The sequence below is a fragment of the Prenolepis imparis genome, unplaced genomic scaffold (genome assembly GCF_030444845.1).
Source record: "Prenolepis imparis isolate NDT839.2.m4 unplaced genomic scaffold, iyPreImpa1.0 SCAF_11, whole genome shotgun sequence".
In the NCBI taxonomy this organism is placed as follows: Eukaryota; Metazoa; Arthropoda; class Insecta; order Hymenoptera; family Formicidae; genus Prenolepis; species Prenolepis imparis.
In genome coordinates this window covers 5,114,344-5,587,665 of record NW_028141169.1, presented here as the reverse complement: position 1 = coordinate 5,587,665, position 473,322 = coordinate 5,114,344, and the positions used below count along the sequence as shown (strand labels likewise).

Here is a 473,322-nt window from a genome sequence, read left to right as displayed (position 1 = left end):
ATTTATATAATATTATATAAATTTGTTTTAATTATAATCTGTTTACCGCATGATTCCTCCGCCGTTGCCCGATGCCTCCCCGGGCCTCCTCTTCCTCTTCCTCTTTTCTTCGAACTTATAACGTCTTTTTGGCACTTACACAGCACATGCTCGCGAAAATACGATTACGCGTACGTATTAATCAGCAAAATAAAATAATCGCACGACAATTTGAACGACACTCCCGACGTTAAATGTACGCCATTCTACACACGGCACTTCCGATTTTAATCACGCGATACTTTGCGCAGAACTCTCGACATTATAATGGCACGTAACTTATTTTCATACTTCGGCACTCCCGCTTTTAATCGTACGTATATTTTATGCGCTTTTGTTAATTATACGCGACGCATATTTGAAAGAATAACACGCGACAATTATAAGTAAACGAAGCTACGATCCGCGCGGTGCGATGCACGAAATTTACGCGCGAGTCGCCGCAGTGATGCCAACTGTCACAAAATACGCGGGAAGTCGCCGCAGTGATGCCAACTGTCTAATTAGAAATTATTAGTCTCGCGATTTTAATCGATCATTGAAAAGATCAATTAACATAGAGCGCTTTTCTCGACGTGACAAATGCTTTGAACAATATTTTGATCGAACAATTAGAAGAAAGAAATATTTTCCTCTTGCTTCAGAACGGTTTTTTTTTTAATCGGAACAAGAGGAAAATGTTTCTTTCTTCTGATCGATCGATCGAAATATTAGGTTTGTTCTTTATTGCCGCACTGGTGAACTAGTGCAGTAAGTTAGGCCCTGCGCACAATAGAGAAAATATTAGGAACAAATATTAAATATATTAGGAATAAGAATTATTTTAAAATAATAAAATCAAAAAAACTCTAATATAAAAATACAAATTCGAGTATAAAGGACTAGTAAAGGCTAATAAACTACTAAGAGTTCTTTATACCCGAATTTGTATTTTTATATTAGAGTTTTTCCGATTTTATTATTTTAAAATAATTCTTATTCCTAATATTTAATATTTATTCCTAATATTTTTCCTATTGTGCGCAGGGCCTTAGAGCGAAACAAAATATACTTGTCTCACTTTAAGGCCCTGCGCACGATAGAAAAAATATTAGGAATAAATATTAAATATTAGAAATAAGAATTATTTTAAAATAATAAAATTGGAAAAACTCTGATATAAAAATACAAATTCAGGTATAAAGGACTCTTTTACTAGTTTATTAGCCCTTACTCTTTATACTCAAATTTGTATTTTTATATCAGAGTTTTTTCGATTTTATTATTTTAAAATAATTCTTATTCCTAATATTTAATATTTATTCCTAATATTTTTTCTATTGTGCGCAGAGCCTAACTTATTGCACCAGTGTGCATTAGTTCATCAGTGCAGCGATAAAGAACAAACCCATTGTTCGGAGCACTTGTCACGTCGAGAAAAGCGCTCTATGTTAATCGATCTTTTCAATGATCGATTAATCGCGAGACTGATAATTTCTAATTAGACAGTTGGCATCACTGCGGCGACTTCCCGTATTCCCGCGTAAATTTCGCGCGTCGCGTCTCGCGGATCGTAGCTTCGTTTAATTATAATTGTCGCGTGTTGTTCTTTCAAATATGCGTCGCGTATAATTAACAAAAGCACATATACGTACAATTAAAAGCGGAAGTGCCGAAGTATGAAAATAATAAGTTACGTGCGATTATGTCGGCAGTTCTGCACAAAGTATCGCGTGATTAAAATCGGAAGTGCCATATGTGTATAGAGTCGCGTACAATTAACGTCGGGAGTGTCGTTCAAATTGTCGTGCGATTATTTTATTTTACTGATTAATGCGCGCGCGTAATCGTATTTTCGCGAGCGTGTAAGTGCCAAAAAGACGATATTAAATACGAACAAAAGAGGAGGAAAAAGATCGGCATCGGGCACCGGCCTTGCAACCATACGGTAAGCAGATTATAATTAAAACAAATTTATATAAATTATATATAAATATAAATATATAATTTATATAAATTTATTATATAAATTTTATTAAACTAAAGTTTAAAATAAGTTAGTATTAAGAGTAAATTTGAAATATAAAATTAAAAAAAAATAATTTGAGAAAGAAAATAAATATGGATATAAATAATTAATAGAATTAATTTGCAGAAAAATAAAACAATTATTATATTAAACTTTATTATAATTAGATGATTAATAATAAAAATTTATATATATATATATATAAATTTTAATATTGTTTATACAATTTATAGTTATTTAACTTACTTTTAAAATGTATAAAAATTTAGATCTAAAAAAATAATTTAAAAGTTTAATAATTCTATGACAATTTTATTAAATATATTTTACGATACGAATAAAAATTTAGTTGCGCATTATTGACTTTTTCAAATATTAATTATTTTGAAAACTATTTTGTATACATATAATTTGTGTTTTTTATATGTTATAGTTCAACGCTTATTTGTAATATAGAGCTCCGCTATTACGCATCGTATCGGTGAGTGTATTATTGCATGTATACATATATAAAATTATCTGTATATGTAGATCAATCATCAAAAATTAACTAAAGCATAATTCAGAAAAAAGAGTTAAGAAATTATATGTTAACTTTATATAAAAAAATTTAAGAAATTATGTTAACTTTTTCATTAAATTAATGAATTACATAAACTTTTTTTAAAAAATTAGAAAATATATACCAAGCAAATAAAAGTATTAAAAATTCTCGTTTTTTTGGTTCATGTACATTTACATATTATGAACATGATTAAAACTTTCTGGCTTCTTATTTCCATGTTATATATTAAAATATACAAATATAGGGATTGCACACAATAAAAAGGAATAAGAAACGAAATAAGGGAATAAAAAACAGAAAACAGAAGCAGGAAATAATAAGGAACAATATAAAACATATGAAATGTAATTTAGTAACGCAGAATAGAGAAATTTCATCACTTCACCTCTGTTCCTCTATTTTGCATTACTAAATTATATTTCATATGTTTTATATTGAACTGTTCCCTATTCTTATCTTCTATTCTTTATTTCCTGTTCCTTATTTCTTTTATTGTGCGCAGCCCCTAAATCTCTCGATAATTTTATTAATACGATTGGCACAATGTGTGTGTGTAACATATGCAACCGCGATCTCGCGAAATTCATTTATAATGAAACTATCGTACATTTGCATCAATATATCGATACGATATGTTGCGCATATGACACAGTCGCCTGATATTTTTCTATTATTTTTCTTATTTTCTTATTTCGTCAGTAGTAGAAATATGACAATTTTATGAAATAACGATAAAAAAAGCATTATTAAAGGAATTAATAAAATAATAAATATTTAATATATAAAGATTACTCGTTGCTGATTTTTTAAAACTCTTGTATCCTATGTATCTTATGTATTAAGCCACATTTTTCGATATTCAATTTTTACGTCCGGAACATACATAAAATACTTATGTTTTAAAAAATTAGCTCTTACTGTTTTTTGTTTATTATAATTAAGTAATAAGATATTTAAGAAAGACAAAACTGCATCGAATCGAATTACAATATTTTTGAGGCATATTATTCGTAAAATAGAAATTGGAAAAAAATTATGATTTAAAATTAATAAAAAAAAATATTAAAATTTGATTTGACCTAATCTCCTAATAATTTTATCTCTCAACTTCCTTAATCAATCGTCATAAAAATGTTGTTAGAAAAATATCTAAAGTTAATTAAAACATTTATACAAAAATGCAACGCGCAGCTATGCGCTGCATTTTTCTATTATGTGTCATTGCATAATTCTCAAAGAGTCGCAGTATCGTCGCAGTATATCCGCGTTTAGGGATTGACTAATCCCCAGGCTTGCATCACGTCCTTTTGGCTCATAGGCCACAGTCTCTTCAACAACGTCCACCCAGTTTTTTGCGTGCTCAGCAAATATTGATTTTCAGGATCATGCAAATACGAATAAACGCCCATTATCAAACTCTGACACATCCTGGCGCATACGCTGATCTTGAGAATTTTCTTCTCCGCATCGGTCAACTTTCTGACGTTCTCGTAGCCCTCTATGACATGTCTGCCCATTCCTACGTTAGCCGTTTGCAAGATCATGTAACAGAGAACTATAGCCAATTCGAAAATACGACAAGTTCTGTTACAATCTCCGAAATCGATCACAGCGTATATATCCTCGCCATCGGGACTCATGATAATGTTATGCTCGTTCAAGTCACCGTGTATGATCCCTTGCTCCAGTTGATCCATGATCGGCAGCACTTCTTTCTGAAAAGTAACAATCACATCATGCGCCAATTGCTTATCTAGTGAGCTCTTGATCGCATATGTGAATTGCTGCATTCGAGGCATCGAACTCAACATCCACAATGTTTTATGACTGTCATAAGCTGGATGATTGAAACCCACGAGGATCTCGTCAATCTTGGCGGCAAAGTTTCCGACCTTGCGCAATAGCTCATCAGTCGTCTTCGCGTTATGTATTAGCTCACCGGGACGATAGATTAATAATTTCACGGCGTATTTCTCCATGGTATTGTCGCTCTTTAAATTCTCGAGAGAAAAGTAGGCGCCGCTCACGTTCCTGACCGGTAACGGACAGCAGATGTTACGCTGATTGAGAAAAATCATTAACTCGGTCTGCGCCTCGAGGACATCCGTCTTCCGGGAATCCAAGGAGTTGATTACCTTGAGAACGTAGCCGGCCTTCTCTACGTTAGTGACATGCGGATTCGCATGCGTCTCCTCGCACAGCATGTGATAGTTACGATCATCATAAGACTCTAATTTGCGCATGCTCGTCACCCTCATGCCGTAGAGCCGCTCCAAAAGAGCGACCGCTATTTCCTCGGTCACAGGCGGACGTATGCGTTGACCGGGTATGAGTAGGGTGTCGTTGTACTCCATGTTGCTGCGATGCACACAGCACAAAAATAGCCGCCAGTTATTAAGGGGGAGAAGCCGGGTCGATGAAAAAGAGAAATATGTATATCCTCCACGGCGAAGAGAACGTGTTTGATGAGTAAAGTCTTGGGATATCTTCTTTGTTCTTCGAATGATAAATTATCAAACTGTACAGATAAGAAACGTAATATTTAATATATTTAAAATAAAATGTGGAAGAGAATAAGTTATCAATTACTTACATTATAAGAACTTCAGATACAGAACGATAAACATATCTATTAAAAATTATATCAATAGGTGATATTATTGTGATTGCAAAATGATATCATTAATACTGTTTTAATTTAATTTCTTGCGCGAACAATAATTAGATTATATTATTATAGTTATTTTATTTCTGATATATATTTTTAGCATCTTAAAGATATAATTTTCATTCATAAAAACAAAAATAGATCATTCAAGGAAAATTAATTAACTTATTTAAAATTATAAATAAATTTACGGTATTATAAATATTAAACATTAATATAAAAAAAAACATTTCTCTGTAGTGTAATCTCTTTTCATTTAGAAAGCATTAATCAAAAATTTTTATATTACTTTAGATAACGTATATTCCTTTTAAAAATAATAATAGCAAAAACAGAAATATCCCCTATAGAACATGTATGTAAATATATCACTTACCCGGCAGACGCGTGTTTATACGATCAAAGGAAACGGCACACTAAGTTCTCAGACAGACCGGGCAGTTTACCAAGTTAAGCGAGCCATCCTATGCGCAGCGAGTGTAATCCACGCTCCAATCATCATTGACATTCAGCACAACGGAAGGGTACAAACGCACAATGATATTTATATTAACAGTAATTGGGCGTGTAACGCGACACGGCTGTATGTCGCAATGACTAAAAGACACAGTCTTATCAAGACTCTGATAAAATTGACAAAGATATGCGTAACGCATGTATATCTACCTGATTTTGCTTGAGATTTGCTGAATGAGTTATTTGATTTGAGAAACACTGGTCGGTCAACGCGACCGAATTATTCTTTCGTAAAGGGATTGATAAGGTATCAATATGATCGATAAGGATATTGCGAGTTAGATTATAAAATATAATGTATCAAATTCACCTCTTATATTTTTTGTTACAACAAATTTATATTTACAAATAATTCCTTTTTGTATTATATTACTTTTATCTCTCTATATATAGAAGAAACATTTAAATCTTTTAAAATATGATTAGAAAAAGAAAAGCTCTTGATATACGCGGAAGGAACGTTTAAAAGTTATTTCGTCGAATCCTTTTCACGTTCATTACACATACTTCATAAAATATATTAGAAAAGCAAATTTATAGTTAATATAGAAGTTAAATTCTATATTGTAATACTTCGTAAATATATGTCTTTTTAAAACAAAATTATTTATAATATAAATACCTCTAAATGTAACTTTTTCTCTTATATTCAAAAATGCATCACAGTTCTTTTTTTGGAATAAATTCATTTCTCCATTAACAACTGAAAACAAGAATCAAATGTACACAAGGCCGACGGTATTTTCTCCATCAATCTTATGATATTTAGAGCCTCCAGTATACATTTTCGTTTCTTCAATTCATGTATAAGTATTTTTGCATTTTTCTCAATACCAGTTAAAGATTCATTTATAAAGACATGTTCGATTATCTGATTGTACACAATATGATCTGGGCTAAATGATACAGTTAAATCATTTAGGAAAAGTTTTTCCAGTATTAATGATGGTAACATGACAGCCTAAAAAGAAATCAAATAAAATTAATTGTTGATGTCAATTCAGAAGCTTAATTATTTATACATAATGATAGACTGACCTGCTGTTGCTGTTTAATGAGATCGACCGCTTCTTTGTGCATAGACTTATTTTCGGAACATAATCTTAGGTAAAGACTTTGTACAAAACTGATGTGATCTCGTTCAACTTCCAAGAACTGCTTGAGAATCTGTGTCACAAACATTTAAATAAAAACACGTTAGATTACACCTACACAGTAAACCTGTAAAAAAAAAAAGTTGAAATATATTACAATACCTCCTTAGAGCCTAATAATCCAATGAGTTCTTCATACTCTTGTAATATCCTTGTTTCAAAATTAATAGTATCTATTTTCGTAATCAACGTTATTATCACTTTCATCATTTTTAAAATTGGATGATTATCCAATGTGATATGTTCTGGCACGTTAAATCTCGGCCATTGCAATACGATTTTTTTTACTTCCTGATATTGCTCTAAATCGTTAATTTGATTAAACAGTTTTTGAAATAATCTAAATCGATCTTCCTCTGTTTCATATTTAGTAATGGCGTGAACAAACGGAGTAACAGTTTCTTCTTGCGACATTCTTTCGGATTTAATTTTATCTTGCTCATCATTAGTTGTTTCTATGCTGTCGTCAGAAAAATCACCCCAATCATCTGTCCATTCTTCGGCATCAATTTTGTCTGAGATAATAGCTCCTTTTAGATTTTCATTTTTATTAGAATCTGGATTATTAATATCAATTTGTTCTGCAGATTCTTGTTCTTCATTTTTTAATTTTGCTATTTCTTTCACAGTCTCTTCAGAATATATACAAGTACTATCTTGTTTCGGTTCTAATGTGGGTATATCTTTTACTTTTGTTTGTTGCACATTTTGTGCTTCACTTAAGCTTTGCCAATATCGTAATGCTTTAACGATATCACATTCTTCAGAATGTTGTGCCACAGCTATCATATTTCTTATTAGATCTACTGGTTTATATAAATATAATTTCTCACAATTAGTATACAATTTCTTATACAGTTCTAATGAATAATAATAAAGAGCTGTTTGTATATACAATTCACTTTGTGGTAAGTTTACAAAAACTTCTTGAGCATCCAAAATGTGATCTCTATTTAAACTCAATAAATATGTGATGCCAAGTAACCAATCATCTGCTATAGTATGCTTTGCACATTCTAAGAGTACTGAAATTAATAAAATATTTTATACATTATTTTGCTATAAACATAATTTGTGTTTACAATTAAACTGTTTGTCAATATAAACTCTTATAAGAATGTAAATACTTACAATGATTAATATCGCTTACTTCTAATCCATAAGAAGAGGATTCACTCAATAAAGTTATTCTCAAAAGCGCCCGACAACATTTCAATTTTGTATTTTGTATGTCTACCATAGAATATTTGTTGTATTTTGTTTCAGTAGTACTTGTTTTACACATTTCATGTAAAGATTCATAAAAACATGGAAAAGTTTGAAGATTGGCATTTTCCATATTTTGTTCTTCCTCGGTTTCATATTGCATATTATTTTCCAAGTTGTTTGTAAAGTTAAAATTCAGTCTAGATTTCCAAAATGTGGTATCACTTATATTTTTTATCAAACCAAACGTAGATTCTTTCACAATATTAGCAGAACTTTTTACAATTTCTGTTGAAGTTTCCAATATTTTTGGAACAAACTCTTTCACTTCTATTTGTGGCTATAAGTAATAATAAATAAATCATTATAAATTATAATAATGTTATGTTATATCTCGAATTATAAGCATATTATTAACATTATGTCATTTACTAAAATATATTTCTTTTACCGTTGTCATAGCATCTGTAAAATCATCTTCGCTTTCATCACTTTCTTCATCTTTAGAACTATTAAATTCGAGAGACGGCAGCCACAGTTCCAAATTTTTATGTAACATTTGTATTTCGATCAAATGCATATGCTCTAAAGCATTACCCAATATATTGCTAGGACCATTATTTATCGCAAACCATAAACATTTTTGTTTAACTTTTAAATCCTTATAATTATTACAACGTCCCAAATTTAAACAAATTTTCCAAACAGGAAGATAATTACGTTGTGCCAATTGTGTACATATCGTAGCACATGTATTATAATCTTCTATCTGTAGAACAAAAAATGATATATTACCAATTTTTGTTTCAATCTTTAAATATGTTGATTTGAAATCGAATATATATATGATATGATATGAATATATCTTACCTCAAATGCTTTTCTGGCTATTAATTCTAAAACTTTTCCTTCACGAAGTTTATTGTTATTCCCTTCAATTCGTAAATACGTTGCTAATGTCAATAATCTCTGTCGACTTTTATAAGCATCCCTTTGATTATTTAAACAATGTTCAATCAAGGTTAATTTATCTACTGTTAATCTAACTTGAAGAGGTAATATATCAACATTGAATTCATTCAAAATTTGAAGCGATTTAATTAAATCGTATTCTTCTTTAATTCTTATATTGTCATCTTCAATAAGACGAAGGCAAGTTCTATAACAATAATTTATGTATATATAATATTTAAAAGTAAATTATATAATATATATTTTATATATGTGTGTGTGTGTGTGTATGTATATTAATATATTAGCGAAATACTTACTTAGCCAATTCCATATTTGGATCAGTAAGTGTTCTGGAACCATTAAAATATTCTTTGGTTGCTTCCAATATAAGATCAATTGCTTTCTCATAAGATACTTTTAGCATAGATTTCTCGTTTTTCTTGGTTTCTATTAAGGTGGCACAATTTTGGATGGTAGATTTAATTCTTGAAACTAAGCGGGCGGAAACACATATTTCAAAACAGGTTTCAACAATAATACAGGAAAAGATTGACCCATGTATCTCTAACATATCATTTAATAAGTGTGCCCATTCGTTTTCACCTGGAGGTGGCAAACTGAAATAATGAATATATTATCTAATTGTTATAATTATCATTCAAAGTCTGTAAAATATCGCTTGTTAGATTTTTTAAAAACCAAACTAAATTTTATTTTATTTATTTTTATATACTTTGCATACCTTTCACTAAAACTTCTTGCCATTTGATTTAATAATGATCTAGCAATGTCGGGATTATTTTTATTTTCTTGTATGAACTTTAACGTTGTTTTTACACCATATTTGCTTAGGCATTTAATGCAATCAAGTTCTTCTTCAAATTCTTCTAATAAATTGTACATTGCACTTGTCCTTTCTCCATTATAATCTTTTGATATCGAATCTAAGATATTTTTAGCTTTTTCATACATATCAAGGTCGTCACAACCATATACACAATCTAAAGCTAAAGTAGTAATATCATCTATCATTTCGATTATCTCAGTATCCTGTGTCTGTTTTAAATATTCGAAAAATTTAACTGGGAATGTCAAATCGTCTTTGCTTAAGCAAATTAGGTAGTCACTCAGTAAATGTTTTTCAACATCTTTATCCTGCAATTTAAAATAATGAAATATCATTATACATATATGTGTGTAAATGTATATACATACATACATGCACATATATAATTTTAATTATTTATAAAACATAATTATACATACATATAAATATTGATGTCTTCGTTTAATAAAAGGCAACAAAAATTTCTTAATATTTTCCATAAAGTTAACTTCAGTCGATGTACTCATCAAGAGTTTTATTCTCTCAATGTTACTTAATTTCTCTAATTTATCTAATGACATATCCTCCAGATATACATTATACACAAGATCGTTTAAAGTTTCTAAATCTAATAATAAGTCTTCCATGCCATTAATATTATGAGATTTTGCAATTTTAACTAATTGCAAAGCATTATCTATTAAAGCACTATTTTTTTCAATTTCGTAAGCACGTGTCTTATACCACTTTTGTAATAAGTCTGGTGTAAGTTGTGTATTTCTAAAAACAAAGTAAAGACAATTAAATATAGTCATTATAAAAATTACAAATAACCTTATATAATAAAATCCTTACCTATATATTAATAATGATGGATCTAATTCATACAACATTTCTGATCCATTGTCTGAATTTTCATTTATTATTTCATTAAACTCATATTTTTCCGACCAATCTTTTTGTCGTAACTCACGTTGATCTAACAAAAATAATTGACCTTCTAAGTCACATTCTGGTAGGAGTTTCTGATAATCTAATGTATTTAGAGTTTCTGGGAAAAAGCTAATAATTGCCAGCCAATGAGGTAGCAAACTTTCTCCGTAATAGGTAAACATAATTTCGACACTTCGAAAATCGCAGTCTTTGGCAAATCTATATTTAAAAAAACATTTATAATTAAATAAAACTGTATATTTCATAAATCAGAAAAAGTACGAATATATTTATACCTAATTGCATTTTCGACAGCTGATAACCTTCGGAATTCCTCATAAAATTCTTTCTTATATTTAAGTGGTGACTCCAATATAATTTCATATGTGAGCAATTTATCTAAATGACTCAGAAGCTTTCTTCGATATCTAATTAAATCTTTTTGGACCTCAGATAAATTTTTTATGTCTATTTTTTCAAGCATCTCATTTATTTTCTGCACCTATTAAATTTTTCCCAAATAAAACATTATTTTAATATAAATTTACATAAGTTTTTTTATTGAAATAATGCTATGCATTTTGTAAGACCTTTTGCTCACCTGTCTTAAACTTACAGTGCTTTCGTCTACTGCTTGCCAATCCTCTTCTATATCGGGAGTTACGATTTTATCATTATCACAAATATCAATAGCTATTAAAGTCTCTAAATTTGCAGCTCTCAATCCGAAATTCAATAGTTCTCTTGCAGCTTCCATAGTATCGGGGACACGTACTATACATTCATTTAAAACCCAAGATCTTTTACTTATTTTACTTAAATGTTCTGCGATGGCATTCAAGGATAATTCTGACTTTCTCCATTGTGTTTGATACACAAGATCTGTGTCTAAATTATATGTGTTTGCCAAATTTAAAGCTTCTTCATATTCCTAAAATATATAAAATCATTTAGTTATATTTAAACATACAAATCTGAATTATATAACTAAACTGAATCAAATTATTTACACACCTCAATGTCTATCTTTCTAGAATAAAGTTCTTCTGGAGTCGTACTCTTTACGCCTAAAATTCGATAAGTTTGATGCAATATTTTCAACTTCTTCCTTTTTGGTTGAAATCTTTCAATATCAGTTATTGAATATAATGTGCTTTGTAGCAAATTCGTAGTATAATTTAATATAGTAACAGGTTCCAATTCATCATCGTCCTTCTCGCTTTCTGACGATGCTTCTTTATTATAAAATAAAAGAAATTGCTTTTATTTTCTACATATATATAATAATTTTTAATTTTTATTCATAACATAAGGATATTTAATGTAGATTAACTAATAAATTATATCATTCATAAATAGCAATGGACAATGTAATTGCATAAACAAAAGAGAGAGAAAAGAAACAAATATAACAAATATAACATAATATGAACAAACCTGATAAATGGCCATCGTTGGGTTCTCTACTTCGTTTTTTACTTGTAATAAAGGTTTCACAATCTAAACATAAAAATCCTTTCTCTGAACCAAGTTCGCTTATTTGTGGTTGTCCTGCTAAGAATTCTGGACTAATACCCAATAAATTCTTTAAATTCCACGTAGAGCAGACTGAAGTAGATCCCGAATATCGAGCTATTATGATAGCCTTAAAGAAAAGAATATGTATTTTGTAAAATATACATTTATAGAGTATTGTTATTTTTATATAACTTAATATTATATTCTTTAAAAAATATTTATAGCATGTCGTATATAAATAAAGTGTTACCTGATCAGACCACCAACCAATATCTATTGGATGAAATTCTGTAAAACCTGGTGGAAATTTTTTAGACTTTGTAAGTTCCAAAGGATTAGGTATATTATATTCCGGCTGCTCAGACAATTTCCACTTTTTTTGTAATATTAAATTTGGCAAACCCCAGAGTGAGACCGAGCCATCTGTATGCAAGCATACCAAAAATTCACCATTTGGTGAAATTTTTATTTTAAATATATATGATTCTGGTTGAAAGCTAAAGATGGGAATTATATTCCATATAGAAAATCGTGAGCTATTGGTAGCAGAATCTTCAAATGTAAATGATAATTTACAATGTGGATAATCGTTCAAGAGTCGCCACGAAGTCAATCCAGATTCAGATGCAGTAGACTAAAAAAATATAAAAGTATATCTCTCTTTCTCTCTCTGCAAAATTGTATATAATCATGCATGCATAAATAATATTTGTAGATATACTTACTGTTAATTTTTGTGTTATCATATTTCCAGCAACATAAAACAAGTTGTGCTTTTCATCATAGGCCACTGCATTAATACCATTTTTGTAGAAATTGCCAAAAGAGAAGTCATAATTTATACTAAAGCTATTTGTGGAAATGTGATAGGATCTGAGAAGCCCACTATACGAAATTAAAATGAATTCATAAGCCCATTTCTCATTCTTTATACTTGGTTTAAGAAATAACATAGATGCTATTGCATCACCAGCTTCAAGAATCTGAGGGTTTTGTGAAATTGTTTTTGGACTTATATTGAAGATATTATTTCCCAATGCATTGTAAAAGGATGTATAACCACTACTTGATGCTAATACTAAGATCATTCCATCGGAACTCCATGCAAGTTTACGCCATTGAGGAAAAGCATCCTTTGGAGCTAAAAAAAAAATATAAATTACCTTTTATTTTTAATAAAAATACAATTAAACAAGAAATGCAACTAAAAATATATATATATCTGTTAAAAAACATGATGTGTATTTTATATTATTTACCAGATGCTTTGCCCACTACAGAGGAATATTCATCTTTCGCTTTTCTTATTTCAATAACATTCTCCTGTAAAATAGCAAGTACACGACCATGATCTCCAACAGCAAATTTCCATGGTAACGTGAGACTGACTTGCAGCGAGATACTTTCAGGTAAGGAATACCTATTGTTAAGATATCTTAGGGCATTTTTTATTGTGCCAGTTGTTGGGAGAATAGCTGCATCGCTTTTACACTTCTAAAAAGTATAGAATATTTTCAATATATAGCAATGGTAATATATATTTTTATATGTATGGTGTATCTGCACATATTGAACTTTCACTCACTATCAATTCTGGTTCTTGTTTGCGAACAAAATATTCTAATAATTCGTATAATATCGGTTCATTTGATGTTTCATTCAAATTGCTCATCTTGTTATCACAAACATAATCTGTATGATTGAATATGATAAAAACGCAGAATAAATTCTCACATTGAACGATTCAGTGAACTCTATTACATACTACACTACATCTATTCTGTTCGTTTTGCTTGCACTTTTTTCTGCACTTAGTTTCTTTCTTCGTTTCTTTCTCTCGAACACTAGAATATATATCTATCTCATTTCGAGTGCAGAAGTTTCCGGGGATTGCAAGCAAAATTACAAATCTATATATGTATATGTTATTACATATACACATTCATCCAAATTCACATGTGCATTTCACACGTATATGACTTATAACTACACATGATTGAGAAGTTCTGTGTGTGTGTGTGTGTGTGTTCTGTGATTGATAATTGATATTTCTAAATAAAATGTCTCATGACAAATATTAATATTACAAAATAATATAAATTTAAGAAATATTTTTATCGGCTCTCAGTATTTAATAAATAATTTAATAAATAAATAAATATGATTTTTTTAAACGACCAATAGAGCCAAGCACGAAAATTAATTCTAATTTTTAGAACTGTATCTCTTGGTTTGAGATTACTAAGTTCCATCAATTCATAATCCTCGAACTTTACAACGGGAAAATAGGCGAGAAAAATATTGGTCCGAAAAGTTACAGAATAATCTTCATTTAAAGATTATCGAAAACAATTATATCTTATATCTATTCTATAATATGTGTGCAAGATAATGCGAATAATAAAAAATTATGAAAATTTATTTTATGCATTAATTAATGCTTGTGATCTCAGCAATTTCTCTGTAATATTAAAAAAAATACATCTTTTTGTTTACATTGTTAATTACACGATTTTATGTTCGTAAAAAACGAAACGATTCAATATTATGAAAAGTCTTTTGTATGAATATCGCCTGCGCATGCGCGTGAAAGGCACGTACGTACAAACGTAGCCATCTATATATGCTATGGTCTATGAGCGTCAATGGCGTATGGCGTGGGCGTCTGTGCGCATTTCAAAATACGATTTTGGTTGGATTAATGTAACCGTCGCTATCAACAGGGTAGCGTGAGGATTTGTATCACTTGTGTGACTGATAAGAGCCTGCGAAATGTCAGACGGCGAGGATGATTTCATGTGCGAGGAGGAGGAGGATTATGGCTTGGTAAGTTCTCCGGAGGATCATGCGAGTCTCGGTTTTGATGATCATTTTTCCGGCTCGCGACGAGGTTAGGATTCCACAAGCTGTTGTATGTAGCATGTAAAAATAGTACGAGAGATGCTTTGCGAAAGATCTTCCTCCACGATAAACTCCGTTTATTAAAAATCCTCGATTGTGCGTGAATATGTTCAATCATTCGTTTCTCTAGGTTATTTTTAGCCGCTTTTTCCTTCGTATTTTTATTAAGTATATTATTCGGCGAATATTACAGTTTCAACCGTTCCCTAATATAACATGTATTTTAGGAATATTCTGAAGATTCCAACTCCGAACCAGATGTGGATTTAGAAAATCAATATTATAATAGTAAAGCTCTCAAAGAAGATGACCCAAAAGCTGCTTTACAAAGCTTTCAGAAAGTATTGGATCTGGAAGGCGGAGAAAAAGGAGAATGGGGTTTTAAAGCTTTAAAACAAATGATCAAAATTAATTTTAAACTGGTATTTATAAAAAATATATTAATAATAGGTTGCAGTCATGAAGATGCTACAGATGCTTCAAAATGGAATGATTCAGAGCATTTATAGCATCTCCTTGACTACAGCCATATTCATTGAGTATTATATTCATTTAGCTTTAATTATATGTATATTATGTGAATTAAGAAAATTTATATATATATATATATTTTTTTTTTTTTCTTTTTAGTCCAATTACAAAGAGATGATGGCGAGGTATAAACAATTGTTAACCTATATTAAAAGTGCAGTTACTAGAAATCATTCAGAAAAATCAATAAATTCTATATTGGATTATATTAGTACATCAAAGAATGTAAGTACATTCAACAAATGTCATATTTTGTAGCTTTATAAACTTTGCTCTATTTAAATAATTTTATTAAGTATTCGCTTAAATTTTCTATTCTTCATTAAACTTTATTATATACAAATTTGTTTCAATTCTAAAAAATAATGAGTACTTTTTTTTAAGATGGAATTATTGCAAGATTTCTACGAAACTACATTAGATGCATTAAAAGATGCAAAAAATGATAGGTTATGGTTTAAAACGAATACAAAATTGGGAAAATTATATTATGACCGTTCAGATTTTAATAAACTGGCGAAAATACTAAAACAACTTCATCAAAGTTGTCAGGTATATATATGTAAAAACATTGATCAAATATACACATATACACTTATATATATATTTAACATATACATATATTTTTTAGACCGATGATGGAGAAGATGATTTGAAGAAAGGAACACAATTATTGGAAATTTATGCCTTAGAAATACAAATGTATACAGCACAAAAGAACAATAAGAAATTGAAAACACTTTATGAACAAAGTCTTCATATTAAAAGTGCTATACCGCATCCACTAATTATGGGTGTGATCAGAGGTAAAAATATGAAAATTTAATGACAAGATTTTTGCATTTTTATAATGTGCATATATATTATTTAGAAAAGCAAAATAATAAAATGCTTGTATCTTTTTTCTAGAATGTGGTGGTAAAATGCATTTAAGAGAAGGTGAATTTGAAAGAGCTCATACTGATTTCTTTGAAGCTTTCAAAAATTATGATGAGTCTGGATCGCCAAGACGAACAACATGTTTGAAGTATTTAGTTTTGGCCAATATGTGAGTGATTATCTATTGTTTACTGTTATAATTATTATCTATTATCTATATTATATTAATGCATTTAATATATACATAATGTGGTATTTTAGGTTAATGAAGTCTGGTATTAATCCATTTGATTCACAAGAGGCGAAACCATATAAGAATGATCCTGAAATTTTAGCAATGACAAATTTAGTTGTCAGTTATCAGAATAACGATATCAATCAATTTGAATTAATTCTAAAACAAAATAGGAATAATATTATGGATGATCCCTTTATTAGAGAACACATTGAGGATCTATTACGAAACATACGTACACAGGTATATATTCATAATTTCAGCTCGCATTAAAAAATGTGAGAGTATATAGAAAACACAATTTACAATATTTTATGACTAGGTGTTAAAATGTTTAATATATATATCTTTGTGTATATATACATTTGTGCTATATATCGTGATATTTTATTACATCCGATTATTTTAGGTGTTAATTAAATTGATAAGACCATACACTAGAATTTATATTCCTTTCATAAGTAAGGAATTGAATATTGACGTTTCTGAAGTGGAAAGTCTTTTGGTATCTTGCATATTGGACAATACTATTCACGGTCGTATAGATCAGGTAACTACTATTATAATCTTTTTAAAATTGTGTTTGGAGTTATATAAAATAAGAACACCAGACAAATCGTATCAAATAACACCAGACTTCAGGTTATCTCTATATTTATCAGACTTGAGGTTACATTTATTATAGGTAAACCAAGTTCTCGAATTGGATAAAAAATCAATATGTGCTGCACGTTATAATGCTCTTGATAAATGGGCAGGTCAGTTGCAATCCTTGCATACAGCCATTGTGAACAAAATGTCCTAAGTGGGCATAGTGGGCATATAATCCTGCAATAAATATGAACTAATTTCACTTTGTATAGTATATCATAAAGTCCTATACGAATATGTGAAATAATAAGATCTATTGTGATATAATAAATTTAGCATTTTAGCACGGGGGTTATTTTTATTTCCGTAATAAATTCTATCCTAAATCCTAAAATAAATCAATATAACGGCGGTTAATTAAATATAAAGATAAAAAAGGCAAATTAATATAAAACTAGTTTATACAGCTTGATGAGAAAGTAGATAAATTTTTATCATAATAATATAAAGAAAAAAAAGGTGGAACGTTTCAATCTGGATTCAAGTCGTTCATAAATTTTTATGTAACCTTTCAACAAGTAATATATATTATTTAATAACATTTTTATTTTTTAAATTTTAATTTAATTTTCTATATGTATTGTTTTAAACATAAAGGATTGAAAATATTCTCCAGAATCCAATAAATTAAATTCAGAATTCAATTATTTAATGCTAGATTTTAAATATTTTTTTCGAAATTTTGAATGCAATAGAAAGACCAATCAATTAAGTCAATAATGACTTTCTCTTTTAGAAAATTGGATAATTGAAATGAAAAATATAGTCCTCAGTTTAAATAACAGTCAAAAGATAGATTTATGATATAAATTGAATATTAAGCTATTTTTTTTTATAATCATCGATTTAAAAAACTCAATTATTTGTTGAAATTATAGTATGTTAAAACCTGCGCCATGAAAAGAATTAAACATTTCAAGAATAAAATCTAATTTATATTGTTAAGTATTATTATACATTATACTAATATATTGATAAGAAATTGACAGATTATAATCAATTCTGTTCAGGATCAAAATAAAAAAATTTTATGTATAATAAATGTGATAAGAGAGGAGAATTACTAAATGATAATGAGAATGTCAAATTTGAATTATTTATAAATAATTCCAATCAAAAAAAGGAATTATTTATAAATAATGTCAATAATAAATTCATCTCCTGCGAAGAATCAATATTTATACACAATCAATAGATCATATACATCGATAAATAGTGAGACATCAAAGATAACAAAGTCATTATGATTTATGACTCATTTGTACATTAATCATTTTCCTTGCAAGTCTAAAAGTTAAAAAAAAAATATTTTGAGTAATAATGCACAATGCACGTTGTTCGTAAAGTTAAGCAATTCTATTTCACTATCCAATCTACATTGTAGCTATAATTATATATATATATATATATATATATATATATATATATATATATACACACACACACAAAATTATATATATAATTATAGTTACAATGTAGATTAGACAGTGAGATATACTGTTTAATTTACGAACGATGCGCGCGTTGCGCATTACTACTTTATCGATATATCGATATATCGATAATCAGTATGAGTCATCGAGATTATGAAAAGCCTGCAGTTTCAGCGCACAGGGCACAGGACACAGTTCACACAGTGCAATTCAATCGAGACAATTTAACTGACGACCGGGGATGAAAACGTTGCAGAATCTTAAATAAGGAGGATATCGTACAGAGAAGACGTCGAGATACGATACATATGAGATGCTGTTATTCTACGTTTCCCTGCCGCTCGTTACCACTTCTCGCACGTACGTATACGTTTAAGTAAATCCCGAGGGAAACTAACAAACCTTGGCCCAGACGTGTGATGTATATGTATCCTTTGCAGAGTAATTCCACGCTTGTGATTATCAGTGACTCGATTGCGGAACATTCTGCACCATTGTAACGACGATAGTTATATAAATAATGGATATTGAATCAAATTAAAAGAGAGATCGAATTAAGAATCAAATTAAAATAGAAAGTCCAAAGGAGATCAAAAAGGTATGGAAGCTCTGTTTTTAGTTTCTTTTGATGTTTTCTAAATATATATTTATCTTATCCTAATATTTTTAGTAATAATAAGTCTCTTTTTTCCTTCCGTTTTTATTATATTATTTTATAACCTCTATGTTAATAAGGATATAAAGAAGGATCTTAATTTTTTTATTATTACTTTTATTATTATTATAACTTTTATAATTATTCTTTAAGGGCCAATTTCACTAAATCCGATTAGATGAACCGACAGTTAAAATTAGCAGGGTTGCCAAAACCGCAAACATTCATATCTATGAATACCATGAATACTTTTATGGCCACTCTGCTAATTTTAATCGTCGATTCATCTGACCAGACATGGTGAAATTGACTCTAAGAAAATTAATTAAGGTAAATTTGATTGAATATAAACTTTTATATATATATAAAAGTTTGTATTCAATATATACATATATATAAACAAATTTAATAATATACGAGTTATTATTTTTTAATATATTGATATGGCTAATTTGATTGATTCTTAAAAATTGAACATTCTTGTTAAGATATCCGGCAGAATTTATATACTGTATGCTTAAATAATACAAACTGCCACTAGTGATTTACAATATTTGATCTATACGATTTTTTATGTACGCGAGTGCCTCTGGTAAGAGCAATTCTAATAATTTTCATTCGATCAACCGAGTAATGGAACAATTCATATTGCCAATCTCATATCGGGCTTCATCTCGATTGCGTTCCTCATGTTGCATTGTTGCTTTATTTTGGGATTGGTGTGTTTAATGTTCGAAAATGCGCAATTATTTTTGGCACAACGATCTATGTGTTATTTAAGCAAGCAAATATTCCTAATTTGACAAGAGAAATCGAAATAAAGATAAAAAATAAAAAGAAATAGTAAGAATTTTTATAAAATTGATTTTAAAGATTAAACATTTTTATTTTACGCAACAGATTTCAATAAATTTCTATTTTCATATGTTATTTTCAACATTGTTCATCTAGTTGAATACATTTCAAGAGATCAGTAAAAAACGATAACGATATTATATAATAAATATGTAGCATTATGCAAATAAATTCTAAAGTCATATAACAAACATCTTATTGAATAGATACTTGTTAGTACGATTTTAGAATTTATTCGCTCCATAGACGCACATACTAGATTTTTAACAACATTTTTCTCGAAAAAAAACTCGCACAATACCAATAAAAAAAAATATTTTAAAATTTGTATATACATTTATAAAGAATCACCATTTCACATAAATTGTCATATAATTTATCGGTAATACGCTGTATAAAGCAACGAGATAATAAAACGATATATTTCTCGTCACATTTTAAATTATAAATTTGAAAATAGGCCATGCACAACACGCTCTATATGTATATATGCACAGAAAGGAATTAAAGCGGAAAAAAGTTGAGAAATGAAGGCAATCTGTGCGCTATTGTCCCGTGCATCCGCTTTGATCGCCACGCAAAACAGCACGCGAATTAATTCCATTTTTGCAGAATTAGATCGCGACATACAATACATGCATCTAAAGGCGACGTCATCCACATACACACACACGAGCGAGCACAGTTGGGTACGAATATCGCGGAAGCGGACGATTTTGCGCATCCTACACGGACGAGCATTAGGACCAACCGTTGCTTCTTGCACGCACCATGTGATGTTTAAACGACGGTATATCGTTTGCTCCGAGTGGCACCACCATCCCTGTAAGTATTTTTCCAACACCCTTGTATATATACTCCGTACTTACTTTGACCCGCGCGCGCACGCCGCGCCGCGCAAATTGTTAATTACTGGCCATTAGCCTATTAGAGGCACGTTCGATTTAATTAGCTTGAGACTAATTTTATTGCTCTCTCGTTAGCATGCTGCGGTCGTATGTACGAGGTCACCCCTTTTTCGTTGCGGTGTAACCACGTACGTGCATATTACGCACGTGACGCGTCGAAACGCGCCATATACTCGCTAATTTATATTACTGCGAAATATTAAATGAGAGAGAAAGAGAGAGAGAGAGAGAGAAAAAGGGCGAAATAAAGAAAAATTTAATTTTTATGTTTTGCCTGCGATATTTTAATCCGAATATTTTCTAGATACCTACTAAAAGATACAAGCGCATTTGGCATACTATTTATATCTATCTGCATTTATAGTGTCACACGTGAACCATTTCGCTTAATTAAGTGCCAATTTTGAAATGGGTTCGCAATCAAGTATATTCATATAGATTTCGCGGGCAATTGTCAATGTTCGTAAACTACCTGCTAAATTTGTTTACGCCAGTCACAAAGTATTTACTGCCAACATTGGTTACTTTATCAAGCTCGATAAAGCTGCTGGTACGACATAGAGGATATATTCTGACAAATAATGACACCGACACGAGCCAACAGACTAAAATGCATATGTACAAATTATTAAATTTGCCTAAATTGACGCTTGTCGATTGAATAATAAATATCCGTTACTGTTACTGGCACCGCCGATACAATAGCACAATTACTCAAACGACGATATGCGGGGGTGTAATTTAATTATTGCATACACTGGAATTAAAACAGTTTTTTAACAAACATGTGATATTTAGAAAGAACAACATGCAACACGGGAACGTTTATTGGAATATATGACTATTAATAAAATATATGATATTTTTAAACAACTGATATATGTATATATACATTGTATATTTATATATATGTATACATATAATAAATCGCGTAAAAAAAAATCGGTAAAATTAGAATAAAAGGCGGAACTTTTTATATAAATGCAAAATCGATTTTTTTTTAATGGAAATGTCGAAATATTAGTAAAGTTTAAAATATAAGCAATTTTTAACAAAATCTATTCTATTTCGCTTAATTAGACTTCAAACAAGATCGGAAGGTTTTGGAAAAACATATCTTTGCTTGAATCAAACACGAGAATTTTCTCTTAGAATTTACCCTGAAAATCATGATCGTGGGACAATATGTTACATTGCGTTAATTGACATTACGTTATAAGTACTATTTTAAATTTTACTTTGTAAAAGGGAATAATATAATATATTTTTATGCAGGTACCTTTAAATTATAGTTATGTTTTCGATTTATTAAATTAATTTAATTTATTCACTGAGAGAATTTTCTCTTACAAAGAATTTACCTTGAAAATCATGGTAATCGTGGGACAATATGGTATGGAAAGAATTTTATGAGAATTTCTCTGATTAATATTTATCACAATAAAAATAATAATATCTATTACAATAAAATATAAAACATGTTTGATTAATTTTACTAAACTGTATAGTATATTTTATAGCAATAGATATTATTTTTATTGTGATAAATAATAATCAGAGAAATTCTCATAAAATTCTTTCCATACCATATTGTCCCACGATTACCATGATTTTCAAGGTAAATTCTTTGTAAGAGAAAATTCTCTCAGTGAATAAATTAAATTAATTTAATAAATCGAAAACATAACTATAATTTAAAGGTACCTGCATAAAAATATATTATATTATTCCCTTTTACAAAGTAAAATTTAAAATAGTACTTATAACGAAACAACATACATAAATTGTCACGACGCGCTTCACTTATTTACTGTTAAGGAAATATCAGCGGAATTATCTATTTCTCATGGACACAGTGTGTAAATCCTGTGTCTAAACGCAGGTACGACCGCTCGGTAGAATGGCACGGTTGGTTTCGACTCTGTTTCAAGCATTGTTATTCAGTCTACGTTTGTGCCTATGTAAATGTTGGTTAAGCCCACGCAGGTTGGCATATAGAGTCCCTCAGGCTCGTTCTATATCCAAGTTATGTGGCGTGAGAAAGCTATAATCCCTGCTGCCTACGAACAGTTCCCCCCTTATCCGTGTTTAAGACGATATCTCCCGAAGATCTTAGTGTCCATCCTCGAAAATCCATCTGATTGGCTACAGTTGTGCTTAATTTTATTAAAATTTTATTAAGAAGACCTATCTTTGTAGATGCCCATTAGAACTAATTTAGTAATTACTTTTTACAATTTCAATTGCTTTTTATAAATACAATATAATGATATTGTAATCTGCACCGTCATCTCTGAGTTACAAGTTATAATTACAAAATTAGCATTTTTTAATTGGAGATGTCATAAGTGTCTTGAATAATCTAAAATTTCATAATAATTTTAATGTTGAATATCACAGAGCAACGTGTTAATTTTCTATCGCGTTATTAAATGATGCGTTCTTCTATTTAATTTTTAACTAATTACATTTTTTAAAATAATTAATAGACATGTTTTTTTATTTTTATGCTTAAAAGACTTTTCATCAAAATGAACAAGAAATATTAACCGCACTGTATGTACATATGTAGTTCTCCGCCTTAAAATCGAAAGACAATTATTTCTAAAGACAAATGTAAATGGTGCAGTTGCTTGTGTTTAATTAATTAATTAAAGTGTAGACGAGCTACGCACTGAATAGGGACGTCAAAAGGGTAAACGAGACGAGAGTGTAAAACAAAGTCACGACTGTTCACGATGCAGTGGTAAAAAAGAGCGATATAAACTGTAACTGCGAAGTAGCCTCGAGAAATTTTGCATAAGATCACGGAGAGAGAACCGTCCGTCAAAGAGTCGGACAAAGTCGAGAGCAAGGGAAAATCAAGGATGTACTTAAACATCTACGAAGCTTCTCTCCCTTTCCGTTTCTTTTTCTCTTTCTCTCTCCAACTTGTTTTTCGTCCTGCCACGTTGCAACTGCAACTGCACACACGAACCGCATAAACGTGAAAGACGCGCACGCTCGGCGCAGTCGCGGGAGTTAATTTAAGAGTAAACTTTATTTTTCATGTCTTTGCCGTTGGAGCGTGAGTCTCCTAACTTGGTGGAAAGTGGTGCGGGCTAAAAAATGAAATCCCGCGCTCCGAAGTTTTAAACCCTCTTTCGCGGCCCGGTAACTGTATGCAGGAGAGAAAGACAAAGAGAGTGCGGTAGACAGACAGACGAGACGTTTTGACGAAGTTTCCATGTTCTTATCGTATCATCGCGAAGAAACATTCTCACTCTATGAGATCATGAAAGAGATGGAAATCATCTCTTTATACATGAATTAAAAAGTGAAGTAAAATGGCTATTTATATATTTGGACGACGTGAATCGAAATGAACAACGAGAAATAAAATAAAATCGAAAATTTACAATATGAGAAGTTTAATGACGTTTTTCGAAAAGAAAAAAAAGAAAAAAATATATCGCAATGTGATACATTTGCAGCATATTTGCCTATTTAACGTCTAATGAAATAAATATTTCTTCGTTCTTTTTTTTTCTCCTTTGTTTAGTCAATGAAATAATCATTCATTCGTCTCACTCGTATCACTCGTCTATTATCGCATCGACATAATGAAACGAAAGAAATCTGCGCTCGTCGGAGTAATTCGATCGAGTCGGACGATCGAGATTAATTCCGTTAATTAATCGCCGAAGAAACGTGGTGAAATGAAAAGCGTCCATTATTCGCGACAAGATCGGTGGCCGGACGAGGGTGCCGCCGAACACTCTTTGAGCCCTTTCCAGTCCGTAGCTTCGCCAGAGCTTCATTCATCTCAGGAAATCCCCCTGAAGTGGCCTCCTTTAAATTGAAACTCAAATACACACCCTTAAAGAGCGAGCGAAAGAGCCCTTGAGGCGCCGTTGAGCCCATTCGAGACGGTTATTTTTCACGCCCTGGTCGGGAGAGGTTCGTCGCCGTATAGTCGTATACCCACTAGCGAGTGACGCTGTACGATAAGATAACTATTACAGGAAATCGATTCTGCTCGTCGTTAATCGCGATAAATACGCGTTATATGGTCAATTACGCTTGGAGGATTATCATTTATAGAGCAATAATACAAAATTATTTGCCTGAATATAATTAGATATAATTTTAATCAATGATGTAATAAGAGCATCAGGATATAATTTGTATAAGGATATAATTTGATGCATTTTTAAATGTAATCTATAACTTAACTATATATTATTTATATATTATTTATATAATTATATATATAATTTCATTTCAAAACTCTAATATAAGAAATTATGCAGTAGTTATAGCTACATATAGTCAGACATTCATTCTCAACTTCTATATCTCGTTACATGATTTACTGTTTTTATATTTAATGATTAGATACTTGTTAATGCTTGTATTTTATTCGTAGTATTCATATGTTTCATCTCAAAACTCTAATATAGAAAATTATGCAGTAGTTATAGCTACATATAGTCAGACATTCTTTCCTAACTTCTATATCTTGTTACATGATTTACTTTTTTTTATATTTAATGATTGGATACTTGTTATTGCTTGTATTTTATTCGTGGTATTCATATGTTTCATCTCAAAACTCTAATATAAGAAATTATGCAGTAGTTATAGCTACATATAGTCAGACATTCTTTCCTAACTTTCATTTCGTTACATAATTTATTTTTTATTATATTTAATGATTGGATACTTGTTATTGCTTGTATTCGTAGTATTCATACGTTTCATCTCAAAACTCTAATATAGAAAATTATGCAGTAGTTATAGCTACATATAGTCAGGCATTCATTCTCAACTTCCACATCTCGTTACATGATTAACTTTTTTTATATTTAATGATTGGATACTTGTTATTGCTTGTATTTTATTCGTAGTATTCATATGTATATATATCATTATATGTATAATATATATATGTAATTATATATGTATATATGCAGAAAATATTCTTTTCGAAATGATATATTACGATCGTGTGATTGATGAAAGAAAGAATTATGTATGCGCATATCTTTTTATAAAATCGCAATATCTCATTTTTTCCTTTACGAGAGATAAATTTCTTTTTCTGATGCCATATCGGTGGATCAAGAATGACATTTTTGCAAGCTTCTCTTCACATTGTTATCCTTCACAGATATCACCCTACACTGCAACCACGTTTCATTCGCGCTCGCGATCCTCTTTTTCGTCTTATTACCTCTGATGCCTGTTTATACGAACATGACTAAGGCTCGCCATCGCCGTAATTAGGATATATCTCCCGGAAGACGCTTTACCCTTCCTCCGGTGCATCGTGAAAAATACAACTTCGCCAACGTTGTATCGTCCGACCAACCCGTAAACCGCGAACAAAATTTTGTCACCCGGCCTTAAGTGAGTTACATCTCACGCCTTTTCCTCATTTTTTTCTCACTTTTCTTTACTTATCGCCCCACGTATCTCGTTACGCCTTTATTTATCGTTACGTATTCGACCGTAAATGCCAGGAAATGGATCCACGCGCATCCCTTGAATTCCGTGAGATTCCGCTGCCGCGTGTGTACTATATATCTATGTATGTGTGCGTGTGTACGTGCATAATTTGAAATTCAAATTTAGATCGACCGCCCGATCTGAGAGATGTTATCCTTCTGATTTTTACGACGCTCTCGTTCGTTCGTTCGTTCGTTCGTTCGTTCGATGCAGCACTTGCGGTCGTTGCTTGCTCCAGATTCGATTACGCATTTAAGTCGCGCTTCAAGATACATCTCCGCCTTTAACGTTCATTACGTCCCGATTGCACGGTAGACGCAATGAAGCGTGTGATTAACCGCACGATGAGATTACTCGCGACGGATTATGCGAATGCGACAGCGTAGCAATACGTGCGCATTAATATGTGTTTTGCACAATAAACGTTTTACCCCGATAACGATGTAACACGCGAATAATATTCTATGACACTCGCGCGTAATCAACAATATCGTCAACGCGGGTATCATCGACGTATACATCTACTACGCACATCAAAAGTGTAGTTGCAGTACGTTTGATTATATTGTACGAAATTAATAATTATATATTTTTCTGCTAAATGAGATACTGACAATTCTCTCATCAATGTCCAGTTTGATAATAATTGTTCTCCAAATATATGAGGCGATTATACGAGTATTTAGAGAGATAAATGGGGTGTATGTTGAGATGTTTTTTTTTATATCTCTATTGCATTGAAAATTAAATTGAAATGATGGCGAACCACGCGATTAAAGCGTGTTATTTTTTACTACTAGTCGCGACAATGTAATTTCTATGACATGTGCATGGATATACAGGTCAAAGCGCTTAATTCTCTCTTTACGCACGGTGAATTATTTCGGACGTATTCTCTCCTCGTCCACGATGCCACAATAGGGAGCGGGCGCGGAATCTCTTTTGGGAGAATTATTATATCACGACCTCGCGTGCGGAGGAAACGTGCAGTCGGTGGCGCGATGACAAAGAGCGCGTCCGTTTTTCCTCCACAACGTGACGACACGTCGCCTAAGCGTATAATCTCTCAAGTATTGTTCGCATCTTCCGTCGATTTATCCAACTGCTAAGGTGGAAAAGGTGCGCGCACGCCACCCGGTTGGCCGTCCACCCCCGTAAGGAGGACGCATGGGGAACGAAAACACATCTGCCAGTTTTTAGCGGCGACGCCATATATCATAAACGCGAGTGAAACGTTAAGGGCGAGAGAGGGTCACCGTCTGGACCATCTATCTTATACGACTTAACTCGAAACATCCGATATGTACAGGGTGTTTTACAATACGCGGCAATATTCTTGCGAATCGGATGCAAAATGCGCGTGTCAGCCAAATTCTCGCGAACGTACGTAACGTTTTCGGAATTTGCGCGTTGGATTTTTCCGAATTAAATTACAATTTTATATTACGAAAAGTTGGCGAGCGGGCTTAATAAGCTTGATGACTTTCCGACTTCCGATTCATATTCTTTTAATTGTCGAATAGTCGATTATTCTCCGTGCTTTGCACGCATCGACTCTCGCAACTGAAACACGTTTATATCGTTTATATAAATTTTCTTTATTGCAGTTAGCTTCTGACAATCGGTTCATGAAACGCTCTGTACAAGCGCACAAAACGGCGAACATATATATATATATATATAGTATATAGGAATTCATGTAAGTGGACAACACACGTTCTCGCGTTTGTGTTGCATGTGTGTGTCTGTAAATGTGTACTGCAGATGTACAGATACCGTATGTTCCAATATTAAAGCAACGCCGTAACGTAATAATGCCTCGACAACACTGATCCAAGATAGGAGCAGTTTTTCTTGGTTACGTCGACGGTGTTCCATCTATCGCATATGAAGCTTCGTGCAAACTTTGTCCCCGGACGACGACAAATCATCTAAAGATAAACGACTCTACGCCATACATTTTGGCAGATCGTCTAAAAATTCGTTTACTGAGAAAAAATTAAACGATTCATCATGAATAAGCATTGACGATCCCCACGATAGGATCAGCAATGTCGAAATGAAAAGTCTTTAGATACACGTAGAGACGAACAGATGACAAGTAACAATTTTGTGTTTAATTGTCGAATTATTAAATATAGCTTACTTCTGCTCGCAATCAGCATATTGCTAACGAGATTGTCAATTAGAAAATTAATCGATTGCCTCTTTATTATTAAATCAAACATTTAATGTGCATTTGCTAATTTATTTTTTTACGTACTTACAAATAGATAATTAAATATATTAATTGAGCAATATACTGAAAATATGCAAAGAGATACATATTGGTTGACATGTTCACAGAAAAATAACAGTGACTGACGGATTCTCTCTCTTTCTATATGTATATATACATATATATAAATATAGACAAAAATTTTAATTTCAGAATAACACACCGTGAAAACGGAAAACGAATTGCGAATTAATCCAACCGTAAACTCGCGGCGCGCGGATGAAAGGGCTCTGACGTATTGGTAAATTTCTCGTCGGGATCGCGCGGAATCCTCGACATTTACATTTTATGATATTTGTTGAGTCCTTCGACCCTGATGCTTTGGCTCTCTCGCGGGGAGGGACGGGAAAAGTACGAAGGTGGAGGAATGTTACGAGAACTTAAGCCAAACCATCCCTCCGTTCCCACACAAATATTCTTACGAGGGACGTTACCCTCCCTCTCCATCTCCTCTGACATACCGCTGTGTATTATCCGCGTGATATATGTGCCGTGAAAAAAGCTACCCGGATGCTCATTACCGTGATAAAACCTGGCGATGCGCGCTCTCAAAATCCGCGGCGGTGTTTTATTTTATCCTTTGAAACCGTCGTACGGAATATTCGGTAGAAACGAACACACTTACGAATTCCGCCCGAGGATTTATTTCAAATTGTAATCTATCATGGCGAGTGTATTCATTTGAAAATTGTTTAAAATTTATTTTTTTTTTCTTCGTTTCTTCCAAAATGATCCAGTCAGGAATGTGAAACGTATCCAATATTAACTCAGATCGCAAGGAAAAATAATCCTCAATTTTAATATATTATAATTAGGAAAATTAATTATTGCATTATATTTATGAAATATAAAATTGTTTCATGTGTGCTCTTTCTCTTTTAACACATAACTTTTCAAGAGAAATGATAATCGATTTTACGGTCGGAAAGGATCTTTTTTTATGTAAATCAAATATAAAAATTCTAAGATCACAATATGATATCTCTATATAAGGCTCACATATATTATATTTCCACAATGTAATGGATGTATATAACAACTATAACAATATATTCATACAGCTAATCCCAGTGCATCGTACGTAAAATTTACATGTTCATAAATTTACGCAATTTCTTTATGCGAATATAATTGTTAACACATCAAGCATCTGTTAACGAAAACTCCGGAAAATAACCGGTATAATATAAATTGAAAAAATCGGGAGAAAATTATTTTTTCCTTTATCAAACGAGCTTCACGCGCAGCTGCGACTTTTCATATGTTTCTCATTCGAAAGTTAAATATTATTACAAGCCCAATGAAATATCGTTTCTGATATGGAAACTTGGTTTTGTCGAATTAGCCTTTTTCCACATTCCAAGCTCGGCGACAGGCAATCTGCTATGTATGACGCGACACTGGCAAATCAAATATGACCCAATTCTGTCAGTCGCGGGTAGTTGAAAGTATTCGTACATGTCCGAGGGTTAATACCGAAAACCCCGAATGCCAGAGGTCCGTCTAGATGATAACCGAACCGAGGGGCCGGCGAAATTCTAATCGAGCGCAGCCGCATTCCGAATCGGACGACAATTAACCGCCTCGTCCTGAACATTCTCTCTCGCGGCGGTTTCCTTTTTTCCCTTCTATCGCGCAGAATATTTCGGGCCAATGAGTAGTCACCTATGTGTTACCTAGCCATTAATCCCAAAATAATTACGCGCGCGCGCGCGCGTGCACGATACCGCGGTACCGGTTATTGTTCCTCTGATATCTGGATCGCATAAATACCGCTATCCGTTGCATTCATTCGTGCCGTTATCGTTGCAACAGCGGGCATTTATTACGTCGCTGACCGTTCGCGTGGTTAATTCCATAATTGAACGGGCGCCGATACGCGCGTCTATCCTATATAGCGCATTCGCTAAAAGATTATGATATCCTCCGAGAAAGGCGAGAGATTGCGTAACTCCGAAAACACTCGTTTTGACATTTTCAGTTTGCGTAATTCAGTAAGCATTAAAAGAAAGAGAGCATTTGAAAACGTTTTCAATAAAGCGTTTTAAATACCTATATAATTTTTCCATCTGTGCTATCATTTTATGTAACGTAACGTAAATTTTATTAATTCACACAGGCGTGTGCTGTGAAACTCATTTTTCCTTCCGCAGTATCAGCCAGATAACACGGTAGATAAAACTGTGCTTTGTATCGATAACATAAATTTCCCGAAAAATCTCGCAATAACTAATACGACTCTCTCGACGAGATCCATACCGTAACACATTTATTAAACAATTTTTATATAATAGAGATTAACTGTAAGTTAAAAATAGTTAAAATTTTGCAGATTTTAACGTAGGAGAAATTTTCATATCATAAAAATATTATAAAGACCAAGCGTGGTACTCTTTTCTTTTTCAATATTTTAAATCTCATAGCAGGCAGACGTTAACTTGACGATAGAAAAATTCCACGCCACAAATTGCGGCTACTATAATTTATTTTTATGGTATACGAGACATTGTATATTTTATTTCCTGGAAAAAATTTAGAGCTCTCTCTCTCTCCCATTTTCAACGTGAAAAAGCATGATTGCTTCTATACAAAAATCGCATCTTCGCGACGCGTCGCCCTCTAAAATGCAAAACGTCTGCTGCAACAAAATGCACGTGCCAGGAACGCATTTTCTCTTCTTCAAATCGCTCGATCAAGAGATCATGTCACATCGGAAGCATCGTTAATTCCGTTGTTAAGTCAGCAGGGTGCCGTCTCGTACGGGAACGCGGAAGGAGTATAAAATGCGAACTGGTGCTTTCCCCTCCCCGCTATAACAAGGCACGTTTTAATCATCTCTGTTTTAATAACCAGAGACCGCAACGTCGAGGGGGCAACACACCCTCTTCCTCGCCTCCCTCTCGTATCCGGTCTCGGTACACAGAGGAACGTTCTTGCCGCGCGCGATCGTGGGAATCTCGTTCCGCCCTGGTGAACAAACTGCGCCGGCCGAAACGAATTTCTCATTTGCACCGACCGGATTGACACAGTCCGGCGGACAATAACCGATTCAGTGGACTCATTTAAGGTAAACTCAGCCGGCGGATCGACCCGTGATACGTGATTTCGGTCCGTTTCGCCCCTGTTCGAGTGGACAAATGTACACAGAGACGGATTATTATGAAATTATACGTGGATCAAGCGTCGGCGACGGGGCCGGTGGTGCGCGACGAATTCGAAGGGCGGGTCCGATATATAGATGGATATAATTTCAACGTCAGCGGTTCGCGACAGACGCTGGCCGCGTGATGTTTCGCCCGTCCGATAATTGAAGCGAGTATGATCTCGAAATTCGCTTGGTCCGACGAGCTGTAACGAGAATTTAAATATTATACGATGGAACTCTATTAAACCCCAATACCGTGTTAACGGATAATTATTATTACCGGGAGGATTAATATCGCTTAAGGAACATATTGCTAAACATTGTAGAAAACATAATTTTGTCCGTCTGATGAATGAAAATTTTATGAAAATATTAATGTTTTAACTCTCTTTTTCATATTTATTATTACATGTTCTTCTTATCTTGTGCAATCAAAAACATCGTTCATTTTTTATCTTTCCATCGAAGATTATTGCAATATATATTTTTTATATGATATATAATTTAATGCGTGTAAGCCTCTTTTTCTCAAAGATATAATAATATAAGGATTTTAGTATTTATAAAAATTTATAAAAATTATTTATAAAAAATTCTTACTAAGATTCTGATACTTATTCTACAAGACAACCATAACTACTTTTTGTATTTCAGAATGTTCGCAGATTATGTCATTTTAATCGTTTTCGAATACGAACGTATGGGGAGGGATTATAATGAGATTACACGCGGATCAACGTCGCGGCATAGCCGACATCGCTGTGTGACGATTGCGAAAAGCGTTTCATAATTTCATATTGATTATTCCGGATCCTCTTGTCGCGCGTGATGTTACGTTCATTCGCGATAATTAACTCGATTATTAACGAGTACTGCTATGGAAAATGATTCTTGCCGTAGGCGCGCTTTAATCTGTGGTTTTTAAAAACGTTCGCCAGTTTTTTGCACCGCACGAGCTTTGAAATTGTAACAACGTAGAGAATGAATGTTGAGTTAGCATTATTCACTCTTCTTAATCCTCCTATAATTCGGAGTTTTTATTTATCAAGCTAACGATCTTATTCAACTCTATTTTTACACGGTAATAATTACTTTAGGAACTTTTGCAAAATTTCTGAATAAACTAGTTTTGAGATCTTTCTTGGATTATCGGTTCTTTTATAATTTAAATTATAAATGGTAACTCTTTATATAAAAAAATATAAGATTTTAAAATTGCAATATAATACACGCATATTAGAAATTCCTGTAATACGGATAAAATTCATTATATACACTAAAGTATATAAGATATAATAATTTAATAAAATAAAGCGAGATATTATATGACAGCAGATAGAGAAATGAGTATAATTATGACGATGTTGGCGATTAATGTTAGATATTAATAATGATAATAATGACAAATGATGACAATCGGTTTCTCCATCTTATTGAGGCACAATATTTCGACATTTACACAACTTACCGAGATATTTGGGAGTCTCTCATCATCGATATGGATGTTCGCGCTTCCGGGCGCAATAGCATGATGTAGATAGTTTAGTTGCGCAGCGGCTTGGTGTTAATTACGCTATGGGGGTATAGATAAGTCTGTTCACACGTAGTTCGTCGTATCGTGGTTGTACGAAGCGGACGTTAATCAATTACTTTGATTGGATTCGTAGAGTGGATTGCGCGAGCAAAAAGTGAACGCCGAGCGCCAATGTTGACCCTATGCTACGAATGCATTATAACGATTATTGCCACTATCGGCCGATGCAACTGCAAGAGTCACGCGATCACGCGATAATTTTATTTGCGATCATGGGGGTATCATAAAATCGATCCGCCTGATTTACCTCATTGCATTCTCTAGGAAAGAAAGAATTTCTTTTTTAAAGAATCATGAATTCTCTCGATGGTCATCGAATACTTGAGAAAGCAATCGAACGCAACTAGGACACTATATTAGATAGAAATTTTTTATATAAGACGGAAAATTGATAATAGAGTTTATCTAAATTGAAACTATTTTTATAAATCTCGGAAACATTTTTGGGAGAAGTCTAATAAATTTAGCGTTTTCCCGAAATTCTTTTTACTTAATAGCTATAACTCAAACGCTCTTATTTATAGCTATTTATAGCTATAATTAAAATCTCTCTCTTATCTCTTTCTATACAGTATTTTATTTAAGAGTATCTTTGCGTAATTAACTGCAATGCATTAATGAAATTAAGACCGTTCGTCTCGTTTATGTGCTTTGCACGATTCTGATTTCGCTGTATTTTGCAAAGTTTACTTGCGACGTGTCAATGTGGAAATGTTAATGAGCATTACGCTAGATTCAGACCCCTAGGAAAATGTTAATTAGCCACCATCTCTAACGTTTCGCTTATTACATTTCCACAGCGAGTGCCGTGTGGTCTCGTTTTACATACGCTTTGGTGTCGATATTTTACTACCCTGACAGTTTCCGCCAAAAGCATTCATTAGGATATGTTTGCTATCTCTTATCTCAAGGACCCTAAAGATATTAGTTATAATGTAATTAATGTTTTATGGCGACATTAATTGACCATATGCACAACCGTAAATAATGATTAATAAAATTCATTTAATTCATTGTATAGTTGGCAAACGTAAACTCAAAGGTAAGCATAATTAATGAATGTGTCACAGAATACTTGAACATTCTTTATTAATATATGTTACACATATCTTTTAACACTTAAAATTTTTAAAGATCTTATGAACGCGTTTCGAGTTTTGTACATTATTTATCCGATAATACCAATCGCTTAAAAAATTATCTCCTTAAACATTGCAAATTGCAAATCGGATAAATTTTACTGCCGTTAAATCTAATCGTAGTACTTATGTTAGTGATATTGAAATTAACAATTGCAATCAACGTGAAATGATTCTAAAATAGCGTGTATTTTAAAATCCCTCACGCTGATGCTATTTCATTCGGATTATATCGTGTTTATTTGGTATTAAATGGATTTATCATCAATTCAGATATATATTTCCGATCAGTACAGAGGAAAATTTATTAATACCGTCCTTTAATAGGCGAAATAAAATCTGCCAGCAATACACAGACATACACGTGCGCGCGCGCGCCTACCTGTTCGCTATCGTCGATTTTAATTGATAATTTCTGGGTTCTGCAACAGTACGAAATTTGCGGTCCGACTTTGGACATCGTCGTTGATTGCCATTGCATATTACAACGACCGCCACGTAAGCTGACAAATTGCAACTAGCTCATTGTGCCCCCGTAATAAGTGATAATCTCCTAATTTCGCTTCGTTATAGACGGTTCGATTATCCCCGCGTCCCGTTAATTTGACTGCGCAGGCAACCTGCAGGAAACTGCATTCACATTAACTGCTTTGGGGTACAGTGATGCCGCGTGACATCATATCCTGCCTCTAAGCACAATCAAATTATCACTGCACACGTGACAAAACAACCGATGCTGCTCCCTCGCTGCAAAACAACGACCGCCTCTGTTGGCCCCCTCTGTTCTACGCCTCGTGTCGACTAAATTAACTACTTAATTAAACTAGTAGAGTAGGCAAGCGTGCGCGCAGTGTATACTTTCGGCCCGTATATTTCTGCGCGGAAAAAATCGACGCAATCATGCAAGTGTATTTAGTATGTTTGTCGGCAGAAAAAATTAACGATATCGAGTGGAACAGTAATTAAATTCTTCTGTATTTTTTAAGAAGATAACGATTTATAACAGTACTATAAAATGCTACTTTCTATACTTGCAAAGAGTATCAAGAACCATTAGTTGATTATAGAATTAAATTATTACAAAAACTAAAATATCGAACGTGTAATTGAATATTAACTTAAGAATTTAATGAAATATTTAGATATGAATTTGAATTCAAGTATAAAATATTCTCCATGCTTGTTTTCTCTTCTTGACTTGTAATTAAAAGATGAACTCTCGCGCGAATAATCTCGGTAATTACTTACAGCTCGACTCGATATTATCAAAGCGCAAGTTTGAATATGAATATTTTAAGATAATTTTTTTAAACCACGTAATTATACTTAAATGATTATTAATTGCACGTGTCATCTCCAAGTAAATCGAACTTGCGACAAAGTTTTTTTACATTATTTTATCATAATTCAACGAGTTAAAAAACCTACTACGATAATTAAATGCAAATATTAGCATACAACAGGTATAATTAAACATACATTGTTAAGCTATTCGAGAGAAGTGGTTTGCTATACAATTTATGATCATGCGTCGGGTATGCACCAAAAGGAGTTAAACAGTATTCATTGACATGCAATTAAATAGAATTTCATCCATATTTATATACTTTATTTTTTCAAAACAATACCTATCTACTTACAAAAAATTTTACACGATCAATATTGTGATATACGAAAATTCGATAATAGATGCATCTGGTGTATAAGCTTTTATCACATAACGGCAATGAATATTGATCTTTTGATACTTTTGTGCTGATGAAAAGCGTTCTCCTGATGCGTTTCGATAAAAAATATTATCAGTATTTGCAAACTTTGTATTTTTTATCGGACATACTGCAACATGTCTCTCTGTGACATCGCGGGAGAGAAAGATAATCGCAAACTACGTGCGAAATCGCGCATATCTCGCGAGAAGAATGAAAGAAGCGGAGAAACGCTATGATGTAACGTATCGGGGGCGAGAGGAGGAGAGAATAAGAATGCGCCGCGGGTTTTCAAAGGAGGTTTCCACGGCTTCCCGTGGGGGATAACGACTACACTACGGCGATTCCGTGGAGGCTGCGGGATATTTCAAGGCGGGACCGGGCGTCGTTGAATCGTGCATTTTACGACGGCTCCTTACGGGACCTACCAGCGCGCCGATATCCTTTGCCGGTGTTGGTGGTAGCCTTCGCTTGTGTCCTTTTAACATGCAGCTTGCGCCATCGAGGGATGCGAACAATACACACCGACGCAGGGGTGGCGGGGGTGGAGAAAGTACATACGTCTGGAAATTTTATGTGCTCTGCTCGAGAAAAAAATTTTTTTTCGACCGCGCTAAGCGATGAACTTCTGCCGCAATATCTCGCGTTAGAGCGAGGATTTTGACAGCAGGCAGAGTTCGAAGTTTTAAGTAGTTTTAATAATTAAGCAAGTTACAAGGGCGTCCAACCTTCGCAGTTGTAAAATATTTAACTGTGGACATTTTTCGCGCTTGGATAAAAATCTACACGTACATTTTTATTCTGCTTTTGTCAAATTTAGGTTGTTTCGACAATTTTTTTTTATCATCAAGATTTATATGTAGAATCTCACAATATTTGTGTGAGATGTTCATTTGTTACATAAAATTCGTATTAAATGTGAGCGATAATACCTATATCAAATTAAATGTAAAAGTGAATGAACAAATTGAGATTGTAAATGCTATCTCTGTGAAATCCTCGTACTAGTTGGTACTCAGTGTCCAAATCATTGGATATTGCATTAGTAAAATCTCAAGTCTGAAATATCGGGCTCGTTATTACACAGGCCGAGCATGTCAAAGATGATTTATTAAGCTCCATTAGAGGTGGCTCGGTTTAACGAGTAAAACAAATCCGCCACGCTTTTCCAGCATGACGAAAATGAATTACGGATCTCCATTGAAGATAGATCTTCGCCAAAGATTAACAGAAATTACAGAGAAGTCAGAGACTCGTCGGAGATGTTCTGCAAAACGGCTGTTTCGATTTGTCAGTCAGCGAAATTCATTTTGCGTTATCACAAGACAAATTACTATAAAGTTCAAGCAAGAAAATCAAGTATAAAGCAAAAAAATATCAGACAGATTCTGGAAAAATATTATAAATTACAATTGCATTACTTGAGAGAATAACAATATATTGTACATATAAATTTCTATATAATAATTGAAACAAGTTTAATGCTGTGGCTATTATCATTATATTTAAATTAGGAATACTCGTTTAGATCTCACGTAAACTTACCAGGCTCTATACACAGCGCATCTCAAAACAGGAGGCAGTAACGAAGATACGTGCATGAAGGGTAGTTGTAGTCTCTTGTACCGAGGCTCTCGATTGATGCTCGCACGAACACGCATCCCCGAAAATCGGCTACACACACGTACGTGGCTGGCGTGGGCAATGTCCGGCGCGGGTAACAACATCATCGATATCGACAAAGACTACACTGTGTGGAAACGATCGTTACCTCGGGAGTGTAGCCCGCAGACTATCCGGCGAGTGTATGCGCGCCATATGATGACGAGGACGACGACGGTAGCCGTGTAACGGATATAAGTCCGTGCGGAGGATGCGCGGGTCGTTGTACGTGCCGCTCGTGGACGTGTTATTAGATACGGGAAGTAATGAGCTCTTGGGTATAATGAATTATGCCCGATATCGCAAATACCACATTACAACGTTACGCTCCGGCGCGCGTCAAATATATATCTTTGGTGCTTTATTTAAATAATTATCTCGCTTCTTTTTTACTCTGCCTTTATTCGCGTATCCTTAACACAGCAATGTAATTTGCTTACAACGTTATATATGGAGGGCTACATATATATTCTCCATTTATTTATTTTATATATATATTAAAATCGCACATATACATACTTTCTGATGATAAATCTTCGATGCTATCTATGGCGAAGTTTTTATTATGCGACACCCAAATTGACATTTATAACGATCATAACCATTTATCTTACTTGTTAAACAGATTTTATAATTCAATCGCGCACAGAATTGATATCCAAAGTCCCTCTCCCTCAACGGTAACTGCTGCACGCTCGCCAATAGCTGTCGACCCTACATTCGTGAGTAGCATAAGTGACACCCCAACACAAACTCGTGCGCTCGTCCACCGATTGACCGCTCGCGTTGGTGTGTATGTGCGCTTCAGGATCACCAAATATCAGAGTATACGTGTGGCACGAGGCTTGGCGCGTCTCTCTGTAACAGAAGTCGTGCGGGTCGCACATGTCCAGCATACAGGTTACCTCCCTACGTACACGGCCTCTGCCCTCTAGATTCAACCCTTCGTCCCTACCCTTCTTCAGAGAACTCGCTACTCTCGATATCCGGCGACGAATCTACTTAATATTGCAGCGAATTGCGCCTTACCTCCGGTCTCTATTACACCTAGGGATGCTTACGAAGTAAGGGAAGTATCGGATAGATATACAAATGGATACGAGTTTGCAAAAATTTATCTTTGCGCATATTTAGATTAGATATTATTTGAAAGGCAACAGAGTAGAGAATGTCATTGCTTCACAAACGCTAAAAGCAAAGAGAGAACAATTCCGAAATATATATCGAAATATATATTATTCTAATATATATACATTTGATTATTTATATTTTCATTAATTCATTATTTGGGCGGGCATTTCTTCTTAATCATGTTAGTTAATCAGAGTTATTCTAGCGACATTTTGATTTTTATAATTAAAAAAATCTTCAATTTCTATATATTTTTCTTCTCCAATTTGAATGCGTTACGACGTCCGTGCGTATCGGTCGTTTTTTAAACCAATATAAATAATTCAATATTTACAGAAGCACATGTCCCACACAACAGCTGTTGTTTATGACACAAGCATTATTGCACCTATCTTAATGCATTCTTATATAATCGTATGATTAATCATATTAATTAATCATATTAATAATTATTATATAAAATTATTCATGCAAACATATTTACATTGGATAACTATACTATATAACTAAAAAAAAAATTTATTCAGGAAAATGTTGAGATATTACAATAGAATTGATAAAAAAATATTTTTTTTATTTTTTGTATGTTTTAGCAATGCAAATACAGATTGCATGTAGTACATTCAAAATTTTAATTTTTTTGAGAGAGAAAAATAAAAAAAATTATATATTTTGATGTCTAAAATTTTATATTTTTGTCTAATTGAAGTAAAAATTATTAATTATTTGTAATGTAATGCTTATATGTATACATTCTTAATGGATTTAATATCAAGACGCATAATTTCTCTTTCTCTCTTTTTTTCCTTTTCTGTGTATCTATTGTCTCTCTTACTGTCTACAGATATTTCACAATCCGTCATACGTATACACGCAAGACTTCATTGATTCAATGACGTTCAGTTACGCGATGCGACAGAATTCTTGCGTCTCCGAAAATATTAACGATTAAATTCTCCGGGGTCGAAATGTTGCGAATGAACTGTTCCGCCGAGCGATATTTGCTCGACTAGAAATGATTACCAACGGAATCGCGCTACGCTGGGGTAAACGTTGACGGTACAATATTGCGATATGCCGTTGAAATATCGCCGAGCGTGCAGTATCGGCCAACTATGCTCTGACTGCGCGGCGCAGCGAGATAGATCGATTATCGGCGACCGAATTTCTTCGCGATTCAGCGAATTTGCTATTGTAATTCGATCTCATCGTAGTATTCGTTTAGTTGGCAGAAAGGGATCCGAAGCGAAGCTAATGCCTCGCGCTTTATCAAAAGTTCCAATTTTAAACAGAATCTCTCTTGCTTTAATGTGTCTTAAAGTCTATCTTTATTCAATCAAACTTTAATCGCATTTGACACCAGATCGATCTGAATATATTTCTTACGATAATTTTCATATGAATTTATGATACACAAATGAATTTATGATACACAAATAAATTTACGATTAAATATAGGAGAACAAGTAGAACAAGATCATCATATATGCGACCCGCAAGTAGAAACGCCAATATATAGTCAGACATCTCTTATGCTCGAACACAAATATCCCGTTTGATACGATTTTTTTTGTATAGCATTTTTTATATATTTTTTCTGGTTAAAAATGACATTTTTTACATTATATTGTTATGTGTCTCAAAGTCTATCTTTATTCAATCAAACTTTAATCGCATTTGACACCAGATGGATTTGAATATATTTCTTATGATAATTTTCATATGAATTTATGATACACAAATGAATTTATGATACACAAATAAATTTACGATTAAATATAGGAGAACAAGTAGAACAAGATCATCATATATGCGGCCCGCAAGTAGAAACGCCAGTATATAGTCAGACACCTCTTATGCTCGAACACAAATATCCCGTTTGATACGATTTTTTTTGTATAGCATTTTTTATATATATTTTCTGGTTAAAAATGACATTTTTTACATTATATTGTTATGTGTCTCAAAGTCTATCTTTATTCAATCAAACTTTAATCGCATTTGACACCAGATGAATTTGAATATATTTCTTATGATAATTTTCATATGAATTTATGATACACAAATGAATTTATGATACACAAATAAATTTACGATTAAATATAGGAGAACAAGTAGAACAAGATCATCATATATGCGGCCCGCAAGTAGAAACGCCAGTATATAGTCAGACATCTCTTATGCTCGAACACAAATACTCCGTTTGATACGATTTTTTTGTATAGCATTTTTTATATATATTTTCTGGTTAAAAATTACATTTTTTACATTATATTGTTATGTGTCTCAAAGTCTATCTTTATTCAATCAAACTTTAATCGCATTTGACACCAGATGGATTTGAATATATTTCTTACGATAATTTTCATATGAATTTATGATACACAAATGAATTTACGATTAAAGATAGGAGAACAAGTAGAACAAGATCATTACATATGCGACCCGCAAGTAGAAACGCCAGTATATAGTCAGACATCTCTTATGCTCGAACACAAATATCCCGTTTGATATGATATTTTTGTATAGCATTTTTTATATATATTTTCTGGTTAAAAATTACATTTTTTACATTACTAGAACAACACAAACGCGCGATACGCGCGCACCATTCTTCGATTTTATGTTAAAAAAGAATGTTTTAAATAATATATTATAATACTTTAAACCCGATTAATATTTTTGACAGTTATCAGCTGATTTCTGTCAAAAAATATTAATCGAGAATAAGGTATTATAATATATTATTTACAAACATATTACTATTTTAATTTTTTTCCATATTATTATTTTAAAAATTAATTAGCAAATTAACACTTTTTTTTAATTAGCTGATTTCTGTCAAAAAATATTAATGAAGCAAAAATATTCTAGCTTACATATACATATTAAATTTTTTAAATTATTAATTTTTAAATTTAAATTAAAACAAAATTAAAATAGTAATATGTTGTAAATAATATGTTATAATACTTAAATAATAATATGGTAAAAATTAAAAATGGTTATATGTTGTAAATAATATGTTATAATACCTTATTCTCAATTAATATTTTTTGACAGAAATCAGCTGATAACTGTCAAAAATATTAATCGTGTTTAATTAAAGTATTATAACATATTATTTAAAACATTATTTCAATTTTTATAATATATTATTATTTTAAAAATTAATTAGCAAATTAACGGTTTAATCAGCTGATTTCTATCAAGAAATATTAATAAAGCGAAAATTTGCTAATTAAATATTGTAGCTTATATATTTATATTTATATTGTGTATGTTATAATTTGCTAATTAAATTTTAAAATATTAATATGGTAAAAGTTATAAAATAGTAATATGTTGTAAATAATATGTTATAATACCTTATTCTCGATTAATATTTTTTCTTTCTAAAGCTATATCTTTTCGAACGAATCTCCTTCGAGTTTTAATTAATTAATATTATTAATATTAAGTCACATATATATAGTATCGCGCGCGCGCTATTAGAGTGAAGTTGCCGATGTTTGTAGCCTCGGCCATTACCGAAACGCCGCGAGTATCAGGCAGTTCGAGCTGCGTCCCGCTGTGATTAATTAGTAAGCATAATCGTTAGAAACGATTTCTAACCTTTGTATTGTAATATTTATCAATCGCATATCATAATTTCAACGTTAATATGTAGGCGTAATTGTTCGAAACGCATATTTCGCGAAAAATTCGATGCAAAATCTCTTGCCAACATAACCCAACTTAATCTGTTGTCGCGCGCGCGAATGTGTTGCGATCCGTGGATACGTTTATCGTTAATTCTAGTTTACATATTTATATTGTGTATGTTATAATGCGAAATAATAAAATATTCTAATATGTATGTATTTTATTTGTTACAGGTAGCATTGCGATACACAGTGTGATTCACGCGTCGTGTCGGGAGCGTTGTGTCGGGAGTGCCGTGTAAAGTTTCGGGCAAATAATTATTCGTATTTTCGCGAGTGTCGTGAGTGCTACAGAGGACCAAGAGAGGAGGAGGAGGCCCAGAAAAGCATCGGGCGACAGCGGGGCATCTGTGAGGTATGCAAAATAAAAACATTTTTCCTAAACTGCATTTTTTTAAAACTGTTTATGAGATATTCGACACACACATATGTATATACATAATTTGAATATTTTGTTTTCAGATCAATGTGTGCTGTACTACAACTCAGCTATTGCACGTATCGGTGAGTGAGAAATTGTTTATTTATAACATTTTAATAGCGCTAATGGGGGTATATATTATTATATACATATATACGATATGTTGAAAATATTAAAATATTAATATATTTTAAATATGTTATAATATCTTATTCGCGATTAATATTTTTTGGCAAAAATTAGCTGATAATTGTCAAAAATATTAATCGAATTTAATATATTATAACATCCCTTTTTAAAAAAGCATTTAAGTCGATTCTCGTAAGTATTGTTGCATCTTTTTCGCGATACTGATTGACTGTTTTCGATTCGCATTGTGCGTTATATTCGTAGCACCGAGAGGCTGTCATTGCTAAAGTTAGTAGTTTAACAGTTTGTTCAAAATAAAATTAAATAAAATAATGTGTTTTAAATAATATGTTACATATAATACTTTAAACTCGATTAATATTTTTGATAGTTATCAGCTGATTTCTGTCAAAAAATATTAATCGCGGATAAGGTATATTATAACATATTATTTACAACTTATTACTATTTCAATATTTTTAACATATTATTATTTAAAAATTTAATTAGCAAATTAACGCTTTAATCAGCTGATTTTTGTCCAAAAATATTAATAAAGCGTTAACTTGCTAATTAAATTTTAAAATAATATGTTAAAAATATTAAAATATGTAGTAATAAGTTGTAAATAATATGTTATAATACTTTAAATTCGATTAATATTTTTTGACAGAAATCAGCTGATAACTGTCAAAAATATTAATCGAGTTTAAAGTATTATAACATAATTTAAAATATATTATTTTATTTTATTTTATTTTAAACAAACTGTCAAACTGCTAATCCTTGCGATGACAGCTTCTCGATACTAAGAATATAACGCACAACGCAAATCGAGACAATCAATCAGCATCGCGGAAAAGAGGCAACAATACTTGCAAAAATCGATTTAACATGCCTTTTTTAGAGAAGGATATTGTTATGTGTCTCATAGTCTATCTTTATTCAATCAAACTTTAATCGCATTTGACACCAGATGGATTTGAATATATTTCTTACGATAATTTTCATATGAATTTATGATACACAAATGAATTTACGATTAAATATAGGAGAACAAGTAGAACAAGATCATTATATATGCGGCCCGCAAGTAGAAATGCCAGTATATAGTCAGACATCTCTTATGCTCGAACACAAACATCCCGTTTGATATGATTTTTTTGTGTAGCATTTTTTATATATATTTTCTGGTTAAAAATTACATTTTTTACATTATATTGTTATGTATCTCAAAGTCTATCTTTATTCAATCAAACTTTAATCGCATTTGACACCAGATGGATTTGAATATATTTCTTACGATAATTTTCATATGAATTTATGATACACAAATGAATTTATGATACACAAATAAATTTACGATTAAATATAGGAGAACAAGTAGAACAAGATCATCATATATGCGGCCCGCAAGTAGAAACGCCAATATATAGTCAGACATCTCTTATGCTCGAACACAAATATCCCGTTTGATACGATTTTTTTGTATAGCATTTTTTATATATATTTTCTGGTTAAAAATGACATTTTTTACATTATATTGTTATGTATCTCAAAGTCTATCTTTATTCAATCAAACTTTAATCGCATTTGACACCAGATGGATTTGAATATATTTCTTACGATAATTTTCATATGAATTTATGATACACAAATGAATTTACGATTAAAGATAGGAGAACAAATAGAACAAGATCATTACATATGCGACCCGCAAGTAGAAACGCCAGTATATAGTCAGACATCTCTTATGCTCGAACACAAATATCCCGTTTGATACGATTTTTTTGTATAGCATTTTTTATATATATTTTCTGGTTAAAAATTACATTTTTTACATTATATTGTTATGTATCTCAAAGTCTATCTTTATTCAATCAAACTTTAATCGCATTTGACACCAGATGGATTTGAATATATTTCTTACGATAATTTTCATATGAATTTATGATACACAAATGAATTTATGATACACAAATAAATTTACGATTAAATATAGGAGAACAAGTAGAACAAGATCATCATATATGCGGCCCGCAAGTAGAAACGCCAGTATATAGTCAGACATCTCTTATGCTCGAACACAAATATTCCGTTTGATACGATTTTTTTGTATAGCATTTTTTATATATATTTTCTGGTTAAAAATTACATTTTTTACATTATATTGTTATGTGTCTCAAAGTCTATCTTTATTCAATCAAACTTTAATTGCATTTGATACCAGGTGGATTTGAATATATTTCTTACGATAATTTTCATATGAATTTATGATACACAAATGAATTTACGATTAAATATAGGAGAACAAGTAGAACAATATCATCATATATGCGGCCCGCAAGTAGAAACGCCAGTATATAGTCAGACATCTCTTATGCTCTAACACAAATATCCCGTTTGATACGATTTTTTTGTATAGCATTTTTTATATATATTTTCTGGTTAAAAATTACATTTTTTACATTATATTGTTATGTTACATCATTACAGATCACAAGATCCGTGAAATATAACACGGCTGCGCTTGGCAACTTATCACTCTGTTTTCGCGGTTATATGTGTACGCTGCTGCGATTCCGTAACACCTGCCTACAAGCCACATGTACGACGTTCCACGTACGTCGCGGAATATTCAAAAAGCGATCTACCGAGCCGAATAAAAAGCAAGTCGCGTTTGCAGCATGGACGACTTTTTACGACGAAACGCTGGCACACATACGTAATCGGGCGGATACGTAAGTACCTATCCTTCGCACGAACACATACGGCGGAATGAATATCTCGAGCTCGGAATCTTGGATCTCGGTGGCGTAGATATTGAATATTAAACGGGCGTTGTGTACGCATGTGAGGGTCGGTATATATTTCACGGAGAAGTTGCTTATGTCGCATGAGCAACGTCCGAAAGTAAGCAGGCACGAAGAGCCACTTCGGTGACACAAATTTTGCAAGTACTTTTTTCCAACTGGAACTTATTCCGTAGAAAGATTTGTAGCGAATAAGAAAATATAAATAAATAATATACATTTTGCAAAACAAAATTTTAAAGCAGTGTACAACAAAATTTACAGATAACATTTCATATATGAACATATATAAAAGATGTAACAGTCCAGAAATATGCAACACATACAGTTGTAATTGAGTTCGTCCATAAAACTCCTGCAATTAAAATCGCAATCAATGGCAATGAGATGATTTCAATAATCATCCGTATTAAAACTCGGCAGTGTATTACTGAACAAGAGATAATTCTTACAATGAAATATCTTATGTAAAATATTATATTAATTCCGTAGTCAAAATTCCGTAACATTTATTGATATGATAATGACGCATATTAGTTTTCATTATTCGTATTTGCATCCTATAAAATGAGATAAGAATAAAGTTTCATTTTCATTTTGTGAATTATCACATTAAAAAGCGTTATTGATTGAAGATATTATTGCCGGTTTATTCTGAAATTACAGGAAAAATGTTGCGATAATTAGTATAATCATACGTAAAAAATTATTATCAATTGACAACACAGTTGCATTATGCTGAGCTCTTAAAATTCTTCTCTTTAATCTAGAAAATTGGATTAGAAAGATTTAGTCTTTCTTCAAATCAAATTTATTAACTTTTTGGAACTTGCAAAGTTTTCATACTACCTGAATTAATCATCATTGAATATTTTTCTCTTTTTTTTCTTCCTTTCTTTCCCGTTTTCTTTTATATTTTGTTTCTGTGCCCTCAATATTACATTTTTATATATAACAAATATCTATCTTCTCTTTTCCCTTGTTGTCTTTTCCTATTTATCGTTCTATTGCCTCTTGCAAGATAATTTATTTTAAACAATCTTATTATATCGGTCATAAAAAATATTTTGATAAGCTGTAAATACTTTTAAAAGATTGTTATCTAAATATTAATAATCAAATTTAGTAAATTTTATTTTATGATAACACAGACATTCCGTAGCAAATATTTATGTCCTTTAAAAGGCTTGCTACATATATTTGCCTACCGCGTTCCCTTTTATAAAATATCGCGAAGTATCGGTAGAGAATAGTTACGCAACAATTTCCATCGTTCGACCATCATGATTAAAGTCAGCGAAACTGTCTAGTACCGCTATTAGAGTTGGTAAGTGCTTAATGATCGGCATGCTTGACATTATAACTATCTATAATAATGTGATTGTTCGTAAAAACCGACTTTCAAAGAAGCATAAAATAATAATATAAAAATTTTCATGAAATTTTAACAAGATTTTTTGTAACAGCCAAAGATATCGCTGTGAATCAAGATATCGCAATGAAACAAAATGTGTGCGTAATTAAAACGCAGAGGACAATAAATAATTCAAAATTTATGTATAATTTAAAATTAATATTAGAATCATAAGAAGCATATGCTGGATTAAAAATATAGACAACTTTAAGATTCGTAGACAAGAATTAAGAGAATAAAACTTAAAAGATAAAAGATTTATAAAAGATAATAAAAATGTAAAAATTGTGAAAATTTTACTTTTTTAATATCTTTTTCTGCATCTGTTTTTAATAGATAGACAGTAAGCCGAAAAGTAGGTTTGCCAATTTAAATTTTTAATCTTTTATAATGCTTCGTTACACAACGCTTTTTTATATTTCAATATTGAATATAAGATTTACTGTGTTTTTTAAAATATATATTATATATATTTATTTATATGTAATATAAATATTGGTTAGCAAATTTTTATATACTGCTCTATGCTTTTATCTATATATTACAGTTGCTATTTATTCAACATATTAATTTTGTTTAATATTGATACATACAAGATAGAAGACGTGTAAAAAATTATTCTTCACAAAATGCGATGTGACAATTTTCAATTTAAAAAAATCTGATTTTTTTATTGAATAGTTTAAGTTACACACATAATCGGACATTTAAGTTAACTTAAAAACACACAAACAACCAGATTTTATAATTAATCCGCCTCTTTCCTACCTAAGTGCAGACGGACCGGAATTGTACGCCGTAACGAGTGTTCGGCTAACGCGTATGCGGCATTATTGCGATTTAATGATACCGTCGGCCGTTTATTATGCCACGCTACGTGTTGCTGTTCGCGCTTTCGCTGTGCCATCGCCTATCTCGTCGGTTGTGCCTGCAAAAGCAACCGAGGTTATGGAGTAATAACTCGGTGCCGTGTAGTTATACCATCGCCAGCGCAGGGAGACGCACCCCCGTAAGCCAAACAACACGTCAGCCGTCGCGACGCCTACGTTCGCACAAGCGTCCTCGCGGGCTGGGCTCTTGCGATCTCTCGTTGCCTCTTGCCGCATAAACGCCAGTTCTATATCTGATGTCCCTCGCGCGCCATTTAACATTTAATGGACGGCACCCTGTCCGAAAAGCACCGTTTATCATCCCCGGGGCCAGGCTCCGACACGGCCGTCGAAAGACAACGGCACGTAGCTACTCTGATCGATGATATAATAGGCGATTACGCGGGGAAAAATATCTAGTTAGATCGGGGGATGACTTTTAGGAATCGATGCTAAAAATATATAATCATAATGGGAGAGGATGACTTTCATCGATACGGAAAAAATTCGGAATTGACCTTCACGCGGAAATAAAATGATTGAAAGAATTATCGAATATCAGGAAATTTCATTAATTATGATAGTTAATTAACTTTTAATAAATAATATATCACGATATGTAGATCTTTATCGAGGCGCATATCATTCCGTGCGGTCATTGAATATTTCAAGTAGGAGTCCAAGCAACAGAAATAAAAATTGTAAATTATCGTTTCGATGCAATTTTTACGGATAATATTTATTTTTTTAACAATACTTGATATCAGAAAATTGTCACATCGTATTCTGTGGAGAATAATTTTTGTTACACGTCTTTTCTCTTGTATGTATAATTAATATTAAACAAATTTATATATTAAATAAATTTCGATATTTTTTAATTTTTCATCGATCTATTGTAATATTTTTTTGATTGAAAATGCATAATAAAAGACGAATAGCAGAATCGAGTGATTAACGTAACACAAGGTCACGTGATATATTAATTGTTTAATTAATAATTAATAAACTTTAGATTTTATTTGCGACGATATATCGAATTTAATTTAAATACAAAATACAGAATATTTAGCATAAATTTATATTATAACATGTATGTGTGTGTGTCAAATTTCAGGGCCGCTACAAATTGTTGTCATACGAAGGTATGCGGACTTGACGCCACACAGCGTACTGTTGACATATTCACTCAGTTAGTCATTCATACGGTGAAACTCGAACAAGAAGGTCGCTGCTCGGCCGGAAGATTATTCTTCGAGAAACGCGATTATTTCCTACAGTAATTATTATAATTAGAGACACGTAAATGATATTATATTTTGAAACTATATGACATAATCCTCCCAAAGGATACATCTTGTCGGTGTGTTCAAAGTGATTCTCGTACGAAACGGACTTATTTTCGATCGTGATTTTCTCGGAAGTTTCTGTCCAAAAGTATCGTGTTTAAATGTGCGGGAGTGCCGTTTAAAGTATCGCGCGTATAAGTGCGGGAGTGCGTTAAAAGTTAAAAGTGTCGCGCGTGTGAAACAATGTAAAGACGATCTTAACCTGACAACCTGAGAGGAGGAGGAGGCCTGGGAAAGGCATTGGGCGTCGACGGAGCAACCCTGGGGTTAGTATTATTATTTATATATTAATTGTTATAAATGTGTGCGCGCGCAGTAATTCGGTTCATTTATTTGAATGATTTAAACAAAAGAAAACTGGAGAGAAAAATTTTTATATAAATTTTAGATAAGAGTTTCTATTTTTAAGAAAGTCTTCAGAATTTATAAAATTATTCCATTATGTCTGTTTATTATTGTATGGATCGAATATTAAATTCAGCGCGTGTAATAGTAATTTTTTGAAATATTAATTATTTCAGATGGTGTGTTATATAGTTTGAATTTGTGTATTACAGATCCACACGTAGCTGTATCAACTCGGCTGCTGCGCATCGATCGGTGAGTGAACAAATGTTTTTATTTTGAGACAACGGATTTGTAGAGATATAGATTGTAGATTATAGATAAACCCGTTGTTTTAAAATGGAGGGAAGAACAGATTAGGCTGAATATTTTATCTTAAAAAAGACAGGAAGCGTTTTATTTATATAATAAATTTTATTTCATTTATTTTATAAAAACACCCTAATAATTATTAATTGTGTAAATGATTAAGATAATTACATAATAACTTATTCTCATAATGCACCGATTTCATCCTAATTTGTTATAACCTATCGATTGATAACTTGATTTTATATCAGAGAGTAGAGAGAGTTAAAGAGCAATTAAATTATATTAAAATGATGTGAAATCCAGAACATATTTCGCGGATGTGTTTTATTGTGGGAAAAATTAGAATTTTTTTATGTAGATTGTTCTGGAAAATTGATTGACTTCAAAATGCTTAATTTGAAAGATATGTTTTTTTTTATACATATCATGTTAAGAATAATATTAATACAAGGTATATAGAAAGTTATAACGAAATATTAATATCGATATAAAATTTCATAAAGGCGTTTATACGATATGAGAATATGAAAAATTTATAATTAATTAATACAATATTCTTGCACAAATTGTGCGAAAAGGTTTAAATTTGTTACCTCTTTTTATCTCTCATCATTTATTATAAATGTCTCACCTTCTGATACGCTTCTCAGTGTGGTGAGATTACATGCAACAAGAATTACGAGCCACGCGAATATGATTTCACGATTCACGGTTTGCGCTAGCAAAATTTATTCGTTTTTTAAACGCTCATAATTTCATATTCATATTATTATGTGTGTGTGTAGAGTTTCACTTCGGATATTTGCGATACATGATCGAAATCGTTTTCTGAGTAGAACAATTAATTTTTTCTGTATACAATATCTAATTTTTTCTCAAGTTTTGAGCTTTTCTCTAATTTTAAATCGAAAAATTACGCGAAAAAAATTTACAACTAATATTTTACATGATAATGACATGTATCTTTTGTGATAACAATGCACGCGTCTAATAAACTGTCAACGTAAATCTTTGCGGTTATCTGCCGGTGACAATAAACGCAGCCGGCAATAGAAAGAGAATTTCTCTTCTTTTTCGATCTCTGGCTAGAGGTCGAGCCAGAATATGGCCAAGAGCGACGAAAGGTAGGTGCAATATTGGTCCTTCAAAAGAAAAACGATCTCCGAGAAGCTTTTCGTTATAAAAGCGTCTCGCCGTGCATATATAAGATATTTTCAAGTTAATTAGAAAGAGCCAGGTCTATAAATAACTCCAAATTCAAATCATAAATTTTACATACATTTTACAACGTTAATGAATTATATATTTGACGCATCTCACGTGTAATCGCGATTAACCGCGAGATTTAGAAATCTCGGCACGTCCCGAAGTAGATATAGATACTCTGGCAAATTACGTTTTGCCAGTGAGAGGGCTTAATTAACCTTACAATCTTCAATGACGGTACAATCGACAAAGCGGAAAGCGTGAATGTGCGCGGAACACAATATACCGTCTCCGGTGGTCCCCATCGATGAGGTAAATGACGGCGGCTATAATACTCCGCCGTGTCGCCTATATTCCGACGGGCCTCCTTTCGCTCTCTCCGCACGAGCACCCTCGTTAAGCGCCTACGTGTCCGTGATTCTCAATCGGTTGATCCTGGCATACCAACATTATTTTTAGACGCTTCATCGGTCACGGTTTGATCGGACTCCGTCTTTAATCTTCCTGATTTTAAACCAACTTGCAAGAGAGCACAAGAGATATACGTCACGCTGGTGACGATTCATTATTTATGTCGCGTAATTATTTTCTGATACATAAATAATGACTAGGTAAAGGAATATTTGACAAGAGTATGTAGGATTTGCTAATGCACATCGTTAAAAATGTATTTTTGAAAATGACGACGTCTAAAAATACATTTTCGTTACGAAATGTTCATATTAATATTAAAAAGAAAATTTTATGCGCGTTATATTTTTTTTTTACGTCCATTCGCGCAAAATAATTGAAATTATATAACAATGCACGTGTAATGAAACACGTTAGAGTTTGCATTTCGAAGAAGAATCACTATGTAATAAAAAGAAAACGATATGGATATCGAAAAATCAACGACTCATCTCGTGCACCCCTCCCTACATACACACATGTGGACATACACTCGCACACACACACACACATACATATATCGCACACTCACATATGCGCAGTTTCGCTATCGCAGCCTCGTCGTGTAGATGTACGTGCTCGCGACTGCCAAGAGTCACAAGAAGAGAGACCAGCGAAAAGCGAGCGGCCGAGCTAGGCAGCTATGTACGTCACGTCTGGGTTCTGGATTACATTTATATCCCCATGCCCTGCCCCCCGTATACCCGGGGTGAACCCAGGGGGCCGATGCGCCAATACGTGCCTATAATCTTCCCCCATGTACCCTTTCACTCACTCGATCGCGATCCTTCTCCGTTTCATCCCTCTCTGCAGACCTCACGATTCACGGTCTACATAGGGGATACCATCTTCTCTCCTCGAATCGTCCGTGCATTCGCGAGCATACACGCGTGATGAATCTTTTCGTGCGTGTATGTACGTGTGCATAAGAGAGCAACTGCGGATAGCGGATAGTAATTCGGTTTCTCACGATGGTGACTGCGTTACCGGTAATAGATCTCCCGGTAATGGAGCTAGCTAACGCTATTATTCCTGCGGGACGCTTTATTTCTGAACGATGTCTCGGCCATGACTCGAAAGTCTTTATTCGACGATTTCGCGGTATTCCGACAATGCTGGGTGATGTTAAATATCGGAAGAAAAATATGACATCGATGACATCGATCGGCGATTCGCGAAGTCGCGTTGACACGGGAATTATTAATTTGACGAAGAGATCGGACGTTTATTTATAACTATTGTTTCGAACAATCAAATGCCAGAAATTCGCTTGAAAATATATACGCTCAGTATTTATTTTAAAATTCAAAATTTTGGTAATAAAATTCTCCATCGAGTTTCTCTTCGCAAATATTTATCAGATTTTAATATAATAATAATTGTTATACATATTGCAATAAATTTATGCGAATGAGAGATTACTAACATGTACGTTGATGACGTTTTGATTTTCTCAATCAGGCGCTTTGGCCACAGAAACATTTTTCGTTACAAAAAATATTAAATTTTTTTGAAATACATTTTTTTATAATGCTCCTTGTATAAAAGGTATTTTTATCCGGATGCTAAAAATATCCGGTATCGATGTAAGCGTCGGAAAAGAGCGCCCTCCAACTTTTTTCTCTAAAATTCGAGCAGTATTCCTCGGTTGTTCTCTCGCTCTTTCTTTCCTTTCCCCTTCTCCATTCCGTATAGGGGGTGATTTACGAGGAAGGCTTAACACAAGCTGGTTTGTTTTTATCAATAGTTAATTCGCAATTTACATCCGTTTAAATATTCATACCGCCGTCGCCGTGAAAACCCGGAGCTTTCGGTCCTCCGCATACTTATTCGTGAATCCCATCCCTTTTCTCTCTCGCTCTTCTTCCTCTCTCTCTCTCTCTTTTCTTCCCTCTCTAGTTATATCTCTATTCTTCTTCGCCTCTCTCTCTTTCACACTTTTTCTTTCCTTTAACGTTCCCATAGGAACGACAAAACCAAGCCGGATACGTTCGAATGCTTCCGCAAGCCGAAATCTCCCACGCATTAAATTCTAAAGCCGCTTTCTAGTTTCGCGACCTACCCTCTTTCTCGCACATGATGACTCTGCGAACAAGCTTCTCGCGTTGCCAAACTTCCTCTTGAAAACACTGCGATTGCGGTTACATAAGCGCGGTCAATGTGTTTGTCAAAGGGGAAAGGAAAGATATACATTCGTGGGCGATTTCGTTGCTGACAGGCATGAGTGATATTATAACGCGGATGTAATTAATTAAGCCCGATGTTAGCGCGGTAATTCAGGCCGAATTTACTTACCAACATACGTCCGAGAGTCAGGTACACCCGGTTAATTATGCGAGTATATTTTATATAGAGAAGAGAACTATATGGCGGAAGGATTGAACATTAATTACAATGTACAATGTACAATATGTGTAGAATTAATTAGGTAAAAGAGTGGTACGGTGTTTTCATCTCAAGTTTCACAAAATGCATTCTACGATATTTCAAGGAAAGATATGAAATCGCAACCATTAGAATTAAAACAGATTCCATTAAACAATATATTTATATAAATCTCTCTTAAATGTATTTTTAAGAAATATATAATTTAAGTATATTGGTTTAATTATCCGGTTTTTATCCGGTTGATTTATAGTTGACAGCGTTCTGACGAAATGTGTAATATGTTTCTGTTGCACATACGTGTTTCGTAGCGTCTATGAGAGAAGAGGAGATATATAATCCAACTTTGTAAACATGTATATCGTGCTGAATGAATAATAATTCCTGGAAATGAAATATCACGGTCGCGCATCCCCTGCCAACTGAAAACAATTCTCATTCAGCGCGCTTGATAATTCACTTGTATTTAATAAAATGTTGATGGAAAAGTCCTCGCGCACGACTATATAGCGTAGTGTAACTAAACTTTTCTCTCAAAACTCGATACTGCCTGGTGCATTCGGAACAATGCACGTGTAACCAAAGTTACCGAAACACGTTACGAGAGCTCTCTCTCTCTCTCTCTCTCTCTCTCTGAGAATCGACGGATTCGATGTCAAATTTGCGAAAGTACCATCTGCGCATCTCGGCCGGAAACTTTGTTTTTATTCCGTGCTCGGGACGCGGAATATATATATACGACGGTGTGCTGGCCTCTCTCAGTTCACATTCACGGGACCATCCTTTTTCCGAAACTTGTCAGTACGTACGCATATCTGCGTGTTTTATTCATGAAATACGTGGCTGTCTCTATCGTATCGGCGTGATAAGATCCGGAAATTGCATGTACGATGCTCCACCGCGTAATCCTGTCGCCTTCGAAACGAGAGTCCCTTGCAACGAAATGACGCAAACGCGATGTCTAGAATTTATTTAGCCTTGATATGACTGCCTCTCCACGCGGATAGAAGGTTAGCTATTTTCCGTCAGATACTGTGATTGGGAGAGAAAGACTATATGAGAGGCATCTCGAGTTTCTCGCGTTTTCCAATTTTAAAAATGCGAATGTATCAATAACTCATGCCTTATAAATTCCATTAACCCATTGAAACCTTTCGAAACCATTAAAAATGTAATAATTTCAAGATTAAGTGTTTAAAAGATTTTGTAAAATAAATACAAGCGAAGCTAACAATTTACTTTTTCATTATTATACAAGTTCTATAAACATTATAAAAATTTAATTAATTTCGTTCATGAAATGTTTAAATACAATTAAATGATATAATAATATAATAATATTATTTTATTCATTATTATATTTTATTATATATATTATTTTATATATATTTTATATAATAATATAATTTTAGAAAAGAAATTATTACAATGAGTTTTTATTTAGGCACACACATACACATACACATCGCTCCGATGAAATCTATATAAATCATGGTAGTACAATTTTTTAATATAATTGACACCAATCAGTAACGCGTTCTCGGATGACCTATATGTTTATATACATGTACACGTCGGTCATGCTCGGGCAATGTCACGCTCTCATGTCCTCGTCGCTAATGACTCATTATCACGAGCAATCACCCCTTATAACATGGCGTCGCCGCTCTTGTCTCCTATCACGTTAAAGCGCCCTTGTCGGGCTATCTTTCGACCTGCTCGCGCGTCCGCTGCATACATATTCAATCCGTCATACGATCAATTGTTAATCAATTAATTAACAGCGCGAGCGGTGCTTTAATGACAGCGCGCGATATCATCACGCCTCACGAGACTCATTTGAGCACTCTGTTCATTATCCATGCAACGTAAAACACGTCTAATTCCCAGTAACACAAAAAATACAAAAAATATTTAAAAATTTGCAGTAATTAACGAAATGTGTTTTGAAAATGCCGAAAAATGCATAGCCCGTATGAAAATTATATTTTCAAAACAATTAGCATTGTTTAAGTATTATTGCAGTAATAATGAAATTTAATTACAATTAGCAAAATACGCGGCATAGCTTTTATTTTATTTTCTCTCTAAACAAGCTTAAAGCTCTAATTTATAGTGTAAATTGATTTTCTATTATGCCATTTAATGAAGAATATCAATGGCCTTTAATGACAGCGTTAATTTATACGCATAATCTACATTAATTTATGTCCTCTCTCTATTTCACGTTTGCGAATCGATCACATCATACAATTAGGTAATTCAATTATAATGCTGTACGCGACGCTTCTTGTTTCTTTGACATTTATTTAGAATTCGAAAAACGCGAACGCCGAACATTGATTTTTTTCTCCAATGGTTAATCAAATAAATGAAGGAATGCAAGAAGCATCGCGAGACGAACATCTTGCGCTAAAACATTTTTTCGTCCCCCGAGTACGGAAAGCCGATATCCGCTTACTCCGTACACGTACGCGCGCGTTTCTTCCGGAAAGTTAAGCCGGTGGATAGAGACTCTAGAGGCGGTAGTTTTTCCGTAGTTGGACCTCCGTGGAAAAAAACGCTCTCGAGGAAAATAAGGCTGTCCTCGCCGCCTAACCCTAGTAAAACGGATTAAAATGGAGCACCGTAAAGCGCGTGCCTGTAAAACGCGTTCTTCGGGGCAACCCGTCCGCGTGTGTTGATATATCTCGAGTTTGTGTTGGTTTGCACTACGGACTACTAAAAATCCTCCTTATTCCTGGGCTGTCGCGAGCATGCGAGGAGGTAAGAGGGCTCTCCCTGGCTCTGTGGATGTTGGGTCGTACGAAAACGCGAACAGAGAGAAAGGGGTCATCGCGCGCACAGCATCTGCGCCCTTCCCACGGCTTTAGCCCCGTAGCGCCAGCTAGACCGACAATAAGCTGATAATTGAGCTTTTGAATAATTCCAGCTATTTAATCCAGGGTTTAATAAAGCTTCGCTCCCTTCCCCCTCCTCCGCGAATGTCGTTTCGAAACACCCGTGAATTTCATTAGGGACTCATGAGCAAGGACTTGCGACCCATTAATGCGCGCAATTTTCTCGCAGCTTTTTTTTTTTATAGCGGAGTTGCCGAAACGGAGGCCGCATAGACAAATAGTCCGAAAAAAAGCTAAGAAATAAGCGAGTGTTTCATTAGAAAAATTTTTAAACCAGCAAAATATTCTAAAATACTCTAAAGCAAATTGTAATATCTTTTATCGCTTTTTTTTTTTTTACTATTTTTTAAATAATTTTTTTTTAGTATTAGATGCAAAATAATCAAGCTTCATATATACATATACATCATATATCTATATCACATATCTATATTTATCCATATTTTATATGTATATATATGATATAGATATGATATATGATATGATATATGATATGATTATATATGAAGTTCAGCAAAAAAACAGTGATAAAAATTATTTTTTCTATTTTTCTTCCCTTCCCAACATTCCGCCTGTTAACACTCGTTATTTGGAGCACTCTGCAGGACCGATATCGCGGTTTATGCGAGAACGAGTGTTTAGTATCACGGGTTCTTTCATCGGCGGATTAGTTAATTTCGGTACCGCTTCGCCATGGTCCCCGGATCCCCGATGTAATTAGCTGTACAATAGGAAACAGCAGTTCCCCGTGCCTCTCTATCGCATCGACGATGTAACGTCTAAACCAATCTCCGGCAGCAGACAATTATTACACCCGAATTTCATACATAATCTCCCTCACCCTCCAGCTCCTCTTTCCCGGAGGTGGTATTGCGGACAAAAGTATTCCCTAGAGTTAATGCGAACTGCATTAGGTGAACCCCGACCGCGTGTACTTCTGCAAACGTTCAGTTGCAATGGTTAAATGCATTCACTTAACGAGCGCTTATCGTTTTACGTTGCTTTCTCTTTTTTTTCAGAGTCGGTTCTTTCACTTCTAAATTATCCCAAGGATAGTTTTCTTTTTTAAGATTGTTATAAACATATATAGATGTAAATCAAACTGAATATGTAAAGATTTACCATATACAAAAATTATGTATAAATCTTGCATCTATGAAATTATTTTTTTATTGACAAAAAAAATTCGTACATGCTAAGGATAATAGTAGTATAAAAAACTGTAAAAAATTGTAATATCTGTCATAATTAAAAAGAATATTAAATCTATATTTTATATTCTTTTTTCAAATAGATAAATATTACTTAGAAAAGTTCTTTTTTCCTTTTTTCATTTTTGACACTTGAATTATTTTTAAGCCAAATATTTAAATTTTTTAAAATAATTTTAAATACATATAAAAAAATACAACATGAAAACGTTATGATATAGGAAGGTATATTAAAATAAATTTGATTATTCGTATCATTAATTACTTGTCTGACTATTAATGATATCGTCTTACATTTCGTTGAATAGCTGATATTTAACGATAATGTAACTATTAAAAGTAATTGTTAAACGTAAGCTTAATTAATCACAGTTAATATCAATATATAATATATCATTTGAAATATAATAATAGGCGATCTAATAACAGAAGTGATGATTTTAGTATATAATCGATGATTTAATAACACCGCATATCAGTAATTATCCAAATCAGAAACCCGGTCGAAATTATATGAATAGGTAAATAAGTTAAGCCATTTGCAAATCTGTGTATATCTCAAAATTATATTATCAATATTGAAGCAAGAATTACTATATCTGATTACTTAATTTAATAGAGTAGTAATTATTTACATATTTTGCGAAAGTTCTATTAAAAAATAAATTTCTCTTTTCGTAATTTTGATAGAGTATCAATAAAAAAAATGTAAGCATATTTATAAATTAGGAAAAAAAATTGGAAAAAAGAACTGAAAAACAGAGTACAAAATTATAAGACAAATAGCCGATATAAACATATAAACTTATAATCATGTCGTATTTTCACGATGATCATAAATATTTTGTCAGGAAACAAAAAATATTTTTAGCAACACTACTCTTATGATATTGTTTATCTTCGTGTATCAACATATACATATATCATCATATCGATCTTTCTGATTTAGTCTTAAACACTGATGAACTCGAGTGCACGATTACTAAACATTGTCGGGTGTTCGGTAATAGAGGATCGGTAATAGAAGCCACTTCCTGGAGTAGTCGCGGTCAGTTTATGTAGAGACTTCATGCTTCCGTGGGGCGGTCAGAACACACACGCATATATTTTGTCGTATACACTCATCTTGGAGAGCGCGTACACACACTAATCTGACGCGGCTATGTACTAGGGTAACACAATCGGTTAGCAACCCGCGCCCAATATCCATATATAGGCATCAAAGGGAATTCCTACCTTGTAACACACAGAGTTTGATGCTCTCCGCAGACTCCTTGATTGTTGGCATAGTTAAAATGCCATTGTGCGATCGTGAGGCCTGCTTTTAATCAATCCACTTATGTTTTATCGAAATCGCTAGACACATCGAAGAGACGGATTCTCGCGGATTATTTTTTTATAATATAACCGTGTATGTCGATTTATCAATTATAACTTTTCCTATACAAGATGACATAGATCTGACGCAAACGTCTTTGCGTTCATCTTTTTCATTCTGGATTTGATTAATTTAATACGCGAATAGTCCGAATGCTATAGTATATTACGATCAATTTAAAATTCAGATTAAATGGAATAATTGAGATGCTGGAATAAACGGAGCATTTATTATTATAATGGAGCATTGCAATTATTTTCTAACAAACCTATATCTTTTAATGAGAAAATAAAAATAGAGGCGCGCTAAAAGAGCGAAAATATACCAACGTATCTAAATTTTTCAAAGGAAAGAAGAAAGCGTATGTGCGTGTGTATGTGTGCGAAGGTCTCTATATTTTCTCTTTCTCTCTCTCTCCTTATGAATCTACCTTTGCTCTGTCGTGCTTTGTCTATTCTTCTAGTAAGCTATATAAGATTCATGAAAATTTCCACGCAAGAATGCAACTTTTATGAACTAAGAGAGCGAAAGAGCGTAAAAAGTTGCACATTTATATTTATATTCCTTTTTTTATGGATCCGTTAAACACGTACGAATAATTGATATTAAGTAAAGTATACAAAATTAGAAGTAGGGTACATTTGGAACGTAATATATTTTTAATTCGAAATTTAGTGGTTATAACACGATTTATTTTCTTTAATGTTCTTAAACATTTTTATATTTTTAACTTATCTTTATATATTTTTATATTTGATGTCATATGTAATATACACAAATAATAAATGTTATTATCTAAAATGTGAAGTAACCAATATAAATTCACATGAAAATAAATTCTGTCTTGAATTTTGTCACAGATTATAGATCACCTAAAACGGGTTTTACGAATCGGGACAAGTGTATAATTGAAAACGTTTGAATGTTGAAATAAATATATGCTCCTCGGTATAGAAAAAAAATTGTTTGAAAATGTTGTTTTACAATAACAATTGATAGCAATTGATCGATGTCTTTAATCGTACGGTAACAATTTGCCTGCATCAATTTTACACTTTTTTTCTACAAATTGGAATGTTGGATTTGATGCTCGCACAAATGTTATTTATGATTTATTGCTTTTTAATGCCCATCTGTTAAATTTACTTGATGTAACCTATCACGTTATCGCTCCAGGCTCGCTCCAATTCCAAATTGATGATTTCAACGTCGCAAAAATTAATCCTTTAAATTAACCGTAGAATTAAACATTGAGAGATTTTTAATTTGTATTTAATATTCGTAGTGTGCATAATATATAACATGCAATATTTGTCGCTTGCTCGATTTATGCATAATTTTTTTCACGCCGCGATGCTACGTCAAAGGATAAAGTGGAACATCTTTGTTGCAACCGTGTGATGAAACGATGCTGATTACCCTTTTAATATAGTATACTCGCGATAGTATAGTCTATATCTACGGCAACGTGGAAAATTACTAACTTCTTGCTTGCTCTGGCAAGTCTCGGCGCGCATCCCCTATTCGCGATCTTTCCTCTCGCTATATCTGTCTTCTCGCTCCTTTTGTCGCGCAGAGTCGCGTCTCCTTTCTTGTTAAATGCGAATAACTTGACTGGGTGTAATTTTGCGGCAACCGCGGAACATTAAGCCCATATTATACACACGTATGTGGATGTGCATTAGTTTATATATTTTAATGTGTCAAAGCGTACGCACGAATTTCGCGCTCGCGCGTGTCAATGCTACATGTATATTTTAATGTCTATCCCTCTCTCTTTCTCCATTGATGGACCGACGTCGATACACCCTTTATGACTATCGGACCATGATTATTTCAGCCGTTTAATTGATATAAACACCGAGCTGATAATTATTAATTTCATGAAATATTAATACTCCATGTACGTCCGCTTTAAATGACCAACCGTCCGCGAATTGATAATCGTCCAAAGCGCCCGGGGCCCTGCAATTATGTTAGAATTGATTTTAAATTTCTGCGATGCTACTTGCTTGCAAATGATTTGGATTATTTTCGAGATAGGTCTTTATGAATGTCTGTAAAATAGCATTCTCTATTTTTATTTTTTCTATTTCTATTTTTATTTGTTTTATCGGTGCAGTGTTTCGTACAGAGCTATAAGTATATCAATTATTTTATATATCATATGATGAAAAATAGTTTCATTAATTTTCTCGCGTGCGTGTATATAGATAATAATATCATGCTTCCGAAATGTGCAAAGAAATATATATATATATATATATATATATATATATATTTCATATTGATTTGCTATGCATAGAAAATTATGATTATTTGTATAGACAGAGTTGATTATTTTATGTTATTTTTTTTAGAGGATCAAAAACGTAAATTAAAAGATATAATAAAAAATGACAGTATTTGGCGTATATGTATACATATTTCACATTTCTGGTCTTGCTATAGTATTCATCGATTGAATTTCAATTTGATTAAACATTCCGACATCTCGTAGGGATATATTCGTGCAATTTGTTTGCCATTCAGTGCCATCGAATCTAACGTGTCGACGCTTAACGACATAATTCATGCGGTCCTTCGACGTCTCGAAATGTAGCTCGATTTATTCCGATCGCGCGGTTTATCATGCAATGTATTGCATTCGGTCCACCACGTCTGACGCTCATGTTACTGCTAACGCGCCATTTGAGATGAGACCGTTTCGCGAGAGAACGTGCCATTTGCAGCCACCGCTGTGTGTCACGATGCGGGCGAAATAGATATAAATAGTCCGGTGTGGTGCGGTGATGTTCTCGGGGGTGGAGACGAGGGTGTCTTTCAAAATGTCTCAAAGGATGCGTGACGACGTGACGATGCAAAGACGTGAGGAGAAAAAAAGGGAGAGTAGAGGACACGTCGCGTGCAACGTTTTGCACCTCTCCCTTATGAATATGTTATCAGGATGTCTCTTGATGGGTTTCACGCGCGCCGGTCACGCGCACGGACAAATCTACTGTCAATATTTGTTCGTCCCCGTGTGTGATCCGTCAAAATCTCACACATTTCGCGCGAGCGCGAATGTGTGTATACAACATATCTCGCTCGATCCGCACGCTCCGATTTTATTAATCAAAGCTCCGAAAGAAAGAGAACAATATACATACATATATATGTATATTTTTTTCTGTGTTCTATATATATATATAAATATTTTGTATCACAGAAAAACAAGATATATCGATATACTGTATCACGAGCGTCACAGGCGTAACGTGTGATATTTATCTCGCGCGAGAATATTAAACATTTCAATGTATCCCGAGGTCGATATTTCCTGTCGTGCTGCGCGGCCTTCCGGCGGTCCATCCCTTTCGCCGGAATGATGGCTTGGGCACTCAGAAAGCTCCGAGCTACCTCAAAATCCGTATTCGTGTGCCGTAAATCATAGCTTCGCAAAGAGAAGGGGAGAGAGAGAAAATCAAATATATTTATACATCTCGCGGGCGTGCGCGTAAAGTAACGCGAGTCGCGGTTAAAGCAACGTGTTTGGCGGTAGAAATACCGGAGAACTGCACTTGACACCTGCCCCGAATTCGGGATTTCTACTACCCTCCCATTCGCCTCTTCTCCTCCACCCCTTGCTGCAGCCTCTTGTCAACCCCACGCAGCTGGCTAGCCAGAGAGTACCCGACGTAGTAACCTTTCCCTTTTCCCTTCGTCCGCTCGCCACTTTGATTCCTGCAACTGGCCCTCTGCAAAATTACCTACCTACGGCGAACTCGCGTTGAGGTTTTGCGGTGCGGCCGGCCGCGCGGTATATCAACGTTACTGTATAACACGGCTACATTTTGCAGTGTGTTGTGCGCGCGTGCGGCCGACTCGGCCCAATTTTACATGCAATTTCGCGGTGGCGAGCGATCCGCAGAGGGAGAGAGAGAGAGAGAGAGAGAGGAGAACGCCGAGGTTTTTAATTATATCCCGGTCGAGCCGGTCGGCGGGATATTAACCGGAAATCATTCCGGCCGCTGCAAGCCGCTGTTATCGACAATGTGTGCCGCCCCGTACCTGGCAGCCCCGAGAGAAAGGGGCAGATGCGGGACAAAAATGGAACTTTCTGGTGGACAATCACGAATTGTTGCGTTACATCCGTTACGGCAGATAATCCGAACCATCGGAATATTTTGATGCTTGCGCGTTAATTGTCATTGGAGTTTTAAGCCTCGTGTAAAGCGAACATCGTGGAAGAGAACGGCTTGAAAAAGATGAAAGAATATATTATAGAAGAGAGCGCGCGTATTTCTTCTGCAATTATTGAAATTATTAGCTCTACATTCTTTTTGAACGGTGAATTATTATGTCATTATTATATCACTATTTATTTAATTAATATCCTATCAATGTTTGCGAATGTCATTCAATTGTCATTATCATTATTATTTTAAGAATATATATTTCTCTCTCTTTTCTCATATTTATTTTATAAATATGATTTATACAAAATGAATAATTATTATTATTTTATATACTTCTTTTATTTTTATTATCATTCCGTAAATTGATTTGTTCGTATTATCAAACAGAAAGACTCATTTGCACATTTACGTAATTCTTGTGAATGGAGAATACAAATATTTTATAATACTCGAGGTTGGAATGGTATCAGGTGCAGATGACCGCTTTGCAAAAGTACGTTTCTCGTGTTGATTTATCATCGTATACTGCCTACTGTATATACTCCCGCGAATGTCATTAAGCGTGGATGATATCGAGACCTCAGGCATGGCTATCGTTATCGAGCGTGGGACGTTTCCATTAAGTGCACCACGGGGTGAATACGGGCAACGCGAACGATGAGAATGTTCTCTCGCATTAAATCGTATTTCTGCCATTAACATGACCGATCTTGAAGAAAGCGCGGTCTTCAGTAAATAATTTTTGCGCGATTCATTTAATTTTCTCATTGTCGGACAAAAATAAAAAGTAAAAAGTTTCTTTAAGCTGTATTTTATTTATATATATATTGAATTTTTGTATATAATTTGTTAAAGACATTTTATTTTTCTTAAAATTATTTCATACAAATATAACGGCAGATGTTATTAAATAGCTTGATGTTAAGCACACAAGTGCGAGAAATGCTTTTGCCTGGCGATTAATATCGACGACAAGAAATGCATTTACGTGGATGAAGCGACAAGCGAGCACTCAAACTGCTATTCTACTCGGTTTTAACAGTGTCACAGATCCCGACACGGGATGGCATGTATGTGGTTCACTTTTCGAGACCGTTCTCGAACGTTGCTGCTATCGACAGACGGCCGAAGAGTACGCGAAGAAAAAATATCCCCGACGTTTCGTGCGCTTCTCTCTCTCTCTTTTCACACGCGTGTCCATTCGAACGGCCTTCGTACACATAAGCTGCGCTTCCATCCGCCTGGCTACAGCGACGATGACACATCAAACGCAGCCGAGACGAGTATGCTCACGAATGTGATTTGTCGTCGTAGAGAGCACGAAAGGAATAGATCGTTAAAGATGCTCTTGTGGAGTCGTCTCTCTTGGCAAACACGACATTCGCGAACGCTACATTTACGTAAATCTATAGCTTTTAATTCGCATCAAATATGTCATTAAGACAATGTATACTTGTCAGACTACCAACTAACATCTCTTTCAGCACTTTTTTTATCGAACACTGTATTAAGTAATTAAGTCATTTTTAATAGTATTTAAAAAATCTAATATCAATTTCAGTATTTTTAAAAAGCAAAACGTTATAGAAATAATATAAAAATGTTATATGATGTATCGGAAACCAAACAATATAATAATTCATCCGGCAACTGCAGTCGCGTTAGGGAAGGATGGCGTTAAGTACATGTGGCATGCATAAAGTTCGCTCAATAGTCACAAAGTTTTGTTTCATCCCAAATTCATAGTGCGCTATATATGTATATATAAGCCGTGCTCATTAAAAGTACGATTCATTTCCATTAAGTGCACCAAGGGATGATCATCCCGGGGGAATCGTCTGCTTAGTTTCGTGTATGCAGCGAATTAAGTCGTTAATGCCCAAACACCTCGGCCGCCAGTCGTCCGAAATTTTGGAAATTACAAAGTTTGGTTACATATCGTCGGAGAGAGCGCCGGAGAATGGGAAGAACCTCTGATCCTCAGGAGTCTGTTTATGTATTTCTATACTGATAATTAGATTTGACATCGAAATTTGTGAACGCGCCATCGAAGTGCAGGGTTCGTGCATTATTTCGGATTGTCCTGGTGAATGTCTGCGCGAAATTGTTGCTTTCGGTTGTCTTCGTACAAGAGTCCCGCGAATAATGCAATGTCAGCTTTGTTCTCTGAACTAATCGACGAAGCCATGCATTTAGATCGAAAATTGCTTAAATGGTTTAAATATAGCGGAAATATATTTTTTTTTATTGTTCTATGTTCTTACAAACATATTTAGGTAATTTTATTTTATTCAAAGAAACCTTCAATTTTATCGAGCATTACGATATGGCATGAAAAATGGAATGTAATGCAAGTACCATAAGAAAAAATCATTTAAACACAAAGTGCATTACAAATCTAAGAAATTATTGCAATAATTCATAAGAGATTTTTTTCGCAACCTTTTCCTTACGTGAATATTTTAAATGAAAAATTTTTATCTACAAATTTTCAGTTAAGAAACAGCTATTATTTTAAACACCGTTTAAATTTATATCTGTTTCTGAATGTGTTATTTGTATTCTTAGAAAGTATCGTATAAATGTGTAAAGTAGATTTCATCATCCCTCTAATGCAGTTTCCCTTTATAACACAACATTAATTAACTAACTTTCAGAGGTAGCGTCAACAAATGTGCAACTTGGTAACATTCGCGGCCTTTCACTTAATGAATCCCACTAGTGCTCGAATTATCGTCCCAGCACAAGTTTTATATTTCTTTCACACATTCGCGCTGAATCTGTGTTTCGCGAATAAGAGAGTTCCCTTACAAAAAAATATAAAACTGAATTTTCAGTACCGATAGAGTAGCGTGTTAATTGCGAAGGCGAAAAACTAAACACATACTATATATAAAATAGCAACTCTTGTTCTCACCTGCATTACGTATTTTTAATTGCGTGTCATGTTTTTTGGTCGTCTAACCGTGGACCATGCAAAATTGTAAAATTGTTCGTACGTAATAGAAACGCGGCGGAAAAAACATACAACTGTTAAAATATTTACCAATACTTTATATCGCAATATCAAAATATCATAATAATTATCACTGTATAAAACTCAGTTAATATTTTATACCTCATGATTTATGATAAATATTTATTTTTAATTATTTTCTTATTCGTCTCTCTCCTCCCCCCCCTCTCTCTTTGCTAAAATGGACAATTTATTTTGACTTTATATATGAGGCAAAAATTTAATGACGACATAACGACAGACGAGATGATGGCCATCGTACGACGCGGATATATTTTTAAACATATTTTTCATACGACTACTTTTGGTCCCGTCAAAATTGGTAATTCCTTTGAGCCGCGTTTCTGGAAGCGGAAGCGGAAAGAACTACCCGGAACATTATCATTTATATGAAATCCTTTGCGCGTCCTTATGCATAGTCATTATCCTGTTGCTTTTCAGAGCTGTCCCTCCAGAAGGAAACGGAGGAGCTCATGGAAGGGAGAATAACAAGAGTAGTAGTTCGATACACGTACATACGCGCGGAGAAACGTGACATTCTTAATTAAAGGGCGCTAGCGAACCTTTCTACTTTTTATTATAGGCATTAATTCGAGCCGCGTTTAATTACATGTCTTTTTGAGGGACGATCTAGCTTTCCGCGGTTTAACGTTTGCGAGCAAATTAATTTTAAAGATCGGTAAACGCGAGTTACGTGCCAATTGGCGTTGTGCAAAGTCTGATCGAGTCTCGGCAAAGCTCGCTGATATTTGTGATAAAAATACAATTGAATATTTATTTCTATTCTATCTCTAAACTAATTTTTTTCACAGATGTAATTTGCGTAATTGCGAAATATTGGAAATCGTATTATATAGAGAGACATACTTTATTATAATAATAATATTTAGTTCTCGAGAATAAAATACTTTATGAAAATGCTCGTATGTGATAATATGTGTAAATAAGATTGGAGTTTATTTGAAAATATCGTACTTTGAGTTTCTGTAAAGATATACATATTGTACCTATATATATAACTATCACTGTGGGCCATATTAATTTTTATAAAATATAAAAGTTTATTTCCCAAATAAATGTGAAAAAGCATTGAGATTTTGAGCGAGATATGTATAAAATGAATAGCCTTTTAACAGAGATATTTCAGTGACATGAAAAATATTGTCACACTCTTTTCAAGGATCAATACTATGCCGATCTTAAATTATACAAGTAAATTATTTTTCTCACGCGAAAATAATATATAAATATATATTGTATATATGTGTACACGCACATACGAATATTCCCGCGACGCATAATATTTTTAGAACGCGCTTTACCATGGTATAACAACGTAGGAGCGTAAGGATAAAACTTTTCGCGAGCTTTTCTTTATTTAAGGCGACAGAGTGTACTTTCTCCGTGAATGAGAAAGAGAGAGCTTTAATGCAACACATAAGTATGACGACGATTTACATCCCTTGCTGTTATATTTTTCTGCCTCGAAAGACAAAGCGCCGGTGTGAAATCTGAATATCTTAGGACACGGAGCATAACGTTATACTCGCGGGCAGAGCGAACGTGGGGGGTTGTGCATATATGGGGAGAATATGCGGTGCGCTTCATCATTCCCGATCTCGTATGTAAGGCGCGCATGTACATGGGCTATACTTATGCGGAATATCCGCATGTAATACCGGAACTTCTGCGGCGTAAAGCTGTCGCACGTCTACGACGGATAGGTATACGTACAATATATATTCGCGTGTAACTTTGATCGCGCACGATTCGAGAGATGCGCGCGATAATTTTGGAGAGAAAATCCGAGGAATGGAAATGCCGCATATTGTTGCGGCGAATTCGCGATCAAACAGCTGATGAGAGCTCGCGGATGGGAATTTATTACACGCGTTGACAGGCTTCTTGTTTCGCAGTAATTCAAGAACTTGATCAAGCAATGTATATAAAAAAAAATTAGAGAAACAAAAGAGACGGTGCGTTTTTTTTTAAGAATAAACTTCCATCGAATTTCCACCGACATTCAGAAACGGCATCGCATCACTATATTTAATGCTGTGATTTAAATCTAATTTTTATTAATTATTCGGGTGGGCGTATAAAAGTTGGGAAAATGTAAAATTCGCAAAAAAAAAAAAATAAATGGTAAAAGAATGTGACATTACTTATATATCGATAACATACATATTTCTGTAAATTTCACTGCAAATGGCACTTTATGCGCTTCCGTTTTCCATATTAAATTTCCTGCGGTAATTTGCATTAAAATAAATCATTTCTCGTATTTTATATGCAATCAAATTAAATGCGTAAAAATGTAAGTTGACCTGTATGTGTGCTTGCTTGAATTAAAACTTTGTCAAATGAGAACAATTAAGTTATAAAATATTTGACAGAATAATTATATAAATAACAAATAAATATATAAATCTAAATAAACAGAGAAAAAAGTGTTAATACATACGAATAATACTGGCTCATAACATTATTCGTAATAAAATGTATCTGCGTCAATATCGTATGTCCTGTATGCTGACTGAATGAAACTCATACATATCGAAGGTCATTGTTTTTGATGACATTGCATTTCATTTAATGAAAATCGCATACGAATGAAAGGTATCGTCGATTTAACTATCGGTTGATTCGTCATCGTATACAGGTCACACGCTGATGACACATTTGACGGAAAATTCGATATCGATCTCTTTTTCTCTTACTCGCTACACGAGACTCCGAGAATAATCAAAGCGCCGTAAAGGCAATTTGGCAACGATATCGAACACGAGAAGGGCAGCAGAAAAGACGAAGGGAGCATAGCTAGCTGAATGCGAAGTGCAAGCAAAGATAAAGGTGGAGTAAAAGGATGGAGGGGAAGAACACGATATTATTCAGATCCTTGGAGGAAGCCGTTGGGAATAGCGCCGTTTTAAACCGACCGGCCTCTTTAAGGTTCTTCCGGCTCCTTTCGCGACGACTCCTCAAAAGCGGCACAGTCTTTCGTAAGGCAAGGAAAAAAGGAGTAAAAGTGAGAGCTCGACGGCGGCTGCGATGCGGAGGGACTGCGGTAGACTGATGTAGATATATATGAACAGAATCCGTCGTGATCGCGAGGTAAGTTTGGTGCGACGACGACGACGACGACGGGAGGGATGGCTCGCTACGGAGAGACAGTGGCTCCCTGCGGTACACGGTAGGATCCTTGAATCCATTACGACGGAAGCGGAAGACGCTGTATCCGCGACGGATCCGCCGGCGGTCGGTGGTGTTTCGCGTCAAATGGAATCGGACGGGGCTTGATCTGGTTATCCGTGTCGAGTGTCGTGCACGCGAAGAGAGGATTATATACGATGAAGCCGATAATACGACGCAGGGTGCTACGCCCATGTCCAGTGACAGATTTAGAACGTTCATTTAAGACAGTCTCGACATATACACAATATATATATGTGGAGAGAATTTTCTCTTAGAATTTACCCTGAAAATCATGGTAATCGTGGGACAATATGGTATGGAAAGAATTTTATGAGAATTTCTCTGATTAATATTTATCACAACAAAAATAATATCTACACAATAAAATATAAAATATGTTTGATTAATTTTACATTAAACTGCATGGTAAAATTAATCAAACATATTTTATAGTGTGAAATTCTCATAAAATTCTTTCCATACCATATTATCCCACGATTACCATGATTTTCAGGATAAATTCTAAGAGAAAATTCTTTCTATGTATACATGTATATATGTAAAATTATAAATGTTTATTACTAATTCGACCTGACTGGCCAGTACAAAAAGTTTGATACTCGACGTTTCGGCCCTTGGGTACGGGCCCTTTTCAAGTTATTACTTTCGAGGTGTCAATATGAAAGATGTGTAGTTACTGTATATGTATATATATATACAATATATACTTCAAAAATTCATTATAGAAGATAATTAATCGAATACAAATGTATCTTTAAAAAATAGTTTGCTCTTAATTAGAACAGCCATTTTTACGCACGAATAAAATAGGAATTGTAAGTTTGCAATACATTAGTAGGTATACTGTTCGTAAAGAAGGAAAGAAGGGGGAGGGTAATAAAATAACATCAGAATTCTATATAACGTGGAATTTTATATCTTGATAGGAAAACTTCAATATTTATCTATTACATAATTTTTTTTATTTTATACTTGCACGTTGGAAAATTTTTGTTAAGATATTAACGAAACTAAAACAAAATTATATTATATATTGATTTCGTTGCATTTTGTCGAAAATATTTTTTGTCGGGTAAATGGAATTATTGCGCAAAGGTGTGTAAAATATGAAAAATTAAATAAACAATAGAAAACACGGTAACCATGTTCGAACAAATTGTATGAAATAACAGTGAAACGGATATTAACTGAAAAGTTTACAAGTATTTTTCGCGCTATCACGTTCTATACCGGCAATATGAAACATATATATGCTTTGCAATATAAATTTTTCTATATAATTATTTTTCTATATAATTTTTTTATATAAATTATTTACTTTATTATCGATGTGACGTTAACTCTAAAAGAAAGTAGAATGTACTGTCACGCGAAACGAGATTGTTAATTAGATATCGAACTCGTGATAAAATTCGTATCGAAAAATAAATACACACACATACGCGTATCTATTGTATATTTTACATAAACTTTTCCGAACTTCAAGGTGCAGCGATGAACGAAAGAAAAACGAAGTAATGATCGCTGGCGGAGGCATAGAATTGTAGCGTTACGGAATACAGTTATCGCTTGCAGTGTAAACTGGCGATTTATTAGCGAGGCATTAAATCGAGAGCAGTACACTAGTACCTGGTGCATTTTCATCGTGCTTTCTTTCCTCGTCTCGCCGATGTGTGGTCGTCTCTTTCTTTTTTTTTTTTTTTTTTTTTACGTTTCGGCATTACCTTCCCGCGATCCGGTGCTTTTCTCCGGGTTAGTTTTATTTATTCCCCGTTCAAAACTTATATACGTACTACGCCTGCAAATGAAATATCATAGTCGTGCGCGGTGCACTCTCGGAAAGTGCCTGTGACGGTTCAGCACGGGCAGTTTGTCGGAGTAATTAGACTTTATTGCACTCACGGTAAACTGAATTGGAAACGCCTGCGCGCTTCGCGCGGCACACGGATATTCGTGAGATGATTGGCCGAATTAAGAGATTGAAAATCTCGCCACGGCGAGCGCGAGAAATATCTCGCGTCGAGGTAACAAGAGAAAAAAAAATACAGAAGAGAAACAAACCCAGCAAACGATATCGAGACTTTTTAAACGGCATATTTTAAGGAGAATAAACGCTGAAACACACACATACACCGGCACATGTTTCATCGAGCATTTGTTTTTTTATTTTTTATTCATAATCGAGCTCGTATTTATAAGTCGTATTTATATTTTATAAAATTTAGATACAAAAAAGTATAGCGTTATTTATCGAAGCGTTTAAATTATAATAAGGATATGAGATAGATCAATACAAAATAAGACATACTTCTCTCCCTTTATTCATACATTTGAGTTCTAGATGTGTAATTTATCACAATAAGAGAAATATATATAAAGACCTATGATGCGTGATGCGGATGAAACGTACTTTTTCCGAACCAAAAAATAGTGATAGATAGGAGCGCTTGTCTAGTATAGTTATAACTGGACTTTATTCTCAATTGACAATATTCTTTCCAAGTGATAAATGAAGGTTTTCCGTTTTTTTACAAGAGTTTTTAAACACAATCTATACTTACAGATTAAATGTAGCAACATTTATATAGATTAACACTACGTAGCGAGTTATGATGCACATTAAAAGCGATTCGTAGCTTTCGCGTTGTCTCATGTGCCTTGCTTGGTTAATCCTATCGATAATAAAGGAGAGGCTCTGCCATTGTTGCAATCGCAATCGTGCATTCAGTTTACATCTTTCCTTCATGCTCGTCGAATATTGGTCGGCAAACTTCAACATCTTTTTCGAAGATCTTTGTTATCGAATCGCTTCGAAGCGATTTTAGGCTTTTCTCCTTAACTTCGCAGTGACGTAATTAAGAAAAAAATGCGCCATAATTTCCATTGATACGACCCAAGATATTGTAACACATTGTATTTTGCTCATTTAGCGTAAAATTTATGCAGTTAATTTGATTCGAAAATTAGATGAAGATGTTAGATAAAGATATCTGTAAGTACGAGGCACATTAATCAAACACGGGCACGTTTAATACAAAATGTGCAGAGCGAGAATACGAGTTTGCACGAGTTTGTAATTTGCTTCTAAGTATGTCAGTGAAAGTTTTTGCAACGAAACTGTGACAGAGTCGCATTGAATGCACTTTGCACCGCGGTATACCGTGATATTGCTAATAAAAATGCAAAATTCTTAACTATGCTGAACTGAATGCGATAACGGAAACTGGAGCGACTGTCAATGGACGAAATACACGTACATTCTTTTATTCATGACGTCATATCAAAGACACTATAAATATATGGGGAAGTTGAGAAGAAAAATGCCAATATGCGCTTCGAACGAGATATCCGTAGAAACACTTTGGAAAATTCCGGAAAGCAATCTCGCGTCTCTTATTTTAAGTATGAAATGCATAGAAGAAGAAGAAGTAGTAGAAGAGAGGATAAGACTGTCGTCGCGCGCCGACCTTCTTTCCTTTCCCTTTTTAATATGCTATATGTAATTACGCCATATATCGATCTAAGCGGGTTTACACCTACGTTTATGTATATCTATGTACAGGAACGAAAATGTGAGGATTCCGCCGGACCGCGAAAGAAACCGGCCCGCCGCAAAAAATCGCGCCTCCCTTAATATTTCTTCTCTCTCTCTTTTAGTCTCTCTATATGTATAATCGCGTTAAACAGTAACAATTAATAATAATATTATCCGCGGGCCGGCTTCTGTGGCGGGCGTGCAACGGGATTTCGCTACGAGATATACGAGACTTACGACAGCGTGATAATTATTGTTTAGTTTCCCCTCCCACCCCGTCCCGCCCACTACAAGCTAGATCTTTTGTGTAAGTTTGTCGCTCGAGCATCGTCATTATCAGGGCTGTGAATCGCGAGTCAGGGCGGTTCGAAGAAACGTCATCTCGACAAGATGTATTCTCTCTTTTGTAAATGTTTTCTTTGATATATATATTTGATATATATATCTTGTAAAAAAAAATCGTGGAATCTTGTGAAGCATTAACGCGTTACGTTAAAATTTTTTGACAACTGACCGTTCTTTTTTGTATCAAAGAGAATGAGATTAATGAACGTGACGGGACCAAGAGTATATGACTGAATTATGCAATTTATTGTTAGTTAGATTCCGAATTCATAAAACGATATGAAAAAAAATGTCCCTCTAATTTTGTGATCGATCTGTTCGTAGATGAACAGTGAACAAGATTAGTAAAACGAACAAGATTAGTAAAATGAATTGCATTTATGCAACAAATGATATATTTACGAAAGATGTATTGTAAAACAAAACCAGTCAAATATTTCAAAAAATTTTAAAACGTTATATTATCTGTTTTTCATCATATTGGTTTTTCTTTCGGAAAATATGTGAGAGGAAATAATAAATGTATCTTATAACGCTCGTATATCAATGAGAAAAAAGTAGATTACCGCATGCAAGCTCGAGTAAGTTTTTTGGCACGAAATCCCGAGTTTATATATAATCCGCCCTGACTTTTTTTAGAACTAGAAAATTCGACATTATCAGCTAGATATCCGGTGGGGTTAATTTAAGCGCTTCACGCTTATCCCAAAATGAAAAGCACATTGATTCGTCTCTAATCCGTTACACGTTAATTAATATTCGCGTTATCATTAACTATATCAACGGTTTCGATGCCTATACATCATCCTACGATCGGTCTGTCTGTCTGTCTGCGCGATGGACGAAAACACGAAGCGCGAAGACTTAAAGTTGACACGTCGAGCGACTTGTCTCCCCGTTCGTATCGGAGACTATCGCGAAACGTTTTGCATAATCAAATCAACGGGAATTTTTGCACGCGAGGATTCGAAGAAGCCTCTGCAATGTCAAGTGAGAATCGCGTTTGGATTACGCGAATTAAATCACGATTCACATTCGATCGTGGTGAAAACGCAAATTCGGATTAAATTAACCGGATTAAATTTTGGTATATATATATATATATATACACACATACACGCACGCGCGTATATGTGTGTGATTACTGCGGTATGTATTAGCAGTAATTTAAATTCTAATTATAAAACTCATACGCGCACGCGCGCTATGCTCGCGGAATCGAAATTCGAAATATAATCGTAATAAATATTGAATGTTAATATCGTGATTCGCGAACCGTTTCCATTTTGTACGAATCGCGTTTCGTGTTTGCGATAATCAATTATTTATGTCTTATCACGCGTGCGGAATATAATCAACGGGCGCGAAAACGCATGCCCCTGCACGCGTACACATATTCACATACACGCACACATACGCGTATATATATATTTATATGTATTCACGAATTTGGCACTTATTACGCGGTAAATTATGTACATGTAGATTTATATACTAATCGGGAGTGAAGCCACCCTCTCTCGAAAAAAGAGGTGACATCACCGATCATCAATCGGATTGCACGCGATCGGGGCACACATGCTCTTAAAATGTTTATACAAGTAATCGAAAATCAGGATTTATACATTGAGCTATGTACAATTGTCTTACAGCTTGCGCGCCGAATTTCTCTAATCGTCGTTTAATATCGTCAAGAATATCGATACAATGTAACGAGAGAAAGTTTCGATCTGTTTTTCTTTTCCCTTGATTTTTCTTTTCTCTTTCCGATCGAAATAAGCGCAATTCGACGCGCAATCGATTAATGTATATATTAAAATTTATAAACCCTTCTTTTTCCCTTCTTGAGCACCGAAAATGTTTATCTCATGCAACCCTTACGTAAACACTTGATATAATAATACATTAAAGTATAAGCAGTAATACTTTCAACGTGTTTTACGTCGGCTGTACGCCGAATTTATTTTCTTCGTAGCGTATTGTCGAAATCGCGCTTTTTGCGGAGTTCGATCGGAATCGTGGATTAATTCCTGGCATTTTGTGCAAAAGTGTTCAAGTTCATTGTTCCGTATCGTACAAAACACATTGCCATCCTTATTTATTATTTAACATCTCTAGAGAGCCGACTTTTGATACAACTTTTCTCCTCTTCGCTGATTATTTTTCTTTATTTCACAACAAAACATTATACATTATTATTAATTATTATTTTATTAATTGCATACGCAAATGTGCATTGAAAAATATTTAATAAAAACATCGCTAAAATATATGTTTTTGTAACCAGTAAAAAAATTCTAAATTTTGAGATATTTCAATATTTATGCACGTTTCATTATGCATTTATACCCAAAGTTGCTTTAGTCGTAAGAGCAAGTTTCACAACTTAATAAAAACAAACAACTACGTAAAATAGGATGTTGCCCCGAGATTTACATACGAAAACATACGCGATACGCTCGGCACGTGATGCGCGTGAGAGAATCGTTATATTTTACAAGCCTCTGACGATCAACGTGTACGTTTGCCATTATCTCACATATCTATAAACTGTAATATTACACTCGGTTATCGCCTCAAGCGAGTCCTCGTACGCACGTATATACGTACTCCTTATTCCGTAAAATTTGTCGGAAAATTTCAGACGTTGTATGTATATGGTATGATCTGATTTGTAAAAGTCTGAATACGTCCTAGTATATCAGAAAGCTTGGTAATTAGATTTATTTTCAACAGTATAGTTGAACGTATTCATAAAAAAAATGTCATTACGATATAATAATAAAAAGATTGTCTCTCTCGAATTTTTTTCATACAGAGAAGAGGAAAGGAGATTAATTGGCAGTTGTATTCGCGTCTCTCAGCGTGAAAGGATCGTCTCGATCAAATGACGTAATAGTAGTATATCTCGACGCTGGTGTATCAATATGCGATTTAATATCCGCGACAAAGTACCCGAGTGCCGCGAGATTTATAGCGGGTATATCTCCCGATAGTTGTGTCCGAGCGGAATGACTGGGCCGGCCAATTTTGTCGTACCAATCTGGCGATTATGAGGCGCCGCGGGCCGCAAAAGTGTAGACCCTCGACAGGCCGCTCGGACGGCCCGCGCCTCGTAATTCAGGACAATAGGTGCGCTCGCCCCGTAGATGAGGAGGGTGTGAAAGAGAGCGGGGAACCCTGGTGAATCGGGGGGTCGGACAATGTTTGGCCGGCGAGGTGGTGCGCGCGGCGCGATAACCGGCAATACTTTTGCGGCCGTCATCCTATTATGAATGGGCAGTGTTAAACGAGGCGGGAAAAGCTCGCAAGTACATCGCAAAGTGATGATACAGGCTGTGTATAACAGGATCCCCTTGGATATCGTTATATATATATCCCTCTTGTCCTTCCTCTCCCTCTCTCTTTCTCTCTCTCTTCCTCTGTAGCACTTGATGTAACTGACCTCCCTCTCTTTCGCGTTCCCTGTTGTACTTGTACATAGGTTTTACGTATGTCGCAACGCTTGGTGCGTTGAAACAGCGCTTTCATTTAGATTTTAGACCACACGAAAATAAACACGTACGCAAAACGGTATGCAGATACAGATCTAGCTTAGGGGCGAAAGGTTACCCGTAGAGTGGACAGTTTACGTGTGCGCTGATGTTTTATTTATTAGATCTTATCAAAAGCAGTTTTCCAGCAATTTGGAGCAAATTTCTTTTGGAGAAAAATGTTGGATTTGTCGAGCTTTCAAGTAAAATTCTACTTCTATAAATATATATTGATTATTATTATTATATATATATATATATAAATTTATAATAATAAATTTTGAATGGAGAAGAAAATCCAGTGATATTTTCCAAAATTAATAAACGTTTATTTACGTAGAGTATTTAAAAATACTTTGGAAAATCTCGAAAGAACGATTGTAAAAGAAAAATGAAATATAAAAAAGAAACAGACTGAATTCGTTTAAAGATAACACTTTGGCGGCTTCACTCCATTGGTCATAGTATGAATGGCTTGTGTTAAATAAGGCAGGTAGAGAGTACATGGCAAAGTGAAGATGCACGCCATGTATATAACAGGATTTTCTATTTCGTCTCCTCTTTCCTCCACCTTTCCTACCTCTCGTCCGTTATTTCGCTGATATGCTATGATTTTGCGTGCGCTGTGCTCGTTGGAGCAACATTGCGAAAATACGTGCGTCGTATGTTGCGGATAAAAAACCGACCTGGCAACCAATCTCACGTATCGTGGTATTGTATCGTATAACCGGTACACGTCAGCGAATTTAAGAGGCGTCTGAATCATAAGGAATTTTTCGTATCGTCGGAAAAACGTATCGTATTTTGTAGCCATCATGTGAATATCACGTGTGAAATCACGATACAGTTCGCAGTCACGATATATACACCAATAAATGACCAATAAATTCACGCTTACACATTTATATACATGTATATAAAAGAGATTTTTTTTAAATAAGAACGTGAAAAAATACATATCACAACTATTAATTATTAAATTAATCATTTTTACTAAGATTAATGATTGTTCACTGGATGAAAAAAATGAGATACAAATCGATATATGTATATATATAGTTATAGTTATATAATCTATATTATATAAATTTTATATAATATTAATTATATTATATAAATAGTTTTAAAATCTGATTTGTTGGAATCTTTTATCATTCGTAAGTTTCTTGAATATAGAAGTTTCGGACTGAAGGGACTTGGTTAAATTCTCCGATAATAGCTCGGATAATACGGACAAACTTCCTCATCGGTGCGGTTAATCGTTCTTATATCTCACGATCGCTTTTCACGCGGAAAATTACTTCTCCCGCGCGATGAATGTAGCCGTAAAGAGAGGAGACAAAGGAAAATGAAAACAAAACACGGCAGATTGAATTCATTCGGAGACAATACTTAGGCGGTCGTAACCCGTTACGGACGGATCGTAGTAAACTGGGCGTGAAATGCTTTGAGCTTTGAGAGTGCGGAGAATTGGAATTACATTTTGTTGCGCGCGGCTACGCGAGTCGATATGGAGAACGTCAGTTTGTCGACATTGACGGAAAAATAAACACGGCTAAAGTGCATTCGGTCGAATGACGCTCTTTACCGATAAATGTAATATAAATTATCACGCGAATGTTTATCCTCGCGGAGGTACAATTTTTTTTTACATCATACTTAAACACGCGTTAAACACTTATATATTATATACCTGTCACATATTTCGGTATTTGCGATACCGAGATGCGCAATGTAACGACAGCGGGAATAGATGGTGCGAAGAGAGGGCTTTCCAGAAAGGAACAAATATTACAAGACGCGCGCGAGTTACGTAGCAGAAATTACAACGCAAAGGTACTTTTACGTAATGCAGAATAAACGTTTTCGTTGGAACGAAGGTAAATCTTCACAGGCGCATTCACGAACAATATCGTAGAAGACGAGCTTTTCTCATGGAAATATAATACATTCCACGTTATGTCGCACACTGGATATGACGACAATCGTTTAAGCTACATTAATAGCACCGGTGGAGGCACTATGTGCATTGTAGTGGATAACAAAGATTTTTCAAATAGCTCTAACAACAAGAGCTGACGATATTACGAAAAATTGTAAGCGTCATTAATAGCGATCATGCATAATAATATTAATGACGTTTAGATCGGAGATGGGTGATGAAAATTAATGAGGCACGTAACTCGCGATGCGTGCAATTAATACGCGATAAAAGAATATTTCATTCGCGTTGTTAAAACTTGAATTTTTAAATATTTTTTAAAAATATTTTTATATTAGCGCCAGACTATATACAGGGTGTTAAAAAAAAGGGTAAAATATTTTAAGGGGATTTAGTATGTCTCAAAATAAGTTAAAAAGTCTTAATAAACATGGGTCCGCAAGTAAGTCATTTTTGAGATATTGCGAAGATGCAGGGTCTGCATAGACATGGAAGGAGGTCATTTTGAGCATCTTCTTTAAGATAAGGTAAAATACCAACTTATTTTTCTGCATAAATTATAATAAAAATAAAAATTTTAAACAAAAAATAAAAATTATAAAAAAATATAAAAAAATTAAATTAAAAATATCTCAAAAACGGTTTATTTGCGGACCCATATTTATTAAGACTTTTCGACTTGTTTTTAGGCATACTAAATCCTTTTAAAATATTTTACCCTTTTTTTTAACACCCTGTATATGTACATGCGTATATGCGATTCGTGAATAAAGTATAAAGAAATTTAATTCATTGAAATGACAAATCTTCCATCTACACTATTCAGCAACATGCAAACGACGAATCGCTAGCGTTAACATTATAGATAATACGCTACATAAATAATTTTTCTCTCAAGATTAGAGAATTAAAAATACCTCATACTAATGCCGCGGTATATTAAACTCATTTGCGAACATAACTTCTCTTCTCATTGCATAATTGCGTAATAAGGAGGAGAGGAAGTACATCGTAAAGTCTAACGTTCGCTAGTGTAGTTTTTTTCTTTGTTCTTTGTTTTATAAGACAGAAAAATGTGCACGTGAAATAAGCTACATTAAAGAAAATAGATTCTAATGTTTATAATTAAAAAGAAATTAGAACGTCGTGATGGAAAACCTGATTACAAAATGCAATTACAAATGGATTAGAAAATGGAATATAAATTCTAGCATAGAACAGGATTATTACTTGTATGAAACAAAAATCGATAGTTAAATTTAAATTTCTCATTCTGTATGACTATAACCTAATCGATAAAAATAGAAATATAAAATCGAAAATATTTTATAATATTTTATAAAATTCTCATAAAAGCAGAAATAGAGTTTTACTAGACTTGATAAAATGTGGAAATCAATTCATATTGAAATTCTTTTCTGAAAATGCGGAAATATTAAAGCCGATGTTTCTATTTAATAGAAATATTCTATTGCGGAATCCGAGAAATATATTCTACAGTTGTGAAAAAAATATTAATTAATAAATTTTTCGTTTCGGCTTACATTGTTCAGTTATAAAATCTGTAACCGTTTTGTTATTCTTCAAAAAAGAAAATATTATTAAACTAAAAACTCTTGGAAAAAATATTAAGAATATAATAATTAATAAGATTCTTAAAAAATTATGTTTTTTTTATATCGAGAAAATTTTATTTCGATGAAATTTAATAAGAAATCTGATTATCTAAGTATTTAACGTTAAATTTTAAAATGTTAATTAAATCTTAAGATCTTAATATCTCGAAATTTATGACTCTGATAAATAGCTTTTACCCTGATTCTGATTTGAGTTGATTGTAATTTGTTTTAAATAAATACATGCTCCGATTAAAGACGCTTTAAATATAATTACAATTGCGTAATTAGATGTAATACATACTTTATACATAAAAATCTTTGAATGTATATTTTTTGCACGAAATGCTTTAGCTTCGTTTTATTTATTTTTTTGTGAAAGATATCGAATCTCTTACAATTTTCATTGAACACGACAGGCTTTAGAGCAAAATTCGTGTATGCAGCAATTTTTAGAAAATAATTGCGCAGACCCGCAATTTTATTGCTGCCTTTTCTTAAACGAGCGTAGCTTTTTAAAGGAACATCTTTTTACTGTTGCAATAATGAATACCGACATAAATTCTCGTAGAAACGGAGGGCGTATCAAGCTTTCCAGTTTAATACTTAACGGCCTCGTAAAATATACCTCGTTTTAAATTCGAACAGATTCCGTCCATAACACGAATGTATAAGATAGCCTTAAAGATGCTTTTCTATAAAACAAGATATTAGTTTAAACTATTTTCAATATCGCATATCTTACATTATATATATAAAATTTAAGTCTAATAATGTTATTAAAAAATCTAATAAGATGGTTTTGAAGTATGTGAGTATAATCTTTAAAAAAATTATGATTGAGTTTTGTGTAATGATTTATGTTTCAAGAAATAATCTATATATCTAATTTTGAAGACATAGAATATTCAACTGAATTTAGATCGCCTCCATAAATCTTCAGTTAGAGAAGTATCTTTTATAATATATAATTTTGATGAGAGAGAGAAGTCAATTTATATTCGCCGATTTGACATATTTCGCATTTTTCGAACCATTTGGTTTAAAAGAAATATAAGAATGAAAATATTTAAATTCGACATAAGTGAAAAGAAAAATTGGAATTTAGCTATGGAAATATTATATATGTAATAGTGCTTTTCTGCCTATAAATAAATGAAAGTTTAAGAAAATTAAAGAAAAGTAGATAATTTTTATGTTTGAAAAGATAATTGTTTATTGCATTATATTATTGATATCACATTCTTTATCAATATTATATTAATTTTCTTTATATGATATTAAACTAATAAAATCACACAGGCATTTATTATTATGCGAATATTCTTCTAAATAACATTAAGCATTACAAACTAATTATTACAAATACAAAGGATATAATTATAATATTTTCATTCTATAATAATAGGAATAGTTTATTAAAACAAAGATGAGAGAGGGAGATAATATACGATGTAATAATGAAAGATACGATTACACGCATCAAATTATCACGTTTTAACGGCAGTCGATTCTTAACGCGCGATAAAATAATAAAACTGGGGCGAGATATGACTGAAATATACGCAGGTACGTAACTCAATAATACGAAATGCACCGTCCCTATTGCGATATATTCACCGCAAAAAAATGTCGACGTTCTGTATTTAACGACATCCGACCTCGGTTCGCGCGATGAATCGCGCGGTCTGTGCACCGGGGATTGTCATCCCGCGAACTGTAATATACCGCTCGAAAAACGCGTCATACATATATGGTGTGTGCTATTGTTGTGTCAATCGCGATGGCAGGGCGTATCGGTAAACCGCCGCATTTTCTGCTTATTAATCGTAATATCGCGGTGCACGCTCGTGATTAACTTCGCCTATGTATCCAGGGACGAATGCGATTGCATACTTTTCGGAATCTCAAGTTAATATAATTTTAAAGCTCCGAATATATTTTTAAAGGATATACATACCTCTCTCGCGCTGTTTTACATTTTTCTGATACTTTTTATGACGATCACCACCAATAGTAAATTTTTTTTTCTATCAGTGATATCGAGATATCAGTAACCTTTTTTATATAAAGCTTCAGAGTCGCGAATAAATAATGGAAAACAATTCGTCGTTCGAATTCAATTTTATTTTAAACGTAGTTTAATTTTGCGCGTTGTTAAGATATATTTAATAATAATAACGTCTAGAAAGAGTTGTACATACACAGAGATTTACTATGCAGTTTAGTAAAATTAATCAAACATGTTTTATATTTTATTGTGATAGATATTATTATTCTTATTGTGATAAATATTAATCAGAGAAATTCTCATAAAATTCTTTCCGTACGATATTGTCCCACGATTAACATATGATTTTCAGGGTAAATTCTAAGAGAAAATTCTCTCAGTGTATAAATGTGAAGATATTTCTATCGACAACTTTTGCGATGAAAATTCTTCTACAAGAAGACAAACACTCGGACGACTGAAACAAGAGTTACATCGATGTTACATCTGTATGAATCCACCCCTGGATACATCCTTTTGTAGCCGCGATCGCGTGATGCATCGCGCGCGCATATCGTCCCCGATATATACACATATACAAATATACATCGGGCGTATGTACGATACGTATGTACGATACATAATCGCGAGTTGCATATATAAGCGTGTGTGCGCGAGTGTAACGACGTCACCGAGCAGTATCTCTGTTACGCCTGGATTGCCGTGGACTGTGGCCGCGCTCACGCATCGCTTAACATAATCCCCCATCCGACCGGGGACTACATAGATTACGGAATGATACCTCCGAAGCGCTCTCTGTACAATTATATCGGCCCGAGATTATGTATATGTATATTTCGAGGCGCGCGCGTGTGTTGTATGCACGATCGTCGCTTCGGGAGCTTCCCCGGGTGCATGCATTTCCGGAAGCGAATCGAGATAGAAACGGAGCGGTCAAGGTGTATTCTTTTGATATGTCCAGAGATCGGTAATCCCTCTGAAACAAATTCCAGCGCGTCGGGTTACCGAAAACGGAGCTGTTATCCGCGCGAGAGAGAAAAAAAGATCGAAATGCATCCCCGGCAGTCATCATCTGTTCTTTTGAACCAGATCGATGGTCCATCTGTGTGTGTGTGCGAGAGAGAGAGAGAGAGAGAGGGTGAGAAAGAGAGATACAGAGAGACCCTTCGTATTGCTAAAATTATTTCTTAAAGAAATGATACAGGCCATTCATATTTAATAGTAAAAGAAAACTTTCTTTCACTCTGTGGATTGTGTCAAGTGTCAAAATGGATTTTATCAAAGTCAAAGCAGCTTCGCGATTCATTTCGCTTTTCCTAATTTGTAAAATGTACAATTCAACTTTTCCATTCTGCGCAAATGTAAAACTTGCCGCGAGATTTCTTGGCCGCATAATACTTTGAATTAAAGTTTCTAATGTCATTTTAAAACTAATTAAAACTAATCATATGATGCAAATATGAATGTGATTAATAATGTCTCTATCTGCACAGAAAATATTGTAATTTACAATTGCTTCTCAAAGATAATTTTGTCGAACAAAAAACTTGTTATATGTGTGTAATTAGAAAAAAAAAGAATTTATAATTAAAATATATTAAATATTTAACTGATTTTTTGTTTTTAGAGTTATTAATATAATGGTTGATAACTAGAATGGAATTAGTATAAAACACTGGTAAAATGCTGAGGTTTTGATATGTATAATGGCACATATAAAGCGTAATGAATGAGAAGACCGGGAGGCAATTAACCGCCGCGCGGAGACTTCCGGCTAGAGAGAAATGTTGCTGCTCTCGATATATGCGCGCGCATTCCTTTATGTATGAAGTAATTTAATTTCACGCTCGTGTATATTAATTCAGTTCTGATCTATTGTACTTGCGATAGAAATCGTGCGCCTGTAGCGCGCTTCTCTTTAACTGTGTAAAACGATTCTCCTGCAGCAATAACTGAGCGAGACTATTTCGTTAACGGACGCACGCAATTATGACGCCCAGATGAGAATCATAATTTTCAGGTAATCAAAAGGAGTCGTATATAAAGCGTGAGTTGTAATCTCTCAGCTTTTCTTTGAATCTATAAACGGGAGAATGGTTATTCTATGCTATAACTTTAATCGAATCAGTTCTATATGCTATTTAACGGTGGCAGTGCAGGTTTCGAGGTACGTAAAGTGGAAGAATTTTATGGAACGTTTAATTAGCGAATAATAATGTCTCGACGCGTACGTGATAATTAAAAATCGCCAGCAGTGTTTTAGCTCTGTGAAATATATATATATATATATATATATATATATATATAACTTTGAACTAGGGGCGGATTTAATGAATATTCGTAAATTTTCACGAGGCAATAATATATATATCGTACACGATGGATCCGGACGTTCAAAGTTGATATAAATTTTATTGGACAATAATGTGTGCCCTGATCTGCAATAAATTTCATTTTGGTCCATAGAGAACTGACAACTTGAGCGTGATAAAATTTGTACAAGAGCAATCATCATATTTTCTTTTATATTATTTTACGAAAAAACTTGTTTCTATAAAATGCTTTACGTATGTATTACATATACATGTGATATATATACATATCTACTCACACGTATATAACGTCCGTGGCTCGATATTTCAATTCTAACGAGACTTCATAATTTACTCACAATTTTTTATTGGAGTTTCTATTGCACTTCTTTTAAAAATTTACAACGTATTCCGCGACATATTCTTATATTTTTCGCGGAAAAAAATCTCAATGACTCTCCTACGTCATCATCTCGCTTGCTATTTCAAAGAGTCATGGCCCCTCGCTATTTTTACGTGCCGTGGCATTAATCAAATTTCCCTTGCTCTCTGGAGAGATCTCTAGACGTTTCCTCATTGCGTGTAACTCTCAAGGTGTGTCGAGAAAACGCATAATTCTTTTGTTTAAATTTTTTCATGTTACGGAACAACGATCCTTGATTACAGACTTGCATCAAAGCAATATTTCCCTAGTTAATTTTCGTTCAAATAATTCTTCATAATTTCCATCGTATACATTTTGTGACACATGTACAGAATATATTATGTAATTTTGGAAAAATTATCTTGTAGAATTGCAAAAATTATTGTGAAAAATTAGATATGATATATAATGGAATTTATCCGGATTTATAATTTCTCCCAATAATTAATCCGAATACATTTTTGTTTAAAATCATCTTGTATACGTTCAAATATATCCGGCGCGCAGTGATATTAAGGATATATTAATATAATATTTAGGATTTATTAATATCACGACTCATCCGCCATATCGATATCAGTCGCTCTTTCTAGCTATCCGTTTGAATTTTGAACCGTTGAGAGACGCTGATCAAAGCGGAGCACACGATAATCAATCGATCTTGCGCGCGAAAAATGTCCTAGAGAATTATATTCGACGTCCATAACGAGAATGAATATCGAGCACAGCCAGGAATTTCACCGTATTATCCTCTGCCCCATTTAATAAGAATAAAATTACCTATAATACCTTGCTGTCGTCATGTGAATAAATCTCCCAATCCGATTCGCGATGATCGAACCATTCGTGCAGTACATAAAGCGAAATCGGAGTCCATTCCGGGGAATATATCGGTGTCTGTCGATCGTAAACCAGTTATCCGTCCACGAGCACGACTTCCTGTCCATTCGTAACTCCACACATTCCGCCTACTCTTCCGCGGCTCCGCAAAAAGCGTATTTCGTACAAAAGATACGCGACGATATATTCTAAGAGGAAAACGGCGAGAAAATTTCTCGGGTTTTCCTCTCGTCGTGTCGTTCACGAGCCCACCTTGAACGGCGCGGTGATACTTCTTTTACCGCGACGGGCGTCTTAATTCGCCGTCTGGGGTACATAAGGGGGCATATAGGGCCCCGTGAGAATGTATTGCACCGCCACGACCATCAACTGCGGCGCACTCCATCTGATGATGTATGCGCTTCCTGAAACAGAAATACATTTCGCGTGTTATTCTCGGCGCACGTTATGCACGAGGCTTCTACGTGCGCGAATTTATCTATACGGGGTGTCTCCGATATCTTATGAAACTGTATCCTAAATTAATATAGAGATTATTTTCTAAGAGATTATCAATCTTTCGATTAAAAATACGTGGATTTATGGATTTTGGGGAATTGAGCTTTAAAGCTGCTTATACTTGAAGGATTTTTGTCCTATTAAAAGGAACCACTAGGAAATTCGTATAAAACACGATAAGGATATCTTGCAAGTATACATTCTGTATATATTGGATGATCCACCTGAGACTACGATCATTCTTCTTCACGCAGAGAGAAATGCGAGTGACTCGCTATGGAAATGTCGTTTCGACCGTTTAACATCCTCGCTTCTACATTCATTTTCGCCCCATCCACTTTAAGTCAAGGAAACTCTCGCGAGCTTCTTACGTCATTTTTCAAAACAGTATCTTCTTTATTGCAAATTTTCGTGCGACAGAAATGTTTCCGCTTTCCTCGCTTCGATTTGAATTTCTGATCAGAGACTTCCTCCTCGTCTCCCCCATTGAGAGTCGCCAATATTCCTTATTGATCGTTCCATTTTTGCCATCCGCGTTTCAATATATATAATGTCATCTTCAGAAATCTATAATTCTATGACTAAAATATCACAGACATATACATTTTCAGAGCATATCGATACCGACTGTTTGTCACATACATATTGGCATGTAAAGAGATCAGGAGTCAATATGGAATATCGAATATATAAACGATAATGATAATTCGATATTTATATTCTTGAAGATTAAACTTTTTCTAATTATAAATTCATCTGACATAAAATTTATTCGCGAAAACAAAGTTAATGAAATTTGTATAAGACTGTCAATCGAGATAATTCGAACTTGTTAAAATTCATTAAGTATCGATTAGTCTAAAATGTGTATTTATAAATTATAATGAATTATTCATATTTATTAGAAGTGTCATTAGCGCGTTCGGACACGATAAGTCTCGTGTACGTCATTTATTTTCATTTGAACCAAATGTCATCTACGCGAACCGCGAACTTGGAAAATATGTTGGCCGTAGAATACGTCGGTGTCACTCGTCGGTATACGATTTGCATATTTACTTCTCTACATTCATTTACATACCGGATGCACGAAAAGACTGTTCCTCGCTATCGTAATATCATAACATTAACGCCCCCGTGTACGACGTTAGCGCTATTCAGAAGCATACGTACATTTTATCGCGGAATCAGTTTGGAAGTGCGCTGTAAAATGTATTTTCCACAGACAATACTAGCGAATCTTCCACGTTAATCTCTCTCAGCGACTGCGATTAGACTATAAAACAACGGGAGCGATCGCACGACGATGCATTATTAAGTTGGCAAATAATTTATACCGAAAACGCATTCGAGGAATCAATAGAGCGTCGCTAATAGCTTGTAACGCCGGAGGGAGTTTGTGATTAATCAGGTTAAGCAGCTCGATATGTGTCGATAATTAATCATACGGTATACCCCGAATTAGATGCTTCTGCTTATAATACGACAAATAGAATAGTTTGTATGCGAGAACGTGTTTTTCAATTATTATTAACTATTCAATTTTCTGATTGAATTCGACCGTTCGATTCGATTTGCACGAGTAGAATAAGTCAGGCATTGAAAAATCTTGTTAAAAGCACCCTATAAATATCCATCTTAAATCGCCGCTCGTATCTCGCTTAAACTCGTTATATTTCGTAAATTTGATTTATACCGCTTTTACAGAGAGTAAACCGCTCGGGCTTAATCTCTTTTGCCGCAGCGAGAATTTTGACCGTTTTTACACAAAGCTCGTTATCTCGGTAATTACGTACATACGGGGAAGGGGGAGAGGGTTAAACGGCGTGCTAGAAATTGGTCGCGCGAAACTTTAAATCCTAGTTTAGAAATTTCACGGTCTATATTTTCGCGCGATACCTTCGCGCGAGCTTTCGACCTGGTCGCCGTTCGTGAGAGAAAACTATATATGCATATCCTCTTCGCGCGCTGTACGAGAAGTGACGAAGCGGGGGTTGAAGGCTTCTGGATAAGCGGGAGAGAGCCGGGAGTTTCTAACGGAACTTTTCGTCCCAAAATCCCTCGGGTGTGTCTCGAGTGCCATCCATGATCGTGGCCCCAGCCAAGCGAAACTACAGCCGAGAGATCTCTTTGGTTTTTCGATAGACATGCGCCATCGGGATGCACCGATGCGTTCGTCGGGATATTGCGCAACGCCATCCGGGATTATACGAAATGCCTTTCGAGTTCCAGACGTAACTCTCGCGCGATTAATCGTAAAGAATCGACTAGAATCCTTTTGCGCGCCGTTTTCGGCTTTGAAGTTGTAATATTGTGCACGTATGTGTGTCTACGCGTGCACAATCATAAATAAATTCTACAATCAAATTCTACGAAAAAAAGCGGAAAAAAACAAATTAAAAAAATTATATTTTAATCAATCTTTTAATCCAATCACACACAATTTTTTAATTTTCTATTCATAAATATAACTGTTCAATTTTATAGAGATATAAGTATATTACGGGAAATAAAAGATCATAACATTATATCAAAAAGATACATTTAAATATGATTCATAAAGTGACAATTTATCAAATGAAATGTTATGGTAAGAAATCATGGAATATATATATGCGAGAATATATACGTATTTTGTATATATCATATACATATATCATATCGTATAAATAAAATAGCAAGTGATGCGCAAAATGTATCTTACACAATATCTGTATCAGCTGTCTGTACAATATCGACAAAAGCATCCTCGCAAATAATGTTTACACATTTATCCGCACGCGGGTGGAGTATCGCATTTGCTATCATATATGCATCGTTCCCCATTGTTACCGTACCAAGTCAATAATGTAGTCGGGTGGTTCTTGAAAGCAACCTGCGCCACGTGGACAATCTCAAATTGATCCCGGAAAAAGGATGAAAGAGAGACGTTTCTCCCGGGACGTTTCCATAAGATTTTATTTACGTTGCTGCCTGATTTATTGTCGATCCGGCGCCTCTCACGCATTCACGTTCGCGCGCACCAACCACTATATTTTCCCCTACGAATCGTATGGAAGTGCATGCACGGGAAATATATCGGTCGTTGCAACCACCCCGTAGATGCACCGAGAGGGTATGGGATACCGCCTACAGGCTTCCATCGTGGACACAGCGCGGTATAACAGATTACTCCCTATCACGTCCAATATGTCAAGCCGCGCCGGACGACGAGGAGTCAAGCATTATATTGCAAAATAAAATGGTTCGCGTGCGGCGATCCTGGTGCATATACAACAACGGCCGCGGCTTCGTTTGATCGTCTGGTCCGGCGTGAAATATCGCCGGCCGGGGAACATGATGCACGTATTATTGGCACTTTCGTCCAAGAATTATGTATTTTTCATATTGCCGCGCGTATTCGCATTCCGTGCGGAATGCAAAATAAGATACTCGGATACGCGAATCGCTCTCTCTCTCTCTATCGAGTTTTGCTCGACTAGCGAAGGCGAATAATCTCGCGACTAAATCGAAAAGCACGCACCGGTGAATTTTAATGTACCGCGATATTGACAGGTGTCACACGGCAAGCAAAGAGATGGAATATCTTAAGCGATATGTGGTTTCGATCATGCAAGGATGTGAGGAAAGCTCCATTGTTTCGCGGGAACATTGTTCGGACATTTACAGTACATTTACAAGTAAACTTTCCGTTTCCTATTTGCAAATATGAGATGTTTCACGATACCAAAATATTCTAGACATTAATTGCATTATTCTGTCATATCGTTTGAATTTTATTATTAATTATATTTTAAAATGTAAATAACATATAATATACAAGGCATATCATTTCACTTGCCACGAATTACGGTAGTGTTTAGAATAATTAATATTAATAATTAATATTTGCACAAATATTTATGCATTTATATTATTATGATATATTTCCTCTTGTTGTATAAAGACGGAGTCGCGATAGTTTTTATGGAAATATTTTTGGCGTATCTCTATCTTTGCGTTAGACTTTCATAACGTCCCCGCGTTATCAATCCACTTTTCTCGACGCCTTTTCTGTTGGACCATCTCCTTTAAGAGACGTGCCAGGGTTGATATAATGTTCGACGGGCGCGGAAATGAGGTCGAAGGGAATAAGGAGGTTATTGAGTTAGCGGTGTATATCGCGCTAGGAAGAACTCTCTTGGTGAAGTGCCGTGATAGTCTCGGCACGTGGAATTTGAGACAGTTAAAGTTGTCGTTGCAACGGCCCGTACGCCGCACATTTCAGGGTTTTATATGAAAAAGCCTATGAAACAAACTTTATTAAATTTTACTAAATTTTTGAAAAAGAAATTTCTGAAGAGATTTTAATACTGCAAATGTTTCGTACCGTTTATTAACATGTATGTTTATGATCTGTGAAAAACAAATGTTGTATTTATTATTTGTTCATTCGTCGTTTTAAAAGTCATATTGTAATTTGTGCATTCGCATTACACAAAAGGAAATGAAAGTAAGCGAGTAAACAAGCCGCAAGCGACAAAAGCGGTGAATTTGCGACGACAATAATAAAATTTTTCGGACAACCGGACGGAGCATTAATTTTCAATTTAATCGTATGCCGTTAAATTAATGGTACCCGATGAGCGAAACTGGCCGCAAGGGGTTGCTTCGGGATTTTCGCAGAGAACGACGCTCGATCGCGAGAATTCGCTAAACAAGAACGAAGTGAATTCATCCACGTCGCAGATTAAGCCGAGATATCTACGGGTGCAATCTGGCGACGTTTTAACGGTTGCTCGAAAGATCAAGATATATTCGGTTCGTTTCTTCGTCTTTTTTCCCCTTTTCGCATCCCCCAAGGTGTCTTTAGTCTTTTCTCCGACGTGACGCGTACCTCCTTACGTATCAACCGCGCATTCATTTATCAACTCGGGAACCTTGTCGTCCCATTTCCGTCCATATCGGCGAGTATGTGTATGTGGCAAAGGTTCTTAAATACGGCATTTGTATGTGGATCGGACCCATGCACGTGGAGGTTAAGACCATTTGCGTCTTGGGAAATCGGGGTGAAGATACTCGACAGTTCCCTTGACTGACCCCCTTACAACGGGAGCAAATTACCAGAAACTAGAGCGGCGTCTCTGCGTTATTTTTGACACGTTGACGTACGTATACGTGAATTATGAAAACTACTGTCAGATGATATCTACTATAGATGATACATTCCTGATTTTCTATATATATATATATATATATATATATATATATATATATAAATTGGATTATTAAATAATACATATTTTGAAATAATAGCTGTGCGATATTAACAGAATAGAAAGTATAGCGACGAAATATCACGAGAATTATAGAATGTAAAGATAAACTGTTAATCCATTTAATAATCGATAATCATATTTTAAACGTATTGATATTCGATCTTCTTTTTGTTTACTGTAAAATGCTTGCGAACAATCTCGTGTGTGCTACCTACGATGTTTCGATACGTTGAATATCTATATTTAACTCGTGAGTACATTTTACGCAGATAAAATTCAATAATATCGACGCGCCAATATAGCGCAAACAATACAATTAAGTTGTGCCTGAGCTTCGCTGACACATAGAAAAATATCGCTTCAACAAACGCATATGTTGTACGATCGAGTAATTGCGAGTTTTTTTTACATATGAGGTGTCTTAACATTAGTGACAGACGAGTTTAATTTTTCCGACATTTCGAATACATTAGCGTAAATAACGCGCACATATATTCCACGTGACACGATGATCGTCAGTGGACAGCGCGGTTGTACCTTAACAAGTTTCATTTGTGATAATTTATAATGAGAAAGACTAATAATACCTCTTGGTCTCACGCGTTGGCCACATTCACGCTGGCGTTCATTCATCACGCGCAACACGGCTATATAGGTGATTAAGTGTGGCATTTGTAGAGCATAAACGGCCCACATTATGATTAGAAAGAACAAATGTCCCCAACTTGTTTAATAACTGAACTGCATGTACTTGAATAAACTTGGACTGTTTTGCATTGTCCAAATAATTGCATGCAATATATCAGAGTCACTGTAAATATTCTCCGTATATTTTTAACATATCTAAATACATTTAAAAACATATATAAATCTCTTCCATCCTTTTCCCTCCTCCGACGAGCAATGCGTTTGATATAATTTATATTACGAAAACAATATATATATTTCTACATTGGCGATCGAATAAATAATCAATTGTGCTATCACTAGCACACACTAGCTTCCGAAAATATAATATAGTATATATATATATATAAAATAATATTTTTCGCACAAATATAAGCACAGGTTTACTCAAATTTAATAATTCTCTATCGTTTCTAAATTTCATAGAAAAATATTGTATTAATTTATTATATTTGTGACTATAAAGAAATAAAGTGTATATCGCGAACCTACACTAGCACAAAGAAACACGCCGGACTGCACTTGTGCAGACGCGTGTCAAGAACGAGACGGCAAAGTCGTGCTCGCGAGGCGAATCGAGGCGAACCGGAAAATTTCAAGGCGGTGTTTTTTCGCGTCCTTGATCGTCACTTCGATGCCGGGGGAAAAAAGGAAGATCCCGCAACGGAAAAGAATTTTTCCGCCTTGTTGAGGGCAAACTTGAGGGTGAGGCAGAACGCGGTGGAGGGGAAGAAAAATGTAGAAGGGCCAGGTATATATGTATATGTAACGCAACGAGAAAGAGGATAAATCGTCGTCGCATGCACGTTTCGACGCTCGTTTCACGCTGCGATTATTCGCAAAGTGCACTTAGCTCGAAACGAACGAACGGACATGGAACGAGTAGAGGCCTGCACTTTTATACCACTCGACGATTGCCTCCTACGAAGGCTAAACAATCGACGTACTATTCTCGTGTATAAGATACTACCATTGTAATGCATATGTATATGTAAGCTGAAAAATATTATTTTCTCCCTTCTTTCATATTCACATTCAAGTTACTATTTACATACACAATTGAGAGAAGAGGCTTTCCGCAAAATCTGGAAATTTTTAGGTCCTTAAAAAATTGAGACAAATTTTTAATTGAAATTGAGAAAAGCGATGCTAATTATAATAAAATCAACTATCTGTCTGATCGTATCGTATCATCATCTACTCACTAATTAATCTATTTTACATTCTATTGTGTCGAGAATATAAAAAATAATGGAAAATCATATTTTTATAGTGAGAAGAAAAATTGGGCGGTGCGTAAAAAGATCGGATTTAAAGTTCACGACATACTCTAATAGTGGTTTTATTCATTGCGAATATAATTTTCCACTCGTCTTTTTTTCACTCAAATACTATACAAATAGTAATTCTTCAGAATACTTATACCGAGACGCGAGTCGAGCACGTAAAGATGTTAACGCTTCGTCCTTTACGTTAGCTCGATGCCTGATGCTTACAAACTTGCGACGGCATGTAATAAAATTTGCCTTCTCGTTTCTTCGAGCAGACACGACTCGGCTCGTTTGCCGTTACGCTCTCGTTCCCGTACCGCGTAATTCTTGTTTGATGCGATCCTTCAGCCAAGGCCGCTTGAAATCGCTCGGTTGCGCCGTACATTGCATATGCGCTGCGCAAATATGCAAGCGCATTATGACCGTTGATACTAGCTATACGATATCAATCCTCCTCCCCCTTCTCTCACTCCCTTTCACTCCCTCTCTCTAATTCCGCGCTTCCTGTCCTCTTGTACACACCCTCGTACACTCCGTGAATGCCGCTTTAATTAGTTATGAAATTCCGCCCACGAGTAATATAAGAGAAAAGTTACGCGATAAACATGAAGCAAATAGTTTAATTAGCTGCTCTAAGATCTCATTGATCTTAATCTTATGAAGTTGGTGTATTACCGAATAAATATTATTCTAATAAGTATAAATATTGATTTTATAGAAATTCTTAATGAAATGCATACATAGCTTTCATCGATTATTAACTTGTCGGATTCTATTTCGTTATTATTCCTTGCAGTAGTATAATGACACAATATGGTCAGCCAGATAGGAAATTCGCTTATATATCGGTATCGAAGTAGCTATCACGGTTCTTGATAACAATTACACAAATTTTATATATTTTGATTGTTTATAACCGCGAAAAAAAAAAATAAATAATTCAATTTCTAAAACGACGATTTATAAAAATAATTAAAACAGTTATTGCATCTATCATTCATGACAAGACAATGATGATCACTTCGTGAATAAACGAGAGAGTTTTTGTATTTTTTAATGGCTCAGCATAATCAACTGTAATTAATCTCTTTATTATTCATATAATTTCATTATTATTCCTTGTAGTAGTATAATGACACGATATGGTCAGACAGATAGGAAATTCGCTTATATATCAATATCGAAATAACTATCACGTTTCTTGATAATATTACACAAATTTCACATATTTCGATTGTTTATAACCGCGAAAAAAATAAATAATTTAATTTTTAAAACGATTTATAAAAATAATTGAAACAATTATTACATCTATCATATTCGTGACAACGCAATAATGATCGTCTCATGAATAAACGAGAGAGCTTTCGTATTTTCTAATGGCTCAACATAATCAAGTGTAATTAATCGATTGTGATTGTAATTATTTCTGCTAATCGGCGAAAACATATTAACGATAATGTGGAAAAGTAGGGAATATAGATTCGGCTCGCGTTGTATTCAGAATCTCGTTCGATTAATCGCAATACCATGTACTTCGATAATACTCTGATGCAAACGGATGGACGCGATATTAATACCTCGGGAAGAGCTTTGTTAGGCGACGAATAGATTTGTTATTGTAACAGAAGCGTCGCAGCTCTTAGCTGCGTTCGTAATGTTCATCGTATGATCGTCGCGACTGCTTCAATAATGATCGCACGAGATGAACATCTGCATCTTTGATGCAGACTGCGCTATTGCTGCACCGATCATCGCACCCTCGTATTCGACAATGTCGCTGGCAAGTTGAAGGGTAATGTAGCGTGATCTTTTACCCACTTGCGAGAGTTATTGTAATCAACTTTGCACGTGCACGCCCGTACTTGGCATCTTTTATCGCGTAGCATTAACGGCCATCTCAAGTATCTTTCTATGCGAACGTCAAAATATAGCGGGCATAAAGATTTAAGAACCCATATGATGTCACCATTCGGAAAGTGGCTCCGGAAATATTCAGTACGTAGGAGGCAGAGATTTTAAAAATTCGCACACAATATGCATATTTTACGAGATATATGCAACATTTAAATGTGTCCCTGGCTTTCAGAAAATTCTGTTCAATTCTTAAGTATCACCAAATGAATCCGATACGTTACATGCATTTTCGATATATCTGCGTAAATTAAATAAAGAAAAAAAAATATATATTTATTATTTGTCATATATCTCATATATAATATAACATATAATGACGCGGGATTTTTTAAATATTTCTTCCGCGATTTTATTTTGCAAATTGAAGAAAATCTGACGTAAAATCGTTACGCGCTGCGGGTGCTTCCTTGTAACTTCTCTGATGATACGCCCATCAATTAACATTGCATCCGAGCGACTGGAAACTTGGCGGCGTATCGCGGAAAAGCCGTTGCCGTAAGAGTCACGTAACGGCCGAGAGGTTCCTCGGCTCTATCATAAACAGGACTGTCTCGAGAACTTTCCGCGCCCGGGGACCGTCTTCGTAAGTAAGCACATTAGCATAGTATTCGCTACCTTGAAATTTACTGCATTAAACGCACGCTGGAAAGGGGACCGGATACGCGACAACGGCGAGATATTTATACCACTCGCGACTAAAGATATAAATCCTCGTTTTTTTTTCGAGATCAGCGATTTTGCGCAAATAATATCCGGACTTTGCATTTTATTAAATTGCCGTGTTAAATGTGTTAGCGATAAAAATCGTGACCTTTCCATTTATAAATGCATACATTAACATCTAATTTAAGATTTTCATTATCGTTAAAGCAGAAGCGTAATTTATTTTTAAGCTCAATGATATGCGATTAATAGCAGTTAAATATATTGAAGATGACGTGTACAGGTTTGAGGATTTTTAATATTATGTGATTTAATATTAAAATATTAAAAATAATATTATATGACATATAAGAACGGGAATAATAGATAAATGAAATAATTTAATGAAAAGATTCTTCTATTTTAAAATATGTTGAAATATATATCTTAAAAATAAGAAATTTTATTTATATTCTGTAAATAATTAATCGTAATTTATAAATTGTTTTGATGCATAAAATTGCTTCACTTTCTAAAATTATTTACGTAATAACAGTAATAATACATAATCAAATATGGATTTATATTATTAAGTACGGCAATATAATATCGGGATGATTGATCAAAGCGCTATTTGTTATACGCAATTAAGATATTATTTACAATTAGTAGTCATTAGTGCGGTTAGCAATAAGTTCAATAATAACAAAACTGGAATTGGCAACGCTTTTACATCACTTTGAATAACATATAAAGTGCAGTTTTTAAACATCGCATTGAGACAATTACATCGTTGAATTTCTATTTGACCCCCCTCTGACATTATTGATCATTTTTTGATATAGGTCGCAATGAAAGACGGAAGAAATGGTGTCGATTTACATTAGATTGATGCTAATATAAACGATCGAACATGCTTGCACCGAATATAATTCGGTCAATCGGTATCCATCGTTTACCTCCCCCTTCCTCCCCTCCGCGCAGACACTATCTATAATTATCTATTTGAGTTGCAAGATATTATCGGGAAAAAACGATTACGTTTCCCGACCAGGAATGATTTTGCATTAACAGGATTGGAACGTTAATATTTCATGAAAGGCGGTCGCGACCCTGTAATTCTGCATAATTGAGTATCCAACGCCGTAACTATGTTAAAGATCATCTCGTGCTCGCGTGTGGTATACACAATCAATCGACAAAAAATCGGACTTTGCGTGCCTCGATCAATGAAAGGCATCGAGCGATCTACAAATTTTCCCGCATTTTATTTCCTTTACATTTCGTTACGCATTCATAAACACATTTGTTCCGAAACGTTGAAAATTTTCTCATTATTGTATTTCCACAAATCACGCCTATTATTATTTAATTAATTAATATTTTAGCGAGCTTAAGAAAAAATATATTAACGATAACGAATAAAAAAAAATGTAAGAGAAAGGTTCTAATATAAAACTCTTGAATAATATATTACAATACTATGGAAAAAAGAGGAGAGAGGCGAAGGCAGAGGTAGAGGTAGAAAACAATATTTCATATTCTGTATAATTTTTAAATGATATATATGCAGATTTTTTGCAATCTTCTTTTAAAAAATTATCTGTATATAACAGCATGGTTTCTGCCATTTGGGATTATCTCGGTGCTTGATATTGTATGCACAAATACTACTCGAAAAAAGTAATTACAGTGCTTTTGTCATATCGTAAATCGACCTGGTGCAATGAATATTAAATTCCTTTTACGATCAAATATAAAAAGTGCATCCGGTGTGCACAATTTACAAAGGATTTTATCACGTGTCCCTTATAATCGCAAATATATCGCAAAAATAGCGTCCAGCCTCTCGTATATGTACATTTTGGAGATATATTTATATATAACGTTTTAGAATTTCCCGATTATTCTGCACTTTTGTAAAAATATATCAATCGAGCTATGAGCGCAAAAAAAAAAGATATATATATATATATATATCATATCGATATTTGTAGATAGCAGTCGAGCGAATGATATTTCGCGATTCTCAACGTATAGAAGCATGAATCCCCAAAGTTGAACAAATTTGACGAGATCAGATATTTTTATTTCGGATTCGACGTCATTGAAAATGTACGATGAGAAATACATATGTCTGAACACGAAAATAAGATATCCAGAACGTGCGGCACGTGAAGTGAAAGCATAAGGATCAGTGAAATATGAAGCGTATGACGAGAATGATACTAGTAGAATCCTAGCATAGAATAGAATTACTAGTTGAGAAAATCCCTAATCTTAATTTCAGTAAGAACTTTTTGGAAGACTCGTGCTTTCTTTGACATTTAGATTTGAATGGCATATGTAGTTATTGCTGTTAAATATGGAATTTTAAAATATGAATATTTTAAATATAAATTAATAGACATTTTCTCCCTTTTTTCTGCTGTAAAATTTAAAATTTATTCTCCACGATATTGGTCTACGTCATTCCGGACTTTATGAGCTTTCCAATTTCAGCCAGCTTACTGCAAACGTAATGCAAAAGTCGAGGCCGGCGATATTATTGGCGGTGGGCATTTCTTTGACGAGATCGAGAATGGTCGAGCGGAAAGAAGGAAAATTCTCGGTTGAGAAAGAGAGAGAGAGAGAGAATATGGTAACCTCGTACGGTTTTCTACTACATTTACCTTTTCTTGATTTCGTCCTCCTCCGAGAGCCCATTGATTTTATTCCTAGCTTCCGTGTGCTTTTCCCTTATATTGACGTATTCGTAGAACAACCAGAACCGTTTCACGGGAAAATTGCACGCAAAGCACGACAGTCAAAATATCCAAAGAGCTCGACTGTGACAGTATGAAGAAGGAGAAGGAAAGACGAAAGAGAGCAACGAGGGAAAAAGGCCGAGAGGGATGGGAGGGGATGATGAAGTCGTCGTTTATGCTTTATATCCTATGCATGAAAATTTCGGATCCCGAGAGTCGCTGTTATTGCGACGGGCGAAGGAAGGAAGGAAGGAAGGATCCTCTCTCTCGGCTCTCTCGGGCTGGCGTGCGCGAGCTTACATTCTTTATGGATACAGATAGCACCGAAACTCCCGGAAACCGCGGTTATACCCGCGGTATGCGGCTTACATCGTGTTAAGCTCGCGCGAGAGCAGGGTGCGAGAAAAGATTGGGAGGAAGACGGGGGAAAGGTAACGCGCCGGAGTATGCAAAGTGTAGGTGCGAAGGGAATAAAAAAAGGACAGGTTTTCCTTTCTCCCTCTACTACACCTCTTTCCCTTCTCTTCTTGAAAGCGCGGACGAAGATATATGTCTCGCAGATGGTTGCTCTTGGCGACACTCGCCGTATTGTGTGATTTGCGTACGAATCCGAACTTGAGGTATCGTCGAACAGGATGCACGAGATGCTTTTATCATGCGGTAGAAAAATGGGGCTCGATTACCTCGAGAATAATGTAAATTGATGTGATAAATCTTGCACTTTTCTCTACGCGAAGATACGAAAGATATATAGCGACCATTTTGCGCGATCCAGTTACAAAGGCGCTCTAAATACGTATAAGTGTAGAAAATAGTATAGCATTATAATATACTAACAGGATAATATATACTAACAGAACATTACGGAGGATATACATATATATGTATAACTTTCTCTACGGAAATTTTTCCCTCGTAAATTTGGCACGTGATATTTTATTAACGCGAAAAACTTGAGGAGAGTTCCGAACGCTATACATAAATTTAAGCACTATGATAGATAAAAATTTAATCAATTTCTCGTATACTCTTCAGAATAAATATGCTTTGCATATATTTTAGAATTATACTTTTTATAACGGTGATTCATTCATCAAATTGTGGGAAACAGAAATAAAATCAGTACTCTTAATATATTTCGATGGAAATGCATTTATTAATATGTAATATACAATAGAAATATGTGAGTGACGGCTGGAAATCCGTGCATTTCTGATTCAAAAGAGAGAATATTAACACGCATGACGCTGACGGTGTAATTTATTGCCTAGCGGACGCGACGCAAATATTCCTATTGTTTTCACTGTTTAACGGACAAATCGCTAAAATTTAGTTAGAATTTTAATTAAAATTGAGATATCGCGTTTATTATTATGCATCGTAATACATTCATAATAAACAAAACAGATGTGTGTTTGCGAGTAAAAAAAATAGACGCGTATAAACGCTACGAGAGAAAGAATCTAAATAAATAACAACTTTCAGATCATTTAGCTAACGTAATCTTTCTTTTCGTCATATTTTTCGGATTTAACGAATACGCGCAAATAAAAGAGGATTCCATCCCCGTCCAAAACACTATTGCATTATGTAACACATTCGATGGATATTTTTACATCCCACCCAACGATAGGTTCGCTATCATTTACGATGCATATATGTATATGATGCGTGCATACACGCGCTCATTCACGATACGCCGCGCGAGATGGGCGTCCTATTTGAAAGCATTCAAAAGATTTGGCGCCACGCCGGATATTACGTGCCGACTCGAGCGTGTTACATCGCGCGGATTACGCTTTTCGTATATTTTCAGTCATCAATCCGCGAAACGACGTGTAATCTCGCTCGTCGGCCCAAGTACGGAAGTAGACCGACGATAAAGCAGACGGATTTTAATTTTAAAGCACACGCGGGGCGTACTATATATCCAGATCAGCGTGAAAAGCGAATAGAGTGCCGCGTGGAACATTAATTCCAAGAATGAATATACCGCGTCCCGAATCGCGGTAACAACAAACCGTGTACGAGATTAAATCTTTGAGGGAAAAAATTGAATCTCGCCGGCGGAAAATTAAAAAGATCGAACAGACGCGTCTCTCATCGTTAAGAATATGTGTATACTATACTATATGTCATGTACTTCACCCCCGCGGAAATGTGTATGTATGTGTGTAAGTCGCGTTACAAAAACTCATCCGTAACATTCATGACTTAATATCGTTTCACGCGAGACGTTGCATGTGCTGCATCGTTTTTCGACGAATTACGTTAGTACTGTGCCTAATTACATCTCGCGACACATGGTCCCTCACGTGCCGACACGAAAGAAAGTCCGTATATATACATTGGACAAATGACAAAAAATAAAAAAGCTTTAGGGAAGAAAGAGAGAGAGAGAGAGAGAGAGAGGAAGAGAGAGAAAGAGATTTTCTTCCCTCTTTCTTTTTTCTCTTTTTACCCTCTTATGTGTAATTGCACGCGAAGCGGCGCAGTAACACATGTGGGACAAGAAGAAGAGTAATGGAGCGTTTGTGTCGCCGTTTTTACAGGCTTGACTCGTACACGTAGTCCGAAAACAAAAAGGACAGCGGGACGAAAAAAGCGGGGGCGAACCGGTGCGCTCTTGTAAAAGGTATACGCCCGCATCGTGACGTCAACCTTAAGCTCCCTTGCCGGATGTTTGTGGAATGACATGGGAAAAAAACGCTTGTTTCCGGTGCACGGACCGTGATATCGCGAATTCCTGATTAAGTCGCGTTACCGGTAAGACAGATATATTTGGAAGGAAGAGACGCGGAAATAATTTATACGGAAAATGAAAAAGGCCACAATTATATTTTGTAACCGGTTCCATGAATATGTATAACCGTTCAACGAATATAACTCGGTAAAACGCAAGTTAAAAACTTTCAGGTTGATATCTCGCGGATTAATTAATCGAAAACGAAAACGTGAAAACAAAATGGAAAAAATGCACTGCTAAACGCAAAATACATTCTATTTCCTATCCGCATGATACAAAAGCAAATTGATTTATATGCAAAATTATTGTACGATTACCGTAAATAAATAAAGTAATATTTGTCTTGGACTCGCGCTTGCATCGATCGCTATAATCCGATTTTGCGAGATGAATTTAAATTAGAGAATCATAATGTATAGAAATAAATAGCACGATTCGCTTAATCGGGTCAAGTTATTAATTTTAATGTCGAGATCCCATTCGATCTTATATCGATCACAATTGTAATTTCTTTTTTTTATATTATTTATATTATACATGTAAGCGTATATTTGAAATATGTATATATTAATACCATATCGCGCGACATAAGTATATTCTAAGATACATATTGATATTATTCCACAAGCTTCTTTGTATGTCGCTTGAGCGGATTGTCGATAAGCCTATCGACGATACCATGCAACAGGTGTATTCTTCTTCATTTGCTGCGAAAAATGATATCGCAGAAAATGTAGCGGTAACGTATGTACATACTTTTGATAGAGGGCACACGCTTTGCGAATTTGTATTAGGTCGAGTGTGGTATTGTTACACAAACATACATATATAGAAAGGATAATTACACGTATCTAGGAATGTGGTTTAATATTGTGCGAATAGGTTAAAACGCAAAGCACAGTTGAGCACTTCCTGATGCGCTTACCTTTGTTTAGAAACGACGCTTCTTCAACCTACTATTCGTCTCTATTTATCTCTAGGATCGCACATCTGTATTGCTTAACGAAATTATATATTATATTGCCGCGATAAACTGGAAGGCATGAAAATTGTTATATAATTTCAAGAAGTCGTATACATATAATGCAATGATTCTAAATTAAGAGTTTTGAGAAAAGAACGGATATTTTTCGTTTTTGTGTGCTCACACAATACCATCGAGGCGTCAGATATCTATCTCTAGGTTCGATAACTCTATCGAGCAACAGGTATTGCATGCTTTTTCCTTCTCGCTAAAATCGTGTTTGGTAAATCGAGTAAACGTACGAGGATCGCGATGATTCGCATCAGCAAGTGCAATGTTTGTGAAAAAAGCACGATCAATAGTTTAGCTTACAGAAATTATAAACAAATGTTTATAAGAAATCGATTAATTAATTTGCAGCGTAAAAAGAGCATTTCATGGAATTATTTTACCTTAGTAAAGAGTAAAGTCATAGAAAATGATATCGGTAAAATTGCCGTGTGGTATAGATTTTAACCTCATGTATTAATGGAGTTGAATGGAAAATTGCCGGAAGTAATTCCGGCCAGAACTTGAGCGCATCAGAAAATGCTTTAAATCGCGGTTAAATATTCCATTATCCGTCCATCAGAGCGATCATTTTCAATCCGACATCGAGATTCGATAACAAATGCATTCGCGCGTACCGTAAATACAGACGTCGAAGTTTTACGCTTTATAACTTGTGTTTGTATGACGTATATTTGCGCGTACGCGTTGTTGATCGATATATATGCGCATAATTTAGCTGTCGAACGGCGCAGCAGATTTTATAGGCCGCGTAAAAGTTCCATGATGGAAGGTTAAAAGCGCTGAACCTGTTTTTTTTTTTTTTTTTTTAGGCACGATCGAAGCGAATGACTTATGCATCTGCAATAGCGAAAGATGTAACGGCAAGGTATTTACGAAATCATACAATCCTTTTAGTTTTCCACGTAAAAATTCCCCCAAAATTATATAAACGCGCTTGCCTGTATTTTTGAATATATAGATAATTCTGTGTTAATTAAACAGTTGCATCGATGAAAACAATTTATACTCTGAGAAGTTACATGTCAGATTTACTTATGTGTGGCGCGAATCAAATAGAAATTATTATAACTTCCAATTTTTAAGTGCAATGTACACTTAAATATTTTCCTGCGCGTTATAGGGTGTTACTTTGCTGTTAAAAAAAGAACGTCTTCGATGCTTGATTTAATAGGCTTTAGGTTGACGTTAAGTCTCAACGATTAGCTACACGGAAGGGTGGAGTTTAGAAGCAAAGTTGAGTCCTTTGGGATAGCAAAGGATTTCGCAGGACTTTGGCCGTTTCACGGCTCTTGATCGAAGACTCTGTTTAAACTCTCAACTCTGCACCTTATGTTCTTACGATCAAGCGCGAGAACTCCAAGAAATGTTTACATAATCTTAACTCTAATACCGATCTCTTTGTGAGAGGGATTAATTATTATTTTCAGTTTTTGGAACAAAATACAAGTTGAATTAATAGAGCTAATATTTACCTTCAATATGTATTATTTTATACAATTGTTACGTAACGTTGTTATATATCTGTTCGTTAAATTGTGATATCTCTGCGCGCAGCAAAAAATAATCATAAGTAGATATATATACCATTGCAGAAGAATGCATAATTAATTCCATAGCAAAGAGAGCTGCGTAATGAAATGAATTATCATTGTATGATATAACGGCTTGATTAACACCGGGCGTTATTAAGTATCCTGTTGGCACACATTTGCAAAATGGTAATGACGACGCGTTACGGATAATTAAACCTCGCAAAAACACAGCTGCGAGATATTCCTCCTCCGTTCCTCGATTTTGCGCATTGAGTCAGGATATTGCGCCGCTTTAACCTAATGATCTTCTCTCTAGGAAGTCTCTAAAATTACACGAGCGATAAAGAAAATGGCAACCGAGATATTTGATGACGTAATAGTAACACACGAATTGTTACGATTGTGAAAAACGGTAGCAAAGCTGTTGTGGTTAATGCTTATTCGTACTGAGATATTATTTCAAATAAATTCTCCATTTTAATGAAAACAATTATAAACGTAATTGGAAATTTGAATTGTCAAAAGCTGTTTGGGATAATTAAAAGGCAACAATGAACAGCAGTGAATTCCGACACAATTTTCGATAACAGGAACTTGAAGTTCATCGAATGTTATTTGATGATCGGAGAACACTTTTAGAATAAATATATACATAAATGCGCGCTCTCGATCTCGTTTTAAAAGACTATCCGCGCGCAAACAGGAACGAGGGTATTCCGGAATTCCTCGGAATCGGGAGGGAAACAATGCGGGACTGCTATTAACGGCGTAAACTGCTCGTCAAACGGCATTATTGAGAGTACTACAGGCAGGAATTGGAATGAAACTGCATTTGCAAGGAACGCGGGAAAACATACTCTATGCATGCATTCGCAGCATCCTTAACGGCGGGCTGTTTCTAAATACAGAGGTACTAAAGTTACTGGATACAAAGCGCGCCCGTTACTACGTTAACTTTAAAGAACGTACAAGAAGTAATTAAATTCCACTTGCCCCTCTGAGCACAAGCACATCCTCATTGGTATGTAATTATAAGATGCATGTAGTAAGAAAAAAAAACGGACGAAAATTACGCGGACCAAAACGACGAACTTTGAAAAAATAATTTTATTTATCGTTTACACACAAATGTATAGTCGCGAAAAATGATATTTCTCGGGTCGTTTCTTCGCGCCTGCGAATAGTAGATACATATACCGATATCGACGACGTGCGCGCATGTTTTGTGAATCGTTTAAACAAATTTCATTTAAATGGAATGGTTTTATCGCAAATCGTCCACCTCTGGAAGCTTTTATTTTTTTCCTTTCGTTTTGTGCTTGCAATCTCTTGTTTTCGCGCAGCAAAACTCATGACCCGCGTTGAACGTTTAGTCCGAAATTTTATCCAACTAGACTCGACGTTGTTAAAATTTGCGTTCAATCTGTGCAGAAAGTTATTTAGAAGATTTCCCGCACGAAACGGCTTAATTAAAATCTTTCTTAAGGAAGTTTTGCGTGTACATCTCGAGACCCTGGATTAAAGCACTATCGATACCATATCGATCAATCCCCTTAGAAGTTTTGGTTAATGTAATAAAGAACCCGTGTGTAATATATTATTTTATTTTACTGATTGCGTGCCAAAGCAGTTTGTGATTAATTAGTCGAGCAAATCGAAATTTCTTGTTGCAGATAATATATTAATGACAAAATCTATCAAATCGTTGTTATAAAGAATTTTTTTCTTTCTTCTTTTTTAACTATATGATATAAAAATAATCAATATAATTTATAATAACTATAATTTCAGCATTTTTTCACAAGTCTTGTCAATTTAAAAATTTATACGTTCAGTATATACGTGACTGATTAATTCGAGAAATAGTATTTGTTTGAAATTATTTACTATAATTATATAACACAACTAATTCAGTTAATAAATGAAATTACTGAGAAGTAAATGTCATGAACCACACCCAGTTTGCAGTTGTAGAAAGTTCTTGGAACGCATTATCGTTTTAATAACACGTTTACAGCCTTTCATATCCAACACGTGTTGTTAACTTTCCTGAAATGCCAATGCTCTTAATTTAACTCTTGAATGCCTGTGCAATGGCTTTTACATTACTGAAAGTTACATTAGAACCGATTTGAAAAATGTTAAATATTATATTGAAATAGCATCATGTACGAAGGATGTAACATGCCTGCAGGAAAATTGCGGATAAAATTTACCGTGTACGCCAGCTACATCATAGAATTGGAATATAAAATTTTAGGAAGTTGTAACGCGAAAAATATTTCAAAATGGATCAAATTTATACTGATAATTTCCTCGATAGTCAGGTATATATTTGGGGAGCTCAAGTTTCGCTAATTTCCATATAGACTTGTTGCCAGCTGACGCACTCATGCGTATCTTTGTACGTCGGGGCGCGCTCAGCTAAAAGCACGACTACTGGCAGGTGGCTACGCCCGGTAGTATCTAGTACCTGAGGATAATGCGAGGGAGAGGCGTACTTAATATTAACAGGATGCTATGGAGGCCGCGCGTGTTGTTCCTACGTAATTTCCTCCTAAACGTACTAAGAGATGCCCATACATATTTCAGGGCAGCAGATACGAGAGCATGAATGCGTATCCTTGTGCGAGCGCGTTGTGTACAGGGTGTCCAAAATTCTCTATCGCACTTTCTTTGCCGACCCTCTTCTCCCAGAGAAGACTCTTTAACCGATATTCCTTAAAGTATACATGTTGCAACAATTCCCTTGCTTACAAACTTCTAGAGATCTAGAAAAAGCTTCTTTTCAAGCGCAATTTAAGAACGCAAATAAATAATATATTTTATATTTAATATCGAATAAAAATAATAAATTTAAATTTAAAGACTTAATTAAGTTGTGGTATTTTTGAAATTGAGATGCGGTGCGATTAAGTTTTCTTTAAAGAAATTTGAAATATACCTGCTGGTTAATCTAGCAATTCATGATTGAAATGAAATGCGAGAATTTTGGAACACTCTCTATATACGTGATGTCATGATATCGCTATTCGATGCCGATGTTTGCTAATCATTACGAACCGTCTGATACTGACATTTATTCAGGCCGGAATTAGCACTCTATACTCAATATCTCATGTATTTGCAAATTCAATTATTTCGTCTACGCGTCTTTGGCGATTGGCAACGCGTTCGCAATTAATTATCAGAATATATGAGCATATCGAATGAAAGATTATTTTGCAACTTAAAATTAGTTTAAACAAGACTCATTTTAAAAATATCTTGAAACTCGCGTTTCAATCATATTGATCATACAAATAATGCTGATGAAAAATTTGCAATTTTAAACAAAAATAAAAATAGAAGAGAATACATGCAATTTTTATATCAAACTCGGCGAGAAACAGTCTTAAAAAAAATAACCATCCGGATTACATTACTAATAAACAATCCGCAAGACGGATCTGCGGAAATCGGTCAGCGGAATAGGAATTTCTCCGCAGAAAATTCTCTGATATGGAATAATATTCCTCCCGTCGTGCCTTATGCCGCGACGAAGCCTGCCGCAGTTGCAGCTGCAACCGGTCGTAAGAAAGCTGGCGCACGTGTTGCGCGGCGCAGAGGCGTTTCTGGCGCGCGGACTTATTTCACTATTTTATTAGATTAAATATTCACGACGGTAGAGCGCGATGTAACAACAGAGAAAAGCCGTAGAAAAACACAGTGAAATATGGCACGGGTCTCCGCTGCGCGAGAGAGCGCCGCCGTGTTGGGAATAGAGGTCATTGCTGCATCTTTAATGCGTTGTACAAAAGCGGTGCATGAATAAATTGAACTTCGCCGCCTCGACATGCAACCACAGCAACGTGCCGCTTTTATTGTTCCATTTTTCCCTCCAATGCATCGCCCGTATCGACAATTCCCTCTATCAGTAAGGCATTTGTAAAATAAAGATTTTGATATACGCTTCCTTTTTCGCGAGCTATTTTCGTCCCTCTGCCTAGTATGTATATTTCGCGTTGATCCTTAGTGAAGTTGGACAATTCTATGATGCCTTCTACAATAATTTATAAGTATTCTCTTTTCATAATGGATGTCACATTGCTCTTGTCAAAATATTTGTAAAATGAGTATAAAAAAATTAATTTGCCATAACTGATGTAAAAATAAAATATATCTGAGGATCCATATTTCTCTATTGTAGTAAAATCGATTTTCGTGTTCTCATTTTCAATTCTTAATGTAAATGCGAATCGTCACATGCGATTATGTCTAATTTTTCTTTCAGTTTACTGTCTCAGATCGGAGTTTGTCCGCTTCGAAGTAAAGTTTATGTAGGCTTCATCCAGGACATGTTAGCCAATCACTCTAACATATCCGAGTGAACGCGCCTTGTGACTTCCGCGCGAGCTTTTTTATAAAATTGAATTGTGTTGTTCACATCTTTGCAATTTATATGTGATTTTTCCAATGCTTTTATATAAGAAATATAACATCATAATCGCGTAAATAAATAATTTTGCACATGAAACGTATGAAAAAGTAAAATTATTCCTTTCTCATACATTAAATTTAATAATTATTTTTTGTAAAATAAAATAAAGAAAAATATTTTTTTTAATTAAAAAAAATAATTTTAATAATGTCAATGATCTTATAAAATTATGACGTTTACGAGACTTTTGTGATTTAACGTTCTGCCTTGTCTTTGATGAAGTAATTTATTACATCGCTAACAGCCCTTAATGAATGAAAACAAATGGCAGACGCACATGCAATGCTTCATGGTTGACACGCATTTGCCGTGTAATAACACCCTAGAGATTTTGTTATGGATGGTGCACGCGTGGTCGTTTGTATTGCAATAACAAAGTAACAAATGTTACAATGAAAATTGACGTTCGTTACTTTGCTTAATATGTCTGCGCACGTGACGATACGCACTGTACTGTGAGTACTGTACTGCGTGAAGATCATTTTTTTCGCGTTCAAAATGGATCTGGTGCAATTTATTTGAAGACACAATTAATCTTATCGAATTTAACGCAAACAATTCGCCACGATATCGATTCTGTTCTGAAGCCTATTTATTTGACTCTGTTAAATTTTCACAAAATTTCCAATTTTCCAGAGAAGGGTTATAAAAAAATAGAAAGAATACAAGAAAAATCGTTTATATAAATATTCTGCATTTTCAAAGCTATTCGTAAAATCTGAATTGCAATAATTTTATCTAAACAAAGATTTAATATTTTCTTTTGAATTTTAATTGACCGTAGAAATAAAATAGCTCTAAATGAAAGAACAATTCAACGCGAGGAATAACATTAGTTAAATAAGCGATTTGTTAGTAAATATACCGTATTATTTATTGGCAGTTAGCGTAATCACAATGCCCTACATTTAGTTATTAAGGAGTAAACATCTTATTAGGGGTTCCGTCTTGGCATGCTACGTTTCCGGCCTGAATTTAATAGCAACGGAACGAAATGGCTTCTCAGGCCATTTCGCTAAAGCTCGTTATCTCGTTAACGATCGGAGCACCTATTCGTCTATTTCGAGCTTCGTCAAGGCAGGCACGACTGCCCCATCTCATCATGGCATCAAAGGAGGCATAACGATAAGAACGTGCTCGTTACACACAGAAAAAATTTTACAGTACAAATTACATGAAAAATACATCTTCTATTACATTTATAATAAAGCTAGAATATAACGACATTAAGATATTACTCTTTATTACTTAAAAAATTGTTAATTATACATTTGTTTTATTGTTTGTTAACGATTATGCACATTTTTTTGTGTATCAAAATATTTGAATAATTAGAATACTCTTTAGTAAAATATAATATTATGGAATAAAAATATCGTGATTTCTCTTACATGTTATATACTTCACGATTACAAAAATTATATTGTAATTTATACTATAATATTTATCTCCATGATATGTTTGCATTATAAAAAAGTTGGTGAAAAATAATAGATATCTCGAGTCTTAAAAAACAGACAATTCTTTTCATACCAAATCCGTATCAAATTGAATCTATAGTACGCAAGTTGTTATAAAAATAAAATTATTGTGATAATAAATTGATCATATATGTGCATATATATAAATATATTATTACATATATGAAAAATGTTGCAAATGTATATGAAATAAAAAAGAAGTCTATGCAACATACATATATGAGTATTTTGATAAAAATCTCTCGTATTTATATTTTTAATATTTGTTAACATTTTAGCATTTATGGCAAATATATTTTAAGATTACTATATTTCGCTGTTGCACATCCATAATTTTGTAAACCATTTTGTAAATATTAAAGTGTAAATGATATCTGTAGCTCAACAAATTTTAAAGATTATTTTATTATAGACAAATTTTTTGTGTAAAACTTCAAATTTAAATTTCAAAAATTTAAACTTAAATAAAAATTATCATTAAAATAACAACTCAAGAAAAACTTAAGAATACTAAAAATTGCAAAAATACATGCAAAATAATTAATGACAATCGTAATAAACATCTGTTTTAAAAAATACTTAAAAGTGATATAGATAATTGATATATTTTGTATATACTTTCATAAATTTGAAAGAATTGAAATCCGGATAATCAATAATTGAAGAAGGATGTTATTAATTATTTTTAGTGAGATTTCGTTCATAAATCTTTAGTATTTGTAAATTTTATATGAACTTTCTGCAATGTATATATCGCAATCTTATTTTCATCCTTGAAGCCTTAATTCTTTAAAATCTTTTTATATATTATTGTAAACTCTGTTAAAAATTTAAACTTTGAGAGAAAGAGAGGAGAGAGAGTGAATCCATTAATTTTGTTTCTTGAAATATTTTCCGATATATCTGGAACGCGTCCCATATATTTCCAGTGCCCGTAAAGTGTATAGTCAATACTGTCGGATAGAGATACATCTCTTTTTCAGTTCCATGAATATAGCGAACATGAGCATATGAAGTAACTGCATCTTAAAGAAAAGATATACATCTCCATCTTTCTAGAATTTTCTTCTTGGCTATACTTTTAAGGACACAGATACATTTCTCTGTCATAGTTACAATTTTTTTCTCGATCCTTTCACTCTTACAAGTTGTTAATATTACAATTACTCTCTCACGTTTATTCTCGATATTGATAAAATTTGTGCATTTCTATACAGATAGCTAATCTAGAGATACATAATACGAGATTTACGATTTTCGCGATTTTCGGCCTGTGTATACGGATGAATGGTGCAGAATAGAACGCATGATATCGCTCAAATCATATTTCAGAAACCGGGTTAGTGCCACGAAAGCAGGAATGGTCGAATAAAGCAAGGACGCGAATGAAAGGGGCGCTTGAAATGGCAGCCGCGAGATAATTAGAGAAAAAACGGGAAAGCAGGGAGGGCCTGGTGAGAGAATGCAAGCCTCACCTGTACTTTCGCCACCACGTAGCTTCTGCTCGGGCCTCTCAACCCTCTCCTCACTCGGTGGAGGTGGTCTCTCTGTCCTTTTCGGATAGTAGGGGTTGTACGAGGAGGGCCACACGGTGGTCGGCCTTTTTGCTGGCGGTGGCGTGCTCGGTCGTCCTGAAAATAGATTAGGACCTTTCTCATCTAACCCAGGCACTCTCCGTTTGCTTTCTTTCTTTTTTTTTTTTTTATACACCCGCCAATAATCCAGTGCAGCCTGTCTCCTCTCTCCCTCTCTCTTTCACTCTTTCTCTTTCTCTTTCTCCCGTGCTCTCGTTTCTGCATTTGATTTTATCGTATAATATTATGCGCGCTATTCTACACCATACAAGGCCGTAGCAGCAAAATTGCGGGTGATGATGAAAATTTAACCAACATTGCGGTAATATGCTGCAACTTGCAGCGCATGGTGATCGTAGGCGGGTCTTCAAATTTTATACCAGATTAAACGTATAGAGCTTCTTCTTTTGTATCAATTGATTTTATCTCCATTTATACTCCTTTTTATTCCTAATCATTATATCTCCAAAATATAGGTTTTTAATCGAACAATACAAATATAAAAAAAACCTTGAAAATAAATATGTGGATAAAATAAACTGAATTATTAATTTAATTTGATAATTATCTAATCGAGATCTTAATTTAAATTTGTTTTCTTTTTCTGACACAATTATAATAAGGTAAAAGAATAAAAAGGACTTCTTTTATATTTGTGATTCTCTCGTATTTTTTGTATATTTTTGCTACGTGATAATTGCGTTCCTAGTTGCTACGTCATTCGTAACAAACAAAGCAATTTATAATAGATAGAAAACATACGCGCGCGCGGGTATGTGGCGGGTGCAAGTTTGATGAATTCTCGAGCTTCTTTTTGAAAACGAGCCAAGTTCAACTTGTTGCGTTCGATGCCGACGGACGTTTTATTGAACAAAATGCCTCCTCGCGGCGGAAAAAAAAGAGGCCTGTGTAATCTTCTACAAAGCGTCTCCACACTTTGCGTTTTAACTGATTACCATTTAATATATAATTTTACTTGACCTAAACTTTTTATCTCTCTTCCCTCCCTCTCTTTCTTTCTCTTCTGATCTCTTTAAAAGAAATGTATATTTCTTTCAAAAAAATTAATCCTTTTCATTATCATTTAATGACTATAATAGTTATATCTTCAAATTTATTTATAATCATTTTTCAAGTGCTTTTGAAAAAAATTAATATTTTATTTATATTTCACATGGAATAAAATTCATTGTAATAACTGTAATTAAATTGGCAAATATAACATTTATATTTTCAAATCACATATTTAAATATTAAAATAGAAATTTATGTTTATTATAGGTATCATCAATAATTATGAAATGACTATTATGTTAGAAAGATAGACTGTCGTTATTGTGTATATATTTACTTTAATCTTACAATTACTCTCTCGACAACATAGTATTTAACAAACGCTTTAACAAACTTCTCATAGTGTGCATGCCACGACTAATCCGATTGTCAACAAAGATTATTCTTGACGCGCTCCCGCGCACTAGCGTCTTATCTTTATAAATATGAAAGCGCATCCCGGGAGAGTCGCATCCTTCGCCGGTGGTAGATTGAAACTTTACTTACACGATAATTCCGTACAGTGCGTATCAACCTAGGGTGTAATTCAGGTTGATATTCGCCACGGGGCTTGTATACTTCTACTGCGCAGAGACTCGTTACCGTGACTTGGTAGCAAGGTGGTTTGACGCTTATTTCGTTACCCATAATCGCGAAGATTATTCAAACTATCATCGTTCGTGGTCCCGCGCGTGTCGTTCGTCGATGTGGTCTCGAAAACTATATGTCGCGAAATAATTCGAAGTATATAAGTTATACCATAACTTTTCTCCACCACTTCACCAAAAAAAAAACACGCCGATTTTCGTTCTTCAAGTTTCTCATACATTGTTAATATTTTCAAGATTGAATTGATTTTTTACATATTTTCCGAAGAATACATAAGAGAGTAAATAAAAATTTTATTTTATAGCAATTTTTTTAAGAAGAAATAATAAATACATTTTTTGTATTTTTATTTTATACTTGTTCGAGATTGTGTTTTCTTTTTTACGAGACAAAACATTTCGAAGCGTATTTGAAAATTTAGGCATACTATACAATAGGCATCAATGGGTATACTAAGAGCGATTTAAACACTTATACAAACGTCCTTTAATTAATTCTCTCGAGTGAGTTTGCCTCTCTGCTTGAGTCACTTTCACTCGCAAATTTCTACATTCTATATCGACTCGACGGTCAGGTCGGCAATGCGACGTGCTCTATCTCTCTACCTTCTCTCCGATCGTTTTCTTTCCTCGTCGCACCCTACGGTCTTTCTAGTTTACAAACAAGCGACCCTTTAACTCGCCCAGGCTGCTAAGTTGACGCTAGAATGGGTACTAAAAAGTTTTCGAATAAAAGTTTAAATACGCCCCAGACAAACTTCGTTTTGCAGCTTCTCTCCGCGGCCTCCTAACAATATGGCAGCTTCCGGGTCACCTGCCTTTATGCCGCGAGAACATATAGACGTATCTTTATATATATATTACCGCGATGCTTACGAATAAATACACTTGTTAACGTTCCCTTTTCTGCCGCCAGGCAATCACAACGGCGCTCGTATTTCATTCGGCCTCGCCTCCTTTTGTTGCCCTTTACCGAGGTGTGCGCCGGAGCTTGTTTAGGAAGTTTCCAAATAACTCGTTGAAAATTTAAGAGTCTCGCGGCACCTTTTCCAAAGTGCCACGGCGGACGGCAAGAAGAATTTGTTTCGGGAAGACGAAGAGAGAAAAGGCGAACACAGAGAGAAAGAAAAACAGAGAAGACGAGCGAAGAAGACAGGAAAACAAATTCGCGAACGCAGTTGAGAGAAGTAAAATGGCGAGATGAAATTATTAATAGTTATAATCCTTTGAAGTCCTTTAAAGTCTTGCACTTTACTAGACGCGTTTGGGGCAAAAAAGAAAAAAAAAAAAAAAAAAAAACCAGTAATATTATTCACTTTGAAATATTTGTAATGAAATAACGTGGAGTTTCTCAATTAAAATTTTGCATGCTCGTTCGAGAGAGAACATGATTTATTTAAATAAGCAAATTGATCCTGGTAATCGAATAAGTACTCTACAACTCTTTTTAATCGGCATAAAATGAAAGAGGAATTTAAATCTCTCAAATAATTTGAATCTTTTCAGCTAGATACTTAGAAATAATATACTGACAGTATACATATAAATAAATACCATTCAAATTTTTTATCTGAAGTTTGTGTATTCAGTAACTTGAAATGCAATTATTTTATTCTTTATTAGTATAAAATTTAATATAATTATTATGACACGCTTCATTAAATATAAAGTCGCATTTAAAATGGAGTATATAACTTATGCATTTGTCACATTTGTCCTTGAATCGTCGAATTGAGTGAGCGCTATTGAAAGATCTTTTTATATACAATGATATCATACCAGATATTAGACACCAGAATGCGCGATGTGGCGTATAGTCTAATGCCAGAAATAATTTTGGCCTCGTTATCGATTTTCAATTAATTATGCCCAAGAAAATCGATAACTATCTATTCGCAAAGCGATTAATATGTGTAGGAATTATTAAATTGCTCTCTCTCTCTCTTAAATTAAAGCCGATCATTTTTAATAAGATAAGATTTATTTAAGCGAACGATGAGATAATTTCGTATGATTTGACATTCAAACAAGGTTACTTTATTACGGTGCAAATGTATTATTATTAATTTATAATAAAGTCAAGGATAGTTCTGATACGAATAAAGAAAGGAATCTCTCTCTCTCTCTCTGTATCCTTTCTTAATTTATATCCCGGAAAAAGTCCAGATTACTAACATACGACACTACTCGGTATATCAATATAAATTAGATAATAAAATTGTATAAATAATATTTCTATTTATATATTAAAATATCGTAATATTTCATTTGTTTAATGTACATAGAGGAATATTTTGCATACGAATTTAAGAAGCTTGCATTTATTACAATGCCGCACAAAATTTGCAAATATTATTACATAATTTCTTGTGTGTTGTATATTATATTTCAAAGAGATAATATAATATACATACTAAAAATGTTATTATACACAAATATATTCGTTGTCAAAGATAAAAAATTCGTATCATGCATGAATGATTTTTTGATTTAGAAAAATGAAAGGGATTTTTACTGAGCGAACATAATAAATATCTTGCAGCATAGATTAAGATCATTATTCAAACATAATATTATACGTCGTATTTTGCCAAATAAATATAACAATGAATTATACATAAGTTACAAGCTTGCACAGGAGCAAGCTTCTGTCATGCAGACAACTCGTTGATTATTTAAATACTTTTACCGCGCTTCAACGTTTCTTTTATGTATAAAATTATATTTTTTTCGTTCAATGAAATATTCTCCCGAATTCTCTCGAATGACTTTTGATTTGTCGTCGCATGCAGCTTGCATTTAGAATCGCAGATCGTTCCGTAAATGGCGTAATCTTATCTAGGCAGATAAGACGAACGGCAGTCCCATTGGAAACTGCTAGTAGGCGCTTAATGTCGTGTTCGTGAGTTATTGCATACCTCGGCTAGGTCATTAATAACCCCGTAGTATTAAGATTGATTCGGAGACGCGCGTGCGAAAGGGAGAGAAATAGAGAGAGAGAGAGAGAGGGAGACGAACGCGACGTGTCCCTTGCCGATTTCGCCAAAGTTTCTCGCAATATTTAATCAGCAGTCGAGGCCATACATTACAGTGAAGACGCGCTGTCTCGTTTCGCTCGCTAAGTATATGCATCCGCGACAAGTCGTTAATACGGCTAAATTGCATTAGCCGGGAAAATGGATACGTCAGCTACCACGCACATAGAGAAAGAGAGAGAGAGAGACGTCTCTATCGAAAGAAAACGTTCCCGATTACCATTATTCGCACGTACGATTCGCGCGCATTTACTCCTCCCTTCCCGCTCATCCCTCGAAGATTTTCTCGAAGAAATCGTGCATCGGACTTACGCCTTCGACGCTCGTAAATCTCGGTTACGATCCTCCGGGCTTTTACGATCGTCGGGTCGCGGAGAAAATTCACCCCGTTGGCGACATCAATATCGAAGGAGCAACCGTTCGCTCGTTGCCGCTCGCGAAAACTCACGCGAGAATAACGATTATTCATTAGAACAGTCGGCTCTCCCCCCGGACGTTTCGGAATAACGATAATCCACGTAGCGGCCGGCAACGGAGCTGACTACGGTAAAATTGCGGAGCTTAATGGCGGTAGTACCGTCGTGGCCAAGCCTTGTATGGCGTTAATAATGCAGTATATTGAGATTGGTTTCGCGAGGTAGAGCGAGGAAGAGAGAGGAGATCGGAGAAGCACGGAGGCAGCAGAACCATAGGGACCTGACCTAGGCATCCGCCCAAGTTATTCGCCCTGCTTTAATAATACACCGATGCGCCAATGTGCGGACTCTGCGAGCCTAATGTAAGGACCAACTCCGGAAACATTGTACTTGACTCGGACGTGATGCGAGAGCAATTTGCCTCGAATAACATCCCTTATCTCGAAATCGTTCGATTGATATAGCAGTTCCTTATCGTCCCTATTCGTACTCGCTCAAGCTTTCAATATATATATGGCACAATGAACAATTATTTTATTTTAAAAGAATTAAAAAGTGCAATAAACGTTATAAAATTACCGTTCGTTGAATAGTGTGATATATATTTTAAGAAAATAACTCGTATATAGCCTTAACGCAGAGAGACCCTTCTTTCCATCCCGGTATTTATGTTAACATTATTTTTCTTCGAGTGAGAGAACCGCATTTGCGGCACTGTCTCTTAAGTCAAGATAGAGTACGCCGAAGGAGGCGAAAAAGTACTTAAAGATTCTACGATTTGAGTATAAAAATGTGGATGAGTTTGTGTGTCTCCGCGCGCGAACGACGATTGTTAAAAGAATATCAGCGATATCGATTTTCTCCGCAAGGTCGGAATACATATATTCAATAAAGGTTCTCACCTTCTTTGTTGGCGCTGCTCTTGATCTCCGTCGCCTTCGGTGCCACCGACGGTTTCGGGATAGCTGAAATAAAAATCATTCGTCTTTAATGACGTCGTATAACTTTTTAAATATCGGCCGATAAATTTGGCCTGCGAAAACTCTCCGCCTTATTCATATTTTAACTGGGGACGGTCATCTTATCTCTCGAAGCGGCGGGAATTACGGTAACGGCGAGATATAACGGAGAGATGGCGGACATTTCTTCGGCGATTTAACCGCGCCGATTTACTGCTAACACATCCAGTCGGCTTTAAATAAATCTTCGACTCGGGGCGAAATTAAACACAGGGCTCAAGTACTCGCGATTTATGGAAGACCGTTTCGCTTTTAAATTATTCGCACGCTATACATACAATATTCCATCAGTGAGCAAAATCGGAGCAAAAATACCACGCGATAGATGCGCAACGATAACAATCGGAGAGGGAAAAAAAATTGTTTGTCCGGACACGCAAACGAGTTAAAAAATGCATATCAGCTTACGGTATAATCTGATGGATCCCTCGGTCTCGCCCAGCGAGTTCTTGCTAATGCAGCGATAGCTACCGAAGTCATTCGCTGTCAGGTTTCTGATTGTGAGTCTCATGTGCGCTCGGTAGCTGTTCTCCATGCTATTCGTGGTGTATTTCTCATTGGAGAGAATCATCTCCTCTCCTAGAAACCAGTAGCTCATGGCACGGGGATAAGCTTCCGTGTGACAGTCGATCGTTACATTGGTGCCAGTTGGCGCACCTACCAGCTGATTCGGCACGAAGATCATTGGCATAACTGAAACACATTTTATAGAGATTTTTATTATTTTTAATACCATCTTTTATTTAACACCATTTATTATATATGTATAATATTTAATAATTCTGTTATATATATTTTGACAGAGAGTATATATCGTGCAATATTCCAATTTTCCATTTATATTCAAATATATTGAAACGTCAAAGTTTACTTTTGCAAAATATAAATTGCTATTTGTAGATGAAAAAATAAATTGTACGCCGGAAACACGTAGCTCTTTAACAAGACATACATATAGATCTTTCTGAAATATCTATGCGATATAAAAAGAATTTTTAGGAATTGCTCGCACAATAATACACGCGAAAAAATTTCGGCAGCTGGCATTCTGCTGCAATCTACGAAAGAGAGAAGGAATTGAACGGTCAGCTCATTACCCGCAATATATAGTCAGAAGACAATAAAATTAAAAACTACGTGCCCGGTAATATCAAGTTTTTCTCTCGTAATGCAGATACGGCGCGGATCAAGTTTGCGACGGGATGGCATTCCGCAAAATGTGCGCCGCGGTCGACGAAACGAGTTGGGAACAAAGTCTATTATGGTTACAAGTCTAACGCGCCGCGGCGTTAAGGTTCAGGCAATGAAGAGTTAAGGTCGCGCGAGAGACGCGTCCCGTCTTTTCGCTCCTCCGTTATTCCTCCTCCTCCGGAGCGGAGGCGGCCCCGCGCTATTCCGGCCGAACAATTTTCTAACTCGGCAACTAAACCAGAAACGACTGCTTCTTCTTCGTTTCGAATTAATCCGACGTCGGATGCACCGCTCGTGTAACATCGTGACGTTAGCGACGAGTGTGCGCTTTTAGTAACGGGTTAAATTAAAGTTGCAAACTCCGCCGGCGAGTTTGTATGATGCAATAAGAGAATAATAATGCGTTTGTATAGATGGGCAGCGATGTAAAACGACACCCGGGTACCGGAGAGCTCGTTATACTCTCTAACGAGGAGAATCATATGCTATACGTTCCGGACACGCCAATGATAGTGTGCGTTTTTTTTATTTGTTTAATTTTTTATTTTTTTTTATTTTTTTTACGTTTGCTTTCTCCCTTTGGTCAGCTGTGCGCGGCAATTTTTGCGGGGGAGAAAGAGAGAGAGCAAAATATTTTAATCACATAGACATAGCTGTACGATAAAAGGCTCAAAAAATCGACATACATTCAATATTAACAATATCCGATATACAAATAGATGAAAAAGTATTTTAATAAAATATATGAGGTTCTCGATTAAATTCCTAGTTTGCCATTCTGTGTCTGTGAGCAATGCAGAGAGAGAAAGAGAGAGAAATGTAACGCAGTTGAGTCTGAATTGCGGCAGATATAGACGTAATCGATGGTAGGAGAAATAGGGAGAAGTGTGCATTAATTAAAGTTAACGCTGGCAATTTGTGGATTTGTGGTAAGCCGGGATGCGCGCCACGGAGCACGTTGATATACAAGCATGGTCAGGTGATCATGACTTTACAAATTTGTATCGTTCATCGTGCATGCTCGTCGTTCCGACAGATACTTTATCCTATTATCGATTATGCGGAAAAAGATGTTATATGTTTCAGGCATGACTAGGAAAGTGCACACACATGTGTGTGTGTCTATATTTTTATCATAAAGAATTATTGTAAATCTAGTCAACATTTTTAGTAGATCAAAAAAAAAATTATTTCTTCTCTCTCTTTAATTTTTATTAAACTGATTTTTATATTTATGCATAAATCTAATCACTTTATGATAAAACTACAAAAAATTTCCTAAAATATGTTTTTTATAAAGAAAAGAATACGATTGCATTTTATGCCATAAGAATTATTAACGATATAGTATAATAAAAATCAAAACATCTTGTCGAATCTTGCGCACAAATCAATTCGTTCAAAAAATCTTGAATACATTTAACAAACTTTATTGTTCGTCATTTTTTTTTATTAATATTTTTATCGGAATATATTTTCAAGAATCGCATTATTAAACTTGAATATTTTTCTAGTCTTTTAAACAAGAACAAAATTGTACGGCTTACATCCTGCGCAAATTCCTCATTATTATCATCTTACGTACCTTGAATGCCCGTCTTTAATACCCGACGTAAATAGCGCGCCGTCGATTATGCTCTCATCGCAAAAATCTCGTCATAATTCAGCCGCGTCATATACTCTCGTGCATCATTATGCGACCAATTTAAAAAAGGGGTATTGTACTCTTTGCAGTGACGCGGAGGATGTAGTTCGCGTTTTCTTGTTGGTTGTCAACGCACACAGACGAGCGTTGCGAATTGTCGCGTGTATTCGAGCGAAACGCGCGGGCAAAGCGCGAAAACGTAGGCGGTAACGTAAAAAGTCAACCCGCTAAATTGTGCATGTCTCATCAACATGCCTGATGAACCTGGCTAACCACTTGCCGAGACGGTGCATGGAAGCGCATACCAACCGAATTATGTCCCCACACTTGCGCGCGTTTTCTCTTCTCGTCCCTCGCTTTATGCAACTGCACCATTTTGCCCGCATTGCAACGATGAAAACGCGATATATATAGCTGGTCTGATTATAAATGAAAATGCAGAAAGATCGTTACGTCAACGTGATGATTCCGTCATTAAATCGAGTATGCAGATTGCTCTCCGAAACTGTCGATTTTAATTTGCCAGATTTTTCTCCCTGAACTAAAACACGATCTGAATTATCAGCGATTAACAAATAAAGCAACTGGCGAAATCAGAGATCGGAATTTTATTGTTCCACGCAAACCTCATTTCTGCATAGATTGTATAACTGAACTAATGAATTGCTATGTAATAATGATTTGTATTGTGTATATACGTTAAAGCATACGAGAGAGAATACCAATATGCAATAGACAATGTGTAGAAATTTACTTTGTTACTTCCGCTCTCATTGTATCTATTTGTTCCATTGTAAAGTGGGCAAAGAAAACCACACTATGCTCGATTTGCTGGAATTTATGTAATGTCTCTTTGAAAAGAGTTTACAGCGTGTTACGCCAAGCGATTGTTAAACCTTCGATTCCGGAAGGAAGTCTTGACGTCTTACACTGATCGAGTATTCTTTTCATTTTCCTTTTTATCGAAAGAAGTATCGAGATCTATTGTTTCTCATTCTTTTTAAATCACTTGAAAGATGCAAAAGACAAATATAAAACCTTCATTACAATGTAACGGGCGAAAGAATGTTCAAATATTTGCTTGAGACTTGTATCGCTAAACGCGAAAATATTAATTCCAATTCCTTTATCGAGAATTTATTATCTATCGAAGAAATCTGTCGAAGAGAGAGAAGAGAAAATTTCTAAAATATCTATTAATTTCAGAATAAAAATAAATAACAATAATATTTTAATCGCACAAAAATAATTTATATCAAAATTAAATTGTAATTATTACATTATATATTAAACTGTAATTATTTTATACAATTTAACTTCAATATTTCATTAAAATTAAATTGTATAAAATAATGATATTAAATTGTGTAAAATAATGTACATTTATACATTTACCAAAAGTTTTGTTTATTGGTTATTAATTTTTCAGCGAAATCATAAAGAAATTTGATCTTTATTCTCGAATTACGGGTTATAAATATTTATATATTTAATTAAAAAACATTTGTTTTGGTCACTAGCGGATCCTGACGTCGATAATGGGGGGGGGGGGTTGCAAAATTATTTTATTTAATATTTTTGATTTCATGATTAGCTTTTATTTCAGGATCAACGACGTCGATAGCTCTTTAATGTTTGTTTTTCTTTATTTATATTTTTTAAACAAATTCAGCAAAACTGTTTCTTTTAATTTGCAAGGGGAGGAGGTTTACCCCCCCCCCCCCTCCCAGGATCCGCCAGTGTATATATATATATATATTATATAGATATAAAGAATTTCTCGCCTAATTATTTTCATGCAACGAAATTATCTCATCATTTCGTCCTATGTCTGACTTAATCTATACTTAACTCCTTGAATGCGTAATGAATATAATTTACAATGTATCTTATACATACATATTGTATATATTATATAGATATAAAGAATTTCGCCTAATTATTTTCGTGCAACGAAATTATCTCATCATTTCGTCCTATGTCTGACTTAATCTAAACTTAACTCCTTGAATGCGTAATGAGTATAATTTCCAGTGTATCTTATACATACATATTGTATATATATTATATAGATATAAAGAATTTCGCCTAATTATTTTCATGCAACGAAATTATCTCATCATTTCGTCGTATGTCTGACTTAATCTAAACTTAACTCCTTGAATGCGTAATGAGTATAATTTCCAGTGTATCTTATACATACATATTGTATATATATTATATAGATATAAAGAATTTCGCCTAATTATTTTCGTGCAACGAAATTATCTCATTTCGTCCTATGTCTGACTTAATCTAAACTTAACTCCTTGAATGCGTAATGAGTATAATTTCCAGTGTATCTTATACATACATATTGTATATATATTATATAGATATAAAGAATTTCGCCTAATTATTTTCGTGCAACGAAATTATCTCATCATTTCGTCCTATGTTTGACTTAATCTAAACTTAACTCCTTGAATGCGTAATGAGTATAATTTACTGTATATCTTATACTTTTATATATTATATATATATATTTTATATATATATTTTATATATATATATTATATATATATATATATAAGTATAAGATACACTGGAAATTATACTCATTGCGCATTCAAGGTGTTAAGTTTAGATTAAGTCAGACATAGGACGAAATGATGAGATAATTTCGTTGTACGAAAATAATTAGGCGAAATTCTTTGTATCTATATAATATACAATATGTATGTATAAGATACACTGGAAATTATACTCATTACGTATTCAAGGAGTTAAGTTTAGATTAAGTCAGACATAGAACGAAATGATGAGATAATTTTGTTACACGAAAATAATTAGGCGAAATTCTTTATATATATATAATATATACAATATGTATGTATAAGATACACTGGAAATTATACTCATTACGCATTCAAGGAGTTAAGTTTAGATTAAGTCAGACATAGAACGAAATGATGAGATAATTTCGTTGCACGAAAATAATTAGGCGAAATTCTTTATATCTATATAATATATACAATATGTATGTATAAGATACATTGTAAATTATACTCATTACGCATTCAAGGAGTTAAGTTTAGATTAAGTCAGACATAAGACGAAATAATGAGATAATTTCGTTGCATAAAAATAATTAGGCGAGAACTTCTTTATATCTATATAATATATATATATATACACTGGCGGATCATGGGGGGGTTAATCCCCTCACCCCTTGCAAATTAAAAGAAACAGTTTTGCTGAATTTGTTTAAAAAATATAAATAAAGAAAAACAAACTTTAAAGAGCTATCGACGTCAGGGTCCGCTAGTGTATATATATAAGTATAAGATACACTGTAAATTATACTCATTACGCATTCAAGGAGTTAAGTTTAGATTAAGTCAGACATAGAACGAAATGATGAGATAATTTTGTTACACGAAAATAATTAGGCGAAATTCTTTATATATATATAATATATACAATATGTATGTATAAGATACACTGGAAATTATACTCATTACGCATTCAAGGAGTTAAGTTTAGATTAAGTCAGACATAGAACGAAATGATGAGATAATTTCATTGCACGAAAATAATTAGGTGAAATTTTTTATATCTATATAATATATATATAATATATATTATATAGATACAAAGAATTTCGCCTAATTATTTTCATGCAACGAAATTATCTCATCATTTCGTCGTATGTCTGACTTAATCTAAACTTAACTCCTTGAATGCGTAATGAGTATAATTTACAGTGTATCTTATACTTATATAGTATATACACTAGCGGATCCTGACGTCGATAGCTCTTTAATGTTTGTTTTTCTTTATTTATGTTTTTTAAACAAATTCAGCAAAACTGTTTCTTTTAATTTGGTTTTAACCCCCCCCCCTCCCCCCCAGGATCCACCAGTGGTTTTAGTACTATTTATGTGTTGTTGATATTTCGAGCAGTCATTAAAATTAGAATGGAAGAATACAAGGAACAAATTAAATATAGAAATAGCAAAATGTAAAAAAACTTCTACATATAAGAAAGAATGAACGTTTTAATTATAAATGATACATTTCCCTCATATAATTTAATTAACTCATTGAGAGAGAGAAATTACGTTTGAATGAATAATTAGATTTTTAAATATAAATACTATAGATACTATAGATATCTTGATTTGGGTCATATGTTTTACTTTTTATAAACTATTATTATCATATTTATATATACTAAAATATTTTAAAATTTATTTATGGCCCATATTAATCGCAAAAACACGGAATAATGATTAATTAGAAATAAAGCATGCGCATATAAATTATGAAAGTGCTTTCAAAAATCAGTAGTGTAAGTGTAAGTAAAATCAGTCATCGTCTGTATAATTAATATAGAGTAACGCAAGAATTATACGTCAACCAATGTACATTATGCGACAGTTAAATCATTAATATGATCAAAAATTATTACAAATATAATACATGTGTATAATGCTGACTAAGAGAAGAAAAGGGGGGGACAAAAAATCGTGGTAGATTATCGATTCTGTGGGATACGCAGGTGGCAAAGCGAAAGAAATACATCGTCGATCAGCCTCAAAGAAATTCCCCCGCGGTTCTCGGTCGAATCTAATTATATGCGTTTAAATTGTTACAAGCCGATATGTACCGCAAATCCCAACGGCGCGTACATACATACATGCATATACCATCGACCGCACACATGAGGTACGTTCAGGGTGCACGAAGACGAGCGTCCTCCGCTATGACCTGGAACACGGCGCGGAAAACCGATGTTTCGCCCCGCTCGTCTAAATAAAATATGTCCCCCGCCTCCCTAAATATTCAGAAGATACCGCCCGGCCCTTATGTGCGCGCGCGTCGTAGATACAGTAGATACAGTTTTCTTCTTTCCTCAACAACGGGGCCGAGGTCCCGCACGCACGGCCATATCACACCGACATGCAACAGCAGCCGGTTGCAAGCATACGAAGTGACACGAACGAATGAAACGCATAAAAGGGAAAAATGACCAGGACCGACGGGACGGCTTGCGCGCGGCTTTCGGTATTTCCCTCGGGCTTTCCCCGACGGCGTCCTCCCTCCGACTCACCCCAACCCCTTCTTGTCTTGTTGTCTGATACACGTATTCAGAGCACAGCACGTGCGCCACTGTGCATGCAGCAGCGTGTGCACGCGCAGGTGTGTTTACGTGCGACTGTGTGCAAGCGCGTGTTCAATTCGTGAAATGAAATTTAAACAATACACGAACGGGGGAGAGAGAGGGGAAGGATCCTACCTGGGTTGAATCGGAGGTCGCGTATGATGAAGTGTGTTTAAAATTTATTCGATAAATCGTCTGGACACATTCCAGACGAAGACGCCTAATTTTCGCGCCGCTTCTCCTCGGGGAAAGTTCGCGCCACGTGTGCGTATGCCGCTATTTACGACACTTTACGAGAGCGAGTTGGGAAGTTAAGATATTTTACGAACATTTGGCGTTCACACACAATTATAATAATGTCTGCCGCAGCCAATTAACATAATTAATTACGGTAATTGAGTCGCAACAGCTGTGTAACATGTTACTGTTTTACATTCCATTTACATCATGCAACCCCCTACCCTCGCCTTCTCTCTTTCTCTCTCTATATACAGATTATTGTATATATCTATTATATCTTGTATAATCTAGACGCTTAAATTACAATGTTTTTGTTGTAAATTACAATTTGTTGTAAATTACAATTTGTTTATCAAACTTGACATTGACAGATAATATTTCGTTGTACGCGCGTTTTGGCTAAATCCATGAATTGAATATCTCCGCATCGTTAAGCGTTTATTGCTGAGCATTCAGCTAGTTTAACGTCGTAACATTGTAATTATCGCGTCACGTTGTATCTGTCATATTGCTGGCATTGCGTGCCATTCGCGATGAACGTGTACACATCTCATATTCGTTATATACGTGCAAACGCGATAATAATGTAGGTACAATATGTTTGTAACAAACTCACATTCGACATCCACGGTGATCCTCTTGCTGACCGTGGGCGGTACACCATTGGTCGCGATACAGAGATAAGCGCCCATTTCGCTGCGCGTGATCCTCGTCAAGTTTAATTGCTCGCCATCATACATGGTCACTGAAACCAGAAGCGGGAATTGATTCAGCTTAGCCGAGGAGCGCGGATATAATTTAGGGGAACTATAAACCTTTACATAAAGATACCTTGGAAATGTTTCATCCTTGTTACTCGCGAAAGGCAAACGATTATGCAAATAGTAATAATGTGGAATTTAACTTTAAGTAACTAAATCTAAAACTTTGCGTGGAAACACGCGTGAAAATAGGTTTCAAGTGTAAAAACTAAAATCTATAACATGCAGAATGCACACACGTCTATTATGCACGCGGAAATATTTTTATTTTTACGACAAATAGAAATTATAACACAGATATCAAAAATTCAACTTGTGAAACGACTGCTATAAAGATCATGATTATGATAAATCGTGTGATGTGTCAGATGTATCGATTCAATAGGGAACTTTACGCCATACCAAAGTAGTAAAGTTATAAGAACCCCGAATATACGTTTTTATTGCCGCCTGATTTATGCCCTTAGATATCTAGGTTACTCTATATTGTGAAAGTTTGTGCAGCAAAGCTTGTATTTTTAAAGTAAGATTATAGTAAAATTATAAGAAAGTCACGAGACGAGAGAGAGAGACGCAGTGCGGAAGTTAATAACCTTCCATTTCCGTCAAACTTATTCGATGTCGGTTAGGATTTTTTTTTTTTTTACCATTAAAATCTTTCTCGTTAAACCAAGTTCGTACGAAATCGACTATGCGACTATTGCGAATAACTCACGACGACGCAAAAGTATTAGACGCGATTCGCGTGATCAGGATTTTCAGGATGTCATTCGGCGAAGGTAGATGTATTGGCTTCGTGTCTACGTTGCATCAACTCCGAAACTTTCTTTTATTACGGAGAAACAACTGGTACGAAAGTTGATAGAAGAAGGAAGAGAAAAAAAGCAAAACAATTATCCCATCGTGACAAGAAATTGACGGTATCAAACTATATCGTTATAAAAAATGTTGCTAAAAATAATTTGTTAATATAATTGCGCTTCATTATATATGTATAATAATTACAAAAAAATAATGCAAATTTTTAATGCTTTAAAAATGATGATTTAAATATAAAAAATTATTTAAAAGATTTCACATCGGCAAAACTAATGAGAACTTTTGCAGACGAGAATTTTGTTAATGAATATTATAATAATGATCATATTTTACTTTTGCGTAACGAGAGAATTTGTCAAATTGACGCATACAATCGGAAAATTTTCGAGATTAATATTTGTGTAATATTTATATTCCATCAACGTATCTGCTAATGGACAAACTTTGAAGTAAACTAATGATGTATTTCGTATAAAAGTTTTTAATCTCACTCTCTAAATCTCTAACCACGTTACATAGCGAAACATACGCAAGTCTCTATACAGAGATCGTGTATCTCGAAAAATACATTACTTTCGGTAATAAATTACTGGCCGATAATGCGATGGATGGGAGAACGAAATTCGATAGACTAAGAAAGAAGTTTCTCGCCGGGAATCCGACAGAAAGAAAGAGTTTCTTCTCGTTATTTAGACATGATATTCGCTTCTTTCTCCAAGAATACTTTCTTACCGCTTATAAATCTTTAATCCAGTATGATTTGCTAGAGAACAACAAAAATAAGCCAATCGACAAGTGTTAATATATCTCTATCACGTAACACTTGAAATAATATCGTAAATTTTTAAATTAAATTTCTCGAGATACTATTGTTATATATAATTGTAACCCAACCATTAGCAGGTAAAGCGTGTTTCTCACTCGTGACTGATCGCGAGTTTCGAGCTATCGTGGAAGAGCAATCAACGTCAATCCTAAGGGGCTTAGCGCGTTCCCATAATGACAATTAACGAAATCGAAACAAACGCGAGCTATAAAAGGAGCTACGGACTACCTGCGATCGGCGGCTGCGATACGCTCGTTTCCCAGTGACGTTCATAAATCTTTGGCCAGGTTTACTCCGGCTTTGCTTGTCTCCTAGTCGCGATTAACCGACCTCCGGCCATTAGAGCGGGCGGCGGCGATGTTTCTTTCACGAGACACATGCCCTGCCAGCTCTCCCGTGCCACGTGCTCTACTCACGGACGGAGTGGACAGGGTGGTGCAATGCCGCCGATTGGCAGGGCAAGGCGCAAGCCTATCGATCGACGCGAATAATTGAGAGAACGCGCGAAATCCGGACCCGGAGAGAAGCAACGGCTGATCCCGTGGATACCAAGTGACGTGATAACACCGAGCGATAAACCGGCCGCAAAACGATCGCCAAATCACCCGGATATCCGTGCGCGTAAGAGCAGAGAAAAAGTATTGACGCATGTCGTGAAAAAAAAAAAAAAACATGTACTTCTTCGATCTTTTATCGTAACAGCTGCTTCGTCTTCGTTTAATCGCTTCAATTAGTACGATGTCTATAATAGTAGCTGCCGTTTATATCTGGCACGATGTTTAATCGAAGAGATAAATTGTGTTATAGATAAAAATAATATTCGTATAACTTTTTTTTAATCTGGGAAAAAATTCATAATTTTAATTTCAGAGTAACGTTCCATTTCCGAGTCAGCCGTGCAGAGGAATTTCTCGCAGAATAATTCTTTTTCATTTTGGATTTTAATTGTAGAGTATTGAAAATATTGCGGAGCGTGAAAATAATTTTAATTTTAAACCTGTATAACAATGAGTGCGTTGACTTCGAATAATTAAAGAATTATTGGATACATTTATTTTCGAAAATCATTATCGCGTTAGAATCTGCAAACCCGGAAAGAACGATATTACGTGTGTCGTAAAATTATCTGGAAAGAAAAATTGTTCGAGATAGCTTAAATTTATTCATCGATCACACAATTGTATGGCCTGAAAAGTAAGAAATAAATAATAATAAATGCAAAATAGAATATCAAATTCCGACGATGATTTTTCGCTTTTACATACGCGGAGATTCAAAACAGAACATTGATCGACTATCGATCGATGCGCCTCAAGCAGGCCTCTTTTAGCTATCCCGGATGCAATATGTCGGATAAAATATTTGCAATGAGTTTTTGATCGTGGCAGCATCGGTCCTCTCGATACAAGTTCATTTCGCCATCAACTCATCCGATATTAATGTATTCCGCCGTTCTTCGACGAGAGCCCGGGAATATTTAGATAGCGGGTACCTCAAAGCCCGGATGCAAATCGATACATCGGATTGAGCAAACACTGATAGTTATTTTTAAGGACGATTCGCAGTGAAACTTTCACTCGGCGGTATAAAAACTCGCCTACAGAGGCAAAAAGGTAAAGGGGTACAAATATACATGGACTTTTGCCACGATATTAATTATTGGAGGTATATGAAAAATATTTGTTGTGCGTGATGCGCGACAGAAAGCAGAAATCCATCCGGTTCTGTGAAATAATATACACCGATGTGTATGTGACAAAGCCGTAAAAAAACGTTAATAATAAAAGTGAACGGCACAAGAACGTTTTCAATACGCACGGCTGCATTGTGTATAAAAATTTAATGAACAATTTGCGATATGTTTATAATAGTGAAGTTGAAAATATCTATTATGTTATCGATATTGTTATCTGAATGTTGTCACATGAAAATGACAAGCATATAAATGAAAGACTAAATCGGCAAGATAAAAAAACTTGCACCTCTGAGAAAGGTCTTGCTACATTTTTTTTCGTCCAGCATAAGACTCGAAGATTCTGAATCACAAAGATTTCAAAAAAAAATTATATATTCTTAAAATATCACGATGGATCATCTATTTTAATTATTCGATTTTTACTCGTTTTTTTGCGCATAATTTTTTCTGTAATAATTACACAACTCAGTTTTATAACTATTTTAACGCGTTTATCTTTATTCAATGTCTTTACATTTCACATAGTTCGCGTGTTAACTATCAACTAACTCCAGTGGACTAGTTTTTGGCCGATATATCTAGAAGCAGACGCGCGACGCGACGCGTTTATTAACAAAACGTCGGGACTAATCCATGAAATTTTACCGCGTCACGATCTCCGGCGCTAGAGAGTGCGAGAGACGCGCGCAAAGGGTATTAAATAATATTACGAACTATACCAGGTGGATATACGTATGCACGTGCATGCATATGTACCTACTCTATCCCACCCTGCCGAAAACTTGGAGGATAGGTGTGGGGTGCGCGCAGTCCTGGCGCTCCGTCATGAATTTGTATGAAGCTTTAGAGGGGCTCAGATGCCCCGGAGCGCGGCTTTGCAGATGTTTGAACAGAAATTCCGGCCTTTTACGACCTGCGGTACGAGCAGGACGACACGAGGAAAAGGTGAGAAGGTGGACCATGGGAGGAATAAGAGGGAGGTGCAAGATGCAGAAAGGGGAGAGATGAAAGAGAGGCTCAAGAGAGTCCAGACACGAAGGTGACGTGTGTAACAAAAGTTAGAAAAATTTTTTTGCACCACGATTATAAATAAAAAATGCACATTTGCATAAATGCGTACAGATTGGACTTATGACTTTACGAGCGGAAATATTAGCCTTTAAAGTACATACACATCCCGTCTACATTGTGGATAATATGAAATATGTAAATTTCTAGATTGTTATACAGCCAAAGAATAATAAATTTATTGTGCATTAAAAATAAGCGGATATGTGAATAATTGTTTTGCAATCGCTCGTTATAATATTTGTCCAGAGATTTCGAAGATTTCGAATTCAACTGCCAATTTGAAATTTCGATGTAATCTCTATTAAATCCTATTAAATTTAATTGTACAATTTCGTTAATTGAAATAATATATTTTTCGAAATATACTCTGTTCCTCTGTAATATCGTTCATATAATCGCAGTAATTTATGTAATGATTCTTATAAGAGTATAATAAAAGTGGCCATATCTTTTCGAACGCGATATAAATCAACGCGCAAAAGTGTTAGCAAACAGGTATTACTTTTCTACGAAAAACTAATCGCAGATTTCGAGTAACTAATTGCAGACGAATTAGCCGATTACAACGAAACGCGAAAGTAATTGGCGCTAATTGAAAGTCCCTTTGTCGTGATTCGATATCGTACTATATATAAGCGGGATAAAATTGAGCGCAATTAGCATCGTAAAATATCGTAAATCGTTTACGATCTCTCCTTAGCAACTCCCCCTCGCGTGCTTAACGAAGGATAATTTTACACATAATGATGCGAAATAGTATACGCGCAGACCTGATCACAACGATGCGTCACGCTAACAGAAACCGTGGAAAACGTTTGCTTATCACGGATATTTGCAATCCGTCAACGAAACGCAAACGCGGTAAAGGACGGTATACGATGCGGTTTTACTCGACGCCGCAAATTGACGTGTGCTAGAGCGCAATGCTCTACGACAGCATGCTTTTAGGATGATTTAAAATCTTCCTTATCATCACTCTTCGCTTTGAAAATGTCACGAGTAAGATATATACGGAGACAAAACAAATGCGACGTTGATGAGGCTATTTAAGGTATATATGGACAATATGGAAAATGTGAATGTGTCGATAAAACCCATTTATTTCGAACTCTTTGAACAAACAAAATCACGAATCGGAAATTGTAAATACGTATACGTATTTTCGTTTCGCAAAAGCGCAACGCGAAAACCGCACACCGTTAAATGTATACATTTATCATAAAATTTCGGTATTTATTCGACAGATAAAATTGCGGCTACACCGTCGTCGCGTTAATGTAACGCGATATATTTAGACGACAAGCAATCCGGATATCGAAAAATCAATAAAATCCTATTCTCCGATTTTCAACCGTAAAAAAAGGAAAAAAAAAAAGAACTAAGTAGATAGTCGCAGCTGCTCGCGCGCGACCAGAGTTTCTTAAGAGAAATTTAACGACGGAAAGTTTTGCATGTCGATATCCCCCCCGTCTCTCCCCTGGTTGTTCGATCCGCGCGATGCGAATAGGTGAACGAGGGCGTTCCTATTTGGTATTCGATGGCAGTAAACCAACGTAACACATTTCGACGATTACAAGGATCGATCCGGCTGCAAGACGACGTATATCGGTGGGCGCAACAGCCGGCCATCGGCGTCAGGCTGTACCGAGGGATAGTCGGATGGTACGATTAGCCCGAGCATGGTTATAAACCGGTCCAAGTGGCAAGCGAGCGATTAATTTTCCGGCTTGCCGGCAATTGACTCTCCTCGCACGACTCAAACACAGCCTGGTACAACGAGCTACACGTGCTACACTAACTGTTTTATAACTAGATCGCGCAATTGCTTGTAATAGCGTTGACTCTCTGCTACCGTGGGTGCCGTTGCGAATGTACCCTCAAGTTACCGTGATTCTCTGCTACGTTAATAATATAATTGTCCGAACTACATACAACTTGCCCGCGTGTTGTGCCTTTAAATATGCCTGATCGATTATATGTTTTTATCTTCCATATGATTTCCAATTTGTGAAAAATATAAACATTTATTTTATTAATTAATAACTAATAATTTAGTAATTAATTAATAATCGATTCTCTTTAATAAAGGCATAATCAGTTTGATTAGTTAATGCGTCAATATTTGTAAACGGTAAATAGATATTGTAGCAACTATCGTAGATAAACATTTATTTTACGTGCGTTTATTATTTATCGAAGAGAGAAAGCAACACTTACGAAATAATAAACATGATAAGTGATTATCTTTCGTATTTACAGAAATAATCACGTGAGAAATTGATCGGATAGCTTTCAAAGCAAGAGTTGAATGAGAAGAGGCAAACATAGAGACAAACATTAAACGCGCATTTATTTTTCAACAACTCGCGAAACTCGATGAATCAGAATAATACACGTAAAAGCGCTGTTGAAACCATTCCGCAGCTAATAATCTCATTCTAGCGCTTATTTCCGACCTCACGCGAACTCCATTCGATAATCAAGCCAGGAAGACACGTTGAAAATCCTAGAGGAAAACACAATTTGACCGTAAAACTTAATAGATTAAAACCGGACCGCGTAACACCGTCCTCGGGGAGGAGAATGTCAGCGTTCGGACGTCAACGTGTCCCAGATGGCGGCGACATTAACCTATGAGGAACGTACGCAAGGACCAACCACTGTGCTACGGTCAGGAAGCTGCTGCGGTTTTGGACTTCAGACCAAAACGTCTCTCCGGTTAGCATCTAACGGCCGATGATGTTTCACGGTCGCAATGTCTAATTGAATAGGTGCCAGAGAGATAGTGCTTTGATAGAGACCAGATAATAAAGATTTTATGATTTACTTTTATTTTGCCTTGACTTTTATTATATTGCCTTGATAGAGGCTAGATAATACACATTTTTATTATTTATTTTTATTTTGCCTTGATTTTTATTATATTGCCTTGATAGAGGCTACAGATAATAAAGATTTTATCATTTATTTTTATTATATGTAACATTATTAGACTTGCTGTCAAAGTAGCTTTCGTTCAGCTCTTACAAAGCAAGTAATTCGAATATCACGAGGGCAAAATGTTCTTTAATATTATATGTGAATATTATCCACAGGTAATTTTGCTCGATTCGTGAATTTTTAATATTCTATATTACCATTAATAGTCATATCGTATAGTCGTACTCGAACATTTTCCTGATTGGATCCATTTCGTATAATCATAGTTTCATGTCGCGAGTTCATTATATTATTTTTATCTTATAATCCTTCCTTCTTTTATTATTATTCGCTCTTTATATGCAATTATTTCATTACAATTAGATTAACGAGTTACGTTTCTGGAGTTCAGTGATTCTTATTATAACAGATTTATTGGTATCTGTGTGAAAAAAAAAAGTTAAAACTTCTGCGAAACAATCTCGGGTTCTCGACATAAAAAAAACACAATATTTCATACACATTAATCGCTCTAAATACCGCAGAAAAATATTTGACCATGCTTTCAAGATGTCAAACATTACCGGGGAAATTTCCGACATACTCCGATACTAAAACGCAACCGTCCCGATGAGACGCACGATTATTGGAATTTCAACATCATCTAGCTTGAAGCAAGTAAACATCCTTGAGCAGATTCGTCCATCTGGCACATTACGTCAGACGGTTCCGATCGTCGGAATTTGAAGCTCAGCCGAAGCCGTACAGCTCTTCTGCCTATCAGCTCGGCAGTTCCAACGGCACTTTCCCGTGAATAACACAGGAAGCTATGCTTCCGAGTGGAAGCCGTCTGGTAGGAAGCGTCGACCGCTATTTCGCGAAATTAATTGAATTACGCCGACGAAGCGTGCAAAACAAGGAAACTCCCGGCTCTTCTTCGCGCATCCGAATGTCTTGTAAACAGGAAACACGTCGAATTGCATTCCGCGTGACAAAAACTATGATTTCGAGAAGCAAACGCGTTTCCCCTCGAATTTCCCTCGGCTGTCGCAAAATTTCGCTCGCCGATAAAGATGGCGGTCCACGCACGCGAATCTCTCGAGCGATCTGAAACGAGAGTTCGAAACGAGGGGAAAAAAGTGGAATTAGCGAAGCGAAGGAGAACGATTACGCTAAAAGTTCTTGGCCGTTTACACAGCACGCTGCGATCCGAAATGGATTAATCCGCCAGTTATAAGCGAGTTGATTCTGTTTGTGTAAGTCTCGAAGTAACGATCAGTTGAATGAACTAATGCACGTGGTCTGAAAAAGTGAATAAAGAAACGGGGAGCAATCCTGCGAACGCAACACTTTGGTCGAGTCTACTTTTTATCTTCGCGTTCCTCTGGTTTTCTCTTCGCCGCAAGGGGCGACTTTTTCTAAGCTAATTAAAACGTTCTATTCATGTATCGCGACTTTCAGGGAAAAAAAATTTTATACGAAAGATCTATGATATAAAAATACAAGTTGTACTTTTTAAAACTTTTATTAATATTTATTTCGATTTTAAAGTTTTTTGATTAAAGTTATCTCGATGTTTATATAGTGACAGATTAATTTAATATTAATTATAAATACATTAATAGTTTTATAAAAACCGAGTAACATCGCTGTTAGAAAATTGAATAGAATTTGCAGTTAATTTTTTGTATAAATGTATTTCTGAGATCTTTTCATCTCGAAATATTTAAAAATGCTGCTCAGTACTTCTTACATAAACACGTATTTAACGTTTAACGTTAAATTCATTTGCCTCGTAAGATTCGCAAATCTTATCTACATAAAAAATTACTGCTCTGGTAATTGCTTTTCTAGCTAACGCAGAGGAGAATTAAGAGAAATCAAGAGAAACATGCGAAATCAGCATTTTGGCATGAAATTGTCAATCACGTGAGGGCTTCGCGTTGAAATTACGGATTTAATGTATCCTTAACAATCCCATTAGGGAATCTCCACGTCTCTTCATCGATAACCTGCGCAGTGAAACTTTGGTTTTGCCTCGAGCTGGACAAAGTGCCGATATAGTCTGCCTTGTCTCTTACTGCGACTGGCACTTTGGCGTGACTCGACAATGTGAGGATACGTAACAAGCGCCTTCATATATCTAATGCAACTTCGCATACTCTATATGCACGCAGAAAAGATATATATTTACGCAATAGATACTAAGTTCTCAATAATCTATATTTACGCAATAGATACTAAGTTCTCAATAATCTATGAATCAAAAGCTTTCTTAATTAAGAACTTCATTAAGTCCTGTCAAAAGTAGTCACGGACGCTCTCTATTATTTATCACGATAAATAATTTAATGAATGCAACATATCTGCATCTTTTAATGGATCGGAAGTTGCAAGATCTCTCATCTCTTTATACAAATGTAATATTTCGTCATATTATTCCGAAAGAATTATTTTTAATTACTCTTGCGCAGCGTAGAATTTTTCGTGTTAAGTATGGAGAGAAATGTAAAGCGCGTTGCTACGCGCTAAACGTGTCAAACGCGAGTGGTGGGTAAGAGACACCCTCGTGTACCCCGCGCACGTATGTATGTATGTCATCGACGTAAAGCATCCCTCCCGTAGCGCCTCGTTGTCGTTGTCGTCGAAACGTGTGCGCTGCCGAACTTGAGCGCTCGTTAAAAGTTACCGATGCGTTCCCGAAAGTGGATACGAAGTCCGATAACTCGATCTCGGTGCGCAGCACGACATCGCTAGATTGTCGTTTCTGATCGTGACACCATGCAGAAGGCAGGAGAAGGAAAGCAGGTTGCCCCCTCCCCCTGTTATTTGTTGATGGATGCGTGGCGCATTGTAATAATGTCGACGGAAGATTCCATGTTACGCGATACGTTATATGCGGTTTGCGATGCGTTAATCGTCCGCGTATAATGTATACCGTAATCAAACTCTATTATTGCGCACACACAACACGCGAGACATTTGTCTGTCATACTTCTAGAACAGATGACGAGAATACGAGATATACGATGGAAAACTTGAAAACATTTTTGTCATATGTATATATCTTTTTCTTTTTTTCCAGAAAAAATATACGCGTTTTATATATCTCGCTATTATGCATGAAATATTCCCTATCTGTAAATGTATAATTTTACAAGGATATTATATTTATCTTTTAAAATATATATACCTTTTAAAATTATTAATAAAATTATTAATTAATTTAGTTTAACGCGTGAAATAAATGTCATCTCACAAAGTCAAATGGCGAATAAAATATCTCTGACATGTTTAATAATAGTATAGATTTTATTTATTAAAATAAAATACTATATTTAATGATATTTAAATATTTGTTACTTAATATATATAAATAGAATATATATATTATTAGTTTTGCATTTTGCTTCATAAGATATATCATGCTATTTCGTCAAAATCATTCGAGTTATAGCTAATTGCTGACAGGACAAAATGAATAGCTCGAAAGCTGTTCCGAGCAATTTATAATCGTAGGAGCCGCGTGGCTATTCTATGGTGCATTGCGGCGCAATATACACGGATGCAAAGAACGTTGGAGTGCGCCCTTAGCTCGCAATCCTTCTCACTTGAATTATGCCTGTATTTAACCTATTATGCTACCTGGTATTAAGGGAAATAGCAGTCTATCGTTGTTTTTCACAAGAAAATTCACGCAGGGATGCGACGGGATTTCAAGCACAAAGCTGGGACGAAGCGCGTTTAATTAGCGTAAAGTGCGTTGCGTTGTTAAAAATGAATACTAGGAAGGATTATACGGATACAGGAATATACGAAAGCATATGCGCTATTAACGTGTATTATTCGCAAACCCTGGTGGTGCATAAGAAATTATAAATAAAATATTAAACTCACCCTCACACGAGCCTTAATCGCGGATTAGATTATTTGCGGATCACGCAGTCGCATCGTAAATATCCCGAAATTTTGTTCACAAGCATACGTGTATAAGTAGTAGTATCAATAAATAATTATAAATTATTATTAATTTCAGATGATTACACGTAGCTCGCTATCGCCTTTAAAGTGCAGATTTTTTATTTCAATTTATCAAGATTCCAACACAAATTCTGTATAATCATCAATTTTCTTTTCATAAATACCTAATCTTTTAGATGTTATTACGTAATCGACAAAACAGGCTTGCTTCGCAAACATTCCTAATAATACATACTCGCGAGCACCGAAGGGGAAAATTCCTCTAAGAAATTAACCGCGTAAAGCTCCGCTGTTACAGCCCTTAAGCCTCTCATAGACGCGTTCTTCCGCGGCAGTAGCTGCTGCAGCAGCAGCAGCAACATTAGTAGCAGCGGCAGCAGCAACAGCAGGGAGACCCTTTTAATTCCGTGTCGGAATCACGCGGAAGGAGACCGTCGCGTATCTTTAGCAACCAGTGCATATTTCATAGACGTGCCGTGTGTGCGCATAATTTTCGTGCCATCGCCCGCGCACCCGCCTGCAGATGTACCATCCTCCTCCGCGTCTTCCTCCATCTCCTCCCCCTTCTCACCCCGAACCCGACTGTCCGCCCCGCTGACGGACGTTTTCTCCTCGTGGCAGAAACTGCTCGCGCGCGGCCCGCGAAGGGCTTGCCGAGAGAGTTGATTAATCTCTACAATATTTAAGAAGAGCGCCGAGGTCGGGAGCAAAAAGCCCTTCGCCCCCGAGCTTTACGCGAGGATGACTCTTCCCCACTGTACAAATCCCCCCCCCGGCTAATCCGTTGTTTGCATCGATGTACCTCTCTTGTGTGTTTTTCCTGCGGTTGTCCCTGCCTTCTTGCCGCCTCCTCGACTGGCGACTTTGCTCGCCTTGCCGCGAAATATATCGCCTTAATGGATTTCTAGGCGTGTCTAAAGAAAGCACGAATAAAAGTTCGAATTTTCGAACGTCACGAAAAAAAATTATTTTACCCCGTAAAACATTGATATGATATTATACGCGATATATACTAAAAAAAAAAATATATATATATATATATACATATAATTTGTGTGCAAAAAAACGGCGAATACTAACAGCCCAAGAGAATATTAACAGTTGATATAAATTTCATTTATAGTTGAATTACACAAGAAATGTGCGAGAATAAAAGATTATCACGCGTTTCGAACCGTATCGCGGTCACCGATGGCTGCAGTTAAACATACCAGGATTAAGCTTCGAATGAAATGGAACACATAGGATAGTTTTATATAATATATACATGCAGGAATTATGATATCGCGGCGAATCGCTCGTAATGCTCCCTGTATATATTAGGGTCGCCCCTAATTCGAGAGGATCGATTAATTTTTAATACACGTATACTGTCAATAGCGTATCGATTTTAAACGCGCAATTTTAAAGCTCCGTTAAGCCAATTAGGATAATCTGCTATTAAACGCGTATACTATTTCAATAAATCCGTACGCGATGATGCCGCGTGACGATGATCGTCGTTGTTCGTTTACGTCGAAATATTTATGCGAAAACGCAAACTCGGCGGGATCGGCGGCAGATTGATAGACAGAATTGCGCGCGGCGCAACAATTGCATTACATAGTTTATCGTATCTCGCGGCGTTAATTCGTGGCCCGCGTTTTCCATCGGGGGATTTCCCGCGTGCACATAACTCGTGGCGTATTTTAACAATTACGAGCCTGCGGAAAACGCGCGGATTTTCGATAGTAGCTCTGGTGGATAGATATACGGATGGATACTCGTGGAATCTCGTCCTCGTTTCTCGAACCCGAGTTTTACGCAGAAAGAACTCGCTATGCGGCACGAAACGGAAGGAATCGCGAAAATGGATAATTACATTTACCAATCTACGCTGCAGGGCGAACCTATACCGAAGTTTATCGCACTTGACTGCAATAACTCATAGGTTGCGGCCACCGAAGATTTCCCGCTGGCACGTTTTCACAAGAGAGAACGTGATATGTATTCCGATCGATAAATCGATAGCATGTGGTCGAATATAAAAAACAATGTTTATACCGTACATAGGCGTTCTAGTTTAAAAAAAAAATATTATTCCATCCTGACGTATGTTCGCATCGTTGATTTGTCAAAACGCCAGATAAGAAGGAAAGAAGAGTAAAAAGATCGCAGGATTTAATTTAATCAATTTAAATTCTCATATGTTAAATGGAAAGTGCACGATATTAGTTGCGTAAAATTATTCAATAAAGAAATTCCATCATGTTTAGACGAGTGAAGAAAGTATAGAGGGACTTTATAAAGGGAACCTACTGGTTGCCAGAGAGCGCGTGATAATTGCATTGCTAATAGCACTGATGGTGGGTGGGAACTTACACACACTTTATTGCTTTACCATGAACGAAGCACCCTCTGGGTATTCTCCGATGGCGCGTGTATAGTTTGTTCTCTCTCTCTCTCTTTCTCTTCCTCCCTCTATCTCTCTCTATCCTGAAGTTTAACGCTAAACGTGCAAAGACGATAACGACATAACACGCGTGGGGGCACAATGTAGATATTAGATAAACGCGCCCCATGCTTTACGAGCCATCATTGCCGCGATTTATTGCCTTTGCAGTTTCTCGAGGTTGAATTTCGCGGTATCATAATTTTAACCTCGACAATTAATTGTTTCCCTCCGAAAAGGATTCATTTCGAAGAGCGAAATGCATTTCTCGTAATATTCCCGAGCAGGTGTATGCATGAAACACTATAAGAATGCGAGTATATGTACACTTTAATTAATATGGATTGCTTAATTTAACATCTTAAATAATGAAACATTTGTATTAAATAAAGATCGCTCTAATCCACCCGTATCTAGGACTAATGTAATGTTCAAGATAACCCGTGATTCATAGAATTGTATAATATGATAAAAATAGTAGATATGACAGCTGTTTTCGCATAATTAAAAAGTTTCATAAAAAGACTTATAAATCAACGTGATATAAACCCTGAGGAAATTGATAGTATCTTTTTTTATAAGTTCCTAAAAATATCTCATTTTTGCGACATTAATCACGAAAGCAGAACGGAAAAATGCCGCGAGTAAGAACTCGAGAGTAAGAACACGCAAACGAGTAATTATTGAGAATCTAATAAAATCCTGTTGAAAGTCATAAGATCAAGACACATAAAAAATATCACGCCATACAAAACGTGTCCTAAATTTAAAATGAAATCGGTAAACACACTATTCGCACTATTCACCAATAAATAATTGCTTTCAGATATTGCCGCGTTAAAGATTTCGCGCATTCACACACTTAATATATATGTCAGAGTTTGACATTTGAGTATTACATAATACGCTTCCCCCATTTATATAAACTTAAATAGATAATTATATACGGTTAATTAATACATATAATTGTTTTTGTCAGTATGGACTGCTTTTCGGATTACTTTTCGTAAATCGAATTGTTGGAAAAACACGAAAATATTAAATCGAGAAGGACGTTTACGCGACTTTCTTCAGTTTTACTCCGCATTTCCCAACCCACTTTAATGCCAAACCGCTGCTGGTGCAGGCGGTCCACATACATATCTACATTCGTAATGAAAATTTACTTGGAATTTCTTCGATTCAGCAAACGTCCACCGATCCGTTTCTCTCGCGCGAGACGTCGACTCGTGGGACTCGGACCGACTCGAAGAAAAACGTACGGAAGAACATCCTCGTACCAAAAATTACTTTCCGCATTGGCGCAGCTTCGGCTGCATTACAAATACCCTCGTTTCCCCTTTTGTAAAAGTCCAAGTTTCGATTCGCATAGACAAGAGATCTCGAGACAAAGGGAAAAGTCGTTGAAATCGTTTTCTAACTTCCTACATAAACGAACGAGGAAAATTCTCCGAACGTTCGAAACAAATGTGTAATCCAGTGCAAGATGTTACGACGTTAAATGTTTAAATATTAGATACACGATGTTACATTTGTCGCGAAAGTGTGGTAAAAATGTACATACAAGATAATAATCAAATATTTAAATTTTGATGGATATCTATATAAAAAAAATTGTAATAGTGTTATTATAAATGTATTATTAAAATTGTATAAAGAGTTATTTAAACGCAATTTATTTCAGTCAAATGAGGAGGAAATGCCAGAAGGTTCAAATCGATAAATAATACACGATAGATAAAGCTACCGAGATTAATATCACATGCGAAATTGTTCGCTCGTAACTTATCTTTCTTTTATCGCGTAAAGATAGATTTCCGATATGCCATACGTGTATAAAAGTAAATTGAGAATGATTCGCATTACAACGGAATAACGAAAAATAAAAGGAGACTTGACATACCTTTGTGATGTTTGTTGAGGCTTATCGCTTGACCGTCCTCTCGTTTCCACATTAATTTCGGCGGTGGATATCCATCGGCCTTGCACGTGAGAGTAATATTCTGATGTTCCCGAACTGCCACAGAGCTCTCCGTAGAAAGAGCATCCAATATATTTGGTGGCACTGGAACACAAGTATGGAAGAGCTTCTTTATACAAGGTTCAGAACAACCTATTCTGTAATTAATACGTTTATTAAACATTCCACATGTGCTTATTTCAGGTAAATATAGAGTATTAAAGTATTCTTTATATGTATGGCAACAATTAAATTTGATATATGAAATAATTAATAAATCTTTATTCTTATTATTGATATTTTTTATATTACTATTTTATATTAATTATTAATTGAAGGAAATATAGTAAATCTATAGAACAAAAATCGTTTTAGTTGAAATTATTAGTAATATTTACCGACGACTTGAAGAAAGCCCACTTGACTTATCATTGGATTGGTATTTACTTGGCACATATAATAACCCCGATCGTCTTGTTGCACGCTATTAATATGAAGCAACCATGTCTTCTGATTGTCATGTGACACAGAGAACCTGGGTACTTTCACTACTACATGTTTGTGAATAGTTAGCAACATTTGACGACCAACATGAATCCACGCCACCTGAAACAAAAAAATATTAAAATATTATTAGATTAAAGTATATCGTAATTAAATGATTATATTTCCTTCTCTCTCTATTCTCTTCTTTTCACTCACAAAATATGTGTATTTATTTTTTGTAAATAAAATAAAATTTTACGTTATATTTCTATTTAACATCTTATACATCTCTATCGTTTGCGTCATTGTTACAATTTTACAAACGATAAACACGCGATATAAAATGCAAAAGTAACAGAAGATCCGTATGGAATTTAATAACGAGAAAGCATTTATCCTTGCATTTTTCGTTTGAAATTATTGTTATAATCATTATTATATATCATATTCATTTCGTATACATCGGTATACATATTCAATATATATTATTGCAGAGAAAAAAGCGCGTATCTCTTTTGTGAGATATAAAATACTTTGATTTGAGACATTACAAAATAAGGGTCGCTCTTTTCAGAACAAAAATGTTAAAACTTTATAAAATATGTGCTGTAGCTAAGTGCCGCAGTATATGCAAGTTCATATATTTAATCCCCTAAAATCCAAGACGTGACAGCAAAGAGGAGTTCAACAACCTTCACGTTGAAAATTTCATCGCGCCCGCTTAATACAGCTCCAGTAGACACGCGTTCATAAAAGCAGGAAGCAGCCGTCCGTTTATCGCGCCACGTTATTTCCATTGAATATTTCCACATTAGCACATCGCTGTCCCCGAAAAATTCGCGCCGCTGAATCCTATCTCCCGAAAAATTCTCTTCATCTTGAGAATACGTGCATCGCCGAGTTTAGTTTATTTTTACGATCGACCTGCCGATCTCGTTTTCGTCAATGGCGCGAACATTGCCATATCAAATATGTTCGCTAAGAATAGCCAATTCGACGAAAAGAGAAAGAGAAGATTCGCAAAGCGACGCAATAATCTCGCTCTCTTTCTCTCTCTCCGCGATCACTTTGGATAAACGCTATGGATTATGCCGGTATTTTACGCGACGTAGAGGTAACTCCCAATTAAAGCCCACGACTAAGCTCATTCAGCGACAGAGCTTATACACTTTCAAGGACTTCTGAGTTAACCCTGTACTTTAAATCTTTGTCTCGCCGCAGTTTCGAGACAACACCTCGGTAGAGCAACAACGCTCATTATTTTTTATTTTTTCTTACTTCCAACTCTTTTCAAATATAACTCTTTTCTTGTGTGTGTGTGTGTGATAAGTGAGACAAAAAAAGACAATTCCATCCGGCTTGGTTGCTCTTTTATCCCAGTAGCATTTTCCTTTCTGTCTATCTGAGAAATTCGATATTAAACGGGACTTCGTTCGTGAAAGAATAATGTAAAGATTGAAACAGAAATAGAATATCTCGTAAAAAATTTCCAAATGACTTGTTTTAATAAGGTTTTCAATAATCTAAAAAAATTATTTTTTAACGTTGCAAATCACTTTTTTATTGCACGCATAGATATTTATTGTATTGCAAAATTTTAACGCAAATTAAAATTATGAAGACTCTATTGTTATATTGTGTTGATATATTATTCATCCCCTTATTTAGTTTATTAACAAGATGTTTTAGCTCTTATCGCGTATTAACCCTACATGATCGTAAATTATATTAACTTTTAATTAGTTATTGCTTAATAAAAATATTGAACATGATTAAACTTTTAATGAAGACGATATTCAAAATCGGAAATTAAAGAATTTTAGCACATTGCATTTAAAAATTATGAGATAATATGAATTAAGTAATTTAAAAAAACGCGATTTAATTAAATATTGTAATTAATTAAATTGTAAATCACAATTTTGCAAAATGAAAAATCCGTTCACTCTGGATCTTGCTTTCGCTATTTCCTTTTAGATTCGTTATCGCTGGCACATCATGTGGATCCGCGGAAATGGCGCTTCTTCCGCTTTTTTATCCACTTCTTTTTCCGGCGTATATGTACTTCCTCAAATTAAGCCAGAAACAGCCCGTTCGGACAGGATAAATTGTATTTCTACTCTTTCTTTTCATTTAATCCACGCAAAATATTTCAACTTTTATACGAAATGTTATACCATTGTTCGTGCAAAATGTATTATAACGATATTTCTGTAATTCTTGAAAACCGTATTTTTAGGACTGCATACATTAATGTAATTCGTAAGAATAATATTTTATCAATTTGCAAGTCAAGTGGATTGTCAAAAGACTAGAAATTTAAGCGTGACGTGTGTGATTAATTAAATAATTAAATAATAAGCATATTTCACAAGCTGACACAAGCTTCGTAATAGTTGTTTAGTATAAAAACTCTATAACGGGAAACATAAACAGCTTATTGTTAATACTAGATTTATTGCCACAGTTTGCCGTACGACGTGAGAAGTGATTTTATTTGACATTATTCAGCAAACGAATTATGCTTAATCGCGAATCTAAATCCGACGAGACATTTACATTTAGAAGTAGGTGTTTCCCGTTTTACTCCGTTCTGAATTCTTTTTCCCTCAGGTATTTCACCCAGGAACTCGGCAACAACTCCGTCTAGAATTGTTCGTCTATGTACCGCTTCTCCTTTTCGTCGGCTCTCGGGTAAGCAAAAGTTTCAAGTACGGAAATCACAGTACATCCTGGGAAAGTTCTTTAAACAGTCAGACCCCACTGACGGTTCTCCTAACGAAGAGCTGAGAAGATGGATGGTGGCGGATCTCAGAAGCTCTTGTCTGCCAACAGGATTTGCCGGTTCCAAAGGATCTACGAACTCGTCAGATCTCGCTCCTAGCTTGGGAGTATTAATTTTGAAATCCGCCACGCCAAGACGGACACGGTCGTTTTACTTTTCGACAGATTTTCCTATTATATGCGTCGTACTAAAAAAAATTAACGAAAAAAAGAAGAAACGACGGCCACGAAAATTCCGGGGGACGCAGATGGATCATCGTACAAAAGTAGTTTCCATCGTTTCTTGTACCGATTAACGCCCGATAACTTACAAATCAATTTCCTTCATTGCTCTTCCTTGAGCTTATAAATTGATCATTATATAAGGCCATGCGCAAAGTTTCGAGATTAATAAGTTTTACATTACCTACATCTCTTGGGGCAATTTTCACGACGGTTTATAAGCAAGATCCACCGAGAGAGAGAGAGAGGTGTGCACTAGGAAAGTTGCCTTCTCCCAAGATCTCTCAGAAAAGTCACCGTAGCGCGATATGAGAAACTTTCGTAGTCACGCACCGCGGATGGCTCCTAAGTTCTAACGAAGAGGAAAGAAGCCGTCGAGAACGTGCAGGAAGATGAGTACTCGCTTATATAAATGTGTTCGTCGGAGTGTCTTGAAAATTAAATCGTTGACAAAAATACAAACGATTTTAGCGCGCGACAATGAAAAAAAAAAAAAATCATAAGTGATAACAGCACGATCGAAAATCGCGTTTATAGAAAAATAATAGCTGCTTTCGAATCAACCGATTTCGAATAAAAATGCATTTTGAAAAGGAATAGGAATTCTTTTTGTCGCTACGATATTACATCGATCTTAAACGGTCTCGACAAGAAATTCCCGCTGATCGCAAGTTCGATTGAAAACCCTGGCAGTGGTTCAAAGTTAGGCTCGACTGGATATCTTCTTCTCCGATAAAAATATTACGTAAAATATTATCGCAAAATAGAAATCCGATCGCGATGATAAGCCGCACTTCCAACTAATTCCTTTAAAAGCTTGAGTTAACAATTTTTTGTATACTTTATCTACATCGAAGGAAAGAATTATATATCAGGAATTATGCGATAAAATCATATCTGCACAGAAATACGATATTTACTCACGATTTTACACAAAATTGTAAAGAATTATATTTTTGCAGGTGCGCGAACATGAAATACAGATATATATATATATATATATATATATATATATATATATACAAAATATTGAGAAACGATCAACTCTAAATTATAACAAATCTGTAGTGATCGTGACAGGTTGTGCGATACAGATATCTAGCTTTTACAATTATATCCTACGTATGATTTATTCAACTAACGCGTAAAGATTCTGTTTGCACGTATCGTTATCTATTGACAGTACGATGGATGATTCAATGCAATCTAGATTCATCGCGTTCATCACTCGGTCCGATCACTTTTACGCTTAATTCTCGCATTCAAGAATTCATTTTATATAGGGATTTTTTTGCCGATCGATTGACAGCCTGAAAGCTGATAAGAGGATACGCGATAATTAAAATATAGAAACCGTAACTAACTTCTATGCTATGAAATCATTTCGATTCTTTGTCGAATGCAATCTGTTTTTGTGATGTCGGCCTTTTTTTATTTACGCGAACAAAAATTTATATTTATATATTATTTTTAGCCAATACCAAATTTCAAAACAGAAAGGAGAAATATAGATGGAATAATAAAACAAATTTGTAACAACAAATTAGTCTTTGAGTTAAAAAGAGATAACTAGAGAACACAATTAAAAAATTATAATTTAAAGATGACATTCAAATACAATTTTAAAAAATTAAAGTAAGATCCGCATTTAATACTTGAATTAATTTATATAATAAAAGTAAGATACTTATTAGAGTAAATAGTAGAAGTTTATGTATGTATATTAACAAATATCATATTTTCGAGTATAAAATGCAATATTATTTACTTGAAATTTATAAATGTAATTTCTATAAACGTTATATTTGCTGCAAAAATAATTTTGTAAAAATATTTTACGCGCGTATCACTTGGCGAGAAATTACCGATAATTATGATAAGACTAATGTTTCTAGAGAACATTATAAGTGACATACATCAAAGAAACGAAGATATTTGCTCAACAAGAGATACGTTTGCTGCAAAAATAATTTTGTAAAAATATTTTGCGCACGTATCACTCGGCGAGAAATTACCGATAATTATTATAAGACTAATGTTTCTAGGAAACATTATACGTTACTCAGGTCAAGGTAACAAAGATGCTCAACGAGACTTTTAGTCTTTAGTCTTCTGTTGCGTATAACAGTGCTCAACTGGAAAGTGTGATCGCGTTATAGAAAGTATTATATCTTGTACTATATACAATTAAAATAACTTTGTTGGATTCAAGAAAATGTCAACTCATGTTCTGTAAGTTGTGTTTTATATCTCATAAAATATTGAAAAAGTTCTATTGCACAGTATGTCCTGTATTTATATAAGCATGTTTATAAAGCATGATATTGTAATTTCATGCAATTTTAAAAAAAATGATGATATAAGAAAATATCCTGTACACTCGTTTGTGATAAATCTATATAGACGATAAAAACTAGATATAATAATAATCGAATAACAATGACGTGGTTGTTGAATTTGTTGAATCTGAAGCAAAATTTATGATTGCAACTTGATTTTTATTTTTATTATATTAATATCAAGTGTCAATCGCATAACTAAATATATTACCCTAATATATATTACATAATAATCTATAATAGATTTGCATCGAATTATCGAAAGTCTATCACATGGCATCGTAAAAGTATATATTGACTTCAATATCCACACTTCTGAAGCGAAATGTTTCATCGTGAAAGAAACTTGTTATTTGTTATTATACGACACCAACGTTCCGCGAGAGAAATCGGATTAAACTGTTGGCAAGGGACACGTAGGAAATGTCGTTAAAGCAAGATGTTGGGCGCGAGCCGCAACCGGGTTGTTCGTCGTTTAATTTTGATAGTTCAACTTGCTGTCGTCGCGCGTCGAGGAATTAATCGTGAAATATATCGTGAGAGCAGCGCGAAGTCAACAGTATGGAAGTTTCAAGCAAGTATAATGCGCGTATATAATTCACGGGAGATTTGCCTTCAAAGAGCATGAAATAATACGGAAAACCTGTCGCACAGATAATTCCCAAAGAGATTTTACCCCGATTTTACACAGACACATACAGCAGTTTCTTCCGTTTCTCTCATGTTCGAGATTACAACTGGTATTATCTCATAAATGATTTTATGAAAAAAAAAGCAGCACCAATTATTCTTGATTATTCTTCATCAAACTATAAATACTCTCTTCTTAATATAAGATTAAAGAAATTAATACCGTCGGAGAATTTATACAAACTCGACGGAGTAAATGCACAGTTTGTACATTATTATTTTTCGCTTACTTCGAAAACGCAAACAAGCGTTGACCAAGTTTACTTGCACGCTTGGCAAGATTTCCCCAAGAGAGTTTCATCCGACGAATCTATCAACTATCGAAGTTTTCACCGTTCAAGATCGGGCAAAGGATCCGGGATACTAACGACTTTTAATAAAGCATCATCCGGTATACTCCTAATTAACCACTAATTAACGCCGACGCCTTGCTTCTAAATTTCTTCGCAAAGTAATTCCGCAGGAAAATTTACAGGGTCGTAAACGATACGCGGTTGGTCCCGTTCAAGTGCTATTACGGTAGTTGAGCGTGGCTGCATGCGCGACGATGGCCGTGGGGCAAAATTCAAGTTGCGGCTCGGAGAGCAAGACTGGAAAGGAACAAGAAAGTGAAGTAGACCAGAATTTATTCAAGAGAAAAGGGAAAGAAGAGGAGAGAGGGGGAAAGGGAAAAGGAAAATGCAGCGTAATCGGGGTAAAAGAAAGGAAGAGCGGGGAACCCTAGAGGAAGGATGTGGAGAAAGAGAGAAGAATGAAAGCTATTTCGGGCAGATTAGAGAAAAGGAAAGAGAGAGAAAGAGAGAAAGAGAGACCAAATTGGGATATGGCTGAAAAAACGTGCAGAAAAAGGCAAAGCGAATTATGTTCGAGAACATAACAAGAAAAGAGCTTGGCATAGAAGCAGAATAACGGAATTAGAACACGCGCGAGTTACATCGGACTCATACAGACTGATGATAATTCGCCATTGAGAACCAGTGACTATATTGTTAGTTTTAATCAACTTTATAAAAATATTCCGCGGGTCGCTGCAATATCTATTAGGTCAAGTCTGATTTCGCAGCACGAAAAATAATCAGTCAGTCAGTTGCTTTAATCTCCTCCTAATCAGCAACAGCTGACTCCGTTGAAGAAAATGTCATTATCTTTTCCGACGAACCATGTAATTAAAATTAATTTCTCTGCGGACAGAGGAATGTGTTTTAATATTGACTGAAAAGCAAAATAATAATCATATTTTACAAAAATAACACAGATTTATGTCAGCTCTTATATTTAAACATTACGGATATTTTTCGAGAATTGAAATGTCATTTCATTTAGATTAAAACAATATTATAATAGATGAAAATATGTATAAAATATATTTTCATTACATTTGTCACTAAAAAATGTTTATTTTTATTTTATAAAATATCTACAGCATATAAATAATTGCTTCAGTTTACACATGCATTAACAAACGCATAAGGCTTAAAGAAGAATGCTACTCTATAATATATATAACTGCTGTTATATTTTACGATTGATAAGAAAACATTAAGGCAAATGTATTTTATATATTTCAATTCATTAATTTTATCGCTACTATTGATCTGAAACAGCTGTCAACAAATATTCATGTGTAATAACAGTTTCCATATTTCAAATTTTTTATTTATGAATACAGTGTAAATTCATACTTTCTGTTTCATAATTTTAAATATGATGACAAATTGCCCGTTAAAATCAATTGTTCACGCGAAAACAAAATTCCGAAAACTTTCATTCACAAATTCAATATAAATATACGTTTACTCTTAACTCTCTAGTGCTTCCCCTCATTGTCAGTCATAATTGTCTTGTTAAATAGTTGAAGCAGAGGTGCAGAACGAAGTAATAACATTTGGTTAATGTAATTATTCATTAAGCGAAATGCCTCTTTCACGGATGTGAGAATCGTAATTTTACGAATAGTCCATGAGACTTTACGGTAATAGACACCGTTGAAAGCAAGACACGCCCGCAGGTTTCCAGACATTTTTATTACTACGTGTGAATTAGCGCTTTACATTCATTCGAAACGATTTTTCGGCCGGCGCCGCGCAATTCATCTCGCAAAAGGGTCAAAGAGGCAATTCCCCCGGCTCACAGAAAGGTCTTCCTGGCATAATTAAATCCGGGAAAATTTGCGAAGTCGTACGGTTTCTTCGCGTTCGGGCGAGGCGTACCGAGAGGATAGAGAGAAGGAGAAACTTTGGCACCTAGTATAGATGAAATTTTCTGGCGTTTTGATCAAAGGGCCTCGGCCGAGAACTGTGCAATGCGCGACGGCTATGCGTTCTCGAAATGTCGGCTCTAACGAGACTCTTCGCAATCGGATCTACGTGTTTTGAATTCGAAGAAAAAACGATCGCGCGTCCTACTATCGGCTATAGCGCTATGTACACTTTCTAAGGCAATTTACAGCCTAGAAAATTAAATTATTTCTCTGCGCCGCTTATTCATATACACTTTATATGAAAAAGAAATATGTGTCGAATAGATTAGATATATTTGCGAATAAATATTTCCCAAGCTATTTTTCTTAAGACTATAATTGTTTAAAAAATTCTCAATAATACTTAAAATGTATATAGTATACAAGTCATAATATATAATGTAAAAAAAAAAAAATAATGCAGAGAGGTGTATGCAAAAATAAAAATTTTAATTTTGATAAATATATAAAGATTATATAAAAAATTGGAGATTATATGTACAAAGTTGTGATTAAATTTTACGCAATATATCTTTATATTATCATTGAGACAGCAACGGGGAGGGGATTTTGATATTGCGGCAGATTCGACGGTCTAAAACTACTGGCCGAAATAATCCTCGATTCCGAGCCACCAAGTACAAACTAAATATCTTTATAGAAACAACAATGAATGATTCGGCGACGATCAAAGTTTGTTCGCTCTCTCTTTCTCTCTCGTGAAACCAAACTGTTGCGGTACATTCCGGTCGAACCGAAATGGAAACTATTTCGCGTACAGCTCCGAAGAGAAAGAAATACCCCGGTACCGCACACAATGGTCTATTTTCGCAATCGTTAAAGAGACGGAAAATTCTCAGGCTGCTTTCGCGAGCGCTCGGAGAAGCGGAGAGAATTTATTCCCGAACCGAGATGTCTCGATGCGAGTGATGTCTCGATAAATTTTCGACAAAGCGATATATCGATGCGACGGCATCGGTGTTGAAACGCGCGAACTCGGAAACTCGATGGTGCTGGAGGAAAAGAAAAAATTACCGTTTTATTCAATATCTCGCGGGGCGAGCCGCTTCGCTCGAAGGCGTTTATCGGCGAGCGACGCGACGCGTCGCGACGCTTAAACGACGCGCGCGATCGGAAAACGTTTGCTTTACACACGAACGTCGCCTTTCGCCTATCACTTTAATGGCATTCTTAATAGCCGTAGGAGAGTTCCGAAGTTGATGCAATCTCAATTTCCCGGTTCCTGCGCTTGATATATCAGTGATTTTCCACCTTTGCGTTATCGTCTGGAAACTTCGCCGAGTCATGCGGCGGTTCCGGAGCGGTTGCTCTCGCCTAATAACCGTCTTCTGTCCAGCACAAACTGTTCCCCGCGTGCGCCTGCGATTTCCTCCTCATATGTGCGTGTATAAGGATTAAACCGACGACTTTTATGACATGACATGTCTCACAATCGACGGGAAATAGATATATCAAGGAAATTCGTATGTCGCACAGCATTCCAAAATTCAATATTTCAACATCTCAACATCTGATCATGTTTCCAAAAAAAATTGTAAATTTTACTAAAGTTTATTTCAAATTAAATGACACACACAGATAATATTTTATTTATTTTTGCTATTTAAAGAGCATAATTTAAAAAAATTTTAATATTTTTAATAATTATCTTACACGTATATTTCAGAAGCTGGTAAGTATGTTGATATTTTTGTCAATTAAAATTCGAGAGTCATCAAGTATTCGTAAGTGAAAATAATTTAGCAGATTTGGAACAACCTGTATATGCAGAGAAGCTGGTAAACTTTATAATAATAATATGCTACCAGAGTTCTCGTGATCGATCCACGATCCCGTTTGCCGCTCAAGGCTGTCCATGCGAGATTCCTAATCGCGTGCTTGATGCAATTTTCTAACTAACGGAACGACTATGAATGCCTATCCGGCTATAAATACAGCTTTCAAATAATTACGTGCTACGAGAGACACGAAGCGAGATGAAATGCATTCGAGATTCGAGATGCGTTGCTTCCTGCTAAATTAATCAGTTATATATATATGTTTAACATACGTTTAACTTTTAACTCTTATTTTATTCAAAAAGAAAAAGTCCTGTTACGCGAATGATAATTTTATATCAACTATAATAATACAATAATTATTTTATTCATTAATATGTGTGTGTGAGACTTCGATTTACCTGTCGCTTCAAAGTATACATATACATTCTTCCTTCACTAGCACGATATAAAATCGTTGTCTGATAAAATTGAATTCTTGTAAAAATGTCAGCAATTTATATAACGACTCGCGGGATCTTTGACACCTACCAGGCTTTGATTCGCGAACAAAATGGAAATGACGTTACGATCGACAACTTTTAATGAAGTTCAAGGATGTCCTCGATTTTTCATATACCCTTCGGCGCATATATATCTGTTTCACTTGGGAAAACTGCATCGCTCGTTATACACCTGCCGATATATTTGTTCGTGTGTAACGTTGATCGCCTGCAGGATGCGGCGGTCGCATCCAGCTCCCTGACGGGACAACTGATGCGTTTCCAATACGGTTGCCTAACAGCGGTCCTCAATGCCAGCGAGACGAGACCGCACATCGCAAAGTATACCGGATAGCGATTACGTATTTTTTTCTTATGGGGAAAGCTCCTCTTCTATCTCTTTTCGATTTTAAATAAGTAAAAGACTGAAGGTGTAAAGAAGATATTTATCTCTCTTTACATATTCTATCTAGATTTACAGTTAGTATCATGCGAATTAACTGTATTGTGTGTAATAAGTGTGTAATAAGAATATTTTTTTTTTTTCGTAAATATACATCGCGCTATTATTTCAATCAGATGCAACTACCTGTTAAAAGCGCGTTATATAAGAACACGCATCTGATGCAGTTTATCAGCCTAATTTACTTCATGATGCTTCGATTTATTCGATTATATAACAATTTAACATTGTTATTATATCGAGTAGTAAATACTTCATTGTCAGTGTATTACGTAATAAATAATCTTGATTTCGCGTAAATAAAATAAATATAATGTAAAACTAACAATAAGACAAAATAATGTACAATATTTGATTAAAAAAATTAGCATTTTTATAAGAAAATTACCTTTACAAACATGGAAAAAGAGGAATTTTGTCTTTACGAAACCAGCGCATGCTAATACCCCTTTTATAATCCGGTTAACGAATAATTGAGGAAACTCTGTTTAATAAAGGACACGGCAAGTGCCGACCGTTAAGAAAACACGCTCCAAGAGCGAAGAAGAAAATTATAGGGATAAGAAGAACCGGTTGTTTGCGCGAAACTAAAAAGGGAGGCGGTCTGTTTAGATCGCACGCTGCTGCGAGAGAGTCTCTTTTATTCGACATTTAAAGATTCAGTAGTAGTGCATTACCTTGTAAGTTCCGAGATTTTCGATGACGCAGGGTAGACTGACATCCCTTCCCAGCGCCACTGTGACATTTGGTATCGGCTCGGCAAATATCGGCGGATCGGAGAGCGCTGAAACATAGAGAAAAAAAAATGCCGTCAGTTATATGTGTAGTACAATAACAACAATTAATCTTTAATCACACGGGCAGTCGTTTTTGGTTTAATTCGCAGACTGCACATCAGAGTTAAATTGTAATTAACTTTAATTGATATTTGTGAAAACACTCTTGCACTAATTAAATTCCGAATTATTTCTATTGTCGGAATCAATTGTTTATTTGGAACAGAGAGCCTTCCTATTATTATTAGCCCAAAACAAATTTGTCGCAGCATTCGATAACTTGCATTTTACAATGAACCCGCGAACCCACGAAATGACGTAAAATAATTAACAACCATTTAGTTGCCAGTAAACAGTAACGTCATTAGTACGTCGTTCTTTAAAGAATATAAAAATATCGCCGACGGCGTCAATAAAGCGTTAATTATGTCTAATCAATTCCAGAGGGCTGGGGAGGAAATTCAACGCGCTCGCGGCCGACTCGTGAATTTTTCATCCTCGAACGGGCGGACTGTCCTGCCAAATTGCACCGATAAACGAGATTCCAAGATAAATTAGCGAGAATCGATTTATTCGCCGGATTTCACCGAGCGTCGCGTCCGCGTGACGTCACGAGCCGATACGAGTAAAGGTCCGATTTTTTTCCAGCTTTCGCATACTCGGATTTTCGCAAACGAAATTAAATCACGACATTTTTTTGAGCCACTATTACGTCGTCACGTTTTAATGCATGTTTGCGTTATTGCATTATTTGTATGCAAGCGTTTACACGTCCGAGACAAATTATTTTAATGACATCAACTCGCAATTTTTACTGTCTTGTTACTGCCTTTTTTTCATTCCACGGCTTCATTATTTGATTTAATATATTCACAGAGAGAGAGATGCTTATATCAGCATCGGATGGACGAGTTAATTATCTGCGGTCGAATGAATTGATTTTGTGGATTTTTATACCGCAAGGAATGTAATCTCATTAATAGATCGCGTTTTGCAATTATGCATACAAATGATATCAGAATGGATGCGTATCAGAATGGAATGTTATGAAGGGAAAATGTGACGTATTTGTGTTACGAAAATGCGTATACTGCGTATGTTTCGTTAAAAGTTGGAGGCAATTTGAGCATCGTTATCCTACAAATAATACATTTATTTCATATATCACGTTACTAATTCTGCTCGCAAATATTATATCGAATCTTACACGATATTCAAATATTTCGAAACGCTTAATCCGCTCGTTTGCGCTCGAGTTTTTACCAATATATGCACACATACACTCGGAATGACCAATTATCATGCAGACAGGAGCATCACGGAATTTGAGTTTAAATTTATACAGCAGCGATACTACCTTCCCTTCGCCCCTTCTTCCCCCCTTCCCCGTTTCCCTCGTTTAAAGCCGAACCGAAACGCATATATCGTTACAGTCGTGAGACTGAAAGTGTGCCTGTACAGAATATATTAAATGTAAAATATTTTTATCATTATTATTCCTGCGTTGTGCCGCCTGCGTTGGAATATTCAACCGACGCTACCGGATAATCCTTCATATTCTTTCACACTTTACATGCGATCGTAAAAACCGCAAGGTATTTGTATTTAAACAACGTAGTCATCGGGACGTATCATATGTATATATATGCGCCAAAAAATTTGAATAGCGTCGCAAATCGTCCGTGGCGAATGACGGAGAAAAAATTCACCAGCCAGTTTGACAAACGTCACGCTCCTGATTTTTATTTTAATAAACATCAATATCACGACACTTTGATATTCGTCAAAGAACATTTCATTCAGCTCGTGAAAAGAAAATCAAACAAGATTTATCATAAAATCATATAAAACATAGAATACGCAAATAATATTTACAATATATAGTTTAATTTTAAAGCATTAATACGCACACACACACAGAGCGTGCGCAGATGCATAGACAACAATATATATTATATTTAAAAAAAAAAAAATTAATTCAAAAATTTTTTCGAATATAATATGTATTTAATAATATCATACTATCATTTTTCTTTTTTCCTTCTCGCTTTTTCAATGAGTTATTTTGAACAATATAATAATTAATATGATAATTAAATATGATTTTCTCATGAATATAATATTCGAAATAATATTCGAATTTTCCATAATATTCGATAACTATATTGATATCGCATGGAAAAACGATCGTTTACAACGTTCGGACGAAACATATGTTGCCTGATATCGGCATGAAGAAAATCGAAGATGCTGAAAGAAGAAGAATAAGAGACGATGGTGCCGGTGTCGATCGACTCTTCCGAAAAAAGTTTCGGAAGTGATGCACTCGAGAGTGAAGTAGGAGGGCAGTTGGCTGGCCGCTCGACCGGAAGAGAAGTTCAGTCCGAGAGACTTTGCCCTGACCGGAAGTCAATGCACACTCGACATACGAACGCGACACGTACGACATTTCGACGAAAACCTCGTCTCTCCTGACACTGAATCTCGATATCGTATTTCCTGAGAAACGATTCGCACAATAGATATATTTACTATGATTCGATATCAATATAGCCTCTAATCTAAAAAATATCCTTTCTGCATATAAAATATTATATTCATTCATATCTATTTTATAATAAAATTATTAAACTATTATATCGATTAAATCCAAATCATCCGTATAATTTATAAGAAAGTATAATAATAATTTAGCATATTTTTAACTCAGAAATATTAATCTCACAATTCAGTATTAGATATATTATAGAATTATAGAATGCGATTCAAAAGCATCTGTATATTCAATATATACTGATATTAATAAATATTTTATCATATTATAATAAAAAAAGCTAACTATACAATCAAAAAAATTCTTTAAGGAAGCTAAGAAAGTATTATAATCTTCAATCGATAATTTATGTTGTCTAATTTACGTCTTTTCATCTTACTTCTTCTATATTTCATTTTGTATACATTATTTTGTCAAATTTTTTCTAGGTATTTTCTCAATCTATAAGACAAAATAAAGGCTAAAAATCAATGAAAAAGATTCGTACAAATCAACTTGCGGAAAATCATTATGTTTATGGCCGCCATATTTTTCCCTTAAGTAACATTCTAGAGTGTAACGAAAGAAATTAATAAGAGTATAAAGTGTTCCGGGAAATGTAACACGAACTATCTCAATGCGGATAGAGTTTTCGGAAGCTTCACGCGTCTCCGGTAGCAGGATACGTCAACAACTAGCTTTATGGTACGGTGGCTAGGGGGAATTCCCAGGAGGAGACTTCCGGATGGGAGATTACGGTAAGGTCGAGTTCCGAATTCAAATTATTATTTAGTCCGAGAAAGACAAATTACTCCGACCTTTCTGGTGCCGAAAGGCCAGGATAATAAATGCGTAGGTATATATCGTGCCCGAATAGTTTAAGCGAAACTAATTACAGTTACCAATTAAAAAACTAACGTCGCGCAAACACTCGCGTACGTCGATTGAAGCGTCGACGTTCCATTTGTAATATGTTAAATAGTGATTAGGAACTGTTAAATGTCTTTCAAGTTTAATTATTGGCAATAGTAGTCTCGTAACTTGTAAATATGCATGAGTATCTTCCGATCGATAGGAACTATGGTTAATTATGAGTAATATAAATATTATGTTTCATACTTCAATAAAACATAATTTAAGTATGTTAATAGCTTAGAAAACAACACTCTTTTAATTTCCTTTACGCTATGTTTATAACAAGAAAAAAAAGAAAACAATAATCATATTTAACATTCAGCTAAGCATAATAATTTTTTAACTAATGCGTTTAATATATGTGTGTGTGTGTGCTTGAATGTTAAAAATATAACTTTTTATTTTAATCAATCAATTATGCTATTGATTTTTTCATTCTTTTAATTATTAAGAATCTCTTTTAGAAATCGCAACATCCAAAGAAAAAATGATTTGTTTAATACTCCTCTTTGCTTTATCCGGCACGTTATACGGAAACGGTTGTTCGGCTGAAGTTATAAAAGTTTTGTAGTTTACGATTGAATGATATAAACAGCAAACTTATACTACACAAAGTTATTCTCGAAGCACTTTTCTCGAAGAAAATCTCGTAAGCATCACAATTTTTAGAACATGCGAATTTTAATTTCAATAATGATGCATCTCGATAAGGACATATAACATAAGATTTCACAATAAAATCTATACATATTCAATATTAAAGATTATTGTATACATCATTATTATCTTCGTTCTTCTTTTAAAGAGAAGATACTCGAGAGAGAAATTCGATATATACATATATGTATATTTATATGTGTGTATATGTATGTATGTATTCAAATGTATATTGTCATATTTCTAAATTGGCATATTTACATACATTTATGTACGCTTAATAGAAAACTCATAGTATTCACTAGCATGGAAATTGAATGACAAATAAAATTATATCACAGTATATACTATAATAGTATACATGAAAAGTGATTATAATTCCATTATTTAATAAACATTCAGTAATTAATTGATCTGTTAGTTTGCAGACATATCCATATTTATTCTATAATAAGATCAAAGCAGATTATTTTTTCATCGCGCGTACGCAGCAGTGCTGCATATTATATAATCGTTGCATGTAATTTGCGCATTGCACAAATATTGTTATTTATTTATTAAAAATACATCCATTATCTGGATGAATTTTTTAAATATTTAACGAATCAATATCCTCTCTGTTCTTTTTTGCGAGAAAATACATGACAAAAATAAATATCTTTGTGTATAAATGTATATCCCGCATATATGTGTTGTATATGCGTGTGTGTAAAATATTTTATATTTACATATCTTTTCTTAAACTAAAAATTTAAATATTACTTAACATATATGCTAATTCTTACAATGATAATCATATGTGCATCATGATTGCATCATCGTTATTGCATATTGTATGTACATCAGTACGTAGAATGTGGCATTTCAAAGATAAAGAGAATCTTTAGAAAAAGAATGTATAATTCCAAGATAAAGGATATCTATAGTTTTGCACTCATCACTTCTTCGACGAAATATATAACTAATTAATCATGCATTATTTTTTTAGTGAAAAAAATTAGTCGCAACACTTTGATAATTTTTCGCGTGATGGATATAAAATATTCAATATAAATGCCATCTCGTCCAAACAATATTTTTTTTAAATGCATAATATATATTATTATATTTTCAATAATATGTAAATTCCAATACTTTTTGATAGTACAATACAAGTTACATCTTATCTCGATTGAATTATTTCGCTCATAACTATTATACAAATTATTTTGCTCAACGATATTTTGATTTTGTACTTTTCCCCGATAAAGAATGACAGATCAAGTTTTAAAACACGTTACATATTAAAAAATAAACCTGATTAAATCGCATGTATAATTCGTATCTTCTTGTATTTTGTATACAAGAGATAAAAGAGAATGATATATAATAAATCGCTGCTATCTATCGGCGCATATAGGCGCAATCTCATAAATGTCGTAAAACATATGGTAGAATATTCTCTCTTTCTCTCGAGTCCGAGGCAGTACACTTTAATTACATATAGACTGGTGCATTTCTTCACGCATAATTTTCATTTGGCGGAACGTTGGATTCCGCGAAGCGTTTTACTTTTCTGCCACTGCACACGCCGGCCTAGGTTAGGCTAGAAGACATGTTATAGAGAGCCTAACGCTCTGTTTAGCCAGTCAAGTTGCAACTTTCAAGGCAGCAAGTAGGTGCAGCGACGGTCATCGCAACTTTATACCAGTGTTATACTCTCAGAGATCCCGCACATGCGTACAGTGAAATCCAGAGATGACGCATGCGGTAAATATAAGCGCAAAAATCTATAATTTTATTGCTATTGATACATTAAAGAAAAGTTTGCAGTTATTTAATATACATTTCGATGCATATTATTGATTTTCCCAGTAGTTTTAAATTGTCTCTAGGAATAAAGAGTCTAAAAGCGCCCTTTGTGATAGGAGTTTGATACATCAATGAGACCGCGTTCAACGCGCATGTGTGAAGTAAAATGTCTCTGAGAACAGCATTGCATTGCGTTACGTCTCGCAAAACTCGAAATGTCATTCGGCGGACAAGTGATGCAATCGATCGAGACACATAATTTCGTGAGAATGCGTGCAATAGGATACAAAAGTGCGTTTCGCGAAATAATAAAACGTGAGTAAGGACACAGAGAAACGAAAAACAGTTCATGTGTGTATCGCGACCGACGTGATAGGATTGAACGAAATTAATCTCCGAGCGAAACATACAAGGTACAAATTGTTCAGCCAAGAATTTACATGCTTATTACACGTCGAACTAAAATTGCACGAAATTTATTGTTGAATGCTAATTCATCTACGCGAAAATTAAAATAGCGACGCAGTTATGCAATCGATCTTCGGCGTCTCGTTTTAATAGCCATCGTTTATCACGTCACTTCGTGAATCGATATTACTTACGCATGAAAAATTCTTACGATAATATTAACTGTTAGTTAATTAGCTGTACTGAACTTGTGTACAAACGTTAATTTGTCAATGTTAACGCTCAGTTTCTCGCGTAACTCACGTACTACGAAGCCCGTGACCTTAAATCGCCGGCATGGAACCTATTGCATCAATGACGTAATGTTTATAAAAAAGTGTTGGCGATGGTTTAGTGCTATCAAGGTTAATCATGATTAAGTGAAAGTAAATTTTAGAACTTTGATGTTAGAATACATACACACAAGTTTTTATTTAATTAACTTTTTATTCTTAATATATGTATTAATATATCAATGAATATAAACCTAATTTTTCGAGCTATTTTTTTAGAAACTTTATTCGCATTTTATTATATTTTGTATCTGCGTCGTTAACTTCCGTGATAATTGTAATAATAATCGAAATATCGATTTGTTCGAAACAAACTAATAATTGCAAATAAATAAAATAATTTTATTGTATAGTTCCACTGTACATACGATAAATCTGATTTTTTTCGTTATATTATTTATCTTCAAAGTCTTCATTTCATTTCATCAGCAATATTTTTATTAACTGTCACGTATAATAAACAATTAATATAACTAATGTAGAATCAATAACTAAAAGTGTGTGCGAAATAAAAATTTATTCAAAAATAATTATATATTGTTATATTTATAATGCTTATAATTTTTAGGTTGTAGTTTTGTAATCATAGTAAACTAACATAAAGTTTTCTGTTTGCTCACAATCCTGCTAAATAATTATAGCATAAATTTAATCGTTAACTATTTAATTTTCTACACATTCATCCTATTTAACCACCTCCGGTTTGATGCAATCCTCATTATTGTCAATTAGGATTAAACGGTTCAGTTGTATATTTGTTTACAATATTAACTAACCAATTGCATATTAAATACTGCATATAATCATATCCGTATAAATAATTACAAAACTTCCATATAATGCAAATATTTATCTCTATTATACAGAGGCAAACTGATCCTGATTAAGATTTCTAATATTTAATGTAATATATCTATGTATATATCGTATTTTTAAAATATTTCTTATTTCATATATAATATTCCATGTCTCTCTATTTTTCATATTACAAATTTAACAATTTGTTCATCTGTCTTTTGCTTTTTATTGCTCATAATTAGCTAAAGGTGTCATTTAATTAGTTTAAGCATTCTTTAGCTATATATGTCCACTTAACATTACTTATATTGCACGCGATGCAGGTTGCGACGAGAGATTAAAGCACGCTCTGTTATAAGTAGATAAAAAGACTATTCATGCTGAATATCATAAGAGAGCAATTTTTTAATCAAACGAAACCTCATATTTACGTTTCCTCCCCTCTTCTTTTCTCTCCTACAGACATCGTACTTGCCTACAGACAAAATGAGCAGGTAGAATATCTATTTCGAAAGAACATCAAACGTTTACGATCTTTTAAAAGAAATCGATTATTCATCCATCACAATTTCTCCTGTTTCATCGAGCGCTTTCATCCCAAGTCGTTGCAAATTAATCGTCCATCTTTCAACACTGCTTGCATCTGATATTTCCTTGAAGCTTAAATGGCCTTCAATATTTACAATTTTATTCTATTGCTCTCTCTCGCTCTCTTCCTCTGCCTCTCTCTCGCGTATTTAATATTTATGTTTATTTTTAATATTTTTATATTTTTAATCGAGATAAAAAATGGCAATAGAAGCCAAACGCAGTAAGTAAGGTGCGTATATTTTATTGTAAATATAAAATATATAAATCATCGATACAAAAGCGTATGTTTCAATCTTTTACATATAGCCAAACAGAAAGATAATTACATACTAAAATAGCCGAATACGGAATCATTTTAGAAGGAAGATTACGAATCATTCAATTTTGACAGATCACAGAGCAGAATTTAATTATGATTTTAATTAGAACAAAACAAATTTTGGTAAATAAATCTCATTTAAATAAGTGATTAATCTCAAAAATGTTATACATTAAAAAAAAAAACAATTTGAATCTGCAGACTGACACAGAATCTTTATTATTTGATATGTATAGGACTGTAATAATGAACTGACAAGCTTTCTAAACTTTAAACATTTTGCGATATATTTGACTGTATATATTTTTGTACTACCTGTGTTTTTGCATTTCATCTTGTCACGTTTAAATGTTACGTTACTGTCTCTCGTAATGTCATCGAGAGAAGTTTGCCTGTACGTTTATTATCTCTGCGTACATTTAATATAATCATCAAGTGTTGTCTTTCATGCAATATTCGCAGCATCTATTTTAAGTTGCATCTCTTAATTATATAATGTACAATTATCGTTAAAATGTGAGCGTTTCTGGCACTAAAATACATGTAACGAAGCCTTAGTTAATTTTTCTATTATTTCTATATAATAGCCTATCAACCGAGGAGTTACTGATACATTTCGTTGAAGCTTATAATGCATTGGAAGCTACACTTTGAATTCGTCACTGCTCGGATGACGTGAAAGACCTCAGTTTGAATTTTATATTAACAATTATTTTTATTTATTATTTTTATTTATTATTTTTATCCGTTGCGTTGCAATTTTATTTTACCCAAAAAAGAGATCAAATACATACGCTTATTATTATTTATATTAATGTATATATACATTTACATTGATGTGTAATGTATACATTTTATATTTGTAATAATTTTAAAATATTCATATGCGTCCTACTTACTGCGCTTCGCTTTTATTATCACTTTTACCTCTATTCTATTTAGGACAGTCTTTGTAATTGTTTTATTTTAAATTTAAATTTATATATTATTATTATTATTTAATTATAAGTTAATTATATAGTATAATTTTTATAATCCTAATATAAAAAAGCTTCCACACAATAAAATTTTTCATTTTATATTGTCGTTGCTAATAAAACTGAAAATAACAGAAAATAATTTATTCAATTATCACACACACACAAAATTTGTCATATTATAAAATCAATGTATATTTTGATCCTTTTTCATATAGATACTGTGCAAAGTTGAAGGAAAATTCTCTCAAAGTTCGATGAATTATATCAGTTGGAGCTGAATGTGAACTAATTTTTTCATCGAGGATATATGAAACAATCTATTAAAAGTGGGAGCTCCGACAAGCGCTTTATTGAAGACTTTGCGATAAATTTCAATGAAAGGAGCTTATTCTATTAAATATAAAACGATGCCTAGATGCAGATGGATATATGGGGCACACAATTCATATATTTTGATTATTAATTAATGCAAATACAAGGGAACAGCATTAAATATAATTGCTTGCAACTAATTGCCTTGCCAGTTATCGCAATTTAAAAAATCAAATAAATATTTCCCAGAGTTATATTTTATATGATCGAATAATTTGCGGACTATTTGTAATAGAATGTTGCAATTCTATGTGAGATCAAACAGCGAAAGAGATGTGCAATGTGCCTTGTTGTGACACAACGTGAGTGATGCTTTATTACACGTCTTTTCAAAGCGACACTAAATCTAAGTTGTTAAACGAAAAAGTTTTCTTTTTGCAACTTGTCGTCAGTTCTATGAAGAACAAAAAGCGTATCTGTGATATTTCTTTAAACCGAAACCTGTCTTACTACAAAACCAGTTTTTTTTTTCGCGATCTTAGCCAATTTTTTGACGATTTTCTTTATTACGGACAATGCTAAAAAATTATTTGTACAAAGGCTTCTGCCGTTACACTATAATAATAAACGTGAAATAAACAGTAGATAATAAACCCTATCTATATTAAATAGGATAATAAATTATGTTACGATATTTAATACATCTACGCAAAGTATAACTCAAAAATTTATTCAGATGAATTTATGGATGCGATAATACGTTTTAGATGTATCGAGACAATAATATGCAAAGACAGCATAATATTAAATACGATTCCGGCCATTAATGGTACATAAAATGCGGATAATGTATTTTTGGAGAAGCGTCGCCAAAACAATGAATAAAAAATCGTATTTCTTCGTCAACCTGATCGTTGCATCGATCATGATAGTCTGCCTCTACCTTTTAGCCTCTTACGGCGACTTCAAAATTCAGGATATATTTCTCAAAACGTCTATAGTTCGCGAAGAGGATGATTCTGAGGATAAATTCATCAAAGCAGAGGAATGTAGAAATAGAGGCATAAAAACTATTCTTCTGTGGAATACGATGTTTGGTAGAAAAGATTTTTATTTTGGAGAAGGTGATATTTTTCATGATTGTCCCATCAGTAAATGCAAAATCGTTCTGGAGCGAGATTACTTAAATGTCGAAGATTACGATGCCATTCTTTTTCATGGAAACGAACTGATTGAATATGACTTGCCATTGAAGAGAGAGATGAAACAATTTTACGTGTACGTTAATTTGGAAAGTCCAGCCAATAGAGCGATACCTTACAAGTTCTGCGAGGATTACTTCAATCTCACGATGACATATCGTCTCGACAGTGATATACCGTGGACTTATAACATCATAGAGGATATAAAAACTGGCAAATTTGTCGCGCCTTCAAAGGACGTTGATTGGAACGCCTCTCAAAATTATACAAGTAATATATTCTCATATATTGTACTTTGTAATATATCTTTTTTCACTTCTACCTTGCAATAAATAAAAAAAAATGTTTTCTATTTAATTATTTATAAATTTTTTTTTTATTCACAATATATAGAAATTATCTAGTCATTAGTGTGTTGTGCAAAATGGCATTCGTAAACTTTTGAATAAAATTACGTAAAACAAAATGAATATGATCTCGAGAATATTATTCGCTTATCTTTACACTCTTCATTATTTATACATATCTTTCATTAAATGTAAGCTCTTGTAAGTTTGCAAAATTTTCAATCGAAATTTACAAATGACAAATCCTTTGACAGTGTGTCATCTCACTAAGCTACATATAGGTCGAGTACATAAGAACTAATCAGATTTTCGCAGGTGTAGAGAAATCGACGGACGAGATGCCGTCCACGATATTGGACATCGTCAAGAGTAAGAGCAAGCTGGTAACTTGGTTTGTAAGCAATTGCTACGCCAAAAGTGGCCGGATGGAGTACGTGCGGGAGCTGTCGAAGCACATAGGCGTCGACATCTACGGCAGATGCGGTACAGCTAGCTGCAACAGAAGCCGGGACTGTTTTGGCGACGTAATCGAGCCCAACTACTTTTTCTACCTGTCCTTCGAGAATTCCTTCTGCGACGATTACGTGACGGAGAAGCTGATGAACCCGCTCAGGTAATGAAACAGCTTCGAAACCACGAGGGATCGTTATCCGCAACCAGAGCGCGAAAACAAAGATAATTTAACTGATATCTACAGAGTGGGCGTTTTCCCTGATGATCTACGAGTCATCGTAATGCAAATCAGAATGCAAGATTGAGAGACAGAAATATTTTATTTTTTTATAGCTTCTCTAGTCAATCAATATTTAAATAAAAGCAATTAAAATTTTTTTTATTTAGAGAACTCATTCACGCAAATAAAATTTTACTTTTTTGTTGTCACTTTTCGAACCGCTCTTTACAGAGCAAGCATTGCTAATAATCTCTTGAAAAAAAAATTACTACAATAGATGTATCAATAAATGAGAAAGTGTATTATGAGGGTTTATTTTCTAAATATTGCATTATTCATATGCAATAAAGTATATATACGGCCTATTGAAATTATGCGTAGAAATTATCGGTCGTCGCGTTAAGTATTAATGTAAATGTAACGAACATAAAGTTGACATCGAAATTCCGCGATTGTTTGGAATTGAAATATTATCGGCGCGATTATAGAATCGATACGACAAAGCATCAATATTGAATTAAATTTGTCAGATTGTGCAAAATAAAATGATAACGCTACATTTCTTTTTCATTTTTATTTACACGACGTACTCGAGAGAATGTTGGATACTCAATGCGGGACATTGTGTCGTTGATCATTAAATATGTCCGTATATTATTCAATATTACAAATGATCCAATTTTACGAGCACACATAACCAATATCTGATAACAGATATCTTTTAATAGCCACGTATGATCTGTCATTGTAATTTAAATCAAGAATGGATACTTAATGAATGTGCAGTCGAAGCTGAAAAATTACAAGCAATATATCGAAATAAATATTTCTTTTATACATATACATATATCTACAATTAATCTTTCATTTTTCAATTATTATCTATTTACAAATTTAATAATTTATATGATTTTTCATAGATTATAATAATCTAATTTCATATATATATAATTATGACAATTTTTAACAAAAAGCACATTTGAAAGATATGAATATAAAAATACTACAATAGAAAGATATTATCAGATTTATATTGAAACTTGTAATTTTCATTTTTTTCAATTATTATTCTACACTATTGAATACAGAAAGCTAATTACTATGTATTGTCCACTTTGATTTTGCTTTATTCATCAGTTTGTTCATCATATTTTTCGTTTTTTCTACGCGTGGCTTTGCAGGTGGAATGACTAAAATTGCAAGAAAATATTATCAACCAATAATGGGATTCCCTTATCGATATTCTTGCAGGTATAATGTCGTCCCAGTAGTTTACGGAGGCGCCAACTACAGTCAGTTCGCACCACCGAATTCCTACGTGAATGCCTTGGACTTCGAAAGTCCGAAGGAGCTCGCCGCGTATTTGAAATATCTCTCTCAAGATCTGCGGCGATATCAAAGCTTCCTAGAATGGAAGAAATATTATCGAATCAACGTGGCAACGAAACGGGCCGTTTGCACACTTTGCGAGGTATTGCATAAGCAGAAAGAACCGAAAATGTATTCGCCCTTATCGAACTGGTACGCGAAAAATAAATGTCCTATTCAAACTCATTTAAATGACATTAATAAATACGCGACGAAACTTACACTAATGAATCATAAATAGAATTAAGTTGTATAACTGCGAAATACAGAAATTAATAATGTATTCGTATCAACCGTTATGGAGCGTTCTGGGATCGATTAAATTGCAAATTTACATGATTCTACGTATAATTAAAAATTTATATAGGTAATACATTTATCTATTTACGTAAAAAGTGACGGCTGCTGTACTTTTAATCGGCTAGCTATTTTAATCTTAACTTTTACATTATTGAACAGAATTAAATCTTGATACATGTAGAAATACATTTTTCGAATTGAATATGATTTTATAAAAATATATCAGCGTCATCCAATTAATTTTAATGTCAAAAATTATGATATAGACACATAATTAAGCCTATATAAAGCCTATTCTACAATGGACGCAAAACGCTAGCCGCAACGCAAAACGAATGCGATCAGATGCAATACATTTGATCAATTGCTTCACTTGATCTCATCATTTCTCGTTAAAAAAAGGCATTAGAAAACCTTTATCAACAGAAGTGCGACTTGCTTTAACTGTGACATAAGAGGTTAAAATTTGTGAATACGTGACACTGCGATTTGCGTTTTGCGTTCATTGTAGAATAGGCTTTAATGAAGGAGTAAGACGCGTAACCCCAATTGTGTCCGATTATTTCAATATTTCTAAGACTACATAACAAAATAAGTGATGATGTAAGTATGACGTCTGATTTATGCATTGATGATGGCTCATTAAGTCGAGGATATGTATTAGATCGATATATTCGCTACTCGCTTGATTAATCAAGATCAAAGCAGCCAAGCTCCATCGCCTACTAACACTACTACACTCCAAGAGTTTGAGGGAAGCAGGTGCGCGATTTACTGATCACTTGATGTCCATAAAGGGAAACAGCTATCAAAGATTGCGCATGTTAATTAATTCTAACAATAGACTGAATGAACATAATGCGCATATTTGTACAAAAGACTGACATTAATCCTATATATGTATATATTATCGGAAAAATGCAGGTAAAAAATTTCATTATATTTTTAAATATCGTTTAATGTTCCTATATGGATAAATATAACAGTAAATATTTATAATGCAATATCTATTCTTTTAGATAGTTATAAAAAAATTAAATAACAGTAAACTAGTACAAAATATTAAGTTTGCTAGTGTCATTTATTCTAATTCACAATTGTCATGCATTTTATGTTGAAAAGACATACGCATGCCTAATAAATAGGACGTAGCATAAATCTAATATACATATAAAAGAGACCACTGTGTTCGCATATTTATAGTATAAGTAAAGTCACAAATGTCACAAACTTTCAAGTATGTATATTCTAGTTGTCTTCCTCAAAAACTAGCGCAAACCAAATATTAATTATTTATGTTAATAAATTATTTTAGGGTAACAAGTAGAAAATAAGTATAATGTAAAGAATTGTAAATTTCGCACAATTCTTGTATTTATATTCAGCATTGAAAAGATAGATTATCAGATCATACAAAAAGTGATCACATTTGTAACGCAAATAGTGCAAACGGTTCGTAATTTTTATACGAATGTTTAAGCTAATCTGCAGGTATTGTCTGTAATAATAATATTAGTATCTTCTTTTTCTCTCAAATATTCTTCTTAAATACTTTGAGAAAAAGAAAACCTACTAATACAATCATTACAAACAATGCCTGAGAATTGAGGGAAAATCTTAATTAAATCTTCATTTAATATGTGTATTATTTTTGTAAATTAATATAAAAGTACCTCACACAAACTAGAATTATAATTTTTTAAGTTAATGCTATGTTTGTGTTTTATTAGTTGTTTAATGTAAATAAACTTGTATAAATTATGTTACAGTATACACACACATTTTTCCTTTTTCTCAACTTGTGTTATAGTCATTATATTCTGTATTTGGCATTTTATGAAAATAAAAAATTCTTTTCTACCAATTTAACTTCATAGAAGAAAAAAAAGATTTTAAGTAACGCTCCTTGACTTATTGATTATATAATGGTCATAAATGTGTCTTGATTGTTTACTTGGCGCAATATGAAAGATGGTTCGCTTGCACTTCGAAGGAGAAACTTTACTGAGAAATAACGAGATTAAATAAGCTCACTTCTGCTGCTCGAGTTTCTTTTTCAAACCGTGATGAAGAAAGCTTCTATTCCCGTTAGTTTCCGTCTACATGTATAGCGCTCTATTAAATTGCAATCTATTATGTCTCATTTCATTCTTATGTCACAGTTACATTGACACAAAAGTATATTGTACGTTTCTCTGAAGTTTTAATCAGCCTCTGTCGACTGATATCTTGTATGAAATTAAATGGCAAAAATCCTTGAGTTTATTATCGAATTTTTAATGTTAAAATGTATTTTATGAATGCATTTTACAGAGAAATGTATTTTAAATAAAAAAACTTGTATATGAAGAAAAATGTCACGTTTATTTTATTTTAAAATATCCCTTCTTCATTATTATTTAATATAAAAAATATTTTAATTACTATGTGCAAATTAACCACATAATTGTCTTATAAATTAATATTTATTGCACAAAACTTATCACGTTTTCTATAAGCGTCAGTCTTCAAACACGAGGCTATATGACACTTTACATTTGAATCTGCGAAAATCAAATTTACACATTTGTATAGATTAAAGAGAGAATAAGAGAGAGAACGTTCTTCGTCAAAATCAGATAAACGAATGTCTTCCGGCAAGTTTTATCCCGGCACTTATGCGGGACTCTTAACGAAGGAAACTTCTGCTTCCTTTGTACGTCTCCTCTGTCCGTATTACGATAAGCAATCGATATCGCAATAAACCGGACCAAGATGTCGCAAGTTATCGGGGGAATAGATATTACCAATGATAGTTGTGTTAAACTTACGGGAATCACGGGAAAGTGCTACGTACAAATACGTCGCGTCGCTCGCTAGACGGTTACATACTACGGCACGAGTTCGCATCGTAAAAGTACCTGAGTGTAACTTGGAGAGCATCGAACAACCATTCTGATAGGTTGTAACAACTTCAAAGTCCTCTCTCAAAGTTCATCTCGGCAGCAATTTCTTGTCGCGAGTGTGCCGTAAGCCCCCCGTCTCTCTCTCTCTCTCTCTCTCTCTTGCGCGCCCGCGCCATATATTTATTGAAAGTACGATGATCTTCATCGGATCACGTTAGTGGTGCAACGGTCGAACTTTGCCGGAGTCAGAGATTGAAACCGATAGAATTTTCCGTGTGAATTCAAAGTTCAATGCTCACAGAATGATTTGTACATTTATTCGTGACGAAAATAATGAAAATTCGATGCTGGACGTAAGATATATTTTTCAACGTTAAGTTATAACATAACGAAATTATATATAGCAAGTTTAATATTTTATTCAGGCGATTTACGTATGTATTAGAAATTATATAAGAAGGGATTATTATTTTACTCTCTGTCCTCCCCCTTGTGAAGTGCGCACAATCGCAGTGATTGATTAATTATACATATATGCAAGCTTTGCCGTTATTTGACAATGCATATCGTATGGCTTTATCGTGCGGCGCAATATCTGAATGAGAAAATAGGAACGCCGTATTAGTTATATCGGGCCATAAAGTATGCATCAATAATGATCAAACGTAGAATAATTACAGAAATGTTTGATGTGCGATATTTCGCTTATTAGATGCTTTAGTTAAAGCAAACTACGCGAAATGCGGACTAAAGAGCAGGTGCGCTCAAATTCAATATTGATATACATACATATACAATTTTGCACACAATGCCTGTGCAAAATATTCAATTCTATATGTGTTTTCTCGTCGTATATTTTTCCGCGATCTTCTAAAATAATCATCTTTATTACACAGACAGGGGATCTGTGCACGCGTCTTTCCAATTCGCCGCGACATGTAAATATACGAATTATTATACTTCCTGTCACACATCGTACATTTCTTCGCATCTGTTAGTTCGAGAACAATATGATAATAAAACATATTTCAATACAGACAGACAGACATTATAGTTTTTCACATCCTTTTTGTAATATAAAATTTCTCTTTCCTAATTTTCACAAATAACCTGTTTTATTCAGAGTAATATATTATTATATTTTAATTTATATATTTATGAATTTTTTTTCTCATAAATACCACGAATTTATGAACACAAAATCATCAATTTGTAATAAAAAGAGAGAGAGATTCAGCCAATGCATATTATTACATAATCTGAATCTTACTTTGTAATTTTAAATGAAAAATACGTAAATGTAAAAGTATTACAAATGTACATGGGATAATTATTACACAAATTTCAGACGCGCGGCCATCAATTTTATTTACATCAATATGTTGCGGGATAAAATGCTAGCAATTAAGTGAGTGCGATGATGCAGCCGCAATAATTGAATATGCTCTCACTTTATGCAACTCACTCGTATGTAACGTAATTAGGGTATAACGGCAAAAAGAGAGGAAAAAGCGACGCATCATTGATTAATGATGATCGTGTTCGTGTTAATATTTTCAAATCAGTGAGAAGACAATACATCATCACGTGCATTGCGATTTAATAATACATCTATAGCATAACACTAGTGCTTCCCGAATGCATTATTGCATTTGTTGGTGTTAATATCACTCATCATTAATATTCAATCCGAGGCTATTCGACAGATGCGAATGATTATCATGAATCTTAATTCGATTTCATGACCGCGGTCTTAATTTGTCTATCTAAACTTTACATCAAAATTAAAAATTCGATATCGAATCCTCTCTCACAATTTAATTCAACACTAAAATAAAAGATGATATACGATCTTTAAATTTCAAATTGATCGAAAAACCTGGCAGTCTCTCCTACATATTTCTAATAAAATGGAAACGAAACTTTGCGTGATCAATTTTACAAAGAGCAAATACGCAAATATATCTATATCTTTTACATAGCTGGATGCTGGATGCTAGCTAGGTACATTGAACGATAAAAATACTCACAAACAAATCATTTTCACGAGGAAAACTTGTGTTTCCAATCTCTTATGACGAGGAGAAATTCTGTCGCGCAATCCCGAGCAAAGTGTTAAAGCCACGAGCGATAAATACGAAAGTTGAAAACGCGAGAGCAGCGACTCGAATCGAACCGGATGGATATAAAAAGAAATTACTGGTCTCTCAGACGCACTTGGACCCCCCAAATGGTAGCGTTCGCGCTTCTTTTCCCCTTCCCCTCTCCCTCTTTTCTTTCCCTTAGTTCCATCAAGCTTGCCTCCCTTCTTTGCGCGATATTCTCTCGCCATTTCTTCGTATCCATTTTCTCTTTTATTCCAAGTTTTATCTTCGATCTCTTCCTTCTTTTCCCCAAGACTACTCGGGCTATTTCCCGATTCCGCTGCTCCACACTCGTAACCTGAATTATAGATGTCCTTCACAGTCTGCCGCAACTCACGGCTTCTACCCTCCGTTTCCGGTCCAGGGTAGAAATGGCATGCTTGAAATTATTTGCATATATGAGCGCAAACGGTAATACTACCGGAAAATTAGACTTTTTGCTACGATCTAAAGTATTCATAGGATTCGAATGTGTTATTGACGCAGCGTCGTAACTATCTGTAGCTTTGTACCTCACTCGAATATTCTATTTTATGGTATGCCAAAGTTTTCGGTATGCCAAAGTTGTCCTTGATATTTCCGTGACAAGCAATCTGACTTCCCTTTTCGCCGCGTTTCGGCTAAACGAAGCCGAAGGGAGATGTAATAAAATATAACGACAATAGCGGGAAATCTCTCTTATGCAGTTGCCCTGTATAATCCCGACGTACATCGTAGAATTGATTCAAATTAAACAGGAAGAGAACGGACGCATGTCCGTTGCAATTAATCAAATTATTAAGCCTGGTCAGATTGCAACCAGCACGCGTTGTTGTTATTTCGCGAATATTCGAGCCTAACGATAACGATATATAAACGTATAATAGTTCTCCCATGATGCAAACGCGTGTAAGCGCGCGTCCGAATTTATTTCTCAGAATGTAAATTAATTCGATATGACCTCTCCGCACACACATTGCTAACATTGCATAATTATCTCTTCGCTGCATTATGTGAGATAAATTATCGCCGTTGAATTCTGCACAGCGATCGTAATATCGATCTAGAGATATGCAGAGTAAACATGAAATTTACAATCGACAAGTATCGAAAATCCGAAAATTCGCGCTCTAAAACGAACGAGCAAACGTGGAACACACTAAAGTATATCGTAAGGGAGAATATTATCACAGTTAATATTATTATGTCGCAACTGCATAGGCAGCGTCTTTGCTCCCCATGCATTGCGTCACGCACGAAGACGCAATGCGTGGAGTGTAAACTTTATAAATTCAGGACGCAACTCCCTCGCGCGCGTTGTCTGCTGTGCGCGTCCCGAAGTTGTATATATATCACGCGGAATATTTTGGGCAAATTGATATTTATAGCCCCCACGTGCGTTAGTTCCGAATTGAATTTAGCGCATAAATGCTGAAAATATCTCGGTTTCCCACGCGCGGGGTTTCCAATCCCGCGTATAAGCGACGCAGCTGTACGCGCATTCGCGCACACGTCGGATTTTATTTGACAGAGCCTGAACATACCTCGAATTTATATAAACGTATATGCGTATACGGATATATGTATATCGCATTATACCGCATTATCGCGTAGTACGATTTAATAAAAGAATTATTTTAATAAAACTGAGGCACAATAAACGCCATGCTGTCAAGTATGATTATATATCCTTTTACATTATATTTAGCAACAAGAAGCTGAAAAATAACACATTTTTTTATAATATATTTTCATATGTATACGTCAGTTTAATAACATAAAATTTAAAACATTTTAAATTATAATTTTAGAAATGAGTATATGTGGGAAAAATTCATAATTAAATTATTTTAAAAATTCAGAAGAACACTAGCGTGCTTTCTTTTTCTTTTGGGTATTAATTTCCGAAAGGACGCACCGTTAACGACTCACTTTATAATAATAATAATATAGGCAAGATTTTTTAATTCAAAATGATTTTACTTGATTTCTTAATAGATATTTTATGATAAAGAATGAGTTGATGGAATTGGACGAGTAATAGATGAAGGGAAAAGAATGGCAGTGAGCCGTTCACGACGCGTCTTCGCACATTTGCGAAATTGCTAGTAGCAGCAGCTTCCGAGGATACGACGTGTCTGCATCCCGATGACGTGCGCGTCCTACGAGTTGCATCTGCAACAGATAGGAGACACTTTAGCCGATACGTTGCGCCAAGTCGCTGACATCTCGGGGATCGATCCGTTCCTTTGAAAGCGTTATTTGCGTTCGCGACACAGAAATGCGACGAAAGTAGAAATCTGTACTTGATACTGATGCAGTGCGACGAAACATAAAACGAGATTTTTCGAAATAACATTAATTACATCGCACAAAATCTTCGTCTCGTCATTTGTGTAAATAAATTTAACTTTCGAACTCAAGGATTATTCTTGTGACGACATGTCTAATGTCTTCATATTCATGGTTGCAATTATTATTGTAATCGAGATTAATGCAAAATGTATAATACGTTAAGCGCAAGGTTTTAATAAATAAATGGAAATAGAGAGAAACAGAGAGAGAATTGCATCTGATAATAGCAATCGTTTCACAATATTCCCAATAATTTCATTGGGATTTAGCGATTATTAATAGTATCGCATCCTACTGTACTTTGAAGATGTTATATATATTGGCACACATATTGAATGAACATCTTCCATAAAATTCGCGAAGTACTTATTGTATTATATAATGCATATCTGAATTTGATAACATTGAATCGACATGATTCGGTTGTTAAATATTTATATAGAATATCTCGTACTGTTTAACTTCCATGCTTCGTAAAATTTTATGCAAAATACGATTATCAAAACTTAAAATATATTTTTATATCAGATTTTCAAATATTTCGTGTATAATTTATCAATCTATTTCAGAAGAAATACATTGAATCTATTATCATTTATTATAAAAGACACTTAACAGTGTGAAATTTCTTTATTTCTTTTTATTATTGGTTTCTTCTGTAAAAAACGTCACATATTATATATAGTTCAATAAAAATAAAATCTGATATAATATTTTTGTTGAAATTTAATACAATTTAAAGTAAGAAAAAGTTGTTATTTTCTCTTTTTATAATAAAATTAATCACTAATCCAATCAATTATCGCAATTGTAATATCATTGTTATTAACTAAGATATATATATAAATCATATTATAATACTCCCGAGATACGTCAATATCGTAATCAATCGAGAACAGTCGATAAATTATTCAAACTCGAGCGAACGGACAAGGAATCAAGTGGATCTCTCGCATAAATTTCGTGGGAAATGTTCATATACGAATTTCAAAACGTATGTTCGGTTTATCAGCGGTAACTTTGGCCCCTTCATATCTCGCCAATAATTTCCCGCCGAGCGCAAACCTGGTGTCGCTCTTTCCGCCATCCCTCCAAGAACCGTTCGGACCAACTCCACCCCTCATCCCCTACAGAAGATTCTTTACCGCTCTTTCCCGCGGTGCCATGAGACGTACCGAGGACCCGGGAGAATTTATCCGACAGATAAAAATGTCTCTTGGAGTTTATATAGGTAGAGAGAGAGAGAGAGAGAGAGAGAGCGGGGAGATTTCAATAAAACCCTCGATTGTAAAGTACAGATAGAGGGAGGCCGTCCGGATGTTACACGGGTCAGTGAAGTTCAGTCGGTACCGTTTCTCCCAGCTCGTTCACCTCCAATGACTGCATACCTCAAGAGAAAACTTCCTTTGCAACGATATCGATAGCAAAACGGAATCTTATCTGCTCATCTCGCACGTCTGTGTGAATTGATTTTTCTGAGAGAGAGAAATTGTTTTTTTTTATATCGCTATTAAAATGTTTAAAGATCTATTTATTATCTCTGAAAGCAAACTATTTTCTCTTCTCCTCTCTCCTTTAATCATTCAAGAACAATGGCTCTCGACAAATTATTACGTACATGCAAAGATTAAGAACATTATTTAAGAGCATATCTCTATTGAATCTTATCAAAATAGAAAAGAAGAAAATAAAATGTAACAATCTAAAATATAGATAGATAAATTAAAATTATCACCTCTTAACGCAAGCAGTAATAATCGCGAAAGTCGTGATAAATCTCTATTTTGACAAGACTGAAATTGGAATCAATCTATATTTTATTGTTAGTCATTACGAATCTCTTATTTGATTTTCAATAATTGTGATTCAGATGATTGTACTTAATCAAATTACTAAGTATAAATTGTAACAATTTTATAAATGTGTGTAAAATTAGAAACACAATGAGCACAATTTGCGGATAAAATTAAAAATTGACTCGACGAAAGATAAAAAATAGAATAGCTACTTTCTATTTCATATTTCTATTTTCTCGTCTAATTTAGAAAAGCTGATTTTATCCGCGATTAAAATGTATTTGCGATTTGATTTATATATACATACATATTGTATATGTATATACACAAGGGTGATCCTCGCACAGGTGAGTGCACACGTGTGTCTGCACACGCGTAGAAGGCAGTCGAGCGCGAAGCGGGTAATTAGTGCGGTGCGTCCGTGCAGTCTCACGCGGGATTAATTACGTAAGCTCGGACGCGCGTGTGTAACTCCACATACACAAGCGTTATATCGCTGCATACGCTTTCGAGTATCGCACGACTCGAACGGATACTCTCGCGTATATATACACGAGTTGGAGAATAGACATCATATGTAGATGCAGATCCGCTCGTCCTTGTACGTACATACGTCTTTCTAAGGTGCACCGTTCTCCCGCATAGTACAATATTTCCTCATTAGCAGAAGGATAACTCGGGACCGGTCGCTTTCTCCGTTAATAAAGGACTTGTTTATCTTCTGAGAAAATTATCTTGCGTTGTCAGACATCCAGTCAGACGAGACTCGAATAAAACTCGCTCTCGCTCGAAAAATAGAAAAAAAATGATTCCCTTTTTCATAATAAAATGAAAAAAAATCTATTTGTTAATGAGAAAACACTGTATACCCTACATTCACGATCATAAATGGCTACGACCGTATTGGTGAGCCGGACTAGCACTTTATGGCACGATTTATAGAGCATTAAACTGGCGCGACTGTGAACGACCACTTGGGGTCGCCAGTTCGTTTCAGACTCTTTCACGTGTGTATACACGACGTGTACATGTGCAGAGATATATGTACGTATGCGCGCCCCCGGGAAACTCAATCCGGACAGCTATATGTTTCTCTCTGGGAAAAAGCATCCCGTTACGTGTCGCTCTTCTACTGATAAACATCAACCGTAATTTGATGTTGCTTGATGCTTGTCGATTCCGACGTTTCTCACGAACGAATCGGTACACGGCAGCAGCCGCAATTTAAATTAAGCAATTTAAAGAAAGCAAAGAGCGCGCGACAGAACAATCTGTCACTTTTCATTCACACAAACGAATCGTGCAAGATTTATTCTGGATTTTCCGCAAACATTGTAAAATAAATTTACTATCGTCATACGACGACATAACTATTCTCTTTATAAATATTATTTTATACTATAAATAATTGATTAATATTGATAATTAATTATTCACGATTTATTATTTAAGCAATCATCACATAATTATGTCGTTTAAGATATTTTTACCTCTTGCAAGAATACTATACATATATTTTCAAATTTACACATGTATCAGATCGTATTATCATCGGTTGATTTATCCTCGAATTTATAGTTTACTGTGGCGAAGCACAGACATATCCTTCAATCCGCCGTGCAATCACGAAGGATTTCCAGTTATGATAGCTTCGAGCGTGCGCGAGAGTGTTATCAATAGAAAAGCTCTCTCTCTCTTTCCTTCCATCTTTCTTTCCTCTGCCTCCCTTCCCTCTCTCTCTCTCGGTATCAATTTTAGTCTCTACTAGAAATTCACGAACGTTACGTGGATGCAAGCGAGGACACAGTCGATCTCTTCGGGAAACTCTTCGGGGCTGAGCTCGCGCTGTATTTCTTCTGGGCGACTTGAGGATTTGGCGCTCTTATTCATCTAGCGATCTCAATCGGCTCGTATTTGGCCGGATACGTAAGGTTCAGTACGTTTTTACGATAGCCGGAAAGATTCGGGGTCCCTTATACTTATTCGACGATTCTTATCGATCCTTATTCTCCTTCTTTTTACGACGCGTTCGTCCTTTTCGACGTATCAGCTCATTATTACTATACGTCGACGACTCTGCGGTAGATTAGAATTTTATATTTTCGTTTTTATATTTTCGTTTTTATATTTCATATATCGGAGATATATCGGTTATTATAGAAGAACGCTGGCGGACTTTTTATGATGAACGCACAAAGATTTTGTAACAAAAAGATTTCATAATGAAAAAAATATATTCTCCATCCGAATGTATCACGAATATTTCGCGCATCATCTTTTCAAATATTATTACGTCTTCGTTTTATACAGTTTATAATTCAGTCACACACATTGTTAGCAATCAACTATTACTTATCGTACCCCAAAAGTTGCTCAATCACTCAAATGTCTAGAACAATTTTGTTTTTTAATATTTGTACAGCACAAATCGTACCGGTATCTTAAGTAGGATTACAGTCTCGCCTATAATAGTTCAAACTTTCAGAACATAACGACTGTTATCGCATCGTTGGCAGAAATTTCGTCGTTCGTTCAGACGCTAAGGGAACGTCAGCCGCGTTAATCAAATTTCCGGCCAACTGAACTCTGTCTGAAGAACTTATCCCTCAGAGACGGGTAGAAATAGATCATAATAACCAACCTGCCGTTTCCAATATACTAATTATCGGAAAAATAAGAACGTTTTGTCACGAAAATTCGTTGTTGTGTTATAATGATGAAATTCAGTTAATGTGTTTATCTCAATAAATAAAATTCCGATAGAATATTTATAACTACGTAATTTCTTGTAATATTTTTGCGATAGATTTTGTTTTAAGAAGACACATGACGACAAAAATTTGAGACTCTACTAATTTCAATAAAAATTACCTTGTGTGTATATATTATTATTATATATATTATATATATAAATTTTATGTATAGAAATTTAAAAATTAGTACAATATCTCTTTTACATTTTGCGTATGTAAAATAAATTTCCGTAATGATTTATATAGCGTTAATATTAAATGTAAAAAAATATAAAATATGAGATGAGATATATCTTATCCTGATATTACGTTTCGTTTATCGATTTGTGAAGCGAATTTAGTTCGAGAGACACGTATCCTTATCGCCGGTCAGGTACGAGGATTGTGTTTCGATGTACGTGACATATGTAACGAGAATTGACTTTTCTGTCCTTGCTATGGATGCGATGTAAGCAATGATGAGTTGCCTAGAAGGACGATGTAACTGCATTGCTTTCGCGTCACATTTGCAAAAAGATTGATACTACTTCATCACGATAGAAACGAATCTAGCGCCAGTTTGAATTAGAAATTTTGAAAGGCATTAAAAAGACAAGAGATGTATCATATATATATATATACATTATATCCCTTTTCTAAAAAGTGCATGTTAAGTCGATTCTCGCAAGTATTGTTGCCTCTTTTCCGCGATGCTGATTGGTTATCTCGATGTGTGCTGCGTTGTACATTACTTCATATTGATAAAAGCCTGTCAAGGTTGAGCGACGCATTTTGACAGTTCAAATGTATATACGCATTTTGACAGTTCAAATGTATATATTGAGAGGTTAATAGTGTATTCAATTTGTGAATGCAATTATTGTGGTTTATATTATGATATACATGATATTATGTGTACATATCATTAAATTAAATTAAAGAAAATATAGATAAAGAAGACGAAGAAAGGAGGAAGAGGAAGTAGGAAAGAATAGAGAGAAAGGTATGTGTAGTAAAGTATATATATTTTATAAATGTAATAAATAAAGCATTATTTAATCCAATTTACATTATTTTATCAAGAGTTTTATGCGTTATTGTTGTGTAGATATTATAAATAAAGTACTATAGTTAAATATTATTAATGTTATTTAATTTTATTGATAATTAATATTATTTAATTTACTTATAGAATATTAAAATATTAAAATATTACTAAATTATATATTACTTCGTTAATGTTTAAATATTATTAGTTTTAATAAATTTTTTTATGTTTTATTTAAAGTTATAGAAAAGACCAATTATTTTTTTAATTATACCATTAATTTTATTACTCATAGATAGAGAAGAATAGAAAGAGAGAAAAAAGAGTAGGAAAAAAAAGAGAGAAAAAGAGAAAGGAGAAGAAGAGAAGAAGGCTTTTTAATTAAAATTGAAGAGAAAGAATAAGCAAAAGAAATAAAGAAAAAGGATTGATTGAATGACTGAAGGAAAAGAGAGAAGAAAAAATATAATATTAGGTAATATTTTTATTAAATTTTTTAAATGTTTTAATATTATTATATCTTTAATAATTTTAAAATATTTTATTTATAGTTAATATAAAGGAGAGATGCATTATATTATTAATAGACAAAAATAGAAGAAGAGAAAGAGAAAAAGATAAAGGGAGAGTAGAAAAAAAAGCTTTATTTAAGATTAAAGAAGAGGATGAATAAGCAAAAGAGAAAGAAGAAAAGAAAAGAAGAAAAAGGAAAAGGGAGAAGAAGGAATATATTAAGTAATAAAATTTTTATTGAATTGTTTAAATGTTTCAATAGTATTATAATTTTAGTAACTTTTTAATTAATTTGTTTTTGTTTTATTTTATTAATGTTAAAAAAGAACCTAATTATTAATTATTAATTATTAATTATGTTATTAATTATATTATTAATAAATAGAGAAGAATAGAAAGAATGAGAGAGAGAGAGAGAGAGAAAAAAGAGTGAAAAAAGGAAGAAGAGAAAAAAGAGTAGAAAGCTTTATTTAAAATTAGAAAAGAGGATGAATAAGTAAAATATAGGAAGAAAGAGTGAAAAAGGGTAAAGAAAAAGAGAAGAATGAATTTAAAATTAGGTAATAATATTTTTATTAGATTTTTTAAATATTTGATGAATATTATAGTTTTTTAAAATGTTTTATTTATAAAGTTCTTAATGAAAACATAAATTATATTATTAATTATATTATTAATAGATATAGAAGAATAGAAAGAAAGAGACTAAAGAGAAAAAGAGTGGAAATAAAAGAGAGAAAAAAGAAAAGGAGAAAAAGAGAAGAAAGTTTTATTTAAAATATAAGAAAAGGAAATAAGAGAGTGAAAATGAATAAAGGAGAGAGAAAGAAAAAGGAAAAGTAGAAAAAAGCGAAAAGTTTTATTTAAAATTAAAGAAGAGATGGAGAATAAAAGAAAAAAGGTAAATGATTGAAGGAAAAGAGAGAATAAGGAATATATCAGATTATAATAATTATTAGGTATTAATTTTTTAATTGTTCGAATATTATTGTAATTTTAATAATCCTTTAAATATTTTATTTAAAGTTAAATGGGCTACTTTCGTGACAGAATTAAAATGTTCAGTTTAAAATGATCCGTGGCTATGATTTGTTAAATTTGAAATTTTATTAGAATCATCATAATTTCAGATTTGATCAATCACAGCACACTAATCACAGCGTACAATTCATTTTAATTTGAATTATTTTAATTTTGTCGTGTAAGGGCATAGGAGACGAATTATAATTATTAATTATATCATTAATTTTATCATTTATAGATAAAGAATAATAGAAAGAGAGAAAAAGAGGGAGATAGAAATACAGAGAAAAAAGAAAACAAAGCTTTATTTAAAATAAAAGAAGAGAAATATTAAGCAAAAGAGAGGGAGAAAAAAAAGATTATAGAAAAAGAGAGAAGAAGGAATATAAAATAAAGTAAATTATCTTTAAATATTTTATTAAAGTTAAAGAGATGAATTGTATATTATTAATTATATTATTAATAGATAAAGAAAGAAAGAGAGGGAGAGAGAGAGAAGAAAAGAAAAAAAGATTAAGGAAAATGAAGAGGAAAAAAGGAGGAAGTTTTATTTGAAATTAAATAAGAAAAAGAGAATAAATAAAAGAGAGGGTGAAAGAGAGAAAAAGACTGAAATAGGAAAGAAGGAATATAATATTAAGTAGTATTTTTTCAGAATTATAAAATATATTATTAAATATAATTAATAAGTTTTAAATATTATTTATATTATTTATATTATTTAATTTTTTAAGGTTCCTTGGCATTTGCTGCGGCCATGTTGGATTTTGACGTCGAAAGTGAGAAAATACACGCTAAAAATTATTGCGTGCTATTTTTAGATAAAAAAATATTTTGATGAAACATAACTTCAGATGGCTTTAGCATACTTTTAAAATAGTCCGAAAACTATTCTTTCCCTTCGAAAATCAATCAACAATCGTAAAATGATCGTGATGCAGATTTTGTCATACGAAATGCGCAGTAGAAATGAGTTTCGACATATATTACCGCGATATATGCATGCAGTCACGCATAACTCGTGATAATGTGCAGACAACGTACTGTTAAAATGTATATAAGATTAATTTTTTGCACGTTTTGAAATATCGAAAATTAAAATTTTTAAGCCGCAAATCCCATACGGCGCAGATTTATATAACGTATATTGGACCAAAAAGATAGTACGCTGGTATGCTTATGGTACAAAGATAATCTGCAAACAATACATTATTGAAATATATATACGATGAATTTTTGGCTCGCCTTAAAATATTAGAAATCGATACTTTTTTACAGTTGACCCTATGCGACGCAATCTTATTCTATGTATATCAAGTTAAAACAATTGTACGCTGGTGTCTGTTTGGTACCAAATGATTCTGTAATCAATGTACTATTAAAATGTATAATCGATGAAATTTTGGCTCGTCTTAAAATATTAGAAATTGATACATTTTTGCCGCTGACCCTATGCGACGCATACTTATTTTATGTATATCATATTAAAAAATTTGTACGCTGGTGTCTGCATGGTACCAAAAGATTCTGCAATCAATGTACTATTAAAATGTATAATCGATGAATTTTTGGCTCGTCTTTAAATATTAGAAATCAATACTTTTTTGCGGCTGACCCTGTGCGACGCATCCTTATTTTATATTTATCAAATTAAAAAATTTGTACGCTGGTGTCTGGTTGGTACCAAATAATTCTGTAATCAATGTATTATTAAAATGTATAATCGATGAATTTTTGGCTCGTCTTAAAATATTAGATATCGATACTTTTTTGACGCGGACCCTGTGCGACGCATACTTATTTTATGTTTATCGTATTAAAAAATTTGTACGCTGGTGTCTGTTTGGTACAAAATGATTCTGTAATCAATGTACTATTAAAATGTATAATCGATGAATTTTTGGCTCGTCTTTAAATATTAGAAATCGATACTTATTTACCGCTGATCACATGCGACGCAATCTTATTTTATGTATATCAAGTTAAAAAATTTGTACGCTGTTGTCTGGTTGGTACCAAAAGATTCTGTAATCAATGTACTATTAAAATGTATAATCGATGAATTTTTGGCTCGTCTTAAAATATTGGAAATCGATACTTATTACCGCTGATCCTGTGCGACGCATCCTTATTTTATGTTTATCAAGTTAAAAAATTTGTACGCTGGTGTCTGTATGGTACCAAATGATTCTGTAATGAATGTACTATTATAATGTATAATCGATGAATTTTTGGCTCGTCTTAAAATATTAGAAATTGATACTTTTTTGACGCGGACCCTGTGCGACGCATCCTTATTTTATGTATATCGAGTTAAAAAATTTGTACGCTGGTGTCTGCATGGTACCAAAAGATTCTGCAATCAATGTACTATTAAAATGTATAATCGATGAATTTTTGGCTCGTCTTAAAATATTAGAAATCGATACTTTTTTACCGCTGACCCTATGCGACGCAACCTTGTTTTATGTTTATCGTATTAAAAAATTTGTACGCTGGTGTCTGTTTGGTACAAAATGATTCTGTAATCAATGTACTATTAAAATGTATAATCGATGAATTTTTGGCTCGTCTTTAAATATTAGAAATCGATACTTTTTTACCGCTGATCCCATGCGACGCAATCTTATTTTATGTATATCGAGTTAAAAAATTTGTACGCTGTTGTCTGGTTGGTACCAAAAGATTCTGTAATCAATGTACTATTAAAATGTATAATCGATGAATTTTTGGCTCGTCTTAAAATATTGGAAATCGATACTTATTACCGCTGATCCTGTGCGACGCATCCTTATTTTATGTTTATCAAGTTAAAAAATTTGTACGCTGGTGTCTGTATGGTACCAAATGATTCTGTAATGAATGTACTATTATAATGTATAATCGATGAATTTTTGGCTCGTCTTAAAATATTAGAAATTGATACTTTTTTGACGCGGACCCTGTGCGACGCATTCTTATTTTATGTTTATCGTATTAAAAAATTTGTACGCTGGTGTCTGCATGGTACCAAAAGATTCTGCAATCAATGTACTATTAAAATGTATAATCGATGAATTTTTGGCTCGTCTTAAAATATTAGAAATCGATACTTTTTTACCGCTGACCCTATGCGACGCAACCTTGTTTTATGTATATCAAGTTAAAAAATTTGTACGCTGGTGTCTGTTTGGTACCAAATGATTCTGTAATCAATGTACTATTAAAATGTATAATCGATGAATTTTTGGCTCGTCTTTAAATATTAGAAAACGATATTTTTTTACCGCTGACCCCATGCGACGCAACCTTAATTTATGTATATCAAGTTAAAAAATTTGTACGCTGGTGTCTGTTTGGTACCAAATGATTCTGTAATCAATGTACTATTAAAATGTATAATCGATGAATTTTTGGCTCGTCTTAACATATTAGAAATCCATACTTTTTTACCGCTGATCCCATGCGACGCAATCTTATTTTATGTACATCAAGTTAAAAAATTTGTACGCTGTTGTCTGGTTGGTACCAAAAGATTCTGTAATCAATGTACTATTAAAATGTATAATCGATGAATTTTTGGCTCGTCTTAAAATATTGGAAATCGATACTTTTTACCGCTGACCCTGTGCGACGCATCCTTATTTTATGTTTATCGTATTAAAAAATTTGTACGCTGTTGTCTGCTTGGTACCAAAAGATTCTGTAATCAATGTACTATTAAAATGTATAATCGATGAATTTTTGGCTCGTCTTAAAATATTAGAAATTGATACTTTTTTGACGCGGACCCTGTGCGACGCATCCTTATTTTATGTATAGCAAATGAAAAAGTTTGTACGCTGGTGTCTGTTTGGTACCAAAAGATTCTGTAATCAATGTACTATTAAAATGTATAATCGATGAATTTTTGGCTCGTCTTAAAATATTAGAAATCGATACTTTTTTGACGCGGACCCTGTGCGACGCATACTTATTTTATGTTTATCGTATTAAAAATTTGTACGCTGGTGTCTGTTCGGTACCAAATGATTCTGTAATCAATGTACTATTAAAACGTATAATCGATGAATTTTTGGCTCGTCTTTAAATATTAGAAATCGATACTTTTTTACCGCTGATCCCATGCGACGCAATCTTATTTTATGTATATCAAGTTAAAAAATTTGTACGCTGTTGTCTGGTTGGTACCAAAAGATTCTGTAATCAATGTACTATTAAAATGTATAATCGATGAATTTTTGGCTCGTCTTAAAATATTGGAAATCGATACTTTTTACCGCTGACCCTGTGCGACGCATACTTATTTTATGTTTATCGTATTAAAAAATTTGTACGCTGGTGTCTGCATGGTATCAAAAGATTCTGTAATCTCTGTACTATTAAAATGTATACTCGATGAATTTTTGGCTCGTCTTAAAATATTAGAAATCGATACTTTTTTGACACGGATCCTGTGCGACGCATACTTATTTTATGTTTATCGTATTAAAAATGTGTACGCTGGTGTCTGTTTGGTACCAAATGATTCTGTAATCAATGTACTATTAAATTGTATAATCGATGAATTTTTGGCTCGTCTTTAAATATTAGAAATCGATACTTTTTTACCGCTGATCCCATGCGACGCATCCTTAATTTATGTATAGCAAATGAAAAAGTTTGTACGCTGTTGTCTGCTTGGTACCAAAAGATTCTGCAATCAATGTACTATTAAAATGTATAATCGATGAATTTTTGGCTCGTCTTAAAATATTGGAAATCGATACTTTTTACCGCTGACCCTGTGCGACGCATCCTTATTTTATGTTTATCGTATTAAAAAATTTGTACGCTGTTGTCTGCTTGGTACCAAAAGATTCTGTAATCAATGTACTATTAAAATGTATAATCGATGAATTTTCGGCTCGTCTTAAAATATTGGAAATCGATACTTTTTACCGCTGACCCTATGCGACGCAACCTTGTTTTATGTATATCAAGTTAAAAAATTTGTACGCTGGTGTCTGTTTGGTACCAAATGATTCTGTAATCAATGTACTATTAAAATGTATAATCGATGAATTTTTGGCTCGTCTTTAAATATTAGAAAACGATATTTTTTTACCGCTGACCCCATGCGACGCAACCTTAATTTATGTATATCAAGTTAAAAAATTTGTACGCTGGTGTCTGTTTGGTACCAAATGATTCTGTAATCAATGTACTATTAAAATGTATAATCGATGAATTTTTGGCTCGTCTTAACATATTAGAAATCCATACTTTTTTACCGCTGATCCCATGCGACGCAATCTTATTTTATGTATATCAAGTTAAAAAATTTGTACGCTGTTGTCTGGTTGGTACCAAAAGATTCTGTAATCAATGTACTATTAAAATGTATAATCGATGAATTTTTGGCTCGTCTTAAAATATTGGAAATCGATACTTTTTACCGCTGACCCTGTGCGACGCATCCTTATTTTATGTTTATCGTATTAAAAAATTTGTACGCTGTTGTCTGCTTGGTACCAAAAGATTCTGTAATCAATGTACTATTAAAATGTATAATCGATGAATTTTTGGCTCGTCTTAAAATATTAGAAATTGATACTTTTTTGACGCGGACCCTGTGCGACGCATCCTTATTTTATGTATAGCAAATGAAAAAGTTTGTACGCTGGTGTCTGTTTGATACCAAATGATTCTGTAATCAATGTACTATTAAAATGTATAATCGATGAATTTTTGGCTCGTCTTAAAATATTGGAAATCGATACTTATTACCGCTGACCCTGTGCGACGCATCCTTATTTTATGTTTATCAAGTTAAAAAATTTGTACGCTGGTGTCTGTATGGTACCAAAAGATTCTGCAATCAATGTACTATTAAAATGTATAATCGATGAATTTTTGGCTCGTCTTTAAATATTAGAAAACGATACTTTTTTACCGCTGACCCCATGCGACGCAACCTTAATTTATGTATATCAAGTTAAAAAATTTGTACGCTGGTGTCTGCATGGTACCAAAAGATTCTGTAATCAATGTACTATTAAAATGTATACTCGATGAATTTTTGGCTCGTCTTAAAATATTAGAAATTGATACTTTTTTGACGCGGACCCTGTGCGACGCATCCTTATTTTATGTATAGCAAATGAAAAAGTTTGTACGCTGGTGTCTGTTTGGTACCAAAAGATTCTGTAATCAATGTACTATTAAAATGTATAATCGATGAATTTTTGGCTCGTCTTAAAATATTAGAAATCGATACTTTTTTGACGCGGACCCTGTGCGACGCATACTTATTTTATGTTTATCGTATTAAAAATTTGTACGCTGGTGTCTGTTCGGTACCAAATGATTCTGTAATCAATGTACTATTAAAATGTATAATCGATGAATTTTTGGCTCGTCTTTAAATATTAGAAATCGATACTTTTTTACCGCTGATCCCATGCGACGCAATCTTATTTTATGTATATCAAGTTAAAAAATTTGTACGCTGTTGTCTGGTTGGTACCAAAAGATTCTGTAATCAATGTACTATTAAAATGTATAATCGATGAATTTTTGGCTCGTCTTAAAATATTGGAAATCGATACTTTTTACCGCTGACCCTGTGCGACGCATACTTATTTTATGTTTATCGTATTAAAAAATTTGTACGCTGGTGTCTGCATGGTATCAAAAGATTCTGTAATCTCTGTACTATTAAAATGTATACTCGATGAATTTTTGGCTCGTCTTAAAATATTAGAAATCGATACTTTTTTGACACGGATCCTGTGCGACGCATACTTATTTTATGTTTATCGTATTAAAAATGTGTACGCTGGTGTCTGTTTGGTACCAAATGATTCTGTAATCAATGTACTATTAAATTGTATAATCGATGAATTTTTGGCTCGTCTTTAAATATTAGAAATCGATACTTTTTTACCGCTGATCCCATGCGACGCATCCTTAATTTATGTATAGCAAATGAAAAAGTTTGTACGCTGTTGTCTGCTTGGTACCAAAAGATTCTGCAATCAATGTACTATTAAAATGTATAATCGATGAATTTTTGGCTCGTCTTAAAATATTGGAAATCGATACTTTTTACCGCTGACCCTGTGCGACGCATCCTTATTTTATGTTTATCGTATTAAAAAATTTGTACGCTGTTGTCTGCTTGGTACCAAAAGATTCTGTAATCAATGTACTATTAAAATGTATAATCGATGAATTTTTGGCTCGTCTTAAAATATTGGAAATCGATACTTTTTACCGCTGACCCTATGCGACGCAACATTATTTTATGTTTATCGTATTAAAAAATTTGTACGCTGGTGTCTGCATGGTACCAAAAGATTCTGTAATCAATGTACTATTAAAATGTATAATCGATGAATTTTTGGCTCGTCTTAAAATATTGGAAATCGATACTTTTTACCGCTGACCTTGTGCGACGCATACTTATTTTATGTATATCAAGTTAAAAAATTTGTACGCTGTTGTCTGGTTGGTACCAAAAGATTCTGTAATCAATGTACTATTAAAATGTATAATCGATGAATTTTTGGCTCGTCTTAAAATATTGGAAATCGATACTTTTTACCGCTGACCCTGTGCGACGCATACTTATTTTATGTTTATCGTATTAAAAAATTTGTACGCTGGTGTCTGCATGGTATCAAAAGATTCTGTAATCTCTGTACTATTAAAATGTATACTCGATGAATTTTTGGCTCGTCTTAAAATATTAGAAATCGATACTTTTTTGACACGGATCCTGTGCGACGCATACTTATTTTATGTTTATCGTATTAAAAATGTGTACGCTGGTGTCTGTTTGGTACCAAATGATTCTGTAATCAATGTACTATTAAAATGTATAATCGATGAATTTTTGGCTCGTCTTTAAATATTAGAAATCGATACTTTTTTACCGCTGATCCCATGCGACGCATCCTTAATTTATGTATAGCAAATGAAAAAGTTTGTACGCTGTTGTCTGCTTGGTACCAAATGATTCTGTAATAAATGTACTATTAAAATGTATAATCGATGAATTTTTGGCTCGTCTTAAAATATTGGAAATCGATACTTTTTACCGCTGACCCTATGCGACGCAACATTATTTTATGTGTATCAAGTTAAAAAATTTGTACGCTGGTGTCTGTTTGGTACCATAAGATTCTGTAATTAATGTACTATTAAAATATATATTCGATGAATTTTTGGCTCGTCTTAAAATATTGGAAATCGATACTTTTTACCGCTGACCCTGTGCGACGCATACTTATTTTATGTTTATCGTATTAAAAAATTTGTACGCTGGTGTCTGCATGGTACCAAAAGATTCTGTAATCAATGTACTATTAAAATGTATACTCGATGAATTTTTGGCTCGTCTTAAAATATTAGAAATCGATACTTTTTTGACGCGGATCCTGTGCGACGCATACTTATTTTATGTTTATCGTATTAAAAATTTGTACGCTGGTGTCTGTTTGGTACCAAATGATTCTGTAATCAATGTACTATTAAAATGTATAATCGATGAATTTTTGGCTCGTCTTAAAATATTGGAAATCGATACTTTTTACCGCTGACCCTATGCGACGCAACATTATTTTATGTATATCAAGTTAAAAAATTTGTACGCTGGTGTCTGTTTGGTACCAAAAGATTCTGTAATCAATGTACTATTAAAATGTATAATCGATGAATTTTTGGCTCGTCTTAAAATATTAGAAATCGATACTTTTTTGACGCGGTCCCTGTGCGACGCATCCTTATTTTATGTTTATCGTATTAAAAAATTTGTACGCTGTTGTCTGCTTGGTACCAAAAGATTCTGTAATCAATGTACTATTAAAATGTATAATCGATGAATTTTTGGCTCGTCTTAAAATATTGGAAATCGATACTTTTTACCGCTGACCCTGTGCGACGCATCCTTATTTTATGTTTATCGTATTAAAAAATTTGTACGCTGTTGTCTGCTTGGTACCAAAAGATTCTGTAATCAATGTACTATTAAAATGTATAATCGATGAATTTTTGGCTCGTCTTAAAATATTGGAAATCGATACTTATTACCGCTGATCCTGTGCGACGCATCCTTATTTTATGTTTATCAAGTTAAAAAATTTGTACGCTGGTGTCTGTATGGTACCAAATGATTCTGTAATGAATGTACTATTATAATGTATAATCGATGAATTTTTGGCTCGTCTTAAAATATTAGAAATTGATACTTTTTTGACGCGGACCCTGTGCGACGCATCCTTATTTTATGTTTATCGTATTAAAAAATTTGTACGCTGGTGTCTGCATGGTACCAAAAGATTCTGCAATCAATGTACTATTAAAATGTATAATCGATGAATTTTTGGCTCGTCTTAAAATATTAGAAATTGATACTTTTTTGACGCGGACCCTGTGCGACGCATCCTTATTTTATGTATATCGAGTTAAAAAATTTGTACGCTGGTGTCTGCATGGTACCAAAAGATTCTGCAATCAATGTACTATTAAAATGTATAATCGATGAATTTTTGGCTCGTCTTAAAATATTAGAAATCGATACTTTTTTACCGCTGACCCTATGCGACGCAACCTTGTTTTATGTTTATCGTATTAAAAAATTTGTACGCTGGTGTCTGTTTGGTACAAAATGATTCTGTAATCAATGTACTATTAAAATGTATAATCGATGAATTTTTGGCTCGTCTTTAAATATTAGAAATCGATACTTTTTTACCGCTGATCCCATGCGACGCAATCTTATTTTATGTATATCGAGTTAAAAAATTTGTACGCTGTTGTCTGGTTGGTACCAAAAGATTCTGTAATCAATGTACTATTAAAATGTATAATCGATGAATTTTTGGCTCGTCTTAACATATTAGAAATCCATACTTTTTTACCGCTGATCCCATGCGACGCAATCTTATTTTATGTACATCAAGTTAAAAAATTTGTACGCTGTTGTCTGGTTGGTACCAAAAGATTCTGTAATCAATGTACTATTAAAATGTATAATCGATGAATTTTTGGCTCGTCTTAAAATATTGGAAATCGATACTTTTTACCGCTGACCCTGTGCGACGCATCCTTATTTTATGTTTATCGTATTAAAAAATTTGTACGCTGTTGTCTGCTTGGTACCAAAAGATTCTGTAATCAATGTACTATTAAAATGTATAATCGATGAATTTTTGGCTCGTCTTAAAATATTAGAAATTGATACTTTTTTGACGCGGACCCTGTGCGACGCATCCTTATTTTATGTATAGCAAATGAAAAAGTTTGTACGCTGGTGTCTGTTTGGTACCAAAAGATTCTGTAATCAATGTACTATTAAAATGTATAATCGATGAATTTTTGGCTCGTCTTAAAATATTAGAAATCGATACTTTTTTGACGCGGACCCTGTGCGACGCATACTTATTTTATGTTTATCGTATTAAAAATTTGTACGCTGGTGTCTGTTCGGTACCAAATGATTCTGTAATCAATGTACTATTAAAACGTATAATCGATGAATTTTTGGCTCGTCTTTAAATATTAGAAATCGATACTTTTTTACCGCTGATCCCATGCGACGCAATCTTATTTTATGTATATCAAGTTAAAAAATTTGTACGCTGTTGTCTGGTTGGTACCAAAAGATTCTGTAATCAATGTACTATTAAAATGTATAATCGATGAATTTTTGGCTCGTCTTAAAATATTGGAAATCGATACTTTTTACCGCTGACCCTGTGCGACGCATACTTATTTTATGTTTATCGTATTAAAAAATTTGTACGCTGGTGTCTGCATGGTATCAAAAGATTCTGTAATCTCTGTACTATTAAAATGTATACTCGATGAATTTTTGGCTCGTCTTAAAATATTAGAAATCGATACTTTTTTGACACGGATCCTGTGCGACGCATACTTATTTTATGTTTATCGTATTAAAAATGTGTACGCTGGTGTCTGTTTGGTACCAAATGATTCTGTAATCAATGTACTATTAAATTGTATAATCGATGAATTTTTGGCTCGTCTTTAAATATTAGAAATCGATACTTTTTTACCGCTGATCCCATGCGACGCATCCTTAATTTATGTATAGCAAATGAAAAAGTTTGTACGCTGTTGTCTGCTTGGTACCAAAAGATTCTGCAATCAATGTACTATTAAAATGTATAATCGATGAATTTTTGGCTCGTCTTAAAATATTGGAAATCGATACTTTTTACCGCTGACCCTGTGCGACGCATCCTTATTTTATGTTTATCGTATTAAAAAATTTGTACGCTGTTGTCTGCTTGGTACCAAAAGATTCTGTAATCAATGTACTATTAAAATGTATAATCGATGAATTTTCGGCTCGTCTTAAAATATTGGAAATCGATACTTTTTACCGCTGACCCTATGCGACGCAACCTTGTTTTATGTATATCAAGTTAAAAAATTTGTACGCTGGTGTCTGTTTGGTACCAAATGATTCTGTAATCAATGTACTATTAAAATGTATAATCGATGAATTTTTGGCTCGTCTTTAAATATTAGAAAACGATATTTTTTTACCGCTGACCCCATGCGACGCAACCTTAATTTATGTATATCAAGTTAAAAAATTTGTACGCTGGTGTCTGTTTGGTACCAAATGATTCTGTAATCAATGTACTATTAAAATGTATAATCGATGAATTTTTGGCTCGTCTTAACATATTAGAAATCCATACTTTTTTACCGCTGATCCCATGCGACGCAATCTTATTTTATGTATATCAAGTTAAAAAATTTGTACGCTGTTGTCTGGTTGGTACCAAAAGATTCTGTAATCAATGTACTATTAAAATGTATAATCGATGAATTTTTGGCTCGTCTTAAAATATTGGAAATCGATACTTTTTACCGCTGACCCTGTGCGACGCATCCTTATTTTATGTTTATCGTATTAAAAAATTTGTACGCTGTTGTCTGCTTGGTACCAAAAGATTCTGTAATCAATGTACTATTAAAATGTATAATCGATGAATTTTTGGCTCGTCTTAAAATATTAGAAATTGATACTTTTTTGACGCGGACCCTGTGCGACGCATCCTTATTTTATGTATAGCAAATGAAAAAGTTTGTACGCTGGTGTCTGTTTGATACCAAATGATTCTGTAATCAATGTACTATTAAAATGTATAATCGATGAATTTTTGGCTCGTCTTAAAATATTGGAAATCGATACTTATTACCGCTGACCCTGTGCGACGCATCCTTATTTTATGTTTATCAAGTTAAAAAATTTGTACGCTGGTGTCTGTATGGTACCAAATGATTCTGTAATGAATGTACTATTATAATGTATAATCGATGAATTTTTGGCTCGTCTTAAAATATTAGAAATTGATACTTTTTTGACGCGGACCCTGTGCGACGCATCCTTATTTTATGTTTATCGTATTAAAAAATTTGTACGCTGGTGTCTGCATGGTACCAAAAGATTCTGCAATCAATGTACTATTAAAATGTATAATCGATGAATTTTTGGCTCGTCTTTAAATATTAGAAAACGATACTTTTTTACCGCTGACCCCATGCGACGCAACCTTAATTTATGTATATCAAGTTAAAAAATTTGTACGCTGGTGTCTGCATGGTACCAAAAGATTCTGTAATCAATGTACTATTAAAATGTATACTCGATGAATTTTTGGCTCGTCTTAAAATATTAGAAATTGATACTTTTTTGACGCGGACCCTGTGCGACGCATCCTTATTTTATGTATAGCAAATGAAAAAGTTTGTACGCTGGTGTCTGTTTGGTACCAAAAGATTCTGTAATCAATGTACTATTAAAATGTATAATCGATGAATTTTTGGCTCGTCTTAAAATATTAGAAATCGATACTTTTTTGACGCGGACCCTGTGCGACGCATACTTATTTTATGTTTATCGTATTAAAAATTTGTACGCTGGTGTCTGTTCGGTACCAAATGATTCTGTAATCAATGTACTATTAAAATGTATAATCGATGAATTTTTGGCTCGTCTTTAAATATTAGAAATCGATACTTTTTTACCGCTGATCCCATGCGACGCAATCTTATTTTATGTATATCAAGTTAAAAAATTTGTACGCTGTTGTCTGGTTGGTACCAAAAGATTCTGTAATCAATGTACTATTAAAATGTATAATCGATGAATTTTTGGCTCGTCTTAAAATATTGGAAATCGATACTTTTTACCGCTGACCCTGTGCGACGCATACTTATTTTATGTTTATCGTATTAAAAAATTTGTACGCTGGTGTCTGCATGGTATCAAAAGATTCTGTAATCTCTGTACTATTAAAATGTATACTCGATGAATTTTTGGCTCGTCTTAAAATATTAGAAATCGATACTTTTTTGACACGGATCCTGTGCGACGCATACTTATTTTATGTTTATCGTATTAAAAATGTGTACGCTGGTGTCTGTTTGGTACCAAATGATTCTGTAATCAATGTACTATTAAATTGTATAATCGATGAATTTTTGGCTCGTCTTTAAATATTAGAAATCGATACTTTTTTACCGCTGATCCCATGCGACGCATCCTTAATTTATGTATAGCAAATGAAAAAGTTTGTACGCTGTTGTCTGCTTGGTACCAAAAGATTCTGCAATCAATGTACTATTAAAATGTATAATCGATGAATTTTTGGCTCGTCTTAAAATATTGGAAATCGATACTTTTTACCGCTGACCCTGTGCGACGCATCCTTATTTTATGTTTATCGTATTAAAAAATTTGTACGCTGTTGTCTGCTTGGTACCAAAAGATTCTGTAATCAATGTACTATTAAAATGTATAATCGATGAATTTTTGGCTCGTCTTAAAATATTGGAAATCGATACTTTTTACCGCTGACCCTATGCGACGCAACATTATTTTATGTTTATCGTATTAAAAAATTTGTACGCTGGTGTCTGCATGGTACCAAAAGATTCTGTAATCAATGTACTATTAAAATGTATAATCGATGAATTTTTGGCTCGTCTTAAAATATTGGAAATCGATACTTTTTACCGCTGACCTTGTGCGACGCATACTTATTTTATGTATATCAAGTTAAAAAATTTGTACGCTGTTGTCTGGTTGGTACCAAAAGATTCTGTAATCAATGTACTATTAAAATGTATAATCGATGAATTTTTGGCTCGTCTTAAAATATTGGAAATCGATACTTTTTACCGCTGACCCTGTGCGACGCATACTTATTTTATGTTTATCGTATTAAAAAATTTGTACGCTGGTGTCTGCATGGTATCAAAAGATTCTGTAATCTCTGTACTATTAAAATGTATACTCGATGAATTTTTGGCTCGTCTTAAAATATTAGAAATCGATACTTTTTTGACACGGATCCTGTGCGACGCATACTTATTTTATGTTTATCGTATTAAAAATGTGTACGCTGGTGTCTGTTTGGTACCAAATGATTCTGTAATCAATGTACTATTAAAATGTATAATCGATGAATTTTTGGCTCGTCTTTAAATATTAGAAATCGATACTTTTTTACCGCTGATCCCATGCGACGCATCCTTAATTTATGTATAGCAAATGAAAAAGTTTGTACGCTGTTGTCTGCTTGGTACCAAATGATTCTGTAATAAATGTACTATTAAAATGTATAATCGATGAATTTTTGGCTCGTCTTAAAATATTGGAAATCGATACTTTTTACCGCTGACCCTATGCGACGCAACATTATTTTATGTGTATCAAGTTAAAAAATTTGTACGCTGGTGTCTGTTTGGTACCATAAGATTCTGTAATTAATGTACTATTAAAATATATATTCGATGAATTTTTGGCTCGTCTTAAAATATTGGAAATCGATACTTTTTACCGCTGACCCTGTGCGACGCATACTTATTTTATGTTTATCGTATTAAAAAATTTGTACGCTGGTGTCTGCATGGTACCAAAAGATTCTGTAATCAATGTACTATTAAAATGTATACTCGATGAATTTTTGGCTCGTCTTAAAATATTAGAAATCGATACTTTTTTGACGCGGATCCTGTGCGACGCATACTTATTTTATGTTTATCGTATTAAAAATTTGTACGCTGGTGTCTGTTTGGTACCAAATGATTCTGTAATCAATGTACTATTAAAATGTATAATCGATGAATTTTTGGCTCGTCTTAAAATATTGGAAATCGATACTTTTTACCGCTGACCCTATGCGACGCAACATTATTTTATGTATATCAAGTTAAAAAATTTGTACGCTGGTGTCTGTTTGGTACCAAAAGATTCTGTAATCAATGTACTATTAAAATGTATAATCGATGAATTTTTGGCTCGTCTTAAAATATTAGAAATCGATACTTTTTTGACGCGGTCCCTGTGCGACGCATCCTTATTTTATGTTTATCGTATTAAAAAATTTGTACGCTGTTGTCTGCTTGGTACCAAAAGATTCTGTAATCAATGTACTATTAAAATGTATAATCGATGAATTTTTGGCTCGTCTTAAAATATTGGAAATCGATACTTTTTACCGCTGACCCTGTGCGACGCATCCTTATTTTATGTTTATCGTATTAAAAAATTTGTACGCTGTTGTCTGCTTGGTACCAAAAGATTCTGTAATCAATGTACTATTAAAATGTATAATCGATGAATTTTTGGCTCGTCTTAAAATATTGGAAATCGATACTTATTACCGCTGATGCGACGCATCCTTATTTTATGTTTATCAAGTTAAAAAATTTGTACGCTGGTGTCTGTATGGTACCAAATGATTCTGTAATGAATGTACTATTATAATGTATAATCGATGAATTTTTGGCTCGTCTTAAAATATTAGAAATTGATACTTTTTTGACGCGGACCCTGTGCGACGCATCCTTATTTTATGTTTATCGTATTAAAAAATTTGTACGCTGGTGTCTGCATGGTACCAAAAGATTCTGCAATCAATGTACTATTAAAATGTATAATCGATGAATTTTTGGCTCGTCTTAAAATATTAGAAATCGATACTTTTTACCGCGGACCCTGTGCGACGCATACTTATTTAATCAATGTACTATTAAAATGTATAATCGATGAATTTTTGGCTCGTCTTTAAATATTAGAAAACGATACTTTTTTACCGCTGATCCCATGCGAAAGTAGCTAATTTCTATGAAAAAATATTAATAAATACTTTCGTCTATAAAATCATATCTCGACGTTATGATTATCTCTATTCACAAAAGATTCTTATAGATAATTCTATTTTGTTCGCACTTCTGTTTTAGATTTAAATACTGAATTTTTATGTATTGCATAATTAATTAATATATATTTTTCTATGCCTTGATTGCAATACATGCCTGAGAATATGTCAATTAATTATGCAATGCATAAATATTTATTATTTATATCTTTAACAGAGAATTAAAAAAAATAGAATTTTCTACAAGAATCTTTCGATCAAAATATCTGCATTTCTATTAGATTCGTTCGTCTGTACATACACACACATCCATCGCGCTGCACGTTTCGCGCGAAACTGACCGCAAGACTCTGTGCAGCGGTATCGCCAAACACAGCCTATACGTCTACCACGCTGGGCGCCTCGCGCGAGACTGACGATCAGTCTCGCAATCACAATGTCTCGAGAATCAGTCTCGCGCGAGATGCGCAGCGTGGAGGATGTGTAGGGTGTCGGGTGCGCTTGGCGATACCGCTGCTCAGAGTCTTGCATAGATATAGCATAGATATTTTGTTCGAAAGATTCTTGTATATAATTCTATTTTTTTGGTTTTCTGTTAAAGATTTAAGTAATGAATATTTATGCATTGCATTAATTCACATATTTTTATGCATGCATTGCAATCAATACATAAAGAAGTATATATTAATTAATTATGCAATGCATAAAAATTCAGTATTTAAATCTAAAACAAGTGCGAACAAAAAAAATAGAATTTTCTGTAAGACTGTTTTGATAATCGAGATAATCACAACGTCGAGACTAATTACGATTTTATGGACGAGAAGATTTATTAATATTTTTTTATAGAAATTAGCTACTTTAAACTCGGTTATTATTTTTGACAGTTATCAGTTGATTCTGTCAAAAAAATATTATTATTTTAATAATTATTTTTTAAAATATGAAATCAAAGAATGGCGCGCGCGTAGCGCGCGCTTGTGTTGTTCTAGTATTATAAAAATAAAATACAATACAAAAGTTAAAGTCTTATTTCTTATTTCCTAAATTATTTATTAGTTTAAAAATTTTTTTTGTACTGTACTGAGATTTCAAATATTTTTATTCAATAGAAATAAAATATATAACTATGATAAGCAATAAAGTGTCCAATAACAAAATCAATAACAATATCAATCAACAGATACACATTGGTGTATATATACACACAGATATAATTGCATCGATGAATATCAAAAGCTTTACGCGATATAAAATTATTTATAAAATATATTTTCGTTGACGCAATTAATGTATAGAAAAATCTATCAATTGGGATCAAATTGCACAAATTACACAAATACATCCAAAAATAACGAAATAACGAATTTATCTGCTTCGAAATAAATTTATTTTTAGATTTTTTGCAAAACAATGTTTTTGCCAGAGTCACTAAAATCGATTATAAATATTTAACGTATTGCAACTTTTGTGCTTCTCGGTAAGCTCTATTATATAATGATTAATTCTTAGGATTTATAAAAAGCACCTGTTCGCTAACCCCCAACTTCGGCAGCGTATTTATGTCGACAGCTGCAAACGTAAGACAGCGATAAGCGACTCGGACCATCGAGACACGCTCGTCTAGGATGGAGAGAAACGTACGGGAAAGAGAGACGGCGGAGAGAAGAGGGTGTGAGAGGAATGTTTCAGACTCCATTACTTGAATTGGAGTGGGAATACTCTGGGTGGTCCCTAAACACCCCCTCATATTTCGGACAAACGTTCGCGCCCATCGACCAACCTAGCAAGCAGTCCTTGCGAGAAGAGAGTATGGTTGCCGCTTTCACTTCAGTATATATATATATATATATATATATATATATATGGGATCACTTTAAATATATATAAATTCAATTCCATGAACATCAAATAACGCATTATGCGAAACATATATATATATATATGTATACATATATGAATATGTATATACGTACATATATATATATATATATATATATTATTGAATACACCCCAACGTAATTATTATAATATATATTCATTATTGGATATAATATTGTATTTAACCAGCGATATTTTCTTAACGAAATTTATCATTATAATTATACTGATCGTTATAAGTTATAATTACTGATTAATCATGTTCTGAAACGAAATAATTATATAATAGATATCCTCAATTATTATAATCGAATAAAATATGAGAAAATAGAATATTACATAGAAAATTGACATGTAACCTCCATTAATTGAAATATCATCAATTCTATAAATGCATTGTAAAATATTCGAACTGAATTTAGCAACGATAATTTTACGGAAAAGTATTTATAAAATAATTTTCATTTTCATATATCACTTGAGGAAGACTAACTTTTGCAGGCGTTTAATTTTATACGTTTTATAAAGCAAGTACTATTAGAATTTAAAATATGGAGATTTTATCTAAAACATCCGGTGTTGATAAAGTTATTTAGGATGATTATATATACGCAGCGACTTCACAATAAAAGTCAAACAATAGCGAAAATAGATGCATTACTCATTCGACGTGACAGAAATGTGTCGTTCGTATATAACACATTAACTCCTGCAGTCCATCAATCACAGAGTATATATATATTTTTTCCGTATTGGAGAATGCATCTGTGATATTGTCTGATGATACTCGCCGAAACTTTCATGCGTCGCCTTCTGCGACGATGCTTAGCTTTACACTGTGAACCGGTACGAAAACGAGTTTTGAGGACAAACACCAAAGTTAAGATGAGATAGACGGGAGATAGTCTGAGTTTACTGCATTAGTTCGTACGTCCGCGAATTGCGCCGCATAGATACGATGCGATGTGCCTTGTGTATTCTCAGCGGAATTGATGCTTTTACACTGTTTGGAACCGCGTTACGATATAATTGCAATTAGTCAGTGATGTAAATGATGGGCATTTACATGCAAAAGAGGAATGAATAAATATGACACATTAATTATACCAAAGGATCGTTCCGGTGCGGCCGGTGGATTTCAGTTACCGGCGAGAGAAAGAGAGATCTAATGAATATGATTATGTGTGCATACGTGTCTCACTTTATTTATTTATATATATTGTATATATATATATATATATATATATATATAATGCAAAGCTCATGCATACTCTATATACTTCCCAATATCGAATGTATTTTTTATCACAAACGGGCCAAAGCAATTTGAATTCCATCTCGTGGTTTCGATTTTTAAATTGGAGTCTCTGAACGTATTACTTTTCTCTCTCTCTCTCTCTCTCTCTCTCTCTCTCTCTCTCTCTCTCTCTCTCTCTCTCTCTCTCTCTCGGAATTGATGCGCGGTTCTATAATAGCTCATAGCTCTTTCATATGTGATGATTTTATAAAATCATATCGCTTCCATGCACGAGCAGTTCTCATTAAATTGTAATATAATATGTAGTCTATTCTAGACTATGTTATAAATTTAGACTAAAATAGATACACTTCAATGTTTATAAGAGAAAATCGAAGGATGCAATAATAATCAGCACAAAATATACTATAAATAATAATGCATCGCCGCCAAAATTATATAAAAATAAAAATCTATCATTTTATTATGTAAATAAATTTATGCATGCATTAATAATGTTTTCTGTGTATCCATAAGAGATTTGTTATAAGATTATAAAATAAATCTATTTACCAACATTTTTTAGATTATTAATAACTGTTAATAAATCTTTTATTTTATATCTTTAGTTTATCTTAGCTTTTATATTTCGAGTCTTTTTCGTTATATTTGTGTTACGATAATCGGTTCTGAAATTCCGGTTCTAATCGCTCGAACGAAGATGCTGTTTCTATAAATTACTAGCGAAATTTGCCGAAAACGTGGCATTACAATTATAATTTCATTCTACCGCTTCATATGGTCGGTCAAATTACTCGGGGTCCGTTATCTCGAAATTGGCATGTACATTGCGACTGCACGTTGCTATCTTCCTTCCGAGAGTATTGCGCAAGGACGTAGAGCGCAAATGAAATGGCACAGGCGAATCTCGCTAAGAAAGGTATACGCGACTAGTTCCAATTCCTGAACCAGCTCTCCGCTTTCTCGAATTTCAGACAGGTGTATCGAAACTGCCCCGGTACAGATTTCCAAGGAGTCAACGGCTTGAAAAAGAGAATAAGAAAAGAAATAAACGTGTGACAATTGCACTTAATACGCAATATAAGGAAATGTCAGAAAGTCAAAAAATGACCCAGACGTGTGATTCTGATATAAAGATGGAGTATCGATGTTACTTTAATACGAAAGAATTTTAAAGCGTCCAAATTCGAAGCGTCGCAGATACAAAGAAAATTAGATTCCAGCCTCGAAACGGCTCTCTCTCCCTCGGGACTTTCGAATTTAAGGAAAGTATATTGCAATCGTCGACGGATCTTGTCGAAAGAGGAACGAGGAAAAAAATCGAGTTGGTGAGTAGGATCTGGTAGGCAGGTATACGTCAATAGTGGAACCATCTGCTATCGATGGAGCCAACGTTGCTGTCTATTCAATAGGATACATGCCACGCATATATATATATATATATATATATATATATATATATATATACGAGGGTAAATCAAAAAGTAAAGGGACAAATAAAGAAAAACACATTTATTTTAACCTATGTGGAAAATTTACATATCATTTTTCGACATAATCCCCACCAACATCGATACATTTGATTCACTACTTAATAAGCTTCTGTATTTCATCCTGGAAAAAAGATTTGGGTTGGATGCGTAGCCAGTTATGCACCACTGCAATAATCTTCTCATCCAAAGAAAATTTTTTTTCTCGTAGTATTTCTTTTCTTTTTTTTTCTCGTAGTATTTCTTTTCTTTTTTTTTCTCGTAGTATTTCTTTTCTTTTTTTTTCTTTTTTCTTTTCATCTTTTCGGTTTATTAAAAGAAGCACTACGAGGAAAAAATTTTTCTTCGGATGAGGTCATTGCAGTGGTGCATAACTGGCTACGCATCCAACCCAAATCTTTCTCAGGATAAAATACAGAAGCTTATTAAGTAGTGGATCAAATGTATCGATGTTGGTGGGGATTATGTCGAAAAATGATATGTAAATTTTCCACATAGGTTAAAATAAATGTGTTTTTCTTTATTTGTCCCTTTACTTTTTGACTTACCCTCGTATATATGTGTATATATATATATATATATATATATATATGTGTGTGTGTGTGTGTATAATATACCTAAATGTATATATACACCACCTTTCTTGTCTTTTTCTCGGTAACATACGGCAGCTGGGACCAATTGAAAAGTATTCTACTATCTGATATTAGGCTTGACGACGTCATCGATGAGAAATGCTCGTATGAAGTAATAGTCGCGAAATTCGTCGTCGAAAACCCTGATAAAAAGAGCTTATAAATCTGTCATATTCGAATCGAGAATCCCAGCGCGCAATCATCTCAGGGAGATTTCTTTTCAAATATGACATCGTATACTTCAAGAACGCAAATCTATCGTAATCGTCCTACCTTTTTACGAAAACTTCAATAAAATCTCAAAAATATACCTGTAAAAATATACTGCGAGTACCTTTTTTAAATTTAGTAAATTTGGTTATAGAAACATTTTTTGTGTAAATAAAATACAATATCTAACTCTTCTTCATAATTATATTTCTTTTCAAAAATGTTACGTAATACTAAATTTAATTTCATGTTACTATTCTTATAAATTTTACGAATATCTAATTCCAATATAAATTTTATACAATTTTTTCTTTTATTCTCTTTCTTTCTCCTTCCCGCTTCTTCTCTCTTTTTCGACGAAATTGCTCTACCTCTATACTAAATAATAGTTATCTGAATAACAAATACAAGTGCAATTATATTTTTAAAAGTAAACCGATTTTAGGTTTATCTATTTTTATTTCGGTTTATTGGAGCTAGTTCTCTGTTTCTAATCTGTATCTGAAGTTCAGTAACAGTTATGCATATAACGATGGTACGCCAACAATAGCGGATAAAAAAGCGAAGCAGAATAGGAAATCGAGAAACATGCAGATGGTGCTATGTGGAAAGTTCTGTCATGGATAGATTGCCATCGTCCACGAAATATCGGGTGGATATACACACCAGCTTATAAATGATAAACTACCGACCATTGCGCGAATAATAATCTAAAAAAGAAATGGTAAAAATTCTATGATTAAAAAATATATTATAAAGAGAATTTATATAATAAAATAAATATTATATAGAATTGCACATATACACACATACATGCTCATATAATATTTAGTATATTAATAATATATATATATATATAATTTAAGATAAATAAGATTTAAGATAATTTAATGACACTAAAAATTTTGAAATGTTGAAAAATTATTGGAAAAGTAAGATACAATTAATTACATAAAATTATCAGTACATTGCTTCAAACACATTTATTATTCCAATAATTGCAGTAAATTAAAACGTATTACCAATCGTTTCTATTTTGTTGTTATAAATAAAATTTTTAATATTTTTAATTGTACAAAAAACTATGTCAGTTATGTTATATATTTGTCTCATGAGAAAGTTTTAAATCGTAAGATTCAATAATAATTAATGTATTAAACGATATAAATTCTCATTTTAAAGAGCAATTTTAGATTAGATTTTTGCATAACAATATATATTTTCGCTAATGCAAATCCGATCAATAAGTAATCGTGGTCCAAATAATCGCTTTCAACTTTATAAACTTTCCAGGTAATATAGCATCAAAAGATATTAAAGATGAAAATTGGAGAAAAATAAAAAAAAATAAATGCAATATAAATAAGAATTAATTATATCTAGGAAGCACGATTACATTAATTCTAATTTGTTGAACCAGATTCCGTCACTCGATATTTCACTATTTCGTTATTTTATTTGATTTTGTCACTTGACGTACGACGTCACTATTTGATTGTTTAATAACGATTAATATGAATTTTATATAAATCATTATAGTACATTGTCATGCACAATAAGAGATATAAATATACAAAATATACATAATTATTAAATAAATTTTATTAAAAAGTAACCGAAAAAGTGACATTTTTTCAATCGAGAGAGAGAGAGAGCAAATTAAATAAATAAAATAATATTATGTAATTAAATAATTTCAAGATTTGAAGAATTGCATTGACATTACATGTTTATATCCGTACATGATGCTGTTACAGCTGTTATAGATATATCGAAGAGCGATATGTCAATTACCCGTTCGCCAATATTAAAAACATCGATACAGCATAGGTCAACATACAATAGATCAACCATCGTACAAAAATTTTAAACGATAATAAAATTTAATAAAATTAAAAATATCATCAAAAATATTGTACACACACACTCTTTCTCTCTGAAATAAAACTATCGGATACACTCGTATAAGTTTAAAACTGACGTGATAAAAACCATTATCTATCACGCAATAAGCGAACGAGTCCGGCCTACTTACCAACAAATTTGATTAAAACTTGCTTCCGATTCGCATACATTTGGTGTAATTATCGCACGAAATGAGAAGTGAGGTAGTGAAGGGAATAAGGAGCAAAGTCACTCTGTCGAGTAGAGCACATTAAATTCAGAGGAATCTCATTGCCGACGGCACTGGTTCCTCTATTCGCGAAACTTTTCAAAGCGGCTCGTATAATAGGCACTCTCATCCTACCACACTTTAATAATACGCGAACGATCCAACGGCCGCGCGTCGTTAAAGCAAACGTATTTTAACGTCGAATATGCGTACGTAAAAAAAAAAAATCTTTTGACAATAAAATCATAAAAATTCATGACATATCTTGGTTATATATCGTACGGACAAGTTATTAATATTGATTTATTGAGACAGATAAAAAAAATCTTGTCTATTTTCATTCTGTTAAAATGCTTTAAAATCACTTATCGATATAAAATATTACGTACTCGAATTTCAGCTGACGGGACAGAGTGAGAGAACGAGATCGAAAATAAAAAACACTTTGTGAAACGTATTTTGTGCAATACACATTTATTATGCTAAACTACAACAATGAGCACGAAAATCTCCGTCTAAGGGCAGAATCGATTTTGCAACATTGACAGTCCATTTGGGTTATTTTAGTATCGTACATTCCCATAATCGATTGTCTCAATTTATACAAATGTCTTGACGAAGTGACGCGAGAATTTTCGATCGCGATGGAGTCAACTTTAGAACGTAATGTGCTTTAAAAAGTAGAAAAGCGCGCTTTTAAAATAGCAATTATCGAGATACGTGCTCGCGCATCATTCTCTTCGTTCGAGTGAAAATCAAGTTAGTATAAAAATGAGCTGAACAGAGAGCGGGAAGATGGGTAAAAGTAATTTCAGAAGCGAAGAAGAATGAGAGGAAACCTCGCCGTCCATTCTGCATGAATATAGAAAATGTAGAGAACTTCGAACCACCAAGAGCAAGCGCTACCCCGGCGTCGACCACAAAGGGAAGAATCCGAAATAGAAATCCCTTAAAGAGAGACGTTTATCGGATTGAGGCGGAAGAGAATTCTTGCATTTCCGCGGAAAAGTTTTCTTTTCTTCGCGGTCGAAAGAAAGACTTGTTCCCTCTCAGAAATCATACTTGAAAAAAGGGGCATAGAAGAAGTGACTATTGTTCCGTCCCGAAGAAATAAATCTTCTTTTCAAAGTACGTTTTCAAAGAGCAATTAGCTCATCACACGCTAACAATCAGGTAAATTATTTAGAATCGTCGTTGCAAGTTAATCGATCGCGTGTACAACATCGCTTGAAAGACTTTTCAAAGGATCTATCTACTATCTACATTCGTAAGGAAATAGAGCTGAAGATATTTGCTTCTCAACCACTTAACTTACGATTAATATGTAACATTAATTGCCATCAGCGTTAAATTGTCAAATCGATAAAGGTGAAAGTGAAATAATGTTTAAGTATATCTATTTTTAAGGGTGAATCGAACCGAGTTGCATCATAAACGTGCGAATGACAACGAATTGACCGACGAAGGCGTCTCGGCCGGTGGCGAAGGAATAATAGCCCGTAATGGGATATTTCAAGTGGCGGGGCGGTTTCTTTTATCGGGCCTGGCATTTGAATGCAAAGTATTATTCAAATGGCACTACCGTCGTTCAGAGTGTCTCCCTACCCCCTTCTCACCCTCTCTTTCTCTCTTTCCCCGTCCCGTTATTCCTGTCTCTCATCTATGTGGCATCGTCTGCGTAGCGGAGGGGACGCCCCTGGGACAAGAGGCTTCATTTCCTGATATTCAAATGTGCTCAAACATCATACCCAACTAACCCGACGCCGCCAATGCGCTGCGCGGAGGTGCTACTGCCACAGTTTCCACGTGGATAACCCGCACTCGCCATTGAGACAACTTGCGATTGCTCTCTTTCTCTCTCTCCGCCTCTACGGTACATAGAAAAATGCAGATTCCCGCAACGGTTATGAAATTATAATGACATTTTGGAAAAGTTTCGTTAGGAGAACGATATTTTTATACCGATATACGCGCATACTTTTCAGTTGAAATAATGTATGCCCAAGATGAATGTTTAATTATATTATCGAAATGAATATCATATGCCGAAGTCGATAATTATGTTGCGAGCTAAAGAAATAAGTTGTAACAATGCGATATAAAATATCGCGATAATAATTATTTACATTCAAAAACTCAGGAATATTTTACAAATCTTTTCTTATTCTTTCTATCAATAATCGCGAAACTATACTATAGTTCAGTCCAGAGGACAATACCTCTTGATATTTGCGTTTCTTTGACATTGCCTGCTGCTTGGCTTGATCATTCCTCTTTTCATTTTATCCTATTTTCGAAAAGAGAGAAAAGGACCACATGAATTAGAAATGATACGAAACTCCAAGAGCGCAAATTCTCGAGCCCAGTTCACGTATTGCCGGTTTCCGGTCCGTCGTGCATGTCGTAGCAAACGGACGAAGAAGCGGAAGATCCTCGGCACAACATAGAAGGAACAAATAAAATGACGTCCTGGAAAGAGAAGAGGACGATTCCCGGAAAGGAGTTTCGTCTGGGGACATTGAATCTTGGATGAGAAGGAAGACGACAAATTGCAAGATCAAAGCAGTTGCTATAACGTCTAGTCATAGTTTTATCTTTACATTTAAATAGTTTTATATAACTATTTTTTATATTTATTTTTATATTTTATATAATATATATTTATATTTTTGTATTTTATTTATTTATATTTTTAAATATACAAGATATACGATCATTATTTATTGCGCAAGAGATTCCAAGAGATTTACGCAAAGTAAATAAAAACAAAATATATATATATATATATTTACGTATTATATACTGTATGTATAACTGAAAATATATTCAATCTCCATAAATTGCATTTTCCACGTGCATAATTTTATTAAAACGCTCGCGCAGTAAATATATCGTACAATATATTCAATTTAGTTGCAACGCTCTGTACGATCAAGCTTTTCGCGATATTATTATTCTCCTTTATTATTCTCAAAAGTTCTTGTTTGTTCGCTAAAACTGTTGATAATTTTTTATCAAAGGATGCAGTTTTCGAATTTTCACGAAAATATATGCATATTACATCCCATCAGCAGAGGAGTGAGAAAAGATTAAATATTGCTTTATCAAAGAAATTAATAATCAAAATGATGGCATTATATACATATACATATGTATAAATGTGTATGTATATATATAAAACTGCATAATAAAAATAATATAAGTATTTGCATCGAAAACTCGAATAAACTTTTTATTGTATGGCTTTGTATGAGATCGTAAAAGAGCTCTCGTATCCACGCGGAATAGGTCAGTAGGGTTTTGAACCTCGTTCGCGGGTTATAGTCTACTTTTCATACAAAACACCGTCCACGAACATCCGCCAACGCTGATGAAAAAAAAAAACCATTGCGTTATAGTTGAAAGATGTGTGGAGAAAATGACGAAAAAAGAGAAACGCGAACACGGAAATTCCGTCGATTTGACCTTATTAAATCCCTTTAGGGATATCCTGACGGGTTTCGTCGAACGTAACTTTTTTTATGCGTATTGCAGAGTAAGATTTTCTTCAGCTCGCTCTACGCGCCGCGATGGAAGGAAAATGAGAAGGAAAACTTCGAAACTTTTAAAGAAAATCTTGGGCAGCCACGCTCTAATAAAGATTTCTCCTATACCTGTCGAGTTCTCAAGCAAATTATGCCTGGCCTTTTTCCATCGAAGTTATGCCACACAATCGATAATGTAACTTTTTATTCTTTCACATTCTCTATAAAAGTACAGAAATCTTTGCGACTTGTGTATCTCTATTAACGTATTCCTCGTCCAAATGTATAATTTGTCTTGAAGAATCGTATTTGCCGCTATATTCGCGATATAAACACGCCTATATTTAATAATTAATAATTAATCGATCCTACTGTAAGAGCTTTATTCTTTACATCAACTATTGCTGTACACGTTTTCAAAAAAATTAAGACGAATTAAAAATGATATCTTTGCTTCTGAGAGATATAACATTTGAGAAATAATTAAAAATTTAAGTCACGTCATGAATTCAAGTTATTGTGATCCCGATTTCATTTAATTATATTTTTTCACTCTATACAGAAAGATACGCGCAATATCAATAAATCACAAAAAAACATCTCTGTTCGAATACTTGTAACAATATGCCTGACGATATAAAACAGATCATTATTCTCGCAAGCGCCGTAAATCATACAGAAATGATAATCAGCTTAGGAGACATCACTTTTCTCGGGTATTAAGGTCGCGGTGAGATAAGCAAAATGCTTCAAGAAATAACCGGCTCTGCGTGCATCCCAGGTAAGACAAACGTTTTTCTCAGAAAATGTAATTAATAATCCCGAATGCGCATACATTACCGTAAGTTAATGTGCGCGGCGGTATAACACGCTAGGGCTGCATCTCGTTTTCAGACCCAGTAATGGAGAGGTCTCAGAAAACATGAAGCACAAGTGTCGCCTAGCCCCTATGTATGTATATACATATACATATTCTGGATTTTCCGCGCGCGTATACTTTTATCCAAATTGCTGTGCCGCGCGTTCGCTTTGAAACAAATATCATAACAGTGAATAAATTATACGTTTTCCGAGTGTCTCGGAAAATTAAAGCAATTACACTTTCCGCGGTGATAAGTAGAAGAAACGCGCTACGATATAAACTTTTTGAAGCAAATAAACAGTGGCTATTTCGCAGCGTTTGAATTTATCGGAAGAAAGTAATTTATCAAAGCAGAAGTATACGTATTTTTTTTTTTTTTTTATTATAAAAAATTATCGAGATTATATAGCTCTCAGATTCATCTCTTGCAATCGTGATTGCACGAGTTTTTTTTATGTACTTTCTCTCGGAGATAATATCACTGAAGAGAGTGGATGAGTCTGTTAGCGAGGAGAATAATACGAAGGTGAAGGGGGTGAAATGAAAAGTGCAGGGTTATGCGACGGAAACGACACGGGGGTCGAAAGTGGCGTGATAATAAGAAGGGAGCAACGAAGGACGCGGAGAGCAAAGAATGGCGATCGTTGGCGAAAAGAGCGCGAAAGAGGACATAGTTGTAAAGGTGAGAGAAAGGGGATCGGGAACGTTGAGAAATAAGTTAGAGTGATAAATCGGCGAGGCTCGCAAGAGAGAGGTAAGAACCAGAGGTTCTACGCGCGCGATGTCAGAAGAAGAGACTGCCGAGAAGAAAATAGGGTTGTTTCGAGATTAAAAACGGAGCAGCCGCGCGACTCCGGCTGCTTAAGCATGCAAATGAAAATAATTTATTCCGAAAATTTTCTGCGAGAGAGACAATTTATCTCGCACGCACTTTCCGTCCCGTCGATTTCCGCCTGCACGTATTATCTATATAGTATTGGGTATGGAAATGTAATGAATCTGTATGCATATGCCACAATTAGCATCGTAATATTAATTATAAGCGTCTATAATGTGAAATGATTAAATATTTCTTATGCGATAGTTCAAATCCAGTTTCAACAGTTTCATATAACTATACATGTATGTATATGGATATAATATTTACTTCAATTAACTTTTGCAATTAAGTTTACATGTTATTGATTGAATCAGTAAAGCAAGAGCTATGCATTCATTTATAATTTCGAATAATTAATAAAAGCTGCAATCAAATATAGAAATTAATAAGAAGCAAAATGAAATAGATTAAACTTTACATATCTCACCTATAAGGTATCATATAACGGAAAATAATAATGAAGAATAAAACAAATACGTATATATTTTTTCGTTTGCAATTCAAAATAAGTTACATTCAAAAATGCGAGAAACATTATCCATATACATATACACTCACACCATAAGAATAATATAGTTACCTATTCCTGACAGATAAAAAGATATAAATTCTTTCTCAAAAAATTAGAACAGTTTTTTAAAGTTTGGCTATATAATTTAAGATTAAATATTGTAATATAATAAAGTGATAGTATACTTGTTCATTTAGTTCACGATAATTAAGCATGAATATTTGAAGTTACACTGCAATGAGAGATAACGACACTCTGCTACCGCCAATTTTATAAAAGATAAAATAGACTTTGCGGACCCAATTGCATCATCGCTATTTTATCTAATAAATTATTAATAGCTAAAGTAGAGTATAAATGTGAATTATTAAAAAAACACACGCGCGACATATTAGAAAATCATGATATAGAAAATATACTGAGAAAGAACTTACCCTGTCATTCATGTATGTAATATCGAAAAGTAGAATTAACGGATCGCAAATGAACACTCACCTGCAACATACAAAAATATATATAATTAGTTTTATAATTTTGATTATATCTAATCTTATATAGAAAATCAATCGTGTTTTCGTAAACACGAATTTAGTATAATATTGAATTTCACATTCGCGTGTTCGCGAAAAACGCGGACAGATTAAAATGAAAAATATATAAAAAATAAAATAAAATAAATAAAATAAATAAAATAACATAAAATAAATAAAATATCTAATACGTACATTCAAAAATATCGCCACGCTGAATGTAGCGAGCAGAATATTTAGTGTGTTCTAACCTTATGATAAATTAGTTTAATTAGTGTCTTCATACGCAACATAATTCGCGTTCATTAACGAAGTAAACCAGAATTTCGCAGTTGTATACCTATGTGTAACACGCATACACATACACATATAAATACACATGTACGTTCCTCGGCTCTCGCCAGAGGCAGAAGAACCAGAAATGTGAGACGCATTTCATACGGAATAATTTCCACAAAGACCGTCCATATCTTTCCCTTTTTACCCCTTCATTTTCTGCGGTTTTTATCTGTACACGCGCTCTCATCATTGTGAAACCCCATACTGCGCCATTGATCATGTACCCCACAGTTTCAATCCGTATTAGATGAACAGAATATTCATATTTCAAAAGTATTAGAGGCTCTCCCTTTACATACATCGCTGAAGAAATACTTCAAGAGTGCTATTGAAGATGACATGAGGATTAAAAATAAAAGTTATAGATACGTTTGAGCTAAAAAAATGGTAATAAGGGTTTGGACGAAAAGTATACCAGATTATCGCTGGTTAGAAAATTTTTGTACTACGATACACTTATAAGGTATCATACTCGTTAAATATTTTAATTATATTCATATATGTCTGCTTCAAATTTTTTTCTTCCAGTATAAAAAATATAATTATGTAACAGTATCAAATATTTAAAATTCTAAATTATTGATTTAATCATTAAATTATCGATTTTAATAATTGAGAAAAAAGTCATATTTATAAATTCTGTATAGATACATTCTAATATTAATTTTTGCAGAATTTAATCTATTATATTTTTTCTTATACAAAGGAATACTAACGGATGAAAAATTCAAAAGCTCTTTCTCCAGCGTGCTTAAAAATTCCCTTTTCTCACTTTGTATCATCTGAGCAGAGGATATCTTAAGAAAGATGAAAAAATAAACGGCAACAGCAAACAAAGATACGCGTAAATAAACTAGGAGAAAAAGATAAAAGTAGCACGCTCCGCTAGCGAATCGAGAATACTTGTATTCTAGTCGATCTTTCACATATCCACGTAAAAGATGCGAAAGAAAACAATGAGAAAGCAAAAATATAAGTGTCAGTAAAGATCACAAGCTTTGTTACTAAAAAATTGAATGTTTCCGCGCGTTTCAAAAATATTTTACAAAATCTAAACCGCTCAACAAATAAAAAAAAGTAAAAAAGACAAAGAAATAAAAACTAAAAAAGAGAAAGAACAATCGAGAAAATTTGATTTCCTCAAAATAAAAAATGACAAAGCCGAATTATATAAAAAATTTATTATATTACATTATCTTTGTTTTTACTTATTGTGTTATTTTACGATTTATTTCATATGTTGTATATATTAATTTAATGAATGTATGTGTGTGTTAGTGTGTGCGCACACTTTCAGAGAACTTTTATTACTCCTACATAATAAATAATTTTCTTTTCTTCTTTAGTAAAACTTGAATGACAGGGAATATTGGTGCTAAAGATGCAAGAGAAAATATGATAAAGAAAACAAAAATCACAGAAATTTCTCTTCTCCAGTAGCATTATACATATAGTGTCAGGTGGAAGTGATGCATATAAAATCAATGCTTTATTTCTCCCTGTCTAATTCGGTATATAAATCTTTTATCCAGTATCCTTCACAACATACTGATTCTACCTCAACTTTCGCAAAATTTATACGCAGTCGGAGTGGAAAACCGCTATCTTTTAATTTATGCGCTGCTCCGGGAATTTAATATTCTCGCGGCGTCTAAGACGCGTGCCGGAGAGCTGCGGCGGAAACCTTCTCCCGCGGCGTATAAAAAAATTGAGAAGGATAACAGAACAAGAAAATGGAAGAAACGGAGAAGAACGGAGTTCGGAGTAAGACGGCTGCTAATGGTGGATGGTACTCGAGGGCCCTTTCTCGCTGGGTCTGGTCTTTGCATTCCAAAAAGGGTTAACGACGCGAAGCGCTAATTCGTGGATTGGACATGCCGAGGCCTTTGTGCCGTCTCCATGTCTCTTTGGGAAAAAGTTTCGCGCGTGTCTCTATGATTTAAGCAAAGTACGCGTTCTTCCCAGATTTTTCTAACAACTATGAGCTATAAAATCTCTTGAATTTTATAACTATCGTAAAGGAAATCGACAGAAAGTTGGGAAAAAATTCCTTATTTCTTTACTATTATTGAACGCAAAATCATAAGACGCGATTTATTTGTGAAAGATTATTAAAAGCATTATCAGAGTAAAATGCGTATAATGTAATTGCTAAGAAGAACTTAAACGAAGCATGCCTCTCTAGTGTCAGTGTTAAATATTCTCTCATTACGCCTTCCACTTTCTTATTACATAGCGAAATTGTACCATTGATTGTATCATTCGTGAAACTACTGGCATCTCTTTGAAGTTTTATTTAATACGTTCATGTCCTCGTGTTAATTAAATTTTGCACATTCTTTAGGATGCAATTACTTTCTCCTTGTCGGATATAGTGAGGTAATTATGTAAAATAAAATAAAAACCAAAAAAAAGTAAGTATACACTGTATTCTATGGCACATTATGCATATCATTGATAAATTACATTGTCAAGAGAAAGAAAAATTCAGCATCATTTAAAATACGTTGAAATTAATATAAATAATCTATGACACATTTTATTAAGAAATAATTTCACGTTGTTGATGCTGGTGAAAAAATCCGTAATATTATTGTTTAATGTATAAAATAACAGTCATTTGTTGTCATTTGTTGTATTAAAAATATTGTAATAATTTTAATTCATTGATAATCGACATTAGATCTTTTGACAGCAGTTTTACAAGTTGCTGTCACAAAAGTTATACAACTAATCTTTCAAGTAAATGATAATTTTCTCTGTTAAACTCTGTTAAAGAGAAAGATTAAAATAATATTTTTTAAATATTATTCTATCTTCATCTATACAATAAATTTTATACAAATAAAATAAATAAGAGGAAAGATAAAAAACAATAAAAAAAGCTAAAAAGATCAAAATTTCAATACAATCTCAAAATGTTAAATCAGATAGATTGAAAAAAATAGCTAAATATAACGAAGAGTAATGAAAAAAATAAAATGATAAAAATATCCGTAGTTTTGCTGTATAATAGTGGAAAGACCAATTTGCCAATCAGTGATGCATCAACACGATATCTCCGACATAGATCTGAGAAAAGACGAAAATAGGTCAACAGTATATAGTTTGCTGTACGGTAGGAAATGCGAACGAGGTATGTAATGGAGATAATGCAGTTGTGCATAGTGCAGTCGTCTGTGACAAGTCACAGTAATAGTCTCTCGAACAGAGAAACAGAAGTGAATAACTTTGAAATTTTCGTATGTTCACAGTAAATATGTATGTTAATTATGTGTAATTGATCGCACAAAAGGTCTTTACGAAAAAGATTTTATAATGGAATATTTCTTCCGCGTATATAGTGATTCATCAAGATCCAAGTTTCGTCAATCCGAGAGAAAATATTATCTTTGTTTGACTTACACCGCGCAAGCATGCAACTACAAGTTGTAAAAAGAATATATAATATAATTTAGTAATTAATTTTTTTCAGAGATCATACGATATAAACGCAAGATTATTTTTTAATAAAGTGAAACAATGAACCGTGCTGCTTAAAAGGGGCATACAATTTTTAATAAATATTTAAAAATAAACCACGTACGAAATCTTTATATCTTGAAAGTTATACATTTCTCAAGATTCCCCGCAACAGCTTCATACGCCTACATTGTTCTTCTACACTATTACTCATTAAATTACGTATATATCCCTTGAACGAGAGGAGAGACAGCCAAGAAGAAAGACCAAGAGTCACTCGACCGAGTGGCAGATGAAATAAACACGGTCACACGAGTTCCCTCACTTTTCACCGCGACGTCAGTTACAACGTTGTTCTGCTAGACGAAGCAATTATCTGTCACCAAAGTGCCTTACTTTCTACGAGTATCTAGTGCAGCATAACTGAGCGAGTGAGTATCGGTTAACTCGATTTTTGTTATCGGTGACCGCGTGTCTCTTTCTCTCTCTTTTCTGCAAATTGAAAAATGTATCGAGCACGCTCTGAATATGAAAAAAGTAGAGAACGAAGATTAAAGGGCGCGTATGTGAAAGAAATTCGTTTAAACGATATCGAAGAGTTTATTAGCTGTCCTCTCTTTTTCTGGTTATATTATCCATATATGAAATGCTAAGGATATCTAGAAGAAAAGTAAAGCTTTTTTAAAGACAAACAAAGAGAAAGAATAAAGCAAAAAAATTTGCAATTAATAGCTAACGGAAATAGTGCCTCTGCTCTGTGTGACAGAATATTTTAAGATAATTCAATTTTGTTATGCAAGTATATATAATTTAATTTTATATCATTTTACGCTCCGCGTATTATCATAAAAAGCTTTTTTTTTAGTTGTTTCTAATCTCATCTTTGCTTTGAATTTAATATAAATTACATTTCATAATTAAATGTTTTGATATCGCTTGATTAACAAAAAAGTTTCTTTCAATGTAGATAAGACAAGACAGAAAGAGATGACATACATATTTATTTATAAATCAGTTTTTATTAATTTTTATAAATTTTTTAAATATTATTAAAGTATTTTTTAAATTATATTAAAAATATATATAATATGTAAATTATATATAGAATAAGTTTAGTATGAAATGAGTCATGTGCATGAAAAATCATCAGAAAAGATATGACATTTTTCTGCAGCTTTTGCTATGTAGAAATGTGCTTTCGATTTGCGACAAAAGTCACGTACTTGAAGTTATACAGTTACAACGACACATGACATGTATGTACATTTGCGACGTGTCAAACGTGCTTAGTAACCCAAGAAAATTGTTATGTAAAACTGTATGAAAAAACGAGGGTGACGAATTCTTGGCGTCGTCTCTTAATCAGAGCGCAATATTTCGATTGAAACTACGGCCGCGTCGTTAGCAGATGCCAAAATTTCAACGAGATTTTAACATCAACTCCCTTTCTTTTTCTCTCTCACTTGTTAGGCTCTTTTTACCCTTCTTATGCTTACAAAAACACGAAACTTTCGAGTTACTTTCATCACCATGCAATCTCCGTCTTTACGAAGTTTACGCTCGGACAAGTTTCCCAGAGTTTCGCCGGTGTTCTTTTTATTTCGTCGGTTTTAATCGATCCGTCATAATTACCGTGGACGCGTGAGCTGCATTGAAACCTGTCGGCCGGCTCTCTCTCTCTCTCTCTTTAACGAAACGTTAGCTCTCTTTAACCGAGAAAAATGTATCCACAGACGGAAGTAGCGACCGCGGAATTCAGGCCGAACGTTTCAGTCTCGCGCTTAAACAAGCCTTGAAACAGCTGCCTGACAGTGATACCTTTTGCGGTTTCCACCCGTAGAAATATTTCCACTTACCGCGAAAGCCTCGTGCTTGGCATTCCATACTATGGCTCGAACGCCGGTGCATAATGCACGCGTGTATAAGGCCGCACGTCTGCGCACGCGCGTGAGATATAGGCGCTCCGCGGGAAGGAAGAAAGTTGGCGGGGCTCCTTGGGAATATCTGGATGTACGGGAAGAGCGAAAGGAGAGAGAGCCGGAAGCTAGCCGGAGCAAAACCTTGATTGGTAGGGGCATCACGCTCGGGGCATAACTGACTGACTTCTCTCGTGCAACCTTGCCCATTCCAAAACGATCCAGGACGATCACCTCTCCTCCCTTTCCTTACCACCCTCCCCCGCCCCTTAACCGGTCGCGCCAAGTATCGGGAGGGTCCGGCATCCCTTATCTGTAATTTATACTTTCAATTTACTCTCGCCGGAAGATTCCAGAAAGTTCGATCGTCTGGCGCGCGGGACCGATCTCTTCGGCGCCGAGAGAAATCCAGAAGAGAAGCATCTCTCTCGCTTCTCTCGACGTGAAACTTGGACGACTTAATGGTTTCGTTCCGAACGGCGCTTTTTTCAATTTCGCACCCTCGCCATCGGGTCATTAACGTCGCGTCCGTGATACGTCTTCCGCGCCGTCGTCTGCAGCACGTGAATTAAATAAAGATGTCTAATGTGACAATTACTTGGACGCGCGGTACGATGTAAGATAAACGATACTATTTTCTAATCTGGAAGCGCGAAACCGTGACGAAGAAATAATTATAAATAATTCAGGATTATTTCTGTTTTCAAGATGCTACGTACATCGACAGGATTATTATTTGCTTTCTTTACAATAATGGAAAAAAATCCTTCGTTTTGCTAACGATACATCAAAGGCTCAAGATGATTTTATGCCAAACAATTCGAAATTTTGCTGAATTTATTAGAGATTGTCCACAGTTTCTCGTGATCAATAGTGACTGCGATGCATATTTCATTACGATTGTACGTTTGAAACATAACAATCGGTCGCTTTGAGAATTATCGAGTAGCACAGGGCATCGCGTAAACTCAGACTTCTTTATAGGAATCGACAGTAGATACTAGCGGAGGTAAGAGAAGTTTCGCACGCTGATAAAATATTCAGAGCACACCATCAGCTTCAACGTAGAAAATTAGATTTGTCCGGAGTTGGAAAACCTCCATTACTATTAGGAGGTAAAGTAATCTAGAGATAAGAGATGTGTACAGGATTGTGAATATATACACATTTTCACGGCTTGTTCTTCGTGCGGCATCAGAATGTTACATATTTATCCGTTCTATAAATATCTCGTGGATATTGTTTCGAAAACTCTTATCGCGTATTCAGCGTTAAAGTAAGAATTTATATATATATAAGATAAACTAAAATCTTTATAAACTCTTACATTTCCAGCAAAAGTGTTTGTAGTTTATTCTCGCTTATAAGAGGAAAGATACGACATTATCTGTTCAAAGAAGAATCAATTTTCATATATCTCATTTCGGTTTACTCTACAGTTTAGCTCTCGTTCGTTTCTCTCTCTAAGCCCTTTAAAACGCCATCGCATTTGATTCTCGATCAGAAAAAGTAATCTTTTACACGAGACAAACGAGGTTCGTTATTGATTGTTTAGCACTAAATATCAAGATCGATATATTTGTTTTAGCAATTGTACAGTTGCATCGGAGAATAGATGCATTCGAGAGAATTACTCTATCCCGAATTTACGTAACCGTACCGGTTACAAGCAATTCATCTTAAGGGCAAATCGATCGTCGCTACACATCGGCTCGACGTTTTCGAAGAGTGGTTACACCGAGAGGTACGACGACGAAGGGTGAGAGAAAATATTGCCCAAGTTTATGGTAGGTGTAAGGGGCATGAATTTATGGCGAGGGGTTCGAAAGCAGCCACGAAATGCGAAAAAAAGTGGAATTCGAAGCAGTTTCTCTCGTAGATACAAATAACCCACGCAAAGATATATGATACACGAGTTAGTGCCGTTCGCTTGATCTTTTGATAATACCATTTGACTCACACATTGCTATAATTCTCTCTCTCTCTCTCTCTCTTTCTCCCTCTCCCTTCTGAAAATATATATATTTTCTGAAGTTAACAGATAATAATAAGCGCAAAAAGTTTGTACTGTAATTTAAAATCGTCGACTGTTTATTACGTACCTGACTTATTATATCTCGAGGAAGGGGTAATTAATGTGTGCATTTTAGCTACTATATTTCGGTTAAAAATTATATTTGCTCTTTTCCTCGTACGTTAAGAAAAAAATATAAATTACAATAAAGTTAAATATAATTATATTATTCCACTTGCAAAATGTTATAACTTTATCACAATATTTACTCTTTTTTTTTTTTAATTTTAGAGCTATCAAATTTCTTCTCAAAATATAAAATATTTCAGAGAATTCTAAATTACTAAATAATAATAATTACTAAATAATAATTACTAAATTCTAAATAACTTAATTCTCTTGGTTAACCATCATAAGCAGCAGTAGACATATCTGTGCAAAATTTCTAATTGTTTAAAAGAAAATATCCGTAATAGATCAGTCGGCATTCTATGCTCGATGACAGCAAAGGGATTTTGAGTGCAGAAGACACGCGAGAGCACGCGAATCAGATTCAATAAGCCAGGATAAAAGCTGATTCTCGATCGAATTCATCAATTCTAGAAGATAGAATAAGGATTCGAGACGCGAAGGGACGGAAGGAAAGATCAAAGGGCCTCCCCGTCGAGGCCTATTTCATTACGGATTCTCTGAATTGAGATCAGAAATGTGGTCCTTTGAACGGGCGATAATTGACCACTTTGATCTGAAGTCTGATCCGTTATGATTTACCACTCGTACAAGTAAACAAGCAAACAAATTGAAATATGAATTTTTCCCTTCGCATACAATATTCGTTTCATCGTGCTCGTTTATACGTTCATTTATTTGTCCATTTCCTGTGCAAATACGCAACGTCATTCTGTCATATCTCTATTTCTCAAAAAAATACGCGAACAAAAAGGCGCGTTAAAACCGACGTTATATATCCATCGCGTCTTTCTCTGCGTAACAAAAATTTACATCCGAACGTGTTCGCGCATCGCGTTAATCTTACTCTCGGCTACATTTTACGTTTTTAATTAAAATCCCTTAATCAATTCACGGCAAAATTATTGCACGCGGAAAACCTGCTGTTTCGAAATTCGAGCAGACGCGTCTGATGTACATCGCCGCGAATCATCGTCGTTTTCGTCCTTTTTAATCAGTCGCGGTTCTTTCGACGGTGACGCAACGCGACAAATTACAACCTGACGACCATTTCGAGTCGGTATATAGCATACCAATGTAAAAGATACCGATTCTCGTTTAATTAGCGAAAAGAGCCGGAAAAAAGGGGAGGACGTAGGACCGAGAGTATAATCACGACAGACTGACGCGTCTTCCTCTCTCTTTCTCTTTCTCTTCCTTTTCTCACCTTTTTTTCCTATTTTTATTTTATCCACCGTATACGAATGTTTTCCCGACGAATTCCGAACACGCGTTATTTCCGTTATCGGATACCGCGAGTGTAAAGTTTCCGAGGATTGTTTTCAAATTTACCTGCGTAACTTTTACCTCGCGGATTTTATTCGGGACACCATTCGCGCATTCCGCGACCAAAAGCGCTCGACGATATTTCTGTCTCCGGTCACCATTCATTTTTCCTAACCGCAGATATTTCGCGGCCGTCGTAATTTAAATACACTCAACTCCGCGTTAAAGTACGTTTGCAGGATGATATCCGAACAAACTTCACTGAACATTATAATTCACCGTCACATCTAAGCAATATATCATATTCTTCTATTTCAATTATTAAATAAAATATATATTATTCCCACGCGCGCGTATTCTCACAGCTGATCGATGTCGTCGATTAAAAGTCAGATAATAATATTAGGATGATAATAGCGCGGAAATTTTACGACATCGAAGAGAAGTTCGATAATCGTCCGGATCGTCACCCGTCGCTCGTTTCCTTCGAGTTTTATATCCAAGGAACCCCCTCGTTCCTTTAACATTTTCGCTCTACTTATCATAAGTCCACCATCTGCAATCAATGACGTCGGATAATTGAATTATCCTTACATCTCGGTAATTTTCAGCCGTTCGCCATGCCTCGTCGAATCTCGGAGTTCCTTTAATCCCCGGCAAGTCGGTCGGAGGGTCGAAACTTTCGCTCTATCGCAGATTCCGCAACATCTTTTCCTCGGCTCGCTATTAATTTTCCGCCGCGTCTTAATTCATTCTCCCGCACGCATCCCCCGCCACCATTGTTATCCACCCCCCCTGAAGATATGACTCGAGGCTCGGTTGGTCGTCGTCTCCCGTGAACTATGCGGAAATTCGGCGACATATTTTCCTAATTCATCGCGAGTAATTTATGATCTCAACCGTGGCGAACCGTGACAAAGTACAGCGAGGAGGATCTTGGTAGACGCCTACGTCATCTTTCAGGACCTTGTACGCGTCGCGGTACATCCTGGCTACACCCTCGCATAGCACGCATTCCCTATCAACCCAACTCACATGAGAGAGGCGCAACTGCATTTATCTAATAAACACTATGGAAATTTTCCCCGGGATGATACACGGCCACGGTGAAATTACTTTAAAGCGGCGAGAGCACCCTAATCGCCCCTCTCTCTTATATAAAATACCGCGTGCCAAGGCGTACTAAAGAAGCTAGGATCGGCGTCGTGGAACGTCTGGTATCTCGTGGCTAACAGCAATTCCGAACACCTAAACATTTCCGCTAATTAAATTTATCGCTTTCATTCCACGTCGCGTTTCTTCGTGGAAACTTGTGCCCGAGAGAAGAGTGTTGAGATATTCTCGATCGAAGGTTAAAGACTTTAGTCCCGTCGTTAGAGGCACGAGATCAAATTCCTCGCAATAGAAGATAGTCTTCTAAAAAGTTTAAGATTTTTTCAACTTCCAACATTTTTTCGCGCAAAAAGTTTGTACGTCGAAAGAATCAGATTATATAAAGCAATATTAAATTTAATTTAATTTACTTTTCAAGCAGTGAAAACAAATTTCTTTCAAAGCTCGAAAACTGATAATTTCGTCGAATCGCGCATTGAATTTGGATTGAAATCACCCTAAAACCGATCGCGATTAAAACTTCATACAAGCGTGACGAAGTGTGAAAATAATGCAAGAGGATCCTCGGTGAGAGCCAGACAAAAGTTGGATGGCGCGTTAGCCCTCAAAGGGACGACGACGGAGAAGAGAACCTGGGCGAAGCGAGGGGGAGAAGAAGTCCTGCCGCGAGGGGAAAAGGAATTATCGCGGCGCGCCGCCGCTCCGCGAGGCATTAATGAATCGAATAAGTTTCGAGGGCTATTAAAGTTGAAATTTGATTTACGCCCTACCGGCGATTACTGTCGCGCGAAACTGCTGCCCCGCTGTCTCGTCTCGAGACTAGAGCGAGCAGATAAGTGAATCGCTCCGAATTCAGACTCGACAGACCGGGGATTCCCGCGTCTTATCGCGCGAAAAGTCATCGTCGTCTTGATAGAAGGCGACACCACCACTCGCAACGAATAATACTGTCGCGGCAATACGCTTGTAAATTTCTATCCGATGTTTTCGGCGGCCGCGAGAGCCTTCAAGACGGATGCTGCGCGCTCCCTTCCCCGTTGGTTGCTGGAAGAACGCGGCGGAGATAAACTAAAGTGTTTGAAACTCGAATCTAATCAAGCTTGTAAACATCGGCTACTAACGAAGAACGCCGGAGCTCGCGCTATTTACTTGAAATTGGTTAAACTTACACAGAAATAAGGTCTGCATCCACGAAAATTACAACAATCGATGAAGTAATTATGTAGCAATTACGGTATTTCTTGTGCGGAACAAGGAAGATACAAAAAAAAACTTGGCGAATTACTACTAATAGATTAAAGTCGCGAATTGCATCTTCGATCTCACAAATAAATTCAGAAAATAATTAAGATTTCAATTATTCTCGTAAATAATAAAAACTCTTATCTTAACATTTTTGTTATAAAAAAATCTATTCATAATTAATCAAAAAAACAAACGAATGCTTAAAATATTATTGTTTACAAGCATATCTTATAAAGGGTTACTATACATATATGATATGAAGCAAATATTATATTATGCATTAAATTATATCAGAAAATAATATATACGTATCATATATATCGTTTGTAGTTGTTTGTAGAGATTTTCCTTTGTAGTTGAGCGGTTCAAAAGTTATAAACAATTTGTTTAAAACTTTTGAACCGTTCAACTACCAACGAAAGAAAAATCACTGCAAACAACTACAAACGATTCTAAAGAAGACTGCGCAAGCGAATTTGAAAAATCTTAAAAATTGACAAAGTTAGCTCTTGGACGAATAAACAATTGTTTATAACTTTTAAACCGTTCAACTACAAACGAAAGAAAAATCACTACAAACAACTACAAACAATTCTAAAGAAGACTGCGCAAGCGGATTTGAAAAATCTTAAAAATTGACAAAGTTAGCTCTTGGACGAATAAACAATTGTTTATAACTTTTGAACCGTTCAACTACAAACGAAAGGAAAATCACTACAAACAACTACAAACGATTGTAAAGAAGACTGCTCAAGCGGATTTGCGATATCTTTAAAATTAACAAATTTACCTCTAGGACGAATAAACAATTGTTTATAACTTTTGAACCGCTCAACTACAAACGAAAAGAAAATCACTACAAACAACTACAAACGATTCTAAAGAAGACTGCGCAAGCGGATTTGCGATATCTCAATGTCGGGTGCGAGTCATTAAAAAATTTTTTTTTATTTATTAATTGATAAAACTACAAACGAAATTATTAAAATGCTATCATTTTCCGTTTAAAAAAATTAATTTTTAAAAAATCGGGTGCTAGGTTTACATAACTGTAGTATTCATATGTTTTATCTCAATACTGTAATATAAGAAATTATGCAGTAGTTATAGCTACATATAGTCAGACATTCATTCTCAACTTCCATATCTCGTTACATAATTTACTTTTTTTTATATTTAATAATTGTATATTTGTTATTGTTTGTATTTTATTCGTAGTATTCATATGTTTCATCTCAAAACTAATATAAGAAATTGTGCAGTAGTTATAACTATATATAGTCAGACATTCTTCCCTAACTTTCATCTCGTTACATGATTTACTTTCTATTATATTTAATGATTGGATACTTGTTATTGCTGTATTTTATTCGTAGTATTCATACGTTTCATCTTAAAACTCTAATATAAAAAATTAGGCAGTAGTTATAGCTACATATAGTCAGACATTCTTTCCTAACTTCTATATCTTGTTACATGATTTACTTTTTTTTATATTTAATGATTGGATACTTGTTATTGCTTGTATTTTATTCGTAGTATTCATATGTTTCATCTCAAAACTCTAATATAAGAAATTATGCAGTAGTTATAGCTACATATAGTCAGACATTTTTTCTCAACTTCCATATCTCGTTACATAATTTACTTTTTTTTATATTTAATGATTGGATACTTGTTATTGCTTGTATTTTATTCGTAATATTCATATGTTTCATCTCAAAACTCTAATATAAGAAATTATGCAGTAGTTATAGCTACATATAGTCAGACATTTATTCTCAACTTCCATATCTCGTTACATAATTTACTTTTTTTTATATTTAATGATTGGATACTTGTTATTGCTTTTATTTTATTCGTAGTATTCATATGTTTCATCTCAAAACTCTAATATAAGAAATTATGCAGTAGTTATAGCTACATATAGTCAGACATTCATTCTCAACTTCCATATCTCGTTACATAATTTACTTTTTTTTATATTTAATAATTGTATACTTGTTATTGTTTGTATTTTATTCGTAGTATTCATATGTTTCATCTCAAAACTAATATAAGAAATTGTGCAGTAGTTATAGCTACATATAGTCAGACATTCTTTCCTAACTTTCATCTCGTTACATGATTTACTTTCTATTATATTTAATGATTGGATACTTGTTATTGCTGTATTTTATTCGTAGTATTCATACGTTTCATCTTAAAACTCTAATATAAAAAATTAGGCAGTAGTTATAGCTACATATAGTCAGACATTCTTTCCTAACTTCTATATCTTGTTACATGATTTACTTTTTTTTATATTTAATGATTGGATACTTGTTATTGCTTGTATTTTATTCGTAGTATTCATATGTTTCATCTCAAAACTCTAATATAAGAAATTATGCAGTAGTTATAGCTACATATAGTCAGACATTTATTTTCAACTTCCATATCTCGTTACATAATTTACTTTTTTTTATATTTAATGATTGGATACTTGTTATTGCTTGTATTTTATTCGTAGTATTCATATGTTTCATCTCAAAACTCTAATATAAGAAATTATGCAGTAGTTATAGCTACATATAGTCAGACATTTATTCTCAACTTCCATATCTCGTTACATAATTTACTTTTTTTTATATTTAATGATTGTATACTTGTTATTGTTTGTATTTTATTCGTAGTATTCATATGTTTCATCTCAAAACTAATATAAGAAATTGTGCAGTAGTTATAGCTACATATAGTCAGACATTCTTTCCTAACTTTCATCTCGTTACATGATTTACTTTCTATTATATTTAATGATTGGATACTTGTTATTGCTGTATTTTATTCGTAGTATTCATACGTTTCATCTTAAAACTCTAATATAAAAAATTATGCAGTAGTTATAGCTACATATAGTCAGACATTCTTTCCTAACTTCCATCTCGTTACATGATTTGCTTTTTTTTGCATTTAATAATTGGAACCGATGTTTGTTATCTTTTACATTTTATTCGTAGTATTCATATGTTTCATCTCAAAACTAATATAAGAAATTATGCAGTAGTTATAGCTATATACATATAATACATTACACAAAAAAATATAATGTATAATTAATCGATCAAAGATTTAATGCGTTCCACATATAGTTGTACCTCATCAAATATTATTTAGAGTCAATAACATGGTAAATCATTTATAGTAATTAAGCATTAGTGGTATTACGAGTGATAAACATAATGATTATAATATAACCAGATCTCTCATAGATACGAGAAATAATTTTACGAATTTGTTGAATAAATACATGTAACATAGACGATTATGTAAAATATGAACCAGATGCTTTATTATAATGATGAAATTTAACGGTTGAATGTGCAAAATTAATTATTTATAGAACGTACGGTTCGTTTATATAGGAATATTGCGAGTGTCATCGGCACGTCTGGACTTTTCTAAAAAGCAAATCCTGTCGATGTAAAATGCCTGAACTGAACGAAAAGCTGACACGAATTTCCCGCCGTTCAGCAATTGATGTTGCATTCGTTCGTTTCGGAGACGATTGTGAAACATACTTCGATCCATTCTGTGTAAACGAATAAAAAAATATAGATCCCATCCTAAAGCGATGCCCGAGCTAACGAGATGCGCTCGTTCCGAAGAGTTGTTTGTCCAACAGTGCGCCCTCGCGATTTTTACAGTTGCAAACGAGCACGAAGAAGGAAAAAGGAGGGCGAAAGGTACTACAAAAAGTAGAGATAGAGAGAGGGAGAAAAAAAAAGAAGAGCCGGATGGAAATCCGACTCGTCCGACGTTCCAACGAGGACAATAAGAGCAGCCATCCGGGCGTTTCCGAGCCACCCCCTCGTCCACCCGCCCGCGTCTAATCGTCTATCCCCTCTTCTTCCCCATCTCTTTCCACCCCCGAGACAAGAGGCTTAAAGAGATACAGAATTCGCGAAAATCGCGTTCGCACGGAAAAGCGTTCGTCGCCGAGCGGCCTCATTTGTTTGATCTTTTGTGTGGAAGAACGATCGTCATAATCACCCAGCGCGTTTTCACCATTGCTTTACATAGAGTCGCGTCCGCTGCGAGAGCCCCGAGGGGGTTAAAACGCTTCCTGATATCATCATTGCCGACGCCGACGTATTTGATCTCCTATATTTCTCACTCGAAGAGGAATAACGAGTGAGTTTCGAAGATTGCGTCGTCGCCGGATCATACGGAATGTGAGAGATGCGCTTTTATGGGAAGGGGGGCTCTTTTACGAGTAGTAGTCGAGCATAATTATGGCGAGACCGCGCGTTGTATCGCGCGATGTCGCGATAATCGATTAAACGTCTATTGGACGGAACGACGTGCCTTCCTGTACACAATCGTTATTGTTAAATTAGACTACGTTATCTGAGATTGCGTTAAGTGACAATTGGCTATCTCTCTACTAGATTCTTCGCTGATAAATTGCTTCAATACTTCTGACATTGATATATTTGATAGTGTCAAAGTAATATAGACGATAATTATAATTACTTTCTATTACAGATTTCATGAAAAATATTTAAATATCGAACAGTGAAAGCTATTATTTATATTTTTCTCAAAAATTTAACATTACAATTGTTAATACAATATTAACAATAATTTATTCATTCAAACTAGTTCGGAGAAGATATTCATATCCACATTATCTTCTGTGTGTGTAAAATATTAATTGAAAATATTGTACTTTATCTTCTATTAAATATATTTCCAATTTAATTAGCCAAAGTCCTTCAAATTCCATTAGATAGATTTATATTGCAATTATTAAAATCTCAAAATATTAAAAAAAGAATAATCATCAGTTTCTCCATTTTATCCATTAACATTTTAATGAAACGTAGGTATAACGATAATTTGGAACGCGGTTCGTTTGATGAAATTATCGTAAATTGACACTTTACAGCAACACCTGAGAATCATAATTTCATGCCGAAAATAGAAAAGATCGCTGCGGCGAGTCATATAATAAGAGAGCCGATGAAAAAGACTTCGCGGCGCAATATCGAGAGAGAGAAGAGGCGAGAGCTTATCTCTCCGGGGCGGACTGATTTAAAGATCGAATATATCGAGTCACGTATCAAGGAAGCGGAGAACTCTACGTACGTAGATAGCCCCGGGGCCCCGGGTACGACTTAGTGCCTCGGTAAAGTGAGGCCAGACCGCCAACGTTTCGTACTAAAACTTCCATCCTTATGACACGTCCCTCGTAAATCCACGTGTCACACCGTCGTCGTCGTCGTCGTCCTGTCCTTCACCGAAACCGTCTCGCGCGTGGCTGTCGAGAAGAAACGATATTTGTGCCGGGAAACAAATTTACCCCCGGCCATCCCGCGAGTCGTTACAGACCGGTCGTTTCATGTCTCGCGACAACAACGATGAGGATGACGATGCGGGGATTCATTTCGCGCGAACGAGCTGTGTCTGGCCGCAGTTCCTCGGATGGAACATTATCACCCGGGTGATAGCCCGGGGCAACAACAATTTTACGCGGTAGCCAAGCGACACTCGTCACGTTATATTTAACACGTTTCACGAATTTCCATTAATTCGACGGAGTCAGTAAACTGCACGATCGTTACAGTAAAATAAATACGGTTCACTCGACAGATATACATATATTTCGTTATTTCGTTCGATTAAATACGATTGCCTAAAATTTGTATCCCTCTGTACACCGACGAAATGCACGTCGGTAGTCAAAGCCGGTGGATTATCAGTATAAGCGGCTAGTCAATGTGATAAGCTTCGTGTTTCCTGACGGAGAAAGCGGAAGAAGCGTCGCGCTTCTTCCTTTGATTGCGCACCTCCGCGAAGAAGAACGGATTAAGCAGCGACAACCTCTAGCCAGGAGACGCGACGCCATGCATTAATGGATTTCGCGATAGTCGCTTCTTTCGCGGGACACTTGAGACAGAATGTAATATTATAAAGCTTATATAGAACGCGAGAAAGGAGAGACGCGGGTAAATAAGAGATCGCGATATCTTGCTCTCTGCTGCATAAAACTAATTTCGAGAGGCGCGTGCTTTGTAACTTTCTTCTCGCCGGTAGATCTAGTGTCAGACGTGCTACGCAATGTTTAACGAGATTGCCGGTCTCTTGAAAAATTTAAAAAAAAAAGGCCGACGCGGTAATCAAATTTAAGAAACTTTTGATTAATAAAAACCAATAACGAAATCTTATTTTCGCAAATTAATTCCAACCGGATTAGTGAAACATTAATTACAAAATGTTTGAATTATATAATTTAATCACGAGATCATGTTCGATTTTGTTAAATCATTTTATCATTCGATTTCGGATGTTATATTATGTAACGTCAGTCCATGATCGAAGAAATTCGGATGTAAATGCGGTGTATTTTTTATTACATTATCGCACCGTATTAATATTAACATATGCAATGTACTTTGCCGAAGTATATTTTACATTATAATTTTCTCATATTTCAGTAAAACGCATATACGCTATATATCTTTGCTTTCTATTAATGATATCCACATCAGAGAATTAATAATTCACGCCTATTAAATTCGACATTATAATTAAACTAAAAGAATTTTTTTTAATATAAAAGAGAGAGAAAGAGAGAGAGAAACAATTTTCAAAAAAAAGTGATAAATATACAATGATAACCCACATTCGCGCTTGCTTAAAAAAACGTTTTTTACCTCATTTATAAAAAATAATATCTTGTGAAAGCATAAAATATAATGAGTGCGGATAATTGCAGAATGTAATACATAGAGCAGCGATGCCCTGTAACTATTACACCTTTTGATACGTTTTTTTACCGCGTGTCACGACTTGCGATAGTAATAGCTCGATTTTCGACAAGCTTGAAGCGCGTGATGAGCGGAATCGCTGCCGCGATAACGATGTTCCGGTGTTTCCGGTGAGAACGAGGCTTTGTTCGCTTGAAACGGAAACGGATATCGCTCATCAAGGATCATCGGACCGACCCACAATGCACGTTTTTCGTTTCCAAGCGGCGGTGAGAGATAGGAAAGAAGCAGGAACGAACAGGGTGTACACGGAACAAAAAGGAAGGGAGTTACTTGCTCCACCAGCGTGCAAGAGCATCGATAACAATCCCGGGATCAGTGGCGCGATTAATGGTGGCGAAGATCATTCGCCGTCCCTTTGTACACACCGATCGTCTTTTTTTTTTGTTCTTACAACAGCACGTCTTTTCCGCTAACGCGGAACACTATCGATTTTTAAATAATATCAGTCAATATGCATGAGCAACGATACGGAATGCTAGACGGAATGCAAATTGAGTTTGAAAATTTCCATTTTTAGCTGCCGGTGTAGCTGCGCGAATATTTTTTTATTGCCGGGACATTATGTGCCCGGCAAACGATGAGCTGCACAGAAGGTCTCGATGCGCCGCGCGATTTTTCTCCCTCGCTCATTCACTAGATTCCAGTCCGGGTTACGGCAGGTTAATAGAAAGCTATAATTCTTCATCTCTCGGAAAGATATTTCCCCTTGCTTTCCCGGGAGCTTTCGAGCTTTAGTAGATAGTCTCACATGCGCTAAACGCGTCATTTAAATTTTGATAAATGGGAATCTTGGAATATAGATGCATTACATTTTTAATAAAACATAGCAACTTGTGTTTTACGCCCATAAAAAAATATAACTCTTCGCAATCGTAAGAAAAAATTTATGAGATTAATCGCAATTAATTCAAACATCCGTTTATAAATCCACTCGAATCATTCGTGAATACCGTGAAAGAATATACGATAATCCAGCGGCTGCCCTAAGATCCCCCTGAAAACGATGACATCCAAATCCGATGAAAAATCCGCACCTCTGCGATATACGTCAGGACGGGACAGAGTGGACGGTCGGGCAGATTTAATTAAAATTTAATTCGGGGGTTTCGCTAAATCCGCAAATTCCACAGACAGACCCGGATGCGTGCATATGTCTGCCGACATCCGAAGCGTGTGGATCTGTTCGTGTGATAGTCAGACTAGACCGGTCTGCGAGTTCGTCACTAAGGGTTGAACAGTGATTCGGGTTTGCATGATAGGGTTACGGCGAGAAGTGCGATAGGAAAAAGAAAGAGAGACGGACAGAGAGAAAGAGAGAGATATGCAGGATTACCACTAAAAGCGTACAAATCCTTCCCATAAAGGACATGGAGCGACAAGACAGCGCTTTTGGACACAGTGCGGAGCGAGAAAGGCGAAACGAGCCGCGGTGAGCGGAATGAAGTTGCTAGTTTAGGCCGCTCCGCCGCGGAAACTTTGCGCCGGCTCTCTCGCGACAAGATGAGAAAGTTCTACGAGCTTCGATCGGGTCGATCTGCACCGCGCACGCTTCGTTTTCCGCTCGTTTTCGCCGCGAGTAAGATAGGCGACGCGAGCTGCATCAATCACGCCTTGATGAGATGTAAACGCGATTGATCGCGAATAAACGAGTTTTTCTTTTTTCTTTTTTACAGCATTCCACTGTTAAAAAATATCGAAATAAAAATACATTCAGAGTATAAAATTAGATGTTTTCCATAATAGCTTTAAAATATCTGTTTCTTCCAAAATTAGTATAATGTAATTTATCAAGTATATTTTTACTATACTAATATAAGTTATTCTCAATAGCTTGAATAATTTTAAAAATATTTAAAACCAATGTTTTTTTTATATAGGTATCTGAGGATTTATTTTTTAAAATTATTTTCTGAGCAGTAGAGTAACGTATGTGTAATGCAACTTGAAAGTCACATATATTAAAAATTTTATCCGAAATAAAAAGTTCGCATAATAAGATATTTTAATTTTATCGGATTTTTTTCTCTCGATATTACAATTTCAGTCAGTAATAAGATGAAAGAAAGTACTTAAGATGAAAGAAAGGCTTTCGGCTTTCGAATGTATTAAAATTAGATCGAGGCAGTTAGTCTATTTGTAGATAATCAGACAAATCACGTTTATTACTGTTAAGATTATTTAAAATCACGCGATGAATTCTATCTGACTCATATATATAGACATTCCTTATACTTTTAATGAAATTGCAAATAATAAATATAACTGCCATTCACAAAAGCATCTTAGAGCAAAAATATTAAAACAAAATATAAATATACATGCGAAACATAATTATAATAATTATATTATACAAAAATAAAATGTTCTGAAAAGTAATATTTTAATTTTGACAAAATTACGATTGAGAGGATATTCAAGATGTATGAGAGATGAAATGAGAGAAAAAACTAGATATACATAACATTCTCAGCGCACAATTAATATTGCGTATTTATTAAGACGGATCGTGAAGCTAAGCAGAAATCAATAGTAAAACGAAGAAATATCGGTAAACTTTTTGACGTTAATACCGGTTTTAATATCGCCCGTTCGTCTTGAAATATGGTTGACGCGGCACAGCAGCACTGCCGGTCGAGGTCGATGCAGGGCTGCTTCAATAAGATTTCAGCCAATAATAGCAATAGTGAAGCATCATTGGTCAATATCTCGTACACGTGCCGCCGTAATGTATCGAACGTCGGTGGTCGGCATCGAAAACTTTCAATATCAGACAGCTGGGGAACATCTTCCTCACTGCTAAATTGAATTATCATTGTCCCGGTTTCGCTCGTAATAATATCCAAGCTTCAGAATTTCGATAGACATCCCTCACAATCGTCAATATACTGACAAAAAAATCTCATATTTCATATTCTTCTTTTCTCGACATATTATAACTCTATCCTATCCTATTCTAAGTTTAGCCAGCAATTCTCTAAAAAGCTTGAAGTTTCAACACGCGAGCATATCGTCGAAAGTATTCCATTCGAATGTAAACATAAACATAAACTACACCACTCGTAGAGCGCGTTACGTCTTTTGGGCGGAGGACATTCAGTTTACACCGAAATAAAAGTGACTATATAAAACTCCTTTCTCTCCTCCGAAACTTCCGAATCACGCCGGCGTTGCTTTCATCCCGGAACGAACGGCCCCGCGAACCGGCCCCGAGATCTCAGAACGGAAAAAGCACTGACCGGCATCTCCCGTGGAAAGTCGTACATCTCGAGTAGTTGTAGTGACTATGCGTGCACACGCCATTCTGTGAACGCGATTCGAGATAGCGGTACGGCGAGAGCTTTTAAATGTAAAACAGGTTGGCTGGCTGGTGACACCTAACTCACGCTCGGAGAACAGAGACGACGAAAGAAAAAGAGGGACTTATATGTATACCGGAACAGGTGAATGAGGTGAATAGAAGAACGACGGAGAAGGAGAGAGAAAAAGGAAGAGAGGGTCGGAGGAAGAAAGAAGAACGGCGAGAGAGTGGCCCGACGTAGTCATCTCCGCGTTCTCCATTTTCCACGAGACACTCGCCCCTTCTGCGTTGTGCCCTTCGAGACGAGAAAATGGAAAATACGGCCGTGTTGTCTGCCGGGATGCTTTATGAAATTTAATAAATACGAAATGAATCTGCCCCGCCGTCGTCGTTGTGAACGGGAGTGTGTGTGAGAGATGAAACGATAGAGCGAATGAGAAAACCGCGAGAGTAAGGCGGGCAGGGCGAAAAGAACAGCACCGAGCTACATTGCCGAGATAGGCTGTTGGCCCAGTTCACCGTCTCGTTTCGCTCCTCCATCCTTTGCCTCTTTTTCTTTCGTGATCGTACAATGTTGTCGAAGCTAAGTCATTCCAAGATAAACGTGGAAAAATAAATGCGCAATCGCAATCTCGAACGCACGCACAATCATAAATTTATTTATGCTGTTTATTTAAACATGTGTGTAAAAAAATAAAGATACTCCCTGCGAGTATTTTTTTAAAATGTTTCAATTAAAATTAAAATACAAATTTTTATTTTCCTTTTTTTTATAAAATTTATATTTCGATATTTCTTTTCGCAAAAAAATGAGGTGAACATTAAAAAAATTGAATTAAGCTAACATGAATATGCATTTGAGCATTATTTTTATCACAGCAATATTCTGTAAGAATATATATCTGCAAGTAATTGACCGAACAAAGATAAGTTACTAATTATCATTAAACCGTGTTATTAAAGTATGCTATTAAATTTTGAAAATTCCAATATTTGAATTAATACCACATAACAATGGATTTGTAATAATATCAAATACTAAAAATATTCAATATATAATTTATATTTTGAAATATTATAATTCCGATAGATATTAACCAATCATAATCAAATTCTCCAGACTTGTGTGCAAAATAATTGATTGTATCATTTATAATTACGCTGAATTTCACAATAATTCTATAAATTCTAATCTTTTAAAGAAATAATATAATATAACGATTAGCATATATATTTCAAATATAATAAAATGTTACGTTATTTAATTTTGGTACATTTATTGTCTCTCATCTTCTCTCGTTCGTTAAGTTTTTCTTGATAGTCTCAAAAATTGTCCAGTAAATTTTCAGAGCACGTAACGACGATCAAAAAAACTCGGGCTGTTCCTTATATATTTAATAGAATATCAAATATTAATCGTATCTCTTAAGAACTGCATCATTATATTTTTATACATAAAATTTTATTTACATATAACATTATATGCTATATATTTTATTCGTTTTCCAAAATTCCGAAAAAAATATTTGATAAGGAACATCCCGAGTTTTTCTGACCGCCATTACGCGCTCCGAAAACTTACTGGAAAGTTTCTGAGACGGTCCGCGAAAAATAATGTGCGTTCGACGGTATAAATAAGAACTTATTCGCGAGTTCTGCACAGGTGCCGGAACATGACTCCTACTGCAGCGCGGCAAGAGTTTTCCATGAATTTATCGTCCATTTATGCTAAATTTTTTAAATAATTCTACATGAACTTTTCAGCACATTTCTGTCACAGGGAAATTTTTTTGCGGTAGCTATATAGTAGATAATCGAAATATTTTTCAATGATTTTTGCCTCTTTCTCTCTCATTGTACTATTTTGATATAAAAGAATATTAATAAATAAAGTTGAAAATTTATATCTGAACAGATACTTCGGGAAAAATATATTAATCGTATTTCATATAAAAGATTAATAAAGTAATTCCTTTGTTAAATGCAATTTATATAAATTTTAATTTAAAAAATTATATAAATATGTGATTTAGAAATACAATATGCATTTATTTATGTGTGTTTCGATTAAATTTAATGTTTTCTATTCATATAGACACAAAATTATACATACGGCTCTATTATTTAAATGTCTTTATATTTGTAATTTTTTTAAATTGCGCCATAATAAATAATATTATGCCCCTTCTCTTATATGAAGTATATAAAACATAAAATAATAAATAAAGAATGCAATTAAATGGCAAATAAACCTTCGCCCAACGAAGGAAATCCTCTTTTCAGTGACAAAATACTGCAACGTTGGAATAGAGCAGCCTTAGACAGATGGTATTTTATTTGTTAGTCCGCAAACATTTTTTTCTCTTTTGAGAGAGAGAGAGAGAGAGAGAGAGAAATGTACAAGAGGTAGCGTATTACCATTAGCAACGAACGAGTGACGTGAATTCCAAGGCGATGCAGCAGGCAGCGCCGGAAGTGACAGAGAGGAGATTGTACCAATATTAGCATTTGCCTTGCTATAGGCGAATTCAACGGGAACGCCGAGATTCCATGTTCGGTCATATCGTGTACAGTGAGGAATTATCGTTAAACCTGCTTTTGAGTCAACCAGACTGCGCAGACGTCTGATTCGAGAGGCGCTGAATATGCAAGCCTCTTCCGGCACGACGGGTTTCAGATTGTTTTGACGAGCAATTGGCGGCGTTTTGAAGCGATGCGCATAAATTCGTAACTCCACTTAACTCGCTATATATAATTGCGGCTTCCTCTTTACAATACTCTCAATCTACATTACACATTCGGTGGAACATCACGTTTGTTTATAACAGAATATAACGTATGAGTGATAATTAGAACAATAATAAATTTTCCTCCTAGTTTTGACAAGTTAAAGGTATCGTAAAAGCAATCACCAGAAAATTCATCTACCTTTTCGCAATATATCGTTTTCTCTCATTACAATAATAAAATTAGCGCGTGACTAATTAAGACATCCCGTCAGATTTTATATGTCTGACTATCGACCGACTCGCACTACTGTTCAGCTCAATAGCTTTAAGCGCAATTGAATCGTCAACTGTTACATTTAACTCTCTCTCGTCCCGCGGCTTAACTTTTACTTACATCATACATCACCTGTCCGTAGTATATTACTCTCTTGGTCGCGCCCCGATTCACATCATTAATCATGCCGACCATTAACTCGAACAACGCCTCAATGATTACAGCGACGTACAACCGTTTTTCCATATTACATGCATTGTAAAAGACCGGCTGCATCGTATCTCGATGTTTTGTTATTTTCTCTGAACATAGCGCTCGAACTTCCTGTCCGCATCGAGAAACACGACGCAAACAAGCAAGAGAAAGAGAGTGAGAGAGAGAGAGAAAGGGGGAGATGAGAAGGAAGGAAAGAGAAAACAAGGCACGCCGGAAGAAGGAGAGAACGTGGTCGCCGTCTTTAACGCTCTGTTGACTTCGCTAGACGCGAAACTTCCTACTTCGCGGTTTACCGCCGATGAACTTAGAATTTCTAATGGGCGAGGACGCCTCGGGGTCCGCCGTTGCGCAAACCGTAGCTTCATCGCGTAGCTGTTGCTCGGTCGTCTTCCCCGAGGCCGCGTCGCATTCGAATTTTACTCGCGGAGGAAACGAAGTGGGTTAACCGCGATTCTCCGGTGGTGTGCGCAATGAAATCTTTTCGTGTAACGTTAGTCACTTAGTACAATGCGGCTGGTACCTATTCCCGGTTGGCACGACGCTCTTCAAATGGTCCTCGTTGTCTTTTACCGCGGGACCGCAATGTAACAGCTTTCCTACGGTATTTTACCGTATTGTTTTCTATCAATGAATCGTCTAAATAAATTGCATTTACGAAATAGAGATACAAAGCATGAATAATAATGACTCGAAACGCGAGATCTTAGTACCCAGTCCTCGAGTATAAATTATTTTCACATAATGTAGGATCTCAGATTTTTCTCTTTATACAACAGAATAACTAGATGAATACTCTCTTGTTTTTACATCAATAAAAATTAAGAGAACGATGCATATATATGGAAATAACTGTCCTCAAGATGCATTTTCTATATGTATTTCTTAAATCGATTACATTCTCCAATGTCAAAATGCAGATCAATCCTTTATTATACAAAAAAAAAAAAAAAAAAATGTTTCGCAGAACATAAACTCGATTGCGACATATTGACAGATTGCCTGACAGATTTCGATAAAGGCGCGCCAGATTTTTCGTACAAATTTAATCTTTTTTTCAACTGCACGTCCGCGCTCGCCGTCGTTCAACGACGAGAGCCCCGCACGAGCGAGACTAGACAAAAACGGGGGAAAGGGGGGTAGGGGAGACAAACATTCACGCTCTCGTTTTAGGATTCCGTTAATCCCCCCATTTTCCCGGTCCGTGAAAAAAAGCCGAATTCAACAAAACCGTAATCTGTGGACGCGTTAGGACAAAGGGAAAGAAAAACGTTTCGAGGCGGATCGATCATTCGTGCAAGAATCGATCGTGGAAAATCAATCTCTGCAGTGTTCTCTCCCTCCCTCCCGCCCCGCGTTTCTGTCCACACAAGTGTTGTCTTTCGTTTCTCTCTCTCTTTCTCTCCAATAACAATTCCCTCATTCTGCCTCTTCGGCGCAGAGTCTATTATCTCTGATAAAATGAAAAGTTGAGAAGCTTTGACCGTTCAGCCAGTTTATTGCTACACCGGAGAACGACACGAAACGCCGCCTGGCACAAAACCACTTCGACGGAAAACAGTTGGGCCAGGCACGATAGCTCTCGCCATTCCTCTATACACTTCGACCTCCTTCTACGGATTTATTACGGATATATGAAAGCTACGGCCGCCGGTTCCTTTCCCAAGTTCATAACTGCTCAATGAAGTATGTCCATTATATGTACTTTTTTGTAATATTCTGTGCGTAGAATCTTTCGCAATTTTTTTCTCGACTATGTTGTATAAACGGAAATTATCTATTAGATATATATATATATGTATATATTTGTCATATATTTGTCATAAATTATTAGCGAAAATTATCGCAACGGCGATTAATTAAAAATTAATCTATTAATGCACATTATTTCTCTTTCTCTCTCTTAAAAGATTCTTAGCTCTGATAATTACGTTACATCTTTACTTTGCGTGGGCAAAATCTAATTGTATATATAATTATTTATATATAATAAATTCTAAATAATTATATGATCGATTAAAGAAAGAAATGTGGGAAACGATTTTTTTAGGGATAATATTGTGATAAGGAGACAAACTCTCGAAACAACGTTTCTCAGTGTAAATATCATTATTTAAAATTCGCTTGATATATTTTAATCATCTTTGAAGATTTAATTATGGCTTATTACTTTGTCGCCTGCTCATAATGGCAATCGGACGGCAGGTAACAATGAATTCTCAAAACAATTACGCGAAACTTGCAGGACTGGGGAATCTTACAATTAGTACAATAGCCCTTTCGTACATTAGTTTCGCTCCAAGTTGTTTACAAGCCCATCTTTTCATCGTCGCAATGACAAAGGAGCATCGCAGTGAGACTATTCTTGCTACGCGAAGCAGAAGAATCGATGCTAGTCAAGGACAAAAGTGCAGAAATGAAAAGAAAAATGAGAAAAGAAAGAAAGAGGGACAGGTTCTCACGAGCCGCCGCATCATCCAGGAACCTCTAAAATCATATCGTTGCAATTTCAATTACACAGATCACGATGGTAACTGATATCTAATTGCGAAAGTTCATATCTCCGCGAGATATTCATCTCGAGATGAATGATGCCAATCAACTAGGGAGTTATTCTTGAATGAGCGACCTGCGGAATGTAAACCTGCAGAGCAGATTCAATCCTAATGTTTCGCAAATCCGTGAAATTGCATCGACAACGTAAGTGTGTAGTTTAGAGAAACTGTCCTAGATTTTAAAATCGCTCTTCGCCCGTTGCCCTTTCCTCCTCTTAAGAATAAAATTTTTAACAGTCACATCGTGACTATTTTCTACTATTTTCCACATGCGATCTTTTTCTGTGCAAAATAATAACAGGAAAATAACGAACGAACGACCAATCGTATTTTCATGCCTCTTGCGTTTCATTTTTAATTGAGATAATATCGGGCGGACGGAAATTAGAAATAGCAGAGAGGTAAGCGCCTTCTCTCCCGATGATTACAGGAAGAGTTACGGTCGTTTACTCGATTCGACCCATGAAGTCGTCGTAGCGAGAATGCATCGGTAGCGCACACCGCGTATCCCGTAAAGCTGCAGAGACCGTGCATCCTGCAATTTCTCGAGTACACACTTGCGAACACTTGAGTAATTTAGCGGTACTTTGGCGTGACGGGTTTTCGCTTCGCGGAGCGGATGATCAATCGACGCGAGTAAACGCGTGTAAATTGTAGCGCTCTCTTATGCATTTCATCTTGCGATTAATTTATTTACGAAGACTGACGTTAACAGATGGTAACGTATATTATGAGAAAGATTCATATATTCGTTATCAAAAAAATACTTGGAAGAAATAAGCACGTATCTTGGGCCACACGTGTTACATTTTTTTTTTTTTTTTTTTTTTTTTTTTACATTTATCATATATATATATATATATATATATATATATATATAGTCGATCTTTTTTAATTATTATGCTTTTACATAAAGTACCTTTACGAATAATTTAACTGAATATTTCAGCGATCGTTCCCAAGTTTCCTATGTACATATTTATGCGCAGTGAAATGTTTAATACTATGAAATATTGGAAATAACGTTCCTGTTCTAGTGTGTTCTAATCTCATCTCTGTTTGTTAACAAGAAATTTACGCAAAGTTTTAAAGTAAAACTTTAGTATGCCTTGGCATGGTACATTTGTTAAAACATACCATAGATATATAAGCTTCTTGTCAGTATTTGCGGAATTATAAGAGAGACTCGTAGAGCAATACTATCGTCAATTTACTAAGTCCAGACATTTGCAAACGCTCGAGTAATTTAACGATGCATACTCAGCAAAACTTGCAGCTACCTACGAAACGCAAAGTAGATCCGCATATAACAACTTTAACGTAGATTACAACATGTGAGTATGGCCATTTTCAAAGGCGAGAAACATTAATTAGTAACAAGCTTATTAAATATATTATATAATATATATAATATTTAAGAAAATTTTTTTATTTTTATTTAACTTAATTTAATTTAATGTTGGCGTACAGATTTTATCAAGAGAATAATTCGTAAAATTTCTTTTTTACATATACTAGAAAAAAAATTTAAATAATATTCTGAAACATAAAAATAAAAAATTTGTTATTAGATATTGATTTATATTCCGCGATTTAAATTTCTATTTAGCAACAGCTTTACGTAGATATATTAAAATGATGTCTTTTCTTCTATCTTTATCCTATCGTAACTCGGTATTTTCACCGAAACATTGAATACAGTTTAAAATCTCCTTGAATTCTTAGCATCGATCTCTCTCCTTCGCGAGTTCAACTCTCTCTCTTTCTCTCGATAGCTTAAAGTTTTAATCGAGTTACTATGCTTCTAGGAACGACAAAGATACTCATTCTCGCTTCGTATCGCGCAAACGGAGCTAATTTGAAGCCAGGTGTCTCGACAGAGACGAAGCACAGCGTTGTGTCAAAAGTAAGGAAAGAGTTACGCGCGGACATTGGACAGACTTGAACGCCGAGATAGAGAAAAAAGATGAAACGTAACGTTTACACGGCGAGACGAAACCATAAAGAATTTACGACGAAGGAACTACAACAGAGAGCTACCTTACAGCTGATCGTACGTCACTTTGAGCCGCGTTTACAAGTCACCCTCGGCGTCCCGGTTATTGCGAGTTCGTGACGCGAAAAAGACGCGCGTAAAACGGCGGACGCGAACATATTGTAAAATCGAAATCGGCCCATTCTACTATGTAAAACGTCCGTCCGTTCGTTCGTCATTCATCGAATACGATGGAAAACGGCCCAATTGACTCTGACCGTTTCATGAGATGAGAAAGCTTCCGCGGTTCACTTCAATGCAGATATCGGCATTCCTATGTATGTTGCATTGCGTAGCTTATATTTTCGATGTTCACTCTCGTTTCGTGATTTCGAAAGATTTGCATCCCAATTTTCGTTCACGCGCAGCGTATCGTTTCGCCGAATCAAATCAACGCACGAACGAATAAAAAAATATTTATAACAAAAAAAATATTACATTACCTCGATATCTCTCAAAACTCTATATTGACTCTAATTATATTTTATCAAGTTACTTTATTATGTACAGTACACGATAAAACTGACAAAAATTTCATCATCGTGAAAAAATTGCTTTATCAATTATATTTATATATATAACTGCGCGATGCAAGTGTTGATTTTAAAACGCCGATTTCATCAAACGAGAAAACAACGAAACTTATCCGCGAATTTTTTTTTCCGTCGACAACTTATCGAACAAGTTGCAAGGAAAGATTAATGCCGCAAACTCGGCGCGAAATAATAGAGTACCTAAGCGCGAAACTTTGTTGACTTGCAAGTCGAGAGTCGCGACTGGAAAAATCGCACGCGATACAATAATCTTGTCCTTACGAGAAGGCACGTCGGCAAGCAGTTAGCTTGCCCGAAGGATACAAATCGTCCCCCGACAGAGGAAACGACGACAATGCGGATGTTTTTGATCTAAAGTAATATCGCGGCGTTCTTCTTCCGCGTGCGAATATACTATATATGTAACGTGAGGGGGTGAAATGAAAGGGGTAGCTTAGGAAGACACCGACTACGGCGGAAACGGAGAATGCGTTATTGTGGGAGGATACGCGACATCGCTAGTTGCCATTCGCTCGACGAGGGTAAATGCGAAGTCGTCACGATCCCTTCTCAGGGACATGACCCTTCACCCTTCAGGCTAAAGGCTTTGTGCGTGCGCAACGACGCGTCACTTCCACATCGGCCCTTCCATAGAATCACGCCTGCCAATGTAAATAACAGGAGTCATCTCTCGAGGCGCGTGAAAACAAAAATCGCGTCACGGGACTACTAATCACAAACATTTATCTAACCGCGGATTGTCAACAACCTGCGCAAAGGTGAAGAGAAAACTTGGGAATGACATATCCATATGAATTATCCTCCTGAATTATCATAAAATATATTTTTCGTCTCGTGACACATATTTAGACTTGTTTATTTATGCAATTTCGTGCTTTTACGCGGGTAGATTTGGCTCTTATATTTTATGCGCGACAACAATAGTCGTTTTAAATTTATCAATATTGAAAACCATTACATATGTTATCTACACACAATATGTTAAGTTACATAATCTATCTCTAAAAGCAGAGTGGCGTTCCAATTTTATTACACTACACACTTTCTATGCACAAAATTTGTATATCTGAATTTGAGAAAAAAAGATACAAATTATTTAAAAAAAACAAATAATTCTACATACATATATAAAAAAATCTAATAAATTTAAATATTTTCTAGATGGTATTAAATTTCTTTTATTATATATTCAATCAAAGAACAAATTTTATGAAAACAGAATATCTTTGAAATATCACTTGAAAATATTTTACCTCAAGCACACGACATTCTCTCTCTCTCTCTCTCTCTCTCTCTCTCTCTCTCTCTCTCTCTCTCTCTCTCTCTCTCTCTCTCTCTCTCTGATGACTAGAACCAATTTTAGCTGCGTGACACCAGTATATCAACTAAACAACGCGGATTGTTTGCAATGTGCCGCGAAACAATCGGGTTGTTGTTTCACTAAACAACGATGATCGGCACTATTTATTTTCCGGATGCGTATACGATCCGAATCACAGAGAGACAGAAACTATCGCGGAAACAAAATAAAAATTTGTTTTTTTTAATTTTGGAAGAGATAATGTCTGTTAATTTGCAATTCGCGATTTCGCTATATACGTATGCCATCGCGCGTAAAACGATGACTGCATAATTCGCTGCAGTTTACGTTCCAGAACACTCGCATTTTATATACTGAGTTTTATTGCCGTTTTGTTAGCCTAACTTTGCCACATCTTCCATCTCTCGCACGCATACTCACACTCTCTCTTTCATTTAGCACTTTTTTTCCGACGCGGCAGAGTCACATCCTATATGTATATATTCGCAACATGCCCGAAAAATTTCAAAAAAACCGACAAATGATAGAATATGACTGGTGGCCTCGTAACTTTCATACGCAATACACTCTAGTCAAAAGTATGGATCATATTTAACAAGAAACAAATCAAAACAATAAGCGTTCACAAATAAAAAAAATACGATAAATTTCTAAATAGCTAATTAAAAGACAGAAAAATCTATTATGTTTTTAATCTCTAAAATGTCTGCAGTTAGACATTTCATTTTCTGTATTAAGCCCAATATATATACATACATACGTATATACATACTTTGAATTTGATTATACACATCATCACATATAAACTTTTAATGGCTTTTTTAATGAAAAAAAGTTGAGACCGATATTTCAAGTATAACATTTATCTTTGATTTGTCAAAAATATTCCATACTTTTGGCCGAAAGTGTATATGCATGCATGTGTACGGATGCAGTCATAATCGACCGGATGCACTCGCGGCTCGAATTCGCACGTGCACACCAGACGTATCTGAAATTGGATGTCCGAATAGAACCGTGAGCGTAAAGGAATGATTTTACTTATTTGACAGATCGAGCGACGATCGATGAACGATTCGGGAATATATTCGGGATATATATTCAGAGATTTAGAAATTTTTAATGCAAAATCCTGAAGAGATTATTAAACTTCCATGACGCATATAATGTACACACATTCATGTATGCATTACGGATGGCATTGTTCATAATCGAACAATTGTGTGATACAAATACTTTTTTGCGCGCGCAGAAAGTCTAAAATATTTTTTTTAAATAATATAACACGGAGAAAATTTTATAGTAGAAATTACATGAAAAATACATTCCCTTTTACAACATTTATTATAAAGCTGGAATATAATGATATGAAAATATTTATTACAAAAGAAGATACCTATTATAAAAATTTTAATTATGCATTTGTTCTATTATTTGTTAATGCATGTTTCTATTGTTTCTATTGTTGGTTATGCATTTATTTATGCATCAAAATATTTGAACAATTAAACAACTCTTATTATATTCTTTTGTAAAATAATATTATACGTATATAATATTATTGAATAAAATTTGTGATTTCTTTTATATGTTAGTATGTTACCATACATTTCGATTACAAAAATTATATCGTAATTTTTACTATAATATTTTCTTCGTGTATTAGCAGCGAAAAGTAATTTTTGAAACTATTATTCTATTTATTCTAGATAAGATAGAGTTACTTATATCCTTGGCGCGAGAAGTATTCGCGACTACGTCTTTTGATTATGTTGTTCAATTTATATAATGTTAATCTTACTTAAGTTTCGTGTACTCTTCTGAAAGATTAACATTACGCGCTGTGGGTGTCAGAGATAAGTTCACTTGGAAATGTGATTTTCAGAGAATAAGCGCGAGGAAGTGAATATACGTATATACATACATTATTCAAATTTTTAATGTGTCCAACTTAACACTAAATATACGTATATATTTATTTTTAACAATATTAAGGTATTAAGATTTTTTACGTTATTGACGAAAAACTCTGAAATGTATTTATGTTTAGTTTTATTTTTTTTCAAAGTGAGAATATGTTAAACAAATCTATCTGTTAATCTGATTTTGTATTTCTAATTTTCTTTGTCTTCTCTGTTTAATCCATGCATTTGACAATTTTTCATATTTCGAGAGATTGTAAGAAATAAATGATATTACTAACTTTAATACTTTTACGACAAATAAACTGACACACAACAACCTTCAATTATTTTATCATACGTAACGTTACTATATAAATATTGTGTGTGTGAATCATAAAGTCTTTCATTATATTATATAGAGGATGTCACAGAGGAAAACAATATTTGTCAATACAAACAATATTTAAATGTAGCTTTATCACAAATCGTTGATACTGATATTGCAGAAAAATAATTGTCAAAAATAATATCGATGAAAAAAAAAATAAATAAATTCAAATATCCATTCAGTGTTTTCGTGAACCGTCTATTAAATAGACAGCGAGAATAAACGATGCGGTCCATCCGATGTTCATTTTGGTAAAACTCGATTGCGCGGATGGAAAAGCTCGCACGTACCCGATTTACGGAAATGTTACTCCAAGTGTACTATAAAATTCGACCTTTCGCAACGTCGCCTCCGAAAAAATGGCCAGCTTTGTGATAAAATCAAGGGGAGAGGAATGGGAAGAGAGAAATCCAGCCGAATGTGATAGATGCTTTTCCGCTCGAATCAACAGTGGTCGATTTTACCGTACGTTGCGCCGCACTAATGGATAGATTCCCGTTTCCTGTGAGCGCATTCTTTTTCCCGGCTGCGAAGATGGGTGGTTGTGTAAGGGGATGACGAAAGTGCATTTCACCTTAGTTTAACGTAGATGGATAGGACGTAACCTTTAGTTGGCAAGAAAAAAGTACGACACACACACATATGATATGCCGATGGTATCTTTACACGATTCGGTGAACGCGACTTCTTTTTCTCCTTAAATCGATAATAAATTATCTACTTGATGATTTAAAGAATACGCGTATTATATTCAAATAAAGATAAATTGCAATATATATATATATATATTTCCACGTATAAGAAATCCGTAAATTTTCCATTGTAATACTTTTCGCGGAAAATACTATATTTCGCAAGAAGCTCATATGCTCTTTCGCGAAGCAATTCTCGTCGAATACGTTAATCATCGAGTTTCGCAACGATATGATATTGAAGAAAGACGACGTTCTTTTGAGTAGCTACGATATTGACGGCAGTTCTCATTTGGGGATGGTGCCCATTTTCATGACAGCCGAACCGTGCATCGTGTTCACGTTCTCTCGATACAATTCCAGCTGTACGTAAAAAGAGAGAACGACAGAAAAAAAAAGGAAGAGAGAGAGAGAGGGAGAGAGAGAGAAAGAAGTACGCGCGACACATTTCGAAGTCACTTCGATCGAGTCTCTCGATTCGACGACGTTGAATTGGAATTACCGCAGATAGAGAGAAACGAAAGGATTGAAAGGACGCCGAATGGGATTGGGTAGATACCGGATACTCTGGCAATCGCGAAAAACTGCTGCAGACTATATACTTTCATCGCGACGTGCCATGGTTCTCTGTTTGATATTTGAATATCCAAAAGAGTTCGACAGAAGAATCCCCTATTGTCCAATGCCATAAAAATTTCAGAAATGTTCAAACGCTGTAAAAACTCGACGACGACGACGACGACGACGGGACTTTCCTCACCGAGAGTTTCACGAAAAGTTTAAATATTTAAGGCGAATCAAGATTACCGCGAGTTCGCAAAAGGTTTTGGATAGACAGTGATAATCTAACTTCATATACGTTTCATGACTTGTGCAACGTCTCAGACATTTTCGCCCTGACACTTTGCATGATAAAATGAAGTTGGACTTGGCAAGCGGATTTAATTTTGCGGAAAATTTAAATGGACTTTGTTAATCACTGCACGTTAATTGCAGAATATGAGGCGAGTTCAGTGACTCTTAAAATTTAGTTATATACGCCATTACATTACTTTATAAAGTTATTACGCTGAAACGGCCACGATTACCAAGATAACAGAGTCAAACAATGAAACGATTATCTTGATAACTCGAAAAATTTAATTTACGGGATTTAATCACCGCTAGAAAAAATACGAAAAAGACAGTCATTATATGAAATTAAATTTTCCACTAATATTAAGACGACAGGAAAACTACTCTCGGAGACTCTGCTAATAGAAACATTCAGTGTTTCCGTTTCCTCGGAGTATCTCCCAATTTTCTGTGCAAACAAAAGAAGATCATAGTGTCGCCGGGAGAATTTTCGCGCTGAAAATGAGCGTGCACGATATTCACCGACATCTCGTTAAAATTAATCTTATCTTTACAGGTGCGATCGCTGGACGATGGACGAAGCAAACTTGTGCAGCGAATCGTAGCCCTAACGTGCCCTAACGTCGAAGAAACGACGTTTATAGCCGTACAGTTGGCGTTCCTTCCAGGGGTTTTCGAGACGTAAATAGGCGAGGAACGCGTTAGTAGATGAAACTACCTGCCGCGCCTCACCTTCGCGCCATCCTTCGGGGCATCTAACATTTCAATTTATGGGTTGATACTCGGTCAAATTTATAGCGAGCCCATTCTCGAGAGGCGAGATATTTCAGCCGCGTTAAACTAGGGTTATACCTACTAACCTCACGTTTGTGAACTGACCATATACAAAACGAAGAAGTCGAGAAAGTCGAAATAAAGTGTTGCGCAGAATGTTTTCCCTCGCGAGTAAATTCCTTAAAATAAATTCGCAAGTTATATTGTATCTTTTCACCTATACAAGTTTTTAACATACAATTTTAAATATATCCCTCCGACTAACTTTACGTATAAAATTCTGTTACAGCAAAGTTCGCTTAAAGTTAAAAGAAGAGATTAAAGTTTTTGTATAAAGAAGAGAGAAACGCAGACGACCCCTTTACGTTTTACGCGTAAGGCCTATATTCTACTTAATTATACATTATTTTACGTCCTCCCTCTTTCGTCTTTCAGAGTTTCGAGCTCGTTTCGAGTTTCCAAGCGTATACATATATAAGAAAACGCGCGCGCGAAGAGGCGAGAAAAAGAGACGAGATCTATCTATAGTTATACCACGAACCGACCAATTGTTCGTACGTGCGCGCACACATTTCGCGACCGGAGTTTCAATTAATTCCGGCGTACAGTTTCGTCTGTTTACACGGCGACAGCGGTGGCATTCGTGCCGCCGCGCCGCTGCGAAACAATCGGCCGATGGGTCCCGTCGCATCGACGAATTTCGCCGTCTCGTTCGATATTTCGCTAAATTTACAGCAAAACCATTCTCTCGAGGTGAGAGATATCTCGGTCATATTGAATTCAAGCGCGATATGCTCTCCTCAATATCGAATGAATAATGCACGACGCGTGATTTACGCGTTGTCATATACGTCATTCTACCGAATAAATTATACGATACGGAATTATATCGTATCATATATGTTGCGCAATCAATTTTAGAATTTTTAATTATTCCGCATAGTATAATATACTTGATCATTTGACAATATCCGGTATAACAGAGTCTCTTATGTTAATTTCACCCGAAGTGGAAAATTATACAGATTGATCGAAATGCGCGAGGAGACTCCGAGTCTCGAGAGGGTCTCTCTCATCTACACGAGGTACGAAAATCCCAGAGTGGCTCGAACGAATGCTCGTACGTGCGCGCACACATCTCGACGGAGTTTCAATTAATTCGGGCCCGCAGTTTCGTTTGTTTACACGACGACCGCGGCTTTCGCGCTACGACCACGCTGCAAAATAGCCGGGCCGATGATCCCGTCACGATCCACCACCACCGGCTGACGGGGCGCGACGCGGCGCGAGTGAGAGTTCGCGACGCGCGCGTCAGCTGCCGCATTCTCGCATGATTTTCACGGGAACAATTACTATGTAAATACTGCAAATACTTCCACCTCTTTTCGCTGTGCGCGGAAGAAAATAATTGCTGCGGCGATTCGTCAACGCGTAGCCGCGACGCAGAATAAATATCGCCAAACACAGAGTTGCATCTCTCTTCTCGAAGAACATTTTATAATAATGTTTTATTCTCGCAAATATAATTTCTCGAATTTATGACTAAAAGTTACATATGCGCCTCGCTTGAAAAACATCTGGTAAACGACAATTGAAAAGTTTGTGTAGAAAAATAGTTTTGAAAGAGGAAGAAATAAAAAATTGCATGTTTCGATTTAGTCTAACGTTTAAAGACGAGAAACATGTAACATATTGCTTTGAATGTTTAATCAATATACATGTGTAAACACATAAATGTATTGGTTAATATGCTTATAAAAATTTTCATGTTTTGACTTGAATATATATTGAGTACCGTGCAGTATAAACACGAAAAAGCGCGAAATTATTTTAATACATATGATAGGTTTGCAGACACTGCCGAAATAATAATAATCGATGTTGCATTATTAACATTTGCTTTCTATACATAAAATTTTAAAATATTAATATTTATTTACAAAAGATACGCATTTCATACTTTTTGATCAATTTCATTAAATAGCATAAAACAAATTGAAATCTAATACTTCTCGTAAGGTCGAAAAACAATAACTCATTAAATTAGATATCAATTAATAAAAAAATGAATGTATTTTAGTTATCTTTTTCTGCATAAATGCATAAATACATTACTATAATTATGTCATAGAAAAAAAAAAATATTTTGCTTTATATAATTATATGCAATTATTATTTATGTTTTAATGATCAAGTGCACCGCGATAATATTAAGATAATACATATTGTTACGATCAATGTATGATCAATTTAATACCCCCCGACATGTGGGTCATCCTTTTTACCGCGATTCTGTATGTACGTTACACTCCGATATTTCTCGGAAATAGGAGACTCACCCATAATTACAACAGGGACTAATGACACCGCCGGATGTATTATTAGTATACACTCCCAGCGCACAAACCCCAGCCTTATCTAAGCTGGTGGGGTAATGGCGACAGCTCATAAATTGATTCGAGATAATGTTGTCGTCTTCGCGCTATAGTAGCACCAGAAATCTGTCGTTCACGGCTTTTAGTGGCCGTTTATTTCGCTTTTATAACTTTACCTCTTTGCAATCTCCTCGCTCTGCCTTCTTTTTGCGCGATCAAAAAGACGTTTAAACTGCGACTTTTACGTCCAATCTACTATTGCGATCTGCTTCTAAAGATGCTATTTTCCATAGTGCATAGCGATAGTATTCGATGATAAATATTTTTTAATTTTATATCAATCTCTTGATTTTGCAATATAATAGATAATTCAAACGCATCATATATATTTTAAATATAATAAACTTATTTTTTTCAAAGATTTTATATTTATTTCAATATTTTGTATAGAAATAAAAATGCTTAAAAAATATTGATTTTATCTTATAAACTTGCTTTTGCCCTTCAATCATAAAGAAAACTGAAATCAAACTGAGTTACTTTAAAACAGCTTAGATATGCTATTTGTTCTAACTTTCCTTCATGTAGTAAGAGTAGGAAATTTTTAACGGACATCCTTTTTCCAAACTTTTAACCTAAGCACAGAAAAACACAGATATTGGAAAAATATTTTATTTTGCTAACAGGCTTTCTTTTTTTCTCTCCTTTTGGCACTATTACATTAAATAAATAGTTAAAAAACCGACTGGTTTTTCCAAAAGATTTTTAAAGTCGATTTATTCGGCTAACCAAAAAAGCGACTATATTTCTGCTAGTTTTATTTCAAATCTATTCATTGACGTGTATATTTTAAGCGGATTCTCGATGTGTTCCACGTGTCGCGTTCTGTTATTACCACGGTTATTCACATGGTATCATATTGACACGTTACTGTAAAAATCTATGATATGAATAATCAGAAACCATCAAAATTATCCAAATTTTAAATATAAATTTGATAATTCATTTCGAGTTATTAAAACTTCTTTCTCTTTCTCTAAAAAAGTTAATTATGATTAAACAATTTTTAAAACCGCTTTATAATAGATTTACAAAATTCTGGGCTTTTGACTTCAAAATTTGGAGTTAAAAAAATTTATATTTTATTTTATGCATATTATAAATTAAATTATTATTAAATCTCTAAGAAAAAATACGTTGATCGCTGTTCGTAATTACTGACATTCTGGTATAAATCTCATATTTTTGCTTCACCAATTCTTATATAAATATTTTTTTTGCAATGTCATATCAAAAGTATCTATCGTTTTCTAACACATATGTGCGATTACGCGAAAGTGGCAAACATTATCGTACGAAGAACTGAAATATGAGAAATCGCTACACGCACACCGCTTTGCAAAACGTCACGTTCGTAAACATCCATCGGTCTCTTTGAATGTAATCGACGGTGAAAATATTTCAAGAGCGCCGGCGGGACTTTATCGTCGCCCCCCTTTTTCAAAGACCCTATATCCCCCTAAAGAGTAAACGGGAGTCGTCAGACGAGAGGAGGAAGAAGGCGGGACGATGATGTTTGCGCGTATTCGTGAAAAAGGATCAGGCTCATATCGCAGGTTCCTCAAGTGTTACGTATAGCACCGCTCATATCTCACATTATTAGAATTTAAGCCGTATCACGTGTGGTTGTTCGCACAACATCCTATCTATTGCCGTTCAATAGCATCGTCTTCAAGGCCACCCCAAAAAATATCTCTAAAATAATATCGAATAACTTACACAGCTATCATTTCATATGTCAGAATCTAATTGTACGATTTAAAGTTGGATTGTTTTAAGAATACTCTAAAATTATTAATAATAATTCATTCCTATCTATATCGCCCTTTAATAGCATTATTTTTAAGCTACACACTCTAATTTATCGAAAGACTTGAATAATTTTCGTGAATATCGTTTCATGCGTGAGACTAATTAATGTGATATATCACAAGTTACATTTCTTTGGCAATATATACTAGAGAATACGTTATATGTTACTAATAATAATTTATATTCACATTTCATCGTCGCGCGACATTTTTGGAATGTACAATTTCATGCAGAGATAACGTGCATCCGCGACTTTGTCCAATCTGGCGATAGCGAATTAAATCTGACGGATTATGAAGAGGATGGACAGGCGAATGTATGCATAAGAAGGGTTTACATTCGATTCGCCCAGAATATCTACCTTCGCTGTTTGTATCGTTAACCACCTCCTGTGCAAGAGTAAACGATTTCATAATGGAAACTCGCGGTTGATATTTCAAATGAATCGTGACATCTACCTCTGAGGTGGATTACATTTCAAGAACCAATCATTCCGCGTCGCGCCGGGATATATTTGCTGATAGCTTATTAAAAAAATCTACGATTAGCTCGCCCCGAAATACGTGATGTAACGATTATATCCGAACAAACTATAAACGGCACGAACGTCCCGATTTGTTGACAGTGCAAATATTTAAATGCCATAATTAATGTAACGATATATTCGATGTACATTCTATATAATATTAAATGTCCATGTTAAATAAAGTCTCTTGGCTTGAAATAGTTTTCATATTACATATTTGTTTGTTCTCCTCACTTCATAGATTCTGTGAGAATTAAAATATAATATAAAATAATATTATATATATATATATAATAATTTTTTGTACTTCTCTCAAAGAATGTCGCAAACCGCCTCGAGTTATGATTTTATTTTGTCTATATAGAAGCCGGTTAAAGCTGAAAGTTCGAGAAGACTCACTGTATTCAAAATGAAAATTCCATGGCAGGTATCTTTCGCGTAAGTAACCAGTGACGCGCATAAGCCAGCAAATTCCACCTCGTCTCCAAAGCCGCGCAAAAGTCGGGTGCACCTTTTCCAATGGCAAAAGTAGTCGAGCCATTGAAAGTTTAACGCGCCGTAAGCATGTGAGCCTTCTCCTACATAGCAGTTGTATCGTGCACATTCAGCTTTTTCCCCCCCAGTCTCCAGACACCAAGATTTTACCGGAGATATGTGCGTTATGGGCCAGCAATAAATAAGCAACTTCAGCCTTTTACAACACCGACGCAATTTACGGTGCTCAAGTTGGATCATCTTCGATCATCCCCCTCGATCGTTATCTTTTTCTCTACGAGATAGCGGTTGATCAGTATATATTAAAAAATTTAAGAAAAGGAACCATTGAATATTTACACGATTATAGATATCATTATGTGATTATATAAAATAATGTATTTTTTTTTTAAGTAAAGACCACTGAAATCTGTTATGTAATTATACATTAAAAACAATCGTTTATTAAAATTAAATAATTTCGTCGAATCAATATCGTTGAGAATATGGAAAAATTGAATTCAATCATTCGATATACTATATTGCCACGATCCAATATATAGAGATGCGACAACATGGGTTCCTTATATGTGAGCAGCGATGTTCGTATAATATATTCCTGAGAAATTTTCTATTCCCTTCGGCATTATCCGGAAAGAATAAGTCGTTACGGAGGAGCTGTAATTTCGAACACCTGCAGAAATTTTCTAGTCTTCATTTTTTACTCAATCTCGAGGGAACAATTGCATAGAAATTGCTGCGGCAATTGTCTCAGGCAACGTGTACTTTTTCCTACTGATTCTTCGGCAAAGTTGCAACGGATGGTTTCTTAATAAAAATTCAACAAAACGTGCCAACTTTTCGTTAATTTCTTAATCTTTTTTGTATTCTAAATATTTAAGTAATACTCCGGTTAAAGTATGAAATATTTTTGTTCTCTAAAATTTTAAAATAAAAAGGATGAAGTTGAAATAAGTATATAATTTTTATTGTGCACTTCTGCAAAATTTTTTATTTTAGATCGTTTACGATTCATAAGCTTAAATATATCGATGCTTTTATATTAAAAGCGTACTTGTAACTTTCACCATCTAAACTATATGTAATGTCGAACGCAGAAATCAAGCGTTCTACGCTAATATCGCATGACATAATGCTAATCAGCACCGCAGGCAAGTGCTTTGGAATCAGCAATTAATTTCACGTGTCCGATCTAAACGAGACAGCCCTTTCCCTCGTCCATATGCAACTGTTTCATCAATTGAACCGCTGTAACGGGATATCATCTTCTCGATAAGTAAACGGTAGAAACATTATTGTAAACCGTCCATTTTATCATTACGTTTCAAAGTTATATATCATCTTAAAAATTTCATCATCCTTTAATATCGCCTTTCCCTTTTTATTATACTAAAAAGGTGAATAATATTTGCATAAAGTTAGCATTTTAAATAAAAAGTATTATATTTTATATCGCGCATGAATACAATGTTTTTTAACTCAAAGTGCTTGTCAATATTAAAAAAATGAGATGTAAGATATTTTTAAGAAAAGGGCAACCACTTCACCTTCTAAATTTAGAACGTAAAAATAGCCTGCTGGCAGCCAATCTTCTCAATATATTTGAATTATTATTTTCCGAAAATATTTCGCTTTAACGATCTGTGATCGAAATTGTATTGTGTTTAGAAAAGGAAGTAGCAACGTAATCTATGACATGAGAGAAAAGAAGAGAATAGAACGGTCGGAGAAAAGACGAAAGGAACGGCATATCTTTTTCAATCTCATCTATCTCGACGCGATATAGATAGATCGGGGCGAGCTCTGCACCGAAATGTTTCCAGGCTGATCTGATCCCAAAAATTGGATACAATGGCCGACTTTCGTCCGCGCTAGAGAGATCCGATCGACATCACATCGCGTCGCCGATTCGTGTCGCAGATCGTCGATATATCTACTTTCGACTGCGCAACGTTGAACATGACATTTATTGTACGCGCGAATCAACGACATCCGTGAATCCTTTTTTTTAGTGCGAGTGCGCACGGAATTCGCTTGAACATTCGAAGATTCGATATCGGTAATTGCGTACCGACGTGTGTGTGTGGCGTTGATTGAGATTCAGAACAATATTCAATTTGAATATATAAATGTACGCACGATGATTCTGAATACAATTGGAAGACGATATCTTCTAGATCGAGGAGAACCGGAGTTCATATTCTCTGCATCTATCGCGAACAAAGTCTTTATTGAAATGAACTTTTACGTCTATTTTTAACCAATTCGTCAATATATTATAATGAAAAAATGATTGAATATATAATTATAATATCCTACATATTACATAACAGAATTTTAAAATTATTTAAAATTGATAAAAATATCATAAAAGTAGAATATACACTTCAGATAAAATTAATTATATTAAAGCATCGTTATATTTAGTTATTTGATTTTTGAATAATAATAGCTTTGTAATTAATTAATGAAGGACGGATTTTTCCTGTAATTTAGCATTTCTGCATGTCATAGATGCGGTGACAGTTCGATAATTACTGAAATAAAATTTGAAAGAAATGAAAATTGACAATGGCAATAACAATGGACGGCGATCAAATTTAATCTGCATACGGTGGATGGATGTAATTGTCCGACTAGACGGTAACTTCAAAAAAATCTTGATTTAATACTTCCTATACGTTTTGTATGATATCATTAAAGCTCGAAAGTGACAATTAGACTGCGAACAATTATATAACGGATTTAATTGAAAACGTACGAATTATACATAACGATGCGATGCGAAATAAACAACATTACGTTGCTGCGGGATACATGAGAGCTCTGTAAAAAAAAAGTTGGAGAAATCTGTTTCGCAGATAGATGCACATTTAACTCTTTCGCGTTTTACAGTAACAAGTGAGTCCAAATGACACTCGGTTTATCGATGACGAATGTCGGGTGATTTTCGACCGCCATTTCAGAGCTTCTGCTCGGCTCGGCTTTACGATCTCGTCTGTCCAAAGAATGGAGTAAACATCGACTACGATCAAAAGAAACCGTGATCAAGAGCATCTGTCTATTTGAATTGTCTCTACGATATCTCACAGAGGATTACGTTGTCAACTATATATTGGTGTATATCTAGCTTTTTGCAATAATACATTTTTCTTCTCAATATTCATCTCTTTCCGTCATACTCATTTCGTTGCATATTTACTGAACGCACATATATCGATGTGTACGTTCAATTTTCTACAAAATATTGAAGCAACTTTATAATCTTTTTTTTTTTTCTGATGAGACGCGTGCTTTGTAAATATTTTCTCTCCCGATATCGCATACGAGGCGCATATTTCCAACCAAATGTGTGATTTAATGCCTATATCGAAATTAAATTCTGAAATTTATGTAAGTACGGTGATCTCTCGAAGGGAATTTATATTTGTAAAAATATTGATATTACAATTTTATTATATACGTTTCGTATGTATATAAAACAATATTTTAGGCTTATTAAGACACAGCGTGGGCGAAACAGCTATCATTTATCGCATTAAAGTAGACAAGGAATATGACATTTGTATTGAATTAGACAAGAACTGTGCTTCATTCTAAAGTGCAATGCATTAGCAGCCGCACCGGGTGCGGCACTTGTGAGCGCATTATGCATTTGACAGTCGCACCGTCGCACCTAGAGACATATAACGTCACGGCCGGAGAGTAATGTCCCTTCTCTTCTGCTCAACTTGCCAGTGTTTAAGCTTGGAGAGAACTTTCGTGCGCGAGTTTCATGAAAGACATCGACTGATTTGCGAACCCCGACACGGTCCGTTAATCATAATCCATTCTAAACAAGTTTGGCTGCAGCAGCGTTAATTGCGAATCGCAATTATTCGCGCCGGGAGTAGCACACATGCGACAAGTATGTCATCTTCATCGGGCACACCTGCATTAGAACATAATTAATTCTTGCCTATACAAATAGCGCTCGTATGTTATCCTGACTGTAAAGTATTGCTTCTTAACAAATAAGGAACGTTAATAAATTTCGATTATTCTGAATAAAAATATTTAGAAAAAATATATTATATAAATATATCGTCGCTTATATATGTCATTATTTCAATTTAGATTCAATTTAGATTTAGATTCAATTTTCTCTCGAATGTAATAATCACGGCCACAGATTAGCGAGAATGAATCAAATTCAATCAAGGCGGCAGGATCATACAGCGAATTTTCAAGTCTTCCGGCACGAGATATTCGAGAACGACGTGTCATTGTCACGAAGCGACAACCAACCGCTCCATTGTCGCTCGCCGTGTGTGTAATATCATTGCAAAGTGGAATTATTACGGCGGTGAATAATATTTCGGTGTGGATTTCGGTGTGAAACGCACGTTCGTGCGGTCGGATCGCGTGACAGGCTACGTCAAAAGGACGAATTACGTGACCAAACGACGTGTATTTTCGAGACAAACGAGGCGTGTCGTTTCGCTCCCTCGCGAAACTGTCGGCCATCCGGTCACTGTGGCAACAACGGCGCGAATAATAGTAATTCCCGGCATAATGGAATCGGCCGGTTAGGTAACGGGGTTATCGAGACTGAAGTTATTCGTATGGTCCTCTCTCTCTATTCCCGGTATTGCAATTACGCGTTGCTACGCCAACTGCATTTAAAATATAATGCTGCGTAAAACGGACGGGGAGAGAGCAACGCTAAATGACTGGTTAATATTTACGAGATGGCACTTGGCCAATTATTTTATGGCAGATTTTTACGTAACGTTCGAAAATTGCTGTACACGCGCAGCGATTATTACATATGTGTATGTCGTTTGAAAAAATATTCCAAAATAATAAAATATTCTGTGAGACAATGCGTAATAAAATATAATGCAAAACAATATATAGTGTCGTACGAGAGAGAATAAATGTACGTTAACAATGTTCTAATTGCATATGACATTGATAATTACAATCCAATGAAATTTACCGCATAAATGCAGCGTATTTGCATTCGTTGCGTATACGACAAATAATCACGTCGCGCGTTTGAATTGTATTTAGTGCGAATGTTTATACGAATTGTTGCAGCACTTCTAAATCAGTGTAATGCAAAATTTTGACGTATAATTGTGATGATTGAAAGTACCAAAAAATAATGAGCCGATATATGAAATTTTGCAACTTAATGATTTTGTTCCAAATGCTATCGCTAATCCATGTCGAAAGATACGGCTTGATTTAACCTATAGTGTATAATTTAACACGGCTTTAATCTCTATCCTCTTAAGATATATATATAGTGAAAACTTGTGAATCATTAATATTTTCAAATAAAATACGGTAAAAGCTACAAAAATCGATACGACAATGTAAACATTAACAACAATTTATTTATGCAGTGTAACAGAATTGTGTAAGTATCGATTATTCGTATCCCACGAGTTCACACGGTTATTGATTTTTATTAGCTGTTAAATGTCCACAAACATTCAATCCTCTGAAAAGCCATTTTCATCGAATCCGCTAATTATAATCCGATCATTATACGATTCCGATGAATTTGTCATAAAATCACTTGCCGTTCGTGCGGATATTCTACCATTAACATTGCGATACGAGAACTAAAGTTATTCGTATATTTCATCATTTTCTTGTTTGTCAATCGATTTAATATTTAAATACTTGTCTATCACCGAGCCTTTAATCTTATTTATAATATCAAATACCTATCTTTAATTTCTTTTGTACTGAGTTGTTTTGACTCCGTCAATACATCTGCAATTTTCTAGCTCCTTTAAATATTTTTTCAAACGATAACACCGTGCTCTCTATCTCTCTGTCTCTCTATCTTTATTCATAGCTGTGCTTTTTCATCTAGTTACTAGGGCAAGAAAAAATTGATGTACATGTATCTCGCGAAAACTGGAGACTAGACGAAAAAGGTACCAAACAAAGAGAATGAAAACGAGAGAAAAAGAGAGAGAGAAAAAAAGGGTGGTGAGAGTGCAGTCATAGTGAAGCACAAATAGAGAGGTAACAGAAAGGAGAGTGCATAATGTAAATGAAACCATCTCTCCTCCCGCGCCTCCACCCAGATGCACCTGCGAATATTTTTCTATCTGCATCGTGAAATACAGATATTCGAGAAGCATCTGCCTCCACCGTTTTCCCCTCCCCTTCCCCCTCTCTCTCCTCGCAACCTAAGACGCGACTCTCCTTATAAAACCGAACTTCGACAGTTCTACTCTTCCCTGCCATTCTCCCTTTTCCCGGTTGCAGACTTCGGGAAAGTGGTACGTGGGTGAAATTTCGACGTGACGAGCATACAATGTCCTGTACCTCCTGCCACTTCAAATGCCTCGTCTTTCGAGCCCGCATCGTCCTTTTCCTTTGTACGTTCCGCCGCGTATAACGATCCAAAAAAAGTAAAAATCCGCAATCGCGACATATAAAATCAAGAGACGTATATCATATTATCGATCGAAAACGCGAGGGTAGTGACTGTAACATAACGTGTGCAATGATAGCTGGACGAAACGATACGAAAAATAGGACGTCAAGTTCACGTTCAAATGTTAGAAATTGACAATATATACTTATTGAAAGAGATTCAAATACAAATACACATATAACTGACAGAGATGATAATAAAAAATAACATATTGAAAATAAAGATATAATTAGAATTCTGATTCTTCCACATAAAAAAACTAAAATTTTGTATATATATGTTTAAAAATAAATTTTGACGATTAAATATAAAAAATAAGAAGATACATATATATAAGCTGCTAACTTGTATTATCTCCATTTATACTAAAATTGATAATAATTTTTTTATTTTAAGCAGGGTTAAAAACCGAGCTATATTTCTTTAATAGATTCGCTATTCAAAAAACGTTCAGAATATTTCCATCTAAGAGAACTAAAAAATCAATAGAATTAATTTTCTTTTTATCAAAAATTCAAACTTTTTTGAAAGATTAACTTTCTTTATCAATTATATCAAAATATTTAAAAAATAGAATGCTAACTTTACAAAAGTGTTGTATTTGTAAAATCAAAACTGAAAGCGAAAGTCTCCACTCACGTTGATTGTAAAGTATTGATCGACAGTATGCACCAAATGTATGCTTCAGCAACTATTTGGGAAGATTTAAACCTTCTCGATTCCTCATTTTATTTTGCTAAAAACAATGTAATTCAATTTGCAAATATCTCTGTGTGTTTTTATATAGAGACTCTCTTATAGCAACGCTATAACGATATTTCAATTTATATATACACATATGTTTGGCAAAATATATTACTCATCGTATAAAATCATTATGTAACGTATTTACATGAATAAAATATATATCACCTTTTAAAAAAAAACTTTTTTAATTTTTATAATGAATAGAATAATTACGCGCGTAGATAAATATTTCGCCTCATCGTGTACTCCAATCAAGAAATTGTACAAAATATATCAAATTTGCAAAATGTATTGTTCTTGTGATGAAAAAAACTCAAAATCTCTCTCATGAACGTCACAAAATATAATAATCTATTTAAGGTAACAAGTCACAAAGAAGACATGTTTCACAAGAAGATGTGTCTAACAAAATTAGAAAATTACTGCTGCAACTTTTTAATGTACTAGGTTAAATATAAATTAATAAAATTACGATTAAAGTCTCCACATTATAAATCAACCCTACAAACATAGAACTTATTACGCTCACTTAATTGTATTGATTTATATAATTATTTTTTTAATTCTATAACTTTAGGAAGAGAAAAATAGAAAAATCATTTAAACTTAGATTAAATTTACTAATATTTATGTGAGTAATTATTGACAAAAAACTCATGTTCAAATGTCGATTGACAACAGATAAAAGAGAGAGAGAGAGAACGAGGAGGCAAAGTAAAGATAATGAAGAAATGAAACACACTAGGACAAAATGTCCGGCGAACTTCTATGAACGCATGATCGACGCCGAAGGTTTTGCAATGGTCATCGTTTTACCCGTCGTTTTACACAACCGAATCCCTGAATAGAAATCTGAATTGCCGAAGTGGCCGTACTCGAGAGGAGAGGGGGGACACTGAATCGAAGATTAATTGCGCGATTCATTGGTTGCTGCCCCAGATCGTTCATGGCTTAAGCAGGCACGACGAGAGACACTTTCGCAGTCGCTGCAGACTGAAGAGCGCGACAACAGGTGCGTCCCCGGAATTGTGCAATAGAGATAAATGTCGTTTTGCTCTATGTGTTTGTCACGTTTTGGTGTACAATTTCACGCAAATTTACCCGTCTATATAGGCCGCCACAGTTCGTACGCCAGTTCGTACAACAGTTCGTATTTTATGTATCCTTAACGATAAACGTGACTTTACGGATTTTTCTGCTCGCTAGTATCTCGACTATATAAATTTTACGTCGAAAATGTGAGCTGTATTCTAAAATTATGAATGTGATAAAAAAGTACTTTTTTATTCGCACCTTGCGTACATTTTTATTTGCGTCTTTAAAATTACATCTATCCGCGAAATATTTTACGAGTTTTACTCGGCGATTAAATCGTGTTAATCGGGCAATGCCGTCTCGAATATTTCTGTAATTAATCATTCTCCGTGCTCTTGAAGGCATATGACCGTGTCACGATAACTCTCGTAACGAAAGCGAGCAGACGTAAATTATGTCGACGTCCGTGCGCTGCTCTCGATAAATTTTCACGGTAAGTATCAAAGTTCGCTCCGGTGCGCAAAAGAAAACGCAACACCTGTTAGCTACGTGCCGCTGCTTATGGCATTAAGAACGTGCTTTAAAATGCTATGCATAGAGAAGCCAATCCTGTGGCCCATTTGCAACATATTTCGCATCCGCTTCGCCACCCTTTCCTTCTACCATCTTCTTTTAACCCGACAATGAAAAAAAAAAAGAAATAATCACGAATGATGATATCGAAATTTCACGATATGCGATAGCGATATTAATATAAAAATACATGTTACCGTCCGGAATCCGAAAGAAATTTTTATTAGTCCGAATTAGCCAAAAGTCTCAAAATAATCTCAAATTTAAATTTAAAGAGTCAATCAGGTACTAATATTATAACTGATTATAATTGCTTTTATTTTTTTACACGAAATTAAATAACGAAAGATAAATATCAGATATCAAGCATCAAGTATTAAGCTAACAATAAGAGTTAAAAATAATATCCAAGTTATTGTAAACAAAATTTAATGTTATGTTTTTATATAAATATATGTTTTTTGCACTTAACTGAGATATTTTATTTATTTTCTTCAATTTCATGGAAAACATACGATATTAAGTACCGTAATATATTACGCGATAATCTGCGCGAAATTTTCCAGATGTATTTTTACATTTTTCCGCTCGATTATTCGATATATCTCGCGGGAGGGATAAAAAGTTCAGTTTTTATAAGTTCCGATCTCTCTCTCAGGCACATTGCGAAAGAAGAGATCGACGAGATGTAAGCGAGGAAGAGAGCCATGAACCGGCTCCCGTGTTTGCGGTGACTGTAAACATTGAGATCAATTTGAACTCAGATGTCCGCAATCAAGGGGTCGATGGGTGTACTCGAGACGGCCACGCAAGGGTCCGACGAGGGAATAGAAAAGTTCGTTCTTGCAGGATGCAGACGTACAACGCCAAGTTGGAAGCAAGTAACCGTTCCTTATTGATCTTTCCTCCTTTTTATTAAAAAGTTCGCGCTTAGCGCTCTATTTTCCATGACGTTTATCTGATATATGTGCGCTCGCGTCGATATAACGAGACGGATAAGCATTTTAAATATTAATTATGTGCCTGTTGCTACTCGAATCTTATTTCGACACGTGCGAATATTGTTAAAATTAAAAAAAAAGAGCTAAACACAATTATAAAATAAATTATAAAAATAAATTAAAATATTTTCTATTTTCTCACTTTATATCTCTCATCTGTCAGTTTGTATATACTGTAAATTAAAAAATGTTTTTTAATTTTTTTTATATAATTCTTTTTTAACCTTTCTTAATATAATTTCTTAATATATATATTTTTAAGTTATTGTTTTAGAGAAATATTTCATTAAAGCGTTCAAATTTAATATCAAAATGCGAAAGAGTATGAAAAAACGGATACATGTACGTCGTTTTCTACTATTGTTGCTGACATTTGCCATCGCGATTTTCCGGTATTCTTTCTCATGGCGCCAGTTTTAGCGGCAACAACTGTTCAACAGTTGTTGCCTGTGCACTGATGCACGTTCGATACCCTTTTTTGAACTAGCCACAAAAAAGAGTTGGCACAAAAGCCGGCCCAAAGAGGAGGCGCATTCACGCTCGCATGATTGAATCGTCCATGTGCCGCTACATTTCCGATATCGATCGCAGTATAAAGGCAAAAATTTTGCGACATATACATATGTATCGAGTATTATATGGATATCCTTGTAATCATAGCCCCTTGTAGATCACATCGACATTCCAGATGATTTCCTGCACGGCATCGCTAGCCAGTCAATTCTTTGTGAAAGAACGTTACGAAACGCAGACTTAATTAATTTGCAGACTTTGTCTCTCGCAATTCGATCTGCGACTAATTTTTTCTAACAATGTCTATCTTACGAGATGTATCGATGATACAACAGATAAAAAGCATGCAACGTATATTTTTCTTGATAAATTTTGAGTTTAAATTTATTTTCATATCGCGTAACACAATCAGAAAAAAATATATATTGTTCGGAAAATATATATATTAAATATAAAACCCAAAATAATTATCGATCCCGAATAAAAAAATTAAGATCAATGATTTTTTTATTTTGCATAAATTGATTTCGCGTATATAAACGCGTGTGAAAATTTCTGGCATATATATTTATGATTTTATTCGTTTAAGATTTTCTATTAGAAATATATTAAGAAATAAATTCGGCTATGAGAGCCGAAGAATATAAATATTTTTATTAAAATATCGAAGCGATCTGCGGATGATCCGCTATAAGACATTTGTACTAATTTGCTGTCAATGCGTTTGGCGATAATATAGAATACGAAATAAGTATCGCGTGCGGATACTTTATGGCAGCGGTACTCTTACGACTAGCAAAGTGTGTGCGGGCAGCATTATAAATATGTCAACGATAAATCTCGCCATTTGCGCTGGCGAGAGAAAGAGAAAGAGAGAGAGAAAGAGAAAAGGCGAATCGATACATCGGAGTAGCCGCTCTCGGTGCGCAGGATCGACGATCCGATATCTCGTACTGTGCGAGCGCATTCCGCGACACATAAATAACTATTATACACACAGTCTGCCATTATATTTCCGTACACGTAGACGCATTTGCCCTCGTTGGATGTCTACCACGTCGCCACGAATGTACAGTAATCCAAAGGGGCGCGATCGTCGTCAGACGACGACATTTAGCGCGAGGAGTAGAATTTCTTATTGTCCGAGCGACGTCGTAGAACGATTTATGTGGCTATATTTCGTCTCTCGATGAAGAAACTGCCCGTTCTGCCGCATCACGTTCTTTCGTGATAGATCACGAAGGCGAATCATGAACGACATATTACACGAGTTGATTTATCCGCGTCATGCGCAGTTGTTTCATTATTTTTTTACTTTTATATTTTTGTTTAATAAATGTGTATAATAAATTTTTACTATATTAATCCCGTAAACTATATAAATAAATTTGTTTTCTTACTTTTCTTAATATAATATACTCAATAAAATAAAACTTTTTCTTTATACAATAAAAGAATCACTGTATTGTGTAATATTTTCTAAGTTTGAAGAATTATTTTGCGATATATAACAGAGTTTTATAATAACTTATCAGGGGGGAAAGAGAAGCATCAAATCGCTATTAATTTTATCACAACCATTTACACACTCAATTGCTCGCAAGAACAGTATTTCCTTATAGAGGTCGATCCTTACTGCGATTCATTTCGAAAGCAAGCGCAACCTCAAAGCCGGATGAACGAACCGCAAGATCGGTTACCAAGTACTCGTAGACTCGATCGCGCTATAATCTCCTGAATAGATAACAACTGGAACAAGCGAGAGAGAAAAGGAACGAAACCAAAGTAAAACGACGAAGAAGAACGACTCTCGGACGGTAAAGAATACAAAGTTGGCGGAAGAGGATCGAGAGAGACTCCCGGATACAACCCCGCCTTCATCCACGTTCTCTCACCTTGCTACCAGCACTCTCCCCCCTATCTTCAATTCCCTTCCGGCTCCGGCGCAACTCGGCGCAATCGTTAGCGCACGCCTGATAGCAAAGAAAGAATAAAAAGTTGTCTGAAAGTCGGGTGGGAAAGCCGGCTTTTCTACGAGTATCTAGGGGGTATATTTTTTACAGCGTTATATCCAGTCCGCGCGCTCGCCGACCGTGCACACGGGAGTAAAGTGAGGTTTCCCTCTTATAGCTGGGCTCGTGAGCAGCTTGCGAACACTCGAAAGAACCACCGCGATGCGGTGATTAACCCTTAACTATTACGGCACGGTTCAATCTGACCTCCGATATTTTAAAAAGTATCCGCTTTACCGTGCTTTCCCGATATGGTTTTCAGACTACGATCTTTTCCATTTATTGTAAATAATGTAAAAAATGAAAAATAACATAAATACCTATTTATTTAATATTTATCTACATTAATAATAATTTTTTTTATTTTCAAGTTGAGAATGTAATTCAATTTTTTTAATTGCGTTCTATAACAGTTTGACATAATCTTTTTGTTTAGTTCTACACTGAGAGAGAAAAAATTTATTAACTTAACTAAATCGTTCAACTAATTACTATTTTGTTAATTGAACATATAGAAGTATTTAAATTAAATACAACATATTAAATCTAACATAACATGTATTTGACTTAAATACTTATATATGTTCAATTAACAAAATAGTAATTAGTTGAACGATTTAGTCAAGTTAACAACTTTTTTTTCTCAGTGTATATATTATATTTCTTTTTTTCTTTTTATGCCTTCTATTATAATATACAATCTCTGCCAAACTAACATTCAATAGACTCTCGAAAAAAAATGAAACGTAAAATTCGTTAATAATGGTACGGTAATGAACAATTGTCGCATGCAAGACAAGTGCGTCGACAGAGAAAATTTCGACTTAAAAAACTGACAACAGAATTCTAAGGTAACCCTATAATCTATTCTACAGTCGCGCGCAGCTTTCGGTGGATGAAGCTTCCCATATGTTCACAGCATGTTCCGTTCGCGACAGAACATTCATTTCCCATGTGAACCATGGCTCACCTGGGTGTATTCCCTGCACCAACTATGTGTGACCTGCTGCAGCACGTCATACACGTAGATATCCCCGCGCGTGCATGTGTAATACATATCCATGTTTCTCTCTCTCTCCTTTCTCTCATATACACACACATGCGTATACACTCATTCACTCTCACTCTCGCTCTCCGTTACGATAAATCATAACACGCCGAGTTTCCTTTTTGCATCGATCGAAAAGAGCGGACTGGGAGGATCTTTTGAAGAACTTGATGGGACAAAAGGGATCGTATTTTCCCGAGGAAAATCATTTCGTTTGTTTCCTCGGCGCGCTACCAGTTTCACGATGAAACACTGCAGTACTATGAATGCAAAACTTCAAATATACATCTGACCATTGACGTGCATGATTAATACTGATAACTGAACAGATAGTTTATAATTAAAAACGTGAAAAACGATTTTTTATATCCTTCTATTATAAAAAATAAATTAATTATCCTTCGCTAAACAATTTTCCCATTATTTTAACTTTTAGTTTAAGTAAATAATTTTTATTGAATATACCTCTCTACTGTATTTCATTTTCGTTATATACATTTCAGTATAACGAGATAAGAGAGACAAAAATGATTCATTTAGAATTAAGATAGACGCGATGGACAAGTTGCTCTGAAGTTATAATCTGTGCTCTAAATCTCATAATTTTCCTCGGAAGCGGAAAGCCGGGAATACATTCAGTATTTTGAATAGCGAATTGATGAGAATCTCCGTCAAATTCGCATAAGTGAGAATTAACATGAAAGGAACTAAGCAATAAGGCATCGAGACCGGCGAAGATACGGATAATACTCAATTTTCAATTTACATTTCCCCAACGGAGCTGCATTTTGCAACATACGGTTATAATGACGTACGCGCATGTAAACTTGTCCGCGGGACTATATACTCCCCATGCTTACGCATAACACGCATGCATGCTCGTATGGAAAACCTCCTGTGGGAACAGACATGCGCTTGCATTTGGTGCATACATATATAGGTATATATACGTATATGTACATCGGCAATTGAATTAAGTACAGCGTATACAGAGGAATGATTCGCACGCGACGATTGTTCGCTTCCTAATTCAATCGGTGGGAAAGAACAACGGTGGCATAAAAATCGAATTGTGAAAAGTATTAAATCGAATTTAGTTGCCGGACGGCTTTTGCAATATTTTTATCATCGTTATTACTATCGCGAAAGTTGTCGATAAAATAAAGCTGCCCGATACTTTGTGCTCTTGCGAATTGTGCCTCTAGGGTTGATTTACCAAAGAGTGTAATAATTTCACGATAAAATTGCAGAAGGGGGAATATCGCAATATAGAAAGAATTTTATTGTATATACAATATGAAAAGCGTTTAATGAAAAATATTTCTATTAACAATTCATATTACATTTTCACTAAAAGTAATAGCAATGTATCCTCCTATTACGTCCATTAATGAACGCGTTGTACCAACAGGTAGATAGATTTAAAGGATAAGTTGAATACCTACTAGACATATTTGTTAAGCTATTAAATGGATATCGGACACGTAACGATAAACTCAACCAAACATTTCAGACGAGAATTTTGAATTTTTCGTTATTATTAGACTAGAAGAAATGTGTTAAAGAGGTGCTTCATACTGGAGCTAAGAAACGTATCGCGCGCATAAAAAAAACTACGCGAAAAAGATATAAACAAAGACGAGCAGAGAGCTTTTCTGTAGCCATTCGTGGTACTCTTAGGAATCCAATAATTGATCGTACCAGAAATACATTAACATTTAGCTGTTACTCTCAAACGTAGATAACTCTGCTTCGTCTACGTTTCTTGTGAAAAACAGGAGCTAGGAAGAGTGCGAAATCGCAAAAGATTTAGACATTAGCTACAGCTTTCGTTCTCATTCCTTATACCGATATAATCGAGTCGGTATTTAGCGAACTGACATTTGTTTTGCAGACAATTAATGAAAAACGATTAGCAATCCCACTATAAATATTTGTTTTATCTTAAGAAAATAACAATAGATCCGTACAATTCTCAATATAAAAATATCGCAATATATTTCTGTCTTATTAATTCATTCGAAAAAGAAATCTGTAAATCATTGGTAATTATATAAGTATAATATTATATTTATCGCATAGTTAGATATTTCTATACGAGAGAAATCTTTCTTGCTAATAATTACATAAAAGATTATTAAATAACTAATTTGAAAATTTGCTCAGAATATTCAAGATTATAATTTTAAAAACCATATTAAAAATTTTTCCTTTCTCAACTAAGTTTTCATATTTTATATGTAGTGTGTGTTGAAATAATTAATAAGATAATATATAAATAATATACATCATGGCAATAAAAACACATGAAGCATACGCATTAATTTTGTACGCGCAAAAAGATTTAATTCAAGCATTACCACCGTAAATCTCAGAGTGGTATGAGAAGCAATAGTTTCTCTCTAACGAGGAGGCAACACACACGTAAGCATCCAATATATGCGACCATAGTATGGTTATGAAGCACGCTGTAAACGTCAAGCGTCGCAGATAAAGAAGACATTTCGCGGCGATCACAGTTGGCGACGAATAGCGTCGTTAAAAGAATAGCGAATGCGAATCTCAGCGAAAATATCGCTCGTGAACAGACAATTCAGATTGTGTTTCTCACAGCTCGAGGAAAAAAATAGAATTTAATTCTCTAAAATAGAATATAAATATATATTCTATTCTGTATTTCTGTATATCTATATTTCTTAATTTATTTTCTATATTTATATATTACTGAATAATTTTGCTCAGAATATTGCTCCAATCATATCTCTTATTTTCTTTTTCTCTCTTTCTTTCTATAATTTTAACATTTTCTATATCTCTTTTGAGAATTATAAATAGCTTAGTGAATTATGCCTTTTATTATTTAATAGTTAGATTTTAATAAAAATTGATTAATATATTGAATACTTTAATCAAATTTATTAATAAATTGTTATCTCTTTGTTATTCTCACTCATTAATATGATGCGTGATGTCTTTAATTTTTAATAAATAATAAGTGTTTCTGCATTATGCATATTAAAACATTAATAAAAGATTATTTATAGTCGGATATTACGACCACAGTTATAAGAACTTGAGATTAGAGTTTTGTATAGTCTCCTAATATAAGATCATGAAGCTCTGCTCGTTTTGTATAATGCAGCTTGCAATGTCAATGCGCGATAACAAAATAGTCTATCAAAAATTCAGATAAAAATTGTGCAAAAGACTTACCACACACTCGGATTGTGGCGACATGAGAAATACATTGAACATGCATTTTACAGCTTTCAAAGCATCAAAAGAACTTACCTGAAACAGATCAAAACACATTATATGTATAATATATTGTAAACTATCGCGTAAAAAAACTAAGATATTACTCGCGTGTGAGAATTACTTCAATCTATTACAGAAAAAACAATATGGTTAAAGACTTTTTATCTCTCAAAAATTGCGCGAGGTCTCTTCTCGGCCAATTCCACTGATAAGCGTCTTTTTGCCGAACGTCTGCAATGAATCTTGGCTCGATTTGTGTGTGTGTGTGTGTGTGTATGTGTGTGTTACAGCGTAGTTCTAAGATTAACATTGATTTAAATTACAAATTTAACTACTCCCCCCCCCCCCTCTCTCCGGATTCACCCTGATGCGAAACACGCCCAAGCATTCTGGGTCAACTAGAAGGAGCTGGTAGGTGAGACGGTTAAAATGGACGAACTACTTAAAACAGTCTCTTTCTCTATCTCTCACTTTTCAGTCTTTCTCTATCTAGAGGAGAGTAATAAGTCCGTCGTGATAAGATTGTTCGAATAGCTTCCCGCAGAGATACGCTGAAACATTAATTCCGATAATAGCATTAACCGCGTGCCTCTGCGGATCTTCGACTCTCCTGTGTGTCTCCCTCCCTTTTCAGTCCCGCAAAATTTCTAAGAAAAGAAGATGGGCACGAGCGATGGTTCAATTTATCCCGACCAATTTGACTTTTAAAGAAGTTCATCGAAATTTTTCTGCTCTTTGTGGCGAGAAAATTCGTAGTTCTCGCTTTGCAAATCGTCTTGCAGTTAACCGCTTTGAAAGGTATTAATACATATATTGATTTAATCGCATTATTCAATCTTATCATTGTAAAATACTACTTTACATTAAATCTTGCATTTCTGTAAGGTAGAATTCTATTTATTTATACATATTTACATAAATATTAAGTTATAAACTATTCTTGCAAAAATGCCATTCAAGAAAACAGATAATTATCAAATATTCATTGTATTCGATAAAAAGACAATCATATTTTACTGATTCTTCAGCTAAAATATACGTAAATAAAATGTTATTAATAAATGATATTTTAAACCAATGAGATAACGAAAAATCGGTATCTACAAAATAAATTTACAAGAATTAAAAATTATATTAGTCTGCTCTTTCAAAAATATTTTTAATAATTAAAACTGCCGAGAAATAGTAACAGTTTAAAATACAACTTTTAGCATAAATAAAGATATTAAATTACTCATTTAAGAAAACATCCGCGTATTTAGAAGTATGGTTACTATGTCATGTATATGCGTTATATTATACCTCTCGTACGTAATCGTGCGGAACACTATTCGATAATCAACGCCGAGATATACTCATCACGACTCATCATTATATCCATAATGATAAGAAAGAGAAAGAGAAAGAAGAAAAGAGAGGCTATTGAATGGCAAATGCGCTGTTTCGGTTATTATCTCGGAATTTGCTGACACATGAATGCCCGCGTTCGCACACGCATATGCATATACATACGCATATACATACGCACATTTGTCATCATCAAAATGTATTATACATACATCTGGTCAACGATCACGCGGTTTCGCTAACATTATCGATCAATTTCTCCATCAGATTCGCAATACCCAATAATTCGATGATCTTTTGCATTGAGGTCGCTGTTAAATCGGGAAAGTGCAACAGTAATCAGAATACTCAACATATCTAAATCGATATTGCGCTGTGATAAAATATATAATAGTATAAATATAATATAAAACAAACTTTTTGGAACTAGTTAATATTTATTTTTAAAAAATTATTATTTTTAATTTTAATGTTCCTAGAGAGTCATTTTCTATTAATAATTTTCCAATGTATCTCTCGATGATTTTTTTAATGTCTCTTCCCATAAAATCACAGTAGTCCTACATATCCAGTACGTAAGATCTATATAACGACATAAAGCGTGGGTAAAAAAAACTGGCCAAACAGTAGCTTACCTTTTCCCCATTTTATCCGTGTTGCGCGGTCCAGACGCGGTGGTTAATTAAGAAAAAGGGACGGCCGTGCCAAGCGCCGCCGCCAACGAATGTGCCCGCGCACCGGGGATTTAATTAAATCAACGCGCGATAAATTCGAAAAACGAATTCTTAGCAGGGCGACGAGAATGCACAATATATATCTTCTCTTTTCCGTTTCGCGACGCTTCTGTTCAGGAAACCCGTCGGCATTCGAGAGATTAGAAGAGAGATTAGGGAGATCGCCCTTGAGGGTGGCACGAAACCGACGATAAATCCCACTTCTCGATCTTATCGATGCTTTCTTTCCACAGAATCGAAAATGGTCGGCGTGAATGACATTAAAGGGCAACTTCCGACCGAAAACGCACGTTCCGGATGAATAATTACAGCCCGAATCGCGTTTACGCGCGCGCGAGATATATGTGTTAATTACTTTTTTAGACTCAGCGTAAATATTAAGCATAAATTAAATATTTATGTAAATCAATTTTATATCGATAAAATGTACTATATTTTATCTTTCAATGAATAATTCTATTTAACTTATTGATTATTAAGATCTAACTTAACAATGCAAATTTTGGATAAATATTAGCACGTTTAAAAAGTAGATAACAAATAGCCTATACTATTTTTTTTATAAACATCACATTTTCGCAATAAATTCCTATTAACATAAAAATTCTGTTTTATAATTCTAGTCAAGCATTATGTATAGATAACAAATGTATGTTATAGACTCTTTTTTGTAGAATATATCCAGCAATATTGCAGATTATAATAGAGATTTGATTAATAATTACAAGATAATGTAAACATTAATATAATGCGATTATCTGTGTTTAACTTATAAATTTAACTTATAAATAGAATTCCAAATTGGAAATTGTTCTTTGAATTCTCTCTCACTTGCATAGGATCCCTTGCCTTAGTCAGAGAACATCTCGATCAAAAGGATTTATAAATCATGCTTATGCTATATGTACGTATGTAAAATCACAAAATCTGTTTTACAGAGAGACATTTACCAAGCCGGAAACAGCTATCGAATTAGTGTGATTTCCCGAGAGCAAAATATAAAAATGGTAAAAAAAACACGTATCTCTCGCCATATAACAAACTGATATATTTTACAACTATCGAAGATAAAGATCGATCTTACAAATACTTAAACAAACTCTAAAGTTTTCACGGCAGACTGAATTAATTTACGTCCCCTCGTAGAAATTATTAACTTGAGCAAGTTTCCCGCGCGTCGCAAACTTTCTTAACATAATTTTAATAGACACCGAATACAACTGCAACCAAGATTTTAGATACTTTGAATGATATATTTAGTGCTTCCTCGTACCCGATGATATCTTCCAGAACTCCAGAGCAGACGAACATCCCGGTTTTATAAAGTACTATTCTTCATGTTATACTATGAACCCATTTATCTCGTTTCTTTTCTCTTTCTCTTTTCTTTACTTTCATATTCTTATCTATTTCCACACTTTAATTCTCCAGATAGAAAAACATAAAAATTTATTTTTCTCAGTTGTATTTCCAAACATACTGCGACTAAAACTAAATTGAGAGATATCAGCGGCATAGAGAGATACTTGCGGTGAAATAAAACGCCATTACATGGAGAGAGAAAAAAAGGTACGCGTCCTCGTTTACATTCAGAACGCATTCTCCGAGATCGAAACAACTCGCCGGAGAGGTTTTATGCGCAGCGCAACGACTGCCTAAAAATAAACATAATCCGCTTTGTACGGATACGTGCGAGCGATATCGAACGTCGGGATCGTCGATTCGCCGCGATTTCCCACGAGAAGGTGCCGGGGAAAAAAAAAAAGTATAGCGAAGAAAAGATCGATCGCCCCGCAGATTTAGCGGATCCATCGCCAGGGATATGCAAAGCAGCCGCGAGACACGCGGTGTCGACCCTCGTTTCATCGCTCTCTCCGTCACCCTCTCTCTGTATGTCGAAAGTTCTCTCTTCCCTTTTCTCTATCTATCTAGTTCTCCCTCTTTTTCAACATTTTGATACTGCGTGGGCGGGCTCGGTAGGTGCACTCCTGGCGGCGATTTTTGCGCGACGGAAACCGCTATTTCAGCCCCGGCTAAGCTGAATTGCCGCTCCCGCGAGGGAGAACGAATGGCGGCGTAGGGACCGACGAACGGCCGGCGACAGAGGTTGCAAGGGAGGGAAACGACGACAAGAAACGTCGGGAAACGTATTGCCCCACGGCGGAGATTCCGCCGGTGGCGAGAGATCGCCGGGCTCGAATGTAGCCTTGAACTTTGCTCCGAGCCGCCGTCGATCTTACACGTATTCCGGACCTGGTTTGATTGATAATGGTCCTATCGATCACCGGCTCGGACGCGGGGTGACGCGCGTTCGCCGCTATGTATCATCGGCATAAACATATTATCGTGTTACGTATTAGTCACGATCGTTAGCGAGAAGGTAAGAAATGCCAGAAGTACGTGTAGAATTTACATGCGACATTGTCAATTCGGGTTGATGTAATGTAGATCACGCGAGCCCCGACGAAAGATGCAATAACAATTATTATCTATCGGCGACTCAGAGAATTCCTCAATAGAGGTATGCGCAATTATAAATGATGAATATACACACTTATTAAATACGTTATTTAATAGCGAAGCACGATTCGAAACACGATTCGATAACGTATATTTTTATTTATTTTTCCTACTAACTCGAATACGGTCGAATAAAACGTATGCAAGATATATAACGTTGATTCGTTCGGCTGTGGCGCTGTTTAATTTGCATATACGAAGCGCGAGATGAGAAAATATAATTCTTTATTTTATGAAAAGAGGATCAAACTTCGATATATATCGTTCAAAACTCTTTCGCCGAGCTCAAAGAGTACGATGGCGCGTGATTAACTTAAATATTGAATCAATCAACCGACGATATGAAATGCGCGATTTCATTTCGTAGCTTGATTAATAAAAATAGCCAAAGGAACCGGATTAATTTAAGTATCTAAAGAGTCGGAGTATTTTTTTAAGAGAAGATATTAATTACGCAATTTCGAATTTTTTACGATAAAACATAACGTCGAATGTCGTGATTATATTAGAGCATCGCTGTGATTTCATAGACTATTTGTCGTTTTTTCCAATTGCAATTGCAACAAACACTTATCCAGATATGGAATTATTAAAGACATAAGAGAATTAATCTTGATATATATTCGAAAACGATAATAAAGAATTTTGTGAAAATTATTCATTGACTAATTTGTTATAATTATTATTATAACAATAAATGAATAATTTATTGATATTCGTTGAAAAAAAATGGCCTTTAATGATTTCTAAATTATTCAAACTAATTTCTCGACATATAGAAATATTTCTTATATAGAAAGGACGGAGTAAAAACTCCACGTCGAATAAAATAACTCGCTGTCCACTATTCGAAAAAAAAAACAGCCCGATCAGAATCTCGAGAGAAAGTCAGTCGCGCGAGAGAAGCATGTCGATTGCGATAAAGAATTAGCTACGCCGATGCAAGTTTTACGGCCGAACGCCCAGCGATATATCCATGCGGAAAGCAGAGCGTTAAGAGCGCTGTGCAGTTACGATTCTATGCATCGATATCCGATACATATGTTTGAAACGTCGGATCGCAGATCAGTTACCGAAGAACACCGATCAATCCTTCCGCGAATAATTTCAGATACGATAGAATTTTCAAACATGTGCTGCACGACTTGCTCATATTAACTTACTATTATACCCCAAGCGTATATTCTTATGTAATTTTTAAACATTTCTTTTAATAATGATAGTAGATTTGATGTAATATAAACTTCCATGTGTCTATTATTATTTAAATAGAAAATTCATATTACGAAATAACCCATTAATTAATTTTGATATTTCCATGTAATTTAATTATCGTTATATATAACATATCGTATCTCGGCGTTGACTCCTTATAATGTTAACTGTTAGATATTTTTAATTAAACCACCACTGTACGTGGTACTTACGTTGTACTAGACTATCATTCTCTTCAGTATATTAATTTTTATTTTAGCATCTCATGCGACCGAGAGAAAGCGAAAAGTATATAAGAGCGATTTCGAGAGCGCGAAAAAGCAAGGCGGCGATGGGGATCGGAGACGCCAGATCGGAAGAGAAGGTAGATGAGATAGAGAATAGTAGTTCGGTTATACGTGACTACGGTAAGCGCGCGGCTTGTCTATGGAAGGTCGGTGCACCGCCTAGGCGCCGCTACTCGGAAAGTACAGTGGCAGTAATGGTCTAGTAAATCACATTATATTGTTTCTTGAGGGGTTAGGGGAGAGGTGTGGCGAGAGGTCCGTTGTAAGAGAGCACGAAGGGACCCGGGCTTTCTCCCTCTTTCCCTCTCACACGTTGTCTGAGAGCTGCTGGAAAGCAGCACCTTTCTCTCCACTAACCGGTAGCAACGGAGATTGCGGAATAAACACATACCTGCATATACATATATATATATATATATATACACATTCTCTCGTTACGATATATAAGGTTTGCTACATAGAATGACATGACCACGAGAATATATACGCATTGTGCTGCATAATGCTTTTTCTCTTGTGTACGTATTATTATTACTGCCCGAACGCCAGATGCACGAAACTTATGAAATTTCTTTTTCGTAAATATAAAATGACTATTTACAGCATCAGATACTAATGGAGATTCTTTCGTAATTGATGACGTTTGTGAAAAATCTCTCTGTAAATCTCACATTGAGACGAATCTTTGACAAGAATTTGCCCACGTGCGAAATGTAACTATATATATATAATTAAAGTAAAATATTAAAGATATGTACATAAATATAAATAATATTAATAAACGGATAAATTAAATTAAAAATTATAATCGCGAAGAAAAATCGTGTATAATAGTAATTAATTTTATCAATTGACTGAAAATTGTCCAAAAAGGAAGAATCGAAACGTTCAAATCAAATAAAGATTTTAAGACAAGTTTGTTGTGCTTAATTTTTGTGCCTGACTCTTATTAGCTCATTTTCTGAATTTTTATATTTATATATCAAATTAATTTTATTATATTAATAATCAATTAATTTATATTAAAATGTCTTGTTAATAATGTAAATTTTATGGCAAACAATTCGATTATTATTTAAACATTACGGTAATGTCACACTTTTCATAATTGCCTCAACAAATATTTAACAAAGTGTTATCTTTTATTTTCTAAAAGGAACGTGACAAAACATCTCCAAAGAATCCTTCTTCTGTCACTCTAAGTGACTCGATACAAGTGCCGTGTAGTCTAGTATAAAAGACTACTGGCCAACCGTAAACGTTTACCAAGGTAAAAGTACATTGTGCACCATCTTTTAAAGCAGGCTGCTACTTACTCTCTTTCCTTCTTTTGACGTCGAGTGGCGAACAGATTGCACCGGAAAGGGACACCGCGCGTGAGAAGAGAACTGTCAATACAAGTGCGAGTAAAAAAATATAAAAGCTAAAAAAACAAGATTTAACGAAAAATACAAGAAATAATAAAAATTTACAAATTACGTTATTTTCGAAAAAAAAAAAAAAAGTAAAATAATATCCAAGTAATGGAAAAATGGATTATTAAGAGTCAGGTGCGGTTAGCAAAGCAAAAATTCTTTTTTTTTCTAATATAAATTAATTGATTTATTTTATAAATGTAAATTTCGTTCCCTGATTTGAGTCATCAGCCATTGAATTAAGATAAAGAGTGCATACGACCTTCGTTAGTTGGATATTCAATATCAGAACCTTAGATTTCGTTTTTTTAAATATTATATATATATATATATAGTATATATATATCATTTATATATCATTTCCCTTTCATTAAAATAAAATTTACATTTTTTTCTCGACTGTGCGGCGAGACTATTAAAAGTTCTAATCCAGAAAACATGTGAGAAATATTAAATATTCCACAAAAATGTATTTTTTGACATGGATAAATATTAAGAAAATAATTATCAAAGTTACTTATAAGGTAAATAAACGTGTGCGTATATATGATGTGCATATAAAAGTGCTTAAACGCGCAAAAAATAGTGGCAAAACGATCTCTTCAAAGTTTTGCGCCGATTATTGCAATTTCGAAAAAAAGAGATATAACGAAGACTCTCCTCTGATGGGGTAACGGAAACTATACTGTAAACGTTTACGAAGGTGAAGACGCGCGTTTGCTGTATACCCATTCTTAAGTGGGATAGCTGGTGCACATTACCTTCCTACTTTGAAAAGTGGTGAGCAGATTGCAAGAGAAAAGGATACCCAAGAGCTGCGCCGTCGACGGAGATAGCGGCAAAAAGAAAACGAACAACGAACGGAACTAAAAGGGGTGCGCAGATAAGGAGGTGAAAAGAAGGAAATGTCCACGAACAAGTGGAAACTGCAAAAGGAACGAAAAACGAATGCCAAGATCGCGATGAGACGAAGCGGTGGGTAAGAAATGGAAGCGAAGAAGAGAACAAGATCTCGAACAGGGATATATCTCGAAAAAGGGAGAGAAAAAAAGGTAAGGGTAAGGTAAGGTTCAGAAAGACGTTTATCGAACGAAATGAGAGGTCGCCTAAGAGATAAGACAGATTTCCTCCTCCCCCTCACCATCTTTTCTCACACAATTCTCATCTCATAAGAACAAAAATATTCTGCGAAGGCGTTACTTTCCGTAGCGGGTCTGCCGGCAATAAAACGCAAAACGCCTTTGAAACAGCACTGGTCGCTCCTTCCCGCGTCGCCGGAACACTTGGCACGGAGTGAAAGAGAACAGCAATTCCTCGATGCACAATGGAGCAACCGTAAACGTTTACCAAGGTAAAGGCTCTCGTTGTAGAATCTTCTCTCGACGATAGCGACAACAGAACGCGACCTACTGCCTCGGCCTCGCCGTTGAATTGAAGGTAAGAAAAGCAGAAATAACATAGGATATGGATCTAATGAAAGAAACGAGGATAAGAGGAAGGAAGCGAACAAACATCCACTTGAAGCGGCAAGGAGACGAAGAGAGACAAACTCAAACATAAATAATGTAGAAGAAAATAGAAATTTATAGAAAAAGTTTGAGAAAATGGCAAAGAATGGCATAAAATAAAAAAGCAAAAAATAATATAGAATATAGATCTATTGAGAAAAAAAATAAAGAGATGAGAGAGAGAGAGAGAAAGAGAGCTCAGCACAAGGATAAGCTAGTATTCACTGGAGAAGAAATACAAAGAGAGACAAATAAAAGTTTAAATAATACGATGTAGAAAACAAGACCAGAAAAAGAGAAGGAAAAAGAATAACGTTTGTAAATATGAAGAAGGATAAAACGCGATGCGAAAGCCGAAGGTAAAATAAGGAACAACATACTCTTCTCTGTTCTTCGAAAAACTAGTGACAATCCCCTCCGAAAATTGAGCCACTTTCTACACAAGCCCTCTCTTTACCTCGGCTTCTCATTTCTTGGATATCACCTTATTACGCAACGCGCGTAATGTCTGCCTGAGGAGCGATATATACGACTAACACATTGTTGGCGGGACGCACCCTTCACGGCGAGATCGTAAATGTCTCGTGACTTTGCAAGGGCGGTCTCGCTCTAAAGATTGTAAGCGCGGCTTAGAGCAAGCACCATGAATCTGCTACGCTTTAAAGGAAAGATGGAAGGGAGGCGCAAAATCCGAAAAGGAGATGAAAAATGGAAATCCGCCGATGATTAAAAAATAACTTTCGGGAATAAATATATGATCCGAATTTTCTCGTCTCAATTTAATTCTTAAAATTCTTAAGAAAATATTCAATGATATTTGATTTGACATAGAAATGACATACAGTTATCTGATAAGTTAAATTACATTAAATAATATCCGCAAAATGTAGGCACATTCGTTATTGACGGAAATTATGAAGAAAAGAGAACAGAATGTGATTTTATTCCTGCATATGTCTGCATTTTTATTCCTGTGTGAGCCAGTTATTGCGACAAAAATATTTCGCGATAATGTAATTGACCCAAATATCACAACACGGAAATAAATTATTATAAAATTACTGCAAAATGGAAAAATAAAATGCTTTAACAATATCTTTATTTAATGGAATAATAATACTTTTAAATATAAATTAATAAAATAATTTACATAAAAAGTCTCTTTTTCCTTTTTTTTTTGTAAATTTTTGTAAGTTCTCATATCTATTTTATTAAATTTTATTTTATCAAAAATTATATCTCTTTACATTCAATATATAAAGTTTATGTAATAAAATTAAAGAAACATCGAAAAATCTCGAATTAAGATTTATTTAATTATTTGATATCGCACCAAGAAAAATTTGTGCTCTGTACACAACTAAATCAGTTTCAATAAAAAATTAATTTTCCTTGAAACTGATTCGCACTATTCGAATCTGATTCTTACTAACCCGGTAAAATTTAAACTTGTGTTTCACATTGAAAACCTTACTAATTTCTTAGTTGTTAAAGAAATGTAATGCAGCAGATACTTCCAAAGTATTATTTTGAAAGATAACTTTGAGCAACTTCCTAAGTAACTCAATTATTCAATTCGAGGTATCTATGAAGAAAAGAGTATAAATGCGCAAAGTTACTTTTAGAGAGAACGTAATCCGAAACTTTTTTTTAGAACATGTTCATTACTCAGCTTATTTTTTACAACTTGTATTTTTTTTATCCAAATTTCTTAATTTTAACACAGACGATGTATGATGCTGTATATACAGTTTGTATGTATAGAAATCTTAAATATAAGAATATTCATCTCTACGTCATCGGAATAAAAATATTTTTTATTTCGAGTTTTTCTGCAATATGTATATATTTGGATCAGAGTTATTTTTTCAAAATATTTTTGTTGACTAGTGGATATATTGACAATTATAAGTATCATACAAACCGTTCACTTTAAAAGTGGAACACGTGCTGTATTTTAAAACATAATTCCGATACATAAAAATCTAAAAAACAAGAATACAAACTAAATATTGATTTTAGCAAGATAGTATATAAAATCAATTTTTTATCACTTTCAATATTTTTGTCATACAAAATAATTTTAATATGTTAATTATATTTTATCACATTTATCTTGATTATTTTCTCTGCTTATTTTCTTATATATGTATATAGATATATATACATGTATTTATGCAATATATTTATGCAATATCTATCTTGTCTTTTTCTTTCTTATTATTATTATTTAAATTATGATGGAGAGAAGGCTATATTATTATTTTTTAAAAATCAATTTATGCATTTATGCATTTTTGTGATTAACATGAGAAATTTCCTTTTAAAATGCGAGAGATACTGCTCTAGAAAGCGATTGCCGATAATGTCAAGAGACAAATATTTAATAGCCTCGGTTCGTTCGCGGGGTATCCGATATTTAAGATTATTACTCACGCCTAGCTCATAAATTTTAAACAAGCGCTGCTTCTGTGCCGCAACTGCCGCAGTTACCCTGCAGTGCCCTTCTCGGTGCGCTTAGACCCGAAGGAACTCCGTGACTCCGAGTTTCCGGCAGGCCGTGTGATCGGCGACTTGTGGACACCGAGAGTACTTCTCCAAGTTTGGCCTTAACGAGGCAAGATCCCACCCCCCTCCCTCTCTCGCAGCCGAAACGACTCATCCAGCTTTCGGGTTAAGACGCTCTTTACGAACTGGATTTCACACATGCAAACGCGTCCGCCAATTGGGTGAGTCGCGCTACTAGCTGGTCCCAAAGTAAACCTACTTACGAAAGGCAATTTGTTTAACTCTTCAAGCCTTCAGGGCTCACCTCGTCTTTTGTTTTTACTCAAAATCCAAACGACTTAAACTCTTGTAATTATTACCCTAGCATTAATTTTAAAACTGTAGTAGAGAGAAAGAGAGAGAGAGAGAGAGAGAGAGAGAGAGAACGCAAATTTTTAAATTCTGATATGACAATAATAAAGAAGATATGTGTAAGCAGACAAAATATTCTTGATAAATAAAAAATTAATTTATTAATTGGAAATTAAATATAAAAGTTATAATACTAAATTCCTAAAAATGCATATATTAATAATTAAATATTATCATTATTATTTTAAAATTTTAAATATGCCGACAACTGAGCGATAACTTAAACTTCACAATTAGTTTTCACAAACATATAATTGTTCTATATCAAGAAATATTAACATTAAAATGTCAAAATTAATTGTTACTAAATAACATAACCATAACCATAAAAGCAGAGAGATTTCCGTGTTAAATAAATTTGCGCCTATCAAAATGAAACTTTGATGCCTACATTTATCGTCAAATCCTTTTTTATCGCGTACAAAGAATTATAGTCATTTTTATAACCTCTGCATCTTTTATTGCTTTTATCGGCCATTCGCGGTGAAACTTTCTTTCTCCGATATTACCATATCTCTTCCTTCGATATCGCTTCATTTGAGTCGCAAGACTATTAGATGTTTAATAAAAAAGATCATAAAGTGCACACACATAATGTTACATTATTGTATATTTGCACAATGGGATTATAAAGTTTTGTAAAAATGTCATTTCGCATGCATCACGGTAGAATTAATTATAAAGCGGACGAGAAATATGCGTGTCCTCTTATCTTGAAATTCGCAATTTACACACAGCGCGAGAGGAATTAATCCAGTTTACTTTTAATCTCACACATGAACTCGCACTCGTATAATCTAAAAATATTTCGAATCCTGCACGCAACGCGCGCGCACAAGTTCCAACTTTATTCCATGTCAACAAAACGCTCGCAATTTTATTTACTAAAAGCGTTTAAGTTTTTTTCTCCCCTTTTCATAGCCTTTTACCCGAATCTTTTCTATTGCGCTCGTAATATATATATATATATATATATATATATATATATATATATATATATTGTTAACGTAGCGAGATAATGAAAACGCGTACTAATTGTCGAGTGCACGAGCCGCGCTTCGAAAATACATATAATAACGCTCCGCATTAAAATTTTACATCAACGCGGTCTATTGTACAGGTTGAGCATATTTTTTACTCGAACGATAAACTATTTAAAATTGCAGATCGTAGATCGCGAGATCGAACAAGCATTTTATTCCTAAATAAAATCGTGCATCTCGCGGGCGTATCGCTCTAGTAGAGAGAAATTTACTACGTACTCGTGATAGAACCGATTTCGCGATCGTTTGCAAGCAATTCACGAATCCGCGGATTCGCAACTCGCGTATACAAAGGAAGATTTGAAATCTCGCGACTTTGCGCGAGATGGTATTTAGTTTAGCAGAATCGCCAAGCGATGTATATTCACGTTCGCAAATCCGACCGAGAAACGTGAAATTTTCTCCCGAGCACTCTCTCTTCGCGGCACGTAGCAACGCAGAGTGGAGGCATTCTCGAGATTCCTGCTTACCCCGCTCGATCGTTCGACAGGTATTTGACGTGCCGTATCTCGTATGTTGGAATAGCTCAGCCATCTCTTCGTGATCATCATTCACATTTCAACGTTGCGCGTTGATACGCGCAATTGAAACCGAGACTTCGTTTCGAATCGGAATGGAAATTGAGACGGCGTAATTAAGCTCCGATAGCGAATCGCGTATAATGGTGGAAAACCGCAAGTTTAAATGCACCTGTGATCCACCATCGAAATGTACGATGTACATTATTAAAAATATCGTTATTATGCATTTGCTTTCGAACGAATTGCGATTCAAGACCGATCTTTATATATACTTTTTAAGAACATTAAATATATTGAGACTTAAGCAACTCAATAAATAATGAGAAGATAAAATTTTTCACTTTAAACACAAATTGTGGATAAATATTTTGACATCTTATTAATTTTAAGTGAATTTTAATGTAATAAAACGTTCTAAAATTTTCAATCTCTCTTATGGATCTAATATTTCTATAATAATTCAAGATATCATGCATATACAATATGTATTCTATATTAATTAAGTACTCTCTGTCAGCCTAATATGTCAGCATTAAAAATTTTTCAATTTATCCTCATTTTTCTTCTTTATCTATTTAATACAAGAGTGTTGAACACTGGCTTAATAGCAATATCGGTCATTGTTAATTGTATTATCGTAATTAGAACCGCGATATTGGTATTCTGAGGGATTCCTGAAGCTTGACGTACTATAACCACGCGACATAATTTACGGAAATAGCTTGGCGATCGCGGTTGGCATAGCTTTGATAATGTCATTAAATGTACATGCTGCGGTCCAAGCACGTATCGTGGATTTATTTTGCGCGACAATGAACTGTTTGTAACAAAAGCTTTTACAAAAATTCAAGCAATAATAAAAATGAGAAAGAAATGCAAAAGATAAAGGATTTAATTACATTATTTATGAATAATGCGTACGAGCAACGATAAATTACGCGAAAACCATTCTCTAATGAGTTTTGCATGAGATCTTTTTCCGAGGCATAAAATAACACATTTTTTTCCTCTCTCTCTCTCTCAAAAAGGTTTAATCAAAAGTGAAATATGTAGAAGAGAAATATGCAAAAGAGAAATATGCAGAAAGAAATGTGCGCGAGGTAATGTAATCGAATAATCGGTACTCGAATAATGAGACAAAATATAATGATATTAAAAACTATGGTAAAATAATAATTTCCAATTTAATAATTTTCTCGCTTATATAACAATTTATAGAAATTATCGGTAAAAATATAGTTATGCTACTGCAATATATTCAATTGTCTGAGTTATATATCATTAGTTTAACTTTACACGAATTACGCTCTCAAGTCACGTGAAATGTCTTCTTGAAAAATGCCTCTTCATTAAGACTGAGCAAACGATGGTATGACAATGCCGCGGATTATATTGACGTCGCGTTTCGTCGCCATTATACATTGTCGAAGAAGAAAAAGAAGTGTCGCTTTACTTTTCGGAAAGTCCCGGTGCCGCTCTCGCGCAAAGTATCCCGTGCACAAACACTTTTAGTCGCGAGATGCCGGTGAACGTGAGAGGTAAAGCAATGAACGTCGCCGTAGAAAACGAAGTGAATGGAGCGTCTCGGCCGAACGATAAGTATGATAAGCCGTCGCGCAAATCTCACGAATTTCGACTGGCGCATATAATTTAACGACCCGGGCCACCGTTCGGCGTTATCGTCGCCGATTTGCAGAAGAAATCGTCGACGACGATGAGAGAAAACGCCTGCGACAACGACGTCGCTATGTATTATGTTTGCGTTCTGCAGTCGGCACATGGCTCAATGGCGATTCGAGAAAATGAAATCTTTACGGAAAAATCATCCGCTCTCTCCTTCCATCCGCTCCTTTCCCGTAAAACGCACATCGTCATCCGCCGCCGCGTCTCTTCCTTCGCTGCAACTTCATTTCCCAAATCGATTCGTATTGCCGGATAAAATCATTGTTTTCATATATTATTAGAAAGTATAGTATATAGCCCTCCCCTCATTGCTTAAAAAAATTATACCGCAGGTAAATTACCGTCTTTTATTATAATATATAAATGTATATTAAAATAATATATATTAAAATCATCTAAAATAGACGAAAGTATTTTTAGAAGAACGAGAGAATCGTAAAATTAATTTTAAAATTTCTCTTATCTCCTGAAAATGTTTAAAAAAGATTTAAAAATCGACGAAGATTTTGGCGTCTTAATTAAGTAAAAATGAAAAATCAACCAGTATGAACAAACTAGGGCAGAGAGCGGAGGCAATGCCTCCTCTGGTTCGGTTTACGGAGCACGTAGTGTCGCAGTCAAGGCTGACCTACATATAGGCTGCACCACTGTTTGATCCCATGTAGACCCGCTCTACTAGCGCCGGCTTAACGCCGGACTATCAGAACTCGCACATTACACGGGCGACATTTCATGCCGTTTCCGGAAATCCTCCCGACGAACATTTGTGCGAATTGTGTTCTTTCACCAAGAACATTAAGTCAAATTTTCAAAAAATATATAGTTTTCTTTTTATCGTTGAATATAAAGGATAATGTCGATTTCTTTGTATGTTCTTCATTGATTACTTTAAGAAATATCGCGAGAATATTATCTTTATTGACAATAATTGGAAAACACAGGAAAATAAAAAAATGTCATTATCTAATCTTTATAAAAAAAAATGTTAACATAAAATAATTGCAATTAATGTAAGATATTTATGCGTAAAAAATCAAATCCTCATTAAATCCGGTGTATATATAAAATTAAATACAAACAATGTAAAAGTCTACACAATTTTTTTTCTAAGATAATCATTTACAATGTACGAATAAATAAATAAATATCGGCATGTATTTGTTATTCATCAATATGCAATTAATGCGTGTGTTTCTAGAATCAAATTTCCATTGAAAAAGTTAAAACATTCAACATTATATTTGAAACATATTGTCATTTTTATGTAAATATTAAAAAAAATATCTATTTAAATATGAGAAAATGGAAAGAATGAAATTGTTGTGACTCTCGTTGTCACATTTTTATAACTCCAATGGGAATCTCGACGATTGGCCGATCTGTGAAGACAGTCGACAGCGCGTGGCTGTCGTTTATCGGATGAAAATCCTACGAACAAAGAAATCGACATTATATGACGTTCGAGCTCAGCGAACGTTCGATCGGAAGTCTCCAAGGAATTTAATGCGAATGATCCCCCGATATCGCCGCCAGTTGGAAGGCGCCGTGTCGAGAAATAAGGTGCCTCTCTGATCGATATTTTTTTTTCTGCCATCATAAATCGGACGTGAACTGCTCCCCGGGGAGCAACTCGATGATCGAGAAACTTTTGCAGATTGCTCTGACGTATTTGTCCCCCTTGCTCTACGAAGTTGCTCACGTCTTTTCTGATGCGCGCATTCACATACGAAACAAACGATTTTAGAAAAGTTATACGTAAAAGTAACTTACGCAGTTTCGTTCGCAATAACGTAAATTTTTATTTAAATCATTGTAATAAATTTAATGGTTCAAGAGTCAAATTACAAGTGAAAAGAAACTAGGTACATTATTAAAAATGTTCAGAAAGAGAGAGAAAGAAAAGAGAGAGAGAGAGAGAGAGAGAGAGAGAGAGAGAGAGAGAGAGAGAGAGAGTAAAATAAAAAGAAAAGATAACAAGTCAAAGTTTTAGAGAGATTTTTCACGAAGAATGAAACACGAAAAAGAGATACGTCTAAAAATTTCTCTTCGCATAGTTTCCTCTCTTATAAACCCGATGAAAATGAATAACGGCGAAACGCGTCTCCTGCATGCAAACTTCGCGCGCAAATCGATTACGGTAGCCGCTGTATCGCGGTATGCGAACGTACCTTCTAGCTCTCGCGACAATAACGTAAATCGTCGAAACTGTCGTAATCCTCGCGCACGAGCTAACTTTAACAATTATATTTAATACGATATAGGTCCGGTAGAGAGAGTCAACATGGAGAAAGCGCGATATGGCGACGAGAGAGAGCGAGAATAAATATTCTCTCTCTCTCTTTCTCTCTCTCGCAGTGGCGTCATGACCCATAGATACCCGGCGGTACCAATGCCAGTTCGAAACTCATACTGGCCTCGCCAGCATTTCTCGCGGTGCGACCACCAACCCCAGGTGAAATCTATCTCCCCTTGGTAACCCCGTTCTATTCCCATCGTCCCTGTCCCGACGACCTCACCTACCCGACCCTATCCTCGTTTCTGTACCGCTATGCGGCGAGGTCTAATCAAATTTAATAACTTTTGTGCTGCCCGCGCTTTGCTCGTCCTATAAAGCCAACGACCATCCTCTTCTCCTCTCTCCCTCCACCTCCCTCTCGTCCACCTCTCATTCTTGTTAGTCTATTTCTCATTGTCTGCCTGTCTATTTCCCTTTTACCGCCGTGTCTCCGGTTCCATCTACTTCCTACCGTGTGCGGTCTTCGTCACGTTATAAACTTGCAACGGAATCACTGAGTACCACAGATTTATGACGGCGACATGCCAGACCTGCTGAAACAACCCCTCGATCTGCCTGCGACTTCATTTTCGTCGGCGTCGTCGCCATCTATTCGCGATTTTCCCTCTTTTTATTTCGACACCGTCTGGTGTTTCGCGCGTGAATTTCGCCGATAAAACATTGACCGAATCTCTTTCCGGCAAGCAAAATATTCTAAAATGTTATGTTACGAACGATATATACTATCCGTTTTAGTCCGAATAACCTGTTATTTGAATAACGACATGGGATATTATATTCATTCTATTCTTGGACTGTATCCGGCTATTCGCCAATAAAACTTGTAATTTGCCTTAATTACCGGTAGTAGTTCTATTTTTAACGTAGCACCCCGTTCGTTGCTTTTACTATTAAAAGTTAAAGTTCTCTATATTTAGTAATATATCTGGTTAACAACGAATATCCAAAATAATATTTTAAAATTGCATTTCAATAATGGATTTGTTGATAATATTATATCTGTTATACATTTATGTGATACGTTTATTAATATTAATCATTTTCGTAAAGAATTCTATCTGAATTTAAACTATTATCTTTTCGAAATCCTATTGATATCATCCGTTGAAGCAAATAGTAGCAATCTACAGCATAATATTTCCGCAGCCGTCATAATTGAAATTGTCTTTTCGCTTGTTCATGAAATATCGACAAATTTATATTCAAACGTTTGGAATACTATACGAACGTTTATAATAGTATAACTAACGAAAAACGAGATCATTCCAAAGTTCTGTAATAACTCCCCTGTTATCGCATAAAAGGCAGATATTCTCGCTCGCGGAATAAGAAATCGATTGTTATCTAAAAATAAAATATAAATCTATAATAAAATATATTATATTATATAATATATAATATATAAAAATATAAAAATATGATAGCGTTCACCGATCTCTCTTAAAAAACACTAGAGAAACTATTAGAAAAAGACAGGCAGTTTTTATGTATCAATTATTAAGTCTCGGCATAATATGTGAAAAAATACGCGAATGCAGATCCCCGTATCCGTTCACACTTGATACGTGGATAGAGCTCGGGAATCGAACGCCGGACGGAGAATGGCGACATTAAACCTGAGAGCAGAATAGCCGTATCCGGATTTCAAACGCGACCACACGCCTATTTTGTAACAGTTATATCAGCGGCCAATCCCTCTCTTCCTCTCTCTCCCTCTCTCTCTCTCTCTCTCTCTCTCACACCCTTCTGGTTTACTGGCACTATTCTCAATCCGATCCGTGTGTTCCGCACTGTTTTCACCCAGTCCACGAACCACTGCGCGATTCTCACGGATTTACCAATAATGTTGCACGCTATGCCGATATATAGGTGCACCAACACGTATACGAAGATATGGATGAGCGGTCGGGTAGCTAAATCGACCTATCGCCCGGTAACTACAGATTATCAGTGTTATCAAACCGTTACAATGGGAAGGTATGGTTTACCTTGACACTGACGAGGCGCGAAATCAATAGCAAAACCAAGAAATCGCAAAAGTCATATCGCTCTTTGAGATCGGATCTAAGGTATCTAATAAAGTGTCGATATTTCGCTTTAGCGAGCAAAACATTTGTATTCTTAAATAATATCAATGTGTTATCGTCGTGTTAATTTTTTGATCGTTTAGCACGGAATAACTAGAAATTGCTAGCGGGAAGATTAACGATATTGTTATAACGATTTGCTGTTCATCGATCAAGCGATGTGTCGATATAAAAGACGGGTAAGGTGCACGATTATCATGTATGTATATATTGTAATATCTATGCAGAATATTTTCTGAGATCTACATCCTCTGTGTCATCAATCACCTGACGTTGTTGTACTCGACATTATTCATGCTTCTAAATCACGCTAACGCGTTTACTTCTAACGCTAGATAAAACCAGCGAAATAGCAACAGCGCGACGGCTGTTACTCAGACAACGATATTGGTTTTCTAACGCGATATGTAAATGCGAGAATGCTCCGTTCTATGTGTCGCGACGAAATAATATCTGTACAAATACACAAAGATAAAAGGGCATATAAAAAAATCGCTCATTAAGAAGTCGCGACATTCTCATGAGCATAACGAGGAGTGAAATATGAGAAGGTAGTGTTATAAAAGCTCATTACGCGAAAAGAAAGAGAAAAAGAAAGCAAAGCATAATTTCAAAAAAATTACTATCTCGGTATAAATTTCAACAACTCATAATATAGAAACTAATTGAATTTGTTAATTACTGTATTTCAAAATTCGATGCTTCTAATCATTTTTTGCTTCAAATCACGCTGTAGAATTTCTCTTTTCTATAGGTTTATTTCTACATAAATTCCTCCAAACTGTATGTAGCAACTTTTTCTCAGAATCCTTCCCTAATATATAATTTCTCATGCACTCTGCTTACGTATCCTGTATATTGTTCCTGCAATTCTAACGCACATGTTACGTAACGAAGTTATAATACAGTTAACATGCCGCTTACAAATCACATTATTAGTTTATTGCTTTATTGCGAGAACCTATAATCATAATTTGGTTCGGTAATGCGCTATCGTTACGGATACTATAACAATACTCGGGTTTCTCGCAAATATAACAACAAATAGAGTAAAATGATAATAGGGATAAGGCTTGTTAAACTCTGACCAAAGTGTAATAAGTTTGGGCGAATTGACTATCTGTTGTAAACGCGGCGCAGTGACTATTGTGTATAGATTTTACGCCCCGCCGGGTAAACGTAGCTTGTTGCGGGATACCGCGGTTTAATTATACTATGCCACGAACTACAAACGAACGTTCAGATACACGAAATATTTTCTTGCTCGAAAGCGAATATTGCTGTATCTATACATGATGTCTCGATAATTTTAGGATATCCACCGCATTTTGATAACAACCGCATAGTTAAAATAATACGTCATATCTATAATCCGCTTGCATTTCGCAAAGACCATCACTTCATCATATAATATTAATCGAGAATTTACTAGGCGATTAATAATTAAAATTTATATCTGTAATTCAACATAAAGTTTAAGAAATTGCTATATAAATGCAAACAAATATCGCTATATCGTTTAATTATTATTAGTATTTATTATTATTTATGAAATCTTGAGAAAATATTGTATATTTATTTGTGTATTTATTATTATGTATTTATGTGTAATTATTGAAGAAATTTTAATCCTACCTTTGGCAAAATTGCAATAAAAAATTTATAACTAGATGTCATATATAATACAGACCTCAATAAATGAGTATCTATCAGCGATGAAATTATAGAGATGGGAAATAAAGCTATATGTTTACTAAATACAGCTATTCATTATTATCAAAGCCGAGCGTTCATTAATATTTATTGATGTCCGCGCGCGTCGATACTCGAAGACACTAACATTTCAGATATATTAAATATCGAGTTGTCCATCGCATAGTAATCTGTCGAACAGTATCTGCAATAGATTGAAACCTAGATCGACAGTCGCGAATACAGATTGGGTACTTCCAAGGACTTCGAGCTCGCTACAAGCAAATTGACAGTAAATCTGTCCCCGATGGACATTGATGGCATTCTAACTGAACGGCGCAAATTCATTAGTCGATCCGATTTGACACGGAGAAATGATACGAATGGACCCCGACACTGAGAGAGTTATCTTGAGAGTGAACAGATTGGAAACTTCTATCGTATAGAGTGGAAACATAACAGTTTCCACATCTGCAAATGGACATTTATCAAATGCACATTGCATTTCCTGTACTAAAAGGAGAGATAAAAGATAATCTAAATCTAAGATATATTAACGATAAGAATGTTATTCACAAGATTTCTTTATATACACTTGGGAAAAACTAGATAATTAAAAAGTTAAAAGGCAAAGAAAAATTGAAGACCAATATGAAAGAGCCAAAAGCACAAAAAATTAAAAATTTAAAAATTAAAATGATCCAGTGTGAAATGGTAGTTTTTATATTATATAATTTACAATATTTTTTTGGTTTAAAAAAGTGGTTGATATTGTTTTTTTTTCTTTTTTCTTTTTAAATTCTTTCTTGAAGTATCTAATTATTATAATTATAGTTATTATTATTTATTTCATATATGAATATTTGATCAATTTGATTAATAACTATTAATTTAAAAAAAAACAAGAGTTACCATCGTTTATAATAAAAAAATCGTACAAAAAAAGTTTTCAAAAAATTAAAAATAATATCAATAATTTTAATACATCCTGTAAATATAATCGGAAATGCAATGAGTGCAAGAAATGCAGATTAGAATAAAAATGTTTATTTTTGTATATTTGGAAGTTTATAGCAAATTCAGTTATAGATACACTAGTGTACATTGATGCATATTAAAAAGGCTATTTATACAAATTTCTATTATATAAATTATAAATAGCATAAATAATAACATATAAATAATTAAAACAGTAAGATAATTAATATTGTAATTTATTATTATCGTTATCGAACAACAATAATAATAGTTTGTAATATTAATTATCTGACAGTTTTAATTATTTATAGTATCGTAAATTTGTATAGGACAGTCTTTATAATGTGTACCAGTGCACACTAGTGCTTTCAATCGAATTCGCTATAAAAATAGACACACAAGATATCAAAAAATCATAAAAAGTTAAACCAACTGCATTCGTTATCGAAAAGGCATAGATAGGTTTTCCACGCGGTTATTTTTATATCAAACTAACGATCGTCCGTGCATCGAATTGTTTAAATTGCTCGGATGGTATATTCTCGAGATATACACAAATGACTTAGTTATTTATATTTTAGCAAAAAGTAGAATGTATTAATATATGCACTCCTAATTATAAACTTAAAGCTTTTTACGGCATTAAAAATTTCATCGGATTAGACTGAAAAAACAGTACAATATTTTTTGCACGGTTAATTAAACTCAGCCGCTAAAAACCCATCTTGTGTACGTAGTCAAAAGTATTCTGAAAATTTCTGTAGCATCCTTTGAATACGTATTTTAAATTATAATGCTAAAATAGACGCGTTGTAAGTTTTTACATGGCGTAATGCTACGGGAAAGATACGTCGCGAAAAACGCGACTGTGAGCGACACGTCCGATGGAGCATAAGGGCGGGATGCCTTTTTGTTCTAAATGAACGCCAGGAAAACCAGCATAGACCGGACACGACTTAACGCAGAAAAAGGGCAGCCTTGCTTGGCATGCTTTTCACGCCACTGCAGCGCGAGATGGCGAGTGGCTGTTTCTCGCAGCAGCCGTTTAAACGGTCGCACTCAACGCGCCGCATATACCTATACACGAATAATGTTTTATATAACAGAAAGCGCACAAAGAGAAAAAAAAAAAAAAGAAGCAAAACGTAAACGCAGTCTAATCTATATTGACGTCTACACTTATATATCCGTGCGTACAGGTATATACTTATATATGCGTGCAACTTCTAGCGTCGCGTCGCCTGATATCCCATGGGAAAAATGCTGTGAAAGTATCTACTTATTCTGGTTTTCTGCCTGTATCTATCGTATCTACCTTGTACGTATGTGTGTGTGTGTATTTGTATGTTACACGCTCTCCCCCAGATAAACATTTCTTTTAGCCTAGGAATTTCTCCTCATGTTATACTGCGAATGTATTTTCTATTGTTGGGAAGCGAATTCTTTCTATGGGGTAAACCTTTTCGATGATTTTCGATTCGTCGAAGATCGCGATATCTATATTAAAGAGTCCTATCTTCGAACTGTGAAAGTTTCTTTTTAATTTAATAAGAGAGATTATTAACTTTTTTCTCAACAAAAATGTTACAAATATTTTTTTGTAAATCAACACTAAAACGTTAAACTAAACTTTAATAAAAAAAAAGGAGCAGATAACAAGTAAAGCTATATATGTGTGCGTGTGTATATATATATATATATATATATATATATATATATATAATTTTAAAGAAACTTTTTAGTTCAATTAAATTGTTCTATAATAATTTCTTTAATTAATAATTTCTAAAATAATTTGTCACAGTCATCTGTTTTCAAATAAAAGCTAAATAATATTGCTGAAAAGTTAGATAAAAGACAAACCAAAATATGTAATTTAATTCCTCATTTACTGAAAATTATTCTTAAATTATTAAATGTAAGGAAACTTACATAACTACTCGTTATACTTGTTATACTCGGTATATTCTTACCGACGACTCGATAATTAATTAATTATTCAATACTATACACGATCGCGCAATTTTGGCTGGACAGAAACCAGAAACTTTGAAGAGTTGGCTTAATGCCAAATATATTAGCTTATTAAACTATATGTCCCAGACATGGCAGAACTTGATCAGAAAAGAATAAAATTGGACTAATGTTTTAATCATAAGACAATATTATTAGAAGAAGAGTATGTTATAAGAATGTTATACTCTTGACAATGTTATTACAAGAAGATTAAAGACAATTTTTTTACTAGGATAAATATTTTGAAAGGTAATTTATAAGCAATATAAAGAGAATATATGTATTTCTTTATTTAATATATACATAGAATTCCAAATTAAATTATATTATATAATATATATATATATATTAAATAAAATTTTAAACAATAAAATAAATATAAAGCTAATCTTTTTGCATTTTTCAAAATTAAAAAAATTATTTTAAAATAATTTTTTAGAAATAATTTAAATTTCAAATTTAATTAAAAAAATATTTTTTTTAATATAATTATATTTAAAAAATCACATTTAAATATAAAGGGATAATAAAAATGTTGCAATAAAAATCAAATAAAATGCTTTCATAACAGCAAGAATATACACTATGCCGAAAATGTAACAATCACCGAAACAAAAATAGCGTCACTTATACGAGTGGATACCCCACATCAACGTTCGAATTCAGTTTCATCAATTTACGGCAAATACAGTTGTTACATAGGTCTCATTATTACAACTAAATTCTATCGAATTGCGTATTTTATTACAAACTGTTAACAAACAGTGACATACTAACGGACGAGAACGCGAATCGAGCTGGGTGGTCTACTATGTCAGATAGATTTTCGATTTCCGTGCGATTGCTCGACGTAACCGTGTGACTCGATCGTGTGACTGCATTCGCCAACACTTCGATAGAAAAATCCCCGAATAAAAGTCGTAGATTTGGTTCGATTCGGTAAATATACTGTATCGTGAATCTACCTCAATGTCAGTCAACCGGTTAACGCGAAACACGCAACGCGCAACCGCGTGTGAATCCGTCGGTGTGTATCGTAGGGAAGTAGGAAAAGCCAACGAGAGACTAAACTTCACATTGCGAAAGGAACATAACGGGAAATGAGAGAAGGAATACCACGAGAATAAACGGAACCGCCTACAAACGCGCCGAGGAATGTGAATGAGATAGCGTTAGGAAGTAAAAGGTCCCTCTGTTTACGCGAAAGTTAATCCTGAACAAAGAGTGCATAATTATAATAATCCTCTCCCACTCTAATACAACTTTAAGTAAATCGAAATTTTAAACTACGTTGCTTTAAATATGTTTTGAATACGTTTTAAAAATGTATATGTATATTAAATGCATATTCTAAGCTTTTATGTACATACGTCTAAAATACACAATGAAAAATAGAAGATCATCATTTGTTGTAATTATTTTCATTATCATAATTAAATATCTTGACAATTGAGTCTAAAATTTCGAGCAAGATAAACTTAACATGTCGAATAAAAAAAATCATCTTAATCTGCAATGCTTAAAAAACAATTATAAAAAAGCTCTTTATAAGAGCTTGCAAGAATAATCTATATCTCATTGGACAATCTCCATTTGTGCACTTTCTTGCAACAAGAAGGAAATGTTTGATGCAAAGTAACAAACTGCTCATGCCCGACAGACGTTGAGTACTTTGCAGCTTGTGGCCCGACTATAACCGCATAATGCGTTAAGTGGAAGTAGTGTAACTTTCCACTTCCTCGACAGCTTGAATACCATCAAAGTTACATGGTGAGTCGCGCGCGTGCTAATCGAATACAACAAGTTCGTCAAATTCATTGCATCGAGTAGTTATCGCAGAATGGTTAGAGATAGAGCAAGATTCGTTTATCTCACTTCCAAATAAAATTTTCGGAAAACTCTAACACGATCGATTATCTCGAGGTTTTTCGCCAAATTTGATTTTAGTTTCCTACTTGTAACTTAATGAATTCAGTGATGTGCTTGATTGATAAAACATAATTTAGATTTAACTGAGTAACTTTGAAATAATTTATATAAAAAATTGTTATATGTATATATATAACAATTTAATTATAAAAGATAAAAAGATAATTTAACACTCACCGATACGATGCGAAGCAGCAAAGTTGTAATACACGTTGACCTGTAAAATACAAAATATACCCAAATTATATAAGCAGTGTCCAAAATAATTAATAATTCGCAAAATTACTATTGAATTTCTTTTTGTCTTCTTTAAATGAACTTTCACTAAAAAAAATATATAAATTTCGAATAAAATTGTTTAAAATTTATATATTTTTATAAAAAATAATATAAAAGACAAAAACCTCATTCTATTAAATAAAAATCCATCTAAATAATTATAAAAATATTAAACAATATAAAAATATTTTGCAAATGTAATGTATATAAATTGATTTAAAATTTTTATTAAAATAATATATTAAATGTCTCAAAATAAAATTTAGAATATTTTTTATGTATTATATATTACATAATGTAAACTGGACTACTGCGGAAATTAACGAGCAATTAATTTTAAAAAATTAAATAAATTATAAAGCGTTCACCTCGCAGTTGCTTCGCCGTTTGTCCGATACCTCCCCGGACCTCCTCCTTTTTGTCCATTTTTTGCAGTTTTTTCATGATATTCACATGGCACTCGCGAAAACATGAATTATGATCGCGCATTAATTGTTAGAATCACTAATCGCGCGGCACTTAGCACAGCACTTTCGACGTTCTTCGTTGATGCGCGCTTTAATATATTATGATGAGAGAATAACGCGAAAACTACGATCGCATAAAATTATTATAACTCGCGCCTGAAAATCACACGACAAAATTTACACGTCTCGTTGACGCTATATCTATTGCTAACCAAAATGCTCTCGTTTTTAATAATTATCGTTTTATATTTATAACATAAGTGTGAATAAATATACAAATAAAAAAAGTTTCTCAAAATACAATATCCAAAAATATATCTCGGTTCGCTGATTACTTTCGTGATAGATTTCGTTCGAATAAATCACATGTATATTTTAAGAAATCCTCGATGTACAGACAATCCACATTTTACTACGCGTTTAACAAATATCAAATATATTATTAGATACGATTGTAATTAAACAGATCATAACCTCATTCGCGTTTCAAAATCGATTTATTCTATATTCGTTTTATGCGATATTTTACTAATGATTAAAAATGACATTGGTAACTTTACATATATATTTCGATATCGCATAATATTACAATGGTTTGTTAATAGATAGTTAAAACACGACGTATCTCTCTTCCGAAAATACATAAACCAAGAATAATCAGTACAAGTCGCGAAATTCATGTCATTTTGATGAAAAGCCTTGATACGCTTATAAATTGGTAATCAATTAATCGCGCGGATTGGCAATCTCTATACTCGTAAAGAAAGATTTAATATCTCCTAGTACTTGACACGATCGTAGTTATAGTTTGAGAGATAATACAACATACAGAGAATGTCACACGCCACACTACCTTCCCGTTCGAGTGTCGCGACGTGAATAACAAGGTCGCAGGTCACAACACGCGCTACGTATACATTGTTAAAGCCGAATACCAGTGTGTCAGTCATTGCCCCACCACTCCACACCACACATTCCCCACTCTACAAAATATTTAATGTACTGTAAAATATTTTATTTCTTCAATTTCAAATCAATAAATGTCACTATACCATGGCTTCACGCGATATTTTAATTGAGAATTGAAATGGCAGGAGATAGGAATTATAAACTTTCGTTAACATTTTTTATTGCGATTTTTACAGACGATCATTGTTTCTGTAATAATGCTCAAATCTAAATATATGTATATGTATCTTGCATCGCGCTTTAAATTTTTCACTGATACAAGTACTAAATTATCCTGTCATTTTTCAAGTTGAGAATGCGAAATAATAATTCGAATCGTCGGATCGATACTAATGAGAAGTCGTGATTAAAATTCATTAAGAGTTGGTTTGAAAAAGAAGGAACAAAATATTCCGCGATCATTTATTTCGTAGTATATAAAATATTTCGTAGTAAAAAGAGAGAGAGGGGAAGCAAGAATGAGAGCTGGCACTGGTATGCGAGTTTGGCAATGTTGTGTATATATGCCATGTTTACCTGCCATGGCCTTGTCATTTGCGTTGCGAAACTCGAACGGGAAGATAATAATGCGAGGCTTCGTATATCGTATTATCTCTCGAATACGATCGTGACTAGGAAACATCAAACGCGATTTTTCTTTACGAATAATTCGAAATCATCAATTAGCGCGATTAAATATCTCCTCCTATGACTCGTAACATTAAACGTAATGTATTTTGCGCGATTGAATATTGTACAATTTATAATGAATCTTGATTCTGTATTTTCGAATTCTATACTTTATATATGTCACATTTTAAATAGCCTTTAACTTGATTTTCACGTAATTAGAATAAAGTTGCCAATATTATTTTCAATCATTAACAAACCATCGTGACTATAAAACAAATCGATTATAAATTGTGACAACGCGTATAATTATAATTACAATCGTTTTTAATCACGTATTTTCATATTTATTAATCACGTAATAAAAATTCAGCGTTTATACATCATTGATTTGTTAAAACACGTTTCACATATATTGAAATCTATCGCGCGAGAGAGCAATCAGCAAAGCGACGATATTTTCGGATGCTGTATTATTTGCGGATATTTATCTTTAATTCGTATATTTATGTATATCGTATATTACGTATATGTATGTTCTATATTCACACTTATAATACAAATTAATAATAATAATCTTGAAACAAGAGCATGTATTATTTGTTAACAGATGTAGCGTAACTGTGACGACTTGTGCATGAATTTGATCTTGAAATTTTCAAGTAAATCCTCGTTTAATGCAATCATAGTTTAACCGTTCTCTCACTGCATCGTAATAAAGTGCACGTCGCATGCGATTAACATCGAAAGTGCCGTACAAAGTGCTACGCGATCGTTATATTATATTATATTGATTAGTGCGCGATCATAATTAACCGTGACTCCGCAAATGAGTGCCGTGTGAGTACCATCCAAAGGAACAGCAAAAAGATGAACAAGAGAGAAGAGACACGCCCGGGGAGACATCAGGCGACGGCGGAGCAACCGTGAGGTAAGCACTTGATAATTTATTCATTTTTCTTTTTGCTAAATTAATTGCTCATTTATTTTCACAGTATTAATCCGTTTTATACTGTATAATATAATACATATCACAAATATTCTAAATTAAATTTTAAAGTACCTAAGTTATTTAATAAAATATTTCAAAATAAAATCTAGGATTTATAATTATTTAGATCATTTAAATAAAAGTTAAGCTTTTATCATATTTCATAAAAAATTTTTAAAAATCTAAAAAAAATATTATTTGAAAAATATCTAACTTTATTATTAAATATGCATTTGAAGAAAACATTTTTAAAAAAATTAATTATTTTTTTAAATATTAATTATCTTGGACACCACTTTATATAACTCGGATATATTTGTATTTTACAGATCAACTCCGCTGTTGCGCATCGTACTGGTGAATGTGTTACGTTACCTTTTATCTTAATGTTGAGATAATAGATTTACTCATTTTATATTCGTATGTGTATATTTACACACACGCACACACATATACATGCACACATTGTGGTAAATTAGTCAACGAAATTCAGAGAATAAACTTTAAGAAAACAGCCAACATGTTAATATTTTTATCGATGAATTAGTTTTCTAAAAAAGATAAAAAATATCCAAATTCTTGCTCATGTGTGCGTGTATATAGCTTAAAATTGTTGATAGTGGTCTATATGTTTTGTACTTAAAAAATGCGTATACTACAAAAAAATACTCGTAAGATCCCTCACGATATAAAAAAAAAATAATACGTCAACAGTCAAAACCAGGAAAGTTTAGCCCGAAATTGTTGTTCGCACATGCGTATACACGATTAAAAATTTCTGGCAATCGTCCTTGCGTTTTATACTAAAAAATGCAAATAACTTTTTAAATACTCCACGATAGAGAAACTTGTTAAAAGTCAGGGCTCGAAAAAGCTTCGTTTAAGTTCGAAATATTCGCACGCGCTTAAATATATTCTTAAAAATTCATAACTATCTATTTATGTTTTCATGTTGAATTTTGCATTTTCATGCAAAAAATTTATTAAAGAATTTTATTTTGCATTTTTATCAAAAAGGGGAATCTCCTTAATACTTTTAAATTTTTACTCCAAGAACGGTGCAAACTTTAATAGAGATATGCCTAACCGATAAGTCAGAAAGTAAAAACATTGAGCTTAATGCAAATACATTTAGCTCTCTTAAGATCAACTATTTCAATCTCTTTCCTCCAACTTTTCTTTTAACATTTATCGCGTTAAAGAATCAATTGTAAAAATGTAAAACAACACGTTACTTTGAAGAAAAATAAGACATAAAAACAAAATCGATTTTACATAGAAACGGAAATGCACACATTAGTATTCAGCGGCAACAAACAAGTTCAGCATTTCAATGTGAACAAAAAGAAAACTTTGTGAACGATGAAGGGCTGAGATGTTTCCAAAGGAGGTATCGATATCTACACGAAACACAGATCGATGCTAGTATATACACTTTCCTTGGTGTTCTCTTCGAGAAATCTAAAAATACTCTCGTTACGAGTTACTTTCTACGGCAACGAAGATTCCTGGCTCTTTAATTCGTTTACCGACCATTACGAGGCGCAGTGTGAAACTTTTCCATTTCATTACTTCGTCTTTCTTTTTCTTCGCCATTCGCCATCCCCTTCCTTTTCTCCATCGCTACTATCAACTTTATTACTTTGTCCTCTTTTGGCGGTGTACCCATAGCGAAGTGTCTACCTTTCCAGTCCGTGTTCTGAAGTACTTTTTAACTTTGGGGTTAAATCTTTTTCTTATCAGATCGTCGTCTGCCTAGATATAGGCAGATCTTTATTCACTTATTATATAGCATTTCCGTGAATTGTATTTATTATTCTCATTGCAAATCAAAGTTGTAATACAGTTTTTCAAGCCTCGAGCGAGCAAATTAAAACATTTTATCATTATTTATTATAATTAAAATAAAATTTAAATTAAATTAAAATTTAATTAATGTAGTTGCTATAATAGAACAATTTACCTTAATCAATAAATAGCGTTAGATTTTGTATGAACAAGTTGGAAAATATTCTTAACTTTATATATTATTACGAGTAATAATATATAAAGTAATTATTATATATTATTATTAGTAATAATATATAAAATTAATATATAAAATTGTAGTAAATATATAAACTTCTTTTATAATAAATAAAAAAATATATATTATAAAGATAATTTTACATATTATCATGAAACAGCTATGAACTTGTTTTTTATACATTTAGAAATATAATACTGCAATTTCTAGCAATTTTATAATTTTATACACAATATTGATTACGAGTTATAGTTAGAGCTATAGTTAGAGAATAAATCAAGAGAATAATCCCATACAACCGAGCGTAAATACAGTGCGTATATGTTCTGGAGAAAAGCTGTTAACAACGAACATATCTAAGCGGTAATCTAAGCCAGTCTCTCCCATATGAAGCCAAAATGAAGGATTAACGCTTATTCTCGTTGTTACATAGGTAGACGTCAGTCCGTGCACGCACTCGCACCTTGCTTAGTCGGTATATGTGAATGACGTTCCCCATAAAATATTCAAAGCGCAGCGCGATAATGGCGGTGCGTCCAAGCATATTAAACATTCAGTCACGTAGCCGGCCGGCGTGGTGTCGGCCGTATACAGGTGGTGAAACAACACTCGGCGGCAAAGTTTCACAACTGTACTGATATATATCGCGGTGTGAACTTTACAAAATTATACACAAATCTAATTTCTCCGTATATGTAATCTGAGATTCATCGGTTGGTCGATAACAAAAGCAATATGCGCTATCCGGTTGAAATCATACGCACGACTTTGCACAATATCTTTGTCTGTTAAAAGCATAGTAATTTTTTACAATAAAACGATATATTTTCTCAACTGGACAGAATCGTTATAGAGACTTTATAAATACTCATCTAGTTTATATTTAAAATCACACATTAATATTATAGATTTCTTGCTAAATTTAAATTCAATCTTTCAAAATTTTAGTCAAAGCCATTTTTTTAGTCGGAATTTTTTATCTTTAACATTAAAATAGCGCTAGAAAGTTAAAATTTCGATTTAAAAAAATTATTGAAAATGAAGTGAAAAGTAACTTTTTGCTATCTATTTATGACTTGTATTTAATTATAAAATTCTGCAGTTTTAAATTTACCAGAGAATTTAACAAAATATTTATTATTACTACTTATTCGCTATTTTATCTTATAGATTTTCAAATAATTATAATCGAAAGAATAATTTTATATGTAATAATATGCATTAGCCGAGAAAAGTTGCGGCCGAAATTTGAATAATAAAGAAGTTAGATATTCGTTCGAGTAGCGAGCATGGCCCGGTAATGAAACTCCTGTAACAAAATTTCATACACGCGATGCTCGGTTAGACCGGGCAATCGCTTGTAAAATTACCGACGCTTGTTAGCCGCGCAACAATCTTGTTAAACAAAGGGTAAATTTTTCAACGGATCCAATTAACCGCGAATGTATTATGCAAATAATTCTCTACGCGTCAACAAGAAAAAAAAATTTACCCCCCCTGAATTTAAATAATTTAGTCAAAAAGAGATTAAATATTCCATTACGTTGTTACGTCTCCTCCATCGTTACGGCGTAGTCTCCGCCGTGGAGCAAGTTCACGCGATAATTCAACTCTCGCAACAAAGTTTCATCGTGCACGCTATTTCGCGCACGGCACAGCCTCTCCAAAATTGCGCTCTATTTGACTGCACTGTTACTCGCTTAAAATTTAAATACTAGTCATGGATCTCAAATTAAAAAAAAAAAGAAGACAAAACAAAAAGGAAAACGAGATGGCAACCGGATAGACGTATCGTGTAAGTAGCAGGCAGTAGTATTCTTAACGAGTCAGATATACCGTAGTAATTAGACACGGACCCTCTCTCTATTCTTTTTCTTTCTCTCTCTTTTTTGCCCCCTTCCCCTTCTCTCTCTCTCTTTCTCTGACTATGTTTTTCACCAAGGGCGATAACCATGAGCATAACCATTAGAATCTGTTACGTTCAACGTGGATACTATTAGGCCAGAACTGAACCGAGATGTGCCTGGGGAAGAATTATAATTTCGCACACACATTAAAGCTAATAAAAATTTAAACTGGAGAAACGAATCGTATTCGTTTATTATTTGTGATGTTAAATTGGCAGCAACAATATTTAAGTATCAAAATCTAGCCGTATCGAGAAGGTATAATACAATTTCTTTCGAAAATCGCGCTGTTTAATAAATATATCTTTTCGTTTTTTTGCTATTTTATGCTTGGAAGCGTGTAGCCTAAATATTCGGCTGTTCATAGCACAATTTGATCTTAAAATGGCACTTTTCTGTGGAAGAAATGTGCAATTTTCAGAATAACATACCGGAGCGCGTGTTATAACAGCTGAAAAAGTAACCACGGCGGCGCAAAAATATCCCGCAATTGACCTATAAATAGCCAGGTCAAATCGTTATCGTTATATTGTGTAACAGCGCGCGTTTCGTTCAGTTCGCGATCGCGAGTTACGTCGGATGAGCTTTTTAACGCCTTCTCGATATAGCGGATCGTTAATCCATCGCGTAAGCGAAACGAATGTCCGACAGAGGAATGGATTTATGGACCGATTAATTCTCTCTCTTTCCCGTCCGGTTTCTAATTCAGGACTCGCGGATGACGCATAACCGATATATACGCCTTGGTGTCTCAATTTACGAGACAGAAGACTGGTTATAAAGATACTAGCGTGGATTAACTAACGAAAGACAAATTGCATAAAGTAGAGGTTGTATACAATAAAATCTGTTAATCTTTTATACGGAAATCATTTACGATAAACGAAGATTGTATAAGATTAAAAATAAAACTAATAAAAATATAAGACTGCGAAAATACAAATTTATTTGTAAATATATCACACGTGAAAATTATCTCTTAGCTAAACATAGATACATTAATTGTTTAATCTATACATCGATAAAGAGAAGGTGTCACAGTTAAAAAAAATAGAGATTATTTTCATCTCTTTATTTTAATCGCAAATTATATATTTAAATTCAAAAACAACATATCTCTCTTGATATCTATAGAAATTCTATTATTGATACTAGGAAATATTAAAAAAAAAAGCTTTTTTTATTATAAAACAAATAAATGATTAATAAAATACAATTTTAAATAAAAGCGCGAATAGACAATAGATAATTTAATTTGAACATCCTCAATCCACATCAAAATAAATATGAATATATGCAGCATGAAATATATATATCCAGATACATAATAAACGCAGAGTGCAGCAAAACAGTATCTAATATCAAAATCGAATATTTATAACACAAAAATGTAAAATTAAACCAATGTCGGAGAATAATACAGCACAGACGGTAGATAATTATGATGCTGTAATATATGAATTGTTTTGATCACACTGTGTGACACGAGATTACATTCAATTCATCGATGTAAAAGTATTAATATGTTCGAGATGAGCAAATAATTCGGTACGAGCCACTAAATTTCCATACCGCGTCAAACAGTTGCTGCTATACCCTAACAGTTGCTTGTCTTTCGATTTCCATTATCCGTTCTGCGTATCTAGTTTCTATTGAATTCTCTAGTTATCTAGTATTTCGTGAATATAGATAGTACATATGAACTGATGTCTGCCCCTCTGGCAGACATCAGTTCATATGTACTATCTATATTCACGAAATACTAGATAACTAGAGAATTCGATAAATATTCGAGATATTCACAAGCGCGTATAATTTATAAAAAAAAATTAATCATTTCAACACTTTTCTGGGTCAGTTTTATTTCTATAAAAATTATATATACAATTAAAAATCAACCACAAAAATTATAACAAAAATATACTTTACTTTTTTATTCTTTTAATTTTACACATATGAATGCTTGTGCACTCTTTTATTGAATACTATCATTTTTTTGTTTAAAATATTCTCGATAATGATCAAAAGCAAATGATTTGTTATATGTTAGATATTTTTTATACATATGACATTCGTTGAAACCTAGCCATATATAAATTCTCGAAAGTTGTATCTTAAGTCGTCCGTTCTCGAACGAACAGATATATTTCCACGTTTCACATATATAAAAACTTGACAGAGCGTTCGAGAAATCTGTACATCATTCATCTGTACCGCAAAAGTACATAGTACGTCGGAGATCATCCCGTTCCGCCGGGACCGATACTATTTTTCAGAATGATTTCACAACCTATTAAACTTGTCGGCGAACGGCAGGGGGGTACTCTGGCGCAATTTGTCGCGTGGCTCCGGCTGTCGATAATTCGAAAATATATGTTCATGTGCGAGCGGGGCGAATCGACCGCGAGTTAAAAAAAAATACTCGTGTTAAAACGGGGTGACACTTCGAATAACTGCGATATACTTGGACGAGATTTTGCGAGATTCGGTTGATCTCATGTTGGATTGCAGTTTATAATAGAATATGACCTAAATGGACACTATTGTACAATATGTCGGTTCAAGAAAATTAGCTGTATGGCGTGTTTATATGTGTCTGTATGTGTGTGTGTGGTATATATACAATTTTATATTTATACACACATATATAAACTTATACGCGCCATCTGCTCTTGAAATAGAAAATTTGCATATCAGAGGAAGAAAATAATGAGCCGTCTCGTATATAAAAGGAATAGTGTTGTATGCTCAAATTCATGACTCTGTCGAAGTTTGCTGGTTTTACTCAGTTGGGAAAACTTTTCGCGTAATTCCAGTCTTAAATTCATTATTTTAATTGGAACAATTTACGAAAATGGCAAACAGATGTTCTCAAGCACCTTACAATCGCAAAGAAGCCGATCAATTTCAATGAACATAAATAGAATTATTATCTTTAAATAATTTTCTGCATTTTCAAATACTTTCCTTGATTTATTTTTCAGAGATATCAATATTTTGTAGTATTAATTTTGCACGCTAAAAATATAATAATTTATGATAAAAAATTGTCATATATAATTAATAAATTATCGAGAACCAAAAATGCAAGTTTATACAATTTCACTATCGTTTAAATATTCAACGCGCCACAAGATATTCCATAAAAAAAAAAAAAAAAACCAGTCGCACAATCTTCAAGGCATCTTATTGCGCCCCTCTATTTTTAAATCATTCCTAAGACGGGCAATATTATCGAAATAATATATCAAAAATTTAGCACATGTCAGCTGGGTGTTAATTTATATTTATTTAATCGGCTAGTTTTAATAGCACTCGCGCGATTATTAGTCGTGGATATTAGTCTAACAAAGAGAGTATGCCATTCACACTCTATCTTTCTCGCCCTCCTTCTCTCTTCGCTCTTCCTAAAAGAGTTTCCAACATTCGCCTTGGTTCGAAAGGAAAACTTGGGTAACAGCAACAACAGCAACACCCCTAGATTAATCTAAGACTCTTGGCGCTCCCGCTAAGGTTTCGCCTTCATGCACTAAAACTCCTACTATCAGCAGACGTAGCTTTTCACACACACACGCGTGTGCGAGCAGCCCAAATTAGTATTTGTTGTACTGTTATTCAAATTACCGCGTGAAAGTTCCAAAGCACCAATGTTGACTTTTTTTTTCTTAAAAAGTTCTCGTCGACTTCCTTGAGACTTCACCCATTTAATGCAATTTCCGGAGACGTCACGAACATATTTCACGCTGTAGTAGATGCGAATTTTGTAGACAGTACGCACCGGTGATTTATATTAATAACGAATGTTGATCGAGAAATAGTATGTTTACAAATATCTTTTTCTTTATATGACGTACTAAATTAAGATTGATTATGCCGTATTATTAAACTAGTGCTCTTTAGACCGGTAGTTCAATAACTGTCATGTGAAGGCTATCTATTTTATTCTTTCTCTCTCTCTCCCTCTCTCTCTCTCTTTCTCTCTGTTTGTTAAACCAACATTTTATATATATTACAGTTATTTGGTTGTACCTTTAAGTGTTTCTTATTACTTGTATAAAAACAATTTATTCAATTTCCGCGTGCAATGCCTATATTTCTTTCAACATGATTAACTAATGTTTATTTCGCTAACCAAATATGATGTACGTAAATACGAATATTATTATATACATCGTTTTATAAATAACAATGCATTATATTACAAAGCAGAAAATAATTTATATTTTATATTTAAATAAAATCATAATCAATACTCTGTGTTTAAATTTAAAATCCGGCGCGAGGATTCCCTTTATCATAAAATGCGTCCGAATAATGACGTACGCAGTGCATTTTCACAATATGTGCTGGCGCAAAAAGCCCTTTTGCAGCATCGGTCAGCCGGCCAGCCAGTATGCCAATATAGCGAGCACGATCAAAGAATCATGCACGATATTATTGGCACAAAGGCCGTCGTTACAAGCTACAAATTACCCGAGCATCGCGCCAGCGCCAACGACCGAAGTAATAGTACCTCGGCATTCGACAGTAAGCCGGCTTAGTGGACCCTCTGCCACGATACAGGCGCCTACCTTCGGCGTTATGCTAACTGACACTATGAGCTACTTTGCATTAATCGTCCCAGAGAAGTCGCCGCGAATACGGGGCATTAAGCTCGGCTTTTCCTGTGAAGCCATGCCGTTCAGTCAAACGCAAATGCCTTTGCGGTAGAAAAAGACCGGTGTAACCCGTCTCTCATCCGATCCAATAAGATGAATTGAGAATTTGCCAACGATCGCGCATCCTCTATCGAGATTTGAATAAATATTCTCCAGACAGACAAGATTTTACAAGCGAGATAATAATTCTACTAAGATAATCGTGCAATTATATGCCAATTTAATATGCATAATTGTTCGCAATGTATTTGAAGAGAATGTAAAGAAATTTTCTGTTGATATTTTTCTCGTAAAATTCGTACGTTTTGACAAACATTCCCCGAAGTTAATATTAGAATATATCCAGTCAAGATTTAATAATATATTTTCCAAATTTGTCGCATATATTCTATAATAATGTGCTGAATCTTGCACAAATTTTTTTAATTACATATACATCATTAATAAAGTGGATATTTCGATTTTAAAAATTCATTTCGCTAACAAATGTTTTCGCGGATAATTTCCCCGTGTTATTGCGACGAGTAAATCTTTGAATATCGCCGGCGCGGCTGGACAGATTCCACGAGGGAATCAATGGCGAGATCTATGGAAATTCCTGTTCTTGGCACGATTCCACGGGGAATCGGGGAATGGAAGAACAATGCGCCAGTCTGGAAACATCTTTTATACAATTATAGTTTTTACGCGACGCGATCCGTCCGGAAATATGGACGTGAGGGAGGGTGGAGGTCGAGGTGGAGACAGGCTCGTGGCAGAGGTGACGCAAGGAAGCGAAAAAAGGAACGACGAAAACGAGACGGAGAGAGTGAGCGAAAGAAGCTAGATAATAGCCAGGATAGAATTGTTCGAGGAGCAAAAAAACCGATCCATCCCAGAGTGTTATCGGATGGCTCGCGAGCCGAGTGCATCCTCCTCCTGAAAATGCCTCTAGGAGAAAATTGCTTTATTTGCGCGGCGTACACATGGCAATACCAACTGGCGCACCTTCGACATCCGTGATAAGTGCGCCGCACACTATTAACGTTGAAAATTATTTTTACGAACAAGGGTGGAAGGGCTTATTTTCTTCAAGTCTTTAGAGAGCTTTGCGATAAAATCGAGAAAAATAATGAATGTATGTGTGTGACTTAAAGACAACTATTTTTACAATTCACTGGAGTAACTATTGAGTTCTGTATATTATATTAAATCGATTAACAACGACATTCTCTCTCTCTAATAGTGATGCAAGGACAGCCATATTTAATTAAGCATATTTTATTTTATATGTAAACTTGATTTTCAATATTTTTTTATTTTTATTTTAAGATCTATCACGTCTTATCAAGAAAGACACGGCATATCGGATTCTCTCTAATTAGATATGACTACCCTTGTATCACATTTCATCATATAAGTCTTATACGATCTATATATGATATGTAATATATAGAAGTCTGTGGAAATAACTCTTTAAAAAGTAGAAAGTGAACATAGTCATTTTCATTAATATCGGAACTCTCGTCGTCACTTTTGCTAAAAGGAACGAGCATAATTCGTTCAAGCCGAAATGCTAGTGACAGATAGGAAACTGTAACCGTGTCTAATTTCAGCACGATAATAATCGCAGAGTTGACGCTGTAATGCTTTCAAATCAGAGACAAATGCTTTTTCGTCCCCTTCTCGGGAGATGAGAGTCCTCTGCAAAAGACGGCAACTGGATAAGTGCAAGCGGAAAGGAAAATAGGGGAATAGGATGGATGGAATGTTGCAATTAAACATTGTGTTCCCGTTCACCTCGTTATAATTACGAATACCTGACCTAAATCTGACATGTAACAGTTTCCACTTTCCCTTTCGAATCTTTCGCAATTATTCACCCGCAATTTATCACGAAAAGACGAATGTTAACGATGACCAAGTGCGGTGTCGTTTAAAAAATCGTAAAAATATTCCTCGAATATATGTATCTTGAAGCCATCGTTAAATCGTGAAATTGTAATACAAAATTTTAATATTAGACAATAATAATAGTGCAATCAAGATAAAGTTCACTTTGTGACTATAGTTGCCAAATTCTTAATATGTAAAATTGTTAAAGAAAAATACTTGTAAAAATTATTTTAATCACATCTTCAAACATCAGAATTGAAAAGATATAAATATTTTTTAAAAATTAAGCAATTTTCTATCGTATATGTGTAAATAAGATTGCTGCTTGATGGTCCGCAAACGAGACCGCAATTGATGAAGCGAACAGTCTAGTTTGGGAAATAGTTGAGAAATGTTGGAAATACTTTGCGCGCAGAATCCTTCCGTGGCGATATTGCATTTCAACGTGGAAAGCAGAAAGGCGAAATTAGACGCCTTAATGCTCCCGTGCATTAAGAGGTTTCCCACCCAACCTCGCTGACATTTCCAGCATCCGCAATCGACAATAACCGTCGTGATTTTTTTAACTCTGGGAAATTAAAACAAAAAATCTTTCCGCTTTCTCTTTCTTAATGTCTCGTATAATATAATAACATTTTTCCTTCACATATATGCCGCAATTGCATATCCATAATATAGCTACTATGCAAACAAATAATTCTCACTATCATTTCATATATTATTTTCGCACGTAGCTCTCAATGAGACAATAATGAAAATTATTTCATATTACAATGTATAACAGGAGAAAAAATGCTCTTGAATAACATAATTAATCTTCTTGGTAATAAATGAGAATTAAACGTGCGAGAATTTTTTTATACTGATTTTTAAGCTGTTGCAAAACCTCTGTGAATATAAAACAACAAATATTTTTAGACTATTTCTCTTGTAAAATGTATTAATATTTTGAAAAATTACGAATTTTTTGCGCCAGGCACAGTGCTATATACAACTTAGCCCTCTGTATGTTAAATTGTAGCCTGAGCAGAGCGAAAAGCGCCGTTTCGTCGAATAAAAGGCGCGAAATTTGCACGCGAATAAGTAAAGAAGCGAAGAGAATGCCGCGGCAGAAACACAGCTGGGAGGAAGATGAATGACCGCATGGCGGGCATGTAACACGTCTGTAACCTGCAATGCCGCCGGACGTTTTTATAGCGTTAGCCCGGTTACGTATCGTCGGGAAAGACGCGAGCTGGAAGCGGGTAGAACCGTATAACACAAAACTGCAGTCTGCGAACTTGCAGTCTACTGCAACCATGGTTTACTCTTTCTCTCTCTCCCACTCTCGCTCTCTCTTTGTTAAATAGATATACATATATACACGTCAATGTAAACTCTCGTAAAGATGAAACACCGGCATAACTTCCGCCATTTCGACGGCTTTGCGATTGCGTAGATAATAAAGCAAAAATTGCAATGAGAAGATTCGGCGCCCTTTCATTATTAAGATCGTGCTCTGCTTATTTCAAAGTAATGCGCAATGCGAGACTTTGTGCGCACAAAGAAAAATGAGATGAATATATTTTTTATCTCTCGTTATTACTTCATATATCGATATTAAATATAGTTGATATCGAATTAATTCTTTTACAAATTCTCGTGGCTTCATTAATACATTAATTTGGCAAGATTTTGACAAAAGAAGACATCATAATTATCGGAGTAAAGGTATACAAAATAAATGGAGCACGTAAAAATTGTACGATTATTTCAAAACGAGTAAACGCGCGCGTGAATACTCTGCAATATAATTTACACAGTTGCAGATAAGAATCGAAAGCTTGTCGACAGAGTTTATGCTCCGTCTCTCGTTTGCACTTTTGTCACACTTCTAAAAGTAGGCCAAAAAGTAGTGGCGTTTTCTGCCAACGCTCCCGGAATACGATAGCGCCACGCGAATACACGAATATTCGCGTCTTGAAATTTAATATTTCCCTTTTTGGGAGCACGGAAATGCCATTAAACGGTCCGCGAGAAGCCACCAAGTCGTGTTCACCGAATCGAAAGTTTACACAGGCCTGCCGGCTTCGACGCACATATGTACGCGCGCGCGCACATCTCAAATGCGAGATGAAAGTCAGTTTCCATCTTGCGAAGTCGGGAGTAAGAAGATATATATCGCGTGCAATATATCCGTATATATCTGAAATTTGTATATAGCGACTTACATCAAATACGTTAGGGGAGATTGATATACATACATATATTGATATATTTGCATGCAAATGCACACAGAAGCGTATCGTAAAATCTTAAAATTATCGAATCGCAATGCAAGATATAATGTAACGTAGAAATTTTGAAGTCTATTTGTCGCACCGCAAAAAAAAAGTCGAATAACAAATATAGTTTTTAAAACAGTGACTAAAAGTGTAGTTATTTGATATTAATAATGCAATCATGTGCAATCTAAGAAATTATAGAAATATATTGTGACAGTTTTTCTTGCAAAGCTGAAATTTTTACTTGCATTTTCTTCCAAGTACTAAATACATTAATTAATCGTGACTTTAGAAAATTAAGATAAACTTCTACAATGACGTTACGACAAAAACGTCGAGCGGATACTGGAGCGAGTTGCAACAATTGCACGAAACAAAATACATGCTGACATGCACGCTTGTTTTCTACTAGTCTCTTACGTGAATATTATACGCGACGAAATAATTAAAGTTTACAAGAACAAAACGTATGTGTATAATTATTTTTATAAATAAATCTTCCTTAATTTTTTGATAACGATTCTTGTTAAAACAAGCATATACAAATAAATATCCATGAATATATTTCTTTACGATCGAATCGTTACGATGTAACAATGATCAAGCTCAATTTAGAAACATATGTGCAGAGTAAATTTCCCTTATCGACGGATGTACGAGAATAGTTTATTTTGTACTGTATGTATAGCATGGCACATTCCTATGCTATTCTCGATCTGCGGTCTCGTTCCGTTGCGCTAAAAAGTCGTTCGCTCGTTAACGGCAGTCACAGTCTGCAATCGTGAAAAGAACGATTGTAGTACGTGGCCGACGCAAAAGAAATTTTAGCGTACCAGAAGCTTCCTCATCTGCCACCATTCTCTAATCCCTGCCATGTCTGTGATTTGACTCGAATGTGTACAATCAAAGAACGAAATGGAATAAATAATACTTCAAATTGAACAACAAAAAGACATTTTTATAAAAAAAATCCAGAATGTGTTTGCAGAACAGCTGTTTATTATGTTAGGGGTATCTGATGTAGCGGGATGTCCGTGGAATAAGTCACCGGTATATGTATTATGTTATTATTTTCGTGTCGGGTCATTGTCGTGTTTTCATGTATGCTTATCTGTCCGTTGCCTCGATTTTATTGTATAATTTTGACGAAACGTGTCATGCCGTGATTGGCTTCATTTGAAAGGATAAGCGTTTTAACTGAGTGTTTATAAACGGCGACCGCTCGGTCGAACGCGTCTCTCTCTCTGAGAATTTACAAGAGTAATAATAATAAAGAGTTTATACGATTTCTGAGAATTATAAAGAGTTTGAATAGAATATACATCTCTCTCCTATCGACATCCTATCGACTACGGTTAAACTTAATTTTTTAGTTTTTTGGCATTATTATTTAATAATAAATGTAATCTATTTTAATCAGCTTAAGAGACATTAAATTAATTAAATTAATGAACAGTGTTTCAAAAATCGTAAAATTTGAAAAATATTTTGTTATAAAATTTTAGAATATTTAATTTTGAAGCATATCTGATATTTGAATACACTTTACAATTATGCAAAATTTTCCGTTATATAAATTACTCGCTCAATGATATATGGCATACATAAAAATAACAGCGCAAAAGGACAAATATTAATGCTCCAGTGTATAAGAGAGCTTTCTATAAAGTTCGACAATAGCATTTTGCCGTCATAACGTATATACGAAGTAAATGAAATGATATACACGTATACAGGAATGATATGATAAAAGTAGACGCATAATGTATCAACAGTTCTATTTTTTTACCACGACAAAACACCTGACAACATACGACAGCGTTCATTCGCTTTCACAGTTTTCAAAGCGACTTTTATATTCCTCCATGCTTACAGCAGCAAACAGTTTGCGTTCTCTATGTGTAAATCAAATATGTGTACTGAAGTTGCATCAGATAAACGGCAGCCGCGTATTAATAAAAAAAAAAGCGCGGAGATGCTTTTTGATTATCTCGCTAATGACAAAACTGTAAAGCCGATTTTAAAAAATACAATAAAGTTTTGCATTTTCGTTTGCATTGCGTCCAACTATATATCATATGTAGAAATTATGTAAAACATATATTTTATACATATTTACAAAACTGAGTAAAAGTTTCTCACTTTTCTTACATTATCAAAAATAATAAAATTGAAATATTTTATATTTCTTTAATTTATATTTTTATAGCCTGTATATCTTCATTACTTCTCACAAAATGGAAATATCTCTAAACAGATAATAAGAATTTTTCTACCGAAGAAAGATACATATATAAAAAAAATATATATAGCAGCACTAACTTTTGAAATATATTCAACACATACATATAAACCAATAACTTATGTCTGAGAGGAAAGGAAAACCTTCCTCTTCAAAGCATCAATTGTATATCACTGCATTTTTAAAACTTCTCGTTTTTATTATCTACTTGTACATATTTAAAAATCAAAGAGATGTATGATAACTTTGAAGCTCTAAATATGTACACTTATTTTCAGATGGAAAATTTCTTATTATTATGTGAATCGGAGAGAGATCATAGAGCAAAAGAATCGAGCACAATTGCATATATACTTGTATGTATAAGGTGGCACGGAGGTTAAATGGCAGATACGTGAGAAATTATAACGATACTAATACTGGTTGATGCATAATGTACATTTAATGTCTTAACTTTGAATGCGGCTCACGGTCCGCCACAAGATAACATTTTAAATATGTTTTTGCATTTATATTTCCTCGCGTCGGCGCATCACGAGAAGAGAGAGCGAGCGCATTGAACACGGCCAAGGAAAAAGGGAAGTTTTTAACATAACGATTGCGAACTCGACTATGCTCCTCTACCCTTTCTAAGGCGCAGTAGCTAAGGTACTATTTCCAAGGAATTTCCCTTTTGCTTTTTCTCTATTTCCCTTTCTTCAGTAGAAAAGCTGCATCAAGAATCTACGATCTTATACTACCGACCGGGGAATACCAGAAGTTTTTCCATTCGCCATAACGACAAAAGAAACGAAGTGGCGTGAGGAACACCCTTATTTTTATTTCAGTCTGACATGACGAGCAAATTTTGACAGATTCCACATTTTTGAATATTTGTTGTGAATATGATCATTTCACGTTGACTTCACTCGATTAAAATGTAATCTTTAATAACAAAAACGTGAACTAAAATACATTGTGGAAAAGTACCTATTATTCTTTATGCATATAAAGATTAATTTTAAATATGTGATCATCAAAAAGTTAAAAGTAAAATATATAATACGACTGTATATTATAAAATCAAAATATTCTGCTATTAATTAATATCTTTTGAAATAATATAGAAGCGATTAATCTGTCTTATTGTTAATAGAAACATCTACTTTTCCAAAAGAAAAATATCTCGAATAAACATAATTAAAAAGATATAATATATTAAATTAAATATTATTTTCACATATTGTAAAAATTATAATGCAATGTGTCACCTAAAATAATAATTTGTTCCCTATATAAGATATTGAATTATCTATTATAAATATACACACACAAGTTATAGCTTACTGTTGAAAATGTTCGTAGAAAATGTCTGGGGCCAAAAGTACTAGTGGATATATTTAACATCTATTCTCAAATCGAGGTCACTTTATCTTAGCAGTTACACTCTCAATTTATCACTTACGATCGTTGCAAGTTGTAAAGTACATTTTTTATTGTTAAGTTGGAAGTTTTTCAAGTTCTTACACTTTGCAGTTCGTTTTATTCAAGCAAGAATTGCATGACCAGATCAATAAATGTCAAATCTTTTAGCATAAAGAATAATTCATCGTTAGATTTCTGCATTATCGCATTCAAAAATAATTGCAAATTGCATTTATAAATAATGGACAGATTTTGAACTAGATATGTATTTTGAATGTAAATTATTTTTCATATTAAAAAAAATTATTACATTTTATCATCGCTTGCCAAACTTAAATTACTTTGAATTATATACATATATATAGTAAAATTTTTTAAATATGTAAAAAATAAAAAGATCGGTTTTTTCAAATTCTCAAAATTGTATTGATTCTTTTAATTTTGGTTGATGCATAATGCGCATTTCTTAAATATATTTTTTTATTTTCATGCAGCTTGTTTTCATTTCATAATATAAATTAATCCAAATTTATATTCTCTCTTTAAAGAAAAACAAATTAAAATTAGCAAAATTACTCTCAATAATGCAGAAAGCTTTTAAGCTCACATAAAATGAGCATATTAGGATTAAGGATTAAAATTTGCGATAGTATCTCCTCTAAATAAGTGGTATTTCGCGATGAATTCTATGCTGTACCGCACGATCACGCCATTCTGTATAGTCTCATTGCTCCATTCAGGTCCGCCCGCTAAACTGACATTATTGCGCGTAACGCGGGTGCTCGGCGTATTCGAATTTATTCGGTGTGCAAGCCGTCGACAGCTTCGTTCGTATGCATAGCCCGGCATGTTGATTGGCTGGCACGCAAAGTCGTGCTCTCACGCCGCCAAAGTCCGCCGTCCGTGACTACTCTGTGTCCCGCACCGCATCAGGCGGATATTGCGTACACACACGCGTTGTATTAATATGTATTTAAATTAGTGCCTCAAAGCGATACGAAATTACGGTGCTCGCTGCCATCATAGATGGCTGCTGACAAATTGCACGCGCATTGCTTAGGCCGATCCGGAATAACGCAACGTTCCCGTAATATCGAAATACTAAGAGCTTTTACACCTCTGATCTGTATCATCGTGTTTCGAATTTAATACGTTAATTTCGATAACTTTACCCTGAATTCTATTTGTCCGTTTTCAAGCAACATGCAAGAGCAAAAATAAAAATAAAAGAATAAATATGTGCATGTCAAACGAATGCAATAAATAATAAAATATCCTGAATAATTTTACCGGAGCAAAACAAATTATATACCCATGAGCATTTTTATAGAGAGAGAATATAAATGTAAAATTGAATAGGAAAAAACTTCTAATATCAATTTTCTAATCGATAATACAACAACAAAATATAACTTCGATTTTTCGCAATTCGAAAAATCAATGTAAAAATAAGAGAAAAAATATATCTAGAACATAATTTTTAAAATTTCAAATCGAATATTAAAACTCTTAAGAAGAGTAAAAGCAAATTTTAAGTGCGCAATTATTGAAGGATTCTATATTAATTTTGTTTAAAAATATTTAAGAATGTTTTATGAAAAGTTCTATATCGCATGAAGTAATTTAATGATTCTTACTTGTGATCTAGACTATGAGCATTCATTATTAATTTAGGTCGGAAAGAAATCATCACCAATCTTATAACGGAAAATATCAACATTTTAACAGACACTGAGATAGAAATTAGAAAGTAGCGTTGCAGAGCATCCGAGACAACGACGAACACGCGCTATCGCTGCTCTTGACACATTGAACACAAACGCCCGCCCGAGGCGAAAACCTCAAAGTGATGTAACGAGTTACGCAACTTTATATAAAGGTAGCTGGATCGTAATCGACAATGAAACCGTGTTGCGGCACTATAAGTAAAAATATTTTTTTTATTATATCGTGCGTAGAAAGCATGGAAAATCTCGGTAATGTTGCACAGTTGGTCGTATCGAGAAGGAAAATGACAGAATTGTTACCGTGTGCGTCACGTCACGTCGCATTCGCGAGATTGATATAACACCAAGCAATACGTCATACAACTGCAGAACAGCAGAAACCTCTTAATCGCGAAAAAAATTGGAAATTAATAATTACGAAAAGCCGAGTGCGTACATATACTGATTATGAGTGAATGCATCATTCGCGAGTATTTTTGATTGATAGCTAGAGATACGGTTACCTTTTTAAATCATAGTTTTAAGAATTTACATTTATTTTTTCATCGTCGTCCATGTTTTATATCTTATTCTTCTTTGTTCGTGCGTATGTGCGATATGCATAAAAACATAAAAAAGAATACCTAACGCAAGCACAATGTAACGTCTCGCGAGAGCAAAGAACTAGCGCCGACCGGCAATGTTCCTGAAATTTATTGCAAGGACGTTGTATCCTTAATTACAATATTACAAAGTTATATCAGTAGACGCGTAAATCCAATTTAACATGGATATTCCTCGCCAGTTCTCGGAAGGCTCGGAATCCAAAGTATTTCGCTATTCTGTGTTTCAGTCTATCTCTCTCTCTCTCTCTCTCTCTTTATCTCTCGACATGGTCTTTTATTTCACATCTTTAGTAGTTCTATCTCATTCCCTTATTTGTAGTCCCAATCTCCCTTTCACTCCGCCTGGCCAAGCGCGTTGTCTTCGAAAAGTAGATACTGTTGCATCAAATCGTTTAAAACTTGGAGAATAGCCACTAAAGCAAAGCAAAGTTTATCCCATGGAGCTCTTTAATACATCTTATTAGAGAAAGTGAACAAGAGAGAAAGAGAGAGAGAGAGAGAGGAAAAGAGAGAGACTAAAGCTTATTATTTAGCGATAATTACGAGCTTCTAAAATAAGATTCAAAGATATCCTCAACTTCCCATTGAACGAGCAAAAAACGACAACGCGGCAAGATATTACACACTGAACGGAAGATTGATTAATGCCGATGATTAAAGATATGCATAAACCGCGAGAATATAAAATTTTCTTAAATGATTATTCTTTTCACTTTTCTAATTCAAGGCACGATATGGCACACTGAATCAAAATCGATAACGTTGAGCGAGCGCAGATACGATAAAATATAAAAAATAAAAATTTACATTATATATTTTGTGAAATATTTTCCTCTCTGAAAATCCGCATCTCTAACAAAATTTTTCAACCGATTTAGAACCGAAAAGCAGCACACAGCAATATGTAATAATTCGATTAAAACTCAAAGACGAAAACAAGAAATTTTCACAATTAACTATCGTAGTAAACAGCCGTACGATTTTGGGAACAACAACCTACAATAGAACACCGTACTGTTTCGTACGATTCTAGCAGATGCTGCCACAATCATCTTCTATTCGTATGTAACAGACCCGTGTAATTAATTTATGTACGCTATTTCGCGTTGTTGCCCGAGTGCTACGAATGATCGTTACGATCCTAATGATAGCACAATCGCATCTTATATCGAGCCGCAACGATATTATTCGGTATTATTTGTCGAGTTATACTACTAATAATCAAGTTCACCCTTGACAGCAATTCAAAATATAATTGTCGAGGTCATAGCTCGTTATAAATTACAATAGAAAATAATGCACTGCATTACGTATACATTCGAATATTGCATTGCAATATTCACGATCGAAACATAAATACACAAATGGAACTCGTAATATTTGTCCCTGTGTAAATATCGCGCGTAAATCGGGAAATTAAATTCATTGAAAGCGTAGAGATATGTTCGAGCATTTATCCCTTACGGCAGATTTAATTGTAACGTTATTATGTTATCCCCTTGGGAAAGTTATACTACAAAACATGTCTCACATTTAAATTCCACAACATTAAGGTACGTTAAAACATACTCCACATACCTTGACACATTATTGTAATAATGTGCAGTATACTGATAGTCAAGTATCGACTCCTTCTCTGTCGGTCTGCCATTTTTCCCTCGATGTTTCCTCTTCAAGATCCAAAGATAATCTGTAAAAAGCAAAAAAATGTTCGGTCAGTTATGCGAAGAAATAGTAGTTAGTTTTATCAAATATTTTCTTTTTTTTCTTACGTTACGACACTTTTAACTTAGCTAGCTTTTTTCAGTGAAATGGAGTAAAACAAAGTAGACATGTGAAAGTGAAGCGTACATAAAAACAGTTGTAAGTAATAAAATATATTTATCATTAATGACATAGTCCGCTACGGTCGTTATACGCTGTTGTTGTCCGCGAGCAAACAAATCGCGCAGAGTTATTAGTGGTCTTCAGTAAATAATCCTATTCTATCATTAAAGGCACGATATAAATCCAGCACGATGCACGAAGCGGGGAGAACGTATGTACATACACGCCAATCTGGCATAATGTATACATGACCAAATGCATATTGCAATATGCCGATTGGTCGGAAACGCACATAGCCATGAAATGATTAACGCATGGCTAAGTCAGTGTAATACGAGGATACAGTAATTAACGAATGTCCAATGTTAATCAGACTTATCGATATTTGAAATATGTGCACATCACTCGGCAAGACGCCACTGCAATTCGCGTTTCAAATTTGTATTCAATATTGATATGCTTCAATAATTATCAATGGCACCTCGAGTACGAAGATCAAATCGGCTAAAGATGATGCGATGAATGAAACAAGCTAATTACAATTATTTAACGCATCGCGAGTGCAAAAGCTCTGCAATATGGATACGTAGAATGTTATTGAAAATATGGATAAATGGAAACGCTGGGAATAATAAAAATTCTATTTATTTAATTCGCATATGCCGATACTCTTAATTTGATATATGCACCAACATATAGAAAAGAGAATGATGTATTCAGTTAACATACAATATTTACTTTTATAAATCTGAATCAAATGTAATGCAATACACGCATATTTCATATCTATCACTTCTTACAACTGCGAATTCCTGGATAATTTGAACTGAATTGGATTAATTTAAATTTTCCATTGACTACATATGTATATTATTAAACATTTCCGTACGTGCGTTTCTTTCTAATATTAATATTATTATTTTTTATTACACGTTTTAATAGTGTTTAATTATAAATTATAAGATATAATATTAAGATAGAGAGAGAAAGAGAGAAAGTAAATATCTTTTACATTTTTATATCTTCACACTCTCTTGTAATACATTTTTTTTTTCCTATATTTCCCTATTATTTATATATAGGTACTATGCAATCCTCCCGCATACATATGTAGAGATCTCTCTGCCGAGAGATAAGCTAGATATTTTTTAGATAAAGCTTACAGCGCAACGAAAGTTTTTGCAGGCCATTATACGGATATTTAAAGTGCAAAGAGCCTTCTAATATTATGCGCGTAATGCGCAATTCATAATGTTATCACGAGTTTTACTATATATAACAAGAATTTCCATAACGATGCTACTCGAGTAAAACGGCCTGCGTCACCACAGCTCTGAGAATTTACTTCTACTATCGCGCTCGCTCCATAATTAGCAAACTCAGTTACGTAACACCGTTATATAACGTTCGCGTTCCTTTATCTATTTTTCTCGAAAACTTGTTCGTGACAAGCTCATGGAAAAATGCTGGGCATGTATAGCTACGGGCAATTTTCCGTTGACGTTGGACAGTTATATTTGCAGAGAGCGCACAATGTAATCGTTGATAATTATAGACAATAATAAATACAAATGTAAAAAGATTGTATAAACATATGATAACTATTAGATGATAGATTTGTTTCAAAATACGCGAAAAAAAAATATATAATTAAAATATTATCTGTTTCCAAAATTTTACTTGAAACATCTAGATAATTTCGTATTTAATAAAAATGCGCAAGTGGATTAATCGCTGATCTTGACCATAGCTTAATACGTTATTGCGAAGAAAAAACATATGAAGAATTATAGTTGCTAATTATTGACATCTTGATTATATATGCAAATACGTAAGCGTGTCACGTAAAGAGTCACGTAGTTCAGGTATCCTCGTGTTATGTCACGTCTACTCGGTGAAGACCGCAGTTAGTGCATGCTAAACTTTGAGGGCATACACAGCTATGTTTACGCTCGAGAAACGAGCATCCGAGAGACTGAACATCGAATAGTCATGAGATGCATACCGAAGTAGAAACAAAATTTGGATATTAATCCTTTAAACAGTTATTTCTTATTCAGCTATAAGAGCTTCCTTAAATAAAATCGAGTTAAGAATTTCGTTAGTATAATTGTGTTTTAAGCATTATAGCTTTTATTATTAATTGTATGAAATTATATAAAACTTGAATTAACATTTATTTGCTCTTATTGTAAATTCAGGAAATTCGTAACAAAACGCGTAAATACAAAAGATTAAACAAGCAAATCAAATATCCCGTATTCAATCTTACAAAATCTTCGATAGAGAAATAAAATCTTATATTTAAATGAACTAACATTATATTACGTAGATAGAGAGAGAGAGAAAAGAGATCTTAAATCTAAATATACATACATATATTTTTAGTTTTATCTTCGAATCCAAGAACATTATCGTCGTCCTAATTTCGTCGTTCCAATTTCGAAATGTTAATGTAACAAATACATTTGATTCTAAGCAAGATCGATTCTTAGTAAATCACTAATTAATATGACGACAGAGTTTCTCTTGCACGCGCAAGTTAATATCTTGTTATCAGAAATCGATCCAATTACCAAGTGATGTCGTACCATTCGTGATTTTGCAACGGCGTCATAACAATTATTATATATCGCGCTACCGTTTACAATTACCGCGTAGTGCCAGTCGATCTCTTTTAACGGCGCGCCGATAGTTTAATCCAATTGGCCCGTTAGTAGTGTAAGCCGGGATTCGCCGCGGCGCGTTGCGTCGCAACGCGGCCGCGACGGTCGAGATTTACGAGGCGATTTACAAATTGGCGGTTATTGTACTCCGCTTCGGAATGAAACTGTCCCCTAAATCAAAACGTCTGCCGACATTCATTAAACGTCAGGACAATCCGGGAAATTGGCCGCTCGCGACGCTTCCGCCGTCACCGCGTCGTGCCACGACGGTCGTTAAGCACTGCCTCCTCCTTTGCCTGGACCCTGTCGTGACGCTTCCACCTCCGTTTCCGTAATACGCGTTCGCAATCCCGGCATGGCGGTGCGGCGCGCATGAATTTGTCAGATTTGTCGTCGATAAATCGGATAAACCGGCTTGTTTTCCCGAAACAACGCGTAACCGTGAGAAGTATAAACACACAACGTCAAAAGCAGTTAAATCTCACGAAACCGTAACGTGCCGATAAAATTAGTATGTTATCAACTTGAATCACGCGCCGTTTTAATCGCTCACCGATTAATTTTTCGTTCCAAATTTCCGTTCCGACTAACAATCAAACTATTGTATCCCTGTAATATTTCGTGATAGGCATTTAATTTCGATAAATTGATTTCGTGATATCAAAAATTACAATCAATGAAACGAATTTGCATAACGAATATGCAAATAGCTCTCACTCAATTATTGTAATTATTATAGATTTTCCTCGTTATAATCAAAAATTACAAACTTCTTTTAAAAGATATCTTGACCAATTAAAATAAATTTTATTATTAAATGGTAATAATTATAAATCATAAAAATACAAAATTTTGTTTCTAAAAGAAAGAATTCGAATAATGAAAAGTGTTATTGAAATATTTAATTTTTAATCTAATTCAATAAAATAATTCAATCAAATTTTATCATAATCTTTATATTCATATTCCTCGTCATATTCTTATACGACGTGAAAATTCTATCCAAAAAATTTACAAATTTTTTACAAACTAATTGTATACAAATTATAACTAAAAAGATTAGAAAGTTGTTGATACTTATTTACGTCTTTCAATATAGATTTATTATTTAATATTAAAATATTATACAGATTTTGTCAATATTTGTTTTAAACACATTGATTAATTAATTGAAAATCAAATCGAAGTGCTATATTTATGCTAATAATATGTGTGTATTAATACATAAATAACTTTCAATTGTAATCAAGTTTTGATCATAATATATATGAATAGTACCATTAATAATAACAACAACGAGCATCCGATGTTCATAATTCATGTTCTGGAACTATACATTCGTGCTCTATATATAATGAAGGAAATATATACACAAATCAAAAATAAATGAATATATGTATTATAAAAAATATTTGTAAAATTTATATTACACAAAAATGTCAAGTGTGTATGCAAAGTTTAAATATTTTATCATCAGATTATCATATAGTGATACACACAATTTCTTTATCTTTCTCGACGGACATTAAGCGTTTAATACTTTAACGTGGTTAAAAATTAACAAACTCGTATATCACGATAAACGGAAAAGTTGCCGAAAATAGCGGCACAATTGCCGTTATGAGTGTAGAAACAGCTCCGGTCATAGTGAACCCGCAATGTTCGATACAAGACATCTTTATTTTCTTTACGACGGGCATTACTTTTATTATCCGCGGCCATAAAAGCACGGGTGAGAAAAACAGCTGAGGCAAAAGAAACATTACAACGACTTCTTGCTATACGATAGCCGATGTCCAACTTGATCCATACTCGTCCACCCAAGCGTCTTTTTTTGTCTATTTAACGATTAGCGACAACGACGTAATCCAAGAAAAACAGAATGGATAAGACATCAAACTTTAATTTGCTATTTTGTCCTATTAATAAAATAATACAATTTCTTATAAATATAGAGAGCTGATAAAGCTAATATGCATTTTTCCAATTATTAGGAATTTTCGACAGTCTTTTTTTTAAAATAAGAATTGTACGTTAACAATTAGCAAAAATTAATGTTTGAGAAAAAGATTGTATCCAATTATCAATTTATATCAAGAATCGATTCTAAACTTATCCTAGAATATAAATAGATATATCCTGTACATCGTAATATATAGATGGATAAATAATTTCGTTATTCGATAAAGTTTAGTATTCAGTGATTCTTGAAACGAACAAAAAGTCGTCAAAACTCTTGTACGATTATATTGCATCATCGATATTTTTGTATAACCGACGATATAAGAAATAAAAAGAATGATGTCGAATCGATTGAAAGTTTGCGAGGTGAGAAAAGTTTAGTTGTTCGATAAACGTTTGTCGAGGACCGGCTAGCAATAAACGTTGTTGCAGAAAATAAACTCTCAGATACAGTTAAAGAAATGTGTGTCATCACTGATACGATAAATTTCGTTATTTTCGCACAATTTTAGTGTAATAAATGAGATATGACAGATGATCGATAAATAAAGCTTTGCTTATATATTTATGTATATCGATATATATCGATCATAATATATCTATATATATATATAAAATTTCGAAGAATGTTTCAGCTTTCCGCTTATATATTGTGTTAAAAATCTATCGCATATATTGCATTAATTTATCACATAAAGTCATTATTTTCAGAAGAATACCATCAATGTAATCTACCTGCATTTCTCCTTTCAATTTAAAATCAAAAATATTTATCCTAAAATTTAAAAAATGAGATTTTATATCTATTTTATTTATTATATTAGACATTTTTACGCGAGTATATTTTTAAAAAAAGCGCTACGTCGAAATATTAATTAAGTTTTCTTAAAGGCTGACAGGGTATAAAATGTCGCGTAGAAAATTCCACGTTATATACCGTAAGCCCTTGCCGAGGAATTCAGAATTAATTATAGTAGCTCGAATTTTAACGGTATCGAACATTGACGCGTCCGAGATGTGTGTCCAGAAAAGCCTGCAAGTGTCGCTCTGATATAATTTATGACATAAATTCCCAGTTACAGGCGGAAAATATACATACATACATACAATTTGCATATTGTATTCTTGATATCCATATTTCGTTGCTCGATTCCATTTCGCATCCTTTATCGTGGATCTCCATGTAAAACTCCACACAACAAATCGTGTGAACGCAAGCACACTGCGCAGAATGCGACAAAACAGTGTGTAATTGCATTCCGGAAGTGAACGGGGTTACAAAGCGACTCGGCATGTATTCTCGTTTTCGTGCCACGGATAATAGCTGATATGCGATCCAAATCACGCTCTAGCGCATAGCCGCGTGCATAATTATCACTATGCCGCGTTAAAAAAATATGTGTCTAGCAAAATGAAGATCACTATATTACTTGCTGTGTGTTTCAGTTCTTTATCATTTCTTTTTTTTTTTTTAAGTTTGTTGCTGGTTACTATTAACACATTTAAGAATTATCGAAAGATGAGATGAGAGAGAGATATCGAAATTAAGAGGAATTTTTAATTCGTTTAAAATCGTATTTTTATCATTTCGTTTTTATAAACGCGTAAGTTTTTATTTACTCTACATTCATCAAGATATAGCATTGTTAATTTCCATTAAGAAACATCTGGCTTCACCGCGGGATTGTATCTAACATCTTCTTCCCTACTTTCCCATAAAAATGATTGGTAACTCAGTCCTGCCTCGAACAATGTTCGCAGGGACAATCGCAGCTCTCAGCTCATTTATCTATTATTAAAAGTTTTTAACTACCGGCGTCGAGCGGCGACGACGGCGGCAACAGACCGCGTTAAGACGGCGAGGGCGAGAAAGGCAGAAAAACGCGATAAGAAAAGCACGAGAAAAAAAAATTAAAGAAGATGAAATTCTTTTGCGGGAGTTTCTTCGGGTATACAGCGAACGACCGTAAGAATGAGCTCATTCAGATCAGCATTTCTTAACGAGGAAAGTTGCTGGTACTAACGGGGTTTGTGTACACCGCGACAAACAGAATCTTGAGATTACAAAAAACTCGACGACAACAAGTGCGTTTTTATACAAGTCAGACGAATAGCGTCGCATTATTCCTGACAATCTGCGTTCAGGGTTCGAAGAACGCGTAATAATACGTGAAGGTGCGATAATACGTATCAACAACACGGCGCGCGCGCGGTTACCTTGGAGCAATATTTCCTCGAGCTGGCAATTATTTCCCCGCACAGCATAGAAATATGTATCGTTTATGCACGGCAAAAATTACGATAACAAGCATACCCCTATAAAAAACTCGAAAACGTGTATTTATTTTGGAGCAGTCTTCCCTTGTGCTTACAATAAATCTCTATGCTGCAAAAATGCGCATCATTTACACGGTCCTTCGTCATCGTGCGATCGTCGAGAACACGTTTTTTTTTTATAAAACGAGAGAAATACATGAATACACTATTCGATCGACAATACATATATCTTTGTAACTGTAAGAGCTCTTCGACTCAAGTACACTCGGGGAATCGTTTGAAGTCATCGAGGGAGAATCAGAGTAGTATGAAGAGAAAGAGAGAAAGACAAAGAATAAAAAAAATGGAATGAGAAGATTGGTGATGTTACGTCGACGCATCCTCGAAGTATTAGCCGAAGAATGATGAACAAAAATATGTCGATATGTTTGATTTTAATAATCGAGCGTCCAAATAATCCTCACTATCAGCGATATCAGAGATATAAATAATATATTTCGACTAAACACGCAAATGTCAGCGACAAACAAAACCGGAAAGTAATAATCAAACAAGCGGAACGGAATTCAAGCAACAACGATAACGTCATAACGCTCGACTAAATTTAATAAATAGGTACTTTCGAATTACACGATCGGATTGGTCTATAACTCTTTCCGGTCGCAGCTCCAAATCGCCGAGATACGTTAACCCCCGTATATATCCCACGGACGAGAGATAATACGTACTTTTTCACGAGAGTCCGTGGATTTCCGGGGACATATCGTCGATGATCTTCGTACCACCTTCGACCGCGCCGCAACTATCGATGAGTCGACCAGCGCGATGTGTCCGGATGTCCATGAAACATTTATCTCACTGCACTTTCGCGACGGTCCTCTCGTCGAATTACAAAATCGCGCAGAAAATCACCGTTGTTTCCACCGTGCCGGAATGGATTGCCGCTGAATCACTCGTGCGTTATTTTGTCCCCTGGTATTTTTCAATTATATTTACGAATGACGCGACGGATTTCGGACAGAATGAGTTATTAGCGCCAATTGCTTCAGCCGCGTGCAACAGCGTGATTCTTTTTAATACTTGATGGAAAGCTTAATATATGTTCATTAATTTTATTTCAGAGATCTATACTTGTATTTTTGAAAAGAATTTAAAAGCGCTTTCAAATTTACACTTTTTTTTCTCAAATCTTTTCTCTGTCAGATCTGGTTTAGAAATAGACCAAGGAGAATTAAATTCTCTTTCTATTTGTAATTCAAGAAAGAAACTTATTTCGAAAAAGAAAAGGTATTAAATCAGATTTTTTTTATCTAATTAGAAATATGTCATAAAAAGAAGCACGCGACATTTAGTGAAACTCTGTTCTTACAGTCATCTTAAATTTTTGAGACATTATCACACTCTCGTGAAAAAAGTTTGCCTATATTTAATAATATTCTTCCACCGTAGAGAATATTTGATTTTTTTCTAGCCGTTCCTGAATAGAAGACTATCTAAACTTTTGCTCTTTATGCCAAACGGCAAAGATTTATTGGTGTAATCACGCGCACGGTACACGTCGGTGACAACACGATTATTCGCGGCTTCTGATCGGCGACGTACGATCGATTCGGAAATATTATACTTCCGGAACGGGCGGTCGCGCCGAGCAAACGATCGTCAATGTACGTCATAAATCTACCGAACGATATGCACGCCGCCAGATTTCGTACGAATTCATGCTCGAGCAGTGCCGAGTCGTTAATCAATTCCGAAAAAGAGAACGCGCATTTCTCTTATCGTATAAGAATTACACGCATCTAGCTTCGTTATCGCGAAAAAAAAACAATTTCTTAGAATTTCTCTGTCATTTTTCAATCTTATGTAAGCAAAAGGAACTATGAAATTGACGTCGAATTGATCCGATGCGAACAATGTTTAGTCAATCGATAAGTCGTGAAATTACCAGCGAGAGATTGAACATATTATTTTGAAAATAATATAGGTAAATCCAAGATTGGAAAGCATTCGAGCAAAAGCACACAAAGATTGTTCTATTTTTAGAGAATAAATATTATTTTTAAATGGCGTAAAAAATATATCCAGATAGTAACATCACACAAACGAGTTATATAAACTCGTTTGACATGGATTTTTATAACGCGCGTTGTAACAGCAAATATTAAATCCTTTAACTAACAGGCTTATGTTATTTTCAAAACAATTGATTCAATTTTCTTGTCCTTCGCATATCAAGACACAGCTAACAAATAAAGCAATTTTCATATATGCTTCCGGATAATATCAATCACAAAAGACCAGTAACATGAAAAATCTCAATAATAATAGAGCTGCAACATCACTAATATGACATTAACAAGTCATATATCGCAAGCGATGATCGAGAATATAAATATCCGTAGTCGAACATCTGTAGAGGAAACTTCGGAATCACGTGACCCGTCAATCCCTTCGTCAGCTTCAAGTCCTCCAATCTTTCTCGTACACAAGGACCGGCGTGCAACACGAGAACATACCGGAGCAACGAACCGATCCCGAACTTCTCTCTCTACTCTCAAAGCGACAATCGTTCCGGAGAACAAGCAGCGACAAAAGAAAAACTCATGCCGCGCAACTCGTCCCGGCCGATCACGCGCGAACTTACGACGAGCTTCCTTTGTGTCGGATCCTCTGCTCCGATCTCGTTCGAGGGAAATCGAAAACCGCGCACCTGCGAAACTATGTGAATACGAGGAACAGAACTTGATCTCGATGCATCCACTCGACTGCCGAAAGTTGGCCGCTGCGTCGAGTCGAGTTCGTCGCGTATAAAGCGCGAAGGGCACGTCAAAGGGCAACGATAGACACAGCCGACGCGACACAGCCGCGACACCGGACTTTAGCACGACGGCATCCCGAAAGCCTCTTCAACCTTCAACCACGTCGCGGCTACTGCTGCTGAATGCTGGCTGATGGTGCTGGCTGGTGGTGCCGGTGCTACTGCTCGACACCGCGTATATACTGCACGATGAACACGGACACGCGCGCTCAACCCTGCGCGAGCGCAATGCCGGCGACGATTCCGGCAGTAGGGGGTTGTTTGATGCCAGCCACCTTCGGAAGATACTTTTACCAGTGACTTGACATCTCGCCCGTGCGCACCAAGGCGCGTGACAATTGCTACCGGTCTATCTTGTAACCGGTGTTGTCAGAATTTATGCAATTTGGACCATAATGTTGAATATATATGTATATGTAAGTATATTTCTCTCTCTCTCTCTCTCTCTCTCATTCAGGATACAAAGAAAAGAAAGATATGTTGCATTTCAAGAGTTTTTTTTAATTATATAATGTATTACTTATTCGCAGAAAAATTGTGCCAAGAATTATATTTCCAGCATGTTCTTTATAAACTTTATGTACGCGAAATATTAAATTATTTAAATAATTTTTAAGTATAGGGATTAATTATTTATTAGAATTAGACGATTAATGTATCACGGAGCTTATCTTTATTTTATTTACTCGATCCTGTGATTCGATTGTTGCGCGTTCTCAATTCGAATTATATTTAGATTCGTGATACATAAATCGTTTAATAAATAATTAACTTATACACATATATTTAAAATGCTTGTATAATTTAATATTCCGCGTTATATATACATATGTTATATTATAGTGCGTAAAATATTTTGGCAACGAATTATCAATAACATACCTATTCGGTATTCGGTGTCGAAGCCCGCTATTGTTGACGTGCTTCAGCTCCGTTTTATTATTCGCGCGCCGACAATCGAGCAGAAAAGTAGTGGTGCGAGACGCTCCGTCAAATTCCTTTTATAAACTCGATCGCGATCAGTATCGGAAAACGATTCGCTATGATAATATGATTAATTGACTTCTACAATTAATAACTACATATGTATATTGCGGCAGATCTCGAAGTGCATTTTTTGCGTAATTTCTTCGTTTAATTAAATAAGAATTAAAGTGACAGGAATCTAAATTATAAATTATTGTTTCATTGCCATCTTTATAAACAATTAATTTTTTAAAGATACTTAGAGTCAAATATATTTTGTATTCCCGAATATTTAATATTTATTTTAATATTTGATTTTTTGACGCTCTAAATATAATTTAAATTGAGGACACGCAAGAATCGAATCGCAGAATCAAGTAAATAAAATAAGAATAAGCTCCGTTAATCGTCTAATAAATAATTAATACTAAATAATAAATAAATAATCTTTATGCTTTAAAATACTATAATTTAATATTTCGCGCATACATATATGTATTAGACTATAAAGAACGTGCTGGATTCTTGATACAATTTTCCTGCAAGTAATACGCATTTATATAATTTTAAAATAGCTTGAAATGTAAAACATGTCTTTCTTTCCTTTTATTTATTTCTTTATATCCTATTGGGGGTGCTTACCAAGAGAATATTTGATAATTGAAAATCAATAATAAAAAATATATAATAATGATCAGGTCATTGATTATTTATTATTACAGCTGTGAGATAATTGCGATTTACTTAAAAAGGAATAATGAAACTTAAATAATTTCAAAGTTCCTACTATCAAAAAGAAATAGAATTGTATAAAATATCTATATGTTGTAAAATACTATATATTTCGTAAAATAGAAAGAACACATTATGTTTCACGTCAAGTTTCAAAAAAATATTATGCTCCTACTTCGAAAAAAATTAATTGCTAGTAATTTCCATCATTTTCTCGAGGACGTTAAATAAACGAAAATATAAAAAAAAAACGAAAGTGAAGACGCTCGAGGCAAAGCGCCATGACGAGTATCGACAGAGAACAGCGAGGAGGAATTTGAGAAACGAAAACATCTGACGAGAACCGGTAACAGCAAGTTGTTCGCCGTGTCTAAAACCAACGAGATCAAACGCATTCACGCAGCCCGGATTCGTTTGACGTCCACTGTCTGGAAAACGGGGGAGTTGGCTGCCGCGGAATCCGCGTCTTGACGTCCCCTCGGTACGATATACCGGGTTGCTGGCAATATCTCTCCCGGGCGTGTAACATACAGGATAACGGTGGCTGTGCAACATTGTTGAACGCACGCTCAGTTTACGCGTATCCACGCCGACGATATACCCGTCCCTCCCCGATCCGAATCGAGCGTTACTCAGTCGTGAGGAATTCTTTGATACCTACCTACCTACCTCCCGGGGAAACATTTCACCAACCATCGTTCGCGAGATTCCGCGAGTTACCCCTGGGACATGTATATGTGTATGTATATACGTATAACTAGCGCGCTAAAACGTGCATTTACCGCGTTCGAAGGTCTTTACTGTAAACAGATCCAATAAGCACACGTATGCATCACAATCCGACTCCGTAACAACGGAGACTATGTACTATTACTGTTATTATTTATGTATAATAACAAAGTGCAGCGACGAAAATAATACGCGATCGCTGTGCAATAAAAATAATTTTATCACCTGCAACCGTAAACTGGAACTTGACATTTCTAAAGATATTTCCGTAAAAATCGATTATTTCTTTTCTTAAAAATGTTGAGTGAAATTGCAAAAATTGAATGATAACAGGTTTTGTTTCTAAGCTCGTATATTAACGTATATCAACGCGGCAAAATGTTAAACGCGTAGATAGCGAAACATTTTTGAATGCGCAATCCCAGTCGGAGGAAATATATTACGTGTAAATTCCTTACGTAAAGAAGCAACGATTATCGTCCGGGTTGAAAGCGAGTCGCGATCGAAGACGATTGTCGCCAGCAGCTCTGACTACCCGTATACATGTGCGGGTCTTTCACGACGGTCAGTGGCACTCTATTTACCCGAGATTCCCCTTAACGGCGCTATACTCGGGAAAAGGAATTTGTGTCGTACCCGCAGAATGACTCGACACGTAACAGCCGTTTCGTATACGATGGCGGATTTATTCGTCGTACACAAGGAATCTCCTTGCACGGAAAGTTTAGGTGAACGCACGCGCCGCAATAAGGCGGATCTACCAACAAATTGAGCACCTAAATTCGGCAAAATGTTTCTTCTCTCTCTCTCGCTTTTCCTCCCTTTCTCTCTGTTGCGCACGCGGTTATATATAGAAGAATTTAATCTCTCATTTTTAATTTTTAATTTCTCTTTTTATTTATCTATTTATTGTATTTTATTTTGTATTTTTATTACTATTTTTTATTATTTTTAATTTTATTGCATGGCATTTGTGTTGAGAGTGAATATCGCGCAATATAATTCTATTTACCCGGGTAATGTAAATGTATCGCATAGAATTTTAAATATTATTATATTTCTTGTTCGATGGAAATACAGAAGATATACATCTAATTGTAAGATCATTTGGACATCGGAGCAAATTACGAAGAAGTGACGATCCTTCTTTGAACGGCCGCGATGGTTTCGCGAGTGAAACGAATTCTATCTCGTCAAATAATCCCGTCCGATGTTGTTAAATCCGCTCGACTTTATCGGGCGGTAAATTCCCCAGCGTGACAGATTTCTTAAAATATTTTCAATATCGTCGGTGCGCGCGTAATACTGCCTCTCAAGCGCCTCCAGGACGCCCCGTCGCGTAAAGTTGAGTTTTCCGAGGATCGACACTCCGGCGATCGAGTTCGCGCGCTCGCTCGCTCACACGGATGCTCGATAAGGTATCTATCAGCGTGCGTCCCGTGTCAAAACGGTTCCCGCGAGACTTTCGAGGCGACGATGTCTTTGTATACGAATACTGCATGGACAAATTCGAAATGTAGTCGTACTTAGCCCGATATATTCCACCGACGAAAGGCGGAAAATATTCGGAGCGTTAAGAATATTTGCAAGAAAATTCGCGACTTTAATTGGAAGAGGAGGATTTTATTCGCGCACCGGTAGATGCGTGAAAAAATGCGAGAGCTTCTTTTTAAATACACTTTAACTTTTTAAAAGACATTAATTATTCATTCAGAATAATGCGATAACTTTGCATAGGGAGAAGATACGCGAACTCGTGCTTTTTCTTGGCCGGAGAAAAAATGTAACTCGCGAGATTCCAAGTGCGAAGGAATTGTATTTAGAGCGACAACTGAAAATGAATTTCTACCCTTCGCACAGCGGTTCACCCGTAAAGCCTTAAAACGGTGATGAATTCGGTTGTGTTGGCTGGCCTAACTGATTGCAATTATTTCCTTACAAAGCAAATTGCCTGTCACGAAATCGTGTTAGAACTTACTACGTTGAATCGCATCAGGTATGCTGGGAGCACTTCGAGACGCTTCTCTCGAAATGCCGCGTGCACACCTGTCTCTGTGACTATGCTTCGCAATGCTAGGTAATACCAATTTGTGACACGTAATCCTTGGTTGCTGTGCGTATCGCGTGCATGCACACATATACAGCACGCACACGGGCATAAATACTTACGTAAACACACACAGGCGGACAGAAGATAGAAAAGCAGAAAGCGTGCCTCTGTGTAGATATGTTACGTGGACGACTGTGCACGTTCATGTGTGAAACGAAGCTTTCAATTTAAGCCAGCAAAGCACACAGACCCTCGTAACGAACATGGGACGAGACTTCGTCACGGGTCGCAATTAAATCCCGAAAGTACGCCCTATTCCTAGAATGCACGTACGCGTATGTGAACCGAAGATAATTGGAGATAAGATGACAAAAAACGAATATACGTACGAGAAAATGATGAGAAAATAGCGATTGCAACAACGATTCCTAGCTTTCTTAAACAAATGTCAAGGTTTTCTTACATTACGAAACTTTCAACCGGAGATTAAACGACTTTGCATTATCGCGCGCAAATATATTTAAAAATATAATTAATAAAAAAATTGTTTTCTTCGCCGTAAGAATTTCTCGAAAAATTATGACAAATTTTTATGTTTGTGTGATAAATAAGTTTAAAAAATAATTTCATCTATTACCAAAATATTAATTGGTAAAATTAAAATGTTTACCTACAAGAAACATGGACATTAACAATCTTTCTGATTTAATAAATTTTTCAAGCTCTCAACTTCACAAATATGGATCGAGTTTATTCTATAAAAATTTATATTAGGTATATATATATATATGCATGATCTTTCAAATCTCTCTCTATCTCTCCTTCCTTCGTGTCAAATCTATAATCTGATTGCATTTTAATTTAGGAATGAACTATATACGGTGCTATTTTATGCATCTTGCTATTTTACGCGCAATCGCAAATTGATCTTTTCTACTGACGTATGTAAACGATGATGGTTTAGTTTAATTTAACACTTTTAATGAACAAGAATCGTATATTAGAGCTAGTTACTCATCTTTCGCTAATACTCGATACTCATATTTATCGCGGTTAAAATTTCCCCACCGCGATAGCATGAATTATCATTACCGAAAGATCCATTTTCTCCGGCTTCCATTTTCTTTGTTCCGCAGACGTATATTCAATTCTCTATTCCCCATCTCATTTACGCGTACCTACTTCTCCATTCATTAAATCATGAATGATATGATTTTGGGAAGATTCTCTGTCGAGTAGAATGTTTAAGTACTTACGAGCATTTAAAGAGTACCATTGGGAACGTAGCTTTAATTATATTGAATGGTATTTTATATCACATAGTTTTTATCTTTATTCGTATAAAAAATTAATAAAAAATTAAGCTATTAATTAATAAAATGATCTTATATATGTATATCTTATATATTTAAAAGAAAAATTATATTGCGGATAAATATTGATTTAATTTAATCAAACTATTGAAATTAACTTTGAAGAATTTATAAATTACGCACTACTTAACGAGAGCGGGAGTTTTAAGAGTTTCGCATTTTAAATAATCAATATCCAACATCATGATTAACGTAATAGATTTTATCTCGGAAACTTCTGCTTTAATAAGCAGAAAATACGTTTTGCTTGAGAAGTTCCTGAATAGTTCAAACTGTACAGTAACGACATTTTTTTTCTAAAAAGCATTGTACGTTGTCATTAGATCTAAGAATGTTAATAACTATCGTCGCGACTGAGATTACCATGTATTGTAGGAAAGTATTTACGTCGCTTGTACGTGAATGTACTCGCAACTATCCTATAAGGAATATTAGCGCTATTTCACAATGGTATTAATAATTTAGAACCATTTTAACGTCGAGTTAACACAGCGAACAATGATTTTCGTCTTGATTTCACCCTCCCAGAAGTTCCTCTTAAACCTTCCCCCCCTGCACTCTCTCGGTATAACTGCTTCATACTCTCCCCGTAAAGCTTATCCTCTACAATGCATATTTCATAAGCATATTAGCTATTGATGTGTTAGTAGGGAATGCGTAGCTTAAAACGCATATACGCAATGCATTGATAAAAGCGCATAATAATTGCAGACAGAATTATTTCTATTGCATACAAGTCTACTTGATTTCTCTAACTTCGCGGATGTCTTAAATAAATACTAAAACAGAGAATCTCTATTCATATTACTAATAATCTACAAGAAAGTTAATTAGCTCCTATTTTTCTCTGTGTAAAAATTCTTATTTTGCAATTTTCTATTATATGTATATGTATATTAAATTTCGATTTAATAACGCTTATGAAATTTGTTAGTTGCATCGTCTACGTATTATCTTTTAATCGTTATGAACATATAAATTGAAACATGATGAGAAAGTTATAAAGAAAGCATAAACCGTTTCATTCTCCCATGTGTACGATGCTTTTACGCTATTAATTATATCTTTATTTTGTATAAAGAAATAAAAATTCTGTGAAAATAATATTACTTTATTCTGTGAAAATAATATTACTTTAGCATCAGCATCGATAAGGAAGTAATATAATGCTGCTGTATCAACAATAATAATGAGGGTAAAACAAAAACAAAGCAAAAAGACAGGATTCGTTACGTGCAAATTGCATAATGTGTAAGACGAGTTTGAAAACAATCTGTGAGCATTATATCCTCATCGTCGCTAGCAATTAACACCGAACTGGCTCCGAAGTGATTCCCCAGCGACATTATTACATAAAATCAGTAACGCTGCAAATGAATACTTCGTTATAAAGCATTCCGCGTCCCTACAAAAAGAACTGCGATTTCGCAACCTGTTCGCAGGCTGCATCCACCGGTAGACGCGACTCGAGAATATTTCGACCGTCGAGGCGGCATCGATGGACCGACCTAAGCCACATCCGGCTGGACAATAATTCCCCGATGAAATAATTAGCTGATACGATCTGGAGAGATAGGCTGTCTCACCGAGACAAAAGAATGTTAAGCGTTCCATTACGCGCGGGCTCTCTTCTATTTAAACCATTATTTTTTATATCACCTCGTAAATCGTATCTTCATCGTAGAAATTTCTTAAAGAAGCATATCCCGTCCCGCGAGCGAAAGCGCTAATGGCAAGATCGGACCGGAGACATTAAGTAATACCTATGCTCGACACAAAGCGCTTTCTTATCTATTAATTATCATTTATAGTTCTATATAAGTTTAAAACGCGTGTTACGTGCGTTAAAGATATTAAAGAAACTTGAGTGATATAAAAAAATAAGAAAAAAAGTAATAACATAATATTAAACAAACAACATTAAATACAGAATCGACTGGATTTCGAGATGCATGTATCGTATTTCTATAAATTTTATATATAAATAAATTCATTAATTACATATATCCTTTTTTTGTGCAAAGTAAATTTAAAATATACTTTACTTTCCATTGCGACTGTAACGTCGCACAGTTTTTGAATATTTTACAGAACTTTTTTCTAGTAAAAGAAAAAAAATTTATTTTTTATTAATTTGTCTCAGACTTTTTGTCTTTTAATAGCAAAACAGCTTTTTTATGAGACAGATCTATCGCAGCAGGCGCAATCTCGATATAGACAGTTAAAACTAATAACGTGAATTAAGATTCAACGCGCATGCCTCCGAAGTGAAGCACGATCATATACTCTAACACGAGCCACCCAACCACGTTGAAACCTGACGCTCCTACTAAAATCCGTGGCTAATTTCAAACGATCCCTTTACCTTATATACCCGCGTCTGTTCGCTACTACAGTGGTCATCTAAAATTTCAGAAGTCCCACAACGCGGAAGAGTGAATTAGGAACACTCACCACAAAGCTGCGCATATAAATGCAAAAATCCAAAAAGATAGAGGTTGTCAGTTATACCAATTTTATAGGAACTAAATATCTCTGAAAATACAAATAGTAAGAATATATGTATCATTTTGAAAATTCCGAAAATACGTATAATATAAAAATATAATATGTACGAAAAATAATTTTGTTTTTACAAACATTTATATCACATTTTAATTATTTTTAATTATAGATTATTAAATTATTAGATTTATCATTACAAATATTTCGTACATCTATTTCCGCAAATTGATTTTAACTTTGATCGATACTCTAAGCGTTACTAATATTTTATCAAAATTAATTTAATTAATGTAATTTCAATTCGTGCAGTCTGAAGCTAGAAAGTTAATTTTGGAATTCATTCGATAAAGCTGAAACGTATATTAAAGAGACAATGGCAGTCACGAGAAATTCGAGAAATATTAGAAATACGATAAATATTGACAGAACAAAATGTTTTAGAAAAATTCTAAAGCCGTGTTCCAATGCTATCATGTCTGGAAACGTAACGAGTTTTACGCATCGCTATGATCGCGAGCAATATCGCCTAATAGGGAGAGCCAATAACGTGCTAGAATGTTAACGACGGTATAGGACCAACGTTCGTTAATTATTTACAAGTTTACCGATGCATCGAGTGCAGCGCAGCGTGAGGTAAAATTGACACGGCACGAGATATATAATTAGCGAATATCTAGCACGGGCCAATTTCTTCGTTACGATGCTTTATCGATCCAGGAAGTCGGTGTCATAAAAAATCACGCGCGCTAAAAAAAAGTATCCGCAAACTAAAGATGAGCATCGCGTTCGAATAATAATTTTCATCATATGCTTTACACGAAAAACGCGTTATGATTCGGTATTCTTTAATTACTAATTTTTGAACGAATAATCCACGAATTATCTTTACATAATTTTGCAGATATGATATTAATATATTTCAATTAATATATAAATAAACAATATACAAAAGATATCCACATGATTCAAAATTTATACATACATTGTACAACGCAATAGAATAAATCGTCAAATGGTTAAAATTTCTGTACTCTCTTAATTGTTTTTTAATGCATCTAATATTAATATTAAATGCATAATATAAAAAAGTAGTATATCTTTCGTTCTTTAACGTAAGTTATGTATGAAAGTGAAATTGATGCAGCTATATAGATGTCAACACGAAAGAAATAGAAATAAGTCAAAAATGCACAGCGCTGCAGATTATGACGTAATGCTGAAGCAATCTTCAAAACTAGAAAGCTTTGGTGGCTGCTGACGGTGTTCTAAGTAACAGATAGGTCTGGGTAATTGCTTCACTTAACGAGAAACACGTTCGATCCTTGCGCTCGTTCCCTCCGACAGAATTCAATATTAACCGTCGTGCTATTTGATATAGTTCGGTATATTCCGCGCCGCGTGCATTTTGCAGGCTCTTTCGACCCCCTCGTTTGTCTGTCGTGTGCCCTCCGTTGGCATTCAAGAGTCTCCCTTAACGACGTTCAAGAAATGCCACGACGGACGAGTACTTTGCGGTTGTAACGTCGTACAATTTTTGAATACATAACTTCTTGTTAAAAAGAATATTCCTTTTTATTTCGATGTATCTAGAATAACTGAAAATATTATATATCACGTACGCCTCTCTTTGATTTTTATATAAGAAAATCCATTATATATATTACATGATTTCGTTTAACAACGTTCTTGAATTTTCTCTTTATTATTAATCGTTGATTAATTTACTTTATCGGCGAATCTCTCCGCTCTGCACTTTCATTATTAATGATTAGTGCAAAACAAATGTTAAAACAATTCTTAAAATGTCTATATTAATCTAATCATTAATAATGAGTACAGAGCGGAGAGATTCGCTGATACAGTGAATTAATCAACGATTAACGATAAAGATAAAATTCAAGAAAGTGATGAATTTTGATTTGATTTATAGAAATACATAAAGCGAGATATTTGATTCAAAATTCCTTACACGTGTAGGAACAAAGTAATACATGAAAAGAGATGAAGGAAGACCGGTTTCTGACAGAACGAAAACGATTTTTAAAACCACCTAGCACTTTTTCCTCGAACGTAGTAAATACTGAAAGTGGAGACTACCTCGGGGACCTCGATCGGTGCTCCAGTGAGTTACTCTAAAGCTCTTCGCCATCTTTTTTTTCCTCCATCGCGCTCTTCTCGACCGCGAAGGAGTCAAGAAAAGATTTTACACTCGGACAGAAAGGTAGAAGGCGGTACGATGGTTTTGTTGAACCAACAGAATCCTTCTGTTAGCATGGTTTCTTTCGCCTTCCGATATGTGTTACGAGCGAAAACATTGGTAAAACAAGAGTTTCACTAGCGTGTCATTATAGTACAACCTTATATCGAGAACTACGATCGATACTAGAAGCGGAAAGATACATAACGACATGGGGAAAATACGCAATATAAATACGTAATTTAAGAATATTGTTCTCGGAAATAGCCTAAATTATGATTACATCATTCGACATAAACTGCGATTTTGAAATAAAATAGTAAATAGGAATGCTTGCCTAATACAACACACAGTAGTACAAATACGGTCATACATAAATTTCGAAGCTCGAATTTAAAAAAGATCAAATTTAAAAAAGAGCTGCATGATGATGTATTCACTCTATACTTATTGGAGAATGTATTTTAAAAGCTCATGTGTGTGTCTCTGAAAAAATTATTTCAATAAATAATTTTTACGTTTTTCCGATTTCTGTTAAATAGTTTTAATGCATTTACTTTAGACAGATCATTTCTCTCGTGTGTATTCTTTAAATATATATATTAAATACATTAATTAGTAACTTGTATAATTAAAATTATATATTTTTTACAAGAGAGAGAGAGAGAGATATATATATATATATATATATATATATATATACATACATTATGTTAAAACTTATTTGTCAAAATCTACTCTATTTAGGAACAAGAGTGTCTTAATATATCGTACAAAATAAAAATAAATGGAAAAGGGCTACTGAAAAAGGATATAGAATTGGCATCAATCGCGTCTTTGTTTATCGACCTGACCAACTTCGTCGCAATTCGCGTCCCTACATACGTGTTCATTAAAATTTCAATTCGGCGCAACGGCATAGCGCGACAGATCACTGTCGGAGAATCGAAATTTGTGTATCCTTATGTGTACCTGTCGCGCACGATTAAACGTGTGTGAGAAGTGCGTGCTCGCATACAAGACTCCGGAACGCGTAACCCGGCCGCCAACTTGTGTATATCCTCGAAGACGGTGGACGAGAGAACAACAGAATTACGAAGCGGAGATCAGAATAGAGGACCGGGAGAAAACAGTGGCCCCGATACGAAGCGAGAGTTCAAAGCTTCGACCCCGCAACAACGCGTCTAATTACTTGCTTCCTCCTGGTGCATGGCACGGCGAATTTACATCTTGTTTGTTCAAGCAGCAGTAGCGGTGTAAACGCCCCCGCCGCTATCGCTGTCCGATGTAGATTGGATACTGCCTGTAAACAGGCGATTGCCTTTGACTCGGAAAGTCCGGTCTCGATGGCAATATCTTGCGCGAAGAGGGTCGCGTCGTATCCGACCGATCGGACTTTGCGGATGACAGAGTAAGTAGAAATGCGCGAAATAAAGTATAAACACTGAGATTATAAGTCTTTCAAAAAAAAATGAAACAAATTTAGTGTACGTGAATATGCAGCCATCAGGATTCATCATACGAACGTAACGAGAGACATGCAAATCATAAAATAAAATAAAATAAATTATAGAACGTCACGGAGAGATATAAAAATTTATAATGATTTACTGATAATTGCCTATTTTTTTAAAGAAACTTTGTAGAATTTGTAGCTTGGAGACTTTAATAATTGGCGTCTTAAGTGATCGTTTATAAATTCTTCACTGCGCTCAAAATGAAAATGCGTACCCGCATTCGAAGCTCCTCGAAATTGGCTTCGTGGTCATTCTGTCCCTGGGTAGCTAAGAGGAGTCCGACAACCTTCTTCGTGCCCGTATTAAAGACAGGTTTACCTCAGGCCACTGACGGATCCTGGGTTAAACCCCCCCCCCCCTTGCAAATTAAAAGAAACAGTTTTGCTGAATTTGTTTAAAAAATATAAATAAAGAAAAACAAACATTAAAAAGCTATCGACGTCAGGATCCGCTAATGTATATGCTAGTGTATATGTATATATAATATAAGATACACTGTAAATTATACTCATTACGCATTCAAGGAGTTAAGTATAGATTAAGTCAGACATAGGACGAAATGATGAGATAATTTCATTGCACGAAAACAATTAGATGAAATTCTTTATATATATCTATATAATATATATATAATATATATTATATCTATATAATATATATTACATAGATACTAAGAATTTCGCCTAATTATTTTCGTACAACAAAATTATCTCATTATTTCGTCCTATGTCTGACTTAATCTATACTTAACTCCTTGAATGCGTAATGAGTATAATTTACAGTGTATCTTATACTTATATATATATATATATATATATATATATAAGTATATTATATAGATATAAAGAATTTCGCCTAATTATTTTCATGCAACGAAATTATCTCATTATTTCGTCGTATGTCTGACTTAATCTATACTTAATTCCTTGAGTGCGTAATGAGTATAATTTACAGTGTATCTTATACTTATATATATATATATATATATAATATATATATAAAATATATATATATAAAATATATATATATATAGAAGTATAAGATACACTGTAAATTATACTCATTACGCATTCAAGGAGTTAAGTATAGATTAAGTCAGACATAGAACGAAATGATGAGATAATTTCGTTGCAAGAAAATAGTTAGGCGAGAAATTCTTTATATCTATATAATATATATATATATATATATATATATAAACACTGGCGGATCCTGGGGGGGAAGGGGGTTAAACCCCCCCCTTGCAAATTAAAAGTAACAGTTTTGCTGAATTTGTTTTAAAAATATAAATAAAGAAAAACAAACATTAAAGAACTATCGACATCGTTGATCCTGGAATAAAAGCTAATCATGAAACCAAAAATATTAAATAAAATAATTTTGCAACCCCCCCCCCCTCCCATTATCGACGTCAGGATCCGCTAGTGACTCAGGTCATGTGCGCTTTCGGTATTGAGTATCGATGTGAGACGAATAGATTTTACTTGTGAGGGGCGATGAGACAGTCAAACGGGAAAAAATCTTTTATCATTTTTGAATCGGCAAAAAAGAACACTTGTTACGACAATTTAATCGATTATCGATGCGATAAAGAGCTTTAAAGCTGCCACTTTGCGCGTTACTCTCCACGTAATATACGGCTCGTTAAGAGCAATAATAAATGTTTGGTATAACATACTATCGGGAAATATTATCGGCAGACAACATGGATATTGTATGCTCTGTAACGTGCATTTGTGTGTAATGAAAGTCCATTAAGTGTTTATATGCAATAGGTATTTATATAATTCGTATCTTCAAAAACCTTTTCCGAATGAATAGCTTTTATGCCGTCGAGGTATAATTGCCTCGTGATATTATGCATTATTTGCTTTTTCAACGAAATGGAAAATATCTCAAAACACGTGGATGATTGCAGTAAATTATTCATTATCTTCATTACTTAGTTACTTTGTGTTAAATACACATAAACACACATTGAAATAGCATTTATTTTAAAACGTCAAAAATATATCTTTTAAAATCTTCTTTTACCATTATTATATTCTAGAATCAATCAACCTAGTAATCTAAAATTTAACTGACGTTCTGCAATAAAGGCTAATAGATCGATGATAGTTTACAACATTTAATTAAATTATATATATTTAATTAGTTTAATAATAATTAAATTAATATAATATATATATTCTTTATACGTTCTTCGTTAAATCTACATTATGTAATAATTCAATGTCTAATTATTTTAGAAATAATGAAGCAATGACAAGAACAAGTCAGTGTAATTGTGTTTTTCAAATACTAAAATAAAATTGCATAAATGTGCAATTATTATTATTAATATTTAAACATAATATCCGGACAAGTTTCGTCACGGTTAATATATGTCGTTAGCATAATAAAGAATATTGCAGCTAATGAATCAATGCTATATGTATATTCAAGATATCACTCAGAAATAATTAATGTACTCGCGGTGATCGCACGTGTAGTATTGTCTGACAGAATCTCGACATTCCCGGCGTCTGGCAAACATGTATGTCGCAGTAGATATACAGATATCATCTCCCTTACATCAGCCGACACTTTTCATCCTCGGCTACGTTTTACTTCGGACCTTTCCAACCTTTAAGGACATCGGACGCTCTTAGCAGATGCAATGTCGCTGTGAGATTGCGCGCTCGAGCAGCGAGTACCTCCATTTTTGCCTCTTTTTTTACCCCTTTGAAGATGCGAGGCACGTTCAAAGAAATCCTTCCCCAGCTATGCTGCAGCCCGATGCATCACACGCATTCTCGTTGTCGACGTCTCGCGACCGTATTAGATGTCAGAGCGTAATGTCTGATAGATCTCGGAGATGTCGCATAAAGCATACACAAAAACTCGCACACATTCATTCTCGACACTCCTCGCTACGAAATACTCTTTATTCAATTTGCGCGGAATACCTTATGGTTTTATATAATGCAATGCAAAAGTGTACTTTAGACTGATATTCTCTCAAAAGACTCCCGAGGCTAACATAAGTCAGCAGAATCAAGTAACGAAGCACCACACTATAACGTTATAATTAATGTAAAATGTTTTGTTTCATTCTTGTAAATTTAATGCAACCTATCTTTGACTCTGCACGATGATAAAAATCAAAAATTCAGCAAATGATAGGAAGATATAATTATAAAATAAAATAAAAAATTAAAATATTGTTCATAATTTAATTTATGTACATAAGTGATTTCTTTAATTCATTTAAAATGCGACTTTTTACTCGATTTTTTACTTTCTATCGCCATTGCAATAAAATAATGATTTTTGTATAATTTCTTTAGCATATTTAACGATTCATTAGCTGCAATACTCTTTACAACTCAAATTACTAAAAATTCGGGAGAATTTTAGATTCCAGATTTATTCTATAAGTTTAATTTATCACAAAATTTCAGAGAAATGTAAAATTTAATGGATTAATCGAGATATATAAATATCACTTGGCACATTTGGAATAACACATTGATACGATTTTATATGTGATACGTAAATTAGAATTAATCAGTTTAATATCACATATATCTTTTCCGCAGATCCTGAACGCGGTCGCGATCACTCCACAATATTTCACGTGCGCAAAATGCAGAAATTAATTTAAATATAATAATATCCGACATGACAATATTCTCATTATTATCTAATTTAGCGATATTCGAGGATAACAATGTGTGATGTGTGCACGCGGGAACGAATTCGCGAAGCAGTTTTCAGCTCGACAAGAGTCTGCAATCGAGAGTCGATCGATACGAAGCACGCGCGCACACGCGCGATTTATAGGATCCGCGTTGAATCGAAACGAGCACGATGCAGCTCCAATAATGTTATGAACGTTTATCGACACTGCGACAGTCCGTATAGCCCGACCACGATGGCTTTAACGATAACTTTTCTGATTTCCCAGTAGCAAACAGGTCGGCGGACTTAAATCATGCCAGAAATTGGCAAACAGTTAATACTCGATTCACTTTTTCGCCTCTGAGAGAAGCAGTTAAACAACAGACGAACATAAAGACAGAGAAAACAATACCCGCAATATCATAATTTTTTTTGATCGACAAATACAATCATGGTTCTTTCAATCTCATCGAACATGGAAGCGCTGTTTACCGAAAATGTTTGACAGAAACTGGTAGAAAAACTCGTGTATTATTTTAAATAAAAAAAAATAAATGTTATGTAAAATATTATTACATTAACACATATGCGTGCAACTCTGATTGCAACATTAGCTATGTCAATGACCTGATTGATATGAGCTATTGCGATCATTTATAAATGTTGATTTATTTGTTTCTCTCGAACTGACAGTAAAATTTCCTATCTTTTGAGATTTTCGATAGAATACAAAAGCAGAAAAGATTTATATAAGTTTGCATTCATTGTTGAAAGATAATTATTTTATTTTACTTTCAAATTTATGCTTCGTTATGCGAGAAATTTTGTTAATTAAATTTTTATATTTTTGCATTTTATATATTTTCTGTAGAAATTAATGCATAATTATGTGCTTTTTTCACATAATTATATAATAAATAATAATTATATGATATATCATCAAGTATCTATAAAACTCTTAAAGAGCGAGAAAAAAATATAGAAAAAATCTCTGTTTCGAAAAATAATTAAATACATTGTTTAAGAAGCTGAAAATTATGTACTCTGGAAAAATATTTTTTTTCCTACGTATAATCTTTCTGTTATACAAGTGAATACTTTCTATAAACTTGCTATTTAATTTCAAAACTTGAAGTAAAACATTCTGTATAATAGTGGCAAACAAATTAAAATTGATGGTATTATCTTTTTTAATAAATAATAACCAAATAATTGAATAAATAATATACATACATGTAGAAGACTAGATTGTTCAACCAATTATATTAACAATGCAAAACAATACATGTAGTAAAGTATAATAATGTTCAAAGTTCTAGCACATATAGCCCGCGAGTAATATATGCTTTGCATAAGTAATACTGTCTATTGCATTAATGTTAATTCAACAATTTTACCGATTTTCTCTTTTGAATAATAGTAACATTATATTATACGCCCGATTTATTAACACATCAAGTCTAATTAGTGTTTGTTTAATTAAGTTCTATAAATTATAATTTATTCATTTGCTTCATCATTAATGTAGAAATTCCATCGATCGACGGAAAAATAATATTAAATAAAAAAAATTGCGTAAACAATGTACTTTTAAAGCAGAATTCTTAAGAAAAATAAAAAACGAATTTTACATTAATTTTAAAAATAAGCATTTGATTTAATTTCCAAGTGTTTTAAACAGCTTCGATGGTTTTCTTAACATTTGATAAAATGGACTCTTGATTGGTTTTTGTCCCCAAGCCTCTAATTTAAATAACATAGTCAAGGGACTCGATCGGCAAGCTTCGTTATCGCAAAGAAACAACGTTTCCTTTTCCATCTCTCAGAATACTTCGTAATCCTCCAGTTTTCGTTCGGTAGATTTCAATGCGGAAAACGACATGCGAATGCGTCTGCAAGTTTCTTCCGCAAACTTCGTTCAGAATTGGAATTAAGACGTTATAGAAATGGATTATGGAGTTTAATTAAGTTGACTCAACGCCGGCACCACAAAATTTCACGGCTCTCCCTTCCCCCCGGATTTGCGGATTGCCCTTTACCGTTGATTCGTCGCGGAATAGCGCATTTCTAATTTCAGAGTTTGCATTGCATAAATTTTATGAGCCCTCCAAAGCTTTTACACAATCGGCAAAGACAAGTAATTATCGATATACTTCATAAGAATAATCACTAGATTAACCACTTAATTGTTTTTCTAGTATCGAAAATTCATAATCTTTCACAAAACAGATCTAATGATTAATTATTATACATTAATTAATTTTTCAATTAAAATCTACGAAACTGAAGTTTATAACTTAACTAATTCTTTTTTTTTTTTGCTAATAAAACAATTTTCTATATCCAACCATAGCAACCGCGTGCAACGTTGCGTTCACTGCAGACCCGCTCGATCTTTCGCGATTTTGTATCAGAATTTCAACGTTACGAGCGAAGGGGTTCGTAAATTTCCTGCCTTGTTTCTCGCACGGTGAACAAAATCTGGCGTTTGGCCGAACCTAATCTAAAAACGATGGCGGTACTCAATGTAACGATCCCGGATTTTCTTCAGTTTCCCCCCGCCGGTTTACGATGCACCATCCTCACTCTCTTTCTCTTTTCCTCGCTTCCTCCCCCTCCCCCTCAAACGATTTCATCTTATATCCGGCAGGATTAGAGAACCTCTGTCCCTGACCGTTTCATTACTCATCCCATACACGCTCCGAGATTCTACGTGTTCGTTCCGTTTGTCTCTCTTTTTCCATCCTGCTCCTCTCCTCCGCATTTGTTCAGCCCTACTCTTTTTATATTCTTCAGCCCACTTTGTCCCCCTTCGCTCCCCTTCCATTCCTGGGCGACATCGCAATATTGTAATGTGAGGCACAATACGTTGCTCTCGAAAAGATGCGCCGCCATAAAGACGAGGATGCACCGAGCGCAAGGAAAAGATTAAAAAAGGGAGTAATACGTTTTGCGAGAGAGGGAGGGAAACATTCTGTGCGCAGTAACGAGTATACACGCGTGTTTCAAAAATAAAAATAAATATGATTAATTTTCGGAATGAAACGTAAAAATTATTCATACTATTGATATAAATTTTATATTTTCTCGCTCGATCTATACCTCGTCAAAATTTATTTAATTAGAATTTTCCCTATATATGTATATATGACTAATATTAAAACGTTATTTTTATTTCTTTCCTAGAAAAATATTGTCACAAATTGGATAAGAATTATATATAGAATGACTAAAAATATGCAGCACTATATTCATTGCATATAAAAATATGCATTTTATTCATATGAATAAACAAAATAATTTAATCGAGAGAAACGTGATGATCATAAATGAATGGTAACCAACATATTTCTCGCGTTCAAAGTTTTAAAATCTAAAATTATTTTAATACACACAAACACAATCAAAGGACAGATAAATCATACAAAATAACGTCTACTTGTTCCAATATACCATCGATTTTATATAAGATTGGCCATAAAAATAATAATAATAATAAAAATATTATTCCATCCGTGACAATAACTATCTGAAACGACATATGCAAGAGCGTATCCTGAATTACAAAGTTCGGTTCTGTCGACGTCTCTAAGGTGCAGTTATCGTTTGCCCGGAGAGTCCTATCTCTACTCGCGAAATCGTCTCGACCGTGTAGAATCCAGTTAGGTGTCCACATAGGCGTATACACCAGCTGTACAGTCTCACATGCTCCATTGGTTTCTTATTGTCACCTGCGCCGAAAGCTCATCCCGTAAATGGATCAAGTGCACGAAACATTTCTCCGATAGAACCTCGCTAGAGATACTCACATTCGACAGAAGCAACTTTGATCGCGCAAAATACATTTTCACAATAGATTTATCTCTCGCTGATGTTATATCGCTTTGAGCGAGTGTAAAGCTGTTACGAGTTTCAAAAAAAGATTGTTAAAATTGAATATCTCGTATTGTCACAATTTTAATTTTATAAAACAGAATTAGCAACACTGATCAAATAAGATGCTGAGAGTTTACGGATTTTTTTGTTTTACGTTTAATGTAATCAATAATTTTCAAATTTTTGGAGAATATTAAAATTGCAAAATTTAAATAGAAATTTGAATATTTATGAGGGAATTTTGTTAAATATAAATATAATTACTATTTCTATTAATTTGTGCTATAACTTTCAATATATGCCATATCTCCTGAGCAAAAGAAAATAAAATTTCAAAAAATCACCGTCTTTCTAATACGAAGTTGAAATGAGAGCGAAGTAACGAAAGTATAGTCAAGATATTAAAACAGTCAAGATAACTTTTCTTTAAAGTATACCGCAGAAAATTCCGCAAACGCCAAGTACTTTACGACGTGTTACATGTCAGACCAGATAAAAATTCCATAACGCGTAATGGAGGGCTCGTAAATATTTATCTTTTTCTAACTCGGCGATATGCTAAGTTTGCGTGAGAAACGCACACGAGGAACGTCGGATAACTCTTGACATGACTCAGAAATGCAGTAAACTCTCGGGTCTTGACTATAATGCTCAGTGACCAGAAGTAATCTCATTAACCCCGTGTCGTAAACTCATTTAGCAATTCGTAAAGAATCTTTGCCTAAAATATGTACTTCCGCGTATATAATCGAGTGCAAGCTGCGCTTGAAATTCGTAATTAATTCTAGAAAAGTTTTCGTCACGAAATTTACATGTTCCTATTCTACTTGAGAAAACAAATTGTAGATGCTTACGCTTATATATGCAATCACATGCATATTAGATTTCAAAAGGATCATCAGTCTAAAATTTAATTACAGATTTTTCAATTTGTTTGATTTTCAAGATTGTTTCTTCTCTAAAGAAATATTAAAATATTAATAATCAAATTTATAAGCGGTACGATACGGTAATCATCATATCAGCTGTTTCAAAAATGGATTAATCGCGCGCAGAAGAAATGCCTGCCAAGACCTTAAAGAGATATATTAAACTCGGGACATTATTTCGCGCTATACAGGAGTGCAGTAATGACAAAATCAGCCGTAGGATTGCGATCCGGAACAAAACATTAGCGAGCGGCGGGGATTCACAAACCGCGCGCCATATGGCGGGAGCTTTCCGTGCAGGAAACTCGCTAGGATCCGCGAAATTAGCCGCAGATACCCGAGATTCCGCTTGCATAAGCGCCGTCGCAAAAACTCAGAATTCTCTAGAAGGATGGCTCGCGGGAGGCGAGGGAATTATAGCGACAGATTTGCAAGTGTACAATTCTACAGGGGCGTATATAGTGAGAGTTTTCGAGGCTCTCGAGCTCGAGAAGCTAATAATCCTCGAGAATCCACGACAGAAACATAATTAAACAGACGCGTACTAAAAAAGATGAATTTCTCTATTTCTTGCATAATTTTTTTTTTTAAAGTTGAAAAACTTATTAATATTTTTAAGCCACATTTGCGAATTCAAATAAAGACAAAAATAATAACTTCTCGAGATTTGAAATTAATTTACTTCAACGGTTGATTAAATAAAAGAGAGAAATGTATTTCTTCTCATTTTATGCAATTCATAGCTTTAAAAAAAAATTGACAAATATTTTACTAAAAATACTGTACGAGATCTTGTAATAGCCGTGGCTCTTAAGTTTCATCTTTGAAGCTTAAGTTCCATCAATTTCCACATAGATGCGTCCCTGTCGCTGTAACTGTGAAACAGGACACGAGAAAGAAAGGGATACAAAACAGCAGAGAAAGAGAGAGAGAGAGAGAGAAGAGAAGGAGGAAAGGGTGATGAGAAAAGAGAGGAGAAGCGAGTAGTAAGGCTCTTGCAAAACATACGCTGCTGAATCTGACACGTCCTCTGGCAGTCTGTTGGGTTTTCCAGGATGGTGAGGGGGCGTACAAATCTAGACGGTTACTTACTGACACACACAGCATTTTGCTGTCGTACCAAATTCTCTCTCTCCCTATCTCTCTCTCTCTCTCTCTCTCTCTCTCTCTCTCTCTCTCTCTCTCTCTCTCTCTCTCTCTCTCTCTCTCTCTCTCTCTCTCTCTCTCTCTCTCTCTCTCTCTCTCTCTCTCTCTCTCTCTCTCTCTCTCTCTCTCTCTCTCTCTCTCTCTCTCTCTCTCTCTCTCTCTCTCTCTCTCTCTCTCTCTCTCTCTCTCTCTCTCTCTCTCTCTCTCTCTCTCTCTCTCTCTCTCTCTCTCTCTCTCTCTCTCTCTCTCTCTCTCTCTCTCTCTCTCTCTCTCTCTCTCTCTCTCTCTCTCTCTCTCTCTCTTTTTCTCTCTCGCTTACACTTGCAACCGTGAGTGTAAGCTGTTCTCTCCGACTCTCTCCCTTCGACTCACTGCCTCTCATCTCCACCCTCTCGACAGTATTGTATTGTATTAAAGCCGCGGCTCGTGTTGCGGCTTGACAAAAGCAGGCGCACGACCTACCCCGGCGCGTACTCAGTCTCCTCTTTCATCCCTCTGTTACCCTCCCTTCGTCTCGTAATCCCCCTCCCCCCTCGCTATTCGCGCACCCCGCGGCGCTGCAGAGTCCAGAACATGTTGTATTATTCACGGAGTAATTTAAACCGCAAATGACAGATATCCTAAATGTCCTCCTGGTCTGTCCGATCGACCATTCGGATCCAGCCAGGCTTGGCTCCTGTCGTCTTGTCATGCGTGACAGCCGCAACAGGCGAATTAACGCTCGCACGAGGCTCGTAGAAAATACATAATATGATGTAAACACGTGCAAATTGTGATAATCGAATTAATTAAATTTAATTATTGATACGCGGATAACTTTATTCGATATATATATTGATATAATGTATCGTGCGTATTTTCGTATCTTTGATAACATTATTTCAAGAAAATTGGAAAAACGCGTGTCATAAAATATTATAAAAAATATATATTCTATAAATTAGTGTTTTAATATTTTTATATCTGCGCTCGAAGCACGCGCATGTATCCGTTTATATAAAATTATATTTGTAAATTAAACAAAAAAATGTTCAACACACATAATATTTGATATCACTATCGATAGTAATGCAAGCAACATGATAAATTACACGCAATATAATTTTACTGCTACGGTGAATTCTTTTATTTCAATTATAATTATTCAAGCCACTATTTATTTTCTTAGGCATATTTCTTTGTCACAAAAACGATACCATTAAAGAAAAAATGTTTTAATTATACAATAAAAAATTATGTTTAGCTCAATAGATAATTTATAATCGATTGCACATACTGATACGTTAAAAATATTCATTTCTCTATCGGTCAGTTTACTAAATTTAGTTCCTAGTCATCACCTTCCTCATTCCTGTCCTATCGTCAAGTTTCAAGATGAACCTCGATCGCGACTCCATTAAAAGTGCTTTTAACCCTTATCAGACGCATCTGACTCTGACACGTGATTCGAATTTGTCGCCTACCTGCGGCGTCAGCGGAGCTCTTTAAAGTTATAACATGGGGTTCTATCAAATTCACGAAATCGCCTCGAGAAATATGCAAAGTCTGTAATGATATTCTCAAACGTGCAAATAGTAACACGTAATCAAAATATATGCAATTCCAACAGATGCTTTTGACAAAGTGTCACGTTTAAAGTCTCATGTTACAACATTGTAAAGAATTATTACGAGAGAATAGTTTCAACATTATTATAGAAAAAAATAAATAACGCTTCGTAAAGATCGATATAATTTTACTTAAGTGCACACGAGGTTTAGATGTTAATGCAAGATATGAGCGGAAACCATAATTATCCACAGCGTGTAATACGAAAGCATAGTCGTGTATAGTTTCAAAAAGCCCCTGCTTATAATTATTCTTAGTAAATCTCGTGCGCAGAAAGCGTAGCCTGGTCTGAAAGGCAACTTTTCGCGACTTTTCCGGTAGACAACGTCCATGATGCACCGCTCTCGGCTTTTACATCAAGGCACCGCGCACGCGGGCTCGAATTAACGAGAGGCTTTTCGTATTTCAGCGTTATTACAGCTCTAAGTAATGCATCGTGCTTAAACTAGTATTTACAACAGCCATGCAAAAATCTTTTGTCTTTGAACCAAAACATTTCTCTTTGCCGATCGCGCGATAGCACAGCGTCAGAAATTTTTGATTTATGTCACACCACAATATCGCATAAAGCACCAAACAAGTGTATGTGAAGCTAGCGTCTTATTTCGTGAAAACTCATAAATAATTAAGAGTTCTAACTTTATCTTCAATAGGTCTACACTTCTTGATAGTTTAAACAAATAGGTCTATTACTATTTAAACTATCAAGAACTGTAGACCTATTGAAGATAAAGTTAGAACTCTTAATTATTTATGAGTTTTCACGAAATGAGACGCCAGCTTCATACACCTCATTACCGCTATAGAAATGTTGTATAAAATAAATTTCTCACTCACCGAGACGTGCAACAATGGAGTTGTAGTACACAGCACGTTGATCTGAAAACAAAATGTTTAAATTAGGTATATACATGTGTGTGTATATGTATGTATATATATATATATATATATATATATAATTAATAAATTGAGTATGTTATAAATTATATTTATTTACATACCTCACAGTTGACCCGCTGCCGCCCGATGCCTCCCTGGGCCTCCTCCTCCTCTCGTGGTATAGCACTCACGACACTCGCGAAAAACACGAACAATTACGATCGCCCGACAAATACTCGAACTCGCGAAGCGACGAACGTCGATTTTAAATAATCGCGGATGCCCGACCGCGTAATCCAATGGGTAGATCGAGACGTTCGTTCGTCGCTAGATTCGGCACTCCCGGCTCGTCACACGCAATAGATACCCGCGACACGCATCATAAACTGCGCGAAATACGTGTTTGGAGAAACGTCTCACGACAAACACTCGAACTCGCGAAGCGACGAACGTCGATTTTTAATAATCGCGAATGCCCGACCGCGTAATCCAATGGGTAGATCGAGACGTTCGTTCGTCGCTAGATTCGGCACTCCCGGCTCGTCACACGCAATAGATACCCGCGACACTCATCATAAACTGCGCGAAATACGTGTTTGGAGAAACGTCTCACGACAAACACTCGAACTCGCGAAGCGACGAACGTCGATTTTTAATAATCGCGAATGCCCGACCGCGTAATCCAATGGGTAGTTCGAGACGTTCGTTCGTCGCTAGATTCGACACTCCCGACTCGTCACACGCCACGTTCGAAGGTACCTGCGACACTTATCGTTCTCAGATTGCACTCGCGACTCGACATCTGCAATGTTAAAAGATATTCGAGACATTAGACTATGCGAAACATACAATACGTGTGTTGCGTGCACACAGAAAGAATTTTCTTTTAAAATTTACCCTGAAAATCATGCAGGTAATCGTGGAACAATATGATATGGTATGGTAAGTTTATTTTAACTTGATTATTATTTTTTGACAGAAATTAGCTGATAATTGTCAAAAATATTAATCGAGTTAAAAGAACTATAACATTATTTAAAATATATTACTATTTTAATTTTTAAAACATATTATTTTAAAACTTAATTATAGCAAATTAACTTTTACCTAATTTTTTTTAATCAAATGATATCTGCCAAAAATTATTAATAAAGCGTTAATTTTCTAATTAAATTTTTAAATGATATGTTAAAAATATTAAAATAGTAATATGTTCAAATAATATGTTATAATACTTCAAACTCGATTAATATTTTTGACAGTCATCAGCTGATTTCTATCAAAAAATATTAATCGTAGATAAAGTATTATAATACATAATTTATAACAATATTTCTATTTTAATTTTTATAATATATTATTTTAAAATTTAGTTAGCAAATTTTTACTTTATTAATATTTGTTGACAGATATCAGCTGATTAAAGCATCAATTTGCTAATTAATTTTTAAAATAATAATTTGATATAAGAATTTAAATAATGTTTTAAATAATATGTTATAATATGTTATAATGTGTTATAATAATATGTTTTAATTAATATGTTATAATTCTCTTTAAACTCGATTACTATTTTTGACAAAAATCAGCTGATAACTGTTAAATATATTAATCGTGTTTAAAATATTATAACATATTATCTAAAATCACACATTGATCTGAAAACAAAATATTCAAATTATATATATACATGTATTACATATATTATGTGTGAGTGTGTGTGTGTATACACAGCGTGTTTTAAAAGTCTGGAAACGATCAAATATCTCATAAATAATAGGTACAGTTTAGAAAAAAATGTTTTTATTTTGCATACCTCACAGTTGCCCCGATGTCGCCCGATGCCTCCCTGGGCCTGCTCCTCCTCTCTTGGTTGACCGTCATTGCTCCTTCGTAACACTCATCACGACGCGACGCGTGAATCGCACGCGTATTTCGCGTACATTGTCTAATGAAAAAAAGCGATGCGAAAACTATAATGGCACGAAGCAACGTCTGTTTGACACGATGAGAATCTCGCAGTCAAACTCGCGCGCAGCTTATCAGCAATGCTACCTGTAACAAATAAAATACATACATATATTAGAGCAATGTTATTATTTCGCATTATAACATACATGATATAAATATGTAAGCTAGAATTAACGCGATAGATGTATCCACGAGTCGTAACACACATTCGCGCGCGCAAAAACAGATCAGGTTAGGTTAGGTTGGATTGAAACGTTGAAATTGGGCGAGTTTTTTAATTCATCGATTAATCAATCGATGAATTTAAAAAACTCGCCCATTATGATATGCGATTGATAAATATTACAATACAAAGGTTAGAAACGATTATGCTTACTAATTAATCACAACGGGACGCAGCTCCAACTGCCTGATACTCGCGGCGTTTCGGTAATGGCCGAAGTTATTCGCTATTCTACAAACAGCGCCAACTTCATTCTAATAGCGCGCGATAACTATACATGACTTAATATTAATAATTAATTAAAACTCGAAGGAGATTCGTTCGGAAAGATATAGCTTTAGAATAAATATAATTCTCGAAAATTAACTGGTCTCATCTCAATATCTATAAATATCCGGTTGTCTTTATTTTAACTTAATTAATTTTTTTTTTTTGCTTTTAGAAAGCAGAACTCATGTAAAACTATAAATTTTTTAAATCCTGATAATTACTGATATGGAAAATGCAATAGGACAAAGTGAGACGCTGCGTAATAATGTTTTTTAAATATTTTTCAATTTTTTCTATAAATAAATATAACTGACACGTAGTACGACACATTATAGTAAAAAGTTTTATAGATTGATAGAAATAGTATGATAAAAAAAATATTAATTAAATTTGTGTAATTCTATGAGAGAACATAAATATTTCTTTCTACACAGAGAGAATTTTCTCTTAGAATTTACCCTGAAAATCATGATAATCGTAGGACAATATGGTATAAAAAAAATTTTATGAGAATTTATTTGATTAATATTTATCACAATAAAAATAATAATATCTATCACAATAAAATATAAAATATGTTTGATTAATTTTACTATGCAGTTTAGTAAAATTAATCAAACATGTTTTATATTTTATTGTGATAGATATAGATATTACTATTTTTATTGTGATAAATATTAATCAAATAAATTCTCATAAAATTTTTTTTATACCGTATTGTCCTATATGATTATGATTTTCAGGTAAATTCTAAGAGAAAATTCTCTCAGTGTAGAAACGAGAATCTCGTTTTAAGAAATGAGGCCCAGATATTTCTTCGCTTCCATCAACAGCATTACCTTTACGCTTAACCGAGGATCTCTCCTCTTTATAACGAGAAGAGAAAAGGCGAGTCATATGTCGAAGGTAATGGTGCGTCAGTGAGTGATTTGTCTTCACCCAACCATTTTTCTGTACATTTATATTTTTTCGCCTATTATCTCTTCCCGTCTTGCATGTAATATTTGAAAATTTATATTTAAAATAAATAAAAGCGTAAATATGAAACATTAATACAATGTAACATCGCACAGTTGCGCGTATCCATGTTAATCTCGCGGAGATATCAAGATAAAAATGAATTTCTATCTCGTATTAAATTTTATTAAAAAATACAGTTAATATATGCAGAAACACAAATAAAAAAAGTTAGGATTTTGTAGAGATCTGTCGTCTCGGATTTCTTATCTTATATATACCCATGCGAGACATGTGGCATCAACATTCAATAAACTATATATTTTCTTTCCTACATCGACAACTCGCTGAAAGAAATCGACACGGTCCCATCTCAGATATCGCGGCACTTGTAAAATGTGACTAGGGCGCCGACAGACATCAGTCCTGCATTTCGGGCATTAAAATTATACTCGTAATTAAATACGCGGACAGTCCCTCTGAAAAGCCCAAATAACGAGTGTCTAAGGAAAGCGCATTCCTATATATGTATAATTTATACGATGTAATCAAATTTGTGCTGTAATTAAATAAGATTTTTTTAAATTATGTCTATAAATTTCATTATCGAGTTTGATTAATCTATGACACTTGTTGATCACATGTTTCTCTATAAGATTTCATATATTCTTATTTCCTGTTTTATCATTTTCTAATGACATATCGCAGTCAACTCCTGGTACTAAATGTTGATAAAGTTATAATTATATTCGATTATTTCGACCTTCATTAAAAGATAACTAAAATGGATTCGTCGAAACGCATCGCTCATGTGTGAATGTCGTCTTTGTATTCTCGACGAAATATAAAAATAAGATCCGCGCGCGCGCGTCGTCCACACGAGGCCTGAATTATTTCTCTCGTAAAGCTGAGTGAGAAGCATCCGACCAATGGACAACTCGTTCACTTATTTACCGCCGGCCCAAGCAAACTGATCGTGGAACATGTATTGAATTTTTCATACGTATCGCCCTCGTCTTTTTTCCGTCGCTCGGGTTCTTTTTAAAAATTCTTTCGAGAGACCGGTAGCCTCGATTCTTCTCTAAAAGATTGAACGGCCGTTTCGCATCCACGAACGAAAGTGTTCTGTGCTCAAGATGCACGTCGTGACGCTCGTATTGCTATCAGTTTTGCTATTCCACGCCTTCCAGTATACCCACGGATACAATATTCTAGGCATTTGTCCTAGCGCGAGTTACAGCCACCAACAACCCTTTCAAGCATTGATGAAAGCATTGGCGGCTCGTGGCCACAGGGTTACCGTAGTATCAACAATTCCTTTAAAGGTATATAGATTTTTGTTTCCTTATATTTTTTACTAACGTTTTGCTTGTTGTCTATTTAGACTAACGCACTGACAATGAGAGAATTTTCTCTTATAGAATTTACCCTGAAAATCATGGTAATTGTGGGACAATATGGTATGGAAAGAATTTTATGAGAATTTCTTTGATTAATATTGATCACAATAAAAATAATAATATCTATTATATAAAATATGTTTGATTAATTTTACTAAACTGTGTGTGCACTAACTAAACTGTACTAAACTAGTAAAATTAATCAAACATATTTTATATTTTATTGTAATAGATATTATTATTTTTATTGTGATAAATATTAATCAGAGAAATTCTCATAAAATTCTTTCTATACCATATTGTCCCACAATTATCATGATTTTCAGGGTAAATTCTAAGAGAAAATTCTCTCTGTGTAGATTATTATTAGATATCTTTTAATAAAGATAACTATCTTTTAATAAAAGTAAAATAATATGTATATGTATATTACACAAATAACTTTAAATAAAAATTATATCAAGTTTTAAAAAGTCTCGAATATAGTAAACGCTAAAGTTTCATTTTTTCGAAATGCTTCAGTATAATTTTGACTTATTATATTATTCAAGATGATATACGACTTAAGAAAATGTTGGCGTTTATTACGTTCGAGAAATTTACTGTCACAAGAAATCTTTATCAGCTTCCTTTTTCCCTCCTCCCGATTATCGTTGCGATTTAAGGCTTGCCTATCGTCGCTTATGAAAAAGAATAACCACCCATAAAGTCGTATTGTGTTCGTTGCGAATTCAAGACGTTACATCGTTCTTGAAAGTTCACGGTTACTTTCGAGTCTCGATAAACTTTGTGGCTTTAACAACATTTTGGATATTTCTCTGGTCCGTTTAGACATAATCAAACTAAAACTACCACGCTTGAATCCGTAAACAATATGTTTTATTCATTTTTCGCTCTCGGGCATAAATCATTATTCAAATAAATTTTAAATTTACAATAATAAAAAAATATCAATAAAGAATATTGACAGAGAGATATATATTTTATTTCTCTTATTTCATATTTCTTTTTGTTTCATTATTACACTTTCTTTACTCGCATTTTTTCTGACACTGACATCCTTCTCTCAAGTCCTCTCGGATCGTTCCTCTGACGTTTCACTCGTTTTCCCTATCTACCGTCTCGTGTACTCTTTCCTTCGCTCTCTTCCCCTTTTCTGCCTCTCTTTCTCTCTCTTTCTAAACTCGAGTTCAAAGTTACGCAAACTTCGTTTAGCTTCAATTTACTTCTACTAACATTTCTCTTTGCTGAATGTGTCTTCTCACGGTTTGATGGTCCTGTTTCTTTCGCGGCAAAATTAGAGATTAAATTGTTCACGTAAACTGGATAAAACCTAACTAACGAAAGCATAATTACCTTGCACACAGACTATCGCCATACTTAATTGCTTTCCCCCCTAAATTCGCAACACAATTACTGGTTTAATTTTAAAACTTTTTTTATTGACAATTTAAAAATTTTTTTTATTGACTTGTCTTTTGTAAAATTTAAAAATAATATTACTTTATTTGATTCTATTATATTTATGTTACTTTTATACGAAACATTACTTTTATTTATGTTACTTTAATACGAAAAATTGATGTGTAAAAATGCACTATTAGTAATTTATGTTAATATTATAAATATATATTCTCATTATGAAATGAAATCTATACTTTTTCTTTTTCTTTTTTTCATTTTCTAGAATCCTCCATCGAATTATGAGAACGTTGACTTATCATTTTCCTATCAGAAGAAGGATTGCACAGGATTAAGGTATATACGAACATATCATATTTATATTTTATGCAAATCAATATATAGATTCTTTCAAATTTAGCAAATTAATAATCTCGAATTTTATCTTTAACAGACATATGGGTGCCTATACGTTACTTCATAAAAATATGTGGGAAGCAAACGAAATATGCAGAGAACAATTATTCAGTCCCGCCGTGGACAAGCTTATAGCGTAATACAGATATCATTTAGCTATAATATATTCGTAAACTGTAGCAATCTCTCTTTTTCTATTAAGTTATAATTGTGCGTAAAAATATTCGTAGATTATACGAACTTTTTAAACAGATCAAAGCATTAGCCGCAAGTTATATAAAACTCCGCGATGTAAATTATCAAAGCGTCTTTATCATTCAACGAAAATCATGATGGCTTTAATAATCTTACAGACTTTTTTTGCTAAAACAAATCTAACTCGCGTTTGCTTGCAGGGGCAATAAGACATTCGACGCGATCATTATAGAACAATTATGGTTCCAGTGTTATTACGCCCTCGTAAAGCACTACAATTTCCCGGTGCTGATGGGATTTTTGAGCGTAGGCAACTTGCCTTACGTAATGGATTCCGTAGGTAAGCATGCCGTGCAAGACGAGGAAATCACACAATTTTATCGGCCCAGAAATTTTATTATTTGCAAAAGTCGCTTAAGGATCGACACAATTTTTCTTTTTTTTTTTTTTTTTACTGAGTTCGCATCCCTATAGAATAGCACTGTCGACAAACGTCGTTACCGCGCACGGAAATTGACGTAAATCGTTGGTAAAGCAGAAAGTGTGAGCAATCGGAGACCAGGTCTTCGTGAAAAAGGATAGATTACTCGGTAGTGCTTTAACTTGTACCGATCCGACTCGAGGAACGATGGAGAAAAGGTGGCAAGGGACGACGCGACGCGCCAGCTCGCCGTCATTCGATTTCTTTACCTCGACGTAATTGAAGATACCCGAAAGTACTCTTCCGGATGAATGTAATAGACCGTGAAATAGATCGCCACAGCTGTTAATGAAATATTTCAATTAAAGTCGAGCGAGTTTTAGGAGAGTGTGCTCCGCGCGTATCAAAATAGTAACATTCTTTGTTAATTCTACCGAATCAACGAATGGTGTTTCCAAAAAAAAAAAGATGAGCATATAATACATCGAACTTCTTTCTCTTAATTTGCAAAAAGATTTATCGTGTTATAATTTTTATTCATCCGGACAAAAGTAATAAAAAAGTAGCATATGAGCAAATTTAAAAATATCATAAAACTACATATAGAATTTAAGAAACGCGTATGTACAATAAAATATTTTTATTGTAGTAATATGTATATAAATCATGTGTGCGTGTGTCTAAAAAATTCAATATATTTAAAATTTTTACATTTCGTAATTAAATATATTTTTTATATATAAATAGAGTTTAACGTCTTCTACTTTTATATATGTGATTCATATCCTACATATATATATTATTGTAACAGAAATATTTTCTTGTACGATACGTTTTTTAAATTTTATGTAGTTTTATTTTTAAAAAATGCCACTCTGCTTTGCAGGAAATCCGGACGATCCTAACTTGAATCCAGACATGGCATATCCGTTCACGGACAAAATGGCAATCATTGAGCGTATACAAAATATCCTTTATACAACGTGGACAAGATTATATTACCGATACTGGCACCTACCAAGGGCTCAACGCATCGCTAACGAATGGACGCCCGGTGTATCCGTTTATGATATCGATAAAAACTTCAGTTTGGTAATCCTGGGTAACAATCACGTGTTCGGTTATCCGAAACCATTACTGCCACATGTCATAGAAGTTCATAGTTTGCAAATTTCGGAAAAATCCGAGCCCTTACCCGAGGTAAAGATATACTTTATTATAAAAATATTATTATTATTATATCGCGTAAATATTAAATTATATCAGAGAAAAGATTTTAGGGAATCATAATATCAAAAAAGTAATAAAGCTAGAATTACTAAACAAAATTTAATTACACATTGTGACGCAAAGTTACATTTATATCAATATAACGTAATCTCATCTTTCAATATAGGTGTCCAAAATCGCCGAATGTCCCTTTAATAGCAGCTTCTCTGGCTAATTTGAACAGTTTTTCCTTAGAGTCAGTAACTTTCAAATTTTAAGCAATTGAAAAAGAGAAACTTCGCAAACTAAGCCTTGTGAAATTAAGAATATCAAAAAAAATTATATAATATTTTTCAATTAATGTCAGACGGAGTTTATTTTAATTATTATTTAAAATACATTACATTAATTTGAAAAATTTTAATTCGAGTGAAAGTTACAAAGATATATAACGGAAAAATGGAAAACTTGCAAAAAAATCTTTTTTTTTTTTTCCTCAACATTTTCGCTAAAGAAAAAGTGATTCAAGTTGGCTATAGAAAATGTTATTAAAACGATATTTGATATTGAGACAGCTTATATTTCAAATGAGAAATTGTAGACACAACTAATATTAACAATTATCTTCTATATCGTTATTTCTCATTTCAAATCACTTTTAATCGCGCGGGTTTACAGGGCAAAAATAGATAATAAAATAGAACCAAGAAACTTATGGAGTTAAGTGCACCGACATTTCAAAATTTATCTTCTACCTGATAATTAATACTTTTACATCGATTAAATCTTCGTTTCTCGTAGCTCTAAATACTCTCGGAAAGACGTCTCGGAAAGACGAAATAGATGTATCGTACGAGAATAATTTCTCCCGGGAATATATATACTATTCTCACAGGTGACCAAGTAATAGTCAGTTGGAGAAAGTTTACCAACGACTCAACGCAGCGACGTAAAAGTAAACGTCATTGCTATTTACCACAAACCGTTGTAAGTCTCCCAAGAGCTGGGAAGAAAAATATTATCGAAAGAATATTTCGTTAAAGATCCTTCACATAGAAAAAAATAACCGTTTCTATATAATATTACAGTAACTGTTTGTATGCTCCAATATATCAATCTAGTAACATGCCGTTAAAAATATTTATTTACAAGAGCTATTTAATTCCATGCAAGAAATTCGAGCCATGACGGACTAAATATATATATAAACTATTCTCAATCGCATTCAAAATGCATGAAAATGCATTTCTTTTATTAATTTAAAACTGAACTGAAGTTTGATTAAAACGTTAGCCATATACACATTAATAATTTTATCTTGAATTTATCAAAAAATATATGATGAGGTAGAAATGTTAATAGCCGCCTTTTAATCCCGATGCAATTAAAGTTATCTGAGATTATCACATTGCGCGCGAGAAGACATAAGATAACTGCAGTTACCACGTGATTCCCGAACGATGTCGAGATGCGAAACGTGACCGCAGCAATGTATGTGTGCTCGTCTTTACAGATATACCAAAACGTATCGAAATCCATGAACAGTTGTAATTAATAGGACAAAGCCTTCGGCTACACACTGTGCATATATGAAATTACCATCGCCATGTTTGTCAGAAAAGCCGGCACGGGTTTCGCAATTAACAAAGGAAGTTGTATTATCAGTAATATCAGTCGCATTAATAGCACAATCGGTTCCATTTGCGTCCTAGCATCGTAGCTGTTGGTACCAGTACTTTGCAAATACGAAAAATAATTGTGAATAAGTACACTTTATAAAATAATAATTGCTATTATATGACAAAATGACATTCAGTTATTCTAATCGCGACGAAATGTAGATATAATTTGTTGGAACATAGAGCTGAAATTACAATCATTCGATATACCATGCGACGATCACCTGTGAATCACGCGCTCACTACAGGTAGGGTGGGAGAGATCCCTTAGTACGGAAGAATTATAAAGGGGAACAAGTTGAGAATTGTGTGTGTGTGTCGAGACGTCTAGAGAAAGAGAAGTCGCTCAGAATCGCTGTAGTGTGAAGCCAAAATTATATTCGCTATCGTGAAATTTATTCTCCGCTGTCGTGGAAGTTAATTATATAATTGATTAGTTGAACTAATTGTGACGCGAATTTATTCGAGAAATTATATTGACAAGTTTGTAATATTATAGACTAAGCGGTGATTCGTGCGGTGTTTTGTCACCCATCGCAGCACTCATATTGTTCAACTTAAAATAAATCAGCAATTATATAATCTCGCATACTAAACTGAATCCATCTCAATTAAAACATCTTCGCGAGAATTTGCATTAAACAAAATGGTCCTTCGAGCCGGATGAGTGCGCGTATCGGAGCAGGTGATCGCCGCGATCGATTGAGTGCGTTAGAGACACGTTGGTCGAAAAACAATATTTTTAACGACAACTAGTAAATTTATAATTGACTTGAACAATATAATTATTAACACGAGAACATTTTAGAATATTGAAATTAGCTGTAGCTGTGGTACATTTGATCGGTCTTTCTGATCATTGATTGCCCACGTGATCGCGACGTGTGATTGTTCACGTGATCGCGACGTGTATTTTCTCGAGTGATCACAACAGGTGATTGTTCACGGGATCGCGACGTGTCCTTTTCTCAAGTGATCGCGGCAGGTGTTTACTCACGTGATCGCGACGTGACAGTCGTGTTCATCGTCCTCAATCATTCCGAGATTTCGGTGATACAGAAACGCAGTGAAGTAATAATTAACGAGTGCAGTCAATCCAATAAGCAAAATGAGCATCGAAATTCTTCGCAAACAACGGATTCATCTAAAGGGAAAATTGACTAATATTAAAAATTTCATCAATAAGGTCAAGAAAGATGCGAACTTGACACCAGAGGAATTGACAGCGCGACTTCAGTCCTTAGAGGAAATACACACCAAGGCGCACAATATATCACAGCAACTTTTTATACTACAAGACGAGCCCGATTCAAGGGATGAAGCAGAGGACGCCGAATTCGACGAGCGTTATTATAGCATAAAGGCAGATTTATTGCAGTTACTAGGAAGAACCAAACCATCTCCAGCAGGACCGTCAAGCGGCAGCGCAAGCAGCGGGACTGATGATGCAACGATGAAACAATTTCTGGAGCAGCAGGTGATTTTAATGCAGAAATTAACTGAGCGTAATGACAATGATACGCTAGTTAGGACCATGGAACAACAAGGTCAACTGCTAGAGAGATTGAGCACGCGGTCGAGCGCGTCCGTACGAGAAGCTCAAGTAAAATTACCGTTAATCAAGCTGCCGACGTTTGACGGAAATGTGGAGGATTGGAAGAGGTATGCAGATACATTCAAAACGCTGATTCACGATAGCGAGCTGTCTGGTGTGCAGAAACACCAGTATTTAGTCGGATCTCTGAGCGGTTCAGCGGCAAAAATAATCGAGGCGATTGACATCTCTGAACACAATTACGTCATCGCCTGGGATCTATTAAAAAGGAGGTATGACGACGAAAGAGGGATAAAAAGACGACACATACAATGCCTAATTGACGAGTTGCCGCGAATCAAACAAGAATCTGCAAGCGCAATTCAGGAACTCGTCGATCACATACAGAAACATATACGAGTGCTGCAATCAATGAAGCTCCCCACGGACTCGTGGGGCGAATTAATCATATACGTTATCGAGAAAAATCTGGACAACGTTACCAGAAGGCGATGGGAGGAGCACATCGAAAGCAAAGAGGACATCACGACGACGACCATGATGGAGTTTCTGCAGCGGCAGAGTCAGATGTTGCGGCGATCGGCAACGGACGGCAGTATCAATGGATCGAGGAGCGGGGTCGGCGACAGGGAGGCTTCGAACAAGCAGCGAGGTTCGAATACGAGGTCGCGAGGCAGGGCGACGCTGGCAACGACAACTCCGGAGAAAAGATGCTATCTGTGTCAAGGACATCACCTTCTCTATAGCTGCAAGAAATTTTTGAGTTTGGCTGTCGACGACAGAATCAAAGAAATAAAAAGACTAAAATTATGTTTAAATTGTTTTCGATCAGATCACTATTCCAGATCTTGCAGGTATGGCTCTTGCAAGGAATGCGGCGAGCGGCACAACACGCTGTGTCACCTGAGAGGCCCGACCAGGAACCCGCCAACAAACCCACCGAGGAGTTCGACAGAGAATCCGGAGGAAGCATCCACCAGCACGACCCTCTGCTCAATGACGGACGCCGTGAGAGGAGCAACAACGGGCGACATCGAATCATCGAGTCATCATACCCGAATCGACTGCGAGCGTAAGCGCGTCTTGATGGCAACGGCTATCGTAAACGTAAAGACGAATGTCGGCGAATCTCCATTGCGGGTATTGTTGGATAGCGCTAGCGAGCTTAACTTTATAACGGCAGCAGCATGTAAACGCTTGAATATAAAATTGGAAAACAATCGGGAAAATATAAGCGGATTGAATGGTATGAGTTGCGTCATAACTCACGGTTGCAGGGTCTCACTGAAATCGCGTACGTCAAATTTTGAGTTAAATTCTTATTGTCTGGTTGTTCCAAAGATCACAAAGAAACTGCCTTCATTCACGGTCGAAGTATCTGAATTTCAATTTAAAATCCCGAAAAATTTAAAGTTGGCAGATCCATTGTACTTTAATCCCGGTCATATTGACGCGCTCATCGGAAGCGAATTCTTTTTTCAGTTACTGGATAACGGTAAGATCGAGCTAGGCGACGATTTGCTTGCATTGCAAAAGACAAAGTTCGGGTGGATAATGGCAGGTCCGGTACCGCAGCACCTAATTATCAATCGAACGACCAATCGTCAAGTTTCAAGCAACCATACGTGTCTGTTGACGCAGCAATTGTCTATCGATGAGACTATCAAGAGATTCTGGGAATTAGAAGAATACAAAAGCAATAACACGCTATTATCAAAGGAAGAACAATGCTGCGAGAATTATTTTGTAAATACCACCGGTCGAGACGCGTCCGGACGATTTGTAGTTCGATTGCCCTTTCGGGAAAACAAGGATCAGTTGGGTCGTTCGAGAGATATCGCCGTGAAACGATTTAATCATTTAGAACGCAAACTCCAAGGACGTTCAGAATTTCGTAAACAATATTGTGAATTTATGCGCGAATATATTGATTTGAATCACATGTCTGCGGTTGACGAGAACGATGTCGCATCAAATCCAATATATTTACCGCATCACGGCGTGATTCGCGAATCAAGCCTAACTACGAAGTTGCGAGTCGTATTTGACGCGTCGGCAAGAACCACCTCTGGTATTTCGCTTAACGATACGTTGTTTGTAGGAGCAACTTTACAAGACAATATAATTGATATCGTGATGCGTTTTCGTTTATCGGCCATAGCTGTCACCGCAGATCTTCAAAAAATGTATAGACAAATATTAATACATCCAAACGATCGCGATTATCAAAGAATTTTATGGCGATTTTCTCCGAGCGATCCAATAACTGAATATAAATTGAACACCGTAACATACGGTCAGGCGTGCGCTCCTTTCTTAGCCATTCGTTGCGTGCGGCAGTTGGCGGATGAGGGATCGAGCGAATTTGGCGAGGCATCGAGAGCGTTGTTGAGCGACTTGTACGTCGACGACATTATCACGGGTGTCGATTGCGAGGATGAAGCGATAGAATTGATAGCGCAATTAAAATCATTATTAGACAAAGGTGGATTCAAGGCGCATAAATGGCGGACGAACAGCGAGCGAGTGATGAAAGGGTTGCGAGCGATCGATCAGATAGGGGAACCTTCTGCTTTGGCGATCGAGGCGAGTACGATAAAGACGCTAGGTCTAAATTGGTGTCCGAAAATGGACATCTTTCAGTTTTCGGTCGAGTGTATGGTCGATTCGGTCTCAACGAAACGCGAGGTTTTGTCAACGATTTCGAGGCTGTTTGACCCGCTTGGATTGATCGGTCCTATTGTGGTTCGAGCTAAGCTCATTATGCAAGCAACATGGATATCAAATCTCGGGTGGGACGAACCGTTGACTGAGAGTCTCCGTCGAGCGTGGGACGCGTATATGGAGGATTTACGGGGAGTCGGCGCGATTCGAGTCCCGCGTAGAATTGTTCGATGCTCCAGTGCAGTGCGCTTCAATCTACACGCATTTTGTGACGCCTCATTAAAAGCGTACGGAGCTTGCATTTACTTGCAAGCAATTGATGAAGACAATAATTCGAGTTCTTCCTTGATCTGCTCTAAGTCTCGAGTGGCACCAGTCAAGAGCCGGACAGTCACGCTGCCAAGGCTCGAGTTATGCGGCGCTATTGTCTTGGTCAGATTAATTCAGAACGTAAAGAGAGCGCTCAAGATTGCGTTGGATGAAGTGCATGCATGGAGTGATTCGACTATAGTGCTGGCATGGATCGCCGGCGATCCATCGCAGCAGAAAACATTCATCTCAAATCGAGTAGCCGAGATACAGTCGATCCTACCATCGATGCATTGGCATCACGTGGACGGCGTCGAGAACCCGGCGGATCTTGTATCGAGAGGCACTAGCTTGGACAATTTGAAACAGAATAAAATCTGGTGGGAGGGACCGATTTGGTTGTCGCGTTTTGGGGGTTTCGAGCGGCACGGTTCGCAACCGTCTCTCACCGAGGAGGACGAGAAAACTATTCTAGTCGAGCAAAGGTCACATGGGCGAGTGTTCGCGAGTGTTATCAAGGAAGACCATATTATTGAGTTATTATTAAATCACAACTCGTCGCTGTCGAGAGTTGAAAGAATCGTCGCATGGATCATTCGGTTCGCGAACAACATCAGGTCGGATCGCGACAAGAGAAATGTCGGAAATTTATCAAATGCAGAAGTTTGCCGCGCGCATCGAGTGTTAATATCAGCGGTGCAGGAATTTAGTTTCTCGGAAATAATGGCGAATCTGCGAGCGGGCAAACGGCTTCGAAGTAGCAGCAATCTACGAGCACTCAATCCCTTCGTTGACAAAAAGGGACTCCTTAGGGTGGGCGGTAGAATTCAAAATTCAAATTTGACGTTTGAAAATAAACATCCGATCATTCTGCCATCGGATAGCAGATTTACACAATTGCTATTCGAAAGAGAACACCATCGATTATTACATATCGGCCCTCAATCACTGCTATATTCTATTCGAGAGAATTATTGGCCGTTAAGGGGAAAGAGCATTGCTAGAAGAATTGTACATAGATGCGTAATTTGCTTTAAAAACAAACCAAGAACGTCATCACAAATCATGGGGCAATTGCCCGCGGACCGTGTGACGCCGAATCGACCATTCTTTGTTACCGGAGTCGACTTTGCCGGACCGATTACGACTCTACTCAATCGGGGTCGAGGTAGAAAAACGAGCAAATCATACATCTCGTTATTCGTCTGTTTTACAACTAAGGCAGTCCACCTCGAGACTGTTAGCGATCTGAGTTCGGCATCCTTTATAGCCGCTCTTAGACGATTTGCCGGACGTCGAGGCTATCCTCAACGCATTTATAGCGATAACGCAACAAATTTCGTCGGAGCGCACAATGAGATTCGAGAGATGTATGATTTGCTCGAAAGAGAAGAGCGGAATCTAAATGAGATATTTTGCATACCGAATAAGATTGAGTGGAGGTTCATTCCGCCGGCGTCTCCTCACATGGGAGGATTATGGGAGGCAGGCGTAAAATCCTGCAAATTCCACTTGAAACGTGTTATAGGCGAGAGTTTGTTAACCTTCGAGGAGCTGAGTACCGTATTGACTCAGGTCGAGGCGTGTCTAAATTCACGTCCGATTTGTCAATTACCGTCAACAGCCGCGGACCCGCAACCGCTCACGCCGGGGCACTTTTTAATTGGTGGTCCCTTGACTGCTCTCCCTGATATCGATATAACAGAGGTACCCACAAATCGCCTCGATCGTTGGCGGATCGTTCAAAAAATTGCTCAAGATTTTTGGAAACGATGGAGCAAAGAATATTTGACATCCCTGCAGGGCCGAGCAAAGTGGACTCGCGAGCAAATTAATTTAAATATAGACGATGTCGTGCTAATACAAGATAATAACGCGCCGCCACTAAGGTGGAAGTTAGGAAGAATAATCGAACTACATAAGGGAAAGGATAACAAGGTACGAATTGTTACACTGCAGACGGCCAGTGGTACCTATAAAAGAGCGATAAACAAATTGTGCAAGCTCCCGATCTCTGAGAAGTAACCTACTTTGAAGGGATTAATTAATCAATTAATGGTGGGCGGAATGTTGGAACATAGAGCTGAAATTACAATCATTCGATATACCATGCGACGATCACCTGTGAATCACGCGCTCACTACAGGTAGGGTGGGAGAGATCCCTTAGTACGGAAGAATTATAAAGGGGAACAAGTTGAGAATTGTGTGTGTGTGTCGAGACGTCTAGAGAAAGAGAAGTCGCTCAGAATCGCTGTAGTGTGAAGCCAAAATTATATTCGCTATCGTGAAATTTATTCTCCGCTGTCGTGGAAGTTAATTATATAATTGATTAGTTGAACTAATTGTGACGCGAATTTATTCGAGAAATTATATTGACAAGTTTGTAATATTATAGACTAAGCGGTGATTCGTGCGGTGTTTTGTCACCCATCGCAGCACTCATATTGTTCAACTTAAAATAAATCAGCAATTATATAATCTCGCATACTAAACTGAATCCATCTCAATTAAAACATCTTCGCGAGAATTTGCATTAAACATAATTTATTAAGCAATAAAAAGCAAGCTATATGCCCTCATGTATTATACGATAAACGCTTCTATCTTTGTCTGAAAGCTTTTTTTATTTTTTATTTGAAATTGAAGATTCTCTACCGAACAGAAAAAATAAACTCATCTCAATGAAAAATTAAATCATGCCATTATTAAATATTAACTTCAAGCATAGTAAAAAATTTCCAATAAAATACTTTTATTGCTTGTTATTAGATACGATATATATACTTTAATCAAACAAATATATTGCGTCTATTGTATTCATTGTCGTATTTATCATATTTCTTAATCTACTTTCTCTATACCCTTGTTATTAAGATGCATCGAAATTTTCATTCTGATTCTAGGATATCCGGGTATTTCTGGACAACGCACGGGATGGTGCTATTTATTTCTCTCTAGGTTCGAATCTACAAACTCACCAGCTACCCGCCGGGCCTTTGACCGCATTGTGCAACGCCCTGGGTTCGCTCAAGCAAAGAGTTCTATTGAAACATGACGGGTACATGGCCATTCATCCAACCAACGTCAAATTTGTGAAGTGGGCGCCCCAGCAAGCGGTCCTCGGTAAGACTGCCTAAGGCTAAACTGACCACCTCTTTACCTCGTTCTCTTCGAAAGAAGCGGATCAACCGCCACGAAATATGCATTTACAAAGCGTTTCGATGAGTATTTTATCTCAGAATTTCTTTGTGCATGCAGATAGGAAATCAATAAGATTACGCGAGAAGGATAGATCGCAAGAATTTACCTCACACAATCTTATTTCAATTCTCTCTCTCTATTTTCTCTCTTTTTCTCTCTTTTTTTCTCTTTCTTTCTCTGCTATTATAATCCTTGTATTTATTTACTCTTAAATTTAATAATAAATGTTCGAATTCGACAAGCTATTTCTTCCTTAAGAAAAATTTAAAAAATATCAACATGTTTTATTGCAACTTTTTAATATACTATTTAATAAATAATTAATAATAATAATAACGTATATTTAAGTAATCGTTCAGATCTCATATTAACATTTCGACAATCAGATCTCATATTAACATTTAGAAAAAAATTAATTGAAAGTAATATTGATCTGTTATATTTTTAATTATTTATATATAATATAATTAATATTAGTAATATAATATAATTAATAATTATAATTAATAATAACATAATTCAAAAATTTGATGTTCCAAAATATTAAGAAATATCTCTCTTTAATAATTCAAAAAAATCAACTCTCAAATTAATTATAGCATTTATTATTAAAATCAAGAAAAGAAATTGTGAATTCTATTCTATATTCTTTTCTTACTTTTAAATACATTTAAACGCGTTATCGGATCAATATATAGTAAACATCATTAATCAATTCAGCCATCGTCGTTAATCGCAATCGATAATCACTTACTAACTTCACTAGAACTTTTCTAGCATGAGCGAAATGCAAAATTCCAACTTAATTGTTCGATAACAATCTCGTAAGAGCCTCGTATATTGCCAAAGCGCTCGACTGCTCGTTCGCTATTATACCGCAAACGAGTTGAGAAACTTATACTTGGACCGTTAACGATTACATTCTTATTTCGTTAACATATACAATCGCTAGAATTCATAAATCGCGTCCTTCGTAGATTCATTAAATATAATTCAGCATAACGAAGAAAAGAATATAATGACAATGACGACAATGTATCAACCGTAACGTATAAACATTCAACAAAACTACATCTTTGATTTATGCTTTCATCTAAAGACATTTTCACTAAAACATGCAATATTCTTTAGATGTAATCTTCTTCATAGTCTGACGTCTTTAAATAATTCATTAATTACACAGAGAGAATTTTTTCTTAGAATTTGCCCTGAAAATCGTGGTAATCGTGGAACAATATGGTATAAAAAGAATTTTATGGGAATTTCTCTGATTAATATTTATCACAAGAAAAATAATAATATCTATCACAATAAAATATTGATTAATTTTACTATGCAGTGTAGTAAAATTAATCAAACATATTTTATATTTTATTGTGATAGATATTATTATTTTTCTTGTGATAAATATTAATCAGAGAAATTCCCATAAAATTCTTTTTATACCATATTGTTCCACGATTACCATGATTTTCAGGGTAAATTCTAAGAGAAAATTCTCTCCGTGTACAAGACTATAGTCGCGATATTTTCGGTATCGTTTGACGAAGGACGGAACAAGTTTCTCTTTAGATCGGGAAACACGCGGCTGGATTTCAAGCAAACAAAGTCTCAGCGACAGAAACAACACAGTATCGCCGCGTTTCGAAATGATCATCAAAGCCGTCTCTCTCTCCCTCCCCCTCTTTCTCTTTCTCTCTCGCTCGATGGATCGATCAATCGATCGAGATCGCGTTACTCGGACGTTCGAATTCGACCAACGTTTGCCTTCCTCTCTCGCGGCACATCAAAGAGAAAAGTAACGTGAAATATAAGAAAGGCCGATGCATACGTCGATACCAGGACTCTTTTCGCGCCTTTGGGAGGCAAAACCCGCTATTTTTGTGAAAGCCGCTTAAAGGTAAGTATTGAAATAAACAAAAAAAAAAAAAGAAAAATTGCCAGCAACACCGTCGCGACCAAGGAAAATACGGCCACGGGTTCGTATAGCGGAACGAAGCGAAACGATAACTCATGACGCATGCAGCGGTGAAATTCTCGCGGGAAATTCTGACAAACAACTCCTGTTGGCAGTAACGCAACGGGCTCGATGCAAATGCACAAGCGTGCACAAAGTTTTATACACATTGATAGACAGGCAATGGTTGCCTCCATGAAGAACATACTAATGTTGAAAGTGCGTATCGTTGAGTGAAAAAAATGATTACATGGGAACGCAAAATTATATAGGAATATCGGAATTTTCGACATATAACGACTTGATCTTTCGGTGCACGCGTCCGCGTTCGATATATCGAATTTCTGCGATATTTTATTTTACATAATTATAAAAAAATTTTAATTTAATTTTAATAACAATTTTTTTACTTAAATTTAAATAAATGATAAGATTTTATTATTTAATTTTGAGAAACTTAATTACATGTTAAAAAACTTTTTCCTATTTTCAAAAAATTTTGAGATTTTTGTGTATACATATATTGAAAGAAAGCAGAGTGAATAATTATATAACTATTGCACGCAAATTTCGCGAGTAAAAGGTAAAATATATTTTTCTGATTAGGAAGTGTATCGAGTTATGTGAAAAAAATCTCACTCCGGCATTCGTGAGTGTAAAAAAGTGCACATTGAGCAGAATTTTGTCGGAATTCCGGGCGCGCGTTGATACTCGAACATAATCAATCGGCCATAAAGAGCGACACGGAAAAAAAAAATAAAGACGACAATGCGGACATTTTTATGAAATCTCGCGCCCTATCTCTCATGGTCGGCCGTGATTAACCACTGCTGGGAAACTTTGTTTCACCTCTCGTCACTCTTTTTCTTCTTCCTCACTATATTTTTTTCGTCGCGTGCGTTTTTTATACCGTCCCGCGCGCAATTCGCTTCCACGCTCGTAAATGTTCGGCGGCAAATAATCCGTGAAGCATCATTTTACGATACTTTATGTACTTACGCCGCTTTTATGTTATATATACATGTATGCAGCGCATCCCAGAGTGATGGCATACGTGATGCAAGGCGGATTGCAGTCGTTACAAGAGGCGGTACATTACTCCGTACCGGTAGTCGCAATTCCCTTTTTCGGGGATCAACTTTTCAACGCACGTAAAATTCTAGACGCCGGTATTGGACTGACACTGGACGTAGACACCATGGCCGAAAGCTCTATCGTACAAACGCTCCGAGAGGTCGTCGAAAATAAAACGTAAGTACGACAATGGATCTAACACAGAATCGTCTCGACAATGTAATCCTTCAAAAATTAATCCCCATAGGATTTTGCCATGTTTCAATCGTTATTCTTAAACCGTGAATGCATGCATTGTATGCATGCGTCGTATAGATATAAAAAGTTCTAAAAAATAACTTACAATCTGCGCGACTGTGTTGAATTATTATTTCTTATGTAAGCTAACTATCAAATTGTTTAACTATTATACGATAACATAATTTTTAATATTAGTTATAATTTTTAAGAGTATGTTATATCAAAATATGCTTTTAAATTCTTAAAACGCTATATTTTGCAAAAATTCTAATTACAGGTATCTGAACAATATCAAAACAATGTCGGCAATTGTGCAAGACGAATTGATAAAACCGATGGAGAGAGCAGTGTGGAATATAGAACACGTATTAAAATTTTCAAATTCGAGACATTTGCGGTATCATGGACATGATATGTCGTGGATAGATTATTATGCACCATCTCTGTTTCTGAGCGGAGGTCTCGCTCTTTCATTATATATAAGTTACATATTGATTATAAAAAATATTGGCATTTTCATCAAAGTTAGATGGATAAGTGACTTGAAACGAAAATTTGATTAATAACTTGCGATAATAATAATTAACAAAAATTGATTATATATGCAGACAATAAGAATTGATGTTTCATTATATAAAATTACTTTTATGCAATGTTTATAATAGAATATATAGATAATATTTTACTGGCATTAAATTACGTTTATAATATTTATCGTTATATAATATCTTTATCATTTAAAACAATTTCTTAAAAGTGAAACATATTTCTTAAATACTTCATGGAAATTTTTTCATATTTATTATATATTAATTCTAATTAAAAATATATTTACACATCCAAATTAAATAAAAAAATCAATAATAAATATATTAATACTTTAAGTTTTTTTTAAATTTTTTTATCATCGACTACATTTTAGATCAGTAATAAAATAAATAAATATACAAATTATTGATAGTTATTTACCATAAAGATATAAAATAGAGTGCGCGAGCGAGCTGAAAAAGCCATATAGCAATAGAAAGAGAAAGCTACATATGGGCCCCTTCTGTCTTTGTCTAATATTCGCGCATGTGACAAGGACACAAGAGGTCTATATGCAGTTTTCTCTTTCTTTCCTACATCGCATTCTATATCACAGCCGCTTACGCGTTAGCATATACTCGCGCACTCTATTGTATCTCTATGTTATTATTTACCGACATTATTATGTAGTGTCAATAATTCAGAAAGTCAGATATCTGTTTATCTACAGTTTTAGTTACCAACGATGGTAAAACAGAAAATTAAATGTACAATTTTATACACAATAAATATAGATGAAAAATATTAAAATGTATCCACTCACCCAATCGCAAACTGCAGCCCAAGCTCGCCTGTAGTCCGATAAATCCAATAAATCCGGAATTAATGATCTCCTGGAGCTGCGATTTCCTTCGACGATTCTCACACACACATACGACTACGCACATATATACTTCATACGCGGCCCGTACTTTGAATCTCACGATTATTCGGATATTTTGTAGCTCTGAGCAAGTGTACAAAATGTTAGAGCCGATTGGAGAGTCACCCCGACTCGAAATCCGATTAATTTCGACGGATGCTGCGCGATTTTCTTCGCCGACTCGCACACACATGCACACATACACATGTACGTTATACTCGCGACACGATTTTCACGTTATACGCGGCCCGTACTTTGAATCTCACGATTATTCGGATATTTTGTAGCTCCGAGCAAGTGTACAAAATGTTAGAGCCGGTTCGAGAGTCATCCCGATTCGAAAAGCGATTAATTTCGACGACGACGTACTCTGAAACTCCGAACAACGGCTCGTTCCTCTTTCGACTAGAGTTATAGGCGTTTTGAATTAGCAGGTATATCGCTCGACCAATCGGGGCCAAGGAACCTTCGCGCCTCTTATCCCGATTGGCTCATCGTTGATTGACCAATCAGACCAACGTGATCTCTACTTCTCTCGTTCTCATTGGTTAATCGAGCACCCAGAAGCACTTGCAACATATGTGTGGCGCCTTCTCGCTCGTCTACATCATACTATACTAATGTTAAAGGCTGTTTTACATCGATTTAGATGTTATTTAGTTATAACAGTATAATATAAAATATTTTAGCTAATTAAATAGGTAATATTGATATTAGTATGTCTTTTAACGAAATACTGATTATTTCATTTTCGAAATACTTATATGTATATGCATTTATTATATGAGATAACTTTGTACAGCAGCCTTTATCATGTATCAGAATTTGGTCAGGTGTAGCGCAGGTAACCGAAAAGCACGCAAATAAATGATTCTTATATTTTTAGTCACAATTTGTAATATCACACACTGTTATAAATTTATTGTCTTTAATTGTAAAACAAGTGTAATGCATTGCAGTTTTGATCACAACATGAAGAGTCTCGGATAAATAATTGCAATAAATAATCTTTTTTTTGCCTACGTGCTTGGATAATCTGCAAAGAAGATTTTTATTTTTGACCTTGTTTGCAAAATACAAACAAATATGACGTTATGAAAACTCGACGCTGTATATAATTGCCAAGTGTGTGTGTCATCTGCCGATTTCTTGAATTTTTTTATGAGAATATAACTGAGAATACAATAATTTTTATACACAATGACTACATTAAGCGGCTTTATAGAATTCTTCCAAAAAGGAAAGGTAAAAAACAGTATATTTGTTGATTAAATAATTAAATTTTAAGATAAGCTAATCTAAACTATTGATTTTTTACAATTTAATTGCAGACATTTAGACCGAAGAAAAAATTTGCTCATGGGACGTTACGGTATTCTTTATATAAACAAGCTCAAGCTTCCCTTAATTCTGGCATCAATTTAAGAGCTGTTGTAAAATTACCTCCTGGAGAAGATTTAAATGATTGGATTGCTGTTCATGGTACATGAAACATTTAATAATAGTGTAAAGATTTGTTATTATGTTACATTTAATAGAAAATTATCTTAAATGTCTCAATTCCATTTTCAAAAATGTATCTTATTTACATATTGAAAGATTGACAATAATTATTTGGTTTTTCTTTTTTAGTTGTGGACTTTTTTAATAGAATAAATCTTATATATGGTACTATATCTGAGTATTGCGATTCAGCGTCATGTCCAACAATGAGTGGTGGAGCACGTTTTGAATATTTATGGGCAGATGGAGAAAAATATAAAAAGCCAACAGCATTACCAGCACCACAATATGTTACTCTTCTTATGGAGTGGACTGAAGCTCAAATTAATAATGAAACAGTTTTTCCAGTATCAACAGGTTATTACATCTATCTTTATTTGTAGCATTGTTTAATAATAAGTAATTTACTTTGTTAGAATATATAAAAGAGAATGTGTTTTTTTTTGTTGCAGATGTGCCATTTCCTAAAACATTTGTGCCATTATGCAGAAAAATCTTAACACGTCTCTTTAGAGTTTTTGTCCATGTATATATCCATCATTTTGATCGCATTGTAACAATAGGAGCAGTAAGTATCTCTCAACCAAAGTAAGTTTAATATTTTACTACATTATGTATAAATCTCTCTGACTAAGTATATCATTATTATTTTAGGAAGCACATGTGAATACATGTTATAAGCATTTTTATTACTTTGTAACAGAATTTGATTTAATTAATCCTAAAGAGTTAGAACCATTAGCTGAAATGACTGCCAAAGTTTGTAAAGATAGTGCTTCCCCTACTCAAAGCACAGTATCATCAAACAATCAAAATAGATAGTTATTTTATAGTTATTTGTCTAACAAAAACAAGATTATACAATTTACAGTAAACTAGCAGAATCTCCAAGTATATATATATAAGTTTATTATATGAAAATAGAGAACATAGCTTAATATCTTTTTCTTGAATTATATATCATTTTTATGAAAATAATTTACTTCATAAATATTCTTTAAAAAATAGATATTTTAGAAGCATAATCTGTTTTATTAAAAAGAGTAAATAATGATTTTCATTAATAACGATCTAATTCAGGAGTAATTCAAGATCTATATACTTATAATTATTATTCTATTAACAATACATCATATTTTATTCATCTATATTACTCTCAATTAGATAAAACATAATTATAATAATAATGAGCAATATACAGAGATTTATATAATATCTCTACATATGAAAAAATCATTTAAATATTTAATTAAAAAAAGAATAGTCTTTAAAAGAGTACTTGTATCTTACACAAAAATTTTATTCTATAATATATATAATATATTTATAAGTATATATACAATACATACGTACACATATATACGTATAAGGTTTAACAAAAAGATAGACATAGATGCAAATAGTGATATTTTACAAATTTTTCTTATATTTTGTGTAATTATTTTCAAAATTGATATACTAATATTAAACCTAATATATATATATATATATATACTATTTAGATCATTGTAATTTAAAGGCAATTCAAATATTTCTTTATTGAAATGTAAGTGTTTAACTTTCAAAGGATATTTCATCGAATTTCTATATTTCTAGTCTTTTATATATATATATATATATATATATATATATATATATATATATATAGAGTTTAATATTTTTCTTGCATCAAAATAAGAAACTGTGTTAGATAATTATAATGGCATTTTAAAAGTTAATTATCTACATTAATGGATAGGATTAATTTGTTATTTAATTAATTAATTTTTTGTTTTTTATATAAATTGATGATTCTTGTATAAATTTTATTTAAATCTTATTTGAACCAGATATAAGCAAATATATTTTCTATTTTTTGTCTTTTTTATTACATATATTAATGTAACTTTTTATTATTTATGAAATTATTTATTTAATCATGAGATAGAAAAGTTACAATGCATTTAATAATTAACATATTTTAATTAATTGCTGACTTATATAAATCTCGCATAGAGATATTACAGATGATATAAAAACATATATACAATCTATATAAAAAAATCAAATTAAGTTTTCTATTATTCATTTATTATTATTATTATTATTATAAAATTAAATATTTAAACATTTTTGTTTGTGCAATATGATATTCGAAGAATTTTATGGGCAAGCAAGCATTGTCATAAATTTTCCTATATATATGTTGAAAATTATTTTCTATATTAAAATTTATAATTTTAATTTCATTTGTTATTTTGTTTATTTATACAAATTTACATAAATTAATATTTGAGACTAAAGATTTTAATATAAAATATGAAAGAGAAAGGAGAGAGAAGTTTACATTATATCTTCCTAGAATCTATATAATAAGGATCCATTTCTGAAAAATATTATTTATGCCAAAACTTATTGTGCTAATAACAAATAATATTAAGTATCTTTTATATTATGCATTATATTAAATAGGTAAATATTTTGTAATTTTGGGACTTAATCCTCAAGTACAGACATGTAATCTCTCAGACTTCAGCATTTTAGTTTATTTGATTTAAACTTTTCACTCTAGTTTATTTTGTTAATCATACTTGAGTGATATTAATCATATTTTTTGTTCTGCCTTTAGTTTTATATTTAGAGCTTGAGATATATGTATATACATACATATATATAGTAGCAAATTAAATATATGATATATTAAAAACTTGTACTGAAATTTATGTCTGTACTCGAGGTTTAAAATTTATTTTTAGCATATTTAAAATAATATACCTAAAATTATACATTGTAGTACTGTCCATGTCACAAATACAGTCCAGAAAAGTACAAATAACTAATTGGAATATTCCATTTTTTTATATTTATTGCTGGAAGATTCATAACAACATAAATTGTATGTATTATGTAAAAAAAAAAACATTACTAGTTATTTTGCTTATATATGTCATTTTGGCAGATTAAATAAAAATTGCACTTCAAAATTATTTTTTCTCTTATTAATTATACATTTATCTTGATATTAATAACAAAACATGATATAAATTATACGAATTTTAAATGAAATAAGAATTAAAATACAGCTTTTTATATAATATATATAATTTATCATATATGATTGACTTTACAATGTACATGAATTATCATATATGATGATTTTACAATGTACATAGATTTGAATAAAATAAATTTAAGGTAAAGAAATATATATATTGTTTTATTTTATATTCTGTTATTAATTTAAAGAATGCTATATATTATAAATACGCACATTAATGTTTAATATTTATAAAAACTGGTGTATAATATTAGGAAATTATTCAAAGTGTACTTTCAACCATTTATTTCAGCCAAACAGTATACATCAACAAATATTTGCTTTGTAAATGCATGGCAAAATAAAACTACAATCTTCATATAGAGAGAAAAAATTATAATATTAACATTATTAAAAATTATACTTACAACACAATTAAATATTATCAATTTACATGGATATTTTTCTCAGGTGGTAGACATATGTGTATTGATGACATTGTTTTGTTTTATTTCTAATTGATCTGCTAAGATTTATTGACTTGAAGATGATTAAACTCTGAGCCAATACATAGAACCACGAATAGTATTATAATCTGGCAGATTTTCAACAGGGCCAACTGCTGCAATCACTGGACAGTGATCAAAAATATACTTCATACCAACATTTTGAATAGTTTCAGCAGTTACACTCTGAAAAGAAATTATATATAATCATATATTAATGTATTATATGTATTCTGAAAAAAATGAGATTGTCTTGTAAAATATCTTGTAAGATATCCATTGTTTTATATTGCATATACTTTTGCTACATTTTTTATTATTATACGCACATATAAGTAAGATAAAAGATATTAAATTCGATAAAAATTGCATTAATAAAAATGTATGACAGAAAAAGTTTTATACATATAATTGAAACTACTTACATCTATCCTCATCTCAAGTTCGTGAAGTGGAATACGACGATTATAACATAATATTTGACGACCAATATCTTCGCAAATAGCAGTTGTACCATCCAACTGTAAGAACATGTTGGTCTTAAGAATATTCTTTGCACGAGCTACATCTTTCTCAGTAACTGATGTGCATAATTTCATCCATTCGTGTTGAACTTGCGATGCCATATCATCACACAGCATAGGATCGCAAACGAAATATATACCCCAAAGGCCTGTATCCTACAAAATTAAATTTAACATATTAATCGCGACCCAAATATTAATATAATCACATATTGTTTTTTATGTAAAAATTAATAATCACTTAATATATACCTTATAACATGTATTAAAACTCTGATAACTATGACATAAGCCGTCTTCTGCGCAAGCTTTAGCAAGACTGCTTGCATTATTTACTCCTCCTCCTTGGCTACGATCCCACGCTCCTATAAGGGTATTGGCGACCATAAGAGGAATGTTGTCTGCTTCAGCCCATCCAGCACCTTTTGCCACAATGTTCATTAATTACATTGCACTATTATAACTGGTTTATTTTTAATTATTTTGATTAAATATTTTCTAGATACCCTCAACAGCGATCGCGATATGGGCGAGAGGGATCGTATCATCTCGAACTCTTATTTCAGAACCAGTATAGCGGCAGGATTTAATATACTCCGGAATCTCATCATAATCGGGTCCTGTTAGTTGACCAAAATGCTTATTAGCAAGTTCGATTAACTGATTGTGATCTACACCACCAGCACCAGCTAGTACGAATCTAAAAAAAAAAATAACATTTTTATTTTATTGGAATTTCAGGTATATAAGCTAAAATTCATTTGATGACGGAAATTTCACCTAGGTGGTCCATAATGAGTTTTCACATAGTTAACAAGATCGTCTCGTGAAATATTTTGGATATTTTTAGTAGGTCCCAATATCGTTCGTCCTAAGGATGTACCTTGATAGGCAGCCGCATGCAAATGATCAAATACAACTTCTTGCAAGTTTGTTTCAACCTCTTGCATTTCACGTAAAATAACACCACGTTCTCTTTCAATCTCTTTTTCACCCAGCTTGGAATTTTTAATAATATCACTGAGAATTTCAATAGCTTTTGATACATCTTGTGACAAACATTTTGCATAGAATACTGTTTGTTCTCGACTTGTATAAGCATTCAAATGAGCTCCCATATTCTCTATTTCCAATTCTAAATCAGTTTGAGAACGTTTGGCAGTACCCTATAAAAAAAATTCACTAGTATTAATAAAGCATGTAATAATGGATGATTTATTAAATATATATAAAGTTATAGTAGAATCATCTTATAAAAGATTCAAAAATTTATATATATATCTATATATATCTATATATATATACTGTAATTATATCAAGATACAAGTGTTCTGTTCCAATTATAGACATTGCAAAGTTCTAAACATTTACTACCACAAGCTATTATAATTATCATTTCTCATTAACTATTTAATATACCTTAAAAGCCATGTGTTCCATGAAATGAGCAACACCATTGTTTTCATCAGTTTCATATCGACTACCAGAATCTATCCAAAGACCAACAGTAGCTGTTGCAGCTCCACTATCTTCACTAGCAATTCTCATTCCACTATCCAAAGTTGTAACTCTGGTAGCTGGTTGATTGATAAGCGTTTCTTTCAGAGAAGCAGCAGTTGACCACCATTGTTTCGGTACCTAGTTGACAAAGTCAGACAATTTTTAAGTAACAACTTTAATCCAAAACTAATAAGTGAATTTATCAACATTCAATTTTTAGCATAAAATTAAATTCATAATTAAATAATAAATCTGTATATCTAAATTGCTAATAATTGTATTGTAGAGTATGACATTACATTAGATCTCAAATTTTTATAAACATTATTTTTCTCGCATATTTCTAAATTAATGACAAGATATATATATTATTAAGTGTTCTTTTTTATAACATACAACATGTTAAATCACACCTGTCAAAAATATTGAGTTTAATTATGTTGAGGTTAGAAACATAAGCATATATTCGAATGCATATCGAGCTTTCTCACTTTATTCTGTCTCGTCAAAAATAATTTAACTGTCAAACAATCACATCATTTTCACACATTTAATGTTCTAAAAACTGTTATTTTATTCTTATTACGTAAGGATCCGACGAAAATGACAAATCTTGTACTCTAGGTCTGGTGAAGTTACAAATGAATCGATTGCGTTAAAACCGTTATCATAATTATCACGATTGTATATCGTGAAGTGTAATCGGTTTTACCTTTACAAGGCTGGTTTTATTAGTATATGTGCGCAGTGCGCTAATTTTTAGTAGACGAGTAGCCATTTCTTTCGAGCAATTTATCGAAAACGACGGAGAACACGACAGAGAATCTGTAAAGATCCGATGTGCCATGAGATGGCGTTGCATCTCGTAATCTCGGTGCATAAAATAATGTAGATACACTCGAGAACCAGCAAATCGTCCAGGTGTGTTCAATTTGACGTTTGGCCAAAGAAAATTCTCACGTTACTGTGCGTATAATTTCTTGGCCAATCAACTCGTCGCTTTGTCGAAAGTAACTATATGCAGATGAAAGATGATTGGTGCTGGGCTCCTAGTAGAAAACTTACGCATGCGCGTTGCCGATCTCGAATGACTCGTGAACTCATGATTACGCGGCTCGATATAATTTTATATAATCGAAGCTCTCGAGGTATGTAGTACACGTAATGAGTTTCGACTCGTTCTTCGCAGAATCGCCATATTTTACGGATCGAACGAGAAGCTTGACAACGCCATTGTGTGCATTGTGTTATTTTTCGACGGTTCGTCGAGCGTTTTTGGTAAAACGATCAACGCTGGACTTGGCGACTTTTCCACTGCTGTCTTATCGAGAGTCTGATATCGCGCTGAAACAACGAATCACTGCAGCGGGTAACGTTTATTCATCAACTCTCCGAAATACTTGGCCTCTCTCTAATCGCGACAGAAATTCCACGCGTCATGGCTTTGCCGAGATACTTGCTTCGAATATTTGTTGTTTTTATATTGAGATAGACGCAACGGATACGTTATTTACGTTTAGGAAATCCGTTTTAGAAACCCGAAATTATATTGCTACTTTTCTTGGCCCCTCCCCCTTTTCCTCGTAAAATGTCGCATTGATGCATTGGTAAAACGCATTGCTGTCATAATGCATATAAAAACTGCTGCATAGAATCGATTTTTTTTATTTTTTTCGTTATTATTTTGCAGATCAGACGAAAAAAATCCGAATCTGTTTCAAATTTTTGAAAGGTCAAATATTTATATACCTTAGTAAATAAAATGTGTGAGATATTACAATATTTATATATATTTTGGATTGTGTGGAATTAACACACATAATGATATATGTAATTTTTACATATCTTTCTAATTATTATTTTTAAAAATTAGAACATTTTTATAATAACATTTTAGTCTCATAGAAGAATATATATTATTCAGAATACATTTTACTTACAATTAGCCTTATAAATATTTTGAATTGAATATTTAATTAACTAAAAAAGCAAAGATTTCATTATGTTGATTTGTCGATTAAACAATTTGAAACATCTATAATATTAAATAAAATATTAAAATTTAATTTTGATATATTGAAAATAAAAATGGAGCAATTTTTATGTGTAATGTAAATATTAATTTTATATAACTTTGAAATACATATCTAAATAATGTTCACACACACACACATATATACACATATACACACACATATACATTATCCAAATAATATGAATTCTTTGTATTCATTTTTTTCACATTTATAGTATATTAGAAAAAATATACATTTATATATATAGAAAATAATATTGTAAAGAAAAATAATAGAATAAGAATTGATATTACATATAATTATTCTCTTGACATATTATGAAATATTATGACATATTTATTATTATTACATATAAAACTATTGACTATTATTTTATATTATTTGTTAAGAATATATTCTGCACTTATATATGCAATAAAATTAAAATTTTTTTATGATTGAAAATGTAAAATAATTTTTTTTTTGCAGAAATTGAATAAATGTACAAACAGCATGTACAGCAATAATATTGATCCTTGGGAGCCTGGCTATGGGCCAGAAAGAAGAAGTCATAATTCCGATTATGACTATCGCAATGACTATGGAAGCAACAGATCGCCAGAGTATTCGGAACACCGTGATGTCGATCATCGTGATAGAGATCATCGAAGTCCAGACTACAGAAATCATCGTGGAAGAGACAGGGATCGTGAAAGAGACCGTTCAAGGGATAGGAGAGACCGTAGCAGAGACGATCGTGATCGCAGCTATAGGGATCGCGAAGATCGTTATAGGCAAAGAGACAGGGATTCGGTAGAGCGGGACAGAGATAGAGATAGAGACAGAGACAGAGATAGAGATCGTTCTAGACGTGACAGGGATCGGGATAGAGATAGGGACCGTAGGGGAAAACGGGAGGATCGGGATCGTGATCGCGACGATGATCATAGTCGGGAAAGTTTGGACTTTGAACACGACCATGGTCGTGCCTATAGCTCGTCTATGGAAGGGATCCACTACAAATCACAATCGCCCAACAACACCATAATGATACGTGGGCTCGCTCAACATATTACTGAAAATGACGTAGGTTGTCAACTTTGTGGCTTAACATATAGTGGCCACTCGATGAGCCAGCATTATAGAGCATGGCATCACTATTATTATGATGTGTGTATCACAGGTGCGGCAAGACATCCTCAATTGTGGTCTCATGCCTAAGGACATCAGGCTGATTCGGAAAAAAGATACAGGTAACTATTGCATTATTAACAATTTTAATACATCTTTATGATGTAATTAAATCCTACATATGAACGATCCTAGACTGTTGTAATATTATTGCCTACTATGAGATTTATACGATTATTATTTCTTACAAAAAAATAAACAGAACGTGCAAGAAATTATTTCGGAATTTGATACAATATAAATAGATAGTAGTGAAAATTATATATAAAATTTCAATGAATTTCTTGCAAATGACTATTTATTTAATTTTAAGAACTTTTGTTTGTACTATACTATACTAGTATCAATTTTCATATATCTCAAAATTTTAATTTGACTATCGACTATTCTTAAAAGGTAAGTTTATAAAAAAAAATTTATAAGATTTTAAGAAGAGAATAGAACATTAGATTACTTGCAAAAAAAAAACAATATAAGAAAGAATTCAAAAGTTTTAAATTCAGTGTGCACATATAATTTTAAATTATATCTACCAACCAAAGAAAAAGCACGTTTTTTATACGTTTTAATAGCAAATTCTTAACTTACAAGTAGGATAATATAACTTGTAGTTATAATTATAGGGATACATAATAATTCTTCAATTAGAGTACCCTTGTGTGTTTTACTTTCAGACATTACATCTATAAGATGTTATTTTAATAGTAATACAACTATTCTTTTATTTGGTAATATGAAGACTCCCAAAGAAAGGACAAAAATAAGTACTTCAAAAAATAAAAATAAATTCTTCCTCAACTTTAAAACTTTATATTTCAAGTAGAAGGAAAATAATCTCTTGTATTGCTATTAAAACAATGTCTTTTTCATTAAGCTTTAATTTGATTTACTTACTACTACTACTACTATTATTACTATACTACAGACTATACGATATATAAAGACGATTAATATACATCCGGGTTTGCGTTTTTTTATTACATCAGCATCATTTTGTTCGCGAAAATTCCTACATCGTTCTCTTCCGTGATAGAAGGGTAAAAGAAAAAAAGGCCAAGAAATTTTGCCTTAGCTGGGTTTTCGCGTTTGAAAAAAAATTTCCCGTAAATTAAATATAAACTATACCGATGCACGAAATATAAATCGATGAACTGCGGTCTCTCGCACGGAATTCGTTCTGCTGAGATTTAGGTAATATGGAAAATGAAAGCGAGCGACGAAGCGAAGAGACACACTTCGTTTGAAAGTCTCGGTCTGTCACAATGGTTGGTGCTGTGATTGCCTGCCCTCTCAGAGTAGAGACCCCCAGGCAATAACGTGGATTAACTCTGGATATGTGTGTATTTGCTCTGTATAGGTGCTTCGCGAGGTTTTGCATTCGTCGAGTTTAACGCGACTCAGGAGGCCGCACGGTGGATGGAGATGAAACAGGTAGAACGAAGTTCGGTCCAGATACCCAACTGATGCGTTGTGCCACCGACTGCCCCGTGGCGGCAAGGCACGGTAACGCGGCCCTCTGGCCCTTCCCCGTGGCCACGGCTGTGCACCTATTAAGCTAACTCTACCGTATCTAATTATTTATCTAGGAATCCCCCACATATTTTGCAGACTTTTTCTTAACTCGCTCGCATATATATATATTCGCGCAGATATTAAGTTCACTGAGAGATACACCTATTTTTCGCCGCGTCGCGTGCTTTTTACTTGTCCTTTATCATTTAAAAAGAAAAAAAGTTCGTCAATGACATAACGATGAAGATCGGAGAAAGGGTCATTCCAGTCGTCTTTTATATATATCGCGTCTTTTTGATCGTGCATTGTATTCGGGCATGATTTTTATGCTAATCGCGTTATCCGCTTTTCCGTTTTGACATTACTTGTATCTTTGCTTCTTCCTCCCGTTTCGCTTGATTCTTGATGCGATTATTAATGACGTTCTTGAAGTTATATTATAGAAATTGTGCACGAATTTTTTATCATTTCCATAATAATATTTACACACGCAAGTGATCGCGCGTGTTGTTGCTTGCTTGCATTTTCTTATGGAAATTTAAATATTACGATTGATCTTTTTATCATGAATCGCGCATGAAAACAAGTCGGTCTGCAAACGGTGTGGAATGGCCCACATTAATAAGCCAACGAGGCTTTGTTCGCTCTCGAGACAGAAAGCTATGAAGTAGAAAACTATAATATTTCGTCAACCAAGAAGGAAGTTTACGGGAAAGACAAGAGGCCTTAGGAAGACGTTGGACGGGATAACACTGAAATTCTCTGTTTCAGGGAGTGCTGATGCTGCAGGACCAATATCGCGCATTGATGCAGTACAGTATACCGAAAGAGTGCCATGTGGATAAACCGCCAGCTAAGAATACGCAGGATTGGCACTGTGTTAAGGTTTGTGTCTGCTTTGTTTCTGCTCTTCCGTAGAAATATATGTATATATATATACTTATTCATAAATAACAAAATGCATTCATTCTGTGTACAGTGTGGAGCACACAATTTTAAACGACGCGAGACTTGCTTCAAATGTTCCGCCTCGCGAGCGGAAAGCGAGGAAGGCGGAGAAGGCAGCGACGAAATCAGCCCGCATCCCACGAACACCGTACTTCTACGGGGATTAGACGTATTAACGACCGAGGATTCGGTTCTGCAAGCGATGAAGAATCTGTCATCGATGCCGATACGCAGTATTCGTATCGGTCGCGATTCTCTCACGAATACATCTCGGGGAGTGTGCTATCTCGAAATGGCCAACGTAGTGGACGCGATGTACTTGCACACTGCACTCACGAAGCAAGGACTGGTAGTCGACGGTAGAAAGGTGGAGATAACGTACTGTAAGCTTCATCAGATTAATAACGCGAACGCGTGGAAATCGAACGATGCCCAACCGCAGAGGTACACCCTGGACGACGTCGCCCAATTGGCTGAATACAGTGCCAACTTGTATGCCAAAACGCCCGCGCAAAAGGCCCATTATCTTCAGTATTATACGCAGTACTATCAGAATCAGATAATGCAAGGCTCGGCGATCACGTTGCCGTCTCTGAACCAGACAGATAGAGTGAACGCGGCCGCGGCGGTGGCACAGTCCGCTATACAACAATTGCAGGCGTCTAGGAAGTTAGGAGGCGATACCGACGACGTGAAGGGACGACCAACCCCTACAGCACCGTCTAGTACTACGCTAGCGAGTGGAAGAGTTCCTGCACACTCTAGCGATGGAAAAGTATACTGTGAGTTTTTCTCAAGAATAATGCTATCTAAATTATTATTATATAATATTGTATATACTATATTATATTTTATATACTACATATTATTATATATTATTATATACTATATTAGATAATTGAGAACTATAAAATCATTTCAGCTGTACCGGACGTCAGCACTTATCATTACGATGAATCATCTGGTTACTATTATGATCCCAGCACGGGATTATATTACGATCCGAATTCGCAATATTATTATAACAGTCATACGCAACAGTTTCTTTACTGGGACGCTGAGTCATTCTCTTATCAACCGGCTAAGGTAAAAACTTTAAAAGGAAAGATTCGTATACGTCATGAAATTAATTTAAAAGTACTAATATGAAGGACATTTTTGTGTTTTATAGACAACTGCGAGTACTACGCAGGGTACTGCAAGTACAATAACAGCGATGGCAAGCGGTACAGATTCCGTGAGCACGATTGGCAGTCAGGCTACGACTTCATCAGCCGCTAGTATGACTCAAGAGGCGTCGAAAGAGGATGAGAATAAAAAGAAAGACACCAAGCAGGATAAAGTGAAAGTGGCGAAGAAGATAGCGAAAGATATGGAACGTTGGGCTAAGACATTGAATCAGAAAAAGGAAAACGCGAAGAATAATTGGAACTCGGAATTTGCCGGCGTGGACGGTAGTCAGGGTATCGGTGGCAGCGGTGCGGCGGACGCGGGATACGCCATTCTGGAAAAGAAAACTATCGCGACTCCTTATCACGAGGACGAGGATCAGAGTGGTAATGGATTGGTAGCTGCTTACGGTGGCGGTAGCGATACGGAGGAGGAGATAGAAGATGTGCAACAGGAGGAGAAACAACATACCGATTGGAGTAAACTGGCATGTTTACTTTGCAAACGACAGTTTCCGAGTAAGGAGGCGTTACTCCGACATCAACAGCTGTCCGATCTTCACAAGCAGAACCTAGAAAATTGGTATCAAGTACGCGGTCTAGATCCTAATGATCCACAGCAAAGGAACAACAAATACAGAGACCGTGCTAAGGAGAGGCGTGCCAAGTATGGCGAACCCGAACCACCGCAACCCAATAAATTGAAAGAGAAATACTTAAAAACCAGAGTAGAGGAGATGTCGGTGTCTTACGAGGAGCCTACGCGAGCCGGTATCGGATCAGACAACGTCGGCAATAAATTATTGCAAAAAATGGGCTGGAGTGAAGGGATGGGCTTGGGAAAATCTAATCAAGGTAGAACGAGTATTATTGAAGCCGAAAGACGTGTCCCTACGGCCGGATTAGGAGCGAAGACCTCGTCGTATAGCGCATTACCGGGCGATACATATAAGGATTGCGTGAAAAAGATGATGTACGCGCGATATCAAGAACTGTCTGACACGTAATAGGTAAGGTATACAGATATATATATACACATACACACACACTATTATAATAGATTTTATATATACATATAAGTATACTTGTACTCGATTTTTTCCATAGATACATAATTACACACGTATTGTTATCATTCGAATACTGTAGCTACACTTATCAATAATTGCACAGTGATAGCCAATTCTTGAAACTGTGTGTACACTTCATGCAATATATACGCATTTCATACATTCTCGTATCAAGTTCTGCTTCAAGATAATGGCATATTGTATAAATTTCGTTTTCCTTTTTGTAATATGTAAAAATACAGTGTACTGTCAAGATACTTAGAGACACGTATGCCATTTTTTACTTTTATTTATATAACGACGGTCATACTTGTGAAAAAAAGAAAATATCCTCTGATCTTTTTAATTATGTTATTTCTATTTTTGTCAAGAGTTGTAATTTTTGGTATAGAAAAAATGAGACTCTTGAAATAATTGATTATGAGTTGTTATATCATTGTCCAATGCAATAATGTTCTTTGCCAAGAATAAAATATGTACAGTGAAGTATATCAATGTAAGTATATACATTGGTAGAAAAATTTATGGCGAATGATTCTAATAGTGAAAAATTCTCTTTAAAATTGTAAGCAATACAGAACATCATAGGTTAAATATTTTAAACCATAATAAAATATTCGTTGACCTAATAAATGATTTGTACGAACAGTATCACTTTAATATTGTTATACATTATTAGAAATACTCGTACTTTTTTAATATGTTCAGGAAATAATACATCTTGCTTCGTAAAAGTACTGTGTTAATTTCATGATGCTTCTGTCAAAAAAAAACGTGACCTGTTATTAATCAATATATTTCAATTTATCTTTATTAATGCATTTTATATTTATTATATCATAACAAAATATAATAAATTTCTTTAATCTATATAATTATATCAAGTTCAACATAAAGATATTTTTGTGGCCATTATATTTATTCATGTATACATATACAGTTTTTTTTAAATGCATTTTACATTATACATACATATTTCTAACATTATTCTTACAATTTATTGTTATTTTTCTAAAATTATCGTACAAAATTTATGTATTTAATAACATCAAGAAAAATTAATAAATGTACATGCGCGACATATATATATATATATATATATTATATTATATTATATATATTATTGTTCGCATGTTGAAAACACGTAAATATTTTCTATATACGTTAAATTTTCTAAACTTGCTTTGTCTGACTTTTGAAGGAAAACATGATTTTCCTTAAAAATCTCTTTTTTCTAAAAAACAGTTATGATCAAGTAACAATATTAGTAATAAAAAACAAAAAGAATTCATAAACACAATCATAATACAGTCATAAAGTCTGTCAAAGATTATATAAAGAGAAATTGTTTTAATAATTTTAGAAAAAATTATCTCTCTATAGAAATATAAATACATAACAGGATCAGGATATATTTTTAATGTATAATTTATAATCAGTTTTTATATTTTTGGGGTTTATTACAAATTTTGAATATGATGAGGATATATATTTGGAATAGAAATAGAGATATGCTCTTATATTGAGTGTATACATATATTAATATATGTATACATATATAATATATACTTTTCACAAAAGTCAAAAAAGTAGAACACACTGGAATATTAAAATGTTTAATATTACTTTTTCCTTTTTTTTTTTTTTTAGTCATACTTTAAGCTTAGTAAGACAATAAAATTTTATATTGCATTGTTTTAAATATATTTCTTATATAATATATTATATAATATACAATATTTCTCTATATTATATAATATACAATATTTTTTGAAGTATTCACAAAATGTAAGTTATATCACGCTACATATTTGATAATTATCTTATTTATATCTACATTTCCATTTCTACAGTCATTCTTTCTTATTTAATAATAATAAATTAATACATATACATGTTTTATTGTTTTATAATACTTCATTGTGGTAACAATACGTTATATAATCATTTGTCACTAGCTCATCTTTATTATATTCAGAGATCATAAAGCAAAATATTAGGTACTTCTATATTATGTGATTTACAATTTATGGAAAAGCGGAAACTTGTAAGTCATTATTACAACCATCATTAGTAACTAAACGATGTTAGGGAGAATTTCCTCTAATTCAATCTCATTTAAATATTTATACAATATTACAAAACTTTATCTTATAACAGAAAAAGTTTATTATATCTAAAATAATTAGGAACAATCGTAATACCAAATCATCGCATTATAATATAAAGATATATATTAAAGATCAGAATCTTTTTGAGCATGTATAAGGTGAGTATTATATATTGACCAAAGACTGTAATATACTTTCTATTATGAAATAGATTTTTATGCGATTAAATGCAATTTTCTTATGTAAATATGTTAAAAATGTGATATTAAATGATCTATATATATAGAATGAAAGTACATTATGTGTCTTTAAATGATATTGCTTCTTCTCTTATTTGGATAAATCACATAAAGAAAAAGTGACTTTGATTACAGTCTTTAATTCTTATTATATTAACTATATAACTAGATTATTATCTTTTGTACAAACTGTTAACTAATTACAAACAATTACAATACTAATGCTATTAAAAACATTATTGTGAATGTAAAAAATATTGCAAGAGTTCAAGATTTTTCAAATTCTAATATAAAAATGTAGTAGTAGTATTTCAATCATCACTAAAAATTGCAAGACTTAATTATAATGTGCTCTATCACAGCATGTCAGCAATTCTATTTGTTGATTTATAGAAGATATGTGCAATATACAGGGTACCCATTTCATTTTTTACTATCAAAAATAAAAGGGAATACCTTGTATATATGTTAGATAAAAAAAAACCTACATAAACATTACACATCAGCTAAAATCCAAGAGTATAGCGGACGCAATTGATGGTTCAATACTCGATATTCCAAATTGTTAAGTCCATCAGTATCGTATCTGCGAGCACCATTTTCCAAATTTGCGAATCTTGCGGTGCTGGGTGGTTCTTTCTTATGTGATAACATGTAATACTGCGCCACATTGGGTCCAAAGCGCGTAATCTGCAAAAAAAATCAGCAATAAATAATTTGTATAAATCTATCTTCTCGCCACGCAATTATATATACTGAATATTACACTAAATTCGAACCTGAAAACCCCTGGACTGTAAGCGACTGTGAAAGTCATCGTCCTCTCCGCCCCAGCCGTAGAAAACGTTGGAGAATCCATTCACCCTTTCGAATTGTTTTCTCGTTAACGCTATTGCACCCCCAAACAGGCCTGCATAAGGCAGATTGTATCGGAAAGTATTTACACTGGAGCTCATGTGTCTGGGCATTTTGGTGCACGCGTAGATATTGTCAGGATTCTGCGGTATCAGATCCACGTCCTGGAAAATGAAACAGTGAAAGTCGTTGATCTTGGTGGCCTCCGCGTAGCCGACGTTGAAGAGCTTGGCGCGATTGAACTCGCGCATCGGGCTCTGCTCGATGACGAATATCCGATAGTTCAGGTTCTGCATCTGCAGGAACGGGTGGATGTAATTCATGAAGACGGCCAGCTGACTTTGCCGGTTGCGGTAGGGCAATATGATGGCGACGTTGAAGACCGGATGACAGTTGAGGGGCTTCCACTGGCCGCCCGGCAAGATGCCGAGTCGTCGAGCCATCGCCACCGGATCCTCCCGGGGATGCTCCTCCGGGTAGAGCAGCTGAGAGGATCGTCTGCCGCTGACGGAGATCATGCAGGAGTTGTCCCTCGGTGGATACGACCTCTCCATCTCGTCGTATATGTTCTCGGTCTTGATGTAAGTGTAATGGGAGGCGAAGCGGGCCGGATGAAGGCAGTAACATAGTACGATTATCGTCGTCACCGTGTAAGACAACCCGCGCGCGTAATCGTAGAAGAACGCGACGAGCATCTTGAAGATATTCACCAAGTTCCTCATTTTCCTAACCTAAATTCCAACGTCAACAAACATTAATATGTATTCAATACGAGTGATTCTTGAAGGGATGCGTTAGAATCGCGATGCTTGCTCTTCTCCGGCTTTCGTATAGACACATGCGTGCTGGTCGATGGTCTCGGACGAGAAAAATTTTGTAAGAAAACACGGGACAGAATTGACAGATCACCTGCAGACGACACGACAGACGAGCTGCACCGATACGCGCGCATGCGCAAATAATCTAATAGTTCTAGAATGTAATATATATTTTTAATTATTTTTAAAATATATTATTTATATTTTATATTATTATTTAATAAATGTTTAATAATTTAATATATATTATTTAATATAAATATATATATATATAATATATATACATGTAGGAAATGCTAAAGAAGAAAGTAAATCATCATAAATTATATATTAGTTTTAACACTTTATTTAAACCTCTGTTAATTGTTAACTTTGATAATAGGATTTATTCATTACATAATTTATATTGTTATTTTGAAACAATACACAAATAGACCTATAGATACCTCTATATAGGTGAGTTCTGTTTGTACGATAACGTGGCCATTGCTATTTTATATACATTTGTCAATGAACCAAGATAACACGGGCCGGTTTGTTTGGTTTATTAGGTATATTAGGTATATTAGGTATATTAGGTATATTAGGTATATTTAATTGATGAAAAACATCCAACACGTCTTCCATAAATTTATCCATCATGGCGCGAGTGTGTCCCGGGGTTGGTGCTAATCTTAATTTCTCTTCGCCCTTTGGAACAGTGGGATAATTTATAGCTTGTACATAGTGTCCTTTGTCATTTAATAAATAATCTGCTATCTGACTGCATAACAATGGATCTCCGATCTGAAAAAGAAACAAACATATTTGTCATTAATTAATGATTATTTATGTTGATCAATTTTATATTTTCATAATCACTTAGTTACAAATTACTTTTATCGGAATAATATGTGAGGGCGATCGTTCGATTGGAAGACCTGCGGCAGTAAGAATAGACTTCATATAGGCCACATTGTTCTGATGAAGTGTCCGTAATGACCTGCCTTCGTTCGATGCCAAAATGTCGATGGATGTCAAGGCTCCATGCAACACAGTGGGTGGTAATGAAGTGGTAAAAATAAAACCAGAAGCATAACTTCTTATCATATCTATCAATTTCGTAGAACCAACAACGTAACCGCCTACATTGCCAAATGCCTTTCCTAAGGTACCGGAAATAATATCCATCTTATTCAGTACACCATCTCTCTCGCCGATTCCAGCACCCGTATTACCATACAAGCCGACCGCATGAACTTCATCAATGAACGTTATCGCGCCGTATTTATGCGCGACGTCGCATAACTCTTCCAACGGGCAAACATCACCGGTCATGGAATGCACGGTCTCGAATGCCACAATCTTTGGCACGCTTTTATTTACTTTTGACAAGAGCTCTTCCAAATGCTGGACGTCATTGTGTCGGAACACATGTTTTGGTACGCCACTGTTCCTTATGCCTTGTATCATAGAGGCATGATTTCCGGCATCGGAAAATATGTGACATCCTGGCAGTCTTTTTGCTAGCGTGAACAAAGTGGAGTCGTTGGCGACGAAGCAGGAAGTGAAGAGCAAACCAGCGTCCTTCTGATGCAGCAGCGCCAGTCGCTTCTCCAACTTAATATGAGCGGTAGAATTGCCCGAAATGTTTCTCGTGCCTCCAGCTCCAGCACCGAACTTATCTAAAGCTTCTCGGACCGCATCAATTACCTCAGGATGGCGCGACATTCCTAGATAATCATTGGAGCACCAAACGGTAATGGGTTTCTCCCCGTATGAATATTCTAAAGCTGATGGAAAGTTTTCAGCTAGACGATTCACTTTCTTGAATATCCTGTATGAATGATCTTTCTTCTTTTGCATGATTTGGTCATGGAAAAATTCTTCATAGGGAAAAGGTGCCTCTTTCGTTTGATTATTATTTAAGCTAATAACATCTTCTTCCATTGCAGGATTGACTTCCTTAACAGCGTTCCGTTCTCTGGACAAGAATGGGCATTGATTTTGTATAGACTCTGGAATTGATTGAGGCTCCTCTGACATCGTGCTGAATAATCTTGACATTACCGGACAATGTTGCCGATAGTTCATTATCAGAGATGGTCCATAGTTGCGAACATAATTTGTGGACAAACGAGTCAAGAATGGGCACGGCATGGCTTTCAAGAAATCTAAAAAATACATAGATTTATGTAATACATGAAATGAAAATAAATGAATCATCATTAAATATGTTACATATTTTGAAAATACTTTACGACAGTGTATTCTAAAGTTAAATATGATTGGATAAAACAAAGTATGTAATATAATATATATGAAATAAATGTAATAAATGTTGAATGTATAAAGAAAAAAAAACGAATAAAAAATAGCATGATAATGCAATCTTATCTTAATTGATCGTGACTCGAGACAATTGCAAGAATATCCGATCTCTTGGGAGTTGCATAATTTGCACGCGAGAAAATAAATGGAAAAGCAATTACGTTAGATAAGTAGAGTAATAGTAATTATGTAAGTAATTATGTTTAAATAGAAAACAAAAAATTGAATAAAAAAATCGCAGTAAATCGCAGTCGGTTGTACGCGAGATGGAAAAGGAGAAAGTGACAGGTTTCCGCATGACACAGCACACCTGTGCCTGTGTCGTACGTCTGCAGGTAGTTGATACATGAATATATACATTACCTTTCGTGACGTTAATGATATGATTGCTACCACTACGTCGGACGTATTGGATCAGCTGAAAGCAAGAAACGTGAACGATTGAACGTTGCCTTAGTAAAATCGCTCTTGAGAATATATGACGAAAGATTTTCGAATGAGAAAATTCAACTAGTTGAAACGAGCGAAGAAGCGAATCTCTCCACGTCCGAACAGCTCGGCAACTGGCCCGCTACTGACGCGATGACCGATGACACAACGAACGAGGAACGAGCCGAGAGCCGAACGAGTACTAGCGTTTGCAAAAACATCAAAACGCGATCTGGGAGAATGTCGATTTCAATTTCTAAAAGCCAAGGTGTTGCTTTGACCTCGTTCAATCGTCGTGACCCAGCGATGAGAAATGATTGGTCAAATCGACGTCAATTCGACATCAATTCGACCAAATCGACGTCGATTCGATCACCATTTCTCACTGGGGATCTAATGATTGAAAATAAAGTTCCGGCCAAACTTGGATCGGAATATTATTATATGTTACGTATAATGACTAATAATGACACATTCGCGTTTACTATTCGTATTTTTGCGCATTTGAAATATAACACCATCTCGATTATGTAATATAATATACCTTAATGATTGATATGTATATAATTATATATGATATGCAATAATAATTTTTTATTCTTCACATATATATAATGCAAAAAATTTATACCTTAAAGTGTATATTTAAATGTTAATTGTGAAAAAACTCGGTCATAAAGTTTATGATAATGAATAACAAATAATAATGATATGTACTCGACCATTTTTATTAATTTTTTTATTCTAAAAATTCCATAATGAAAAAGATCCATATAATGTCATACCATTTTTAAAATTAGAATTATGTAAAATTATGTAGTCTTGATATTATGAAAATCAACTGCTACAAAATTCATATATATGCGATCTAGGTTCCTTTGACAACAGACATTTAATATATTGTAGATATTTTTAATTAAGAATTTGTTCAAACATTAAAGAAAATACGTATTCCCACACAGTTGTTTATATTATTGATAATAAATAAAACGGTATAAAGTGTATTTAAGAACTTATATTAATACAGAAAATTGTGTATTTAAATTTAATTTAAATTAGCCTTCCAGCACACAAATCTTTAAAATAAAATAATACAAATGACCAAGTATTATTAATACTTGTATTCATTATCATATAAACTTATGACCGAGTTTTTTCAGTTTTTTAGTTGACAATTATATATATGTAAATGCACACGCGCAATTGTACTTGAAATTTCACATTTACATAATTTATTCTGACCACCGTGTCGCATTTATGATTTTTTTATTTAAAGAAATAAACGATACATATTGTAAAATCGTAAAAATAACATTTTCCATAATAATTCTATTAAATCTTTTCTTCGTTGTCATCTTACAATAAGACCCATACAGCATGCATATCAAAAAGATAAATGTCTTTTAGATATGCAAAATGTATAGGGAGAGTATCTATATATCTTTTCTTTACTTCATTATTTAGATTAAAGAGATTACTTTTTTCTAATGTCGATTACTTTTAATTACAGCTTATTTCTTTAGGTGTATTTATTCTCTATCTATTAATACTTAATTTATAGGAACAAATATAACAGGAATATGTATCTGTCGATCTGTCTAATAAATTATTAAATATTTGATCAAATAAAACAATACATCTTAAAATAAAAAAACTTACTATTTGAGAAACTAAAATATTTTTAAAAAAACAATCGTAATAATATATATATACACAATTAATAGCAATAATAATACCGCCAGAATTTTAAATTTAAATCGATATATAAATCGTCTTAACTTACCATGCTGATTGGCAGAGGTAAACTCGCGGACGGGTCGTTGAGGATTGATGATTTTTCCTTTAGTTCGTGAGAGCGAGATTTCTTTCAATTAATATTACTTTTAATTTTGCTTTTGATTTTAAATTTTATTTTTTTATATTTTTTTTTAATTATTACCGTAGCTACAATATACGAGAAGACTCGAACAGTTTGTGCGTGAAGTTATTTATTTGACAAGTCGTATTTCTTCGACTGCTAACTTCCTTTTCAGACGTTTCGAATCTTAATGAGAGAGCGACTGGAATATGGAACGTCGTTGTCGTGTTTCCTTATTTTTGCGATCTCATCATTGATACGCGCCGATCGACCAATAGCGAAACGTTACCTGCTATTCACCTTTCGTTTTACAATGACATCAGCAACATCTTGTTAATATAATTTGTTACTATAATATTTGAATTGTAAAATAGACATCCTGTTTCTATTTTACAAAAAAAAAAAAAATAGAAGTGACATAATATAATACATGTCTCTAATACGTTCTCTTCTCTCCCACCAATAATTTGCTCTTCTGAAATAATATTTATTATTCCATATCTGAAAATGCCAAACTTTAAATAACTGGTAAAAAGCAAAAAAATGTTTTTGAAAGTCTGATTACACAGTGATGCTAATTAAAATAAAGATTACTATGTGAATATAAGATTTTGAATCTTCAAAATCAAGTATTTTATTGTGATATTCTCTTATCAACTATATTTTTCTTCTGAAACAGATTATTTTTGTACAATAAAAGTTTATATCAATATTTCATTTGTATAATTTATTAATATTAGAATTATAAAAAAAATATGTACTATTTCATTATTATTTATTAATATCAGAGATCCGGACTGAAACAAAATTAGAGTTCGGTTTCGGTTACGGTTTAATAAAATAAAATAAATAAATTTTCGATATTTTTTTATATTTTTGCATGTATTTCAAAACATTTTTAAAATAATTTATTTTTAACTGTATTTTGTACTGTACTTCAAGGAGGCAGTTATCATGACATTTCCGTCATATTTTTTTTTTATTACAAGATATGTCTATTGTATGCATATGTTAATTGCATTTAATAAAAAGCTCATAATTAAATAAGAAAGAACAACATGGAAATACCGGCTAATATATGATGATGAGATGTTCTAGGAATTTCCTCTTGTAGTGTATGTTTCCTTTTCAATCTGGGAATCCCATCAGAGATGAAGAAGCATATATATATTTCATGTCAAAGCTTTTTTATTTTGCCTAGATTATTCTGGATACTAGAACAAAAGGTTATAAATAATCATAAATTATAAATGAAATAGAAAAACTTCGAAAAAAGAACACTTTCTTAAATGAGAAATAAATATATACCACGAACTGTCAAAATTGCCAGCAATTTTTACGATGTATAATAATTTTGCATACAAATTTTTTTACGTTTTTCTGCAGCGTAATAATGTATAGAAAAAAAAAATGCGTAACAAAAAAAATCACAAATGATTGCTGTCATACAATTTTTACGTTAACGTACGTTCTTTGTGTTTCTACACGCACAGTATGAACAAAAATGTGATAAATGTCAACACAGAAGCAACCAATTAATTTCTATTTTATAAATTATAAAAGATAATAATTTTTTAGGTTAGAAATTACAAAACAATTATTTACTCCCTCTACATGCTATATCCGGAACATTTTAGCAAATTTTTGCTACAGTTGGTAATTAAAGTCAGTTTACCATCAAATGGTAAACCTTCGATTTTATTTATGCTAAAACAAAAGAGAGCGAGAGAAAGTCGATTTTAAGTCGCACTTTAAAATGCGCAACTTTCAAATATTGCGATGCACTCGACAATCTTCGTCGTAATCAGTGCTAAATGTCGCGATAAATCGTAAGTATATCGAAAATCAAAACGCAGCTGTGACAGATATTCATTTCAATCGATTAAACGACGTGCAATTTCCATTTTCCTACGACTCGCGCCTCACGCATTTATTATCATTTATTGCACGCACTCTTATCCATATTTTACACACACACACACACACACACACACACACACACACACACACACACACACACACACACACACACACACACACACACACACACACACATATATATATACATATTAACGCTGATTGTGAATGGTCAGGGATGCGAGTGCAGAAAAACATTTATTGGGAAAGATATCTTTTTTTCTATTCGGATTATCGCCTGCAATGTGTGACAGAGAGCGAAGAGTGATCGCGGAATTTTGCGAAGGATTTAAGAGATCCATATAACTTATTTGATCGCATCTTACGCAGATTCCTAGACAGATGTGCACAGATGTGTATCGTTGACACGTTGATAAAACATTATCCTACAGCGCGTGCCCGATTTCTCATTCGTCCAGGTTATGTTGCATGATGTTTATCGCCTGAAAAATATACGTAAAGAGTGCAACAAATAGACAACGATGTGACCTTTGGTCAAATTATATTATCCTCCCTTGCTGCAGCTTTGCATCGCACTGTGGACGCATCACATCGCTATGATTTGTTTTCTTTATATTTATTATACAACGTGATGACGACCCAGCTGAGTTCCTGATTTTAATAATAATGATAGACTGATAGAACGTTCGCAATTGAAATTCGTTATGGCGAACACGAAAAACGAGGTAAATTTATTGATCATATTGTGACAGCTTTTTTCCTTTATTATCTTCAATTCAGAAAAATGAACATAACATAACCTCTTTTTATGATTAACATATGTATATCTGTCAATATAATAATAGCAGCATGAAATTTCTACAATATGTAATTATAATCTTGGACAAAACACGTATAATATTGTATATTTTCTTATATATACGTATTGCTTAAAATGACAATATTTTAAAATTATTATGACAAGTATTATTTTTGTTAATTATATATTTTTCTTTTTACAGGATAAAACCATTTTAGAGGCAGAGACCATCTTTCTATTAATGAAAAAGGGTTTTCCCATCTCTCGCAACGTAAGGGTTGAATGGCTGTTGGAACATTTGGATTCTGTGATAAGCATACAGTGTCCAAATCTAAAAAATAAAGAGATACCAGAACTAGAAATAGTATCAGTGCTGCCAAAAGATAAACCAGCTTCCTGGTCTATAGATACTAGCTACCAGTTTCTCTATAAAGTTGTTTCGACAACTTCAATTATATTTCTGGCGCATAAATACAGGATAGTTTTTAGTTTAGATTTAAGTCCATCACTTGCAACTGTTGTAAGTAATACAAAATTAATTACATTTGTTATAATTTTTACATAGTAACAATTATAGAATGAAAATAAAATATTTTATTTTTGTTTTCAGGATATACAAAATGGAGAGATTGTCATTGATGAGGTATGCCTGGCAACAAAGCGATGTCTTGAGGGTATAACCAAATCAGTAAGTATTTTTTTTTACACATTGCAAATGTATATATAAAAAAATTCTCAATTCTTATTTATGCCTATAGTTTACGATACCAGGCAGCAAGCGTATTATGCAACCTGAGATTTATGTGACTGTGATAGCTCATACGCCATTCTTCACGACTCCGGCGCAACAGGTGCTAGTACAAGGATGGTTGATTACTGCAGATAACGTGAATTCTCTCACGCAATATATAGAGAAACAGCTGTACCTCTTGGAGGAGAGAGTGGCGACTGTTACATCTGTAGCTAATCAACAATTGGAAAATTTAAGAGCCGAGAGTGAGCGTTTGGTAGGAAGGCTTTTTGAGGAGAATAGCAATTGCTTAAACAAAAATAACTGTAATATATCCATAGTCTCACCGGAAGCCAGTTTTGTAAATATGCTGAGATATGGAATGCTGGCTTTAACCCTCTTACCTGAACACAGTTGTGCACGTGAGTTTATAATTTACATGTAATCATATTTATACATGGATTTTATATAAGTTGCATGCGTTATGCATAGGCGATATAATAACATGTCGAAGAACGATGAGTGCAGAAGGAAAAATTTTCAGATATGATAATAGTTACGGACGGTATTGTCGGAATCAAGAATGCTCAAACGTTAGATTCTATTATACAACAGTTACGCGCGACGACGGTCGCGTGTAACTTTTTATGCGTAGGTAGCGCGTATGATCCACATTGCGCGGACGGTTTAGTGCCATATCAAGATTTGTTGTATTTTATTGCCGCGGCTACGTTAGGGAGTTATATATCCTTCAGTTCGTACATTGTACGTAAACTTTTAATCTTTATATTTTTGCATCTCTCTCTCTCTCTATTGACTCGTAATTGTAATTCAATTGTTTTTTATGATCAGGTACCTGCACATGCAACAGATATGAATTTCTATCATAAACGTTTTTTATGCTGGCAATTATATCGGGATGCATCTGACGATGATACATCAAGTCGTCGCTCTTGTTGGCGAACCGAAAATAGTTGCTTTCACGGGCATAAAACTGACCAGCTCTTGAGGAAGAAACAGATTGATGATAAAGTTACTTGTACCTTAAGCAGTTTACTGTGTTGTCGTCTAAGAGAAGGGTACTTGATAAAGAAGGCCAGTGTACGAGATGACATTCTTGAAATAAGTTTCGTGCTGCTATGGAAAACCAGTGTTTTCTTGGAATATCTAGTAACGTGTCCTTGGTCCACAAAATCATTGTCTCTGTCTAATGTGATACAATATACCATTACCATAGAAGGTAGGCCGAAGACAACATTAAATAACTTAGTATGTCGAATTACATAATTATACATTTATCTGATAATCTGGACTATAAAATCGATCTTTTATTACAGCACCATATGAATTTTTACATGACATTACATGTCTATCGAAAAAACCATTAAATTCGCATTATCGCCAAAGTGTTATTTCTCGTTTTTGGACGGCGTTAACATCATTAACCGAAAGTGACAATATGTTAGCACACTTTAGCTGGTTTCCAGGATCTGGATGGACCTGGTACAGCGTACCAGATACTATCAGAAGCGGGATGCCAGTGTTTTACTTGTCGTCTTATCCATCGCCAAGTACAGTACAACTTAGGTATGTTTATTTTCTTATTATGTAACTATAAATAAACTATAGAGACCCATATATGACTGTGATAAATATAATTGCCTAAAATAAAGAATGCGATATGAAGATACATCTATATATTATTATTTTAGCGACGCTGCTTGCCCGCAGTTTGGACAGATATGGCAACCGGTCGTCTCTTTGGATCCGCTTCAGTGGGCGCGTTGGATGCATACTCAGAGGATCACGTTGATCCTAGCTTACGATAGACCTTTGCCGAGACATCTTCACCAAGCGAATCAGAGCGGTCGTTTCCAGTGCGTGCAAAGTCGACAAGCCGCGGCCGTGCTATACGCTATGCTGAAGAATTGGGCGACTTTTGTGCTAGTCGAAAATCACACGTATGTCCAGTTCATATATAGGGAGGCGGAAAAACCGCCAGTGTCATTCTCATTGATCCGTATTAATTGCAAAGCGCTCTGCGTCGTGCTCAATATAGCGTTCGCCGGCGGCACCGAGGGTGTCGTCCGTCACAACGTAGTTGTAGATCTCATAGATCGACTGTCTAAACTTACATTGCCGAATAGACCGACGGAGCAACGCGAGGTTCCGTGTTGCACGATAATACATAAATCGCTCGAGAGAATTCTCGTAAGATACGAGCGTATACCGAACAACCTGAGTATGGTAGTGTTTCCCGATGGGACCCAACCGACCTGTACTAGGACTGCGCTGGGATTGCTAGGAAGTAGTTTAACCACCACTTTGTCCAGATACTTGTATCACAATCGTTGGCTGTGGCACGTAAAGCGGCCGTTCGTTCAGACTATCCCGGGAATTACTTTGCCCAGATTGAATATCACTGCGATTGCGAGAATACTCTCTACAATTACAAAGTAAATACATTTTAGAGAATGTTACTGCAATTGAATGAAGGATAGTGTGAAATATATCTGTATCTATTTGCAGAATACGTTTGGGTGAAGGCTTTAATTTCGCGTATTCGGCAGCTGGTATTACAAACATGGTATTGGAGGTACAAATGCAGGGCTTCGGAAACGACGAGAATTTTTATCCGTGTATTATTCAGTACGTTTTGTTTCCACCTCACGTTGTGCCGAATGCGGCATTAGAACGCGATAGTGGCACCGAAGATGACACGGAAGAAGGTAAGAGAATATATATTTTACGATCAAATAAATGGGTATATTATATTTGTACAATGAACGAATATTTTCATATACTTAGGTATCGCCGAAGCGGAAGTATGGACTGAGGATTCTGAAGGTTACAGCGATTTTCAGATTGTTACAGAGGTTTGGGTCGAACCACAATGTGGCTACGTACAAATGCCTACACAGTCAACTGCTATATATATGCATCCTCTGCAATATCATCAATTACCCGATGCAGTGAGTACAGTATTCATATTACAATTATTGATAAAAATTTTGATTTTATATATTTTGATATATATTCATGTTCTTATCAAAATGACAGAAAAGTATATAAATAATTGTTTAATTGATATACGATTTATTAATATTTTCATCTTTTTTTAAACATAAATGCATACATTTTTTTATGATACAAATTAATTTATAGTTTATCCGTTTCTATTAAAGAAAGTTTAGTGTGTTATAAAACATCCATGAGCTTGCTTAAATCGATAAGACGTAGTTAATTCCGTCATGTTTCGAACGTCTCGAGAGTGATAAGATATCTTTATTCGATATTTCTCCGATATACTTACGATACGATACGTAATTTATGAAGCAATAGAAATATTAAAAGTTGCTAATCGTGCATGTGTTTATCCAGTATCTCTGCAATCGTAAATAATATTCTGAGAAAATTCTGTGATTAATATTATTATTACATATTGCATTATAATATAAATGTAATAATCCTTCGTTACAAAATCTCATCATTTATTTAAATTCACATTAAATATGACATTTTTGCATATATATATAACTGATTAATATACAGTTTTGTTAATGTATTATATCTTGATTTTTCATACAAGTGTTTATGAAAGGGGCGATCACTTTGAAGCATTACTCTTTTATACTTCTTATCTCAAGCTAACTTGATAATGCTACGTGTGGTAACACAAAAATTATATTCTGACGTGGTTGTCTAAAGTGCTTTATTTTGCTAGGTATTGAATCTATCTGACAGTAAATATCGCTCGACGATAGCAAATTATTAAATTTACCCTATTTCTTAATTTGTCACACTTTCTAATATATATTTGACTTCTACATACTTCTACATACATATTATACTGACGCCCATCCGCTTTCTTTTAGCGGAAATACGTTCTTCTCTAATCTTCCGGAACATTAGAAGCGCCCACACAAGGGAAACTTTATTTGCTTAGCAATACGGTTTAGGTTGAATAATCTACCGATTTCATAATGCATGTTAAAACGAATGCTATATAGCTCAGAATGTCTCTTGAAAAATGTAAAGCGTAGAATATTCCAATTTTTATAGTATTATCATTATAATAGTATCATATAGTAAATCATATCAATTATAGTAAATAAAAGAAAGAAAGAAAATAATAGAGATATCGGACGTTCTATATTATTTTCATTATTTTATATTATTAATCTGAAATGTAGTAATATTGGGATGATTCGCGTAAATATTCCGCGTGTCTTAACTTCATGGTATAGCATGTAATGTAGCTTTATCTTCAATCTTATCTTTCTTTCAATTCTGATGGAGATGCTTATAAAATGCGTATAATGCACTGTCATTTGACGATGAAGGACGATGGATAAAGATATACTTTCTATCTTCGCAATATGATTTTACTGTAATTTTTTTTCATGAATTGAATTTAACATTTTATTATGCATAGAATTTTCCATAGAATTCTAAAATTATGAAGTCCATGATTATTTATATTATAAAACATATATCATATTATATTATGTATCATATTTTTATATTAGTACAAACATAATTGTAATATAAATTCACGCTAACTCTAGATAACTGTTATCTGATTCATATTCGTTACCTGGAAAGCTATATTAATCGAAAGATCAAACTTCAAGGTACATCAATTCTGATATGTTTTAATTTATATTTGTTTCGGGAAAAAAATTATATTTTTGATTGGTGATGTTTCAGTCTTATTCTTTTTGACAAAAAAAATTTTTTTTATAAGAGATGATTTTTACTTATAATGTTGATGAAATTCTTAAAATATAAAAATATAAAACACAGCTCTCATTCTCGTCAGTATAAAATTCATTGACTTTGCAAATTATGTGCTCTTTAACGTTCGCATTATAATTAATCGAATTGAATGGCAATGAAATGCAAACACTCATTTTATGAATTAAATTTATATGATGACGTTGTGCATATATCATCTCTGTATTTCTAAAAGTTCATAGGTCTTCGATGAATCCGACAGTGCGATGATGTCCGCTCGAAAAAGTCTCGCTGTTATAGAACTTTCGTAACTTTCAATTATCTTTTCCCTTCGAAACTAAAAGGAATGGTTCCTCTACATGGAAAAGTAGTGTCTGAAGTCGTCAGAAGTCAGTTATCATTACATCACGTATAACGCAAATATTTATCTATGCGCGTTATGCAAGGAATGTGTTGGCAAGTGACATTTCTTCGTCATTACTTTTTTCTGCCTCTCTAATTTAGTTTCATTGTCTCTTCCAGGAATTCCTAGGAAAGGAATAAAATCGTACTATCTTGTTATGCCATGTTTGAATTTTTACATGGATCTCTTAGAAGCAGGAGATGCAGGCGGAGGCAGAATGCTTTGTCTACTCTATTTTGTCTTTACATTCGAAAAGCTTTCTAATTTTCGACAATGTAGCTTATATTTCCGGCTCGTCAAAAAAAACGAAGAGAACGGTGTCTCATATATCGTTATCGTTATCGGGGTGGGGCTTCGATATCGATGAGGGTCCTCGGAACGAGATTTCCTATCAGTCGCCTCAGGTATATATAGGGCCCAATACGCGCCCTGCGCTCACTAGTGATCGGATTATCTTTTCCGTGTAATTTTATATCGCATTGTACGTGTGCCCGGTTACTTCCATATCTGTACAGATTTCTAAGTCTCTTATCTAAGCCGAAATCCCCTGGTGACGACTCTTTATCGCGTTTCGCACGCAGATTGAAAGTGGTTTCCGTCGCGCGACTAAGTCGTAACATAGTATAGCTTTTGTGCGATATATCGTCTTTTAAACTGTCCTGTTTCAGTGAGACAAATTTTATTTTTCTTCCGTCGAGAAGATAAATCGCTGATCTCCGTTTGTTCACGAAAAGACTTAAGATCTTCGTGTCTCGTTATTATCAGCTAACTGCACTCAAGATTAAAGCTGGAGGAAGATGGTCGACCATCGTCTTTGGTGCAGACATGCGATACGCATCTCTTTCTTTCTCCTCGGATTATCGTATCCGTGTGATCCTCAGTTGGAAGTGAGGATCTAGGCAGTGAGCTAGGTCGTAAGCTCTTGATAACTTGCCAGATCTAACTCTTCCAGCTCAGAGTCACGCGGTTTCACGTCATCCTAGGTCACAGTGTTGTTCTCCAAGTCTTTCGCAATCAAATCGTTCATCCTGGGACGCGTTGATGGACAGCGGGTATCACGGTTCAAGTGGAGAAGTGGTCTCTACGCTTTGTATGAAAGTGAGATTCAACTCCTCCAACTTATTCCTGATTCCCCGTAATCATCGAAATTGGCATTTGACTGTGTAATCGATCATCTACTCTCTGCAGACAAACTATCTATCTACGCAAACACCGATGTGATTATCTGTTGATCGTTGAGCGATTGAGTGCTGTCAAAGAGATAGACTACAATTACGAATTCTGTTTTTTTGTACAATTGTAATATTTAAGCTGTGCTTGATAAATTTAATTTAAGATCAATGCACACAATGATGATTTTTAATCCATGTGTCGAATTTGCGCTATATCTTAAATAAAACTATGATGTTATATCGTACCCTGGTTATCTTTCTCTTAATATATAAATATATATTTATTATAACATATGTACAATAGAATTATAAACAATTAACAGAATTTTTTCAGATTAGTTATTTATACATATATAAGTCTCTCTTTTGTTTGTACTTTTCTCGCATGTAATACATTAAAATTATTTTAGCTTTTATTTTAGTAAATCCTTCATATCATGTATTTATCATCACTCTATTGTCCTTTTGATTAGATTGCCCGAATAGACGAGGAATGCATTAACGCTCTGTTGACCTTAGAATACTTGAGCCTCTTATGCCAAGTAACACCAGCGGAGAAAGATACCGAGATCGTGTTTGGACAAGCGCATCAAGGAGTCAGATATCATGGAGTTATGGGCATTTCTACGGATCATATCTCGGAATGTCCGAATCCGACCGAGCCTTTCGAAGCGACGCCGATTATCGACGAGAGGATACATCCAATGTACTTTTCGTTCGACACTCTGAGCATTTTGTCAAAATGTCAGCAGGCAGAACTCTTGTTCTCGATGTTCGCTGATGGTTAGGCTGACTCTAAAACATTATCAATGAATAGGAAAAGAGGGGAAAAAAATAATCGGTCTTATCTTGATTAGATTTGGTACATATCGACGAGGATAGAGATAGCGCGAACAGAACTCTCATGGGAAACTTTTTGGAGCATATGAAACAATTGCACAATAAAGAGCTATTGCTTACGTCAGCGGAATCGCAGAGGTTCACCAGAATGCTTCTTAGCAGACCACGCGAGAATAACTCACCGTTGCCTTTTTTCATGCAAGGAGGTACAATAAAATATTAGATTCTTCAGTCATTTATAATGCCAAGTATTTTGCATTCCTTCACATTTTTTGTTCGAGAAAATGTAACGTTTTATGAATGTAACATTTTTTTTCTATTATAAAATTTATTAAGAATTACTTTTCTATACAACTTTTATCTTTTTAGAGAAAATCTATAAAGACGACGCGTCGAATATTTATCCTAGATGGAAGTGTTTCGTTAAAGGAATTAGTACGACGCATGTAATTATCACAATATTACCGGCGACTGAGAAAGATGTTCGTTTAATCACGTATGCAAGCGACAATTGCACAAGTAATAATTCGGAGAAGAATTGCGATTCCGAAATCTTCGATTTCGATATCAATGAAAAGGTATCGTCTCCAACGTCGTATACGAAGGACACAAATAATGTCGACAACGAGGCGAGTCTTGTTATACCTGTATACGTGTACGATTGTTCGCTGGCATTATTAATCGATGCGCTAGTCGGCCAATTGCAAATGCCACAAAATAAAGACATTTATCAGGATCATACTTTTAAAATTGGCGAGCAAATTTGTGAAGATTTCGTCAGTCTTAAATCAGAAAGCAACACGAAGCCTTCATCCCCTGAACCAAAGAGCGAGGATTCCGACAATATTTCTAGCGGTGGGCAAGAATTTAAAGAATTTTTTTTAATGTAGAATGATTGAATAATTTAAAAAAAAAATAATGAAATCTCTTAAAAATCAATTATCAGTATTTTCATAATAAAAGCTATCGATGTCAGTAATAAAATGTTTTTGACCAAATTAATTTTTTACGCTAGATCAACGAAGTTTGATGGACCATTGTAAATTGTTGAGCCTGGCACATTGTCATTGTTACGTGGTTGCGGTTTACAAGTCATTAGCATTGCAACAATCATTGAGCTACGAAGATATGGAGGCTGCTGTAGCTCAGTGCGAAGAAAATCTAATCGAAATCAATATTACAAATTATTTGCGATCGGTGTGCAGACATTTGAGCATGTTACCGGAAGACGGTCTACTCGATCAATTAAGAATCTCTGCGTGTAACGACGTCAAACCATTACACAGTTTGATTAGGAACAAATTTAAAAGAATTATGGCAGTTGCGTTTAGACCCGTACCTGCGCATTCGGAATTTTATTATTGTTTACCGTCGTGGATGTCAGAAAAAATGGTTCGTTTCTTTGCAAAAATTCTGCATTCTTACACTAATAAAAATTTGCAGCATTTTGTTGCTTTACGAAAATTGTATGTTACTTTTAGGAAGTAGCATCGCAAAGGACAGATAGTGATGATGATTTAGATGAATTTACATGCCATTCTGACATGCCGGCTCCAAAGACAGATAATTCCTCTAATCAAGGTAATCATGGATATATTTCATCAAGACAAAAACTTTTTATTGCATCGTAAAATAATAAATATATGTACATACATTATTATTTTTTAACTTGCCAGTAAGCCAAGCTGTCAATATTACGTGGTCGACCACGAATCTTCATAACGAGAAACTTTCTCATTGTAATTCCAAAGATTCGCTTACAAGCGATTTCGAGGAGGAAAATACGTGGAATACGAAGGATCAGCCGCTCTTTCTTCATCTAAGCTGTTCGATTCGTTTCCGCTCCGAGCTTTGCAGCATACCGGTTAAACTGATGCCTACTTGTTTCACCGAGATCATCCAAAGGATAAATGACGACAAGGAGAGGACTCTCGTCGACGTAAATCCGGACGATCTGAAAGCCACTTTGGACATCATTTGTTTGAACCTCCCGAAAGAGGTGTTGGAAGTATCGTTGGAACGTTATCCCGCGTTGAGGACGACGTCTTATTGCAGCGGTTCTCCGTATAGTAGTATGCCGAGTGGTAGCAGCCCGGATGGAAACGCGAAGAACGAATCGATGCAGGAGAGGATGTCGCAACCGCTTCAGCATCGCGCAGTAATCAGCTTGAAGAGTGAGATCGAATGGCTGCTGCGAGACGAGACTGCGACGGCACTTTTGGATCATCCCTCGCCGAGCGCAGACACGTTAAGATTCATAGCGCAACATGTGTCGGATTCTACCGGAAAGTCCAGTTGTCTGATGGATAAAGTACCTTTACACTTTGTCTTTACATCGGAGAGCAGCACGCCCAAATTTTTGAAGGAATTAAAAAGTCTCGTGATTGATAAATATTGTATTTGTCAAGAGGCTGATCTATTTTACTTCGTCAAGAAACCGGAGACGATAATACTTGATGCAGAAGCAGATACATTACATGTAGATGTAGAAGAATCAGAAATAAAAGAAGGTAATAATTATTTACAGATAGTTCATTTAACAATTATAATATAAAGTATTATATTTACAGACGAAAGCGTTGAAAATGTGGAACAAGAAGAAATGTCAACCATGATTCAAATAAATGGTCAAGACTCTGGAGATGCGCCAGGCTATTATTCTGAGATATCAAGTATAGCCGAAGGAAAACACGGAACGGACGATGGATACGAGGGTGATAGCAGTAATTCTGATGACGATTATCAGTGGCTGATAGAACTCGATAAACGCAGAGAACGTTTGCCCAATTTCTGGCTAATTCTAAGCGTCGAAAGCAGTCATGTTAATGTCTATTTTCACTGCAGGTTAGTAAATTAATGAAAATAAAAAAAAACAACTGCGTGTTATAAATGTGTAAAAGGAAGAAAAAAAATTATTAACAATCTTATAGATTTTTGGAACTTTCCTCGCCAGAAGTGGATTGTTATTTGCAAATACAGAAAATGTTACTCGCTCAAATCAAAGCTATATGTCGGCGAGTAAATCAGTATTTACTTTTACAAAATCTTCACGATACTCGCATATGCGATTCGTTACTGGAGCCAGAGTCAACCGAGGATTTTAATACTTGGAGAGGAGAAAACAGCGGTGAGTCTGGAAATCTTCTCCAGAATCACGCTTCAGCTTCTTCAAACGTTATACCAGGCATGTTCAGATGCCCCGTCATTTGGGAAGAACCTTTTAATCTGCATCCCCGCTTAAAGACCGGGCCTGGAAGATCCGGATTATCGAGAGGAATCAAAGCTCTACATGCTGTACTCAATCGGCTCTCCGTTAATAATCGAAACAACATGTTTGTGTACCAAGAGAATAACGAGAATGTATTTTACCTGCGACTACACGAGCAGACGAACGACGGGAAACCTCTGCAGAATAAATTGTCCGAGAGTGACGAGAAGTTGGTCGTCTCGCGTAGCAACAGCGTTGCGTCCTTGTCGCAGGCTAAAGGTATCGGTAGCCTGACGAACGATCATGTGATATCGAATGATACTCGACCTAGGGTTCGTTCGTTTGGTGAGAAGGAGTCTGATATCTTGAACAGAACCGGTGATTCGATCATCCTGATGGTGCACGGGATATCGGAAGCTGGCCCGGAAGTCAAACGGGACTTGGTGCAAGTATTGCAAAATCGTCTCGATGACGCGGTGTTAGAAGTATTATCTGTGATGTTGGCCCGCAATCCGATGTGCAAATTGACACCGGCGGACGTGCATTTTATACAAAAACCATACAAGTCTCCCGAATGTATAGTTCAACTCTCGGTGCAACCGCATTGTTTACCGTATATAAACGCCTTGGGATATTATCTGAGACAAAATATACTACAGTTTTTATATATACCGAAATATACGGATCTTGGCACGCACTATCACTTCCAGGATTACTCCTCGTTAGACGGTATTAGAAAAAGAGTATCCGAATCTGACATTTTTTTGTATAATCAAAGTCATTCGAGCGGGAGTAAAGGTATAGCTTGCATCGCGTTAGCCATCACCGATGGCAAAGGAGAATCCGTAATGGATGATTACAAATCCAACTTCCATAAATTATTCAGAGTCGAAAATTTTGAGAATATCGTATCGACCACTGTTTACGATCATAAAAACGAGTCTAAACCAAACGCAGAAGCATTGATCGAATTCCGAATTTGGAAACAAGGTAGAGTCAACTTGGAATCCTTAATTCAGAAATTGTCGTCTGCCGTGAAACATGGCACTTGGGACTTGGTCACAGAGTATAATTTGCTAGCTACACCATTGACGGAACCAATAACTGCCAGCCCTTCACCGGTGATTACAGAAGCTACAGTAGAGAGTAAAGATGCAGAAACGTCACAGTCGCAGAAAGTTGATAATACGTCGATTAATCAATATGAGCTCGACGAAGAAGGAAAATTGAATGAGATTTACCACACTACGCTAGCGCAATGGTTTCAGTTTGCACTAGAAATGGGTGTTCCTGCTGTCAAGAAGCACGAAGTGATTATTCATCACAGACATGCGATCCCTGTGATCGTGAGAGAATTACAGAATCTTATACGTTGTCAGGATCCAGACACATCTAGTAAAGTTTTCGTTTTGCAAGATCGACAACCGTTCCTGAATCAATACGCTGTCTCGCATCCTAAAGCATCCACATGGTCTGAAGGTATTCGAAACAGCTCGGATCAATCGATGGCGGAAAATCCGAATGAAATGAGCACGAATCCACTTGTTTATGTGCCGCATGAATTTAATAAAGACGAACAAACGACTTACATCAAATGTATTTTAGTAGCAAGAAATTTTCATCAATGGAAGGCATCATTGAGTAAAGAAATAGATCCAGAACTGCTTGCTCCTAAAGGTCAATCAAACTTGACAATTTTCAATTTAAATTATCATTTCTCAATATTAAATATTTTATAATTTTATACTTTTATTTTTTATGTTACAGATCAAAAACAATTGCAGAAATTTAATCCTTTTATATCGGAATCGAATTTTGTGCCTAGACAAAGGATATTGCTAGCTGAAATATCAAGTGACAAAGTTAGTATGCCTATTATAAAACAATTATGAAATAGTTATAAGATCAAAGACTAATCAAACTTTATTTTTCAGATAATTATTTATATATACAACTGGTCTAAGGAAAAATCGGAAAAATTAATAAAACAAGCAACGAGTTTAGGTACGTGGCTTTCTTCTAGGTCGAGTTTATTCACCAACATAATTATGCAAAAATTGGGTATATTTCATCACAAATTCACCCGGGAACCTCAGCAGAGAGAGCACAGTTCTCAGTATTATCAGATCAACGATATGGAGAGTCTAGCGAAATTTCCAAGTCAGTCGAATACCGATAATAAAGACTGGACACGATCAAGTAACCGAGCGCAACCAGCAACGAAGAACAACGCGTTCTCCTGGGTCGCTCAAGTGGTCGGGCAAGCGATGCGCGATGCGAAACCAAACGCCCCGCATCCTCATAACACAACCGACGCGATCGTCAAGGCTGCTCACGATTTACAGGACTTGCGACATCGGGAAAAGAAGATCAAAGGTAACACTATCGAGTTCGCAACGAAATGATAAGCATTTAAACATAATCAATATATATATTATATATTATATATTTTTCTGAATCTTACAGAGGATCTGGAAAAATTGTACGCAATGTGGCAGAGTCGCACGTCCAACATACCGATTTCGCTGAATGCATTAAACACGTTCACGCAACACTCTCGTCTAATACACTTTTGCCACTCGCCTCTCCTCTTTTTACCGGCCTGGCGCTTGCAATCCGCCGCGACGAGAGATCACTCATTGACGCCGCCACTAGCATCGTCCAGCTTCAGCTTGAACGGCAACGTGCTGCATCAATCGCCGCAAGCGACGCAATCGAGACAAGAGGCGACGAACGCGATTATTATAAAGTGGCATCAAGAACTCTGCAAGTCGATGTTGTCCGAGTATAAACAGTATCTGCAGATCTTGGGCTTCAATCCGATCCAAGTGGAGTCACCGCCGCATAAAGCGTTCGTTTTCGAGTTTATCATTGCTGAATTTTTTATTTAACTAAATGCGTATTTTTTCTTATCGTCAAACATTGTCTTTTACAGAGATGAGGAGCAGCAGCAACAGTCTTATTACCTCAAGAAGTCGATGTTGGGTGGTATTTTATTGTTTGAGATCCACTTGTCGCAACCATTTTTTATCGTCAAATTGCACATCATCGAGTGCAATCGTTTGCAAACGAAGACGAGTAGCGGTATGGTGAACCAGGTAAGAGAATATAGAATTTCGATTATATTTTATTATACAAGGCAATTTTAATTGAGAAATATAACTTTTCACAGTTTGTACTAAGCTTCGTGGACGTTTGCGACAAGATTCAAATCAACATGCATTTGCATTCGTTCACGTATGACTTTCATTTGCGGTGTATTCATTCTTACATTGCTGGAACTGGACTGTGGTCCTTGCAACAAGGATATCACCTCACCCACTTTATAGATGACTTTATCAAATATTACAGCAAGGCACCGAATTACGCCAGGAACCTGATATATAGCGGTAAGATCTTTCAAAATATCATCGTAACACTTTCCTTTATATATTTATAATAATGTTTATATAATGTCATACTGAGACTTAACTATTTTATTTCAGACGTAATAACGATACGTAATATAGCGATACCAGCACGTACGCTATATTCCTATTTACTTTCACACGAGAAAGAATACAATATGCGCGTATTCGTGATGTCTGGCGAGCTTCAAGAATCTCACGACAACGAATACGTGTTGATCAAACTGCAAAGCACTCCGCTGGTTAGTTATTGTGACGCTCACGATACCAGATGCACCGACGACTTTGATGTAGCGCTGATCGTGTCGCGTGTGGAACAATCGCCGCAAGTGGAGAGAACCGAGATCACTTTGAAATATTATCTGATGCTGACGAGCAAGAGGGAGTTGTATCCGAAGAGAGAGGTGGAGAACAATAAGTTGGGTAAATTTAGAACTGTATACAGCGTGGGTAAGTCCACAACCGAATCTTATACGGAGAGCCCGATGGTCGGAGAGTCTAGTCCAGTCTCCGGACAGATATCAAGACCGTTCACGAGAAACAATTCTAGAACGGAAATGTGCATTGATCAGCAGGAAAGAATAGTTCTCGATTCGATTGGCGTGACTATCAAGGACAGCGACGTTAAGATTACGAGCTATAATATTCACAATAATATGGCTCCCACGCCTCCACCGGTCCCGAATTCTCCCCTAGCGCAAAACTCCAGTGTCAACTCGTCGACGTCGTCGTCGTCGTCGTCGTCGTCGTCGCCGCCGCCGCACTTGGTGCAGATTCGTCAGGAATCGGTCAACTATCTCGGCTATTATTCGTCGCACGAACAGCTTATGCAACAGATGATCATGTCGCAGGCAAATGCTGCTCGTCAGCATATAACGAACATGGTGGAACGCGGCGCGTTGCAGTGTCGAACGCATTTACTCTGGGACAAACTCTTGGAGAATAAATCCTCGATGACGTATACCGAGTTCAACGAACTTTGCAAGCTGGCTCACATAGAATCCCTCTCGAATCTCGACCCCAGACTCGGTCCGCTCATCAATCAACCGGTTTCCTGGTATCAAGCCTTATCCAAAGTACTGCAAAATAAATATCAGGAGCATCACAAACAATTTATCACGTCCGATGGGAACGTTATCCATCATCTCATACTACATCCGACTCTTCTTCAAGCATTCATGATGCTGACTATCGATCTGCATACATCGAGAGGAGTAAGTATTTCTATACAACGAGCTATATACTATTTAATGCGAGATTTAAAATTAATAAGACGAAAGATTATTCACGAAAAAAATTCGATAAATTAATAATTTATTTCAGGATTTATGCGCCGTTTACCGAAAATCCACAGAAATCAATATACCGATGAACATGGAAGAAGTCTATGCTCTAGTCGAAGGTTTTGTAAACGCTTGTTGCTTCCACTTGTGGATGGGCCTTTGCAGCCAGTGATAACACATTCCGATCGTACAATGCGAAGACGAAGACACGCATTGCTTCTGAAACTTTTGATGTACTTATATACAGAAATGATAATGGGCAGTGTATCATTTACTCAATTTAGCGAATTATCTCCTAAATTGGCACATTAATTACTAATATTATAGATTATCACACGACGTTGTAAATATGAAATATATATTTTCATGTTACATACATTAATTCTCATGTAATTAATCTCGGTAAATAATAATTTATTCGGTAATACATAAAATTAAGCTATATCTTAAAAGAGAAGACTACGAATTGTAAACGCAGCATTATCAATTAAGTCTATTCTCAGGAAATTCAAAAAGTTAGTATAATTAAGGACTCTGTGCAATAACAAAAGAATGCAACTGCTTTTTTTTTATAAGAAATACAACATTTACTTTATTCTGCGATTCCTAATCAATAATTCCCTAACAATTTCGTAAGGAGCTCAGCAACTACATAATCATAACGGTGCCTGTGTGTTTACGGTGTTTCGCCAATATTGTCCCGTTCGATGTGTTTATAAAGTAATGTCCGTTCAACTGGAAAGTTTATTTCGTTAGATCTCAAGAGAAAGAAATTACACTTGTTTAACATCACAATTCGAATGATTATTAATATTAAAATGATATATTTAATGATTACTATTAATTAAGAATTAGTTATAATTATTATTATTAATACTAATAGTGTACAACCATACATTTTTTAAGGGAAGGACCAGCGTTTATATTGTTGTTGAAATCTTTTAGTTAGGCTCAAATATCTTTCTATTGCAGTTCTCTCCCTCTCGTTCGCTCGCGCTTTTTTTATTTCGTCACTCTCTCTATTTCTCTTTCATTCACGCAGGCACTCGTCCACTTATACTTTTGCTGCTTTTTTTCTGGTAAAGAACCAGGCTACCGTTACCACCGTTGTATCTCTATTCAAACTATCGAACCGGTTAAAACATATCGCTGACTTCAAAGAGTGCAGTATATTACATTTTTTTTCATCCTATTTTATTTCTTATTTTGTAAACTAATGTACGTAACTATTACAGTTATGTGTGAATCTTATCCTTATCTTATCCTTATCATAAAACTGAACTAATTTCTCCTTATCATTCCTTGTTGGGAATTATCGTTAAGCTCAGCATCTTCCTCCAAGATCCTCAACAAAATAAACCCTAGCTTCGGGTATCATTGACAATTATTCTTACGTAATTACATCATAATCAATAATTAGTTATATACGTATATACATATTCGTGTATCTATATGTATATATGAAGTTGAACGAGTTTTCTGTTAGATCTTGAATGAAGACCAAGCGTGTCACCAGAATGTCATCGCAATTGGACGACGCGCATAATTGCATGAACGCGTTTTTAATTATACAAGAGCGAGTTCTCATAACGAATTTACTCTGAAAACAGGCAGGACAAACACATGTACGATGATAAACTGCTACAATATACACACACTGAGCGAAACAGCTTTCCAGCAAACTTATGCAAATCCAAATCCTTCGCTGCATTCGTGAATCGCCTTGAGTAGATTCGTACGCAGTTTATCATACGTCTCGTATACCGGCAAATCTAGTTGATTGAAACTGCAATTGAACAATATATTTTTTTAAGTCGGGTCAATGTTGCGTCTTGTAAATCTAGCTTGTATGTTTAAGAAAACGTGGTACGAAAAAATTTCTCTCGTCACACTTACCAGGTATGAGCAGATGGAAGTCTGTCTGTTGACCTATCCTCTCTGTGAATTTGGAACTTTTGCACACCGTTCATGCCTTCTAACGCGGCGAAACCTTGCAGCGGCACTTTGGACGTACCAGTAACGAATTGCAAGAATTTTGCACGATCTGCTTGATCGAAACCTCGTAATGCACGCCAGAACCATTGAATCTGCGTATTTACGATAAAAGTGTATATAATATATACGATAATTCTTTTTAAGATAAAATCGAATATAATATATAAAAGAAGAAAGAAATATTGAAATGTACCTGTAAAGACGTAGCTGTGTATTTGTGATACTCGGTGTTTGCTTTAAGGTCCTCGATATCTACATTAGGCAAACCGCTGATTAATAGTTCCAGTTCTTGCTCATTAAATATGGAGATCAGTCGCTTAGGTATAATATCATAAAAGCCTTCCAAGAATGCGTTTAATCTGTGGAAGAAAGTTTAAAATAAATATAAAAACATAATAGTGATTTTAAACAATGTATCAAACTCAAATTTTGAAGTTTTATATCCACTTACTGTTTACGAATTGCTCCAGTCATTTTCATTTGACATACGAGCCTGATATATTCGAGTTTGGTCTCTTCTGTAACAACTATATTACGTCCATTTGGTATTAAATCTCGCACATCATTGACACCGAATTCGTTCACCTAAAAACAATGCGTGTAATATATGTAATAATTCAATAATAACAATGTAATTAAATTACTGAAAATTAACCAATCAATTTTTTACCTCCGTAGAGAATGTTAACTCGTATCCTAAATCAGAAATGTTATGCTCCGTGAGATAAACGAGTCCTTTGTAAAAACTATAATCCTCGCTTTCCATGTCTGTGTGCTTTACAAGTATGCCGAGTATATGCTTATAAAAACTACGCGTAAAGTAGCACTCTAACAATTTGTTATCATAAATAGCCTTAGCTGTAAAAATAATGTGAATAATAAATACATATGTAGAATTGCTTTTTCATCGAGCTGATAAAGAATCACACAAGAACTTACCAATTACTCGACCTACAAATTTATAGTAACACAAATGATTCGGATTGCAATGCGAAGATGAATTGATCATATATGTAACTCGATCGCCAGGACTGACTGTGAACAGAGCGTACATCGGATTGAAGATTTCCCTCGAGATGATGACGTACCACTCTCTCAGCAAACCTCCAGCATCTTGTCCTTCCTCGCCTATCATTTAAAAGATTAAAGTATGTATATTATTCGTTTTTTTATAAGAAAAATCTGTTTTTTCAAGCTAAAAAAATATCCAAAAATCCTCACCTTCGAAGACGATGTAAAAGCGATTCTTCCATTCATCGGCATTTCTTCGATGAAGTTCCCTGAACGAATCTTCAAACACGTGACTTCTACGAACGTGGACTGCCAATTCCTCTCTACGTATACCCTCGTCCATTCGTTCCAATTCTGTCCTAAAGTAACGTCTCTTTACATCAAAGTCTAACACTCTCGTATGATCCACCAATACGGAAAACGGCCCGTCTGCCAAGTGCGTAGTAGTTTGTCGTAGAATTTGATTGAGTACAGTCCTATGCGTTTCTGCGTGAATATAGAATACGCGTTATATTAAATTGCATTACTTGCAGTACGTATAATTTTTATTCAATAGGGTCCAGAGATCTAACTAGTTTCGCGCTAACGATAATCTTTATGCTATAATTGCTACAAATTTTTTTCACTATTGAACGCTAAACATGAACAACAATCGACACTGCGTTAGTTTCTGTTCGGACTCTGTTCGTGATTAATTATTACGTACCAGCAAATTTGAGGAACTTTAATTGATCCGGTGGCAATGTTTTTTGTGTAGGAGTAGCAGTTATATCCCAGGAAGCATTAGTGGGAGCTTCCGATTGAGAAGTACCTTCATTATCCGAATATATCGGAGAGACTGGTGCCAAGTCTGGTACAACTTCTCGATTTTCGCTAGTCGTATTAAGACGACTGTCACGATCTCGAGAGGTACTCGACGAAGAGTGCACCAAGAAGAACGCTTCTACCGCAGGCTGCAATAATTCATATACATATATGACGCAAATTACAATAATATCGATCATTAACGATATAATAAATTGATGACAAGATTTTAAGAAGATGAAAAATGTAATATATTTGTAATATATTTTTACCTGTAAAACAAGGACGGCATGGTGATCCGGAGTGTATTCTAATTCGAGCAAGCAAGCGCTAAGGGTTTCCCACAAGTTATCTAATACTAAACTCTCACTCAACAGTGGAAGTGTAATTTTCTCCTCGTCTAAAAAAAAAAAAACCAAGTAAGTATAAGTGCACTACGATAATAATATTTAATACGTAATAATTAATATATTTAATTTACCATTGCGAGAAGAGGACGTCTTTAAATTATCAAGATTCGAAGTATTCGCTTGCGTTGTATCCATAGGAACATCGGTATCCGCATTGTCGGCAGCTTGAAAAGATACGTGAAAATTTTCAATGTAAGTACAGTAATAAAATATAATAAAAATATATATAAACATGAAATATGAGACCAAAAATAGAAAAGTACCTGTTTCTAATAAATTATTTGTGCCTGTGTTCAGGACTGTGTCTGGTGTTTGATTACCTAGAAAAAGAAATTTCAATTTACAAATATCGTAAATGTAGCACATGTGTCGAAATTTTGGTAATTCATCGCAACATAAAGTTATAACAATGTCATAAATATATCGTACCTGTCTTCTTGGTGTTTGCTAAACGTACAGCTTCCCTTATTTGTACGATAACTTTAAGTATTCTCAAGAAGAATGCCTGACTAGATGTTTTACTGACAAGAGCGGCCATCGATGGTAATTGAAGGTCACTTCCGGCTTTAACCTTGCTCGGTGCCGTGACAACTACATTTTCATTAGTAAATCTGAAAAAGGAAGCTTTTCGTAAGTAACTGTCTCTTTCTCTTACTTTTTCAAGAAAAGCGAAAAATATGGATTTTTTAAAGACAAGAATGTTTTACCTGTCTAACAGAATTCCTCGTCCGTTTCCTCCACTGGTCGATGGCTGATCTTCTAAGGAATTCCTTCGACTTAATTCACGATTCAGTATCTTGAGTTCCATCATCAAATCGTTGATATGTTCGCACACCATATTCGCCAGTTCCATCGCACCTTCCAGAAGTAATTTTAATATCTAACGGACAAAAAAAGATAATTAATTCTGTTATAATTATAATTTTATGTTTAATCTACACATAAAAAAATGTATTTAAAATAAAATTGTTTTAAAAATTTATATAATTAAAAATATTTTAAATAATATTTAAAATTTATATAAAATTATATCTACGTAAAAAAAAGATGAAGTATATACGTACCAGTTGTCTGGTAGGATCAGGGCAATGAGACAGATTAAGTAGCAGCGCAGTCGCATCCTCGAGTCCGTCCTCGGAGCAGCTCTTGCTGGTCAGTACTTGTACGGCGAGTTTCAGATGTCCTTCCGGCGCGGCGACGCTTTGATCCTTTCCGAGTTCCGTCTTCTTGTTCTTCGCGGCTGCGTCTTGCCGCCGATAGGAATTCACTTCCGTCAAGCCGATGGAAATCAAGGACAGAAGTCGCAACAGCTTATCTGTCAATTGACTGCTTCGCTTGATTACAGACCAATTGAGCATCGAGATGAGTTGGCCGAATGCGGAAGCTTCAAACGTCGTTGTGCCATGTTCCTGCTCGATTCCCAGATTCGTATTCGAGTGAGTCCTCGCAACCGACTTTCCTTTCTTGGACGCGCACGAATCCAATTTCAGAAGCAGGTCCCAGAAGTCCGGGAGATCGCTCCTTCCTACTTTGGACGCTGATTTGTTCTTCGCTCCGCCTTCTTCCTTGCTGCCGCTTATATCTTTCTCTTTATTACTATCTTTATCGTCTAATTCCTTAGATTTGATTGGCACAAAATATCCGGGGAAACTCTTAGCTAATGATATCAACAGTTCTAAAGTATGCCTATAATTCAAAAAAAAAATAAAATAAAATCAATGATGTTTTTGATCAAAAATGTAATGAAAAAGATTGCGTTTTTTTATATTCTTTTATTTTTATTCAAAATCACTAACCTGCAAACAGTGGGTGCTGCCTGTGGGTGTATCGCAATAATGTTTCCTTGCCTTTCAGATTTCTTACCAGCATGACGTATTATATGGAATACGTTAGCTCTACAACCGAGTGCAGCATCAATACTAATATTTAGCCATGATTGTGTGTTATTTCTTTGGTCAAACATCTTTGGAGAACTGGAATGTAATTTTTATTATAATCAGCATGTTTTATTTTTAAAATGAATTCTCTCAAATTCTTCTCTAATCAATGAAACTTACCATAAATCCATAGGTGAATTTAACAATCCCTTCCTTTTAAATTTTAAGCCAAAATCTGCCATGATATCCTTATTTTCGTCGTTACTTCTTTCCATAATGCTCAGTAATGCCTTCACTATCCATTCCCTCGTGCTGCCATGATAACAAAGGTTTCTGATTACCCTGTGCAGTCTTAGAGTGTTAATTTTTGGCTCGTCGACAAACAATAACACTAATAGGCACGCCATCGATTCGTGGTCGAGCAATTGCCTTCCTCTTAAACGTAAGCCAGCTCCTTGATGAGCCATGCTCGTATCACCGCGAGGATTCCATGTATTCCATTGAGTCCTCTGTGGTACTGCTTGAATAGCATATCGTGTACCGCCACCACGAGCTATCGACAAAAAATGTTTCAAAATTTTTGTATAAAGTAACTTTCTAATTATATTATATGTTGATATTTTTCCACAACAAATTCTTTTTCTTCATGTCAATGCCAATATACTTGTGCATAATTGAATATATTGATACACGAAGAGACTTACCTCTTCCAGAATTTCTCAATATGCTGGAGAGAGCTGTATTACTTTGGCTAACATGATTGAGAAATCGTTCCTGCATCATGTGTCGATTACGCGCTTCCCATTCTCTCCTCAGATTTTGAGCTTCTTGAGCTAAATCCGGGGGGAGAACGGATATTTGAGACTCTTCCATGTCCGTCAAGATCTACAGAAACAAGACACGAACTTTAAAAGTAGTAATAAAACATCGTTAAAATAAAGAATAAAAACAAGTTCTCGAAGATGTATGTACTAACAGCTTGTCGAAGGGAGGGTTGCAGATTTTGGAAGAAAGCGGCGGCGTCCACGGGATCCTCCGGATTCGCCGAGGCAGCTGCGTGTCGTTGCTGCTCCATGCGTTGCTGTGCTAAAACTTCTTCCTGTATCGCTGGTGGTAAAGCTGCCAGAAATTCAGGATTCACTTCAACTGGGCCGCTGAGTTCCTCGACTACAGAAGCTTGAGCTCGTTGCCTCATGCGTTGAAGTCTGTCAACATATTGTTTAATTATTATTTTTTTATATATATTGCTATCGCGAATTTTTTGAATAGTTAGATCGTCAATTGACCTGAGTTGTTCGGCAATAACCTCGTCGCGCATATCCTCTGGCAAAGCTGCCAAAAATGACGGGTCTACGCCGTCTGGCAATTGCTGCTCTTGATTGTTGGATTGCTGCTGCTGCTGTTGCTGCGACTGCTGTTGCGACGATTGTTGCGACGACTGTTCCGAAGTCCCTGCCACAGTAGTGGTTTCGGAGGACGTTGTCGAAGGCGTAGGATCTTGATTAACCACGTTGGCACTGCAATGACATTTGTGTTTAGATATATTTGTATAATTTTCGCGCAGACTCACGCGACACTTACTTTCGTTCGACACGCCGTAAGTCAATGTCGCTGGTACGACATTGACCGTCGTCCGTCAAGAGTCTACGAATCCAATCCGCCGAATCGGTACTCTCCCTCGACAAATCCTCGCTGACCTCTTGACCGAAATCAACTACTATCGGTGCAGCGGAAATACGATTAGACGCTGCCTCGGTGACGCTTACAGTTTCTGTGCCACTTCGACCGGGCTGTCCTGTTGAAGTAAGATGAGTGGGCGCGTCATTAGACACATGTAGGTCTAATGACGGAAGAGCATTAGTACAAGAGATTTGAATAATTTAATATGATAAGAGCTGACCTGAGCGAAAGATCCCGGATTCGATTCTCGGGATTCTGTCACTCACGCAATATTTATATTTAACGGATGATTTTGTTTTTGTAATATATTAATCGTATCTAATATTCTCTTTATCACAAGAATGTAGATGAATTGTATAACTAGTCTTATAGTTAATAATATATCTCGTAAAAAAGTGATAACAAAAGAGATGTAACTTTTTATAAAATATGTATATTACTTAATCTAATAGTCGCTTCAGATGTACACGGTCCCAGCACAGAATCGACGATACTTTCCGCCAACTCCAATGTAGGATTTCGATTCGCCGTGCGTGGATCTCTACTGTCGGATGTCGACTGGTCCTCTGGCGGCGGCGGAGGCGGTCGCTCGTCATCCTCTTGAACCGTTATTTCCATTTCACCTGTTACATCTAGTATGTAAAAGATACATACAAACACGCGTAATAGAAAATATTTATCACAAATAAATATAAAAAAATTGTCTTTTTCTTCATTACAAATGCGTACCGATTATGTCTTCCTCTGGTGTACGTTCCTGCCTCGTAGTTTCCACAGCGGTTTCTTCTCCAGCCACAAGCGGTGTGGCGTCAGTTCTTTGTGAAGTGGATGCGGATGATATCTGCTCATCTATATGTGTTAAACTGGACGATCCAGCTAAAATATTACATAAATCATGAAAAAAATACGTCAATAAAATGTGTTTTCTCAAATATATCTAATATTTTGCATAGTAATATACATACATACTTTAATATATTTTTAATGTATGCACTTACATTCTGTATTATTCAAACGCTTTTTTTCTTCTTTGTTATCCTTGTCATTTTCCTTCTCGGATCCATGCTGTTTCTTACGTTTCTCTTTGCGTTCGGCAAGTTCAGCGTTTCTATGCTTTTCCAGTCCAGGTATAAGTTTATGGACCACACCTTTTCGATAGAAAGTATATTAGGAAAAGTATATTAAGATGAAAATTGTATAATGCACAATGTAATCATTATAAATTGCTTTGTTCTTACCAACACAACAGTCTGGCTGAGAATCTCCATCCAATTGTTTGCTTTCTTCGATCCACCAATGCAACGCAGTAGGTATATTATTCAAAGTTGCAGCAAGGCTTGGTCCAAAGAGATATCCAGATTGATCCTGATAAAATATAAAGAATTACTCGTGCTTCTTGGTTTATATTCAGTTGCATTTGTGTATCTTATAGTCATATACATACGACATAATCAATTTGTTCTTCCTCTTGATTAGTGAATATTCCCAATCCATTATCCATTACAACAACACGTGTATCCCTGAAACTTGATGCTAAAACTTGACTTGCGGATAAGGGAAGGGTTTGCGCAGCTGGGCCCAGAAGTCTGTATAATATTAAATACGATTAAATATACTGCTTATTTTAATATAATTCTTGAAATATAAAAATATATTAATATATACCTTTGTAATATTACAGGCGGATTCGAACTACGTGGATTAGATAGCTGAAGATATTGATATCGCCTTTGTCGTAAAGCACGTTGGGTTCTAGTACTTGCGGTATCCAAACTTCCTTGCGATATTAACAGTGGATGAGTACTAATACCTGCATAAAAATTTCTCGTAATTTTATTCTCGTAATATAAAAACAAAACCGATTGTAAAAGATAAAGAAAGAAAAAAAGGAAAAAAGAACACATTTAAACCTCCGTATATCCTCGACACCTCTATTCTCACTCAATCTCTATAAATTAAAATCATAAACATGCATACGTGAATGATTATGCAACATTTTTAACTTTAACATGTGTCATTATACACATAATATAAGCAGAGACAAATACAGAGATTTCTTAATCTCGGTGGGAGAATAGAGGGGTTCGATTGTAGAGCTATTTATATTTTCGCTCTTATTTACCATTGTTTTCAGAACCCGCGGGGGGTTCTTCAAATAAACCCAATGGTAACGGAAATGTGGTGTTCCATGGAAGACTAGGTCGCGTATTAACTGGCGTCGACGTACTAGCGATATCTTGATTTTCAATGTTGTGTTGTATCATTACGACATTGCCACCGTTATCACGTTCGGAAGTCGGAAACATACGGAAAACGCCGCCTTCTCCAGCGTCTTCGTAAAATTCTATTCCATCCTCTTCGTAATTGGACGATCCTTCCTCCTCCTCCTCTTCCTCCTCTTCGTTCTCTTCACCTGCAATGACGATACAAACGGGAATAAGAGATATACAATCTTTCCACATCGTAATTGCAATATATTAAAACAGTTTTATCATCTCTACCATCGTCTTCCTCTTCCTCTTCTTCGTCCTCGTCATCCTGCACCTCGTCATCATTATCATCGGATGGATTACTATCGGAATCTGAATCGGAGCTCATTAAATCCTCCTAAAATAAAATTAATTGTAAATTCAGAAAATAAGAGATGGGAATGATTATGCTAAGAAGAGTGAAAAAAGCGACGTTACTCTTACTGTAGTATCTCGAGTCGGATCGAAATCGCCTTCCGCGTCGCGCATTGCGAGACTTTCATCATCAATGTCCATTGGCCTATGCGGGCGAGAAGATGGCTCTTCCGCCACGGCCGAGCCGTCCCTGGAAAATAGTACACTACTTGATTATAAGTACTGTAGTCTTCATGAATTTAAAAGGCTACATAAACAAATAAAAGATTTCCGAACGTGTGCAACACATAAACAAAAGAGAAACGCAGCCAGAATACTGCTTAAATTATTTTAAAAAATATTTATACATACATTTAAAAAATTATAATATAAACTTAATAAATAAAAAAAAATTAGTTTTATACATGTGTTACAAAATCAAATTGTATAAAATACAATCTTTGTGTATGTAAAGACTCTGCTATGTCTCTTAAATGTAGAGTAACATTATCAAATGTTGTACAATCAATTTTTAATGAGATGTCATTTGTTATTATTATTATTATCATGTTGAAGTAATTGTTGAATAGATACATGTGAATACATTTAACGTAAAGCGAGATTTTATTAGAATTGCATAACGTTCATCGAAATCTGATTAATCGTTAATTTGCATGTCGTTACCTTTCAAGAAGCTGATCCATGATGTCTTCCAATGCAGCCTCGTCTCCTTCCTCGTGTACTTGACTCTCGGAAGTAGGCTCCAAGCTTTCCGCCGTCACGGAGATATCGTGCTCGGTATTTTCCGCATCTTCGTTGGCCTCCTCGCCTACGGCATGCGTAGCCTCCGAGGTTGTCGTGCCCGTCTGTTCTCCGATCGGTTCTTCCTGGACCGTCCTATTTTTCGGCTTTGTAAATTTGTTATTTACCGCTCCCGGCATCGGTTGATTGATAATACGCGACAGAGTCTCTAGTGGCTTTAAAGCTGCGTTAATAGTGCCGGCCATGTTCGGACTCGACAGATCGAGACTGTGTGGAATTTTAGCTAGGTCGGTGATTATACCTTTTCGCAACATAATTCGGACGATGTAATTGACGTTGTTATATTGATGGGCCCTTAGAGAAGCCCTGAGTTGCGTATGCGACATATTTGGCGGACAACTATCGATCATGGTGGATATCAATCCGATCAGTAGTTGAAGCTGCGCGTGTTTCTCGGAACTCTCCGGAAGCGCGAGCGTTCTCGTCAAGGCTGCTTTCACTTCCGTCACCAGGGTGGTCTGCACGTCCGGCGAATGATTGCACGAAGCTATAGCGGCGATCAACATTCTCGCCATACTGCTGCACGTTCGATCACCCGAATTTTCCGGCGACATGGGTAGAAGTTTATCGAGCAAGAACGCCAACGCCGTCGTATCCTCGGACACCATCTCACTTTGTCCACCTCTATATGTATGTTCAGTGATGAGACTAGCTACAGCGCCGTAAGATCTCACGGCCTCCGCTAATATCTTTAATATTGCAGATTTCGTCAAAATGGGCTTCTTTGCTTCTTCTGGCTCTACCTTACTGTTATTACTGATGTCGGTATAAATCTTTAATGGAATTATTTGCGACACTTGATCGTCGTCGTCCAAGGGATCGTTGGTGGTCGTTGCATTATTTCTCAGTACATCTCGCCGCGAAGACGATGCCGTCGACAATGTTGCGTTACTTATCGCCGAGGTTGTCGCTGCGTGTGATGTCTTCTTTTCGGGGCTTGTCGGGGTCGCCGATCCGTCATCCGATGACACCGGCATCGGCTTAATTAATGCATTCAACATATCACGAATAACACCTACGGATACTTCTTCCACCATCGGTAATGCTGGCGAATGACTAGGAGGTAAAGCTTTGACGACGAGCCTATTATCGATATCATCTTCTGCAAAACGATAGAGATATAATTAGAAAATAAAATCGTCGTCGATTTTTCACGCTAATAGAAACGCAAAGAGCTGATAAAACTCACTTTTCAAACAACTTATATCGACTCTGAGGATATTTTCGCACACTTCTCTGTACACTTCTGGATTACGGCAAACGGCGCTGCTAATTTGCCGTGTCATGAAAAGGATCTCTTTATACGCGGGAGGTATATTACTCTGCGTGCGCGCACGAATAACCTGAAATAGAAGCGAATATGAATAATTAATGCGAATAATTAATCAGACAAAGTGTCTACTCAAATCTTGTAAAAAAATTCCCTGAGAAGATCCCTTGCAGATATTTTCGTTTAAAATTCCAGGTAAAATAAGAAAATTTGTAGATGCAATTTTTTAAATTAAGTTTTTTTTTATTGTATGTGCTTTCTAATGTTTTCTATTCATACGATTGTAAAGTTATCAAGAGTGCAGCATTTAATATTGATTTATTAATTGTAAAATTAATTTAGACAATAATAAAGTGCGATATCATTATATCTAAATGCTAAAAATATGCAAAAATATAAAACAAAAAATAATTTATTAGAAACTTCTTAAGGAATACTAATTTATTTAAATATTATTAAAAGATTGAACAACTTTCTATGAAACTTGCATAAAATTTTGATACTAAAACTAGATTGTCAATAAAAAAAATCACATAAAATTTTAATAAAAACTAAAATATTGCAAAAATGTGTTAGATATATGTTTATTAAATGCTAAATAAAAGTAAAATTATCAAAGGAGTAATTAGAGGCTGTTCGATAAGTCAGTGACTTTTATAAGAAATGGCACTCAAATCGCAATCTAATTTTATTTCTGATATTTACCATATTATTTAAGTATACACACCAAGTTTCAAGTAGATCTGTCAAATAGAAATTTTTTGACAGCGTTTTAAAGCGGATAAGTTTTTTGCTAAAATGGAAAAAAGTGAATTTCGTGTGCTAATAAAACATTACTTTTTGCGTGGAAAAACCATTAAGGAAATTGAAGAATACTTTTTTAGCTTTTCTTCATTTCCTTAATGGTTTTTCCACGCAAAAAGTAATGTTTTATTAGCACACGAAATTCACTTTTTTCCATTTTAGCAAAAAACACAAACTTATCCGCTTTAGAACGCTGTCAAAAAATTTCTATTTGACAGATCTACTTGAAACTTGGTGTGTATACTTAAATAAGATGGTAAATATCAGAAATAAAATTAGATTGCGATTTGAGTGCCATTTCTTGTAAAAGTCACTGATTTATCGAACCCTCGTAAAAAAAAAAAAAAAAAATTCTCTAAATCCCAATCAAATTCCATGAGAATGATTTTTCAAGATAGAATAAAATTCCCTGAAAATACCAGGTTTTCAAGGTTTTTCTCAGGAGTATATATCCTGGACAAATTAATATATGCAAAACTGCGTTACGTGAGCGCAAGTATTTCCATACCTTCTCCATCGCGAGACGAAGGGTGCGTGGTTCCTCGAGGGTATGTCGTATCAATAACGTACATAGATTGACGCAGCCGGTGAAGCTGCACATTTGCGTCATCTCGAGAAGTAACTTGACACCACCCTCGCGTGCGAATACTTCTGCATTTTTGTAATCTCTCGTCAGTCGTAAGCACACTTTCAACACGGCGTGTAACGCGTCCCGATCGACTGGGATTGCTAATAATTTTACACACGCACTGCAAACATATAAACACATGTGTTCATAAAACTTATCGCAAAATTTCTTGTTTATCCTTACATAAATTTCACATAATAATGCATTGAAAAACACAAAAAAATGACATTAAAAAGAAATTAAAATATTTTGTTAATTAATTAAAATCATATAATATCTGGAAACACTCAAAGATTTAATGTATTAATACAAATCTACTCACCGTACGATACTTGGTGCTATGCTAGGGTCCAATCCTTGTATCACGGTATTTCGTTTCTCCTCCACCGGGCTCTCGTCGGTATCCATATTCGAATCGGAGCCTGAACCACCGTCCTCTTTGTCCGTGTTGAGCTTGAAGCCCATCGTGATGGGCCGTCTATTGTCGCTGTCCTCGTTGACCTGCGTCATGCAGGAGAAGGTGATGAGATAACGGCGCCGGCTGCACGATATCCGCACACTGGACTCGCCGGCCCAGTACGCGTCGTTGATAATTCTATTGTTCATGGGCGAGTAAAGGGTCCATTTGCCGGTGCTCAGGTCAAACCACTTCCACGCTCTGGTCGTGACTTTATGCATCAGCTGTTTTCGCTTCGTGAGCGTGGCCACTTTCTCCAGACGGTCGATGAGCAATAACAACGGCGCCAACCATTTAGGAGTTTTCATGCTCAACACACCACTGTCCTTATTGTCTTTAACCATCTTGTTTTTATGAGCGGTAAGCGGTGCCTCGCTCACCACCAGCAGACGTACGAGTTTGTCCAGGATCGCGCACTCCTCCACTATTTGAGCACATGGCACTCGCATCTCTTGGAACGAACCCTCGAAGAAGAGTGTGTAGAGATAAAGACGGCCGGAGAGTTTGTTCGCCTCCTCGCACTCGACCAGTCGCGAACCAGCGTTCTCGTCCTGGCTCTCGGCGATGTCGATCAGATGATCTACCAGACGACCGACCTCGCGCATCAATTGCCGTAGCGTATCGTCCCGCCATTCGTCGCCATTTCTCTTCGTGATCGTCACTAATAGATCGCAAATTCTATATACCGTATCGGGCATAAGATCCAGGAGATTTAGACACTGTCCTAGCGCGTTTTGCGTGAACTCGTCTATGTTCTCGGTGATCGTAGTCTCGCGACAGATGCTGATATCCTCGGCGCCTGTAATCTTGCGCGTGTCCGTATCGCCGAGCGACATTGCAATAGCGTGCATTATCTGATCGTCATCCGCCAACTCCAGATCCATGATCAAACCTTGTCCGCTGACGTCGCTCACGGGAGCGTCGGGTCTACGTCCTACTAGAGTCGCAGGATTTGTCAGAAGATAATCGGTCGCCTGTTCCACAGTTAGCGTATGCAATAACGCTTCTATGCAATGCGTTCGACTGAAACCCATGTCCATTAGCTGTCTCAGATATTCCGGATTTACGTCCGCCTCCGGTTCGTCCCTACGATCGGATGCGCTTCTACTTCCGACAGCACTTGCACCGCTACCGCTTGCCGTCGCACTGTCCCCGGTCTCTTCCTTTTCAGTGCGTTCCTTGATGATCTTCTCACCCCGTAAAATGTGTCGTAAAATCGATAGAATGGACTCTGTCATGCGAGCTCCATAATTTTTCAGCGGTTTCTTACCCCACATTAGCATCACTGCTGTGAAAGCCTTCTTGTGAATGTCGGTAAGGTATTTTATTGGATCAAACGTTTCGCAGACCTTGTATATTCCTGTACATTTTGAAGATACCACATGGGGCGAATCCAAAATGGCCTTGGGATTCACCATTTTCTCCAACAACATCAGCCAAGCGTCTAGGAATTCGCCGGTTCCATCGGGTAGATTCGGATGCTCCAATCCATCAGATAACGTAAACTGACCTCCACCCGATAACGCCCAGTGAAAGGTGGAGAAAAATGCATGTTGGCCACTCAATTTGACGAATTTCTGAAGCATCAAGTGATAAGGATGTCTCTTTTCGTCAAAGAGCATCGGTGAAGTGAATCCCACTGAACATATGAGAAAGGTTAGCTTAAATTTGGGAATCGGTGACGGTGGTAATTTATCCCATGACAAGCCGCGCGTCAGTAAACAATTCAAGGCGGTGGCGACGCTTCTCGCTGCCTGCGAGGGCAGCGTAGGTGTCAGAGGCATCTGTTGTCCTCTACGTTGCCTCACAGGAGAACCCATGCAAAGCTTAACGAGTAGACCAAATAACTCCGACAGCGCTCTACCGAGTCTCGAAGAAGCGCCGAGCAGCGGCTTGATGTATTTCAGTTGATAGTTGTTCGGTCGACTCTCGGTGTTCACTACAGTCGGTTTGTCGTCCACTTCCATCGGCACCGGTGGCGGATCTGTGCTAAGAGCTTCCATAGCCGTGGTCATCCCGTTGCTTCCCATATCCGCGGATACAGTAGCGGACCAAGAGGAGGAAGATTCGCCCTCGTTTTTTAATTCCGGCGGCATCAATTTGTCCATGTCTTCTTTACCAAATTCACATCCAGCCGGGATAATGTCCTCGCTGCACAACGCGAGCAATAGCGTACTCTCCCAAACGAGAGACATATATAGCTCGGATAAACCTTTGAGCACGGTTAAGCCCAATTCGGAACCCCAGTGATTCATAGAAAGATTTCTTATGTCGCTTTGACTTGTACGACAAACATGAACGAACATTACTACGTATCCGTGAGCCGCATTCATGGCGTGCAACAGCGGTGTCGCTGTGTCGCTCGTAAAAGCCGTTTCAAGATTTGGAGCTGACGCAAGCTCGTGCAATAAAACAGAGCCTCCGGGGGATTCCATATGACTGTGAAGTGGCTTCAGTAAGTTTAGTACTTCGTTCAATTGCGACAAACCTGTTTTGAGTACTAATGGTTCATGCGCAAGATTCTGCAAAAAATAATATAAATTATCGCAAATTATTATAATTCTCGCATACATAGATTCTTATATTAAATGACGTGCAGCATCGAAAAAAATATATTATATAAAAATTAAACGTACCAAAATACTTTTGCATACTGAGGCCACCGATTGAGCCGCTTGTGCGACAGGATAGTCAACGGGTAAATTGGGTAGACCAAGAATCGAAAGTAACGGCACAAGTCCTTTTTGGGCGACAAATTCTCTACAGTGATCATCGGTCGAATTGTTGCTCAATATGGCGTCCACAAATTTCATAACATTATGGATATACTCGACTAAAGCGATAGGAGTTTTCTCCCTCGGTTGGGGCGGCGGTCCAGGCTGCGCAGGCGACAGGGTAGGTTGCTCTTCTCGTTGAGGATGAGAACTTGTACTCGCCTCTTCTTCATCTTCTTCCTCTTCGTCACTACTACTTCCACCGCCTCCACCTCCTCCACCGCTAGAATCTCCCACTCCGACGCCAACCGACTGACCGGAAGATTGACGATTTCCAGAGGCGGTGTTCGAAGGTGAATTTTCGGATTTACTAGCAGCACGCCAACATATGTATCGCGGATCACAGCCCAATACGCACAACTCTTCGAGTAACTGGAAAAAAAAGAATGAATGAGAAATGAATAAAATAAAAAAATCAGTTTTAAAAAACTGCAATTTCTATTTATGTCGCAATACCTTAATAATAGCAGCGATGGCATCAACTTTCAAGCTTGGTTGATGCCTCATCAATTCGTCCATGGCATTTCCTAAATTCGAAGCTGTATCGCCTAACGGATCAGCGCTTCGTCGTCGTCGCATTGCCGATAGATAGACAGGCGACAGAAGTACTTTGAATAAGCGTTCGAATGGTCGTCGCTTCACAAATGACTCAAGACCGCGTTGATTTAAACACAGTGCACTGAACACATTAGGTAAAGAACCCAATACTTCTCTAGTGGCAGGAACCTAAAATAATCGTTTTCAATAATTTTTCATAATTTTCAACAATCATGTTGCTCTTGATATATATGTAATATTAATCTCTTATTATCTATTGTACTCACTTCTTTTATTAGTAAAGCATGGAGCACAACATCAGTCAAGCCATTGTCTTGTAGAGATGATAGTAACGATGGTTCTTGGAAAACGTATACAGTCACCACATCCGTGGCAAGCAGAAATAACGAAGGACCATAGTATTCAGAATTACTTATAATGTGTTTCAGAGAAGATGGTAAAGTACCCTCCATAACGTGTCGTATGCTATCAGAAAATGCCGGATCCTGAATCGCTTTCTTAAGAAAATTCAACATCGATTTAAGGAGTGCTGCTCGTTGTGGTAAGCACGTTTTGCCAGTCTTAGCAGCAGAATAATCTGGTTGCTGTTCAATCTTTTCGTCTGTTTTAGAACTCATATTTTCATCTTCCGTTATCTCCATAGAATTCGAGGATTCTTCCCGCTCGTCGAATGTTTCATGTTCGCGACGTGATGTCGAACCATCTTCTCTATCCACTGATCTCTCGCGCGAGGTTTGTGGGATCTCTTGATAGAGCAACGGTTCAATTTCAAACGGTTGTTCTTTTCTGCATACATTAACTTCCATGTCTAAACGATTGATAAAGCTTGCTAAACCACTGTGAGTTTGAAAACCTTGCATATCTATGTTTGTTATTAAATCTATGACGCGTACTGCTCTTGTTACAAACTGCAAAAGAACAAAAAATAAATAGATATATTCAAGATATTTAAAAAATGAATGTACAATTCAATGTAAATCTTGTAATTTCTTGTAGTTATTAATTGTATAACTAGTGTGTGTGTGTGTGTGTGTGTGTGTTCCATTCAATATTACCGTTATATGCTCCAATTCACTTCCTGGCCAATTGATCACTTTCAAAAGACTCTCCATCATGCCACAACTAACGAGAGCTTCACCACCCGCCTCGTAACTTGCAAGATGATAGAGAAAGCTAAACAAAGCTGTCGCGAGCGGCAAAGGGAATGGTTGTCCATCTGGTTGTGGCGAAGTCAACGTTGTTATACAAGTACGAACCAAAACTGGGAGAAACCCGTGATATGAACTAGCTCCGGTGACATCGATAATCATATTCAATCGCGAACCTGGTTTTCTGAGAGAAATTGCATAAAATTAATACGTTACATCAGATGTATAATAAATATAAATGTGAACAAGATAAGATATTTATGCTTACTTGGGAAAATGTGGATTACGATCTAAATGTATGATGCTTGTAAGAGTACGCAATGCTGCCGCGCGAATCTCAACGAGATGAGTATGTGGAAGTTCTAATAATTCAACCAATTCCTCAAGAAGCCCGGCATGAAGGAGACTGTGCGCATTTTCCTGCAACGCGTTACTGTATACAAGCACAGATAATGCTTGTAATCGAGCTTGCACGCATTGCAACCGCCTTCGGTAATCCGAAAAACTGTGCGCTAGCCTTATATGTGTCAATAGAGCCATCTAAAAATAACATGTTTCACATATGTTGAAAAATATCTTCCATGTATTCTGCTCAATTGTATCTGTTTGGAGGGAGAAAAAAAAATCCTTACTTGTCGTTCTTGGGGTACGTTGTAAACTTTCAACAGATCATTCATAATCTGCGCTGGGGTTTTTCCAAGTTTATCAACATTTTCTATATGTATATATGTTACAAGATTCGTCTGACCAACTTTTTTTGTACTAGAAAGTGATGTACCAGTTGTCGATGGTTCGATTATAATTGGATTTTCCGCATAAAATTCAAAGTGTAATGTTGTAGCACTTGCTGGAAATGGCTGTAAAATATAAAATTATATATGTACATACGCGCGTAAAAAAGACGTGCACATATATAATTTTTAAAATTGTGTCACACATTACATATTATTATATAATTATATAAGCTTACTTTTTCTGGAAATTCCTTGCAGCAATCTGCTAAACCAAAACCGTTTTCCTTTCCTCCCCAACTCTATAATAAAAGTTATTATTTAATAATTATACATTAACTTGCATCATATATAAAGATATGAATTAAAATCACTAACCTCTGCTAAATGATTGAGCCTGCTAAGCAAAGCTTGTCGTTTGTCATTATTTAGACGTGTAATAAAATTACTGCGTTTACTAAACATATACAGAAGATTTAATACACCAAGGACTACATGCATGTCACAACTTGATAGTAAAGTAACCAAATGTTCCATGCTGTTGTACAGGTGCCGTGAGAATGAGTGCTCAATCAACAACGTCGTAAAGTGGAGAACCCAAAGAAGCAGCTCTTTTGCCTGTGTTGAGAAGAAGAATCAATAATCATCAATTATCTAATTCATATTTATTTGTATTTTTAATTTGTAATTTTACGTATTTTTTAATCAGTCAATATGTTAATAATTGTATTAAACAAACCTCTCTATTTTGAGGAAGATCACATGCTAATTCCCATGGATTATCCGGACTCCTCGCTGCAGCTTCTTCTAAAATACTGTCACTGAGATCTAGGACATCAATCCAATGAAATAATTCACATTTTCCGAAAGTCCACGCATCTATCTGCTTCAGCTCTTCTAGCAGCTCTGCATGCGAGCAAGAGCGTAGTTTGCTTATCAGTGCTTGACATTCTGCGGGCTAAACATTAATTATATTATTAATTTTAGCATATTGATCTTAATAACGAGTGTGCAACTAGCTTTTGTATTTTAAAATATAATATGTATTGTCTAAATTTTTACAAACTAAAATTATCAAACTTTCTGTTGTTTAATAGATTTAATACATTGAGACAATTATTAAAATTACTAGAATTATAAAATTGTGCAATTTTTCAGAAAGATTAAGTAATTTTATTTAATGTATATAATTATACAATATATATAAATAGTATAGTGTATAATTATACAATATATATAAATATATATATAAATATTTATATATGTGTTGTCACATAACTTGACTGAGAATTCTTTAAATTATTTAAATAGAAATATGCATATCAATATATTTACCACTTCGGAAGTGCATTTTTTCAGTCTGCTCCGATCAATTTTCATTTTGGTATGTTAATCTGTCCTTCCCAAATTTAAGATCTAAAATAAATATATAAATATTGCATTAAATAAAGTTTACAATGAGAACTTTACTCAGAATTAGTACTTTAATTATAAATATGTGATATATCAAGTTTCTTCTTGATATGTGATAAAAGATATTTTATGATAAGCTTATATCATTGGGTGCGTTCAGAACACACAACAGTTGAGCAACGTTACTAGATTTTATATATCATATGGCGATATAATCTAGTATTAGTCTAGTAATGTTGCTCAACTGTTGTGTGTTCTAAACACACCCATTGTAATTGATATGACTAATATGATTGATAATGCAAGAAAAGACCAAATATGTATACATTAAAAATATAAAGAAATTACTTTTTCAGTTAAAAAAACTGACAATACAATTATTATTGTACAATGCTACCCCAATAATTATATTCAATAAATATTGTAACTGATAATTTAGTATCGCAAACAAAAATAAAAAATTGTGCAAATGTTATTACAATTGGTACATCCACTCTAATTTATCTGTTTAAGATATTGTACAATATTTGTACATGTAATATTTTTTTTTATAGACTTTTTATAATTTTTTTATATAGATTAGATGTATCAACAATATGTTCCATATTTAACAAAATACTAATTCCAAGAAAAGCACTTTTTTATATAAAAGAATTATAGTACACATTGTCAGAAACAAATATATAAATATATTTATCGATATATAAGTATATTTATATATTTATGAGAGCGCACAGATCTTGGTAGCATAACCTATAATTTATACATACATGTTTGTGTAAAAAAGTATAATAAAATTATATATAAAAGTTATTATAAGAAATATTCAAAAATCATACATCTATATACAAAGTAAAAAATTAGAAAAATATAATATGCAAAACAACTTTAATATATTTATAATACATATCATTAAAATGATATGTAAATTTGTAAATATATCTTAGAAAATTCTAGTCTATTCATGCAATTGTCTAAAGCTTATATTGCTGTAATATCTGTAATTAATATAAAGAGTGCGCGAAACAAATTATATCTTTCTACAACCACCGATAGATAACTTACACTCGCACATTGTTTTATAACTTTATACCTATATGACACCAACTTTGTAATATTGTATGAATGTTATTTAAAACAAACTTTGAATACAGAAAGATGTAATTAAGGAATAAGGCAAATTGCGTCAATATGAGATTACTGTCTGATTAAAACTAATTTTACATATTTCTACACCTGTGTAAAGTAATAACGAGCTATAACAAAGAATCAAATATCGCGAGACAACAAATATTATGTACTCACGTATGAAACTACTGACGCGTATAATCGTACAATAAGTTATGAAATATTTCGCAATATTAGTAATTTTTTCAACGAGAATTCTCTTCCACTATCTAGGTCAAGTCCCTCTTCCTCTTTGTCTTCCTACCTTAAATTAATTCACAAACCTGAATGCTCGCATATTCTCCGTAACACTTATTCCACGATAATCACGCGAGAGAATAGGAGAGAAAACGATGCGTAGATTCGGCGGGACGAAAAGCACGCTTTAATCTGCACAGTCATCAGCGAGACAAGAGAGCGGTCTAACCTATCCGTGGATGTTTCGGAACAGGGAACAATGGTAAAATGACAACAGATCGAATGACAACACCCTGGCGGCGATCGGTTACACTGCCAGAGTCCTCGAGACTTCAGACCTGTGCGCCCTCGTAAATAAACGTCTGAAGGTGAAAAGAGGCGTGAGATGCCTCCCGTTTCGAACGCCACGACGGTTGAGGACGGAAGAAAGAGAGTTTCTCTCTCTCGAGCCGAGAGGAAGGAACAAAAAAAATACCTCGCGCGCGCACTACGTCGAGAGAAAGAGAAAAAAAAAATTCAGAGCGAGAAGAAGAGAGAGCGACGTACATATGTTCTGCGTGTATGTGTCTCTCTCTCTCTCTCTCACCTGGCGATAATGAATCGTCGTAGTTGCGTGCTCCCAATTTTCCCTCGTGATAATAACGCAGCACCGTCGCTACCTTCGGTAACCTCTTTCGTCGGGTTCGCGTCGATGATGCGCTTCTTCTTCACGTCAGGAGCGTCGTGGCGCGACACGAGCATCGCGTTGAACCCCGCGAGCCCCCCTCGAGATCACTTGATATCGGAGCTGCTGCTATCCTTGTCGCGATCCTCGCCAGGCTTTTTCTCATTAATACGTGCACCCAGGAGACTCCTCTCGCACGTTGATAGTCGCCGCTTGTCCGCGACAAGGACACCTAGAGTGCAGAAGGAACGGAATAGACAAGGACGCGAAAGAACGGGTTGATATAGTAGGGGGGAGAGAGAGAGTGTGAGAGAGAGAGAGAGAGAGAGAGAGAGGAAGGGGGAGGAGAGAATGAAACAAAAGAGGGGCCGGCGATCGAGGATGCGCGGAATGACGGGCGAACGATAGCTGTCCCGCGATCACGGAAGTGTCAAAAGTGTCAGAACCGCGAACGAGCGGCGCAGGGGGGGGGGTCCGTCTCTTTTTATTTTTTTTTAATTTTTCTTTTCCTTCCCCTACCGACGACGGTGCCGATCACACCGCCATTTTAGCGAGGCATTCCGCACGACGGATCGTCCCGTCTTCTTTAACCTTGACTCGGTATGAACAGGGTCCGAGCACGCCGCACTGGGCCCTGAGCAATCGCGCCGTCGACGTTTCTCGAACAATCACGCTTTCCTTCTCTCTCTCTCTCTCTCTTTCTCCCTTTCCCCCTCTCTCTCTCTCTCTCTCTCGCTCGAGCTCACGCGAGTTCACGACCTCGCGCCGCGGTAAAGATACTCTTCTCTCGCTCGAGCTTATCGTGTCGCTCGACGTCGTCCACGAGGAAAATTCGTTCTCTTTTTTTTTTTCTTTTTCGTCCGCGATATATACGGTATTATCGCGTCGAGAACACCATGCTACGTTCACGCGTGTACATGTGCGCGCGTGCATGCATATACGGACACTCGCTCGCGCGTCGAACACAACCTCTCCTCTTCTCTCGTGAGAATGTTCACCTTCAACGTGCCAGCTCGCGGGACTCGAGGAGACGCTCGTACATCGGCGATGCGCAATTTGTGTGTATGTACATGTAGTCCACGCGCGTCCCCGGTTTCGCACTCTTTTTTTCCTCTTTGTTTTTTTTTAAATAATAATACAATACGTCGTAACACAAACCAATCCTCGCGTTGCGTGTCACTTCCACTCTTCGAACGGTACACGCGACGATAATGCGCGAGACCGTGACGCTTCCGAATGATCTCGCGTCTCGCGAACGTGCGCGAAGTCGCGGAAACGCGTCGTCCGATGTGGATCGGATGTGAAGCAGCGAGCGAATCAGCTGTCAACGCGATCGGCGTTGAATGAGTTGAGAATCGAATTTAGAGTTGACGTCGCGAGACCAATTTACGACTAACTTCGGGACAAAATTCCAGCGGAAAAATTTGTCCACGATATCATTCTCGTTATTGATAACATTAATGAAAAGCCCGAATATTCTAAGCACTGAATTGTTTGGGCTTCCATCATTTTTAAAGAAATTACTTTTATTTTTAATTATGTATATTAATTATATTTAATTATAAATATATATAATAAATTAAATATACTATATATATATATATATATATATATATATAAAGTATATGCAATTTAAAAAATATTTTGTACTATATGTAAAACTATATATAAAACTATATATTTTTTTCTCAATAGATAATTTATTTTTATCCACAAAATAAATAAGCTTTAATAAATTAGTTTTTTCTTATTTTACACTTGTCGATGGATTCAAGAATAAGATCGATTATGGAGATATCCTTACCCATGACATAACGTGATTTTTTATGAATTTTCTGTGATATGGTATTATTCTTAATACCATGCAAAGTGCAATGTATTTTATCTAAATAACTATCTATCTTAGTTGCGTAGAGTGGTCCATTTCCTTCATATTTTAATACATTTGCATTGTTCAGTTCAATTAAGCGATTTAAGAATCGCGCTATATTTACTACTCCCTGAATTCTATACATTTCCGATAGCACCATAATAGGATCAATCCCGACAGTTTTCCAAATCAAAATTAAAGACATATCCGTGTGTGCGTTCATGCTGGGAAAGTCTGAACAGAATCCAGCAAGCTCGTTAGGAAAATTCGTCACTATAGAATGAACATATGTTGACACAGAAATATTAAAATATGGCTTTACGAGTCGTAATAAAGGCTCGATGAAATAAATTGGATAATTTGGATCACAAAAAATAACAAATTGTTGATTAGAAAAGCTTAGCTTTTCTGAAGGATAATTCACCATTTGTTTGATGTTTGCTTCTTGATCTGACTGATTGGTTTTAATTGGCTTAACTTCTTGTGTTTTCTGTTGTAAACGCATCATGTGATGACTGGTTCTGCAAACAAAGATAATAAATTGAATATTCGAGCATTTTACAGCGATTATTTTTACTAAGATTTAGAATATTTTTTTACACACATAGGATTCTTTATTTTTTTTAGTAATTTACCTAATTTACATCCATAAAAAAAAAGTAATTTCTAACATAAATACCTTAATAATTCTTAGAATGATATTTACTTCTCTAATCGACATATAGGATTGTTATAAACCATTTCCATGTCCACCTTTGGTCCAACAAGATCGCGTATATTGTTCAAACCATATTTAATCATTGTTGGTCTAGTTTAAAAATGAAATATGTTATGCTTTTATACTGAATCGCAGAATTGTATGTAAATTTATTTTCATACCTTTCTAATGACAAACCCCATCCAAGAACATTTACATCAGGGGGTAAATTCAGTGGCAATAACAATTCAGGCCTAAACATGCCGCTGTTACCAATCTCTATCCATTTCTCCAAGCCATTATGAAAACAGAATATTTCCATGCTTGGTTCGGTATATGGATTATATGCAGGTTTGAATTGAAGCTGAGTGATGCCAAGCTTCTTGAAAAATTCGTATAAAGTGCCAATAAGATCACCCAGTGAAAGTTTATAATTGGCAATAACGCCTTCAATTTGATGAAACTCTGCAAGGTGTGTTGCATCTAAAGTCTCATTGCGGTATACTCTATCAATACTGAAGTACTTCACTGGTTTAAACTCTCCCTGCGAAATATTTTTCTTCGTGATTCGTGAGTCTAAGAGGAGCAATTTATATATGGGCTTCTTTTTTCGCTACGTACCTCCTGCATGAGTTTATGTAACATCCGTGCAGTAACAGCTGTTGTATGAGTACGCAGCAAATTTTTCTGTGCTTCTTCCAATTTCCAATCATATCTATAACCTTGAGATCCATATCCTCCTTTACTGTGAACAGTTTTCACACGTTCGAGATATTCCATGGGGAATTTTGTAGTAATACATGGTTCTAAAATATGTAACTAATCTTGTATCTATATTTTCAAGTGTATTATTTCATGTATCATATTGTGATAAGATACCAGAGACATAAAAGGTATCATGTGCATCACGAGCTGGATGTTGCTGCGGCTGGAACAGAGCATCAAAGTTCCAGAAAGAACTTTCTACGTAATTATTTGTCGGCATCTCTGTGAATCTGAAACAAAAGTGCTTTACATTTTTATGATGCAACAATTAGTAATTGTGTGTAACATTTAAAGTATATAATTTAAAATTAAAGCTTAAAACACAATATAAAGTTTGACAAAAATTGATTTACCCCATTTCGAGAAAAATTTTTCTAAATTCTTGACGAACTTTTAACAATGGATGCAAATGTCCAACTTGAAGCGCTGCACCTAGTGCATCGAAATTGTATGGTTTGAATTTCTTATCTTTCCAAGCACCATTTGCTAATAAATCTGATGTCAAGTCTGCTTCTATTTTTTCTATTTTTGTAGAAAAGTTTGGCCCTTTTTCCACATGCATTATTTTAGTTAGTCTATTATATGTAAAAGAAAAAAGAAAATGAAGAAAAAATATTTAATTATATTTCACATTGTTCTCTTTAACTTGTGCAACTACTTACGTATCTTGCAGAAGTTTTCTCTTTTTATATTCAGTTTTAACATTCTCTGGGATATTTGCAAAATCCTTTAAATGGATTTGTATGGTATCTACAATAAATGGTACTTTTTTTCGTACAAGAGGAATACTTCCATTTTTATCAAGTTCAATCCATCCAGCAACCATTGCCTTGGAAAAACCTACTTTGGCATAAGGAACAGATTTCATAAGTTCTGCCTGAGATATTCCTTCATCAGGAACAGTATTGTAAACAACCGCTTCGTGACTGCCACTTTCTATTACATGTTGACCCTCAGCTGTGATTTCCCATTTCTTTTTAGAGATTGGTTTCACCGTGATTAACTGTCAAAAAGAACGTATATTTAAATAATCAAATAATTACAATTTAAGTAAATTAAACTTTATAGATTAATTAAATTAATAGAAATTTCAATTTCAATTAATAAATAGTAATTAATTAAACACATATCTATATATCTCATATCTATTAATCTCATCTAATAACTCTACAGATTGCAAAGATATTCCATTAGTAGTTAGTTCACCTCGCACTGATTTTGTGTCAAATGCATAAATCAAATTGTAGATGCGACTTAAATTAACACATACGTAACAATCAACGAGTGATAATATATTATTGCAATAAACTTACGTTGTCCATTGTTTCAAGACTCTTGATAGCTCCTATGATCTTCTGATGATCCTCTTGAAATTCGTCCGCCAAATCCAGCGAATTCGTTTCATCATGGCTGTCTAGATATTCTAAAATTCGGTCTGTCAGCTGTTTTGCCATCTTGCATCAATTAATGTGTGTTGTATAATCAAATCGTACGTATAATTTATCGTAACCGGCGAAAACCACGTGGTGCAAGCAGTATCTGTTGTACGTACTGACGTTTTATGGCGACAAGCGACAACTTGTCATAGAACATAAGGGTGAAAACCCATGCAGCGGAATAGCAGAACGCGGAACCTTCGTCGAGCTCTATGGGACGAGAGGGAGAGAGCGCGTGTCGATATGCGCGCGCGTTCGACTTTAACCTTCAAGTGGCGCTGAGTCACGTGGTCGCGCGGCGGTCGGAATTCGGCGGCGCGGAGTGGGGGTGAGTGGTGGGGGGTGCGCCGTGCGCCGCGCGCGCACCCCCCACCACTCACCCCCACTCCGCGCCGCCGAATTCCGACCGCCGCGCGACCACGTGACTCAGCGCCACTTGAAGGTTAAAGTCGAACGCGCGCGCATATCGACACGCGCTCTCTCCCTCTCGCCGTAAGCTAATCAACGAATCACAGTCGAGCATTCTCTAAAGTCCCTAGAACTTATGGAGGCTAATCGCGGAATTTTCAGCGCAACTTTGCGTAGAGAGTTTCCCTTCGTTGTCTTCTTCATCTTTATGGCGTATCGTAAGGGTGCATTTTCACTTGACGCTGTGACGCTGGATTTCAGCGTCAAGCATCAATAAAAACAAATTGACGTTAGCGTCTGTTGACGTGAAAACAGCCTAGCGTCCAAGTTACAACTATGACAAGCGTCTCGTTCTTCGTTCTCTGAAAGCTGAACAAATCAAGCTTTTTCTTCTTGACGCCAGCGTCACAAATCAGATCACGTGATCAGTTAGACGCTAGCGACAAATTGATAGTGAAATCGCACCCTTATATGGTTGCGTCACAAATTCATATAGTCCAATCAAGACGATGGGACAAAAAGATCTTTGTCCCGATTGGTCAAGCGAATTGAAATTTTTGAATACTAGTTTACGCTCTAGTATGAATAAAATTTAATGGTTAAGCCTTACAGAAGAGGTCGCTTCGCAAAAATCATGTTTGAAAGCAAAATTGAAAATTGACGAATTAAAAACTTATTTTTTGTGAAAAAGTTGTGTTACGCACATTAAATTAAATTGTTATATATATATATGTATACTCTTATAATTTTTTATCTTTGATAAAAACTATTATAGTCAATATTTTATGTAATTTGTAAAGACGTTCGTGTGATTTGTGTATTCTTACAAATCCCGAGAATGCAACATAAATGATGTCATACTATCTTAGATAAATATCTTTTTTTTTTAAATTTATATCGATTATGTTGAAAAGTTGTCACTGCCAATTGATCAGATTTGTCTCTGAAGTACAAAGATGGCACAAAGTCCAGATCAAAGTGCCAACATGGAATTTGAGTTACAAGATACTGAAATTTCAAATGATCCGGAGACCAAGGGATTCAGTTTGTCAGCTGGAAATACCTGGATATATCCGGAAAATTATCCGATCCGTCAATACCAATATAACATAGTTCAATCAGCTTTATACAGAAATACCTTGGTTTGTTTGCCCACTGGTATGAAAAGAATTATTTGTTATTACAATAACAACATAAATTAGTTGTGCGTATTTTTATTTTTAATCTTGTTGCAGGTTTGGGAAAGACTTTTATCGCTGCTGTTGTGATGTACAATTTCTGGAGATGGTATCCATTTGGAAAGATTGTGTTTTTAGCACCGACAAAACCTCTTGTTGCTCAACAAATTGATGCATGTTACGAAGTAATGGGGATTCCAAGTGTTGAAATGATAGAACTTACAGGTTTTAATATTTTACTATCATGTACTTTAATAGTGTACATATGTGCTTTAAATAATATATCTTATAGTTTATGCATATATTATATATATAAGTGCATTAATTTACAGGTGCAGTTAATCAAAAAAATCGTGAAACGGCTTGGTGCAAGAAAAGAATAATATTTGCCACTCCACAAGTATTTCATAATGATCTTGAGAAATCAATTGTTCCCAGTCATTTAGTTAAATGCATTGTTATAGATGAAGCTCATAAAGCTTTAGGCAAACATTCATACTGTGAGGTAAAGAAACATTAGTAATATATAAATTGATAATGTATGAATTACAAATTGTTATTTCTGTAATAAACTGATAAGATTTATAATTTTTAGTGTATCAGAATATTATCCACGCAGAGTCAGTTTTTTAGGATATTAGCACTTTCTGCTACACCTGGAAATAAAATAGATAATGTTCATGAAGTAAGTAACAATTCTATACTATATATATTTATTTTTATTAGAGATTAATTCTAAAGAAGCAATTGTTTCATTATTCTAATATGTTTTTATTGTGTAGGTAATACAAAATTTACATATTTCCCGTCTGGAATTAAGAGATGAGACTTCAATCGATATAGTGCCATATGTTAATAAAAGGAAAGTAGATATTATTTTGGTACCGCTTAGCCATGAATTAGCTGTATTCAAAGACAAATATATTGTTATTATGGATCGCCATGTTAAGTTTCTTATGCAATGTAATGTGTTACGAACTCAAACTGCAAATATATCTAAAGGAAGGGTAATTAAAATTTAGTTTATAGAAATCTATAATATATAATTTATAATAATATAACCTATAATTATAATTTAATGATATAGTTTTAACTGTGTTTTTCAGATATTTCATTTATTAAAAGAATTTAAAACAAAGACGGACAAATCTGGAAATTATGGGCAGATTATGAAGACATTGAATATATTATTGACTATGTATCATGCTTATGAACTTATGATCAGACATGGATTGCGTGCCTTTTGTAAATTTTATGAAAGTATGTTATTTGCAGTTTACAAACTAATTAATTTTCTAAGATATTCTGCAATTATATATTTATCAACAAAAAGATAGATTCGAAAAAAAATTTTTTTAGCTCATTCTGATAAGTTTTGGATACATAATGAAAATCAATTGCAACGCTTACTTCATGACATACAAACTTATCTCGGACCATTCCCGGATATACTTCCTAATGGACATGTATCTGAGGTTTGTAAAAATATTCTAATAATATAGTAAAATATATTATTTTATAAAATATATTATTTATGAAAATTTATTATTTCAGATACCAACGAATCTTGTATTTGGACATAATAAATTTTACAAATTAAAAAAATTACTTGAGCACCATTTTAAAAGCACTAATGGTGATCGACAAGACACAAGAGCTATAGTTTTTGTTGAAGTTTGTATATTATTTTTTTCATTCTTTTTATACATAACATATAATTTTGCTTTTATTTAATATCTTGAAATTATAATAAAAACGTACATATAGAGTATTTAACGTTCGAAAAGTTTAATATGTTATTCTACAAATCTAGTACAGAGATATAGTCAATGAAGTTTATGTGTTACTCTTGAAATCAAAACCAGTAATCAGACCACAGATGTTTGTTGGTCAAGCTAGTCAAAAACAAAAGCAACAAATCAAAGCATTGGAGGATTTTCGAAGCAATCATGTCAATGTGTTGATTTCAACAAGTATAGGTGAATAAAAACATAATTATTGCATAATTATTAATAATAAACAGAACAATGATCTTAGTTATCACATTTATTGATCTTTGTAGTTATATCAATCTTGAAATGTATTAATTTTTTTATAATGTATGATTCAGGTGAGGAAGGATTGGACGTAGGGGAAGTAGATCTCATAATATGTTTTGATGTATCGCAACATTCTCCGATAAGATTAGTTCAAAGAATGGGTAGAACGGGACGCAAACGAGATGGTCATATAATTATTCTTGTTACAGATGGGAAGGAACACGAGGTAATTGAAAATATTATATACTACTTTACATACTTCTTTATATATGCATTCCAATATTACTAAAATGCTTTGTAGAATTTGAAGTCTACGCTTTCTAAAAGAGACTCCTTGAACAATAAAATATTAAACACAAGCAACATCGTCTCTTCCTTATATGAGAATAATCCTAAGATGATACCAAGTCAATTTACTCCAGAATGTTACAAGATGCATATTATTGCACCACCAAAGACGCCAAATGTGACAAATAAAAGAAAGAGAAAAGGATGTGAGAAAAAAGAAATCAAAAAGAAAAATGAAGCACTTTCCACAAAACAAAAAGAACGTGAGTTATTTTATGATTAATTTAATTTATATTTATTCTTTATATTTTATTAGTTATAATACATCTCTATAAGACTAGCAGAGATTGTCTAATATTTTTTTTGTGTGAAAAATGTATATATTTATTTCACATTACATTTATTTCATATTATTTATTTTATATTTATTGCAGCTATGAAAAAAGATACAAATCAATCATCGATGATGAAGTTTCTTACGAATAAATGCAATGAACAGAATCAAAATAATACATGCAATATTCTTACTCAATCAACAACACAGAGTAATAAACTGCATAATACAATAAATCCTAATAATGTCAAACTGCTATCTGATGATAACGCGGGAATCGATTTTCTGACGTTATGTGCAGTAAAAAGATCAGAAGAAGAAATATCATCCGAGACTGTATGTAAAATGGATACAACTTACGTTCCTGTGCCAAAGCCAGTTAAGGATTTGTTCAATTTTATTTTGCCTAACATAGAAGTTATTGATTGTTTATCTTCCTTTACGAGAGTTAAAGATATTTCACTAGCAGAAGATAAAGGTTGTGAAGATGATTTATCAATACAGAGTAAAAATAATGAAGATGAAACTATTCATAACAATAATGATTGCATTGATATAGATGATAATAATGATTGCATTGATATAAATGATAATAACTTTTGGTGTACTATTCGAAATGAGAAAACCATAGATGACAACGAAATAAGATTCGAAGATATACTTGATGAAAGTTCTGACTCGGATAAAACAATTTCACATCTAGATCCACAAGTTAGAGATATTGAAATAAAATCGATTAATATTAAAGCTTCTGTATCTGATACGAAAGATAATGACAAAGTTACTGATATAGGAATAGAAGTACCAAATAACACAACAGATCTAGAATCTAGTTTATTTGAAAACATATTAAATGAGTCATTTAGTTCAATTGAAGATGATTTAGAAAATGAGGAAATATCACGACAAAATATTGTATCTTCAAATTCTCCAAATGTTTCCGTTAATGTAGAAAATATTAATTTTACTAGTGAAAATACTGTTAACACCATTGATGACAAAGATAATGTTACTAAATCTAATTCAAATTTATCATTTAAAGTACCTGCTAAACCTAATCAAATGAATAAATTTATAAGAAATTTTATAGACGAAATGCAAGATTTGAATTTTGATAGTGATGATGATATAAATGAATTTGTTAGGCATAAATCTAGTAGAAATAAATCCATACACAATTCAAAGGCGGACGAGAGTCTGTTATCTATAACTCAAGCTATTGATACAATAGCAGGAATAAAAAAGGATGTGAAAGTATCACCGAAACCTTCTGTATGTAACGAAAAATCATTTGACGAGAGTGCTGGCTGGATTTCAGTGAATACTATAAATGAAACTAAAATCGAAAAGAGGAACACGAGTTCGAGAGTAGGAAACAAATTATCAAATCTTTGCAATTCTACTCCAAAATCCTGTACTGTCAAACAGAAGAATTTCGATTTCCTGGATTCCGATGAAGACTTCATGATCACAGAGGATAACGTAAAGAAATTTAATGAACTTGAAAGCTGTTATTTTCGCGATGTGGCAAAAAACTCTGAAGATAAGAATAGTTGTTTGCCTAGTACATCGAGAATTTCGGAAAGTGATTGTTTTGATACTACATCGAAACACTCGGAATCTAAAAGCTGCTACGATAATAGATCGACAAATATGAAACCGCATAGTACATCATCGCCGATTAATAACAAACGTTCGGTATTGTCTTTGAAACGGAATAAGATCCAAACACAACATCCAGATAAGATAGACTTGAGTTTATTTGAAGCACCTAGTAGATATCCGAATAATAAAAAAGATAAAAGTATTTTGGAACCTAGCTCATCGAAACAAATGTTCTCTTCGGATAAAACGATCGAACAGAAAATCAAGCGTGAACGCAAACGTAGAAACAATGTCAAAAACGAGTTTATAGACGATGAAGCGAAAGTAGATTCTGACGCCAGTTCAGATGAAACCATTAATATAGATGAAGATGATCTTGTAGATTTCGTGAGTTATACACAACAACAAGATCCAGTTGACATGCATGCGCATTATTTGCAAACTATTAAGAGCCCGATCAAGCGACTGGGTGCCTTTCATTTCAGAAAACCACCGTCGCCTGATTTAGACAGAGAGCTCTATTCGCAACCTTTGTCGCAAGTGGAAAATTCGTATCTTTATGTACGTAAATTATTTGCTATATCGCAAGCTTTGTGCTTAAGTTGCCACGTATAATCGATCCAATTTTTTTGTATACAAAATAAACCAACGAAATATTTATTTAACTTTGATTTCAGGATTCATTTTGCGTTAAAGAAGATGAGCCAAGCATACTTGCCGATAACGATACGATATTAGAAAGAGCTGAAAGGAAGTTAGAACGAAACAGACGAAAACATCTCTGTTCAGATAAGAAAATGAAACATGTCAAAAGGCAAAAGACAAATCATTCCGAGAGTAGCGAAGATGAGATCGAACAACTGCGCATACAAGTGCAAGGAGATTAAGCAAAAGGAGGGACAAAAATCGAGTCAAACTGTGATGTATCGATAATAGTTTTACGCAATAAGAAATTTATTTTTAGATATGTACAAATCATGTGTAAATACACTCGTTAAAGAGTCATTATTATTTTTTTATAACGATGTTTTCGTATAAAATTGTGTAGAGATCTATCTTTACAATCGGATAACAATGATTTATGAATGATAGTATATCTTCGTCTCTTTTTTTCGTGAGATGCGTGATTTTTCGATTTATCCAAAATCCGTGTTTTTTCTATTTGCTTACTCTAATGATTTTTTTATGATTGTCGTCATTTTTTTCAGTGAAATATTTTTATAGTTTATATTCGCTTATATATATTGAAGCTTTCATAAAAAGATATATTATAATTTCTTATCAAAGTTTTATTGTGTATATATTTACTCATGATAAAATTATGAATTTATAAATAATTAATGTCTGTTTTTAGAAGCTTATTGTAATCGATTGATTATTTTCAATAATAACAGGCAAGTTCTGAATAAGATAAAAACATTATAATACGAAAATTATACAAATATCGTTATTTATCTATATAGCTTTTTTCATATGCGAATATTATGCTTATTTGAAAATATTAGACTAATGTACATATCAGTAACACAGGACATTAGCAAGTTCCTTCGAACGATAACTACGGAATGCGAAACGTTTTTTTTTCTGATGTAAGGGACAAGGACTTAAGGACAGGCATCAATCATTAGATAAGATATCATTAAAAATAGTCAAACAAAAGATTGCAATGGGTATATATAAGGGCTGAATGCAAACGTTTTGTGTCAGTTTCAGATTCGTGCTGAACGAAGTAACTTCATTTTTCGAGATTATTGAAAAAACAATATTGTACTAATAATAACGCAAGTGCAAATTTTTTTCTACAAAATTAAGTTAATAATTACATAAAATTAAAAATCGTCGTGTTATCATTATAATTTCATCATATAATTCCTATGTGATATTGATAATTGAAAATTTTAAATATTTCTTTTTTGACGTTTTTCAAGGTCTGCTTTGTTAAGCAGTGAAAGATGTATTCTCCTGCAATTATTTTAACTTTGATTAGTGTCGCGTATGCACTATCAATACAACCGTATCTCGATGACATGTCAAAAAAGCAATTAGTAAACGAGCAATTGACCGATGGTGTGACTTCTTCTGTGCAAAATAACTCTGTGCCAAATAATAATCCTCCACCGTCTTCGCATACCTATCCGACTTATCCAGAATATTCGAGCAACACTGGAACAGTTACAGTGAATACCAGAAACGAGGGCTATTTGATGCCAACAACGACGGCTGTACAGAAAACTTCCCGATTGTCATACGAAAGTATCCTCTCCAGTTTAATACCTTTCGTCACCACTTTGAGCCTCTACGGTGCTCGCGCTGGTACCTTCCTGCTGCAATTTTTCTTGGTCATTCTCGTGGGTTTCGCATCTACCAGCTTGATTTGCACATACACATCGATCTGCTACTCTTTCGCAGACAAAACTGAGGCAAGTTGAAATATTTTTGCAACTACATGTTAGCTATTTTCCTCAGAAATGAATAAGAATGATCTAGACTTGAAAGTCGCACTTGAAATAAAATTGTGTTAATATTATGTTAAGAGCCTATAAGAGAGTACTGTTTTGGCTATTTTTTAAAGATAATATTTATAATATTTATTTAATATATATATAATGAGATTGCAATCACTGCAAGAATTATTTTTTGGAATTATTTTATATTTGAGTTTTTTAAATAATCTTTATTTTATTCTAAAATGTATACATTGTTTTTACAGAATTTAGCCAGAATATTTGTTACGCCGGAAAACTTGGACATCGCCAGCGCGATAGTTGGCAAAGCACTCGATAAGTACAGCTTTATATAGTATAAGATGGATAAGAGGGATGCTAAACACAATAAGAGTTTAGGACAATAGGCAAAGGAATCATCGGACAATACGCTACAAGACTCAATGATGCTGTTTTATACATCTTCATGTAAAGACTTTTTTTTGTTATATATCGTAAGTCATTTAACATCTAATTGTCTATCATTATTTTGCATAGGTTTTATACTATTATATTCGCTTTTATATTTAACTTTTTCAGTAAATTTTACGTGTTAGCGATAATCTTTTGATGCTATACAAAACTTTTCAATATAAATGATAAAATATCTTCGTAAAACTTTTAGTTTACATCTTTATACAATAGCCACTATTAGAAGTCCCTGTTATTCCTATATCCCACATTCGCGATTTGCACAAGTAAATAATCTATCATTTATATATTTTTAATTATATATTTTTATTTTAAAAACCGCAATTGTTTTCCATGCGTTATGCGTTCATGTCAAGGTTCACGTATTATCATGCCTGATTGAATTTTTATCAGACACAAATCTCTCTGTGTTAAATGTACAAAAGTCTAAGAATTCTAAAGTCAGAGGAAATATGATTATCGTAAATCAATGTTATATAAGTTTCTTACTTTTTATATTTTTTTCTCTGAATATATACAGAAAATATTAAAGAACTCATACATTGACAGTATAATTAAACGTTTTTAATTAGCCAATTCGATATTAAATTAATAACGCAATTATTATAAGCACATATATATTGGTTCATATTTTGCAAATATATTTAAGCAATATAATAATATATTTTTTTACCAATATCACTATCACATATTTTTAATAGAGAAAGAGAACAACCTTTTGTATGTATTTTAAATGAAATCTTTGGAACGGAATCTTTTGAATAGAAGTTTTAAATAAAATTAAAAAATGTTATTCTTCTTGTAACATTGAATAAGTGCACATATATTTATAAATAATAAATTATAATATAAATAATTTATAATTTTTATTATTATAAATATAATAATAGAAATAATTTTTTTCGTATATTTATTTAAAAATTATTTGAGTGTCATTTTAAAAGTACATTTAGTTAAATTCTGCTCTTGATTGGGATTATATTTTTATAACAATAAAATATCTTTTATTAAACAATTTAACATTTTTAAAAGAATTTCCATCCTGACAATATAAAAGCATAAAATTTCCCGCACAAAGATTTCATCTCCCACTCGTACATGATTCTGTAGAGATTCTGCAAAGATTTTATGAAAAGTATTATCGATAGCGAAATCTTATAATTTAGCACATACAAAATTGTTCACTCTTGAGTCATGTTCACAGTTTCCTTCTCCTGCTAGAGATCTTTCCGCGCCTCTCCACACGTTTACCACTACTCTTCCTCGTGGATGGATTTACACCGGATTGTCAGGCGCTGACCGGTTTTAATCGTATACTAGTCGCGTCACGAACGCGTTACAGTCTGACTATCGTGAGCGTCAAAGGCTGAAAATCACATTAATTTATAAAGTTCTGTATAAGACTGAATAACAAATCCTGACAGCAGCAATTCATCAATCATGCGGCTCAAATTGGGTAAATAATATTCTTCTTCCTAAAATTTTTTAAATTTTAAAGATAACAAAATAACAAGATCGAAATATAAAATGATTACTAAAACCATATTTCTTAAGTATTTTAAATTTAATTAAACATCTCTATTATAATGTCATTGAAAAATATAAAGATCCAAGTATATCATGAAACGATTTTAGTTATTCAATGATTTTAATTAATTATTCAATCTGTGTCAAAAAAATTGAATTCTCTTGAATCTCCATAAAAATGTGGAAGTAAAGGACAGAGATAAACAATGGGATGCAATCGAAGATCAATGTTGAAGTCCTCGAGAAATGTTTTTTTTCTTATAAAAAGTTCAAGGTCCTGTTTATCAAATGAGGTTGCTGACCGCCAACAAAAATGCGGTTTCCTCGAGGTTTCCGTTCGGATTATATCTATGTGGTTATTATTATCGAATTGTACTATCCGGAAATGTTGTTACAACTATATATTGTGAATTATACAAAACACATATGAAACAGGAAATTTATTATATGAGATATATAGATAATTGTAGAAAACTCTTGGAAACAATATATTATTTTATTTACACATACATTTGAATTAAAAGATTATTAATGAAAAGAAATATTACATCACTGCATAATATTTTAAATAATTAAATAATTTAACAAAGAATTTGTTCATCTTTAAAACCAACATAAAACTTAATTATTTACTTCATATAAAATTTACCATTTACAAATTTATTTTTAATTATAAATTAATTATTAATAAATAAAAAAAATTTAATTACAGAATATCTACTGTGTCTCTCAATCATGGTAATTTTTATAAAAAAATGTATGTGCGTCGTGACACCAGATCTTGCACAGACAAACATTTCTTCAATTACTCCCCAAACTGAAGATGACGAAGATTTTGTACCCTATCATGGAGAACGCTTTTCTGCCTTTGATTGGATTTTGTTCAGGGTATTTAAATTTATATTGTCTTTTAGAAATAAATAGCGACAATTATCTAATTTCAATAGGATAAGAAATAAGACGAAAAAAACATGTAAAAGAAAAATCTTTTAACATTCTTTAGAATTCTTTCAGATAGTTTTTAAATTTTTATTTTGCTTGACTATAATATATATAAATATTATTGTTGACACTCTTGCCTTTAACATTTCTTTAGAATTTGGCCAAGGCGAATGCAGGAAATGTATTGTTGTCACCAATATCCATAAAGTTAGCATTAGTGCTTCTTTATGAAGGAGCTCAAGATCAAACTGCACGTGAACTTGCAGAAGTCATGCAGCTTCCGCTTAGTGTGCTGGCCACTCGAGAGAAGTTTAACAATATCTTAAAATCTCTGCAAGTAATTAATTTTTAAACATGTGAAAATATTTTCATATAATTTTTTTCGAAAGATTTTATGTATACATTATTAAACATATATTATATAAAATTACATATTATCTTTATTGACAGGCTCCGTCTCCTGCGTATGCTTTAAATATCGGATCGCGTATTTATATCGATAATAATGTGCTGACCAGACAACGCTACGCAGCGACAATAAAAACTTTTTACAATACCGATGTGATCAACGCCAATTTATCTGATACGCATACAATTGCGACTAAAGTTAATTCTTGGGTCAATAATATTACAAATGGACACATTGAAAAAATGATAGATGACGGTAGGTTTGCTTGAAGCTATTTTGATGATATATGAAACATGCTTGAAAGATACGTCTATTCATGTATACAATTTGAATTATTTGCAAAATAATGCAGTTGTAAAAAGCAAGGTACTTCGTTACATTAATTACTAACAATAAGATTTATACAGCTGTCTCTCTATATCTACATAATATTAATTTTATATTTCAGAGAAGGGTTTGGAGAATTCGGTGATGCTGATCGTGAATGGACTATTCTTCAAAGGTGCTTGGCGCCACAAGTACTTTGCGCCCGAGAACACTCGTGTTTCCAAATTTCACATCAACGCCAACGAGCACGTAAATGTATCATACATGCATTCCTTAGGTCGATTTTATTATGCCGAATCATCAAGACTCGATGCGAAGATTCTCCGAATTCCGTATGACGTATGTGACATTATATAATTTTTTTATGAATAGATAATCATGGAAATAACAAGGATTAAATTTTTCAGGGCTCCAAATTTGCCATGTATATTGTATTACCGCACACGTTGACCGGTGTGAATCATATTGTCAATCAGATTAATTCATTCATACTCGCGAGCGACATGTGGAACATGCAGGAATTGCCTCTCAACGTTTGGATTCCGAAATTCAAATTCGAATTCACAAGTCATTTGGAACATACTTTGCGCGAGGTAATTTATTCATGTGTTTCTATATAAAAAGAACATTATATATTACATTCAGTAAGTTGAAAAATGCAGCAAGAAATAGATTAACGATTTAATGACGATTTTTCTTTTGTATAAAATTTACTTTGCACAATCTTGAAAATATGTTTATCACTATGATATAGTCACGATGATTATATTTTGCATGCTTTTTTCTTTTCTGTAACAGCTTGGTATTCGCGATATTTTCGATGATACCGCCCTATTGACAGGCATAGCAAAAACAAAACGGGCTTCCAGACATTTACAGGTGTCTGATGTGATGCATAAAACTGGAATAGAAGTAAATGAAAACGGGACAATTGCTTACGCTGCAACAGGTATATATGTTTTATATATAATTTAAAAATTACATATGTATATATATAATTAACAACATTCATTTTATATAACAAATTTCATGGAGAAATACAAATTAAAGTAAGTAAAAGTAAATATATATGTCAGACGTGTATATAATATTTTCGTAATTTTTTAAGTAAATTTCACCAATTATATTATTAGAATTTATTTCATCTTTTATAAAATTAATTTAGATGTTAATGTTATTTATATATATACATCTCTAATATAATTAAATTTACAAAAGAAATAAAAAAATATACGTTTGCATTGTACTTATTTTATTTGAATATTTAAGTAATATTTTTTTCAACTCGGTGATTATTTATAATATATCGTAAGCAGAAAATATTATTAAAACATTGTATATTCTGCATTTATGAAATCTTTTTTTCTCACATGTCCTTTCTGTTACTCTTACACTTGTTTTCTTTAACAGAGGTACAGATTGGAAATAAGATAGAAGAGGGCACATTCCATGCTAATCATCCATTTGTATTTTACATCGAGGACGAAACCACCGCTACCATTCTTTACATAGGCATAGTGCAGAATCCTTTGAATGTATCTGGGACTACAGGGAAAACATCGCAAGAATTTCCGTCACGATTTAATCCGGATATAGCAACAGTAACTCCTAATCCCGGTAAATTATCATAAAGTTATCTAATCAGAGGTCTTTTATGATGGTGGTAATGGTTACAATGTAATAATGGTGCGGTTTTACTCTGGTGTAGGAATTTCTCTTTATCAAGTAGACTTTGATTAATCTTACAATTAGCTGCGTTGAATAAAATCAAAAAAGTTATAAATACTATTAATATTTATTTAAGTTTTCTCTTTATTAACAGTGGTTTGGTGTACAGGGTATTTAGCCTTAAATTATTCGTATTATTAAAAAAAAAAAGAGAAAAAGATAATATAGAAGATCAGTCCTTTTCTAAAAATCAAAGATCTTTTATCCAGAATGATACTATTTATCTAGAAGAATATTTTTATTTAATATAATATATTGTTTCTTTGTCTTTTCAAAAATAAAATTCGAAATTTGAAGTAATATTTGAAATAAAATACCCCTAAAAATACCCTGTATAAATAAAAAGGGTTTGTTTAGAAAAAGGAATTATTGGAAAAATAATTAACATACTATTAATATTGCATGTATTATTCTACATATTTGTATTTGTAGTATATAATTTGTAGTATGTATTTTGATAATTAAGGTATTAAGCATGGTTTGACAAGATCGATTTTCCGATTTGAATAAGTTCCATTTGTTTAAATTCGTTGAATATATAAACATTTTTATTCGATTCTTTGCAAATATAAAAAAAATATATTCTATATTTTTTTCTTAGAATATAATAAAACGGGATTTTTGGCCTTTAAATTAATTATAGCGTTATGAAATATTTTTGTAGAGATTGTATGCGTGTGTATGACTCACGTACTCTATATCGTATATCGTATATTATTATCGCGAATAAAATCTACTCTATTCCCAGTGTGTAATATTAAATTTTTGCATAAATTTCACGAATTAATTATTTATTTTAATTCTCGATGTGACTTTATCGAACGCCAATATATATACCAAAGATATATTTATACAAAGTTTGTTATGGATTTTATACAACAAACACCTAGGCATGCATCTTCGGAACACAAGAATCCGAGATCATTTAGATAAGTTTTTTTAAATATACATATATATAATTAATATATATATATGCTCGCAAATTTGTAGAAAATGTAGCTTCTTCATTTGTTTATGCCCTCTGTTAGTCAATAAAATATGTCACTTTCAACAGCAATTTTATGTACTATTTCAGGAATGTGTGTGTGTCAGTAAGCAAAATATTAAATTAAATTTTCTTAATCTAACAAATCCAAATTTAATCAACTAATTATTGTATTAAATTATTTATTCAAGAATTGATTGGTAACATGTTTTTTCTTGATGAGTTTTCTCTGTTACATTATATGTTAAGGTATAAATAACAAATTTGTATCATCATGCATGATTATATGGGTTATACGCTAATGTTACAATTATTGATGTCATTATCATAATCATATAGTCTATTGCTCCACATCTTTATCTTTATCGTCGACTATTATGATTCTGTGAATTGTTTGCTTTTGCTTTAACTGACATTTACATTTTTATCTTAATGTACATATAAATCTCGAAGTGTTATAAATAAGTGGGACATCCCCAGATGACGTTCCATAATGGACGGAAATTCCGAGATAAACCTTCATTTACAAATTTCTATGTTTAATAATTATGTCTCAATGCGCGAAGTTTTTTGTCGCAATTTTTTTTTTATATTATTGATGTTTTTATATAAAACAGTACGACATATTTTAATTACGCAATTCTTTAAGTATATCACGTTTCAAGATATGACAATCATAATATGGTAATAAATTTATAATTTTATTTTTTTAATTTGTCTAAAATGGCACATTTTTCCTTTGTTTAAAATGAAACATTCTATATTCCATTCAATTATAATTTTCTGATATTCAGTTCCCATTAATTTTTTTCTTTTAATATAGCTCCGCGTTTTTTTTTCTTAATGTCTTAAATCTCTCATCTGACCATAAGTTGCATCAGTGCCTAAATAAAGTTTTCGATCAAGAGAGACGGTATATTTTGTCTTCTTTTTTTCATCATTCTTCAAACATTATGATTACATCATCCTTGCCACACCATATGCAATTTTGTTCTCATATATACATATATAAACGACGACGACGTTGAAGCGTAATAGTATTTACATCATAGAGAGGAGGAGAGGTAATAAAACAGGATTCAGCGTTCGTAAAGTGGGGATGACTTCTAGCCGGAAGTTTAGCTATTACCCGCAGATACCCGTGTTTCCGTTATTCGTGGTTGTCCGTTCGTCGAGAGCTAATATGCGAAATACACAATATTCGCGTGCGTTCAGTTACGTCGAATTTCAAGTTGTAAAAATGTTACTGCCTCTGTGGATTCTTTGCTGTGTACAATTTATCGCAGGTATCATTCATAATAAATAATGTAAAACGTCTAAGAAATATCTCAACAATGTTTTTTAAAGGAGTTGTTAAAATTTAGAATGTCTTCAATGTCTCTTAGACTTTCCTTAAGATTTTGTATTATATTTGGATTTTTATCACATATTTATAATTGCATTAATCACCGAAAGATTTATCACATAAGTCTCATTGGAATTTTCAATCTTTGAATCTTGACGTAACTTTCTTTTCATTTACTTTACTTAGAATTATCATTTTTCCTATGTTTTATGTCTGACGATATTTCGTTCGCGAATAACGGAGAGAATAACAGATCGATACTCAACGTCACACGAGCCTTATCTTTTGCTTCATCATAAATCAAAATCGTTAACAATCATAGAATAGCGTTTTCTGCGATTACGTAATCGCACGATGAAACGACGCTCGTTAAAGTCACTTGGCGAACCTCACGATTAGTTCCCCATCGTTATCCTTCTTTAGTAACTCAGCTGTTATTTCATTAAAATTGAAGTTAAAATTAAAATTGAAATGTGTTATTTTACTCAATGATGATAGAAGATATGAATAGTATATGCATCTCATTTTTGTATTATATATACAAATTAAATTTATTAATTTAAAATGTTTTCTGTCCAATTGTTTCAGCTACAACTAGCACCGAAGACCGATACGCCTTTTTCAACATCGATCTCTTGCAAGTGAGAAACATTTTAGAAAAATTTAACTGATGAAAAATAATATAACATAATATTTCACATGAATTCTGAAAAAAAAAAATGAATTTATAAATATATAGAATAATGAATTTCTAATTTTAGAGATGTAAGAGGAACTGTTAACTTTTTATTTATTTTAAAAATTACGCGTTATGGAATAAAAAATAATTACTAATGAAAAAGAAAGTAAAAATATTTTATAATTTTATATGAAAAAGTATATCGTTTATGTTTATAAAAATTTCGTAGAGAATGAACGAGGACATCCAGGGAAATCTAATACTGTCTCCCTCCAGTGCAAAAATCGCTCTTACGAGTCTGGTGGAAGGCACAGGCGGTCAAACACGTCAAGAATTGCTTGCGGCTTTGAGATTACCATCGGACGAATATACTATCAGAAGAATAGCAGAACGCACTCTTAGGCCCTTAAAAGTATACAAAAGATTATTGATTTAAACTCATTTTGAGAAATCGGTACGACGCTGTAGATATATCAAAGTAATTTTTATTCGCGACAACAGAATAAAAGTGACATAGGATAGATATTTCGCCGTGTCTATAGCATTAGAAAATTAATTTTTTTATTTGATATTTATTTGAAATTATATCGACTTCGATCTCTGATCTCTTTCCTTTCTGTCGAAAATTCGTCTCACTTTTCTCTTCAGGCATTTCAAATTTATTTCAGAGTCACCAAAACGGAACGGAAATCGACGTAGCGACTCGATTATGGATCAATCCAGCTCTTACAATATCTCCTAATTATATGAATGCCTTGCGTAATTATTATGGAACCGATATTCAGCAGCTAAATTTCGGAAATGCAAATGTTGCAGCGAGCACGATCAATGGTTGGGTTCGTGAACATACACGAAATAACATCAAGTCGATCATTCAACCTGGTATTTATTAAATCCTATTGAAAATAGCAAATGAAACCAAAACAAAGAATTTCAAATTTTCCATCTCAACTCTCTCTCTCTCTCTCTCTCTCTCTCTCTCTCTCTCTCTCTCTCTCTCTCTCTCTCTCTCTCCCTCTCTCTCCTGACTAAAAGTACTTTATTGAAATTTTATATTGTTCTAGGTACTCTTGCCGCCGACACCCAGATACTTTTAACTTCGGCCTTATACTTTAAAGGACAATGGTTGAAATCCTTCGATAAGTATGCTACACGCGCACGGTGTTTCCGTGTTCCTCAACACGGTTGCAAAGACGTTCCTATGATGGAGAACACTTCCCGATATCGATACGCTTATATAGCTCCCCTTGATGCTGATGTCGTGGAAATTCCGTACTCGGTAAGATATGATCCTTATATCATCGATAAACTAATAAAAAAATCCTAGCGTTTTTACGTGAAAGAAAACTCGCATAAGATAATTATCCAATGTATACTTATAGATTCAAAATGCTTCGGATTTCTGAAAGTGCATCTTACATTTTATAAAAAATTATTATTAAATATAATTAAATAACGAAAATGAATTCATTTGAATAAGCCGATACTTTTTCACACAAACATATTCTATATGAAAGTTATTATAAATAAATCGTACATCATCAGAGAAACGTAATTACTTTTGTCTAAAGAAGAGAGAGATAAGATTTAATTAAATTAAAAAAAGAAAACAAGTTCTACGTATAATATTATATAGAATATAGTGCATAAAGTGTATTATATATTTTTTTATCTTTTTTGAGACGTCCCTCTTTGAAAGACATTAACAAAAATATAAAAATTTAGATGAGATACGTTTTTAAGAATATCTATTCAGCGACAATTGACTGATATAAAATTGATATTTAAGAATGGCAGAACATCTATGCTGATATTCCTTCCATCTCACGAGGAGAGTGATCCGTACCTCCAAATCTTGTCTAAAGATCTCTCATATGTGCTAATGAGAACTTTGCTGACTAGTCTCAACGAAACTGAATTAGTGCTTTCTATTCCGCGATTCAGCATTGAGAGCAAATTGGATTTACGCTCATCCTTGATGCGCGTAAGTGTAAAAACATTAATTAAATTTTAAATATACTTAATTATTATTGTTATTGCTACATTATTAATTTCAATTATCAATAGTTTTTAAAAAAAATTGAGAATATATAAACATATTTTTTGATTTAGATGGGTATACTGGACGTTTTCGGTATGGCAGCGAATTTTACAGGAATCAAATATAATGATCATTTGCGAATAGGAAATATAATTCAAAATGCTAAGATAGAAGTGGACGAAGAAGGAACTATCGCTGCTGCTGTAACAGGTATCAGCATAATTTGTAAGATTTCTTTGAATTTATTGGAGCTAGAGAGATCATCATATTAAAATTTATTTAATTACAGAATTCATGATTGTACCGCTCATGGCTAACATGGCACCAGCTTTCATAGCAAATAGACCATTTATCTTTGCCATTGTTGATCTGATAACAAGTGAGACTCTTTTCGCTGGTCGTGTTATAGATCCTTCTACGAGCAATTACAAAAGTATTTAAAAGTAAGCCCAATATTCAGCCTATTTTTATATTAAAAATGCTTTAGAAGTATAAAGAAGTATCATTTATGTATATAATATTACTTTTTATAACGTATCTATGTTTTTAGTTACACAATGATTGTTCATTCTTTTATACTCAAATAAACGACAAAATAAAATTAACAGAAATCTATTTTACGCTTCTGTCTTGCGAAATACATCGTAAACGCAAAATAACAACATATATTGTGGAGACTGATAAAGAACTCGTCAATATCATATATCTATAAATCCAAATTGTTATTTATTTATACATATTTGGAGATAGAGCATTTTTGTTACATATAAAGCTAACACACATTGTCTCTAAAATATCTCATTTACTGCTCATATTTGTCCTTTATGTCTTTCCATAGTTTCTAAAAAGAGACAATATCTGTTATGCAATCATTGTCCTATTTCGTATATGTATCAGAACGTGAAATAGATTTTATTTCTACATAGTATGTCAATTAATGTTAAAAATATGCAATATAAATTCTTCATGCGCGCACGCATTATTCAATTATTATCTACGATAATTGGCATGAAATATTATTATAATTGTTATATATCAAATATTTCGAGGTCACATTTAACCTCACTTCAATTCGTTGATCTCAAAATTCAGAATACGACACTCAAGAGTGTCAAACGTAATTTCAAATAAAACATAAAATAGATATAAGATTTAGAGAAAAATATGTATTTACCCCTTTGTTGATAGAATCGAAAATCTTGTCGGCTGCCAAATCGAATGACCTTTCGAAAGCGAAGGCGGAAGCTAAAACGACGAGCGTAAATGTAGATGTGCGTCTGAGAACGAGATTGTACAACGTGCCACCGATGCCCATTTCTGATTTTATTTCGTTTTTACAACGTCTTCGCTCGAGAGGCAACCACAAGAAACTTGAAGCAGAGGTTATGTCAAAGATCGACAGACGTGACGGATTTCCGATTAAAGACTATACTGGCGACCCCGTGCGGTGACAATGCGAAATTCCGCTTTCAGGGTTACCAACGTTGAGAAATTAAATAATCTCTGCTGTTGGCGCGCATGCGAAGTTAGTATCTGGAAAAATCGCAAGAGACCGCGAGTATTAAGTTTCGCGCGCTTTTTCCGCGTTATTTTCCCATAATGAAGTGCGCATCGCCAGCCATAAAGTCGGAAAAGTGTCGCGCATTTATATATGTTAATTGTATTTGAGTTTGATTAGTGCGGGTGTGCGTAGTTGTACTTAATTGTTTTTGCGAGTGCGCGTTTAATTATAATATGAGTTGTTTTCGCTAGTGAGTGCCAGAAGAAACAGCAAGTGAAATAAGAGAGGAGAGGAGGAGCGATCCAGGACTGCGCCAAGTAACAGCCAAGTTGTAACATATATGATGAGGTAAATATAATTATTACTTATTTATTATTATTTATATATACAATTCAATAAAGAGCAATTTTAATACGCACAATATAATTTATTGTTTTATTTAAATATGATTTAATACTTGTTTGAAAAATTAATTATATTTGGACGCTACTACAATTTTCATTATATTTTATAGGTTACAGATGCAGCTTTTGCAGTCAACTCCGCAGTCAACTCTGTTGCACATCGATTGGTGAGTAATAAATAATTATTATTTTATTATTAGGAGATAAGTTTTTGAAGAGATATTAGAGTGTGAAAGTGAAAAAGACATCGTACAGATATAATATTCATATACTTTTATGTAATATATACAACAATATTTATATTACAAAATCTTATAAACAAAATGTAAAAGATAAAATATATTTGTAACAATAACGGTTACATATTATGTATTATACATATACTTTCGACGTTCATGTTCAGATTTTGTGTCATATACATTACTATATATATTATTTAAAAGAGTTGGACAAAAGTACGAAGAATAATTATTCTATTCATTTTGTAACTTCTTTTAGATTATTTGTTGAACATAAATAGAGAGGAATGATAATATGAATATAACTCGCAATATTTATATTATATCGTTATTCTTACATTTATATATTTTAATTAAAGAATCGATGAAAAGAAATTGTTGTGGGCAAGTAAATGTGAGGCCCATTAGCTCAGTTGGTTAGAGCGTCGTGCTAATAACGCGAAGGTCGCGGGTTCGATCCCCCCATGGGCCAAATTTTTTTATTCTGATTTTTTGCGAGTGATTATAATATAATTTTGCTTTGAATTTAGTGTTTAAAATAAAAATAAAGAAATAGAATTGTTAATGTACAGAATATATTTTTTAAATATTTTTTTTTTTATTTTCATAATGTAGAAGACGATAGGAATGTTATAAATATCTATCATATTCTGTGACTTTTCAATATCATTTAATTATATATATTTTGAATTGATCGCTATAATCATTGTTCTATCGATAAAATTTGGTCAAATATAATACAAGTAGAAGAATCAATGGTCACGCCGGTCTTTAAAGTTTAAGTCTCCCTGGTATATTTGCGACGAACGTATGTTACTTAAACAACTATTTCGATATATTCATTATGCATTGCCATATACCCGTACATTGTCAAATGAACGACTACGCTACATGGTACACGTTATCGTACATGTCTATGTAATATACGTCATATCTATATATGTCGTACAATTACATCAACAAAATACGCTTTCTCTTAATGTGTGAGAGAGCCCTTTGGTTCGCTCATATATTTTGTATACTTAATATCCAACTCAGTAAAAACGAATGATCATATTAAATATAAATTATAAGTACGTTTTTTCGCGGGACATTACTTCGTATTCGTTGAATATTTCTTTCTTCATCGAAATATTGCGCACTTATTAAATGCTGATTCATAAAATAAGCATAAACAATATGACAGGTGGCCTGATTGTGGGTTTAATCAGATTGCGCAAATTGAAAATTCTCTGATTGATTTAGTTTTTCCTTTGATTTAAATTATTTTAATAATTTTCTTTTGTCAAAAGCAATTATTTTTTATTCTTAATTATTATGTGATTAAGATCAAGATTAATTCAATTTTAATAGAGATAGAAATTAGAAATATAAAATATTTTGTATGACAAGCTTAAACTAATTTCAAAACGCTAAAATGAAATTTAGATTAAATAATCAGAAGAACAATTTATATTATCTATTTTTATTCTCGATTGTTAGATGCTTTCAATAAATCATTTTTATTAATATATATAAATATATATACATATATATATATATATATATATATATATATATATATTAATATAAAAGTGTTTTTTTTTTTATTAGAATTATTTTAAAACCACAATCATTCACGATATATATCATAACGAATACTCTGTCGATCCCATAATAAATTTGCTTATAATATAGCACAATAGCACATGTTTTACGCTAAGGCACAGAGTTGTGTTAAACTCTTCTCTTTAATATAACATCTACAAATCTACTTTGGAAAAATAGAATAATATATAATTCTATACTTACAATTTATTTGTGGAGATCGCCGAAGCCAGAATAATACAATCATTGTTGCCATTCAAATTTTTTTTGCCTCTATCACGTGTACATCTGCAATAATCTGCATATATACATTACATTCGTATTACGTAATATTATGTTCTATACATAGAATTATATATACGATGCGATAATCCTTCGTTAAGGCCATTGCACGTAAACAAATTTTAGTCATAATCGTAAGGCCGTAAGTAAATCGTTCAATTATAGTTAAGCATTCTTACTACGTTATGATAATTTTTCTCTATGATTGGACGATTTGCTTACGACCTTACGATCACGACTAAATTTTTTTTACGTGCAATGGCCTTTCTTTCCGAGTTTTTTTGAAATTGCACGCTTCTTTGTGATGCTTCTATTTTAAAAACAAGACGCTACTTTTCACTATTTATTTTCGCAGGACGTATATCCTAAATTTCGGGATTCTCCTCTTATTTACTTTTGTTTCTCTGTCACACTTTCAAAAAGTTGAAGAGAGTAGATATGGCCATCCACGAAAACCTCATAACAGCATAAGCCAGTATAAGTTTTAATACTTGATGGCACCAGTATAATCTGCAACATGAGTTATTTGATCAGTTAAATGATCAGTTAAATAATCAGTTAAATGATAAATAATGTAAAATATTTTTTAGATACAATATTTTTTATTTTAAATATAATCCACAGAAGGGCGCGAAAAAAAAATAAATTTTAAGAATATATTGAAATAAACTTTTACTAATACAAAAATTTTAGATAGGAAATGAATTAATAAAAGTTAAACATAAAAAATAGGCGCAACAAACTTGTTATTAAATTCTTTTTTATTTAATTTAAAGTTTCGGTCCTTCTTTTGAGATTATCTTCAGGAGATTGATTAACAAAAAATCCATATCCTCGTTTTACATTTCTAATAAATCAAAGCGATCGAAGATAAGATGAAGAAAAAAAGAATAAAAAACGCATGTCATGACCTCAGCGACATACATATACATATAAAGCAGTACTTAACATCAATATTATCTGTTATATTGTTGTGATTATAACCTATGCGTTTTTCGCTCTTTATTCTTCATCTCGTCTTCGATAACTTTGAGAAATTACCAGAGACGTAAGAGGATGTAGATTAAAACACATGGACAAGACATATGAATATTTTTACTAATCGATCTGCTAAAGATGATGAAAAGGAAGGATTGAAACATTTAAATTATCTCTCTCTCCCTCTCTCTTATTAACTTTTTTTCTATCTAAACTTACATCTTTCAGTTCTTTATCATATGCAAAGTGACATTAAAGAGTCATCGAATCTATATTATATATGAAAATTCTACAGAATATATTTTTTAAATTGTATTCAGAGATAAACACTATATACAGTTAGATATTATATAATTTCCAAACTATTAAAGCAGACAAAAAACTAATCAAACTTTTTAAATTATTTTTGGAATATCGGAATACAATGCTAAGTATAAAGTTTCGTACCTTTGCCATTTGACGCGTGCCTGCGGCAGAGTTTCCAAGGGATCCTTAATGAGATAAATCCTTATTCCGCTAATATATGTTTCGAAGAAAACATCCCAATCAATATCCCGTATATCGCAGAAGAAATTTTCGCGATCTTTGGACGTGAGCTTTGCTATTAGCGCGTGGAGTTGATCATTAGTAAACTTCCACTCTTTCGTAGAGAAGTATTTCAAGACGTTCGTAAATTTGTGTACCTTTTTATAAACCTTGAGTAACCTTCAACATGCATACACATTTTTATTAAGCAATGAGTCATGCATAATTGCATAAAATCATTAATATAAAAGTAGCAAGATGAAAAACAATTTGTTTTTCTATATAATCATTCTACGTTGCCCTAAATTATTTTAAATTGTGTCTCTGTGTTATATATATATACATATATATATATTTAATTCTATTATTAATTAAAGTCTCCAATTATATTACCTCGGCT

General features: G+C 34.4%; 19 protein-coding genes, 4 long non-coding RNA genes and 1 other non-coding gene across 63 annotated transcripts in view; 14 read left to right on the top strand and 10 right to left on the bottom strand.

The window, feature by feature from the left end:
* Positions 1-3,880: 3,880 nt before the first annotated feature.
* Positions 3,881-4,966, bottom strand: LOC145942935 (hydroxylysine kinase). The gene has a single exon (XM_083050103.1). It carries the CDS (start codon positions 4,964-4,966, stop codon positions 3,881-3,883), a length of 1,086 nt encoding a protein of 361 aa, XP_082906229.1.
* LOC145942541 (NBAS subunit of NRZ tethering complex) lies at positions 4,962-14,277 on the bottom strand. 4 transcript variants are annotated; one of them, XM_083049368.1, is made up of 20 exons: positions 13,973-14,276; positions 13,647-13,881; positions 13,113-13,528; positions 12,638-13,021; positions 12,307-12,514; positions 11,884-12,104; positions 11,471-11,800; positions 11,166-11,371; positions 10,792-11,088; positions 10,377-10,716; positions 9,853-10,265; positions 9,428-9,727; positions 9,027-9,315; positions 8,608-8,925; positions 8,082-8,496; positions 7,053-7,975; positions 6,835-6,963; positions 5,947-6,757; positions 5,657-5,877; positions 4,962-5,130 (listed from the first exon to the last, which is right to left on the bottom strand). In XM_083049368.1, the coding sequence occupies exons 1-18, from the start codon at positions 14,057-14,059 to the stop codon at positions 6,482-6,484; spliced, it is 5,787 nt and encodes a 1,928-aa protein (XP_082905494.1). In that variant the 5' UTR covers positions 14,060-14,276; the 3' UTR covers positions 4,962-5,130; positions 5,657-5,877; positions 5,947-6,481. The 4 variants fall into 4 exon arrangements, with proteins under 4 accessions (XP_082905494.1, XP_082905495.1, XP_082905493.1 ...); XM_083049369.1 differs by having other exon boundaries at positions 5,657-6,757; positions 11,884-12,101; positions 13,973-14,277; XM_083049367.1 differs by having other exon boundaries at positions 5,657-6,757.
* A 755-nt stretch (positions 14,278-15,032) lies between these two features.
* Alien (COP9 signalosome complex subunit 2 alien) lies at positions 15,033-17,870 on the top strand. Its single transcript, XM_083050068.1, has 9 exons — positions 15,033-15,213; positions 15,516-15,710; positions 15,919-16,044; positions 16,204-16,371; positions 16,451-16,625; positions 16,729-16,867; positions 16,960-17,176; positions 17,343-17,483; positions 17,619-17,870. The coding sequence occupies exons 1-9, from the start codon at positions 15,160-15,162 to the stop codon at positions 17,736-17,738; spliced, it is 1,335 nt and encodes a 444-aa protein (XP_082906194.1). The 5' UTR covers positions 15,033-15,159; the 3' UTR covers positions 17,739-17,870.
* A 1,324-nt stretch (positions 17,871-19,194) lies between these two features.
* Positions 19,195-46,574, top strand: LOC145943041 (uncharacterized). Its single transcript, XR_014426465.1, has 6 exons — positions 19,195-19,377; positions 19,458-19,615; positions 21,140-21,352; positions 43,459-43,639; positions 43,747-43,788; positions 46,331-46,574. It is a non-coding gene; the product is annotated as an uncharacterized LOC145943041 (long non-coding RNA).
* Positions 38,982-379,231, bottom strand: LOC145943039 (lachesin). Of its 11 annotated transcripts, XM_083050246.1 has the most exons (13): positions 378,745-379,231; positions 358,065-358,303; positions 356,371-357,050; positions 356,207-356,248; positions 322,107-322,218; positions 156,302-156,408; positions 144,519-144,726; positions 144,064-144,225; positions 128,273-128,401; positions 119,843-120,127; positions 119,318-119,380; positions 113,205-113,360; positions 82,032-87,838 (listed from the first exon to the last, which is right to left on the bottom strand). In XM_083050246.1, exons 5-13 carry the CDS (start codon positions 322,177-322,179, stop codon positions 87,729-87,731), a joined length of 1,293 nt encoding a protein of 430 aa, XP_082906372.1. In that variant the 5' UTR covers positions 322,180-322,218; positions 356,207-356,248; positions 356,371-357,050; positions 358,065-358,303; positions 378,745-379,231; the 3' UTR covers positions 82,032-87,728. The 11 variants fall into 11 exon arrangements, 8 of the variants coding, with proteins under 8 accessions (XP_082906372.1, XP_082906373.1, XP_082906374.1 ...); XR_014426461.1 differs by lacking the exons at positions 356,207-356,248; positions 356,371-357,050; positions 358,065-358,303; positions 378,745-379,231 and adding exons at positions 38,982-39,307; positions 329,989-330,232; positions 331,905-332,221 and having other exon boundaries at positions 87,375-87,838; XR_014426462.1 differs by lacking the exons at positions 356,207-356,248; positions 356,371-357,050; positions 358,065-358,303; positions 378,745-379,231 and adding exons at positions 38,982-39,307; positions 329,989-330,232; positions 331,905-332,221 and having other exon boundaries at positions 87,384-87,838.
* LOC145943042 (uncharacterized) lies at positions 50,042-148,582 on the top strand. The gene is made up of 3 exons (XR_014426466.1): positions 50,042-50,545; positions 50,837-50,879; positions 147,220-148,582. It is a non-coding gene; the product is annotated as an uncharacterized LOC145943042 (long non-coding RNA).
* Positions 149,717-171,687, top strand: Fuctc (alpha-(1,3)-fucosyltransferase C). 6 transcript variants are annotated; one of them, XM_083050241.1, is made up of 6 exons: positions 161,742-162,254; positions 162,413-162,709; positions 165,940-166,398; positions 166,804-167,508; positions 167,901-168,198; positions 169,510-171,687. In XM_083050241.1, the coding sequence occupies exons 4-6, from the start codon at positions 166,863-166,865 to the stop codon at positions 169,865-169,867; spliced, it is 1,302 nt and encodes a 433-aa protein (XP_082906367.1). In that variant the 5' UTR covers positions 161,742-162,254; positions 162,413-162,709; positions 165,940-166,398; positions 166,804-166,862; the 3' UTR covers positions 169,868-171,687. The 6 variants fall into 6 exon arrangements, with proteins under 6 accessions (XP_082906370.1, XP_082906371.1, XP_082906367.1 ...); XM_083050242.1 differs by having other exon boundaries at positions 162,380-162,709; XM_083050244.1 differs by lacking the exons at positions 161,742-162,254; positions 162,413-162,709 and adding an exon at positions 149,717-149,844.
* LOC145942991 (uncharacterized) lies at positions 182,469-184,913 on the top strand. Of its 2 annotated transcripts, XR_014426450.1 has the most exons (6): positions 182,469-182,820; positions 183,161-183,340; positions 183,417-183,600; positions 183,764-183,938; positions 184,059-184,796; positions 184,868-184,913. It is a non-coding gene; the product is annotated as an uncharacterized LOC145942991 (long non-coding RNA). The 2 variants fall into 2 exon arrangements; XR_014426449.1 differs by having other exon boundaries at positions 183,417-183,938.
* On the top strand, positions 360,563-378,704 carry LOC145943037 (UDP-glucosyltransferase 2). Its single transcript, XM_083050239.1, has 8 exons — positions 360,563-360,994; positions 362,757-362,827; positions 362,925-363,023; positions 363,283-363,422; positions 364,390-364,703; positions 373,825-374,044; positions 377,111-377,330; positions 377,671-378,704. The coding sequence occupies exons 1-8, from the start codon at positions 360,806-360,808 to the stop codon at positions 377,954-377,956; spliced, it is 1,539 nt and encodes a 512-aa protein (XP_082906365.1). The 5' UTR covers positions 360,563-360,805; the 3' UTR covers positions 377,957-378,704.
* A 318-nt stretch (positions 379,232-379,549) lies between the features above and the next one.
* Positions 379,550-383,583, top strand: Mob3 (MOB kinase activator 3). The gene is made up of 6 exons (XM_083049583.1): positions 379,550-379,687; positions 379,803-380,088; positions 380,175-380,325; positions 380,476-380,703; positions 380,799-380,914; positions 381,001-383,583. Exons 2-6 carry the CDS (start codon positions 380,044-380,046, stop codon positions 381,166-381,168), a joined length of 708 nt encoding a protein of 235 aa, XP_082905709.1. The 5' UTR covers positions 379,550-379,687; positions 379,803-380,043; the 3' UTR covers positions 381,169-383,583.
* A 70-nt stretch (positions 383,584-383,653) lies between these two features.
* Uqcr-c1 (Ubiquinol-cytochrome c reductase core protein 1) lies at positions 383,654-386,745 on the bottom strand. The gene is made up of 7 exons (XM_083049582.1): positions 386,605-386,745; positions 385,812-386,030; positions 385,173-385,558; positions 384,899-385,092; positions 384,645-384,814; positions 384,294-384,548; positions 383,654-384,054 (listed from the first exon to the last, which is right to left on the bottom strand). Exons 1-7 carry the CDS (start codon positions 386,737-386,739, stop codon positions 383,914-383,916), a joined length of 1,500 nt encoding a protein of 499 aa, XP_082905708.1. The 5' UTR covers positions 386,740-386,745; the 3' UTR covers positions 383,654-383,913.
* Positions 386,746-387,040: 295 nt separating this feature from the next.
* On the top strand, positions 387,041-394,841 carry LOC145942524 (RNA-binding protein 5). The gene is made up of 8 exons (XM_083049338.1): positions 387,041-387,261; positions 388,397-388,993; positions 389,091-389,160; positions 390,456-390,529; positions 391,382-391,495; positions 391,590-392,340; positions 392,481-392,644; positions 392,730-394,841. The coding sequence occupies exons 2-8, from the start codon at positions 388,421-388,423 to the stop codon at positions 393,732-393,734; spliced, it is 2,751 nt and encodes a 916-aa protein (XP_082905464.1). The 5' UTR covers positions 387,041-387,261; positions 388,397-388,420; the 3' UTR covers positions 393,735-394,841.
* A 754-nt stretch (positions 394,842-395,595) lies between these two features.
* On the bottom strand, positions 395,596-397,963 carry LOC145942978 (beta1,4-N-acetylgalactosaminyltransferase B). Its single transcript, XM_083050159.1, has 2 exons — positions 396,927-397,963; positions 395,596-396,837 (listed from the first exon to the last, which is right to left on the bottom strand). The coding sequence occupies exons 1-2, from the start codon at positions 397,722-397,724 to the stop codon at positions 396,643-396,645; spliced, it is 993 nt and encodes a 330-aa protein (XP_082906285.1). The 5' UTR covers positions 397,725-397,963; the 3' UTR covers positions 395,596-396,642.
* A 176-nt stretch (positions 397,964-398,139) lies between these two features.
* Positions 398,140-402,892, bottom strand: Alas (5-aminolevulinate synthase). 3 transcript variants are annotated; one of them, XM_083049943.1, is made up of 5 exons: positions 402,499-402,892; positions 402,343-402,399; positions 400,494-400,548; positions 398,697-399,973; positions 398,140-398,606 (listed from the first exon to the last, which is right to left on the bottom strand). In XM_083049943.1, the coding sequence occupies exons 2-5, from the start codon at positions 402,343-402,345 to the stop codon at positions 398,328-398,330; spliced, it is 1,614 nt and encodes a 537-aa protein (XP_082906069.1). In that variant the 5' UTR covers positions 402,346-402,399; positions 402,499-402,892; the 3' UTR covers positions 398,140-398,327. The 3 variants fall into 3 exon arrangements, with proteins under 3 accessions (XP_082906069.1, XP_082906070.1, XP_082906071.1); XM_083049944.1 differs by lacking the exon at positions 400,494-400,548; XM_083049945.1 differs by lacking the exons at positions 402,343-402,399; positions 402,499-402,892 and having other exon boundaries at positions 398,697-399,783; positions 399,870-399,973; positions 400,494-400,516.
* A 1,585-nt stretch (positions 402,893-404,477) lies between these two features.
* Positions 404,478-421,297, top strand: LOC145942850 (KICSTOR complex protein SZT2). The gene is made up of 25 exons (XM_083049942.1): positions 404,478-405,020; positions 405,297-405,614; positions 405,705-405,782; positions 405,853-406,246; positions 406,369-406,589; positions 406,677-407,064; positions 407,162-407,411; positions 407,537-408,280; positions 408,354-408,553; positions 408,633-408,796; positions 412,610-412,919; positions 412,994-413,182; positions 413,346-413,831; positions 413,992-414,368; positions 414,458-414,557; positions 414,653-415,486; positions 415,547-415,820; positions 415,907-417,861; positions 417,952-418,046; positions 418,119-418,560; positions 418,651-419,035; positions 419,120-419,282; positions 419,357-419,573; positions 419,670-420,805; positions 420,915-421,297. The coding sequence occupies exons 1-25, from the start codon at positions 405,000-405,002 to the stop codon at positions 421,044-421,046; spliced, it is 9,873 nt and encodes a 3,290-aa protein (XP_082906068.1). The 5' UTR covers positions 404,478-404,999; the 3' UTR covers positions 421,047-421,297.
* A 139-nt stretch (positions 421,298-421,436) lies between these two features.
* On the bottom strand, positions 421,437-445,141 carry Huwe1 (HECT, UBA and WWE domain containing E3 ubiquitin protein ligase 1). 12 transcript variants are annotated; one of them, XM_083049930.1, is made up of 45 exons: positions 444,887-445,141; positions 443,811-444,120; positions 441,782-441,862; positions 441,186-441,404; positions 440,825-441,064; positions 440,686-440,748; positions 440,348-440,572; positions 439,984-440,255; positions 439,623-439,899; positions 438,834-439,475; positions 438,466-438,735; positions 437,872-438,381; positions 435,101-437,757; positions 434,659-434,899; positions 433,266-433,419; positions 431,939-433,178; positions 431,339-431,480; positions 431,153-431,258; positions 430,774-431,064; positions 430,317-430,461; positions 430,096-430,237; positions 429,890-430,016; positions 429,650-429,799; positions 429,381-429,527; positions 429,092-429,283; positions 428,553-428,811; positions 428,258-428,488; positions 427,948-428,176; positions 427,676-427,856; positions 427,152-427,524; positions 426,891-427,067; positions 426,159-426,780; positions 425,802-425,974; positions 425,524-425,705; positions 425,358-425,414; positions 425,166-425,258; positions 424,957-425,084; positions 424,587-424,833; positions 424,091-424,366; positions 423,809-423,997; positions 423,540-423,727; positions 423,321-423,454; positions 423,063-423,228; positions 422,771-422,961; positions 421,437-422,660 (listed from the first exon to the last, which is right to left on the bottom strand). In XM_083049930.1, exons 3-45 carry the CDS (start codon positions 441,824-441,826, stop codon positions 422,558-422,560), a joined length of 12,696 nt encoding a protein of 4,231 aa, XP_082906056.1. In that variant the 5' UTR covers positions 441,827-441,862; positions 443,811-444,120; positions 444,887-445,141; the 3' UTR covers positions 421,437-422,557. The 12 variants fall into 12 exon arrangements, with proteins under 12 accessions (XP_082906056.1, XP_082906055.1, XP_082906065.1 ...); XM_083049929.1 differs by having other exon boundaries at positions 443,811-445,141; XM_083049939.1 differs by having other exon boundaries at positions 428,553-428,766; positions 443,811-445,141.
* Positions 445,142-445,594: 453 nt separating this feature from the next.
* Positions 445,595-448,923, bottom strand: Alpha-phers (phenylalanine--tRNA ligase alpha subunit). Of its 2 annotated transcripts, none has more exons than XM_083049982.1 (8): positions 448,534-448,923; positions 447,883-448,223; positions 447,574-447,795; positions 447,335-447,450; positions 447,077-447,261; positions 446,638-446,999; positions 446,465-446,566; positions 445,595-446,279 (listed from the first exon to the last, which is right to left on the bottom strand). In XM_083049982.1, the coding sequence occupies exons 1-8, from the start codon at positions 448,672-448,674 to the stop codon at positions 445,625-445,627; spliced, it is 2,124 nt and encodes a 707-aa protein (XP_082906108.1). In that variant the 5' UTR covers positions 448,675-448,923; the 3' UTR covers positions 445,595-445,624. The 2 variants fall into 2 exon arrangements, with proteins under 2 accessions (XP_082906108.1, XP_082906109.1); XM_083049983.1 differs by having other exon boundaries at positions 446,144-446,279; positions 446,438-446,566; positions 448,534-448,920.
* A 767-nt stretch (positions 448,924-449,690) lies between these two features.
* Positions 449,691-455,661, top strand: Fancm (FA complementation group M). 4 transcript variants are annotated; one of them, XR_014426363.1, is made up of 14 exons: positions 449,691-450,222; positions 450,300-450,467; positions 450,575-450,747; positions 450,838-450,927; positions 451,025-451,249; positions 451,349-451,502; positions 451,602-451,717; positions 451,797-451,916; positions 452,056-452,221; positions 452,353-452,507; positions 452,583-452,832; positions 453,004-454,895; positions 454,994-455,069; positions 455,186-455,325. XR_014426363.1 is itself a non-coding variant. In XM_083049307.1 (13 exons), exons 1-13 carry the CDS (start codon positions 450,021-450,023, stop codon positions 455,393-455,395), a joined length of 4,095 nt encoding a protein of 1,364 aa, XP_082905433.1. In that variant the 5' UTR covers positions 449,694-450,020; the 3' UTR covers positions 455,396-455,661. The 4 variants fall into 4 exon arrangements, 3 of the variants coding, with proteins under 3 accessions (XP_082905433.1, XP_082905434.1, XP_082905435.1); XM_083049307.1 differs by having other exon boundaries at positions 449,694-450,222; positions 453,004-455,069; positions 455,186-455,661; XM_083049308.1 differs by having other exon boundaries at positions 450,070-450,206; positions 453,004-455,069; positions 455,186-455,661.
* A 799-nt stretch (positions 455,662-456,460) lies between these two features.
* LOC145942514 (uncharacterized) lies at positions 456,461-457,357 on the top strand. Its single transcript, XM_083049329.1, has 2 exons — positions 456,461-456,928; positions 457,219-457,357. The coding sequence occupies exons 1-2, from the start codon at positions 456,461-456,463 to the stop codon at positions 457,306-457,308; spliced, it is 558 nt and encodes a 185-aa protein (XP_082905455.1). The 3' UTR covers positions 457,309-457,357.
* Positions 457,358-458,738: 1,381 nt separating this feature from the next.
* LOC145942508 (uncharacterized) lies at positions 458,739-467,995 on the top strand. The gene is made up of 15 exons (XM_083049310.1): positions 458,739-458,879; positions 459,663-459,838; positions 460,047-460,229; positions 460,343-460,556; positions 460,750-460,967; positions 461,036-461,221; positions 461,427-461,577; positions 462,039-462,245; positions 465,275-465,327; positions 465,595-465,777; positions 466,034-466,247; positions 466,430-466,644; positions 467,155-467,349; positions 467,478-467,616; positions 467,696-467,995. The coding sequence occupies exons 1-15, from the start codon at positions 458,864-458,866 to the stop codon at positions 467,845-467,847; spliced, it is 2,502 nt and encodes an 833-aa protein (XP_082905436.1). The 5' UTR covers positions 458,739-458,863; the 3' UTR covers positions 467,848-467,995.
* Positions 467,996-468,109: 114 nt separating this feature from the next.
* Positions 468,110-468,721, bottom strand: Ox (ubiquinol-cytochrome C reductase complex subunit oxen). The gene is made up of 2 exons (XM_083049331.1): positions 468,581-468,721; positions 468,110-468,247 (listed from the first exon to the last, which is right to left on the bottom strand). The coding sequence occupies exons 1-2, from the start codon at positions 468,719-468,721 to the stop codon at positions 468,209-468,211; spliced, it is 180 nt and encodes a 59-aa protein (XP_082905457.1). The 3' UTR covers positions 468,110-468,208.
* A 125-nt stretch (positions 468,722-468,846) lies between these two features.
* The window catches only part of LOC145942517 (uncharacterized), a 21,293-nt gene continuing 16,817 nt past the window's right edge, over positions 468,847-473,322 (top strand). The window contains exons 1-2 of the long non-coding RNA XR_014426369.1: positions 468,847-469,255; positions 469,422-469,478. This is a non-coding gene — a long non-coding RNA (uncharacterized LOC145942517). The remainder of the gene's footprint in view (positions 469,256-469,421; positions 469,479-473,322) is intronic.
* The window catches only part of LOC145942512 (fatty acyl-CoA reductase wat), a 19,994-nt gene continuing 16,273 nt past the window's right edge, over positions 469,602-473,322 (bottom strand). For 2 of the 4 annotated variants that reach the window (XM_083049327.1, XM_083049326.1), the window contains exons 7-9: positions 473,316-473,322; positions 472,845-473,102; positions 469,602-471,929 (exon numbers count right to left, since the gene is read on the bottom strand). The exon at positions 473,316-473,322 is cut by the window's right edge and continues 245 nt beyond it. In XM_083049327.1, coding sequence (XP_082905453.1) covers positions 471,827-471,929; positions 472,845-473,102; positions 473,316-473,322 — 368 coding nt within the window. In that variant the 3' untranslated portion in view covers positions 469,602-471,826. The remainder of the gene's footprint in view (positions 471,930-472,844; positions 473,103-473,315) is intronic. The other 2 variants (XM_083049328.1, XM_083049325.1) reach the window with 2 other exon arrangements.
* Trnai-aau (transfer RNA isoleucine (anticodon AAU)) lies at positions 469,949-470,022 on the top strand. The gene has a single exon. It is a non-coding gene; the product is annotated as a tRNA-Ile (tRNA).

Bases quoted from the DNA above. Each gene is read 5' to 3' on its own strand.
- LOC145942935 (XM_083050103.1), bottom strand. From the start codon at position 4,966: ATGGAGTACAACGACACCCTACTCATACCCGGTCAACGCATACGTCCG.
- LOC145942541 (XM_083049367.1), bottom strand. From the start codon at position 14,059: ATGAGCAATTTGAATGAAACATCAAATGAACCGATATTATACGAATTA. The intron at 11,801-11,883 runs GTGTGTAAATAA...TATATATTTTAG, and splicing joins CTAGAAAGATAGACATTGAG to GAATATGAAGAAGCTTTAAA. The intron at 10,717-10,791 runs GTAAGGATTTTA...CTTTGTTTTTAG, and splicing joins CCATCATTATTAATATATAG to AAATACACAACTTACACCAG.
- Alien (XM_083050068.1), top strand. From the start codon at position 15,160: ATGTCAGACGGCGAGGATGATTTCATGTGCGAGGAGGAGGAGGATTAT. The intron at 16,626-16,728 runs GTAAAAATATGA...TCTTTTTTCTAG, and splicing joins AATTATGGGTGTGATCAGAG to AATGTGGTGGTAAAATGCAT. The intron at 16,868-16,959 runs GTGAGTGATTAT...GTGGTATTTTAG, and splicing joins TATTTAGTTTTGGCCAATAT to GTTAATGAAGTCTGGTATTA.
- Fuctc (XM_083050244.1), top strand. From the start codon at position 166,863: ATGGTACATAAAATGCGGATAATGTATTTTTGGAGAAGCGTCGCCAAA. The intron at 167,509-167,900 runs GTAATATATTCT...AGATTTTCGCAG, and splicing joins CGCCTCTCAAAATTATACAA to GTGTAGAGAAATCGACGGAC. The intron at 168,199-169,509 runs GTAATGAAACAG...ATATTCTTGCAG, and splicing joins AAGCTGATGAACCCGCTCAG to GTATAATGTCGTCCCAGTAG.
- LOC145943039 (XM_083050246.1), bottom strand. From the start codon at position 322,179: ATGGCAGACCGACAGAGAAGGAGTCGATACTTGACTATCAGTATACTG. The intron at 144,727-156,301 runs GTAATGCACTAC...TTTTTGTTTCAG, and splicing joins AAAATCTCGGAACTTACAAG to GTGGCGTGGATTCATGTTGG. The intron at 144,226-144,518 runs GTAAATATTACT...CTTGTGTTCCAG, and splicing joins GGGCTTTCTTCAAGTCGTCG to TGCCACCAAATATATTGGAT.
- LOC145943037 (XM_083050239.1), top strand. From the start codon at position 360,806: ATGCACGTCGTGACGCTCGTATTGCTATCAGTTTTGCTATTCCACGCC. The intron at 360,995-362,756 runs GTATATAGATTT...TTCATTTTCTAG, and splicing joins TATCAACAATTCCTTTAAAG to AATCCTCCATCGAATTATGA. The intron at 377,331-377,670 runs GTAAGTACGACA...TTCTAATTACAG, and splicing joins GAGGTCGTCGAAAATAAAAC to GTATCTGAACAATATCAAAA.
- Mob3 (XM_083049583.1), top strand. From the start codon at position 380,044: ATGACTACATTAAGCGGCTTTATAGAATTCTTCCAAAAAGGAAAG. The intron at 380,326-380,475 runs GTACATGAAACA...TTTCTTTTTTAG, and splicing joins TGATTGGATTGCTGTTCATG to TTGTGGACTTTTTTAATAGA. The intron at 380,704-380,798 runs GTTATTACATCT...TTTTTGTTGCAG, and splicing joins AGTTTTTCCAGTATCAACAG to ATGTGCCATTTCCTAAAACA.
- Uqcr-c1 (XM_083049582.1), bottom strand. From the start codon at position 386,739: ATGGCACATCGGATCTTTACAGATTCTCTGTCGTGTTCTCCGTCGTTT. The intron at 385,093-385,172 runs GTGAAATTTCCG...TTTTTTTTTTAG, and splicing joins ACTCATTATGGACCACCTAG to ATTCGTACTAGCTGGTGCTG. The intron at 384,815-384,898 runs GTATCTAGAAAA...TTGTGGCAAAAG, and splicing joins TATCGCGATCGCTGTTGAGG to GTGCTGGATGGGCTGAAGCA.
- LOC145942524 (XM_083049338.1), top strand. From the start codon at position 388,421: ATGTACAGCAATAATATTGATCCTTGGGAGCCTGGCTATGGGCCAGAA. The intron at 389,161-390,455 runs GTAACTATTGCA...TGCTCTGTATAG, and splicing joins GATTCGGAAAAAAGATACAG to GTGCTTCGCGAGGTTTTGCA. The intron at 392,341-392,480 runs GTGAGTTTTTCT...AAATCATTTCAG, and splicing joins TAGCGATGGAAAAGTATACT to CTGTACCGGACGTCAGCACT.
- LOC145942978 (XM_083050159.1), bottom strand. From the start codon at position 397,724: ATGAGGAACTTGGTGAATATCTTCAAGATGCTCGTCGCGTTCTTCTAC. The intron at 396,838-396,926 runs GTTCGAATTTAG...TTTTTTTTGCAG, and splicing joins TACAGTCCAGGGGTTTTCAG to ATTACGCGCTTTGGACCCAA.
- Alas (XM_083049943.1), bottom strand. The intron at 399,974-400,493 runs GTAATGTATATA...TGTATTTTTTAG, and splicing joins TATCATTAACGTCACGAAAG to ATTTCTTGAAAGCCATGCCG. The intron at 398,607-398,696 runs GTAATTTGTAAC...TTTCTTTTTCAG, and splicing joins CACATATTATTCCGATAAAA to ATCGGAGATCCATTGTTATG.
- LOC145942850 (XM_083049942.1), top strand. From the start codon at position 405,000: ATGGCGAACACGAAAAACGAG. The intron at 405,615-405,704 runs GTAAGTAATACA...TTTTGTTTTCAG, and splicing joins GTCCATCACTTGCAACTGTT to GATATACAAAATGGAGAGAT. The intron at 418,561-418,650 runs GTAACACTATCG...TGAATCTTACAG, and splicing joins TCGGGAAAAGAAGATCAAAG to AGGATCTGGAAAAATTGTAC.
- Huwe1 (XM_083049929.1), bottom strand. From the start codon at position 441,826: ATGAAAATTGATCGGAGCAGACTGAAAAAATGCACTTCCGAAGTG. The intron at 429,284-429,380 runs GTACGCATTTGT...TTTACATACTAG, and splicing joins ACCAGAGGAAGACATAATCG to ATGTAACAGGTGAAATGGAA. The intron at 428,177-428,257 runs GTCAATTGACGA...ATATGTTGACAG, and splicing joins GTTATTGCCGAACAACTCAG to ACTTCAACGCATGAGGCAAC.
- Alpha-phers (XM_083049982.1), bottom strand. From the start codon at position 448,674: ATGGCAAAACAGCTGACAGACCGAATTTTAGAATATCTAGACAGCCAT. The intron at 447,796-447,882 runs GTAAGTAGTTGC...TACATATAATAG, and splicing joins AGAAAACTTCTGCAAGATAC to ACTAACTAAAATAATGCATG. The intron at 446,567-446,637 runs GTATGAAAATAA...TTTTTAAACTAG, and splicing joins TGGGGTTTGTCATTAGAAAG to ACCAACAATGATTAAATATG.
- Fancm (XM_083049307.1), top strand. From the start codon at position 450,021: ATGGCACAAAGTCCAGATCAAAGTGCCAACATGGAATTTGAGTTACAA. The intron at 450,223-450,299 runs GTATGAAAAGAA...ATCTTGTTGCAG, and splicing joins CTTGGTTTGTTTGCCCACTG to GTTTGGGAAAGACTTTTATC. The intron at 450,748-450,837 runs GTAAAGAAACAT...TATAATTTTTAG, and splicing joins GCAAACATTCATACTGTGAG to TGTATCAGAATATTATCCAC.
- LOC145942514 (XM_083049329.1), top strand. From the start codon at position 456,461: ATGTATTCTCCTGCAATTATTTTAACTTTGATTAGTGTCGCGTATGCA. The intron at 456,929-457,218 runs GCAAGTTGAAAT...TTGTTTTTACAG, and splicing joins CTTTCGCAGACAAAACTGAG to AATTTAGCCAGAATATTTGT.
- LOC145942508 (XM_083049310.1), top strand. The intron at 461,222-461,426 runs GTAATTTATTCA...TTTCTGTAACAG, and splicing joins TGGAACATACTTTGCGCGAG to CTTGGTATTCGCGATATTTT. The intron at 466,248-466,429 runs GTATTTATTAAA...ATATTGTTCTAG, and splicing joins CAAGTCGATCATTCAACCTG to GTACTCTTGCCGCCGACACC.
- Ox (XM_083049331.1), bottom strand. From the start codon at position 468,721: ATGGGCATCGGTGGCACGTTGTACAATCTCGTTCTCAGACGCACATCT. The intron at 468,248-468,580 runs GTAAATACATAT...GTCTCTTTTTAG, and splicing joins TCGATTCTATCAACAAAGGG to AAACTATGGAAAGACATAAA.